The sequence below is a fragment of the Anabrus simplex genome, chromosome 8 (assembly GCF_040414725.1).
Source record: "Anabrus simplex isolate iqAnaSimp1 chromosome 8, ASM4041472v1, whole genome shotgun sequence".
In the NCBI taxonomy this organism is placed as follows: domain Eukaryota; kingdom Metazoa; phylum Arthropoda; class Insecta; order Orthoptera; family Tettigoniidae; genus Anabrus; species Anabrus simplex.
In genome coordinates, this window is record NC_090272.1 from 1,924,696 (window position 1) to 2,501,411 (window position 576,716).

At 41.3% G+C, this 576,716-nt stretch overlaps 1 protein-coding gene across 1 annotated transcript; it reads right to left on the bottom strand.

Moving 5' to 3' along the window:
• Positions 1–136,387: 136,387 nt before the first annotated feature.
• On the bottom strand, positions 136,388–481,015 carry LOC136878949 (lysosomal alpha-mannosidase). Its single transcript, XM_067152580.2, has 18 exons — positions 480,931–481,015; positions 475,205–475,326; positions 463,132–463,234; positions 462,974–463,055; positions 451,275–451,460; positions 450,707–450,915; positions 396,378–396,514; positions 330,315–330,448; positions 309,730–309,949; positions 305,351–305,550; positions 249,141–249,364; positions 247,656–247,861; positions 237,548–237,749; positions 236,406–236,523; positions 216,018–216,294; positions 214,158–214,415; positions 171,797–171,946; positions 136,388–136,661 (listed from the first exon to the last, which is right to left on the bottom strand). The coding sequence occupies exons 2-18, from the start codon at positions 475,289–475,291 to the stop codon at positions 136,449–136,451; spliced, it is 3,006 nt and encodes a 1,001-aa protein (XP_067008681.2). The 5' UTR covers positions 475,292–475,326; positions 480,931–481,015; the 3' UTR covers positions 136,388–136,448.
• Between the last annotated feature and the right edge of the window lie 95,701 nt (positions 481,016–576,716).

The window sequence follows — 576,716 nt, forward strand, 5'->3', positions numbered from 1 at the left end:
GGTCAGTCGTGCTGCAATAGCACTTTCTGACCCAGTGAGGAAAGCAATGGCAAACTACCTCACTCCTCGTCTTGCCTAGTATGCCTCATTTTGGTGCTGCCATTGGTTTTTGCGGTTTCCTTATAACCGCATAACCTTTGGTGGTGCTATTTGAGGATCCAACCAGCCTCTGGGCTGATGACCTAACAGGTTAAATGGCGCCCAGCGTGGGGACGTATTTGCTTGACTTGGTTCGATTCACTTATTTATTCAAGGTGCGGCAGATTAATTTACATATTTTATGCCATCCTAGTTAGATAGAATTCTAACAGATTGCGCGGAAATTTTACGACATTTCATTTGCGTTGATATAGTCTAAATGAGCAACGAGGCTTAGGGAAATTTTCTTATTAACATGAATATGCTTTAGTATAATTGACATGTCTGGGGGGAAGTTCTTGCATTTCGACGTCTGTTGGCATACGTCATATTCTTAGAACATTAATATGGACGAAATTAGGGGAATGTTTGAGGCGATGAAAGTAGAGAATAGAAAGGCACAGGAAGAGAATAAAGAGGACTTTAGGAAGGCACAGGAAGAAAATAGAAATGCACAAGAAAAGGAATTCAGGAGAATACAGGATGAGAATGAGGAGGAATTCAGGAAAATTCAGGAAGCTCATACTGTATCAACTGAGCAATTAAATCAGAAAATGAATATCATGGATACTGCTATTCAGGAGGAAGCTAAAAAAAGGCAGAGACGAACTGTACCCTAAGATGGGAGAGACAAGTTGCCGCATGGATAATGTTGTCCTGGAAAGCCGGAAAAATCAAAAGAAAACCTTAGAGCAAGTCGTCAGCTTAACAACTCAAATAAGGATTAAACACAGTAAGTTCACAGCCGAATAACGTACCTCAGATTGTTAATATTATTAGAATGAACGAGGACGAACCGAGGAAATTCAATAATCATAATGAGGTAACGCTTAAAAATTTTATACGAGATCTTGAGGAATATATTAGAGAAAATAAGATTCCACCTGAAAAACATCTCAGAACATTGGAGAAATTTTTAGATGGAGATATTATACATTGGAACCATGCTTTTAGATATACTTTTGAGGACCCTGAGAGTTTCAAACGCTTGTTTTTACAAAAAATACTGGAGAGCAGATCTTCAGCAATCATTATGTCTTGACTTATACTTACGGAAATATGCTAATTCTGGACAAACGCAATATGCGAATTATTTCTGTAATCAAGTACGAAGCATGAAAGATTTAGATACCTCTCCAACTGAAACTGAACTCATTCATGCAATCGAAAAATAGTTTCCTCCAGAGGTGCAGTGCTTACTCATTGCTGCTAACGTACAAACAGCTGTACAAGCTGAGGATATTCTCAGACAGTTGAATCATACTATTAAGATGTCGGGAATACCTAAGAATTCTAGAAGCAGCACTCAGCAGATAAATGTGATAGAAACAACCAAGAATCAAAATTCAGCTTCGTTACCTGAGAAAGGAGGTATCAATCAACAGAAAGATTATAATAACTATTGGAAAACATACTACCGTAGATGGGATGAACGGTAAGCAAGACCCAGAAACGACGTTAAAGACGACCAGAGGGACGTCAGATGGCTAGAAAATTATCGACCACAGGACAGACCCAAGGACCGTGGAAGAAATAGACCTTATGAACGACCGAAGTATCACTCTGATCAGAATTATAAAAATATCCGGGATGACATGGAAAGTAGACATCGAGAGAGTATGAGGTATCTCGATGAATTAACAAGAGAAACTGCGAAGGGCGGAACATGGAAGGAAGCAATTCATAGCAAAGACACGAACCCGGATATGACTGGAGCGGAAAGTTTGGAGTTCCAGAGGCATCGGAAATTAGTTGTAAAATCTCGCACCTTAATTTATTTTGAAACATTCAAAATGATGTCATAGATATCATTTTAAGAGGTTTATCATGTTTTTTCATCTCTGCAGCGAAGTGATATCTAAGAGAAAACGAAATTTCTAAATAATCAGCTTGTTATTCTCTTTTCTAGTAGAATATATGTGATTCTAGTTTATTGTATGTGGTACGTACTTGTTGGTGAAGCGTTTTCATACGTGAAAAAGTATTTTACCTGTGCTATTACATTTATCATGTTAAATTGCCGCCATTCTACGCCTTAGCCAATCCCAGCAATCTGACTACTTCGGTCCCATGTTTGTTTAATATTCCGGTCTGAGGATTGGAGTCGGTCTTGAAAAAGTGAGCCTCTGTCTTAAGAGTGCTCACTGCTCATTCAAAACAGTTCCAAAATAGTTGGAATACTAAGATGAACCAGTGTGTTACGTACCAGCAGTATCAGAAAATGTATGAACCAGAGGAATGGCATGCTAAAGTAGAATTTTTTTTCTAACTCCACAGCTATTTCCCGCCAATATTCAGTCAGGCTGTTTTAATCGGTACGCAGCACTAATCGCATCTATAGGAATTAAGTGGCAGCATAAGAGACAAAGAACATCCTAACAAACAACGGTCAATCTAATGCTGTTGTTATCAATGTTATACGCTTTCGATATTGTAGGCCTTGACGTTTAGTTTTCTTCTGACTGTGACTCTGAAATACCACGGCAAAACTGGATAAAACATAAATGATCGGAAATTGCATTCTCTATAACTTTTGTTGTGTAGTACTTTTCGATAGGACCAATAACATAGGTACTTAAAAGTTAAATTTTAGGCACCTTCCCCTAAACTATAGTTTAAGCCAGGGAGAATAACATTTTTATAGCTTAGACTGTAGTTTCTAATTCCCCGGCTCTATATACCGATTTTCATTAAATTTTGTTAACCTATTTTTTCGTGGCTTGACGTTGATATGGACTTAGCAACAAAAAACGAATTCATGAATATCTCTGATATCACAGCCGGTACAGTAAAAATGTATAAGTCATAAATGATCGGAAAATTAATTCTATACAACTTTAGTTATATAGTATTTATCGATAAGTCCACTAATATTATAAATATTTGAGAATTACATTTTAGGCCTTCCCCTATACTACCATTTCGCTCAGCGTGAATAAAATAATTTATATCCTAGATTGTAGTGGCTCATCCTCTGACTTTTTATACCGATTTTCATTAAATTTTCTTCAGCCATACATACATACATACAGACAGACAGACAGAAATTACGGAAAAGTAAAGAGTGCATTTCCTTTTTACTGTGACATGACCGATACAGAAATACCATTGTTTTCAAATTCTGAGCAATATACAGAGGAAACTCTTATTTTATATATTGAACCCATGAACTTTGTGTCATGAGGAACCAGAGTGATAAAGTCATTACATGAGGTCCATATCAATTACAAGTCAGGAGCTCTAGCTACATTCTTTATCTCTGACCGGAGGAACAGGTGGTGTGTCTCATTCTCACACTAAAGAAATTACGTCACCCGCACGTGTAAAAGGGGCATGGATATGTAGCACTATTTGTTCTAATAAAAAGTGCTGGGTGACGAAACTACCTTAGTAACTGTTAGAAAATTGTAAGTGAATTTGGTCATTAATGACAAAGATTTTAGACCGCTAAAATGCTACAGAAGGAAATTTGTCAAAAGACGCGCCTGTTCGTTCGAACTCCGTTACACCGAACAAATACAGTGCCTGTCTTATGAGGTAATTTATCAGTTCAGTCCGTTGAAAGCAATCCTTAATTGCTTATCATCAACACCGCTATAAAACTAAACAACTATGTGTTACATCGTGACCTGCCATCAATATATTTTTATGGGGTAGAAAAAGTGTTTGTAAATTTTTTGGCGGTAAGTGCAGACGGCATGAGAGTGGGAGTAAATGGTATAAAAGAACGGAGCGCCATTCGCAATCTCGCATTGTGTCCAATATATTCGAGGCGACTCCACGCATTTCAGATAATAACTTTACGAACCAGCGTTTGGAAGACTAAGTCCCAAAAGGAGAGATAGGATTTGGCCGAAGGTGGCTGTAACATCATTTCCAAGCGGAGATAGGTTTTAAAAGTACGGAATCGCAAACATTATATGAACTACGATTTAAATTGTTGTGTTGTAGGGTTGAGGTCGGCAGTTGCCGAAAGTTGCATAACGTAAATAAGTCAAAGTATTTTTCCGATAAAGGTATTTGACGGAATTCCAAGTGCGGAATCATCACGTAATTTCAGGGACAGGCAACAGACGGTCATTCTAATGCAATTCCTGCAATTGAAGCTGTAAATATAGTTGTTGTATTGGATGTGCGGGTCGATGGTTCGGCAAACGTGTTCGGTCGGCGCAAGGAAGAGAACGTGTGAAGGGCATTTTTGTTTATGTCAATATTTTCATGTGAATGGAAACGAACATAAAAAGGAAACCACCTGTCGAGAGATGAGAGGCTGAGACGACGTACTACTACAGGTATGTGAATTACCAAATTTATAAAGTGCTTTTATTTATTTCGTGATGTCACCCTTTTTTGTTGTGCGTGTATCTGTCACGCATTTTGGTCACCCTCATATTTCGTGAAAATATCAGAGGAATATGACAAAATGACATTTGTTTATGTTTCTTGAATAATCGGGAAAGTCGCGAAACTAGCGTGTGAAGTGTTGTAGAGGAGTAGATTTGATGGTTGAGCAACGAACATAATGTCTAAAGCAAAGTATCATTTCCGTACGTTTATTTTCTATATTTCTGGTTTGCCAAAGTTAAGATATTAATGTATCATTAAATTCTGGTCGGTGTAACGATGAAATTCCTGTAAGCGTAATCCGTGGTTATTCAGTTAGTGTTGGCATGAAGGCAGAGCGTGGTGTTCGGCGACGTATATTTTTATCAAGGGAAGTTACGAGGCGAGATCCATAAAATTTGTTATAAGGGATTGCTGTTACAAAGTGTGTTGAAATCTGTGTGGAACTGATGAGATGAAAATAACGGTAAAATTCTGTAATGTTGTGAGTTTCGGTTTGGAAACGTCAGCTCAGATATGCGGGGAGAGATGGTTAGTTGTCACAGAGTGCTTTGTGTAACAGGATTGTGGGTCACCCAAGAGATATATTCCATATTGATTTCGTGTAGAGAATTTGTGATAGCAAGTGTTTCAAGTCTTGCGAAATGGGGAGGAATGGAGGATTGTGGACCAGGTTGTTGAAATCCCGTAGTGTTGATGCCGGGATGTTCAGTGTAGGAAATCCGGGAAGTTATTTTTGTGTATTTTATTGAGATTGGAATAGGGTCAGTCCATAGTTATGATTCCACGTGAAACCGCAGGATCGCGACGGTTAAGAATATTTGAGTGACGTCTTAACTTGAATCTCTTTGCATAATCTATGCGGGTCAACAATTATGTTCCATGTGAATTGCCAGCCAGGCGAGTTTTGTTGTTTCCTTTGATGCCAGCTAAAATACGACTAGCACATGTGTGTCTAGCGATAACGAGGGAAGAGCTCAGGTACCGTTTCCCCAGCCAGCTCTTAGGTAGACGAGCCAGCTTACTGCTAGACAGAAACTAACTGTAACTGACACGTGCCATTTATAGTAAAATGTTTGGAATTAGTTTTCATTATTTACAGAAGACTCGTTTTAGTAGAGACTTGAATTCATTTTTGAAGCGACGGGAATGAAACGAAGGTATTATAGGTTGAATAACCATTTTCAGGGATGTCAAAATTTGAGAATCGGAAGTGGTGTTGTCTGATATTATTTGAGGGTTGTACAAAGTTTTATTTTGAATGTCACGAAGCGATGTGACATGGATTGCTTATTTTGCGTTGGGTGTTAATTTGTGCAGATTGTAGGATTAAATGTTAGGATTCTCCAAGCTAGTTTCTTAATAATTTTTAGTGTTATAATGTAAGCTTATTGAGTGACGTCATGAAATAATTAAATAGTACTGGTAATTATGACAATGTAAATGGTTTCACCGCCTTTGCTGGCAGGACCTAGTGTTTACAGTGCACTGTGTCCTCTAGTATAGGCTAGAGCAATTTTGTTACTTTCATAGATCAGTCTCTGTGTTATCTTTGGCTTTTACAATATGACAGTGACTGAGGTCTGAGCGATGCTAGTAATGCCAATCCTTATGCAGCCAATCCCTGCTATGAATGGTGTGAAAATGTTACTCATAGGGTCAGTTGGTGTATGCATTTCAGTGGGCTTGGCAAACCGATATGTAATAGCAGCTCTGGCTCGGTGAGGAAAGCAACGGGAAACTACCTCACTCCTCATTTCCCTAGTACGCCTCTTCAGTGATGCTTAGGCCATCTATGACAGCTGATGGCAGAGCTCCACCAGCGGTATCTCTGACGGACTGAACACAAACGTTTCCAGCAGCGATGAAGAAAGTACTACTTTAATTAAATAATTAGTTATTTTAAAGAAGCCATTCGTCCGGAGTAGATACAATTTGTTGTTAATGAGATTACTTGATTTATTAGGTTATTTAATTCAGTGAAATCCTATTTTGAAACCAAGTGACTAATTTGAAAATGAATTCTGGAAATCTTAGTTTAATTTGCCGGGAAACCTCACTTATTAACGTGACGATGTAGGGGATACGTCCGATGGCTAAGGGACTTTACTGCCACAACTGTTGAGAGCGTGTGTTGTTGTTGTTGTTATCATTTTTATTTTGGTTTGTTGAGCATCAGATATGCTGGGAATTTATTAATGTAGAAACCTTGGTCATCAACTACTGTAACTTAAATGTGTTCAGCCTTCAGCTTAAAAATTTGGAGTGTAATGGGGTCATCACCCTCAGTGACTTAGATTAGAGCTATCTACAATTATAACATCATTTTCCTTGCTGTCATCATCCACAATGACTTTAACGTAAAAATCCAAGTTAGATGTCGGTCCATGACATAGTCGCACGTCACATCGATTCAATTAAGGGTCCATGCCGTAGAACCACGGTGTGGCACATGCCGATTGGACTGCCTTAATTATACCAAGTGTCCATAGTTCGTGCCAAGGGGGCTGGATCATCACGAATCATTATGATGGTACATGCAGTCTCACATTGAAGCTGACCTTAGGGATCTCAAGTATTTCGTTATTTCACTCTTAAGTTAAGACAGTGGTTTCTAGTAAGAATGCCCCTCAGGCAGTTGTGTTAAGGTCTCCAAAGGTGGTATCTCTCATCTTCGTGATTATTGTCTTTATTCTGGACAAGAAAGAGTTCATTGCTTTGTGATGGCAATAATGTCATGATTTTCTTCGAATTCATCTTAAATAATTTGAATAAATATCATTCACTTTGACTCCATTCCTATCATTTTGTAGATATTTTAAATTACTGCAACCCACCTTTTACCTAAGCAAGTGACGAAGAACCAGTAGACGACCCAAGAGAAAGATCTCATGCCGATTTGATAATAGGTGAGGAAGGTAGGAATCCTACTGAGGTTCAGTAAATAGATGATATAAAATAGGATGTTCGTGGCTAGAAACGTGCTCGTTTGTCACAAATCAACATGAATACATTCATTCAAATCATGGAGAGCTACAGCTTGATCCGCGACGTCTTAACTTCAGTAATAATTTATTACAAATAGTAACTGATACAGGTTTCTATATTATGTAAAATTATGCTCCTCATAAAGTCTGGCGTACTATTTTTGTATCACCTGAACTGTTTACACTTGCTTGCAGAAAATCCGTCCTATTGCCGTAGATCACAATAGTGTTTATTTTTAATAAGTTTTCTTCACCCAGCCCGTAATGGTTCTATCAGTGAATTCAGAGGAAATAAGAAAGGTAATATGTTCGGTGTGAAGAGGAGTGTGGCCATTTTGATTGGCTCCGCCATGTTTTAGCCAAATGTCAGCTGATATTCCGCACAGTGTAGGCTACATGTTTTAACTTTAATAAGCACGGAGGATTATTTGGTATTATTAGTTTGAAAATGTGTGTGAATTTACGCATTTCTGAAGTCTGAGTTTTAAAGGAAATTACGCGGGGATGTTGTACTTATACCTGTAGTGCCCAAACCAACTGTATGATGATATAAAAATTATGCTTCCAGTAAAACTAATTCATATAGCCTCAACTTACTCTATTATATGCATTTCGTACTATTTCAAATTGTTGACCCTTTCATTTTTAATGTGACATATTTTGTCACACTGGGCATTTACTAGGTACACGATAGATTTCATTCAAAAATATTTTATTATTAACTAACTCCTTATGTATGCACTGCACAGTCATTCTCTTCCTAAATAGTGACTTGATATTAATTATTTACATTTTAACAGAAATAGGCCTTAAAATTAGAATAATCGAGCATATAAAAATGAGCAAAAAGAAGGAGCATTTTAGTTCAATTTCAGCTCAGTTTTCACTGTGATTATAATTTTCTAGCGCTATCTACACATGGAACCTTCTGAAGCAATTCTGGTCTTTGTTCAAACAAAGAAATACACTACACTTTTCACACCAAATGTGGGAGGCCATCTTGATGCATATCTTGCAGCATCCTCTTGTCTCTTTCCATATTGGTCAGTGCTCGTACTTGTCTTTCCGGCAATCAGTAAGTGGAAGAATTGCTGTAGCTGCTTTCTCCCTAGATTTTGACACATCGTCTCTGCTAGGTCATCCTCGCTTTGCTTTACTTTGCCAGCTGAAACAAGGCCACATGCAATTTCAGCGTGAAACTTTCTCAGTGGCATGTGTTGCTCTTGTAGACTTGTGCAATTCTCCCTGTACTTCATCCAACTATTAACAACTGCAATGCATATCAAATGCCAGAAGATGTACAGATACCATCTTCTACTCGTTCTAGGGAAACCTGAAAATAATAGCAAATTATTATTATTATTACCCCATATTTCACTCGTATATGGCATACGTGATGGTCAATAATCACTCAATTTCAACAGGACAGACAACAAACAACAGCAATACATAACACACGCCATTCATTGTAAACACCCTCCAATGCCCAGTGTTACATATTTGTAACATCAGATGCTGAAATGGCCCTACAGCTACACATATTGAGCTGGTGGACTCCCAAAGTACATTTTATCTTCAATGAACATTATACTTTCATAATACAACTTTATAAGTATGGAAAACAGTAAATTATAGAAACAGTAAGAATAACAAACTTACTTTGCGTGTCATCTTCCTTCACAGCAGCGACCGATTGACTTCAATAAAATGGCGCTAACTTCCCGGACCACAGTTGAAGAAAATATCCACCAGGGTGTGTTCACGACTGTGCGACAAATGTGTTACACTGGGCAATAAGAATAAAAGAGATGTATTCTAGCTTCTCATAGCATCTGAAAGTCGTGTGTCACGCCGGGCATTATAGGGCTATAGATGCAGGAACACATCCGAAAACTGTTGTAAAATGAAATTAGACAATTGCTTGTTATCAGCTCTGAAAGTAGCACGTTATAAAACGCTCGCAGCAACGGGTAGAGCAGTCTCATGCGTTATAAAGTTAACGTTAATAACAAAGTGGGTTAGTGGAGGCCGAGCCATTACAAGTCAAAATATCCGCCGTATTTGAAACCTGTGAGCCACACCCTCCCTAACTAAAGGACACACATAGTGAATCACGACCATCGTAGGGAAACAAAATTGCCGTGGATCCCCGATCAGAAAGGGCGAATGACATAGCCCTGAGCTGAAAACGTTATTCTCCTCAAACAATTAAAGCTAACAACTAACACTACTAAGAGTAAAAATCCGTATAAATGATAGATGAGAATTTATTGTAATGTAACGTAAATCAAAGGGATTAATTAGATGAAATAACCAGTAATAATAACAAGGCAATACATACATATTCGGCGTCAGCCCAAAAGATAATCGTACCAAGGTCTCGTGACCTCATCTTTTCTTACATGCATAGGGCACAGTTACTCTTGAGATGATAGCATTTATTCCACCACAGACCTCGCTACTAAAAACTGCGAGCTAAATATCATTAACTTAATCTTTATTCAATCTTTCCTTCGGCGAGGAATATAAAAGCAATTTCAAGCGTGGGAGTCATTTTCAATATCCACTCTTTTTTTTTAACAATACCCCTCTCATATCGGTCCCCACACACCAAGGAGCAGATAAAATAATAAAGTGATTAAATCAGAAAACTGCCGGACCAAGGAAATAATCCACGAGGGGCAAAGACAATGCTCCATGGAGCAATGAACGCAAAGCAAAACAATAACAGAAAACATGGACCTGCACACGACCATGAAAGAAATAAACCAACATGGCGAGCTCCAGGTCGTAAACAACTAGGATGCACACCATACAAAATAAAGACTTCGCACCCAGGAGAAAAGAGGCGCGATAGGGAACAAATAGGCATAAATTCAACAGGCCGATACGTCATCTTGGCACTCAGCTCATTCATCTACACATTCATTCAATCACGCGATCCTTTTGCGCCCAAAGGCAAATAATTCCGGCAGATTGGTGCGAGTAAATAAAATCAAGGCAACTCGCGGAGTGCAGTTCAACATTTCATCAATAAGGTCTCACGTCAGTAGTAGATATATATAGCCCACCTAGGGCAAATGACAGTAGGACGTTTGTGACCCCACGGTCACGCGTAGATCCATCACCTACATACTGCGTACGGCTAGAATAGACCTGGCCGACACACAGACCATACCTCCAAATAATGGCAAAATGTTTCATCGAGAAATTCATTTAACATAATCAGAGACCAGATTTTGACGCACCACAATCACCTACACAACTCATACACATGCCATTCTCGCTTCGAATACCGAGATGGACTTCGGTCGGCCATAATAAAAAGAAAGATAATACATCAAATAAATTTAAAACGTTACATTACCGTCAATATCATTCATCGAAGCATGCAAATGATGCAGCAGTTTTGCATAGTTTTAAACTTATAAAACCACCATAAGAAAAGCAAAAACGCCGCTCCTGTATGCGTGTGACACATCTCTTCATTCCCCAGCATAAACAGCCCCCACATTTACTTCAAGGAGAAGATATTAAAAAAGGTCTCGCCGTGAAAAGATCCTTCACGTTCGCGACAGAGGGAGCTGCCCTCTGTCGACAGAAGGTTGAAATACAATAACTATAGGAACAGCCAGATATCTACTCATGGAGACATCGGTATAATCACATTAGAAACCATGCTAAATTAGCATGTTTCATCATCACACCGCTCTGCCTTTAAAATGTGTCCGACTTGATGATCAGTCAAGGAGACACATTTTAAAGTGACGTCCCAAAGCTAAATATAATTACATATGTATATAGTGCGCACTATATAACTAAAATTAACTAACCTAATTACTAACCTAATTAATCAGAGTAATAACAAATAACATTGATCATCACCAACAGCCACAAGGGAGCATAGATTGGCGGAATACACATTGCTTAAAGTTCAATACATTAAAAGGAAGGAAAGGCGTTGATTTTAATCAGTCTTTTTCCTATCATTAATACGACACTTTCACGAATCTGCTGCAGGCAGGTAAAGGATAACAGTAGTCATGCAATGTTCGTGTCCTAGGAGAACAGTAGTAATGCAATATTCGTGTCCCATCAATAGGTCTGTTGTTTATCCTTGTCCTTCGATACTGAAATATCCTTTGACTCTTCTTTACTTTCCCTCTTTCCTTTTTTTCCTGAAAAGAAAAAGACTTTAGAACAATGAATCTAAGAGTGATAAATTAATCAAATCACGTTACCACCAGGTACTAATAGCTACTAGATCAATTATTTCTGGCCCCGTGAATGGTAGGGCTTCAACAAACTCACGTGAGCTCTGGATTCCCTCTTATTTATTTCATCCTCCAACAACACGGTAACAGGTCCCAAGAATTTCACAATACGGTTGGGACCAGACCATTTTAGGCAGAGTTTCGCTCCAATTTGGTCCGCTGCCGAGCTTGTCGGGAACCTTTTATTCATTACTAAGTCTCCAACCTTTAGGGTGACTTCTCTCCTTTACTTGTTGAACCTTTTGGCTACACGATCTCTGGCTTTGATCAGTTGCTCGACCGCTTCCTTCCGTTTTTCTTCGACGCTCTTGGTCCTTAACGGTTCGGACAAATATCCAAAATTCCATTTTAATTGTAATGGGTCAGCAACATTCCTTCCCAAGAACAACTCCGCCGGTGTGTGCCGATGCGACTCATGTTGAGCACTGTTGAAATCTAGAACAAAGAAATTTAAGTTTTCGTCCCAACTGCGTTGATCAGCGCTGTGGAACGCGGTTAGGCAGGCCTTAAGATTACCATGAAACCTCTCTACATGAGACGGTTTAGGGTAGTGAGGGCTGAGAATCTGGTTCACTCCCCACTCAAAACACAATTGACGAAAATTACTACCGCTGAAAGTGGATGCATTGTCAGTTACCAACTTTTTTGGGAGGGCCATAAATTGCAAAGATGTGACGAGACAAGATGTGAACGGCGTTATTAGAATTGATTTTGCGCACTGGGAACAACCAGACGAATTTTGAGAAACCATCAATGACAGATAGGATACCAACGTTGCCTTTACGGGACTTGACGAGAGGGCCGAAATAATCTACGAATAACCTTTCTCCGGGGTACGTTGCCACATCAGCGGAATGCAACCCAACTTGAGATGATTTGGCAGGTTTAGACCGTTGACACACGTCGCAGCTTTTCACGTAGTCGAGCACTTCTTTTTTCATATTTGGCCAATAGAAGTCACGAGAAACGCGATGTAATGTCTTGTACTGACCCAAATGCGCCCCTAAATAAGAGTCATGGTAATAATGTAATACCATGCGTCTTATGTTATCTGGAATGTAAATCTTGTCCTTTCCCCTATTACCACAGCGAAGAACTAACAATCCACGCTTAATACAAAATGATTTATCATGAAGTGACCCATCGGCGACACCTTTCATCAGTTTTTGACACTCGTCGTCAGTATTCTGGTGCTCTGAAATATCAGGAAATGACCAAGGATATTGCTGCAAAATATTAACACATCCAGCACTATCAGATCTATGGTATTTCTCCGCGTCATCGGCTTCACTCATGTTCATTCCGTCAAACATACGTGACAGACAGTCAGCCACGACATTTTCCTTTCCGCGAACATGTACAATGGTGAACTTATACGCAGACAGTCGAAGCATCCACCTGGCTGTTCTTCCAAGCCGTTTGACGTTGGCACTCACCCACGACAGGGCCTGATTATCAGTGTGGACAAAGAAGTGACGGTGTTCGAGGTAAGTTCTAAATTTTTCTACACCCAACACAACGGCCAAACATTCTTTTTCGTAAATGGAGTAACGTAACTCGGCCCCGTGTAGTAGCTTGCTAAAATATGCGATCGGGACTAGTTTTCCGTCATCATCGGTTTGGTTTACCACGGCGGAAATCGCAATTTCACTGGAATCGCATTGGAGCACGAAATCGCGGGAGAAATCGGGGCTGTGGAGAACAGGGGCTCGACAAAGGGCATCTTTCAGCTGACTGAAGGCAAGGATTTGGGCTTCACCCCAGACGAAACGACAATTCTTCCTTTTTAGAAGATTCAAAGGGGCCGAAATTTGAGAAAAATTCTCGATGAACCGACTGTAAAAACCCACCATACCCAAGAACTTTCTTACGCCGCGGATGTTCTTGGGCTGAGGAAACTCTTTAATACATTTAACCCTCTCAGGGTTTACAGCTATACCGGAATCCAAGATGACATGCCCCAAGAAATTCAATCGTTTGGAACAGAGACTTTTTTGGGGTTGATAGTGAACCCGTGTTTGCGTAGACGACTAAGTACCTCACGTAGGTGAGCCAGGTGTTCGTCAAAGCTTGCAGAGTATATGAGGATATCATCCAGAAAATTAAATACATAAGAGAACTTTAGATCGCTAAAGATCGAATCCATGACGCGGCTAAGCGCTTGTCCCCCGATCGAGATGCCCATGGGTACTTTATTGAAATGAAAGAGACCAAAAGGGGTGACAAAGGCTGTACAAGGGCGACTTTTTGGGTCCAAAGGAATCTGGTAATACGCCGAGTTAAAGTCGAAGACAGTGAAAAACCTAGCACCATGAAAATGCTGAAAGGCGCTTTCGATGGTGGGTAATGGGAAGCTGTCAAACACAATGTTCCAATTTACCTTGCGGTAATCAACAATGAAACGAAAACTCCCGTCTTTTTTAGGGATTAGGAAGGCGGGGCTACCATAAGGTGACTTGGATGGACTGATGACCTTCTTTTCTAAAAGTTCGTCTACACATTCTCTCATGGCGGACAACTTTGGAGGCGAACATCCGAAAGGAGGGGACCTAACATGGGTTTTATCTTTGAGCTCAATTGAATAAGAAAAGTTTTTCGCACAACCCAACTCAGGCGTCAAAACATCAGAAAATTCCTCCATTAAACTGTTTAGCATCAAATTCTGCCCGTCGGTTAGGTCACACGACGCACTTGGAGTCACAAAAGTAGAAAGAGGGCACACAATATTACGCAGAAAGGGGGTTTCGAAAGGATAATTTACGTCAGACCGGAAACGGAAGGCGAAACTTCGAGTAATGAAATCAATGGATAGACCCGTCGCTTGCATAAAGTCAGTCCCTAAAATGATCGGGACAGACAGATCTGTAACAACATAACATTTCCAATTCCACGAAAGATTATGAATTTTGATGTGGCATACGACGCGGCCCACCGGACACACTTGACGGCCTTCAGCAGACATAAACTTATCTATCTTCCCGCAATCCGAGAGATACTTTAAATGCATGGAAGACACAAGGCTCAGATTCAAGAAGGAAACGCTGGAACCGGTATCCAGCAGGGCGTATAGCGTGCGGGACCCCATACAAACTTTGGCCCAGGGTGTCGATGAAGGAAGGCCCCAGATCCTTTTGTTAACACCGACATTTTGCGCCAACGAAGGGCCATTTCGCCGGCGCGCGTTCAGTTTCCCTGCCCGGAACTACATCTAGGACATACACGTACAGTGACACCAACGAGGCCACATTTAAAACACTTCAGTCGCAATTTTGACCACCAATGTTTAGAAATATGTCCCGCCTTATCGCAATTCCAGCACTTTCTTGTAGCGGAACCACGTTCAACAGGCGACTCGCAGGGTTGGATGGCGTTAATACAGCGTCGAGCCGGAGACACAACGCTGGTCCTTGGCTCGGGACTACTCGAGGGGCGCGACGGCGAAGGGGGGGCATCAAAGGATACTGACTTGAAGGACGTGCGGCAGGCGACGTCGGGGAAAGAGCATTCGGACGGAGTCGGAGGGGGACGATATTCTTTATTTTGACATACGATCGATTTAAACTCGCGACCCAAGTTAGTAACATCATGGACGGTCTGAACCTCGGATCTCTTAATTAATAATTTGTATTGAGGGGACAGGTTTCGGTAAAACTGGTCGAAAATTTCACACTCAGGAACCTTCACACCCAATCGGTTATACAGGGTCAAAATACCAGTTGCATAGTCGTCAACACCTTCCCCAACGCCATGGGTTCTTCTAAAGATCTCTTGTTTCAGACGATAATCCATATTGGACAACCCGAAACGTTTTTTAATGCGATCAGCGAAATTCTCCCACGACCGGACATTTGCTTTAACTAATCTAAACCACCTAAACGCCGGCCCTTCGAGCATCCCCAGAATTACAGGAACATAAAGGCTAAGGGGTATCGAGCTGCATTCAGCGATGTCCTCGATCCTCTCAAGAAATTCAACCACATTAGAATTTTCCCCTTCCCGGAGAAATTGAGCTTCCATTTCCTAACTATATCGAAAACGGGGTTAATATGAGGACTACGTTCACTACTCAGTCCATAACAGGGGGAAACCAAATCGACACGATTCTCATCGAGGGCACAATTTCTATCAACAACAGGATTGTTATTTCCTAAGCACATGTTACTCTCACTACCTGATAGGGCAGAAGCGCTATCCCGATTAATACGTTCACGCCTTTCTCTTTCGACATCGGAGACCTCTCCAGCAAATACATCACTCTCACCACTCATGTCAACAACTTTATCACTTTCCATATTTCAGCCAAGGTTTCGTCAGCTATGAAAAACCCACACATACACAATGGTCATCGGAAGAGTTAATTAATAAACGACACACAAGATCAGAATAACTATAGCAAGTTTCAATAGGTTAAATCGAAAAGAAATAACGATTTTTCTTAACGCATCCGAAACAGAATACCATTCCCAGTTCTATCTCAACCGTGCACTTTTCCAGATGAGATATCCTGATCGAGCACGTCTCTGCTACCATTTCTGAGCCACACCCTCCCTAACTAAAGGACACACATAGTGAATCACGACCATCGTAGGGAAACAAATTTACAGTGGATCCCCGATCAGAAAGGGCGAATGACATAGCCCTGAGCTGAAAACTATATTCTCCTCAAACAATTAAAGCTAACAACTAACACTACTACGAGTAAAAATCGTTATAAATGATAGATGAGAATTTATTGTAATGTAACGTAAATCAAAGGGATTAATTAGATGAAATAACCAGTAATAATAACAAGGTAATACATACATATTCGGCGTCAGCCCAAAAGATAATCATACCAAGGTCTCGTGACCTCATCTTTTCTTACATGCATAGGGCACAGTTACTCTTGAGATGATAGCATTTATTCCACACTGACCTCGCTACTAAAAACTGCGAGCTGAATATCATTAACTCAGTCTTTATTCAATCTTTCCTTCGGCGAAGAATAGAAACGCAATTCCAAGCGTGGGAGTCATTTTCAATATCCACCTTTTTCTTAATAACAATACCCCTCTCATATCGATCCCCACACAAAAAAGGAGCAGATAAAATAATAAAGTGATTAAATCAGAAAACTGCCGGACCAAGGAAATAATCCACGAGGGGCAAAGACAATGCTCCATGGAGCAATGAACGCAAAGCAAAACAATAACAGAAAACATGGACCTGCACACGACCATGAAAGAAATAAACCAACAAGGCGAGCTCCAGGTCGTAAACAACTAGGATGCACACCATACAAAATAAAGACTTCGCACCCAGGAGAAAAGAGCGCGATAGGGAACAAATAGGCATAAATTCAACAGGCCGATACGTCATCTTGGCACTCAGCTCATTCATCTACACATTCATTCAATCACGCGATCCTTTTGCCCCCAAAGGCAAATAATTCCGGCAGATTGGTGCGAGTAAATAAAATCAAGGCAACTCGCGGAGTGCAGTTCAACATTTCATCAATAAGGTCTCACGTCAGTAGTAGATAAATAGCCCACCTAGGGCAAATGACAGTAGGACGTTTGTGACCCCACGGTCACGCGTAGATCCATCACCTACATACTGCGTACGGCTAGAATAGACCTGGCCGACACACAGACCATACCTCCAAATAATGGCAAAATGTTTCATCGAGAAATTCATTTAAAATAATCAGAGACCAGATTTTGATTCACCACAATCACCTACACAACTCATACACATGCCATTCTCGCTTCGAGTACCGAGATGGACTTCGGTCGGCCATAATAAAAGGAAAGATAATACATCAAATAAATTTAAAACGTTACATTACCGTCAATATCATTCATCGAAGCATGCAAATGATGCAGCAGTTTTGCATAGTTTTAAACTTATAAAACCACCATAAGAAAAGCAAAAACGCCGCTCCTGTATGCGTGTGACACATCTCTTCATTCCCCAGCATAAACAGCCCCCACATTTACTTCAAGGAGAAGATATTAAAAAAGGTCTCGCCGAGAAAAGATCCTTCACGTTCGCGACAGAGGGAGCTGCCCTCTGTCGACAGAAGGTTGAAATACAATAACTATAGGAACAGCCAGATATCTACTCATGGAGACATCGGTATAATCACATTAGAAACCATGCTAAATTAGCATGTTTCACCTGTACACAACGAAAATTGTTTAGAATATCATTTCCGATCTTCACCGTGTAAGGAAAAAGTAACAGATTTTCAAGATTATATTATTTGTCACAGATTTCCAAAATACTCCGAAATTATCTGTTTTATCTAAAACCTGTACAGGAAAGGTCAGTCCCGATCGTTTGTCTTATTCATTTTCACAGTGTAACATTTTGATTGATATATTCTCGAATTCCTGCTTTTATATCTATTCACCTCTTAAAGAACGTGGTTAGAAGCATCAAGATGAGTTTTGTCATACGTAACTATAACAATAATGTTCCGACTCCGTGGCTGAATGGTCAGCGTACTGCCCTTCGGTTCAGAGATTCCCGGGTTCCATTCCTGGCCGAGTGGTGTACTTTAATAGCTCGGGCTTGGGGACTGGGTGCTTGTGTTTGTCCCAAAACTTTCCTCTTCATATTCAGAAAACACACCACATGCTATAGTGATCACATCCCCCCATACACAACGTTCGCTCCCACAGTTGTGCGGGGCACAGAACCGCGGTGGTCAGTAACCGAGTCCCCGAGCAACAAGTAGTCTAGTATTTCCTCCAACTATAGTGATATCAATATTTAATTGCTCATTGCGGGGATTAAACCGTGACCGTCATTCACAACTACCCCGGGATCATGGCAGTAGTTTGTTTTCACTACTAAAAAGTAGCAGGTTTCCGCCATTAGCTTCATCATACGTAATTTTATTGGTGTACGGATTGTAATGTTAGTACAACGAGTAGAATGGTACAGTACGTTAACTTATGGAACTAGGTAACACATTTTTTTCTACCCATCGGTTAATTAATCATAATATTTTCTGTCTGTGTATACATCCGATAAGTCATACATAAAAAGGTACATTTCTATGTATAATTTGAAAATACTGCGTTATATATTCTGATATTTGAAACCATGTAACCTGGAATATGGTATGTTCATTTTTTAAATTTAAATGTAGGCTAACTTTACAGTCATCAGCATCACATACATTACTCAAGACAATGACTGTACTATTTTATCCCACATGTATTTTAATATAAATGGTATTGTAGGCCTAGCTACCAACACAGAATGTCTAACCTTTTAAATATTTGTGACTTGTATCCCACGGTGAAGTCATATGTCCGGTAGTCAGACTCTGAACACAACAAATACTGAAAGGCCTATATAACACAATATATGCAAACTGAATAACATCTTAAAACATTGAACTACTGTATTGAAACAATAATAATATCACTCTCCTTCATTTATCAGCCGAATGAGTACTTGGCGAAAACATGGCGGCTGGACTGGACTTGGTGTGTGAATTGCTCATCGACTGAAGTACCGCTACACAAGAGAGAGAGCGAGCTTGACGATGGAGGGGGCAGTACATTGCCAAGCGAAATCCTTGCTTCCATATCGGCCACATTCTTCGCACCAAACAGTATTTATACGTTCGTGTTTGTAACACTGATAAGATTTCGTTAAAAATAAAAAATATTTACGGTACCGTACTAAGAATAATTTGAGCTTGATGAGTCGAAAAGTAATGTATTTCTCTAATTGACCATATATAATTATACAGAAATGACTCCTTAGCAACAATAAGGTCGGTAACTTTGGAAACAACATTAGGAAGCAAGCACTAAAACTAGTGCTTTAGAAAATTCAAAGTGAATGTTTAAAAGGAAACAACATCAACCTGCAAAGTCCCCGAACCATGTGAAAAAAGTCTACTTCGCGTCGACGCCGACGAACAACATGAAGAGAAGAAAACCTCGAGGGGATCAGAAAACCCTGGAGAAGGAAGTTGAGAAGTCGTCGGTCCGCGGCATGTTCTCGTCCCTCCTCAAGACAGCTTTAACCTCCAGGCGATCTGGCCCATAAAAGTCCCAGAAGCGCTCGCGCAGCGGCAATTCGACCACAGGAATTGATTTTTCCGTCTTAATACTTTTTATTGAAGAGTAAATTGGATAATTTAAAAGATATGAAAGTATATTGAATTAATTACTTAGAGTAATATCACACTGCAATGAAACTTCTCATTCCTGAAATAAAATAATCGGAAAGTACAAATACATACAAGAAACAAGAACTGAGACACTTGATCGGTATTACCGTCGCACTTCTCACAGGTAACTCGATGTTGGCTGTGATCCTTGCACACGTGTCTTAGGCATGTATCATGTATCGTTTCTTGTGGCTTCCACACAGGTAACAATTTTTTTCTTTCTTGTATTCGAAACTGGCATTTGACGATTTGACTCTTCCCTGTGATTTTGAAGAAAGCGAAAATTTTCATAAGAAAACTAAATAGTGATGGCCCATACTTCAAGTTTTCCTCCATCCGACTCTTGGCTAATTTATAGAGGTATTCCCCTCTCCTCTCCGCAAATTGAAAGGATTTTTTTTTTTTTTTTTGAATTGATGGCTGCAATATCAAGTTCACGGAAAGAAACCCCTAGGTTCTGTATGTGACGTACTGATATCGGTCTGTAAGCAGTTAACTAGTTGTCCAGTAAAGGTAGTATTAGTGGTGTAAAAAGATGTGAGTGTTAAGTCACCACGCTAATGTTGCCTGACTGTGGTGCAGGTGTGCTTGTGGTGTGTTAGTGGTTACTAGTGTGAGCAGGGAATTATTTATCATTCAGTGACAAGACTAGCACAACATTTTTAGTATACGATGTGCCTAGCATTATGTAGCTTTAGAATATTTGCATCGTATGTTAAGGTCGCAACTTGCTGTTTTAGTAAGTATATAAAAGAGCAAATATCTGCGGATGTTAAGTTTGGAATATGAATTTAGAAGAACAGCGTAGTAATTAGGCAGTGTTTGGTTTGCGGTGCACCCGCCACGGTTTCCGTTTGTTCCAGTGCTTTTAGTTAGGAAGTGAAGACTATTTCATGTTTTCGTAGTGTGGGTTTCGTGATGGGCAAGGATTTAGACTATAATTAACTGTCTGTTAGGCATGGCGGGGGGAAGGGGTGGGCTTTGGGTCGACAGTAGTTTATAAAGTAGTATGTTGAGGAGAGTGGAGGTGTCTTGGATGGGCTGGTTTGCATAATTTTGGGTGATGTGACCGGGGTTCGAAGGTGGCGGGATTTTTAGACTTAACAGTGGGGGAGGTTTTGGGTGTGCGTGGAGGTGTTGTGAGTGCCTGTAGTGTTCTTTAATTGCGTTCTTAATGAAAGGGCAGCCAGGGAATGAGACAGCATGACTGCCATGGCAGTTTGCACACCTCGCCTGGTCCCGCGGCACCTTACAATCAGGGTGACGGTAAGGGCCGCCACACCTGTTGCAGCGGGTAGGTTCAGAGCGTGTAGCTGCTGAATGATTGAAGTTTAGGCAATTAAAGCACTGTGTGATTAGGGCAGGGCTGGGAGAGGTGCGGGTTCGAGTCTCTGTGGTGCTGTTATGTGTTGGTGTTTTCTTGGACTTAGGAGCAGGTTTTTTACGCCTCCTCCTAGTCTGATTGTACCTGGTTTGTGTTTCCACACCCGGTTGTGAGACTGATGGGGTCTCAGTTCCAGGTTCGGTTTCTGGTGGAGGGGAGAGGGTGGTGTGAGGGACGTGTCTGTGCTGATGGGTGTGTTTTCTGTCTGTGTTGTTGTGCGTTCGTCATTGGTGTGGGTTTGTGAGTATTTGGTGAATGTTAGTGGTGTAGGAGTAGTCTGTGTTTCTGTGTGTTTTGTGTCAGGCTGGGTTTGAGTGGCTGCGTCTGCATCAGGAGCGTACTCTACACAAACTTTATAACATATATTACCATAATTTTAGATGTTCGTGAATTACATCATAGCTTGCTTCTGAGTCAAGCGGGAAAATGAGAATGTATCCTTTACAAAGCTCCTGCAGAAGATTTCTGACTTTGCTGATGCTCATATGTTCTTGCGATGGTCACATCGTTGCTGAGTGTTTGAGTATCGTGGCTGGTGTAAAGAAATGATGGATCAGGTGCTTTGGTGCGTATGTTGGTGGAAGCGGGAGTTTGGATTTCGGAAATCTGAGAACATGGTTACGGGTACTTGGCTACTCAGCCCACCAGGGTGGTCCCGAGAGGGTTTTACAGGGGTGGGAGATGTGGCTTGGGTGTTGTTAAAACAACGGAACGGTCAAACTAAAAAAGAAGTGATTTTGTGTTACTTAGTGGGTAACCGTCGGACCAGGTATACTTTCGGATTTCACTGTGACAAGGCCCAAGCGATCACTTCACTAAGAGCCTGACAAATTGCTGGAGTGCCTGCTAGAACTTGGTAGTAGGCAGTACTACAAAGGACACAGACTGTAATTAATATTTGGCCAATCGTCACGAACTCCCCAACTGCTTAGCTCCGTTGTCAATTTGCAACGAATTTTGAATGAAATTGTCTAATAGCTGCCAGTTTATCGTTTAGTAAAACATTACATTAGTACAAAACGATCAGTGCAATACGAGCTTGTTGAGACTGTCTCTTTGGGCGGAAAAGTCTTCACTGTGTTTCTAGATTGAGTTCTAGCATTCGTATTATTAACAACTTCGCTACACCATACAGTAACATTATCCTTGTCTATATGGAACCTGGTATTACTATCATCCACGTCTTCATTCGCCTCTGCATAGCTTTCTACTGAAATATCAGAACAGCTACTATGGATGTCTTTTTTGACTGCTTCAGGTTCGCAGTCAGTGTCAGGATGATCTTCCAATGTTTATTCTTCCTTCTCTTCATCTAACAACACTTTGAGAGTCTGAAAAATTTCATCAGGATCTGATAATCTTTCTTTGTACGGATGGAGCAATGCTATTTTAAACCCCTTTGCCACACAGATAACGTACTTTTCATCCAAACAGCGAACTGATAAGAGCAAAAACATCCAGGAAACATGAATTATTAAAATATATAAGTCCACCTCTGGGTGTAGTGGTTAGTGTGATTAGCTGCCCCCCCCCCCCTGATGCTCGGGTTTGATTCCCGGCTCTCAAGTGTTACGAGGGCTGAAACGGGGTCCACTCAGCCTAGGGAGGTCAACTGAGTAAAGGTGGGTCCGATTCCCACCTCAGCCATCCCGGAAGTGGTTTTCCGTGGTTTCCCACTTCTCTTCCAGGCGAATGCCGGGATGGTACCTAACTTAAGGTCACGGCCGCTTCCTTCCCTCTTCCTTGTCTATCCCTTCCAATCTTCTCATCCACCCGCAAGGCCTCTGTACATTATAGCAGATGAGGCCGCCTGGGCGAGGTACTGGTTATTCTCCCCAGTTGTATCCCCCGACCCGATGTCTCACATCCACGACACTGCCCCTGTGGCGGTAGACGTGAGATCCCTCCCTGAGTCCAAGGGAAAAACCAACCCTGGAGGGTAAACAGATTAGGAAGGAAAGAAAACTTATATTATCGCTCGCACTGCGGTTTCCGGACAGCACTTAGTGTTCCCCCTTTTCACACTGAACGCTGTAAATAGAGATTCGCTGATTGTGCCATCTGTTAGTCCAAACCGTAGCACTGACTAGCCAACCGCCGAGAAGCAGCAGTATCAAACATTTGAATTGTGATGTCCATATGCGCAGGCCTCCATGGTTCAGGCGGCAGCGCGCCAGCCACTCACCGCTGGATACCGTGGTTCAAATCCAGGACAAAGCGGCGGTAGGACAGCTTTTCTCCGGTTTTCCCTGTCATCTTTCATTTCAGCAACACTCTCCATTAACATTACATTTCATCCGGCAGTCATTTATCATCATTGCCCCAGAGGAGTGCGACAGGCTTCGGCAGCCGGCACGCTTTCTATCCTCGCCGCTAGATGGGGACTTCATTCATTCAATTTCTGACCCGGTCGAATGACTGGAAACAGGCTGTGGATTCTTCATATCGAAATGTCGCATGCGTTAGCACCTGGAGGCTGAGTGAGTCGTGGAACGAACTCTCAAAATTCCTGCCCACCCACACTATCCCCAAGTAGACCTTTTTACATATATTAAAGATCTGCACCCTATAAACCTCTGGCTATTTTCTACATAGGTTACCAGTGGTGCTGTCTTTACAGCTCGCTGCAGAACTTCAGTCTCTATATGGAGGGAAATATTCACTGTAGTTTGCCACTGATATCCTGAATAACCTGCATTGTGCAGGAAAACACGAGCGCGATGAAAATGCCCTGTACATCTCACGATGAGGAGTTGGAGTTGTGTTAACTTTCCCACTTGTCTTCTCAATTTCTTTTAAAATAATCCAGAAGCTGACGAACTCAAGTCTTCTAAAACGTAATGTCCAGGTATCTTTAATGTTTTCCCATAAAGCACTTCAGCAGCTGAGCAAGTCAGTTCCTGCTTACATGCTGTCCTGAGTCCCAAACATTGTATAAAATCCGTTCTCCACCCTCACACTTTAATCAGCCTTAGGATGACGATGCAATCTTTCTGTCATCTCACATGTTTCCTGTCAATTTTGAGCGCTGAAGACCAATTAAATTTGTATGTGATTTAAGCTGATATGACTAAAATTGATTACCTTGGTCTCTTGTGATTACCAGGCGACATGGCCGTGCAGTTAGGGGCACGCTGCTGTGAGCTTGCACCCGGAAGTTAGTGGGTTCGAACCCCACTGTCACCAACCCTGAAGTTGGTTTTCCGTGTTCTCCCATTTTCACACCTGGTAAATGCTGGGGCTATACCTTAATTAAGGCCACGGCCACGTCCTTCCTACTGGTAGCCCTTTCCGATTCCATCGTCGCCATAAGACTGCTCGTCCACTGCAAGCGACAGATCGTCCTCAAATGGGATTTGTCGCTTGTAGTCGCCTGTACTCCACGGTTCCTGCAAGCATTTGGTTGTTTGTCGTCGTCATATGCAACATCATTTTTATTATTACTGTTACGGGGTTGCCCGTGGAATGCAGAGGTGAAAGAAGGTGCGGGCTAGAAGCTGAGGTACTGATTAAAATTGCATTAAAGGTTATATTTTCGAAAATAGCCAAACTTAACAAGTTTCACATAGAATTTCAGAGTTTAACAAATAACAACAAGTTAACAAATCAGGTACAAGACCAGTAAAAACCAAGATATAGAGATAATTTAACAAACTGGGCTACAAGCCCCACTTTATACAATTTCTGAGCTCTCCGCTCACAACCACATATTTACCAAAGGGCAGAAAACCCCTAATAACATGGAGCACTTGTTCCCACCTCGCAATGTCAGGCCTCATAGAGGCACATATCCAAATACTAGAAAGAGCTGACCCGCTCTCAATTTTTCCAGCCTATTAAAGGCAATACCAGACTTTTACACTAAATTGCCATCAAGGCACAGCTTACATCAAATGAAACGGGGATATCTCGTACCCAACCTACTGGGCCTCAGTGGAAAAAGAACGGAATATAAGTAAATGGCCCAAAATACCAAGATGAATGGAGGCGTTGCTTGCACTCCTACATGAAGCTTTTTAAAACCTAAGAGGCACTAGGCCGATGAAACAGGGGCTATTCCCAAGCTATGGAGGTGACTCGTATAAGAAAAATTTATGACATTACAGAAAGGAAGAAAACCAGTTACAAAACGTAGTCACCTCAAACTAGTATGAAGGGGAGCTCGAGAGGGTAAAGCACTCTCTATCTCCGAATTACAGTTAAATATATTTGAAGTTTTACAAAAACGATGGGAGATTACACGTTTATTACATAGCAAGGGTTTCGGACATTCCCCGCGGATTAAACTGCTGACCTAGCAAGAAATAAAGATGTTAAGTGGCCATTACCTTGTAGAAGAACTGCTGCCGTATGAAAGAGGCGCTTCCCGCCTCCTGCTACACTTCCATACACTAGGCTAGATGTTGTTCGAGTGGCCCAGGGACAAGAAAATCAGCAGTTTTATACCCTCGTGGAAGATTCGAGACCTTTCATGAATAATCAAGCCACACCCTCTTTCCTTATTGGTCCGTCTTGAAAATACACTCAAAGTCGAAGAAGAAATACATGAATGGTCCAAAATTAATTACAGAATTTCTGGATTGGCTCAATTCAAAACAGGCGGAAAGAAAAGATTAATATTGCCAACCCACAAAGGAAAGAACGAAATTTAGTAAGGAGAAAACTTATGAATACAAAATTTCTCCAAAAGGTTCCTTAACTTCGCACCAGGGTGCATAATCATAGTTTTTAGTAGAGACATCTATAAGAGAATGTCCACACTTCTTGATCAATGGAAAACAAAACAAGTTGAATTCCACACAGTAATGACAACTTCGTAATCACAAAATTTACTGCAGTGACATCTTCTGAGAAACTAATGAGTTGATCCAGTTTGTAAAGTTCAGAGTTTCTCCTGTAGATGAGTACTTATTGGCGCAATATTTAAACTTGCGGCGTAGAGGTGTACCGCCCGGTACAATTACTGCAGTAACAATGAGCATTTCTCATGGATGTAGATAGTGAAAAGTTGATAAGTGTGGTTTGTGGAAGAACACCACTATGGAATATGAAGGATAAACGTTATTATTCTCGAGATATACGACGCAAACTATGGTCGAAAGTTGCAGAGGGAGTGGATATTGATAATGGTAAGTACTCTTGGTAATTAATTCATTAATTAATTAAAATATTTATTTATTTATTTATTTATTTATTTATTTATTTATTTATTTATTTATTTATTTATGTACTTATTTATTTATTTATTTATTTATTATTTTATTTATTTATATGACAGGCTGAGTAGCTCAGTCCGGTGGTATTTGAAGGTGCTCAAATACGACAGCCTCGTGTCCGTGGATTTACGGGTACGTAAAAGAACTCATACAGGACAAAATTCCCGTACCTCGGCGTCTCCAAAAATCATAGGAAAGTAGTTAGCGGGACATAAAACAAATACATTTCAGTACGGCAACATGTGCAGTTGAAGAGTAGCTAAACATTTTCAGTTTTTCGGTTCGTGTTCACAGAAGTAAGCAATAGTTAGACCTCTGTGAAGCAAATCTGCTGGGTGCACCACCCTCCTTGGTCAACTGTTATGTTCCTGGGGAGTCGTGGCTGTTTTGCCGATAACTTCTCTCTTCCAAGTGTCGGACGTTTCCCATTATCCCTCTCATCATGCAGACTGCCTGGAACATCTGGAACTCGGACTACACATAAAGAGAGGCAGAATTGAGCAGGAAATTGTCATTCTGAATATTGTACTTCTAGCAGCACATGAGCCTGTGGGTTGTGTAGTTGTAAGCTTGTATCTGAAACTCTCCGGCAGCCATGAAGATGCTCTCCGTGTTTCTCCATTTTCCGCGTGCTACCTTTCTATTCCCAGTCCTCTGCTATTTCATCGTCGCGTCGTCAAACACGTATGCTAGAGCGCCGTTTAAGAAGTAGTAATAAATATTTAATTTAACTAAGAATGGTTTTAATTTTCTGATTAAGGTTTCCTCAACGAATTAAGACTGTTTGAGGGGCAAAGGGGTGAATTCAGCCAGAAGGAACATAATTACTGAAATCCCTCTTCCTAATTAGAATTGAAACTTCGTATCACCCATTACGGAGAAGGGAAGAGTATTCACTATGAAATTTTTCAGGAGATCAGGGCGCAGACCGAACATAATATTTCGGATCCAATATATGATCTGCATTATTCTAAATTAAGATTAAACAAGTGAATAAACCGACAGTAGTATAATACAGGGATCCGGCGGCCACCTCCTCCTCCGGCTCTCGAGAGAGGCCTCCGCCTCCTGCGAAAAATTTGAATCTTGGCGGGAAATGTGAATTTTGGCGCGAGATTTGAATTTGTAAAGAAAACCACGTGCTTTTTGACAGCTGTCATCGACAACAACGCATCGCTAACCTCACTGCTGCCATCTGGACGGGCCTAAACTTCAGTGGTACCAACTTAACCTTACTAGCGCGAGATTTGAATCGGTAAACAAATCCACGCGTTGTTTGACAGCCACGTGCTTTTTGACAGACAACAACGCATCGCTAACCTCACTGCTGCCATCTTGACGGGCCTAAACCTCAGTAGTACCTTCTCAAACTACCTAGGGCGAGATTTGAATAGGTAAACAAATCCACGTGCTTTTTGACACCCACGTGCTTTTTGACAGACAACAACGCATCGCAAACCTCAGTGCAGCCACCTTGACGGACCTGAACCTTAGTGGTACCAACATAACCTCACTAGCGCGAGATTTGAATCGGTAAACAAATCCACGTGCTTTTTTTGACAGCCACGTGCTTTCTGACAGACAACAACGTATCGCTAACCTCAGTACTGCCATCTTGACGTGTCTAACCTTAGTGCTACCAACTTCACCACACTAGCGCGAGATTTGAATAGGTAAACAAATCCACGTGCTTTTCTGACAGCTGTCATCCGCCATCTTTAATCCATAGAGCACAGTGCTGCCCTCTTTAGCTGAAATGTGGTGGTGGATAATTTGAAAAATGCTTTTTGACAGCAGCCATCTTTAATCCAGAGAGCACCGTGCTGCCCTCTTTAGCTAGATACCTTTGAAATGTGGTGGCAGGCAATTCCACGTTACAGCAGCCATCTTTAATCAAGAGAGCACAATGCTGCCCTTTTGTGGCGGTGGCAAACTCCACGTGCTTCACAAATTCACGTGCTTTTTTTCTGAAAGCTGTCTTCCGCCATCTTGCATCACAAACCTCAGTGCTGCACTGCTTAGCTAGATACCTTTGAAATGTGGTGGCGGCGAATTCTATGTGCTCTTGTTTGGAAACAAAGCCACATGCTTTTTTTACAGCTGTCATCCGCCATCTTTAATCAATAGAGCACTGTGTTGCTATCATGCGGGCAATTTCGTCAGCTGTCATCCGCCATCTTTAATCCACAGAGCACGGTGCTGCCCTCTTTATGACATGCAGCAGCGGGCAATTTGAAAAGTTCTGTTAGCTGTCAGCCGCCATCTTTAATCAATAGAGCGCCGTGCTGCTATCTTTAGCTAGATAACTTTGAAATGTGGTGGCGCCAAATTGAAAAATTCCACGTCCTCTTGTTTAGTAAACAAACTCACGCGCTTTTTGTCAGCTGTCATCCGCCATCTTACATCGCAAACCTCAGTGCTACACTCTTTAGGTACATACGTTTGAAATATGGTGGCGGATAATTTAAAAGGAAAAATTCTACAGCAGCCATCTCTCGACGCTAATTGCACAAGATGGTGGATATACATGACTCCTTAAAGGTTCTTACACAAGATGGCCGCTATACATAAGTTCTTATGAGACGCCCTTGGGATGCTTGCGCAAGATGACTGTTATACAAGGCTCCTTTTGATGCGCCTTAGGGGTGCTTGCGCAAGATGGCGGTTGCTCTTATGAGGCGGCTTAAGGGTCCTTGTACAAGATGGCTAGAGACGCCCTAAGGTTGCTTGCGCAAGATGGCGGACGCAAGATGGCGAGTATACACTACTCCATATGAGACACCTTAAGGGTGCTTGCGCAAGATGGCTGCGGCTCTTATGAAGAAAGCTAGCTTAGAGGCTACCGCGTCATGCTAGTTCGATTCAATAAATTTTGGGCTTAAATGCAAAATGTTAAATATCTCGAAAACGGTGCATCGTAGAGCAAAATGGACAAAATTTTTCTGCCTAATGCCTCGGTTCACAGTATGAGGAACATGATAGCATAAGAAAAACATAATCTAATGATGAGATCAACGGTTCGGTTCCTACTTAGGCCCTTTGGCATTCGCTCTGTTTTTGCTTGTAATGAAGCAAGTCTTCGTAACATGATCAGGTCTAGCTATGGTAGAGAGTATAACGTGCCGTGCAGGTTCGATTCATTAAATTCGGGGCTTAAATGAAAAATGTTATATATCTCGAAAATGGTTCATCGTAGAGCAAAACGGACAAAATTTTTCAACCTCATACCTACGTTTGCAGTATCAGGAACATGATAGCATAAGAAATACATAGTCTAAAGATGAGATCGACGGTTCGATTCCTACTTTGGCCCTTTGGCATTGGCAGCTATCTAATTCTACAAGATGCCGGCTATACATAGCTTCTTATGAGACAGCTTAAGAGAGCTTGCACAAGATGGCTGCTGCTCTTATGAGACGCCCTACGGGTGCTTGCGCAAGGTAAAAGCGATAAGACGGTAGTAGTATAATACAGGGATTCGGGCGCCACCGTCACCGCAGGCTCCCAGAGGCCACCTCCACCACCACCACAGCCAGAGGCCTCCCAGTGGCCTCCTCCACCACCACCACAGCCAGAGGCCTCCCAGAGGTCTCCTCCACCACCCACGGGAAATTTGAATTTGTAAACAAAGCCACGTGCTTTTTGACAGCTACCATCGACAACAACGCATCGTTCACCTCAGTACTGCCATCTTGACGGGCCTAAACCTCAGTGCTACCAACTTAACCTAACAAGCGCGAGATTTGAATTTGTAAACAAATCCACGTGTTTTTTGACAGCCACGTGCTTTTGACGGACAGCAACGCATCGCTAACCCCAGTACTACCATCTTGAAGGGCCTAAACTTCAGTAGTACCAACTTAACCTCACTAGCGCGAGGTAAACAAATCCACGTGCTTTTTTAACAGCTGTCATCCGCCATCTTTAAACCACAGAGCACTGTGCTGCCCTCTTTATCGCAGTAGCTGCAAATTCGTCACCTGTCATCCGCAGTGCTGCCATCTTAACGGGCCTAAACCTTAGTGCTACCAACTTAACCTCACTAGCGTGAGATTTGAATCGGTAAACAAATCCACGTGCTTTTTTGACAGCTGTCATCCGCCATCTTTAATCTATAGAGCACAGTGCTGCCCTCTTCGGCTACTTACCTCTGAAATGTGGTGGCGGATAATTTGAAAAATGCTTTTTGACAGCAGCCATCTTTAATCTAGAGAGCACCGTGCTGCCCTCTTTAGCTAGATACCTTTGAAATGTGCTGGCAGGCAATTCCACATGACAGCAGCCATCTTTAATCAAGAGTGCACCATGCTGCCCTCTATGTGGTGGCGGCAATTTGAAAAATTCTACATGCTCTTGTTTGGAAACAAACTCACGCGCTTTTTTGACAGCCGTCATCCGCCATCTTTAATCAACTGAGCACAGTGCTGCCCTCTTTAGCTAGATACCTATGAAATGTGGTGGCGGCAAATTCCACGTGCTCTTGTTTGGAAACAAAGCCATGTGCTTTTTTGACAGCTGTCATCCGCCATCTTTAATCAACAGAGCACCGTGCTGCTATCATGCGGACAATTTCGTCAGCTGTCATCCGCCATCTTTAATCCACACAACATCGTGCTGCCCTCTTTACGGCTACTACCTTAAGCACGTAGTAGCGGGCAATTTGAAAAGTTCTGTTAGCTATCATCCGCCATCTTTAATCAAGAGAGCACCGTGCTGCCATCTTTAGCTAGATACCTTTGAAATGTGGTGGCGGAAAATTGAAAAATTCCGCGTGCTTTTTTTTGGAAAGAAACTCACGTGCTTCTTTGACAGCTACCATGCGCCATCTTTAATCAACAGAGCATAGTGCTGCCCTCTTTAGTTTGAAATATGGTGGTGGCAAATTCCACGTGCTCTTGTTTGGAAACAAAGCCATGTGCTTTTTTGACAGCTGTCATCCGCCGTCTTTAATCAACAGAGCACCGTGCTGCTATCATGCGGGTAATTTCGTCAGCTGTCATACGCCTTCTTTAATCTAGATAGCACCCTGCTGCACTCTTTAGTTGAAATGTGGTGGCGGCAATTTCTACGTACTCTTGTTTGGAAACAAATTCTATGTGCTCTTCAGCTGTCATCCACCGTCTTTAATCAAGAGAGCACCGTGCTGCCCTCTTTGTGGTGGCGGAGAATTTGAAAAATTCTTTTTTGACAAGCAGCCAGCTTTAATCCAGAGAAAACAGTGCTGCCCTCTTTAGCTACTTACCTTTGAGGCGGTTAATTTGAAAAATTCTATTTGACAAGCTGTCATCTTTAATGAAAAGAGCATCGTGCTGCTATCTTGCGGGTAATTTTTACGTCACAGCTGTCATCCACCATCTTGCATTGCTAACCTTTGTGCTGCCCTCTTTAGCTACTTACCTTTGAGGCGGACTATTTGAAAAAAACTATTTGACAAGCCGTCACCCACCATCTTGCATCGCAAACCTCAGTGCTGGACTCTTTAGTTGAAATGTGGTAGCGGATAATTTGAAAAATTATTTTTTGACAAGCACCCGTCTTTGAGCACCGTGCTGCTACCTTTATCGCAGTAGCGAGCAATTTAAAATCTAGATGCTTTTTTCTAACAGTTGTCATCCGCCATCTTTAATCTAGAGAGCACCGTGCTGCCCTCTTTGTGGTGGTGGTAAATTCCACGTGCTTTACAAACCCACGTGCTTTTTGTCATCCGCCATCTTTAAACAAGAGAGCGCAGTGCCGCACTCTATGCAGTAGCGGATAATTTGAAAAATTTCTTTTGACAAATAGCCATCTTTATTCAACACAGTTACCGCTATCTTACATCGCTTACCTCGGTGCTGCACTCTTTAGTTGAAATGTGGTGGCGGTTAATTCGAACAAGTTTAATCATACATCGGGGGAGCTAGAGTAAGCACGTGCTGCAGTGATGACGTCATGATGCATGTTTAGACTTGTCCGTTTTCTTAAGAGTAAGTCGGTGTAAAGGAATGTGGTGGCGGTAAATTCGAACAAGTTTAAACATGCATCGGCAAAGCTAGAGTAAGCACGTGCTGTTGTGATGACGTCATTATGTTTAGACCTGATCGTTTTTCTTAAGAGTAAGTCAGTGTAAAGCAATGCAATAAGTACAACATTTTTTGAATGCGATCAAATATTTATTTACAAATGTACTACAACAGTGTTCGTTTTTGCTGCTGACAAGGTTGGTGTGCTTCTTAACAACGTATGCTTCTGAAATGCCTCCTGCATCATTCAAATTAAACAAAACATTTAGAAATATATTATACTAAGTATGTTATGCTTTACAGAGAAGATCATATACTTCTTAGGTTGCTGTTATTCCTTTTCGGAATCATCATCATCATCATCATGAGGTACTAGAGAAAGTTCATTCATACACTGTGTACAGTGTTCAATCCTCGGATTTGGTCCATCCCAATCATCATCACCATTTTCTCCTCGATGCTTGTAATGTCGTTCACAAGTTCTGCATAAAGCTACATCGATCGACATCTTACTGTGTAGAGGAAGGATGTCCCAAAAATTATGTACGTAAGAGGCAGCGTACGTATATAAAATTCCTGGTGGTAAGTATTGAATAAGATGTTTCGGCATCGACGATCTATGTTTACATAACATCTTAATAGCCTCACTCACTCGTGAAAGATAAATAAGATGTTATCGTATTCGTATTTATTAATGAACATAACAGGCGTTCAGCCCCGAATACATGTTCACAATAATAATAAATAAATAAATAAATACTAACTACTGCTACTGTACACCTTGGCCATGCCATGAAGCCCGTCAGATACCCCGGAAACGTGACCTCAAAAGTTAGGTCACCACGGTAGTCATCCTCCGTCTCTTCATGCCACGTCCAGCTACTCCCCTGTCTAATTCTAAATTCACACTTAAGCCACCCTACTCCTCCAACAGAAATTTACAAACAAAAATAATAAAAGATCAATAACTAATAAAATTAATAAACGTAGTTCAACCTAAGCCACCACTCTCCACCATATACAAAATAAAATGAACAATAAAACAAAAAGACCTAACGCCACAGTTATAGACCAGAACCAACTCCATCAACAACAGTTTACAACAACTCACGAATAAAAATAAAAGTAAAAATAAGACTAAGAATAACAACTATCCCATTTCTTATTGCTGGTCCCAAACTATCTTACCTCCTCAGCCGGGTCTATGTTTACATTCTACTGCTGGTGTTGCAACTTTCTGCTTGTTATCATTCACACGTACCCACTCATTACGCAACCTTATTCTACTGCTGGTGTTACAACTTCCTGCTTGTTATCACTCATACATACGCAACCTTCTTGCTTCAGCATTTTCATCACCTCTATTGTTCCCTGACCTACTCCAGAATAAGCTACAACAGCAACATTACCAGATTGCATTCCAAACCAGCCAAAATATTCCGTCATTGCATTCCAATCCATCAAACCACAGCTTTAACCAATCCGCGTTAACATTGTTTCCTTTCATTTCATTCCGCCATAACACTCCATAATAAAATTTACCTCTCCATCTCCCAAAAATTTCGGCAATGAATAACAAATACCAATCACGCAAATACCAACACCTCTCCAACCTCATATTTCTTCCTCCTCTCCATACAAATAAACCAAAATTTACAAAATGATAATAAACTCACCTCTCTCCAGCTCCAAAAATTAAATATTCCAATCCATCATACCACAGCTTATACCAGACACAAATACAATAATACCACCTCCCAACTCCCACGAAATTAGCCGTAAATAAACCATCTCAATACCAAACCATACATCACCTAATCATAAATACTAAGCCTTCAATACTACCAACACCACATTTACAAAATGATAATAATCTCACTTCTCTCCAGCTCCAAAAATTAAATACTCATACCAGACACAAATACAATAATACCACCTCCCAACTCCCACGAAATCAGCCGTAAATAAACCATCTCAATACCAAACCATACATCACCTAATCATAAATACTAAGCCTTCAATACTTCCAACACCACATTTCAGCAATACAACACCAACTCCACATTATATCAACAATACAAACAAACCAAAATTTACAAAATGATAATAAACTCACCTCTCTCCAGCTCCAAAAATTAAATATTCCAATCCATCATACCACAGCTTTTACCAATCCGCGTTAACATTGCTTTCTTTCATTTTATTCCGCCATAACACTCCATAATAAAATTTACCTCTCCATCTCCCAAAAATGTCAGCAATCACGCATATACCAACACCTCTCCAACCTCATATTTCTTCCTCCTCTCCATACAAACAAACCAACATTTACAAAATGATAATAAACTCACCTCTCTCCAGCTCCAAAAATTAAATACTCATACCAGACACAAATACAATAATACCACCTCCCAACTCCCACGAAATTAGCCGTAAATAAACCATCTCAATACCAAAACATACATCACCTAATCATAAATACTAAGCCTTCAATACTACCAACACCACATTTCAGCAATAAATAAACCATCTCAATACCAATCCATACATCACCTAATCATAAATACTAAGCCTTCAATACTTCCAACACCACATTTCAGCAATACAACACCAACTCCACATTATATACCACCTCTACTTATATCACCACTTCTCCCACACCACATTCCAACGATATAACACTTATCCAACACCACATTTACCACCACTCCTCCAACTCCAAATGTCAACAATCTGCCATCCACCATCTTATACCACCACTTCTTCAACACCACATTTCAACCCTATAACATATCATAACTTATATACCACTTCTCCATCACAACATTTCAGCCTCCACGCCCTTAATTACTTACTTACTCGCTATATTATTGTTTTTTGCTTCTTGTTACAATACCCTCATTACTTTTCATAACTCTCCACATGTCCGTATAGCTTCTATTTCTCCCTCCACTCAAACTCTGATTCCGCTCGAAGCTCTCACGGGTTAACTCTGACCTTACTTTTTTACCCTGATCTTGCCTTACTACACCACTACACACAGCTCTCTCAGCTTATTGTTCCTCACTCTCCTTGCCCCCCTCACCCATTTGTTCTTCAGCCTCTCCCCTGCACTGTCCGTCCACTGCTCTTTCCTTGCCGTTGTTCATACTTCCACTTAGCACCTCGCTCTGTCTCTCTTGACACTTTTCAGTAATACTTCCGATAATTACACTTCTACCCTCGTTATCTTTCACTTGCCTATTATCTTCCAATCGTTTGTCATCCGCATTATTCACTACACTTCTCTTAGCCTCCTCATCTTGTTTCATCCTCCGTTCTAGATTCATCAGTCTATTCACCGACCATATTCTCCTCCAGTTGTTGCCTGTCACCACTAATTCCTGTCCTCTGATGACTGCATTCAACCCCTGCTGCCTGGCTCGTATCATGTGTTTTTTAAGAGTTCTTTCATTCCTCCACGCTTCAGTTCCCATGTCCCTCCTTATCCATATTTTTCCCTTTGCACGTTACCTGCATTATGCACCACTGTATCAGCCATCAATGTAGAAAATAATTGCACTTTGATAGGCCTATTACCTCTAAATCTTCCCACTCTTGTCACATCATCAATGTCCACTTCACTGAAATTTATTTTCATTTTACCCTGAATTATGTCCACTACTTTATGAATTATACTCGTCTTATCTTCCTTCTTCCTCTCTTGCACTCCATATATAAATAAGCATTTATTTCTGCGACTTCGGGTGTTAGCAACTACGTCGGCTTTCAGTTTCGACATCTCCTCTTCCAATCTCCCTATCTCCTCTCTTAATGCTGAAACTTCTGCACCATTTCTTCTCACCTGTGAAGCTGTGTCTTCTACCTTTTCTTGAAACCACCCCTTCATTTTTCAAACTCCCTCGTTTGTTCCTTGATCATGTTTTAGATTTGTTCGAAGGGACATGTCTCTGCTACCACCTCTTTTACGATTTTTCTGATTGTTTCCATGTCCTCCCAGCTCATATTTCCTCTGGAAGTCGGACCTGGGTTCAGTTCTACTCCCCCGATCCAAAGCAATATCAAAATCACCGCTGCAGAAAGCATAAAGTATCCTATTTTATCCAGTTCTATTCTACATCCTCTTGTCTTCACTTCTTCTTTCTTCTTTCTTCCCTCCCAACCACCTATGCTCGCCCTGTACTGTTCTACACCAATCATTGCCTGTAAGCACCTCGCTGACTTCCAACACTCCGCACTTACACTACCTTCTCCCACTCCAGGGACCCTCCACTCCGTACGTCTGCAATCGCCGGTGGCTCTAGGTGAACTGTAAATAAGATGTTGCGTATGAGCATGCAAACAGCATGCACATTTACAGTTTTGTTCCATAGCGTACGATGTCGAAGCACACACTAATGAAAATGATAAAGATCTATTCTTATTTATAGTCTCGTAACAATATTCGTTAGCGGATGGTAAGTAATATCACTCATATGAATAATAAGGCAATAGGCTGCTGTGTTAGCAGGAATGTTTTCAGATGTTTCAAATTCTAAACGAATATTAAGTGGAGATTCTTTTATAGATTCTTCATGATAAGAGCAGTCTATAACTACAATCGGTGCTTTATTTTTAAATTCTTGAGGTGTAAATAGCGGACGATCTTCTTTCTGATAATACGATGATTGAAATTTACAAAACATGTCATAGAGCATCCCAAACTTATTTTTCTCAAAGTTAATGTCTATGTTTTCGTAGGGATACGTAATTCCGTTGAGATATAGGCTAACGTGTCTTAATTTACAGTGATCAAACAGTGAGCTATCTTTTTCGTGATTGAATTTACGATTAGTTTGAAATCCAAAAATAATGTACAAGGCCTTCTCAGTAAAACGTGATGTTTTAACAGCCCAGCTATGCTTGTTTGTAGGTGGTAACACAGGATATTCATGCAGCTCCCAACTTCTAAAACGTATAGGTAATGGTGTATCATTTTCTACAATCTTGAGCAATCGAAGTTTTTCACGATCAGATAAGGTTACATGTGGAATCCGCCACAGTACACGATGCAGTGTTATTTTCGATTCTACTGGTGTTTCTACTGCTTTAAGAGAATTGTAATCACTTCGATCACGGATTAGAATAAGCTCTTGTTTTGCGTTGATTATAATACGTGTAAATTCTTCTGCGAATCCAAAAATATGTTTCAGTGATAACTTACCCGTAAAAGTTCCATCCTCATTAATCATCCAGTTGTTAGTAGCTTTTGGACACCATCCAGCCATCCGCAAAAGATTACTTTCTTCATCACAGAAAGAAGGGTAAAGTTTCATTGCTCTTTTAATACCAACATTCTTCGTTCGATCTATTTCAACATTATTTACTTCACATCACGCTTCAGAAAAGAGAAAAGCTAGAGCATGGTTGTTTAGTTGTGAAGTGCTTGGTCCACTTCCATCAGACTTTGCTAGTCGTCCTTCAATATAGAGGTAGCTTTCGTGTGGTAAGGTGTAAACATCTTGTTGATTAATAATAAAATGAATTTCATCATTGTTATTTAATCCAAACGTAAAAGGTTGATAGGAATGAATCTCACTTCGTACTACACCTTCACGACTTTCTACTGTATTCGTAATGTCTAGCATTTCTTCCATTCTGTTGTAGTAGTGTATATCCTCAATCTTGGAGTATCTGCTTATGGGTATCTGTTAACTCGATGAGTCTCTGCACACATGTAGTATGTCTTCGGAATGTACACCGTGTTTTATAGATGGTTTTCATACTGGTTTAAGATGTAGTTTGTAAGCTACGTACGCGTGCTGATCTAAATGAATAAGCTGATTATGTTTATTTACAAGTCTAAGAGTAATGTTGCTAATGTGTTTTACAGACACAGGATGATAAAGAACTACTGCTGGTTTCTCACAAATAGTATATCCACGTTCCTTTGTAACAATAAAGTCGTGCAGGACGTGCGAAGGTTGTAGATAACTATTCAAGTCTGTAATAATATTACAAGTAATGTTCACATTATAATCATCGAAGAGTTTTATATGTTGATCAGACTCGTAACGTACGTTCGGTAGGAGCTCCCTCGATGAAAATCCAAGCAGTGGTCCAATCGAATCAGGTTGTGATTTGAAGTCAATCTTAAATGATGATTCAATAACACATTTATGTGTAATGTTGCTTATAGTGATAGAGAACTTGTAATTATGATTACTAAAACTCTCTTCCCCAAACTGATCAATTAACGTACCTTCAATATAGTCGTGAATATCGTCTACTGTATAACTACCTGAGGGTAGTGTTAGCACATACTCATGGTAATAGGACTTGTTTACACTATCACGCACATTATAGATTTTATTGTAGCTTTCAAACGATACTAATCCAAGACTATGCGGCTGATAGCTAAGTTCGATTGGTGGATTAAAATAGACGGTTGTTTCAGGTCCTTCTCCACGTACAGCAAACGTTCTTTCACTGTTCGTCATCACGTAGACACTAATGCACTTTCTCTACTGTCTGGGTTTGATATAAGAACATAAGACATAATCGTCCGCACATGCGTGTATTAAAGTTTTGCACACGGTTTTTATTGTAAACAATGTCTGCACTGCTTCCGAAATAACGTATGAGCTCAAAAGGAGGAGGTAAATCTCCATAGCTATCAAAATACCATACTTTAGATTTACGTTTTACATAAGCAACGTAATGAGTTCCAGGTCCACGACTGTCGTCCAAGTTAATTACGGCACTTTCACGTTCACGTGGGCGCGCTGGTAGTTGATCGCGCATATACACTCCTCGAAAATAATGAATTTCTAGTTGTTTAGCAAACGTAAAAACTTCATCATGCGTTAGAGCTCGATATGGCAGTGCATTCAGTAGACGTTTTTTGGAGAAATGTAGATACCAAGCCCTTTCTTGTATGGTGCTAGCTTCATGTTTACACCTTTGCCTCGTAACGCAAATACCTCCATCGTCTTGTTATGACGTTCACTCTCTTTCAACTGTTGTTTCGCTTCTTCTACAGCTTTGACAGTTCTCGCTACAGCACTAGCACCACCTAGCAATGACCCTAAAGCTGCTAAGCCAGCAAACAGCGCAGGAAGAAATACTCCTCGTTTTGGTACAGGAATAATTCGTGCACGTTTACTAAATATTGCTCTGCACTTTGGAGAAATTCTCGCTCTTGCTGCGCGTAACGCCTTAGTAATAGCTACACGAGGATTGTATTCCCCTCGAATAGCTTTTTGCGCAGCCTTTATAACATCTTTCCATCCAACAGTTTTTACTTTCTTCTTCTTCTTCATGTCGTTTGGATATCGTTGTTTTACCATGCTGGACACGACTTTACTAGTCAAGAGCAAATCATAAACTAACCACTGCCTCTTGTTTCGTTTAATATATATATTACTATTACGTACTTTATGATTCAGTTATCATGAAGATTATAAAGCAGCAAGACACGCTACCTGTTACCGAGATTGTACCACATCTCTTACCTAGTTCTAGTACAACTACAAAAAACAGCATAGAACGTTGTTTCCTTTTACTGTTCGATGTATTATATCAGGCCCGTCGGGATGCGGGAAAACAAATCTTTTACTCACACTTATTACTTCTGTAAATGGTGTGCGCTTCGAGCATATTTATGTTTTCGCAAAGTCACTCTATCAGCCGCTATATACTATTATACAAACTGTAATGCACGATCTAGTTAAAGATGGAATAAGATATTTTAAATTTAATTCGCATGAGCAAGTACCATCACCAGACGATGTGCTTCCCAATTCTCTTATGATCTTTGATGATGTCGCAACAGAACAGCAAAACGTTATTCGTGCATTCTTTAGTATGGGTCGGCATAAATATGTTGACTGCATCTATTTGTGCCAAACCTATTCTCGTGTGCCTAAGCAGTTGATACGCGATAACGCAAATGTTATTGTGCTTTTTCGGCAAGATGAGCGCAACATGCGACATGTGTATAACGATCATGTTAACACTGATATGACATTCGATGACTTTAAACGTATGTGTGCTAAATGTTGGACATTACACCGTTACAGCTTTTTAGTTATTGATAAAGAAAGTGATGTACAGCATGGACGATATAGCATGGGTTTCGATCATTTTATATGCATTAACACAGAATTACAGTAACTACTTGATTAAAAACCATCATCATGTTAACATCTAGCAAGGAGATCACAAAACATATCATCCAAGCTCGAAACAATATTCGACGGAAATTTAAGGAGTTTAAACGTATTCAAACAGACACGGATTTATTTTTAAAAACACAACTAAGTACACCACTCAAAGAAATGTTTAATTCTACTTCATTACCGCAGTCTACTTCAAGTTTTGCTTCTATGCAAACATCATATCATAAAGAGAAGCATGAAGAAGAAAAGCATGAACAAGATAAGGAAGAGAAGAAGCAGGATGTAGATCAAGAAGAGGAAGATAAGGTAGAAGAAGAAGAAGAAGAACTTAATGATACATCACCATCTAAGCGTGTTGAGTTTTTAACTACAGAAGTTATTGCTGAAACACCTACTACATCGACGCAAAATCTACCATCTTTGTCTGAGGTTATGATTACACCAGAGTATCGCAATCAGTTTAGAACTTTTATTCAAGATACCTATGGATCTCTCTTTGCACCTTATATAGAAAACTTTTTACAGGACAAACTGACACTACCTACGGTATTCGCTACGAAGATGACTGTTTCCGGATAGGAAATTCAAATGTTAAGATTAATAACAACAAACTCATTGTAAAAGGTGTTACCTATAAACCTACGAAAGGACTCTTAGAACTTCTTTTCTCACGAATACCTGACAAGGATATAATTTTACAAGATGATCTTAAAAAATATAAAGAAATACTTTTTGCTACTGATGCAACACGACGTAATTACAAGAGAACAGAAGCTGTAAATGCGAATAAGAGTTACAAGTATCGTGAGTTTATTTCTAAGCTGTTTCCGACTGCACGTAGTCTTGATGTTATCTACAAGCCTTTGTTGCCGTATGTGGATGTAAGATACTGGAATGACCCAAACTTACTCGTTGAACGATTACAACTTTTAAGAGCATCACAAGAGGCTGGTCACACTGGTCACGGATCAGAAATTCTAGAAATAGAAAGAGAACTACGTTATGCCGGTATTATTTTGTAATGGCTCGTCAAGAGAAGATCTCACCTGTAAAGGTAAACATCGCACATGAGTTACATAAACCAGCACGTCGCACCTACTGTCGCAGACGCGTTATTACCCGAGGAAAAGATGATCTCTGGCAAGCAGAATTAGTACAAATGATTCTATATGCCTCTAGTAATAAGGGGTATAAGTATCTACTTACTGTTATCGATGTGTACTCGAAGTTTGCTTTTGCACACGCACACACACACAGCATAAATTTACGAAGCAGATTTTAACAGCTACACGACGTACTCTATGCAGGCAGCATGTAACTACATGTCAGGCGAACGTGTTCTAGGGCCGCAGGGGAGATGAAGCACGAAGAAAAGAAGATCAATCACTCTATTGATGAGTCCACGCCCAACATGCTTCCTCATCATTCTCCCAGCACGTTTCTTCACCTTTTCCTTGTTTACTCTCTCCACAGCCATGAGAAGTGTTTATAAGCGAAGACAACTCGTTAGTTTTAGGTCCGTGATACAGTTTGATTAGTTGACATGTACGGCACTGTCTCACAGAAGGTCTTCTACCTAAACTCACGTGTTCATGATGTAAACTACACGTTTGAAGCTCTGACAAAACAGGATCTTGAGTCCACTCACGAGGCACCTTATCCAAAATCTTCATTACAGCATTCGCAGCTACATTAACCAAAAATGCCTTTGGTAATGCATTTAACTCTTTTTAAGTAAAAGTGTTTAGTTTCTTTTTGCATGCATAAAACTTTACGATCGCCTTTTCAACTGCCTTACACTTAGTATCTGTTAGAAATGACATTTTGTCTTTACTATACAAATGTTTCTTTTACACTAAGGTTATTTCGCCATTGCAGTTTACATATGTTGTTCACCTCCCGGCATGCACTGCAACACAACCAATCAAAGAGCATGCATACATGTTGTAAAGACTGTTTACTTGTTTCTCTACTATGCTCTTTCGGAAGAGTTTTAAATGATGGGCACCCCAATTCGTGCATGTCGATAACTTCACACGATGATGGTGGAAAGTCACGCAACCATTCTTTCTTTTCACAACCCTTTAAAAGAACAAGATCTGCTCTTGACAAATGTGCATTCATCATTAAAGGTAGAAAACGATAAGGTATTACTTTTTCTTCCCACTTCAAACCTAAATTGTTTTCAATCCACTGAGTATGCTTTTTATCTTCATCTGTTTGCAAACAGTAAGGGAACGGTGGACTAAATACTAAACTAACAAGGTTTGGTGCCCACAACACACTGCAATCCAACACAGCCACCTCTTTAAACACAAATTTGTTTCCGTTTACTTTAAAGCCTTGCACATCAACTATTAATGTTTTCGTCATGTTTGCACTCCACTCTCTATCATTGTTTCTCGAAAACTAAAGCTTTTAGTCAACGAACGGGTTTAAACATGCACAATAACGTCATCACTGCAGCACAACTCAAAACACAGAGTTAAGCAACAATCCTCAGACGAAATACGTACACTTTTGTCGTAGTGTGTTCAGTCTGTTGTGTCATTGTACTGTACAGTACAGTACCTTACAGGTATTGTTCAAAATGTCGACCGCTATGATCACGGCATGCACAATAACGTCATCACTGCAGCACATGCAAACTCTTGTCTTTATGATGCATACTTATTGCATTCCTTTACACCGACTTACTCTTAAGAAAACGGACAAGTCTAAACATGCAAGATGACGTCATCACTGCAGCACGTGCTTACCCTAGCTCCCCCGATGTACGATTAAACTTGTTCGAATTTACCGCCAGCACATTTCAACTAAAGAGTGTAGCACCGAGGTAAGCGATGTAAGATAGCGGTAACTGTGTTGAATAAAGATGGCTGTTTGTCAAAAAGAAATTTTTCAAATTATCCGCTACTACATAGAGTGCGGCACTGCGCTCTCTTGTTTAAAGATGGCGGATGACAAAAAGCACGTGGGTTTGTGAAGCGCGTGGAATTTACCACCACCACAAAGAGGGCAGCACGGTGCTCTCTAGATTAAAGATGGCGGATGACAACTGTTAGAAAAAAGCATCTAGATTTTAAATTGCTCGCTACTACGATAAAGATAGCAGCACGGTGCTCAAAGACGGGTGCTTGTCAAAAAAGAATTTTTCAAATTATCCGCTACGACATTTCAACTAAAGAGTGCAGCACTGAGGTTTGCGATGCAAGATGGTGGGTGACGGCTTGTCAAATAGAGTTTTTCAAATAGTCCGCCTCAAAGGTAAGTAGCTAAAGAGGGCAGCACAAAGGTTAGCAATGCAAGATGGTGGTTGACAGCTGTGACGTAAAAATTACCCGCAAGATAGCAGCACGATGCTCTTTTCATTAAAGATAACAGCTTGTCAAATAGAATTTTTCAAATTAACCGCCTCAAAGGTAAGTAGCTAAAGAGGGCAGCACTGTTTTCTCTGGATTAAAGCTGGCTGCTTGTCAAAATAGAATTTTTCAAATTATCCGCCACCACAAAGAGGGCAGCACGGTGCTCTCTTGATTAAAGACGGTGGATGACAGCTGAAGAGCACATATAATTTGTTTCCAAACAAGAGTACGTAGAAATTGCCGCCACCACATTTCAACTAAAGAGTGCAACAGGGTGCTATCTAGATTAAAGATGGCGTATGACAGCTGCCGAAATTACCCGCATGATAGCAGCACGGTGCTCTGTTGATTAAAGACGGCGGATGACAGCTGTCAAAAGCACATGGCTTTGTTTCCAAACAAGAGCACGTGGAATCTGCCGCCACCACATTTCAAAGTTATCTAGCTAAAGAGGGCAGCACTGTGCTCTGTTGATTAAAGATGGCGGATGACGGCTGTCAAAAAAGCGCGTGAGTTTGTTTCCAAACAAGAGCATGTAGAATTTTTCAAATTGCCGCCACCACATAGAGGGCTGCTCTAAAGATGGCTGCTGTCATGTGGAATTGCCTGCCAGCACATTTCAAAGGTATCTAGCTAAAGAGGGCAGCACTGAGGTTTGCGATGCAAAATAGCTGCTGTCAAAAATGCATTTTTCAAATTATCCACCACCACATTTCAAAGCTAAGTATATGAAGAGGGCAGCACTGTGCTCTATAGATTAAAGATGGCGGATGACAGCTGTCAAAAAAGCACGTGGATTTGTTTATCTCGCGCTAGTGAGGTTAAGTTGGTAACACTAAGGCTTAGACCCGCCAAGATGGCAGCACTGCGGATGACAGGTGACGAATTTGCAGCTACTGCGATAAGGATGGCAGCACAGTGCTCTGTGGTTTAAAGATGGCGGATGACAGCTGTCAAAAAAGCACGTGGATTTGTTTACCTCGCGCTAGTGAGGTTAAGTTGGTACTACTGAGGTTTAGGCCCGTCAAGATGGCAGTACTGAGGTTAGCGATGCGTTACTGTCCGTCAAAAGCACGTGGCTGTCAAAAAACTCGTGGATTTGTTTACAAATTCAAATCTCGCGCTTGTTAGGTTAAGTTGGTACCACTGAGGTTTAGGCCCGTCAAGATGGCAGTGCTGAGGTGAGCGATGCGTTGTTGTCGATGATAGCTGTCAAAAAGCACGTGGCTTTGTTTACAAATTCAAATTTCCCGCGGGTGGTGGAGGAGACCTCTGGGAGGCCTTTGGCTGTGGTGGTGGTGGAGGAGGCCTCTGGGAGGCCTCTGGCTGTGTTGGTGGTGGAGGTGCCCTCTGGGAGCCTGCGGTGGCGGTGGCGCCCGAATCCCTGTATTATACTACTGACGGTGACTATACACAGCTCCTTATGATACGTCCTAGAGGTGCTCACACAGGCTAATGGGCAAAAGGGCTAAAGGGCTAATGGGCTAAAGGGCTAGGGTGCCTCTCCTCTCTTTATCCGGGCTTGAGACTGGCTCTACAACTAGAGGCGGAGTTAACACCCTAAGGAAGGGAGAATGTTGGGAAATAATCTATACGAATATAGCTACTCGATCGACTATATACTACAGATGGATGACTTAGGTGAGGGCAAGCGCTTGCTTAGTAATACCTGCACGACGTAATTCATGCTCTATTTCAAAAATATCTTCTTTGTACTGTGTGTAACCAGCATCATGATAGGCTCTTCGCAGTTGTAAATGTTTTACGAGTACGTTGGGTTCTTTACAGTATCTTATATCTACATACGGTAACAGAGGCTTGTTGTGAACTTTGAGTCTATATGCAGACAGTTGATGTGTAGGGACTTGTTTGGATGTAATACGTGCTTCAGCAGTAGCGTTACTAGGTACATACTTAAATTGTTTCGATAGCGATGAAGCGTTGAAATTTCTTTCTTCTTTACCTTGCATCTCTTCTTGAGATGTTTGCACTGCGACAGAACGTGTAGTAGGCTTAGGAAGTGAAGTAAAATCATCAAGCTGTAATGGTAATGAAACATTAAGATTTTCTTCTTCTTCTACTTTCCCTTTACTACTGTTTTGATCAACATCATTATCCTTATTACCATAATCATGATATTGCCTCTCTTTATCTTGAAGTTTGTGCTTAGTAACAGAACTTGTAGCAGGCCTAGACAACAAGGGAGAATTAAGAATCTCTCGCAGAGGTGTACTTTTTAAACATAAATCAGTGTTCGCATGAATATGGTTGAGCTATGTGAATTTTGCTGCCGATGAAGCTACATTACACGTGGGTTCATGACGTTGATCGTTGTATGCGTTCTTGAACTCTCTTCTACAATGTTTGCATTGAAAAATTGTCCTACATGATATCTCATGACGTCTCTTGTGATAGCTTCAGGAAAATGCTTTTCCACACTCTTCGCAAATATACCTAGAAATAGGTTTATCCATGACGGACTTTTATCTTCTGCTAACAGATTCTTCTTTAAATCAGCTTAACATCTACTTCGATGATGTGAACAGCTTAGCGATTAACAGTAAACTAACACAAAAGCGTATTACCAAGGTAGCAACAGTAAGGTCTAAGCCCTGCACGGCACGTTATACTCTCTACCATAGCTAGACCTGATCATGTTACGAAGACTTGCTTCAATACAAGCTAAATCAGAGGGATTGCCAAAGGGCCTAAGTAGGAACCGAACCATTGATCTCATCATTAGACTATGTTTTTCTTATGCTATCATGTTCCTCACACTGAGAACCAAGGTATAGGGCAGAAAATGTTTGTCCGTTTTGCTCTACGATGCGCCGTTTTCGAGATATTTAACATTTTGCATTTAAGCCCCAAATATAATGTATCGGACTAGCATGACACGTTTGCCTCTAAGCTAGCTTTCTTCATAAGAGCGGAAGCCATCTTGCGCAAGCACCCTTAAAGAGTCTCATAAGGAGTCGTGTATAGTCGCCATCTTGCGTCCTCTATCTTGCGCAAGCAACCTTAGGGCGTCTCTAGCCATCTTGTGCAAGGACCCTTAAGCCGCCTCATAAGAGCAACCGCCATCTTGCGCAAGCATCCCTAAGGCGCATCAAAAGGAGATTTGTATAACAGTCATCTTGCTCAAGCATCCCAAGGGCGTCTCATAAGAACCTATGTATAGCGGCCATCTTGTATAAGCACCTTTAAGGAGTCATGTATAGCCACCATCTTGTGCAATTAGCGTTGAGAGATGGCTGCTGTAGAATTTTTTTTTTAATTATCCGCCACCATATATCAAAGGTATGTACCTAAAGTGTGTAGCACTGAGGTTTGCGATGTAAGATTGCGGATGACAGCTGACAAAATGCGCGTGAGTTTGTTTGCTAAAGAAGAGCATGTGGAATTTTTTCAATTTGCCGCCACCACATTTCAAAGGTATCTAGCTAAAGACAGCAGCACGTCGCCCTCTTCATTAAAGATGGCGGATAACAGCTAACAGAACTTTTCAAATTGCCCGCTACTACATGCCATAAAGAGGGCAGCACCGTGCTCTGTGGATTAAAGATGGCGGATGACAGCTGACGAAATTGCCCGCATGATAGCAGCACAGTGCTCTATTGATTAAAGATGGCGGATGACAGCTGTAAAAAAAGCACGTGGCTTTGTTTCCAAACAAGAGCACATAGAATTCGCCGCCACCACATTTCAAAGGTATCTAGCTAAACAGTGCAACACTGAGGTTTGTGATGCAAGATGGCGGATGACAGCTTTCAGAAAAAAAGCACGTGAATTTGTGAAGCACGTGGAGTTTGCCACCGCCACAAAGAGGGCAGCATGGTGCTCTCTTGATTAAAAATGGCTGCTGTCACGTGGAATTGCCTGCCACCACATTTCAAAGGTATCTAGCTAAAGAGGGCAGCACGGTGCTCTCTGGATTAAAGATGGCTGCTGTCAAAAAGCATTTTTCAAATTATCCGCCACCACATTTCAGCTAAAGAGTGCAGCACTGTGCTCTATGGATTGAAGATGGAGGATGACAGCTGTCAAAAAAGCACGTGGATTTTTTACCGTTTAAATTCTCGCGCTAGTGTGGTTATGTTGGTAGCACTAAGGTTTAGGCCTGTTAAGATAGCAGCACTGCGGATGACAGGTGACAAATTTGCAGCTACTGCGATAAAGAGGGCAGCACGGTGCTCGTTGGTTTAAAGATGGCGGATGACAGCTGTCAAAAAGCACGTGGATTTGTTTACCGATTCAAATATCGCGCTAGTGAGGTTAAGTTGGTACCACTAAGGTTTAGGTCCGTCAGGATGGCTGCACGGAGGTTTGCGATACGTTGTTGTCTGTCAAAAAGCACGTGGCTGTCAAAAAACACGTGGATTTGTTTACCGATTCAAATCTCGCGCTAGATAGGTTAAGTTGGTACTACTGAAGTTTAGGCCCATCAAGATGGCAGCAGTGAGGTTAGCGATGCGTTGTTGTCTGTCAAAAAGCACGTGGCTGTCAAAAAGCACGTGTATTTGTTTACCGATTCAAATCTCGCTCTAGTAAGGTTAAGTTGGTACCACTGAATTTTAGGCCCGTCAAGTTGGCAGCAGTGCGGTTAGCGATGCGTTGTTGTCGATGACAGCTGTCAAAAAGCACGTGGCTTTGTTTACAAATTCAAATCTCGCGCCAAAATTCACATTTCCCCCCCAAAATTTTAATTTCCCGCGGGAGGCGGAGGCCTCTCCCGAGAGCCGGAGGAGGACGTTTCCGCCGAATCCCTGTATTATACTACTACCGACATTCTTTCTCTCGCTTATGATAATTGCACAAACGTGTTGTCCCTGTATGGATGAATGCTGCCCAGTAGTCGTTCCTTTAAAACGAATGAAATGAAAATGATAAGTCTCTCTCGACCATCCCAACCTCGTACCTTAGGGGTTGGAAGATAATAAGAGTTAACCAAGGGAGTAGGAAAGAGAGGAGACTGGAAATGATGGCAGACTCAGCTCTCAAAACTCCTTTTACCACAGACAGGGGATAACGTGGACGTATTCCCCCCACAACGGGCTTACCGCTGATTACTCGGCAATAAAATTTCCTTACTATCACCGTGATGAATACCAATAAGACGCTCTTCTTAAGATTTGTGTTGTAAAAGGTGAAGCCCAAAACCATCGACAAAATTTTGGAGGTTGTTCTGGGACGCCTTGTGATTGGGGACTCGTCTCCATTGGCTCGTAGCAGAGTGATATTGTAATTACGATTTATTCGGTCTGTTACCTCAGTCATCCTTTTCTCTGTGAAACTAACTTCATATCAGTGAAAGAGCATGTAATATGCAGTAACGAAAAACGTTCATCTCAAAACACAGAGTAATACAAAGCCTGTAATATTCAATAACCAAAACGTACAACACGAAACACAGAGTTTTACAAAGCCTGTAATATGCAATAACCAAAACGTAGAATACGAAACACAGAGTAACACAAAGCCTGTAATATGCAATAACCAAAACGTGCAACACGAAACACAGAGTAATACAAAGCCTGTAATATGCAATAACCAAAACGTACAACACGAAACACAGAGTAATACAAAGCCTGTAATATGCAATAACCAAAACGTACAACTCAAAACACAGAGTATTACAAAGCCTGTAATATGCAATAACCAAAACGTACAACACGAAACACAGAGTAATACAAAGCCTGTAATATGCAATAACCAAAACGTACAACTCAAAACACAGAGTATTACAAAGCCTGTAATATGCAATAACCAAAATGTACAAGACGAAACACAGAGTATTACAAAGCCTGTAATATGCAATAACCAAAACGTACAACTCAAAACACAGAGTATTACAAAGCCTGTAATATGCAATAACCAAAACGTACAACACGAAACACAGAGTAATACAAAGCCTGTAATATGCAATAACCAAAACGTACAACACGAAACACAGAGTAATACAAAGCCTGTAATATGCAATAACCAAAACGTGCAACACGAAACACAGAGTAATACAAAGCCTGTAATATGCAATAACCAAAACGTACAACACGAAACACAGAGTAATACAAAGCCTGTAATATGCAATAACCAAAACGTACAACTCAAAACACAGAGTATTACAAAGCCTGTAATATGCAATAACCAAAACGTACAACACGAAACAGAGAGTAATACAAAGCCTGTAATATGCAATAACCAAAACGTACAACTCAAAACACAGAGTATTACAAAGCCTGTAATATGCAATAACCAAAACGTACAACACGAAACACAGAGTAATACAAAGCCTGTAATATGCAATAACCAAAACGTACAACTCAAAACACAGAGTAATACAAAGCCTGTAATATGCAATAACCAAAACGTACAACACGAAACACAGAGTAATACAAAGCCTGTAATATGCAATAACCAAAACGTTCATCTCAAAACACAGAGTAATACAAAACCTGTAATATGCAATAACCAAAATGTACAAGACGAAACACAGAGTAATACAAAGCCTGTAATATGCAATAACCAAAACGTACAACTCAAAACACAGAGTATTACAAAGCCTGTAATATGCAATAACCAAAACGTACAACACGAAACACAGAGTAATACAAAGCCTGTAATATGCAATAACCAAAACGTACAACACGAAACACAGAGTAATACAAAGCCTGTAATATGCAATAACCAAAACGTACAACACGAAACACAGAGTAATACAAAGCCTGTAATATGCAATAACCAAAACGTACAACACGAAACACAGAGTAATACAAAGCCTGTAATATGCAATAACCAAAACGTACAACACGAAACACAGAGTAATACAAAGCCTGTAATATGCAATAACCAAAACGTACAACACGAAACACAGAGTAATACAAAGCCTGTAATATGCAATAACCAAAACGTTCATCTCAAAACACAGAGTAATACAAAACCTGTAATATGCAATAACCAAAATGTACAAGACGAAACACAGAGTAATACAAAGCCTGTAATATGCAATAACCAAAACGTACAACTCAAAACACAGAGTATTACAAAGCCTGTAATATGCAATAACCAAAACGTACAACTCAAAACACAGAGTAATACAAAGCCTGTAATATGCAATAACCAAAACGTTCATCTCAAAACACAGAGTAATACAAAACCTGTAATATGCAATAACCAAAATGTACAAGACGAAACACAGAGTAATACAAAGCCTGTAATATGCAATAACCAAAACGTACAACACGAAACAGAGAGTAATACAAAGCCTGTAATATGCAATAACCAAAACGTACAACTCAAAACACAGAGTTAAGCAACAATCCTCAGACGAAATACGTACACTTTTGTCGTAGTGTGTTCAGTCTGTTGTGTCATTGTACTGTACAGTACAGTACCTTACAGGTATTGTTCAAAATGTCGACCGCTATGATCACGGCATCGTAGGCTTTCGGCGGGACAAACTTCCGGCAAGGTCTAGCACTTATTATTTTCAGTGCAATACAGGTAGAAAGCTAACTGGAGCAACAAACCGAACAAACTCTAACTACGCTGACCGGAGACCACGGGGCCCCTACACCAGAACAACCTCCGAAAGTTTCTTTGCGGAGTTCGGCTTCAACCTGTACAGCACGTATTGTATAGTAATCTGGCGGTACAAATCATTTAGCAAATTTATCATTGTTATTGTAACATAATTTAGTAGAGCCAAGTGGCAATTCTCTTTCGAACTTGCTACGCAATATTCACCATTTAACTGTTGACCAGCTATTCGTCCAAATTACTTACTATTGGGTACTCTCAAGGATGAATTGGCTAATGCTAGGCGCACGGTTTTTCTTGTTAATATTTTGACATGCTAGCATGAATTGTTATTTACCGTTAATTTTAATTTATTAATGTCGACGTCATAGCTGCATGTGCACGTGCTCAGTCCCGTCGGAGACAGTCTGTCGGATGGAGGCGTCAAGCCTTAATCATAAGATCACGTCGTCATCGTTATGCATGTTTAAACTTGTTTGTTACTGTCGGATAGAGACATAAAGCTATTTGCCCCCTCTAGTAGGAGGATCAAAATAGTAACGGGAAGGTCATCTGACCGTAAAACAGTGCCCTCTGTAATTAGGTCCTCCAAAATGGCGTCGGGAAGGGCATCTAACCGTAAAACTACGCTCCGTGCCGTTAGCCTCCACCATGCGGTTAGGTGTGCTCTCTTTTGCGAATCCCCATTGCCCTACTACTCAAGATAGTGTCGCGAGAATCCCCATTGCCCTACTACTCAAGATTGCGTCGCGAGAATCCCCGTTGTTCTACTACTACTACTACTACTACTACTACTACTACTACAACACAAGATAGCGCCGGGAAGGGCATTTGACTATAAAACTGGGCCCTTTGTATTTAGCCTCCTTCATGTGGTTAGGTGTGCTCTCTTATGCGAATTCTCATCGCCCTACTACTCAAGATGGCGTCGGGAAGGGCATCTAGTCATAAAAGTGAGGTTAGAATCCTCCCTGAGGTTAGGCTTGTTTTCTTACGCGAATCTACGTTCCCTTACTACTTAAGATGGCGTCGGGAATGGCATCTATCCGTAAAAGTGAGGTTGGACATGCTCTCTTACGGGAATCAACATTGCCCTACTACTTAAGATGGCGTTTCGAGAATTCCCATTGCCCTACAACTCAAGATGGCGTCGAGGAGGGCATCTAGCCGTTAAGGGAGTTTAGGCCCATCCAAGATGGCGATTGTCCACGTCGAAAAGGGCACATGCCCGTAAAACTGAGGTTAGGCCCCTCAAGATGGCGACTGTGAGATTGGGCATGCGATCTTATGAAGAATCCACGTCGGGAAGGGCAACTAGACGTAAAGGTGAGGTTAGGCCCCTCCAAGCTGGCGGCTGTGAGGTTAGGCTCACTCTCTTATGCAAATCGACGAATCGGCATTGCACTAGTACCATACTAGGTGTCGATGACCTCGGGTCAGAACCGGCCTAGCTACACTACTGGGGGTGGCAGTGGAGTAGATAAAAATTGTTTCTAAACTGTCACTGAGGTTGACGACGTTAGAAAGGCATTCATAGACTAAAAGCAAGAATTTTGTCTGTGCTCTTTAAACATTTGCCACAATTTTAAAAAAATCCCCGATTAGAGAAACAAAAGTCGAAGATAAGTTCACTTCAATTTTTATTTCTGTTTGTCTGTTTATCACATCATGAGAAAATAGCTCCCCACAGTTTTGAATTTCGATTCGCTCAGTTGTTTTTACCTCGTCTACCAGGTGAAACTTCTGTCATTCTGTTCCCATCATCTACAAATTTGTAAGGATATTCATTTTAGGAAGTGCAATCAGAAATCGATAGTCGGGTCTTTCAAAACTTGTCTTTCACCTTTAGTCTGGCTACGATTCTTAGGTGTAAGAAGTGAATTAACTTAAGTTTAATAATGTGTTCTGTATTGTTCGGAAACAGTTATTCTCAGCAACAGTTAACTGGCTAACATCCTCGGCTTATCAGCTAAGTACATTCCCCGAATCCTTAGTTGAAATAGTAAACAGAGCTCCCATGAATCACTTTTAAATAACAGTTGCCAACTTCCTACGTATCCTACGTATGTATCACACGATTACAAAAGGAACTGTGGTAAATTACAACCTTCTCCACAACGAGAGTGAAGAGGCACCATTCGCTTTACTAGGCGGAACTCAACCGCCAGTTTTTGTACTTTCAAGGGATTTTGCAAAAAAATATTAACCCTGTCTTCTCTATTCTTTAAATTTTCACTTATCTTCTGATGCTTTGCGAAGAAGCTTACGTAAAAATTTGCTATGCACCTGCAATAAGGTGCGCTAGCTTGAGATGGAGGTGTGTGAAGTGCTCATCGCGGTAAGAGATGTAGGTCTGCCAAGCGAAATTCCTGTTTCTATAAGGGCTACATTTTGTGCACACAACACTATTTATACACTCGTATTTGGACGCAGATAGGTTTTCAATAAAAATAAAATATTTTCGGTATTAAAAACAATTTGAGCTTGATGGATTGAAAGTGTACCTCTCTGTTTCTTAACAATAAATCATCAATAATGATCCATAGATTACTGGATTCCTCTTTTGACTTCTTAGCAATAATAACATCGGTAACTTAGGAAATAGGGTTAGGAAGCAAGCACTAAATCTAGTGCTTTACAAAATTCGAAGTGAATGTTTAATTCAAAAGTACAACCACCTGATAGGTCTCTCCACAGTCTGAAAAATGTCCGCTTCGCATCCGTCGACAAAATGAAGAGAAGGAAGTATCGAGGGAATCGGCGAGCCCTGGTGAAGGACAATGGGAAGTTGTCGGTCCGCGGCGTCGTATCGTCCCTCATCAACCTCGGCAAGGCCGCTCTGAACAACTCGTGGGACTTACTTATCAAGCTCCTACCCCCCCTCACTGTCCCCATTTAGTCCTTTCTCCATCCGTTAAAGTAGTGTGCCCCGTAAACCTCTCAGTTTACCATTGGCACAGTTTTGAATGGAATGGTGAGTTGAAATACTCATTTCAAATGTGTTCTTGAGTGAAAACGTACCAAGTTAATCTTCTAGATATTTTATGTGTATGGATCTGTTTGCAGAAAGTCTCTTCTATTCACGTAGAACATAATAGTGTTTTTTTTTTTCATGAGGATTTCACATTTTCCTACAACCAGCCATTACTGTTTCTCTGTATGATTGGTTCCAGATAAATACGAAGAAAATGAAATAAAGCAATGAATGATTTGGCTAGAATTGTTTACACTTCTCAATTTATACGTTAACTACTTGTCCTATCGAGAGTTTTCATCCCGCACGCTGAAGGGGGTGGAATTGGCACCTAAAATCCCACACGCATCGACCGTCGACTTACCTTTCATTTAAGACAGAAATAATCAAGGAATTCGATGGATACGGTTCGTTCACTTACAGCAACAGTTAGACTACGGCTAGTATCTGCGCATGTATAAAAATGAGTATCATACACAAATGACGATTATTTCGCCTTAAATAGGACTTTTAAACATGGCAGACATCACTGGCCTTCGTTTGTATCTCAGGTCGACGTGATCGTGCGGTGCTGAAAACCTAGTGGTAAAAAAAGCTGGTGGCAGATTGGTCACAATGACACAAACATTGGGCTGCGAAGAAGCTGTTGTTGTTTTTGATGATGATGATAATGATGATAATCCTTTTTGTTTAAAGGGGCCTAACATCTAGGTCATCGGCCCGCAAAGGTACGAGGTGAGACGAAATGACATGATAATTAACATTTTAAAACGTATCCACTGACTGGAATTTGAAACGAATAATCATGAAAAAAGTATTATGAACCTAAAACAACAAGTGGATCTACTTCGCACTGACTTATTTTCTGATAAAGTGATGGAAAATATAGATTACGGTAGAATAAGGCATTGCCTTCAAGCGCCTTGTTATATAACATTCAAATTAATGCTTAAAATAGACATAAAATTATACAAATACAACTAAAACCGAGTCAATAGAATAAAATGTAGTAAACAATCTTCTGACCGCTTGTTAACTCGTACGATAAGGAAGATGCAGATCGGCCAAGTCCGCGCACCACAGAGCGTCCTTCTCACCTCAGTAGGCTACCTTACTATACCGCTTGTTAACTCGTACGATAAGGAAGATGCAGATCGGCCAAGTCCGCGCACCACAGAGCGTTCTTCTCCCTCATTAGGCTACCTTACTATACCACTTGTTAACTAGTACGATAAGCAAGATGCAGATCGGCCAGGTCCACGCACCACAGAGCGTTCTTCTCCCTCATTAGGCTACCTTACTATACCACTGTTAACTCGTACGATAAGGAAGATGCAGATCGGCCAAGTCCGCGCACCACAGAGCGTCCTTCTCACCTCAGTAGGCTACCTTACTATACCGCTTGTTAACTCGTACGATAAGGAAGATGCAGATCGGCCAAGTCCGCGCATCACAGAGCGTCCTTCTCCCTCATTAGGCTACCTTACTATACCGCTTGTTAACTAGTACGATAAGGAAGATGCAGATCGGCCAAGTCCACGCACCACAGAGCGTCCTTCTCACCTCAGTAGGCTATCTTACTATACCGTGGCCGATCCGAAGACGACTTAATACCACTGCTTCCCTCCGAGAAGCTCGAAGGGAAGTCTTCCACATCTTCGTTGTTGCTGTCACCTTATTCGGGAGAGTGGTGGCAAAGCGGCTGTTAGCTCTCTAGAATTCCGTAGAGCGATTGCAGCTCATTTTATGACAGTAGCGACAAGCTGACACTGACATAGCCGTTGGTTACGTGCAGCTAATGCCAAACGAATAATTTGTCCTGGGTAGGTAGGGTCTCGGGATCGAGAGTGCAGTGCAGAGGCACGTCCCCGCCAACTACTGTCGAGTGTTTGCATTACCTCTGTTGGTTGTTGGTATGTCTTCGTGCGGTTGGTTTTGTGTTTAAATATCTGGAGAAATTGACTGATTTAGTGCAGTTCTCTCAAAAAGTGACTTGCTTTCAAGTAAGAGCGTGGTCTTGACGTGAAGTGAACTGTCAATAGAGGTTTTACATGTCGTCGAAAGGGGGTGATGTGTGAGTGCGCGGAAAAATATTTGATTTGCTGATTCAAAATTGTCCTTGTTGGAAATAGCTTACTTTTCGGTTCTGTGGCCTGACACCGCAGGGCCCTGCTATCAAGATTGCGTTGGGTGTTTCTCAGGCAACTTTTGTCGGGAGGTTTACGTGGCCAAGGAAAACAAAATTGGTGGTCCTGACATAGTAAAATAAATCTGGAAAGTTGGAATACAGTAGAGGAAGGACAGTGGTTATTTGGAGTGTTGGAGAGAGACAGTCCCTGTGGTGAAACGGCATGACGAGACGTTGCTCGCAGTGAGTACTGCCAAGAACGACTTTATTATTTGTGATATTTAGAAGGCGAACGACTACCTGGATTAAGAAGTATCCCACACCTTCGTGTGAACCATGAGTGGCCACCTTCCTATTCTCCCCGTTGATGTGGCCACTCATGGTTCACACGAAGGGATTTCGCAGGAAGAAAGCACTTTTCGTTGTTTATTTGACGGAATTCCTGCTCAAGACATCCTTCACCGCTGACACCAGGGAGCGCTCCTCTACATTAAGGTAAGTGTGTATGTTGAGTGCTCAGTCCAGAGGCTGCTTTGGACATCAACAGCTCTACCACTAGCCATCAGCCGTTAGGTGGCCCAGGCATCACTGAAGAGGTGTACTAAGGAAATGAGGAGAGATACAGTTTGCCATCCTTTTCCTCACTGAGCCAGAAGTTGTTATTACATCTCAGTCTGGCAAGCCCACTGAAATGCCGTCACCAACCAACCCCGTGAGCGATATTTTCACACCAGTGATAAGATGGATTGGCTGCATAAGGGATACCTCGCTCATTTCCACGCTCTCCAAGCCTAGAATGAGACAGACAAGTCCATGAAAGTAGCAAATTTGTTGTAGCCTACACATGCGCTACGTTAGTACAGTGTTTCGTTACAGGAGGCATTTAGTTGTGTTTTTGTTGTGCATGGGCTGGGAATGACGTCATATCTCGGCAAACTGAAATGCTACTGCGTGCTTGAGCGATGGAGAATTGCACATGCTAATTATATTAGGTTACAAAAGTTCGCGGGTCCAAACGCATCCCTCCTCTACAACACATAAGATTTATGGAGGTGTAAAGTGTCGAGGATATAATAACCTTCTTTAGCGAGGACAATGAACAAATTTTACAAAAATTGCAAACCTTAAGACTAGAATTACGTACTTCACGAAAAATAATAATTAATGAATTATGGGTAAAAGACAGCAGAGCGGCAAGGATCAGAAAACTTATAGATAATTATCAAGCAGAGCAAAGAACTTCAATTAAGGAAAGACTTCACAAACAAAAGACGTACTAAAGCGTAGTGACGTAGTAAATTACAACAGATACACTGATGTTTTCACGGCCAGTATTGTGTAGGCTATTCGGTGTCCAGAAAACAAAGTGCAACTCATTTACGTTTGCTCCTTTACGTCTTCAGAAGAAAATCTCGACTGTTCACGAGGAAGGCTTCTCCAGTAATGAAGGTTTGAATTAGCCGTTAGTATCAGGAAGTGGTACGTTCATTCGTCACCAGATGGCTCATCGTACCCTGGCACAGCAGCTGACGGCACCATCTAGAGTCGGTCTGGAAGGGCAGCACAAGGTTATGAAAGTATGACCCTGAGACAAGCCACGAATGGAACATCTGGTGTTGATGATCGTACGAATTTGGATGACACTGAAGCGAAATAACAATAGTGGAAGGACAGGGAAGAGAACTGCCTTCGTAAATCCTCAATGGCTGGCAACGACGTGATAGCCAGTGTCTCTGTTGACATTATTTCGTATTTCTACAGCTTCCTGTATAATCCTAGACCTGAAGTGCTGAAACATGCTAATTTAGCATGGTTTATAATGTGATTATACCGATGTCTCCATGAGTAGATATCTGGCTATTCCTATAGTTATTGTATTTCAACCTTCTGTCGACAGAGGGCAGCTCCCTCTGTCGCGAACGTGAAGGATCTTTTCTCGGCGAGACCTTTTTTAATATCTTCTCCTTGAAGTAAATGTGGGGGCTGTTTATGCTGGGGAATGAAGAGATGTGTCACACGCATACAGGAGCGGCGTTTTTGCTTTTCTTATGGTGGTTTTATAAGTTTCAAACTATGCAAAACTGCTGCATCATTTGCATGCTTCGATGAATGATATTGACGGTAATGTAACGTTTTAAATTTATTTGATGTATTATCTTTCCTTTTATTATGGCCGACCGAAGTCCATCTCGGTACTCGAAGCGAGAATGGCATGTGTATGAGTTGTGTAGGTGATTGTGGTGAATCAAAATCTGGTCTCTGATTATGTTAAATGAATTTCTCGATGAAACATTTTGCCATTATTTGGAGGTATGGTCTGTGTGTCGGCCAGGTCTATTCTAGCCGTACGCAGTATGTAGGTGATGGATCTACGCGTGACCGTGGGGTCACAAACGTCCTACTGTCATTTGCCCTTGGTGGGCTATTTATCTACTACTGACGTGAGACCTTATTGATGAAATGTTGAACTGCACTCCGCGAGTTGCCTTGATTTTATTTACTCGCACCAATCTGCCGGAATTATTTGCCTTTGGGCGCAAAAGGATCGCGTGATTGAATGAATGTGTAGATGAATGAGCTGAGTGCCAAGATGACGTATCGGCCTGTTGAATTTATGCCTATTTGTTCCCTATCGCGCCTCTTTTCTCCTGGGTGCGAAGTCTTTATTTTGTATGGTGTGCATCCTAGTTGTTTACGACCTGGAGCTCGCCTTGTTGGTTTATTTCTTTCATGGTCGTGTGCAGGTCCATGTTTTCTGTTATTGTTTTGCTTTGCGTTCATTGCTCCATGGAGCATTGTCTTTGCCCCTCGTGGATTATTTCCTTGGTCCGGCAGTTTTCTGATTTAATCACTTTATTATTTTATCTGCTCCTTTTTTGTGTGGGGATCGATATGAGAGGGGTATTGTTATTAAAAAAAGGTGGATATTGAAAATGACTCCCACGCTTGAAATTGCGTTTCTATTCCTCGCCGAAGGAAAGATTGAATAAAGATTGAGTTAATGATATTCAGCTCGCAGTTTTTAGTAGCGAGGTCAGTGTGGAATAAATGCTATCATCTCAAGAGTAACTGTGCCCTATGCATGTAAGAAAAGATGAGGTCACGAGACCTTGGTACGATTATCTTTTGGGCTGACGCCGAATATGTATGTAGTACCTTGTTATTATTACTAGTTATTTCATCTAATTAATCCATTTGATTTACGTTACATTACAATAAATTCTCATCTATCATTTATAACGATTTTTACTCGTAGTAGTGTTAGTTGTTAGCTTTAATTGTTTGAGGAGAATAACGTTTTCAGCTCAGGGCTATGTCATTCGCCCTTTCTGATCGGGGATCCACGGCAAATTTGTTTCCCTACGATGGTCGTGATTCACTATGTGTGTCCTTTAGTTAGGGAGGGTGTGGCTCAGTGCTTAGAGTGGGTAAGAGCTCGAACAACTTAGAACACGACATCATGTTCCGAAGATAGGAATGAATGAATTGTTTATTTATTGAACATTGAACATTACAGGCTGTTCGCCTCGATACATGTTCACAGTGCTAGAATACAAGAAACAGAAACAAACATAAAATAAAATAAACTAAACAATTATAAACAGTTCTATTAGCACACCAACTAGTCTACTGAGCTGTCCCCTACATGGGCGGATGACCAGTCCACATGTAAGGGTCAAACCTGCAATCCTGTCAACTAACTTGGTGGTCCTCACACGAGCGGTATACCAGTCTCCATGTAAGGCACCACCCTAGACTAAATCTACTAAGTTGCCCCTACTAATAACAAAAGGAACCATTAAAATAAACAAAAAAGGAAATAATATAAGCATAACTATGGCAACTAACACTACTGATGGCCTCTTACATGGGCGGATGACCACACTACATGAAAGGGCCAACCCTATAAAACTAAAATCTAATGTAAAATAAAACAAGAACCAAAATTAGCATCTACCCCTACTGCCCGGCCGTGTCATCACCCCTGGTGAGAAGAAGCCGCCCTCCCGATGATGACACAACCGCCCCTATCCACTGGGCCCTAATACGGACCCCCACAACTTCTCAGATGACCGTGTGTCCCTCTCACCATTCCATTGCGGCCTGCCCCGTAAAGCTAAAGCTGCTCTCTTTCCTACCAACCAGAACTGCTGGGTGGACCCCCACATTGGCGGATGACTATTCCAACATAAACTCTTACAACATACTTGGTGGCCCCCGCACGAGCGGGATACCACTCGCCATGCAGGGTACCACGCCCAGTCTAACTCTACTAAGTTGGCACTTACATCTTTCGGGTGGACCCGTCCCACCCCTTTTTAACGGTTATATCCTGAATCCCCTTTCCCCTCATTCCTAATTCTATCCTAGTACCTCTAATTATTAACTAATACTATTCTTCCTACTATCTCCTACTCAATACGATTCCTGGTTTACATCTAATCCAATATTCATAAGAATGTATATCAAGAATACAACCTAACTGCACTCTATAGGGGTACATATCATCCCTCATCATTAGTGTCATCAACACTTGTCCATGATCCATTTTGTTGCACACACATGGCAGATCGTTGAGTCATATACTAACTACTTCTAACTCTAAGACTCCTAAACCCTAAGAGCAGCATTGACCAGATCCTTCTTCTATTTTACTCACACATATTTTTTTTGCCGCACATTAGTATTTACTTAAATTACCAGCTCTTAACCATTCTGTCACTACCCAATTAATAATTTTATGATCATCCCCTGCTAAAATATGGTTTGCTCTTCTTGATTCAACAGTTTATTTCTCACTTTATCTAGAGCCACACATTCTTCCACCAAGTGCAGATCATTTGCCACTTTTTCACATAATATACACCGTGACTTGTCCGCTCTTCTTATCCATCCCCTATTTTTATGCAGCCCCAATAACCACCATACCATTCCTCTTCTCTCTGCTCTGTTTACACTGGTGATGCTAATTCTTGTTGTTTTGGCGATTTCATAATACAAGCTAAGGGAACAATTCTCCCTACCTTCAACTCTCTCTACTATCTCACTCAGTCTACAGCTCTCTTTCCAGTGCCAGACTGTCTTCCAGATATACCCCATACCAATCCTATTCAGATACTCTTTAACTCTCGTCAACCAACACCCCTTACACATATGTTTCAACTGTTGGATATATGCTGCTTGTAGGACTGCACCCCCTTCTCCTAGTTTAAGTCTCATCCAATATTTTAGTACTCTTTTCACACAATCAGCTTCAATACATTCCCCACACATTAGTAATGCCCCGGCATTAGCCGTGCATTGTGGTAATAGCATTATTATTTTACCGAACCTGGATATAATCTGTCTCAACATGTCTTTTTTGTCCTCTAAACAACATAGCTCAGCCCCGTACAGAGCTCTGCCTAGCACCAGCGTTTTCAAAACCATTCTCTGCAGACTGTAATTTACACAAGGGAATTTTGACTCTAGGATGTTGACCACCGAAAGTACTGCGGTTCTTTTCCACTTCGCTGTCCTCACTTGGTCTTACCAGTCACCTTTCCTGTTTAAAATTACCCCCAGATATTCTAGTTTGCTTACCTCTTCAATCTTCTCTCCCTGTACCGCCCATGTTCCTTCCTTCTTCCTTCTCTTCGTTTTACTTACTTCCAACACCTTTGACATACTTCCATTGGTTTTCTGGGACCATTTCCTTGCAAACTCCTCAACCATGTTGAGGCTTTTCGGTAAGTCGCCCCCTGTCAGGGCTAGTAGGATCACATCGTCTGCAAATATTAAGCCTGGTACCACAAGCCCATTTACCGCTGGTACCGCCCAGCTATCTCTACCGTGGCCCTTAACGATGTCATTAATGAACAGGAGAAATAATATGAGCGATAATTTACAGCCCTGCTTCAGACCTACCTTACACCCCATTAGTTTGCTCAACCGATTGTCCTCCAATCTAACCCTACAATATACCTTCTTATTTATAGCTTCAATCGCTAAGATCATTTTCCTAGATACCCCTACGTTCCCTAATTTTTCCAATAAAGCTCTTCTGCTAACCGTATCAAATGCTTTCTCAAAGTCTAAGCACACTTTCCCCCCTTTTCTGTCCAGGTATTTTTCTATGATCATCTTGACGGTCATTATGCTATCTGTTGGTCTGCGAAGATAGGGCGTGCTCGGCTACTGCTGTTTTTCTCAATGGTTGAGACGAATATTTCGTTCATGTTTCTTGATACGAGTACCAATGAACCGGCAAGTTTCGCCGCAAGTACAGGGAATTTTGTACTAATAGTGTGGACAATTGTATTGCGCCCTGGTGGGGGTGTGATAGGCGTCATTCTATTATAATTAATTATTGAGGAATATACATTTCATTTTCAGAAGAAAGAATATCTTACTGTAAGTACAGGCCTCGCCGAGATGGTATTGTGCAACCTGCCACAGACTGTTGTCTCCACTAAGATTAAGGAATACAATGGCAAGCAGAATTAGAATTCTCAGAAATTGTGATGAAGGGGAAAGAGACAGGCAAGAGTTATTTCCGAGTCAGTGGAAGCATTCAGGCCCGCGGGCAAAATTATAGTGCGACACACTGGAGGAGGCCGTGTGCAAAATTCATAGAAAAGACGTCAAGGAAGCCCCTAGTTACTAGCAGGAGCTGAGCACAAGGTTGGCACTTGGAGAAAAAAAATATGAAAGTTCTCTGTCCCGCGCTAGCTTGGACCAATCGTAAAATTCACAGACCAGTAGCAGGTAGGACAACTTCGTATTGTAAGAAGCACTGTCAACCTTAAACTCCACGGATTAAATTTATACAAGGAAGTGATTAATAAATTCGGAATAAGGTGGAATTTAGAAGTCTAACAATATCATAAAAGTTATTCAAAGTTATTAACTGAGGGAGATTGATTGACGTAATTTTGAGAATTCATGGATGCTATCAGTTGATTGGCTGCAGCCAAAGGACGCGGCAAAAGAGCGCGAAATCCCAGGCCGGGATACAAGAGCTAAATTCGCAATTATATCAATTACCAGCGAACGATATTACCTGAGAATTAGCATGGAGCATTTGAGAACATAATTACATCATTGGATCCCATATTGAAGCCACTGGCAAAGGCGCAAATAGTCGGATGAGGATATCGGAACTGCATGCCCTAAGATGACCTCCCGTGAACTCGGAGGAGAGGGGCGTCGAATATAAATATAGGGTAGTGGAGACGGACTTAGTTACTTCCGATAATATGTTCGAGCTGTTACCACGCCAGGGGTGCGTAACTTACTTGTGAATATTCCGAGCTGTTACTACGCCAGGGAGCATGTGTATATTTACTCGTGGAGAAGTGTTCGAAGTGTTAGAATGTTAACGTAGCACAGTGATTCGTGACGTGTAGTAGTTCATATTACAGTCTTGAACAGTCTACTAGCAGGAAGAGTTCCAATATTTACAGAACTCGTTAAATAAAACCTACGGATAGGAGTGTGAGATTCTACAAAAATAAATTAGAAAGTACGTGGCGTGAGAACGATCACGGTTGTTCGATGTGTTTCACCCGGTAAACAGTCAATCAACAACTGATATCTGATCAGCTACGTGAACACGCGACGGGAATTCGATTGCGCGCCCGGGCCGTTGTAAAAGGGGATCCCGAGTATCCCATGTTCCTGGTGTCCAGCAGAGGAACGAAGAGTGTATATTTACATTAAGTGGGCTAGATAAAAGGCCAGGAATGTAAAGTTTCAGTTCAATATTAGTGTGTGTAAAATTTAAAAATGTTGAAATTTTAAAACTTGAAAATTAATATGTGTAAATCTGAAAAGTGCTTTGGATTACCTCTTCAAGCAGGTATGAAGACCAGTAGAGCGCAGGGCTAGACTGGGCGGGGCCTATGCTCCTCGTCCGGTTTAGCAAACTACAGGCTGAGATGAGTATCCCTTAATCTATTTGTAGATTGCTATCGTTAGCGGGAGGAAATCATATTCCTTCATTACGGTAACTTGATTGTGAAACGAGCCGTTTCCGGCTCGTATAAATTCAAAGATACAAAGACAAATGGACAAATTAATATGTACATAATTAGATAAAGCAATCATCATAATTTTGCTTATTTAATATAGTAGAGCAGTGTTGATTTGTTTATTCAAGTGCTTGAATTGTTTGAAATGATATGGAGCACGTTTCACGTAAAGGTAAGATTAATATTCATTTTATAAGTGCTCAAATGTGTTTCCGTTATCGGAAACTTTATAGATATTAAAGGCATGTTGTAAAAGTATCCAGAGGTAGAGGGTTGCCGAGTGATTTTTGTTCTTGTGGGACGGAATGAAGTCCATGGAAGTGTCTGTAAATATCGATGATTTTTCGTGCAGCGAAGCTCACCAGTGGACAGAAACATAATAATCAGTGTAAGTATCGGAGTGATAAATGAACATGGGTAATGTGTAAATGCATGTTTATTGTAATGCTTTGTGAATAAAGGCATGGGCCTAAGTTAATTGAATGATTGCAAATTAAAGTAATTTCAATGTGGAGATAACATGTGGCGTGAGTATTTTGATTCGGGCAGTAAATTTTGTTAACCTAATTGTTGATTTAACGCTTTTGGACTCCATAATAATCATAAAAATTTGTTTAGAAGTGATATAGGTACGTGTATAGGGTGATCACGATATGTTGAAAGCCCAGAGTGGTTTGAGGCCATTTTGAGATCGGAAGTCGTGCGGGACGGAAATCTGGCGCGAGATGATAGTGAATTGTACCGATGTTGATGAAGAAATAGATTTACCTTAAGGCCGACATTGGGGTCGTATGCCGAGACTGGTGTTATGAGTGGCAGAATAGAGTCCACGCACCGAGGCTTAATTAATTAAATGTTTGAAGAGTTCCAGTGAAAATAATGGACTTCAAAACGAAAATGGAATTAATAATTTGGCACTTGCAGAGATTGGATGTAGTTGCCCAACTGCGTGGTGTTATTGGATTTGAGATTTGTCTTAGGAGGACATGGTCTCCATGAATTAACGGCAGTACGAAAATAAGGTTGCGGGTTCAAATACCGTTACTATATCCCCAGCGATATGAAATCGGATCTGCGTGGTTCATATTTGGGAGTTAACATATGTGACTAAGTTCTAAAGATGGGAAATAACAATATAAATTTTCGAAATAATAAAAATAATAATATTCCTAGTAAATCATAAATGAATTGCTTAGTGCCAAAGTAGACCGAAATAGTAAAAGCTTATGCATTGACCGTAAATATTGCTAACGGTGGTGTAACACGTGAAATTAATTTACCATAAAAATAATAATAAATCTGGAAGAATCAGAAGAAGAAGAATAACTATTTTTTTATTTTCTGAACATAACAATGATGGTGGGAGATGAAATGAAAATATTGAAATTTTTAAACTACCTTAATAATAATAATAATAATAATGATTATTATTATTATTGTACCGGGCGGTACACCTCCACGCCGCGAATTCAAATATTGCGCCAGTTGATACCTCTCTACAGGAGAAACTCTGAACTTTAAAATCTGTATTAAATCAAAGGTTTCTCGGAAGATGTCTCTACTGTAAATTTTGAAGTGTTTTGAACGATTTCTGTTTCGATTTGTATTTGTTTGCTCTGTAGCAAGAAGTGTGGACATTGTCTTCTAGATGGCACTACTTAAGAACTATAATTGTGCACCCTACTGCGAAGTGAAGGAACTGGGGTTTTTTGAAGAAATTTGGTATTCATAAGTTTGTTCTTTGTTAAATTTCTTTCAGTCATTTTTGGGTTGGCAGTATAACCCTTCTCTTCCCACTTGTTTTGAATTTAGCCAATCCCGAATTTCTCTAATTAATTTTTGACCAATAACGTATGTCTTCTCCGATATGGATATGTTGCTTTAAGCTATCCAATAAAGTTGAGGGGGTGTGGGTACTCATTCTTGAAAGGTCTCGAATGTTCAACGAGGGTATTTAAACTGCTGATTTTCTTGTCTCGGTGCCACTTCATCGACATCTTGCTTAGTGTGTGATTATGTAGCAGGGGGCGGGAAGCGCTTCTTTCTTCGGGCGTCAGTTCCTCCACAATGTAATGGCCGTTTAATAACTTTATTTCTTGCTAGCTCAGCAGTTTAACCCTCGGGGTAGGTTCGAAACTTTTCTCATGTAACCTATCTTTAAAATGTAATAGACATTTGGTAAAATTTCGTCTCTTTAACTATAAATTGGGATAGAGAGTGCCTAACCCTCTCGAGCTCCCACTCATATTGTTTTGAGGTGACTACGTTTTCATAACCGTTTTTCTTCTCTTCGTAATGTAATAAAGTTTTCTTATCGTGTCAACTTCTTTGTATGGGATTAGCCCTTGCGTAAGCGGCCTAGTGCCAAGTAGGTTTCAAAAGTGTATTAGGAGTGCAAGCTGCGCCTCCATTCTATTTTGTATTATGGGCCGGTAACTTAACCTGATGTTCTATTTTCCTCATGTAAAGGCCCTGTAGGTTGGGTATCTAATACCCCTGTTTCTTTTTGTGCCTTAAGGGCAGATAGAAATGAAGTTTGTTGTAGCCTTTGAGAGGCTTGTCAAATTGAGAGCGGGTCTGCTCTTTTACTCTTAACGTTGTAATTAGGAGCAAGTGCTCCTTGTACTTAGCGGTTTTCTGCCCTTTAGCTATTGTGGTGGTGAGCTGAGAGCTCAGAAATTAATCTTGGGGCTCGAAGCCCAATTCTTGTAACTATTGTAATTTCTTAAATTGTTTTCCTGCTACTGGGTACCTGTTACTCTGTTGTTGTTATCCGTTGATTTTGAAAATAGAATATAACCTTGGTTAAAGTTTTAAATTAACTTTAATTTCGGAAGTTGAGACCTATTCTTTCCAGCACCTTCTTTCACCTCTGCAAATCCACAAAACATCGTAACAAGTGGTAGCAGAGCGTGGTTGAATGGGTCTCAATTTAGCCCCTTTTGACGGCTAAACATTGCTTTTCTTTCGAACTCTAACAATTTTCTCAGTTGCTGGAAATTTTTTTTCTAATTTTTTCTGTCATCATGTCCGGCTCTCGCGACATCCTCCATCCCGGCTATTTGCGCAAGGAGGAATTGATCTATGAATTAACGATCAGGAATGTTCAATCTGGAGGCACGGTTGCGATAGACACCAATAAGTTTAAAGATTCCCTTGATTTGCCTGTTACCATCCCGACTTTGGGAGAAAAAAGAGATCGATGACGCTCTCTCCACGATCACTGATAATGCTACTGAGCTAGCATCTGTAGTTAGTTTTTTGAAGTAAGCGATCCATCTCCTAATCAACTCAAAAGAGTACAGGCCAGATTGTACCACTTTTATAATAGGGTATGTGATCTATTGTCCTTGAAGTTAAATGACCTTCAGGGTAAGGAAGCTAGTGCTGTTGCTGAAAACCTGTCTAAAATGTCTAGTAAAGTTAGCCATTTGTTATCTGGATCCGCTATTCCAAAAACCGACCAGCCCATGGTAGTAAATATCGTAAGTGGGGAGGATTCCTTTAAAGAGGAAGGAGGTAGTACTGCGGAGGCTACACAACGAACATCTGCCCCATTAGAAACTGTGTCCGATCGTCGCACGTCCATTCCACCCTTCGTGTTAAATAATGCTCTTTCTGAATCTGCTTCTCCGCCACTTAGGCCCCTTCCTACTACGTCACCGCGTTTCAGCAGTTTACCCCATCCTTTAGCAATGTTGCTCAGAGGTATTTCGAAGTTTTCTGTTAACTCTACCAGTGACGTAATTTCATTCTTAAGGTTTTTAGTTGAGTTTCAGGATCATGCCCTTGTTTTTTCTCTTTCTCCGTGTCAAATTTTGCAGATCATTTATCCCTATGCAATTGGTGTTCTCTCCGATAAGATAGTTAGGGCAATTGCTGAACAGTCATCCATAGAAGACTTCCATGCCCATCTGTTGGCAAATTTTATCTCCGCCCGAGCTAGGTCATCGCTCATTCAAAAGTACTACTACCGAGTACAACGCTTGGATGAAAATTTGGCAGACTTCATCCAAGACATTAAGTTTTACACTAGGGTATTTGCTCTACATTTCCCTGAAGATCAAATTGTACAGGCTATTGTGGAAGGAATTTCACCACCTTACAGATCATACTTGTGTTTTGCGTCGCGTCCGCAGACTTTCGCTGAGTTAGAGGCTATGGCTGTCTCAGCCGAAGGAGTTAGATACGCCGATACCTTGCGTGTCGCGAAAGAACCCCCTCCATCTTCTAGTAGTTTTCGGCCTCCAACTCGCCGACCCATCACACCCCGTAAATGTTACGCTTGCGGGTCGCCTGACCATCTTCGCAATAAATGTCCATTGATCAAATCTAGTAGGACAAATAATGGAGCAGGTTCATCCCAGGGCTGCTTTAAATGCGGCGCGTTTTCACATATTGCCAAGAACTGCCCTAATGCTAGCAGCACCCCCTCCTGCTCAACTTCTGGTGCAACTTCCACCAACGCCAATAATAATAAGTGACTAGCGGCTTCGGCTGAGTCGGCGAACCCTTCTTGTCGAGTCTCAGCCCCAGGTAATCATGTCGAAATTTCAGGGAAAACTCTGTCTTCAAATGTATCTTTTGAAGGTCCCAAAGAATGTCTTAGGATTGCAGCGGATACCCCCGCACCGGTTCCTTTTCTCAAAATTGAATTGAATAATGAGCCCCTAACTGCTCTTTTAGATTCTGGCAGTGTTTGTTCTATTATTTCGGCTGAATGGTATTCTACATTAAAATCTATTTGTAAACTTCGTGACTATTGCTCGTCTTCAGTTCAATATGTTTCGGCTAATTCTTCTCCATTAGAAATTTTAGGCTCCTTAAATGACAAAATTCGTATTTCTAAAGTTACTTGGAAAGTTAAATTGTTTGTGGCAAAGCACTTGTCTTGTCCCATTATATTTTGAGCCGACTTCATGTCCTATACTGGCCTAGTGCTCGATCTTCAGAGCAAGTCGTGCACATTCAAATTTGCTTCTAATTGTAAAATCCCTTTACTTAAATATAGTTCTGTGTCATGTTCGTCTGTTTCGCCTACCCAGGATGAGATGTTGTTAGATCTTAGACATCTACCTGAGGAGCAGGCTGATAGTATTCGTAAGCTGTGTCAGTCGTTTCCAGAGGTTTTCTCGGATAAGCTTGGTGTTACTGACCTTATTGAATACAAGATTGAGGTTACGGATTCCATCCCCGTCTGATTTCCACCTTATAGACTATCTCCGCCTAAAATGAAGGCTCTGAAGGAGATCATTGATAAGATGTTGAAGGATGGCATTATTCGGCCCTCTAAGTCGGCGTATTCATCGCCTATTTTCCTTGTTCCGAAACCGCAAGGTGGCTTCAGGCCTGTGATTGATTATAGGGCTCTCAATCGGAAGGTGGTGTTACAATCTGTGCCCCTTCCCGACCTTCATTCTTGTTTTTCATGGTTTCGAAAAGCTAAGTTCTTCACCATCTTGGACCTCAACCAGGCTTATAACCAGATACCATTAGCAGAGGAATCCAAGCACCTGACAGCATTTGCCACGGATTGGAACTTGTATGAATACAACCGTGTGCCTTTCGGGCTCCCCACGGGAGCAGCTGTACTCACTAGACTGCTAGACAGGGTTTTCTCCGACATCAAGCTTGAGTACTTGTACCACTATCTTGATGATATCCTCGTATTTTCGGAGACCTTCGAAGAACACCTAGATCATCTGAGAGAAGTTCTCAATCGCCTTCGTAAGGCTGGGTTAACTGTGAAGTTGTCCAAGGTCGCCTTCGCTAAGCCTTCCATGTCATTCCTAGGGCATATTGTGACGCCCGATGGTGTTGCAGTCGATCACTCTAGAACACAGGCCATCCGTGATTTCAAGCCTCCCAAAGACATCAAAGGTATTGCTAGGTTCATTGGTATGGTGAATTTCTTCAGGAAATTTATTCCAAATTTCGCCAATACAGCGGCGCCCTTGAACATTCTTCGTAGGAAAGGCGTCAAATTTGAGAGGGGGCCTTCTCAACAAGCCGCTTTCGAAGATCTCAAATTAGCTCTGTGTAATGCCCCTGTTCTTGCCATGCCGGATTTCTCGAAGAAATTCATCGTCCAAACCGACGCGTCGTCGTCGGCAGTGGCTGCGATCCTTCTTCAAGATACCGAAATAGGGAGGCGACCCATCGCCTATGCATCTAGGACTCTTTCGGCTCAAGAAGCCAAGTATTCCATCTATGAACTTGAGGGTTTGGCTGTCTTGTTTGCGATACAAAAGTTGCGCCTTTATCTGGAACATGTCAAGTTCGACTTGGAGACTGATGGTTATCAGTCTCCAAGTCGAACTTGACTTAAGCTGGGTCTTAGATATGCCGCGTCGTACTGGTCGTATAGCCCGGTGGGCCATCCGAATTTCTGCCTTCCAATTTGATGTTAGGCATATAAGAGGCACTGAAAATGTTGTAGCAGACGGACTAAGCCGTATGTTTTCGAATGATGTAGAGCCCCTTGAACAGGTTCATAGTTCTTCTCCTCCCGAGTCCATACTACCTGAGGTTAATGCCATTCTGACCGATTCTCCCATGTTATTTATAGATATTGAAAAATATCAACGTGAAGATCCAGTGCAGGCTCCCATTATGGAAACCCTTTCTTCTGGGGAACATGTTGTCCCTTATGTATCGAGGAATGGTATTCAATGTTGCCCGTCGGGGCATGATAAGATGATGAAGGTAGTGGTTTCAGGTGTTCTTGTGCCCATGATCTTTAAGTACTATCATGAGACCCAATTGGGGGGGGGGGCATTTAGGCATCTTCAAAACTCGTGAAGAGATCCGTGAAAGGTTCATCTGTAAAGGTATGGACGGTGAAATTCGTGAACTAGTAAAGGCTTGTAAATCTTGCTTGCTGAGTAAACCCACCATGTCCACCAAGGTAGGCCTATTGTCTTCTCATCAAGCATCGCGCCCAATGGAGCGTCTGTATATCGACTACGTCGGACCCTTCCCCCAGTCAAAGGGGAATGTCAACAAGTTCATCCTGGTGTGTGTAGATGGCTTCACTAGATTCTCATGGTTATTTCCGACTAAGCTGGCTATCGCTCAGTCCACCATTTCTTGTTTAAATTCTATCTTTGCTTCTTTTGGTCCTTGTCAATATATCGTGTCCGACAACGCTAAAGCTTTCACTTCAAATCTTTTCCGTAAATTTTGTTTTGATCTATCTATCTCTCATGTAACAACTTCTGCTTACTATCCTCAACCATCTCTGGCTGAACGGGTTAATCGTAATCTGAGGTCGGCGCTGATTGCATATCATCATGAAGATCATTCTAGGTGGGACACGTGCCTGCATTGGTTAGCTTTTGCTTTGAATTCGGCGGTTCGTGAATCACATAAGTTTACTCCAGCTTCCTTGATGTTCAAGTTTGTTCCCAACACGCCGCTCTCTAACCTTTGGTCTCTTAGTGATATTCTACCTGAGACAATAGATCCGGATGACATTAAAGATCTTTGGAAGAAGGCTAAGGCCAATCTTAAAGTGTCTCATGAAAATTTTAAGGAAAGATATGATCGTGGACGGAGACCCACCCATTTGAAGGTAGGCGACCAGGTTATGGTCAAGAATTTTGTTAACGCGGGCAAGCTTGCTCCCAGATTTCATGGGCCGTGTATTATTCTCGATTTCCTCACACCCGTTACCTTATTGCTAAGCAATCCAGCCACCGAGAGGATATTTAGGGTTCACCTGTCGCAGGTGAAACCTGTGTAATTTCAGTGCTAACTTGCTCCGTATAATTTTGAAAGAAATATGAAGGTTATATTTTTGCTTTCAGGTTGAGGCCTTCTGCCCTTTGAATTATGTTCTGTGTATTTAAATATTCATTGTACAACCTCCCCCGTCAGTTAAACTGTTGTCCTGTCCACCTAGGCCATTACCAAGCTCCCGTCTCCTGCTCAAACACACCAGTGGCTAATTAAAATGAAATAAAAACTTCCACGCCGCTGGCCCCTCAGCCTCACCACCAAGACTGTACCCTAAAATCATTATGGTCCAACAAAATTCTGCCGCCGAGATCTTAATGTTTCAGTGCCCCCGCAGCCGTGCGGCGCCGTACCGCCACTATGGTGGAGTACGGGCCCGCTCTACTCCAGTGAGGTCAACCAGTGTACGGCGAGACAGAGCCCTCCTCCCGGCCAAGGCTGATGTGCGGCGCACCACCTGCAATCTGCCCGCGGTCTGTAAACAATCGCCGCGTGTGCGGCGTGCTTCACCACCACTACCCCTCTCATAGTAGCGGGAGAGGTGTGTATCTCAGAGTACTTGAGGGGCCCGAGCGGCCTACTGTGGACACAAGCAGCGGCGGCTGGTCTGGTCGTCAAAGTAATCAGCAACTAATGTACATATGCAGCTACGTGGACATGCCATATCCACAATTACTATGCTCTTGGATTCAACATCAACATCTGGTGGACTTAGAAAATTTTTTTCTTCTTCCAAGAATTAAAGTTTTCCTTTGGAATTCAATTACTACAACCATAGAGACCTTTTCATTAAAATCTACTACATAAGTTTAAAAACTGGACTTAATATAGTCGCACCCACCAATATCAAACCTATAAAGAGATCTCTGACTACTGAAAAAAAAATGGTATTTTCCCTGCTAAATTTTTTTTCATCCAATCTGCAAAAATCTTTGACTTTTTTAAACAATTTTTTTGTTTTCTCCTGTGTCACCCCTTGCAAGGACGTTTTTGGGGGGGGAGGGCTGTACCGGGCGGTACACCTCCACGCCGCGAATTCAAATATTGCGCCAGTTGAAACCTCTCTACAGGAGTAACTCTGAACTTTAAAATCTGTATTAAATCAAAGGTTTCTCGGAAGATGTCTCTACTGTAAATTTTGAAGTGTTCTGAACGATGTCTAAATGAAAATGGGTAATGTGTAAATGCATGTTTATTGTAATGCTTTGTGAATAAAGGCATGGGCCTAAGTTAATTGAATGATTGCAAATTAAAGTAATTTCAATGTGGAGATAACATGTGGCGTGAGTATTTTGATTCGGGCAGTAAATTTTGTTAACCTAATTGTTGATTTAACGCTTTTGGACTCCATAATAATCATAAAAATTTGTTTAGAAGTGATATAGGTACGTGTATAGGGTGATCACGATATGTTGAAAGCCCAGAGTTGTTTGAGGCCATTTTGAGATCGGAAGTCGTGCGGGACGGAAATCTGGCGCGAGATGATAGTGAATTGTACCGATGTGATGAAGAAATAGATTTACCTTAAGGCCGACATTGGGGTCGTATGCCGAGACTGGTGTTATGAGTGGCAGAATAGAGTCCACGCACCGAGGCTTAATTAATTAAATGTTTGAAGAGTTCCAGTGAAAATAATGGACTTCAAAACGAAAATGGAATTAATAATTTGGCACTTGCAGAGATTGGATGTAGTTGCCCAACTGCGTGGTGTTATTGGATTTGAGATTTGTCTTAGGAGGACATGGTCTCCATGAATTAACGGCAGTACGAAAATAAGGTTGCGGGTTCAAATACCGTTACTATATCCCCAGCGATATGAAATCGGATCTGCGTGGTTCATATTTGGGAGTTAACATATGTGACTAAGTTCTAAAGATGGGAAATAACAATATAAATTTTCGAAATAATAAAAATAATAATATTCCTAGTAAATCATAAATGAATTGCTTAGTGCCAAAGTAGACCGAAATAGTAAAAGCTTATGCATTGACCGTAAATATTGCTAACGGTGGTGTAACACGTGACATTAATTTACCATAAAAATAATAATAAATCTGGAAGAATCAGAAGAAGAAGAATAACTATTTTTTATTTTCTGAACATAACAATGATGGTGGGAGATGAAATGAAAATATTGAAATTTTTAAACTACCTTAATAATAATAATAATAATAATGATTATTATTATTATTGTACCGGGCGGTACACCTCCACGCCGCGAATTCAAATATTGCGCCAGTTGATACCTCTCTACAGGAGAAACTCTGAACTTTAAAATCTGTATTAAATCAAAGGTTTCTCGGAAGATGTCTCTACTGTAAATTTTGAAGTGTTTTGAACGATTTCTGTTTCGATTTGTATTTGTTTGCTCTGTAGAAGAAGTGTGGACATTCTCTTCTAGATGGCACTACTTAAGAACTATAATTGTGCACCCTACTGCGAAGTGAAGGAACTGGGGTTTTTTGAAGAAATTTGGTATTCATAAGTTTGTTCTTTGTTAAATTTCTTTCAGTCATTTTTGGGTTGGCAGTATAACCCTTCTCTTCCCACTTGTTTTGAATTTAGCCAATCCCGAATTTCTCTAATTAATTTTTGACCAATAACGTATGTCTTCTCCGATATGGATATGTTGCTTTAAGCTATCCAATAAAGTTGAGGGGGGTGTGGGTACTCATTCTTGAAAGGTCTCGAATGTTCAACGAGGGTATTTAAACTGCTGATTTTCTTGTCTCGGTGCCACTTCATCGACATCTTGCTTAGTGTGTGATTATGTAGCAGGGGGCGGGAAGCGCTTCTTTCTTCGGGCGTCAGTTCCTCCACAATGTAATGGCCGTTTAATAACTTTATTTCTTGCTAGCTCAGCAGTTTAACCCTCGGGGTAGGTTCGAAACTTTTCTCATGTAACCTATCTTTAAAATGTAATAGACATTTGGTAAAATTTCGTCTCTTTAACTATAAATTGGGATAGAGAGTGCCTAACCCTCTCGAGCTCCCACTCATATTGTTTTGAGGTGACTACGTTTTCATAACCGTTTTTCTTCTCTTCGTAATGTAATAAAGTTTTCTTATCGTGTCACCTCCTTAGTATGGGATGAGCCCTTGCGTAAGCGGCCTAGTGCCAAGTAGGTTTCAAAAGTGTATTAGGAGTGCAAGCTGCGCCTCCATTCTATTTTGTATTATGGGCCGGTAACTTAACCTGATGTTCTATTTTCTTCATGTAAAGGCCCTGTAGGTTGGGTATCTAATACCCCTGTTTCTTGTTGTGCCTTAAGGGCAGATAGAAATGAAGTTTGTTGTAGCCTTTGAGAGGCTTGTCAAATTGAGAGCGGGTCTGCTCTTTTTTTCTTAACGTTGTAATTAGGAGCAAGTGCTCCTTGTACTTAGCGGTTTTCTGCCCTTTAGCTATTGTGGTGGTGAGCTGAGAGCTCAGAAATTAATCTTGGGGCTCGAAGCCCAATTCTTGTAACTATTGTAATTTCTTAAATTGTTTTCCTGCTACTGTGTACCTGTTACTCTGTTGTTGTTATCCGTTGATTTTGAAAAGAGAATATAACCTTGGTTAAAGTTTTAAATTAACTTTAATTTCGGAAGTTGAGACCTATTCTTCCCAGCACCTTCTTTCACCTCTTCAAATCCACAAAACATCGTAACAATAATAATAATAATAATAATAATAATAATAATAATAATAATAATAATAATAATAATAATAATAATAATAATAATAATATTTGAAGGATCAGAAGAGGAAGAAGAAGAATCTACTTTTTATTTCAGATGATAATATTAAAAGTGAGAAGTTGAAATATTTAGAGCGAGAGTGATTACGTGTTACGTTAATCATGATCTCCACTATTAATAATAATGTGGATAATAATAATAATACTAATAATATTTTTTATTTTTTATTTTGTTATTATTATTTCGAATGATGATGATGAATGATACTAGGGAAGTTAGCTGGCGAAATAACGTAATAATGTCAAGTTGTTTTAAATAATAATTTAAGTTAATATTTGTAATATGAAGGCAAATCCCTACATCTGGACCATTAGGTTAGAATCCGTTTGTCGTTTCCTTCAGTTAACGATTAGCATATCTTGGTTAGGAACCCGGGGAGAGTTTGTAGTTTCCCGGGTTGGTCTCATTTCAATATAAGCTGAGGCGATGACATGGGTCACGTGATCGCGCCCACTTGGCCAACAGGTAATTGGTTCATGTCTATAAATGGTCGTTGTGTTAACGAGGGTAAATCTGATACTTTCGGATATCAACTGTTGCACCACCCAAAGGAATAGGTGGTCAAAAGTGTCAAATATTGTGTGAAAAATTTCAGGTATAATTTGCCAGTCCCGGCTATTTAAGGATCAACAGATTTTGGTTGTGTGTAAAAAATATTTCGTTTACTTAAATAAATTGCTCCTTTAGCACTTGCAAGGAAACAGTTCCAGGTTCTTGTTCTTGTGACCGTTTAAATATCCGTCCCCATTCCTAGGACGGAGCCTTCATAATTTCTCCTTAGATCTGATTTAATATATTGTTGTTTTGGGTGTTTTGATGATGTGCCTTAAAGTTAATGATGAGTGTCCCGTTCAACCCTGTAGTACTAATTGGATGGCGCCCATACATTTAATTAGAGATCTTATGTCTTAAAAAAAATTATTGTTTATTAGTTGCCATAGATTCGGACCGTAACACCCCCTGAGATAAATGCTGGTTGGGACTCAGGCTTTGAGCGGGTACATCATGGCGCTGCACCGTTGGGCTTTAGTGTATTGGTAAGCACATCATGCTGCCAAATTATTATTATTAATGTCTTTCTGTACATGGCGGGGCTCAGGCTATGAAGCCTGCTATTATGTCAAACCATATAATTATGCACCTGCATAAACATAATATACTGAACATTATATCTACTTAAAAATAAGTTAATTATAATTTAAAGTTAATGTGAAATGTAATTTGTATGAAATGTAAAGCATCATAAAATCGGGGTATGTGAACAGACCGCATCACGGCTTTGCATTGTTGGGAATTATTTCTTCAGATCTAGGAAGGTAAATTTAAATAATGATGGCACCATCCAGTGTAGGAGATGGCCCCATTATTATAATATTTGTTATTAAATTCAGTGTTTACATTTCACTTGTTTGTTTTGATTCTTTTATTGTGTTCAGACACTGATTAACATAGCATAGGCTAGTGGTAATTTCCGAACGGGGCTCATTTGGGAGGATGATAGAAGTAGTTGTTGGGCTCATCAGTTAGTATTCTAAGTAATTTTTTAAGTAATTGTTGAAGATGCGATTTTTTATCTTCAAATGTGGAGGCTCCACACTTTGGTCACCAAAGGGTAGGTAGGAGATGGTAGGAACAAGGAGAATATGGTAAAAATTATACCGAGTACCAAAATCCAAGTTAATATAGGAGTGAGAACTGGAACTGTGTCAACGAGAATTTATTAAGTTCAGATTAAAAGCTACGAGATTGATGTGTGTCATGTCAGAAAGGTTTAGGTGGTGTTTGACATTACAGTTTCAAAAAAAATATGTGGCCAGACACGTACAGTATTTCCTTCGGATGGAACAAAGCAAGACTTGTTGTCCTTATGGTACTCGTTGTTTGATACGAGTGATTGAATTTAAATTGTGGTAAGAAAATAGAAATTTAATTCGGGTAGTGAACCCTTAAATGATAGGACCTTGACCAACTGTTAAATATAGTGCAGTAGGGCGAGGAGCCGGTTGGCCTTATTTTTATTATATAAATTCATAATGTCTGTTGTAGAGGGGGAGAAATCCCAGGATGGACAGGTAGAAAGGAAAGAACCGTATACGTTAGCGAATATGATGAGGGCTATTGAACAAACTAATAGGTCGATAGAACAGAGTAATAAGTCTATCGAACAATCAATGGAGCAGAAATTTGAACAAATGCGGATCACGTGTGATAGCAGTAGAATGGAGTTAGCGGAGCAAGTAGGTGAAGTGCGGACCGCGTGTGAGAAATACCAACGGGAATTTACCCGAGTGCTAGACTAGGTACGCGAGGCGTGTCATAAGACGAAGGAGGAAATGAAAGAACATTTCGATTCAAGTCTTATCCGAGTGACTGAGCGGGTAGAGCAAGTTAGGTCCGAAGCATTGGAGGATCGTAACGAGATCAGGGAAAGACTAGTTGCAGTACTCAATGAAATCACGACCCAGATGTCAGCTGATCGTGACGAGTAAAAAGAACAGAATGACAAGATGCGACAGGAGTGTCGGCAAGGACGCGAGGAGATTAGGTCTCAGATCCAAGGCCATATCGTCTAAGCTGCACGGAAAACTGACGAGATTGTGGAAAACAAGGAAACGCTAAGTACCAAACGTACAGAAGCAAAGATTTCGGTTCTGGAGTCAGAAGTTGAATCCCTCAATATTAATCGAGAGGTTTCAACAAAATTAGAGGTTGCGGGAGTCCGGATCGAAAGCTTAGATCACAAGTTGGAGGCTTGTGAAGAAATAACTAATAAGCTGATCAAAGCAACCGAAGCACTTGAAATACGCGAGCAGGAAACCGAAGAGTTGGAGCGAAAACTAGGTAGTAAACTGGAAGACTGCGTGGGGAGACAGTTTAAAACTAAGTTCACTGCGGATGTCAACGCAGACAAGATTGATGAACTGAGAAAGGAAATTGAACTGTTGAGGACGCGCGAGGACAGTCCGGTACTCGAGATTCTAACCTCGAGTATAGGGAGTTCGAGACCCCAGAGAAGAGAGGGTTGAACAGAATGAAGGAGGAAAACTTAGCAGGTGATGCGACAGGTTCGAAACTCCGCATGGGAGACGGATCATCGTCAGCCTCTGCGAACCATGCTACGTCTCCGGTAGTTCATTTCATTAGGATGTCAGATGATAAACCTCCGAAGTTCGATTCTCGAGGGCAAATCACGCCAAAATGGTTCATTAGGGAGATCACGAATTATATCCAAGAGCATAGGATACCTGCCAAAAAACAACTGCGGACAGTGGAAAAATTCTTGGACGGAGCGCCAGCGATTTGGTTCAGGGCGTTTCTAAATACCTTTGGTGACTTCATGGGATTCCACCAAGCTTTTTTTACAGAAGTATTGGAGTATGGAATCACAGCAGAACTTCAGGTTAGAGTTATACTCGAGACGATAATCTACATCTGCGCCAGCAAAGTACTCCGAGTACTTCACCGCACAGTTTCATAAAATGCGCGAGTTGGATAATCCGGTCTGTGAGACCGAGCTCTTAAGTGCCATTGCGAAGAAGTTGCCGTTCGAAATTCAGCGAATGCTGATTGCTTCTAATGTACGCACGGCGGTACAGACTGAATGTCTGTTAAGACAACTTGACCAGACGACCCATCATGGGAATGGTAGGCACCGAAGATCGTCAGAGCCCCAGGTCAATAACATAGAAATGGGGACAAGCCCGAGAACAGAGTCCTCTAGAGACCAGAGCACGAATACCAGTCGTGAACTAACAACTTCTAAGGGGAGAACGTATGAGCAAAATTGGCAACATAGACCGTGGAACCACTGAGGGGCATTTCAGAGAAAGGAAGACCGAAGTGCCGGGGAAATTTTCAGAGAGATAGGGGGTATTGAGGATATGAGGGAAGTAGGAATGATAGTCGGCTTTACCCGTACCCAGGACGGAACCCAGCATAGTACAGAGATCGTCAGAATGCATATAATGAATCAGAAAATCGACAGCATAAGAGTAGGAGAGATATTGATGAAATCAACGGGAAATGGAAGGATGCCATAAGGAATCAAGGCGGAAAGGAAGACAGGCCATGTAGTGTGTGGGATCGTGATAAAGAGAAACCCTACATAGAGACGTCCATAAAGAACATGGAGGAGCTGGAGCAGTAATCGAAGCGGTATCTTGATGATTATTGGAGGAAAGAGGCTAATGGCGTTCGCAAAGGGGATAGGAACGCGTCCTGCACGGACAGATCACCGATGCTTCAAAATGAAGGTGGTTGCTCGCTGAATCCAAATGACCCTAGGTTCGAGAACGAACGTCAACTAGGGGCCAGAAGAAAAACAAGACAGTTTGAGTAGGGGACGAGACGGACGGAGAGGAAGAAGGAGAGGGAGAAGGAGAAGAAGAATCCATGGAATTAGATGTACAAATGATCCAGCCTACATCAATAGCCAGACCATGTTCGGAATGTGGAAACCCAGACAGCGACGTCCTGGAATTCATAGAAATGATTCGTAAATTAGAACAAGAGAATGAGGCACTTCAAAGAGAGAATCATCAACGACGGAACGAAATTGTTAATGCCAAAGAACTGATAGAGTTTAGAGGGATGTCAGAAACAAATTGATGACGCTTTATTGATTCCAAAGTTATTAAAAATTTCATGTATGCACAAAAATTTAAACGTAGCGTGGAAAATAATGCGCCCCGATGGGGGTGTGATAGGCGTCATTCTATTATAATTAATTATTGAGGAATATACATTTCATTTTCAGAAGAAAGAATATCTTACTGTAAGTACAGGCCTCGCCGAGATGGTATTGTGCAACCTGCCACAGACTGTTGTCTCCACTAAGATTAAGGAATACAATGACAAGCAGAACTAGAATTCTCAGAAATGATGACGAAGGGGAAAGAAACATGCAAGAGTTATTTCGGAGTCCGTGGAAGGTTTCATGCCGGCGGGAAAAATTATAGTGCGACACACTGGAGGAGGCCGTGTAAAAATTCATAGAAAAGACGTCAAGGAAGCCCCTACTTAATAGCAGGAGCTGAACGCAAGGTTGGCACTTGAAGAAAACTATATGAAAGTTCTCTGTCCCGCGCTAGCTTGGACCAATCGTAAAATTCATAGACCAGTAGCAGGTAGGACAAGTTCGTATTGTAAGAAGCACTGTCAACCTTAAACTCCACGGATTAAATTTATACAAGGAAGTGATTGATAAATTCGGAATATGGTGGAATTTAGAAGTCTAACAATATAATAAAAGTTATTCAAAGTTATTAACTGAGGGAGATTGATTGACGTAATTCTGAGAATTCATGGATGCTATCCGTTGATTGGCTGCAGGCAAAGGACGCGGCAAAAGAGCGCGAAATCCCAGGCCGGGATACAAGAGCTAAATTCGCAATTATATCAATTACCAGCGAACGATATTACCTGAGAATTGGCATGGAGCATTTGAGAACATAATTACATCATTGGATCCCATATTGAAGCCACTGGCAAAGGCGCAAATAGTCGGATGAGGATATCGGAACTGCATGCCCTAAGATGACCTCCCGTGAACACAGAGGAGGGGGGCGTCAAATATAAATATAGGGTCGTGGAAACGGAATTACTTACTTCTGATAATGTGTTCGAGCTGTTACCACGCCAGGGGTGCGTAACTTACTTGTGAGTATTCCGAGCTGTTACTACGCCAGGGAGCATGTGTATATTTACTCATGGAGAAGTGTTCGAAGTGTTAGAATGTTAACGTAGCACAGTGATTCGTGACGTGTAGTAGTTCATATTACAGTCTTGAACAGTCTACTAGCAGGAAGAGTTCCAATATTTACAGAACTCGTTAAATTAAAACCTACGGATAGGAGTGAGAGTTTCTACAAAAATAAATTAGAAAGTACGTGGCGTGAGAACGATCACGGTTGTTCGATGTATTTCACCCAGTAAACAGTCAATCATCAAATGATACCTGGTCAGCTGCGTGAACATCCGATGGGAATTCAAATGTGCGCCCGGGCCGTTGTAAAAGGGGATCCCGAGTTATCTCATGTTCCTGGTGTCCGGCAGAGGAACGAAGAATGTATATTTACATTAAGTGGGCTAGATAAAAGGCCAGGAATGTAAAGTTTCAGTTCAATATTAGTGTGTGTAAAATTTTAAAATGATAAAATTTTAAAACTTGAAAATTAATATGTGTAAATCTGAAAAGTGCTTTGGATTACCTCTTCAAGCAGGTATGAAAACCAGTAGAATGCAGGGCTAGACTGGGCGGGACCTGTGCTCCTCGTCCGGTTTAGCAAACTACAGGCTAAGATGAGTATCCCTTAATCTATTTGTAGATTGCTATCGTTAGCGGGAGGAAATCATATTCCTTCATTATGGTAACTTGATTGTGAAACGAGCCGTTTCCGGCTCGTATAAATGCAAAAATACATAGACAAATGGACAAATTAATATGTACATAATTAGATAAAGCAATCATCATAATTTTGCTTATTTAATAAAGTAGAGCAGTGTTGATTTGTTAATTCAAGTGCTTGAATTGTTTGAAATGATATGGAGCACGTTTCACGTAAAGGTAAGATTAATATTCGTTTTATAAATGCTCAAATGTGTTTCCGTTATCGGAAACTTTATAGATATTAAAGGAATGTTGTAAGAGTATCCAGAGGTAGAGGGTTGCCGAGTGATTTTTGTTCTTGTGGGACGGAATGAAGTCCATGGAAGTGTCTGCATATATCGATGATTATTCGTGCAGCGAAGTTCACCTGTGGACAGAAACATAATAATCAGTGTAAGTATCGGAGTGATAAATGAACATGGGTAATGTGTAAATGCATGTTTATTGCAATGCTTTGTGAATAAAGGCATGGGCCTAAGTTAATTGAATGATTGCAAATTAAAGTAATTTCAATGTGGAGATAACATGTGGCGTGAGTATTTTGATTCGGGCAATAAATTTTGTTAACCTAATTGTTGATTTAACGCTTTTGGACTCCATAATAATCATAAAAATTTGTTTAGAAGTGATATAGGTACGTGTATAGGATGGTCACGATATGTTGAAAGCCCAGAGTGGTTTGAGGCCATTTTGAGATCGGAAGTCGTGCGGGACGGAAATCTGGCGCGAGATGATAGTGAATTGTACCGATGTTGATGAAGAAATAGATTTACCTTAAGGCCGACATTGGGGTCGTATGCCGAGACTGGTGTTATGAGTGGCAGAATAGAGTCCACCCACCGAGGCTTAATTAATTAAATGTTTGAAGAGTTCCAGTGAAAATAATGGACTTCAAAACGGAAATGGAATTAATAATTTGGCACTTGCAGAGATTGGATGTAGTTGCCCAACTGCGTGGTGTTACTGGATTTGAGATTTGTCTTAGGAGGACATGATCTCCATGAATTAACGGCAGTACGAAAATAAGGTTGCGGGTTCAAATACCGTTATTATGTCCCGAGCGATATGAAATCGGATCTGGGTGGTTCATATTTGGGAGTTAACATATGTGACTAAGTTCTAAAGATGGGAAATAACAATATAAATTTTCGAAATAATAAAAATAATAATATTCCTAGTAAATCATAAATGAATTGCTTAGTGCCAAAGTAGACCGAAATAGTAAAAGCTTATGCATTGACCGTAAATATTGCTAACGGTGGTGTAACACGTGAAATTAATTTACCATAAAATAATAATAAAAGTGGAAGAATCAGAAGAAGAAGAATAACTAATTTTTTTATTTTCTGAACATAACAATGATGGTGGGAGATGAAATGGAAATATTGAAATTTTCAAACTACTTTAATAATAATAATAATAATAATAATAATAATAATAATAATAGTAATATTTGGAGAATCAGTAAAAGAAGAAGAAGCTACATTTTTATTTCAGATCATAATAATAAGAGTGAGAAATTGTAATAATTAGAGCGAGGATGATTACGTGTTACGTTAATCATGATCTCCACTATTAATAATAATGTGGATAATAATAATAATTATAATAATATTTTTATGTTGTTATTATTATTTCGAATGATGATGATGAATGATACTAGGGAAGTCAGCTGGCGAAATAACGTAATAATATCAAGTTGTTGTAAATAATAATTTAAGTTAATATTTGTAATATGAAGGCAATTCCCTACATCTGTACCATTAGGTTAGAGTACCTTTGTCGTTTCCTTCAATTAACGATTAGCATATCTTAGTTAGGAACCCGGGGAGAGTTTGTAGTTTCTCGGGTTGGTCTCATCTCAATATAAGCTGAGGCGATGACATGGGTCATGTGATCGCGCCCACTTGGCCAACAGGTAATTGGTCCATGACCATAAATGGTCATTGTGTTAACGAGGGTAAATCTGATACCTTCGGATATCAACGGTTTCACCACCCAAATGGATAGGTGGTTAAAGTGTCAAATACGGAGCTCGATAGTTGCAGTTGCTTAAGTGCGGCCAGTATCCAGTAATCGGGAGATTGTGGGTTCGAGCCCCACTGTCGGCAGCCCTGAAGATGTTTTTCCGTGGTTTCCCATTTTCACACCAGGCAATTGCCGGGGCTGTACCTTAATTAAGGCCACGCCCGCTTCCTTCCACTTCCCTGGCCTTTCCAATCCCATCGTCGCCATAAGACATATCTGTGTCGGTGCGACGTAAAGCAAATAGCAAGAAATAAGTGTAAAATATTGTGTAAAAAAATTTCAGGAATAATTTGCCAATGCCGGCAAATTAAGGATCAACAGATTTTGGTTGTGTGTAAACAAATATTTTGTTTACTTAAATAAAATGCTCCTTTAGAACTTGCAAGGAAACAGTTCCAAGTTCTTGTTCTTGTAGAATAGTAAACCCTTGGTGACATTTTAAATATCCGTCCCCATTCCTAGGACGGTGCCCTCATATTTTTCCCTTTGATCTGATTTAATATATTTTTTGGTGGTTTTATGATGAGCCTTAAAATTAATGATTAGAGTGTCCCGTTCAACCCTGTAGTACTAATTGGATGGCGCCCATACATTTAATTAGATATCTTATATCTTAAAAAAAAGTTTATTGTTTATTAGTTGCGATAGATTCGGACCGTAACACCCCCTGAGATAAATGGTGGTTGGGACTCAGTATTATGCCTATTATGCCATCCCTCCCTCCCACACCGACTCTAGATGGTGCCGTCAGCTGCCACTTGCTGTGCCAGCGTATGTGAGCCATCTGGTGACGAATGAACGTACTAAGTGCTAATTCACACCTTCATTACTCGAAAAATCTTCCTCGTGAAGAGTCGAGATTTTATTCTGAAGACGCAGAGAAAAGTTCTCTGTGAGACGTAGAGAATTTCACCTTATTTTCTTGACACTGCATTAGCCCAAAAGCCTATACATATATCTATCTAATATATATATATACCTAATGTTCACGGCCATATACGTGTGTATGTAATTCCGTTTTAATTATCATATTGTTAAAGCCTCACCTAATTTGACTCTTGATTTACCCTTAAACAAGTCTGAAATTATCATAAAATTCGATGGATACGATTCGTTCAATAAACGATTCATATCCGTTAATGAAGATAGACGCAGAGCAGTTAATTAGAGAAGAGCTCAAGGAACAAGAGCAGAGCGACGAGTTTTCTTTCTTATACTTTTACAGTTTGCCTTACGTCACACCGACAGGTAAGTCTTATGACAACGGTGGAATAGGAAATTGCCAGGGGTAGGAAGGAAATGACAGCAGCTTTAATTAAGGTATAGTCTCAGACTTTCCCTGGTATGAACATGGAAAACCACGGAAAAACATCTCAGGACTGCCGACGGTGAGATTCGAAACCAGCATTTCTCGATTGTAAGCTCACAGCAACGCTAACCTAGCCGCACGGCCGCCTCACTCGAGAATCTTATATCTTCTATCTATGCATCTGTCTATCTAATGCGATAGTTAAAAAGAACCAATTATGTGAAAGCGAAGATGACCAGATCGCTGACTAGTTACTGGAAAGTGTACTTCTGCTTCTGTATATGTCTCTGAAATAATAATAATAATAATAATAATAATAATAATAATAATAATAATAATAATAATAATAATAATAATAATAATAATCGTATGGCCTCAGCTACCGTCTGCAGACATTTCAATTTGTGCCGTCTGGGTGTCTGCTCGTCAATTTCGACGTTCCGTTTTACAGTAGGCCCACTAGATGACAGACCGAGTAAACCGAAACTCTCTTGGGCGTCTGTGGCTGAGATTTAATGAAATTTGTCGGGTAAACACCAAATGTGTCACCAAAGATCTTTTACATGCCGATATCGTCTGATATGGAGTGTCGAATGGACTTTTTTCCGCCCTTCAAAAATCCGACCACCTCTGCCGGGTTTGAACCCGCTATCTTTGGATCCGGAGGCCGACACTCTACCACTGATCCACACAGGCAGCTGTCTCTGAAATATATTAAGATGACAGGTCAACTTCTCGTGACCTGGACAGGAACTGTTAACTTTGGACAGCTGCAGTTGTCAGATTTCTTGCAACTGTGAGCTGTATGGCAGCGAGTTTGATGGGTTGGAAGGTACAACTACGAGTGGATAACGATAAGACACTTATCCTTCTACCTCTTCTACATACCATGGACACCCTAGTGCAGGTTCCAGGGCTGTATATAGAAGGAGGATAGGCGTCAAATCTGCTGAGATCTAAACAGCTCATCAATGTGCATGGGTCCTTTGGCAGCGAACAAGTGGCAGCGCATTAACAGGAAGGGGTCGCGAATTCGCCTGACTCACTTAAACGATGACGAATTGACATCGCCTGCATCCAGGAAACAAAGGCTCGGGAAATCGGTGGCGAGTACAAACCCTTCTACTATGGTACAACATCTAACCGAAATGGGTTAGCGGTTGTCATTTGTGACAGGTTCTGAGACTATGTTAGGAAAGGTTTGGTTTTGATGGTTGTGCGGTAGTTACATCTGTTAATTATTATGGCATGATTAATACTAAGTTCTGCGAGGTCTTTCTCTACCTGGTGAATCCACAGGGATCCAGTGGCTTTCCTTTGGTAGCTACTTTGAAGATCTTATAGGACACCCTTTGAGAGTCGATTCCATACAGGAGTGTGTAGAATGCATGCCGCGTTCTTGGTGTTAGTAGACTGCTCAGCTTGGTTTGTACCATCGACTTCCATCTGATAGGATCCTTGGTCCTACCATCTTTCTCTGAAACCTCCCTTCCTGTACTTGGAGGGCTCTTCCTAATGAGAGAGATTGGGCAATCTGCTGATGGCTGAAGGTCTGACTCTTGCATTATAGTGTCTTAGTTTGACATTAGTCGATAGATGATTTGAGGGGCACAGTTTTCTGCAGCCACTCTCCTCTGTTCGAGAGCGATCGTTTCACCAAGGTCTTCTGACGTACACTCTGCAAGACACTTCACAGTTTTCGCTCTCTTGATATGCTTGGTATCAGCGACTCTCATCTTCTATGGGTATCTTTGATATTGGTAATGAACTCGGTCTTTCAGCTGGTATAGAGTGTAGTGTTTGGAGTTGCGTAGTAGATTCTTACATGTCGTTAGCTAGTAAGGTCAGATCATCAGTAAAGGCCAGGCATAGGAGCCTTTCAGTGTATGATTCGAGCCCCTTTTCTTAATCCGCTGTTCACTCTAAGGGACCTGATGATATTCTGCAGGACACTGTTAAATAATATGCCTTACCCCTGTATTGACTGGGAAGCTCTGAGAGCTGTCTTCTAAACTTTACTTTGGAAGTGGTGTTTCGCAGGGTGGCTTGCACCAACCTATTAATTTTGTCGTTGTCCCTTACGGTTTTGAAGAGAGTTTTTTTATCCACGGAGTCGTATGCCTTCTTGAAGTCTACCCACTGTCTGGCTCCTTTTTTTGCTATATTGGAGGATGTGACACAGCCTTGTGTCTTCATTTACTTTTTTTATCTGGGTTCATATTTCACCTGAGTTTTGGTTTGTGTTCATTCATAACGGTCTTTATTTTCCTGCCATCTAGTCCATTTCTTACTGTGTCACGAGATAACGACAATGTTCCATACCTGGAGTCGGAGATGTCGGGATCCTCCTTTTTTTTTTTTTGCCAATTCTAAGCAAAAGAAAAATGGTGGCCGATCCTTTACTAGTGTTCTTCCTGTGTTGTTACGATATTTTCAATTCTTTTAAGATTGACTAGAAGTTTCCCGCTGGCTCCGCCCGCAATGTACAATGTATGGTGTTGTTCGTTACTATCCTCACGGATGTATTTGCAAAGTTCCGACTTAATGAAATAAAGCACATGATCTGCTGCGGTAATAGAATGTAATATTGTGTCAAGAAAACACTTGAAAATACATCACACAAAGAAATTGAATTAAACGTTCCTTGGAACAACACTACGCGCTGAATTGTTGAAAAGTTCTTCAAAGATCTTCATCATGGAGACAAATGTACTCACAACTTTTCTCAGAATCTAGCAATTTAAGTAGTTATTACCTCAAAGGAAAGCGCTTGATCCACTGAGTGTTTTTAGACCAAAACGAACTGCGTACCTCAATTAGAACGAAATATTTAATTGCTTCAATTAGAAATTTTTTTTTGAAGAAATGGGACGTCAAATTGAATGTGCACTAATAACTTTCCTCAGAATCAACCAATTTGAATAGTTAAGAGCAGAAATGAAAGATCTGGATCCACTGAGTGTTCTTAGGTCAAAACGAATGTCATACCTCAACTAGAGCCAAAGATATGATAGCTTCAAAGGGACAAAAAATTGAAAATATCAAATAATTGGAGGAAGGCGAAAGTTAAGTGATTTATAGTGCCTGATGACAAATCTCTGCATGAATACCTTTTAGTTTAATAAAAAATGAAGGAAATCGACCGGATAGAATGGCCGTACTGACTAACTTTAGTGGGTTGGCATATCACGAGTAAATGGATTTTTGAAACATTTTTTTTTAGTCGATACCGTAAAGGCGACGGCTTCTCGTGGCCTGGGAGACAGCGTCACCGTCTTCAGGGGAAGTAGTAGTGACTTGATCCATACCATCACGCAGAGCACGCAGCAGTCTACGATTACAGCTCAGTCACCGCGACTACCCGTCGTGCTAGCCAGTCACTCAGTACACCAAACTTCCCCCAAGCGACACCAGGAAGCAGCACATTGATGACCCAGCAGAGCCAATTACAGCCAGCGAAGAGCTGGACGACCCTTAGTGTGGTGTCTGGTTCGATGTTTGTCACAGTGCAATCCGGAAAATCTAAACCAGACTTGACCGATCCAACTAAGTGGGCACGAAATATTTTCATACGTTCCGCCAAGAGTTTGACCGGAGCTAATCAGTGCTTCACCTCAACACACATTTACACTCCTAACCTTGGAAAACTGGCAAACCTTGTTAGTTGCCAATCTACAAGCACAAATGGACTCCCTGACCAGCCTGCTACCACCACCCCGTCAAATTACACAAAATAGTACTCACCCCACTCCCCTTCACATTACATCAAAACACATAAAAACCATCAACTCCCCCTCCCCTACCCCCACTACTTCTTCTTATGACGCCGTCTCTCCCGCCGAAGGTTGGAGATCCAATTGACTATGATTACACGCGAAACGGCAGCACGGAAGATTTCTATCGACGTACGTCCATACCACCGCCGCAAGTCTTTCAGCCAGGAATTTCTCCGTCTTCCCACAGGTCTTTTCCAACAAATCTTCCCTTGAATGATCAGTCGGAGAAGTTCATATCGTTCACCTCTGATGATGTGCCCGAGGTAGCTGAGCTCACGCTCCTTGATGGTTATGAGAAGCTCTTCCTTCTTGTTCAAGATGTTGAGGACATGTTCATTTGTCATCTTTTCTACCCAAGATATTCCGAGTATTTTTCTATATAAGTACCTTTCAAACGATTCAATCCGCTTCCCCAATAAAGTCTGAGCGTCCATCCTCCGAAACCATACAGAAGGACAGGAAGGACATAACAATGTGGCATTCGAACTCTGAGCTGGAGGTTGAGTTCTTGGCTGCTGGTACTGAACATATTTTTTTCTTGTCCAATCCTGGATAAGATTTCACATTTTGAATCACAATGCTGGTTCTCTAGATTTCCAAGATATTTGAGGGAAGATACTTGTTGTACGATGTTGTTGTTGATGTAAAGGGAGGCATGTTTTGGTGATCTCGAGAATAAAATCAGCTTGGTCTTGTTAATATTCAAGGATACACCGTAGGTTTCATTGGTACTCACGATGTCATTTATGATTATTTGAAGATCACTCGGGTTGCTGGCCAGCATAACCGTGTCGTCAGCAAATCGGATGGTGTTAATGACATAGCCATTGATCATGTTATCTAGATTAACATCTTCCGTAGCTTCTCTGAACACACCTTCAGAGTAGATCTTGAAAAGGAGTGGGGACAAGACACATCCCTGGCTGACACCTCTTCGTATAGCTATGTCCTCAATAGTAGTTCCTTCTATTTTTGACCTCTGCCGTTTGATTCCAGTACAAATGGGTAATGATACGAATATCACCAACATCTACACCAGTAGATTTTATAATCTCAACAAATTTTGCATGAGATACGCAATCGAAAGCTTTTCGGTAGTCGATGGAGCAAGCGTGCACATCTACATTCATATCTAGGTATATCTGGGTCAAAGCATTCAAGTAAATAAAGAGCTTCGCGAGTACCCAGTACATTCCTAAAGCCAAATTGAGTATGTTGAGATGTTCCTAACTCGCTGACTATCTTTTGAAACATATAAAACTGCATTTAAATTGAAAAACATGAAATATATGCATTTAAAATGGAAAATATTCATTAAATAAAATACACAATCGTCGGACCTTGTACTCACACTTACTTCTTACCTGCTTACTTACACATACGTTATTTTATGGGCGCCAGCTACCACTCAGTGCAGCAATAATAGTATGAGAATCTTGACTATCTCCAGGGTGTGGGGTAATAAGCTTCCTTGTGACAGCATACCATATAAATTCTGGGGAAAGGATATTGGCGTTCGGTTTCTCCCTTAAATTTGAGGTTATGTTATACTATTCTGGAAATGAAACGCTAAATTAATTTGATAGAATAAAATATATTCTTGAAATAATTTCAATAAAATAGTGAGAACTGCTGCGATTAAAACCGATGAGAATATGAAATTATGACATCGCGACTGAAAGGAACTGGGTATGAATGTGAATTCTTCTTGACCGGACATTTAACAATTTATACCAAATATACCCCTCACTGGTTCACTTGACCGTACCTTCAACACTCTGAGTGTAATTACGATGTATTCCTTAGATCTGGTGTTTACTGTAGATGTGTCACGTCTAATTTGGTGATGTATCCATGTGACTGTTTCTTCTCCATATCATATGACTTTTTGGTAAGGCTGTTAACATCCGCCCGAGGGCAGGTTTTGACAGCTTTCACGTATCTTACCAGATGACTTTTGATGAGAATTAAGTCTATCCGATTCCTGACAATATGACCTTTATAATCTGCAGGAGACGTCCATGTATACAAGCGCCTGGGATGTAGCTTGAAAAAGGTATTAATAACAGAGAGCTGTTGTTCTGAACAAAACTGAACTAGACGATCACCTCTGGTTTTTCTCTCACCAAGGCCATATTTTCCAACAATTTCATCCTTTGCACCGAGACTAATCTTAGCATTGAAATCACCAAGGGCAAGAGTTACATCCCCTTTCGTTGTAAGGGACATTGTCTCCTCTCTCTTCTTCAACGGTTTCGTCTTCCTTATCGCCGGTTGGAGCATAAGCCTGGATAATATTCACGGGATGATGGGAAGTTTGCAGTTTAAGAAACATGACACGCTCTCCAAAAGGAAGACTTGAGCAGATCAGATGAGAGGAGCACGGCCACACCATATTGCACCCATAATGCAATTGTCCGAACTATGATTTAATTAAATGTATTAATTTCATACAGGGAATATATCCTGAAGATCTGTAGAACGTCGCATTTAGTCTTTGTTACAGCCCAGACACTCTTGGCGTCAGCTCATATCCTTAGCGTGTTAAGACACGTACAGGCAACAACAAGATGCCATAAAAGTCTCCAATTTGGCACTAATGACCCGCCTGGAAGATTTTGAGTTCTACATTCTAGTGAGAAAAGGAGGGTTGTCGAACAAAGAGGACCACTCCTTAAATGTTAGAGAGAGAGAGCTGTGTGGGAGATAGACAGAACGATACCTGTCACCCCTCACCAACTTGGAATGACCCTGGTAAGGAAGACATTTTAACTGCGTAAGGCACAACTCAGCCAATCAGAAAATTGCACTAGAAAACCGCCCACTTGAAGCAATACTAAAAATCAGTCAATATCGTGATCTTAGACAGTGTTAAGAAGATTAAGTGTGCTTGTATCTTCAACATGTAAATGAGAAATTTCCTGATATTTTTCTTCATTAATTAGTGTCAAATTATTTAAATACGAGTATCTACGTCTCATATCCAAAAGAAGTGGGCTCATCCGAGCGTCAAGGCGCTAAAACCAACAAACAGTGTGTCTACGCCGAGTGACGCTGCTGACACCCGTGATCGTGTTACACCATAGGGCGAATCGCATTAATTAATGGAATTTATCAGGGCAAACCAGTGGTAAATTCAGTGATTGACATTCAAAATGGAAGATACCATGGTGTATTTCATATCCTTCCGCTATCCTTACTCTGGATTTTGTGAGGGCGTGGCGTGAAAATTTACAGAAGTAGAAGCCACAGCCGCCAAAGAGTCAGTCTAACAGTCTTCAGTCTACAGCATTCAGTCTTCGCTCACTTTCCGTAAGCGTTGTATTTTATTCAAACTTATCCTTTTACTGAATGCCAGTGTGATTATGCTCAGGTGTGATCTATCTGATGCGCGGTCGCGGTACGCGATTTATAAATAAGAGCAATTTACTGAAAGGAGAGGTGAGTGTTAATTGTAACACAGACTAGTATAAACTTTCCTGCACATCCGTAGGCGAGATACATTATTCGGCCTTATATTCAGCAGTCTGAAGTGTTGTTTGGACCGGTTTGTGAACTGAATATTTTATTAATAGCATGAGAAACTGTCACTCCACCGTGAGATGTAAATATATTTCTCCCATGAACTGTGGCGTATTTCACAATCATAGACTGTGTGTAGTTACGCATATCTAGTTCGATTTCTTGCCATTTACGAAGTAATAATAATACTAATAATATTCTCGACCGCGGTTACAGGCTATGTATTTCCAATGTCATCTGCAGTAAAGACAATGCAACGGCAGAACTTGCCAGGATGGAATTTGGAATCCCGTAGCAGGTTGAAATATCCCCGGAAGCCAGGTAGCTAAGACAAACATTTCAACTCGCCTGACCAAGGTCAGTGGACACGCTCTGCGACTTGTTTACACATGATTAAAGCTTCGGGGCGATCTTTCCACTGTAATTACCAGCGCCCCTAGATGGAATACACCGGTAGTGAAGTCAGGTCACTTCATTATGCAAACGATGATCCAAAATCATATAATATTAAGTGTAAATTGTATCAGTTGTATAAGTTAGATAGAAGACATCAAGAACTCAAGATTGTAAAATGTAGGTAACAAATGTGGTATTATGTGTGATTTTCGTGTGCGTCATATATAATATCATCATGGGGTGCTTAAATTGGAATGACGGGATCCTAGAGATGCAGTTGCAGCCATCATACACAAGGTAATGAGATGCAAAATTTACTGTGTAAATTAATGTAGGCTATAGATTAACGCGTTTTCCGATATGGCCATTATATAATGTTTTGTAAATAGAAGTTCACGTAGTAAAGACTTAAGAATAAAATTGACGGTGATGCGACAACCTTATAATAATAATCACGTGAATACTAGAGAGTAAAGCAGTCGGGTTGTCGATCGGAATCTGATTGTGGTAAACTCCGTTTGATAATCATAATAATAATTATAATAATAATTATTACAGTATGAGTATAAAATTTCTTACAAAACTTGTGGCACAGGTGGATAAAGCATCATATTAATCTTGTTCAGTGGTGAGGTAACATCCTATTGTTGATGCAATTAATTATAATAATAATTAAGACGTAAACGTCGTGTAATTTCATGTCAGTGTCTGCCTAATCCAGATTATAAACAGGTATTTACGCGTATTAATAATAATAATAAGACTGATCATTCGAATATTTGAAATTCAATGCCGAGTTCAAATTGTTGAAATAATAATAATAATAATAATAATAATAATAATAATAATAATAATAATAATAATAATAATAATAATAATAATAATAATAATAATAATAATAACTACATGATTATTCTAATTTTAGAATTTGAATGTAAGCGATGACGTCATTATCTTCTCCTCCTCTCAACGTTTTCGATGTGGCCTAAAGGGCATGGAAATTTGTGACATATTAACTCTACCTTCGTGGTATTATCTTCTATTCTGATTCTTACTTCTTCATTTATAACTTGTGCTTTGAGCATTGCGCTTTATAAGCCTTCATTGAAACTAAGGGAAGTATGGACCTTGTATGCGCTGATATCAACTCAGAAACTTTCTACTAAGATGCTCCGCCCCTTGGCCAATGAGAGCTCCCTAGGCTATTCGCTACAGAGGAAGAGCGGCCATTAAGCGTTGGTAGTTTGAAGAAGATGCATCGTGTGTGTGCTTGGTGGGTCGTGCTAGACGACTTTACAGTCGGCGTGATGGAAAATGGATAAATAACATCGTGAGATAGCCCTCTGGATCTGTATTGTGTAGTTTTCAACATGTAAACGTCCACAGTCTGTATGGATTATTTATTTATGTCAATTTAATCTGCATTCATACGTGAGTACAAAATGGCACTGAGGCGTCTTCTCAACCTTATATCTGCCTTCAGAATTTATGAACTCAAAAGGAACTTTTCGATATGATGTGGTATGTCTAAATCGTTATTGCGTTTATAAAATTACTCTTGGCTAAATCTTATTGATCTGTTTTTAAAAAAAAAAACTTTTGCGTAAGATGTTAGACATGTACTCTTTGATTTGATCACATGCTGTTAGTTTCGTTATAAACTTGTAATATTGTTCTGGGGTGAAAGTAAGTTATGATCTAAATTGGTTAAACAAAAATGGAATATGGTAGTGTACTATTTTAAAATTCTGCTTTTCAATTCACCCAAACTAGGTAGAGTTTCGAGCCACTTAGTTCTAACCAAGGAGACTGTAGTTTTATTTGATTTCTCACGGCATTGTTTTAATTATTTTCTTTCCTATCTTGGTACTTGCGCCAAACGTTTGCATTCCCTTTTCCTTTTTCGGACTTCTGTTTCCGTGGTCTCCTTTGGCTTTGCGTTGTTCATGGCGTTCTTGGGTTACCATGACAACGGTTAATGATAATGATTGTTGCGGTAAATAATCTGATGGTGGATGACGTTTTTTCCCCCAATTTTCTTCTGGGCTTACTATCTTGAATGGGGTTTCTTGTAATTGAATGATTTCTCCTTGTCATGATTTAATTTCTTGCTCGCGTTTGTGATTTTCATGTTTAGCCTATTTCCTGATTCATTTTCTTCGTGTGTAAAGTGTTTTCATTATTCTACCGGGTCTCCTAGTTATCCCTGCCCTTGGATAGAACTCGGTGGTTAAGGTCGTTTTTTCCTTTTTTTAAAAAAAGGAAAAGAGAATTGTTATGAACTAATATTATTTTTATTATGATGTTTCCTCTAATATCATGGGGCCCCAATACCATTAATTCAAGTTATGTATAGTTCAGTTTCTTGTGCGGTGGTTGTCCAATTTAATCACGTTAATTTTCTTTGGATGTGTTAAACTAATTTAATTTTAACTGTTTAATTTTTTCCTACGTGAACGTTTTCTATTACAATTATCAAACATTTTATTTATTTAATAAATTCTATTTATACCTTTTCACGAAAGGATTGTGTTCTTCTTTTAGTAAGTTAGTGGTTCGATACCAGGTTCCTGCTTTTCCTTCCACGAGTTTTTAGTGACACTCTTCCATCATTGAGGTAAGTCCTTCTGGTTTGTTTTGGTCATGTTTGAGAGTGTCTGTTCACGCTTCCTGTTTATCATTTTCCTATTTGAACTAGCTCTTTGCGTTTCTGCTAGTTTGTTTTGTCCTTATATTACTGCCGTTATCGTAGTTTCTTTTGGGTTAACCTACGTAACGGGACAGTACTGTGGTAGTCAGAGCTGAGTTACTTAATTTGTGTACCTTTGGCTCGTATCTATCCGTAGGTTGTTTGCATCCTCTCTTGACTTTTATTTTTGCCTGGTATCAATTTCTAATTAATTGAAAGAAGGACATGGTGTTAAACTGGTGTAATACACTCTTGTAAAAGAAGTGCAACTATCTTATTTAATTCTGAAATTGATTTCTTACATGCATCTTTCGTGATGGCTCGACCAGTAAATCATCCTCATCATCTTCGCAAGTCTGAGTTGCTGTATGAACTCGCTGTTCGTGGATTAGAATCTGAGTGTGCCGCTTTGCTTTCTGCTCATCTACAGGTGACTATTTCCTTGTCCCATCTTGATGTCTCGAAGATTGGTGAGTCCTTGAATCTAATTAATTTGTCGCTAAGTGAAATTAATATCATTAAAAAAGAATTTATTGATTAATCGCCTATTAAGGCTCAAGTCAATCGGCTGAAGACCAGGGTGTACCACCTTTCTGGGCGCATCCAGGATCTCCTCGCCTTGAAATCTGATGCTGAAATTATTAGCGAAAGCGCTAGACTTTTGACTCTAGCTTCCAGTATGTCAGCTGATCTTGATAATTACAAGCAGGGAAATGGAGAATCTGTCTGTTACTGATAAGACTACTATCCCCAAAAATAATGTTAATGATAGTGTAAATCAAATTACGTCTCCTCCATCTCATCAAGGTGCATGTTGCGTAACTACCCCTGTAGTAGAAACTATTTTATCATAATTCCTTGAAAGAACTGTTTCACGGTGTAAAATATTTCTCCGTTATCTCTATCGAGGAGTGTCTTAGATTTTTAAGATTCCTTGTGGAAATGATAGAGTCTTCTAACGTATATTCTGTAGACGATTTAGACATTTTCGTGCCTTATTCTCTCATTGCGAAGGAATTTTGAAAAAGGAAATTTCTGAAGCGATTTCGCAGAATCTCAGTATTAGCCAATTTTACGGATTAGTTCTTGAAAAGTTTATTCCTTCTTAAGCTCTTCAGAGCCTTATTCAGCAACATTGCTTTAGACCTCAGTACCTGGATGAAAACTCATTAGCTTACATTCTAGATTTGCTGCTGAGGTAAAATGTGTCACTGCTAACGGTAATAATATGGAAATTCTTGGGGCTGTTGAGGTGAAATTGAGGATAGGAAATTTTACCTGGAAAATCTCGTGCCTTGTAGTACCTAACCTCTCGTGTAATATCATTTTAGGAACTGGGTTCATGTCCAAGACTGGATTAGTTCTTACCTTCAGGACATAGTATTTTTCTTAAAATTTTCCCCACCTGTAAATTTAATTTGATTGATGGTCCTAGGGGTATCTTTAATGTTTCTTGTGTACCTGGGACGGTACCTGGTGAAAAGAGTGGTATTGAAGACTTAAAACTTGATCATTTGAGTAAAGAAAAAGCTGAGAAAATCCGTGCTCTCTGTAGTGAATTTCCTGAAGTATTCACCAGTAAGTTAGGTGTAACTGATGTTCTTGAATATAATATTGAACTAACTGATACCAAACCTGTTAGATCTCCTCCGTATAGACACTCTCCTCCGCGTATGCTCGATTTGAGAAAGATTGTCGAGAAAATGCTAGAAGAAGGTGTCATCCGACCTTCTACCTCACCATACGCGTCTCCTGTTTTCCTTGTACCCAAGCCCTCTGGTGGCTTCCGCGCTGTTGTGGACTATAGGAAATTAAACCGGAAGGTGGTGCTTCAGTCTATCTCGTAACCTGACCTGCACACCTGCTTTGGGTGGTTTTCTGGGGCAATGTGTTTCACAGTACTGGACCTTAACCAGGCCTACTACCAAATTCCTTTATCCAAGCGGTCAATACCACTTACTGCCTACATTACTGACTGGAATTTGTATGAATTTCTCCGGCTTCCGTTTGGTTTGAACTCTGGTGCTGGAGTTCTCACACGTTTGCTTGATTCTATCCTCTCTGATATTAAATTTAAATGCATTTTTAACTACCTCAATGATGTCGTCGTGTATTCTAAAACTTTTGAAGGACATGTAACCCATGTACGGGAAGTTCTTGAGCGCTTGAGGAAAGCTGGCCTCACCGTCAAGCTTTCTAAGGTAACCTTCGCCCAACCAAGTATGTCCTTTCTTGGACACGTTGTGTCTTCAAATGGAGTTTCCATTGATCAATCCAGGACACAGGCTATTCGTGAGTTTCAACCTCCTAAAGATGTCAAAGGCATTGCCCGTTTTGTGGGAATGGTTAACTTTTTCAGGAAATTTATTCCTAATTTCGCTGAGGTAGCTGCTCCTCTCAATTATTTAAGGAGGAGAGATGTGAAGTTCTTCTGGGGATCTTCCCAACAAGAAGCTTTTGAGAAATTGAAGCTCGCTTTGTCGAACGCACCTGTTTTGGCCATACCTGATTTTTCTAAACGTTTTATAGTTCAGACTGATGCTTCTGGAAGGGCTATTTCTGGTGTACTGCTGCAAGAGTACGAGGATGGACGCAGACCTGTTGCATATGTCTCCCGAATCCTAACTCTTCTTGAGAGCAAATACTCTACTTACGAGTTGGAATGCCTTGCTGTCCTGTTCGCCCTCGAAATTTTCGGCCCTTTGTTGAGCATGTGAATTTTGATCTAGAGACGGATAATCAGGCTCTGTCGTGGGTTTTGAACCGGACCAAAAGAACTGGTAGGATTACTCGATGGGAACTTAGGATCTCTGCCTTTAATTTTCAAGTTAAACATATCAGAGGTACGGATAAAAATCATCGCCGATAGTCTAAGCAGAATGTTAGAATGTTTGATGGGGAACCTTGTCCTATTGTACAATCTAATGTTGAAAATTTAGATGAAAGTAATATTGTTGGAGTTAGAGCCATCCTTTCAGATCTACCATTACTTTACCATGAATTCGAAGATCGTCAGAAATCTGACCCTGAATTAAATGAGATAATCAACAAAATTAATAATGGAACTCTAGTTAAGCCTTACTCTCTAGTCAAGGGTGTTCTGTGTTGTAAGGGTCGAGGAGACCATAGTTTCAAAATTGTTGTTCCCAAGGTACTATTACAGATTATCTTCATGTATTATCACTACTGTCCGATTGGAGGTCATTTAGGCATATTCAAAACTAGGCAGAAAATTAGGCAATTTTTCATTTGGAAAAGGATGGACTGTGACATCCGAAACATGATTAAATCTTGCAAAATTTGTGCCATCAGTAAACCTAGTCTGAACAACCGTGTGGGTTTGTTATCATCCTCACAAGTCTCTCGCCCAATGGAGCGATTATTCATCGACTACATGGGACCAATGGTTCGATCTTCTCTAGGGAACACCCACATTTTTGTGTGTGTCGATGCGTTCTCACGGTTTACCTGGATTTTTCCCACTAGGTCTACCACTTCTCGTACTACTATTTACTGTCTAAGTTCAATCTTTGCATCTTTCGGACCTCCCAAGTTCCTTGTTTCTGATAATGCCAGTGCGTTCACTAGTCATCTGTTTAAGTAATACCTGTTCGAGTTGTGCATCTCACATGTTACAACCACCCCATATTATCCAAACCCATCTTATGCCGAGAGAGTAAATAGAAATTTGAAGTCTGCATTGATCGCCTATCATCACAATAATCAGTCTAAGTGGGACTCCTGTCTGCATTGGTTAGCTCATGCATTCAACTCTGCTATCCATGAATTTCATGGTAAAACGCCCATATCTCTTATGTTTTCTTATACTCCATATTCCCTAATGTCAAATGTGCTTGGTAATGATGATCTGTTGCCTGATCTGTCTAAACCCGATGATGTTCGGAAGGTTTGGGACGAAGCAAAGAAAAATCTGTCTGTCTCGTATGAGAAAGCTAAGAAAAGGTATAATGTGGGTAGGAAATCAACAAGAGTGAAGGTGGGTGATACAGTCTTCATTAAATGTATCAGTAAAGCTGTTAATAAATTTTCTGCCAAGCTAGCGCCGTGGTATCAAGGTCCTTGCACAGTATTGCAATTTCTGTCCCCGGTATCAATGTTATTGTGTGATCCGGTTGCTAAAAGCATTAGGCGTGTCCATCTGTCTCAAATTAAGCCTGGTTAATGTGCAGTACTGTCCCACCATTTCCCTTCCTTTTGGATTCTGTTTGGGGAAGCACCTGGGTGTTGAAAACGACATGCGACTGGAAACTACATTTCAGTGAGCTAATGGAAATTTTATCACCTTATTGTTTAATGTAATTGTATTTCGCGATATTCATGTCGGTTCATGTTTCTGAGATTTTGAACCTAGGTCTCATATGTTTCATCCATTTTTGGGAACGGTTATAGTTTTCGGTGTGAGCATGGTGGTTTTGTGGTGGGTAGAATTTATCACATGACTATTTCTTGGCTGATTGTTACTATTAAAAAGATATCTGACCTGTTCACTTATGTCTTACCTTTTCTGGCTTTAAACTTCTATTTCACATGCTAAGTCGGCTTTGGTTGTGAGTTGGGTTAAATAGTGAATATTACGAGTCTACCATACGTCAATTTTCTGCTCATGCTGATGTATTGCAAATATATATTTTGACCATGTTCTGTTGATATGTATTTTACCTCCTGTGTGGGGTGTTCTTGTTCTTGTGGTCACGAGGACTATTCTTGTTCGATTTTTATTTCTTCACCTGGGTGATTATTTCAAACATATTCAAAGAACAAAAATGTTTTGACTGTGTATTAACTAACTTGGTGGTTGATTTAATCATGGATTATTATCAGTTCATATCTTGGACGTGCTTCTGGTTTTGTAAACTTACCTTTATTTATTTCTTGAAAATTATTTTTGCCCTATTTCTTATTCATCTCTTATAGCATAAGTTTGCTTAATTATTGGGTTTTACATCTACTTCTGCGTATTATTTGGGGCCTGCTATCGGTCTTCTATAATTGCTGTTTCTATGTACAGTTTGTTTTCGAAAATTCAACACTACTACTTATTGCTGATCAGTCGCTGCAATTCTTTAGTCTTGGTCAAATCTTTGGGGCGGTCGTTAGTTATTGGGGAGGTCTGTTAATCTGTGTTGGAGTTGGTGGACTGTTTGCTTCGTGCATGGGTCCTGTCTCTTAACTACTGGTTTCTGAGTCTCTTCCTTTCTAATGGTTGTATAGCCCTCTTCGTAATTGCTCTGGAGACTGATGGTAGTATGCCTATCCTAAGTAATCTCCGTCTATTCCATATATGGCTTGTAGTATTCCTGATGTTGAAATTAATATCCATTTCATTTTGAAATTTTATCTAGTCTAGAACCTACTCTTCTGGTTTAGGTGGTATAAGGTTGTCCACTATTATGCTCACGGATCTTGTGGTATTTGATTTCACGCACTACTATAATCACACTATGTTACAAAAAAACTTGAATCTAGTAAACTTCTTGTGTATCTTATCGTTCTGTGCGAGTTGTAGATTGTCTGTTGATATTATGTCGAGTAGTGAAATTACATCATGGAATTAAAACACTGCTTTTCAATTCACCCCAACTGGGTAGAGTTTCGAACCACTTAGTTCTAACCAAGGAGACTGTAGTTTTATTTAATTTCTCATGGCATTGTTTTAATTCTTTTCTTTCCTATCTTGGTACTTGCGCCAAACGTTTGCATTCCTTTTTCCTTTTTTGGGCTTCCGTTTCCGTGGTCTCCTTTCGCTTTGCGTTGTTCATGGCGTTCTTGGGTTACCATGACAACGGTTGATGATGGTGATTGTTGCGGTAAATAATCTGATGGTGAATGAAGATTTTCCCCGATTTTCTTCTGGGCTTACTATCGTGAATGGGGTTTCTTGTAATTGAATGATTTCTCCTTGTCAAGATTTGATTTCTTCCTCGCGTTTGTGATTTTCATGTTTATTTCCTGATTTATTTCCTTCGTGTGTAAAGTGTTGTGATTATTCTACCGGGTCTCCTAGTTATCCCTGCCCTTGGATAGAACTCGGTGGTTAAGGTCGTTTCTTCCTTTTTTTTAAGAAAAGGAGAATTATTATGAACTAATATTATTTCCACTATGCTGTTTCCTCTAATATCATGGGGCCCCAATACTATTAATTCAAGTTATGTTTAGTTCAGTTTCTTGTGCGGTGGTTGTCCAATTTAATCACGTTAATTTTCTTTGGATGTGTTAAACTAATTTAATTTTAACTGTTTAATTTTTTCCTACGTGGACGTTTTCTATTACAATTATCAAACATTTTATTTATTTGATAAATTCTATTGATACCTTTCCACGAAAGGATTGTGTTCTTCTTTTGGTAAGTTAGTGGTTCGATACCAGGTTCCTGCTTTTCCTTCCACGGGCTTTTAGTGACACTCTTCCATCATTGAGGTAAGTCCTTCTGGTTTGTTTTGGTCATGTTTGAGAGTGTCTGTTCACGCTTCCTGTTTATCATTTTCCTACTTGAACTAGCTCTTTGCGTTTCTGCTAGTTTGTTTTCTCCTTATATTACTGCCGTTATCGTAGTTTGTTTTGGGTTAACCTACGTAACGGGACAGCGAAAGGAGTGAGTGTTGATTACTAATTAAAACGGAGTAATGCATTTGCAAAATTTATACTTATAATAATAATAATAATAATAATAATAATAATAATAATAATAATAATAATCGGGATTTCATAGCTTAACTAAGGCAAAAAATGCGTTACAAAGAGATTTCTGTTGTAGATTAAAACACGTCATTTTAAGATGTAATTGTCGTAGTGCAGGTTTATTTATCAGGCATTGTCAACTTGTGAAATATTGTGATAGAAGACGGACAGGTCCAATGTGTACGCTAGTGAAGCTTATATGAATATTAAGAGCATTATTATCCCTGAAAGGTGTGAAATGAACCCTGCCATTGAAGTCCAGGACAGATATTTGTGAATTAAGTGAATAATGTTGATGACTCTAATAATAAGAGAGATCCTACGATGATATACGAGAATAATAATAGACACTGAATGCACAATCGACGTACAGGAATGTAGAGGGATCAAGTGAATATAAAGGACCCATGTAAGGATTATTCATTTAACGAGAGGATAATGCAAATAACATAACTTTATTTTATCTGACGTTACGATATCTGAGGACTCAGGGTGAAATAGTTAATGCTTCGCAAATTTCAAGGCGATTGCCAACAATGACATGTAAAGGTGATGAATAATTCCAACATTAAATATTATAATTGTTGTGAATTTGAGTCTAATAAAATTTATACTTGCGTGTGATTGATTACGGGAACTCTAATTAAAAGAATGATCGTGAACGTCGGAAGGCTAAATTCGAGTATGAAGTGACTCAATATGAATATTTTTACCAAAGGAGGAAAGCAATTAGAAAAAATTTAAGTGGCAAAGGAACTAATAATTTGAAACTATAGAAAGATGTTGTTGAAGGATATTTTAGGAACAGATTTGAAACTCATAATGATTGCACGAGAGACTCCTATATCGATTATACGAATGAAACCTTAGATGATACAATTTCAATATCTCAAGAGTTAGTTTTCTCTATTATCAAGAGCATAGCAATTGACACTAGCCCAGGTCCGGATAAGGTTTTATTGAAATCTGTTTATGATCCACTTGCTGCTAATATTTTAGCCCATATCATCAGAAGAATATTTGAAAGTAGGTTCATTCCTGAGGTTCTTAAGGCAGCGAGAACTGTTCTTATACATAAAGGCGGTGAAGGGAATGATCTGTCCAAATGGAGACCGATTAGTATTTGCTCCATTATTCGGTGCATATTAAGTAAGATCCTTGATAAAATTGTAAGGGAATACATCCCTTTGAACCAGTTCCAAAGAGGTTTTGTCATGACCCCTGGCTCTTTCATTAACGTGAATATTGTTGATGGCATTTTACGAACAGCTGTAATGAAAAAGATTTCAGGCTGCGTAGTATTCCTCGACATCAGCAAAGCGTTCGATAGTATTGGACACAATCACTTAAAGGCGACAATAGAGAACTCTATACTACCCAGATCCATTAAGAAGTTACTAGTCAACCTTCTCACAGGAAACACAACACAAGTTCAAACTGCTCGTGGTCATACAGATAAGATAAACATCAGATGTGGAGTGATGCAAGGAGATCCCATTTCACCTTTCTTATATAACTGGGGTATAAACCACATCCTTGATGAACTCACAGACATCAAAGTATCAGAAATGTATGGTTTTCAATTGAGTCCTAACACTGTACCTTTAACATCCCTATGCTTTGCCGACGATCTGGTGATCATAGCTAAAGATCAAGCAGCAGCTTCAATCCTAGTCACTTCTGTCATAAATCTGCTTCAAGAAATAGGTTTGCATATAAATGCAGACAAATCATATGCCATTATTATAGAAAATGGTAAACTTCATTCAGACGATATCGTGACGGTCTCTGGAAACATTAGAAGTATAAATGATAGTGAAGAAATAAAATATTTAGGGGCAACTTTCAGACAGACTTTAGTCTTCAATGAACATCAGGTACTTGAAAAATTGAAAGCTAACTTAGATCAGATTACCAGGACTCACTTACTCCAACCGCATCAAAAATTGACTGTAATAAATCAGTTTATTGGCCCTACACTGATATACCCCTTCCAGACTGTTTCGGTTGAGAAAATTCCCAAATCAAGTCTGTTAAAAGCCGACAACATGATCAGAAGCGCACTTAAAGAAATTCTACAACTTCCGAGTGACACACCGACAAGTATGATATATTCGAACCACAAATGTAAAGGGTTAGCACTAATGCGCGCTACTTGGGAAGCGTACCTTCAACAGCTGAACATCAATCTTAAGCTAGAAGCTGTGAATGATTCGCACGTAAATGCTGTTCGAAATTTCACAGCAATAAAAACTCGCTGCCTATCTGAACTTCAACTCAATGAAGAGACATCAACGAAATCTGTTAGACAACTGCGCGATATACTTAGAACACGCGAATTTGAAGCTTGGTGTGCATATCCACAAAAAGGAAGAAGTGTTGAGTTATTTGCTCAAGTTCCTGCTGCTAATTCTTAGGTTACCAGAAGAGATGGTTTAACTTGTTCGGAATGGAGGGAGATGTTGAAGATGACAGCGATGGTTGCACCAGTACGTACTCTGCCGGGACGTTCTACCAGCACAGGCCACTGCAGACACTGCAGTGAGTATGAAACCTTACCACATGTGCTGGGGAGTTGCCCTCAAGGACTGCTTAGGATCAAACGCCATAACATCATCAGAAACCTGATTGCTAATGCTCTTCGTCTCAAAAATCTGGAAGTGTACGAAGAAGTCCACTGCCTCGCCGAAGGAGGCAGCACTCGCAGGATTGATATTATAGCAGTAGTATAATACAGGGATTCTGCGGCCACCACCTCCTCCGGCTCCCAGAGGCAACCTCCACAAACATCACAGCCAGAGGCCTCCCAGGGGCCACCTCCACCACCACCACAGCCAGAGGCCTCCCAGATGCCTCCTCCACCACCACCACCACCACAGCCAGAGGCCTCCCAGAGGTCTCCTCCACCACCCGCGGGAAATTTGAATTTGTAAACAAAGCCACGTGCTCTTTGACAGCTGTCATCGACAACAACTCATCGCTAACCTCAGTACTGCCATCTTGACGGGCCTAAACCTCAGTAGTACCAACTTAACCTCACTAGCGCGAGGTAAACAAAGCCACGTGTTTTTTGACAGCCACGTGCTTTTTGACAGACAACAACGCATCGCTAACCTCAGTACTGCCATCTTGACGGGCCTAAACCTCAGTAGTGCCAACTTAACCTAACTAGCGTGAGATAAACAAATCCACGTGTTTTTTGACAGCCACGTGCTTTTTTGACAGCTGTCATCCGCCATCTTTAATCCAGAAAGCACCCTGCTGCCCTCTTTATCGTAGTAGATGTAAATTCGTCACCTGTCATCCGCAGTGCTGCCATCTTAACGGGCCTAAACCTTAGTGCTACCAACTTAACCTCACTAGCGCGAGATAAACAAATCCACGTGCAGCTGACATCCACCATCTTCAATCTATAGAGCACCGTGCTGCCCTCTTTAGCTACTTACCTTTGAAATGTGGCGGCGGATAATTTGAAAAATGCTTTTTGACAGCAGCCATCTTTGAGCACCGTGCTGCCCTCTTTAGCTAGATACCTGTGGTGGCAGACAATTCTACGTGACAGCAGCCATCTTTGAGCACAGTGCTGCCCTCTTTGTGGCGGCGTGAAATTCCACGTGCTCTTGTTTGGAAACAAATTCACGTGCTATTTTCTGACAGCTGTCATCCGCCATCTTGCATCACAAACCTCAGTGCTACACTCTTTAGCTAGATACCTTTGAAATGTGGTGGCGGCAAATTCTACATGGTCCTGTTTGGAAACAAACCTCTGCACTTTTTTGACAGCTATCATCCGCCATCATTAATCTAGAGAGCACCGTGCTGCCCTCTTTAGCTACTTACCTTTGAAATGTGGTGGCGGCAAATTCTACGTGCTTTACAAACCCATGTGCTTTTCTGACAGCTGTCATTCACCATCTTTAATCCAGAGAGAACAGTGCCGCACTCTTTAGTTGAAATGAGGTGGCGGCAAATTCCACGTGCTCTTGTTTGGAAACAAACCCATGTGCTTTTCTGACAGCTGTCATCCACCATCTTTAATCCAGAGAGAACAGTGCCGCACTCTTTAGTTGAAATGTGGTGGCGGTAAATTCTACGTGCTCTTGTTTGGAAACAAACCCATGTGCTTTTCTGACAGCTGTCATCCACCATCTTTAATCCAGAGAGAACAGTGCCGCACTCTTTAGTTGAAATGTGGTGGCGGTAAATTCTACGTGCTCTTGTTTGGAAACAAACCCATGTGCTTTTCTGACAGCTGTCATCCACCATCTTTAATCCAGAGAGAACAGTGCCGCACTCTTTAGTTGAAATGTGGTGGCGGCAAATTCCACGTGCTCTTGTTTGGAAACAAATTCTATGTGCTCTTCAGGTGTCATCCACCATCTTTAATCAAGAGAGCATCATGCTGCCCTCTTTGTGGTGGCGGATAATTTGAAAAATTCTTTTTTGACAAGCAGCCATCTTTATTCCAGAGAGAACAGTGCTGCCTTCTTTAGCTACTTACCTTTGAGGCGGTTAATTTGAAAAAATTCTATTTAACAAGCTGCCATCTTTAATGAAAAGAGCATCGTGGTGCTATCTTGCGGCTAAATTTTACGTCACAGCTGTCATCCACCATCTTGCATTGCTAACCTTAGTGCTGCCCTCTTTAGCTACTTACCTTTGAAAAAAAATCTATTTGACAAGCTGTCACCCGCCATCTTGCATCGCAAACCTCAGTGCTGCACTCTATGCAGTGGCGGATAATTTGAAAAAATCTTTATGACAAGCAAGCATCTTTAATCAACAGAGCACCGTGCTGCCATCTTTAGCTACCGCCATCTTACATCGCTTACCTCGCTGCTGCCCTCATTAGTTCAAATGTGGTGGCGGTAAATTCGAACAAGTTTAATCATACATCGGGGGAGCTAGAGTAAGCACGTGCTGCAGTGATGACGTCATCATGTATGTTTAGACTTGTCCGTTTTCTTAAGAGTAAGTCGGTGTAAAGGAATGTGGTAGCGGTAAATTCGAACAAGTTTAAACATGCATCGGGAAAGCTAGAGTAAGCACGTACTGTTGTGATGACGTCATTGTGCATGTTTCGACCTGATCGTTTCTCTTAAAGCAATGCAATAAGTACAACATTTTTTGAATGCGATCAAATATTTATTTAGAAATGTACTACAACAGTGTTCGTTTTTGCTGCTGACAAGGTTGGTGTGCTTCTTAACAACGCATGCTCCTGAAATGCCTCCTGCAACATTCAAATTAAACAAAAACATTTAGAAATATATTATACTAAGTATGTTATGCTTTACAGAGAAGATCATATACTTCTTAGGATGCTGTTATTCCTTTTCGGAATCATCATCATCATCATCATCATGAGGTACTAGAGAAAGTTCATTCATACACTGTGTACAGTGTTCAATCCTCGGATTTGGTCCATCCCAATCATCATCACCATTTTCTCCTCAATGGTTGTAATGTGATTCACAAGTTCTGCATAATGCTACATCGATCGACATCTTACTGTGTAGAGGAAGGATGTCCCAAAAATTATGTACGTAAGAGGCAGCGTACGTATATAAAAATCCTGGTGGTAAGTACTGAATAAGATGTTTCGGCATCGACGATCTATGTTTATAGAACATCTTAATAGCCTCACTCACTCGTGAAAGATAAATAAGATGTTGCGTATGAGCATGCAAACAGCATGCACATTTACAGTTCTGTTCCATAGCGTACGATGTCGAAGCACACACTAATGAAAATGATAAAGATCTATTCTTATTTATAGTCTCGTAACAATATTCGTTAGCGGATGGTAAGTAACATCACTCATATGAATAATAAGACAATAGGCTGCTGTGTTAGCAGGAATGTTTTCAGATGTTTCAAATTCTAAACGAATATCAACTGGAGATTCCTTTATAGATTCTTCATGATCAGTCTATAACTACAATCGGGGCTTTATTTTTAAATTCTTGAGGTGTAAATAGCGGACGATCTTCTTTCTGATAATACGATGATTGAAATTTACAAAACATATCATAGAGCATCCCAAACTTATTTTTCTCAAAGTTAATGTCTATGTTTTCGTAGGGATACGTAATTCCGTTGAGATATAGGCTAACGTGTCTTAATTTACAGTGATCAAACAGTGAGCTATCTTTTTCGTGATTGAATTTACGATTAGTTTGAAATCCAAAAATAATGTACAAGGGCTTCTCAGTAAAACGTGATGTTTTAACAGCCCAGCTATGCTTGTTTGTAGGTGGTAACACAGGATATTCATGCAGCTCCCAACTTCTAAAACGTATAGGTAATTGTGTATCATTTTCTACAATCTTGAGCAATCGAAGTTTTTCACGATCACATAAGGTTACATGTGGAATCCGCCACAGTATACGATGCAGTGTTATTTTCGATTCTACTGGTGTTTCTACTGCTTTAAGAGAATTGTAATCACTTCGATCACGGATTAGAATAAGCTCTTGTTTTGCGTTGATTATAACACGTGTAAAGTCTTCTGCGAATCCAAAAAATATGTTTCAGTGATAACATACCCGTAAATGTACCATCCTCATTAATCATCCAGTTGTTAGTAGCTTTTGGACACCATCCAGCCATCCGCAAAAGATTACTTTCTTCATCACAGAAAGAAGGGTAGAGTTTCATTGCACTTGTAATACCAACATTCTTCGTTCGATCTATTTCAACATTATTTACTTCATATCGCGCTTCAGAAAAGAGAAAAGCTAGAGCATGGTTGTTTAGTTATGAAGTGCTTGGTCCACTTCCATCAGACTTTTCTAGTCGTCCTTCAATATAGAGGTAGCTTTCGTGGGGTAAGGTGTAAACATCTTGTTGATTAATAATAAAATGAATGTCATCATTGTTATTTAATCCAAACGTAAAAGGTTGATAGGAATGAAGCTCACTTCGTACTACACCTTCACGACTTTCTACTGTATTCTTAATGTCTAGCATTTCTTCCATTCTGTTGTAGTAGTGTATATCCTCAATCTTGGAGTATCTGCTTATGGGTATCTGTTAACTCGATGAGTCTCTGCACACATGTAGTATGTCTTCGGAATGTACACCGTGTTTTATAGATGGTTTTCATACTGGTTTAAGATGTAGTTTGTAAGCTACGTACGCGTGCTGATCTAAATGAATATATATCTATCTAGGTATTCTGCCTTATGGCAGGTCTTGTCATGGGATGAACCTCTTCCACTGTTGCCTGTCCTGCGCCAAGTTTTTCATGTCCGAATATTTATTTCCTTGGATATTGTCCAACATTTGATATTTTTTCCTTCCTCTTCCTCGTTTGCCTTTCACCATTCCTTCTATTCCTTCTTTCAGTAAACAGTCCCTCCTCAAACAATGTCCAACCCAGTTCATTTTTCTCCTTCTAATGGTTTGTAAAATACTTCGTTCTTCCCCAACTCTTCGTAATACCTCCTCATTCCTTACCCGGTCTTCCCATTTCACTCGTTCTATTCTCCTCCATACCCACATCTCTAGTGCCTCCAATCTTCTCTCATCTTTCTTTCTCAATGTCCAAGTCTCTGCGCCATACAGCGCTATGCTCCAAATGTAACACTTAGCAAGTCTTTTCCTCAAATCTTTGTTTAGTGGTCCACAAAATAATTTTGATTTTTTCCTAAAGCCTTCTTTTGCTATGGCAATTCTTTTCTTAATTTCTGTTGTGCAATACATATCATCTCTGATCATACTTCCCAAATACTTGAAGTTACTGACTTGCTCTATTTCTTCTCCTCCTATACTAATATGACAACTTCTACCTTTTCCTCCAATTATCATACTTTTGGTCTTCTTCTTATTAATTCTCATTCCATATTCTTCTAGTTTCATGTTGAGTTTATCTAACATTTGTATCATTTCACGTTCGCTTTCTCCCATCACAACCATATCATCTGCAAATCTTATACATTCTACTCTCCTACCTCCAACACAAACTCCACTATTTCCATTAAAACTTTCATTGATTATTTCTTCGAGATAGATGTTGAATAGTGTCGGTGATAAAGAGCAGCCCTGTCTTACACCTCTTCCTAATTCAATTTCTTCACTTAACTCATCTCCTATTCTCACTCTTGCTCTCTGGTTTATATACACATTCTTTATTAGCCTTCTATCCCTCCAATCAACTCCATGTTTCTTCAGGATTGTCATCAATTTGTCCCATCTGACACAGTCAAAAGCCTTCTCAAGGTCAATAAATACAGCATAAACCTTCCTGTTTTTCTCTATGTACCTCTCTCCTATCACCCTCAGAAGTCCAATGGCGTCTCTTGTTCCAACTCCTCTCCTGAAACCAAACTGTTCTTCACCTATAAAGTTATTCAGCTTTCCATATATCCTTCTGTTGAGCGTCCGCAGTAAGACTTTGGCTGCATGTGAAATTAGACTCAATGTCCTATGTTCTTCACATTTTTTGCTGTTCTTTTTCTTTTCCATAGGGATTAAGATGATTTCACTGAAGTCCTTTGGCCATTTTCCTGTCATGTATATTTGATTACATAACCCAATCAACTCCTTTCTCCCTTCGTTATTTAACGCTTTTAACAGTTCAACAGGAATCTCATCTATTCCCATTGCTTTTCTATTTTTCATCTCGTTCAGTGATGCTTCGATCTCCCTTCTCAGTATGGTTTCCCCTTTATCATCCTCTTTAACCATATCTTCCTCCTCTAATTCAAGTTCTTCTTCATTTGGTCGATTGTCCCGATCATATAGCCATTCTATGTATTCTTCCCATCTTTTCATTATTTCTTGGGGTTCATATATCATTGTGCCATCTGTAGCCTCTATTTCCTTATTGCTGTTGTTCCTTCTCTTTTCTCTGAATACTATATTTGTTGCTTCCTTGTACATCAAGTCATATTTCCCTTCTTTCTCCAGTTGCTCTATCTCATCACACTTTTCTGTCAACCATTTCTTCTTTGCCTTTTCTGTTTCTCTTTTTAATTCATTATTTAACTTCCTGTAGTTACGCTTTCCTTCTTCTGTATTTACTGTTTTCCATTTCCTGCGTTCCTCCATTTTACTTATCATTTCTGATGTTATCCATTCCTTCTTTGCCCTTTTCCTCTCTTTGACTCCAAGCGTTTTCTTAGCTGCTTCTTTTATCCCATTTTTAAAAGTTTCCCATCTCCTTTCTACATTTTCTGTTTCATTTCCTAATGTATTATTGTTACAATACTCATCCTCTAGTTCTCTACACTTGTCTTTATCTTTCAGTTTCTCAATATTAATTTCTTCTCTCTTCTTTCCTTTCCATACTATTTTCAATTTAATCATTATATTTATTTATATTTATTTATTTATATTTATATTTATATTTATTTACAAGTCTAAGAGTAATGTTGCTAATGTGTTTTACAGACACAGGATGATAAAGAACTACTGCTGGTTTCTCACAAATAGTATATCCACGTTCCTCTGTAGCAATAAAGTCGTGTAGGACGTGCGAAGTTTGTAGATTACTATTCAAGTCTGTAATAATATTACAAGTAATGTTCATATTATAATCATCGAAGAGTTTTATAGGTTGATCAGACTCGTAACGTACGTTCGGTAGGAGCTCCCTCGATGAAAATCCAAGCAGTGATCCAATCGAATCAGGTTGTGATTTGAAGTCGATCTTAAATGATGATTCAATAACACATTTATGTGTAATGTTGCTTATAGTGATAGAGAACTTGTAATTATGATTACTAAAACTCTCTTCCCCAAACTGATCAATTAACGTACTTTCGATATAGTCGTGAATATCGTCTACTGTATAACTACCTGAGGGTAGTGTTAGCACATACTCATCGTAATAGAACTTGTTTAAACCATCACGCACATTATAGATTTTATTGTAGCTTTCAAACGATACTAGTCCAAGACTATGCGGCTGATAACTAAGTTCGATTGGTGGATTAAAATAGACGGTTGTTTCAGGTCCTTCTCCACGTACAGCAAACGTTCTTTCACTGTTCGTCATCACGTAGACACTAATGTACTTTCTCTACTGTCTGGGTTTGATATAAGAACATAAGACATAATCGTCTGCACATGCGTGTATTAAAGTTTTGCACACGGTTTTTATTGTAAACAATGTCTGCACTGCTTCCGAAATAACGTATGAGCTCAAAAGGAGGAGGTAAGTCTCCATAGCTATCAAAATACCATACTTTAGATTTACGTTTTACATAAGCAACGTAATGAGTTCCAGGTCCACGACTGTCGTCCAAGTTAATTACGGCACTTTCACGTTCACGTGGGCGCGCTGGTAGTTGATCGCGCATATACACTCCTCGAAAATAATGAATTCCTAGTTGTTTAGCAAATTTCATCATGCGTTAGAGCTCGATATGGCAGTGCATTCAGTAGACGTTTTTTGGAGAAATGTAGATACCAAGCCCTTTCTTGTATGGCGCTAGCTTCATGTTCATGCTTTTGCCTCGTAACGCAACTGCCTCCATCGTCTTGTTATGACGTTCACTCTCTTTCAACTGTTGTTTCCTTCTTCTACAGCTTTGACAGTTCTCGCTACAGCACTAGCACCACCTAGCAATGACCCTAAAGCTGCTAAGCCAGCAAACAGCGCAGGAAGAAATCCTCCTCGTTTTGGTACAGGAATAATTCGTGCACGTTTACTAAATATTGCTCTGCACTTTGGAGAAATTCTCGCTCTTGCTGCGCGTAACGCCTTAGTAATAGCTACACGAGGATTGTATTCTCCTCGAATATCTTTTTGCGCAGCCTTTATAACATCTTTCCATCCAACAGTTTTTACTTTCTTCTTCTTCTTCATGTCGTTTGGATATCGTTGTTTCACCATGCTGGACACGACTTTACTAGTCAAGAGCAAATCATAAACTAACCGTTACCTCTTGTTTCGTTTAATATATATATATATATATTACTATTACGTACTTTATGATTCAGTTATCATGAAGATTATAAAGCAGCAAGACACGCTACCTGTTACCGACATTGTACCACATCTCTTACCCCTTTCCCACCTGAAGATTTTTTTGTAGAAATTTTTGATTTTAACAGTATATTTGGTGTCAGAATAATGTTTAGTACATGGGAAAAATATGCAAAAAATTCTTTCTCGACTCACCTTGTCACAATAGCACCAGCACAGTTGTGGTGGTCAGGATTTAATTGAGTAAATATTACCTACATTTGGAGCTCAAAACAAAGTAATACCAATTGCTTGATTCGCAAACAGAAAAAAAGATTTCACTTAATCCAATCACTACAAATCAAATACAGCACACAAATAACATTTCTTTTGTAACTGTTCAGGTTTTTCCACCGCAAATTTAAATAATAAAAAATGAAATTTTTAAAAATTAAAAGAACAAAAATAGTCAACTGCTTTCGTCCCAGAAGAACATTTTGATTTCCATTCACTTAGAAGTATGGAACACCACAAAACAGTTCTTTTCTTTAGAAAGACACAAATAAACATCACACTTGGAACATCGTGCTTTTGTACGACTCTTACATCCTTCAAGACGGCAAATTCTTGGAGATTTAATGTTCGTCTATGACTGGCCAGTGGTCATAGCCATCAAACCTCTTGTCACATCCGGGTTTGGGCGATGGGGTGTAAATCTTGCAGTTCTTTGCAGATTCATTGTCATCGACATAGTTCCCATCTTCTTCAGGAGCACACAATTTTCTCTTTTTCTCTGGTGTCGAAATAAGAGCTTCAGCTACGTCCATTCGAAACTGCAACAGGTCCTTCCTTTCTCTTCTCTTTTTCTGATTTCTTAAACAATCTCTCCTGTATACCATCCAACTGTTAACAGTTGCCACATCAAGGAAATGTAAAATACATTTTATGGTCCATTTCCTTGTCCTAAACCAAGTGCGGTAATATTCAGTTTGTTGATTGCTAACATCAACACCACCCATGCACTGATTATACCTAAAAACAATAGATGGGCAGTCTATATAAATGTATTTCCCCACTGCCTTTGACCACCTTCTAACTTTCTTTTCTGGTTTGATGCCAGAACATGTGGAAGCCATGATAACCTTCTGACTGTCTTTCCACTCTACTACTACAACCTTTTCATCGCTTCTGACGTATTCATGGCTCTCACCTCTGCTCATTTTATCAGATTTCAGTTTCACATCCCTATTTCTATTGACCATTATGGTCTCTGTGCCCTCAATACCCCTGTCAGTTAAATACCCTAGCAGGGGAATGGTAGTGAAATATCTGTCAAAGTAGACAAAGCTACCAATTGGCAAAGATTCTACCAGATGTATCACAACAGATGGTCCTAAACCTAGTTCTCTACAAGGCAGAGGTGTGGTTTTCCCCTGGTATACTTCAAAATCAAGCAGGATTCCTGTGGAAGTTGTTAAAAGAAAGTTCTTTAATCCCACAGGACAGGGCTTATTTTTAACGTATTGTTTTAATTTACATCTGCCTGTAAATGGAATCATTTGCTCATCGATGGAATATGTACCATGGTCCCTAGGAATCCGTAAGCATGCTCCCCTAACACAGTTAATAATGGGTTGAATCTTCCACAGAGCATTGTTTTCTGAATCATGTGGTTTATTAACTGTATCCACTACATGCAAATTTTTTCTGAGAGCAAAGAACCTATCTCTGGACATGGTAGTACTGACTAATTTTAATTCAATGCCCTTCTGCCAATACATTGAAAGTCTAGGATAAGGGATGCAACCCATGTACAAATTATTGCCAAAAAACTTTTTTATCTCAACAGCTGTGGTCAGGAGAGACTTGCCAGTTTTGGCTACAGAATACATGTTTGTCTTTTCTGCAGCATTTTCAAAAAAATTATCACCGAAGTACTCTTGAAGGTATTGCAAAGGTGATAATATGGCAGGAGGGCTCTGGAAATATAAAACATGCATTATTACACTGTTCTTGTCTCTTTGGAAACATATCCAGGCTGATTAGAGTAATAAGCATTTTACTTACTTGTAGGTTTCCATCAATGTCAGGGGTGGGATGCAGCTTTTCAGAAAATTCCTTCTTTTTCCAAATAAGCTTACGTAATGGAGCTGTTGATTTGCATATTTCCGGCACATCTGATAGGACATCTTCTGTAACCCCTTCTACCTCACCCTCAGAAGAGATATTGGAAGCATAAGGATCATAACTTGGAGGAAATGAATCTTCAAATTCATCAACCTCACTAGACAGATCATCAACATCAGAGTTTTCAAGTAACTGTAAAATGTAGTCGTCATTCACTGAAATAAAACCAAATACATATTAACATTATCATTTCAGTACCTACAACACACTTCATAAAAGTTCCGTAACGCATAATCCCAGAAAAAGTCATGGAAACAGCACTTATTATTGCCGGCGCCATGAGGCTTGGATGCAGTCAACGAGCTTAACCTAGTTCTGACCAGCACAATCGTGCTACTCTAATTTGATGAGCTCGTAGCATATCATACAAAAATTATCTCTGGTTGATATTAGTTTTATTCCCTTCTGCAGTATTTTCACACTGTATTCAAATGAAGAAAAGACATATAGAGCAAGTAACAGTGATAAAAATCTAACTTACCTTCAGCACGCGCCATACTGTTGAACCAACGTGATGTTTACAAGACTCTTCTGCCATATGAAGGTTGTAGTATGGAATTAAAAACAGATGAAATACGTTACGCGGGACCCGCACAAGCGATGTATTCCGTTCGGACGCGGTGAAAGAGTTTCATTCGCTCACAAGGATTTTTTGAACTCAACCCGCACGATCGTGCTGGCTAGGTGGGAAAGGGTTACCTAGTTCTAGTACAACTACAAGAAAACGTCATGGAAAGTTGGTTCCTTTTACTGTTCGATGTATTATATCAGGCCCGTCGGGATGCGGGAAAACAAATCTTTTACTCACACTTATTACTTCTGTAAATGGTGTGCGCTTCGAGCATATTTATGTTTTCGCAAAGTCACTCTATCAGCCGCTATATACTATTATACAAACTGTAATGCACGATCTAGTTAAAGATGGAATAAGATATTTTAAATTTAATTCGCATGAGCAAGTACCATCACCAGACGATGTGCTTCCCAATTCTCTTATGATCTTTGATGATGTCGCAACAGAACAGCAAAACGTTATTCGTGCATTCTTTAGTATGGGTCGGCATAAATATGTTGACTGCATCTATTTGTGCCAAACCTATTCTCGTGTGCCTAAGCAGTTGATACGCGATAACGCAAATGTTATTGTGCTTTTTCGGCAAGATGAGCGCAACATGCGACATGTGTATAACGATCATGTTAACACTGATATGACATTCGATGACTTTAAACGTATGTGTGCTAAATGTTGGTCATTACACCGTTACAGCTTTTTAGTTATTGATAAAGAAAGTGATGTACAGCATGGACGATATAGCATGGGTTTCGATCATTTTATATGCATTAACACAGAATTACAGTAACTACTTGATTAAAAACCATCATCATGTTAACATCTAGCAAGGAGATCACAAAACATATCATCCAAGCTCGAAACAATATTCGACGGAAATTTAAGGAGTTTAAACGTATTCAAACAGACACGGATTTATTTTTAAAAACACAACTAAGTACACCACTCAAAGAAATGTTTAATTCTACTTCATTACCGCAGTCTACTTCAAGTTTTGCTTCTATGCAAACATCATATCATAAAGAGAAGCATGAAGAAGAAAAGCATGAACAAGATAAGGAAGAGAAGAAGCAGGATGTAGATCAAGAAGAGGAAGATAAGGTAGAAGAAGAAGAAGAAGAACTTAATGATACATCACCATCTAAGCGTGTTGAGTTTTTAACTACAGAAGTTATTGCTGAAACACCTACTACATCGACGCAAAATCTACCATCTTTGTCTGAGGTTATGATTACACCAGAGTATCGCAATCAGTTTAGAACTTTTATTCAAGATACCTATGGATCTCTCTTTGCACCTTATATAGAAAACTTTTTACAGGACAAACTGACACTACCTACGGTATTCGCTACGAAGATGACTGTTTCCGGATAGGAAATTCAAATGTTAAGATTAATAACAACAAACTCATTGTAAAAGGTGTTACCTATAAACCTACGAAAGGACTCTTAGAACTTCTTTTCTCACGAATACCTGACAAGGATATAATTTTACAAGATGATCTTAAAAAATATAAAGAAATACTTTTTGCTACTGATGCAACACGACGTAATTACAAGAGAACAGAAGCTGTAAATGCGAATAAGAGTTACAAGTATCGTGAGTTTATTTCTAAGCTGTTTCCGACTGCACGTAGTCTTGATGTTATCTACAAGCCTTTGTTGCCGTATGTGGATGTAAGATACTGGAATGACCCAAACTTACTCGTTGAACGATTACAACTTTTAAGAGCATCACAAGAGGCTGGTCAAACTGGTCACGGATCAGAAATTCTAGAAATAGAAAGAGAACTACGTTATGCCGGTATTATTTTGTAATGGCTCGTCAAGAGAAGATCTCACCTGTAAAGGTAAACATCGCACATGAGTTACATAAACCAGCACGTCGCACCTACTGTCGCAGACGCGTTATTACACGAGGAAAAGATGATCTCTGGCAAGCAGACTTAGTACAAATGATTCTATATGCCTCTAGTAATAAGGGGTATAAGTATCTACTTACTGTTATCGATGTGTACTCGAAGTTTGCTTTTGCACAACCCGTGCGTTCTAAAACAGCAGCTCAAGTTAAAGAAGGATTTAAACATATTGTTGAAGAATCGAAACGCTGCCCAAGGCTTCTTCAAACTGATCAAGGTAAAGAGTTTTACAACAAGGATTTTTCTTCTTACCTCAAGTTACTTGGCATTCAACACTACTCTACGTTCAGCAATCTCAAGGCAAGTGTTGTAGAACGCTTTAATCGTACACTCAAAACAATGATGTGGCGAGAATTTACAGCGCAAGGTTCATATCGTTGGATTGATCTGCTACCTAGACTTTTATCTACCTACAACGATACACCTCATCGCACTGTCGGAACAAAGCCACGTCTTGTTACAAAGAATACACCTCGTATAAATGCTATTCATCTTGTAATTAAAACAGCTGATCCACGTCGCCATCGCTTTAAAGAAGGTGATTTTGTTCGCATCAGCAAACACAAGTCTATCTTTGCAAAAGGATACACACCTAAATGGAGCACTGAAATTTTTCAAATCAGAAGTGTTAAGCTTACTAATCCAGTTACGTATTTACTTCGCGATCTCAGAGGACAGCCTATTGAAGGAGGATTCTACATCAAAGAACTGCAGGAAACAAAATATCCTGATCACTATTTAGTTGAACGTGTTATTCGACGTCGTGGCAATAAACTGTATGTTAAATGGCTTGGTTTTAATAACAGCTTTAATTCATGGATTAATAAAGAGGATGTACTTTAAATCTTATGCGTGTTTTCTTTTAAACCTCTACGTTTCCTTTCTTCTAAGTCACTAGGACATGCTGTAGGATTAAACAACACCTGTAATATGTTCTGACAATTCATATTTATTTTAGACTGTATATACATTTTTATCCTTTGTTTATTTTACGGTCTTTGTTACTCAGTTTTCGTTTTATTGCACCAACAACGACAAGTGCTGCTATCTTCTGAGCACCTAAAGCACTAGGTAATAACACACACACACAGCATAACTTTACGAAGCAGATTTTAACAGCTACACGACATACTCTATGCAGGCAGCATGTAACTACGTGTCAGGCGAACGTGTTCTAGGGCCGCAGGGTAGATGAAGCACGAAGAAAAGAAGATCAATCACTCTATTGATGAGTCCACGCCCAACATGCTTCCTCATCTTTCTCCCAGCACGTTTCTTCACCTTTTCCTTGTTTACTCTCTCCACAGCCATGATAAGTGTTTATAAGCGAAGACAACTCGTTAGTTTTAGGTCCGTGATACAGTTTAATTAGTTGACATGTACGGCACTGTCTCACAGAAGGTCTTCTAGCTAAACTCACGTGTTCATGATGTAAACTACACGTTTGAAGCTCTGACAAAACAGGATCTTGAGTCCACTCACGAGGCACCTTATCCCAAATCTTCTTCACAGCATTCGCAGCTACATTAACCAAAAATGCCTTTGGTAATGCATTTAACTCTTCTTCAGTAAAAGTGTTTAGTTTCTTTTTGCATGCATAAAACTTTACGATCGCCTTTTCAACTGCGTTACACTTAGTATCTGTTAGAAATGACATGATGTCTTTACTCTACAAATGTTTCTTTTACACTAAGGTTATTCCTTTACACCGACTTACCCTTAAGAAAACGGACAAGTCTAAACATACATGATGACGTCATCACTGCAGCACGTGCTTACCCTAGCTCCCCCGATGTATGATTAAACTTGTTCGAATTTACCGCCACCACATTTGAACTAAAGAGTGCAGCAGCGAGATATGCGATGTAAGATGGCGGTAGCTAAAGATGGCAGCACGGTGCTCTGTTGATTAAAGGTGGTTATTTGTCATAAAGATTTTTTCAAATTATCCGCCACTACATAGAGTGCAGCACTGAGGTTTGCGATGCAAGATGGCGGGTGACAGCTTGCCAAATAGATTTTTTTTCAAAGGTAAGTAGCTAAAGAGGGCAGCACTAAGGTTAGCAATGCAAGATGGTGGATGACAGCTGTGACGTAAAATTTAGCCGCAAGATAGCACCACGATGCTCTTTTCATTAAAGATGGCAGCTTGTTAAATAGAATTTTTTCAAATTAACCGCCTCAAAGGTAAGTAGCTAAAGAAGGCAGCACTGTTCTCTCTGGATTAAAGATGGCTGCTTGTCGAAAAGAATTTTTCAAATTAACCGCCTCAAAGGTAAGTAGCTAAAGAGGGCAGCACTGTTCTCTCTGGAATAAAGATGGCTGCTTGTCAAAAAAGAATTTTTCAAATTATCCGCCACCACAAAGAGGGCAGCATGATGCTCTCTTGATTAAAGATGATGGATGACAGCTGAAGAGCACATAGAATTTGTTTCCAAACAAGAGCACGTGGAATTTGCCGCCATCACATTTCAACTAAAGAGTGCGGCACTGTTCTCTCTGGATTAAAGATGGTGGATGACAGCTGTCAGAAAAGCACATGGGTTTGTTTCCAAACAAGAGCACGTAGAATTTACCGCCACCACATTTCAACTAAAGAGTGCGGCACTGTTCTCTCTGGATTAAAGATGGTGGATGACAGCTGTCAGAAAAGCACATGGGTTTGTTTCCAAACAAGAGCACGTGGAATTTGCCGCCACCACATTTCAACTAAAGAGTGCGGCACTGTTCTCTCTGGATTAAAGATGGTGGATGACAGCTGTCAGAAAAGCACATGGTTTGTTTCCAAACAAGAGCACGTGGAATTTGCCGCCACCACATTTCAACTAAAGAGTGCGGCACTGTTCTCTCTGGATTAAAGATGGTGGATGACAGCTGTCAGAAAAGCACATGGGTTTGTAAAGTCCGTAGAATTTGCCGCCACCACATTTCAAAGGTAAGTAGCTAAAGAGGGCAGCACGGTGCTCTCTAGATTAAAGATAGCGGATGATAGCTGTCAAAAAAGCGCATAGGTTTGTTTCCAAACAGGACCATGTAGAATTTTCCGCCACCACATTTCAAAGGTATCTAGCTAAAGAGTGTAGCACTGAGGTTTGTGATGCAAGATGGCGGATGACAGCTGTCAGAAAATAGCACGTGAATTTGTTTCCAAACAAGAGCACGTGGAGTTTCCCGCCGCCACAAAGAGGGCAGCACTGTGCTCAAAGATGGCTGCTGTCACGTAGAATTGTCTGCCACCACAGGTATCTAGCTAAAGAGGGCAGCACGGTGCTCAAAGATGGCTGCTGTAAAAAGCATTTTTCAAATTATCCGCCACCACATTTCAAAGGTAAGTAGCTAAAGAGGGCAGCACGGTGCTCTATAGATTGAAGATGGTGGATGTCAGCTGCACGTGGATTTGTTTATCTCGCGCTAGTGAGGTTAAGTTGGTAGCACTAAGGTTTAGGCCCGTTAAGATGGCAGCACTGCGGATGACAGGTGACGAATTTACATCTACTAAGATAAAGAGGGCAGCACGGTGCTCTCTGGATTAAAGATGGCGGATGACAGCTGTCAAAAAAGCACGTGGCTGTCAAAAAACACGTGGATTTGTTTATCTCACGCTAGTTAGGTTAAGTTGGCACTACTGAGGTTTAGGCCCGTCAAGATGGCAGTACTGAGGTTAGCGATGCGTTGTTGTCTGTCAAAAAGCACGTGGCTGTCAAAAAACACGTGGCTTTGTGTACCTCGCTCTGGTGAGGTTAAGTTGGTACTACTGAGGTTTAGGCCCGTCAAGATGGCAGTACTGAGGTTAGCGATGCGTTGTTGTCGATGACAGCTGTCAAAAAACACGTGGCTTTGTTTACAAATTCAAATTTCCCGCGGGTGGTGGAGGAGACCTCTGGGAGGCCTCTGGCTGTGGTGGTGGTGGTGGTGGAGGAGGCATCTGGGAGGCCTCTGGCTGTGGTGGTGGTGGAGGTGGCCCCTGGGAGGCCTCTGGCTGTGGTGGTGGTGGAGGTAGCCTCTGGGAGCCGGAGGAGGTGGTGGCCGCAGAATCCCTGTATTATACTACTTATAGCGATTGACAGACGGAGGAACGAAGCAGAAATTATTGATCCTACGGTACGCTTTGAAATTCAGCCTCTCAGCCGACTGACGTAGACAATGAGAAAAAGGATATCTATAATCCAACCATCCCTTTCTTTCTTGAGTCGTATAACCTTAAAAAAATTACGGTGACTGGACTTTTCTTTGGCGCGAGGGGAACAATTCCCAAATCTTTCGTCACATGGCGACAAAAATATAAACTAGCGAGAAGCCTACAAGATGAGATAGTCGTCTCACTCATCAAGTACTCCGTTTCGATTCTTCGTCACCATTTATATGGAGTTCATGCCATTTAACATGGTTAATTGTAACCTATCATTTTTTTAAACATTAATCTTTTTATCTTCCCTCAAAATTGTTATTGTGTATTATTCTCTGTCTTATGGCAAATCTAGGGTGTCCTGGATCAGATTAAATAAATAAATAATTTATTTCGATAAATACGTATCATCGCTGAACGGATATGCTTGCGTGTAATAATCGGAGACCATTCTAAGGATGCTAAATGTCGAATATTTGGGAAGAATCTTGCGTGACTTTAAATCTTAAAATTTAATTCTTGGATTTCATCCTACTTCCAACTAATTTGGAAGCTCGTGAACTTCATGTTCTTAAATAATAGAGTGTGGCTGATTAGTTTCATTTTGTGTCACTTACCCCAATTTGAGGATTTCCACATTGCTAGTAGAATCTTAAATTCTGTAAATATTCATTTCTTTAGAGTTCTTGTTATTAAGGGGTAGGATTAGGTTCAATGGACAACACGTTGGTCTTGGTTGACAAGATCACTGCAATATTGACACGCCCCCTCCACAAGTGATATTAAAATTGTGTCCGGCTAATGACACCATGGGGTAAGCGTATCACAACAATGAAGCAACAAAATCAAAATGAAACCAAAACACAAAAATAAAATTAAAATAAATGTGGAAGAGTGAATATATAGCACCAGGGACCCATTTCCCAAGGAACAAAGGGCGGAATCAACAAGGGGAACCAGAACAAGCATCTACAAGAAATTTTGTACGCCCTTTTCAAAAAACAATACTATAATTAATTCATACATTACTACAAACTATTATCTCTTTAGCACCAAATAGCTGGATGAAAAGAATTGAATTTGCCTAGTTAAAAAATACCTTAAGTTTCAAGTGAATGAAAATGAATACATACGGCTAAGTCATATCTACAATTCTTTTTTTCTTTTAAATAATTTTGGTAAATTTTTGCTTTGTAAATAAGAAAAATATAATTTATAATTACTAATGTGGGGTTTTTGACAATAAATATACTATCTCTTAATATGAATAACTAAATAAATAAATAAATAAATAACTATTTATGTAAATAGTACCAAATCTACGAAAACATTAAATTTTCTAGAATGAAATACTAACCAAAGCGACCTAATTAATAAAGGAGCTCCAAGAAATAAACCTAAATATATCATTTTACCTGATATCTACATTTAAAATAAATTAATTTTCTAAGGACCATTATTAGTGGAAGGTTCACAACACCGAACGCATAGTAGAAAATGTTAAATGCAAAAACGCGTCCCCCGAATCAATCACAAAGGCATCCCTGACGAAAAAAATCAGTCACATAGCATATCCCAGAAATAGAACCGAATAACGTAGTAAAATTTAGCATCACCAACATAAAACCACAAACAGAAAGAAACGAGAAGTCATCGTTCATATGCCGTACACTTCAAGAGAGAACCGGTCAGGTAATACCAAAGTAGGTAATCACATACTCAAATACACACTCTCGTGAGAGAGCAATAACAATAGGTCCTAACACAACGGCATTCAGAAGCAGACTATCATGGGATAAGACAGTATTAAGAATAACAATAATACAACGGTTACGTAACGACCGGACAAAGATAAGAACAGATAATCAACAATGACAAAAGACACGGATCGAGGACTCAACAAAGCAAGAATGATGAACGAATTAAGCCTTCCATTAACAATGTCCTTACACACTGCAGAAACACTACTCGTAAAATGAATAATAAGGAAATTGGTGTCACCAAATGGCCCAAAATATACTTATCTACCTTAACTTACACTATAATAATAATAATTATTATTATTAGGGAAAATTAGTGCCAACAGAGCTTGCTCCGTACACAATTCGAAAAGTTCCCTTACAGAGGAGAAACGAACCAATAATAACATAAAGAAAATAAATAGAACAAGATATCACAATAAAACATAACGTCGCATACCGGCAGAATTTACAAGAACGGGCAGCAATAATTCAAATAAAAACACAATCATGAAGGGACAGTCACTAGTAACACACAAAAAATTTAGCATAAATAAAATAAATAATATGCAAAATAAAATGGAAAAGACCCAAACGCACCAAAGGTTTAATGGACATCACAATGCACATACTACGACTCCAAAATACAAGTGCAAATGACGAAGATGCACAGACATAATTACGCCTCGGAAAAATAAATACTTCCAACTACGAGGCGCCTACAAAATACAGCAAAACATATCCACAAATAAATAAGATGTAGTACTTACATGAATGACGAACACAATTACCTACTAATCCAAAAATGAACGGTGCACCGAGCAAGTACTATGTCACACGACCCTAAACACTACATCTTTTACAAAAAGTTAAATATAACTACATTTTTATATGTATAATTAATCCCTGAAACGGGATGTACCACTACACTTTATCCAATTCCCATAGCAAGGAAATCTATCTTGCAATATAGCGTAGACATTACAAAGCGTCTAATTCGAGTCGGTTCAAAATGCAAACAACTAAGCAGACAGTCGTTTTCAGAATGCAGAGCGCTTGGCGCACAGCGGTCAGTTCAGAGAGTCAGGCGCTATCTGTCTAACAGCGTTCAAACTCACCACAAGTTCCACAGTGCGCGGATAGATAGCGTTAACGTACACTTATCGGGCAGTTGAATGCACTATGTTACCAACCTAGGAGTGTCAAATGTGCCGTGCCAGTCACCCATCAACACATACCAAAAGTCCAAATATATTATACACGAATACGAAGACGTACGAAGACGTACACCCACAAATTTCTAGTTTATTTATTAATTGTAAGGCCACAATATCTTAATACCTTTGCTCGACAACGCAAGAATCCCGAGTATAACATGTAACATTAATTTTAGTGTTCGTCGCCATAAGACCTATCTGTGTCGGTGCGACGTAAAGCCCCTAGCAAAAAAATAAAAATAAAAAAAATTAGTGTATCAAGGTCAGGTCAACAAAGAATGTATTCTAGTGTTAAAATTTATAAACGCCGCAAATTCATTTCACAATGTAAGAATTAGATGGGTATGTGGATGTTATGTAAAGAAAAGTAAACAGGTCTGTGTGTTTACATAATCAGCGGTAGGTGCTTGTAAGTCTCATTTAGAATGGAGGCTCATTTGACCACTGACTTATTATGAGTAAGCTTCTTTATATTTAATTTAAGATTGGTCCAATAACCTCACAGTGCAAATATATGTGATGTAATCATGGCTGATAATTTACCTTCAATAACTTATCTATCTATCTATCTATATATAAAAAACTGAATGTTTGTATGTTTGTATGTAAATGACACATCTCCTCCTAAACCACTGGAGCAATTTCAATCAAATTTTGAACACTTTTTATTTGCTACCTGGAGACGAGCACTGTGGGGGTAAGCCACCTCTAGCCCCCTTAGGGCTGGGGGTTAGGGGTTCAGTTAAAAAAATAATCGAAAATAGTGTCGAATCCATAGTTTTTGGGGTCTCGGAAATGAATAGTGACACTCCCGAATTTTTAAAAGTCAATTTTTTTCTCCCATTTGAGTGGGGGGCGAGGGGGCACTGATGATGGATGTATGTGTAAATGACACATCTCCTCCTAAACCACTGGAGCAATTTCAATCAAATTTTGAAACTTATTATTTGCTATCTGGAGACGAGCACTGTGGGGGTAAGCCACCTCTAGTCTCCTTAGGGGTGGGGGTTAGGGGGTTCAGGTAATAAAAATAGAAAATAGTGTCAAATCCATAGTTTTTGGGGTAGCTGAGGTGAATAGTGGCACTCCAGATTTTTTAAAGGCCAAGTTCATCTCCCTTTGGAGTGGGGGCGAGGGGGCACTGATGATGGATGTATGTGTGTAAATGACACATCTCCTCCTAAACCACTGGAGCAATTTCAATCAAATTTTGAAACTTGTTATTTGCTATCTGCAAACGAGCACTGTGGGGATAAGCCACCTCTAGCCCCCTTACGGGTGGGGGGTTAGGGGGTTAGGTAAAAGAATAACCGAAAATGGTGTCGAATCCATAGTTTTTGGGGTCGCTGAGATGAATAGTGACACACCGGATTTTTTAACGGCCAAGTTCATCCCCGTTTGGGGTGGGGGCGAGGGGGGATTGATATATAAAAATAAACAAAAATAGTGTCGAATACATAGTTTTCGCTGTCGCCGAGGTGAATTGTACACTTCGGATTTTTAGCATCAGGAGATAAACGACGTGGGGGTAAGACAGCACAGGAACCCTTAGGGACGGGAGGTGAGGGGGTCAGATATACAAATTAACGAAAATAGTGTCGAATCCATACTTTTCGTGGTTGCTAATATGAACAGTGACACTCTGGAATTTTTAAAGTCCCAGTTCAGTCCCCTTTCGGGTGGGGGCGAGGGGGATCAATATATAAAATTAAACGAAAATGGTGTCGAATACATAGTTTTCGGGGTCTCCGAGGTGAATTGTACACTTCGAATTTTTAGTATGAGGAGATAAACCACGTGAGGGTAAGACAACCCAGTAAACCTTAGGGGCGGGGGTGAGATATTAAAATCATCGAAGGTAGTGTCGAATACATACCTTTCGGGCTCGCTGAAACGAATAGTGACACTGCGGAATGTGTAAATGACTAAGTTCAGCCCCTTTCAGGGTGGGGGGCGATGGGGGAGTAATATATAAAACTAATAGAAAATAGTGTCGAATCCACAGTTTTCGGGGTCGCTGAGATGAATAGTGACATTCCAGATTTTTAGTATCAGGAGACAAACCACGTGGGGGCAATACAACCCAAGAAACCTTAGGGGCAGGGAGGGAAAGGGGCTCAGATACAAAAATCATAAACAGTAGTGTTGAATCCATACATTTCGTGGTTGCTGAGATGAATAATCACACTCCGGAATTTTCTTAAGTCCAAGTTCAGCCCCCTTCGTGGTAGGGGGCGATGGAAAGGGATCAATATATAAAATTAAACGAAAATGGTGTCGAATACATAGTTTTCGGGGTCGCCGAGGTGAATTGTACACTTCAAAATTTTAGTATCAGGAGACAAACCACGTGGGGGTAGGACACCCCAGGAACACTTAGGGGCGAGGGGGCGAGGGGGCTAAGATATAAAAATCATCGAAAGTAGTGTCGAATCCATACTTTTCGGGGTCGATAAGATGAATAATGGCACTCCGGATATTTTTAAAGTTCAGCCCCCTTCGTGTGTGATATATAAAAATTAACGAAAATAATGTCGAAGCATTAGTTTTCAGGGTCGCTGAGATGAATAGTAACACTCCCGATTTTTTAAAACTCAAAGTTTAACCCCCTTTAGGGGGAAGGGGGGAGTGTGTTATAATAATAATAATAATAATAATAATAATAATAATAATAATAATAATAATAATAATAATAATAATAATAATAATAATAATAATAATAATAATAATAATAATAATAATAATAATAATGAATGCACCATTTAGCAGCAGTTATTCTGTAAATGAAGGTGAACATGCATATACTTCCGTATGTCGATCTACATTTATTAATTTAAGTCGATTTGTAGCGATCTAGAATTACATTGTAATTCATATTATTATTATTATTATTATTATTATTATTATTATTATTATTATTATTATTATTATTATTATTATTATTATTACGCCCCCTTTCGCATAGAGGGTGAGAAAGGGTGAAAATATAAATTGTCAAAAATGCTCAAGGTAATAGACGTGTGTATGTTCCAGTATGACTTTCAAGTATGACTTACATCCTGGAAAACATACTGTGGGAGTAAGACGACCCTAGAACCACTACGGAAGCGGGTGAAATATATAACCCATGTTAATAAATAGAAGTCAGTTTGGCGCGATCTATATACACTGACTGACAGAGCAAATGCAACACCAAGAAGGAGTGGTTCGAAAGGGATGAAAGTTGGGGAAAAAACAGAGACGGCACGGACGAATAATTGATGTTTATTTCAAACTGATATGCAGGTTACACAATGCGCACGGCATCGACTCAGTAGGATGTAGGACCACCGCGAGCGGCGATGCACGCAGAAACACGTCGAGGGACAGAGTCAATAAGAGTGCGGATGGTGTCCTGAGGGATGGTTCTCCATTCTCTGTCAACCATTTGCCACAGTTGGTCGTCCGTACGAGGCTGGGGCAGAGTTTGCATACGGCGTCCAATGAGATCCCACACGTGTTCGATTGGTGAGAGATCCGGAGAGTACGCTGGCCACGGAAGCATCTGTACACCTCGTAGAGCCTCTTGGGAGATGCGAGCAGTGTGTGGGCGGGCATTATCCTGCTGAAACAGAGCATTGGGCAGCCCCTGAAGGTACGGGAGTGCCACCGGCCGCAGCACATGTTGCACGTAGCGGTGGGCAATTAACGTGCCTCGAATACGCACTAGAGGTGACGTGGAATCATACGCAATAGCGCCCCAAACCATGATGCCGCGTTGTCTAGCGGTAGGGCGCTCTACAATTACTGCCGGATTTGACCTTTCTCCACGCCGCCGCCACACTCGTCTGCGGTGACTATCACTGACAGAACAGAAGCGTGACTCATCGGAGAACACGACGTTCCGCCATTCCCTCATCCAAGTCGCTCTAGCCCGGCACCATGCCAGGCGTGCACGTCTATGCTGTGGAGTCAATGGTAGTCTTCTGAGCGGACGCCGGGAGTGCAGGCCTCCTTCAACCAATCGACGGGAAATTGTTCTGGTCGATATTGGAACAGCCAGGGTGTCTTGCACATGCTGAAGAATGGCGGTTGACGTGGCGTGCGGGGCTGCCACCGCTTGGCGGCGGATGCGCCGATCCTCGCGTCCTGACGTCACTCGGGCTGCGCCTGGACCCCTAGCACGTGCCACATGTCCCTGCGCCAACCATCTTCGCCACAGGCGCTGCACCGTGGACACATCCCTATGGGTATCGGCTGCGATTTGACGAAGCGACCAACCTGCCCTTCTCAGCCCGATCACCATACCCCTCGTAAAGTCGTCTGTCTGCTGGAAATGCCTCCGTTGACGGCGGCCTGGCATTCTTAGCTATACACGTGTCCTGTGGCACTCGACAACACGTTCTACAATGACTGTCGGCTGATTAATCATGGTACGAAGTGGGCCATTCGCCAACGCCGTGTCCCATGTATCGTTCGCTACGTGCGCAGCACAGCGGCGCATTTCACATCATGAGCATACCTCAGTGACGTCAGTCTACCCTGCAATTGGCATAAAGTTCAGACCACTCCTTCTTGGTGTTGCATTTGCTATGTCAGTCAGTGTATACTGTACTATATATATATATAAATTAAGGCACAAAAATGAAAACAGACGTGAATTAATGGCACCATTCTAGGCATCCTAGAAACTTAAAACTTGGTACCAGACAACCTGATGACTTCAGGATCCCTAGAAAAATCTAAAATTCCCAAAATTCTCTGAGAGGGACATGTTGGGATTTTCAAAACTGCATAAGAACACAGTCGGTGATATTTATCCAGAACGATAACCTACAGGTTTCATGGGTTTAAAAATTTCCTGTAAGTCCTAATTTTTAACCGCCTCCCTCATATCAAGATGGCAGCACAATCTCCCAGACGACTTAAAAAATTGAAATTTGGCAAAATTATAGCTTTTAGCCTGTACCCGACGGAAAATTTACGAGATGTTTAAACATTTTATTTTTTACCTCCGGAAAATATCGAAATATGGAGGCAATTTTAATGACGGTGCAGACCTTCCTTTCGGGGTATTTGGTGGCTAAACGGTAAGTCGTATCACAAAACGGATGGCACAATCCCAGTTCAATTTGGAGTGATCTACAACTTTGGTCCTATGACATTTTGTCGTATCTCTATCCCTCACGTTAAATTTGTCTCTATTTCTGGATTTACCTGAATTTTGCACTTTGTACACTTATAATTGATGGTTTGATTCACTTATAGGAAAGATGGGATCATCAAATTCTACACGAATATTGGCCCACCCAGCCAAATTCTATGTTTGAAGCTGTCGCATAAGTATCTAAAACGTAATTCATTGTGTGAAAACCTTACACAAATTTCACACTATTCAACGTTTCTAAAATAATATTGCCTTTAAATAGATGAGATACGAGGAAATATCATAGGGCCAGCCATTTAGATCGCTAAGTGAGGCCAGAGCCGTCTTTTCATACAATCCGTTTTTCAATATGAATGCACCATTTAGCAGCAGTTATTCTGTAAATGAAGGTGAACATGCATATATTTCCGTATGTCGATCTACATTTATTAATTTAAGTCGATTTGTAGCGATCTAGAATTACATTGTAATTCATACTTTACAAATCAATTGTGACTGTCAGCAGGAGGGCGTCTGTTGTTGTAATCAGTACTCCCCACATCGACTTTAACTAACAATAGGAATGGGGTAGTTCTCCAACGCCTGTGTACCATTGTAATGTATAATTCCCTTCTTGATTTGACTAGCAGAAGGCATGGGAGCGTGCATTTTTTTAAACTCTTTTACCTGATTCTCTTTATCATTAGGTATAGGTGCCCCCGATTATAAACAAATTTACCCATCAAAAAGGGACTGACGTAACGCATAGTGAATTGCGGCAGACAAGTGGACCTGTCGTTATCATCACAACTCTGCAACTCGCACTTCACATTGGAAACAACGTCTGCGGACCTCCCTATGCTTTTTCTCGGATAACGCCAAGAGACATGCAATTAAAAATTTCTTATTCACTTCATGTACAGCAATTTACTTCGATATCCGAATACATTGTAGAATACCGTAGCGAAGCACGGGTACATTTGATAGTTTTATATAAAATTTTAAAGCAGCCATTAACTGATGATTTCCATTTTTGAATAATTACATACAACAGTGAAAGTCTACGTGATAATGTAACATAGTGTAATTGACGATGTGTTCATGGTCTTAAACGAGACTTAGGTTACACATCTATTAGACTGTGTTATGACAGCGTGTTAATTAATGCATTACTTCAACAACAATTCAATTAGTGCCAATTCCCACTCCATCTAGCACATTACGGTATAATGAATGATGTAACGATAACCACAGATAATATTATGACGCTTTATGTTACTGGAATTTTTATTAATCAATTAATTTAACTTACTTCTTAATTAATGTCATTTTACACAATCATTATTTAATTTAACTTTATTTCCATTTGCTTGTTTGAGCAATAAAATTTGTTTCATTCAATTTTAATTATTCTGGGGATTTACAATTATTTAGTAGTTAGCTTGACCCGTAGTTTAGTTTTGGATATTGATGTTGAAGATCGTTCCCACTAGAGTAATACAGAACTCCACCGAACTTCACTAAGGCCCAAAATCTTGATTTCCAAGCGTTGCATTTCTGATTCAACGTTTGCAAGTTTCCCAGCCATATATAGACTTTGCACATTCCATGTGGCAATTCTTATTCTTTTGTTATAAATTTGAAACTTATCACTATTTAACCTCGGGGTTATTCTGAGCACCCTCTCCCCACTTAAGGGGTGCCCCGGACTGAGGGCCTTTCTTTAGTATCTGTAACCATAATCATATTGAAAGATTTGGGAAAATAGCTGAGTAGGACTTCCGGCAGGGAGGCTGTTACAGCTGCGCTTCTCACATCCAATGTAGTACCACTAATGAAGTGCTACTACACGGTACTGTTGGAGCTGCTGCCCTCCAACCGGAGATGATTTAGCTCTGGACAATTAAGTTGCCTCTTCTGCCATCTATGCTGTACCGAAGGATATCTACCCCTCCATAGCTGCCGTTGAGGCCTTCACCGTAACCCTGGTAAGGAACCCTTACCAGATGCTGCCCAGTGTGCTCTGGGACTCACATAGGGAGGGGCGCCACTTCCTGGGTAGGGCTGCGTCCAAGAGGGTCCCTATCCCCACACCACAACCCAAACCGCGCCAATAACCATATCGGCAGCAAGAAACAGACGGGAGATAACAATACGTAATAATAATAAGAAGAAATTGATTACACTGTCCCTCTCTTCTATGTCCACGAAGACACCACATTCCCAGCCTCCACTAAATGTATGGTATTAAACTTTCCCCTCTCCTATGGAGACCCAGTACCCATGACCCGGAAAATAATCACTACTACCCTCATGCCCATACCCTGAGTGGACATCGCCGTCATTGAGCAGTCACACAACAATCTCCTAATGGCCACTTCTGGCCGCAACAACTCAATCTCACCTATACTCAATGCTTTAGAAACAACCAAAATACCCACTCCAACTATATCATAATCAATCCATTTCATTAATCTCCAAACCAAACTCAAACCTCCCCCATCCCCATCAACCAACCACCTACTTCAACGAAGCACGCCCGCATTCAATCCCCTCCGGTCACCCAAAAAGCCAGTGCTCAGGCTAAATTAACTAAACTAAAAGGAAGATCCAAGGACACTCAAACAGACCCATCCCCCCTCCAACTGATGACTTCTCAATACAAGTTTGGGCATTAGTACAGCCCGTAGACCGGCGTAATTTGTAATGTTACAAGTGAGTGGAATTAGTGAAATCTTACTTGGAGAACGTCTCAGAGGAGAGCTGTGTTCTTTGCGATGTCCATTAACCCACCATCCCGCCGCAAAAAGGATATTTACTTTTATAACCTAATGAAGATTATTACACGCCATGTTCATTTCTGAAGTAGGAACTTGTATTCTTATTGGCCAATGTAAAGTGGCACGTGATCTCCTTCCCGTCAAGTATGTTGATGATAATCCGTTACCAACCGCAGCACAATAAAACCGCAAGTAAATCTAACATGTGAAGAAAACAATGTACAATACGGAACAACAATAAAGATAGAACAATGGTCTTGTCCACGGCAAGAATCCTAACCGTCCAGACCAATGGTCTTGCCTAGATCCTATCCTAACCGTATACGAAACTAGGGCCCTAACGCCGCTTCGCGGCTTCTACCCGTCCAGACCAATGGTCTTGTCCACGGCAAAAATTCTAACCGTCCAGACCAATGGTCTTGTCCACGGCAAGAATCCTAACCGTCCAGACCAATGGTCTTGCCTAGATCCTATCCTAACCGTATGAGAAACAAGGGCCCCAACGCCGCTTCGCGGCTTCTAAACGTCCAGACCAATGGCCTTATTCACGGCAAAAATCCTAACCGTCCAGACCAATGGTCATGCCTAGATCCTGTCCTAACCGTATGAGAAACAAGGGCCCTAACGCCGCTTCGCGGCTTCTAACCGTCCAGACCAATGGTCTTGTCCACGGCAAGAATCCTAACCGTCCAGACCAATGGTCTTGCCTAGATCCTATCCTAACCGTATGAGAAACAAGGGCCCCAACGCCGCTTCGCGGCTTCTAAACGTCCAGACCAATGGCCTTATTCACGGCAAAAATCCTAACCGTCCAGACCAATGGTCATGCCTAGATCCTGTCCTAACCGTATGAGAAACAAGGGCCCTAACGCCGCTTCGTGGCTTCTAACCGTCCAGACCAATGGTCTTGCCCACGGCAAGAATCCTAACCGTCCAGACCAATGGTCTTGCCTAGATCCTATCCTAACCGTATGAGAAAGAAGGGCCCTAACGCCGCTTCGCGGCTTCTAACCGTCCAGACCAATGGCCTTGTTCACGGCAAGAATGCTAACCGTCCAGACCAATGGTCTTGTCCACGGCAAGAATCCTAACCTTCCAGACCAATGGTCTTGCCTAGATCCTGTCCTAACCGTATACGAAAATAGGGGCCTAAGTCCGCTTCGCGGACGGCAAGAACGGGCAACAATTCGAAGCATAGTTCCTAAGTATAGAGGTTGGCAGCACTGAGCACTGCTGCAGAACATCCTTTCCAGGAAGGCCGCGAGCGAGAAAACAAAGGACAATCGTTACGCGTCTGTGTGAATAGCGGTCCATGGGCTGTACTAATGATCAAGTTTACCCACGTACAAAAGAAAAACCATTCCAAGCCACCCCAGAAAAATCCTCTTAAATAACATCTCCTACCTACGATTCACAAACTCAAACCATATCCATCACTCCCTCCGCTCCCTTCTGCCAATAAATCCACACAATCAACTGTTGACATCACAGCCATCCATACATAAACCACACAAGCTGCTAATGAGAAGAAACGTACTCTAAACACGCCTCAGAAGTCAAGCAGCAACAGGTGTAGCGGTCCTCACCACCAACCTGAATGCAAGGTGCTTGGGGACCAGGCGAGATGCGCGAACTGTCATGGTAGTCTCGCTGCCACGTTTCCTGGCTTCCCGTACTTCAGAAAATTAAATACCCTCGCAAACAACCCCTACCCCTCCACTCCTTCCCCGCCAACCTAGAAACTAATAATCTACTATTACTAATCCCCAGCCTCCTAAACAGCCAGAATAGACCAAACCCAGGGGCGGGCCGATGACCTTCGATGTTAGGCCCCTTAAAACAACAAGCATCAGCATCAAACCCAGGTGCCCCCTCGGTGGATTGAGTAGCCGAGACTCTGGAAAACTTAACCAGTAACCCCCAAGCAATACCCTGTCAAAATCTGATAAGGAAAATCTCACCTTCCCATAAGTAAAAACACACCAATTTCTTGGAGTGGAGGCGACGTGCGCCGCTAAATGCCGATATAAATTATAACTCCTGCATACTAGTATTACACATATAAATTCCATTAATTCATATAATACGAGTCACTGCGTACATTCCTGCTGCAACCCCAAAAGCAACTTTGGGCGTGGTCAGTACATGGTTGGGCGACCATCCGGACCTACCACATACCGAAATCGTATTGGTCGCTGTGCCATCTGGATCATCGGACACCACTATCTTTAACCACAAGCAAGAAAAACTCTTCAAACATTATCACGTAATCGCGGACAGAGGAGTGCAAAGGCGCACCGGCATCCCAGGATCCTTACTATCTCTTCGGAGATAGGTGGCACGTACGGACAATAGGAAGCTGATCCATACCTTTTCTCTCGTTCTTAGCATTTGGTTTGGTTTAGTTTCTTTTTGGTAGTTTGTATTATTATTATTAAGGGACAATCTAACGAACTTGTTTATTTTCCTTTAATTTTCCGTTATTTAATTTACGTTTACGTGAACGGCTTCCGTATTGTTTTTCTTTCACGTAAAAGTAAATTATACGTAACGGAAAATTAAAATAAAACTAGCCAAGATATAGTTCAGCAAGATAATCAAGGATGAGTGGGCCAACAGCAAAGCTCAAAGTCCCAGCAAGAAATTAGCAGGAAAATCCGCCTTCAAGAACAAAAGAAGCGGCAAACATCGACAACAGCTAAAGCACAAGCACCGTGCTTCACAGGTGGCCCAAAAGAACTTTAAAAATACATTTTGAACGACATTTTAAAGTAAGGAGTTGGTTTATTATTACGACTATTTTTGCTACAAAATCCGACATATCGTGAGTATGAAAGGACAGATTGAAAAAGAGTAGTTGAAATTGAAAGACAGAACAGTTATTGGAATACTAATTCTTGATCTCGACTATAAAAGTACGTATGTCCATTGGTTTGAGGACGATTCTTGTGGATGTAGTCTTCTTCCTCGAGCAGATGGGTCTACTTTTGTTGCATACTTTATTGGCGTACGACCAGTCCATCCTCTTCAAGTCACAAATATACTCGTTCCCTCCCAGTGTCATCTCTCGCACGCCGAGGATAGGGAACGGCGTGAACAAGTCCTGGAAAGGAACATTACATGTCTTCAGTTTACACGTCCTTGGTTTGTGCAACAAGGAACTTGAACCAATCAACAAGATCGCATCTACGTGCACACTCAAACATCTTCAGTATTACATCTACGGTAATTTACGAAGACAGCAGTCAAAATATTTGCAGACTGCGCCCGAGACAATTATAATGCAAAAGTAAAACAGTACGTTACAGAGGCGTGTTTCATACACTTGGCTCAATATTTAAATGCCAATCTTAATCTAAATGAAATTCCAGTAAAACCAAGGGTTTTTTATTTTTTTATTACGTTGTTGACAAATATAAAGTTGCCAAGAAATACTACTGTTCTTCGTGGATTACGTAATAGTTTTTCGTGTTATTGTTTTTGTCCGCAACGTCCTTTGGACCCCTCCTTCACCATCGCTCCGCAGGCGACTCTTTCCGCTACCCTTACTACGCTTCTCGGCGTCAGGCCCCACTCGTTATGTAACAACCGCCGGGTTAAGTCTAGAGGGGAGTTCTACAAAAACGTAAGCTTAACAGTTTGACAGGGTTTGTATTACATCTCCCTTTGTTTAAAGTGTTTTCATCATTTTGCAGGGACCCAATATTGAACTGAAAAGCATAGACTTTATAACATACTTGTTTCAGTTCCACCATATCAGGTTACAACACACCTAAGCATAATAAGAAAACACTTCGGCCTCCGGCACCTAGTTTTAGAATTTGGCACATTTTATTGTATATATCATAATGAATGTCAACACAATGAGTTTTCATTGGTGTAATATGTTTATAATGTAAAATTTCAATAGCAACAAGAATAATTTAATATTGAATATAGACCTACACCTTTCAACTTAGTCAATTTTACTGATCTTGAATATCAGAGACATAGATATGACACACAAGGTGTAGAAATAGTAGTTTAGCAACACCAATTGTAAAAAATGATCGAACTCAGTACCCTAAGACGGAAAACCTTGTTTTAAACTGTTTTTTAACCTATAAATTTGTTAACTGGTAGCGATACAAGTCAATTTTATCTATTTATAATTTAATGTAATGTCTAAAGGAATAAGTTGTGTAAATAATGTTGACATTAATTGCCGGTTTCTCTTTACTTCAACGCAGTTTATGATCGTGTTGTAAAAGAATCGAAACTAGTAGACAGCTAATAAAGTGATTATGATGTAATACAATCAGATAAAATTGTTTTTGCATTGAATAGGTGGATCCTTTCAGATTTTATAACTATTTGTAAACTTAGTTCAATACGGATAAAGTAAGATGAAATTTCAGATGTTAAACTGTACATTCGTGCTAAAAATTGTGTTCCCTCTAATGAAAACCTGGTTTGTTTTAGATTTATGCACTTTTATTATAACTAATTTTTGTAGATATTCGCCACAGTAAATAAAACTCGAGCTGAAGATTCTCTCTAGATCTACGTCACTCGCGATTTTATCGATAACATCTATATTGCTACGGATAATTCACTTTCCATTAATTTTGTGCATTCCTTTGTGGACGTATCTCGCGAAACCTACTGAAAACTAAAACTGGTATTAACAAACGCCATACTTGAATCAAAACTAGGTAACAACTTATAACAATATTTCAATTACGGGGAAGGAGGTAACGGGAGTAGTAGAGCTGTGACAGTCCCACAGCCACGGAGGATCTGCCCTCCGAGGTCATTGATCCCTAGAAGGGGAGCAATGAGGTTGTGGCCCGAGGTCTTTGACCCATAGTATAGTAGGTGTGCAATGTCGATTAGCGGATTTTGCATATGAGAGCGAGCTTAACCTCACACTCGCCATAATGAGGGGCCTAATCTCAGTTTTACAGCTAGATGCCCTTCCCGACACCGAATAGAGCAAGCCTAACATCACATCCGCCATCTTGAGGGGCTTAACCTTAGTTTTACGGCAAGTTGCCTTTTCTAACGCGAATTGCACAAGATGGCAGCTATATACAGCTCCTTATGAGACGGCCTAGGGGTGCTTGCGCAATATGGCGGCTATCCATAGTCTCTCATGAGACGGCCTAGGGCCGCTTGCGCAAGATGGCGGTTTTATATAGGCTCTTATGAGACGGACTAGGAGCGCTTGGGCAAGATGGAGGCTGCTCTTATGAGGCAGCCTAGGGCCGCTTGCGCAAGATAGCGGCTATACATAAGGTCTTATTTATGAGACGGCCGAAGGGCGCTTGCGGAAGGTGGCGGCTGTGCCAAGATGGCCTAAGGGCGGCTTGCGCAAAATAGCTGGTATACATAGGCTCTTATGACACGGCCTAGGGATGCTTGCGCAAGATGGCGGCTATACATATACTCTTATGGGATGACTAGGAGCGCTTGCGCAAGATGGCGGCTGCTCTTATGAGGCAGCCTAGGGCCGCTTGCGCAAGATAGCGGCTATACATAAGGTCTTATTTATGAGACGGCTGAAGGGCGCTTGCGGAAGATGGCGGCTGTGCCAAGATGGCCTAAGGGCGGCTTGCGCAAGATAGCTGGTATACATAGGCTCTTATGAGACGGCCTAGGGCCGCTTGCGCAAGATGGAGGCTTTACATAGGCTCTTATGAGACGAACTAGGAGCGCTTGCGCAAGATGGCGGCTATGAGGCGGCCTTACGACACTTACCCAAGATGTCGGCTATACACAGACTCTTATGACACGGCCTAGGGATGCTTTCGCAAGATGGCGGCTATACATATACTTTTATGGGATGGACTACGGGGGCTTGCGCAAGATGGCGGCTGCTCTTATGAGGCGGCCTAGGGGCGCTTGCGCAAGATGAGATGGCCTAGGGGCCTACTACGCAAGATGGCACCTACACATAGGCTCTCATGGGACGGCCTAAGGATGCTTGCGTAAGATGGCGCTATACACAGACTCTTAAGGTATATAGAAAGTTGGCACAGGGGCCTACTGCGCAAGATGGCCGCCGTACAGAGGCTGTTATAGCCTTCTCTTTCTCCTCCTCCTCTTGCTTCTTATCTTACGGGGCATAGTCTCTTGTCTCCAAGTCTAAACATGCCTTAGTGTAAGGACGCGATCTTAAGCTTATGTCTTTACGCATGACAGGAGTGAGCACGTGCTATTATTCTGTTTTTAATTTTGGGGGTGATGACGTCATCACAGTTATGCACGTTTAGAATTGTTCGTTATGAATGTTACTTATTGACTCAAGCCTTTATAGATGATATAATTGATAATTTTTCTTTAGTCTCCAAGATACAAGATAAGGAGGAGAGCGCTCTATTCTAACACGACGAGATCATTGATGGTTGATGTACAAGGCTTCAAAGTAAACGGCAACAAATTTGTGTTTAACGAGGTGGCTGTGTATTGTGGGCACCAAAACTTGTTACTTTAGTATTTAGTCCACCTTTCCCTTACTGTTAGGAAACAGATGAAGATAAAAAGCAGACTCAATGGATAGAAAATTATTTAGGTTTGCAGTGGGACGAAGAAGGAATACCTTATCGTTTTCTATGTTTAATGATGAACGCATGTTTGTCAAGACCAGATCTTTTTTTAAAGGGTTGTGAATAGAAGAAATGGTTGCGTGAGTGTCTGCCATAATCGTGTGAAATTATCGACATGCATGAATTATTGTGTCTATCATTTAAAACTCTTCTTAAGGACCATAGTAGAGAAACAAGTAAAGAGTCTTTACAACATGTATGCATGCTCTTTGATTGGTTGTGTTGCAGTGCATGCCGGGAGGTAAACTGCAGTGTCGAAATAACCTTAGTGTAAAAGAAACATTTGTAAAGACATCATGTCATTTCTAACGGATACTAAGTGTAACTCAGTTGAAAAGGCAATCGTAAAGTTGTATCCATGCAAAAAGGACCTAAACACTTTTACTGAAGAAGAGTTGACATTTGTGGTTAATGCAGCTGCGAATGCTGTAAAGAAGATTTGGGATAAGGTGCCTCGTGAGTGGATTCAAGATTCTGTTTTGCCAGAGCTTCAAACATGTAGTTTACATCATGATCAAGTGAGTCTAGATGGGAGACCTTCAGTGAGACAGAGTCGTACATGTCAACTCATTAAACTGTATCACGGACCTAAAACTAATGAGTTGTCATCGCTTATATACACTTATCATGGCTGCGAAAAGAGTAAACAAGTTGTTATAAAAAGGTGAAGAAATGTGCTGAGAGAAAGGTGAGGAAGCATGCTGGGCATGGACTCATCAATAAGGCGATTGATCTTCTTCCCTTCGAGCTACATCTTCCTAGTTACGAGTATTGAGGCCCTGGAAGACGATTAGACGTCCGCTTGGAACGTGGTGAAACTATTATGAATATGTTAGATGCTGACTGCAAAGAGCAAAATATTGCTTATCGACAAAACAATCCTGATCTAAGACGTATAGCTGATCAAAATCTGCTTCGTAAAGCTATGCAACGTAAGTCGTCACCTAGTGCTTCAGTTGCTGAGTAGATAGCAGCACTTGTCGTTGTCGGTGCTATAAAAGTAAAATTGTTACTAGGTAGTGGCATTAAACAGAGAAGACAGTAAAATAAAGAAAGGACAAAACAGATTTACTTGAAGGAATAAAATGTATATTGAAACAGGAATGCCCGTACTTCAGCTTTGTGGAGAGCATGGATTACCGCCAAGGCGTGTACGGTTCATGCTATAGAGAGTACGAGAGAAAGGTAGTGAAATGAGTTCATTTTCAAAGTGGAACTTGCAGTTTATTAAAAAAGAAATAGAAATCATATCAGCTTTTACAGACGAATTTCTGAATGTCCTCAATGATGTGAAGAAGGCGTCGTCCTGCGGCATCGGTGTCTGCGTCGTCCAACAGCGGTTGTTAGCCCTTGATGTTGAAGGAGACTTGGACCTGGGGCGGTCGTCTGATGATAGTGCAGTGTGGAGTAGTTGTTTAGTTTTGTATTCCACTAAGTTCCATGAAGGGAGTAGAGAAATGTAAAACTTTTCTACAGAATGTCAATAGAATCTGATGCGACATTTCTCTACCGCACTGCAGTGCGAGACACTGTTTACTGGTCGAACAAATTCCACTTTTGGAAAAGAGACGAATTCACAATCACAATTCTGCGAAAATAATTAATATTTTTCGTGCAATAGTCACTGGCGCACTCGAAGTGATAGGTAACGAAAATAATCTGGAACTTTCTGAGATACAACTGTTTACCACTTCACGTAATCTCAGTGCGAAAAGAAAAATAACTCCTAAGGACACAGTCTTTGTACTGTTTGTAACGAGCACATGCAATGTTCTAGAACACGCACGCGTAGAAATAAATTAAAGTTTATGCGGAGACCGAAAAATAAAACAGTTTATTACATGGTCTTGTGAAAGAGAACCAAGTTCTATTACGACACAGAGATAAATTTTCCACTGAGGCGCAGTTTTACACGTAAGTGCAGACACAGTCTTTATGAGGCGAATTAACAGAGTCCCTTGAAAAGAAATAAAGGCACCTTATTTCACCAATCAGCACAGTCTTTGAAAGGAAATATCGGCACAGGCTTATGAAAGAAAATGTTAGCACTGTTCTGCGAAGTGAATTAACACAGCCTTTTGAAACTAACAGTTGGCACAGTCTTATGAAAGAAAATGTTAGCACTGTTCTGCGAAGTGAATTAATACAGTCTTTTGAAACTGAAAGTTGGCACAGTCTTATGGAAAGAAAATGTCCACACTGTTTTTCTCACGGAGTGAATTGACACAGTCTTTGAAAGAAAGGTTGGCACTGTCTTTTATGAAACAAATAACACTGTCCATGAAGAGAATTGTACTATCACTAGGGCACAATATCACGAAACAACCTAATACCGTCTCTTGGACAGGAAACAACTAAAGCACAGTCTTTATGCCTAAGTCCTTTAAGCACAGTTTCAAAATATCTAATGATTACTGTACAGTCTCTTTAACACAAAATTCGCAAAACGAAATAATGTTACTCGGCTCGACAGACCGATATTATATGCGAAGTTAAAGTCCGCGGAGAAGGCTTTTCAACACTCGTGTCACGTACTTTCAACCACCGGTCCTTAACCGGGCAGAGTAACGAACTCTACCACATCAACAGCCCGAATAACGAGACAGCTGATTCACGACGAAGTGCTCGCTCACGAACTATGACACACTGACACACTGATCTCCTCGAGGCTGGCGACCCCGTTATATTGTACAAGGTCGGATGGCGAGACTGAAAATATGAGCTTCTGAAAAAATCGTATTTCGGCCATCCTTCCGCCGATTTTCGTGAAATTTTGGGCAGTAGCTTTTGTTGTCCAGTCCTATAAGGTGACGTTCTTCAAATCGCGATCTGACCCTCCGTTATTGATGAAATGCCATCGATTCAAATAGAACTTTCGGTGTGACATCACTTGGCCTTGGCTGGCACTCCGTAGCAGCCCTTGCTTGCATATTGTCACCCATGATGCCTGCACGCTCGGCGCTCTTTTTGAATCCATACAGTCGGGTGTCAGCGCATTCTCCTAATAGATAAACGCGAATGCCGACAGGGCATTCCTGTTTCAGTATGTACTAAATCAATATAAATTCTCAAAACATATTAGAGGGGTTGTTTAATATAATCCTATCCTACAGCATGTCCTAAATTATCTAGCAGTAATAATGTAGCTATGTGTTGACTTAGAAGAAAGGAGAGGTAGAGGTTCGAGAATAAAAAGCATAAGATTTAAAGTACATCCTATTTATTAACCTATGAATTGAAGTTGATATTAAAACAAAGCCATTTAACATACAGCTTATTTCCGCAACGTCGAATAACACGTTCGATTAAATAGTGAACAGGGTAATTTGCTTTCTGCACTTGTTCGATGTAGAATCCTCCTTTAATTGGCTGTCCCGTGAGATCGCAATGAAAATACGTAACTGGATTAGTAAACTTCATGATGATGATGCTTGTTGTTTTAAGGGGCCTAACATCTAGATCATCGGCCCCTGAAGATACGAAATGAGACGAAATGCAATGACAAAATAAATTTCCAAAATCCTCCACTGACCAGAATTCAAAGCGTGAGGATGAAAAATGAACGGATGGATATGAAGTTAAAACAATCAGTGGAGACGACCCGCAACGCCTCAGTCTCAGAAATTGAGAAAAAACAATTGTAATACTGAATATTGACTTTTGACGACCGGGTTGTAATCGAAACAGACTTTCAACGTATTAGGTCGTGCTACGTACATGTAGTACGTGTTGAAGAGATGTTAAGTACAGAACAAAAATGGCCAGCCGGGCACCAGTGGGATCCGAATCCACAACCTCCCGACTGACCAAGGGACTGTTTCTATAGCTCAATAATGAATTGATGATGCTTGCATAATAAAGGGGTCCAAACTATAGGTCATGGCCTCTCATAATGGTACTTATCGCTTGGAAAGTAGAACCATGGTATTTGACATGGTGCGGTACTAATCAAAAGTATCGTAGACTCGCGGTATTCCACACATTATGGTACTACTAACAGGTAATGAAATTCGCACAGGTAACAGACCGATGGTGTTCCACACATAGCGGCGCCATTTACAGACAACGCAAACCTATGGTTTTCATCACATAAGTGTACTAACCACAGGGACTCGTAATGTCCCGTGGTGTTCCTTATATAGTGGGTACTAATCACAGGCAAGCCAGGACCCTGTTGACGCTCATGTAGTGCTTCTAATCTCAGGTACCGTATAAGCTTGACCGCATGGTGCTCCTGATTGCTACAAATCAAAAACCTATTTGGTACCTAACATAGTGGTACGATGCGCGAGTCCCATGGTGTTATGGTGTTCCCCGCGTGGTGGCAGTAATCACAAGTAGTTTCATGGTTCTAATCCAATCACACCTTGGTCGCCCCTTTTAGTCGCCTCTTACGACAGGCAGGGATACCGTCGGTGTATTCTTCGTCTGCGTCCCCCACCCACAGGAGGTTGTGTGTTTGGTCCCCGAGAGGAATTTCATTTCCCTCAAGCCCGCCGGCAAGCTGGTTAGGACACCCCTATCCGCCACCTGGGACGCGCCACGAGGGAGTATCACCTCTCCCCCTGCTACGCTAGCGCAGTAGGTTCGTGGGGATTAGTAAGTTTAACACTCCTAATTTGAAAAATGTCAATGCTCCACTTACTGGTGTACCCTTTGCAAGGATAGACTTGTGTTTGCTGATGCGAACGAAATCACCTTCTTTAAAGCGATGGCGGCGCGGATCAGCCGTTTTTATTACAAGATGAATACTATCTAGGCGTGGTGTATTCTTTGAAACAAGACTTGGCTTTATCGCGATAGTGCGATGAAGTGTATAGTTGCAGGTAGACACAAGTCTAGGAAGCAGGTTAATACAACGGTATGAGTCTTGTGCTGTATTTTCTCGCCACTACATTGTTTTGAGTGTTCGATTAAAACATTCTACAGCACTTGCGTTGAGACTGCTAAAAGTAGAGTAGTAATGAATGCCAAGTAACTTGAGGTAAGAAGAAAAATCCTTGTTGTAAAACTCTTTACCTTGATCGGTTTGAAGAAGGCTTGGGCAGCGTTTCGATCCTTCAACAATATGTCGAACTGCGTCTTAGGCTTGAGCTGCAGTCTTAGAACATACAGGTTATGCAACAGCAAAAATTCGAGTACACATCGATAACATTAAGTACATACTTATACTCCTTATTGCAAGAGGCATATGAAATCATTTCTACTAAGTCTGCTTGCCAGAGATCATCTTTTCCACGTGTAATAACGCGTCTGCGACAGTAGGTGCGACGTGCTGGTTTATGTAACTCGTGTGCGATGTTTACCTTTACAGGTGAGATCTTCTCTTGACGAGGCATTACAGAATAATACCTGCATGTCGTAATTCTAATTCTAGAATTTATGATGCGTGACCTCTGTGACCATCATCCTGCAATGATCTTAGAAGTTGTAATCGTTTAACGAGAAACTTACATCTACATACTGCAACAAAGTCTTGTAGCTAACATTAAGACCACGTGCAGTTGGTTGATGTGTCGGAAACAGCTTAGAATAAACTCACGATACTCATGATTCTCATGTGCATTATAGCTTCTGTTCTCTTGTAATTACGTTGTATTGTGTCAGTAGCAAACATTTTTACTTCATATCTTTTAAGATCATTGTGTTAAATTATGTGCTTGTCACGTATTCATGGTAAAAGAAGTTCTAAGTGTCCTTTAGTAGGTTTATATGTAACACATTTTTGATAAGTCTGTTACTATAATCTTAAAATTTGCATTTCCCATTCAGAAACAGTCGTCTTCATAGCGAATAATGTAGGTAGTGTCCGTTTGTCCTGTAAAGAGGTTTTCTATATAAGGAGCAAAGAGAGATCCACAGGTATCTTTAATAAAAGTTCTAAACTTATTACGATACTCTGGCGTGGGCATAACCTCAGACAAAGGTGGAAGATCTTATGTTGATGTAGTAGGAGTTTCAGCAATGACAGCTGTAGTTAAAAACTTAACACGCTTAGATCGAAAAGTATCGTTAAGTTCTTCTTCTTATTCTTCTTCTTCTATGTCTTGCTTCTCCTCTTCATCTTTATGCTCTTCTTGTTTATGCTTCTCTTCTTTATGCTTCTCTTTATCATATGATGTTTGCATAGAAAGAAAACTTGTAGTGGACTGTGACAATGAAGTAGAATTAGAAATTCATTTTAATGGTGTACTTAGTTTCGTTTTCAAATATAAATCTGTGTCTGCCTGAATAAGTTTAAGCTCTTTAAATTTCCATCGAATATTATTTTGAGCAAGCATTATACGTTTTGTAATCTCTTTGCTAGATGATCATGGTTTTCGATCAATTAGTGACTGTAATCCTGTGTTAATGCATATATAAAATGATCGAAACCTATGCGATATCGTCCATTCTGAACATAACTTTCTTTATCAATAACTAAAAAGCTGCGACGATGTGATGACCAACATGTAGCACACATACGTTTAATGTCATTGAATGTCATATCAGTGTTAACATGATCATCATACACATGCCGCTTGTCACGTTCATCTTGCCGAAAAAGCACAATAATATTTGCGTTGTCGCCTATCCACTGCTTAGACTCACCAGAATAGATTAGACATAAATAGATGCAATCAACATATTTACGTCGTCCCATTCTAAAGTATGCACGAATAATGTTTTGCTGTTCTGTTGCGACATCATCAAAGATTATTAGAGAATTGGGAAGCACATCATCAGATGATCGTACTTGTTCATGTGAATATAATTCAATATACTTTATTCCATCTGTAACTAGATCGTGCATTACTATTTGTGGAAAAGTATATATAGCGGTTGATAGAGTTGAAGCGTATACCATTTAAAGAAGTAACAAGTGTAAGTGAAAGATTTGTCTTCCCACATCCCGATGGGCTTGATATAATACATCGAACAGTAAAAGCAAACGAAGTTCCATGCCGTCTTTATGTTGTTGCAGTAGAACTAGGTAAGAGATGTGGCACAATGTCACTAACAGGTAGTGTGTATTGCTGCTTTATAATCTTCACGATAACTGAATAATAAAGTAGGCGATAGTAATAAATATACTAAAACGAAACAAGAGGTAACGCCCGGTTTATAATTTGCTCTTAACGAGTAAAGTCGTGTACAGAATGGTGAAACAACGATATTCATACGGTATGAAGAAGAAAAGCCTAAAACTGTTGGATGGAAAGAAGTTGTAAAGGCTGCACGAAAAGCTATTCGAGGGGAATACAATCCACGTGTAGCAAGAGCGAGAATTTACCCAAAGTGCAAAGTAATGTTTAGTAAACGTTCACCAATCATTCAAATGTACCAAAACTAGGAGGATTTCTTCCTACGCTGATTGCTGAACTAGCAGCTTTAGGGTCATCGCCGGGTGGTACTAGTGCTGTGGCAAGCACTGCTAAGGCAGTAGAAGAAGCAAAACAACAAAGTGAACGTCATAACAAGACGATGGAGGCAATTGCATTTCGAGGCAAGGCTTACACATGAAGCTAGCACCATACAAAAAAGGGCTTGGCATCCACATATCTCCAAAACATATTCTGAACGCACTGCCACATCGAACTCTGACCCACGAAAGTAGTATAATGGGAGAGTTCGGCCGCCTCATCCGCCTCCCGCAGCCGCCTCCTCCTCCGCCGCCTCCTCCCGCAGGAAATTTGAATTTTGGCGGGAAATTTGAATTTTGGCGCGAGATTTGAATTTGTAAACAAAGCCACGTGCATTTTGACAGCTGTCATCGACAACAACGCATCGCTAACCTCACTGCTGCCATCTTGACGGGCCTAAACCTCACTAGTGCCAACTTAACCTAACTAGCATGAGGTAAACAAAGCCACGTGTTTTTTGACAGCCACGTGCTTTTTGACAGACAACAACGCATCGCTAACCTCAGTACTGCCATCTTGACGGGCCTAAACCTCAGTAGAGCCAACTTAACCTCACAAGCGCGAGGTAAACAAAGCCACGTGCTTTTTGACAGATTTGTAAACAAAGCCACGTGCTTTTTGACAGACAACAACGCATCGCTAACCTCAGTACTGCCATCTTGACTGGCCTAAACCTTAGTGGTACCAACTTAACCTAACTAGCATGAGGTAAACAAAGCCACGTGCTTTTTGACAGCCACGTGCTTTTTGACAGATTTGTAAACAAAGCCACGTGCTTTTTGACAGACAACAACGCATCGCTAACCTCAGTACTGCCATCTTGACGGGCCTAAACCTTAGTGGTACCAACTTAACCTAACTAGCATGAGGTAAACAAAGCCACGTGCTTTTTTTGACAGCTGTCATCCGCCATCTTTAATCCAGAGAGCATAGTGCTGCCCTCTTTAGCTACTTACCTTTGACAGCTGTCATCCGCCATCTTTGAGCACTGTGCTGCCCTCTTGCGTCACCTGTCATCGGCAGTGCTGCCATCTTGACGGGCCTAAACCTTAGTGTTACCAACTTAACTTCACTAGCTCGAGATAAACAAAGCCACGTGCAGCTGTCATCCGACATCATTAATCTATAGAGCACAGTGCTGCCCTCTTTAGCTACTTACCTTTGAAATGTGGTGGCGGATAATTTGAAAAATGCTTTTCGACAAGCAGCCATCTTTAATCCAGAGAGAACAGTGCTGTCCTCTATGTGGTGGCGGCAAATTCCACGTGCTCTTGTTTGAAAACAAACTCACGTGCTTTTTTGACAGCTGTCACCTGCCATCGTTGAGCACAGTGCTGCCCTCTATGTGGTGGCGGTAAATTCCACGTGCTCTTGTTTGGAAACAAAGCCATGTGCATTTTTGACAGCTGTCATCCGCCATCTTTAATCAACAGAGCACCGTGCTGCTAACATGCGGGCAATTTCATCACCTATCACCCGCCTTTTTGACAGCCGTCATCCACCATCTTTAATCAACAGAGCACAGTGCTGCACTCTATGTAGTGGCGGCAATTTGAAAAATTCTATGTGCTCTTGTTGGGAAACAAAGCCACGTGCAGCTGTCATTCGCCATCTTTAATCAATAGAGCACTGTGCTGCGGGCAATTTCGTCGGCTGTCATCCGCCATCTTTAATCCAGAGAGAACAGTGCTGCACTCTATGTGGTGGCGGTAAATTCCACGTGCTTTACAAACCTATGCGCTTTTCTGACAGCTGTCATCCGCCATCTTTAATCCAGAGAGAACAGTGCTGCACTCTATGTGGCGGCAGCAAATTCCACGTGCTCTACAAAGCCACATGCTCTTTCGACAGCTGTCACCCGCCATCTTTAACCAACAGAGCACTATGCTGCGGGCAATTTCGTTAGCTGTCATCCGACATCTTTAATGAACAGAGCACCGTGCTGCCCTCATGCGGGGGCAATTTCGTTAGCCGTCATCCACCATCTTTAATGAACAGAGCACCGTGCTGCCCTCATGCGAGGCAATTTCGTTAGCTGTCATCCGCCATCTTTTAATGAACAGAGCACCATGCTGCTCTCTGTAGTAGCGGGTAATTTGAAAAGTTCTGTTAGCTGTCATCCGCCATCTTTAATCACCGTGCTGCCGGGTGGCGGCAAATTCCACGTGCTCTTGTTTGGAAACAAAGCTTTTAATCCAGAGAGAACAGTGCCGCCCCCGGTGGCGGCAAATTCCACGTGCTTTACAAACTTATGTGCTTTTCTGACAGCTGTCATCAGCCTATCTATTCTCTTTCTATATAATAATTTTGTGTGGCTATTTCTAGCCAAGTGCAGTCCTAGTCTTGTTACATCAGGAAGGGTAACTGGCTAAATCCTGGTCTTTCAGCGTCAGGAGGGGCAACCGGTCGAAAACCATAGTGTAAGAGGCTAGATACTGCCAGTTTTGCGTCAGGAAGGGGGCAACTCAACAAATTCTTGCGATTTAAAATCTTAGTCAGGAAGGGCATCCGGCAGTAAAACAATAGTTCGTGATTTAAAATCTAAGCTAGCTGTAAAACCCCCGATTCTCGACAGATTCTTAATCCGAGTTGTCAGGAAGGGCAACCGGTTGAAAACCATAATGTAAGAGGTTAGATACTCCCAGTTTTGCATCAGGAAGGGTAACTCAACAAATTAATGCGATTTAAACACATTTTTATTCCTAAGAGAATCGAACCCGAGACTACCGGGTGAGAGGCATGCACGCTAAACTAAACTGTAGGCTATGGGTTTGTTCTACAGTCCTTGAAGTATCGGTACAGTCATTCTGAGCGAGTGTGGAATGCATGTGTTAGCTGAAATCGTACACGTATCTTCCGGCTCGACCTTGAACGAGGACACTGCGTGCTAAAAAGCGGCTTGTAACTCGCGAAGGTCTTCTTAGCTGAGTAGCATTCAAGCTCTTAAAACACAGTACCAATTAAGGTTGTAAAATATTCTGAAATAGTCCTCCTCTGTAGTGCAGTAGTTAGTGTGATTAGCTGCTACCCCCGGAGGTCCGAGTTCGATTCCCGGCTCTGCTACGGAATGTGTAGCATTTAGCCTATGTAAGTTCCTAACGTAAACTATCATGATTGTACGGAGAGGTTAAAACACACACACACACACAGTGCGAGCATATAGCACACCCCTATCGAAAGAGCCTGCACGGTGCCGGCATGTAGGCTTCTCCTGATGAAGGAGCCTGCACAAGGTTTAACGCTCCCCCTATCAACAGCCCTTACTTAATGCTGGCTTTCTTGCACACCCCGCCTCTTAGATCATACACCATAGTTTTACGACCGGCTTCCCTTCTTGACTAGGATTTTAAATCGCAGTATACGGGATAAATTTGTTGTAGCGGGTTTTATAACTAGATATCCCGGTACCGACACATAGCCTACTCCCACTGAAGAAGCCTGCACAAGGCTTATTGCCTCCATCCGACAAATGAATCACCGTCAAGTCTTGTACTCGAAAAATCATTTTCGAAGGAGTCTGCACAAGGTTTAACGACCCCTATCAACAGCCCTTACTTATTGCTAGCTTTTTTGCACACCCCGCCTTACACCATAGTTTTATACGACCGGTTGCCCCTCCTGACTAGGATTTTAAATCGATATCCCGACATAGCCTACTCCTACCGAAGAAGCCAGCTTAACACCTCCATCCAACAAATGAATCACCCTCAAACACTCTTCAATCATTCTCGCTACTTCGGAAGATAGCGGGTTCGAACTGGAAGCCGTAAATGTTAGGCGAGGGACCAGCGCGATCGTCATAACATGATCTAGCTTTAAGTGCCTACAGGTAAGGAATACCGCGTATGTACCCTCGAGAAGTCGAGGATCACACGCTAACTTTCCAAGGCTCGAACTCTTAAATTCTGACACCTCGGCATCAACAGGAGGTTCGAATACGTCAGCCTGCAGGACTATAGGTAGGAGCTCTTGTTGCATAAACACTTCGTTCCGACTGTACCGCAGTTGTCAGCGATTTTTTCACATCCGCTTGGTAACAAGCAACATATTTACTCGTTGCAGTCTGCGCGAAGTGCTCACAGTTCTCTGTATGCGTTTATTACGTACACACACATCTCCCGTCTGCTGTGAATATTATTCTTCAGCCTTTATCTTAAGGTAAGGTAGAACTGTTAGTTACTTTTTTTATTTGCAAAGCAACTTCTACGCTAGACATCTACATTCATATATGTTTGTTCTTTTTTAGGTACCGTTCGAAAGTACGCAATTTTATTCATCCGAGTAACAGTCTGCAGCACGTGCATTTTTTTTTAAGGTATGTTTTCGAACTTTGAGTTGTAAAGATAACTAGGTTAGATGATGCACCCTACACTACATTCATATATGTTTCTTCTTTTTTTTTAGGTACGACCAGAATATTATCATTCGAGTTTCAGGCTTGAACGCACGCATTTTATACATCCGAGTAACAGTTTGCAGCGCGAAGATTTTAAGGTATGTCTGACCTCTATTCGTTGAAACTTGGTTTCTTCTAAAACATCGTAACTTTAGTCTATTGATAAATAGTTGTTCTCTTTAATCCTCACGCTATAGACGAGGTATAATTTCAAACACGCGTACATAGCTATGTCTACCCTCAACAGGCTGAAACTTGGTTTCTTCTAAAACATCGTAACTTTAAGCTATTGATAAATAGTTGTTCTCTTCAACCCGCATACTATAGACGTGGTATAATTTCAAACACGCGCACATAGCTATGTCTGCACTCAACAGGCTGAAAATGGTTTCTTCTAAAACATTGTAACTTTAGTCTATTGATAAATAGTTGTTCTCTTCAATCCTCACGCTATAGACGAGGTATAATTTCAAACACGCGCACATAGCTATGTCTATCCTCAACAGGTTGAAACTTTGTTTCTTCCGAACATCGTAACTTTGAGCTATTGATAAATAGTTGTTCTCTTCAATCCTCACGCTATAGACGTGGTATAATTTCAAACACGTGCACGTAGCTATGTCTGCCCTCAACAGGTTGAAACTTGGTTTCTTCTAAAACATCGTAACTTTAGTCTATTGATAAATAGTTGCTCTCTTCAACCTGCATACTATAGACGAGGTATAGCTATGTCTGTCCTCAACAGGCTGAAACTTGGTTTCTTCTAAAACTTCGTAGCTTTAGTCTATTGATAAATAGTTGTTCTCTTCAATACTCATACTATAGACGAGATGCGCATATAGCTATGTCTACCCTCAACAGGCTGAAACTTGGTTTCTTCTAAAACATCGTAACTTTAAGCTATTGATAAATAGTTGTTCTCTTCAACCCGCATACTATAGACGAGGTATAATTTCAAACACGTGCACATAGCTATGTCTGCCCTCAACAGGCTGAAACTTGGTTTCTTCTAAAACATCATAACTTTAAGCTAATCATAAACAGTGGTTCTCTTCAATCCTCATACTATAGACGTGGTATAATTTCAAACACGCACACATAGCTATGTCTGTCCTCAACGGGCTGAAACTTGGTTTCTTCTAAAACATCGTAACTTTAAGCTATTGATAAATAGTTGTTCTCTTCAATCCTCACGCTATAGACGTGGTATAATTTCAAACACACACACACACATAGGTATGTCTGTCCTCAACGGGCTGAAACTTGGTTTGTTCTAAAACATCGTAACTTTAAGCAATTGATAAATAGTTGTTCTCTTTAATCCTCACGCTATAGACGTGGTATAATTTCAAACACGTACACATAGGTATGTCCATCCTCAACGGGTTGAAACTTGGTTTGTTCTAAAACATCGTAACTTTAAGCAATTGATAAATAGTTGTTCTCTTCAATCCTCATACTATAGACGTGGTATAATTTCAAACACGTACACATAGCTATGTCTGGCCTCAACAGGCTGAAACATGGTTTCTTCCGAACATCGTAACTTTAGTCGTTCTCTTCAATCCTCATGCTATAGGCCTAACTCACAGCCATGTCCAACGTCTATACGTTGAAACTTAGTTTCTTCCGTTACTTTCACCTAATCTCTATCGGTCGTTCTCTTTTTAGATGTTCCCCTGCTGCGAGGAATGTAATGTAACGTTTGCAAGGCGTGATAACTTCATGCGCCATATGAAATCAAAACACCCTAGCATAACATCTGCTGTATGTAAAGTTTGTAGTGTGTATTTCGCTAACGTAGAGCGATATGAGGATCACTTAGCAGAGGTACATCAAATATCTACTTGCCCTCAGGTAGTAGTAGGGAAAAAGCGTGCAGCTACTGATGTAGCTGTAGAAAGTACTAGTAGTAAAAACCTAGAAAAAATCATGAACTTCGAACTATTCACTGTGAGCACTGTAAAACTGATGTACCATCTTCGCATTTTCAGGGGCACTTACGGAGTAATGCGCATAAAAATAATGCGTGTAGAAGTGGTAGTAACGCAAACATCGAGGAAAATAATACAGCATTTAAAAGTAGGATTGCTAGTTACAGAATTCGCACCAGTCAAAAGTTTCAGAGCACTTCAATTTTTTTAAATTGCGTTCAACCGGATGTACAACAGCTTCTTGCTAAATCTTTGTCCAATCATAATTTATTTAAAGTTAATTTTGAACTTTACGCCTTGTACATGAAAAGAACGGATGAATCCGAAATAACGGACATTAAATCATTTAATACGAAGAATTTTGTCATAAGTCAGTCGACTAATTTTGGCGATGTACTTAGGGATGTCTCTAACATTATTTCAACTAAGAGCGAGGAATTTCAGGAAAAGGAATCAGGGTGGGCTTTAGTTGAGATAATTTATCTAGAAGTTAACATCAATAAGTACAATCCTATGCGTGGATCTTCGCACATTGAGCTGCCGACATGGATTCAGCGAAAAGAAGCTGTTGTAAACATCCAAAACAATGACGAAGCATGTTTTGCATGGGCGGTGATGTCAGCTTTAAATCCTGCTAAATCGAATGTGGCATATAGAACATCATCCTATCCACACTATTCAACGCAGCTAAATTTCGATAGTATAGAATTTCCTGTGCAGATAAAGGATATTAAGCGCTTTGAGGAACTAAATAACATTAGTATTAATGTGTATGGTGTAGAGAAAAAGTCTGTAGTAGATCCTCTGTATTATACATGTCATAAGAAGAGTAATCATGTTAATTTACTCTATATTGAAAACAGTGAGAATAGCCACTTTTGCTGGATTAAAAATCTCAGTAGACTTGTTGGCAGTCAGTTGTCAAAACGTAATGGTAAAAAGTGGCTATGTGATGGATGCTTGCAGTATTTTAGAACAGAAGATCAGTTAACGAAGCATTCCAAGAATGACTGCAATCATGTACGTACAGAGATACCTACTACAGGCAATAATGTTTTAAAGTTTACAAATTTTCACAAGCAGATGTGGGTACCGTTCGTGATTTATGCAGACTTTGAAGCCATCCTCACGCCATGCAACACATGCTCACCTAATCCTGACAACTCTTTCACTAATACTACGCACATGCATGTCCCGTATAGCTTCGCGTATTACATCAAGTGTAGTTACGATAGTACGCTTAACAAGTTAGAGCTGTATCGAGGACATGATGCTGCTAAAGTATTTTTAGAAAGACTTGAAAGTGATGCAGTTCGTCTCGGTCGTATTCTGAATAGTAATATTCCTATGAAGCCACTCACCGACATTCAGTTAAATGATCATGAACGTGCTACAAAGTGTAGCATTTGTGATGGGGAATTTTCCGAAAATGACCCTAAAGTTTTTGATCATGATCATTTAACTGGTTTCTACAGATGTGCCGCTCATTATAGCTGTAATCTTAAGTATAGAGTTCCTAAATTCATCCCTGTAATTTTTCATAACTTATCTGGTTACGACTCTCATTTAATCATTTCACAATTTGGAGCTTCAGATGAAAAAGTAGATATAATCCCTCAGAATAAAGAGCGGTACATTGCGTTTGCAAAGTCTGTAAAAGTAGATGCTGAGCATTCTATAAAACTGAGATTCCTTGACTCGTTTCGCATTATGGCGAGTAGCCTCGATAAACTTTCTAGTCATTTACAGTCTGAACAATTTACGGAAATTCGACGCGTTTTCCCTGAAGAAGCGCAGTTTAATTTACTTCGGCGTAAGGGTGTTTTTTGTTACGAATATCTCGACTGCTTAGACCGCCTCGAAGAACGTGCCTTACCATCGAAACAATCCTTTTACAGCTCGCTGAATTCAGCAGATATTAGTGATGATGACTATTTACATGCACAACATATCTGGGAGCAGTTCCACATTCAAACGCTGGGTGAATACTCCGATTTATATTTAAAGACAGATGTACTTTTGTTAGCTGATGTTTTTGAAAATTTTCGCTGTGTTTGCATGAACATCTACAGCCTTGACCAATGTCAGTATTTTACTGCACCTGGGTTAAGTTGGGATGCGATGTTGAAACACACGCATGTGAATTTGGAACTGCTGACCGATATCGATATGGTGCACTTTATAAAATCATCTATTCGAGGCGGTCTGAGTCAGTGCAGCGGGCGGTATTCGAGGGCTAATAATAAGTACATGCCGAGTTTCGATTCCAGTCAAGAATCTCAGTATATCGTTTACCTCGATGCTAATAATCAGTATGGGTGGGCGATGAGTCAGCATCTACCGGTGAGTGGTTTCCGCTGGCTGACGCAGTGCGAAATTGATGCTTTACAGCTACACGCCCTAGGTGATGAAGCTGATAAAGGCTATTTCCTCGAAGTAGACTTACAGTATCCTAAAGAGTTACACACTTCTCATAATGACCTACCGTTCTGCCCTGAAAATATGAAGCCCCCGTACATTGCATCAACGACGAAAATGCTCATTGCTAATTTGTGCGATAAATCTAAGTATATCATTCATTACCGAAATTTAAAACAGTGTTTGCAGCATGGTTTGAAGTTATCCAAAATTCACCGCGTACTAGAATTTAATCAGTCACCGTGGCTAAAGCCATATATCGATCTGAACAATAATTTAAGAACGAATGCGGTTAACGAGTTTGAAAAAGATTTCTACAAGCTCATGAATAACAGTGTGTTTGGTAAGACTATGGAGAATGTTGACAAACGCGTTGATGTAAAATTGATTACAAACTGGGATAATATTAAGAAAAGGTATGGTGCTAACTATTTAATAAGTAAACCAAATTTCCACAGCTGCACCATCATATATGAGAATTTAGTTATTATACAGATGAATCGTGTTAAGGTTAAGTATGACAAACCTACCTACGTCGGCTTTGCAGTACTTGAATTGGCTAAAACACTCATGTATGAATTCCATTACGATTATATGATGAAGAAGTACGCGCATAATGCGCAATTGCTCTACACAGATACCGATTCGTTTATTTATCAAATCAAAACTGATGACTATTACAATGATATAAAGCCGGACTTGGGTAGGTTTGATACAAGTAACTATCCTGCAGATAATCAATATCATCTACCGCTAGTGAACAAAAAGGTTCTAGGTAAAATGAAAGATGAATGTGCTGGGAATATTATCGATTCATTTGTAGGTACTAAATCCAAGTCATATTGCATAAAACTCTTAAATGAATTACAAATAAAGAGATTGAAGGGGGTTAAAAAGAATGTCGTTCAGAATCAGCTAAGTTTTGAAAACTATAACAATTGCATTAAAAGTAATCCACCTGTTTTGCATAAGCAAATATCTGTCATTAGAAGCAAGAAGCTCCAGTTGTACACTCATTTAATTAGTAAGGTAGCCCTTAATAGCGATGATTGTAAACGGTTTGTCATTCCAAATTCTACCAACACGCTAGCCTGGGGGCATAGTAGTATTGATAGGTACTACTTTACATAAACATTATGCTAGAGGTGTGTGTACTTACGTTACGCTGTCTTACATCACAATTCGGGAGAGGTACGCTGAGAGCGTAGTACGGCAAGTTTAAACTTGTACATTCAAGAATTGCATCGAGAAGTACGCAAACATCACTAGGGTAAAATGATTCGAGATAAAACTTGTACATACAAGATGTAAATAAATAATGTAGAATTAGCATATTCTTTTATTTTAGGTTAGGTATTACCTTCCTCCCACTCCTTATTTGCAAGATAGAGTTTTTGTTTATTACTCATAGAAGAAAGAATGTGATGACGAGTTTCGTAAGTATAGTTCGGTAAGTATCTCGAGAGCAGAATTTTTTTTGTCAAAAAAGCACATAGCTTTGTAAAGCACGTGGAATTTGCCGCCACCGGGGGCGGCACTGTTCTCTCTGGATTAAAAGCTTTGTTTCCAAACAAGAGCACGTGGAATTTGCCGCCACCCGGCAGCACGGTGATTAAAGGTGGCGGATGACAGCTAACAGAACTTTTCAAATTACCCGCTACTACAGAGAGCAGCATGGTGCTCTGTTCATTAAAAGATGGCGGATGACAGCTAACGAAATTGCCCCGCATGAGGGCAGCACGGTGCTCTGTTCATTAAAGATGGTGGATGACGGCTAACGAAATTGCCCCCGCATGAGGGCAGCACGGTGCTCTGTTCATTAAAGATGTCGGATGACAGCTAACGAAATTGCCCGCAGCATAGTGCTCTGTTGGTTAAAGATGGCGGGTGACAGCTGTCAAAAGAGCATGTGGCTTTGTAGAGCACGTGGAATTTGCTGCCGCCACATAGAGTGCAGCACTGTTCTCTCTGGATTAAAGATGGCGGATGACAGCTGTCAGAAAAGCGCATAGGTTTGTAAAGCACGTGGAATTTACCGCCACCACATAGAGTGCAGCACTGTTCTCCCTTGATTAAAGATGGTGGATGACAGCCGACGAAATTGCCCGCAGCACAGTGCTCTATTGATTAAAGATGGCGTATGACAGCTGCACGTGGCTTTGTTTCCCAACAAGAGCACATAGAATTTTTCAAATTGCCGCCACCACATAGAGTGCAGCACTGTGCTCTGTTGATTAAAGATGGTGGATGACGGCTGTCAAAAAGGCGGGTGATAGGTGATGAAATTGCCCGCATGATAGCAGCACGGTGCTCTGTTGATTAAAGATGGCGGATGACAGCTGTCAAAAAAGCACATGGCTTTGTTTCCAAACAAGAGCACGTGGAATTTACCGCCGCGACATAGAGGGCAGCACTGTGCTCAAAGATGGCAGATGACAGCTGTCAAAAAAGCACGTGAGTTTGTTTTCAAACAAGAGCACGTGGAATTTGCCGCCACCACATAGAGGACAGCACTGTTCTCTCTGGATTAAAGATGGCTGCTTGTCGAAAAGCATTTTTCAAATTATCCGCCACCACATTTCAAAGGTAAGTAGCTAAAGAGGGCAGCACTGTGCTCTATAGATTAAAGATGGCGGATGACAGCTACACGTGGCTTTGTTTATCTCGAGCTAGTGAAGTTAAGTTGGTAGCACTAAGGTTTAGGTCCGTCAAGATGGCAGCACTGCCGATGACAGGTGACGCAAGAGGGCAGCACAGTGCTCAAAGATGGCGGATGACAGCTGTCAAAGGTAAGTAGCTAAAGAGGGCAGCACTATGCTCTCTGGATTAAAGATGGCGGATGACAGCTGTCAAAAAAGCACGTGGCTTTCTTTACCTCATGCTCGTTAGGTTAAGTTGGTACCACTAAGGTTTAGGCCCGTCAAGATGGCAGTACTGAGGTTAGCGATGCGTTGTTGTCTGTCAAAAAGCACGTGGCTTTGTTTACAAATCTGTCAAAAAGCACGTGGCTGTCAAAAAGCACGTGGCTTTGTTTACCTCATGCTAGTTAGGTTAAGTTGGTACCACTAAGGTTTAGGCCCGTCAAGATGGCAGTACTGAGGTTAGCGATGCGTTGTTGTCTGTCAAAAAGCACGTGGCTTTGTTTACAAATCTGTCAAAAAGCACGTGGCTTTGTTTACCTCGCGCTTGTGAGGTTAAGTTGGCTCTACTGAGGTTTAGGCCCGTCAAGATGGCAGTACTGAGGTTAGCGATGCGTTGTTGTCTGTCAAAAAGCACGTGGCTGTCAAAAAACACGTGGCTTTGTTTACCTCATGCTAGTTAGGTTAAGTTGGCACTAGTGAGGTTTAGGCCCGTCAAGATGGCAGCAGTGAGGTTAGCGATGCGTTGTTGTCGATGACAGCTGTCAAAATGCACGTGGCTTTGTTTACAAATTCAAATCTCGCGCCAAAATTCAAATTTCCCGCCAAAATTCAAATTTCCCGCGGGAGGAGGCGGCGGAGGGGGCGGCGGAGGAGGAGGCGGCGGCGGGCCGCGGAGGAGGCGGCCGAACTCTCCCATTATACTACTCACGAAGAAGTTATTACGTTTGCTAAACAACGAGGAATTCGTCATTTTCGAGATGTGTATATGCGCGATCAACTACCAGCGTGCCCACGTGAACGTGAAAGTGCTGTCATTAACTTAGACAACAGTTGCGGACCTGGAATTCATTACGTTGCTTATGTAAAACGTAAATATAATGTATGGTATTTCGATAGCTATGGAGACTTACCTCCTCCATTTGAGCTCATACGTTATTCCGGAAGCAGTGCAGACATTGTTTACAATAAAAAGCACGTGCAAAAATTCAATACACGCATGTGCGAACGATTATATCTTATGTTCTTATATCATACCCCGACAGTAGAGGAAGAGCATCAGTGTGCACGCGATGACCAACGGTGAAAGAACGTTCGCTGTACGTGGTGAAGGACCTTGAAATAACCGCCTATTTTAATCCACCGATCGAACTTGGATATCAGCTTCATAGTCTTGGACTAGTATCGTTTGAAAGCTACAATGGAATCTGTAATGCGCGTGATGGTGAAAACAAGTTCTATTACGATGAGTATGTGCTAACGCTACCCTGAGGCAGTCATTCAGTAGACGATATTCATGACTACATTGAAAGTATGTTAATTGAACCGTTTAGAGAAGAGAGTTTTAGTAATCATAATCACAAGTTCTCAATTAGTGTAAACAACATTATACATAAATGTGTTATTGAATCATCATTTAAGACTGACTTCAAATCACGGCCTGATTCAATTGGTCCATTGCTTGGATTTTCACCAAGGGAGTTCCTACCGAACGTACGTTACGAGTCTGATCAACCTATAACACTCTACGATGATTATCATGTGAACATTACTTGTAATATTATTACAGACTTGAATAGTAATCAACAACATTCGCACGTCCTGCACGACTTTATTATTACAGGGGAACTTCGATATACTATTCGTGAGAAACCGACAGTAGTTCGTTTTCATACTGTGTCTGTAAAACACATTAGCAACATCACTCTTAGGCTTGAAAATAAACATAATCATCTTATTAGTTTAGATCGGCACACGTACGTAGCTTACAAACTTCATCTAAAACCAGTATGAAAAACTTCTATAATACACGGTGTACATTCCGAAGACATACTACATGTTTACGAATACTCACCGAGTTAACAGATAACCATAAGCAGATATTCCAGGATTTAGGTTATACGTTACTACAACAAAATTGAGGAAATGCTAGACATGATGAATACAGTAGAAAATCATCAATGTGTAGTACGAAACGAGCTTCATTCTTATCAACTTTTTACGTTTGGATTAAATAACAATGATGAAATTCGCTTTATCATTAATCAGCAAGATGTATACACCCTACCACAGGAAAGCTACCTCTATATTGAAAGACGACTAGATAAGTCAGATGGAAGTGGATGAAGCACATCGCAACTAAACAACCATGCTCTAGTCTTTCTCTTTTCTGAAGCGCGATATGAAGTAAATAATGTCGAAATAGATAGAACGAAGAATGTTGGTATTACAAGTGCAATGAAACTCTACTCTTCCTTTTGTGATGAAGAATGTAATCTTTTGCGGATGGCAGGAATGTGTCCAAAAGTTACTAACAACTGGATGATTAATCAGGACGGATCTTTTACAGGCTTCGCAGAATATCTTACACGTATTATAATCAACGCAAAACAAGAGCTCATGCTTATCCGTGATCGAAGTGATTACAATTCTCTTACAGCAGCAGACTCTCCATTGAACTAAAAAATTACACTTAATCGTATGTTGTGGAGGATTCCACATGTAACATTATCTGATCGTGCAAAACTTCGATTGCTCAAGATTGTAGAAAATGGTACACCATTACCTATACGTTTTCGAAGTTGGGAGCTGCATGAATATCCCGTTACCACCTACAAACAAGCATAGCTGGGCTATTAAAACGGCACGTTTTACGGAGAAGCATTTGTATATTATTTTTGGATTTCAAACCCATCGTAAATTCAGTCACGAAAAAGATAGCTCACAGTCTGATCACTGCAATTAAGAAATATTAGACTATATCTCAACGGAATTACTTATCTATACGAAAACATGGACATTCATTTTGACAAAAATAAATTTGAGATGCTCTATGACATGTTTGGTAAATTTCAGTCATTGTACTATCAGAAAGAAGATCGTCCGCTATTTTCGCCTCAAGAATTTAAAAATAAAGCTCCGGTTGTAGTTATAGACTGCTCTTATCATGAAGAATCTATAAAGGAATCTCCTGTCGATATTCGTTCAGAATTTGAAAAATGTGAAAACATTCCTGCGAACACAATAGCCTATTTTCTTATTATTCATATTAGCAATGTTACTTACCATCCTCTAACGAATAACAAGACTATAAATAAGGATAGTCCTTTATCATAAACATTAGTGTGTGCTTCGACATCGTACGCTATGGAACAGAAAGAAGAAAATGTCCACACGGTTACATACAATCGTCTTGATAGCAAACAAAACTGTCAATGTGCATGGTGTTCGCATACTCATGCGCAACATCTTATTTATCTCACACAAGTAAGTGAGGCTATTAAGACGTTCTATAGACATAGAACCTTTCATCAGATGTCGAAACACCTGATTCAATGTTTACCACCAGTATTTTTATCTACGTACGCTGCTCCTTTCGTAAAGGCTTTTTGGTCCTATCCTTCCTCCCTACAGTAAGATGTCAATCGATGTAGCTTTATACAGAACCTGTGAATGTCATTACAAGCATAGAGCTCAAAATGGTGATGATGATTGGGATGGACCAAATCCGAGGATTGAACACTGTTCACAGTGTGTGAATTAACTTTTTCATTCATTTCAGTACATGATAACGATGATTCAGAGAAGAAACAAACCACATACATAACAAGGTAAGAAGTACATTATATTCTTTGTAAAGTCTAACATACTTAGTATCTATATTTCAAAAACACTAAACATTTTGCTTAATTTTTAATGTTGCAGGAGGCACTACAATTTCAAAAGCATGCCACCTCTCCGTAGTTAGCTGTCGGCAGCAAAACCAAGACTGTTGTAGTAGAAGATTGTTTAATTTTGTAAATAAATATTTCATTAAAATGTTGTACTTATTGCATTCCTTAGCCTCCTTACACCTACAAAAGCTTGATAACGAACAGGTGTAAACATGCAAAACCGTGATAAAGTCATCATACAGAATAATAGCACGTGTACACTCTATGCATGTTTAGACATGTCGGATAGTAATATGATGACATTAGCTGACCTCTTATGCCCTTTCGGAGGATGAGGATGAGGAGCTCATAACAGCCTATGTATAGCCGCTAACGTGCGCAGTAAGCCTATGGTCCAGCCTTCTCTATAAGAGCCTGTGTATATCAGCAATCTTGCGCAAGCGTCCTTAGACCGTCCAATAAGAGCCTATGTGTAGCTACCATCTTGAGCTGTAGGCCTCTAGGCCGTCTCATAGCCGCCATCATGCGCAAGAGCCCCTAAGCCGCCTCATAAGAGCAGGCGCCATCTTGGGCAAGCGCGCTTACGTCGTCCTATAAGCGTCTATGTACAGCCGTCGTTTTGCGCAAGCGTCTCTAGGCCATCTCATAAGAGTCTGTGTATAGCCGCCATCATGCACAAGAGTCCTGAGGCCGTCTCATAGCCGCCAACTTGCGCAAGCGCCCCTAGACTGCCTCATAAGAGCCTATGCATAGCCGCCATCTTGCGCAAGCACTCATAGGCCATCTCATAAGAGTCTGTGTATAGCCGCCATCATGCACATGCGTCCTGAGGCCTCTCATAGCCGCCATCTTGCGCAAGCGCCCCTAGACTGCCTCATAAGAGCCTATACATAGCCGCCATCTTGCGCAAGCGTCCCTAGGCCGTCTCATAAGAGTCTGTGTATAGCCGCCATCATGCACAAGTGTCTTGAGGCCGTCTCATAGCCGCTATCTTGCGCAAGCGCCCCTAGACTGCCTCATAAGAGCCTATGCATAGCCGCCATATTGCGCAAGCGCTTTGAGGCCGTCTCATAAGACTCTGTGTATGGCCACCATCTTGCGCAAGCGTGGTAAGGCCATCTCATATCCGCTATCTTGCGCTGTAGGCCCCTAGGCCGCCTCATAGCCGCCATCTTGCGCAAGAGCCCCTAAGCCGCCTCATAAGAGCAGGCGCCATCTTGCGCAAGCGCCCTTACGCCGTCCTATAAGCGTCTATGTACAGCCTTCGTCTTGCGCAAGCGTCTCTAGGCCATCTCATAAGAGTCTGTGTATAGCCGCCATCATGCACAAGAGTCCTGAGGCCGTCTCATAGCCGCCAACTTGCGCAAGCGCCCCTAGACTCCCTCATAACAGCCTATGCATAGCCACCATCTTGCGCAAGCGCTTTTAGGCCGTCTCATAAGAGTCTGTGTATAGCCGATCATGCACATGCGTCCTGAGGCCTCTCATAGCCGCCATCTTGCGCAAGCGCCCCTAGACTGCCTCATAAGAGCCTATGCATAGCCGCCATATTGCGCAAGCGCTTTTAGGCCGTCTCATAAGACTCTGTGTATGGCCACCATCTTGCGCAAGCGTGGTAAGGCCATCTCATATCCGCTATCTTGCGCTGTAGGCCCCTAGGCCGCCTCATAGCCGCCATCTTGCGCAAGAGCCCCTAAGCCGCCTCATAAGAGCAGGCGCCATCTTGGGCAAGCGCGCTTACGTCGTCCTATAAGCGTCTATGTACAGCCGTCGTTTTGCGCAAGCGTCTCTAGGCCATCTCATAAGAGTCTGTGTATAGCCGCCATCATGCACAAGAGTCCTGAGGCCGTCTCATAGCCGCCAACTTGCGCAAGCGCCCCTAGACTGCCTCATAAGAGCCTATGCATAGCCGCCATCTTGCGCAAGCACTCATAGGCCATCTCATAAGAGTCTGTGTATAGCCGCCATCATGCACATGCGTCCTGAGGCCTCTCATAGCCGCCATCTTGCGCAAGCGCCCCTAGACTGCCTCATAAGAGCCTATACATAGCCGCCATCTTGCGCAAGCGTCCCTAGGCCGTCTCATAAGAGTCTGTGTATAGCCGCCATCATGCACAAGTGTCTTGAGGCCGTCTCATAGCCGCTATCTTGCGCAAGCGCCCCTAGACTGCCTCATAAGAGCCTATGCATAGCCGCCATATTGCGCAAGCGCTTTGAGGCCGTCTCATAAGACTCTGTGTATGGCCACCATCTTGCGCAAGCGTGGTAAGGCCATCTCATATCCGCTATCTTGCGCTGTAGGCCCCTAGGCCGCCTCATAGCCGCCATCTTGCGCAAGAGCCCCTAAGCCGCCTCATAAGAGCAGGCGCCATCTTGCGCAAGCGCCCTTACGCCGTCCTATAAGCGTCTATGTACAGCCTTCGTCTTGCGCAAGCGTCTCTAGGCCATCTCATAAGAGTCTGTGTATAGCCGCCATCATGCACAAGAGTCCTGAGGCCGTCTCATAGCCGCCAACTTGCGCAAGCGCCCCTAGACTCCCTCATAACAGCCTATGCATAGCCACCATCTTGCGCAAGCGCTTTTAGGCCGTCTCATAAGAGTCTGTGTATAGCCGATCATGCACATGCGTCCTGAGGCCTCTCATAGCCGCCATCTTGCGCAAGCGCCCCTAGACTGCCTCATAAGAGCCTATGCATAGCCGCCATATTGCGCAAGCGCTTTTAGGCCGTCTCATAAGACTCTGTGTATGGCCACCATCTTGCGCAAGCGTGGTAAGGCCATCTCATATCCGCTATCTTGCGCTGTAGGCCCCTAGGCCGCCTCATAGCCGCCATCTTGCGCAAGAGCCCCTAAGCCGCCTCATAAGAGCAGGCGCCATCTTGGGCAAGCGCGCTTACGTCGTCCTATAAGCGTCTATGTACAGCCGTCGTTTTGCGCAAGCGTCTCTAGGCCATCTCATAAGAGTCTGTGTATAGCCGCCATCATGCACAAGAGTCCTGAGGCCGTCTCATAGCCGCCAACTTGCGCAAGCGCCCCTAGACTGCCTCATAAGAGCCTATGCATAGCCGCCATCTTGCGCAAGCACTCATAGGCCATCTCATAAGAGTCTGTGTATAGCCGCCATCATGCACATGCGTCCTGAGGCCTCTCATAGCCGCCATCTTGCGCAAGCGCCCCTAGACTGCCTCATAAGAGCCTATACATAGCCGCCATCTTGCGCAAGCGTCCCTAGGCCGTCTCATAAGAGTCTGTGTATAGCCGCCATCATGCACAAGTGTCTTGAGGCCGTCTCATAGCCGCTATCTTGCGCAAGCGCCCCTAGACTGCCTCATAAGAGCCTATGCATAGCCGCCATATTGCGCAAGCGCTTTGAGGCCGTCTCATAAGACTCTGTGTATGGCCACCATCTTGCGCAAGCGTGGTAAGGCCATCTCATATCCGCTATCTTGCGCTGTAGGCCCCTAGGCCGCCTCATAGCCGCCATCTTGCGCAAGAGCCCCTAAGCCGCCTCATAAGAGCAGGCGCCATCTTGCGCAAGCGCCCTTACGCCGTCCTATAAGCGTCTATGTACAGCCTTCGTCTTGCGCAAGCGTCTCTAGGCCATCTCATAAGAGTCTGTGTATAGCCGCCATCATGCACAAGAGTCCTGAGGCCGTCTCATAGCCGCCAACTTGCGCAAGCGCCCCTAGACTCCCTCATAACAGCCTATGCATAGCCACCATCTTGCGCAAGCGCTTTTAGGCCGTCTCATAAGAGTCTGTGTATAGCCGATCATGCACATGCGTCCTGAGGCCTCTCATAGCCGCCATCTTGCGCAAGCGCCCCTAGACTGCCTCATAAGAGCCTATGCATAGCCGCCATCTTGCGCAAGCGCTTTTAGGCCGTCTCATAAGACTCTGTGTATGGCCACCATCTTGCGCAAGCGTGGTAAGGCCATCTCATATCCGCTATCTTGCGCTGTAGGCCCCTAGGCCGCCTCATAGCCGCCATCTTGCGCAAGAGCCACTAAGCCGCCTCATAAGAGCAGGCGCCATCTTGCGCAAGCGCCCTTACGCCGTCCTATAAGCGTCTATGTACAGCCTTCGTCTTGCGCAAGCGTCCCTAGGCCGTGTCACAAGAGTCTGTGTATAGCCGCCTTCATGCACAAGCGTCCTGAGGCCGTGACATAGCCGCCATCTTGCGCAAGCGCCCCTAGACTGCCTCATAAGAGCCTATGCATAGCCGCCATCTTGCGCAAGCGCTTTTAGGCCATCTCAAGACTCTGTGTATGGCCACCATCTTGCGCAAGCGCTTTGAGGCCGTCTCATAAGACTCTGTGTATGGCCACCATCTTGCGCAAGCGTGGTAAGGCAATCTCATAGCCGCTATCTTGCTCTGTAGGCCCCTAGGCCGTCTCATAGCCGCCATCCTGCGCAAGAGCCCCTAAGCCGCCTCATAAGAGCAGGCGCCATCTTGCGCAAGCGCACTTACGCCGTCCTATAAGCGTCTATGTACAGCCTTCGTCTTGCGCAAGCGTCCCTAGGCCATCTCACAAGAGTCTGTGTATAGCTGCCATCATGCACAAGCGTCCTGAGGCCTCTCATAGCCGCCATCTTGCGCAAGCGTCCCTAGGCCGTCTCACAAGAGTCTGTGTATAGCCGCCATCATGCACAAGCGTCCTGAGGCCGTCTTATAGCCGCCATCTTGCGCAAGCGCCCCTAGACTGCCTCATAAGAGCCTATGCATAGCCGCCATATTGCGCAAGCGCTTTGAGGCCGTCTCATAAGACTCTGTGTATGGCCACCATCTTGCGCAAGCGTGGTAAGGCCATCTCATAGCCGCTTTTTCCGCAAGCGCCCCTAGGCCGTCTCATAAGAGCAGCCTTCGTCTTGCGCAAGCGCCCCTAGACTGCCTCATAAGAGCCTATACATAGCCGCCATCTTGCGCAAGAGCCCCTAAGCCGCCTCATAAGAGCAGGCGCCACCTTGCGCAAGCGCCCTTACGCCGTCCTATAAGCGTCTATGTACAGCCTTCGTCTTGCGCAAGCGTCCCTAGGCCGTCTCATAAGACTCTGTGTATAGCCGCCATCATGCACAAGCGTCCTGAGGCCTCTCATAGCCGCCATCTTGCGCAAGCGTCCTTAGGCCGTCTCATAAGACTCTGTGTATAGCCGCCATCATGCACAAGCGTCCTGAGGCCGTCTCATAGCCGCCATCTTGCGCAAGCGCCCCTAGACTGCCTCACAAGAGCCTATGCTTAGCCGCCATCTTGCGCAAGCGTCCCTAGGCCGTCTCACAAGAGTCTGTGTATAGCCGCCATCATGCACAAGCGTCCTGAGGCCGTCTCATAGCCGCCATCTTGCGCAAGCGCCCCTAGACTGCCTCACAAGAGCCTATGCATAGCCGCCATCTTGCGCAAGCGTCCCTAGGCCGTCTCACAAGAGTCTGTGTGTAGCCGCCATCATGCACAAGCGTCCTGAGGCCGTCTTATAGCCGCCATCTTGCGCAAGCGCCCCTAGACTCCCTCATAACAGCCTATGCATAGCCGCCATCTTGCGCAAGCGCTTTTAGGCCGTCTCATAAGACTCTGTGTATAGCCGCCATCATGCACAAGCGTCCTGAGGCCGTCTCATAGCCGCCATCTTGCGCAAGCGCCCCTAGACTGCCTCACAAGAGCCTATGCATAGCCGCCATCTTGCGCAAGCGTCCCTAGGCCGTCTCACAAGAGTCTGTGTGTAGCCGCCATCATGCACAAGCGTCCTGAGGCCGTCTTATAGCCGCCATCTTGCGCAAGCGCCCCTAGACTCCCTCATAACAGCCTATGCATAGCCGCCATCTTGCGCAAGCGCTTTTAGGCCGTCTCATAAGACTCTGTGTATAGCCGCCATCATGCACAAGCGTCCTGAGGCCTCTCATAGCCGCCATCTTGCGCAAGCGTCCCTAGGCCGTCTCATAAGACTCTGTGTATAGCCGCCATCATGCACAAGCGTCCTGAGGCCGTCTCATAGCCGCCATCTTGCGCAAGCGCCCCTAGACTGCCTCACAAGAGCCTATGCTTAGCCGCCATCTTGCGCAAGCGTCCCTAGGCCGTCTCACAAGAGTCTGTGTATAGCCGCCATCATGCACAAGCGTCCTGAGGCCGTCTTATAGCCGCCATCTTGCGCAAGCGCCCCTAGACTGCCTCACAAGAGCCTATGCATAGCCGCCATATTGCGCAAGCGCTTTGAGGCCGTCTCATAAGACTCTGTGTATGGCCACCATCTTGCGCAAGCGTGGTAAGGCCATCTCATAGCCGCTTTTTCCGCAAGCGCCCCTAGGCCGTCTCATAAGAGCAGCCTTCGTCTTGCGCAAGCGCCCCTAGACTGCCTCATAAGAGCCTATACATAGCCGCCATCTTGCGCAAGAGCCCCTAAGCCGCCTCATAAGAGCAGGCGCCACCTTGCGCAAGCGCCCTTACGCCGTCCTATAAGCGTTTATGTACAGCCTTCGTCTTGCGCAAGCGTCCCTAGGCCGTCTCATAAGACTCTGTGTATAGCCGCCATCATGCACAAGCGTCCTGAGGCCTCTCATAGCCGCCATCTTGCGCAAGCGTCCTTAGGCCGTCTCATAAGACTCTGTGTATAGCCGCCATCATGCACAAGCGTCCTGAGGCCGTCTCATAGCCGCCATCTTGCGCAAGCGCCCCTAGACTGCCTCACAAGAGCCTATGCTTAGCCGCCATCTTGCGTAAGCGCTCTTAGGCCGGCTCATAAGACTCTGTGTATGGCCACCATCTTGCGCAAGCGTGGTAAGGCCATCTCATAGCCGCTTTTTCCGCAAGCGCCCCTAGGCCGTCTCATAAGAGCAGCCGTCATCTTGCGCAAGCGCTCCTAGCCCGTCTCGTAAGAGCCTATGTATAGCCGCCATCTTGCGCCAGCGCCCCTAGGTCGTCTCATAAGACTCTGTGTAAGGCCACCATCTTGTATAATTCGCGTCAGAAAGGGCATCTTAACGTAAAACTAGTGTTGAGGCCCTCATTATGGCAGATGTGATGTTAGGCTCTCTCTCTTAGGCGTCGGTAAGGGTATCTAGCCGTAAAACTGAGGTTAGGCCCGTCGAGATGGTGACTGTGAGGTTAGGCTCGCTCTCTTATGCAAAATCTTTAAATCAACATTATACAACTAGTATACTAGGGGTCAATGACCTCAGGTCAGAACCGCATTGCTCCACTGCTAGGGGTTAATGACCTCGGAGGGTAGACCCTCCGTGGCCGTGGGACTGTCACAGCTCTACTACTAACGGGGTTGTTTATGGACATCTTTCTACAACGGTTATTTTTTCGTGTGACTAAACCAGAAATATAAAAGTGCGTCCCTAGTTAGACATCACAAATTAAAAGTAGTCTAATGTGTTCATCCTCCATGAACGCTGACCTACTCTTGAATGCAACGGTGCACGTTCAGTACCAACTCTTGGAGCAAACGGTCCTGCTCTTCGATGGTAGCATCTTTTAGTTTCGGATGTTGCTGGTTGGAATTTGCTCGTTTAAGGAAGGCCACGCCTTTCCATGCTGGAGCACGATGTGGACGAGCGTTACCGATCTCTTACAGTGTCTTACCATGAGCCGAGGCCATCAGCAGTGGTGTATGGCGGCCGATACCTGCTTAGAATAGTGTTGAGCCTTCAAGGTGTTGGTGACATTCTACTGAGAATGATTCGTTGTAACCTTCCCTTCTTACCCAGAGTTGTCACCAGTGAACAACGTTCTGGGCTAATGATTTCCTGTCCAAGTTGGCTGTGCTCTAGCCCATCGAATGCGAGCCACCCTTTGAAATGGAGGAGTCATTAGGTATCTTTTTGGACACAGTGTTCCGTCATGGAGTCTATTGAACACAGTAGTGGCTGTGCTTGCAGATGTGTGCGCATACCGATATTTAACCCCTGCTGCTTTTGGCACACGGCCCTTATGACCTCGATCCGATACTGAATGGTTGCCTTGGAACGTTTTCCACAACTTGGAGGCAACACTTTGATTCACATGGATATTTTTGGCAACGTCATCATGCTTTATGTTCTGTTGCATCAAATTGGAATCTCTCATGGACAGTGCATACAAGCGAGTCATAATGACAGGTTTACTTGGGCGTTATATTAGCTCTACAGCTCTGAGTTTGTTAACCAATCGTAAGTTGAAGGGCCCTATATGTGAAGAAGGCAGGTTTGTCATGATTTAAACAACGTATCTAACCATAAATAAGAAATGGATATAATACATTGGTTACATTTGTTGATGAGTGTATGTGCAGTGGCTTTGTACCGAGAACTAGTGAGTCACTCGAGCTCACTCTCATTGTGATCAGACTGATTTGTTCAGTGAAGTCACTTCGAACACTCCTTGCCAACTGTTGAGGCTTTGAAAGTTTTCGAAATTTTGAGCGAAACCCGTCATATATATATATAAGTTTGAACGAGTCCGGATGTCGTTTACCACAGGTCTGGTAGAGACACTACAACAACACCAGTTACCAGATATATCTGCTCACTTTCCTCACTGCTTTCCCGACCCCGACGGTCTAGGGTTGCGAGTTCTAGGGAGTCTTTCATTTTCACGCCCTTAATGGCCCTTCTTTTCCTTTTGGAGATACCTCCATTCCTTTTCCATTGTCACTATGATTAGTGTTAATAGAGAATGGTAACTCTCAAGACCACAACTACATCCTACATTGTCAATGCTAAAGAGGAACCTGAGACAGGTCAGTAAAACTTGTTCTGGAACCCATCAGCGAATTCGTGAAATGTAAGACGGTTGGGACTGGATTTAACGTAGCTCTTGCGGATAATAAGAATATGAGTTCATACCATCTATTACCTTTTTGAGTAATAATTTATTTAATTTTCTATACATTATAAATTGAAGAAGTTAATTAAACATTAGAAATTCCGTAATCACAGCCATTTGGGGGTTCAGTTTCAATACTAGCACAATAAATGTTACTTGTTTTTATACGCACGTCGATGTCGACCACGGCGGGTTTGCACGCCTTAGAATCCTTTTCGTGCTCCAAGAGATGCTCCAGTCGAAGTAGTAGCGTTTTGTCTTTCCAGGGTTCCAGCGTGAGGATGTGAACATTGGGCGGGAGGGACTCCTTCAGACCTCGGAACTGAAAGACGAACAGAAATACATATAGCTTGAGCCAGTTGTGAACAAGGGAGCGTTTTAATTAAGGGTCTAAAATATTGCACTTTTATATTTAGATTTTCGTCCAAGTCCTATTTCCTGGCTGCTGATCATCGGCAGTATCCCAGCACCACAACTCAGACGAAAGGTAGCTGCGGTGTGAGTTTCTAGGACACTATGCCATCCTCACCACGAATAGTCCGACTCGTTGGCTGAACGGTCAGGGTACTGGCCTTCGGTTCAGAGGGTCCCGGGTTCGATTTCCGGTCGGGTCGGGGATTTTAACCTTAATTGGTTAATTCCAATGGCACGGGGGCTGGGTGTATGTGTTGTCTTCATCATCATTTCATCCTGATCACGACGCGCAGGTCGCCTACGGGAGTCAACTCGAAAAACCTGCACTTGGCGAGCCGAACATATCTTCGGCACTAAAAGCCCTACGCCATTTCATTTACCACGAATAAGCCAGCAGCAACGCTTTTATGTTTCTAGTTACCTGAATTAGAGGCGTAGCTACGGAGTTTGGGAGGTGTGCTTGCCCACTTCCTAATACTTTTTGCAACCGTGACTGTAGAACACACTGGAGAAGTACCATAGATTACTACAACACCTTATCAAGAGCAACATACCTTAAAGTGAGGCTGTTATTGACAAAACGTGGAAAGCACACTCTCCGTATATCCGAGGCGTCGCAATACTTTGAAGCCCCACAGCTTACGTTTTCTCCGGACGTACGTCTTAGATTGAAAAATGGCCAGTATTCCTTCCCGCACAGCATACTGGAGTTGTTTTTGATCACCCCGTACAATTATCTTTGATGAGTACATTTTCTCTCTAGTACTCTTTGACATAGGCTGTAATCGAAGCTGACAGTATACACTGACTGACAGAGCAAATGCAACACCAAGAAGGAGTGGTCAGAACTTTATGCCAATTGCAGGGTAGACTGACGTCACTGAGGTATGCTCATGATGTGAAATGCGCCGCTGTGCTGCGCACGTAGCGAACGAAAAATGGGACACGGTGTTGGCGAATGGCCCACTTCGTACCGTGATTTCTCAGCCGACAGTCATTGTAGAACGTGTTGTCGTGTGCCACAGGACACGTGTATAGCTAAGAATGCCAGGCCGCCGTCAACGGAGGCATTTCCAGCAGACAGACGACTTTACGAGGGGTATGGTGATCGGGCTGAGAAGGGCAGGTTGGTCGCTTCGCCAAATCGCAGCCGATACCCATAGGGATGTGTCCACGGTGCAGCGCCTGTGGCGAAGATGGTTGGCGCAGGGACATGTGGCACGTGCGAGGGGTCCAGGCGCAGCCCGAGTGACGTCAGCACGCGAGGATCGGCGCATCCGCCGCCAAGCGGTGGCAGCCCCGCACGCCACGTCAACCGCCATTCTTCAGCATGTGCAAGACACCCTGGCTGTTCCAATATCGACCAGAACAATTTCCCGTCTATTGGTTGAAGGAGGCCTGCACTCCCGGCGTCCGCTCAGAAGACTACCATTGACTCCACAGCATAGACGTGCACGCCTGGCATGGTGCCGGGCTAGAGCGACTTGGATGAGGGAATGGCGGAACGTCGTGTTCTCCGATGAGTCACGCTTCTGTTCTGTCAGTGATAGTCACCGCAGACGAGTGTGGCGTCGGCGTGGAGAAAGGTCAAATCCGGCAGTAACTGTGGAGCGCCCTACCGCTAGATAACGCGGCATCATGGTTTGGGGCGCTATTGCGTATGATTCCACGTCACCTCTAGTGCGTATTCAAGCCACGTTAAATGCCCACCGCTACGTGCAGCATGTGCTGCGGCCGGTGGCACTCCCGTACCTTCAGGGGCTGCTCAATGCTCTGTTTCAGAAGGATAATGCCCACCCACACACTGCTCGCATCTCCCAACAGGCTCTACGAGGTGTACAGATGCTTCCGTGGCCAGCGTACTCTCCGGATCTCTCACCAATCGAACACGTGTGGGATCTCATTGGATGCCGTTTGCAAACTCTGCCCCAGCCTCGTACGGACGACCAACTGTGGCAAATGGTTGACAGAGAATGGAGAACCATCCCTCAGGACACCATCTGCACTCTTATTGACTCTGTACCTCGACGTGTTTCTGCGTGCATCGCCGCTCGCGGTGGTCCTACATCCTACTGAGTCGATGCCGTGCGCATTGTGTAACCTGCATATCGGTTTGAAATAAACATCAATTATTCGTCCGTGCCGTCTCTGTTTTTTCCCCAACTTTCATCCCTTTCGAACCACTCCTTCTTGGTGTTGCATTTGTTCTGTCAGCCAGTGTATATACAAAACAACGTATATGGCAGACACAAAGGCCTGGTTGCTAAAACGGGCAGATTTCCTCTTCAATTCAAATAAACATGATTGCCGTTTTGAACCCTGATAAACCTAGTGACCAACCAGAGTAACTCACTGAGTGTATGTTGTCTTAAAAACACTTTCCCCGAAGAGCAAGTGGGATTCAGACCTGGACGAAGCTGAAGAGACCACGTGCTATCGCTAACATCCCATATCGAGGAACAGCATGCATTGATCTCAAGGCTGCATTATCACAATGTACGAAGAGAAGATTTAAATTTCAATCTGGTTCAAGTAATCCTATATTTCTCATTAATGCTGACATGTCTTAAATTTTTTTAGGGGTAATCTAGAAATATTTTGTCCACGAACCTACTACGCTTTCGTAGTAAGCGGAGAGGCGATACTCCGACGTGGCGCTTCTCGGGAGGCGGATTACCAGCGGACTTGAGCGAAAGGAAATAGCTCTCATGGACCAAACTCACTCCACAATTTCATTTATCATCATACCATATTTCATTAATCACCTTTCCAGGTCACATCTGGAATTTGAAATCCTGACCATGGTCAGAACATTGATCAATGATCAAACAATCAACCAAACGTGAAGATTCTTCTAATGAAAGAATCCACCGGCTTGGACATACTGTACAACATCATAGGCCCAAGAAAAGACACCACTCGGATAAGGTGGGGTGTCACTTAGAATATCATGGCGAGTCGAAGCGCCCGAAAGCCCAATAGACAAATGGCAGGCACCAGCTTAAATTCAATAAACCAAGGAAATTCTCTTTCTTTGCAACATTAAACGTAAACTCGTGAGTGAAAATTGGAAAGTTGAAACACTGAACAGGTCGAATGGATCAACATAGGTTTCTACTAACAGCCCTTTAGAAACTGCGGAACACAGATCAGGACCCACATGGTCTTCTCAAAGGAGTTCCAGGGAAAAGAGTATGAAAGAAGGTCCCCCAATTTGGTCCATACCAGCATATTACATTAAGTGAACGAATTCTCATAAAACTCCCCAAGAACGCCAACCTTAACGATTGAAGTAAAGAACAGAACAAAATATATAAAGTGATAAATGTCCATGCCCCAACAAATGACAAAAACATGGAAAATAAAGAAACTGAAATATTTTTGGAATAGCTTGACAAACTGATATCAAATATCCCTGACATCCATGTTAAAATAACGCTTGGATATTTCAACGCAAAAATTGGACAAGAAGGAAGTATCGCACAGTGGTAGAGAATTGGTCATTTCATAAATTGACAAACAAGAATGGTCAAAGACTAATTGAACATGGCATAAGCCATTGGCTTATTCTTGAAACCACAAGGTTAAAGAGAAAACCGCACAAGTTTATGACCTGGAAATGTCCTAATGTTAAAATGGGTGAGTTTCCGATAGACCATGTAGCAATGGATAAAAAGTACCACAAAGAAATCTATAATGTCAAAGTCCTTCTTGGGGTGGACATCGATTCAGACCACTATATTTCAAAGATAAAAATCAAGTTAACCCCATGAAACAAATACAAACCTCCAAAATACACTAGGAGGAGGAAATATGACCCATTGTAATTCATTGTATTGAGAGAGATCCAAAACAAATCTAAGCGACAAACAGGAAACTATCATTGATAAACTGAAAAACATTGCTGAAGAAATAGCTCCTTTTACGAGGAGAAAGAAACACCCTTGATGGATTGAGGAATGTGATGAGACAATATAGAAAAGGCACGAAGCATGGCTAAATGACCAACAAAAGAAAACCGAACAATCTGGAGTAGAACTAACCATTGCTAGAAGACAAGGGGCCAAAGAAATTAGAAGAAGCAAAAGATACAATTAAAAAGTAAACCTAAATTCACAGATGAGTCATTCAAACAACATAAGACAAGGGACTATTGCAGGACATGTAGACAATATCAATCACTCATGATAAAAATAAACAAGAGAAACTAGCACACAATAATCAAGAGAATGCCAACATTCTAGCCGATCACTTCAAAGAATTACCAAATTCTAAGGAACCAAAATAATACACATAACTTGAGCGTTATTCAAGGGGCGGCCTGGCCGAGGTGGTAAAGTCGTGCTCGGTTGGCCCAGAAGGACGTGGCTGCGAATCCCCGCCAGGAAGTCGTAAAACTTAAGAAACGAGATTTCCACTTCGGAAGGTGCATATGGCCCTGAGGTTCACTCAGCCTACACCAAAATGAGTGCCAGGTTATTTCCTGGAGGCAAAGGCGGCCGGGTGTAGAGCTAACCACTCTACCCCATCACGTGCCGAGGTTAACAATGGTCGAAGTCTTTACCATCCATTCCTCCAAGGGCCTTCATGACCTCTGCGGAGGTGACTTTGCTTTGCTTTGCTTTTGAGCATTATTAAAAAATAAAATACGTCTAGAAAAGGCACCTGATTTCAATGAAGTAATTATTTTTTGCTAGTTGCTTTACGTCGCACAGATGTCTTATGGCGACGATGGGACACGAAAGGACTAGGAGTGGGAAGGAAGCGACCGTGGCATTAATTAAGGTACAGCTCCAGCATTTGCCTGGTGTGAAAATGGGAAACCACGGAAAAGCATTTTCAGGGCTGCCGACAGTGGGGTTCGAACCTACTATCTCCCGAATACTGGATACTGGCCGCAATTAAGCGAGCTCGGTCAATGAAGTAATCAAAGCGATTGGTTGGCTCAAGAACTACAAGGCAGCAGGAGATAATCAAGTGGTTGCAGAGCTGTGGAAGAATGCAGATATTCACATACTTCAAAACCTCCACAAACGCTTCAGGGACATTTGAAATTCTGAAAAACTGCCAGAAAAATGTAACACAGCTATAGTTCATCCAATACACAAAAATGGAGATGGATTAGATTCAAATAATTACCGGGGGATTTCTTTACTAGATATGACATGTAAGATCCTGTCTAGAATTATCCTAACAAGAATTCAGGAACAACTCGACCAAGAACTTGAAGAATATCACGGAGGATTTCGACCTGGGAGATGTTGTCCAGATCAAATCATCAGTTTTAAGTGGATCATGAAACATTAAAAAGTGAGAAACAAAAATTTAGTCATCACTTTTGTTGACTTCAAGAAAGCGTATGAGTGTATCCATCGTGAGTCATTACTTAAAATCCTCTAGCATTTTGGACTACACGAGAAACTTATCAACGTTATAGGAATTACCATTAAGAGAGGGGTTGTCTGAATCATTTGAAATCCGGACTGGACTTCGACAGGTTGATGGTCTTACACCATTATTATTTAACTGCACATTGGAGAAAATTATATGCGAGAGTGGACTAAGAATTGCCAACCAAACATCAAGATTGGAATAAACGCCATTGCCTGGCATTTGCAGATGACCTCGCGCAGCTCGCAAATAGTGTGGAAGAGGCTAAACACCAAATTGAAGAACTCGAAAAAGTAGCATCAGAAGTCGGACTACAAATCTCATTTGAAATGATGGATATGATGTCATCCTTCAAGGTTGAAACACCAACTATCACGCTGAATAATAAAAAACGAATTAAGATTGTAAATAAATTCAAGTATCTAGGGGAGATTATTACTTGAAACTTAAATGAGAAAGTATCAGTAGAAAATAGACCAACTAAATTGGAAAAAGCACAACGTATCATTTGGCCAAACTGCAAGAAGAAATCTTTCTCAATAAATGGAAAATTCAAACACTCCAACTGCGTTATTACACCTGAAGCAACATATACTAGTGTAACACTATTCAGTTTGAACACCAAATCAACTACAGATTAATTACAGAGGACAGAAAGATGAATCCTTAGAACAATTATAAACAAAAAACACCAAGTAGGTGGACAATAGCGATGATTACTTAATGAAGTTGTACACCAGGAAACTGAGTCAACACAATGCGAAAAAGGAGGCTTAACTTTTTCTGCCACACATCAAGACTACCAGAAACCAGGGTACTAAAACATCTATTTAACTGATTTTGGGAAAGTAAAATTAAGAATAAATGGTTCAAAGGAGTCTAAGATTGTTTAGAGTTAGGCTTGACAATACTGAGAAGAGAAGAGGAACAGAGAATGGAGACTTAAACTAAAACTTTCACATGCAAACAGTACACAATATCTGACGAAGAAAGCGCAGGCAGGTCGGAAGGAATTAAGCAGTTCCGGGAGCAGAAGACGATACATTATCCATATTTGTAGCTAATACTCTTAAGACTTTAATGTATATGGTGCTCCAGTGTGGGCGTAAAATAATTCAGGACTACTTCAATGGCCAGTAGTGTCTCCTATTCTCATTAGTGTTCTACACCGCCCTATTTTATGAATATCAATAACCGTGTTAACCTCGAATGAGTCGCCTATGCACTAAGCGTAAGACCGAGAGGAACACTTTCTTACTTCTGTACAATTCAGACTGGTCAGTTGTCGTTAGCTCAGTTTTCAGAATACAGTGGATCAGTGTGGCTCACTCGCGAGGTAAAAGAATACTTTGCAGCTCAATCGTACTTCTACTGTAAGTAATTGTTCCGGCAAGCACGCGAAGAGATGATAGAATTAATAAAGTTGTACAACATGTCATACAATTAGAGGAGTTTGATCGAGGGACATTCTTGGAGCACGTATATTCATAGTTGTGTTAATAAAATTAACTGTTTCTAGAACAGAGGGAATACCAGCTATGCGGATTGAGAATGTGGCTAAATCTACAGAGGCCCTCCGTGGGCAATCCCTGAAGATAGCAGGTGAGGGGGGGGGGGGGAGATTTACACTGTTCAACTAGTACCTGCACCAGTTTCCACCAACCTACTTTTAATTAATAGTGTTAATGAAGGGGCCAGTAACCAAAAATCGTAAATTGATTATATGAGGGAAGGTCATATCTGGCGTCCCTTATATAAGGTGGAACCACCATTAGGCATTCAACCATTCAGCCCACTAAAAATCCCCCTTCTCAGTAACACTATTCTCCTTGCTGAACATATCTGAAACAGTCTGCAGAAAATTTGGATATGTTGATAACTGGACAATAGGTGCTCAGCACACAAGCATCGAGACTGCAGAGGATATATTCACGAAGCTATTAACTATACTTGTAAATTATTTTTACAGTATTGTTACAAATTCTCATTTGAGTAACAGAACAGTCAAAAGACCTCGGGGAGTACAGTATTGTAACAAGTTCTCATTTGAGTAACAGAACAGTCAAAAGACCTCGGGGAGTACTTGACCAACAAAGGATAAGCGAACAGAGGTTGTTACATTCAGCAGGACATTGGCTTTAAAATAGCATATTGCAAGCTCAAGACTCGAAACATCATTCACTGTAAACTGTGTGGAACATGCACTTGTGTATTCTGCAGGTAAGTACTGCGCGCCTGTCTGGTTAAACAGCTCCGCTGTGAAGATGATTGATATCCAAATGAATAACTCCGCGTGTTTGATCGCAGGACTATAAAGTGCACCCCGGTACAGTGGCTCCCTTTCCTAAGCCACATCCCTCCACCACATCTCCGCAAATTGGAGAATTTCGTAGAATTTTCACAACTGACTACTGCCCATTCATGGAGATCGCAGCGGCATACGTTTTGGCAAACAGTGTTCAATGCACCCTCCACTCTGACCACGTGAGAATCTTATTGTCAGTAAATTTAAATCTGAACAAGCGATGGTCCCAGGAATGGAAAATATTATCTTCGGAATTCCGTGATGTACCCTGTGTCACAGGAGAGCCACGTTAACACTTAACAGTAGTATAATAGGACAGTTCGGCGGCCTCCTCCTCCTCCCGCGGCGCGGGAAATTTGAATTCTGGCGGGAAATTTGAATTTTGGCGGGAGATTTGCATTTGTAAACAAAGCCACGTGCTTTTTGACAGCTGTCATCGACAACAACGCATCGCTAACCTCACTGCTGCCATCTTGACGGGCCTAAACCTCAGTAGTGCCAACTTAACCTAACTAGCGTGAGGTAAACAAAGCCACGTGTTTTTTGACAGCCACGTGCTTTTTGACAGACAACAACGCATCGCTAACCTCAGTACTGCCATCTTGACGGGCCTAAACCTCAGTAGTGCCAACTTAACCTAACTACCGCGAGGTAAACAAAGCCACGTGCTTTTTGACAGCCACGTGTTTTTCGACAGCCACGTGCTTTTTGACAGACAACAACGCATTGCTAACCTCAGTACTGCCATCTTGACGGGCCTAAACCTTAGTGGTACCAACTTAACCTAACTAGCGCGTGGTAAACAAAGCCACGTGCTTTTTGACAGCCACGTACTTTGTTGGCAGCTGTCATCCGCCATCTTTAAACTACAGAGCACTGTGCTGCCCTCTTTATCGTAGTAGATGTAAAATTCGTCACCTGTCATCGGCAGTGCTGCCATCTTGACGGGCCTAAACCTTAGTGCTACCAACTTAATCTCACTAGCGTGAGATAAACAAAGCCACGTGCAGCTGTCATCCGCCATCTTTAATCACAGTGCTGCTCTCTTTAGCTACTTACCTTTGAAATGTGGTGGCGGATAATTTGAAAAATGCTTTAGACAGCAGCCATCTTTGAGCACCGTGCTGCCCTCTTTAGCTACTTACCTTTGAAATGTGGTGGCGGTAAATTCCACGTGCTTTACAAACCTATATGCTTTTCTGACAGCTGTCATCCGCCATCTTTAATCCAGAGAGAACAGTGCTGCAATCTTTGTGGTGGCGGCGCTGCTCTCTTTAGCTACTTACCTTTGAAATGTGGTGGCGGATAATTTGAAAAATGCTTTAGACAGCAGCCATCTTTGAGCACCGTGCTGCCCTCTTTAGCTACTTACCTTTGAAATGTGGTGGCGGTAAATTCCACGTGCTTTACAAACCTATATGCTTTTCTGACAGCTGTCATCCGCCATCTTTAATCCAGAGAGAACAGTGCTGCAATCTTTGTGGTGGCGGCAAATTCCACGTGCTTTACAAATCAACATGCTTTTTTGACAGCAGCCATCTTTAATCACCGTGCTGCCCTCTTTAGCTACTTACCTTTGAAATGTGGTGGCGGTAAATTCCACGTGCTTTACAAACCTATATGCTTTTCTGACAGCTGTCATCCGCCATCTTTAACAAAGAGAGAACAGTGCTGCCCTCTATGTGGTGGCGGCAAGTTCCACGTGCCCTTGTTTGGAAACAAAGCCATGTGCTTTTTTTGACAGCTGTCATCCGCCATCTTTAATCAACAGAGCACCGTGCTGCGGGCAATTTCGTCAGTTGTCATCCGCCATCCTTAATCTACAGAACAACGTGCTGCCCTCTTTATGGCTACTACCTTACGCACGTAGTAGCGGGTAATTTGAAAAGTTCTGTTAGCTATCATCCGCCATCTTTGAGCACCGTGCTGCCATCTTTAGCTACATACCTTTGAAATGTGGCGGCGGATAATTTGAAAAAATGCTTTTTGACAGCAGCTATCTTTGAGCACCGTGCTACCCTCTATGTGGTGGCGGCAAATTCTACATGCTTTACAAACCCACGCGCTTTTTTTGACAGCCATGATCCGCCATCTTTAAGCAACAGAGTACAGTGCTACCCTCTTTGTTGTGGCGGCAAATTCCACGTGCTCTTGTTTGGAAACAAAGCCACAGGCTCTTTTTACAGCTGTCACCCGCCATCTTTAACCAACAGAGCACTACGCTGCTATCAGGCGGGCAATTTCGTTAGCTGTCATCCGACATCTTTAATGAACAGAGCACCGTGCTGCCCTCATGCGGGGCAATTTCGTTAGCTGTCATCCGCCATCTTTTAATGAACAGAGCACCGTGCTGCTCTCTGTAGTAGCGGGTAATTTGAAAAGTTCTGTTAGCTGTCATCCGCCATCTTTGAGCACCGTGCTGCCATCTACGTGGTGGCGGCAAATTCCACGTGCTTTACAAACTCACGCGCAGCTGTCATCCGCCATCTTACATCGCAAACCTCAGTGCTACACTCTTTAGTTGAAAAATGGTGGTGGATAATTTAAAAAGGTTCTTATGCAAGATGATCGCTATACATAGACGCCCTTGGGATGCTTACGCAAGATGGCGGTTATACAAGGCTCCTTATGAGACACCCTAGGGATGCTTGCGCGAGATGGTGGTTGCTCTTATGAGGCGGCTTAAGGATCCTTGGCTAGAGGCGCCCTAAGGATGCTTGCGCAAGATGGCGCATGCAAGATGGCGGCTATACATAGCTCCTTATGAGACAGCCAGTACTCAATACAACATGAGATCAGAACATTGATTGATGTGTTCAGAACAAAAAATAAGTAGAATCGAACACTGTACTCGATACAACATGTGATTAAAACATTGTCTGGTGTGTTCAGAACACTACATAAGTAGAATCGAACGCTGTAGAACATGTTAGGGGATACCTTTGTTCTAAGAAGATCAGATTGAAACATAACAAGACTAGAATTGAACACTGCACTCGATGTCGTTACATGTGATCAGAACAATGATTGATGTGTTCAGATCACTAAACAAGTAGAACCGAACACTGCACAACATGTTAGGTGATACCTTTGTTCTAAGAAGATCAGATTGAAACATAACAAGACTAGAATTGAACACTGCTCTCGATACAACATGTAATCAGAAGATTGATTGATGTGTTCAGATCACTAAACAAGTAGAACCGAACACTGTACAACATGTTAGGGGATACCTTTGTTCTATGAAAATTAGATTGAAACTAACAAGACTAGAATCGAACACTGCTCTCGATGTCGTTAACCTTAACATGTGATCCGATACAACATGTTAGGGGATACCTTTGTTCTAAGAACCGAACACTGTACAACATGTTAGGGGATACCTTTGTTCTAAGAAGATCAGATTGAAACATAACAAGACTAGAATTGAACACTGCACTCGATACAACATGTAATCAGAACATTGATTGATGTGTTCAGATCACTAAACAAGTAGAACCGCACACTGTACAACATGTTAGGGGATACCTTTGTTCTAAGAAAGTTAGATTGAAATTAACAAGACTAGAATCGAACACTGCACTCGATGTCGTTAACCTTAACATGTGATCCGATACAACATGTTAGGGGATACCTTTATCCTAAGAACCGAACACTGTACAACATGTTAGGGGATACCTTTGTTCTAAGAAAATTAGATTGAAACTAACAAGACTAGAATCGAACACTGCACTCGATGTCGTTAACCTTAACATGTGATCCGATACAACATGTTAGGGGATACCTTTGTTGTAAGAAAATTAGATTGAAACATAGCAAGCCTAGAATCGAACACTGTAAGAACATTGTTTGATGTGTTCAGTACAACTTCAATGATTTACCTAGTGTAAAACACACACTGTGCACATATCCCATAGCTATCTCAAATAAAAAAAACACTGTGCACATATCGCATAGCTAACACTTCAAATCATTTGCTTAGTACGAAAATAAAAAAAAAATATTCCGCGTAGCTAACTCTTTCATCGCACTGCTCAGACGCTTAGTAATTGCGAATACACTCATACGAAAATCAAGAAAGCACACTGCGTAGCCAACTCGCTCGGCTCACTCGCTTAGTAATTGCAACACTGATACACACACGGATAAGAATGTTCCGAGATACTACATACTTACATGTTTTTTAAGGGGGGTGAAAGATCATAAATTATATGTACACATGTTGTCTCCTCCAAGTTGTAAGATGAAATAGACGCAGTACTGCGAGTTTCCGCTCTAGCTGGCGAACGGAAGTAGCATGATATCTCAGCAAAAGAAAATACGCGTGAGCTTGCAAGTCAGACACAATGATGGATACCGCGATTCAAATCCTGGCAACTTATGCCGTCGGGAAGGGCATCCGGCTAGATCATGTAATGACGATCGCGCAGGTCCCTCGCCTAGCATTTGCTATTTTTCTACGGCTTGCAGTTCGAACCCGCTATCTTCCGAAGTAGTGAGTATGATTGAAGAGTGTTTGAGGGTGATTCATTTGTTGGATGGAGGCGTTAAGCTGTGTGCAGGCTTCTTCGGTAGGAGTAGGCTATGTACCGGTACCGGGATATCTAGTTATCGATTTAAAATCCTAGTCAGGAAGGGTAACCGGTCGTATAAAACTATGGTGTATGATCTAAGAGGCGGGGTGTGCAAAAAAGCTAGCATTAAGTAAGGGTTGTTGATGGGGGCGTTAAACCTTGTGCAGGCTCCTTCGAAAATGATTGTGAGTACAAGAGTGTTGAGGGTGATTCATCTGTCGGATGGAGACAATAAGCCTTGTGCAGGCTTCTTCGGTAGGAGTAGGCTATGTACCGGTACCGGGATATCTAGTTAACGATTTAAAATCCTAGTCAGGAAGGGCAACCGGTCGTAAAACTATTGTGTATGATCTAAGAGGCGGGGTGTGCAAAAAAGCCAGCATTAAGTAAGGGCTGTTGATAGGGGGGCGTTAAACCTTGTGCAGACTCCTTCGAAAATGATTTTTGAGTACAAGACGTTGATGGTGATTCATCTGTCGGATGGAGGTATTAAGCCTTGTGCAGGCTTCTTCGGTAGGAGTAGGCTAGAATCGAACTCGGACCTCCGGGGGTAGCAGCTAATCACACTAACTACTACACCACAGAGGAGGACTATTTCAGTTTTACAGAACAGAATATTTTACAACCTTAATTGGTACTGTGTTCTAACCTCTCCGTACAAACATAATATGTTAAGAGCTTACATGGGCTGAATGCTACTCAGCTAAGAAGACGTTCCTGAGTTACAAGTCGCGTATCAGCACACCGTGTCTTCGTTCAAGGTTACTACTACAGCCGGAAGATACGTGTACAATTTCAGCCAACACATGCATTCCGCGGCTCGCTCAGAATGACTGCGCTGATACAACTTCAAAGACTGTAGAACAAACCCATAGCCTACAGTTTAGTTTAGTGTGCATGCCTCTCACCCGGTAGTCTCGGGTTCGATTCTCTTGGGAATAAAAATGTGTTTTATAGATTTTAAATCGCAAGAATTTGTTGAGTTGCCCTTCCTGACGTAAAACTAGCAGTATCGAAACTCTTACATCATACACTATTGTTTTCGACCGGTTGCCCTTCCTGACGAGAAAGAACTCGGATTAAGAATCTGTTTTACAACTTCTAACACGAGAATCGGGGATTTACAGCTAGATGCTCTTCTTAGATTTTAAATCACTGTATCACGAACTAATGTTTTACAGCCGGATGCCCTTCCTGACGCAAAACTAAGATTTTAAATCGCAAGAATTTGTTGAGTTGCCCTTCCTGACGCAAAACTAGCAGTATCTAGCCTCTTACATCATACACTATTGTTTTCAACCGGTTGCACTTCCTGACGTCAAAGAACTCGGATTAAGAATCTGTTTTACAACTTGAGAATCGGGGATTTACAGCTAGATGCTCTTCTTAGATTTTAAATCGCTGTATCACGAACTATTGTTTTACAGCCGGATGCCCTTCCTGACACAAAAATAAGATTATAAATCGCGAGAATTTGTTTTAAGACTCAAGTCTTGTTATGTTTCTTTCGTAATCCGCAAGTCTAAACATGCATATCGCTGCACACTCTTGCCTTCGCGATGCGTGTTCGATAATTGTTTTCGACCGGTTGCCCTTCCTGACGTCAAAGAACTCGGATTAAGAATCTGTTTTACAACTTGAGAATCGGGGATTTACAGCTAGATGCTCTTCTTAGATTTTAAATCGCTGTATCACGAACTATTGTTTTACAGCCGGATGCCCTTCCTGACGCAAAACTAAGATTTTAAATCGCAAGAATTTGTTGAGTTGCCCTTCCTGATGCAAAACTAGCAGTATCTAGCCTCTTACATCATACACTATTGTTTTCGAACGGTTGCCATTCCTGACGTCAAAGAACCCGGATTAAGAATCTGTTTTTCAAATTCTAACACGAGAATTGGGCATTTACAGCTAGATGCTCTTCTTAGATTGTAAATAGCTGTATCACGAACTATTGTTTTACAGCCGGATGCCCTTCCTGACGCAAAACTAAGATTTTAAATCAGAAGAATTTGTTGAGTCGCCCTTCCTGACGCAAAATTAGTAGTATCTAGCCTCTTACATCATACACTATTGTTTTCAACCGGTTGCCCTTCCTGACGTCAAAGAACTCGGATTAAGAATCTGTTTTACAACTTCTAACACGAGAATCGGAGATTTACAGCTAGATGCTCTTCTTAGATTTTATATCGCTTTATCGTGAACTATTGTTTTACAGCCGGATGCCCTTCCTGACGCAAAACTAAGATTTTAAATCAAAAGAATTTGTTTTAAGACTAGTTGCCCTTCCTGACGCAAAACTAGCAGTATCTAGCCTCTTACATCATACACTATTGTTTTCAAACGGTTGCCCTTCCTGACGTTAAAGAACTCGGATTAAGAATCTGTTTTACAACTTGAGAATCGGGGATTTACAGCTAGATGCTCTTCTTAGATTTTAAATCGCTGTATCATGAACTATTGTTTTACAGCCGGATGCCCTTCCTGACACAAAACTAAGATTTTAAATCGCAAGAATTTGTTTTAAGACTCAAGTCTTGTTATGTCTCTTTCGTAATCCGCAAGTCTAAACATGCATATCGCTGCACACTCATGCCTTCGCGATGCGTGTTCGATAATTGTTTTCGACCGGTTACCCTTCCTGACGTCAAAGAACTCGGATTAAGAATCTGTTTTACAACTTCTAACATGAGAATCGGGGTTTTACAGCTAGATGCTCTTCTTAGATTTTAAATCGCTGTATCACGAACTATTGTTTTACTGCCGGATACCCTTCCTGACGCAAAACTAAGATTTTAAATCGCAAGAATTTGTTGAATTGCCCTTCCTGATGCAAAACTAGCAGTATCTAGCCTCTTACATTGTTTTCGACCTGTTGCCCTTCCTGACGTCAAAGAACTCGAATTAAGAATCTGTTTTACAACTTGAGAATCGGGGATTTACAGCTAGATGCTCTTCTTAGATTTTAAATCGCTGTATCACGAACTATTAATTTTACAGCCGGATACCCTTCCTGACGCAAAACTAAGATTTTAAATCGCAAGAATTTGTTTTAAGACTAGTTGCCCTTCCTGACGCAAAACTGGCAGTATCTAGCCTCTTACATCATACACTATTGTTTTCGACCGGTTGCCCTTCCTGACGTCAAAGAACTGGGATTAAGAATGTTTTACAACTTCAGCTAGATGCTCGCCGGATGCCCTTCCCGACGGCATAAGTTGCCAGGATTTGAATCGCGGTATCCATCATTGTGTCTGACTTGCAAGCTCACGCGCATTTTTTTTGCTGAGATATCATGCTACTTCCAGTTCGCCAGCTAGAGCGGAAACTCGCAGTACTGGGTCTATTTCACCTTACAACTTGGAGGAGACAACATGTGTACATATAATTTATGATCTTTCACCCCCTTAAAAAACATGTAAGTATGTAGTATCTCGGAACATTCTTATCCGTGTGTGTATCAGTGTTGCAATTACTAACCGAGTGAGCCGAGCGAGTTGGCTACGCAGTATGCTTTCTTGATTTTTGTATGAGTGTATTCGCAATTACTAAGCGTCTGAGCAGTGCGATGAACGAGTTAGCTACGCGGTATAGATTTTTTTATTTTCGTACTAAGCAAATGATTTGAAGTGTTAGCTATGCGATATGTGCACAGTGTGTTTTTTTTATTTGAGATAGCTATGCGATATGTGCACAGTGTGTGTTTTACACTAGGTAAATCATTGAAGTTGTACTGAACACATCAAACAATGTTCTTACAGTGTTCGATTCTAGGCTTGCTATGTTTCAATCTAATTTTCTTACAACAAAGGTATCCCCTAACATGTTGTATCGGATCACATGTTAAGGTTAACGACATCGAGTGCAGTGTTCGATTCTAGTCTTGTTAGTTTCAATCTAATTTTCTTAGAACAAAGGTATCCCCTAACATGTTGTACAGTGTTCGGTTCTTAGGATAAAGGTATCCCCTAACATGTTGTATCGGATCACATGTTAAGGTTAACGACATCGAGTGCAGTGTTCGATTCTAGTCTTGTTAGTTTCAATCTAATTTTCTTAGAACAAAGGTATCCCCTAACATGTTGTACAGTGTTCGGTTCTACTTGTTTAGTGATCTGAACACATCAATCAATCTTCTGATCACATGTTGTATCGAGTGCAGTGTTCAATTCTAGTCTTGTTATGTTTCAATATGATCTTCTTAGAACAAAGGTATCCCCTAACATGTTGTACAGTGTTCGGTTCTACTTGATTAGTGATCTGAACACATCAATCAATGTTCTGATTACATGTTGTATCGAGTGCAGTCTTCAATTCTAGTCTCGTTATGTTTCAATCTGATCTTCTTAGAACAAAGGTATCCCCTAACATGTTGTACAGTGTTCGGTTCTACTTGTTTAGTGATCTGAACACATCAATCAATGTTCTGATTACATGTTGTATCGAGTGCAGTGTTCAATTCTAGTCTCGTTATGTTTCAATCTGATCTTCTTAGAACAAAGGTATCCCCTAACATGTTGTACAGTGTTCGGTTCTACTTGTTTAGTGATCTGAACACATCAATCAATGTTCTGATTACATGTTGTATCGAGTGCTGTGTTCAATTCTAGTCTTGTTATGTTTCAATCTGATCTTCTTAGAACAAAGGTATCCCCTAACATGTTGTACAGTGTTCGGTTCTACTTGTTTAGTGATCTGAACACATCAATCATTGTTCTGATCACATGTAACGACATCGAGTGCAGTGTTCATTTCTAGTCTTGTTATGTTTCAATCTGATCTTCTTAGAAAAAAGGTATCCCCTAACATGTTGTACAGCGTTCGATTCTACTTATGTAGTGTTCTGAACACACCAGACAATGTTTTAATCACATGTTGTATCGAGTACAGTGTTCAATTCTACTTATTTTTTGTTCTGAACACATCAATCAATGTTCTGATCTCATGTTGTATTGAGTACTGGCTGTCTCATAAGGAGCTATGTATAGCCGCCATCTTGCATGCGCCATCTTGCGCAAGCATCCTTAGGGAGTCTCTAGCCAAGGATCCTTAAGCCGCCTCATAAGAGCAACCACCTTCTCGCGCAAGCATCCCTAGGGTGTCTCATAAGGAGCCTTGTATAACCGCCATCTTGCGTAAGCATCCCAAGGGCGTCTATGTATAGCGATCATCTTGCATAAGAACCTTTTTAAATTATCCACCACCATTTTTCAACTAAAGAGTGTAGCACTGAGGTTTGCGATGTAAGATGGCGGATGACAGCTGCGCGTGAGTTTGTAAAGCACGTGGAATTTGCCGCCACCACGTAGATGGCAGCACGGTGCTCAAAGATGGCGGATGACAGCTAACAGAACTTTTCAAATTACCCGCTACTACAGAGAGCAGCACGGTGCTCTGTTCATTAAAAGATGGCGGATGACAGCTAACGACATTGCCCCGCATGAGGGCAGCACGGTGCTCTGTTCATTAAAGATGTCGGATGACAGCTAACGAAATTGCCCGCATGATAGCAGCATAGTGCTCTGTTGGTTAAAGATGGCGAGTGACAGCTGTCAAAACAGCATGTGGCTTTGTTTCCAAACAAGAGCACGTGGAATTTGCCGCCACAACAAAGAGGGCAGCACTGTACTCTGTTGCTTAAAGATGGCCGATGATGGCTGTCAAAAAAAGCGCGTGGGTTTGTAAAGCATGTAGAATTTGCCGCCACCACATAGAGGGTAGCACGGTGCTCAAAGATAGCTGCTGTAAAAAAGCATTTTTTCAAATTATCCGCCGCCACATTTCAAAGGTATGTAGCTAAAGATGGCAGCACGGTGCTCAAAGATGGCGGATGATAGCTAACAGAACTTTTCAAATTGCCCGCTACTACGTGCTTAAGGTAGTAGCCATAAAGAGGGCAGCACGGTGTTCTGTGGATTAAAGATGGCGGATGACAACTGACGAAACTGCCCGCAGCACGGTGCTCTGTTGATTAAAGATGGCGGATGACAGCTGTCAAAAAAGCACATGGCTTTGTTTCCAAACAAGAGCACGTGGAATTTGCCGCCACCACATAGAGGGCAGCACTGTTCTCTCTGGATTAAAGATGGCGGATGACAGTTGTCAGAAAAGCATATAGGTTTGTAAAGCACGTGGAATTTACCGCCACCACATTTCAAAGGTAAGTAGCTAAAGAGGGCAGCACGGTGATTAAAGATGGCTGCTGTCAAAAAAGCATGTTGATTTGTAAAGCACGTGGAATTTGCCGCCACCACAAAGATTGCAGCACTGTTCTCTCTGGATTAAAGATGGCGGATGACAGCTGTCAGAAAAGCATATACGTTTGAAAAGCACGTGGAATTTACCGCCACCACATTTCAAAGGTAAGTAGCTAAAGAGGGCAGCACGGTGCTCAAACATGGCTGCTGTCAAAAAGCTTTTTTCAAATTATCCGCCACCACATTTCAAAGGTAAGTAGCTAAAGAGAGCAGCACTGTGATTAAAGATGGCGGATGACAGCTGCACGTGGCTTTGTTTATATCACGCTAGTGAGATTAAGTTGGTAGCCCTAAGGATTAGGCCCGTCAAGATGGCAGCACTGCCGATGACAGGTGACGAATTTTACATCTAAAGAGGGCAGCACAGTGCTCTGTAGTTTAAAGATGGCGGATGATAGCTGTCAAAAAAGCACGTGGCTGTCAAAAAGCACGTGGCTTTGTTTACCACGCGCTAGTTAGGTTAAGTTGGTACCACTAAGGTTTAGGCCCGTCAAGATGGCAGTACTGAGGTTAGCGATGCGTTGTTGTCTGTCAAAAAGCACGTGGCTGTCGAAAAACACGTGGCTTTGTTTACCTCGCACTAGTTAGGTTAAGTGACAGCTGTCAAAAAAGCACGTGGCTGTCAAAAAGCACGTGGCTTTGTTTACCTCGCGCTAGTTAGGTTAAGTTGGCACTACTGAGGTTTAGGCTCGTCAAGATGGCAGTACTGAGGTTAGCGATGCGTTGTTGTCTGTCAAAAAGCACGTGGCTGTCAAAAAACACGTGGCTTTGTTTACCTCACGCTAGTTAGGTTAAGTTGGCACTACTGGGGTTTAGGCCCGTCAAGATGGCAGCAGTGAGGTTAGCGATGCGTTGTTGTCGATGACAGCTGTCAAAAAGCACGTGGCGTTGTTTACAAATTCAAATCTCCCGCGAAAATTCAAATCTCCCGCCAGAATTCAAATTTCCCCCCAGAATTCAAATTTCCCGCGCCGCGGGAGGAGGAGGAGGCCGCCGAACTGTCCTATTATACTACTCTTAACCACATATGAACTAAACTTGGAGTATGTGTGGACCACGTGTTGAAATGGAAAAAAAAGTCTTCTCTATACTGTGAATGTGCGGCCAACAGACAGACTGTTCAGTTGATCACTCAGGAGTGTTATAGGCACGACACCTGAAAGAATTCATCTTATTAAGACCATGGCCCTACACTGCATGAATTTATTTTTAGCTACAACTCTGACATGAAAACGATATTACAGGGAGATTAGACATGTAGCAACACTTTATCATACTGGTGAGCAAACAGAGAAAAATTTAGGAGTGTGCAAAAAAGGTACATCTTGGATTGTGGGATAGTTATCTAAAAATGTTACCCCAGTACAGTACTGTATAGGAGATGTAGTTTCTATTATTACTCGTAAGAACATAGAAAGCACATAAATTGAATTTTAAACAATTAAAGGAGGTTTAATACACTGATGGGATTGGAAAATAATAGTTTGCTCGAATGGATAGGTTATGTACACAGTTCAAGTGATGTGATAGCCTTTGAAACAATCTGCATTCTTTCTCAAACACAGTGCTGCTGGGTCATGACCAAAACATACGGCTCCTAATTTCAGAAAACCACCAGCCGTAATATTGAAAGCATGGTTGCTAGGTAACACTGTCAGGCCATCTACCCGTACTTTACATCACAGTCTGTATGGTTGCTAGGTAACACTGTCAGGCCATCTACCCGTACTTTACATCACAGTCTGCACGGTTGCTAGGTAACACTGGCAGGTCATCTACCCGTACTTTACATCACAACCTGTACGGTTGCTAGGTAACACTGGCAGGCCATATATCCATACTTTACATCACACCCTGTACGGTTGCTAGGTAACACTGTCAGGTCATCTACCCGTACTTTACATCACAACCTGTACGGTTGCTAGGTAACACTGGCAGGCCATATATCCATACTTTACATCACAACCTGTACGGTTGCTAGGTAACACTGTCAGGTCATCTACCCGTACTTTACATCGTGTGGCCATCTATCCATACTTTGCATCACGACCTGTACGGTTGCTAGGTAACACTGGCAGGCCATCTACCCGTACTTTACATCACAGCCTGTACGGTTGCTAGGTAACATCGTGTGGCCATCTGTCCATACTTTATGTTACGGAGTTATCCGTGGAAGGCAGAGATGAAAGAAGGTGCGGGCTGGAATGGGTCTAACTACAAGTCTTAAAGATGAATTTAAAACTTAAATAAAGGTTACATTTTCAACAGAAAACAACGGTTAACAATTCTCACTAGGTGAAATAATAAAGAACAATCAGGTACAATGCAACTTTACTAATTCTGGGCTACGAGCCCCAAAGTTTGAGCTCTCAGCTCACAACCACAAATAACCAAAGGGCAGAAAACCCCTTCATTACCGGGAGCGTTAGCTCCAAAGACACATATTGGGCCTCCTAGATGCACATCTATCACATCAGAAAGAGCTAGCCTGCTCTCAGTTTCTCACGCCTGTTAAAGGCAACAACAAACATTCCTCAAAACTGCCCTCAAGACACAATTATAAGGATACAGCGGTATCTAGTACCCAACCTACGAGGCCTGAACAGCAAATTAAAGCTTAATTAAATGGCCCAAACACAAAGATGAATGGGGGCGAGTACTTGCAATCCTACATGACAGCTTGTTAAAACCTATGTGGCGCTGGGCCGATAATACAGTGGCTAATCCCAATCTATGGAGGTGACTAGTCTGCAAAATAAATTGAACACATTAAGAAGGAAGAGAAGAACAGTTACGAAAACGTAGTCACCTCAAATTCCAAAAATGAAGGGGAGCTCGAGAGGGTAAAGCACTCTCTATCCTCGAATTACAGTTAAAGAAACTGTAGTTTTTACGTAGAGTGAAAATGGATTTACATTTTAAAGCGATGGGTTACATATTAAAGGTTTTGTACCTTCCCCGAGAGTTAAACTGCTGAGCTAGCAAGAAATACAGATGTTAAAAGGCCATTGTCTTGTTGAAGAACGGCTGCCTGAAGAACGAGGCGCTTCCCGCCCCCTGCTACATATTGACACACACTGAGCAAGATGTTATAAGAGTGGCCCGGATACAAGAAAATCAGCAGTTCTTATACCCTCGTGGAATGTTCGAGACTTTTCATGAATGTTTAGGACCCGCCCACAAATGTTGTATTGGCTAACAGCCAAAACTTATACACAAGACGATGAAGAAACACCTTGTTGGTGGAAAATTAATTAAGAAATTCCTGTTTGGCTACATTCAAAACAGGCGGATAGAAATGATTAATATTGCCAACCCACAAATGACAGAACAAAGTTTAGTAAAGACAAAACTTATGAATACAAAATTTCTTCAAGAAGGTTCATTCCTTCACACTAGAGTGTATATTCATAGTTTTTTGGTAGAGACATCTGTTAGAGAATTTCCACACTTCTTGATCAATGAAAAACAAAAGCAAATCAAAAACACACAATGACATCTTCTGATAAACAGGAGAGTTGATTCAGTTGTTATAGTTCAGGGTTTCTCCTGAAGAGGAGTCTCAATTGGCGCAAGTTTTAAACTTAGAGGTGTACCGCCCGGTACAGCTCTCCCCCCGCCCCCCAAAAGTCATTCCAAGGGGTGACACAGAAGATTGTTTAAAAAAAATTCCAAAACAAAAGTCCAAATTTAGAATTTAGAAGAGAAAAGACAATTTTTCAGTAGGGCGGAGGTCTCTTAATTTGTTTGTTATAGATGGGTGGGACTAGTTTAAGTCCAGTTTTAGAGTTTCTTTGTAGTAGTAGAATTGCGAAACAAAAACATTAGTTCATGGAAGTAATATTTTTCAAAGGTTGATTTGAAGCAAAAATGTATTAATTGCAGAAATAGAGTGTCCATGTAGCTGAAGAAGTACATTAGCTGTCGATTAATTTTGACGGCAAGACCTGTCGCCGCTGCCAAAATTCTGTCGAGGTTGCCCGTACCACTCAAGTACCCTGAGACACACCTCTCCCGCTACTATGAGAGGGGTAGTCGTGGTGAAGCAAGCCGCCGATGCGAAGTTTGTTTACAGTCCTCGAGTAGCTTGCGGGTGGTGCGCCGCACATCAGCCTTGGCCGGAAGGAAGGCTCCGGCTCGCCGTACACTGGTTGACCTCACTGGAGTGGAGTAGGCCCGTACCGCACCTCAGTGGCGGTACGGCGCCGCACGGCTGCGGGGGCATTCAAACAGTAAGAAATAGGCGGCAGAATTTGTGTTGGACCTTAATATTTTAGGGTACTGTCTTGGTGGTGAGGCTGAGGGGCCAGCGGCGTGGAACCTTTTTATTTCTTTTTATTGCCACTGGTGTGGTTTAGCAGGAGACAGAAGTTTGGTAATGGCCGTAGGGGCAAGACAGCAGATCAACTATGGGGAAGGTTGTACAAGGTAAAAAATGAACAAACACAGAGCAGAAGGCCTTAAAAATACCCCCCTCCCAAAATATAACCTTTGGGGTTCTTACAAGATGTTAAAGATCCAATGAGCAAGTAATTTACACAGGTTTCACCTAAGACAGGTGAACCCTAAAGATTCTCTCGGTGGCTGGATTGCTCACTAACAATGTCACCGGCGTTAAAAAATCCAAGACGGTGCACGGCCCATGAAATCTGGAGGCAAGCTTGCCCGCGGGAACAAAGTTTTTGACCATAACTTGGTCTCCTACCTTCAAAAATTGGTCGGCCTCCGTCCACGATCATATCTTTCCCTAACTTTCTCATGAGAAATTTTAAGGTTGGCCTTAGCCTTCTTCCAAAGATCTCTAATATTATCTGGATCTATTGTCTCAGGTAGAATATCACTAAGAGACCAAAGGTTAGAGAGCGGCGTGTTGGGAACAAACTTAAACATCAAGGAAGCTGGAGTCAACTTATGAGATTCATGAACCGCCGAATTCCGAGCGAAAGCTAACCAATGCAGGGATGTGTCCCACCTAGAATGATCATCGTGATGATAGGCAATTAGAGCCCACGTCAGATTACGATTGACCCGTTCAGCTAGAGATGGTTGAGGACAGTAAGCAGAAGTGGTCACATGAGAGATGGACAGATCAAAAGAGAATTTAGGGAAGAGATTAGAGGTGAAAGCTCTAGCATTGTCAGTAACAATATATTGACATGGACCAAAAGAAGCGAATATGGAATTTAAACAAGAAATAGTAGACTGAGCGGTAGCCAGCTTAGTTGGAAATAACCAGGAAAATCTTGTGAAACCATCTACACACACAAAAATGAATTTGTTGGCGTTCCCCTTTGATTGGGGGAAGGGTCCTACGTAGTCGATGTAAAGACGTTCCATGGGGCGTGACGCTTGGTGAGAAGACAATAGACCTAGCTTAGTGGACATGGTGGGTTTACTAAGCCAACAAGATTTAGAAGCCTTTACCAATTCACGGATTTCTCCGTCCATACCCTTCCAAATGAACATCTCTCTGATCTTTTCTCGAGTTTTGAAGATGCCTAAATGCCCCCCCAATGGGGTCTCATGGTAGTACTTGAATGTCATAGGCACAAGAACAGCTGGAACCACTACTTTCATCATCTTATCATGCCCCGACGGGCAACATAAAACGCCATTCCTCAATACATAAGGGACTACATGTTCCCCAGAAGAAAGGGTTTCCATGATAGGGGCCAGCGTCGGCTCTTCACGTTGATATTTTTCGATATCCCTAAATAACATGGGAGTATCAGTTAGGATGGCATTAACCTCAGGTAGTATGGACTCGGGAGGTGAAGAACTAACAACCTGTTCAGGGGTCTCTACATCATTGGCAAACATACGGCTTAGTCCATCTACCACAACATTTTCCGTTCCTCTTATATGCCTAACATCAAATTGGAAGGCAGAAATTCTGATGGCCCAGCGGGCTATGCGACCTGTACGACGCGGCCTAGCTAAGACCCAGCTTAAGGCTTGGTTATCCTTTTCCAAGTCGAATTTGACGTGTTCCAGAGAGATACGGAACTTTTCTAACGCAAATAAGACAGCCAAACCCTCAAGTTCATAGATGGAATACTTGGATTCTTGGGCCGATAATGTCCTAGAGGCATAGGCGATGGGTCGCCTCCCTAGTTCAGTCTCTTGAAGAAGGACTGCAGCTACCGCCGACGACGACGCTTCAGTTTAGACGATGAATTTCTTAGAGAAGTCGGGCATAGCGAGGACAGGGGCATTACAAAGAGCTAATTTCAGGTCTTCAAAAGCGGCTTGTTGAGAAGGCCCCCACTCAAATTTGACGCCTTTCCTACGAATTAAGTTCAAGTGCGCCGCTCTGTTAGCGAAGTTAGGAAAATAATTCCTGAAGAAATTCACCATGCCAATGAATCTGGCAAAACCTTTGATGTCCTTGGGAGATCTGAAATCACGGATGGTCTGTGTTTTAGGATGATCCACTGCGACATCCTCGGGCGACACAATATGTCCTAGAAATGACATGAAAGGCAACCTTGGACAACTTAACCGTTAACCCTGCCTTACGAAGGCGACTCAGGACCTCTTTGAGATGATCTAGATGTTCTTCAAAGGTCTCATAAAATACGACGACATCATCAAGATAATGGTATAAATACTCAACTTTGATGTCGGAGAAGACCCTATCTAGCAGTCTCGTAAGCACAGCTGCTCTCGCGGGGAGCCCGAAAGGTACGCGGTTGTATTTATACAAGTTCCAATCAGTGGCAAACGCTGTAAGATGTTTAGATTCCTCCGCCAGAGGGATCTGGTTATAAGCCTTTCGAAACCATGAAAAACAAGAGTGAAGGTCGGGAAGGGGCACAGATTGTAACACCACCTTCCGATTGAGAGCCCTGTAATCAATAACAGGCCTGAAGCCACCTTGGGGTTTCGGAACAAGGAAAATAGATGATGAATTCGCAGACTTAGAGGGCCGAATTGTACCATTATTCAACATCAGATCTATGATTTCCTTCAAAGCCTTCATTTAAAGTGGAGATAGTCTATAAGGTGGAAAACGGACTGGAATCGAATCCGTAACCTCAATCTTGTATTCAATGAGGTCAGTAAAACCAAGAGTATCAGAAAAACGTCTGGAAACGACTGACACAACTTGCGAATACTATCAGCCTGCTACTCAGGTAAATGTCTAAGGTCTAACAACATCTCATCCTGGGTAGGCGAAACAGATGAACATGATACAGAACTACATGTTGACAAGGGTATTTTGTAACTACTAGCAAACTTGAAAGTGCACGACTTGCTCTGAATGTCGAGCACTAGACCGGTGTGAGACATGAAATCAGCTCCCAATATAATGGAGCAAGACAAGTGATTAGCCACCAACAGTTTAATTTTCCAAGTAAATTTAGAAATGCGAATTTTGGTACACAGGGAAATTAAATTTTCTAATGGAGATAAGTTAGCCGAAATGCATTGAACCGAAGACGAACAAAAATTAGGAAATTTACAAACAGATTTTAATGTGGAGTACCACTCGGCCGAAATAATGGAACAAACACTGCCAGAATCTAATAGAGCTGTTACAGGTTCATTATTCAATTCAATTTTGAGAAATGGAACAGGTGCTGGTGAATCCGCCGCAATCTCAAGACATTCTTTGGGACCTTCAAAAGATAAATTAGAAGACTGAGTTTTCCCTGAGATTTCGGCAGGTTTACTTGGGCCTGAGCCTCGGAAAGATGAGTTAGCCGACTCAGCCGAAGCCACTAGTCACTTTTGATTGTTGGTGGAAGTTGCACCTGAAGTTGAGCAGGAGGAAGTGTTATTCGAATTCGGGCATTTTTTGGCAATATGGAAGAAAGCGCCGCATTTAAGACTGCCTTGAGATGATCCTGCTCCATTCCTTGTCCCGCTAGATTTGGTCAACGGACGGGGTGTGACGGGTCGGCGAGGTGGAGGCCGAGGATTACTAAAAGAAGGAGGGGGCTCCCTCGCCACACGTAGTGTGTCGGCATATCTAACCCCTTCGTCTGAGACAGCCATAGCTTCCAACTCGGAAAACGTTTGCGGACGCGACGCAAAACACCAGTATGACCTGTAAGATGGGGAAATTCCTTCCACAATAGCCTGTACAATCTGATCTGCAGGGAAGTGAAGAGCAAACACCCGAGTATAGAATTTAATATCTTGGATGAAGTCGGCTGTACACGGTAATAGTATTTCTGTATTAGAGATGACTTTGCCTTAGCCGGAATGAAATTTGCCAATAAATGGGCGTGGAAGTCTTCTATAGATGATTGGTCAGCAATGGCGCTTACTATTTTGTCAGATAGAACCCCAATTAAATAGGGATAAATGATCTGCAAAATTTGACACGGAGGAAGAGAAAAAACAAGAGCATGATCCTGAAACTCAACTAAAAATCTTAGAAAGGCAATAACATCACTGGTGGAATTGACGGAGAAATAGCTCTGAACATCATTGCTAAATGGTGGGGCAAACTGCTGAAGCCAGGTGACATAGTAGGTAGAGGCCTAAGTGGCGGAGAAGCAGTTTCAGAAGGTGCATTATTCAACGAGGTACGACGTTCAGATTCGTTGTCTAATGGGGCAGATGTTTGTTGAGCTCCTACAGATTTCATATTTTTTTCTCCTTTAGAAGACACTTACTCGCTAACTACGTTTACCGTAGCGGGTTGGTCGGTTTTGGGAGGGACTGCACCAGCTAACAATAGGCTGACCTTACAGGACAATTTGGAAAGGTTTTGGAGAACAGCACTAGCCTCCTCCCCTTGAATATCATTCAAATTAAGAGACAATAGATCACTAACTCTATTGGGAAAATGGTACAATCTAGCTTGTACACGTTTAAGTTGATTAGGTGATGGATCACCCCCTTCAAAAAAACTAACTACAGATGCTAGCTCAGTAGCATTATCAGTGATCATGGAGAGAGCGTCGTTAATCTCTTTCTCTCCCAAAGTTGGGATGGTAATAGGCAAATCAAGGGAATCATTAAGCTTATTGGTATCTACCGCAACCGTGCCTCCAAATTGAACATTTCAAATTGTTAATTCATAGATCAGGTCTTCCTTGCGCAAATAGCCGGGATGGAGGACATCGCGAGGGCCGGATATGATGACAGACTTTACAAATTTAGAAAAATCTAAAAATTCCAGCGACGGAGAAAATTGTTAGAGTTCGAATCAAAAGCACTGTTTAGCCGTCATAAGGGGCTACATTGAGACCCATTCAACTACGCTCTGCTACCACTTGTTACGGAGTTATTCGAGGAAGGCAGGGGTGAAAGAAGGTGCGGGCTGGAATGGGTCTAACTACAAGTCTTAAAGATGAATTTAAAATTTAAATAAAGGTTATATTTTCAACAGATAACAACGGTTAACAATTCTCACTAGGTGAAATAACAAAGAACTATCAGGTACAATGCAACTTTACTAATTCTGGGCTACGAACCCCAAAGACTGAGCTCTCAGCTCACAACCACAAATAACCAAAGGGCAGAAAACCCCTTCATTACCGGGAGCGTTAGCTCCAAAGGCACATATTGGGCCTCCTAGATGCACATCTATCACATCAGAAAGAGCTAGCCTGCTCTCAGTTTCACACGCCTGTTAAAGGAAACAACAAACATTCCTCTAAACTGCCCTCAAGAGACAATTATAAGGATACAGCGGTATCTAGTACCCAACCTACGAGGCCTGAATAGCAAATTAAAGCTTAATTAAATGAACCAAACACAAAGATGAATGTAGGCGAGTACTTGCAATCCTACATGACAGCTTGTTAAAACCTGTGTGGCGCTGGGCCGATAATACAGGGGCTAATGCCAATCTATGGAGGTGACTAGTCTGCAAAATAAATTGAACACATTAAGAAGGAAGAGAAGAACAGTTACGAAAACGTAGTCACCTCAAATTCCAAAAATGAAGGGGAGCTCGTGAGGGTAAAGCACTCTCTATCCTCGAATTACAGTTAAAGAAACTGTTGTTTTTACGTAGAGTGAAAAGAGATTTACATTTTAAAGAGATGGGTTACATATTAAAGGTTTCGTACCTTCCCCGAGAGTTAAACTGCTGAGCTAGCAAGAAATACAGACGCTGAAAGGCCATTGTCTTGTTGAAGAACGGCTGCCTGAAGAACGAGGCGCTTCCTGCCCCCTGCTACATATTCACACATTGAGCAAGATGTTATAAGAGTGGCCCGGAGACAAGAAAATCAGCAGTTTTTACACCCTTGTGGAAAGTTCGAGACCTTTCATGAATGAATAGGACCCTCCCACAAAAGTTTTATTGGCTAACAGCCAAAACTTATACACAAGACGATGAAGAAACACGTTATTGGTGGAAAATTAATTACAGAAATTCCTGATTGGCTACATTCAAAACAGGCGGAAAGAAAGGATTAATATTGCCAACCCACAAATGACAGAACAAAATTTAGTAAAGACAAAACCTATGAATACAAAATTTCTTCAAGAACGTTCATTCCTTCACACTAGAGTGTATATTCATAGTTTTTTGGTAGAGACATCTGTTAGAGAATTTCCACACTTCTTGATCAATGAAAAACAAAAGCAAATCAAAAACACACAATGACATCTTCTGATAAACAGGAGAGTTGATTCAGTTGTTACAGTTCAGGGTTTCTCCTGAAGAGGAGTCTCAATTGGGCAAGATTTAAACTTGCGTCGTAGAGCTGTACCGCCCGGTACACTTTACATCACAGCCTCTACGGTTGCTAGGTAACATCGTGTGGCCATCTACCCATACATTACATCACAGCCTGTACGGTTGCTCGGTAAAATTGTGTGGCCATCCACCCATGCATTACATCACAGCCTGTACGGTTGCTTGGTAACACTGTCTGGCCATCCACCCATACATTACATCACAGCCTATACGGTTGCTTTGTAACATCGTGTGGCCATCCACCCATACATTACATCACAGCCTATACGGTTGCTTTGTAACATCGTATGGCCACCCACACATACATTACATCACAGCCTATACGGTTGCTTTGTAACATCGTGTGGCCACCCACACATACATTACATCACAGCCTGTACGGTTGCTTGGTAACACTGTCTGGCCATCCACCCATACTTTACATTACAACCTGTACGGTTGCTAGGTAACATCTTGTGGCCATCTGTCAACACTTTACATTACAGCCTCTACGCTTGCTAGGTAACATCGTGTGGCCATCCACACATACATTACATCACAGCCTGTACGGTTGCTTGGTAACACTGTCTGGCCATCCACCCATACTTTACATTACAACCTGTACGGTTGCTAGGTAACATCTTGTGGCCATCTGTCAACACTTTACATTACAGCCTCTACGCTTGCTAGGTAACATCGTGTGGCCACACATACATTACATTACAACCTGTACGGTTGCTAGGTAACATCGTGTGGCCATCTGTCCATACTTTACATTACAACCTGTACGGTGGCTAGGTAACACCTTGTGGCCATCTGTTCATACTTTACATCACAGCCTGTACGGTTGCTAGGTAACATCTTGTGGCCATCTGTCCATACTTTACATTACAACCTGTACGGTTGCTAGATAACATCTTGTGGTCATCTCTCCCTTCTTTACTTCACAGCCTGTACGCTTGCTAGGTAACATCGTGTGGCTATCTGTTCATACTTTACATCACAGTCTGTACGGTTGCTAGGTAACACTGTCTGGCCATCTGCCCATACTGTACATCACAGTCTGTACGGTTGCTAGGTAGCATTGTCTGGGCATCTATCCACACCTTACATCACAGCCTGCACGGTTGCTAGGTAACATTGTTTGGCCATCTACACATACTCTGTATTACAACCTGTACGGTTGCTAGGAAACATTGTCTGGCCATCCAACCATACTTTACATCACAGTTTGTTCAGTTGCTAGGTAACATTGTCTGGCCACCTACCCACACTTTATATTACAACCTGTAAGGTTGCTACGAAACATTGTCTGGCCATCCATCCATACCTTACATCAGAGCCTGTACGGTTGCTAGGTAACACTGTCTGGGCATCCGTCATTACCTTAAATCACAGCCTTTGCAGTTGCTAGCGTTAAACTTCTGTCAAGCTAATTCCGTAATGCTAATCAATCCGTCACTACAGATCCGCATTTAGGGCAGTCGCCCAGGTGGCAGATTCCCTATCTGTTGTTTTCCTAGCCTTTTCTTAAATGATCTCAAAAATAGGAAAATATTGAACATCTCCCTTGGTAAGTTATTCCAATCAATAGCTCCCCTTCCTATAAGCGAATATTTGCCCCATATTGTCCTCTTGAATTCCAACTTAATCTTCAGATTGTGATCTACCTTACTTTTAAAGACAGTACTCAAACTTATTCGTCTACTGATGTCCTCCCACGCCATCTCTCCACTGACTGCTCGGAACACACCACTTGTATGTAATTAATCTCATATTGAAATCGTTTGTAGATGATATATTAAAATTATAAAATACTTTTATTTATAACCACCTATTCAATACATTACTGCACTCATTGAATTATATTATATTATATTATATTATATTATATTATATTATATTATATTATATTATATTATATTGTATTATATTATATTATATTATATTATATTATATTATATTATATTATATTATATTATATTATATTATTCTTCTTTTATCGATTTTGGCCAGCTGCGGACCACGTAAATAACTCCTCATGATTTAAACTTTCTTCGGCGCCAGTACTCCTTCATCCTCCTGCTTGTTGCATCTTAACTTTCAGCCGTCCATGATAGGTTCTTCTTGGTCGCTGTTTCTGGCTCTAGGAAACCCTTAAATGAGTGTAGCTTTTTTCTGAAGGCGGTTCTATTGTGGATGTCTTGATGTGTGATGTTCATTTCTTGCGAATCCTTCTTCGTGTTAACAAACCATTTTTCATAAGAGCTGCCTTTCCTATTGGGCTTATTGAAGTGGTTAAAGATTTTCTTGGCAAGTCTGTCATCAGGCATTCTTGAAATATGTCCAAAATATTTAACTCTTCGCTTTCGAATGACATCTGAAATCCTACTGCCTGTTTTATATATTTCTTTGTTACTGCGTAATCGATATGTGTCAGTACATTTCTTTGGACCGAGGATTTTTCTTAGAATCTTTCTTTCCTTCTTCTCAATTTCTTCAATGTATTTCCTGGTTGTTAATCCCAGGCATTCTGAAGCATACAAGCACTCTGGTTGAATTACTGCCTGATAGTGGCGTAGTTTTGTCCTAATAGAGATCGCTTTCTTGTTGTATGTGTTTTTTGTAAGGTGGAATGCAAGCTCCATTTTTCTGGCTCTCTCGCGCTTTGCTTCTTTATCAAGCCCATTAGGTTGTATAATCTCACCAAGGTATTTGAATTTAACAACTTTATCTATCTTATCATTGTTTGTTGTTACTATGTATCCTGGGGCTTCTTTAATGTTGGTCATGAAATGTGTCTTTTCAAATTATATCTGCAGGCCAGTTTTCATTGCTACCTCTTTTAAAGTGTTAACTTGTATTATCGTCGATTCAATATTTTCTGATAGCAGTACAAGATCGTCAGCAAATGCTAAGCAGTTAATAGTGATGTTCTCTTTCTTGTATCCTATCCTTATTTGGTCTTTAATGCCTTTTTTTCGAGTTCTTTTTCCCACTCTTTGATGACTTTATCCAGGACACAATTGAACAGTAGTGGGGATAGGCACCAGGACACAATTGAACAGTAGTGGGGATAGGCAATCTCCTTGCCTAACGCCTGTCTTGATTTCAAAGGGTTCATATATCTCTCCCATAAACTTAACCTTTGAGTATGTGTTTGTTAAGGTCTCCTTTATTAGTTGTAATGTCTTGTTATCTGTACCCATTTCTCTAAGGATGTTAAACAATGTTCTCCTATCAACTGAATCATATGCTTTTCGAAAGTCAACAAAAACTGCTACATACTTCTTGCCCCTGGCAACTCTGTCCTTCAGTAATGTCTTGAGGTTCCAGATTTGTTCCACACATGATCGTCCCTTCCGAAAGCCTCCCTGGTATTCGCCGATTTTGTGTTCAACTTGTTGTTCTAATCTTGATAGCAATTTCATAGATAGTATCTTGTATGTCTCTTGAAGGAGAGAGATGCCTCTGTAATTGCTGACATCTGTTTTGTCCCCTTTCTTGTGCAGTGGGTGTACTAAGGCTAATTTCCAATCATCAGGAATCTTACAAGTGTTCCAGATTTCTTTCATTAACTGGCATAGGTTCTTGATCATTTAGGGGCTCACATGTTTCCATAGTTCACTCGTTATTGAATCTTCACCAGCTGCTTTGTTGTTCTTAAGCTTTTTGATTAGATTTGTGATTTCTGTTTCATCTGGCGGTGTGGAGTCTGGGTTCTGTTGCGTATGTTCTGTGGCGAGCTTCTCCTCTGGAACTGGGCAGTTAAGTAGCTGTTTAAAGTATTCTGCTAACAGTTGGCAATTGTCTTCATTGTTTGTTGCGATGGTGCCATCCTCTTTCTTGAAACACAAGCTCGGTGGTTGGTATTTAGAAAGACTCCTCTTAAATATCTTGTTAAAGTCCCTCGTGTTATTCTTTTGGAAGTTTTGTTCTATTGCAGCCAGTTGTTCTTTCTCGAATTTTATTTTTTCTCCTCTTATGATTTTTGCGGTTGATTTTCTTTGTTCTTTGAAGCTGTTGTAATCTTCCTCTTTCTTTGATGGGTACCATTTCTTCCATCTTTGTAGTCTGAGTGATATTGCCTGTTCACATCTTTCATTCCACCATGGATGTTTTAGTGATTTCTTGAGTAATGCTGTTTCTTTGCCTGCTCCTATCATGGTCTGCTGCATTTGCTTCCATTCAGTTATTTCAATGTTCGCCAGTTCTTGGTACTTGTTGCTGTTCTGTTTTAGCTTTTGAGTGTCGAATCTCAGTACTCTGTTGTTTGTGCGTTTCTTCTTGCTGCTGGGAATAACCTTTATCTTTATGATTGTTAAATAGTGATCTGTTTCTATGTTGGCTCCTTTCTTAACTTTAACATTCATTATTTCTTTTTGACTTCTATGGAAGATTGCAACGTGATCAATTTCATATTCTCCTAATAGTTTGTTTGGTGATGCCCACGTTGTTTGTTTCCAAGGAAGCTTCTTGAAATGAGTGGACATCACTTTCAAATTAAAGTTCCTACAGAACTCTATAAGTTTTTGCCCATTTCTGTTGGTTCTTCTATGAGCTGGGAAATCCCCCACTATTCTCTTGTAGACTTTTTCTCGTCCTACCTGTGCGTTGAAATCCCCAAGTAGTATTTTCACATGATTATCAGGAACTTTTTATGTCACCAATTCTAATTCTTCCCAAAAATCGTCTACCTTTTGTGGGTTAGTTCGATTGTCATCATCAATTGGTGCATGAGCATTAATGAGGGTGTATATTTTCTTTGCACACTTAATGGTTAGTAGTGAGAGCCTTCCATTTGGAGACTGGAAGTCTATAACCGAATTTAGAGTCTTTTTATTGATTACAAATGCTGTTCCTAAGTGTGGCATATTCTTCATGATCCTTATACCAACCTTGCCTTTCAGGATTCTATAGTTGCTTGATTCCATCACGATGTCATCCGTGAATCTTGTTTCTTGAAGTGCCATGATCAGAATATTTTGCTGGTCCATTACGTCTGTAAATTGTTTAAGTTTTCCTGTTTTTAGGAATGAATTTATGTTCAGCGTGCCAAAAAAGTGTTTCCGTTTAGGTCTTAATTTTAGTGTATTCAGTTTGGATGCGTGTGATGGCAATGGGTTTCGTAGATGCTCCGACTCATCTATGCATGGTGGTTTGGGCTCTCCAGAATCCAATGGCCCAAGTGCACTGCTTGTAGCAGTGGTGGATTTCCTCTTGAGGCTGCCACCTGGAGTAGTTTCCGTAAGAAATGTTTCCATCATGCGAGTTAATGGGAGTTGTTGGGGTCAGCTCAAGATACCACTAAAGTTGTAATCCTTAGGGTTGCTCCTTTCCAGCAGATGTGTCTGGATTGTAGCTCAACTGTCGGGGATAGGTTATTCTTCACCTTCAACACCATTGAGGTTATGTATTCTATTTCTGTGAAAGCTGTTGGTCGCCTTCTTCGTCTGTAACCCAGACAGGGGCCCTTACAGGGTGCTATCATCCGGAGCCAGATGAAACCTGGTTTTTTACGAGGTGTTACTCCTTCCCCTCCTCCTTCCTCATCACTTGCGAGATGAAGCCCCGGGCTTGGGACCGGCACTGGCGGAGTTATTATATTATATTGTATTATATTATATTATATTATATTATATTATATTTCATGAATATATTATAATTCAATGAGTGTATTGTGATATATTGAATAGGTGGTTATAAATAAAATAAATATACCACTTAGACGAGCAGTTCGTCTCCTTTCTCCCAAGTCTTCCCAGCCCAAACTTTGCAACATTTTTGTAACGATGCTCTTTCGTCGGTAAGGCACCAGGTTTTGATGGAATACATCCTGAATTTATCATAAATATGGGACGGAATGCGAGAAGGTGGTTGACGTGCTTCTTTACCCACATACTTCAGACAGGTGTTCTTCCCAAGGAGTTTAAGATGACTAAAATCCCTGCCATGTTGAAACCTGGCAAACCTAAAGATATACCATAAAGCTACAGACCAATCGCTCTCCTCAGTTGTTGCTATAAACTCCTTGAAAGACTACTATACAACAGAATTAGCATCGTAATTAATCAACATATTCCTATTGACCAAGCTGGTTTTAGGCAGAATCGTAGCTGTTGTGGCCACGTCCTTGCACTCACAACATGCATTGAAGCAGGATTTCAGCAACAGTTGAAAACCTCTGCTGTTTTTCTGATCTTTCTGCTGCTTATGACACGGTTTGGAGAGAAGGGCTGCTGTATAAACTTCTTCAGGTATTACCATGCAAAACCACGGTACAATTAATTGCAAACATGCTGAATAATAGACTCTTTCAGGTTGTTCTAGGGAATAGGACTAGCAAGCTGAGAAGATTGAACAATGGTCTCCCTCAAGGATCAGTCTTGGCTCCTCTCCTGTTCAATCTGTATATATCAGATTTGCCACCAACGAAATGTAGAAAATTTTGCTATGGTAATGATATAGCTTTAGCTACAAGTCATTGTAACCTGAAAGAAACGGAGAACATTTTAACTGATGAACTTTCCATTCTTAGTGACTATTTTCGGAAATGGAGACTCCAACCAAACACCAGAAAAAACTGAGGTGTCCTGTTTTCATCTAAATAAAAAAATGGCAAACTGTACTCTCCAAGTGTCTCTTAACGGTGAGGTCCTCAGACACAATAATTACACAAAGTACTTAGGTGTAACATTAGAACGAACACTCTCCTTCAGGCAACATCTAGTAAATACAGCAGCAAACATTAGGAGTCGTAACAACATTCTGCAGAGGTTGTATGGTACAACCTGGGGTGCTTCTGCAACTACCTTGAGATGTTCTTCCCTTGGTTTAGTTTTCTCTGCGGCAGAATATTTTGCTCCTGTGTGAATCAACAGCTGCCATGTGAAACTTGTGGACACTCAACTCAACAACACAATGAGGATTATTTCAGGTGTAATAAGATCAACTCCTACCCACTGGCTTCCTGTCTTGAGCAACATCATGCCTCCTTCATTCCGTAGAGCACAGGCACTGTTGAGAGAATACTCCAAGATAAATGAGAACCGTGACTTGCCCATCCACTCCAATATTCCTGATCTTCAGAGGAACCGGTTGAAATCTAGACATCCGCCAGTTAAGTTCGCTCAGAAGCTCATAGAAGACAATTTCAACCCCTATGCCCAGTGGAAGGAAGATTGGATCTCAAAAACAGGTGAACATCTCTGGCCCTTCTTCTCACCTAATTCGAGGTCTGATCTCCCAAGAAGAACTTGGACCATCCTTAATAGGATTCGATGTGGTCATGTTGTCTGTGCTGCGTCCCTGTATAAATGGGGAAAGATACGATCCCCCGAGTGTGACTGTGGTGCTCCTTTTCAAACCATCGAGCACATTGTAAAGGAGTGTAGCAGAAGAGCCTACCCTGGAGATTGGTTTGATTTTCTAGAGGCCAGGACAGAGGCTCTAGAATGGATAACATTTTTGGACATTAAAATATAATGTACTTGCTTTCTTGTTTCTGTATATATTTATGTGCCATACGATAAATAAATAAATAAATTCGTCGGAAATCACCCAGAAAAAATCGAACTGCTTTTCCTTTGAATTTTTCCAGTTCTTGCATTAATCCTGGTGAGGGTCCCATACACTGGAACCATACTCTAGTTCGGGATACCTGGAGATGTTATGCCCTCTCCTTTATATCCTTACTACAACCCCTAAATACACTCTTAACCATGTGCAGAGATCTGTACCCTTTATATACACTCATATTTATGTGATTACCCCAGTGAAGATCTTACCTTATATTAATACCTAGGTATTTACAATGATCCCCAAAGGGAACATTCACCCTATCACACAGTAATTAAAACTGAGAGGACTTTTCCTATTTGTGAAACTCACAACCTGACTTGTAATCCTGTTTATCATCATACCATTGCCTGCTGTCCATCTCACAACATTATCAAGGTCATTTTACAGTTGCTCACAATCTTGTAACTTATTTATTACTCTGTATAGAATAACATCATCTGCAAAGAGCCTTATATCTGATTCCACTTTTTACACATATTGATCCATATAAGAAAACATGAAGGTCCAATAATACTGCCTTGAGGAATTCCCCTGTTAGTTATTACAGGGACAGATAAAGTTTCGCCTACTCTAATTTTCTGAGTTCTGTTTTCTAGAAACTTAGCCAACCATTCAGTCACTCTTTATTCAAGTCCAATTGCACTCATTTTCTTCAGTAGTCTCTCATGATCTACCCTATCAAATACCTTACATAGGTCAAACGCGATACAGACCAATTTGCCTCCTGAATCCAGGATATCTGCTATATCTTGCTGGAATCCTACAAGTTTAGGTTCAGTGGAATAACCTTTCCTAAACCCCACCTGCCTTTTATCGAACCAGTTAATAATTTCGAGAACATTTCTAATGTAATCGGAAAGAATGCTTTCCTAAAGCTTATATGCTATGGATGTCAAAATGACTGGCCTGTAAGTTTCAGCTTTATGTCTATCACCCTTTCCTTTATACACAGGGGCTACTATAGCAACTCTCCATTCATTTGGTATAGCTCCCTCATGCAAACAATAATCAAACAAGTACTTCAGACATGGTGTGACGTACCCACTTAGCCCACAGATGTTTGACAAAATTATGACGTGGCGGGTCACTTTAATATTAAAATAAATAAATGATATCTCATTGTTTCTCCATGAACAATATCCCATGAGCGCCAGTATTCAAGCTTATGGCTTGAAAACAAAAGTTGATAATTAATAATAATAATAATAATAATAATAATAATAATAATAATAATAATACGTAATGAGACTCAAAAAACTCCCAGGGGTGAGCTGAACGGAACACAAATCATTAAGTACACTAACTTGGAATTTAAGGATCATTAATACTAATTTCAGAACATACAAATTAAAACAGCTATTTATTTGGATGAAAAACGTGACGTAACGGTGTGTTAACAAAATCTGAACTTACGGAAGCAAAAGAAACATTGAATGAAATTAACTCTAAGAAAATGAACTGTTGCACGAAAACTTGCAGTAACTTATGCCATAAGCTCACCATATGTAGACTCTGTTGTCCTGAAGCTGATGATGGGTGGATCTCTCGTATCGGCTGCCTCATCTGTTATTGGATTCCAGTCCTACTTCTACATTTCCTGTCTTTAACACTTCCTACTGTACTCCTTACATAAAGTCGTAATGAGTCCTAATTTTAAATGCAAAACCACTATGGGTTATGTTCATGGAGAGAATACACTTGTATTCTTCCGTATTACGGAACAGTAGCGTAGCTAAATTCATAATAAAAGCTCTCCTTCCCTTTACTAGTCAAAACCGGTCTCCCGTTGACTACCTCTCTTCATTGAGATAACAAGTCCCAATGAGAGTAACTTTTGAGCAGTATCCTACGGTACTACTCAGATGCGAAGTGAACTTCTCCGATGTGCAGACGTAGAATCGTAGTAAGAGTGTCTTCCAAGAGTGAGAATCAGAATCAGAATCAGAATCAGAATAAGAATGTCCTCTCCAGCTCTTGTCGGTGGTATTTATCGGTTCAAAAGTCTCCTTCCACCAGCCATATCACATGGTCCAGTAAGATTCGAGGTCTCATCCCTTCTCCTATGTATTGCTGTGAATCCAGCACGTTGCTTCATTACGTTCATTCACATAGGCTGAACTATCCCGCTGAAATAAAGCGTCAGGTAACTAAGTTCGAAAAGTGGGCGTTTATAATGTATCAACTGTCTCTTCATGAGGTACAGAGGGTGAGGTCTCTCGTAACCTAGATGACGTACTTTTCCTGAAGATGGGCTGAAATTAGCCTGCTGACTCTGGTCACCTCACAACGGCTATTGGGAAATTTACTGCAAGTTATTAATATGAATGATGTTGAAATACTTTACCCAATTATTTGTTCGTTCAGAATACGTTATAGCCGCGATACAAAGAAATGAAATGATGATTGAAATGGATGATATTAATTTTAACATGACCTATCAGTGATTAAATATATACATCTTATCAATTAAATATATAGTTCAATAATTGAAAACATGCAGTGATGTCCCAAACATCACAATGGTACTACAGTATATCCCAACCCATTGTCTTTACTATATCCCCGGAAACCTTATCAATTCGAACTGATTTCTAGTTTTCAAATTTTGTATCTTACTGTAAATATCATTGATGTCATAGGAAAATTTTTATACTTCCTTGTATTAGTCACCTTCTCTATCTGGACATTATCCTTGCAACCAAGATCTTTACATACTGCTGACTGAATACTTCTGCCTTTTGAAGATCTTCGCATACACACTCTCCTTGTTCATTAATGATTCCTTGATTTTTCTCCTTGGAACCTGTTTCTGCATTAAAGTACCTCTACATACGCTTCCATTTTTCACTAAACTTCGTATGGCCGCCAGTTATGCTTGCCATCATGTTATCCTTAGCTGACTTCTTTGCTAGATTCTATTTCCTAGTAAGTTTCCTCAATTTCTCCTTACTTCCACAGATATTTCTAAATATATTTCTTTCCAACCTGCACCTCCTTCTTGGTCACTTTACTTTTCTATTATAACAACGTGGATCTTTACCATTCCTCACCACCTTTAAAGGTACAAACCTATTTTCACATTCCTCAACAATTGCTTTAAACCCATCCCAGACTCTGTTTACATTTTTATTTATCGTTTTCCACCCATCATATTTACATTTTAAAAACTCCCTCATACCTGTTTTATCAGCCATATGGTACTGCCTAATAGTCCTAATTTTAATGCCTTCCCTTCTATTACATTTCACATTTACTACGACTTCGTGATCACTAATACCATCTATTACTTTTGTTTCTCTATAGAGCTCATCTGGTTTTACCAGCAACACATCCAGAATATTCTTTCCTCTAGATGGTTCAATCGCTTTCTGAATCAGATGCCGTTCCCATATTAACTTATTTGCCATTTGTTGGTCATGCTTCCTGTCGTTCGCATTACCTTCCCAATTGACATTTGGTAAATTGAGATCACCCACTACGATCACGTTTCTTTCCTTACCGTTTCCCACATAGCTGATTATATTATAAAATAATTCTGAATCAGCGTCTGCGCTAACCTTTCCCGGTCTTACATCTAGAATTTTATGTTTGTCGAGTTTTTCGTAGCTTACAAATTCTTCTTTCACGAGAATGAATACTCCCCCTCCTACATTTCCTATCGTATCTCTACGATACACCCTCCAGTTCCGTGAGAAATTTTCTGCATCCATGATATCATTTCTCAGCCATGATTCACCTCCTATTACAATATCTGGTAAGTATATATCTAATAAATTACTTAATTCTACTCCTTTCTTTACAATATTTCTACAGTTGAGCACTAACATTTTTATGTCATCCCTACTTGATTTCCAGTTTCCTATTCTCTTATCAACGCTTCCTACGCCACCCCGTTTCCCTGAATTTACCTCCCTATAACCCTTCTAAACAAGTTTCCTAACTTATATGCACCACTGCGGTTTAAGTGAAGGACATCTGAGCGCAGATCCCTATATTCTACCCACCCATTAGGATCTAGAAATCTCACTGCCAGTTTCCCACATACCCACTCCAAAGTCTCACCTAAATTCCCAATCACCTTCCAGTCAGTATCCCTCCTACACAGTATTCCACCGATAACAATCTGCGCTTCCTTAAACGGCACCCGTGCTACATTTACTAGGTCCCACACATCCCCAACTTTGTTGCTACGTATACCTGCTTGTGTTACGTTCTTAGTACCACCTTCTCCTTTCTCTCCTCTTTCTCTTCTACTTTCCTCAATATCTGCCTCAACCTGATTAGTGGATAACACTCTACCCTGGTATTCTTGGAATCCCCCATGACCAGAGCCTCAATCCTACCCACTCATTTGATCCCCTCCCCTCCTCGTCAGTTCTATTTTTTCTGACAGCAACAGAAGCCACTTCATCCTCCCTTTTCTCCATTCCATGTGCCTGTTGCACCTGTATTTTGCTATCCACTACTCCAGATTTCCCTTTCCTAACTTTTCTCTTTCTCCTACTTCCACAATTCTCAGCAACAGTTTCGTGTTCCTCATCTTCCCTCGGTTGTTCTACCACATTTTCGGATGTTCCCCAACCATAAGATAAAGCGGAGGTCGGACAGGTTTTCTCCGGGTACTCCGGTTTACGCTGTCACCTTTCATTCCAGCGACACTCCCCAATATCATTTCATTTCATCCTTCAGTCAGTGATCATGCGACAGGCTTCGGCAGCCGTCACAATTTCTAACCTCGCCGCTATATGGGGGTTTCATTCATTCCATTCCTGACCCGGTCAAATGACTGGAAACAGGATGTGGATTTTGACGTTTTCCTCAGCCATAAGCCATTTATGTCAAAAGGAAATAGGAATATACTTGCTAAAGGTACACTACTCAATGTACACAATACATACAGTACACATAGTCTAGCACCTTTATTTGAAATAATCACCAAATTGAACGCTATCAAGAAGTACTTCAAGTCATTCATCTGATGTAGCAAAACTCTCCATTCATATTTCATGGCGTTTTAGTAACAAATATTGTAAATTGAACATTATTAGACATTTATGCTAAAAGATAAATATATTGTGGACAGAGCACTATTTTTGTTAAACTTCAATCATCAGTGATTCACCTAGAATTATGATTCGATGCTACTCCTATATGTACAGCCGCCATCACGCATGTCCATCTGCCACAGACAAAGATAACATTGCACATCGATGGAGAAAATTATTGCCTTTAGACCCCTGAACTATCATTTCTGGAAATACCAGGTGTCATTTAGCATGTGACTGACTTACAAGAGGAAGGATATTATGTAGCGAAACGCTACACTATGCAGTTTAAGTTGTTAATTGTAGTTATTTCATGCTCACCGTCATCAGGTAGGTGCTCTCCCATTCCTTGAAGGTCATGTTGTCCGCTGGATGAACGAACAGCAGTGGACCATTGATGACTTTCTGGACAAGCTCCTTCTGCAGGGAAGTGCTGTTGATGGCCTCTTCTTCCGTGACTTCAGACTTGGTGATCACCACGTAGTGCTTACCTCGTACTACCAGCCCCTGCTCGAACTGCTCCTCGTTGAGGGCCTCATTCAGCCCCATGCGGTCGTCCGTCAAGAAACGTCTATGAACCTGCAACGGTAGAAGTTCGTTCATTCATTCAGCTATCAGCCAGTGGCGATTCAAGGGGAAATATATTGGGAGAGACCCAACATAAAGTTACTTGCATGCTCGATTTGCACACGGGCAAAAGCAGCATAAGGGTCAAAAAATCCATTAACATGTTCAAGTTATCAGAATAAATGAAACTGTTCCTAAACAAAGCGATGATTAACTTTTAAAGAATATAATGTGATTTAAGTGTATTATACAATAATTGTCAAATAACTGTATTACTCACATGGTCATGCGATGGGTGAAATAAAGTCATCGTACCGGCTCAGAGAGGTTTTATGGCGACCATAGGATAGGACGGGACTAGGACTGGGAAGGAAGATCGGGCAATTACCTCAGTAGCATTCGCTCCAAGAGACCTCTCCTGGAAAATAAATAAATCTCAACAAGTATCAAGAGCATGTATCAGGCCCGTCCTGCTGCATGGTTGTGAGACTTTGGGCTATACTTCTAAAACTCCTGTTTCAAAATTATAAGTTTTTCATAACAAGACACTTAGAATGATGACCGAAACACCAACCGGAAGATACGAACCGAACTTCGTATTCTCGTTAGCCATGCTACTCGGTCGTAAGAAGCCGAACTCGCCCACTTACGACCTGTTTTAACATGATATCGAAATGTTTTCAGTATGATTCACTCACTAAATTAAACTCAAAATTAAACCCCTAAAAGGGGCCGTTTCTTAAAAAAGGAGGTCTCCCCATCCTACTCCCCCAGTAGCTCTCTGACTCAAAATAAAATTCCATTACCTCAGTGAAGGGGCGGTTTCTTCTCAGACGGGAGGCGAATACCGTGTCTCAGCCAGATAGTTTTTCCCCCGCCAGTTTAAAACTAGAGACTGAAACTCTCAGGTACTCACCCTTAACAACAACAAAAAATATAAAATAAACGTGTTGCGTGGGGAACAAGAGTGGTGTCGACAACTTACTCAGAGCCTATGAAATCACAACGAATGAGGGTTATTTTATCTGGCTTCTATTTGTAGCGTTCTGTTATCTAGTAGGCAGTGCTTTTGATAAAGAAGTTCCCCCAAAAAGGACGTATTCTATATTAAAATTAACAGAGAAACGGGGAAGAGAAGGCAGAAGCAAAGCGATGCTCTGGCAGATCTTTCTGGGGTTCATTTCATTCGAGGAAATAGCACCTCTTACATATTTCGTCGGACATTTCTTATCCGAATTTCAGATGATCTCTGCAGGGTCCAATGGTCTCCCTTTCATCTTCTTGCCTACATTGGTATTTCTTTTTCAAAACAAATGAACTGAAAGACACTTTAGTGCAGAAAGTTCAAATATATTTTAACATCGTTCACATGAAGAGTATTTTTATGAATCTACAATTTCTTCACTTTTGTTTCCACTGGAACAAAAATATGTCCGGTAAGCAGTGATTAGGAAAACAATATTGTTGTGTCACGATACTCACTTCTAAAAGAATGCTACGAGTTCCCCCAACTGGATGAGAAATCGCGCGGTCACAACCAACATCTAAAAGGCGTTAAGATTGGAGGAAGAGGACGAAGCTATGTGGTTCGTGAGTCGCAGGTATGAAACTCACCATTAGTTCGACCTCTCCTTTCCTGAGACTTGAGCCACCCTGAGGTCTGTCTGTGATGACACCCAGCTCCAGACCTTTGTCAGGATCTCTGATGAGTATCCTGGTTGCCACTGGGTAGTAATTGCCCGCTATGGGGTCGTTCACTTCTAGTGTCCAGCTATCACGAGAATTAAGTTTCCTCTCCACCATCTCCCTCCCGTTGGCGTCCGTGTAGAAGATCTCCTGGTTGTCGAGCTCCGTGGAGAACCTCGATATAACATCCCTGCCCTCGCCGTTCCTGAAACATGTGAGAAAAATTGTCTTGTATATTTCAATACGCGTCACTTCTGCACAAGTGTGGGATATTACACTATTTAAGATAAGCGAAACGATGTTTATATTTGAAGATGCTCGGTTTGTCTGCGGGAACACTTTCTTTGCCTTTGCGTTCTCTGATAGTATCACTTTATTGAGGGATGTGCGCTGTGTTGCCAAGTCAATCAGTAACAAACCATTAGTATAATGAATTAAAAATCAGCTGGTATAATTTAGTTCCACTATTGTTTTTATTATTTTTGCTGTTGTCACCACCAAACAAATTTTGACCCGCCACCACTGGCTGTGAGATACAACTGTCCTTAGGAGCTGATGAGAAAGAGAACATTCCTGACCCTGGGGGTATCATGTACATCAAGGGACACAAAAACATAAAAGCTAAGTCTTCTTTGTTCTCGTAAACGTCAAAGAATCTGGCTTGGAAAAGCAAACCATGACAAAGTAAGGAATGGCAGGAAAAATCACTCAGAGCAACCTAACATAAGTGTATTAAAATAGGACCAATTCAGCTGTTATTTTCACCACAATCACAACATTTCAGACTTTCACAACTGTCTCGCTTCCCTGACTTTAGGCCTCGTTATCAGACTGATCGGATCTGCAAGGTGCTGGGAGCTAGAACCACGGCGTACAATTCTTCTTCAGGGTGTACTTCTGAAGAATATTAGGGCAGTCACCTTTGAAGAAATAGAGTATGTCTGGGAAGTAATTTATTTTGAAGAAACACGAAGTTGCAACCTCAGCAGTCACGACGTCAAGCGCGTGGCTAGTAGCGGAAGGGAACGTACACTGACCGAGACTATTGAGATGAGGGTGAGCGCTGATATAAAATCTGTATTGGGAGGGGAGTAACACGGGTTTCGTGTGAACATGAGCACAACCGAATAAGGATATTAATAGAAAATTATTGGAGAAAGAGAAAGGTGTAATTATATAGGAGTATTTTTAGATCTGGAAAAAGGAATATAACTCAGTTCTAAGGTCGGTCATCAGGAAGAGTCTAGAAAGACTATGAGTACCCGAATACCTCATTGGCAAGGTTCAAATACACTCACTGACAGAGCAAATGCAACACCAAGAAGGAGTGGTCAGAACTTTATGCCAATTGCAGGGTAGACTGACGTCACTGAGGTATGCTCATGATGTGAAATGCGCCGCTGTGCTGCGCACGTAGCGAACGATAAATGGGACACGGCGTTGGCGAATGGCCCACTTCGTACCGTGATTTCTCAGCCGACAGTCATTGTAGAACGTGTTGTCGTGTGCCACAGGACACGTGTATAGCTAAGAATGCCAGGCCGCCGTCAACGGAGGCATTTCCAGCAGACAGACGACTTTACGAGGGGTATGGTGATCGGGCTGAGAAGGGCAGGTTGGTCGCTTCGTCAAATCGCAGCCGATACCCATAGGGATGTGTCCACGGTGCAGCGCCTGTGGCGAAGATGGTTGGCGCAGGGACATGTGGCACGTGCTAGGGGTCCAGGCGCAGCCCGAGTGACGTCAGCACGCGAGGATCGGCACATCCGCCGCCAAGCGGTGGCAGCCCCGCACGCCACGTCAACCGCCATTCTTCAGCATGTGCAAGACACCCTGGCTTTTCCAATATCGACCAGAACAATTTCCCGTCGATTGGTTGAAGGAGGCCTGCACTCCCGGCGTCCGCTCAGAAGACTACCATTGACTCCACAGCATAGACGTGCACGCCTGGCATGGTGCCGGGCTAGAGCGACTTGGATGAGGGAATGGCGGAACGTCGTGTTCTCCGATGAGTCACGCTTCTGTTCTGTCAGTGATAGTCACCGCAGACGAGTGTGGCGTCGGCGTGGAGAAAGGTCAAATCCAGCAGTAACTGTGGAGCGCCCTACCGCTAGACAACGCGGCATCATGGTTTGGGGCGCTATTGCGTATGATTCCACGTCACCTCTAGTGCGTATTCAAGGCACGTTAAATGCCCACCGCTACGTGCAGCATGTGCTGCGGCCGGTGGCACTCCCGTACCTTCAGGGGCTGCCCAATGCTCTGTTTCAGCAGGATAATGCCCGCCCACACACTGCTCGCATCTCCCAACAGGCTCTACGAGGTGTACAGATGCTTCCGTGGCCAGCGTACTCTCCGGATCTCTCACCAATCGAACACGTGTGGGATCTCATTGGACGCCGTTTGCAAACTCTGCCCCAGCCTCGTACGGACGACCAACTGTGGCAAATGGTTGACAGAGAATGGAGAACTATCCCTCAGGACACCATCCGCACTCTTATTGACTCTGTACCTCGACGTGTTTCTGCGTGCATCGCCGCTCGCGGTGGTCCTACATCCTACTGAGTCGATGCCGTGCGCATTGTGTAACCTGCATATCGGTTTGAAATAAAAATCAATTATTCCTCCGTGCCGTCTCTGTTCTTTCCCGAACTTTCATCCCTTTCGAACCACTCCTTCTTGGTGTTGCATTTGCTCTGTCAGTCAGTGTATGTTACATTGAATTATTTTAAGAGAGGAGAAAAGGATTCTGAAGAACATACGTTTAAACTCCAAGCTTTGTAACGAGAAAAATAAGCCATATCTAATTATACAACGTCAGCCAGGTCGGAAGGAACGAAGATGAAGAAAGCTAAATTCCACGTTAATTCCTGGATGTCTATGGTTTGATTTAAGTGCTCCAATATGGGCGGAAAATATGTAAATAATAAATCCTGCACTGGTGAAGTTTGAGACAACATGGGATGTTCCTGACTGTCCCGGATGTGATCTGAAGGAAGAACATAGTAGGGAGATGGTATTTGCTGGGGTGAAACTGAACAGCCTAGGATTGATAAGTGGGTGCTTAAATTCCACACAAGTTGAAAGAAACCAAATCAAAAACTGTTGCTTTGAAACTAAGTAGCGACGAGACCAGCTGTGTCACATTAAACTAGAAGACTTGTCCAGTATTTCTAATACTTAGGCAGCACAACGACCAGCAAAGGAAGATCAGAACAAGGGAGTCCATGGCTTTGTTAACCAGTTAATATGAGACTCCAAGGAAACGCTTTATAAACAGTGCACTGATGAAGAGAGGTTGTAATTAAGTAATAGTGTGAAGAGTGAAGAGAGGCGGAGGGGAAGACGGTGGTAACGTGTTTGTAGCCTTCTCCATCTACGTTTTCGTCATTCCTAAATAGCTGTGGAAATTTTTGTCCCCTAATTAATTCCCAAACTATCTTCTGCCAATCATTTCCTACGTTTCTAGGAGTTATGTAATTAATTTAATATCTTCCCCGGCTGGAGCGCCAACATTTTACGTTTTTGTTCTTCAGCACTGTTCAGTCTATGCTTGGTGGTGCTATCCTTCGGCAGCGGGGATAACTTTGTTGGCTTCTCTCTCCAGATACATTGTAGTATAGATACAGTACATTTAGATAGTGCCGTATCTTGCCTGCTATATTCGTGTGTATCTATTAGACCGTAATACTAATAATAATTTGTCTAAGCATTTAGCTTCGTTGGTAATCTTTGAGTACAGTAGTTCTTGCAAATTTCATTTCTGTTGTGCTTAGTTTAGTGACATACGGTACGGTACCGGTATCGTAATTAGGATACGTCTGAAAGTAGTTTAAAATTACTGTAGTGTACTGTACAGTAGTATACGAGTAATATCCTATTAGAATTTAGTGTGATTATTTTATTATTGTAAAATATTTGTGTAGTACTGGTGTAGTGGAGGTATCCGTAGAAACTCTTACTAAAATACTGTTGTTGTAATTAGAATAGGCTTAATTGCAGTTTGGAATTGTATAGTTCTTGTGTAGGCTATTACTTTCGATATTCAGTAATTAACAACAGTTTTTATCCTGTCAGGGGTTGTAGGATAAAAAAAATAGAGCACGACTAAGTAGTATTGTAGTGTAGTCGTATATCAATTACCTTATTACTATCCCAGACAATATATCCCTCCGTTCATTTATTGTTTGCAAATAAGTTATTTTATTTTTAATTTCATTTTTTCCCCCGTAAAGAATGGCTAAGGAGTGCGAGTGTACTCACTGTGGATGTGGCGAGGCATTGAGGGGTATGAGGGAGGAGTTGGAAAGTTTGAGGGAGATAATTAGGATTCTCACAGAAGACAGGAAGGAAGATAGGACTCCCTCAAACAATGTACAGGTTACAGTAGGTGTACAAGAGGGAGGGGAAGGAAAGGGAGGAGTTGTAGAAGACAGGTGGTCTAATGTTTTAAGGGGAAGGAGATTGCAGGCTAAGGGCTCTATTCAGGATCAGATGGAACCAACCGGAGGGAAAAATATCCTGGATGTGGTGCTGATAAAACCAGATGAGCTCTATAGGAAAACTGAAGTAATAGATGGTAGTAGTATAATTGGACAGTTCTGCCGCACCTCCGCCGCCGCACGCTTCCGCCCGCCTCCTCCTCCGCCGCCGCCTCCGCCTCCGCCGCCCGCGGGAAATTTGAATTTTGGCGGGAAATTTGAATTTTGGCGCGAGATTTGAATTTGTAAACAAAGCCACGTGCTTTTTGACAGCTGTCATCGACAACAACGCATCGCTAACCTCACTGCTGCCATCTTGACGGGCCTAAACCTCACTAGTGCCAACTTAACCTAACTAGCGTGAGGTAAACAAAGCCACGTGTTTTTTGACAGCCACGTGCTTTTTGACAGACAACAACGCATCGCTAACCTCAGTACTGCCATCTTGACGGGCCTAAACCTCAGTAGTGCCAACTTAACCTAACTAGCGCGAGGTAAACAAAGCCACGTGTTTTTTGACAGCCACGTGCTTTTTGACAGATTTGTAAACAAAGCTACGTGCTTTTTGACAGCTGTCATCGAAAACAACGCATCGCTAACCTCAGTACTGCCATCTTGACGGGCCTAAACCTTAGTGGTACCAACTTAACCTAACTAGCATGAGGTAAACAAAGCCACGTGCTTTTTTGACAGCTGTCATCCGCCATCTTTGAGCACTGTGCTGCCCTCTTGCGTCACCTGTCATCGGCAGTGCTGCCATCTTGACGGGCCTAAACCTTAGTGCTACCAACTTAACCTCACTAGCTCGAGATAAACAAATCCACGTGCTTTTTGACAGCCACGTGCTTTTTTGATAGCTGTCATCCGCCATCTTTAATCTATAGAGCACAGTGCTGCCCTCTTTAGCTACTTACCTTTGAAATGTGGTGGCGGATAATTTGAAAAATGCTTTTCGACAAGCAGCCATCTTTAATCCAGAGAGAACAGTGCTACCCTCTATGTGGTGGCGGCAAATTGAAAAATTCCACGTGCTCTTGTTTGAAAACAAACTCACGTGCTTTTTTGACAGCTGTCATCTGCCATCTTTAATCTATAGAGCACAGTGCTGCCCTCTTTAGTTTGAAATGTGGTGGCGGTAAATTCCACGTGCTCTTGTTTGGAAACAAAGCCATGTGCCTTTTTTGACAGCTGTCATCCGCCATCTTTAATCAACAGAGCACCGTGCTGCTATCATGCGGGCAATTTCATCACCTATCACCCGCCATCTTTAATCTACAGAACACCATGCTGCCCTCTTTATGGCTACTACCTTAAGCATGTAGTAGCGGGCAATTTGAAAAGTTCTGTTAGCTATCATCCACCATCTTTAATCAAGAGAGCACCGTGCTGCCACCTTTAGCTAGATACCTTTGAAATGTGGTGGCGGCAAATTGAAAAATTCCACGTGCTCTTGTTTGGAAACAAACTCACGTGCTTTTTTGTCAGCTACCATCCGCCATCTTTAATCAACAGAGCATAGTGCTGCCCTGTTTAGTTTGAAATGTGGTGGCGGCAAATTCTACATGCTCTTGTTTGGTAAACATAGCCACGTGCTTTTTTGACAGCTGTCATCCGCCATCTTTAATCCAGAGAGCACCGTGCTGCCCTCTTTATCGTAGTAGATGTAAATTCGTCACCTGTCATACGCAGTGCTGCTATCTTTAGCTAGATACCTTTGAAATGTGGTGGTGGATAATTTAAAAAGAAAAATTCTTCAGCATTCCTCTCTCGACGCTAATTGCATAAGATGGTGGCTATACATGACTCCTTAAGTGTGCTAACGCAAGATGGCTGCTATACACAGGTTCTTATGAGACGCCCTTGGGATGCTTGCGCAAGATGGCGGTTATACAAGGCTCCTTATGAGACGCCCTAGTGATGCTTGCGCAAGATGGCGGTTGCTCTTATGAGGCGGCTTAAGGGTCCTTGCACAAGATGGCTAGAGACGCCCTAAGGATGCTTGCGCAAGATGGCGGACACAAGATGACGGCTATACACGTCTCCTTATGAGACGCCTTAAGGGTGCTTGCGCAAGATGGCTGCTGCTCTTATCTTAGAGGCTAACACGTCGTGCTAGTTCGATTCATTAAATTTGGGGCTTAAATGCAAAATGTTAAATATCTCGAAAGCGATGCATCGTAGAGCAAAACGGACAAAAAATTTTCTGCCCAGTACCTCGGTTCGCAGTACGAGGAACAAGAAAAACATAGTCTAATGATGAGATCAACGGTTCGGTTCATACTTAGGCCCTTTGGCATTCACTCTGTTTTAGCTTGTATTGAAGTAAGTCTTCGTAACATGATCAGGTCTAGCTATGGTAGAGAGTATAACGTGCCGTGCAGGTTCGATTCATTAAATTTGGGGCTTAAATGCAAAATGTTAAATATCTCGAAAACGGATAAAATTTTTCTACCTGATACCTAGGTTTGCAGTATCAGGAACATGAAAAAAACATAGTCTAATGATGAGATCGACGGTTCGATCCTTACTTAGGCCCTTTGGCATTGGCAGCTATCTAATTCTACAAGATGGTGACTATACATAGCTTCTTATGAGACAGCTTAAGAGCGCTTGCACAAGATGGCTGCTGCTCTTATGAGACGCCCTAGGGGTGCTTGCGGGAGGTAGCAGCGACAAGACGGTGACTATACACAGCTGCTTATGATACGGCCTAGAGGTGCTCACACAAGATGGTGGCTGCTCTGATGAAGAAAGTTAGCTTTGCATCGTGCAGGTATCTTTACAGCACTAAACCTCATACCTTTGAAATATGGTGGCAGGTAATTTGAAAAATTCGACGTGCTTTTCCTTCACAGCAGCTATCTTTAAACAATAGCGGCTATACATAAGCTGTTAAGGCCTCCTCTTATGTCAAGGCATAGCTCTATCGAACAAGTTTAAACCTGCATCGGGATAGCTAGAGTAAGCATGTGCTGCAGTGATGACGTCATTATGCATGTTTAGACTTGCAAATCACTAAAGAAACATAACAAGACTAGAATCGAACACCGCACTCTATGCCGTTAACTTTATCATGTGATCGGAACATTGATTGAAGTGTTTAGAACACTAAATAAGTGATCAAGACTATAATAGAACACTGTACTCGATACAACATGTGTTTAGAACATGTCAGGGGATACCTTTGTTCTAAGAAGATTAGATTACCGCACATTCCTTGGCTAAAGGGCTAATGGGCTAAAGGGCTAATGGGCTAATGGGCTAAAGGACTAAAGGGCTAATGGGCTAATGGGCTAAAGGGCTAGGGCGCCTCTCCTCTCTTTATCCGGGCTTGAGACCGGCTCTACAACTAGAGGCGGAATTTAACACCCTAAGGAAGGGAGAATGTTGGGAAATAATCTATACGAATATAGCTACTCGATCGACTATATACTACAGATGGATGACTTAGGTGAGGGTAAGCTCTTACTTAATAATACCTACACGACGTAATTCATACTCTATTTCAAAAATATCTTCTTTGTACTGTGTGTAACCAGCATCATGATAGGCTCTTAGCAGTTGTAAACGTTTTACGAGTACGTTGGGGTCTTTACAGTAGCTTATATCTACATAGGGTAACAGAGGCTTGTTGTGAACTTTGAGTCTATATGCAGACAGTTGATGTGCAGGGACTTGTTTTGATGTAATACGTGCTTCAGCAGTAGCGTTTCTAGGTACAAACATAACTTGTTTCGATAGCGATGAAGCGTTGAAATTTCCTTCTTCTTTACCTTGCATCTCTTCTTGGGATGTTTGCACTTCGACAGAACGTGTAGTAGGCTTAGGAAATGAAGTAAAATCATCAAGCTGTAATGGCAATGAATTTTCTTCTTCTACTTTCCCTTTACTACTGTTTTGATCAACATCATTATCCTTATTATCATAATCATGATCTTGCCTCTCTTTATCTTGAAGTTTGTGCTCAGTAACAGAACTTGCAGCAGGCCTAGACAGCAAGGGAGAATTAAAAATCTCTCGCAGAGGTGTACTTTTTAAACATAAATCAGTGTTCGCTGGAATATGGTTGAGCTCTTTGTATTTTGTTCCCGATGAAGCTACATTACACGCGGCTTCATGACGTTGAGCGTTGTATGCGTTCTTGAACTCTCTTCTACAATGTTTGCATTGAAAAATCGTCCTACATGATATCTCATGACGTCTCCTGTGATAGCTTCGGGAAAATGCTTTTCCACACTCTTCGCAAATATACCTAGAAATAGGTTTATCCATGACGGACTTTTATCTTCTGCTAACAGATTCTTCTTTAAATCTACTCGACATTTGTTACTCTCTACTTCGATGATGCGAACAGCTTAGCGATTAATAGTAAACTAACACAAAAGCGTATAACCAAGGTAGCAACAGTAAGGTTTAAGCCCATCAAGATGGCAAGAGTGAGGTTAGCGACGTTCTGCTGTTGGATTTTAAATTCCGCGCTGTAACATGCATAAGGTGGCAGCCTTGAGGTTTACTGCCGTAAAGATGGCAGCAGTGAGGTTAGCGGCTCTCTATTGTCCTTCAAAGTGAGGTTAGGGTTCGTCAAGAAGACAGCTGTCAAAAAAGCACGTGGCTATGTTTACCAAACAAGAGCACGTGGTCGTGACGTCACGGTCACGTAGTATGCTGCTTCAGCATGCAATGTTCAATGTCTACACCTACGTAGTAAACACTCTGCTATGTTCACAAAATGTTTACTCACAACTATTTTTTATGCTTTAAGTTCGTGCACATAGGTTATGTTAAGATAGCAGCACACGTACAAGCGATGGTCACGTGCTCTAGTAGAAGATGCATGCATTATCAAAAGGTGATACGTACACGCTTTTGAACCTTGCTATCCTTACTGCTACTATGTTCGCAAGATTTTCAAAGATCGCTATTCTTTGTGCTTTAAGTTCGTTCGCATAGGTCATGCTAAAGTAGCAGAGCAAACACATGCGAACGTTGTACATTCTAGCGGAATGTGTTTAGTACGATAGTTGATGCATGCAAAATCGATAGGTGTTGTGTACACGCTTTGAAACTTAACTATTCTTCGTGCTTTAAATCCGTGCACATAGGTTATGCTAAGATAGCAGCACACTCTAGCGGGAGAAGTTTAGTACTCTAGTTGATGCATGTATAATCGATAGGCAATGCGTACACGCTTTTAAAACATTGCTATTCTTACTGCTGCTGCTATGTTCACAAGATTTTTATACATCGCTATTCTTTATGCTTTAAGTTCATGCGTATAAGTTATACTAAGTTAGCAGCATACTTATAAGGTTGTTGCACGCTCTAGTGGAAAAGTTTAGTAAGAAAGACGATGCATGCAAAATCGATAGGTGATGTGTACACGCTTTGAACTTGGGTATTTTTTGTGCTTTAACTTCGTGCACATAGGTTATGTTAAGATTGCAGCACACACAAGCGATGATCGCACGCTGTTGTGGCAGAAGTTTAGTACAAGAGTTAATGCGTGCATAATTGACTGGTGTTGTGTACACGCTATTCTTTGTGCTTTAAGTCCACGCACATAGGTAGCAGCACACAATTGCGAACGTTGTACACTCTAGCGGTAGAAGTTTAGTACGATAGTCGATGCATGCAAAATTGATAGGTGATGTGTACACGCTTTAAAGCATAGCTATTCTTTGTGCTTTAACTTTATACACATACGTTAGCAATACACATATGCGATCGTTGTACACTCTGGCGGTAAAAAATAGTCGATGCATGCAAAATCAATAGGTGATGTGTACACGCTGTTAAACATCGTTATTTTTGTGCTTTAAGTTCGTGCGTATAGGCTATGCTAAGATAGGAGTACAATCTAGCGGAAGAAGTTCAGGGTGATCTGTACACGCTTTGAAACATGATTATTCTTTGTACTTTAAGTTCATGCACATAGGTTATGCTAAGATAGCAGCACAATCTAGAGGAAGAAGTTTAGTACGAGAGTCGATGCTTGCAAAATCGATAAGTAATATGTACACGCTTTGAAACATGGCTATTCTTTGTACTTTAAGTTCATGGGTATAGGTTATGCTAAGATAGCAGCGCAATCTAGCGCAAGAAGTTTAGTACGAGACTCGATGAATGCGAAATCGATAGGTGTTGTGTACACGCTTTGAAACATAGCTATTCTTTGTACTTTAAGTTCATGCTAAGATACCAGCACAATCTACCTGAAGAAGTTCAGTACGAGATTCGATACATGCAAAATCGATAGTTGATGCGTACACGCTTTGAAACATGACTATTCATTGTACTTTAAGGTCATGCGTATAGGTTATGCTAAGATAGCAGCACGATCTAGCGGAAGAAGTTTAGTACGAGAGTCGATGCATGTAATATCGATAGGTGATGTCTACACGCTTTAAAACATGGCTATTCATACTGCTGCTCTGTTCCTAAGATTTTGAAACATAGCTAATCCTAATGCTGCTCTTAACGACGTAGAGCTAAGGATTGATGAAGTGACCGTGACGTCACGACCACGTGCTCTTGTTTGGTAAACATAGCCACGTGCTTTTTTGACAGCTGTCTTCTTGACGAACCCTAACCTCACTTTGAAGGACAATAGAGCGCCGCTAACCTCACTGCTGCCATCTTTACGGCAGTAAACCTCAAGGCTGCCACCTTATGCATGTTACAGCGCGGAATTTAAAATCCAACAGCAGAACGTCGCTAACCTCACTCTTGCCATCTTGATGGGCTTAAACCTTACTGTTGCTACCTTGGTTATACGCTTTTGTGTTAGTTTACTATTAATCGCTAAGCTGTTCGCATCATCGAAGTAGAGAGTAACAAATGTCGAGTAGATTTAAAGAAGAATCTGTTAGCAGAAGATAAAAGTCCGTCATGGAAAAACCTATTTCTAGGTATATTTGCGAAGAGTGTGGAAAAGCATTTTCCCGAAGCTATCACAGGAGACGTCATGAGATATCATGTAGGACGATTTTTCAATGCAAACATTGTAGAAGAGAGTTCAAGAACGCATACAACGCTCAACGTCATGAAGCCGCGTGTAATGTAGCTTCATCGGGAACAAAATACAAAGAGCTCAACCATATTCCAGCGAACACTGATTTATGTTTAAAAAGTACACCTCTGCGAGAGATTTTTAATTCTCCCTTGCTGTCTAGGCCTGCTGCAAGTTCTGTTACTGAGCACAAACTTCAAGATAAAGAGAGGCAAGATCATGATTATGATAATAAGGATAATGATGTTGATCAAAACAGTAGTAAAGGGAAAGTAGAAGAAGAAAATTCATTGCCATTACAGCTTGATAATTTTACTTCATTTCCTAAGCCTACTACACGTTCTGTCGAAGTGCAAACATCCCAAGAAGAGATGCAAGGTAAAGAAGAAGGAAATTTCAACGCTTCATCGCTATCGAAACAAGTTATGTTTGTACCTAGAAACGCTACTGCTGAAGCACGTATTACATCAAAACAAGTCCCTGCACATCAACTGTCTGCATATAGACTCAAAGTTCACAACAAGCCTCTGTTACCCTATGTAGATATAAGCTACTGTAAAGACCCCAACGTACTCGTAAAACGTTTACAACTGCTAAGAGCCTATCATGATGCTGGTTACACACAGTACAAAGAAGATATTTTTGAAATAGAGTATGAATTACGTCGTGTAGGTATTATTAAGTAAGAGCTTACCCTCACCTAAGTCATCCATCTGTAGTATATAGTCGATCGAGTAGCTATATTCGTATAGATTATTTCCCAACATTCTCCCTTCCTTAGGGTGTTAAATTCCGCCTCTAGTTGTAGAGCCGGTCTCAAGCCCGGATAAAGAGAGGAGAGGCGCCCTAGCCCTTTAGCCCATTAGCCCATTAGCCCTTTAGTCCTTTAGCCCATTAGCCCATTAGCCCTTTAGCCCATTAGCCCTTTAGCCAAGGAATGTGCGGTAATCTAATCTTCTTAGAACAAAGGTATCCCCTGACATGTTCTAAACACATGTTGTATCGAGTACAGTGTTCTATTATAGTCTTGATCACTTATTTAGTGTTCTAAACACTTCAATCAATGTTCCGATCACATGATAAAGTTAACGGCATAGAGTGCGGTGTTCGATTCTAGTCTTGTTATGTTTCTTTAGTGATTTGCAAGTCTAAACATGCATAATGACGTCATCACTGCAGCACATGCTTACTCTAGCTATCCCGATGCAGGTTTAAACTTGTTCGATAGAGCTATGCCTTGACATAAGAGGAGGCCTTAACAGCTTATGTATAGCCGCTATTGTTTAAAGATAGCTGCTGTGAAGAAAAAGCACGTCGAATTTTTCAAATTACATGCCACCACATTTCAAAGGTATGAGGTTTAGTGCTGTAAAGATACCTGCACGATGCAAAGCTAACTTTCTTCATCAGAGCAGCCACCATCTTGTGTGAGCACCTCTAGGCCGTATCATAAGCAGCTGTGTATAGTCACCGTCTTGTCGCTGCTACCTCCCGCAAGCACCCCTAGGGCGTCTCATAAGAGCAGCAGCCATCTTGTGCAAGCGCTCTTAAGCTGTCTCATAAGAAGCTATGTATAGTCACCATCTTGTAGAATTAGATAGCTGCCAATGCCAAAGGGCCTAAGTAAGGATCGAACCGTCGATCTCATCATTAGACTATGTTTTTTTCATGTTCCTGATACTGCAAACCTAGGTATCAGGTAGAAAAATTTTATCCGTTTTCGAGATATTTAACATTTTGCATTTAAGCCCCAAATTTAATGAATCGAACCTGCACGGCACGTTATACTCTCTACCATAGCTAGACCTGATCATGTTACGAAGACTTACTTCAATACAAGCTAAAACAGAGTGAATGCCAAAGGGCCTAAGTAGGAACCGAACCGTTGATCTCATCATTAGACTATGTTTTTCTTGTTCCTCGTACTGCGAACCGAGGTACTGGGCAGAAAATTTTTTGTCCGTTTTGCTCTACGATGCATCGCTTTCGAGATATTTAACATTTTGCATTTAAGCCCCAAATTTAATGAATCGAACTAGCACGACGTGTTAGCCTCTAAGATAAGAGCAGCAGCCATCTTGCGCAAGCACCCTTAAGGCGTCTGATAAGGAGTTGTGTATAGCCGCCATCTTGTGTCCGCCATCTTGCGCAAGCATCCTTAGGGCGTCTCAAGCCATCTTGTGCAAGGACCCTTAAGCCGTCCCATAAGAGCAGCCGCTATCTTGCGCAAGCATCCCTAGGGTATCTCATAAGGAGCCATGTATAACTACCATCTTGCGCAAGCATCCCAAGGGCGTCTCATAAGAACCTGTGTATAGCAGCCATCTTGCGTAAGCACCCTTAAGTAGTCATGTATAGCCGCCATCTTATGCAATTAGCGTCGAGAGAGGGCTGCTGTAGAATTTTCCTTTTTAAATTATCCGCCACCACTTTTCAAAGGTATCTAGCTAAAGATGGCAGCACTGCGGATGACAGGTGACGAATTTACATCTACTACGATAAAGAGGGCAGCACGGTGCTCTCTGTATTAAAGATGGCGGATGACAGCTGTCAAAAAAGCACATGACCATGTTTACCAAACAAGAGCACGTAGAATTTGCCGCCATCACATTTCAAACTAAAGAGGGCAGCACTATGCTCTATTGATTAAAGATGGCGGATGGTAGCTGTCGAAAAAGCACGTGAGTTTGTTTCCAAACAAGAGCACGTGGAATTTTTCAATTTGCCGCCACCACATTTCAAAGGTATCTAGCTAAAGATGGCAGCACGGTGCTCTCTTGATTAAAGATGGCGGATGATAGCTAACAGAACTTTTCAAATTGCCCGCTACTACGTGCTTAAGGTAGTAGCCATAAAGAGGGCAGCACGGTGTTCTGTGGATTAATGATGGCGGATGACAGGTGATGAAATTGCCCGCATGATAGTAGCACAGTGCTCTGTTGATTAAAGATGGCGGATGACAGCTGCACATGGCTTTGTTTCCAAACAAGAGCACGTGGAATTTACCACCACCACATTTCAAACTAAAGAGGTCAGCACTGTGCTCAAAGATGGCAGATGACAGCTGTCAAAAAAGCACGTGAGTTTGTTTTCAAACAAGAGCACGTGGAATTTTTCAATTTGCCGCCACCACATAGAGGGCAGCACTGTTCTCTCTGGATTAAAGATGGCTGCTTGTCGAAAAGCATTTTTCAAATTATCCGCCACCACATTTCAAAGGTAAGTAGCTAAAGAGGGCAGCACTGTGCTCTATAGATTAAAGATGGCGGATGACAGCTATCAAAAAAGCACGTGGCTGTCAAAAAGCACGTGGATTTGTTTATCTCGAGCTAGTGAGGTTAAGTTGGTAGCACTAAGGTTTAGGTCCGTCAAGATGGCAGCACTGCCGATGACAGGTGACGAAAGAGGGCAGCACGGTGCTCTGTAGTTTAAAGATGGTGGATGACAGCTGTCAAAGAAGCACGTGGCGGTCAAAATGCACGTGGCTTTGTTTATCTCGCGCTAGTTAGGTTAAGTTTGTACTACTGAGGTTTAGGCCCGTCAAGATGGTAGTACTGAGGTTAGCGATGCGTTGTTGGCTGTCAAAAAGCACGTGGCTTTGTTTACAAATCTGTCAAAAAGCACGTGGCTGTCAAAAAGCACGTGGCTTTGTTTACCTCATGCTAGTTAGGTTAAGTTGGCACTACTGAGGTTTAGGCCCGTCAAGATGGTAGTACTGAGGTTTGCGATGCGTTGTTGTCGATGACAGCTGTCAAAAAGCACGTGGCTTTGTTTACAAATCTGTCAAAAAGCACGTGGCTGTCAAAAAGCACGTGGCTTTGTTTACCTCATGCTAGTGAGGTTAAGTTGGTACCACTAAGGTTTAGGCCCGTCAAGATGGCAGTACTGTGGTTAGCGATGCGTTGTTTTCTGTCAAAAAGCACGTGGCTGTCAAAAAACACGTGGCTTTGTTTTCCTCACGCTAGTTAGGTTAAGTTGGCACTAGTGAGGTTTAGGCCCGTCAAGATGGCAGCAGTGATGTTAGCGATGCGTTGTTGTCGATGACAGCTGTCAAAAAGCACGTGGCTTTGTTTACAAATTCAAATCTCCCGCCAAAATTCAAATTTCCCGCCAAAATTCAAATTTCCCACCAAAATTCAAATTTCCCGCCAAAATTCAAATTTCCCGCGGGCGGCGGCGGAGGAGGCGGCGGAGGAGGAGGCGTGCGGCGGCGGAGGTGCGGCAGAACTGTCCCATTTTACTACTGATGGTATTAGTGATCATGAAGCTGTTTTTGTGGTAGTTAAAAATAAATGTGATAGAAAGGAAGGTCTTAAAAGTAGGACTGTTAGGCAGTACCATATGGCTGATAAAGCAGGCATGAGGCAGTTTCTAAAAAGTAACTATGATCGGTGGAAAACGGTAAATAAAAATGTAAACAGACTCTGGGATGGGTTTAAAGAAATTGTTGAGGAATGCGAAAACAGGTTTGTACCATTAAGGGTGGTAAGGAATGGTAAAGACCCACCTTATTATAATAGAGAAATAAAGAGACTAAGAAGGAGGTGCAGGCAGGAAAGAAATAGAGTTAGAAACGGCTGTGGAAGTAAGGAGAAATTGAACGAACTTACTAGAAAATTGAATCTAGCAAAGAAGGCAGCTAAGGATAACATGATGGCAAGCATAACCATAACGGTATAAGTAACATTTTGGTCATTCAGAGAAAAAGACATTTAAACATCTTCAACACTCATATAAAGCATGGTATTTGTAGTTATACCACCCATCACTAGAGCGCAGAATATTACAGCTATCACTTGTATCCCCTGGTTGGTGAAAGGATACATCCTCCTGGAGTTACATCCTGCACTTAACTCATTTTTTAAAGAAATGTCACTTATACCGTTATGGTTTTCACCCATGGCAGTCATACGAATTTTAGTGAAAAATGGAAGGGTATGTTTAGATATTTTAAGGCAGAAACAGGTTCCAAGAAGGACATTCCAGGAATAATTAATGAACAAGGGGAGTGTGTATGTGATGATCTTCAAAAGGCAGAAGTATTCAGTCAGCAGTATGTAAAGATTGTTGGTTACAAGGATGATGTCTAGATAGAGGAGGAGACTAAGGCCAAAGAAGTAATAAAATTTACGTATGATAACAATGACATTTACAATAAGATACAAAAGTTGAAAACTAGAAAAGCGGCTGGAATTGATCAGATTTCTGGGGATATACTAAAGACAATGGATTGGGATATAGTACCATATCTGAAGTACTTATTTGATTATTGTTTGGTCGGAGGAGCTATACCAGATGAATGGAGAGTTGCTATTGTAGCCCCGGTGTATAAAGGAAAGGGTGATAGACTTAAAGCTGAAAATTACAGGCCAGTAAGTTTGACATGCATTGTATGTAAGCTTTGGGAAGGCATTCTTTCTGATTATATTAGACATGTTTGTGAAATTAATAACTGGTTCGATAGAAGGCAATTCGGTTTTAGGAAGGGTTATTCCACTGAAGCTCAACTTGTAGGATTCCAGCAAGATATCTTGGATTCTGGAGGTCAAATGGTCTGTATCGCGATTGACCTTTCTAAAGCATTTGATAGGGTGGATCATGGGAGACTACTGGCAAAAATGAGTGCAACTGGACTAGACAAAAGAATGACTGAATGGGTTGCTATATTTCTAGAAAATAGATCTCAGAGAATTAGAGTAGGCAAAGCTTTATCTGACCCTGTAATAATTAAGCGGGGGATTCCTCAAGGCAGTATTATTGGACCTTTATGTTTTCTTATATATATAAATGATATGAGTAAAGGAGTGGAATCGGAGGTAAGGCTTTTTGCGGATGATGTTATTCTCTATAGAGTGATAAATAAGTTACAAGATTGTGAGCAACTGCAACGTGACCTCGAAAATATTGTGAGATGGACAGCAGGCAATGGTATGATGATAAACGGGGTTAAAAGTCAGGTTGTGAGTTTCACAAATAGGAAAAGTCCTCTCAGTTTTAATTACTGCGTTGATGGGGTGAAAGTTCCTTTTGGGGATCATTGTAAGTATCTAGGTGTTAATATAAGGAAAGATCTTCATTGGGGTAATCACATAAATGAGATTGTAAATAAAGGGTACAGATCTCTGCACATGGTTATAAGGGTGTTTAGGGGATGTAAAGGAGAGTGCATATAAGTCTCTGGTAAGACCCCAACTAGAGTATTGTTCCAGTGTATGGGACCCTCACCAGGATTACCTGATTCAAGAACTGGAAAAAATCCAAAGAAAAGCAGCTCGATTTGTTCTGGGTGATTTCCGACAAAAGAGTAGCGTTACAAAAATGTTGCAATGTTTGGGTTGGGAAGAATTGAAAGAAGAAGAGCTGCTCGACTAAGTGGTATCTTCCGAGCTGTCAGCGGAGAGATGGCGTGGAATGACATTAGTAGACGAATAAGTTTGAATGGCGTTTATAAAAGTAGGAAAGATCACAATATGAAGATAAAGTTGGAATTCAAGAGGACAAACTGGGGCAAATATTCATTTATAGGAAGGGGAGTTAGGGGTTGGAATAACTTACCAAGGGAGATGTTCAATAAATTTCCAATTCCTTTGAAATCATTTAGGAAAAGGCTAGGAAAGCAACAGATAGGGAATCTGCCACCTGGGCGACTGCCCTAAATGCAGATCAGTATTGATTGATTGAATCAATGCCCGGAGACTCGATTAGCAAGCTGTAAGCTGAGATCAGCTGCTGGTCTACGATGAAGAGGAGACGCATCTTGAGTTCACGCCGTGTTCTGACCTTGGGCCTTGCCCTGGATACCGGATACTCGCTACTGTTTTGGAGGGTATTTCTTTAAACCCTCAGAAGATCTTGATTTATTTAAAAATTATCCTCGTTTAATATTCATGTAATTTGTGTGTCTTCTGGTAAGTTTCGACTTGTAAGGAACAATATGCGTAATCCATGTTCTACAAGATGCATCAAAACCTATAAGTGTTCTACAAAACTCTTCTTACTTTGGAAGTTAACCTTCGGCATGTGAATTTCTCCTACAAGAAAACATTTCTCCGCAGCATGATTTTGGTGTGTTGGAAAATGACGCTTCGTAATTACGTCAGTTTACTATACCTTTTTTTGTTTCACTGTTTGGTAAAGGTTATCGGGTTTTTATATATCCCTAATTGGTCTTAGGTTGATTGTCGCATTAAGTCGTCTTCTGCGATATGTTAGTAAACTTTATAGTTATTTTTATTTTCGTCAAATGAGGGTACTTGCCCTCTTAGGTTTAATTTAACGATCGTGCAAAAGAGGGTGAATACAGAGGGAGTTTCTGCAAGGATTTTATTATTTGGAGTTTGGATCGTTCTTAATATCTTCATTCTAGTTCTTTGGGGTTTTGTGGTTTCTGTGTTAACCCGTTTCCTTTTGTTTTTCTCCATGTTGTGTTGCTTTAGGATTTACCCTCTCCAGATTTTTGTTTTACTTTCTTTTTGCGATTTACGTTGCCATGGTGTTGTTGATGGACTTGACGAGAATCGAATTGTTGTGGACTGTCCGGTGGGGAGTAACTGATTGCCTTGAAAAGTTATGAACCTTGGGAGTGTTATTGTTCCATTTCATGTTAATTAATGTATTTTCTTCCCCTTTGCGATGGAGTTGCACCCGGTGTGAAAGTAACCCTATGTTGGCGGAAATTGAATTGGATAACTAACTCTTAAAAGAAATAATAAAATTCTAACAATTTAATATTAAGTGAGAGAATAATTACAAAGAGGTAATTTAAGCCTGAAGAAAAGGTAATGATTTAAATTTTGATTAAGTTATTTACGTTATACCGCCAGGTCGTATTCAATATTGTTGTTTATTTGAGCTTTAATTCTAACTAGTTTGCCTTTAATTATTTAAAACGAAGATAAGATCTTATTTTTGTTTATTTTAATTAATTTGATTCCTAAATTAAATTCCTTACCTTATCAAATACAATTGTTTTTCTTTGTTTATTTCTTAACAATCTGATACCCTGACGGGCTAGTACTTGGGTTATTTGTGTCATCCCTACTCTCATGAGATAAGTCCTTATCTATTTTGGTGTTAGTGTTAAGTTTTTTGGCGGGGGAATTCTTTCTTTACGCGTCCTCATTTATTTCGCTTGTGCTGGCTCATAGGGCAATGGGCAGTGCAAGATGTAATGAGGACGCCAGGTTCAAGAATTTGACATGCTTATATGAAACTACAATACCTGGTAGTAGGCCGCAATGGAGGCCTACACTGAGATGATGGGATTCCGTGATCGACAACTATATCCTACTCGGCCTGGTTACCTCATGTAGATCTTCGTTTTGGCTTTACTGACATCACAACAAAGAGCGTTCGATTCACAGGCAGAATACCTCAAGGCAAAGAGGAACACGCCGTTCACTGCGACACTATGATCCTCTCAACCGAGTGGTTTGTGTCTCGTAGCTATCAGCTTGAGTTCGAAACGCACTGTCTGCAGCTCTCAATGTGTTTCTCCGTGGTTTCCGATTTTCACACGAGGCTGTATCTTCATTAAGGCCATGGCCGCTTCTTTCCCACTCCTAGCCGTTACCTATCCCGTTGTCGCCATATCTGTGTTTGCTATGCACGTATCATCATTTAACACTCTTCTCGGCAATTTTGAAGCATGCTGTAAGGGAACGGAACCGACGAACTATGGCCTCGTTTTCACGGTTTCCAGATTTCTATTCGCACTGGTAAAAAATAAAAAAGTCTGTTTCTACGTCTTTCAGGCATACGTTGAAAAGTATTTCATATACACCATGTATATTATATTCTCAGCGTATCTGACGAAGTTGTACTTACTCAACAGGGATTGGTCCAATCAGCCATTCTAACTCCAAATGTTTGTCTTCCTTGTACAGTCTTACAACTTGGCTCACCCATGGCCCGAACGTCTGATGAACTTCCTCCACCACATCACCTGGGAAAGATAGACGGAGATATTATTATTATTATTATTATTATTATTATTATTATTATTATTATTATTATTATTATTATTATTATTATTATTATTATTATTATTATTATTATTATTATTATTATATTAAATTGTTAGCTGCATGAGCAACATTATATCCCAAGCATTCCTTAGTGTAATGCTTTAAGCCTAAAGACTATTGTCATTTGTGCGTGTGTGTGTGTGTGTGTGTGTGTGTGTGTGTGTCTGGAGAGGACATGTTTCTTCGAGTCGACGCTCATGGGTGCCCTGCTTGTCTCTGAGCATGAGGCTCTCCTAGGAAGAAATCTATTGTCGACGACTGCACAAAAGTCCCGTCCCAGAGCCAGAGAAAGTAGCCAATAGCCAGCCGGGACAGGTGGGCACGGTGCAAGGAAACAACAGTTATCATCACTTGTTAATAGGGAATGAGCGGCGTCTAGTGGTGGCCAGTCCCAATGGTCTGACGCTGTGCCTAGCTTGTTCGACTCCCGTTGCTGAAAAAAATTGCATCATAAGGAAATTGGCCGACAGGGTAGGAGAGGTGGCGCGCGCCAAAAGCCTGGGTTCAATTCCAATCCGCTCCGCAGTGTTCATATGGAGCGAGGACATATCACACCTTTGACAGTAATTTGTCCGTCAGATGGGGATGTTAAGCAGATCTCCTGGTGTTACGTGCCGATACCCTAGCTCATTATCATCTTCGTCATCTCACATTCAGACGGCCAAGGGCAACACATAGAAAGAGGCCTCACGTGCAATGAATGAATGAATGAATGAATGAATGAATGAATCAATCAATCAATCAATCAATCAATCAATCAATCAATCAATCAATCAATCAATCAATCAATCAATCAATCAATCAATCAATCAATCAATCAATCAATCAATCAATCAATCAATCAATCAATCAATCAATCAATCAATCAATCAATCAATCAATCAATCAATCAATCAATCAATCAATCAATCATCGTGCTATAAAACTATTACGGTAACCGACCTTTGTAAGTAAGAAGGTGCACTCCACAGTCGACGGTGATATTGACGGCTTCATCGGAGGCAGGTTTGAACAGGTAGGCACCAGAACCGTCGGAGGCGTAGAAGAGGAAGTCCTGCCACAATGAGAATTTCTGCGCATCCAGCGTTCCCAGCTGAAGCTCTTGTATGTGTCCCGATACGTTACTCAAGAACACGTGCATATTCTGTGACATGAAGCAAAACGAAAAAATCAGCTAAAGCATGCGATCCGTGAACAACGCGTGCAATTTTCAAAGAAATGCGTTATTAAACTATCAACTTCCGATGTGTACGGAATACCAACGGTTGACAAATAAAACATGTAAAGGTGAGAACTATCATGCTTTGAGGATAGGAATGGGATGTGGTAGGTATAAAAGTAAAATATAATGTTATTAATTGCACTGCCCACCTTTAATTAAAGTGTTACAAAATACAACTCAGACAATTAGAGTAGGTGAAAGCAGTATCATTTCTTATATACAGTGCATATTGATCGCCAAATTAGAAAACCGCATATCTCCCAATGGTCTTCCTATCAATTATTTTCCTTAAGAGTAGTCCCGCCTCCCAGCCACATTTCGATATGCAGTCCATCAGTTCATTTTCCTATGCAGATGTTTAAAGGAAAATGAACCTTACGCACACCTACAGTATAATGTATTTAAGGTTCATTTTCCGTTACACATTACATAGAAAAAAGGAAAATTAATATGCGGCTGGGAGGCGTGACCAGCATGAAGGAAAGAGTGATACCAGGTTTACTAACCAGGCCATCTATATTGTACCGGTAACGGCGGTACGAAACTAAGTCCCCGTAATGAAAATTTAAAAACTTACGCGTTACGCTCCAGACCGGCAGCGAAAGACTGACTGAACAGCGAGCAACAGCTGTGTGCGTGTGACGTAGAGCGGGTGACGTCACAGCATACCTCACCACAACACAGAGCTTAGACTGGTGTGGAATGTTCCTCGAGCTTCTATGGATAATAACTTTCCCCATAATATAATTAGACAAATTTAACCATATCATCGTGCAGCCAGATCCTTTATATACGTTCCTGCGAAGTTTCACGTAAATCCGACATGAGACAACGAAGTTATGGAACGAGATGTGAAGGCACGGATTGGATATAAATACAGTACTGTTTCGCTTAGCAGAGCAGTGTGTGACCAGCGTGTGTATGTGCACACATGGCCGTGGAATTCGTGCAGTCGGTTCGCGAGGACCGCGATATAGCGTGAAGCGGCCGTTATACTTCGAGTCCGTGGACTTTAACTCAATCGCGACGAGTATGAACTTGTCTGGGTTTCTTTCAACTGTGAATGATAAACTTCTGCTCCAACGGGGCGTGATATAAATTGTGCTTCACCTGAACATCAGCAAGTGACTGTTTATTCTACACGAGTGTCTAAGACTTGTGAATATTTTTCAAGTACTCGTAATTTAAAGTTTAATGTTGTGGACAGGATTTGGAACAGTTTGCTCCTTACAAAGTACTGAATACTTCAAGTTAACGAGACTGTGCTTTAATTCAGAATTACTCAAATTGCAAGCATGACTACGTCACTAATTTACCATTTCATGAACTGTGTAAATATTTGTAGGTAATGAACTGTAGACTGCGTGCGTGAACTGTGCATTTCAATTCTACTAAGAACTGTACATTTAAATTCTACGAACATTCAGCTGTGCGTTTCGATTCTATGAACAGTCGAACCGAGGACTATTGATACAGGATTAATTTCGTTATATTTTTTTATGTCATTACCAATGCGTGAACAAGTCTGAATTCACGAGTGAAACACCCTTATTTTTCCCTATCCAAGTGATTACATTGAACAATGCTTCAAACTAAGAACTAAGTCTTGTGGCGTAACTTCACATTATGCCAAGTGCTACAAACTTTAAGCGACTATTTTGAAATTCGATAAGTTTCGAGTGGACTTTTATTTTATGAATGTTAAACTTATATACTCATTCAAGTTTAATGACCTTCTTCTTCATTTCAAATTATTGAGGATTTAACACGGGATAGATTTCTACCGTGTGATAGACCTTCAAACATAACATTCTCACGTATCATGAACCTTGTTAAAACCAGTGATAAACCTTTCTCTCATCTGTGCAGAAGCAGTTTTTGCATTAACTCGCCCCAAGGCGTAACGGTGTTCATTCACGTTCGTCATTTACGTGGTCTGTCTCAACGCCCTTCATCAGCACCGTATGGATCGTCTAGTTGTCGAATGGATCTTCTAGAACTTCCATCGAGGGACAAATGGTGGTCCACTGGTATGGAAGGGAGAGGAGCTGCCGGAATCCAAGGACGTCGCCAGCCCTAGGACGAGGAACACTTTCTACTGTATGTTGTGTACAGAGGTGACATGATTTGAACTTATTAATAAACTCAGAAACATTTTTTTGAAAGATTTTCTCTAAAATAAACCCTCTCCCTCTGTATGCACTTCAACAAATTGGTACACGCCCTGCGTTTCTCGTGCTCACCGAAGTACCACATTTACTGTTACAATATACGATATCAGTAAAGAACCGAATATAAAGATAGGGCTTTTTTCGAGATGATCTTATACTTTTTAATTAATTAACTAATAATTAATTCATACAACTTCCCCCACGAGGAGGCTGCCACATGGACAAACTATGTCGACTACACAGTATTTTGTGTTCTAAGTTGTTGATGAGTTTGCTAGAAATAAGCATCACAAGGCTCAGGAATGTGGCATGATGTAATATAGATGATTGTGGACCTCGTATTGCGTGAAGGCGTGTCCGGTTGAGACCGACTGCTAAACAACGTTGTGAGATGGACAAACGTACGATCGTAAACGGGATGAGAAGGCAGAGGAGGAAAATTCCTCCCAATTTGTATTACTGCGTCCCTCATTATTGGATCTGCGTCGCTATATTGTTAGAGTGGTGGCCATTATTTCTGAGGATCTTATGTTCGAGTCCCGTTCGTGCTGGTTGTCTGTGTTCACCTATCGTACTACTAACTACCACAGTGACAAGTAATGGTAGTCGCTTTAATTGTAACTTCCAAGTATTAATATATGGAAAGATTTTTATTGCGGTGATAGCATTAACGAGTTTGTAAATAAGGTTTACAGATGAATTCATATGGTTATGAGGATATTTCCGGGTTGTAGGATGGCTGTAAAAGGGAGTTCACTGGTAAAATTCCAATTGGAGTATGCAACCCTCAACAGGATAACTTAATTCGAGAATAAATTCCAAAGATCCAAAGGAAAACAACACTATTTTTTGTGGGTGATTACCAACAAGAGATTAGAGTTACGAAAGTGATATAAACTTTGGACTTGGAAGACCTAGGATTCAGGAGGCGAGCTGCTCGACTAAGCGGGATGTCAGTCTAACCTAGTCAGCGTTCGGTGACAAACGTGCTGAGTGAGTTGCCGGTAGAGCCGGTGTGGAGTGTGACCGGTGAGTGGAAAAGTAAGATGGGAGGGAAGAGGAAGATGATTGGTGTGGATCAATATCGTACAGCTATTGGAAGATGGCAGGGGAGATCGAAAAAGGAAACAGTTAGAAATAAAGGAGGTAAAGTGGAAACAAGAATGATGGGCGAGATGATACTGGTGGCAGCGGTGATTATGGTACTGTTAGCCATAGGAGGTGTGGAGGTGAACCCCGGCCCGACTTCCAATGACAACATGAACTGGGAAGACTTCGAGGTCATAAGAAGAGTGGTGAAAGAAGTAGTGGAAGAAGTATGTCCGTTTGAGCAGATTAAAAATATGATGAAAGAACAAATGAAGGAATTTGAACATATGAGGCGTTGGATACGGGGAAAAACAGGCGAGACAATGAACAAAGTGGAAAACAGCGAGAGAGAAATGATATCATTAAAGGCAAAAATAAAGGAGATGGAGGAAGATGTGGTGAAGCTGAAAGCAGAAATTGAAGACAGCAACCGTGAACGCAGGAAGAAATGCTTATTTATATATGGAGTGCCGAAAAACAAAGGGGAAGACAAAGTGCTGACAACCTACAAAGTTGTGGAAGTTATTCAGAAAATGATGAAAATTAACTTTAGTGAAGTTGATATTGATGATGTGTAAAGGATAGGTAAAAAACGGGCTGATAGGCCGATAAAACTGAAGTTGTTTTCCACCCTGATGGCGGAAGTAGTGATAAGAGGCGCAGATAATATACGTAGCACAAAAATCTGGATTAAAAGAGACATGGGAAGAGAAGGGGTAAAGAATATAAACACCCTGAAAAAACATTTAGTCAGGGCTAAAATACGAGGGTTAAGAGCCTACATTAAGGGTCAACAACTAGTAGTATCCAATGGACTATGGACCAGAGTGTGGACAGCGAAGAAATTACAGGAAATGGAAGAGAATAGGAAGAACGAAGGGGTAGTGGGGAAGAGAGTGGAAGAAAGCCAAGTCAGATACAGTAAAGTGGGTGAAGACGGACCTGGAGATAAAGAAAGAACCAAAGAAAATAAGACACTGGACCCAAGCTCGCAGCAAAAATAAATTAACTTGACAGAAGAAGACATGAATGATATTTACAAATCGATCGAAGAAGGAGTCAGAGAGGTAACAGCTGGGGTGAGAAGGGAAATAAGGTAGGAAACCAGCGAGACTAGGGCATTAATTAAGGAGCTGAGGACGAAGGCCTGTGGGAGAGAAGAAAAGATACAGGAAGTGACTGTGGGGGGCGGAAACACAAGATGTGACAGGGGCACACAAGGAAGTGAAAATACGGCTGGGAGGCAGGAAGAAGAAGCAAGAGGTACCCTGACGAAAGGGAGAAGTTTGAGCCTAAGGGAGATATGGGGTAAGAAGAACAAATTGGACGAAGGCATAGTGACAAGAAGCAAAAAAGGCAATTTGCAGTAGAAAGTAAATTGATGTGCACATGAGAATAGCGGAGTTTGTGTGTTATTCGTAACTATGACAAGAGTGATTAAATAGTTAAATTCGTAGGCGGTAAAGTGTGCAGTGAATGAGGAAGAGAGTGATTGTAAATTGGATAGGTGTTAAGGATAAAGCTAATATGTGGAGATGGTTGGTATATGAGCTGAGGGACCAAGTTAGTGGTGAGTGATTATGGTTTCAGTTAAGGTGGTGATTTGTCTGGATTCTAAAGATAATAAATATAGTGAGACAATAGAGTTCAAATAGTGGTCAACAGTAACGAAACGTAAGGTGAAAAATTGCACACCGGCACTACAGTGGAGGAAATACGAAGCCAGGTTTGCAACTTAAGTAGAGGGAATCTGCCACTTGATTGACAGCTTTAAACACAGATCATTGGTGACTGGTTGAACAACACCGCCTCACAGTTCTGCACTGTGTTAGTCTGAGCAAGACCCGAACACAAGATCCGCCATACTGTCAGTACAGCCAAGGGGCACTGATGAACAACTGAATCTGTTGTTTTGGCTAAATGGTGCTCTGGTACGGATTGACATGTGCACCATGGTGTTGACATGTTGAGCACAGGACGCGCGATCTCAGTGCACGTCGCCACGAAATAATGGATGGCATTCCATTCTCGAAGTGGTGCGGGCGCTGGGCATTCCAGGACGGCCATATCGTTAATATTCTGGTTTGGATGAAACCACCAAGGTTACTATCGCCACCGTTCCACTAACGCATCTCTGCCCATTGTATGTCAAAAGGCACAAAAACAGACGTGGGCAAAGAAACAACAGCGCAGAACACAGGAAAAGATGGCATGGACACATGGGTCGAGGTAGCACTTGGTATATGACGAGTGGGTCACCAAGTACCTGTAGGGTACAGCATAAATGTGGGTGGGGTTGAGGGCGAGTAAATGGAGACTCCCAGGGGGGGGATCTTCTGCTTCTTAGGTTTACCCGAGTCCGGCCCCGAGGTGTAGGGGGCAACGCCTCCGCCTGTCATTCGGTGGCCTCGGGTTCGATTCCCGGTTGGGTCAGGGTTTTTTAATTGCAATGATTATTATCCCTGGCCTCGGGACTGGGTGTTTGTGACGTCCTTAATCTTCCTTTCCTCACACAAAATATTCCACACTACCGCAATTCCAATTACACGCAGGTTCAAAAGGGGCAAATATCCACATGGGTCGACGCCCCGAACAAATAGCATTAAAAAAGAGGATTACCCGATGAGCCAGAAAATCAGAGCAACCCCTCTACAACTTCACAAACTACCCAGACTACCTAACTACCATCTGATTTTCTGCCAGTACACTCCATAATCCCACAAGCCCATTCCTCCACACAAGCCACAGCCTTCGACAAGAATCGAACCCGTACCAACCTCGGAAAATATCCTACTCTGGTAACTATGTGTCACAATTGCCTAAAGCTTAACCACTCAGCTGGTAAATTTGTTAACATATGTGGTCATCATCACCATCACTCTGTTTGTAAGGTCTCAGGGCAATCACGCCGCTATGTAGCTTGGCTTCCCCTTCTTTAAGAAAGCAATCAAAGCACACTGTACCAGCGGAAGGCAGCTGAACTCCTGACAGCACACTAAAAACCAACCACCGTCTCTCCTAAGCCTTAAAATCAGTCCCCTGCGCAACCCCCTCACCCACGCACACCCTGCCGCATCAATCGCCCCAGAATTACTCCGAACACTCCTGACATTCATAACACATCACAGGTAGTTTCCTCACATCAGACCAAACCAGACAACTAGTCGTCCCCCACCACCAGCTTTTAATACTGCACGCCCAATTTATCCTGTATTCCTGAACACTTTAATTCACATAGCTCAAAGACTCCCTTCTGTACGCTAGTAGTTCCTCCTCATAACCTGACAAAAATTCCTTAAGAATTCACATCGTTAAAATATATTTAAATGAAATCCTCTCAATATCGCTTCATCCTGTCCATGAAATACTGGAAAACGAGGATATTGCAATGGTGGTAAGCATTATAATTCTCAAAACGTCGACGCAACTAACTGAGAGAAAGTTGCTTATTCAATCAGTTGCGTAAAGCAATGAACACCAACCAGTTGTCTTGGGATCGTGGTACCGCTACGCTTCGCGATCTATATTTAATTGCACTGGAGGGGGAGAAAACTATCTGTCTTGGTGGTGACATTTTCCACCAAGTCAGAGCAGAAACCTCCTCTTCGCTGATTTACTTTGGAAAAGATAGAAAAGAAAATTTAATAAATGAGACGGAGAACTTTTCTTCTCAACAAACGGGCCTTTTCAGGGCCAATTTGGATTTTAGTTAGTGAGGGAGTGTGTGAAATTTGAAATAGAGCGAAAAGTATGACTTAAAGAAGGTCGTTAATGAGAAAAGGTCCACGATGTTTGTGCCGTGTGTAGGGCTTCTTGGTCCTTGGTTTAAGAATGGAGATGCCCGGGTCGCTAGATTGAGCTTGGAGAATTGTAGACGAAACTTCCCTTCATCATGGTGTGTCATGGTAGAATGGAGGCCGAATTTGATCAGTTCACTTAGTAGTTTTTGGTCAATGTCAGGGAGCATATCAATTTTACTTTTCTTTGGCGCACTTTCACTTAGGCCGAAAACAGTAGCAATAGAGGATAACAATCCGGAGAATTGATTGAGCAGTTTCCTCCTAATCCCGGCGGGAGAAAAGCCATGCTAATATACAACTAGTATACCGGTATGCACTACAACATGGAATAAAACATGCACAGCACAGGTAACACCCAACACAGGGACGTGGCACTAGGTTACAACACAAATAGGTCGGTTAACACAACCTCTACGAACACCAAACTACGTACACACAAACCGCTGCACGCACCAGCAGCAAAGCACTATGCACAACACTACACCAAGGAACGGGACTACCTCTCTCCGTCACGCATCATTTGGGAATGGCTGAGGCCTTCCATGTATACATGTTGTTTAGATGGAATGAAATGGACCGCTGGTGCATCAGCAGCGATCGATACGGAAGCCAGATCTCGGATCATATCAATCCAGCACCGTGCACCTGCCGGCCGTCACTCCTAAACTGTAGACAATTCACGGCCGCAAAAGTCACCCAGCCTCAATCCTACTGAGCGTGTCTAGGATGCTGTCACTACGACCGTCGCCGTTGCTCTAAAAGGCAGCACATCAGCATTGCTGAACAACATGGAGCATGGGTTGGGACATGGTACCATATCTGAAGTACTTATTTGATTATTGTTCGCATGAAGGAGCTATACCAAATGAATGGAGAGTTGCTATAGTAGCCCCTGTGTATAAAGGAAGGGGTGGTAGACATAAAGCTGAGAATTACAGGCCAGTCAGCTTGACATGCATAGCACGTAAACTTTGGGAAAGCATCCTTCCTGATTATATTAGACGTGCTTGCGAAATTAATGACTGGTTCGATAGAAGGAGCGTGGGGTTTAGGAAAGGTTATTTCACCGAAGCTCAACTTGTAGGATTCCAGCAAGATATAGTAGATATCCTGGATTCAGGAGGTCAAATGGACTGTATCGCGATTGACCTATCTAAGGCATTTGATAGGTGAGATCATGGGAGACTACTGGCAAAAATTAGTGCAATTGGAGTAGAAAAAGGAGTGACTGAATGAATGATTATAATTCCAGAAAATATAACGCAGAGAATCAGAGTAGGCGAAACTTTACCTGCCCTTGTAATAACTGAGAGGGGAATTCCTCAAGGCAGTATTAGTGGACCTTTATATATATATCAACCATATGTGTAAAGGAGTGGAATCAGAGATAAGGCTTTTTGCAGGTGATGTTATTCTGGACAGAGTAATAAATAAGTTACAAGATAGAGAACAACTGCAAAATTACCCCGATAATGTTGTGAGATGGATAGCAGGCAATGTTATGATGATAAACGGAGTTAAAAGTCAGGTTGTGAGTTTCACCAATAGGAAAATTCCCCTCTGTTTTAATTACTGCGTTGATGGGGTGAAAGTTCCTTTTGGGGAGCATCGTAAGTACCTAGGTGTTAATATGAGGAAAGCCCTTCATTGGGGTTATCACATACATATGATTGTAATAAAGGGTACAGATCCCTACACATGGATATGAGGATATTTAGGGTTTGTAGTAAGGATGTAAATGAGGCGGCATATAAGTCTCTGGTAAGACCCCAACTAGAGTATTGTTCAAGTGTATGGGACCCTTGCAAGGATTACATGATTCAAGAACTGGAAATAATTCAAAGAAAAGCAACTCGATTTGTTCTGGGCGGTTCCCGACGAAAGAGTAGCGTTAATAAAATGTTGCAAAGTTTGGGCTGGGAAGACTTGGGAGAAAGGAGACGAGCTGCTCGTCTGAGTGCTATGTCCCGAGCTGTCAGTGGAGAGATGGCGTGGAATGAAATTAGTTGACGAATAATTTTGAGTGGTGTCTTTAAAAGCAGGAAAGATCACAATATGACAATAGGACAATATGAAGATAAAGCTGGAATTCAAGAGGACAAATTGGGGCAAATATTTGTTTATAGGAAGGGGAGTTAGGGATTGGAATAACTTACCAAGCGAGATGTTCAATAAATTTCCAAATTATTTGCAATCATTTAAGAAAAGGCTAGGAAAGCATGCCACCTGGGCGACTGCCCTAAATGCAGATCAGGATTGATTGACTGATTGATTTTTTGAAATCAAACTTTACCCGCTTCCTGATATCCTCTTTGGCATCCCAAGGCTGACAGATTGATAACTTCCCGTTTTCAGCAGCCACCGAGCAAGTTGGCCGTGCAGCTGCGAACTTATATTCGGGAGGTAGTCGCTTCGATCCCCACTGTCGCCAGCCCTGAAGATAGTTTTCCAATATCACACCAGGTAAACTCTAGGGCTGTACCTTAATTAAGGCCACGGCCGCTTCCTTCCCTCTCCTAGGTATTTCCTATCCCATCGTCACCATAAGATTTATCTGTGTCGGTGCGACATAAGGAGAATTCCATCCATAGCTGAAAGACACTGTGGTAGTAGAAGCACCAGCACACTGGAGCGCTTCTCTTTGGCCGAGGGAAGAGCCTGGCCCTGGCATAAGGAATGCTATTACTCACATTGTCAAAGCAAAGGATCAGACAGAGGAAGATACCAGAAAACATCGTGCACTAGGAGAGCAGTTTATTGAAACTGACCTCGTTACTAATGCGCCTCGAGTCGTCCGTGTCTTCCGTTGGAGTCTTTTGGTCCTCATGCCCCTTGGTGACGAAGTAAGACTTGAAGCCGAGAGGTGGTAGCCCCTCCGCTGTGAACACCAGCTCATACTTGGCCTTAGAATTGCGGCTTCTCAAGTTCTGGACCATGATTGGCACCGGTACTATCTGGCTTACAACGTCATCACCTGTCGAGCAAAGAGACATCCAGGGGTTATGTAATGTAGAATTGAAAACATCCCTTTTATCTTCACTCATAATTGAAGTTGTGTGTTGCGTGTAATTAGGTAGAGTTATTATATTTACTATTCTCTATTGGATACTCGTGTCCTTTGTTTGCTTTCTTTCAAAATTATGGAGAGGTACACCAAGAGGTGCTGTGATGTAATCCAGTTCAAGCTAAATTCAGGGTGTGGCTCCTTTCCCTGTCAAGTTGGTGGAGGAGAAACGGCTGGAATTATTTAGTCACATAATTTTTTATGTTTGAACTGAAAGTATATTGCTTAGGTACTTTTAGCCACAAAAATAACATATTTCATCATGTTTAATAATTAGTTCGGCCATTTTGAATTCTGTGGAGGAGAAAAGCAGTACGACTCAATCTGAAGCGTCACTGTAGGTACATTATGGTGATTTTAAGTCCCCTACAGCGCTGTAAGGAACATTCACAAAGTCGTGATTGTCCGTTATTACTTTGTTCCTAACTTAATCTCCCCGGTTAATTTCGCCAGCCTTCTGCTTTTCCAACAGCTCAGTTTTATTATATGTTGCTCGGCATTTCACACCGGGCCAGGCAAAACGCTGGATTGTACAGCTTTTCCCGCGCTGTTTTACTTGAATTTGCTGTTATATATGTTAGTCTCAGAAAAGATAAAACTCTGTTTAGCTCGCCACATCCTCGGTATCCCCTGCCTGTCGTGAAAAGCAAGTGAAAGGGAAAGTGGTGGCTATTGTTTTAAGAGGAAGTACAACTAGACAACCATAAGATCAATCAGAGGGTGAAAATAACAGGAGTTTTGTAACGTGGCAGTAAATCTACTGACACGAGGCTGACGTACTGAGCACCTTCGAATACCACCGGAGTGAGCGAGGATCGAGCCACTCAGCCCGGCGGCCCAGCCTTCATCTTTCCTCACTTAGTCAACTCTTGTTTTCGTCCGATCGAGGCCTGTCGCGCCTTTCATTTTCAGGACCTCCTTTCTTTGCCGGTACCTTCATTCTTCCAAGTGTCGGACCTCTTCTATTGTTCCATTAACGTCACAAAAGAATAATCACCACTACTCACCTTGCGTCCGGTTACTCGTAATATGCCGATTATGGTGTGGAGTTAGTTTTGAACGCGTGGTAGCATTCTCAACAGACGGTGAGTGCTAGAATGCATTCAGAGGTGGATTGGTAACCACGGGGCCCTAGCCGAGCTTGACATCTCTGGTTCTCCACTCCTTGTACTTCACCACGATGTATTACCTGCAGGGTCCTGCACGGTGTAGCCAGGTTCCAGCACAGGGAGGCGCACGTGGTGTGATGTGGTGTGGCTCATAGGGTTGTACACTGTGACCACGAACGTGTCGGAAGTCTCGGACACTCCACACTGACTCTCATTCCTCATGAGACAAGAGTCCACGTTGAATCGGGGGTCAATGGCGCTGTCATCTGACGAGGAGCCGTCCGGACCAGTGGTAGCGATCTTCCTGAGAACAAAAACAAAAACGCACAATTAGACTTTACCAGAGAGTTTGAGTTACATGCAGAATTAATAATTAATAATAATAATAATAATAATAATAATAATAACAATAATTGAACGGAGTGGCTCTACATGTAGGAGACTGTCCTGAGAACCCCTCTTCATAGGCCACAGCCGATTCCTTTCACCTCCTTACCCAATTTCTTTCTCCATCATTCATTTCATCTTCATTGGATCTTCATTTGAGATTGTGTCAGGAAGGGCGTCCAGCCGTAAAACATGCCATATAAATTCATCTCAGCTCATCCCCGACTCTATATAAAGAAGTGGGTAATCAGCAACAATAATATCAATAATAATCATCAGCATCGTATGGCCTAAGCTAGCGCGTGCAGGCATTTCAAACTGATGCCATTTAAATTGCCCACGGGTCAATTTTGAGGTATCGTTTTAGTCCACCAGATGGTTGAGAAGCTGTTTGGCGACCTGTGGCTGAGTTTGAATTAATTCACGAATGTGTTAGAAAAAATCTTTTACAACTAGCGACCATCGTCTATATAATAATATCGGAGAGAAAATACGGAAGGGATCCAACCCTTCGAAAATGAAGGTATCGGCCAAAGAAAGTCAGGGGCCAAGAAGGTCTCCCTACGCCTCGCCTGCTCTAATGAACAAGAGTTGACCAAGGGTGTTCGGATAGGATGTATTGAAGTGAGGAGCCCCTGGAACCGCTTTTAGTCACCTCTTACGACAGGCACAGGGGGAGAAGTTTCAAAAGTCAGATTATCTCTGTCGGGTTTGAACTCGCGATCTTGGGGTCCGAAGACCAACACTCTAGCACTGATCTATGGAGGAAGCTAAGATGCTACACCAGGAGATCGCAGTGTAAGTAGCTAAGTATGACATTTATTTCCCTTGTTTCTGCTGCATTGTTCCCTTTAATCTCAGAAGCTGATTGCTCAGCATCTTAGACTTAGGTCCTCGAGGTCCCGGGTTCGATGTATACGCGAACGGCTCGGTGTCTGTGCTAATGCCAACATCCATGTAACCCAAACACATTATTACCGTCAACATAGTTTATCATAGGCCAGGGATTCGCATTACCAAGCTAGCAATAGCCACACGATATTATATTATATTATATTATATTATATTATATTATATTATATTATATTATATTATATTATATTATATTATATTATATTATATTATATGGAACACAAATGAAAAAGAAGCAATAGAACACAGAACAACTAAATTTAAATAAGCACAAAGACTTACCTGGCCAACCTATAAACAAAATCTCTTTCGATAAACGCTAAGCTAAAACACTAATAATCCACAGTTAAACTAGAGGCAACGTATGCTAGTGAAACTTCATTCAAATTAAATGTAAAATCTACAACAGACAAATTACAGAAAACTGATAGAAGAATTCTTAGAACAATTATTACTAAAAAAACGCCAAGTTGATGGACCGTGGACATTGTTGTCTAACAACTTTGTCTATCGTGAATGTGAATCAATAATATCTACAATGCGTAAAAGAAGAATTTCCTTTTTCTGTCACATATCAAGATTACCAGACACCAGGATATTGAAACAACTATTTGATTAATTTTGGAAAAATAAAATCAATAATAATTGGTTCAAAGAAGTTGAGGATGATTTGGAAGAATTGGGTATAACTCGGCAACAAATCAAAGACAGAAAAGAGAAGAGGATTTTGAAGAACAAAAGCATAAGTCTCAAACTAAAAACAGTTGAACGGAAACAATATAGTATATCGGACACACAAAGGGCTTCCTGGTCGGAGAGGATGAGAAAGTTCTGGGAGAACAAAAAGAAGAAATTAACCCAAATGTATTGATTTAAGTGCTCCAATGTGGGCGTAAAATATGTAAATAAATAAATATTATATTATATTATATTATATTATATTATATTATATTATATTATATTATATTATATTATATTATATTATATTATATTATATTATATTATATTATATTATATTATATTACTAGCAAGATACCCGTCCTTCACTACGGCTTTAAAATGAAAGTTAGTATTCAAAGTTTTACATTTTGGGGAGTCCACTGTCAGCTGCTCCTGTAAGTTACTTCCTCAGTTCGTACGCCAAACGGTTCTGGGGAATGATTATTTATTTCGTAATCTAGCACTCACTTGAACCTTGTACGGAAGAATTTGAACTTTTTCAACGACATCTGATTTAACATTTAGGACGTAAAAGCGACAAGCCTGTGAAAGTTTGATTTTGTAGATCGAACAGTAATGGAGGAATCAATAATTTTTTAAGGGATTAATGTTTTGAAATATTTATTTACAATTAGGATACAGAAGAAGGTCGTGCCTGCAACGGTTTCGGAAGAATGAGAGTCACTTACCATCTAAATACTTTGAAGTATACGGTATTTTACACCTAGGGCACAACAGCTTTGTACGCCAAACGTTTTTGATGGGATGAATTATTTAGTTTACGGAGCTAATCTCATTTGACACTTTAGCCGTGAAACGTTTAAAAATATTTCATACCTACGATTTAAAATATATACCGCTATTTGGAATGTTGTCAAACCGTTCCGGGGGAAGGAATTAATGTGGCGTTGTCGCCTAATTTTGTGTTATCTGCATGGTAAATTTTTCCATCACTGTTGTTAGAAAAAACCAGACGATTTCAAAATGTTGGCAACACTGTACCAAGAAGTCGATCGCATCAATCAGAGAGAAGAAGCAGAGCGACCCGAAGCAGTACTGGGGGGATAAGTGGTAGGTACCAACAACAAGAAAAGATATCACCTTTCGATAAGTAACTTGAGCAGAATACACACAGACTAACATACGAGCAGAAATAGATCCTAAACAAACCCTAGATATATATAACACCCAAGAGATATTTAAAGTTCCCTTAAGAATCAAATTAACCTTTTTCACAAATAATAAAGAGATAAAAAGGAACTGCTATGCAGGACTTAATTTACAGTTTTCATATGTTTTCATAGGTCGTCATCTCAGATAATAATTCTTTGTAGAGGAATAGTTATAGAATCTTTTGAATGAATGAAGAACCTTTTTTATTGATAACAATAATCGGAATAATATGTTCCCCAGCTGGACGGGAATAGAATGCGCACCAGACGGCGAGGTCAGTGGCCCCTCTACACACACACACTTTACACAAGTTGATGCCAGTCAATACATACACGCCCAGAAGCGAAGACCAGTCTATTCGAGAAGGTTTAAGTGACATGGCAGATGACGTAGCTGGTGTAAAGCAGACAGGAGGACGACAGTCAGTATGTCGAGAGATGCCGCAGCGGAGCACAAAGCAAAGTTAACCCAATAATACATAGAGGTATAGATAATGATAATAATAATAGTAGAAAGCATGTAGTCCAGTAGAAACGTAGATATTGTAGAGTATATGGAGACGTAGATGCGACGATATTTCCAGAAGCTTGTAGAAACGCAGATCGACGGGTTATGGCAGGAGCAAGTTACATTAATATATTTGTTTTCGGATCTTTTAACTCTCTGAGGGATTACATTTGTTTTAAATCTTCTGTTATTTAACACTTAGGATAACTTCGTAATTAAAACGGTTTCATATAAACAATCCTCATTCCCCAATCAATGCCCCTTAGCGATGTCCCCTTCTTATTTGTATCCTCCTTATACACCCCCTCCAATACCCCTCAAAATTTCGAGTTTCTTTATTTTTTAAAGGAGATTCCAAATACCTATTTTCATATCAGTAACATCTTTCGTTTTTGTGATATAAGTACACTCATGCACAGAATTAAACTCATTTTTCAATTCATTTACCCACCCTTCATTGAATTTTCCGAAAACAATGAATGCGTGTTTCTTTACTTCTAAAGAAGATTCCAAATACAAATTTTCATGTCTGTAACATCTTCAATTTTTGAGATGTAAGCATCCTCATAAAAAGAATTCAACCCTTTTTTCGGTCCTTTATACATCCCCTTTAATTGGTTTTTAAGAAAAAAATACGTGATTATTTTTAAAGGAGATTGCAAATACAAATTTTCACATCTGTAATATCTTCAGATTTTGAGATAACAGTATCGTAAAAAAATAATTCAACCCCTCTTTAAGTGTTTTTATCCCCCCCCCCCCGACCAAGTGATTCTTCGAAAACAAAGAGTATGTGTTATTTTAGTTCTTAATAGAGATTCAAAAAACACAAATTTTTACGTCTCTAACACGTTCCGTTTTTGAGAATACTGATCTAAAGAATTCACCAGGTGTTTCTTTATTTTTAAAGGAGATTCCAAATAAAACTTTTCATGACCGTAAAATCTTCAGGTTTTGAGATATAAATATCCTCAAAAAGGTATTCAACACTTTTCTAACTAATTTTCACCCCCTTTAAATACTTTTTCAGAAAACAAAAACTGCGTGTTTCCTTATTTTTAAGGGACATTCCAAATACCAATGTTCATGTCTGTAACATCTTCAGATTTTGAGTTATAAGTATCCACATGAAAAGCATTCAACACATTTTTCAGTCATTTTCACCCCCTCCCCCCCCGCCCTGAAGTGATTTTTTCGAAAACAAATACGTGTTACTTTTATTTTGACATGAGATTAAAAATACCAATTTTCACGTCTGTAACGTTTCAAGTTTTTAATACATAATGCATATAAGCTCATTACCCCCTTTAACACTTACCCTTATGTGGATTTTTAGAAAACAAATTACGCGTGTTCCTTTACTTTTACTGGAGATCCAAATACCAGTTTTCACGTGTGTAACATGTTACGTTTTTGAGATGTACTCATTTAAAAAATTCACCCCATTTGTCACTCCTGTTCACCACCCTTTAAGTAAATTTTTCAAAGACAAAAAAATACGTATTTCCTTCTTCTTCTTTTATCGATTTTGGTCAGCTGTGGGCCTCGTAAATAACTCCTCATAGTTTTTCTTCGGCGCCAGTTTTCCTTCATCCTCCTGCTTGTTGCATCTTAACTTTCAGCCGTCCATTGTTGTTTCTTCTTGGTCGCTGTTTCTGGCTCTAGGAAACCCTAAATGTGTGTAACTTCTTTCTGAGGGTGGTTCTATTTTGGATGTTTTGATGCGTGATGTTCATTTCTTGAAAATCCTTCTTCGCGTTAACGAACCAATTTTCATAAGAGCTGCCTTTCCTCTTGGGCTTATTGAAGTGGTTTAAGACTTTCTTAGCAAGTCTGTATCAGGCATTCTTGAAATATGTCCAAAAATTTAACTCTTCGCTTTCGAATGGCATCTGAAATCCTACTGCATGTTTTATATATTTCTTTGTTACTGCATAATCGATATGTGTCAGTACATTTCTTTGGAGCGTGGATTTTTCTTAAAATAATTCTTTCCTTCTTCTTAGTTTCTTCAATGTCTTTTCTAGTTGTTAATCCCAGACATTCTGAAGCATATAAGAGTAGCGGAGCTGTGTGCGTCCTACAGCGGGCAAATCAGAGGCCGCGGAGCGGACCACGTGATTGGTGATGTCAGTAGCGCGGGGAATTTGAATTTTGGCGGGAAATATGAATTTTGGCGTGAGATTTGAATTTTGGCGGGAGATTTGAATTTTGGCGCGAAATTTGAATTTGTAAACAAAGCCACGTGTTCTTGTTTGTAAACAATGCCACGTGCTTTTTTGACAGCTGTCATCTTGGCGGACCCTAACCTCACTTATAAAGACAATTACGCATCGCTAACCTCAGTACTGCCATGTTAACGGCACTAAACCTCAACAATAACGCATTGCTATCCTCATTGCTGCCATCTTGACGGCACTAAACCTCATAGTTGCTACCTTAGGCACGTGATGGTGGGCAATTTGAAAAATTCCACGTGCCCTTGTTTGTAAACAATGCCACGTACTTTTCTGACAGCTGTCATCCACCATCCTGCATCGCTAACCACAATGCCGCCAGCTTGACGGGCAAAATCCTCATGGATGCCACCTAAGGGACGTGGGCGCGCGAAATTTTGAAATTCTACGACTCTTATCTTAGGCTAACCTAAGTAAATTGTTATGCTTTATTGACTTCGGGGGAGTATAGGCTCCCTAGCGATATCTCCTCTACAAAAAAAGATTGCCCTAGGGGTTAGGGCACGGCCGCCTCTTACGACGCAAGCAAGGATACATTGTCTTACACTCGTATTTATACCTAGAGATTGCTTAGATCAACATGTGCGCGCGCATATCCTGCTATCTACAGAGGCGAGCAGTGGAGTTTTCCACTCCCGGCAATGAGTCAACACATTTTTTGCAGATTCAGCACCCGAGTTCTAGTAGCAATGTAGGATCCAATGCAAGATCATTGAACCCTAGTATAGTAGGTGAGCAACGTCGATTTGCGGATTTTGCATAAGAGTGCGTTCCTAACCTTCCAGTTACTATCATAAGGGGCGTAACCTTACTTTAACGGCTAGTTGCCCTTCTCAACGCCTAAGCGAGCAAGCATAACCTCACATCCGCCATCTCGAAGGCGACTATCCTTACTCTTAAGGCAAGATGCCCTTACCGACGCCAATTGTACAAGATGGCGCCTATACACGGCTCCTTATGCTACGGCCTAGGGGCGCTTGGGTAAGGTGGCTGCTGCTCTTATGAGACTCCGTAGGGACACTTGCGCAGGATGGCGGCTATACACAGACTTAAATAGAGAAAGATATTTTAGAGGCTACTGCACAAGATGGCGGCTGCTCTTATGAGACGGCTTAAGGGCGCTTGCGCAAGTTATCTGTCAGCCAAGGTCATTGACTATGTAACGTCATCACGACGTGCTATTGTTTGTAAACAATGCTACGTGCTTTTTTGACAGATGTCATCCGACACCTTGCAAGGGCGCTTGTGCAAGATGGCTGCTGCTCTTATGAGACACCCTAGGGACGCTTGCGCACGATGGCGGCTATACATGGGCTCTTGTGAAGAAAGCTAGCTTAGAGGCTACTTCACAAGATGGCGGCTGCTGTTATGAAGGTCTTTAGGCATGCGGTGGAGGGCAATTTGAAGAATTCCACGTGCTCTTGTTTTTAAACAAAGCCATGTGCCTTTTGACAGCTGTCAGTGGCCATCTTTAATCAACAGTGCATCGTGCTGCCATCTTTAGCTACTACCTTAGGTACGTGGTGGCGGGCAATTTGAAAATTCTTCGTGCTTTTTGTCAGCGGCCATCTTTAATCAACAGAGCATCGTGCTGCCACCTTTAGCTACTACCTTTGAAATGTAGTGGCGGGTACTTTGAAAAATTCTACGCCCTTCTGACAGCTTTCATCTTTAATCAACAGAGCTCCGTGCTGCTATCTTTACAACACTAAACCTGACTGCTACTACCTTAGCCACTTGGTGGCGGGAAATTTGAAAAATTCCGTCAGCTGTCAGCGGCCATCCTTAAATAACAAAACTTCAGTGCATTCGCGACGCCTAAGAGAGCGAACCTAACCTCACATCCCCCATCTTGAAGGGGCTATCCTTGGTTTACGACAATATGCCCTTCCCGACGCTAATTACACAAGATAACAGCTGCTAGATTAGAGGCTACTACACAAAAAGGGGGTATACATAGGCTGTTATGACTTCCTCCTCCTCCTCCTCCTCCTCTGTCAAGACATAGCTTTATCGAACAAGTTTAAACATGCATCGCGAAAGCACGTGTCGCAGCGATGACGTCATTGTGCATGTTGAGACTTGAACACATACTTACGAAGCTGCTGTTGGGAACATGTTATGACTAGAATCACAATCAATGTTGTTACGTCAAGCTAGAATCACATACAATAGTTGATGTCGAACAAGTGTTGAGAACACAAAATAAATAAATCACACACTATAGTTCGATGTTGTAATTGTTCAAAACACTGCATTGCAAAACTAGAATCGAACAATGTTCAGAAAAAAAAGATTTCCTTCTCAACATACTTACTGAGCTGCTCTTTTCTTAACAAGCTGAGACGATAACATACTTACGAATCTGCTGAACACCTTCTTTCTTGACATACTTACTCTTCTTCTCCGAGCATCGAACAAAACTTTATCTTGCAAAGAAGAAGAGATATTGGAAGGAGGAGGAGGTAAAACCTAATCTAAAATAAAATAATATGCCAATTGTACATTATTTATTACATCTTGTATGTACATTTTTTTGTATTGAATCGTTTGCTGCAGTGATTTTTGCTTGATGTTCGTGTACTTCTCCCCTTCTTAATGCAATTCTTGTATGTATATGTTTTATCTTACTACTTTCCTGTACCTTTCCCTTTCTTGTATTTACAAGTTTTAGTTGATGCTGTACCCCCTTGGAACACTAGTAAGGGAATCACTATCCCATACACTCTTGTCATCGAAAGGAAGCAATGAACATTTGTTTAGTTCGATCGTATACATATGATGTTTACTTGATTGAATCCTTTCTTGCATACAGAAATCAGCATTTCAAGAGGTGAGTACATCGCGATAGTTTGAAGATGTAAACGGCTAACGACGCTTTCACCTACGCCTTATGCTTTTTTAACAGACTGAGACTTTTGAGTGTCATAGGCATAACATTTTGATGCTAAACCAATAAACTCAGTCATGATATTCATGCCGCATTCATCTTTCATAAGCCCTATGACTTTCTTGTTCTGCGGCCAAATGTTGAATGGATTACTAGGTGAAAAGGAAGAAGTGTCAAAGTATTGCGAATGGTTTCGCATCATAATGTAGACGTCCGTCTTCCGAATATGATAAATGAAACTATCTCTATCCATATACAAAAGTGTAAGATCATAAAACTGTCGCTTTGCAAATCCATAATGAAAATCAAAATTTTTAATTTTGAAAAATCAAGTATATCCATTCCTGAATAAATTGGCTTAGCAGAGACGATCTCTGTTTTTTTTCATTTCAATAGAAATAAGGTCACGATCAACTGCATTAATGTGTTCGGTGTACCTGGTGTTAAAGTTCCGTCCTGTCTGTCCGATGTAGCTTGCTGTACAAGTTTGGCACTGTAATCTGTAGATGCATGATTTGCCAAATTTGTCCGATTTACTTACGGTCGCTGGATTGCGGAAATGAGAACGATTGTTGTTGGTTGTTTTGAATGCTCACACATAACAGGCATTTAGCCATGGGTCTACACATGCACGAATCCAATCATAAATTCTCCGACATAGATAAAAAACCTGCAAATTATTGAAACCATGGAAAAGGGACCCCTACTCAATATCAAAGAAATATTTTATATAGCATTAGACCAACAAGTTAATTTTAATCATAATCTGAACAAATCCACCCAAAAAGCAAACATTCTTTAGGAGGCCATTCATCCCCTCATCATCAAAACATATCTAGACAGAACGACCCGACAACAAAGCACTTTCTCCTCCTCTCTCACACACCCATTTTACACCTCAACCTATCCAAAGCAAGCCACACCTTCCGCCTCTCCCAACCAACAATAGCACCACACACACACACACACACACACACAAGCACAGTTGAACAGATCGCAACCCACTCTTCAAACGGCTGGTCAGCACGAGCGGATACGGAGTGACTAAATTAATAAAAGCAACATTTCATTTTAACTCGAAGACACACACAACAGTTTCGCATTCCATCTTTCTCTTTTTCCTCAGACACTTTCAATGCACGTTTCCATAAGCCAAGGCCATGCCATCACCATACTACAACAACAATAGCAAGTATTCCATACTGAAGGGTGTTCCCCCAGCTCTTCAACCAGCTTAATTCAAGTTCATTCCATTTATCACTGCAAGCTCATGTAAGCTAAAACCAGCAAGTATCTTGATTCAGGACCGACATGTTCCACTAACACACGGTAACAATTTTAATATAGACCCAAGATCTCTCTTAAATACTCAGCATCTCAGAGCAGTGTATAACTTCAGGTGTTCACCAAACGTTTCATGTGATGTGTGGTTGTAATAGTCAAAAAGTCTTTGTTTTTTTAAGCTTTACATATTCTGGTTGGTTGTGACAAGACCGCTCGACAAGTCTATGCCAAGTTGTGTAAACATACAACGATATTTTACTCAGATCCAAGAATATTAAAGTGCCAAGTGTTTCGCATTGGTGTATAAACTTTCAATCAATTAATTTCAACTGCGTTAATGCATTAGTTTCCAGTAGACAGAAGCAGGACCAGCAGTTCTATTCTGTGTTCCACGAACACATGACAATTTTTTAAACAAAAAACCAGAACTTTAAAATACCAAGTAGTTTATCTTTAACATTCAATGTATATTTATTTCACTAGTTTAGTCAGGGGAAGCAGGACAGTCAAACCCATAAATGTTCTTGTAACGCCAATATTTCATATGGTTATAAGTGTTTTCATTTCAACGAGTGTGTTATCAAACAATACAAGTGTTCCCAGTGTTCCGTGAACATGAACGCGTGACAGTTTAGACTAGATCTGTATCTTTATACATTTTGCTTCATTGTGTGTATTTCATCCAATCTTTTTCAGACAGAAACAGGACTGTCAAATCCAAGAATTCTCTTAGAGAGCCAAGTTTTACACACCATTATAAGTGTCCTTACTGTGTTTTGTATATATTTTCAATCCAGTACATGTAATTCCAGTGTTCCGTGTTCTATGAGCACTAGACTGTTAGAACCAGAATTGAGAACTTTCTAAGCTCCAAGTTCTCCTTGCCAAGTGTATGTTACATTTCTAGGAAATATCTATCAACTCAATGATGTATTTCCAAGCAACCACCAATAGGTGCATGGATTTTTCATTATGACGATTGTTATCAGTTTCCCCTTAATTTAATTTTCACCAAGAACTGACGATGACTCCTTGGAGTCGAAACCGGTCTTCTTATAATTGAATGAATTGTTGTAATGTGTTGAATGGTAGAACATCCCTCAAACTCTACATTATTCTTCTAATGTTTGAAAGCTCTGAATATAGTCATAGGGAAGAACACCTTTCCTTATACAAAGTTTAAATTATTCACGATCTGAAAAATACTCTCGAATGTAAAGTCCATTTACAAGTGTATCAAGTGAAAAGTTCATAAATTTATAGGAATCTAGAAAGCTAATGCTAATATCGCCTACACGATAACTGAATGAAATAAAGCATTCATAATTTTGCGCAATCACAGTGAAATGTGTACAATTTAGTTGCGCAAATTCACGAAAAATGAAGTGACTTGACAAATTGTGGAAAAAGCATAGAATAAATTTAGGTACACCATATGAGAGATTGCACGAATCATGTGCAGGCCCGCGATATTTCCCGGTAAAGTGACAGTGAACTCTAACCTTAATCCGGAGGAAAATAATCGGCTGTTTACAGATGTGACATTCATCACTTTCATCATGCAAAATCATTTCATCCAATGTCATTTGAATGGGCACGGGTTGTATGAACGCGTTCTGCCGCCATTCTGTGCTGTTTCCGCCTCGATACATCCTAAATAAGATAGTGATGCATCGTACGAACAAACGACTTTGTAAGCTACTGAAAACGGAGTGTGTTTTTGCACATAATCCGTGTTGGGTTCGCTCATGTCGGGTTGGCGACGTAAAACATTCAAAATCTCCATAAACCGTGAAGGGAACAGGTACTTATCGATAAAATTCTCAAACTTAATTTTTTGCATTTTCCGTGGTTGGCAGAACAATGTTTACGCAGGATGTGTTGCACAATCAACGACATGTATAGCTAAGATGATTTCCGTAGTAATGTACTGCAAACATCACTCACATATAAATTTTTTCCCATTGTGTATTGAAAGTTGAGAGTTTAACAGACGGGAAAGCTTAGATATCAAGCAGTAGTGGCTTGTGTTTTCATTGCAAACATATAAAAGATGAAGATGGTGTTGTTTTGATATGAAACAATGCAAAATGGCCCTACAACACGGTCTCCGTCAACACCGTATATAGAAAAGAAAAAAATCGGGTTGTTTTTTCAAACGTAGAAATGTTTGCTAAATCCATAGGAAAAGAAACACCTTCAAAATTTAATGACTGTTGCAACTGGATAAACATATCCTTACACTGAAATGTTCTCGGTGGTCTACGCCATGGCGATGCACCAAATAAAACAACAGTCATCGTTATTATCAATATTGATGACTGCTTTCTTATTTATAATCGCTTGAGGAAGTTTAATGTGTCGCCTACGTGAATTAATGGGGTCGAATTAGCACACAATAAGATGCAAAATGCTTTCAAATGCCTTATTACTTGCTCCTTATTCAAACTTTTGAAATTTAGCTAGCAGTGTGTCAACGATGTGTTTGCGAAACCATACCGAAATATTGTCTGAACATAAGAGTTTCGTCATTTTAGAAGAAATGTAAATGTTTCATAAATTTCCTGATTATCTTTGAAAGGAATGAAGGAACATGCAACACTAGCGCTGTATGCATGGACAGAAAAGAAGTGAATTTTTCTTCGAAAACATTATAGCAAGAGAGTAAGAAAGAATTTGGATCTAAAATATTTGATAAATTTCGTATAATGCCGCTTAGAATATGCGATAAATAGCATGTATGTATAGTTTCCCAATTCACAGTCATAATTACGCACCAACAAAGCTAATGACACAAGATTTGACAAATAGAACGTTAATTTATTTCTTCTACTTCTAAATCAGTTAGCAGACTGGGTAGAAAAACTTGGAAGTCCTTACAGACGCATAAAATTCTTCCCCAAATTTGTAATCGCTGATTCTGCGGTAGACTCGTCAGCGGCCTGGTTAATCCGTTTGATTTTTCCACAAAAAAGCGAAATATTATTTTTCAGAATGTTTAAAAACAGTGTAAACATATGAGATCGATAAAAAGGTCGAAACATACCTTAAGATATACACGTTACAGACTGCAAACTGTTACTCGGATGAATAAGAAAATTCTTAAAATGTGCACGTTGAAACCTGCAAACTGCAATAAATGATGACGATAATTCTTGGTGTACCTAGAAAAAACAAAGATATGCTATTAATGTATGTCTGTAGCTTGAAAGATGGCTTAGAAAGGTGAAGTAAAGTAAGCACTTGTGTTACACATTGTGATGATAGGGTAGGAAAGGGAATGAGTCGGCTGCTAGAAGGTTAGTCGGTTCGTCAACAGCTAGCGTAGCTTTCTTTACTGAGCTAAAATACATGCTGCTTGAGATCTTTATCAGCTAGTGTAGAAGTTGCTTTCCAAAATGCAGGCACTAACCAGCAAATTAGCCTTACCTTAAGATGTGCAGATGAAGAATGCTCACTGGAATAATGTTGACAGCAGTCGATGATTTTCTAAAAACAAAGAAAAAAGAAATCGTAAACAATCAATAATAATAATAATAATAATAATAATAATAATAATAATAATAATAATAATAATAATCAAAGAATCAAACTTACTTTTTTCAGCGGATATAAATCACAATGGTCAGCTTCATTGAAAGTGGTTATTCGTTTATATACACACGCGATGTTATAACATCAGCACTTTTCACACACGTTATGCGTGACTACATCCGGTGGACTGTGGACTTGCTGCTAGTGAACAAAAGCAGGAAGTGCAGTGCAGGTGTAACAAAAGAGCTGCTAGTGAACAAAAGCAGGAAGTGCAGTGCAGGTGTAACAAAAGATTACGCAGCTAAGTTTCTTTACAAGAAGCGGTCGGTGTAGTTAAAAACTACTAAAGCTTAATTCTTCAGGGTAAGCTGTAACTAAGGCCCTTTTCCTTGTTCTTCCTTCCCGCGTCGGTATCCCCCGCCTAGTCTAAGAGAAGGGCACTTAACAGGGAACGACGCGGGACCCTGAGCACAGTCTAAGGAAAACAAACGTGTTAAGTTGTCAACGACGGGGTCGTGAGCTGAGTCTACGCGAAACAAACGTGCTGTTAGTGCCATGAGCTAGGTCTAAGCAAACAAACGTGCTAAGTTGACGAAGACGGGACCCTGAGCTGAGTCAAAGCGAAACAAAAATAAGTTGACTTCAACGGGGCCATAAGCTGAGTCTAAGCATTGCTTGTGTCGAGCTGTAGTTGGGGAGGGCTGCCTAGTGACCCTCGGGCTCTGAGCTAGGCGCTTAGTATGAGTCTCTTGGGTTTTAGCGACTGACTGAGCTACCGGTGAGTAACGTTTCACGATACAGCGTAATATACCCTTTAGGCTTATGCTAGCTAAGACTGTATGCTTAACCTCACATCCACCTTACTTTTGACGCGTATGAGAGCAACCCTATCCTCATATAGGGGGCCTAACCTTTGTTTTACGGCCAGATGCCCTTCCTGACGCATAAGAGAGCGAGCCAGGAGGAAGAGCTCTTTTGCTTTCTTTACTAGTTGCTTTACGTCGCTCCGACACAGATAGGTCTGGGACAGGAACGGCCTAGGAGTGGGAAGGAAGCTGCCGTGGCCTAAATTAAGGTACAGCCCAGCATTTGCCTGGTCTGAAAATGGGAAACCACGGAAAACCATTTTCAGGGCTGCCGACAGTGGGGTCAAAACCCACTATCTCGCGATGCAAGCTCACAGATGCGTGACCCTAACCGCACGGTTAAATCGCCCGCTGTGCTCTTTTGTCATATAGATAAGGTGGTGGTGGTGGTGGTGATTATTGTTTTAAGAGGAAGCACAACTAGGCAACCATCCTCTATACAACACTAATCAGAGAGATAAATGGAAGGGGTCCGACACTTCAAAAAATGAAGGTATCGGCCAAAGAAAGACAAGGGCCACGAAGGGCGTGAAAATGAAAGACACCCTAGCCCTCGCAAACCTAATAGCGCCGGGGTCAGAAAAGAGCAAGAGTTGACCAAGGCAGGTCGGATAGGATAGATGAAAGTGAGGAGCCTGGCACAAGTAAGTGGAAGCAATGCCAGGACTCAGCTGAGGGCTCCGTGGTCGCCAACCCACGCTCCGATGTTCAGAGCCTCTGGGACATAGATAAGAAAGAGCCCTTTTGATAGGAAGATGAGCCGTTTTTGCCCTTTTGCCCTACAGATAAGGAAGAAGTGTTCTTTTTGCTCATTTGCCTTTATTGCTAGAAAGATTTGCCCTTTTGCTAAGAGGAGGTGCCCTTTTGCTCGGAAGAGTAGCCGTTTTGCCCTTTTGTTCTACCAATGACGAGGTGACCTTTTTGCCTATTTTCCCTTTTGCTAGAAGGAGGTGCCCTTTTGCCCTTTTGCTATACGGAAGAGGAGGAGGGCAGCTGTGTCCCTTCGGAAGAGGAAGGGGTCATAAGAGGCTATGTATAGCCGCCATCTTGTGCAGTAAGCCCCTCAGTCAGCTTTCTCCATAATAACAGCCGCCATCTTGCGCAAGCGCCTCGGCCGTCTTATATAGCAGCCACCATCTTATGCAGTAGCCTCTAAGCTAACTTTCTTCCTAAGAACCTGTGTATAGCCGCCATCTTGTGCACTAGGCCCCTCGTAAAGATGAGAGCATTGAGGTTAGCGATGCAAGATGGAGGAAGACAGCTGTCAAAAAGCACACGGAATTATTCAAATTGCCCTCCACCACGTGCCTAAGGATGAAGTGTAGTAGCGTAAAGATAGCAGCACTGAGGTTAGCGGTGTAACAAGATGGCAGCCGTGAGGTTAGCGATGTGTTGTTGTTGTTGAGGTTCAGTGCCGTTAAGATGGCAGCACTGAGGTTAGCGATGCGTTGTTGTCCTTAAAAGTGAGGTTAGGTTCCGTCAAGATGACAGCTGTCAAAAAAAGCACGTGGCATTGTTTAAAAACAAGAGCACGTGACTTTGTTTACAAATTCAAATTACGCGCCACAATTCAAATCTCCCTCCAAAATTCAAATTTCGCACCAAAATTCAAATTTCCCGCGCTGCTGACGCCACCAATCTTGACCCGCTCCGCGGCCTCTGATTGACCCGCTGTAGGACGCACACAACTCCTATACTTATAAGCACTCTGGTTGAATTACTGCCTGATTGTGACGTAGTTTTGTCCTATTAGGGATCGCTTTCTTTTTGTATGTGTTTTTGTAAGGTGGAATGCAAGCTCCATTTTTCTGGCTCTCTCGCGGTTTGCTTCTTTATCAAGCCCATAAAGTTGTATTATCACACCAATGTATTTGAATTTAACAACTACTTTTTCTCTTTTTCTTTATTTTAAAGGAGATTTCGAATACCAATTTCTATGACTGTAACATCTTCAGTTTTTGAGCTATAGGTATCCACATAAAAAGTATGCAACCCCCTTTTCATCTTTTTTCACCCCCGTTAAGAAGATTTTCAGAAAAAAAGAGATACGTTTTCCCTTTTTTTAAAGAAGATTCCAAATACCAATTTTCATGTCTTTAAGCTATTCAGTTTTCCAGATATACTCATTTTAAAATTTAACCCCTATTTTCACCCCCTTGACGACGTAGTATCCAAAAATCCTCCCTCAGTGAGCAGCTGCATTGTAAGAAAATTTATCCCCAAAATTTAATTTATTTTTGTCCAGTGGTTTTGGCTCGGCGATGATGAATCAGTCAGTCAGTCAGTCAGTCAGTCAGTCAGTCAGTCAGTCAGTCAGTCGGGACAAGTTATTTTATAGTACATATAGATATGCAGAGAAGTTACACAGCTTCCTTCATTCTCTACCAAGCTCTTGCTCGTTGTTCTTCCGAGAATAATTCCCCATATGTTCTCCTTAGGACAGATCCATTATCACCGCAATTGCGCTTGTAATGACTTCTTTGTTAGCCATGATTTCCACCTTGATCCCACACTTTTCTAGACCTTGATGGACTTCTTGCACCGCTGGAATTTGCGTCTTTCTGTTCTCTTAGATGATTAATTAATTACTGACTGAATTATTTTCTCTTGTCCGATCATGACGCTTGTTGTGTAAAGGGGTATAATATCTAGATCATCAGCCCTTTGTTCGGAGGAAGTCATTCTCGTAATATTCACTGAGATTGTGACTTCTCGAACTTTGCATATAAGTCTTGGTTCGGTCTCATACCGAATGTAAATTCTTTGGCTGTTACATTCTTTGTGTCCCTGGATCTTTCTTATAATCTTGTAACGTTCCAGACGTCACAGTGTAATTATGTTAATTTTATTATGTGTAATTAATTCAGGAATGTAACGTCATGATATTTATCTTGGTATGTAATTTTATTATAATTCATGTTTAATCATTTGCTCACTATCATTTCATTACTTTGTAACTACGACTTGTAAACGAGGGCTGAATATCCTAATATTCACTTAGATTCTTGCGAAATTCGTTTAAATTTAACTTGCAGTAGATTTCCTCTATCTTGCCACATCACCGAGGAAGAAGGAAGGACAAATTTAGACATCGAATTCTGGGAAAAGCGAGCACGTGTTCAAGCGTTGTAACGACAGCTACCGTATTTCGACCAGAATAATTCAAACTGATCACCGCCTATATTTTCAAAGGAGCGTCATGTTGCCATGGATACTGAGTGAAAGGGCTAATAGAAGAACAGTTGATATCTTGGTTGGGACTCATCAACTCTAATATCTGGAGTGGGGAGAGACGTGTCAACTGATTGGACCACGTATAGCGACCTGTAATTAGAGCCAGAGAAGGTTATAAAAGGGTGTGTTGGAGCTCTTGGCTTCATTCTGCATTCGTTATTATTAATCTTCTTGATTCTTCGATCTTGTATTTCGCTGTAGGTCTGAGAACTTGTCTTATGGTTATTGTACCACAGTGGACTAGTGTGATAGTTTATCCCTTCTACATTAATTACTTCGTTACCGCGACGTGGTACTTTGGAATTTCTGAATGAGGGGTGTATAGCCACTCTCATCAGGAAGTACGTACAGCTCGGCTACTAGACCTGTTTGTACCAGTCTAAGACAATAGGTAGTATTAAACTAGATAGAAATGAAACTTCAGGGCACATTTTCAGTAAAGTTGGAAGGATTATTAATTGAGTATCCTCTCCACATAACCCAAGGAGGTTTTTCTAACTATGACTTAGGGCTCATCTCCAATATATGGGATAGAGCATAATAGGGAGTGTTAGTGTCGAAGCCATCTTCCAATTAGTGGTCGGTGCACTTAGCAAGGCAGGAATGGTACTTAGCTGCAGATGACGATATATCAAAGACGACCGGTGATGTTCCAGCTACAAGGATGGAAGCTTTCCAAGGACCAGCAGAACAAGACTACATGGTGAGCAAGCGAGTTAAAAATATTGCAAGTTTTCGCGAAGTAGAGTCATTCAACTTTTTGTTAAATTCATTTCCTATTTTAAATTCAGTTCTCGTTAAACCGTCGTCATTTATATTCAATATAATAAATAGTATTTTTCTAGTTCACTTTAATCAATCTGACTTAATTAGACTTTTGATTTCTAATTCTCCTGCTTAATGATTAGTGCACTATCAACCCACCCCTGTGATAAGAGTCCGTCCAAGCTTGATTATAAATTTTTATCTTTAAGTCATCAACTTAAAGATTGGCGCCCTTAGCTTGCATGGTTGCATTTCTCGTTCAATGATTGTTCTCCGAAAGGGGAAGTCACATAAATGCCGCTCCAACGTAGGGCGAGAAAATCATTAAGTACGGAGCAGTTAATGACAGTAACGATATCAGAATTCGTATTATGGGCAAAATTTGGATATCCACGTTGCATTAGGAGTGTTTGATTGTGGGGAGGGTCATGGCTGATCAGACGAAAGAGGGGAGGATGTTGCGCAGTGGACGGGCGATAAAAGGCAATAACGTATTGAGTTCAGAGGAAGAGTTGTGTAGTCTAGTAGAGGAAATTGAAGATAGAAGTGGAAGTAGTATGGAGAGTGAAGGCAAACAGAAAGAAGTCAGTATGGAGTCAGATGATAGTAGGATGGGGGGCGAAGCGGAAGTAAACACTAACAATGAAAGTAATAATAATGATCAGTTAATGGAAATGATGCAGTTAATGTTAAGTAAGATAGAGGATAGTAAATCTGAAATAAAAAATGAAATGGAACAAAATAAATTTGAAATAAAAAAGGAATTGGAACAAACTAAATCAGAAATCAAAAATGAAGTAGAACAAACTAAACGAGAATTAAGTAAGGCATTGAATGAACACAAGGTAGAAGCTAATAAAAGGATGGACGAACATAGCAAACAGTTACAAGAATTATTTAAACAAAATGAAAGATTTAACAAGCAGATAGAGGAACAGAAAGAGATAACTAAGCAAAACAAACAAGAGGTAGAAAAGAAATTTGTAGAGCAGAGGAGTGAGTTGTTGGAATTAATGGGGAAGGAAAACAACTCTACTAGGGAGGAAGTAATGAGGCAGGTCACTAGTATTGATAAGAGAGTTGAGACTCAAAGAGGGGAAATACGGGTATTCAAAAACCACGTCCAACAAGAGATAGACACAGTAAAGCTTAGAATAGAAGATGAGACCCGGGCAAGTGAAGAAAGGTTTGCGATAGCTGAAGAGAATAAGATTGAAATTAGGACATTGAAAGAGAAGCAGGTTAATATGGAGAGCGAAATTGATAGGAGAGACAAAGATGTAGAATGCCGGATGGAGAAAGCAGAAAATCAGTTAAAACAGGTGGCAAAGGATAAACAGGTTTTCACGGGAAAGCAATGTCTAGGAAATAGCTACATTAGGGAAATTGAACTACCTAAATTTAATGGGAAACAAACGAACCCGCTAGATTTCCTTAAGATGATAGAAAAACGATTTGAAAAGCGTCTAGAGGAAGGGTCTATGGACTGGGAAGACGTTATGGAAAATATTGACCATGCTTTTGTAGGAGAAACTCGGTCTTGGTTCATGGTATATAGGCAAACGATGACGAACCTGAAAGAATTCAGAAATAAGTTTAGAGATAAATTCTGGAATGAAGCGATACAAGCTCGGGAGAGAGAAAGGGTGGTATTTGGGAGGTACAAACAGCATGAGGGAGTCACTATGACCGAATACTTCCTGGCCCATGTCATGATTTGTCAGAACTTAGATGGTATAACCGAGGGGTCTGATGTAGTAAGACTACTTTTGAGACATTTTCCGGACAGGGTGAGAGAAGCGGCCTGCATGCAAAGAGTTGGTACTATTCAGGAGATGGAGAACCTACTAGGCAGTTTTGATGCTTTAGGTAACCTTAGGAGTAGAACGGAGAATATACAGAGCTTTAGTCATCACAACGGAATGAGACATAACGGAAGAACACAGAATCACCAAGCTCGCAATCAGTTCAGACCTCAGCGTAACAGTAGGAGCGGAGCACCTGAATATAGGACAGGAAATTCCCAACGGGGGCCAGAGCAATGTACTAATGAGTCCAACGTCAATACATAAAGGGAACCTTTAAACTAACTAGAGGCTGTAATCTCAGGTCAGAATTCCAGCCTAGTACGAAGGTAGCGAAGTGTCTTGTCATGAAAGTGTTACCATATGACCTAGATGTTAGAGACGATTTGTTGTATGAATCCGAGCAGAATAATGGAGATTCAAGTAATAAAGTAGTCAATCCCGCTGTTAAATTGAAAGTCTGGGGGGCGTGGGTTAAAGTGTTGATTGATTCTGGTAGCCAAATATCATGTATTAGTTCTCAGTGGTATGAGTCATTAGTGAAACAGGGTATTCAGTTGGAGGAAATGCCTGTTAAGTCTACTTTCATCATTACGGCTGTTGGAAAGAGGTCTAAGCAAATTTGTAAACAAGTAGCTGTTCCGATCTGTATTAATAATTTTATTAGCGTTCAGATATGTTTGGTAATTCCGCATTTGATATTTGATCTTATCTTGGGATCTGACTGGTTAACGTTAAAATTGGCTCAGTTAAATTACAATGATTCAGTGCTAAATTTGAGGTGGAATAATGAGGATATCAAGGTCAAGTTTGAGGAGGAAATTCAGAGGAAAACGGAAGGTAGTACAGTGTGGAGAATGAGAGAGGTTTCTAAAGTTAATGAAGAGGCTAGTGAGGGCCTGAAGTTGTGCCAGTTGTGGATTAATGAGGATAAAATATGTGGCTTGAAAGAAGCCGTAAGTAGAAATCAGTTAAATGAAGTCGAGAAGGACAAGTTATTTGAAGTGTTATGTGAACACATGGAGATTTTCTCTGAGAAACCTGGTGTTACCCATCTGTACGAGCATTCTTTTTCTGTGCTGGATAAGAGTCCATTTAGCGGACCGCGGTATCCGATACCACACAAATATGCCATAGCCGTAGAGGATCAAATTCAAGCTATGTTAGCAGACGATGTGATTGAATTATCAAACAGTCAATACGTTAATCCCTTAATTGTCGTGCCTAAGTCTGATGGATCAATACGTTTGTGTATTGATGGCAGGGAAATGAACAGACGTATTGGTGCTGATCAGTTGAGATCACAAACCATTGAAGAGTTGATACAGAGTTTTCAGGGTAAGAGTTGGTTTTCTACGTTAGATCTTAGGAGTAGTTTTTGGCAGATACCTTTGAGATCAGAAGACAGGCCTCTTACTGCTTTCAGCTATAAGCATAGTTTGTACCAATTTAGGCGTGTTCCTTTTGGGACCCGTACGAGTTCGGCAGCTCTAATTCGCGCACTAAGTATTGCCTTGGGAGATGATACTGGAGATTATGCTACGATTTATATCGATGACTTGGTTATAGCATCTAGTACCTTTGAAGAGCACTTGGACCACTTGGAGAGGGTTTTTTCTAAATTAGAGTATGCTGGTTTTACTCTGAAACTTGACAAATGTGTTTTCAGTAGACGAGAGGTGACTTTTTTGGGGCACCGTGTATCGGCAATGGGAGTGACGCCTGAGAGCACAAGAATTGAAAAAATATTGAATACTACGACACCTAGAAATATTAAGGAGCTCAGATCGTATATTGGTGTATGTAATTTTTTCAGACGATTTGTAGTGAGATTTGGTAACTTACTAGAGCCATTTAGAGAACTATTGAAAGCTGGCAGTAAGTGGGAATGGACACAAGGTCATGATAGAGCTTTCCTAAAATTAAAAGAAGGATTCAGGCAGGCGGTTGTTTTGAGATACCCCATGCCCGATAGGAAGTATGTGTTGCTGACGGACGCATCTCACTGTGGTATCGCTGGTGCACTATGTCAAGTAGATGATGATGGTAATTTAGGGATTGTGTCTTTAGCTTCCAGAGGTTTAAGTGCTGCTGAAAAGCGTTATACTATAACAGAACTTGAATTCCTAGCTATCGTATACTCCCTAAGTAAATTTAGGATGTATGTTTTAGGTACCGAATTTGAAATTAGGACGGATCATCATGCTCTTTCTTTTGTATCCTAGTGTAAACTATCGTCTAACAGAGTTAGTAGATGGATACTCGCCCTACAAGAGTATGATTTTAAGGTAACTCACATTAAGGGAAAGAATAATGTCCTTGCTGATTTATTGTCACGTGATCCGAAGTTGTGCGAAGAAGGTAGCCTTCTAGAGCCACGTGAGGGCATTATTATATGTACATGTCTGTCTAAGGAAAATGAAACTGCTCTAAATAGACTACGTAACCTATTGCTTGAACAGTCGGTAGACGAAGAATGTCGGGAACCTTTGTCTGTACTTCAGGGAGGAGAGCAGCTCACTGTGTCGCATGGTAGGCACACGTACAAACTGGTTAACGGGTTTCTAGCCAGGAAATGTGGCGAGGATCTCTGGGGGATTTGTGTACCCAAAGCGCTACGTGTGGAATTGATTTGGTTTATCCACAAGGAATTAGGACATTATGGAGCTAATAAAGTTCTGTATGAGATCCGACAGAATTTTATATGGGACAAGATGGGAAGAGATATAAGAAAAATTCTTTCCACTTGCGATCTGTGTCAGCGTAGCAAAGTTCCTAACCGCTATTTAGCAGGACCTCGTCAGGCAGTAATCTCAGAAAGACCTGGTGACTTGGTGTGTACTGATCTGTTTGGACCTGTGGTAAAGGGACAGTTCGGCTTCCAATATATTTTAGTCATTATTTATGCCTTCTCGAAGTTGGTCAGATTATACGGTATGAGAAAAGCCACTGGAAAATCTTGTAGTCGTATAATCCAAGAGAAGTATATCCCTGAATTAGGTACTCCTCTTAGAATATTATCAGACAGTGGACCGCAGTTTATTTCGAGAAAATGGAAGTCCATAATTAGAGAGCTAGGTATTACACAGGTTCATTCATCCATTAGATACCCTCAGGGCAATATGTGTGAGCGCGTTATGAAAGAGTTATCTCGCATGTTTAGATGCTTAGTGTTCGATAAGCATACAGCCTGGGTGGCTCATTTATCCCGCATAGAGACATGGATCAATGCAGTTCAACATGAAAGCACTAGATTGACGCCGTCACAAGTTCATTTTGGTTGTAAGCCCCAGAATGAACTAGTGAGAGTGTTAGGTTTGCCTGAGGAACCACCTCGTAATGCTGAATTTTACGTCCGACTGGCACGGGAGAACCTGATTAAATCTGGAGATAAACGTAAAAGGCAGCAGAAACGTAAGGTACTTGATAACTTTGAGGTAGGTGATATGGTTTTGGTGAGAGTTCCCATGTTGTCAAACAGTGAGGATAAGGTAACAAAGAAATTTTTTCTTTATATCAAGGTCCTTATAAAGTACATAGAAAACTAGGACCCTGTGCTTACAAGTTAGCGGATGGCGAGAGCGTAATGAATGGTTCATATAACATTAGTGGTTTACGGAGATGCCTGTCGTGTGAGGTGGCTGAACCGGATTGTGAGATATAGGTCAGTAACTCGGGGAAGTTGCTACCTGTTATGTCAGACTACGAGCGGAATGAGTTTCCCTCTCAATTGTAGTGGTATTTCCTAGTTGTGTTTGTAAACAAGGGAGGTGTTTGTGTGTAGCGGTAGATTTACGCTCTTTCATTGACGATAGATCATCTGTTTTCTGTATGTGAGGCCATGAAATTTTATATCTTATCTGTTTTCTGAGATGTTACCGAAGGCTAATTAAAGCTGACGACGGCAAATAATTAATCTTCCCGTATGTGCATTTCTAACTTGCAATAATTTTACCGTGAGCTTAAATCGCGTGTGTATTCGTGTGAAGTGTATTGCATCCTGCTTCAAGATAAGGTTGAAACATTCGAGAGAGTGATTAAGGTGTAAATTGTTTGTATCATTTGTTTTCCATGGTTTTAATGTAAAAGATTGGAAGAGAACGTGTTACTGCTATCTAGCAAAGAATGTCGGAAAGATGGAGAGTAAAAGGACTAATAGACACTCGGGAGAGTTTGTAATCTGAATTGTATATATATTATGTTATATTCTCAAAGATAATGTTGTTTTTAAAAAAATGGAAAGTTGCTCATGTTGGGCATAATTTAGTATCTAAACCTCAAGATGAACTGAAATAACAGACATTCGCAATGGTAAGCAGCCCAAGAGAGATATGGAGACAGTGAGATATAATTAATTGTATGAAAATAATGTCGCTCGTAATGGGCAGGTAATAGAGGTATTTCAAATCAATGTGGGAGTAAGAGTGTGAGTTCTCAACTCATGTGATATTTGTTAAGAACTCATGGGGGCGTATGTAACGTTCCAGACGTCACAGTGTAATTATGTTAATTTTATTATGTGTAATTAATTCAGGAATGTAACGTCATGATATTTATCTTGGTATGTAAGTTTATTATAATTCATGTTTAATCATTTGCTCACTATCATTTCATTACTTTGTAACTACGACTTGTAAACGAGGGCTGAATATCCTAATATTCACTTAGATTCTTGCGACATTCGTTTAAATTTAACTTGCAGTAGATTTCCTCTATCTTGCCACATCACCGAGGAAGAAGGAAGGACAAATTTAGACATCAAATTCTGGGAAAAGCGAGCACGTGTTCAAGCGTTGTAACGACAGCTACCGTATTTCGACCAGAATAATTCAAACTGATCACCGCCTATATTTTCAAAGGAGCGTCATGTTGCCATGGATACTGAGTGAAAGGGCTAATAGAAGAACAGTTGATATCTTGGTTGGGACTCATCAACTCTAATATCTGGAGTGGGGAGAGACGTGTCAACTGATTGGACCACGTATAGCGACCTGTAATTAGAGCCAGAGAAGGTTATAAAAGGGCGTGTTGGAGCTCTTGGCTTCATTCTGCATTCGTTATTATTAATCTTCTTGATTCTTCGATCTTGTATTTCGCTGTAGGTCTGAGAACTTGTCTTATGGTTGTTGTACCATAGTGGACTAGTGTGATAGTTTATCCCTTCTACATTAATTACTTCGTTACCACGACGTGGTACTTTGGAATTTCTGAATGAGGGGTGTATAGCCACTCTCATCAGGAAGTACGTACAGCTCGGCTACTAGACCGGTTTGTACCAGTCTAAGACAATAGGTAGTATTAAACTAGATAGAAATGAAACTTCAGGGCACATTTTCAGTAAAGTTGGAAGGATTATTAATTGAGTATCCTCTCCACATAACCCAAGGAGGTTTTTCTAACTATGACTTAGGGCTCATCTCCAATATATGGGATAGAGCATAATAGGGAGTGTTAGTGTCGAAGCCATCTTCCAATTAGTGGTCGGTGCACTTAGCAAGGCAGGAATGGTACTTAGCTGCAGATGACGATATATCAAAGACGACCGGTGATGTTCCAGCTACAAGGATGGAAGCTTTCCAAGGACCAGCAGAACAAGACTACATGGTGAGCAAGCGAGTTAAAAATATTGCAAGTTTTCGCGAAGTAGAGTCATTCAACTTTTTGTTAAATTCATTTCCTATTTTAAATTCAGTTCTCGTTAAACCGTCGTCATTTATATTCAATATAATAAATAGTATTTTTCTAGTTCACTTTAATCAATCTGCCTTAATTAGACTTTTGATTTCTAATTCTCCTGCTTAATGATTAGTGCACTATCACCCCACCCCTGTGATAAGAGTCCGTCCAAGCTTGATTATAAATTTTTATCTTTAAGTCATCAACTTAAAGATTGGCGCCCTTAGCTTGCATGGTTGCATTTCTCGTTCAATGATTGTTCTCCGAAAGGGGAAGTCACAATCTTTGTGTATTTATTCCTATTTCTAAATGTTACTTCATCACTACCTTAATTTGGCTTCATAAAGGAAGGGATTAGGATTTGTATATCTTTTGGGAGAGCCGGATTACTAACTCCATCTTTCTTTTTCTTTCTACAAAGATATTCGGGGTCAGAATCTCACTTTAACTGCTTGGAATTCTGAGCTCGTTTAGTGACTCTATCTTTGGTGACATCCTTCCATCCCCCTGCTTCACTGATACATTCATCCTACGAACAGTCGGACCTGTTAAGAGCGCCTGACTATTTATTTCTTTACCGCAGTTGCTACCACCACGAAGAGTTTGACAAACAAACAATTTGAACTCAATGGGTACGTTGTAGTGATGGTGATTTTGTGTTAAGGAGAAATACAACGAGCAACTCATTCCCTCTTAACTATAATCAAGCCCCAGTTTCACACAACGCTTACCGTGGTACAGCGATGACATGCTGTCGTCTGTCTGCGACACGCAATAGCCCAGCTAGGTATAATTAGGTAAAATAAATTGTCTAAAGAAATAAATTATTAGCATTTGAAAATATGTTGTAATTCACAATGAAGCAGGAAGAATTTGGAAATGCCGTAGAAACATCCTCTTATAACATAGAAGTTTAATATCTTAACTTGTTGTTATCCACATCAGTATTGTCCCTCTGGGTTAGAGTGGGGCAGAAACTTTGATCTGTTTACCCTATCCAACCTCCCTTCGTCAACTCTTGCACTATTTCCACACATACATAGGTTTATGAGGCCTCGGGATGTCTTATTTTTGACTCCTTCCATGGATCTACCTTTCTTTTTTTGTGATACATTCATTTTTCAGGGACCGTTTCTCTTCCATAACAACATCTGAACAACAGTTGTAGAAAGTGTCCAGAGAACAAGTGACTGCCATGCTATGGTTTTAGAAAGACTCGTCAGTGAGTGTTATCTCCTTAAAGCAACACAAGTTTAAACGAAGTGACCACCAGGTTTGATGTTCCAGCTGTGTTCTAGGAAGTTTGTTCATTTGGACTCGTCAGTGAGTGTTATCTCCTTAAAGCAACACAAGTTTAAACGAAGTGACTACCAGGTTTGATGTTCCAGCTGTGTTCTAGGAAGTTTGTTCATTTGGACTCGTCAGTGAGTGTTATCTCCTTAAAGCAACACAAGTTTAAACGAAGTGACTACCAGGTTTGATGTTCCAGCTGTTCTAGGAAGTTTGTTCAGTTGGACTCGTCAGTGAGTGTTATCTCCTTAAAGCAACAGAAATTTATAAGAAGTGACTATCAGGTTTGATGTTCCAGCTGTGTTATAGGAAGTTTGTTCAGTCGGTAACCCTCGTGCAGTCGGACTCCCCAGCAGCGATTCAGTGGCGCCAGAACACACGGGAACGCAGTCTGAAACCTATCTGGAAAGGTGGAACGCAGACTGAAACCTATTCCCCTTTAAATTGAATGAGGGTTCTTTGTTTTATAATGTGTTAATATTTTAAATCTCCCACAGTATTTTAAAGGCCAATAGTGAAATCAGTACTGCCAACTGTATTTCTACTTACAATGCTTCATCACATCTCTGGAATGTGTGATATCGAACATAACCTACTTCAGATTTCTAAACGTGGCAGAACCTTTAATTATTTATAAATTAACAGAATAATTACTAGCCGTTTTCGGCAGTATCGCTTCTTTCTGTCTTTCCTTCTTTCTTTGTTTCTTTTTGTTTTATTCCTTGATCCCGCTTGAGTGTGCGTTTGCTTCTGGTAGCCGTGTTCGATTTTATAAAGTATATACAAACCTAATGTTAAAAGGTGAAGACTGTAAGGAATCGTGAGAATCTACTCACAAAAGTGAAGTTAGTTATGATCGCTACATGGTTATTGGAAGTGATTCCAGTAGTACGGTAGTTATGCAATATCTGTAGGGCCTAAGCGAAAGGTTGCCCTCATATCCAAAACACTGGACTGCTCAATAATCAGAAAACTTCTTGAATGCTTACCGTTGGCCAGTCATTGAAGATCAGAAAATATGTCGTATTGTTGTTCAAAGGGACTCGAAATCGGTTTGGATGTTGAAAAAGAAGAAAAATATTTTAGTCATCAAAAGCCAATGCAAATATGAAAATCTCAGATAAAGTTAACCTTGCAGGGAAGCAATAATTACAACATCTTGGTGAACAACTCAGTAAACAGCATGTAGGTACTGTTGCGGGGCTACCCGTGGACCAGCAGAGGTGAAAGAAGGTGCCGGGATGAATGGGTCTAACTACAAGTTAACGTTAATTTAAAATTTTAAACAAGGTTATATTTTTCGAAAAATAATAAAACTTCAACAACTTTTCCTTTGTGAAATAACAATGACATAGCAAAGTAGAAACAAAACTTAGAAGGATCCAAGATTTCCGAACTTGAACATACTTGGGCTAAAAGCCCCTAGTTTTACAATTTTTGGGTTCCCAGCTCGATTTTACAAAGAATATACATTTACCCAAAGGGAAGAAATCCTCTAATACCTGGAGCACTTGCTCCCAAAATTGCAATATCAGGCCTCCCAGAGGCAATTTTACAACACTTGAGACCTCACGCGCTCTCAGTTCTCAAGCCTATTCCAGGCAACACAATATGAAAATCTAATAATCACTGGCCTTACAAGGCACTATTTACAAATAGCCATCTGATTACACAGAGGTATCTAGTAACCAACCTACGGGGCCTTAGTGAGAAAGAACAGGTTCAATAAACGGCCCGAGTACAACTGGAATGGAGTCAAAGATTGAGCTCCCCCCCAAAATTTTTTTAAACCTATAGGGCACTTGGCCAACGAAACAGGGGCTAATCCCAAACTACTGAGGTAGCGCGAATGGAGATAACTTCAATACATTGCAGAAAAAAATGCGGTACCTCAAACCAAGATGCAGGGGAGCTCGAGAGGATATATCACTCTCTATCCCCGGTTTACAGTTAAAGATTTATGAAATTTTACATGAGCCGACAGGAGATTTATATTTTAAAGAAGTTAGTTACATATTTAAGGTTTCGGACCTTTCCCTCAGGTTAAACTGCGGGGCAGAGAAATAAAGATGTTAACTGGCCATTACCTTACTGAAGAACTGATGCCTGATGAAAGAGGCGCCTCCCGCCCCCTGCTTGACACACACACTAAGTTAGACGACGATCAAATGGCCAGGAGACGAGAAAATCGGCAGTTTATAAATCCTGGGGGAAAGTTCGAGACCTTTCACGAATAAAACAGCCACACCCTCACAAATTTATTGGTGAATGAAAAGGTTACACTCAAATTCAAAGAAGAAATACGGGACTGCTTGAAAATTAATTCCAGAAATACTTGATTGGCTAAATTCAAAACTGGCCGAAACTAAAGATAAATATTACCAACCTAAAGATGAATGAACAAAATTTAGTAAGAAAAACTTATGAATACAAAATTTCTTCAAAAAGTTCTTTCACTTCGCACCAGTGTGTATGATCAGTTCTTTTTATGGTGACATCTATGAGATAATGTCCAAACTTCTTGCTAAATGGTAAACAAGACACGTAGAATTTCTTACAGTACTGAAAACTTCACAATAACCAAATTACGGTAATGACATCTTCTGAGTAAAGGTTTAAATAGGTCTAGTTTCAAGTTCAGTGTTTCTCGTGTAGAGGAGTTCTTTTAGGCGCAAGATTTAAATGTGCGGCGTGGAGGTGTACAGATACCAATAAGGTTTTTCGTACAACATACAGTGTAGCCAAAAATATTACGTTAGCCTACAGTATCATTAATTGTATTAATATAATGAAACGAAATAGTTGTAGCTAATGCTAATAATAATAATAATAATAATAATAATAATAATAATAATAATAATAATAACAATGCCCGTGAGTGGATTTACTGGTTACCTACATCGGGCGCGTCCCATTGGAATTGGGGAAGCTAGCTGGCTCTGCCGCCAGCAGAGTCAGAGGGTAGTAGGGAAATAAAATACCACCGTGAAAAATAAATTGGTCCCTTGCCAGGGTTACGGCGAATACTGGTAAATGACCAGAAGCCAGAAAACATCTTGAGGCAACCTCTAGGGCTAACAACCCTAGTTGTAAAAGGGTGGGTACCCGTCCAAAGCAAAGTCAAGTCAAAAAGCATGATGGCACAACATTTCAAGGAACATACCCCAGGGGGTAAATCTTCGGATAAATCCCTCGTCGTGAACGCCACGGCGCACGAGTCTCGTTCGGATTCTGGGGGAGACTCGACATCATGCAAGAGACGATTCGGAGCGTCTCGGTGTACCCCGAAGAGTCAAAAACTCAGGCCAAAATCTAAAACCTTTCTAGCAACTTTCAACATAAATTCACTTACACAAACTGGCAAGCTGAAAACCCTCATCAAAGCTCTTCACGAAAATCAGATATCCATAGTGGCCCTACAGGAAACAAGGTACCCAGATGAAGAGATTTTTGAATCTGAAGGCTACCGATTTCTCAAGAGCAAAGCGCAAAGAGGAATCCTCAGTGGAGCTGTGATGCTTGGAACTGCGTTTGCTGTTAGAACCAAGATCCTTAAATCGGTTGCAAATTTCGAACCTGTGAATGACAGATTGTCTATACTCGCAATTAAATGCGCGAACAAAACCTACGCCCTAGTTAACGCACATGCTCCTACAAACGATAAGAACAAGTCTGATCCAGACGAAGTTGATAATTTCTGGGACCTACTGGATGAAAAATTGAACAAAATCCCCAAACACCATGTCAAGCTTCTTTTGGGTGACTTCAATGCCCAACAAGAAAGTTATAGGAAATTACCCTGCTCACAAAAGAACCAATCCCAACGGCAAAAGACTGGTGACCATTTGCGAAAATCCCAACCTGCAGGTCATGTCGACCGACTTTCGCCATCTACCCAGAAAGCAAATGACTTGGCGTTCTCCCGTTCAAGCTCTCGCAGAGTTCCAAATTGATCATGTTGCGATCTCCAGGAGAAACAGCCCTGAGATTATGAATGTCAAGGTAAAGAAAGGCATCAATGTGGCCTCAGATCATTATTTGTCTCTTATCAAATTCAAACCAATTCCCGCAAACACAAGGAAGACAACCAAACAGATCACACGCTTCGACAATGATAAACTTCGGCAAAGGGTCGAGGAGTTCCAGGAGAAGGCTAGACCAAATGACTGTGATTTTAACAACGCCAAAAGTTTCCTTGTTGAGGCCGCCAAAGACGTTGCAGAAATCAAGAGAAGCAAAAAGCATGCCTGGTGGAATAGTACCTGCGAATCATTCCTCCAAGAAAGACTCAATGCGTGGAAACAGTACAACTCTACAAAATCAGAAAATGATTGGGAAACCTACAAAACCCAACGTGCCCAAGCAGCTAGGGTGTTCAGAACTGAGAAACGTAAATACGAAAAATCTCTCATTGAAAAGATAGAACAAAACTTTAGGAAGAATGAAAGCAGAGAGTACTACAGAGCCTTCAAACGCAAACTCACTGGCTATAAACTACCATCTCTATGCTTTGAGCGAACCGACGGCACACTGGCGACGTCAAATGAAGAAAATTGCAGCATTCTGGCAGATTACTTCAAGAATTTACTTAATTGCTCTAAACCGCAAAGCGCCATTGAAACCAAGGAACCATTACTCAGGTACCCAGATTCCAGACCACCGGACAGAGATGAAATCAAGCGCCACATTTCCCGTCTCAAAAATAACAAAGCGCCGGGGGAAGACTCAGTAGTAGCAGAACTATGGAAATATGCCCCAGAAGAATCACTTGATATGTTGCTAAAGCAAATAGAAGAAATTTGGAACAAGGAGGCCCTACCCGAAGATTAGAAAATAGCTTTGATCCATCCATTACACAAAAAAGGCAGCATGAAGAACATCAACAACTACAGAGGAATATCTTTGCTACCCGTGACTTACAACATTCTATCACTTGCCATCCTGGAGCGTTTGGAAGCACAAGTCGAACATCAAATAGGTGAATACCAAGGAGGGTTCAGAAAAGGTCGCTCAACAGCTGAACAGATCCAAAATCTCAAAACGATCATCAGATTTTGTACACTAAAGTGCAAGCAGAATGTGTCTGTCTTTGTGTACTTTAAGAAAGCGTACGACTCCATTGACCGGGAAGTCCTGCTAAACATCTTAAATGAATTTGGAGTTGATATGAAACTGCTGGCATTAATTAGAGCCACCCTGACCGATACAAAAGTTTCACGGATGTCTCTCGCATTCCTTTGACATCAAAACAGGAGTCCGACAAGGTGATGGGCTATCCCCGATACTCTTCAACTGTGTTCTTGAAAAGATCATCAGAACCTGGCAGGTGAGATTACAGGAAACCAACTATAGTCCATTGAGAATAGGAACCAAATCCAAGTGGATCGCAACAGACTGCTTAGCATTTGCCGATGATATTGCTGTTCTCTCAAACGACATAGAAACCGCTAGAGCTCAAGTTGAAATTTTAAAGGAAATTGCCGAACAAACTGGTTTGCAGATATCGTTTAAGAAAACAGAAGTAATGACTAACATCAAAGAGGCTCCACCAAAACTCCATACAAAATACGGGGACATCACCCGAGTAGACAAATTCAAATACCTGAGTGAGATCATCATGAAAAATGGACTGGACAAAGAAGCACTTCAGGAGCGAGTATGCAAACTGGAAATAGCCTACCAAACATCCCGCACAATTTACAACAAAAAATGCCTTTCCCAAAACACCAAGATACGTCACTATGAAACAGTTCTGAAGCCAGTAGTTCTATATGCAGCCGAAACCCTGTCTCTAAATGCCAACAAAGGACTCCTTGAAGAACTGGAGAAAAGAGAACGCAAAATTGTGAGAGGAATCTTGGGATCAAAGTACAGAAATGGAATCCATCAAAAGAGATCCAACAAGGAAGTCTACAAAAAATAGAGAAAATTACCGACACAATCAGAAAAAGACGGGCACGATTTTACGGTCATCTGAAAAGAATGGACAGAAGAAAGTTAACTAAAGAAATCTTTCACATTTTTGATTCAAACCCCCAAACCACAATTCCCTGGTTTAGAAATACCAAAGAAGACCTGCAGATGCTACATATCTCAGCTGAAGACGCCTTTAACAGAGATCTCTTCCGCAAGAAAATATTGACGAACGGGCTAAACCGAGACGAGCAACCAAAGAGAAGACACGGTGCCCCTTGGACAGAGGAGCGTAAGCAGGCCCACTCACAAAGAATGAGGGAAATTTGGGCTCTAAAGAAGGCCAAGTTCAGTGTCAAATGCAACAAGACTTAACGTGGTCCTTGATGGCCCAGCGAATTATATATAATAATAATAATAATAATAATAATAATAATAATAATAATAATAATAATAATAATAATAATAATAATAATAATAATAATAATAATAATAATTTTGCCTCTTTCAAGGAAAACCTGAGACACTACAGCACAGTAGTTACACCAGTATGTCTCTATGTGGCGGAGACACTTTCTAAGATAGAAGACCCCTTAATTGAGAAAAAAAGAAAGGAAGATACGCAGGAAGATCTTAGAACCAAAGAAAGTTGCTGGGGAATTTACCTCCCATCCGAGGTCCAACAAGGAAGTGTATGAGAGGTTTGAGAAGATAACCACCAAAATGAGGAGGGGGAGATTGACATTTTACGGACATTTGAAAAGAATGAGCCCAGACAGAGTGGCATATAAAGTAATTATTCTTGAAGAAATATATAAAAATCATCCCCGCTGGTTGAACGAAGTGCATAAAGATCTGAACGAAGGAGGTATCACGCCTACAGTGATTCAAAATAGAAATATCTTCAGACAGAAAATTGCAGAGCTGAGGAATAATCCAGAGAAACGACCTTCTAAACCACGCAACACCTCGGTGGAAGAACGGCAAAGGAGGAGCCAAAGATTAATGAACCGTTGGAGAGAATGTAAAAGGAAGGACATTACATTCAGGAAGAGGGTAGCCGGTGTTGGCTGTATCGAATAAGAATTTTGTCTCGCAGAAGTTCGTATACGTACCAGTAAATCCACAGACGCGAAGTTGATGTACTTCAGCACCTTCTAATACCTCCGAACTGAGCCAGGATCGAACCTGCCACGCTGGGGTCGGAAGGTCGACAACAATACTTTTAATGGTACATACCCGTGCATATTTCACTGGTGTAGAAACAATACTATTTCCATAACATTTGAGCTCATAAGTCTTTAGGTTTCTTCAATCATATCAGTTTTCAAATTTTTCAAACATAATTTTATTTTAAATTGCTTGCAGTCTGCTTCCTCCTAGAATATAATGAAAACCTTTTTAACTGATTATATTCTAGTGGCCTCACATGAACTGATCTCTGTGTAGTGTTCTATGACGGGTAAAAATGTGGTGCACTGAAAACTCCATGTCTGGAGCAAATGGAGTTTAGATTTTCATGGATAAAGTCTATCCATTGTAACACAGATATCAGTATCAACTGCAGGCAAACGACTTGGGAGAGAGAGAGAACAAATTTGAAAGGTTCTGCATGCCATTCGACATGGTTCGTCAAGACATAACGAGTGATAAATGTGTGACAGACAATTTGGCTATGTCAACATTGCCAATAACTAGCGCAGACTGTGAAATGGGATTTAGCACTTTGAATGCCATCATGACACCATCCAAGAACCGGCTTGTGATTTAAAATGTTCCTAGTTTGATCTTCAACAAGTTCTGTGTGATCCAACACTTGGTCACAACAATCAGCGTCAGTTTCAAGAAAATGAAAGGTACAGGACGACTGTGTTTGGTGTCTTATCTTACTGTGTGCTAATGACACATCTCAAACTCGGTACACTTACTATACCTAGCACCTTGCCGGCTGGCGGATCACGAGGTATAAAAAGAATCGAAAATAGTGTTTAATCCATAGTTTTTGGGGGTCGCTGAAATGAATAGTAATACTCCGGATATTTTAAAAATCCATATTCAGCTCCCTTTTGGGCGGGAGGCGACGGGAGAGAGATGAAAATAATCGAAAATAGTGTCGAATCTATAGTTTTCGCGGTAGCTCAAATTAATCGTGACACTCCGGAAGTTTTTAAAGTCCAAGTTCAGCCCCTTTAGGGTTCTGGCGAGTGGAGAATGAGAAATAAAAATAATCGAAATTAGTGTTTGATCCATTCTTTTTGTGGTCACTGAGATGAATAGTAAGACTCCGGTTATTTTTAAGTACACGTTCAGCCCCATTTGGCATAGGGCGTGAGGAAGAATGAAAATAAATTATAGAGAATATTGATGTAATTTCCAGCATAACTGCCAACTAAATTTGGTACAAATATTACTTACTATCTGTGGAAAAGTCTGCCAGGGCAATATACCCCTAAAAATCCTCAGGAAGGGGTTGAAATATGAACATAACAGCTAAAAATGACCAATAATAGTGTCGAATACATAGTTTTCAGGACTACTGGAGCGATTTGAACCAAACTTCATACACTTTTATCAGGAGACAAACCGCGTGGGCTAAGATACCCCTAGCACCCTTATGGATGGGGTTGAGGGGGTGATATATAAAATAATCGAGAATAGTGTTGAATCCACAGTTTTCGTGGTCATGGGATGAATAGTGAGAGTCCGGAATTTTTAAAGTGAATATTCACTACCCTTTGCCATATTGGCTGACGAAAAGTAAAAATGAAATTTTCCAAATTTACCGAGATAACGACGTATGTATGTCCCAGCGTAGCTATCAACCAAAACTGATACAAGTATGGCTTACTATTTGTAAAACATACTGTGGGGGTAGAACACCCCTAGACCCAATAGGGGAGGGGGTGAAATACAAATATAACAAAAAACGGCCAATAACAGTGTCGAATCCATAGTTTTCGGGATTGCTGCAGCGATTTCAACCAAACCCGGTACACTTATGACTTACTATCGGGAGATAAACCGCGTGGTTGTATGACAACCTTAGCACCACTAGTGGTAGGGGTTGGAGGCGGTGACATATTAACATAATCGAAAATAACGTCGAATGTATAGTTTACGGGGTCACTGAACTGAATAGTGACAGTCCGGTTGTCGTTTAAGACCAACTTGAGCCCCAGACGGCAGGGGGTTGAGGGGTCAAGAAAAAGAAAATGTCCAATGTGACCGAGATTATGGATGTTTGCGCGTATGTTCCAGCATAGCTGTCAACTAAACTTTGTACAAATATTACCTTGACTTACTCATTTTCTTTAATTCCAGGTGGAACATAGGGCCTCGACGAAATTTCTCCAGCCTGTTCTTCCTGCCGCCAATGCTTGCACCTCCCTCCATGTCTTGTTAACTCCAGCAATCTCCCTGTCTATGGTTCTCTTCACTCATGATGATTTCTCCTCCTTTATTTTCACTACCGAATTTTGCATTTAGATCTCCCACCAATACCACAATGTCCTTCTTTATCCCTGCCAGTGTTTATGTCAGCCTATCATAAAACTTCTCTTTCTGTTCCTATTCTGCTACCTCTGTTGGTGCACAGCACTGTACTATGGTACAGTCTAACTTTGGTTCTTATTCGTACATTAATTATCCTGTGTGATACGGCGGTCCATTCAGTTATGCTATTTTTTTATTTCTTTGTAGGACACCGACTCCACTTGAATGCTGATCATTTTCTTCTCTTCTAAAGTAAATGAAGAGACCCCCGTCTTCTGTCCTCACCTCTCCTTAGCCTGTCCATCTTGTTTCACTCAACCCAAGTATCTCCAGATTATACCTTTTCATTTCTGCCATTACTTCTCTCAATCTGCCAGTTTTCACATTCCAGAATCCGAGTCGTGTCCTGTATTTTATTGCAAACGTCGTCTCCATAAAACCCGGCCGGTATAAATTTTGTCTTGTTTCTGTGATGGTTTAATTCAGATGTGTGAGTTATTAGCACACACCAACCTAAGTCCAGTGGAGGGGCTGCCGGCTGTCTGCGGTTGACCACACGGCTGCCTCCTCCGCCAGCTTCGCCGTACCAAAGGACTCCTTGTCTGCCGTTGCTGCCATTGAGGTCTTCACCAGAGCCCCAGGGTTACTGCAGGGCCTTCACAGCTACCGTACCGAACCCACTGCACATCACCCCTACATTCAATCCCCTGTTTCATGCCGTTGCCCACCTCCCACGACGTGGACGAGGGGTAGAGAACAAATATTACCTACTGTCTGCTGTGGTAGCAAGACAACTCTAGAACCCCTGGGGAAGCGGGAGAAATACAACTAAAAACGATCTGTATTGTGTTGAATCCATAGTTTTCGGGACTACGGTCGTAATTTCAACCAAACGTGAGTAGTATAATACAGGGATTCTGGCGCCACCACCCCCACCGGCTCCCAGAGGCCACCTCCACCACCACCACCACCACCACCACAGCCAGAGGCCTCCCAGATGCCTCCTCCACCACCACCACAGCCAGAGGCCTCCCAGAGGCCTCCTCCACCACCCGCGGGAAATTTGAATTAGTAAACAAAGCCACGTGCTTTTTGACAGCTGTCATCGACAACAACGCATCGCCAACCTCAGTACTGCCATCTTGACGGGCCTAAACCTCATTAGTACCAACTTAACCTAACTAGCGCGAGGTAAACAAAACCACGTGTTTTTGACAGCCACGTGCTTTTTGACAGACAACAACGCATCGCTAACCTCAGTACTGCCATCTTGACGGGCCTAAACCTCAGTAGTACCAACTTAACCTAACTAGCGCGTGGTAAACAAAGCCACGTGCTTTTCGACAGCCGCGTGCTTTTTTGACAGCTGTCATCCGCCATCTTTAAACTACAGAGCACTGTGCTGCCCTCTTTATCGTAGTAGATGTAAAATTCGTCACCTGTCATCGGCACTGCTGCCATCTTGGCGGGCCTAAACCTTAGTGCTACCAACTTAACCTCACTAGCGTGAGATAAACAAATCCACGTGCTTTTTTGACAGCTGTAATCCGCCATCTTTATTCCAGAGAGCACCGTGCTGCCCTCTTTAGCTACTTACCTTTGAAATGTGGTACGTCACAGCTGTCATCCGCCATCTTGCATCCGAAACCTCAGTGCTGCACTCTTTAGCTAGATACCTTTGAAATGTAGTGGTGGCAAATTCTTTATGCTCTTGCTTGGAAACAAAACCACGTGCAGCTGTCATCCGCCATCTTTAATCCAGAGAGCACCGTGCTGCCCTCTTTAGCTACTTACCTTTGAAATGTGGTACGTCACAGCTGTCATCCGCCATCTTGCATCGCAAACCTCAGTGCTGCACTCTTTAGCTAGATACCTTTGCAATGTAGTGGCGGCAAATTCTTTATGCTCTTGTTTGGAAACAAAGCCACGTGCTTTTTTGACAGCTGTCATCCGCCATCTTTAATCCAGAGAGCACCGTGCTGCCCTCTTTAGCTACTTACCTTTGAAATGTGGTGGCGGATAATTTGAAAAATGCTTTTCGACAGCAGCCATCTTTAATCTAGAGAGCACCGTGCTGCCCTCTTTAGCTAGATACCTTTGAAATGTGGTGGCAGGCAATTCCACATGACAGCAGCCGGCATCCGACAGATGAATCACCCTCAACATCTTGTACTCACAATCAGTTTCGGGGAAGCCTGCACAAGGTTTAACGCCCCCATCAACAGCCCTTACTTAATGCTGGCTTTTTGCACGACCTCGAAACTACCTAAGAATGTAATATACAATAGTAGGGAGAGGGTAAAATCCGGTGCCGGCACATAGCCTACTCCTACCGAAGAAGCCTGCACAAGGCTTATTGCCTCCATCCGACAGATGAATCACCATCAACGTCTTGTACTCAAAATCATTTTCGAAGGATTCTGCACAAGGTTTAACGCCCCCTATCAACAGCCCTTACTTAATGCTAGCTTTCTTGCACACCCCGCCTCTTAGATCATACACCATAGTTTTACGACCTGTTACCCTTCCTGACTAGGATTTTAAATCGCAGTATACGCGATAAATTTGTTATAGCGGGTTTTATAACTAGATATCCCGGTACCGGCACATAGCCTACTCCTACCGAAGAAGCCTGCACAAGGCTTATTGCCTCCATCCGACAGATGAATCACCATCAACGTCTTGTACACAAAATCATTTTCGAAGGAGTCTGCACAAGGTTTAATGCCCCCCTATCAACAGCCCTTACTTAATGCTAGCTTTTTTGCACACCCCGCCTCTTAGATCATACACCATAGTTTTACGACCGGTTACCCTTCCTGACTAGGATTTTAAATCGCAGTATACGCGATAAATTTGTTATAGCGGGCTTTATAACTAGATATCCAGGTACCGGCACATAGCCTACTCCTACCGAAGAAGCCTGCACACAGCTTAACGCCGCCATCCGACAGATGAATCACCATCAACGACTTGTACTCAAAATCATTTTCGAAGGAGTCTGCACAAGGTTTAACGCCCCCCTATCAACAGCCCTTACTTAATGCTGGCTTTTTTGCACACCCCGCCTCTTAGATCATACACCATAGTTTTACGACTGGTTACCCTTCCTGACTAAGATTTTAAATCGCAGTATACGCGATAAATTTGTTGTAGCGGGTTTTATAACTAGATATCCCAGTGCCGGCACATAGCCTACTCCTACCGAAGAAGTCTGCACACAGCTTAACGCCTCCATCCGACAAATGAATCACCCTCAACACTCTTGTACCCGCAATCATTCCTGCTACTTCGGGAGATAGAAGGTTCGAACTCCTACTGTCAGAAGCCGTAAAAAAATAGCAAATGCTAGGCGAGGGACCTGCGCCATCGTCATAACATGCTCTAGCCGGATGCCCTTCCTGACGGCATAACTTGCCAGGATTTGAATCGCGGTATCCATCATTGTGTCTGACTTGCGTGTATGCAAGCTCCCGCGTATTTTTTGCTGAGATATCATGCTACTTCCGTTCGCCAGCTAGAGCGGAAACTCGCAGTACTGCGTCTATTTCGTCTTACAACTTGGAGGAGGCAACATGTGTACATATAATTTATGATCTTTCATCCCCCTATTTTTTAAAAAAACATGTAAGTATGTACGATCTCGGAACATTCTTATCCGTGTGTGTGTGTGTGTGTGCGTGTGTTTCGAGAAAAAAGAGAGTAACGTGTATCAGTATTCTAGTCTGTTGCAATTACTAAGCGAGTGACCCGAGCGAGTTGGCTACGCAGTGTGCTTTCTTGATTTTCGTATGTCATATATCAGTGTATTTGCAATTACTAAGCGTCTTAGCAGTGCGATGAACGAGTTAGCTACGCGGTATAGATTTTTTTATTTTCGTACTAAGCAAATCATTTGAAGTGTTGCCGAGTTAGCTATGCGATATGTGCACAGTGTGTATTTGATTTTCATACTAGGCAAGTGATAGGCGAGATAGCTATGCGATATGTGCACAGTGTGTGTTTTTGATTTTTACACTAGGTAAATCATTGAAGTTGTACTTTTGCTCTGAACACATCAAACAATGTTCTTACAGTGTTCGATTCTAGTCTTGCTATGTTTCAATCTAATTTTCTTAGAACAAATGTATCCCCTAACATGTTGTATCGGATCACATGTTAAGGTTAACGACATCGAGTGCAGTGTTCGATTCTAGTCTTGTTATGTTTCAATCTAATTTTCTTAGAACAAAGGTATCCCCTAACATGTTGTACAGTGTTCGGTTCTACTTGTTTAGTGATCTGAACACATCAATCAATGTTCTGATCACATGTTAAGGTTAACGACATCGAGTGCAGTGTTCAATTCTAATCTTGTTATGTTTCAATCTGATCTTCTTAGAACAAAGGTATCCCCTAACATGTTGTACAGTGTTCGGTTCTAGTCTTGTTATGTTTCAATCTAATTTTCTTAGAACAAAGGTATTCCCTAACATGTTGTAAAGTGTTCGGTTCTACTTGTTTAGTGATCTGAACACATCAATCAATGTTCTGATCACATGTTAAGGTTAACGACATCGAGTGCAGTGTTCAATTCTAGTCTTGTTATGTTTCAATCTGAACTTCTTAGAACAAAGGTATCCCCTAACATGTTGTACAGTGTTCGGTTCTACTTATGTAGTGTTCTGAACACACCAGACAATGTTTTAATCACATGTTGAAGTTAACGACATCGAGTACAGTGTTCGATTCAAGTCTTGTTATGTTTCTTTCGTAATCCGCAAGTCTAAACATGCATATCGCTGCACACTCTTGCCTTCGCGATGCGTGTTCGATAAGGTTATGCCTTGACAGAGGAGGAGGAGGAGGCGGAGGTGGTAGGGGAGGAGGAGGAGGAAGAGCAGGAGGTAGAATAGGTGTCGTATAATCTCCTTCAAGATACTAGATGAGAGGTTAGGTTAGCGAATGCACTAATGTTTAATGATGATAGCTAACGGAATTTCAAATTATCCGTCACCACAATTCAAAGGGATAGCAGCACGGTGCTCTGTTGATTAAAGATGGCATCTAGATAGAATTTCAAATTGCCGTCACCACATGTTAAATGTATGTAGTTAGAGATAGCAGCACGATGCTCTGTTGAATAAAGATGGCGGATGATATCTAACGGAAGGTTTTTTATTTTCAAATTATCCGCCACCACATGTTAAATGTATGTAGCTAAAGATAGCAGTACGAAGCTTTGTTGATTAAAGTTGACGGATGACAAGTAACAGAACTTTTCAAATTGCCCGCTACTACAGACAGCAGCACGGCACTCTGTAGATTAAAGATGGCGGATGACAGCTGACGAAATTGCCCGCATGATAGCAGCACAATGCTCTATTGATTAAAGATGGTGGATGACAGCTGTCAAAAAATCACGTGGCTTTGGTTACTAAACAAGAGCACATAGAATTTGCCGCCACCACATTTCAAAGGTATCTAGCTAAACATGGCAGCACGGTGCTCTCTTGATTAAAGATGGCGGATGACAGCTATCAAAAAGCACGTAGAATTTTCCACCGGCATAAAGAGGGCAGCACGGTGCTCTCTGGCGGTTGACAGGTGTCAGAAAAGCACATGGGTTTGTTTCCAAACAAGAGCGTGTAGAATTTACCACCACCACATAGAGGGCGGCACGGTGCTCTCTAGATTAAAGATGGCGGATGATAGCTGACAAAAAAGCGCATAGGTTTGTTTCCAAACAGGAGCATAAAGAATTTTTCAAATTGCCGCCACTATATTTCAAAGGTATCTAGCTAAAGAGTGCAGCACTGAGGTTTGCGATGCAAGATGGCGGATGACAGCTGTGACGTACCACATTTCAAAGGTAAGTAGCTAAAGAGGGCAGCACGGTGCTCTCTGGATTAAAGATGGCGGTTGAGAGCTGCACGTGGCTTTGTTTCCAAACAAGAGCACCTGGAATTTGCCGCCACTACATTTCATAGTTATCTAGTTAAAGAGTGCAGCACTGAGGTTTGCGATGCAAGATGGCGGATGACAGCTGTGACGTACAACATTTCAAAGGTAAGTAGCTAAAGAGGGCAGCACGGTGCTCTATGGATTAAAGATGGCGGATGACAGCTGTCAAAAAAGCACGTGGCTTTGTTTCCAAACAAGAGCGTAAAGAATTTGCCGCCACTACATTTCAAAGGTATCTAGCTAAAGAGTGCAGCACTGAGGTTTGCGGTGCAAGATGGCAGATGACAGCTGTGACGTACCACTTTTCAAAGGTAAGTAGCTAAATAGGGCAGCAGGGTGCTCTCTGGATTAAAGATGGCGGATGACAGCTGCACGTGGCTTTGTTTCCAAACAAGAGCATAAAGAATTTGCCACCACTACATTTCAAAGGGATCTAGCTGTAGAGTGCAGCACTGAGGTTCCGGATGCAAGATGGCGGATGACAGCTGTGACGTACCACATTTCAAAGGTAAGTAGCTAAAGAGGGCAGCACGGTGCTCTCTGGATTAAAGATGGCGGATGACAGCTGTCAAAAAAGCACATGGATTTGTTTATCTCACGCTAGTGAGGTTAAGTTTGTTGCACTAAGGTTTAGGCCCGCCAAGATGACAGCACTGCCATGACGGGTGACTAATTTTACATCTACTACGATAAAGAGGGCAGCACAGTGCTCTGTAGTTTAAAGATGGCGGATGACAGCTGTCAAAAAAGCACGCGGCTGTCAAAAAGCATGTGGCTTTGTTTACCACGCGCTAGTTAGGTTAAGTTGGTACTACTGAGGTTTAGGCCCGTCAAGATGGCAGTACTGAGGTTAGCGATGCGTTGTTGTCGATGACAGCTGTCAAAAAGCACGTGGCTTTGTTTACTAATTCAAATTTCCCGCGGGTGGTGGAGGAGTCCTCTGGGAGGCCTCTGGCTGTGGTGGTGGTGGAGGAGGCATCTGGGAGGCCTCTGGCTGTGGTGGTGGTGGTGGTGGTGGAGGTGGCCTCTGGGAGCCGGTGGGGGTAGTGGCGCCAGAATCCCTGTATTATACTACTAACGTGGTACACTTAAGACACTATCAGGAGACAAACTGCGTGGATGTATGTAAACTTTACCATGCGTCGGGATGGGAGGGGGTGAGATATAAAAATAATCGATAATAGTATTGAATCCATACTTTTAAGGTCGCTGAGAAGAACAGTGACACTCCGGATTTTCTTAAGTCCAAATTCAGCTTCTTGTCACATAGGGGATGATAGAATGTGAAAAACAAAATGTCTGAAATGACCGGGATGATGTTCTGGGATACCTCTCTGGTACACATATGGCTTATTATCTGGAAGAAATTACTATGGGGTAAGATACCGATAGCACCCGTAGGGGCGGGGTTGATTTATAAAAAATACGGAAAGATGGGAGAAGTATAAAAGTAATAGACAACGACAAACATTAATATTACAGTCCATAGTTTTTCGGGGTAGCTGAGGTGAATAATGACACTCCGAATGTGGTTAAAGTTCTTATTCATCCCGCATCGGCATGGGGATGAGAAGGTACGGGAAGGAAAATGTCAAAAATGGCCGACATTACGCATGTACTTATGTATCTTCAAGCGGAGTCCCCATACAGTAGTCACATATGACTTACTATCTGAAAAGAATACGGTCGGAGGAAAACACGGCTTGAACTCCTACGGGATGGGATAAAATATAAAAATAAACGAAAACGACTGATATTAATGTCGAGTTGAACTGTGGCACTCAGCCGCAATCAGGTTTAGAAGGGGTGAAAATGACCGAGATTCTGGAGGTTCCAGAATAGCTCTCATCATATGACTTACCATCTGGTAAAATAATACTATGGAGATGAAATATCCCACTTCCGCTAGGGGTGGGGAATGGGAGGGGTGGACATGTAAAAGAATAGAAAATAACTTATATGAATGTCAAACATATGAATGTCAAACATATGAATGTGACGCTCTGGATACTGAGCCTCCATTGAGACGGGGCTGAGGTGGGCTGGGGGACGGACAGCTTCATTAACGTGTACAATGTTTGGGTCGGTCCGTCAACCTCATCAGAGGAGTTAATGATAGTAGGATGGGAGAGGGTGCCGGCACGTAGCCCACTCCTGTTGAACAGCACCAAGCAGTCTGCTCAAGGCTTAACGCGTCCATCCGACGGACGAATCACTATCATGAGCGTCATATGCCCTCACTCCATATGAGCACTGCGGAGAGGTTTGGACTTTGGCACGCAATCTAGTGATTAGAGATTATATACCACCACCTCCCCTACCGTTCCGGCCAACGGGACTCGAACCGGCTAATCTGAGTGTCAACGCCTTAACGACCTTGGCCACCAGGCGAACTGCATACTCCGGCGGGTTAATACATATTGTTATCATCACTCACTATTTTTTCGACAGGATCAAATTCTTCCCAGTCAATTCGAGCTTCCATAAGGACAAAGTTTTACTCGAAAATTAAATTATCTTAAACTTGAAATCAAACACGTCTAAAAACCTCTAAAAATGCATTATAGGTCGTAAAATATCAATCAGTATGGCAAAAAGGAATCTATACATATGAAAGGAAGTCGGTCTGGAGCGATCTATATATAAAGGTATAAAAATGAAAATAGACGTGAATTAACGAGGCACTTTGTGGCGTTATTAATATAGAAACTCTTATTGAATCATACACCTTCGACAATCTACGGTTATTGGACATTTATTTAAATTGTGTCTATTTTTGACACTTGCAATTCTTATTCTCTGCTAATGACCTTGGGTTCCCAGCCTAGTAACTGTGTTGAACTATTATATTACCACGTTCATATGAGGCTGGAGTTCGACTATATTTGAAGTATAAATTAAGAAAGACTTCGTATTTCGTGAACTTGGATTATATCTGCCCTAGCACTTTGGACGTTTGGCTACTAAGTACCTGCTCTGCCTATACGAGGAGAGATGAACTTTCCGTTGTATGGTTACTCTATGTGTGTAGTTTCTAAACGTGTAATTGCACGGGGACTGCTACGCTATCTATCACATTGAATGTAGCACTGAAGAGTGTGATGTGACTGTTGCTCGCCAGGGCGCGTATCTAGTCTTCCATGTGTCGCGCCTAGCGGCGAACTCGGAAGCGCTGCTTTTTGCGCAGGAAGTCTTGGAGGCTGGTTGTAGCAATGATGGCTGCGGAGACTGTTACCAGAACGATGTGTACTCCAACTGGTGTTGGATGATAAACAAAAAACCACATCGAGTGATGGGAGTTTAAGTATTTTGTTTTGGTGTATAATATGTGTGTTAATGTGTAAATATGTAATTATATAGGTAGTTTCAATTGTACTTGTGGAGTGATAAATGTTAGGTCAAACTACGAGGTGAGTTTATCTTGGCATAAAACCTGCTTGTAAGTATTTTAATGTATCATTGCTATTAATATTATTTTACTGTGCGTGTGTGTGTTCTATTCGAATTGGTGTGAAATATGAACATTGTGGACATCTAAGTTTTGTGATGCCGTGTTCTGCTCCAAGTGTACGTGCGGTATATAACGGTAGGCCATCCTTGTGCTAAGATAACATTTTGAAATTTTTTATCGCGTCCTTGTTTTAAATTTGTCATTCTCTTCGCTCGGGCTTTACCTTTCGGTGTTTTTGCTTGTGATTTTCCTTGTAATGCCCGTATGCGTGTGCCGCTTTTCTTTAAACTGTGGCATTTTATCGTTTTCTTACGTGTTGTATTTTTGGCGTACATTCGTGTTTCTGCTTGTCTCCTTGTGCGAATTGTGTTGCTTGTCGCATGTTTTGGCTATCCTGTGCGCGTATTTTGACCTAACACTGCACCTACATTTCTCTCTATAATTTTCTTTAATATTTTTTTTTCATTATTATTATTGTTATTATTGGTCACCTTGGTAAATTGAATTATGCTTAATTTTCTTGGTGAATACTTGAGTTGAGTCTAGTTTAGTTATATTCTTTCCCTTTGAGGGCTTTAAATTAAATATCACTCCATTGTTGGTGTAATATCGTACAAATGTTATCAGTTTCAACAATACAAGTAACGTTTAGTAGGTCGAGGGCTGGACACCCCTGGAGAATAGGATGGTTCCTTATCTTATCTTTTCGTGTGGGTATTGTTGTTATTATCTCCTCGTGCCTGACAGTTATGTAACATTATTAGTGTGAAGGGTGTGTGCATTGTGTCTGCCGCGATGACTGTATCGTGTGTTATACTCCATAAAATTATTCGTTGTATTGATTTTTTTCTTCTGAATCTGTTGGTTCTATATTGGGTTCTGGGTTATGCTAAGTGATCTGTTCGTGCTTTTTCTGATGTTACTGTGGCTCATGTTTACGTTTGTTTACCAAGGTTTGGTGATTGAAAATTAATTGTAACTTGGGATATATTTCTTTTAAACGGTGCCGTGTGAGCTTGTGATTGTAACATGTTCGTAATCGTGGCTTGATTTGACTGTCACGTTCCGTGGTGCTGCCTTCGTATCCGCGTTTGGTGTGGGCCATTTACTTCTACCGGGTGCTGTCACAGTCCTCGATTTGCTAACCCCTTTCTCCCCTTTCGGGCTTAAATGTTAAAATTTCATTTAATTTTAGAATACGTCAAACATGTGCGTACCATGGTACCTACGTAGTTTTCCTGATGCATCAGTATATAGGTATATAAAAATGGTTGTTTGTAAAGAAAGGAATGATTTTATTTATTAGAAATGAATTTCCTTCTACTTATATTATTCATTGGTTTTCTGAATATTTATTTTACCCTAAATGTTGGGTGCTAATTGTAAGTTCAATACCTTTCTCAGGTTATTTTAAATTTTATCCAAAGGTTTAAATTGTAGTGTAAAAAGATTTATTTATTGTATTTTATTTTAAATTTTTTGAATATTTCTGGTGTCATTAATTGGTGTGTTTGCTAAGCAATTTCCTGATCCCGTCCTCTCTCTTTAAATGGGTAGGCTCCTGGTCCCTACATGCTTCCTCTTGTCTATTTCATTGGGTATGTTTTCTGTCTTTTCTTATTTTTGCTCTGCAGAAAATTTATTTGTAAGCGCTCGTCCCTATGACCATCGTCATTTACTCATACTTATTAGGGGCGTTGCAACTTCCAGAAATCTCAGAAATTTGAAACTTGGTACCACAGAAGCTGATTATCCCAGGATCCGTAGAATAATCGAAAATTCTCAAAATTCCCTGAAGGGGGTACGCTGGGAGGCTTCAAATTTTGGGCTAAACTTAAGAAAGCAGTCGTATAATTTATCCAAAGTGACAACCTAGGTTTCGTGGGCTTAAGACAATTTCAGTGCTTCCTAATTTTTATACCCCTTCCCCCAAATGATTATGGCAGCATAATGTGCCAGACGAGCTAGAAAATTTTAATTTGGGGAAATTATAGCTCTTAGCCTGTAACCGACGAAAAAAATTCCAAGATGTTCAATTTTTTCACTTTTTATTCCCGAAAAATATTGAAATATGGAGGCAATTTTAATGACTGTGTAGACATTTCTTTTGACGTATTTATTGGCTAAAGGAGAAGTCGTATCACAAAACGGATGGCACAACCTCGGTTCAATTTCGAGTGACCTACAATTTTGGTCCTATGACTTTTCTCTATCTCTCTCTCTCTTATACGTTTGATTTGGCTGTATTTCTGGATTGTTCGTAAATTTGGTGGTTTTTACATTATATCTCATTGTTTGATACATTTATAGGAAAGATAGTGTCATCAACGTTGGTGCGCATATTGACACAATCGATGTCCATATGTGAAACAAAGTTCATGATTTTAGCTTATACATTAGTATGCAAAAATAATGTAAAGCTTTAAAAATGTACCCAAATTTCACCCCGTTCAAAGTTTTAAACTCAATCTAACCGATAAATATGGGGGATATGAGAAAATATTTTAGAACCAAATACAGTATGTAGAAGAAGAAAAGGGGCGTCTGATGGCGCAAACCGTTTGTTGATATGATGCAGAGTTTAGGAGTAGTAAATCTCGAAGTGGACGTGTGCACTTTTAAACATGCTCATGCTTACCGGTCATCACGAAATGAAGGTCTGCTCATGTTCATCTGCCATATACATAAATAAAATCGTAACAACCGTGTGTCTGTACATTGACTGTTTTGGCGAAATTTCCGTACAGTTATCCGTTTCAGGTGTAAAAATGCCCATCTGCACATTTTTTAGCTTTGTATGTTTGTTTATCTGGGTTCTCATAACTTGAAAACTACTGGAGATATTTCAACCAGACTTTATATAGTATTTAGCATCCAGCTGTCCAAACGTAGGTTTTAAGGCCCATAATATTTCAAATTTCCGGAATGGGCTGGGGTTTTATAGGGAACGGAAACAGTGATTTTACACTCCCACAATGTATACATGAGCAACCTGACTGGATATTGACCAGCCTTGATAAAAATCCATTCTAGAAATTTTTCACATGTGCATTTTTTCGATAGGAGGATTAATAAGGGATATATCATGAACAGTCGGTTTTGCAGGCTAAGTCCGACGGACATAACCCAAAAGGTGTTGTACGTGGAGCAGATTCCTTATCTATCTATATAAATAAAATCGTAACGCCTGTGTGTCTGCACATTGATTATTTTTGCGAAATTTTCGTACAGCTATCTTTTTATGGGGTAATAATGACCATCTGCATATTTTGTAGCTATAGTTTTCTTAAAGTCCTAATTCTTCCCCCTCCCCCAAAACCAAGATTGCGGTACAATATGCAAACGAGCTAGAAAATTGAAATTTGGCAAATTTATACATTTTAGCCTGTAACCGAAGGAAAGCTTCCAAGATCTTTAAATTTTTTTATTTTCGAAGGATATCGAAATATGGAGGCAGTTTTAAGAATAGTGCAGACCTTAGTTCGAGATACCTATTTTGTGACTAATCGGTAAGTCCTATCACAAAACGGATGGCGCAATCTCCGTTCAATTTGAAGTGATCTACAACTTTGGTCCTCTGACTTTTTGTCGTATCTCTATCCCTAATACGTTAGATTTGTCTCTATTTCTCGATTTAGGTAAGTTTTGCAAATTTTACACACATAATTCATACTTTGGATCATTTATAGGAAAGATAGAATCATCAAATTCTACACGGACAATGTCCCACCCAGTAGCCATGGGAGCCAAATGCTATGTTTGTAGTTGTCACATAGTTACCCGAAAAGTAATGCACTGTGAGACAATCTTACCCAAATTTCACCCTATTTAACGTTTCTAACTCAATTTGGCCCATGAATATAAGATACAAGAAAATATCATAGAACCAGCCATTTAGACCGCTTAAATACGGTGTCTTATGGTCAATCCGTTTAGAAGCAGTTAATCTGTAACTGAAGGTCTGCAATATTGTAAACATGCATAAACTTTCGTATGTTGATCTATATATATTAATCGACGTCGATTTGTAGGGATGGAGAAAGGGTGTGTCTGCTATTGTAATCAGTACTCCCCACATCGACTTTGAGTGGCAGTAGGAACGGGGTTCTTCTCCAACTCCTGTGTAACTGGCATTAGTAATGAATTGTAATTAATATTTCACTTGCAGAAGACAAGGGAGCATGCTATTTTGTTCAAAACTCCGCTAACCGATTGTGTTTCGCTGTGGGCAAGGGTGCCCACCAATACGAACTAATGTACCCATCTAAAATGTGACTAACATTAGGCACAGTGGTCTGCTATTTTGATGAAAACTCACCAACTCGATGTGACTGGCAGAACGTTGGCTGGTATTAGGAAAAGGGGCCTGTCATTAAAATTGTAACAGTACAATTCAATTTTGACTGGCAGTAGTGAAGTTTCCTGCCCTTACAATAAAATCTCCTCAATCATAATCTGTCTGGAATTAGGAAAGGAGGACGCCACTGTAACGAAAACTCCCCAAATCGATTGTGAACGCGCAGTAGGCAATGGAGCCTACCATTATAACGTTAACTTCCCAACTCGATTGTGAATGCCAGTAGGCAAGTGAGCCTGCCGTTATCATCACTCTTCGCAACTCACACCTTAGATTGGAAACAACGTATAGGGACCTGCCCATACTGTTTCTCAGATAGAGCTAAAATATACGCAATTTTTAAAAAAATATTCACTGCATGTACAGTAATTTACTTCGATTCCGTATACAATGTAGAATATTGTAGTGAAGCACGGGTACCTTTTCTAGTTCTATAAAAATTCACCTCATACATAACTGACTGGTATTACAAATCTTAAAGGCATTCATCCAAAAAATATCCGAGCAATGCCGGGTACTACAGCTAGTCTATATAAAAATAGATGTGTGTGTGTGTATGTAAATGTCACATCTCCTCCTAAACCACTGGAGTAATTTCAACCAAACTTGGTACACTGATGACTTACTATCTGGAGACGAGCACTGTGGGGGTAAGCTACCCCTAGCACTTTTAGGCGTGGGGGTCAGGGGGTGAGGTGTAATAATAATCGAAAATTGTGTCGAATTCATAGTTTTCAGGGTCGCTGAGATGAATAGTAACACTCCGGATTTATTTAAGACCAAGTTCAGCCTCCTTTTGGGTGTTGGGCGAGGGGGCAATGTGATATAAAGATAATCGAAAATAGCGTCGAATTCATATTTTTTTGTATTGGTTAGATGAATAGTGTCACTCCGGATTTTTTAAAAGTCAAAATTCAGCCCACTTTTGGGTGAAGGCGAGGGAGGAGTGAGGTATAAAAATAATCTATAATAGTGTCGAATCCATAGTTTTAGGGGTCGCTGAGATGAATAGTAATACACCGGATTTGTTAAAGTCCATGTTCATCCCCCCTTGGCATATAGGGTGAGAGAGGTTGAAAACACAAAATTACCAAAATAACCGAGATATGGATGTATGTGTCTATTTTCCAGCATAGCTGTCAACTAAATTTGATACAAACACATACATGTGTTACACTCGGATCCGGTTGAAATTTGGTAGGAATATTCGTGGAAGACAGTAGAATGTTAAGGTGAAAACTGCATGTGCCCAGCCCAAGTTTAAACGCCAACATTGAACAAATAATTAGTCGTAAATTAAAAGTGCCTCAGGAGTATCAGGGTGTGGCGGAGTGGTAGAGAGAAGCGAAGCAGCGTACGTGACCCAACCGAGCTGTGTCGAGCCGCGCCAGCAGCCAGACAGCGTATAGTTAGCGCGTTCCCCTTCTTCCCGATCAGATGTGCAAAACGTAAATATGAAAACAGCACATGAAAGAAGTGTACAAAGGACGATGTTTAAACAACGATGCCAATAAGGTTTGAAAAATTCACGCCCGAGTTCTTATTACTCGTTGTAATTAGTGCAATAGTGACTGTTTACAAAAAAGTGGACAAGGCACAAATACTATGTGCACCATGCACATCTTACAACGCTGTCGCTTTCACACGTATTACATTGATTATCGGAAGGCTCTTCTTTGAAGCATTAATCGACTGGATTAACAAACTGTGAAGGTTTCCGTTGTACCAACTGAACTGCCACATGCTACGAAAGCGCGGAGAGGAGAACTGGTTGTGCGTCAAGGATTGCACTTTTAAAATGTTGTTCCTTAAATGTACGTTGATGTCTAACGAGTTTAACAAAATTAAATCGTACAACATACGAATAAATTGCTTCCAAATGCGGCCCAAAACATCTAACGGCTGGATAAGTCTAGTGGCTCCTTTCGGAATTGTTTGAACATTAATGATGTCCTTACTCCAAATTTTAGCATTTATAATATTTTCTCCTTTCTGTCCAGTCCACGAATCGAGAACTAAAACACTGTACTCTGGTACTAGCTCACAATAAACATTCCGTAACCATTTCTGTACAAGTTCTTTGGTCAGTTTTGCAGACTTTGAGGGCAAAGTGTACACATTTCGTGCGGTAAATAGGTTTTTTTATATTAGGACCAAATTTGCCATTTTTTCTTTCAATACCACTAGCAACTTCGGCAGGAGTTGTCCATCTGCTGAAATTACTGGCTGTATTGTGTAGCTATGAGTTAGCGAATCTATAGATTGTGTTCCGCTAATACTTTTTCTCCTCGTTCATTGTGGGTCCTGCCAGAATGGAACTCTTCATGAAAACCAGACTGATCAGTATTAAACACGCACTCTGGGCCGTGACTTTCTATTAATTGCAACACTTCTTCCACAAACAGTGTCGCGTTACAATTAGTATCTTCTTGTTGAAATTGGTATTTTTAGATACGAATTTGCAATTCTTTTTTGATCCAATTTTGAATTTCTTTTTAAAAATCATTACCCAGGAATATGACGCTCGAAACGTATCGTAGCTAACTAGACGAGCGTACTTTAAGGCCCGTTTTTTAATATTTCTATCGTGAACAATCTTGTTTCGTTTTCTACTTTCTTTGAACTTTTGATAAGTCTTTTTCGTAATAAATTCATTTTTTCTCCCATTGTGCCACCGTTTTCCATTTGTTGCTCCCACCTGTAAAGCTCTTCCCGGCACTTTAATTTACGAAACCTGTGCTTCACTGATGCAAAGCTCCTCTGTTTCCCATCTTTGTTTCGCCAATACTCGACGACCTTCTTCTAATAAGTTATTGGGATTAGGCATCGTTGAGCCGTTGTTGTGGATGCAACGTTAGGAGCAACATTTGCGGAGACGAGTTCAAATATCGGTGTTTCAATATTGTCTTCCTCGAAAACAAAGTCATCATCTGGCATATTCAATGTGCCACCCAGTTCGACTGTCACATCGGTATCCAAAACCCTGTCGGCAATGAGACCTGTAAAGCGGAGACAAGGACGCAATTCCTGTGAACGCTATTTTTCTCTTAAAAGTAAATATATATAAATAGATTGATCTACTTACGATATAATTCCAATCCCAAATTCTTTTCATCTTCAGAAAATGGGGTATCATTTTTGTCACACTCTGCAAAACAATTCTGAAGGCGCACTACTAAATCCACGGGTGGAATGACTTCTGTAGTGGGCGTTTTGTTGTATCTAGGTGTAAAAAATTCAATTATTACCATACACGGTTAAAGTAAATTTACAGTCGCCATTCATAGAAATGACTATAAGAACGTCAGATTTTACCTGTCATTGTAAGAACGTTGTCTCATCGGACGACTAATCAATGTGCACCTCTTTATCTGCTTTGACGTTTCTAATACGAGTTATGTGCGAACTGCGGTGCAGTAAAGAAGAGTGGTTGGCAGGGGGGTGGGGACAAGGGGGCCATTCATTCGACCATTCGACTCGAGCGAGCAGCCCGACTACACGCTGTCTGGGTGCTGGCGCGGCTCGACACAGCCCGGCTGGCTCACGTCCACTGCTTCGCTCCTCCCCACCTCTCCGCCACACCCCGATACTCCCGCGGCACTTTTAAATTTACGACTATTTATTTGTTCAATGTTGGCGTTCAGACTTGCGCTAGGCACATACAGGTTTCACCTTAGCAATCTACAGCCTCCCACGAATATTCCTATCCAATTTCAACCGGATCCGAGTGCAACACATGTATGTGTTCCCTTGTTAGTATCTGTGAAAAATGCTGTTGAGGCAGGACACCCCTAGAATCGCCAGGGGAGGGATTGAAATATAAATATAAGTATAAGCGACCTATGTTAGTTTCGAATCGAGAGTTTTGAGGACTACTGGATCGATTTCAGCCAAACTTTGCACACATATGACTTACTATCAGAGGACTAACCGCCTGAGGGTAAGACACCACTAGCACCCTTATTAGTGCGGGTAGGGGGGTTGAGATATAAAAATAATCGGAAGTAGTGTTGAATCCATATTTTTTGTGCTCACTGAGATGGGTTCTTTTAAGTCCAAGTTCAGCCCCCTTTGGGATCGTGGGTGAGAAAGGGTTTGAAAATTAAATTTCCCAAATGACCAAGAATATAGATGTATGAGTGTTTCTTCCAACATAGCCCACATACAGTATTGTTACACATCTGATAAAAGTACTGCTGAGGGAAAACACTCCTAAGGAAAGGGGTGAAATATAAAGTAAATGAAAACGACTGACATCAATGTTGAATCCACTCCTTACGACATCACTGAGTTGAACTGTGGCACTCTTTCAGCCGCAATCAGAATGGAGCTTGAGAAGGGCTATAATGGATGTATATAGAACAGCTCTCAACGAAACTTCGTACATATATGGCTTACTAACCTCCGCGAGGGGGTGGGAATGTGAGGAACTGACGAGTAAAATTAATGGAAAACAATGCATATTAATATCGAATCTATTTTTTTTTTGCTAGGGGCTTTACGTCGCACCGACACAGATAAGTCTTATGGCGACGATGGGATAGGAAAGGCCTAGGAGTTAAAAGAAAGTGACCGTGGCCTTAATTAAGGTACAACCGCAGCATTTGCCTGGTGTGAAAATGGGAAACCACGGAAAACAATCTTCAGAGCTGCCGATAGTGGGATTCGAACCTACTATCTCCCGAATGCAAGCTCACAGCCGCGCGCCTCTACCCGCACGGCCAACTCGCCCGGCGAATCTATTGTTTAGGTGTCGCTGAGATGAATTGTCACGCTCTGGATACCTTTAAGTTCACATTCAGCCTCGGTGGACTGAGATGGGCTTAAAAGTATATAGTCTAAAATAACCGAGATTATTTCAAAAAAGGCTTCCACGGCCGCAGATCTTATAATCACAGCAATAGAACCGAGATTATTGTTGAATCCATTGATTTTTGGGGTCGTAAGGCTGATTGGTGACAGTATCATACATCGTATCTATAGTGCGGTGCATAAATACATATAGTTATCACTTGTTATTTTTTCGACAGGATCAAAATGATTATTCAAGCTTCCGTAAGGAGAAAGTTTTACTCGAAAGTTAAACAATCTAAAACTTGAAATCAAACTCATCTAAATAACTCTAAAACTACATAGTAGATCGAAAAATTACAATCAAAATGTAAAAAAGGAATTCTATAAAAATTCATTTCACACATAACTAACTGGTAATACAAGTCGTAAAGGTAAACACTCAAAAACTATCCGGGCAACGCCGGGTACTACAGCTAGTTATTCATATAAACCATTATCATGACAAATACTGTGCAGCTTTCATGCTATTTCATGTTACTTTTTGTTATATAGAACTATATTATAGGTCAGTTATGTTGGTACTGAACTTTTATGTGAATTTGAAAAATACCGTTATTAATGTGTTGTTGTTATTGTATTATCGTTACATTTATAATTTATCAGATAATATAGAAAATTATTATTAAGACGTATAATAAGTAATTGACAGTGCCAGGGGCAAATATGTCTTTATATGGAAACCAGCTCCAACTGAGAAAGCTATTGTAAATAATTGATCAGCCTTTGAGTTGCGGTAACACAGCAAAATAATCATAATGCTTTGATATAGCTGTGATGTATAGCTTTGTTGCCCTTCTTATGTTGTATTTTGTGTAATATATACAGTGGTTTGTTGAGACATTTAAATACCTACAACTAATTCAATACCATTATTTTCTTCTTTTAATTGTCGAAAAGCACTTCTAAGCAACCCGTTATCTTTAATTTGTCGTTTCACGAGTGAGTGTGAAGCCTATTTCTGTTACCAGTGCAACCCTGCTCCCCAGTGAGTGTTACTTACCTGAGAGCCCTCTTGATGGTCTTCTCGCAGGACGTCAAGCCATCGTAGAGCATAGCGTGGTAGTCGTCTGCCACAGCCTGACGTTCAGTTCCGGTGATGGCGTCGTGGTGCTGCATCACTCCCATGGCTTCCCTCAGCACGTCCATGTCCACCTGGTCTCTGTCGCCCAGTCCGCCCAGCGCGTGGAGCTGCTTGCATACCTGTCGCATTGGTAACGAGAAGGCTTTCAACTCTTGTGGGCAGACACAAAACATGTGTTCTCTACAGGGGTGCAATATTACTTAGGCAGACACCCCATCACGATACATGAGGAGATAAGTAAGTGTTTGTACGATGTGAGTTGCGTTTTTAGTGGAAACAATAATAAATATTTCAACTAGCAATAGTCTGGAACAAACGGATTGCAGTAAATTTAGTCTGTAAGAAAGTGCGCAAAACATAAATTCTCTAATCGTATTACCTTTCTTTTTTACAATTAATTAATTGGCTTTACGTCGCAGCGACACAGATAGGTCTTATGGCAAGAATGGGGTAGGAAAGGGCTAGGGGTGGGAAGGAAGAGGCCGTGGTCTTAATTTAATGACCCAGCATTTCACTGGTCTAAAACCATCTTCACGGTTGCCGACAGTCGGGATCGAACTCACTATCTCCCGAATGCAATCTCACAGCTGCACGTTCCTAAACGCACGGCGAACTCGCTCAGTCTAATGATCTAATTATTGCTGCTGCGTCTTATGTATTATCATCGTCATCATCATCATCATCATCATCATCATCATCATCGTAAGTCCTATAACTCATTGCTGAGTGTCGTGACCCCATTTGATTTCACAAATTATTCATGATTAAGCGACGCCAAATTTGACGATGTTCAGCTTCTCATAAAGCCTCCTGAAGAGTCAGACCGGTGGTTCGCAGAACTTGGTCAATCCACCTGCTCGATGTCCTTCCACGTGGTCTTCTGCCAACAACTTTGCCTTCCATGATACACTTCACCAGATTTTCACAATCCCGTCTTACAATACGCCCGCAGAATTGGACGATTCTCCTTATGACGCGAGAAGAGAGACGTTCGGAGATATTTAGTTCTTGAATAATAAATGCATTAGTTCTTCTTTCCGTCCAAGGTACACGGAGTATCCTTCTCCAACATCACACGTGAAAGGCGTCTCTTGCCTTGAGGGTCCAGGACTCGGAACCATAAAGGAAGACAGAGAACACAAGAGAATCAACTAGTCTAATCTTTGTCCTGTTTGTTATTGCTCTGCTCTGCCATATTTTTATGAGTTTGCTCATGGCAACGCGCCTTAAGGTGATACGTCTCCTAATCATTTGGTCAGAACTCCCGATATCACAGATGGTAGACCCAAGGTATATAAAGTCATTTACCATTTCTAGTTCCCTTAATCGACCTGTCAGCTGGATCTGTGCCGCTCTGTCAATTATCATTAGTTTGGACTTGCTCAGGTTGATCTCTAGCCCATATTCTAAACTTGCATCTTTTACCAATGTTAGCAATTTACTGCTGGCAAGGAGAGTGGTGTCATCAGCAAAGCGCAGGTTAGTGATTTTTCGTTCACCAATTGACATGCTTCCAGTACAGTAATTGAGGACTTTCTTCATCTCATATTCAGCATAGATGTTATATAGAGTAGGTGATAATATGCAGCCCTGTCGGACACCCTGCGAAATATTGAAAAATTCTAAAATGTCACCATCTACCTTTACACTTGCAATGTTGTTTCCATACAGACTTTTCAGTTATGATATTAGATGTTGTGCAATGCCAAGTTCACCAAGAACCTGCGATAGTTTATAGTTTATGTATTAAATGATACTGAAAATCCACTAGTTCTCTCAAAACCTTGACACAAAAATGGAAAATGGTGTGCGTTTCTTACGTTATTAAGTGAATTGTTTATGATCACCTACTGTAGTGTTGTCCATTGTAGACTGTTCATAGGCTGTTGGATTGCATGGCTTGTTGGAACTACTACAGTCTACGGCTCGGTTTCAAGGCGTTAATGAGTCTTTTGAAAGAAAGTTGTTTTAAAAAGTAAACAGTACGATTATACCTGTGTTAAAGTCAGTGAGTTACGCATGGCAAAGATAATCTTAATCACAATACCACATGTCGGTGGAACAATCCCTGAAAATTGCGCATGTTGCAAAAATATTGCTCATATCATTGGCTTTTGCTAATAAGATTACAACAAATGATACTAAACCGTAGTGCTTGTTTCCCCAGGCATTTACTCCAGATTTAGATTTGTGTTGTTATGTTAATGTGTTTGTTTATTTTGGGCGGTTACTTATGTTTGCCCCAAGAGTTTTATGAAACGAATCTCTGTGTATAAAGCTATGTTAAAATATAGCTAGCTCCTCCCATGTCTCTGTGAAGGTTTTATTATAGATAGATAACCTACATGCAGTTCCCACCCGTTTGAACGTTTTCTGAGGGTTAAGTAACAGGCGTAGCGGATGTACCAGCACACAGCCTCATCTACCCGCCCTAATGCTACGGATCCATTTTCTTGAACTTCGGGGCTCTGATTACGGACATTTCAGATCATTATAATTATCTTATTTATTTATTTAAAGTAATTTCAAATCACGTAGAATGAGTAAAATTACAAATGACGCCCAAAGTGGGGCAAATATCAAATATATTATATATATTAAAGTGTAGTAGAAAACTCTAATATTATCCATTCAATTCTTCGTACAGGTATAATGAAGGATATTCACCACAACCAAAGACTAATTTTAAACCAAATACATTATTCCAGGTAGTCATGCTGGTTATGACAGTACCGTACTACCAGATTAACACAATTCTTTACAAATTCGGGGAACCACAACTTCTATGTCAATTAGTTATGAAAATGTAGGGGTTTCAGCAGAAGCACGCAAATGTATATATAACTAAAACTCAATACACACAAAAATAATTGTTTCTCGAACACCAATTTAAACTATTCTTAGTGAAACAAATGTTTTGTAAGGTTCCTTAATATTGTGCAGAAAGGTTTCCCTGCCTCTTGACCCAGCCTTTCCATGTTATTAGCGAAATATTCACAAGATCGGGTGCCCCTACCCTCCCATGCTTGAAGAATGTATTCGTAACTGCTAAACCCGTCTCTCTTCTCAGTAGCATATCTCATGTTTGAGTATCGTGATCTCATGCTTACATTTACTATTCGACGGCGATCACCAGAAGTCGCCCTTGTCTACGGTCTCCTGTTTTCACGATTGTCTCTCGAAGAAGTCCGTAAGTTGCATCTTTGATCTGATCTCTCCATCTTCCACGCGATCTGATACCGTTTATTTTTCCTTGAACAACTAGTTTTTCAATGCTATTTTCTCTCCTTAACACATGTCCAAAACACTGTAGAGATCTCCGTATAACAAGAGTGGGAAGTCGATACTAGCACAGAAGTCAAGTCAACGCTTGTCATTTCTATTGGCTGCCATATCTTCCTTACATTTACCCACCACCTTTTCATGTCCTTCAATTCTATTTCCAACTGTCGCATTGAAATCGCCCATTACCAATATCCTATCCTTGCTATTGACTCTGACAACGATGTTACTCAATACCTCATAAAACTTGTCAACTTCATTCTCATCTCCACCTTCACATGGTGAATAAATTGTGACAATTCTCGTCCTATTTCCTCCAACTGCCAAATCTACCCACATCATTTGCTCATATACGTCCCTAACAGAAACTATGTACCGGGCAATAGTATTCCTAACGAGTAGTCCTATCCCACACTCTGCCCTTCTCTTTTTAACATTCGTCAATGACACTCTATAACATCGCCCCTCTTCCTCGTAATCTCCCCTTAGTTGAATATCATTAACTCCTAACACCCTCTTTGCTGGCTCAGCCATTTCTACTTTCTTATGGAAATAAACCCCATTAACATTGACAGCTGCCCATTCAATTTTCATTTCTTTCGCCACTTTGTTGCCAAGGAGTCCCTTGCCTGTCAAAAAAATTGAATTCTCTTACTCCCATAGGTCCTAGGCTTGCTTAAAATGTTCTGAGCTCGATAAATTCGTGAAGCGGGATGTTACCCTACCTACACGTAGTCCCAGTGAGGATCTCTCCTCTAACGGGTTAGGGACTACGATGGATTGTATAGTCCTAGCCTCCTGAGCACAAGGAGGGCCATGACTCGAGATGTCCCCTCCCATTCCATAGCAACTGGCATCCTGACTCCCAGTACCACTTAAGAGGTCACTCGGCCGTTGCCCCCATGGTTCACTAACTAGGACAGAAATCCCCACCATGAACCATTATTATTGTTATTAGTAGTGGTATTATTATATTTCAATTGAAGTAAGTACAAATATTGAGGGAGGTCACTTACCTGGAGGTAGTTGTTAGCCAATCTCTCCATGTACTTGCTGCTCGGCCTGGACGAGTAGAACCCTGTCCAGTAAGAGTTAATGTCGTTGGCGTACGGGAAGAAGTCATCGTTCTTGGTGGACCACGTCACGCTAGCTTCATGCACAGCCTTGAGGTAGCACGACGGGGTGGAATACAGCAGCCGCACCCTGCTGCCGGTCTGCTGTTTGGCGTTCACATGTCTGGGAAGATTCACAGATTGTTCAGAAGTCATATTAGACAGCGTTTGATTAATAATTATATACATCCAATACTTCCTACATAATGAAAGACCCCTCCTGAGGATACTGGTCACAGTCTGATAAGGAATAGATGGTAGAGAAAGGCTAAGGAACTTCTAGTTGTAGGTGACTATTCATGACCATGTGTCCTCCAGTTTGACGTCGAATCTAAAATACAGCGCCACGATATTTTAACATACTGATGGCATGGCCCGAACGGAGGCTGCTAACCCATGCTGAACGGATAATTCAAGCCTCCAAGAAGAAATTTACTATGCTGCACTCGAACAACTGTAACTAAAAGTATGTACTTGGAATATGTACTCACTAGGTTGATTAGTAGTCTGTAAGGTGTGATAATTATCAAAGCAGTACCTCTTGTAGCTCCATTTGATAGTCTGTATCAGCATGGTGTAGTACGAAAGAAACTGATCTAACCTGTCTGTGCCTTTCACGTAGGTCATTGTATGCAAGGATGTAAGATTTTTCTTTATGATTACTCCCCGCTTAGTGTTACCTGTTCATCATTAGGAATGTCCAATTAACTGTCACTCGGTATATTTGTCCACAGATCTACACATGATAACTGAATGTACCGCGCCTGGTTGACATTCGCACTGATGTTGCAGGGAATAGCTCTACATTTCCGATGGTATTTTGTTAACTGTATCAAGGTTTAAAGAAACAAAGATACAGTGATAGCTACCTTATATTCCGTATTCCATGACTACACCGTTTGAAACGTATAATCTCGCCAACAAAATTTTAGCTCTGCTCAAGGAAATATGATATGCATAGAAAGGAGAATTCTCATAATTTTTCAGCCGAGTGTAGGTGATTATCAGGGCTCAACACTCATGTGGTACCGTACATCAGATAATGAATCTGCTTATAAATCTTGAAATATTTTGTAGTCACTCAAAACACGTTGTAAAGAGCGCGATTTCTTGTTTATCGATTTTTTGGCACGAAGAACCAAGACCGACTACAATCAACACCTCCTAGATAATAAGGCCTTACAACTGTTCTGGGAATATACTGTGATGTCAGCATCGGGAGGCAAGCTTGAACCATTTCAATGATAACACAGCAATGAGTTTGGATATGTAACGCTGAAATTAGAAGAGTTATAATTCGTTTAATGTTGCCAATTGCTAATACCGCTGTACGTAATGGTACTGATGTGTTGCGAACTTAACTGTAAGGAGAATTGTGACAGTGACAATGAAGTGCATACCGGTACCGTACATTAAAAGTTTCCGAAAGACGAGGTTATGCAGCAGATATGTTTACGTGCAATTCCAAGACAAGACTACAGATTTATTAATAACTCAATGGTGATTAACTATTATTCTTACATTCACACACCATCATAATAAGCATAGGCCTATGACGTATTTAACTACACGCAACAGATGGTTATAAGTAGGCATATTTACTCTTCAATGATATAAGGTTATGTTAGCTCACAATCATGGGATTCATTATTTCAACGGTATTATTATTATTATTATTATTATTATTATTATTATTATTATTATTATTATTATTACTATTATTATTACTATGCGCATTAAAACATACCACCTACAAGAGCTGCTGGTGTAAATGCGCGAATTTCGCTCACGGTGACACATTATTTTACAGGTGAAATGAAATGGCGTATGCCTTTTAGTACCGGGAGTGTCCGATGACATGTTCGGCTGGCCAGGTGCAGGTCTTTTGATTTGACACCCTAGGTGACCTGCGCGTTGTGATGAGGATGAAATGAGGATGAAGGCAACACATACACTCAGCCCCCGTGTTGTAGGAATTAACCAATTAAGGTTAAAATCCCCGACCTGGCCGGGAATCGAACCCGGGACCTTCTGAACCGAAGGCCAGTACGCTGACCGTTCAGCCAACGAGACGCTATGCCACAAACATTACAATGTCGATGATATTTTATGGGAATTGACTGGTACTGATCCTCTGGAAACACTTTTAACTACTTCTCTTCCAAGACCATGACTGTCAGAGACTGCAGTGCCTTATGTCTTTCCCAACTGCCCATCATATTTATCGTCACATTCTGGCAGGTGAAGAGAACTAGGCAAAAAAGTAGAGTAGAAAGAGGAGCAATAAACAGAGCCATTGAAGATAGTACATATCTCATACACAGAATTTCAATCCACAACCTTACACAGCTGAAAAGTACAATAAACACGTTGTTACCTGATGTTTGTTGTGCAGTGATGAAGGGAACGTAAGTAATAATTCTGTACGTCGATACATCAAGGCAACCATACTGCATAGCATATGTATTCATCTAATAGGACATGGCCTTTAATCTAAACGGGTTTTTATTAAAGTATAACATATTTCTAATATATATGTGGAGAAAATTACTAATACAAATGTGGTATATTCTTTAGTTACTAAACATCATAGCTGCATTACAAGGAATGAGTGAAACAATGTGTACAAAGATTCAAGAAATACGTTAGTTCTAGTCCTAGTTCGTGAATTGAACACCGAGGATGATGTCCCCACAGTTAATTTAATAATCATATTTAAAACATTTCTTAGTTCAAAAAGGAGTTTGTGTATGATTTTCTTGTTATTTGTTCAACCTTCTGTCTGATATCTCCTCATGATTACAAATTTATGGCCGACCACGTGGTGAAGGGATGTAATGCCTGTCTCTTACCCCGAGGCCCCAGTTCGATTCCCGGCCAAGTCATGGATTTTTGCCTAGATCTGAGGGCTGGTTCGAGATCCACTCAGCCTACGTGATTACATTTGCGAGCTATGTGACTGTGAGATAGTGGCCCCGGTCTAGAAAGCCAAGAATAACGACCGAAAGGATTCGTCCTGCCGAACACAAGAAACCTCGTAATCTGCAGGCCTTCAGGCTGAGCAGCGGTTGCTAGGTGGGCCAAGGCCAAGCCCTTTAAGGCTGTTGCGCTGTGCGATTTTTCCAAATTTATGAGACATAGTAGAAATTTAATGTTGCCACATGTCAATACTTTTAAAAGAGTAGGCTCCAATGGTAGTCCAATGTTAGGACAGGAACTTACATACTTTCTAGAATACATAAAATATGAAGTTCAACGTGAAATTCTCATTAAACCATACATGAACTTCAAGAGAGGAAACATTGTAGGCTCATGTGCAAATACTGCCAGTGATGCTACATCAGCTTAGATGTTAGGCCTATCCTAATATTATACGTGCTAGTTTTCTTTCAAGATCATGTAATGCCTATTTAAATTGAAATATGTTTGTAATTTCCTGTTGTACTGTTAGCAATTCGGCCTAAGTAAGTTAACATAGCAAAATGCTGTTGTGTTTTACAACTGTTTGGTGTTTATCTTCAATGGCAGAGTCACTAAAATACGGTAATAACGACAGTATAATTCAATATCCTTTAAAATTTAAACGTCATTTGTTAGTAAACACAGTATTCCATCGGCAAAAATATTAAAATCATGTCTGTGTTTAACCATGTTCCGCGTTTCTCTGCATTGCCATCGCGTCCTTAGCGTGACGTCACCACGCTGTTGTTAGACCTTATTATCTAGGAGGTGTTGCTACAATGTTTCAGACCGTAATATCAAAATCAAAATGGCGGACATCATAGGGGGATCAGCTGCGGACTGTTTAAGTTAATGAGTCATTTAGAAAAGTTAAATTCGACGCAAAAGCTTCGTATATTAGATTACGTTCCTCCAGCAACTCCAAGATTAATGCCAAAAACATGTACGTAGTAGACAATAAATGAAATGATGCACAATTAAGAAGAAAAGGATTACGAACGAATGCATTAATTACCATCGTTTAAAATATAACAAAACACTGATATAACGAAATATGTAAGTAAATAAATATGACATGAAATTGATGAATTTTATCTAACTGAACCCTTGAACTTACCATTCCATCGTTGGTCGTCGGCCTCGGCTGCTTCAATAGAGCCATATCGAACTCTTAGATCTTAGGGTCGTAGCGGGTTTTTTCTGTCACTATATTGACCAAATGATGGGGTTCAGAAGAGAGCCTAACTACTTTATATGACGAGCTAAAATGTGCTTACTAATATATTTATTCAAATTTAATCACGATGAATATGTTTATAAAATTAGGTAGAAAAATCACTTAATAATTTTACAACGTTTTAACGCAGTCACAATACTTAACGTGAGTTTTATATATTTATTTTATTATTGTTTAACATTATATTTCAAAGAATGAAAGTGTAGTAAAAATTCGTGGGCAGCAAAACCCATAAAAACGAGAAAAAACCCCTGAAAATCGGGCATCATTAATTCAAACGATAACTGAGAGTTAATGCACACGATCCATGGAAAATCTGACTTTCAAAAAGTAGAATTCCAGATTTGCATTTAATTAAGGATATCCACCAGTCTGGTATCTTATCGGATATTGGAACATCCCCCGAATGGAGCCTTAATCGAACCAAATCGACTATCGGTTGCTTTGGATAGGTTGCGAAACATTACCAAAAGGCATGGTGTTCATTACAAGTTAACAGCAATGGTCACAATAGTTCCACCATGTACTGTCATCTAAGCTGTAATGATCAGTCTTCATTAGCTAGGCTTCCACGTGGGACAACTCTGACATTCATGCCACTGCTGATGCAGAATGATGCTGAAACATGGCCCGAATAATACCTACTAACACACTACTGCAAACACTAACATCGTTTAAGTCGATTCGCAAAAATGACTAACCTATTTCCTGACTATAAACAGACGACGCCCTAATCCTGTCGTTGAGCCTACGTAGTGTCTACACATCCGTATATTTATGTAATACGCGCAGCATCCTAAATCTATCGTTGATCCAACGTTAGGATATCTACACACAATTTGCACTATCAGGTGAAATCGAAACTTCAAACACAATCCCGGATATTTAAATCTAATCACTGTTAGAACTCTAACACAATGAAATGAAATTCGCCGCAGAATGAACTTGAACCTGGAAATGTAACTATGTGCATCTCTTACAATAACGCGTGAAATTCAAATTTAAACAACATGTTCGAATATTTTAATCCATTCCTCAATACAATCTCAACACATGCAGTGAGGTTCGCTAAATAAAAATACAACTCCCATTTGACTTTACGTAATATCGCTGAAAACAATTATCACCACCATTACGAAATCCACAGCATAATTCAAGTGTGAGGCTCCAAATGGCCTTTCATCTCGACATGTATTGCCGTGAACTATCCAGTGAAGTAACTTTCCAACAATCTACTCAAGCTACACTTTCATTCTAATAACATTCATTTTTCACTCGCAATGTTTCTAGTCAACGATAATTTCGTCTCTCAAAAATACAGAATAGACTTCAATTTACAATAATAAGGTATTACTTTGACCGTGTGTCAGAATGTGTTTTGTTCGTGAAGTCGACTATCACAAAAATGCACTTTCTGGTTTTACATAGAATCGTCACTTGGATGTAATTGCCAAGACCTACAGTTTCATGTAATATATAATCATGGAAGAACATCGACTTGTAATTAAAATAGGCGTTACAACACGATGTCCCTTGGATTTGACCACCTTTCAATTTGTCAATCGTCTTGGATTGCTTACAGGACATCGTCATCTTATACAGCCTGTCTCAGAAATATAACATTTTAACATACACCCTGTCACCAAAATTCCTCTCCGTCGACAAACAAGAACTCTTATCCTCCGTCTACTGTTCATTATACATCACTCATAAAATACAGGCTTACTCTGCCTTTAACATCTTCCTAACTATTCTCATAATATTTCATTTCCATTAAAATTCATTTCTTCCTGTTTGACACTTTTCAAATGCAAGTACATTAATGACCAACAACTTTACAAGAATCTCACAATTAACTTCTTTACGTTTTTCTGACCTCAAGTGCAAAGTAGCATACCGTGATTTTCTGTGTTACAAAATGTAGTTTCCAAAAGTAAGTGCTAACTTTATCAGACTTCGCTGGATTTCGGTATAAATAGCAAATCTCGCTTGACATTACTGCTGAAAACATTTTACCTGACGTGAATATTAATTGTATTATTACTATTATTATTATTATTATTATTATTATTATTATTAATTTGATATTTAACTTTATCACGTTCACAACAGTTATCATTATTGTAACTTTCATCGGCCCGAACATAACTTCATTAATTTTCATAACAATATTCAAAACTTCACCGATTAGCTTTTTCTTAAAGGAATTTATAAACGCATTTTAGAGTTTCGCACAATGACACGAATACGCTTAATTTTTACACACGCCACATAGTAATTTAATGGGACAAGCAATTTACATTTCTAACTACAAAACATGATATTCAAATTAGACAGACCTTGTAACTGCGCCGTAGACCCAGGTCATCCTGGCTACATTTGAGCCAGCTCGTATCAGAAATTAGCCACTCATGGTTGAAGAGAACATTCTTCTCTTTTTGTTATGATATTTATATTTATACAGACTCTACATTGTAATTGGTACAAAACGCGTAAATAATGAATTACTATATACACACACAATCAGTACGACTGCACCTTTCCTCAGGGAAGACTCAACTATCCGTGAACGTTTCCCACTCTCCCCTTGTTATGCCAGGTGGTCACAAGATATGAGACTTGAAGCTTATCTCGGCCAGTCTACAACTCCCCTACTGGTTGCGAAAATACGCAGTAGTGATGGGTCGAACTAGCTCTTTTGAGGGAGCTAGCTCATTCGCTCCCGCTCCTAACTGAGAGTCGTTCAAAAGAGTCGATTCTTGGGAGCGGGAAGGTAGGAGCGAGCCAGGAAGTCAGAGGCCGCTCTCCGCTCCAGGTTCGTTCGTTCATTCGTTCATCCGGTTAAGGGCAGACGGCTCTTTATGAATTCCGGTCGCTCTTGTTACGGTGAGCGTTGACACATTTAAACAGATATGTACTTTCAAGTGCTTGCAGCAATCACTAAGCATAAACCGGCCAAGTTCGACGTAAAGTAAGCAAAGGGACTCAAGATATACTTGCCGGTGCGGGGGGGAAGAGGACTCAGCAGAGCAATGCGCAGGGAAGGGCGTAAAGTGAGGTAACACCAATATTTAAATGTCGTGTCTAGAATAACCAGATAGCAGTGATCACATCCCAAATCAAGTGGTGATTTCAATTATGGGGCCTTTCCCCAGAGGAACTATCGCGGTAGGGACACGTGGAAAAGAGGGGGGGGGGAAGGAGAACACCCAAAAAAAAACTCCCACAAGCACAGGTTTCAAAAAATGAACACATATATTAAAACAACTCCAAGAAATAACAATTGTTTACACTATAAGAATAAGAACTTCGACCATTTGATACACCATTAAAGTGGGAAATTGTACAAATTACCAACAGGTTTTCTCTCCCTTTTTTTTGTTTAGTGTACGTATCTTACAGGGGTAATCACCAAACCACAATAGAGCTTGGGGGGGCGCCAAGCACGAAACCAGAATAAAATTTTATACCAATGTTCACGCGAATGCCACAAAAGTAGCAAGGAATTATGGAAACAGGAACAAGAAAATTAACATTCGTTAAAAGGAATTTTTCCAGTGCTCACAAAGGCACGTGATAAAAGAACAGGCTATCCCCCTAAAACTAAGGCACACCTTTTTTCTTTTTAAAACAAGTAGACACCAGAATAATCGAAAGGCATACGCCAGATGAAGTGTAAAAAATTTAGCAGAGCACCAAGCTACAAATTTATTAATATGTTACTAGGGGTACGAAAGGTAGACGAAAAGAAGGAAAAATCGGGAAAGAGATTCAAGCAGGGAAAGAGGATTGACCAGGGTACGATGTCCGCTCCAAACGAGAGAAAGAGTTCCAGTACAACTGTTCAAAACTTGAAGCCCAGCACGCTTCCTCCTTCATATTTCCATCATAAAGTCAAAGTCAATAATTTGGCACCGTGAAATTTCGCTGTGTCCTGAAGGGACGATAGTTCAATATCGAGGCGTTATTCAAGCCCATATGATGAATGAGAGGGCGAAATTAAAATGAATGGTAAATAATTACAGTAAAAGTCTGCTCACCCAACACGTAACGGAGAACCAAGTAAAGTCCAAATGCACTCGGACCAGCCGGTGCAGGGCTTGAGCTCCCACTGCCGATTACAACACCAAGTCACACCTGATCGCCGGACAGGAGAAAGCGGCGAGTATATATACACGGAGCGAAGCGAGCTCGAGAACACACTAGAACTAGGTGACGTCACGGAGATTGCGCGTGGCGGTGTAGCAGATGAAGCAGTGGTGAGACAGCATAGCAAGCAGAAGGTTCATAGAGCGGCGCAATATAGTGTGCACTAAATCAAGACGGAGAAGCAGCCATAAGGTAGGCGAAGTTGAGCTCGTAACACTCTTCATAACTTCCGGTAGCTCTGTATGACTTCCGTGAACGAACGATATAGCGCAAATAGTTTATATTTTCCACAAAAGATGGCAGCACAACGTCCAGTTCAGAAAGCTGCTCTTGAAATAAAACAAATAAACAACTAATATATGCACTCCTGGCAACATTGGCAAATAATCTAACGATAAAGCTTTATATACAGTAACGAAGAAATGTTTAACAAAAATGCAATATTCATGGATAACATCTAATATTACTTTGCCCATTTTCCTTTCTTCTTAAAATGATGCTTTTCAAAACTGAATGCACCGTGACGAGACGTATGTTCAGGATATTGGCAATACTTACGCGTAAATAAATAATTGTTAAAGAATGTAATGGGATGTAAGTTACTATGGTATACACTAAGCCATGAGTTATTTATTCATAAACGCCAAAAATAGCGTGATTTTACATTTTCTAGATTAATCATGACTCCCATTTTCTTTTTGAAGGAGCGAGATGGCGCGAGATAGTTCACCTTTTCCACAACAGATGGCAACACAATGTACAGTTTGGTACGCTACTCTTGGAATAAAATAAATGTACACTGCTGCCAACATTCGCAATTAATTCAATGATAAAGTTTTATACACAGTAACGAAGAAACGTGTCACAAATATACAGTGTTGATTGATGACATCTAATATTACTTTGCCTAACTTCCATTCTCCTTAAAATGATGTCTTTCAAGATTGAATGCACCGTACGGGACGTATGTTCGAGATATTGGCAATACTTCCGTTCGACCCCGGCAATCCAGATAAGCATAAGAAGAATCTCTATTCCTGTGCACGTAGTTTACATTTCACTCAAAAGATGTCATCAGAATATCCTCTTTCGACACTCCGCGTTGGAACAACAGATTCTATCATTCATTAATACAGCGTAGGAAACATAGCTGATTAAACGCGATCTTTAACGAAAGTAATGGAAACTACTATCAGCACAAATGTACATATAACCAAGTATACTACAGTACGCATAGCATTTTGCCTATTTTTCGTGTACAGTATGGTCACACTCTCTTCTATTTTTTTTCAAGAACGATTAAACCGTATGAGTCGTATATGTTCGATATATTGGCATTCCTTACACTATCTAAACTTACTTCTTCTTCTTCTTCCGCTTCGACCACTTTTCCCACACTTGTATGTTCGCGGGTGCGAACTGTTCCGCAAATGTGGATTTGGCCCTGTTTAATAATAAGTAATAATGTTACTGGCTTTACGTCCCACCAACTACATTTACGGTTTTCGTAGACGCCGAGGTGCCAGAATTTAGCTCCGCAGGGGTTCTTTTACGTGACAGTAAATCTACCGACACAAGGCTGACGTATTTGAGCACCTTCAAATACCACCGAACTGAGCCAGGATCGAACCTGCCAAGTTGGTCTCAGTAGGCCAGCGCCTCAACCGTTTGAGTCACTCGGCCCGGCTGGCCCTGTTTTATGACCGGATGTCCTTCCTGATGCTAACCTTATGCGGAGGGATGTAATCAATATTGCGTGTTTCTATGGTGGTTGGTATTGTGGTGTGTTGTCTGAATATGGAGAGGAAAGTGTTTGGACAAACACAAACACCCAGTTCCCGAGCCAGAAGAATTAAATTCCCGACTTGGCCGAGAATCGAATCCGGGACCCTCTGCAGCGAAGGCCTCAGTGCTGACCATCCAGCTAAGGAGTCGGACTTCTTACACGTCAATAAATAATTATTTGAAAATGTACTGCGGTATACACTTTGGTATGAGTTATTTAGCCTATATTTTAAAGCCAAAACTAGTGTTATTTTCTATTTGCCTTAATTTGATTAAAAACTACGGTATATTATTTTATCCACTGTACCGTAAAACCGAAAGATTTTGGCAATATGTTAATTCATAACTACGAACGCATTTAAGAAACAGGTGAGGATTTGTCAGAGTATTTCTTAATTATTTCAGACAGAATAAAACTACGCCGTTTCTACTTGCCGAGTGGTATATTCAGTATTCTGGATAGCGACTGTTTGTTCGTGCTTAGTTGAGGTTAGTTAACCCGAACTTCGTGTCGTTTATTTGCTCCTAACCTACTGGATCTATACTAGGCCCTACATCCTTCATAGATTATGAGTGCATACAGGAAGTGAACAGGTAAGTATTGCTCAATAACATGTTGTTTATTTCATTTCATTGTTTCGTTACGTTGCAAGTTGCCAGAACTATGGCACAAAAACGTACCTAACAAACAGACCACAACCACTGCACTCAGACCACTGACTGAATGCGGGAAGAGGCTACACTGGGCAGCCTATAAAAAAGAAAGCGGCTTCTGTACGTCACGTGATTATCTGAGGCATGGCATTGGCTAGAAATGAACGAGAGTCGATGTGACGAGCTAGCTCTTTCTTGGAGTCGCTGTTGATAAAAGAGTCGGTTCGTGCTAGCTCTCAGGGAGCAAGGAGGGAGCTAGCTCATACAAGAGTCGACTCGTAATTGAAGAGCTAGCTCTCTTCAATGAGTCGTTCAAAAGAGTCAGTTCGTTCATGAACGACCCATCACTAATACGCCGTAATTCACGAAGACTGTCTATGAATTCGCTGTTTCCATTTGAGAAGTCCAGGGAATCCTGTACTATTTCAATGAATACCTTTTTATTTTATCAGTTTACCACTTGGTAAAATATTCTATCTCGAGCCAACTAACTCAATAAATCTCACAAGTCTATTAAAGGAACAATTCAAGACTTCTACTTGATGTTAAGGCGACGTAGGTCGGCCCTTGCTAACAATGACAAAGCGAGTGTGCTGCTGTCCATAAGTGGGGATACTTATAGTTTTTCTAGGGACGCCTGCCTGGTCGTGATGTATTGTGGTGTAATCATAGAATTTCATAACCACTGGACCGATTTCTTTGAGACTTACCCCAAAAATTCCACCTAAATTCCAAGCCATGATTGTATTGTTTGCTAATTTTTCCCGTACCTTTAACGGGAAAATTAATTAATTTCTTGTAGATGATTTCGCGCGCATTCTGATTGCGTGACCTTGGCACGTGTTTCTAATCTGCCAGTATGGATACCAGATTTTCTCCAGGCTTAACTAAATAAATTTCCACCCTGTGGATTTTAGCTTCATTAAATAATCATTAACATTCTTTATCAGTTATTTCTTGGTTAATGATATTGCCGAAATCTCTCGTAAATAAGGTTTATTATGTGGAAGTTAATTATTTATTACTCGATGTCAATCGAAGTGTTCCGAGATCGCTCGAATGGGTGGCTTGCTGCCCATGGCGAGTTGTGATGTCACAGAATGTGAGATGAGCTTGCAGTAAAGAATTATGGTTGCACTCGTAGTTGCATCTTGTACTTGTAATTTTCTAGTTGCAATATTTAGCAGGGTAGAATTATGGGTTCATGACAACTAGCTAGTTCCACGTAACATAATTAGTAATAAAGGATGATAGCTTAAGGTACCCGACGGTGGTATATCTGAAGATATCCATCAGTGCAATCCTAACTGAGTACTTAGAGAAAAATTAAGACAGAATTGCTACGGTAGAAAATTCGAAGTTAGTTAATGTGAGCAAATAGGCTTGGCTCATCTCTGTTGGTCGACTATTTAGATATTACATTCAGAAATTAGTTAGTGCCTTCAGAAATAAGAGTACATTCATTATGTAAAATCTCTAATGCCACAATAATGTTATGATAAAGCTCATAGCTAAAGCAACTTTCTGCCGCTCGGTAGATGTGGGATGCAAGGAGTTCCTGCTCGCATGTAGATAGATTTCATAGTATTCGTACGAACCTATTCTATCAAAGATATATATGATGAATTATGCATGATGTTAGATCTTTGTATTAACTGATAGGCCTGTGTAAGAAACTGTAGCAGCCTCTATCAGAAACTCTGGCAGTAACTGTACCCTAAGCTTAAACTAATGATTCCAATATAATTTCAAATCAAATCATTTTCTTCCTACATCTAACTATATCCATATCACTATCAGGAATCAAGGGATCTTCTAAAATATGCACTAGAATATAAATTCTATTGGAGGTAAAAAGATGTTCGTAGTTGTAAACTGAATTACCAAATTGTACAGCTTATGATAGCTGCTATACAGAAGGTCTCGGTTGGCACACACCTATTTTCTTATAAAACACCTTCACATTTAAGGTACTCTACACTTCGAAACAGGCATTCGTTGGTACATATCGTCAAATCTATCATCATCGTGTACCTTAATGTAAAGAACACTGCTATCTTTCATTATTACGTTAAGTTTGTTCTGAGGTTATCAAAAGTAGATCAAATCTTGTTCGCAACACTTGGCAAAATTCAACTCGTCTCCCTAGAATACTCAGCACTCTTGGTTAGATGCGTTAAACAGTTTGGCCTTTGACTTAATTTTCCTGGTGCAAATTCATTATCTGTTTCTGTCTCTCTCTTTCTGCCTATGGGTGGGGGGGGGGTAGAATGACACCAACGGTACCCCTGCCTGTCGTAAGAGGCGACTTAAAGGGGCCTCAGGGGCTCTGAACTTTGGAGCGTGGGTTGGCAACCACGGGGCCCTTAACTGAGTCCTGTCATTGCTTCCACTAACTTGTGCCAGGCTCCTCACTTTCATCTATCCTATCCGACCTCTCTTGGTCAACACTTGTTTTTTCCGACCCCGACGGTATTACGTATGGAGGCCTAGGGAGTCCTTCATTTTCACGCCCTTCCTGGCCCTTGTCTTCCTTTGGCTGATACCTTCATTTTTCGAAGTGTCGGACCCCTTCCTTTTTTTCTCTCTGATTAGTGTTATATAGAGAATGGTTGCCTAGTTCTACTTACTCTTGTAACAATAATCACCAGCACCACCACTTATCTGTTTCTCCCTTGAAGCTTTATATCCAGGAAATATAAAATTGAAGTATGTGTAATCAGTATACGAAGGTTGGAACTTAAATAGTGGCAACTATTTATTTACAACAGATACAAAAGAGTTACATGTTAGCAACCTTTACTGTCCTTCAATGTAGCCACCAGCGTTGTGTATAACCCGTTGCCAGCGATGTGGAAGTCGTGGTATACCTTTAGCAGAGCCTGCTCCGTTGATGGTGCGAATGGAGCGGTCTATAGTCTGTCGAATCTCTGCAATAGTTCTGAAGCGAATGCCACGAAGTGGTTCCTTCATCTTCGGAATTAAATCGAAGTCACAAGGACTTAAGTCCTTAAGAGCATGCACTTCTTCTTCACTTGTAGGACGACCTGCCCGATGAATGTCCGCCACAGTTTGCCGACCATCGTTGAAGGCTTTTACGCAACGCGCCACTGTTCTGTAAGGTAATGCAGATTCCCCGAAGGCCTCTTGAAGACCTTGATGACACTGTCGTGCTGTAAGACCTCTGGCACATTCAATCTTGATCCAACTCCGTTGTTCCTGTTTGGGAAACATAGTGACAACGTTACGTTACACCGCTCGCTCACAAGTGACTGTGTTTCCCTGGCGTGTGCGCACGCAGGTGATGTGGGAAGGGCGAGTCCATTTGCTCTGAGGTAAGGTAGATATGTAACCAACGTGTGCTATCAGCGACAATATTAGATTCCGTTGCATAGCGTCTCCACACCAGTGTTGCCACTATTTAAGTTCCAACCCTCGTAATTTAATCAACAACCTAGTATGCAGCACGAAAATTCTTCAGCCGTTATAGCACAACAATAGACTCTATTATGCACAATTATTTCCATCTCTTAACACTACAAAATATGAATTAGTCGTTAAGGAATGCGTATTGATTTTATACTTCAATAACGCGGATGAAATAGTACTTATTCTCCTCCAAACACATTGTAAACAGACATAACCATGTGCGAATCACACACGAATTCCACCATTTTCCCGCGAATCGATAGTAGTATTAAGATCGGAGATATTGTAATCGGTCTTGTTAGATGTAGTTATCATGGCTACAAAGAGCTTACAAGTGGGAAAATATTCCGGCTCTAACATCTACGATCCCACTATTGCAAGGAATCCTTGCAAGAATTATTACATTTAATTTCCGGGTTCAACCGTGTTGTAGTTGTCTGTACATCTTCACACACTTCTAAGATCCTTGCAAGAAGTTCAAAATTTAGCCAACCTGTAGCGCAAGCGATGCATATGTGTAAAAACGGAGATATCCGGGGCGAGTCAACCACTGCTGGTCACAGTAAAACGGAGGTCTCCGGGACCCGTCATCAATGTGCATTTCAAATATTCCATGCACAAGAACTGCGAGGTGGTGGTGGTGATTATTGTTTTAAGGGAAGAACAACGGGGCCACCATCGTGTATATAACGCTAATCAGAGAGAAATAATGGAAGGAATCCGACACTACCAAAATTGAAGGTATCGGCCAAAGGAAGACAAGGGCCACGAAGGCGTGAACATGAAAGATTCCCTGACCCTCAGAACCCTAATAGCGTCGGGGTCGGAAAGTGTTGACCGAAGGAGGAGACTGACACAAGTAAGTGGAAGCAATGTCAGGACTCAGCTAAGGGCCCCGTGGTCGCCAACCCCCTATACAAAGTTCAGAGCCCTTGGGGCCCCCTTTTAGTCACCTCTTACGACAGGCAGGGGATACCGTGGGTGTTATTCTAACTAGGTGGGTGAGACGTACAGTGCTATTCGGGTTCAAATAACGGGGAAAACCCAAAACAGTATTTCCCAACAATGCTACGGACCGTGGGCTAAGGACCAGTACAGTATGTAGTCAGGTGTTTACTGACGTTGTTGCCGTAAAACTCTTCAGAACATCTTCTGGTGTACCGAGAGCCACAAAATAACTCCTACCTTTTCCTGTGAGTCCTGTATCGATATCCGTTTAACACACAGGATGGTGTGCCAACCCCTGCCTGTCATAAGAGGCGCTCTGAACTTTGAGAGTGGGTCCCTCTAGCAGAGTCCGATACTGCTTCCACTAACTTGCATTATACTCCTCACTTTCACCTTTCCTACCCGACCTCTTTTGGTCAACTGTTGTTCTCTTCCGACCGACACGGTATTAGTATTGAGAATCCTAACGAATTTTCATGTTCACGCCAGAAGTGTAGGACCTAATTCAATTTTCCCTCTGATTAGTTTCTATGGAGGATGGTACTTCCTCTATCAGCACTGCCACAAACATCATTTGACGAGTAAGCAAAAGCTGTAGCGGCTAAGAATTTGAAATAAACGGACGCCTGGCTCACAACAACGCGCCGCCACTAGGATTTCTCCCAGCTATTTCCCGTTTAAAATGTGTGTGTACTTTACATTTACAATGTATATAATATATTACCTTCAAACTGAAAAAGAAGACATTGTATACATGAAATATGGTGAGTACTCACATGAGTTTCTTCTTTCTTTAGTGTTAGTTATTTTCACTTTTCCATTTCCTTTTAGAGGTCTTTGGTATCGACATCTTACACAATATACACTACTTCAGTACTGTTCCTCTTCTGGTTGTGAGATCGAAATAATGTTACTCTTTGACTTTATATCCTACATTTTTAAGGTCAAATAAGTGAGAGGGATTATTGCTTTTACCTAAATTATTATGAGAAATGTTGTTTACTGAGGTTAATGTGATTAGTCTATTCATCAAAATTTATTATGTTAACTGAGAGCAGTGTTATCGACGTAAATTCCTGAATTGTGTGTTGCCTAGGCTGTAATTTATGGAACGGAGCCTTTGCCCAACCGCCTGCCATTTGCCGCGTTGCGTCGCGACGTTACTTGGCAGAGTTATTTGTTATCTGGGGCCTAACATATATGACATCAGTCCCGCGTTGGGAATAAGTTGGCTACTGAAATAGAATGGATCGAGCCAGCGGGTATAGGGTGATGGCTTCGGCAACTAGCGAAAGAAGTGAAGACTGATGGAATGGAGGTAGGGGAAGATTGTATGGGAAGTGTTTCGATCGTTAATGGTCTCTATTCTAATTTCTAAACGCGATGCGTATGAAACGGTGGTCCAGGCCTACTGGGTGGGTAGGACTAAGACCTAGTATAAGGAGGTGTAAGTGCTGATAGGTCGAGCAAATAATGTGTGGGTGTTAATAATTTGGGATGCTGTAAGTCCCCAGATTTGACGGAGGATGTGAAATCCCCAGTTTATATTGTTTTCAAACTCGATACCTAGGTAAGTGAGGGTGAGGAGTTGGCGTGAGGTAGTAGGAAGGCATCTACTGTACATCCGCGGTTTAAAATAATATGAATTGTGGTTTGTTCACGTTGACATTCCGAAGGTTAAGCCATTGTTGGAAGTTTTATGAGTGGTTGGGAGGTGCGGTTGTTAGTTCAAAAGGCAAGGATTGCCGTGTCATCTGTAACTTGGTATAATATTACCGGCGCCAGGATTGTGGTATGTGAGTACGATAGAGGATATACAGTAGGGCTACAGAGGGCTTCCTTGTGGGCAGCATCTTTAACGGGGAAAATACAAAATATGCCGATGGGCTACTGTGTATTTTTATCTGAGCAGAGTGGACTCTATGGCTATTGGCTAGGGATCGGGTAATAATGTCATATATAAATCCCGAAATCCATTCTTTATCGAAATCCTTTTCTATATTCAATCTGATGAGAGCATCATGGTTTTTGGCGGGATAGTAAGTAAAGGGAGATATGAAAAAGGCGGTCATGATTGGAGTAATGTGAGCGGAAAACTGTTTGTGACTGTGGGATCAGTTGGAGAGGGTTCAAATAAGAATAGATGTGATGGGCTACATTGGCTTCTAGTATGTCACCTTTAGCACCACGTGGGGGTCACATGTAGGGTAATTTGAGATAATACCTACGGACGTGAGCAAGCTCTACGAAGGGAAGTTAAGAAAATCTTTGCATCACCCTCTTTCCCACTGCACCAAGAATTCTGCCAGCGACTGCAATCAAGAAGACCAGCAAGGGTCACTGCAGGTCAACTCATTGCGGATGGATTTGACTAAATGAAAGCTGGAAGCATGAGTGGTCAATAAAAACATTGGGAACAAGTGCCCACCATCTTGATCCCACAAAGAAACCAAACGGTTTTGACCTACAGAGGAAACTCTGGTGCCGTATCAACAGGTTAAGGACTGGACATGTCCAACCCTTGTCCCGTTTCCCTACGGGGTCGGGTATGAGGTGAGATGAATTTGTTGTGGCGGTTTTTTTTATGACCGGATGTAAGGACCTTTTTTTTTTTTTTTTTTGATATTTGCTTGACGTCGCGCCGACACAGATAAGTCTTATGGCGACAATGGGACAGGAAAGGGCTAGGAGTGGGAAGGAAACGGCCGTGGCCTTAATTAAGGTACAGCCCCAGCATTTGCCTGGTGTGAAAATGGGAAACCACGGAAAACCATTTTCAGGGCTGCCGACAGTGGGGTTCGAACCTACTATCTCCCGAATACTGGATACTGGCCGCAATTAAGCGACTGCAGCTATCGAGCTCGGTGATGTAAGGACTGGACATGGTTGTTGTATTATTTCAGGTACAAGGGAGGTTGATTCAGTTCACCATTGTGTTATTGTAACCTGGAAAAACAAACGATTGAGCACCTGATCCAACGCTGTCCTCTTCATTCGTACCCTGGCACTGCTGATGATTCGTTCGCTCTCACAGCCGGTCTATCTGAATGGCTTAGTAAGATGGACTTTAAAGTTTGATATTGCCTTGTATATATAATGTATAAAGTCACCATACGATTAAATAAATAAATAGTTTCTAGAATTTTACGTAGTACTAGGAGAGACTTATTGGTTACTTGGGGAGGTGTTTTGTTAGGTATTAAAAACAGGAGTGGGGCCGATGACCTTCGATGTTAGGCCCCTTTAAACAACAAGCATCATCATCATCTCAAAAACAGGAGTACTTTAGCATGTCCCCAGTGGCGTGTGAAGTAGCCGGATTGGAGCATGGTCGTAGAGAAGGTGCTTTAGGGAAGAGTACGCGGCTTCTTTAATAAGTCGGTATACAGTGTGATCTAGTCCAGGAACTGCGTCCTTATTGCTTTCAGGTACAGTACCTTGCAAATATCTTGTATTATGATAGGGTTATTTAAGGGGTGCTGTTGGTCCAAGGCAGAACAGGGGGGGGGGGGGTTGGAACAGGGGCGTAATGGTGGTTGTGCGATGTCAAAGCGGCTACAGCTAGGAATCTTCGACGCCACGCCACTGGCGCTAAACTTATATTTTCACTTAGAAACTTCAATGTGTTGTTGCGACGTTGAACCACACCACCAGTTTTCACGTGTATATTTTTTGTCTCTTCCTTTTTCCCACGTTTATCCGGGTTTCATGTTATCCGTCACATGCAACAGTCAGACTGAATGTCTACAAGATGGCCTTTCGAAGGCTGCTGATGCCTGCTCTCGTGCAACATATGAGCGGGTTATTACGTTATTACCGGGTGACTCCATACTGCACTTCAAGAGAACCACTCACTCGTGACAGGATATACGCCCTACAGCAAACAGTAATTTCTTCCGTTGAGTGGCTCTCAAGTTGCGAGAGTGGGGCTACCTGACTTCTCTTGGTGTAAGGTTTGTGAGGCCAACCGAGTCTTTCACTTTCAGGCTCCTCGCGGTCCTTCCTTTTCTCTTGGAGATACCTTCATTCTTCGAAGTGTCAGACGTCTTCCCTTTTCTCCTCTGATTAGTGTTAACAGAGGATGATCGCCCATTTGTACATCCTCTCAAAACAATCATTATCACTATTACCACAAACATCATTCGAAGTTTAAAGAGAAACTGTACTCGGCAAGAATTACAGCATTTAATATAAACGGTCGTTTTATAGGCAATCTTTGGATTTTACAGAATATTAATAGTAGCATATGTGAAGAAAGATTGAATAACTGTTTTCATCTTCTTGGAAGCCCTCAGACTTTAGTGAGTATCTTAAGAACCGCTACTTGTTTAGACAGATGCTTTCACGGCCCATATCGATAGACATAATAAAGTAGCTTCTAATCAGGGCTGAATAGTGGAGCTAATATGGCGTCGTTACTAACCTCCCGGAAGTGAGAGAAGCACTTAAATAGATCTACGGTAAATTATTCTCAAATTCAGACCGTCATTATTAGAGAAGTCTTCGTCGTGGACCGACATGTTTTCTCTTCTGAAGACATCGAGCGAAGTCTCCTTGTTTTCTTCACATCGGAAAAACCCAAAAGCTACCTTACCATCCTATTTATTTAGTTGGCGTATGGATTTGAGAGCTGGCAGTGTCCGGCCTGGTGCACCCATGGGCGTCTGGGTGCGAGGTGATGAAGTGCACAGAGCCTACTCCAGGCTTAACGTTTCCACCCCATTTGAACACTGCGGAGAGGCTTTTGACACGCGATCTAGTGATTAGTCATTAGAAACACACACTGCCGGCCAACACGGAACTCGAACTGATCAACCACGGTTACAGACTTGACGGCCACCAGGCGGGTTTATAAGTGGTGGTGATAATTGTTTTAAGAGGAAGTACAACTGGGCAACCATCCTCTATTAAACACTATTCAGAGAGAAAAAATGGAAGGGGTCCGACACTTCGAGAAATGAAGATATAGGCCAAAGGAAGACAAGGGCCACGAAGGGCGTGAAAATGAAAGACTCCCTAGCCCTCGCAAACCTAATAGCGTCGGGGTCGGAAAAGAACAAGAGTTGACCAAGGGAGATCGGATAGTATAGATGAAAGTGAGGAGCCTGGCACAGGTAAGTGGAAGCAATGCCAGGACTCAGCTAAGGTCCCCGTGGTCGCCACCTACGCTCCAAAGTTCAGAGCCCCTGGGGCCCCCTTTAGTCGCCTCTTATGACAGGCAGGGGATACCGTGGGTGTTATTCTACCGCCCCCACTCACAGGGTGAGCGGGTTTATAAACCTGCCATGCTTCAAAGTGACAGCAATAACAGAAGTGAACTCCTTACTGTATCAGTTTGTCCATGTTGAGGAAGTTGGAAGGCGCGCTCTGGTAGTGGAAATCGTCCCCCATGATGATGGCTATATTGTCCGTGCTGTAATACTTGGCTTGGTCTTCACACAGGTCTATGAACTGTTGAACCTGTCAACCATGAACAAAACATTAATCGAATGAGATAAGCATAATATTTTCTCAATGGGAAAATCAGTAATGTGCATTTACCTGGTGTAAGTGAACTTGTAATCTCGTAGGCAGTTGGAAACAATACAACATTAAGGACTTCCAAAAGGGTAAAAATTCAAATCTTACTTGTTTTTTCAGTTTTAATTTTAGAAATATTCCTGTAATAATAATAATAATAATAATAATAATAATAATAATAATAATAATAATAATAATAATAATAATAATAATAATAATAATGGTAGTCAGGTCTTTGCGGATGAATTAGCCGTTTCCAAATCAGCAGCAAAGAAGGTCAACCGGCTGAATGAAATTAGTCAGAGGGTAGGTCACCTTTGAGAAGACGAAGGACACGACGAACATCGGTGATGGATAACAGTAGATGATCACTAATTGTGGGAATGTTGAACGAGTATCTGAGTGAAGTAATCCAGCTGAATATACTCGAACAGGAAGCAATCAACGTCAAGAGTGGCCATTTGAGTACAGTAGCCACGCTTACATACTACAGCAAATTTTTAAATCTAAAAGGTTTGTATTCTTTAGAGGTTTTGATTACAAGTGGTCATGCACAATACGACCAGAAGTCTGAATATTACAAACGACTTTAGGCAGGTCGAGGTCTAATCAGTTATACAGTAAGATAGAGTATATAACATAATCAATTAAAAGGCAAAAGTTTGATTTTCTATGGACACATCTTCCGTACGACTGAAGACAAAAGGCGAAAATTCGAGATGTTTCGAAGAATGTGAGAAGACAGATTGGTTGGTCAACAGCTGTCCGCGTTTTAAAGTGAAACTAGAGCTCGGACTCTAGATATACAGCCTTAATGTCAAAGCAGGAACATAAACAAGGGGTAGACGCAGCCCACAGATTCTCAACTTCAACGTAAGAAAGAACTGCAGGTTTTAAGAGACTGCAACCTCTAGGAATTCTTTAACGTTCTACAAAATAACGACGTAGTCTTGTCACATTTCACTCCTTATAGGTCACTTTAAATAATCTAAATTTCTTTTAGCGACTGTTTCCCATGAATGATGAATACAGAATATGCATATACATCGTAGTTCAAGGTTCAATAATGCATTCCTCTTTTACATAACTGCTTCTCACAAATCAGTCATCAAACCTACACGTTAGACACTAAACAGCGACTCGCTTTTGTATTAAGGTGCTCTCTGACACAAAGGATCAATAGTTAATTACTTGATTTACACAAGCTTAGACTTAACCAAGACCATCTACAATAGTATCAGACCTTAATACAAAATCAACATGACTGACGCATCAGTTGAACATAAGCAAGCCTGTGATACATAAACATAACTTTCTGATTGTCGTATTGAATTGATCAGTTGTCAATAATAACTAACAGAATACAGAATACCATCTAGAAATAGCCTGTATTTAGATTAGCAATATGTGGAAATTTCAACATATAAGTCTTTTCTATGAACTAGTATGTTCCAGGAAATAGATAATATAGGATTGCATTCTAAGTTAACCGTCCTGAGGAATATCTGATGCGTTTCAAAGAGTGGCAGTTCCAATTCAATCAATCAATCAATCAATCAATCAATCAATCAATCAATCAATCAATCAATCAATCAATCAATCAATCAATCAATCAATCAATCAATCAATCAATCAATCATTGATCTGAATTTAGGACTCCCGTCCAAGTGGAGTCCTTTCTTAAATGATTTCAAAGAAGTTGGAAATTTATCGAATTGGTGTAGATATAGTAGGCATCCTAGACCGTAGCTCTTATTCCTGTAAATCAATATTTACATTAGAAATACATTTATTTGAATTACCTTTCCATTACCATACGCTGTTAAATATAATAGAATACCTCCTTGAAGAAATTAGTAGAAACATAACTTTGTCACGAATTTCACTTCTCGGATAACAATGATTCTGATAATGATTCACTTAACTGCTATACTGCATCTGTTTATTTTCAGATAATCTTTATCTCTCAATAGGAGAATCGATTTGAAGTTCTCTGGTGCATATGCATTTTCGTATAAAGCACTTTAACACCCAAATCGTTGGCGACGTAAATACGAATTGTAAGTGACAGTATATCAGTTGATACCGTGTCCTTTAATCGTCGCCATAAGACATAACTGTGTCCGTGCGACGTAAAGCAACTTGTAAAATAAAACGAAGAAAATATTATCTAGATCACGGATAAAATAAGTAGCTTTATCACGTTTCATAACCGCACTTTTAATATCTCCAATGATATACTAGGCCTGATGGAGAAATGTACTAGGATAGCCACCAACTCAGAGTTTTGGCTTCATCCGGAAAGAATATCTCATCAAGTACACGGAAAACTTCCTCTCTATTGACAAATTTACCCTCGAATGTTTTAATGCATCCTAATGGATTATTTGTAACTACGAAATCATCACAATGCATTAAATACACTTCATCAGAATTTCAGTGCATCTGCTTTAATACGAATTACAACAAGGCACACAATACGATCAACACGCCCTAAATTTATGATGCATTTCAGAATATGCACTGCATCTGAAAATCCTCAAACCTTTCTAGAAGAGGTCACCTGGAATGCTTACATTTAAGTTTTTGAGTTTACCACTGACACCAAGATTATGCCAAGCTTTTCCATTTGTCTGACTCCCATTGCACACAAACCCAACAATGTGAGTCCCTGCATTTTCCGGTTGAATAATAACTTGTATTATTATTTTTGATTGTATGTCACCAGGTGTGGAATTGCGACTTGCATATATTGCAATAGGTTGTACCCAGTGCTTCAAGAGTGGTACAAATATAAAAACTAGGGCATGATTTGCTAAATTTGCTTGCTGATTTTCTGGTGTGAGATCATCAAAGTCCATGTATCCATCTATTTTTTAAGAAGTGCCATTGAACTGTAGGCCTATTTCTCCTTATAGTTTAACTTTATCAAATATGATTATTCTTAACCTGTTGTTGTCATCATCATCATCATCATCATCATCATCATAAGTGCCAAAGGCTTGAGAAATGGCACTCACTGAATGATGACTGATACCGTATAAACACTTCAGGCGTTTCAACTGACTACGAAGATTTGATGGTATGGCAGTGGCTGAAGGTCAAACTGTCTACATTGTCTGTAAACATTCGGGGCTTAATTTTCAATAGGAGTGCTTCCAGTAGAAGGTCCTGATCACAGGCATGCCTTTTGAACTTCTAACATTGCTCTTCTTCAATATGGTATTGTACCATTACGTTACAGTTGAGACGGTCATTAACATGGAGAATCAGCGAATAAAAATGACGCAGAGCAGCTTCAGGCGGCGTAAATGTATACAGAATGTAGTCATATGGCAAGTCGATCGTAATAAGAAGGCGGAGGCTGATATTGACCGGCGAGAAATAAAAGAGTTTCCTAGATAAAACAACTATGAGTAGTATAATGGGAGAGTTCGGCCGCCTCCTCCCGCGGGAAATTTGAATTCTGGCGGGAAATTTGAATTTTGGCGGGAAATTTGAATTTTGGCGCGAGATTTGAATTTGTAAACAAAGCCACGTGCATTTTGACAGCTGTCATCGACAACAACGCATCGCTAACGTCACTGCTGCCATCTTGACGGGCCTAAACCTCAGTAGTGCAAACTTAACCTAACTAGCGCGAGGTAAACAAAGCCACGTGTTTTTTGACAGCCACGTGCTTTTTGACAGACAACAACGCATCGCTAACCTCACTGCTGCCATCTTGACGGGCCTAAACCTCAGTAGTGCCAACTTAACCTAACTAGCGCGAGGTAAACAAAGCCACGTGTTTTTTGACAGCCACGTGCTTTTTGACAGACAACAACGCATCGCTAACCTCAGTACTGCCATCTTGACGGGCCTAAACCTTAGTGGTACCAACTTAACCTAACTAGCGCGTGGTAAACAAAGCCACGTGCTTTTTGACAGCCACGAGCTTTTTTGACAGCTGTCATCCGCCATATTTAAACTACAGAGCACTGTGCTGCCCTCTTTATCGTAGTAGATGTAAATTCGTCACCTGTCATCGGCAGTGCTGCCATCTTGACGGGCCTAAACCTTAGTGCTACCAACTTAACCTCACTAGCGTGAGATAAACAAAGCCACGTGCAGCTGTCACCAGCCATCTTTAATCTATAGAGCGCAGTGCTGCCCTCTTTAGCTACTTACCTTTGAAATGTGGTGGCGGATAATTTGAAAAATGCTTTTTTGACAGCAGCCATCTTTAATCACCGTGCTGCCCTCTATGTGGCGGCGGTAAATTCCACGTGCTTTACAAACCTATATGCTTTTCTGACAGCTGTCATCCGCCATCTTTAATCCAGAGAGAACAGTGCTGCCCTCTATGTGGTGGCGGCAAATTCCACGTGCTCTTGTTTGGAAACAAATCAACATGCTTTTTTGACAGCTGTCAACCGCCATCTTTAATCACCGTGCTGCCCCTCTTTAGCTACTTACCTTTGAAATGTGGTGGCGGTAAATTCCACGTGCTTTACAAACCTATGTGATTTTCTGACAGCTGTCATCCACCATCTTTAATCCAGAGAGAACAGTGCTGCCCTCTATGTGGTGGCGGCAAATTCCACGTGCTCTTGTTTGGAAGCAAATCAACATGCTTTTTTGACAGCTGGCAACCGCCATCTTTAATCACCGCTTTAATCACCGTGCTGCCATCTTTAGCTACTTACCTTTGAAATGTGGTGGTAGTAAATTGTACGCGCTCTTGTTTGGAAAAAAACCGGCAATTTCGTTAGCTGTCTTCCACTATCTTTAATGACCAGAGCACCGTGCTGCCCTCATGCGGGGCAATTTCGTTAGCTGTTATCCGCTCGCATACCCGCAGTGACGCATATTTAGACTTGAACACACACATACTACTGTTCAAAACTTATTACAACTTGAACTGCATACTAGTGCTCGATGTTGTTGAACATTGCATTGCATAACTAGAATCGAGCACTGTTTAGAAAGAAAAACAAAATATCTTCTCAACATACTTACTAACTGCTGTTCTTCCTCTATCAAGCTACATCTCTATCGAACGTGCATTGAAAAAGCAAGAGTATTGCGAGTTTGGACTTGAACACATACTACCGTTTATAGTTCGATGTTGTTGAACACTGTATTGCAATCAAACACTGTTTAGAAAAAGAATTCTCTTCTCAACATGAGCTAGACAATAACATACTTACGAATCTGCTCAACACCTTCTTTCTTGCTTTTCTTCTTTGAGTAATAAACAAAAACTCTATCTTGCAAATAAGGAGCGGGTGGAAGGTAATACCTAACCTAAAATAAAAGAATATGCCAATTCTACATTATTTATTTACATCTTGTATGTACAAGTTTTATCTTGAATCATTTTACCCTAGTGATGTTTGCGTACTTCTCGATGCAATTCTTGTATGTACAAGTTTAAACTTGCCGTACTACGCTCTCAGCGTACCTCTCCCTACAATATGTACAGTGAATTGTGATGTAAGGCAGCGTAACGTAAGTACACACCTCTACCATAATGTTTACACACGCACATCTGCTTTATGTAAAGTAGTACCTATCAATACTACTATGCCCCCAGGCTAGAGTGTTGGTAGAATTTGGAATGACAAACCGTTTACAATCATCGCTATTAAGGGCTACCTTACTAATTAAATGAGTGTACAACTGGTGCTTCTTGCTTCTAATGACAGACATTTGCTTATGCAAAACAGGTTGATTACTTTTAATGCAACTGTTATAGTTTTCAAAACTTAGCTGATTCTGAACGACATTCTTTTTAAACCCCTTCAATCTATTTATTTGTAATTCATTTAAGAGCTTTATGCAATATGACTTGGATTTAGTACTTACAAATGAATCGATAATATTCCCAGCACATTCATCTTTCATTTTACCTAGAACCTTTTTGTTCACTAGTGGAAGATGATATTGATTATCTGCAGGATAGTTACTAGTATCAAACCTACCCAAGTCTGGCTTTATATCATTGTAATAGTCATCAGTTTTGATTTGATAAATAAACGAATCGGTATCTGTGTAGAGCAATTGCGCATTATGCGCGTACTTCTTCATCATATAATCGTAATGGAATTCATACATGAGTGTTTTAGCCAATTCAAGTACTGCAAAGCCGACGTAGGTAGGTTTGTCATAATTAACCTTAACACGATTCATATGTATAATAACTAAATTCTCATGTATGATGGTGCAGCTGTGGAAATTTGGTTTACTTATTAAATAGTTAGCACCATACCTTCTCTTAATATTTTCCCAGTTTTTAATCAATTTTACATCAACGCGTTTGTCAACATTTTCCATAGTCTTACCAAACACACTGTTATTCATGAGCTTGTAGAAATCTTTTTCAAACTCGTTAACAGCATTCGTTCTTAAAGTATTGTTCAGATCGATATATGGATTTAGCCACGGTGACTGATTAAATTCTAGTACGCGATGAATTTTGGATAACTTCAAACCATGCTGCAAACACTGTTTTAAATTTCGGTAATGAATGATATACTTAGATTTATCGCATAAATTAGCAATGAGCATTTTCGTCGTTGATGCGATGTACGGGGGCTTCATATTTTCAGGGCAGAACGGTAGGTCATTATGAGAAGTGTGTAACACTTTAGGATACTGTAAGTCAACTTCGAGGAAATAGCCTTTATCAGCTTCATCGCCTAGGGCGTGCAGCTGTAAAGCATCAATTTCGCACTGCGTTAGCCAGCGGAAACCACTCACCGGTCGATGCTGACTCATCGCCCACCCATACTGATAATTAGCATGGAAGTAAACGATATACTGAGATTCCTGACTAGAATCGAAACCCGGCATGTACTTATTATTTGCCTTGGAATACCGCCCGCTGCACTGACTTAGACCGCCTCGAATATATGATTTTATAAAGTGCACCATATCAATATCAGTTAGCAGTTCCAAATTCACCTGCGTGTGTTTTAACATCGCGTCCCAACTTAACCCAGGTGCAGTAAAATACTGACATGGGTCAAGGCTGTAGGTTTTCTTGCAAACACAGCGAAAAGTTTCTAAAACATCAGCTGACAAAAGTACATCTGTCTTTAAATATAAATCGGAGTATTCACCCAGCGTTTGAATGTGGAACTGCTCCCAGATATGTTGTGCATGTAAATAGTCATCATCACTAATATCTGCTGAATTCAGCGAGCTGTAAAAGGATTGTTTCGATGGTAAGGCACGTTCTTCGAGGCGTTCTAAGCAGTCGAGATATTCATAACAAAAAACACCCTTACGCCGAAGTAAATTAAACTGCGCTTCTTCGGAAAAAACGCGTCGAATTTCCGTAAATTGTTCAGGCTGTAAATGACTAGAAAGTTTATCGAGGCTACACGCCATAAAGCGAAACGAGTCAAGGAATCTCAGTTTTATAGAATGCTCAGCATCTACTTTTACAGACCTTGCAAACGCAATGTACCGCTCTTTATTCTGAGGGATTATATCTACTTTTTCATCTGAAGCTCCAAATTGTGAAATGATGAAATGAGAGTCGTAACCAGATAAGTTATGAAAAATTACAGGGATAAATTTAGGAACTCTATACTTACGATTACAGCTATAATGAGCGGCATATCTGTAGAAACCAGTTAATGATCATGATCAAAAACTTTAGGGTCATTTTCGGAAAATTCCCTATCACAAATGCTACACTTTGTAGCACGTTCATGATCATTTAACTGAATTTCGGTGAGTGGCTTCATAGGAATATTACTATTTAGAATACGGCCAAGACGAACTGCATCACTTTCAAGTCTTTCTAAAAATACTTTAGCAGCATCATGTCCTCGATACAGCTCTAACTTGTTAAGCGTACTATCGTAACTACACTTGATGTAATACGCGAAGCTATACGGGACATGCATGTGCGTAGTATTAGTGAAAGAGTTGTCAGGATTAGGTGAACATGTGTTGCATGGCGTGAGGATGGCTTCAAAGTCTGCATAAATCACGAACGGTACCCACATCTGCTTGTGAAAATTTGTAAATTTTAAAACGTTATTGCCTGTAGTAGGTATCTCTGTACGTACATGATTGCAGTTATTCTAGGAATGCTCCGTTAACTGATCTTCAGTTCTAAAATAATGCAAGCATCCATCACATAGCCACTTTTTACCATTACGTTTTGACAACTGACTACTAACAAGTCTACTCAGATTTTTAATCCAGCAAAAGTGGCTATTTTCACTGTTTTCAATATAGAGTAAGTTAACATGAGTACTTTTCTTATGACATGTATAATACAGAGGACCTACTACAGACTTTTTCTCTACACCATACACATTAATGCTAATGTTATTTAGTTCCTCAAAGCGCTTAATATCCTTTATCTGCACAGGAAATTCTATACTATCGAAATTCAGCTGCGTTGAATAGTGTGGATAGGATGATGTTCTATTCGCTACATTCGACTTAGCAGGATTTAAAGCCGACATCACCGCCCATGCAAAACATGCTTCGTCATTGTTTTGGAAGTTTACAACAGCTTCTTTTCGCTGAATCCATGTCGGCAGCTCGATGTACGATGAACCTCGTCTATAGCATGAGGATTGAAGAGAACGACTATTTATCAATAGACTAAAGTTACGATGTTTTAGAAGAAACCTAGTTTCAGCCTGTTGAGGACAGACATAGCTATGTGTGCGTGTTTGAAATTATAAGATTAACCTCGTCTATAGCATGAGGATTGAAGAGAACAACTATTTATGATCAGCTTAAAGTTACGATGTTTTAGAAGAAACCAAGTTTCAGCCTGTTGAAGACAGACATAGCTATGTGTGCGTGTTTGAAATTATAAGATTAACCTCGTCTATAGCATGAGGATTGAAGAGAACAACTATTTATGATTAGCTTAAAGTTACGATGTTCGGAAGAAGCCAAGTTTCAACGAATAGAGGTCAGACATACCTTAAAATCTTCGCACTGCAGACTGTTACTCGGATGAATAAAATGCGTACTTTCAAGCCTGTAACTCGAATGATAATATTCTGGTCGTACCTAAAAAGAACAAACATATATAAATGTAGTGTAGGGTACATCAGTTAACCTAGCTATCTTTACAACTCAAAGTTCGAAAACATACCTTAAAAATGCACTTGCTGCAGACTGTTACTCGGATAAATAAAATGCGTACGTTCAAGCCTGAAACTCGAATGATAATATTCCGGTCGTACCTAAAAAGAACAAACATATATGAATGTAGTGTAGGGTACATCAGTTAACCTAGCTATCTTTACAACTCAAAGTTCGAAAACATACCTTAAAAATGCACGTGCTGCAGACTGTTACTCGGATGAATAAAATGCGTACGTTCAAGCCTGTAACTCGAATGGTACCTAAAAAAAGAAAAGAACAAACATATATGAATGTAGATGTCTATTACCTAGCGTAGAAGTTGCTTTGCAAACAGTAACTAACAGTTCTTGCTTACCTTAAGATAAAGGCTGAAGAATAATATTCACAGCAGACAGTACTTAGACGGGTGATGCGTACGTAATAAACGCATACAGAGAACTGTGAGCGCTTCACGCAGACTGCAGCGAGTAAATATGCTGCTTGTTACCAAGCGGATGTGAAAATCGCTGACAACTACAGTACAGTCGGAACGAAGTGTTTATGCAACAAGAGCTCTCCTGAGGGTCTTACACTGAGTCCCGCAGGCTGACGTATTTAAGCCGGAATCGAACCTCCTGTTGATGCCGAGGTGTCAGAATTTAAGAGTTCTGCAGCGGATCGAGCCTTGGAAAGTTAGCGCGCGATCCTCGACTTCTAGACTTAAACGGGAGGGTACTAAGCTACATCCACGGTATTCCTTACCTGTAGGCACTTAAAGGTATTGAGCTAAAACTACATTTAGCTAGATCATGTAATTACACGTTATGACGATCGCGCAGGCCACTCGCCTAGCATTTGCTATTTTTTACGGCTTCCAACAGTAGGAGTTCGAACCCGCTATCTTCCGAAGTAGCGAGAATGATTGAAGGGTGTTGAGGGTGATTCATTTGTCGGATGGAGGCGTTAAGCTGTGTGCAGGCTTCTTCGGTAGGAGTAGGCTATGTACCGATACTGGGACATCAAGTTATAAAACCCGCTACAACAAATTTATCGCGTATACTGCGCTTTAAAATCCTAGTCAGGAAGGGTAACCGGTCGTAAAACTATGGTGTATGATCTAAGAGGCGGGGTGTGCAAAAAGCCAGCATTAAGTAAGGGCTGTTGATAAGGGGCGTTAAACCTTGTGCAGACTCCTTCGAAAATGATTTTGAGTACAAGACGTTGATGGTGATTCATCTGTCGGATGGAGGCAATAAGCCTTGTGCAGGCTTCTTCGGTAGGAGTAGGCTATGTGCCGGTACCGGGATATCTAGTTATAAAACCCGCTACAACAAATTTATCGCGCATACTGCGATTTAAAATCCTAGTCAGGAAGGGTAACCGGTCGTAAAACTATGGTGTATGATCTAAGAGGCGGGTGTGTAAAAAAGCCAGCATTAAGTAAGGGCTGTTGATAGGGGCGTTAAACCTTGTGCAGACTCCTTCGAAAATGATTTTGAGTACAAGACCTTGAGGGTGATTCATTTGTCGGATGGGGGCAATAAGCTGTGTGCAGGCTTCTTCGGTAGGAGTACGCTATGTGCCGGTACCGGGACATCTAGTTATAAAACCCGCTACAACAAATTTATCGCGTATACTGCGATTTAAAATCCTAGTCAGGAAGGGTAACCGGTCGTAAAACTATGGGGTATGATCTAAGAGGCGGGTGTGCAAAAAAGCTAGCGTTAAGTAAGGGCTGTTGATAGAGGGGTGTTAAACCTTGTACAGGCTCCTTCAACAGGAGTAGCCTACATGCCGGCGCCGCGCAGGCCCTTTCGATAGGAGGGGGGGCTATATGCTAGCACTGTGTGTTTTAACCCCTCCGTACAATCATGATAATTTATGTTAGGAGCTTACACAGGCTACGTGAGTTACAAGTCGCTCATCAGCACACCGTGTCTTCGTTCAAGGTTAGTGCTGCCGGACGCCGAGTGTACAATTTCAGCTAACACATGCATTCCATACCTCGCTCTGAATGACTGCGCCGATACAACTTGAAAGATAGTGTTCTATGTAGTAGAACAGAAAATGTAACCCATAACCCGTTCCTAAAGCTTAAAACTGTAAATGTTTGAAGCTCCTGTTTTTACAGCTAGATGTGGTTCCTAACGTAGCAGGACCGGGATTAAAAATATGTTTTAAAGCCGAGTGCCCCCTCCTGACGCATGAGTTTTAAATCGCAAGAGTTCGTTTTACGACCGGTTACCCTTCCTGACGCGAGATTTTAAATCACAAGAATCCGTTTTACAACAGGATACCCTTCTAGGATTTTAAAAAGCAGTATCTAGCCTCTTACATCATACACTATTGTTTTCGACCGGTTGCCCTTCCTGACGCGAGATTTTAAATCACAAGAATCTGTTTTACAACTGGATACCCTCCTAGGATTTCAAATAGCAGTATCTAACCTCTTACATCATACAGTATTGTTTTCGACCGGTTGCCCTTCCTGACGTCAAAGAACTGGGATTAAGAATCTGTTTTACAACTTCTAACATGAGAATCGGGGTTTTACAGCTAGATGCTCTTCTTAGATTTTGAATCGCTGTATCACGAACTATTGTTTTACAGCCGGATGCCCTTCCTGACGCAAAACTATGATTTTTAAATTGCAAGAATTTGTTTTAAAACTAGTTGCCCTTTCTGACGCAAAACTGGCAGTATCTAACCTCTTACATCATACACTATTGTTTTCGACCGCTTGCCCTTCCTGACGTCAAAGAACTCGGATTAAGAATCTGTTTTACAAATTCTAACACGAGAATCAGGGTTTTAAAGCTAGATGCTCTTCTTAGATTTTAAATAGCTGTATCACGAACTATTGTTTTTCAACCGGATGCCCTTCCGGACGCAAAACTAAGATTTTAAATTGCAAGAATTTGTTTTAAGACTAGTTGCCCTTCCTGATACAAAACTAGCAGTATCTAGCCTCTTACACCATACACTATTGTTTTCGACCGGTTGCCCTTCCTGACGTCAAATACCTGGGATTAAGAATCTGTTTTACAACTAGATGCTCTTTTAAACACGAGAATCGGGTTTTACAGCTAGATGCTCAAAGCAGTATCTAGCCTCTTACATCATACACTATTGTTTCACGGTATGGCTGGTTGCCCTTCCTGACGCTGAAAAACCGGGATTTAGCCAGTTACCCTTCCTGATACAACAAGACTAGGATTTATTTTAGACTGCACTTGGCTAGAAATAGCCACACGAAATTATTATATAGAAAGAGAATTGCTGGGCGGATGACAGCTGTAAGAAAAGCATATAGGTTTGTAAAGCACGTGGAATTTACCACCACCACATTTCAAAGGTAAGTAGCTAAAGAGGGCGGCACGGTGATTAAAGATGGCGATTGACAGCTGTCAAAAAAGCATGTTGATTTGCTTCCAAACAAGAGCACGTGGAATTTGCCGCCACCACATAGAGGGCAGCAATGTTCTCTCTGGGTTAAAGATGGTGGATGACAGCTGTCAGAAAATCACATAGGTTTGTAAAGCACGTGGAATTTACCGCCACCACATTTCAAAGGTAAGTAGCTAAAGAGGGGGCAGCACGGTGATTAAAGATGGCGGTTGACAGCTGTCAAAAAAGCATGTTGATTTGTTTCCAAACAAGAGCACGTGAAATTTGCCGCCACCACATAGAGGGCAGCACTGTTCTCTCTGGATTAAAGATGGCGGATGGCAGCTGTCAGAAAAGCATATAGGTTTGTAAAGCACGTGGAATTTGCCACCGCCACAAAGAGGCAGCACGGTGATTAAAGATGGCGGTTGACAGCTGTCAAAAAAGCATGTTGATTTGTTTCCACACAAGAGCACGTGGAATTTGCCGCCACCACATAGAGGGCAGCACTGTTCTCTCTGGATTAAAGATGTCGGATGACAGCTGTCAGAAAAGCATATAGGTTTGTAAAGCACGTGGAATTCACCGCCGCCACATAGAGGGCAGCACGGTGATTAAAGATGGCTGCTGTCAAAAAAGCATTTTTCAAATTATCCGCCACCACATTTCAAAGGTAAGTAGCTAACGAGGGCAGCACTGCGCTCTATAGATTAAAGATGGCTGGTGACAGCTGCACGTGGCTTTGTTTATCTCACGCTAGTGAGGTTAAGTTGGTAGCACTAAGGTTTAGGCCCGTCAAGATGGCAGCACTGCCGATGACAGGTGACGAATTTACATCTACTACGATAAAGAGGGCAGCACAGTGCTCTGTAGTTTAAATATGGCGGATGACAGCTGTCAAAAAAGCACGTGGCTGTCAAAAAGCACGTGGCTTTGTTTACCACGCGCTAGTTAGGTTAAGTTGGTACCACTAAGGTTTAGGCCCGCCAAGATGGCAGTACTGAGGTTAGCGATGCGTTGTTGTCTGTCAAAAAGCACGTGGCTGTCAAAAAACACGTGGCTTTGTTTACCTCGCGCTAGTTAGGTTAAGTTGGCACTACTGAGGTTTAGGCCCGTCAAGATGGCAGCAGTGAGGTTAGCGATGCGTTGTTGTCTGTCAAAAAGCACGTGGCTGTCAAAAAACACGTGGCTTTGTTTACCTCGCGCTAGTTAGGTTAAGTTGGCACTACTGAGGTTTAGGCCCGTCAAGATGGCAGCAGTGAGGTTAGCGATGCGTTGTTGTCTGTCAAAAAGCACGTGGCTGTCAATAAAACACGTGGCTTTGTTTACCTCGCGCTAGTTAGGTTAAGTTGGCACTACTGAGATTTAGGCCCGTCAAGATGGCAGCAGTGAGGTTAGCGATACGTTGTTGTCGATGACAGCTGTCAAAACGCACGTGGCTTTGTTTACAAATTCAAATCTCGCGCCAAATTCAAATTTCCCGCCAAAATTCAAATTTCCCGCCAGAATTCATATTTCCCGCGGTAGGAGGAGGCCGAACTCTCCCATTATAATACCACTATGGTCCGTAAAAATAATTGAAATCAGTCGATTCTAAACTTCTTTGAGAGAAGAAAAACTGCGCTTAAGAACGATAGCAATTTTCACTGCAAATTAAGAAGAACAGTCATCGCGGCAGAGTACACGGTCAAACGAGGGATACAGCTATTTTACATCCGTAAAATAACTCAAAGGCGAAAGGAATACGTACTAACTTCGTTTCCAAATATCGAAGTAAAGAAAGCTTACGGACTAGTGGAACGGTGACGAGAAAATGGCCAGTAACAGTACAATAAGTGGCCGTATATTATCAAGAAACGCAGAAATAACTGTCAGAAACTCTAATCAATATTCATTAGGCGATATATTTGACAGAAAGCAGGCCTAATTGAAAATAAATGTAATTTTAGAACACTGTTTTTAGCAGTCATAAGGAATATGAATACCATCATACGTATTGGAAAACCTAAAATACAAGACACTGATATGTATTCTAAAAGATTTATGCTGTCTTTTCATTGCATGGACACTGGAAACGTAATGGAGCTCGCTTAAACTGATGGTGAAGGACTGCTCAAGATGCCATAGCTCAAGCCAGGCTGTCTGACCCGTGCCCAGCCGTGACGTAATCCTGGATCATGGCTGATTACTCGGAGATGTCGCAGTTGAAGAAGAAGCCAGCAGCTAACCAGCCGACACGATATAAGTAATATGTTTCAAGGTATTCATTTTAAAATTAGTATTGCATGAGGAGAAATATTTATATGAGTGCAAAAGTGCCTACAGATAAATTAAATGTGCCAATAAGTGAATACTTGTGCGTGAGTTTTAGTAAGTAACCGCAAACATGTGCCATTTCGAGTAATAGTAATGCCGTGCTCGTAAGATGATTTTAGGTTAATGTAAACAGAAACGGAATGTGTATATCAATGTTTAAGAGCCAATCTACTAGGAAAGGTCAATTAGTGACGAACCAGATGAGGTTAAGAAAGGAATCTGTGACGTATGAAATGTAACCTAGATATTACTAATACTAGATCGGCAGACATGGCTAAATACGATTATGAAATGAGAAGAAATTGATTTAATGTTAGGAAGTTGCCATTTATTAATAGATATTGAAGTCGATGGACTGTTTTAACCGTAACAAAGAGGTTATTAAGAAGAAGTTAGATGAGAATATGTTTTAATATGCGGAGGTATCGGGAGGAAGAGATATATGAGAGTAATGTAATGATATTAGTGTTTGGAAATATTAATTGTTCCTTGTATAAGCAATGGCTGGATGATGTTATTTCGGAATTCTATGTTGGTTACGGTTATAGTATGGTAGATAATACTGCAAACGATGGAGTTAGGTCATGTCTGAAAGAATATAAGATACAGTCCAAATATTGAATGGTTGATTGGTAGTATTTACATCAAAGATATCGCTATGTTATATGAATATCAGATGCATTATAGAGTAAATATAGGAGTATGAAGGAACATCGCTTAACATGACAAACGTCTTATAATGTGAATGTGGATTGGTAGAGCAGATTTTAACCTAATTTTGCCACAGCGGTAAATGATATGAGAATTGATTTGAACTGAAATGGCACGTAAATATGTAATCGTTTGGCGCGAGTTTCGTTGTTTGAACTGATTGATTATCTTAGTTGTAGCACTGACTACTGAGGATATTTGATTTCTTCTGGCACATACGAAAGAATATAATAATGATATACTTGGTATTAGTATAGATAGAATTATTTAAAATGCATTGATGTTTTGATAACATTACTTGGGAAACATATTGCTTATCTCATGTCACAAAAAAGTCATTACGAAAATCCAACGAAAATCCAAAGAAAATCCAAATAAACCAACAGGAAGATATACCACTCCCTCCTAATAAATAAAGATTTAACCCTCTCTTACCCCATGATATATGTTGAAATGATGAACTGTGGTCATACAACAGGACGATAATGATAAATAATGAATAATGATGAATAATGAATAATGAAGTAGTAGTAGGGATAAAAAGGGGATTCTGGGCCAGGGGCTAATGCGCAAGATGGCCGCTATACATGGGCTCTTATGGGACTAACTCCTGGGACCTGCGCTTGGGGCTACTGCGCAAGATGGCGGCTATACATAGGCTCTTATGGAGAAAGCTAGCCATGGGGAGACATAGGGCTTAAGAAGACGGCTGTCCAGGAGCATCGTTTCTCTAGTTCATCTCACTCAATCGGCGAAAAACGTGAATGTAGCTCGGCGGATAGTGAAATATCAGGTGAGGTTGTCGCCGCAACAACAAAGAAATGCTACTTCTGTGGACTTAATTATCACAATAGAAACTCTTGTCCAGTTGATAGGGATAAAAAGGGGATTCTGGGCCAGGGGCTAATGCGCAAGATGGCCGCTATACATGGGCTCTTATGGGACTAACTCCTGGGACCTGCGCTTGGGGCTACTGCGCAAGATGGCGGCTATACATAGGCTCTTATGGAGAAAGCTAGCCATGGGGAGACATAGGGCTTAAGAAGACGGCTGTCCAGGAGCATCGTTTCTCTAGTTCATCTCACTCAATCGGCGAAAAACGTGAATGTAGCTCGGCGGATAGTGAAATATCAGGTGAGGTTGTCGCCGCAACAACAAAGAAATGCTACTTCTGTGGACTTAATTATCACAATAGAAACTCTTGTCCAGTAGTAGGGATAAAAAGGGGATTCTGGGCCAGGGGCTAATGCGCAAGATGGCCGCTATACATGGGCTCTTATGGGACTAACTCCTGGGACCTGCGCTTGGGGCTACTGTGCAAGATGGCGGCTATACATAGGCTCTTATGGAGAAAGCTAGCCATGGGGAGACATAGGGCTTAAGAAGATGGCTGTCCAGGAGCATCGTTTCTCTAGTTCATCTCACTCAATCGGCGAAAAACGTGAATGTAGCTCGGCGGATAGTGAAATATCAGGTGAGGTTGTCGCCGCAACAACAAAGAAATGCTACTTCTGTGGACTTAATTATCACAATAGAAACTCTTGTCCAGTAGTAGGGATAAAAAGGGGATTCTGGGCCAGGGGCTAATGCGCAAGATGGCCGCTATATATGGGCTCTTATGGGACTAACTCCTGGGACCTGCGCTTGGGGCTACTGTGCAAGATGGCGGCTATACATAGGCTCTTATGGAGAAAGCTAGCCATGGGGAGACATAGGGCTTAAGAAGACGGCTGTCCAGGAGCATCGTTTCTCTAGTTCATCTCACTCAATCGGCGAAAAACGTGAATGTAGCTCGGCGGATAGTGAAATATCAGGTGAGGTTGTCGCCGCAACAACAAAGAAATGCTACTTCTGTGGACTTAATAATCACAATAGAAACTCTTGTCCAGTTGATAGGGATAAAAAGGGGATTCTGGGCCAGGGGCTAATGCGCAAGATGGCCGCTATACATGGGCTCTTATGGGACTAACTCCTGGGACCTGCGCTTGGGGCTACTGCGCAAGATGGCGGCTATACATAGGCTCTTATGGAGAAAGCTAGCCATGGGGAGACATAGGGCTTAAGAAGACGGCTGTCCAGGAGCATCGTTTCTCTAGTTCATCTCACTCAATCGGCGAAAAACGTGAATGTAGCTCGGCGGATAGTGAAATATCAGGTGAGGTTGTCGCCGCAACAACAAAGAAATGCTACTTCTGTGGACTTAATTATCACAAAAGAAACTCTTGTCCAGTAGTAGGGATAAAAAGGGGATTCTGGGCCAGGGGCTAATGCGCAAGATGGCCGCTATACATGGGCTCTTATGGGACTAACTCCTGGGACCTGCGCTTGGGGCTACTGCGCAAGATGGCGGCTATACATAGGCTCTTATGGAGAAAGCTAGCCATGGGGAGACATAGGGCTTAAGAAGACGGCTGTCCAGGAGCATCGTTTCTCTAGTTCATCTCACTCAATCGGCGAAAAACGTGAATGTAGCTCGGCGGATAGTGAAATATCAGGTGAGGTTGTCGCCGCAACAACAAAGAAATGCTACTTCTGTGGACTTAATTATCACAATAGAAACTCTTGTCCAGTTGATAGGGATAAAAAGGGGATTCTGGGCCAGGGGCTAATGCGCAAGATGGCCGCTATACATGGGCTCTTATGGGACTAACTCCTGGGACCTGCGCTTGGGGCTACTGTGCAAGATGGCGGCTATACATAGGCTCTTATGGAGAAAGCTAGCCATGGGGAGACATAGGGCTTAAGAAGACGGCTGTCCAGGAGCATCGTTTCTCTAGTTCATCTCACTCAATCGGCGAAAAACGTGAATGTAGCTCGGCGGATAGTGAAATATCAGGTGAGGTTGTCGCCGCAACAACAAAGAAATGCTACTTCTGTGGACTTAATTATCACAATAGAAACTCTTGTCCAGTTGATAGGGATAAAAAGGGGATTCTGGGCCAGGGGCTAATGCGCAAGATGGCCGCTATACATGGGCTCTTATGGGACTAACTCCTGGGACCTGCGCTTGGGGCTACTGCGCAAGATGGCGGCTATACATAGGCTCTTATGGAGAAAGCTAGCCATGGGGAGACATAGGGCTTAAGAAGACGGCTGTCGAGGAGCATCGTTTCTCTAGTTCATCTCACTCAATCGGCGAAAAACGTGAATGTAGCTCGGCGGATAGTGAAATATCAGGTGAGGTTGTCGCCGCAACAACAAAGAAATGCTACTTCTGTGGACTTAATTATCACAATAGAAACTCTTGTCCAGTAGTAGGGATAAAAAGGGGATTCTGGGCCAGGGGCTAATGCGCAAGATGGCCGCTATACATGGGCTCTTATGGGACTAACTCCTGGGACCTGCGCTTGGGGCTACTGCGCAAGATGGCGACTATACATAGGCTCTTATGGAGAAAGCTAGCCATGGGGAGACATAGGGCTTAAGAAGACGGCTGTCCAGGAGCATCGTTTCTCTAGTTCATCTCACTCAATCGGCGAAAAACGTGAATGTAGCTCGGCGGATAGTGAAATATCAGGTGAGGTTGTCGCCGCAACAACAAAGAAATGCTACTTCTGTGGACTTAATTATCACAATAGAAACTCTTGTCCAGTTGATAGGGATAAAAAGGGGATTCTGGGCCAGGGGCTAATGCGCAAGATGGCCGCTATACATGGGCTCTTATGGGACTAACTCCTGGGACCTGCGCTTGGGGCTACTGCGCAAGATGGCGGCTATACATAGGCTCTTATGGAGAAAGCTAGCCATGGGGAGACATAGGGCTTAAGAAGACGGCTGTCCAGGAGCATCGTTTCTCTAGTTCATCTCACTCAATCGGCGAAAAACGTGAATGTAGCTCGGCGGATAGTGAAATATCAGGTGAGGTTGTCGCCGCAACAACAAAGAAATGCTACTTCTGTGGACTTAATTATCACAATAGAAACTCTTGTCCAGTTGATAGGGATAAAAAGGGGATTCTGGGCCAGGGGCTAATGCGCAAGATGGCTGCTATACATGGGCTCTTATGGGACTAACTCCTGGGACCTGCGCTTGGGGCTACTGCGCAAGATGGCGGCTATACATAGGCTCTTATGGAGAAAGCTAGCCATGGGGAGACATAGGGCTTAAGAAGACGGCTGTCCAGGAGCATCGTTTCTCTAGTTCATCTCACTCAATCGGCGAAAAACGTGAATGTAGCTCGGCGGATAGTGAAATATCAGGTGAGGTTGTCGCCGCAACAACAAAGAAATGCTACTTCTGTGGACTTAATTATCACAATAGAAACTCTTGTCCAGTTGATAGGGATAAAAAGGGGATTCTGGGCCAGGGGCTAATGCGCAAGATGGCCGCTATACATGGGCTCTTATGGGACTAACTCCTGGGACCTGCGCTTGGGGCTACTGCGCAAGATGGCGGCTATACATAGGCTCTTATGGAGAAAGCTAGCCATGGGGAGACATAGGGCTTAAGAAGACGGCTGTCCAGGAGCATCGTTTCTCTAGTTCATCTCACTCAATCGGCGAAAAACGTGAATGTAGCTCGGCGGATAGTGAAATATCAGGTGAGGTTGTCGCCGCAACAACAAAGAAATGCTACTTCTGTGGACTTAATTATCACAATAGAAACTCTTGTCCAGTTGATAGTGATAAAAAGGGGATTCTGGGCCAGGGGCTAATGCGCAAGATGGCCGCTATACATGGGCTCTTATGGGACTAACTCCTGGGACCTGCGCTTGGGGCTACTGCGCAAGATGGCGGCTATACATAGGCTCTTATGGAGAAAGCTAGCCATGGGGAGACATAGGGCTTAAGAAGACGGCTGTCCAGGAGCATCGTTTCTCTAGTTCATCTCACTCAATCGGCGAAAAACGTGAATGTAGCTCGGCGGATAGTGAAATATCAGGTGAGGTTGTCGCCGCAACAACAAAGAAATGCTACTTCTGTGGACTTAATTATCACAATAGAAACTCTTGTCCAGTTGATAGGGATAAAAAGGGGATTCTGGGCCAGGGGCTAATGCGCAAGATGGCTGCTATACATGGGCTCTTATGGGACTAACTCCTGGGACCTGCGCTTGGGGCTACTGCGCAAGATGGCGGCTATACATAGGCTCTTATGGAGAAAGCTAGCCATGGGGAGACATAGGGCTTAAGAAGACGGCTGTCCAGGAGCATCGTTTCTCTAGTTCATCTCACTCAATCGGCGAAAAACGTGAATGTAGCTCGGCGGATAGTGAAATATCAGGTGAGGTTGTCGCCGCAACAACAAAGAAATGCTACTTCTGTGGACTTAATTATCACAATAGAAACTCTTGTCCAGTTGATAGGGATAAAAAGGGGATTCTGGGCCAGGGGCTAATGCGCAAGATGGCCGCTATACATGGGCTCTTATGGGACTAACTCCTGGGACCTGCGCTTGGGGCTACTGCGCAAGATGGCGGCTATACATAGGCTCTTATGGAGAAAGCTAGCCATGGGGAGACATAGGGCTTAAGAAGACGGCTGTCCAGGAGCATCGTTTCTCTAGTTCATCTCACTCAATCGGCGAAAAACGTGAATGTAGCTCGGCGGATAGTGAAATATCAGGTGAGTTTGTCGCCGCAACAACAAAGAAATGCTACTTCTGTGGACTTAATTATCACAATAGAAACTCTTGTCCAGTTGATAGGGATAAAAAGGGGATTCTGGGCCAGGGGCTAATGCGCAAGATGGCCGCTATACATGGGCTCTTATGGGACTAACTCCTGGGACCTGCGCTTGGGGCTACTGCGCAAGATGGCGGCTATACATAGGCTCTTATGGAGAAAGCTAGCCATGGGGAGACATAGGGCTTAAGAAGACGGCTGTCCAGGAGCATCGTTTCTCTAGTTCATCTCACTCAATCGGCGAAAAACGTGAATGTAGCTCGGCGGATAGTGAAATATCAGGTGAGGTTGTCGCCGCAACAACAAAGAAATGCTACTTCTGTGGACTTAATTATCACAATAGAAACTCTTGTCCAGTTGATAGGGATAAAAAGGGGATTCTGGGCCAGGGGCTAATGCGCAAGATGGCTGCTATACATGGGCTCTTATGGGACTAACTCCTGGGACCTGCGCTTGGGGCTACTGCGCAAGATGGCGGCTATACATAGGCTCTTATGGAGAAAGCTAGCCATGGGGAGACATAGGGCTTAAGAAGACGGCTGTCCAGGAGCATCGTTTCTCTAGTTCATCTCACTCAATCGGCGAAAAACGTGAATGTAGCTCGGCGGATAGTGAAATATCAGGTGAGGTTGTCGCCGCAACAACAAAGAAATGCTACTTCTGTGGACTTAATTATCACAATAGAAACTCTTGTCCAGTTGATAGGGATAAAAAGGGGATTCTGGGCCAGGGGCTAATGCGCAAGATGGCCGCTATACATGGGCTCTTATGGGACTAACTCCTGGGACCTGCGCTTGGGGCTACTGCGCAAGATGGCGGCTATACATAGGCTCTTATGGAGAAAGCTAGCCATGGGGAGACATAGGGCTTAAGAAGACGGCTGTCCAGGAGCATCGTTTCTCTAGTTCATCTCACTCAATCGGCGAAAAACGTGAATGTAGCTCGGCGGATAGTGAAATATCAGGTGAGGTTGTCGCCGCAACAACAAAGAAATGCTACTTCTGTGGACTTAATTATCACAATAGAAACTCTTGTCCAGTTGATAGGGATAAAAAGGGGATTCTGGGCCAGGGGCTAATGCGCAAGATGGCCGCTATACATGGGCTCTTATGGGACTAACTCCTGGGACCTGCGCTTGGGGCTACTGCGCAAGATGGCGGCTATACATAGGCTCTTATGGAGAAAGCTAGCCATGGGGAGACATAGGGCTTAAGAAGACGGCTGTCCAGGAGCATCGTTTCTCTAGTTCATCTCACTCAATCGGCGAGAAACGTGAATGTAGCTCGGCGGATAGTGAAATATCAGGTGAGGTTGTCGCCGCAACAACAAAGAAATGCTACTTCTGTGGACTTAATTATCACAATAGAAACTCTTGTCCAGTTGATAGGGATAAAAAGGGGATTCTGGGCCAGGGGCTAATGCGCAAGATGGCTGCTATACATGGGCTCTTATGGGACTAACTCCTGGGACCTGCGCTTGGGGCTACTGCGCAAGATGGCGGCTATACATAGGCTCTTATGGAGAAAGCTAGCCATGGGGAGACATAGGGCTTAAGAAGACGGCTGTCCAGGAGCATCGTTTCTCTAGTTCATCTCACTCAATCGGCGAAAAACGTGAATGTAGCTCGGCGGATAGTGAAATATCAGGTGAGGTTGTCGCCGCAACAACAAAGAAATGCTACTTCTGTGGACTTAATTATCACAATAGAAACTCTTGTCCAGTTGATAGGGATAAAAAGGGGATTCTGGGCCAGGGGCTAATGCGCAAGATGGCCGCTATACATGGGCTCTTATGGGACTAACTCCTGGGACCTGCGCTTGGGGCTACTGCGCAAGATGGCGGCTATACATAGGCTCTTATGGAGAAAGCTAGCCATGGGGAGACATAGGGCTTAAGAAGACGGCTGTCCAGGAGCATCGTTTCTCTAGTTCATCTCACTCAATCGGCGAAAAACGTGAATGTAGCTCGGCGGATAGTGAAATATCAGGTGAGGATGTCGCCGCAACAACAAAGAAATGCTACTTCTGTGGACTTAATTATCACAATAGAAACTCTTGTCCAGCAGGGGAGGCCATTTGCCGTGCCTGCTCAAAAATCGGCCACTACGCAAAGGTGTGTAAGAGCTCAAAATCTTCAAGCTCCAACAAATCTTGCCATTGTCATACCATACTTTTAGCTTCTATTTCTCCACTGGGTTGTTTATCTAAAGCTATAATACCCATCCGTTTGAATGGAATGAAGACCAGCGCTCTAGTTGATACGGGCAGTTCAACAAGTTTTATTTCCGAGAAGCTGGTCCAAAAGCTCAAAGTACCTATTTCTGCTAGCGGCCTCACTGTTACTATGGCTTCAACGTCGCTTAGCTCTCTAGTGAAAGGAGCCTGTTCCGTAGATATAAAAATGAAACACTTAATGGGGTTACTGCTTACCTAGACGATGTCATTGTGGGTGGAAAGACCAAGGAAGAACACGACTTCAATTTGAAGAAGTTTCTGGAAGCCGTGCAAAAGTATGAAATCACGATCAACAAGAAGAAGAGCGTTTATTCGGTCAAAACAATAAAGCTACTGGGTTATATCATCTCGAATCATGAAATTCGCCCATATCCCTACCGATTAACACCTTTACAAGAGCTCCCATTACCAACTGACACTGCTTCTCTTCGAAGAGCGATGGGCATGTTCGCTCATTTCGCCAACTTCATCCCAAGATTCTCCCAGAAAATACATAACCTTTCAAGTGGTAGTTTTCCATTAAATGACAAAGCTATTGAAGCATTCAAAGCGCTGAAAGATGATGTGAAAAATGCACTAGTATCAACTATAGATGATAAAGCTATGTTCACTGTAGAGACTGATGCTTCAGAACACATCATTGGAGCAACACTAACACAAAATGCGTTCTTCTCTCGCACACTAAACCGATCTGAACAACGACATTCATCCGTGGAGAAAGAAGCGCAGGCTATCATTGAACCCGTGAAAAAATGGAGACATTTTCTGCTAGGAAGACATTTTCGACTCATCACTGACCAGAAGTCAGTAGCCTTTATGTTTGATACTAGACATCTTGGTAAGGTGAAGAATGAGAAGATATTGCGCTGGAGACTTGAACTCTCGTGTTTTGATTATGAAATAGTTTACAGACCAGGACAACATAACGAAGCTGCAGATGCCTTCTCCAGAGTTTGTTTGGCTATTGAGTGTTGCGGACCTAAACTGAAAATCCTCCATGAAGCTTTATGTCACCCTGGTATAACACGGCTTCATCACTTTATTAAGTCGAAGAACTTGCCTTATTCGCTAGAAGATGTAAAGAAGGTCATATCAGCTTGTAAAATTTGTGCTGAATTGAAACCTAGATTCATCAGGCATGAAGGTAATCTCGTCAAAGCTACCCGTCCCTTTGAGCGCATCAACATGGACTTTAAGGGACCTCTACCATCCAAATCTAGAAACCGTTATCTCCTCATATTAGTTGATGAATATTCCAGATTCCCCTTCGCCTTTCCTTGCCCAGATGTCACCTCGTCCACTGTCATCTCTAAACTTAAGCAACTTTTCTTTATATTTGGATTGCCTTCATTATGTTCATTCCGATCGAGGCTCAGCATTCATGTCCCAGGAATTGAAGACATTCTTCACGGCTGTTGGTGTGGCGACAAGCAGAACGACTCCATACAATCCAAGAGGTAATGGCCAAGCAGAAAAATATGTTGGAGTTGTGTGGAAAACTATAGAACTAGCTTTGAAATCAAGGGGAATGCATATCCAACAGTGCGAAGAAGTTGTACATGATGCCCTCCATGCCGTCAGATCACTGCTGTGTACTACTACCAATGAAACTCCCCACGAGCGGATGTTTAAGCACCAGAGAAAATCCAGTTATAGACACTCAATCCCCTCGTGGCTTCTGACTCCATGTCCAATAATCCTAAGGAAGCATGTCAGGCAATCTAAGTATGGACCACTCGTGGAAGAAGTTACTCTTCTTGAAGCAAATCCCGAGTATGCTCATATACAACACCAAGATGGAAGGGACACTACTGTCTCGACTAGAGACCTGGCACCATTGCCTACTTCAATAGGCATTTCTGAAGAAAGGGGAGAAGAAGATGCCGGAGAAGTAATAGATGGACAACGTTCCCATGGAAGCCCAGAACATTACCAGACCCCTGTCTCCTCACCCGGATCCTCAGATCCAGCTCCACGCGAGACGGAATCTCCTGAATCATTAAGGTTAGAAGAAAGGGGTCCAACCGCGTCTCCCACTCCTGACCAGCTACCGAGACGGAGCACAAGAATACGTCGCTGTCCCGCCCACCTTAAAGACTATTATATAGGTGGGGGTGAATGATATAATTTATTTGTGTATCCCTTTGACATGTCTTAATCCAGCTTTAAAGTTGCCTTATTTGTATATTTTCTCTGACACTTTCTAGTCAGATGTTACTGTTGCCACTGAATTTGTTTATGCACCCGTTGGTCGTCTTAAGTTTAATAAAACCTTATGTTCTTTCACGTCACGTATATTCAGATGCAGTAGTAAATTGAAGAATATGCCAAAGTATACGTCCTACTTCTCAAATGCGTAATATTTTTCACTTTTCACTTCACAAAAAGTTAACACCTGATATTTTGCACGTACAAAATTGGAGAACGTATGAAATGACCAAAAAAGACCCCAAATTGTTCACATACTTCCACATAAAGCCGAAATAAAGCACGCGTACTTGGACCTTTTATCGACAGCAGCGCTGCAGGTGGCGGAGAACATGTATATAGTATCTGTTCACCACCGCCGTCTCAATCTCTATATACTGCCTGCTCTGTGCCACGAGAATAGCGTGTACAGCGGCATTGCAGATAGCAGCACTTAACGCACCCAGAGAACATGTTGGTTAAAATGAGAGTTGGTCCGTAACACCAATATAAAATGAAAAATAATCTTTAACATGTTACTAATTGAGAAGATAATGCACATACAGAAACTAACATTTGACATTTGAGCTTGGCTTAAGATATAGAAACATAAAATAATAAAATCTTACCAGTTACAGTAGATATTGTATTAGGATCATCCCATGCTGCATGGTACATACCAATTTCAGAATTTTCTCGACACGAATAACGGAGCACCTTTTCCGTACTATTCTTACTGTTATTTACCAGCAGTGGGCGCAAAAAAAAATTCTATTTCGCTGACCCTTTGTTTATGACCAGTTTTCTGGATACGTTTTAAAGCGCATAATGCAGTGCGTGCGTTCGTCACGTCATTAAATCCACCACCCAATCTCACTGAACTAAATCGATCTATTGCGTCTCCAGAAAATCATCTAATGAGAACATAAAATTACCGATTTTGTAACAGATAAGACACACATTCCACTATAGATTTCACAGTTAGCGAGACAGCATCTGCCGTCTCATTAGTCAGACACTTCAGTTTTTCACATTTTGATTCCAACCGAATTATTTTAACGTACTTCATGAAATCATCATTCAACCATTGTATTTAATTTTATCCGCTGGTGAATAGAAATACACACAATCTGGATTGTTTTGCTGAAAGGCATTAGAGTAATCATTTCTGAACTACAAGAGATAAATCAGAGGTAAAACTTCAGACCTTGTCACGCAAGTTTGTATCATAGTAATCATGGCTGACGGTGGGCGAATGGACACTGCCCTTGGTTGAAGGCTAGTCCACTGAAATGTCGTTCCCATAATGCAATACAGACAGAAGTTATGACCAACTTACGCGATGAAAAGACCTAAGAGTGAGGCAATGTCAAAGAATAACCATATGAAACAAATAAGAGTAAGAATATCTGGCTATGTTGAACTATGGTAGTGACATTTCATAGGGCAAATCTTCAGGCGATGCAGAGTCCATTCGTGCCAACGCCAGCCACGATTATTAACGATTATATAACAACGTGATTGAATATAAAAAAGAAATAGAGGCCTAATTATTAGTAGTACGTAGCGTTCCCGACACCGGAAGAAAAAAATCACAACGAAATGTAACGTGAATGATAAACAATGTATAATAGAGAAGAAGAATGTATGTAAATGGAACCAACCTTAATGTAGTGGAGGTTAGGCGACGACACGAAAAAACAACACGATTGAACTTCTCATTCACTAACAATTTGACGTGACGGCCACACCATTCAAATTGTGACTTACATAGAATTGAAGTAAATCATTGAAATTGTTCTTGTAATTCGCTGAAAAACTTGTTACATTAATAACACATCCATCGTACGATGCCATGTCAATATAATTAGATATGTTTTCTGTATCAACAATGGCCAGATGCACTGGATGCGCTATGTACGAAAAAAGAAGTAGTAGGCTTTGCTTTTATCAATCCTATCATTTCGTGACCAGTAAGCGACATAGAATGCCGTGGTGTATTAATAGGTTCGTTCCAACACACGAGTTTCTGACGGTCACCGGCGGGTTCATGCATCGCCCTGTGCGCATGCGCCGGTTTGGGATTTGTCAGCGGCTGGTCCCGAACTTGATCGTGTTGGAACGCTTCCTGGACAGCAATCTGACGTGTAAACAAAGAGTATGGCGCGTATTACCTTGCCCTGTTTAGTTTGTAGATTCGTGAGAAAAAGGAAAGGTAAATTACAGAAATACTGATGAAATTCAATATACGTATAGAACACGGGGCAACAAGTATTTTAAAAATGAATAAAGAATGAAATAAACACACATGGTTTGTATTCGTTTTAATTGGTTAGGGAGGGATATCTGCCCTAGGCCTAGGACTTTGCATGAAACACAAATGTTTATACATATCTAAATATTTGCGATTAAGGAAATATAGCGAGATACTGAATGATATTAAAGGAGATTATGGTTGAGGGTGTAAGGAAGAAAATAAACGTTTTCAGCTCCCAATACTCGGCAGAAAATGCTGTGTAAGGGAACTGCTGATATTGTCACATTTTCGTTAGGCATAGTAAATCCCAAACTACAAGCGTAAAAATAAATTTACAGGCTACTTTACGTCGCATCGATACAGATAGTTCATGGCAACGATGAGATAGGAAAGGGCTAGGAGTGGGAAGGAAGTTTCGGTTGCCTTAATTAAGGTACAGCCCCAGCATTTGCCTGGTGTAAAAATGAGGAAATCACAGAAAACCATCTTAATGGCTGCCGACAGTGGAGTTCGAACTCCCTATCTCCTGAATGCAAGCTCACAGCTGCGTGCCCAACTCGCTCGGTATAAAAATAAATACACTTGCACGTTCTTTATTATTTATCATCATAATTCACTATTACCAAAGGCCATTGTCACAACCTTCGTTTCATAGCAGTCGCGGGTCCAATTCCTGGCCAGGTCCAATTAATTCCATGAACGCGGAAACTTGGTGTTCGTGTTCGTCTCAATACACCAACCAACCAACCAACCAACCAACCAACCAACCAACCAACCAACCAACCAACCAACCAACCAACCAACCAACCAACCAACCAACCAACCAACCAACCAACCAACCAACCAACCAACCAACCAACCAACCAACCAACCAACCAACCAACCAACCAACCAACCAACCAACCAACCAACCAACCAACCAACCAACCAACCAACCAACCAACCAACCAACCAACCAACCAACCAACCAACCAACCAACCAACCAACCAACCAACCAACCAACCAACCAACCAACCAACCAACCAACCAACCAACCAACCAACCAACCAACCAACCAACCAACCAACCAACCAACCAACCAACCAACCAACCAACCAACCAACCAACCAACCAACCAACCAACCAACCAACCAACCAACCAACCAACCAACCAACCAACCAACCAACCAACCAACCAACCAACCAACCAACCAACCAACCAACCAACCAACCAACCAACCAACCAACCAACCAACCAACCAACCAACCAACCAACCAACCAACCAACCAACCAACCAACCAACCAACCAACCAACCAACCAACCAACCAACCAACCAACCAACCAACCAACCAACCAACCAACCAACCAACCAACCAACCAACCAACCAACCAACCAACCAACCAACCAACCAACCAACCAACCAACCAACCAACCAACCAACCAACCAACCAACCAACCAACCAACCAACCAACCAACCAACCAACCAACCAACCAACCAACCAACCAACCAACCAACCAACCAACCAACCAACCAACCAACCAACCAACCAACCAACCAACCAACCAACCAACCAACCAACCAACCAACCAACCAACCAACCAACCAACCAACCAACCAACCAACCAACCAACCAACCAACCAACCAACCAACCAACCAACCAACCAACCAACCAACCAACCAACCAACCAACCAACCAACCAACCAACCAACCAACCAACCAACCAACCAACCAACCAACCAACCAACCAACCAACCAACCAACCAACCAACCAACCAACCAACCAACCAACCAACCAACCAACCAACCAACCAACCAACCAACCAACCAACCAACCAACCAACCAACCAACCAACCAACCAACCAACCAACCAACCAACCAACCAACCAACCAACCAACCAACCAACCAACCAACCAACCAACCAACCAACCAACCAACCAACCAACCAACCAACCAACCAACCAACCAACCAACCAACCAACCAACCAACCAACCAACCAACCAACCAACCAACCAACCAACCAACCAACCAACCAACCAACCAACCAACCAACCAACCAACCAACCAACCAACCAACCAACCAACCAACCAACCAACCAACCAACCAACCAACCAACCAACCAACCAACCAACCAACCAACCAACCAACCAACCAACCAACCAACCAACCAACCAACCAACCAACCAACCAACCAACCAACCAACCAACCAACCAACCAACCAACCAACCAACCAACCAACCAACCAACCAACCAACCAACCAACCAACCAACCAACCAACCAACCAACCAACCAACCAACCAACCAACCAACCAACCAACCAACCAACCAACCAACCAACCAACCAACCAACCAACCAACCAACCAACCAACCAACCAACCAACCAACCAACCAACCAACCAACCAACCAACCAACCAACCAACCAACCAACCAACCAACCAACCAACCAACCAACCAACCAACCAACCAACCAACCAACCAACCAACCAACCAACCAACCAACCAACCAACCAACCAACCAACCAACCAACCAACCAACCAACCAACCAACCAACCAACCAACCAACCAACCAACCAACCAACCAACCAACCAACCAACCAACCAACCAACCAACCAACCAACCAACCAACCAACCAACCAACCAACCAACCAACCAACCAACCAACCAACCAACCAACCAACCAACCAACCAACCAACCAACCAACCAACCAACCAACCAACCAACCAACCAACCAACCAACCAACCAACCAACCAACCAACCAACCAACCAACCAACCAACCAACCAACCAACCAACCAACCAACCAACCAACCAACCAACCAACCAACCAACCAACCAACCAACCAACCAACCAACCAACCAACCAACCAACCAACCAACCAACCAACCAACCAACCAACCAACCAACCAACCAACCAACCAACCAACCAACCAACCAACCAACCAACCAACCAACCAACCAACCAACCAACCAACCAACCAACCAACCAACCAACCAACCAACCAACCAACCAACCAACCAACCAACCAACCAACCAACCAACCAACCAACCAACCAACCAACCAACCAACCAACCAACCAACCAACCAACCAACCAACCAACCAACCAACCAACCAACCAACCAACCAACCAACCAACCAACCAACCAACCAACCAACCAACCAACCAACCAACCAACCAACCAACCAACCAACCAACCAACCAACCAACCAACCAACCAACCAACCAACCAACCAACCAACCAACCAACCAACCAACCAACCAACCAACCAACCAACCAACCAACCAACCAACCAACCAACCAACCAACCAACCAACCAACCAACCAACCAACCAACCAACCAACCAACCAACCAACCAACCAACCAACCAACCAACCAACCAACCAACCAACCAACCAACCAACCAACCAACCAACCAACCAACCAACCAACCAACCAACCAACCAACCAACCAACCAACCAACCAACCAACCAACCAACCAACCAACCAACCAACCAACCAACCAACCAACCAACCAACCAACCAACCAACCAACCAACCAACCAACCAACCAACCAACCAACCAACCAACCAACCAACCAACCAACCAACCAACCAACCAACCAACCAACCAACCAACCAACCAACCAACCAACCAACCAACCAACCAACCAACCAACCAACCAACCAACCAACCAACCAACCAACCAACCAACCAACCAACCAACCAACCAACCAACCAACCAACCAACCAACCAACCAACCAACCAACCAACCAACCAACCAACCAACCAACCAACCAACCAACCAACCAACCAACCAACCAACCAACCAACCAACCAACCAACCAACCAACCAACCAACCAACCAACCAACCAACCAACCAACCAACCAACCAACCAACCAACCAACCAACCAACCAACCAACCAACCAACCAACCAACCAACCAACCAACCAACCAACCAACCAACCAACCAACCAACCAACCAACCAACCAACCAACCAACCAACCAACCAACCAACCAACCAACCAACCAACCAACCAACCAACCAACCAACCAACCAACCAACCAACCAACCAACCAACCAACCAACCAACCAACCAACCAACCAACCAACCAACCAACCAACCAACCAACCAACCAACCAACCAACCAACCAACCAACCAACCAACCAACCAACCAACCAACCAACCAACCAACCAACCAACCAACCAACCAACCAACCAACCAACCAACCAACCAACCAACCAACCAACCAACCAACCAACCAACCAACCAACCAACCAACCAACCAACCAACCAACCAACCAACCAACCAACCAACCAACCAACCAACCAACCAACCAACCAACCAACCAACCAACCAACCAACCAACCAACCAACCAACCAACCAACCAACCAACCAACCAACCAACCAACCAACCAACCAACCAACCAACCAACCAACCAACCAACCAACCAACCAACCAACCAACCAACCAACCAACCAACCAACCAACCAACCAACCAACCAACCAACCAACCAACCAACCAACCAACCAACCAACCAACCAACCAACCAACCAACCAACCAACCAACCAACCAACCAACCAACCAACCAACCAACCAACCAACCAACCAACCAACCAACCAACCAACCAACCAACCAACCAACCAACCAACCAACCAACCAACCAACCAACCAACCAACCAACCAACCAACCAACCAACCAACCAACCAACCAACCAACCAACCAACCAACCAACCAACCAACCAACCAACCAACCAACCAACCAACCAACCAACCAACCAACCAACCAACCAACCAACCAACCAACCAACCAACCAACCAACCAACCAACCAACCAACCAACCAACCAACCAACCAACCAACCAACCAACCAACCAACCAACCAACCAACCAACCAACCAACCAACCAACCAACCAACCAACCAACCAACCAACCAACCAACCAACCAACCAACCAACCAACCAACCAACCAACCAACCAACCAACCAACCAACCAACCAACCAACCAACCAACCAACCAACCAACCAACCAACCAACCAACCAACCAACCAACCAACCAACCAACCAACCAACCAACCAACCAACCAACCAACCAACCAACCAACCAACCAACCAACCAACCAACCAACCAACCAACCAACCAACCAACCAACCAACCAACCAACCAACCAACCAACCAACCAACCAACCAACCAACCAACCAACCAACCAACCAACCAACCAACCAACCAACCAACCAACCAACCAACCAACCAACCAACCAACCAACCAACCAACCAACCAACCAACCAACCAACCAACCAACCAACCAACCAACCAACCAACCAACCAACCAACCAACCAACCAACCAACCAACCAACCAACCAACCAACCAACCAACCAACCAACCAACCAACCAACCAACCAACCAACCAACCAACCAACCAACCAACCAACCAACCAACCAACCAACCAACCAACCAACCAACCAACCAACCAACCAACCAACCAACCAACCAACCAACCAACCAACCAACCAACCAACCAACCAACCAACCAACCAACCAACCAACCAACCAACCAACCAACCAACCAACCAACCAACCAACCAACCAACCAACCAACCAACCAACCAACCAACCAACCAACCAACCAACCAACCAACCAACCAACCAACCAACCAACCAACCAACCAACCAACCAACCAACCAACCAACCAACCAACCAACCAACCAACCAACCAACCAACCAACCAACCAACCAACCAACCAACCAACCAACCAACCAACCAACCAACCAACCAACCAACCAACCAACCAACCAACCAACCAACCAACCAACCAACCAACCAACCAACCAACCAACCAACCAACCAACCAACCAACCAACCAACCAACCAACCAACCAACCAACCAACCAACCAACCAACCAACCAACCAACCAACCAACCAACCAACCAACCAACCAACCAACCAACCAACCAACCAACCAACCAACCAACCAACCAACCAACCAACCAACCAACCAACCAACCAACCAACCAACCAACCAACCAACCAACCAACCAACCAACCAACCAACCAACCAACCAACCAACCAACCAACCAACCAACCAACCAACCAACCAACCAACCAACCAACCAAGCATGTTTCCGTTTTGATGTACCAGGATTACCTACAAGTTTTACGGTAATTAACTTTTATGTGGCCGTGACCCTGTCATTTTCTACCATTAGAAAAAACTATAATAATCGCTACTGAGTCTGGACGGTGAAATCAGAATGACGCGATTAGAAAGTACCTCGAGAATTCCACTAGCAGCAATAAAACTTACGCAAATAATTTTCTCGCTTCCTTGGCGCGGATAACTGCATATCCAACTCGTCTCCACTGGATGAAGATTCAAGGAAATCCCCATACTTTTCCATTTTTATTGCGTATTTATTAATTCGTTATTTACTAATTTATTATTTCTACTCCTCAATTCACAAGTACCTTAACAGAATTCATTAACAGATTTAGAAATAACTATTACCGCTTAGAGGTTATGGCAATGTTAACAAACCACATGGGAGAAGAACAAGGAACAGAACAGGAGTGGAAACGCACGTGGTCTGTCCAGTGAGTTTCCTCTCTCGCGCATGTATTCCATTGCGCATGTCCGTACTACCGGTTCATGCCACAGGCCTCGGACGAGTTCTGGCGGTCAGTAACTACAGTTTGAGGTATGTTGGAACGCCGCATTTGAGAGCATGCATCAGTCCGGGATTGGTTTGGTGTGTGTTGGAACGCTTTCTCTCAACTGCGCATGCGTCGGACGGTCAGGGACTCGTGTTGGAACGAACCTAATGTGAAGAGAAACGTCATTGTGGTCCAGGGCTAAGTCGTGCGAGTCGTCTGCGAGAAAAATAAACATAGTCCACGGCTAACCTAACCTAACCTAACCGCGAGTCGTCTGCGAGAAAAATAAATAACCTAACCTGCGATAAAATTAAACATAGTCCTAACCTAACCTAACCTAACCTATGTGAAAACAAATGTAATTGTGGTCCAGGGCTCAACAAATGTAAATGTGGTCCAGGGCTCAGTACCATTTAGTTCCTAAGTACAGTGCTTGGCAGCATCTGCGAGTCGTGCAAGTCGTCTGCGAGAAAAATGAACATAGGACAGTCATACCGCGCGTAGATATTGCCGATGCAAGCGGTAACCATGGTACTAATGTTGCGTGACATAGACTGAAGTTCTAATAAATCGGAGACTTCTAAGCCTTTAACGAGGAAGTAGGCAACAGGACTAGAGAACTTCTTTGAAAATCGGATTACAAGAAAACACAACAGTTTATTCGCGAGAGCGTGAGATTTGGTTACGTGAATGATGGTGGTCCACGAAATATCACTGTAATATTTGTCACAAATGGAAGATAGTAATTGCTTTTACTCAAATAAAGTCTCAAATCCCAGGTTAATTAAGCAATAATACGAAATATTTTATTTTAGAGAATACATACTTTACTGCCTTACCACAACTATTTCTGCTACGTCGCAGCGTTTCCGTAAGTGTTTTGTTTGTCCAACACTCTTGTCTGTGATGTCTTTGCTCACTGGTGTCGTTTTATTGATTTTTCTCATTCGATGTAATTTGGTGGGTTGTCACTTCATGTTCCTTGTCACTTCATGTGCATTAACTGATTCATTAAACGATTTATTGGTCCAGGGATCATGCTATTTCCCTTTTAAAATATACATATATATGTATGTATTGGTCCATGGATCATGCTATTTTTCAACAAAATACTCACACTCCCATTCGCTAGAAAGAGAGCTCGTTGATGCCAGCCATGGACCTCAAGAAACAAAATGACGGCGCCAGCAGCGGAATGCAAGACATATGGCCAAAAATAACAAAAATCGCAGACATAGCACTCCCATTCATCGGTGCCAACCCTGGATCTCAAGAAAGAAACAAAAGACGGCGCAAGCAGCGGAATGCAACACCATGGACTCCTATTTACAGCCAGTAAATACGTATACATATTTCTTGCTGGTAACGACGGTATTTCTTAAACAACCTGGGATTTGAGACTTTATTTGAGTTAATCAATGATTACCTTTCGTTTGTGACAAATATTACAGTGATATTTCGTGGATCACCATCGTTCACGTAACCGTGAGATTTTACAATATCTGAGCCGCATACACTTTCAACGTTGACCACGCAAACGAACTTGTCACTGGTTTGGTTGTAGAGAAGCCGTACCTAATTAGCCATTTACACTCCTGTCTGGTCTGAGAGTTTTACATTCAGCTCTACGTCTTTCCTTCACTAATTGGGAAAGCCCGACAAACACAATCAACATTTTCCATTTAGGCTTCCTATCCAGAGTACTTTGTGACGGAGCTGACACTAGACCAGGGGTCCTGCCATATTCGTATTCCCACGCCACATAGTACCACGTGATTTGTTCTGACTGCCCGGATTTTGTCTTGCGAAAATTATGGATTTGATTTTTAAAAATGGTCGTTTTTCCGTTATATTTGGCTGCTTCCTTTACTTTATTCACATGATCAATTTCTGGGTTGTCTTCGAATTGTCTCTGTAGTCTTTTAACTTCATTATGGTTAGTCATCAGCTGTTATCGCAGTCTCAGAATTCTTGATCGGAGCCTCTAATGTCTTATTTTCTGACCTCTGCTGTCATTATTACTCGTTGGAATATTGACTTGGATTGTTACGTCGTTGTTGAAATGAATTTCGTACTCATCATCCAATGTATTTCCTGCGGTTGAAGAGCACGTTTCATCACAAGTTTCTTCCTAAAAAATATCTTGCCGCTGTCTGGTCTTTCGTGGAGCTATTTTTCTGGTTTGAAGGTAATGGGGATAATTCGGGGACAGACTAGGCACGCTCTCTGGCTTCAATATATTTTTATTTTAGTTTTATCTTTTACCTTCATCTCTAAAATTCAGGCTTCAAACACGGGAATAATCGGATGGAACCCATTGATTACCCTTGGTTGATCCTTGCCTTGATATAGCGTTAAGCCAATTTTCCCAAAGTTCTTTACTTGGGTGGATAACAGGAATCCTCACACCTGAAGAATTTGGATTTCCTGCTTTGATATACAGAGAGGAACACAACAATTAATCTTTTTACAACCAGAGACACACACATAAATGCTCGATGCAAACGCACTGGAACACAATAACGTGCGTAAGGAGATAAGTTGGGTGCGTTAGCTGGCGCCCGTAGCGGAGGTTCGTGACACTAAGAGCTCACGCTGAGAAGCATGTTAACCGCATAGCATAGAGCAGGCATTATATAGAGATTGAGACGGCTGTGCTGTTCACACGTGATTCAGAGAGAGACAACACACGATACTTTTCTCTTTGTCCTGATCAAACCTTAACGCAGCTATCGATTTTTGCCAAAATGGCACCGCGGTCGGTTTGTTTAAATCTTAACATGATCATGTGCGAAGGATCAGTTTAGTTCTTTCTGTTGGCTTGCTTCCATTAAGAAATGTCAGTGTAGTGATGTTTTTATTGAAATTCTGTTTGAAAACCGATATAATTTACTAAGACGTATCGACCGTATTGGGTACCTGGATGTAATTCGTATTAAAGCACATACAATGTATAGTAATTGAGATCAAGTGTACTTAATGCACTGAGATGATTTGCTAGCTACAAAGAATTCATTAGGGTACATTAAAACAGTCGAAGATAAATTTGTCATTAGAGAGGACGATTTCCTTGTACTCGAGCTACTTTTTCGGATAAAGCCAAAACTCTGTGTTGGTGCCCATCCTTGTACATTTCCCAATTACTATGAGGCTTTTTAAAGTGAGGTTATAAAAAGCGATATAGCTATTTATTTTATCTCTGAATGAAGATTATATTCTCTTTGCTAAATTAAAGGGAAAAGGTATTAACTGATGTACTGTCACTTACAGTACGTTTTTACGTTGTCAACGATTCGCGTGTTAATGTGCTTTATACTAAAATACATATGTAGCAGAGAACTTCAAATCGATTCTCCTATTGAGAGACAAAGAATATCTGAAATGAAACAGATGTAGGAATGCAGTTAGGTGAATCATTATCAGATTCATTGTTATGAGAGAATTGAAAATCGTGACAGGATTATGTTTTTAAAAATTTCATGGATGAGGTAGGCTAATATATAAACAAGCGTATGGAAATAGAAAGGTCATTCAAATAAATCAATCAATCAATGATGATCTGCATTTAGGACAGTCGCACAGGTGGCAGATTCCCTGTCTGCTGTTTCCTAGCCATTTCTTAAATGATTGCAAAGAAACTGGAAATTTGTTGAACATCTCCCTTGGTAAGTTATTCCAATCCCAAAATCCCCGTCCCATGAACGAATATTTGCCAAAAATTGTCCTCTTGAATTCCAACTTTATCTTCATATTTTGATCTTTCTTACTTTTAAAAACACCACTTAAACTCGTTAGCCTACTAATGTCATCCCACGCTACCTCTCCGCAGAAGGCTCGGAATACTGTATACCACTTAGTCGAGCGGATCGTATTCTTTCTCCCATGTCTTCACAACCCAAACATTGCAACATTTTTGTAACGCTACGTTTTGTCGGAAATCACACAAAACGAATCAAGCTGCTTTTCTTAGGATTTCTTCCTGTTCACGAATCAAGTAATCCTGGTGAAGGTCCTATACACTGGAACCATACTCTACTTGGCATCTTACCGGAGACTTATATGCCCTCTCCTTTACATTTTTACTACAACCAATAAATACCCTCGTAACCGTGTGGAGAGATGTGTACTATTATTTAAAATCCCATTTATGTGATTACCCCAATGAAGATAATTCCTTATATTAACACTTAGATACTTGCAATGATCCCCAAATGGAACTTTCACTCCATCTACGCAGTAATTAAAACAGAGAGGACTTTTCCTATTTGTGAAACTCATAAACTAACCCCGTTTATCATCATACCATTGCCTGCTGTCCACCTCACAACATTATCGATGTCACTTTCAAGTTGCTCACAATCTTGTAACTTATTTATTACTCCATATCAGAATAACATCATCTACGAAAAGCCTTATCTCTGATTGAACTTCTTTACTTATATCATTTATATGTATAAGAAAACATGAAGGTCCATTAATATTGCCTTGAAGAATTTTCCTCTTAATTATTACAGGGTCTAGTCCAATTGCGCTCATTCATGAAGTACTTCAGATATGGTACTATATCCAACCCATTGTCTTTAGTATATCCTCAGAAATCTTATCATTTCCAGCCGCTTTTCTAGTTTTCATCTTTTGTATATTATTGTAAATGCCAGTGTTATCTTATGTGAATTTCAATACTTCTTTAGCATTAGCCACCTCCTCTATCTAGACATTATCCTTGTAACCAACAAGATTATATACAATTGAATGAATACATCTGCCTTTTGAAGATCCTCACATGTACACTCCCCTTGTTCATTAATGATTGCTGGAATGCACTTCTTGGAGCCTGTTTCTGCCTTAAAGTACACTAATATGTGTATGACTGCCATCGTGTTATCCTTAGCTGACTTCTTTGCTACATTAAATTTCCTAGTAATCTCAATGCATCTGCTTTAATACGAATTACATCCAGGCACGCAATTACATGTTTCTATTTGTACGTTACATGTTTCTAGAGTCGATATTTACATACATACATACATACATTATCATTATAGACTCTTATGCCTTTCAGCGTTCAGTCTGCAAGCCTCTGTGAATTTACTAAACGTCGCCACAATCCTCGATTTGCAACTAGTGTTGTGGCCTCATTTAGTTCTATACCTCTTAACTTTAAATCGTTAGAAACCGAGTCTAACCATCGTCGTCTTGGTCTACCTCTACTTCTCTTACCCTCCATAGCAGAGTCCATTATTCTCCTAGGTAACCTATCCTCCTCCATTCGCCTCACATGACCCCACCACCGAAGCCGGTTTATGCGTACAGCTTCATCCATCGAGTTCATTCCTAAATTAGCCTTTATTTCCTCATTCCGAGTACCCTTCTGCCATTGTTCCCACCTGTTTGTACCAGCAATCATTCTTGCTACTTTCATGTCTGTTACTTCTAACATATGAATTAGATATCCTGAGTCCACCCTGCTTTCGCTCCCGTAAAGCAAAGTTGGTCTGAAAACAGACCGATGTAAAGATAGTTTCGTCTGGGAGCTGACTTCCTTCTTACAGAATACAGTCGATCGCAGCTGCGAGCTCACTGCATTAGCTTTACGGCACCTTGATTCAATCTCACTTACTATATTACCATCCTGGGAGAACACACAACCTAAATACTTGAAATTATCCACCTGTTCTAGCTTTGTATCACCAATCTGACATTCAATTCTGTTGAATTTCTTACCTACTGACATCAATTTAGTCTTCGAGAGGCCAATTTTCATACCATACTCATTGCACCTATTTTCAAGTTCCACGATATTAGACTGCAGGCTTTCGGCACAATCTGCCATTAAGACCAAGTCGTCAGCATAGGCCAGACTGCTTATTACATTTCCACCTAATTGAATCCCTCCCTGCCATTTTATACCTTTCAGTAGATGATCCATGTAAACTACAAACAGCAAAGGTGAAAGATTACAGCCTTGTCTAACCCCTGTAAGTACCCTGAACCAAGAACTCATTCTGCCATCAATTCTCACTGAAGCCCAATTGTCAACATAAATGCCTTTGATTGCTTTTAATAATCTGCCTTTAATTCCATAGTCCCCCAGTATGGCGAACATCATTTCCCTCGGTACCCTGTCATATGCTTTCTCTAGATCTACGAAACATAAACACAACTGCCTATTCCTCTCGTAGCATTTTTCAATTACCTGGCGCATACTGAAAATCTGATTCTGACAGCCTCTCTGTGGTCTGAAACCACACTGGTTTTCATCCAACTTCCTTTCAACGACTGATCGCACCCTCCCTTCCAAGATGCCAGTGAATACTTTGCCTGGTATACTAATCAGTGAGATACCTCGATAGTTGTTGCAATCCTTCCTGTTCCCTTGCTTATAGATAGGGGCAATTACTGCTTTTGCCCAATCTGAAGGTACCTTACCAACACTCCACGCTAATTTTACTACTCATCCCTGCCTTCCCACTGCACTTCACCATTTCAGGTCAAATTTCATCTATTCCTGCTGCCTTATGACAATGGAGTTTATTTACCATCCTTTCCACTTCCTCAAGCATAATTTCACCAACATCATTTTCCGCCTCCCCTTGAGCTTCGCTGTTCACTACACCACCAGGATGATTTCCTTTTACATTGAGAAGATGTTCAAAATATTCCCTCCACCTCTCCAGTGATTCCCTGGGATCTATTATGAGTTCACCTGTATTACTCAAAACACTGTTCATTTCCTTTTTCCCTCCCTTCCTAAGATTCTTTATTACTGTCCAGAAAGGTTTCCCTGCTGCTTGACCTAGCCTTTCCAGGTTGTTACCAAAATCTTCCCATGACTTATTTTTGGATTCAACAATTATTTGTTTCGCTCTGTTTCTTTCATCTACATACAATTCCCTATCTGCCTCGGCCCTTGTTTGGAGCCATTTCTGATAAGCCTTCTTTTTACGTTTACAAGCTGCTCTCACTTCATCATTCCACCAAGATGTTCGCCTTTTCCCATCTTTACACACAGTTATTCCAAGGCATTCCCTGGCTGTTTCTGCTACAGCATCCCTGTATGCCGCCCATTCACTTTCTATATCCTGAACCTGCTTAATTTCTACTGTTCGAAACTTCTCACTAATCATATCCATGTACTTCCGTCTAATTTCCTCGTCCTGGAGATTTTCTACCCTTATTCGTTTGCAGACAGATTTCACTTTCTCTACCTTAGGCCTAGAGATACTTAGTTCACTACAGATCAGATAGTGGTCTGTATCATCGAAAAATCCCCGGAAAACTCGTACATTCCTAACAGATTTCCTGAATTCGAAGTCTGTTAATATATAGTCTATTATGGATCTGGTACCCCTAGCCTCCCATGTGTAGCGGTGAATAGCCTTATGCTTGAAGAATGTATTCGTAACAGCTAAACCCATACTAGCACAGAAGTCCAGCAAATGCTTCCCATTCCCATTAGCTTCCATATCTTCCCCACATTTACCAATCACCCTTTCGTATCCTTCAGTTCTATTTCCAACTCTCGCATTGAAATCGCCCATTAGCACTATTCTATCCTTGCTGTTTACCCTGACTACGATGTCACTCAATGCTTCATAAAACTTGTCAACTTCATCCTCATCTGCACCCTCACATGGTGAATACACGGGCACAATTATAGTCCTAATTCCTCAAACTGACAAATCTACCCACATCATTCGCTCATTTACGTGTCTAACAGAAACTATGTTCCGTGCAAAGGTATTCCTGATAAAGAGCCCTACCCCAGACTCTGCCCTTCCCTTTCTAACACCCGTCAAGTACACTTTATAATCTCCTATCTCTTCCTCGTTATCTCCTCTTACCCGAATATCACTTACTCCTAGCACATCCAGATGCATCCTCTTTGCTGACTCAGCCAGTTCTACTTTTTTTCTTCCATAAGCCCCATTAATATTGATAGCTCCCCATCGAATTCCATTTCGTTCGCCAAGTTGTTTCCAAGGAGTCCCTCGCCTGTCAAATGGGAGTGGGACTCCATTACTCCCATAGGTCCGAGGCTTGCTTAAAGTGTTCTGAGCTCGGTCGATTCATGGAGCAGGATGCTGCCCTACTTGCACATATTCCAAGTGAGGATCTCTCCTCTAACGGGTTATGGACCACCAGTGGATTGTATAGTCCTAGCCGCCTGAGCACAAGGAGGGCCACGACTCAGAATGTGTCCGAGATGCCCACTCCCATTCCATAGCAACTGGTATCCCGACTCTCAGGACCACTTACTGGGCCACTCAGCTGTTGCACATGGTTCACGAACTAGGACGTGACTACAGTAACCCACAAACTTAAAATTATTTACATTATCAGATGGATCTCCTCATTATTTTTAATTTAAATTAACATGAATTACTAGAAATTTAGTAGTAAGTAACCCGATGCTTACGTATTTCTAAAAGAAGCATTGATTTATAGGAAGAAGAAGTACAGACTGCAATGCTTGTTGATTAAAGGGGCCTAACATCTAACGAGGGCGACAGCACGAATGACGACGGAGAATTCAAGGCACCGGAACAGTCTGGACCTTCATTCATCCATTTACGTCGAGAACGCAAGAAAGTGAACGTGAATACAGAGATACTCATTTTTGAGCGCCAAGATGGATAAATTTATGTATATAAAGGTAAATTTAAGCTGCGTGTAGATTATAAAGTGTATTATACAAGACGAAACCAACGGGAATGCCTACAGGGTAATGTCATGTAAAGTAAAATATCGAGAGTTGGTAAGAGTGACGGTGGCGACACCTATGTATCGATATGTTCTTAAGTCGAACTTGTACATCTAAGGTAATATAATTCCGTTCCATGTCTTTGTTCTTAGGAGAAAGGCGGACTACAGATGTGTATCATTGTTATTGGCCTACTGTTGGCTTCTTGTCGGTGGATGTGACGCTTCAAAAGGTAGTTGTAAAAAGCTAGCAGATTGTGAGACTATTTTGGTGGAAGTCTAAGTGCATTCAGTCTTAGTCGTGTAAAGTTTCGTAATATGCGACGTATATTATAAATTTGTGTTATTATTGGCAAATAGTGATGAAATACTAGCAGTTATACAGAGCCAAGCCATTACATGGCAATCAATGCTCTACTTGAGAAGTTAATGTCGGTATCTTGTGAATAATTACTTATATCAAGGAGTGTATGCATTGTTGAATATAATAATGATTGTGTGTGAATTTGGTAAACTAATGCTAGATTGTTTCAGGTGTGATCTACTTGCGAATGTAATAATGATTTGGAAAATGAATCCAGGTAATAATAATATGGAGAAGTAAAATGCGAAAGCGGTCTCCAGCCGAGACAATGGCGTGGTTGCCATGCGCTGGTCTGCATGTCAGTAATCATCCACACGTAGCAGTTGAGGCTTTCACAAACTGGGCTTGTAGACCGTGGTCCAGGAGCGAGTGAATGTCCCGACGTTTCACCGAAGACTGCGTTCGGCATTGTCAAGGGTTCCGACTGACTTCGATAGCAGCGAAGCTCTCAGTGGAATGAAGTGCTTTTTTTGTTGTTTTTTTTTTGTGAATGCTCGTAGGTGCGAGTCCCGAGGCGAATACAAGGCCTCTCTACTCATCGGTTGCAGCGAATTGCGAAAACTCGCATCAGCACCAGCGCGACGTACACATAGCGGGGAAAAAACAAGTTCGCCAGTCAGAAAATGAAAACCCTTCTTCGCTTAACTGTTAGTTATCTAATTAGACTAGTGCTAGTGGGCAAGGCTGGGAGATATCGTGCGAAAAGAAGAAGGCAGATTTTGCAAGTTTAGAAAAGAGCAAGGCGATAATGCATGGTGAGTTAAGGAACAATTAGCTGTCGGGAGGGCATGGCAGGGAAGAGAGGAGTAGTCTGCGGGGCAAGAAGACTGAGAAGTAGTTGAATAAGGGGGGAGGTGTCTTGGATGGTAGGGCGAGCAGGCAGAGGAGTGGAGTGGTTGAAATGTGGTGGTGGAACACTGTTGTTATGTAAGTTCCTTGCGCGCCTGTAGTGTGCCGTAATGGCTCGCTTGATGAAAGGGCACCCGGGGAAGGAGGCGGCATGGTTTCCTTCGCAGTTGTAGCATCTCGCCTGGTCACGAGGCACGTTGCAGTCAGTATGACGGTGGGAACCGCCACACCTATTATAAATGGTGGAATTGGTGCATGTTGCAGCTGTGTGGTGTAGCTGGAGACAGTTGTAGCACTGAATGACCAGGGGGGTAGGGGATTGAGGGGGGGGGGGGGGGGGTTGGGTAGGATGGCTGATTTGGGGCGCGAAGTAGACTTCGAAGTTGATGTCCGGCGTTTTCTTCTTCTTCTTCGGCGAGTCTGAGTGGCAGAGGTGGTTAGGTTTACTGGAGGAGAGACGGGGTCGGTTTCAGCTTCCTGGGTAGTACTGGGAATGAGGTCGGTTTGAGTTTGGGTATCATCGGTAACTGGAGCTTGGGTACTATGGTTGAGAGTGTCTTTCTGGCAAGAATTTGTGACTGGATTTATTTGGATGGGTGGGGGGATGTCAAGATGCTGCAGAGAATTGAGAATGGTAGGGATAGATCTGTTTTTGAAGGGGGTAATGAGGAGATGGTTGTTATGTGTCTCCTCAATTACCGCTATGTGTCTGCTGATAATAGGGTTTAGTGACTCAATAATTGACTTTCTGAGAAGAGGGATGGGTCGTGGGTTTGTGAGCGGTATGATGAGGAAGCTGCTCTTGGCTGATATGGGAAAAGGGGTGTTCTTGGAGGTGTAATGGAAGGGTTTCTCGAAGGGGCGTTCTTCTTCGTCGATTTCTTCGTACGCAGAGTTGTCTTCTTCTTCATCTCCCTTCCCAGACTCTTCTGCGCAGTAAACCTCTTCCATTACGTCCACGAATTCCTGCGGGAGTGGGGGTAATTCATTAGAGGGAGTAAAGGGAATGAAGTTTTGAAAGAGGTGGTTGGAGAGGGTAGTTAGAGCTTTCTGCCTTGTCGGGTAAATGAAGATGGCGTGAGAAGAATTATTTTCGTCAACGAGGTGAATGAACTTGGTGGCAGGGAGGAGAGCAGAGGCAACTCGTTGACGGTGAAGCTTTAGACTGGCAGGTGAGATGTCAGTGGGAGGAGGGATAACCAGGTAGACATCTTGGTGGCGGGGGGGGGGGTGGAAATTATTAAATTCAACGGTGAGGGGGAGGTTAAAGTCATGATATGGGCCCCAGCTGCTCGGTCCACCGGAGTTGTCCATATCCGTAGTCAGAGAGAGGATGAAAAGAAAGAAAGAAAGAAAGAAAGAAAGAAAGAAGGAAGTAGCGATGAGGAGGTGGGGGGGGGGCTTTGTTAGGGATCAGGAGCTAGCACTAGCTGGGTCAAACTCCGAAGAGGACCAAGGCTAGTGTGCAACTCGGGAAGTACCAGTCGTGCCAGGTGTAGTTATACGGATCGCGCCGGGACAAGGCACGAACAGGCACCACCGAGCGCAAGACAAATTTGCTATTTGCAGAACTGTGGCTAACCCTAAGAGGCTAGCAGGCTGACGACGGCAGGACTGGACGTGTGGATGGCCCTGCAGCTGGTCTGAATATGGTGGACCGCAGAAAGACGGCTCCCAGAGTGTATCTAGGAGGACGGACCGCGCTGTGAACCGCGACTGGCGGCGCGGAGAGCCTTAGCGGGCGACTCTCAAGATGGCTGGCGGCTGAAGGCTGGGGCGAGCCGGGGCTCGCTATGGCGCCAGCTTCGGCGGAGCGCTCCTGGCGGTGAGGGGTGGTACTAAGATGTACCGCAGACAGAGCACTAGTCGGAAGACGAAGGCGAGCTGACGGCTGGACAGGGTGCACGCTCGGGCTTGGCTCTCTGAGGATGTTTCTCCTTCAGAGCATCAACGAAAAAAGGAAAATAAATGAAGTGCCGTTGTAATTCCACCTACTTATATAGTGCAGGATACGGTACGCTGCTCGCCTAGTGGACGCTACGGGGGGGGGGGGCTGTCGCTGATTGGCTGTTCTTCGGCCAATGGTTGAAGCGCTAGGGAGCGCGATGTACACTGACCTGCCTTGGTGGAGACAAGCAGCTGATCACCCGTTGCTTTCTTCTGGTCTGCCGCGGCTATCGTGTCCTTTAGGGTTAGAGCTTTCAAGACTGGAAACCAGGCTTTGTTTACCCGTTCAGATTCCTCCTTACGGCTGAAGCTGTTGGTGTGCTTTAGGATTTAAATGGCTTCCCTCTGTAGCCGGGCGTGATAAGACACAGTAGTTGGCAGTACTTCGGTGTACCCAAGATACACAAGAACAACGTACCTCTACGGCCCATCGTGAGTGCTGTTGGATCACCGAACTACGATATTGCTAAACATCTGGCCACCTTACTACAACCTTACATCGGTGGCACACAGTCGTACGTCGGGGACTCAGGCCACTTCATAGAAAAACTTATTAACATCCAGCTAGAAGCCGAAGACCTGCTTGTCAGCTTTGAGCTGGTCTCGCTCTTCACTAAGGTACCTGTGAATGAGCCCATGGACCACATCGCTCGGATTTTCCCTAGGACATTACCAACTTGTTCAACCACTGCCTCACGACTAGCTATTTTCTGTGGAATGGCATTTTCTATGAACAAGTGGACGGCATCGCCATGGACAGTCCTCTGAGTCCGGTGATAGCAAATTTCTATATGGAAGCACTCGAGACCGCACCACTGAAACCTAAGGTGTGGCTGTGCTTCGTAGCTGACACCTTTGTGATCTGGAGCCACGGAAAGGAACAACTACAGCTGTTTATACAGCATCTGAATAGTATTAACACCAGTATTCAGTTCACTATGGAGACAGAAAACGTGGGAAAGCTCCCTTTCTTCGATGTTCTGGTAATGAAGACTGCCGATTTAAACGTGGGACACACAGTATACCGCAAGCCGACCCACAGAGACCGCTATCGTCAGAAGACGTCCAACCACCACCCACGACAAAAATACGGAGTGATTAAGACGCTAGCGGACCGTGCTAAGAGAATTTGTCAACCTCAGCACTTAAACGAAGAACTCAGCCACCTCAACAGGGCCCTACTCACTAAGGGGTACAGCCCTAAAGATATTCAGCGAGCACTCCATCCCAGACGTCCAGCACTCAAGAAAAGAAGAGGAGCGGACGGCAGCTAAAGCCTTTCTGCCGTATATCGAGAAAGTAACTGACAGAATAGGGAAGCTACTGGAGTCCCATGGGGTTAAAACCATATACAGGCCGACGAAGAAAATCCAGGAACTGCTTAGGTCTGCCAAAGACAAGCGCCATCCTCTCTCCACAGCAGGTGTCTAGAAGAACCCGTGTAGCCGCGGCCAGGTATACATAGGGACTACCAAACGCAGCATCGCCACACGACCGAAGGAGCATAATAGACATAGCCGGCTGGGACAGACAGGTAGATCATCAGTCGCTGAACACTCGCTGCTAGCAGGCCATGACATACAGTACAGCAACACCGAAGTACTGTCAACTACTGTTTCTTATCACGCCCGGCTACAGAGGGAAGCCATTGAAATCCTAAAGCACACCAACAGCTTCAACCGTAAGGAAGAATCTGAACGGGTAAACAAAGCCTGGTTTCCAGTCTTGAAAGCTCTAACCCTGAAGGACACGATAGCCGCGGCGGACCAGAAGAAAGCAACGGGTGATCAGCTGTCTGTCTCCGCCAAAGCAGGTCAGTGTAAATTGGGCTCCCTAGCGCTTCAACAATTGGCCGAAGAACAGCCAATCAGCAACCGCCCCCCACCATAGCGGCCAATTGGCGAGCAGCGTACCGTATCCTGCACTATATAAGTAGGTGGAATTACAACAACCACATACTTCGATGATCACGCCGACGACGACCTAAAGAGCTTTGACATCAAGCACCTGCTGTGCACTGATATCAAAATTGAGAAATACAATAGCCCTTCTGGTCCAGTCCAGTGCTTCAAATGCCAGCGCTACGGCCATCTCTCCGGAGGATGTCACTGCCTCTCAAGATGTGTAATCTGTGGAGACTACCACTCTACCAACGATTGCCCCAAAAGAGGCGACCGTTCCCAGAAGCCTCGCTGTGCCAACTGCGGCGAACAACACACTGCAAACTACCGAGGATGTAGTCACTACCTCCGACTCCTTCAGTTGCACAACTCCAGGCTCCCCTCTACCCGTAAAGGCCCCTCCGGTCCCCCTCCGTCAATACTTAAAGCTAACGTTACATACGCCAATGCAATGAACCCTCAGCCCTCCGAGACAAATCAGTCCTCCACTCCCAATCCGATCAACCTTTCCCTATCCGACTTTCCTCTTCTACCAGGAACCACGGCCCCCTTACCAGAAAGGGAAGCACCGTTAAACCTCACCTCCACCTCCAGCGCTTCTGACATATTAGAACTATTCAAACTCCTCTCAGACCCAACCTTTAAAAGTTTAATCTCACTCATCAAGAACACCCTCTCTCGCATTGCTGCTGCCCCTACACCTGCTGCCAAAAATCAAGCCCTCTTTGAAGCCTTTCTAGGGTGGTTCCAAGATGCCTAAACTCTCCACCAACCGGGCATCCCCCAGGGAACTGAGGGTCCTCTTTTGGAACGCCGAAGGCGTTCAACGTCATCATGTCGAACTGTGTGAGCTAATCAAGGAACTGAAGGTTGACATCGCCCTAATGTGTGAAACCTGGCTCAAGCCTCGCCACTCCCTCCAACTTCCCAACTTCAAGTCCTACAGAAACGATCGTCCCAACCGTGAACATGGTGGTACTGCCATCTTTATCAAAAACACCCTTTCCCATCAACGCATCCCTACCCTTCCTGACCTCTTCTCACTTGAAGCCACAACCGTCGAAGTAGCCACACACAAAGGACCCCTCAGTCTCTCTGCGTGTTACATCTCACCAAACGCAGCATTTGACTCAGCTGATCTGGATAAAGTCATCCGCCCTGGAGATTTTAATGCTAAGAAACCACGGTGGAACAGTCGTACCTCCACACCCAGAGGTAACCAACTGGCCCGATACTGCGACAGAAAACTCCTGCTTACTCACGGTCCTGATAGGCATACCCACTACCCCCATAACCCCAATCATATGCCCGATACTCTCGACATTGTCATTTCCTCTAATATCTGTCATATCAAATTGACCATCATTGATGCCCTAAATTCAGACCATTTACCAGTACTTATCAATATTGCTTCCAGTCCCATTCACTCCCCAATTCCCATCCCCATACATCTACGCAAGATCAACTGGCAAGCCTTCCGAGACTATCTACAATCCCATGTCAATTGGCAACCCCAGCATAAAAGGACCAGAAGACATCGATGCTCTTACAAAGGAGATAACCACTGCTATCATCTCCGCTGCCGGAACTTCCGCTGTGGGACCCTCCGTGGCCAGGACCAAGCCTGAACCACTGCCAACAGAGATCCTACAACAAATTAAAATCAAGAACCGCACCCGCAAGCAGTGGCATCTATCCAGAGACCCATATCTAAAATCAGTCTGGAACCGCCAGAAAAGAAACTTGACCACCCTCATCAGGAACCACAAAATAAGATCTTGGAAATCAAGATTAGCTGAGCTAAGTGCTGCAGATAACTCACTGCACAGGATGGCGAGACGATTCACTAGGAAAAGGACTGGCATCCCCTCCCTACATGGTCAACAAGGATTGGCACATTCTGATTACGAAAAAGCAAACGCTCTTGCAGACACTCTCGAAGAAACTTGCACCCCCAATTTAGACCCGTCTGATGACGATTTCATTGACCTTGTCGAGGAGGCTATTGACAACCTCGGTGACTTCAGTCTCCCACCCTGACTTCAAATTTGTCTCACCTTCTGAGCTCCAGGCTGCTATTCGCAAACTTAAAAACCGTAAAACTCCTGGTTTAGACAACATCTCAGCCACCTTTCTAAAAAACTTACCCAGGAAAGCCTTAACTTTTATAACCAAACTTTTCAATTCCACTTTCAGATTTGCACACTTTCCCAAACCATGGAAATTGGCAAAGGTCATTATGATCCCTAAGGCTCTCTCTGACCCCACCTTCCCTCCAAACTACACACCCATTTCTCTTCTCTCTATTCTCTCCAAACTTTTTGAATCTATCTTACTCTCCCGTCTGCAAGCTATCATTGATGCCAAGCACCTCCTCAACGACGAACAATTTGGTTTCAGAAGTGGTCATTCCACAGTCCACCAACTTGAATCACCGAGGAAATTACTAAAAATTATAATCATAGGAGGCACACAAGAGTCTGTTTTCTTGACATCTCGCGTGCGTTTGACAGCGTATGGCACGAGGGACTAATCTACAAACTCAATCTTCTTCAGATTCCCAAATACCTGATTCACCTTCTTCATAGCTATCTCTCACAAAGAAAATTTCAAGTGCAAGTTGGCAACTCCCTGTCGGAACCCCGCCCCATTAACGCCGGGGTCCCTCGGGGGGGTGTTCGTCTCACCGGTTCTTTTCAACCTATTTATGTCAGACATACCCCGTATGCGGACGACACCGCTATCTCTTCTGTATCCTGGGAAACACCCAGAGTACAAAATTACCTTCAAGAAGCCCTCTCCACTATCGAACCTTGGCTCCGACAGTGGAGAATTAAAATTAACGTGCTACTCTCTTCTCCCAACGAGCTTATTCTGACCCACTACCACTGGTCTTTTTCGGCGAGGGGATCTGGTGGTCAAATGTCACTAAATACCTGGGTGTTTCCCTGGACAGAAGATTAACGTTTAGGCATCACATTGAAAGAATTTTGGCCCAGGCATATAAACGCCTGTACGAAATTATACCTCTAATGAAAGCCGATAATGGGCTCAACTTAGAAAACAGGCTCCTGCTGTACAAAACCTCCATACGGCCAATCCTTGAGTATGCCAGTCCTGTCTGGGGGATCGCAGCCAAAACGCACCTCAGCAAAGTTCAGCGCTTTCAAAATCGTGCACTTCGCATAATCAGCGGTGCGCAATGGTACGAACGGAATCGCGATATACATAATGATCTACATATTGATGAAGTATATACCAGAATCCTGATCTCTGCACAAAGATTCTACTATAACCTGAACTCCAATCCAAACCCAATCATATCCAGTCTGGGTAATTATGATACTGACGGTCTTCTCCATAAGCGACTAAAGTCTCTTTTAAATTAAATCCACCCTCCGGGGTGCAGGTCACATCCTGACCAGCGCGATTCCGTTCTTAAAAGTACCATCTCCATAACACCTATGCAGTCTAGTTAGAAACCTTATCGAAAGTTGCACTCAAGGCCCAAAAGGCCGAAGGGCTAAAATTGCTCACGGGATTGGGTCTCGAGGTCTACTACTTCATTCCACTGAGAGCTTCGCTGCTATCGAAGTCAGTCGGAACCCCTGACAATGCCGAACGCAGTCTTCGGTGAAACGTCGGGACATTCACTCGCTCCTGGACCACGGCCTATAAGCCCGGAAAACGCTGACATGTGTCATCTACACATTTATAATGCATTTTCATGGTTGATTTTGTTAAATTTCCTAGTAGCTATAATGTAAGATAGTAGTATTAGTATTAGTATTAGTATTAGTATTAGTATTTATTAATGAACATAACAGGCGTTCAGCCCCGAATACATGTTCACAATAATAATAAATAAATAAATAAATAAATAATAAATTTAATAAACGTAGTCCAACCTAAGCCACCACTCTCCACCATATACAAAATAAAATGAAATGAACAATAAAACAAAAAAAGACCTAACGCCACGGTTCTATACCAGAACCAACTCCATCAACACCAGTTAACAACAGCCTGGTCTATGTTTACATTCTACTGCTGGTGTTGCAACTTTCTGCTTGTTATCACTCACACGTACCCACTCATCACGCAACCTTCTTGCTTCAGCATTTTCATCACCTCTATTGTTCCCTGACCTACTCCAAAATAAGCTACAACAGCAACATTACAAGATTGCATACCAAACCAGCCATAACACTAACATTGCGTTCAATCTTTCAGATTCCACCTCCTATAGTAAAAGGCTAAATAATAACAACAATATTCCGTCATTGCATTCCAATCCATCATACCACAGCTTTTACCAATCCGCGTTAACATTGCTTCATTTCATTTCATTCCGCCATAACACTCCATAATAAAATTACCTCTCCATCTCCAAAAATTTCGGCAATGAATAACAAATACCAATCACGCATATACCAACACCTCTCCAACATCATATTTCTTCATCCTCTCCATACAAACAAACCAAAATTTACAAAATGATAATAAAATCACCTCTCTCCAGCTCCAAAAATTAAATACTCATGCCAGACACCAATACAATAATACCACCTCCCAACTCCCACGAATTCAGCCGTAAATGAACCATCTCAATACCAAACCATACATCACCTAATCATAAATACTAAGCCTTCAATACTTCCAACACCACATTTCAGCAATACAACACCAACTCCACATCATATACCACCTCTACTTATATCACCACTTCTCCCACACCACATTCCAACGATATAACGCTTTTCCAACACCACATTTACCACCACTCCTCCAACTCCAAATATCAACAATAAATATACCACTTCTCCATCACCACATTTCAGCCTTCACAAATAAATACCATCATAACCTAATAAAATTACCTCTCCATCTCCAAAAATTTCGGCAATGAATAACAAATACCAATCACGCATATACCAACACCTCTCCAACATCATATTTCTTCATCCTCTCCATACAAACAAACCAAAATTTACAAAATGATAATAAAATCACCTCTCTCCGGCTCCAAAAATTAAATACTCATGCCAGACACCAATACAATAATACCACCTCCCAACTCCCACGAATTCAGCCGTAAATAAACCATCTCAATACCAAACCATACATCACCTAATCATAAATACTAAGCCTTCAATACTTCCAACACCACATTTCAGCAATACAACACCCACTCCACATCATATACCACCTCTACTTATATCACCACTTCTCCCACACCACATTCCAACGATATAACACTTCATAAATTAATCATAACATATAATCATACCAAGCCCTCAATATTTTCCGACACCACATTTCAGCAATACAACACCAACTCCACCTCTTATACCACCTCTACTTCTTCTACCATTACACTCACCTTCTGCCATCCGCCATCTTATACCACCACTTCTCCAACACCACATTTCAGCCCTATAACATATCATAACTTATACATCACTTCTCCATCACAACATTTCAGCCTCCACAAATAAATAACACATAATCATAAATACCAAGCCCTCATTATTTTCCCACACCACTTTTACCGCCACTCCTCCATCGTCTACTTGTACCCCACATTTCTCTCAGATCTCTGTCCCTGTATCTGGCCCTACTCTGGTCGAGACTCATCAAGCTTAACCTTGCCGTTACCTCTTTTCCCTGCTCTTCCCTTACTTCACTGACACTTCCCTTACTTCTCTCTTCCCTGCAAATAGTCACATTCTCACTTGTCCTTTCTACCCGCACTTCTTCACTCCGAACACTGCTATTGGTCACTTTATCACTTGACACCTCTCCCTGCCTCTCTTCACACGGTACACTGTTACTTCTTGTATTTTGCCTATCCTCTCCACTAATCGCTGCACTACTCCCTTTTTCTTCAGCCCGCTTTGACTTCATCTCTAAGTCCATCCTCAGCACACTGTTATTTGTATTTCGCCTCACTTGCCTACAGTTTATTGCACTACTCTCCTTTTCTCCCTCTTGTTTTAACTTCGATTCTAAATCCATCAATCTATCCACAGACCAGATTCTCTTCCAGTTTCTGTCTGTCACCACTAGATTTTGACCTCTGATAGTTGCCCTCAGCCCCTGTTTTACAGCCAGTATCTTGTGTTTTCTGAGTAGCCTCTCATTTCTGATCGCGTCACTTCCCACGTCTCTCCTTATCCATATTTTATCCCTCTGGACATTTCCCGCATTTGCTAACACAATATCCGCCATCAACGTTAAAAACAATTGAACCTTTATAGGCCTATTGCCTCTAGTTCTCCCCACTCTCTGCACATCGTCAATATCCACTTCACTAAAATTTATTTTCATTTTTCCCTGTATTAGGTCCACTACTTTATAAGTTGTAATTACTTTGACTTCACTCGTCTCCTCAGGCACTCCATAAATAAACAAGCACTTCTTCCTTCTATATAAAATATTCGCTTCCACTTCTACTTTCAGCTTTAAATTCTCCTCTTCAAGTCGTCCTACTTTTTCCCTTAATGCTACCACTTCCTCGTTGTTATTTCTCACCTGTGCTGCTATGTCGTCCGTTTTTCCTCTTATCCATACTTCCATTTCTTCAATCTTACTGGTCTGTTCTTCAATCATCTCTTTTATTTGCCCGAAAGGGCAAACTTCTGTCAACACCTCTCGTACAGCTCTTTTGATTGCGTCCATATTTTCTCTTTCCTCATTTCTACTAGATGACGGGCCTGGGTTCAACTCGACTCCCCCAATACATAGTAAAATTATAATCACTGCTGCCGATAACAATAGTTCTCCTTTCCTCTCCATATCCATTTTACACCCACCTGGCTTCTTTTCTTCTTCATTTTCCTCTGCCATCTTCCTATCGTCGCTCTGTACTGCTCTATACCAATCATTGTCGGCCCACTTCTCGGCGACCTTCCAGCACTCCACACTCTCGAACTCCACTCCCCCTCCCGGGACTCACCGCTCAATGCGGCCTCCTTTGTCGGTGGCTTAGGCAAGACTGTAAGATAGTAGTGTTAAGACATGTCCTGAAGTAGTTCGTTGAGACGTGAGAATAAGTGCACAATAAGCTTTTTGATACTGAATTGGCATGTAGCAATTTACGTACGGGTTTGGCGACATGATGTTATAAATTTCACGCTATTATGTGCGTGAGTGATTATTTATGGAAGGGAGTCGACGTCGGCGTTGTATCCTATTTACCGAAAGGTTTACGAGCTTATGCGAGCATATGTGACATGTGTTAAGGTATAATCTAGTGTGAAGTAAATGCCGACAACACACGGGTAATGGAAATGTGATGTGTTGCATATAATGTGATAGTGAACTTCGTGAATTCAAGGGCGAATTATCCGTCGAGTAATTGATCTCAGCATGTTTATTATTATTGTACCGGGCGGTACACCTCCACGCCGCTAATTTAAAAATTGCGCCAGTTGAAACTCCTCTGGCGGATGAAGTCTGAACTTTATCTAATGTATTAATTTTCAAGTTACCCAGAAGATGTCACTATTGGAAATTTTGAAGTTTCTGAACTGGGTCGTTTTCGACGTATTTTTGTTTTGCTTATAGTAAGAAGTGTGAACTTTCTCTTCTAGAGGACACTACTGAAAAACTACAATGGTGCACCCTAGTGCAAGGTGAAAGAACTGTTTTTTTGGAGAAATTTTTATTTCAAAAGTTTGTTTCTTGTTAAATTTCTTTCTGGTATTGTTTAAGTTGGCTGTATTCCCCTTTCTTTCCCCTTGTTTTGAATTTAGCCAATCCCGAATTTCTTTAATTAATTTACGACCAATAAGGTGTTTCTTCTTCAAATTGGATATGCTGCTTAAACCTAACCAATAAATGATTGTGGGCGGGTGTTTTCTTTCCTGAAACGCCTCGAACTTTCCACGAGAGTATATAAACTGCTGATTTTAGGGTCTCTGCGCCACTTCAGTACCATCTTTCAGTGTGTAAAGTACATAGCAGGGGGCGGGAAGCGCCTCTTTCTCCGGGCAGCAGTTCAACAATCAGGTAATGGCCGGTTAATAACTTCTTTTCTTGCTAGCTCAGCAGTTTAACTCTCGGGGCGGGTCCGAAGCGTTTCCACCATGTAACTTTTCCCTAAAATGTAACGACTCTTAGCTCTATTTTCTTTTAAAGTCACATATTGGGATAGAGAGTGCTTAACCCTCTCGAGCTCCCACTCATATTGTTTTGAGGTGAACTTATTTCTCACAACCGATTCTACCTTAATGTAATGTAAATTGTTCTTTTCTAAAGTCACCTCTGTAGTATGGGATTAGCCCTTGCATTAGCGGCCTAGAGCCAGATTAGGTTTTAAACAAAATGTATTAGGAGTGCAGATCGCCTCCTCTCAAATTGTTATTTTAGAGGTCATGTAATTAACCTTTTTCTCACTTAATAGGCCTCAGTAGGTTGGGTATTTTACCCCTGTGTTTATGTCCTTAGAGGACAACTTGAAGGTGGAGTTTGGTGTGGCCTTTGATAGGCTTAAAGTTGAGAGCGAGTGGCTCTTTCTCGAAAATTGAGTGTTGTATGCCTCGAGGAGGCTTTTCTGTGTAATTTAGAGCAAGTGCTCCTGGGCATGAGTGGGGTTTTCTGCCCCTCTGTTAAATCTTGTTTTGAGGTAAAGTTGGGCTAGTTGCCCAAGAATTGCGCGTTCGGGGCTCGAAGCCCAAATCCTGTAAATACTGTAATTGTACTTTTGTTGCCTTGCTACTCTGTACCTGCCATTCGTGTTATTTCTGAATTTTACAAAGAAAATATAACCTTGTTAAATTTTGAATTAACTTTAATTTCGTTGCCTGAGACCTATTCACCCCCGCACCTTCTTTCACCTCTAACTACCACAAAAATACGGTAACAATTATTATTATTATGATAAGCAAGAAACTGCGGCATATCGTGTTATTAGAGAAGATACTATTCAGGAAAAATACAATTAGTGTGAAGTTACGAGTGATAATAATAACATGGGCTGACGTGATATGAATATATAAATAATGGTGTGCATGCCAAGTGAATATTAAGTGCCTGCAATGTTGATATTTATGGTGGTGTTTAATAAGTCAATGTCATATGATACTGTGATGTGCTTGTGGTGAGCTCATATGATTCTTATAGTGAAATGTGCTGTGTAATGAAAGTCATGGAATTAGTCTGTGATGTGGTATTGAAAATTCACCATGTAATCCGCCACGAAGTGCGTGCCATTCGGGTGTGTTGTGTTTACTTTGGAATGTATGTTACATATGTAAGTGTATATTGGAGATTGCAATGCTGATGATTACTAACTGCGAGGCCATGTCGACTATTATGATTCGATTTTTTGTCACGACGTCATGATGACCGTACTCGAGATCCGGCCGATACGGTAGCGATATACTTGCGGCATATAGGGAACTTCATGGCTGCGAGGATGTGTACCATGATATCTGTTAGGTTATGATTTGATATAAGAATGTAAATTTTCTTGGTGATATATGTGTAGTCTCCCCCATCATCCACATCATCCATTATTGCTAGGTTAAAACGATCCTCGAAGGTATATGTGAGGATAGGTGTGCAGTTATTGTTACGTTAAGGCGAGCATCCTCAGGACGACGCAATTTAATTAGGATGTAGTAGTGATCATTTGATTTCAGTTTAGGTTAATCGACCCATGAAAAAGCATTATTGGCTGGACCCATTCGACGTAAATAAATGTAAAACTTCTTGCAAATGTACGCCATGCATGGTATAAAATATGACACAAAGGTATCAAAGACAATGCAATTAAGCAAAGAGTATTATCAAGTAGGATGCTTCATTCAGATAGAACATGCACAATGAGATCTCAAAATGGTTATCAATCTCAAGGTTAATATTAATTAATTGGTATTGTGAGCTTGTGTTCGAATTCACAACTAGCTTTTTGGAAATGAGAGTTACATAATCCGATATCACTGCATTATGTTGAGGTAGAGACAGATCAATGACTGGTTTCGATTGCAAAGATTACAGGTGTTGGAAGGTTAAATGCACGCTTTGGTTTCGTCTTAGCTTAGATAGGGATATTTCACTTAATAAACGGAATCCAACCCAGAATATATCCATTCATTCATTAGTAATTAGCTGTAAACAACCTTACCTGTCAATTAAATTCCAACCTCATGGTCACAATGAATTATAAGATAGTTCCAACATTAGAAACAAGATCAACTTCGTTGCAAGCGTCATACGAGTCATGATACTAGGGAGTATAGCCAAGATAGCGATCGATTACACGGGTACGTCAAGAAATCTGAAAGATACTCCACAAATTAGACTTGAGAAACCTGGTCGCCCGATAAGATTCCCAACTCGACCTCCCGTAAACGGCACGATTCACTATAACTCAAGGTCAGGAACTCGATCCATCACAATTACGCACGTGTCCAAACACCGCGACTCTCTGAAATAGTCCCCAAAATGAGAAGGACCCGTCAAGATCCCGAGGGTAGAGTGCCCCGCGCCTGTTGCATTACCAACTATATCTACAACAAGTCGATACATTTCCAACTTCTTTGAAATCATTTAGGTAAACAAGTGATAAATAATCTGCGACTTGGAAGACAGCCCTAAATTCAGATCATTGATTGATTGAAAGATTGAATGACTGAACTGAATTGAGCTGAATTGAATTGAAACTGCCACTCTTTGAAACGCATCAGATATTCGCTCAGGACTGCTAATTTGGAATGCAATCCTATCTGACCTATTATCTGGACTATATTAGTTCATAAAAAAGACATATTTTGAATTCTTTGCATATTGCTTATCTAAATATAGGCTATTTCTAGATAGCATTGATTCTATTACCCACAGTAAAGTATTCTTGAATGAAAGTAGTAAACCTCTTCAATAATCTGGAATGTGACGTACAGAGGATGAAATGTACTGCGTACGCAGAAAATAGAGTAGAGTCGGTTTTCATTTCTTCAATGTCATATCCATGAAATAAGGATAATGTTGACATTCTCTGCTAATTTTTTCAACTGATACACCATATAACTTCATAATTGTTGGAATGCATGAGCTTAAGAGAATTCTAGTGATACAGTTGCTGTTCACTGTAGCTGAAATATCAATTTCATTAGTGCAAAAATAACGTTTCTTGCAAATAGACATCTGCGTTACATGTTTCGACATTTAGTTTAAAATAATATATATTATCAGATGAACTCCTTATGATTTGTACATTATTAATGACAGATAGCGGTGGCAGAGGTGGTGGTGGTGATTATTGTTATAAGAGGAAGTACAATTAGGTAACATCCGCTATTAACACTAATCAGAGAGAAAAATGGAAGGGATCCGACACTTCGAAAAATGAAGGTAAGTAAGACAGTGGCCCCGAAAGGCGTGAGAATTAAAGACTCCGTAGGCCTCGAATGCTCTAATTCCGTCGGGGTCGGAAAAGAACAAGAGTTGACCAAGGAAGGTCGGATACGATAGATGAAATTGAGGAGCCTGCGGTAACTGAAAGCAATGCCAGGACCCATTATTCATTAAAAAAAACATTTAAAAGCCCCTTTTAGTCGCTTCTTATGACAGGCAGGGGATGTCGTGAGTGTTATTCCACGGCCCCCACCCACAGGGCGATTATTATTGACAACTTCGAGATTCAATACGATAATCAGAAGGTTATGCTTATGTATCACAGGCTTGTTTACATTTAACCGATGCGTCGGCCATGTTGGGTCTTGACTTAACACATCTCGGAACATCGAAAAGAAGGCCGTAAATGGAAGAACGAGTGTAATTGCGGCTGTCCGTAGATCCTCCAAAGAAACTTCTACATTAAGACAGGTGTGGGATATATGCGTGCTGCTGGTTGCATGTCACTGACAATTCAAGAAGAGGAGGGCAATGTTCTTGCATGTGGATTACGTTCGACCGAGGAGGCCAATCCGTCGTCAACTGAAGGATATCGAACTAGATAGTACCTTGTCTCTTATATTCGTGTTTATCCTTACGTACGCTAACCCTTTCGATATTTGGAGTGTGTTATGGTATTTTATTAGAAATTAGCGTGTTTATTTTATTACTGAAATATTTGTGCAGTAGAAGTATCTCCCTAAAAACTCTCTTACTAGAATTCTGTTGTTGTAATAGGGTAGGCTTAACTGCAGTTTAAAATTGTGTAATTCCTGTGTATTCCTTTCTATATTCAGTAATTATTGGAAGTTTTCATTCTGTTAGGGTGCTGTAGGATAAACTTTTAAGACGACTAAGTAGTATTTTAGTGAAATAGTCTGTTAATTAACTTATTTTCGTGTGATCTTTGTGTATTAACCTAGAGAGTATTTCTTCCATTTCATTTTTGATTCGTGAACAGAATACGTTTTTTTCTTCATTATTCTCTAACGAATGGCTAATTAATTCCAAAGTACGAAATGTGGGTGTGGCGAGGCATTAAGGAGTGTGAGGGAGGAGTTGGAGAGTTTGAGGGAGATAATTAGGGTTCCCTCAGAGGACAGGAAGGAAGATAGGCCTCCATCAAACGATGTAGGCGATACAGTAGGTGTAAAAGAGGAATGGGGAGGAAAGGGGGAGTTGCAGAAGAAAGGTGGTCTAATATTTTAAGAGGAAGGACATTGCAGGCTAAGATCTCTCTTCAGGAGCAGAATTTAGGACATGTGTCTGCACGTAGAACAACAGAGGGAAGACGAAGAACAGGTAACTGTTGCTGATAAGTGTCGAAGTAGGAGGAAACACTAAGGTCGGGAAAGGGACTGTACTGTACAGTAGAGGATAGGAAAAGAAAGGTGGAACAGGTGCATGGGAAGGAGAAATGGGAGGGGAAGTAGCTTCTGCAACCGTTGCGAAAGATAGGGCTGACTAGGAGGGGAGAGGATCAAATAAGTTCGGTAGGGTTGAGGCTCTGATCATGGGGGATTCCATAGTTAGACATGTGGAGAAAGCGTGTGGAGGAAAGAGAACCAGGCTAGAGTGTTATCCAGGAATTATGTTAAGGCAGATATTGAGAAAAGTAGATTAGGTGGATGGAAAGGAGAAGGTGGTAGTGTTTCACATTGGTACCAACAACGTAAGGAAAGTAGGTTTAAGTATCAACATATTTGGGGATGTGTGAGATCTGGTAAATGCAGCACGGGTGCAGTTTAAGGAAGCGGAGGTTGGTATCAGTGGAATACTGTGTAAGATGGGTTCTGACTGGAAGGTGATAGGGGATTTAAATGAGACTATGAAGTGGGAAATAGGGAGTGAGGTCTCTAAGTTTTAATGGGTGTGTAGGAAATAGGGGTCTACACTCAGATGGCCTTCAAGTAAAACCGCAGTGGTACGTACATGTTAGTAAATAGTTTTGATTGATTATAGGGGTGCTTCAGAGAATCGGGATGGTGATCAGGGTGCAGAGATATGGACGTCAAGTAGGCATAATATAAAATTGTTAGTTTTGAACTGTAGAAGTATTGAAAAAGGAATAGAATTTAATGTAATAGATATTTACTCACCAGATATTGTACTAGGGGTTGAATCATGGCGGAGAAATGATATAATGTAATGGATGCAGATATTTTCTCACGGAACTGGAGTGTTTATTGTAGAAGTAGAAGGAGGAGTACTCATTGCGACGAAAGAAGAATAAAGAAAATGTGTAATCTACGAAAAAAGAATAAAAATGAAAAACATGAATTTATTGTTGTAAGACTCATCTCAAAAAATAATAGGCAACTTGATGTTTTGGAGTGTACAGAGCGGCAAAGGATAGCGCAGATGCTGATTCAGAATTATTTGATAAGATAATCAGCTATGTGGGAAATTGTATGGAAAGGAACGTGATTGTAGCGGGTGATCTCAATTTACCAAATGTCAATTGGGAAGATAGTGCGAACGGCAGGAATCATGACCAACAGATGGAAAATATCTTAATCTGGGAAAGACAGCAGAATCAGAAAGTGACTGAACCAACTAGAGGGAAGAATATACTGGACGTGGTGTTGGTAAAACCAGATGATCTCTATAAAAAAACTGATGTGATAGATGATATTAGTAATCACGAAGCTGTTTTTGTCGTAGTGTACATTAAATGTGATAGAAAGGAAGGTCGTAAAAATAGGACTAATAGGCAGTACCATACGGCTGAAAAACCAGACATGGGGGAGTTTTCAAAAAGTAAATATGATGGGTGTAAAACGGGAAATAAAAATTTAAACAGACTGTGGGATGGGTTTAAAGCAATTGTTGAGGAATGTGAAAACCGGTATGTAGATTTTAAGGTGGTAGAGGAAACTAAATACCCACTATATTATAACGGAGAAGTAAAGTTACTAAGAAGGAGGGGCAGACTGGAAAGAAATAGATTTAGAAATCGTTGTGGAAATAAGGAAAAATTGAAGGAACTTACTAGAAAATTGAATCTAGCAAAGACGTCAGCTAAGAATAACATGATGGCAAGCAAAATGTCAGTCATACAAATTTTAGTGAAAAATGGAAGAATATGTATAGGTACGTTGAGGCAGAAACAGGTTCCAAGAAGGACATTCCAGGAATCATTAATGAACAAGGGGAGTGTGTATGTGAGGAACTTCAACAGGCAGAAGTATTCACTCTGCTGTACATAACGATTGTTGGTTCCAAGATAGAGGAGGTGACTAATACTGTTATCAACGACATTTACAATAACATATCAAAGTTGAAAACTCGAAGAGAGGCTGGATTAGAAAATATTTCTGGGTAAGTTACATACTAAAGACAATTGGCTGAGATATACTGTAGTAAAATATCTGAAGTACTTATTTGAATACAGTTTGCATGAAGGAGCTAAACTAAACGTACGGAGAGTTGCTATAGTAGCCCCTGTGTGTAGAGGAAAAGGTGACACGCATAAAGCTGAAAATTACAGACCATGCCTTGCATGTAAGTTTTGGGAAAGCATTCTTTCTGATTACGTATATCAGACATGTTTGTAAATTAGTAATTTGTTCGATAGAACGCAGTTCGTGTTTAGGACAGCTTATTCCACTGAAGCTCAACATGAAGGATTACAGCAGATATCTTGGATTCAGGAGGTCAAATGGACTCAATCGCGACTGGCCTCTCTAAGGTATTTGATAGAGTAGATTATGGGGGACTACTGGCAAAAGTGGGAGCTATAGGACTAGAAAAAGGAGTGACTGAATCGGTTTCTATATTTCTAGTAAATATAAATCAGAAAATTAGAGTAGGTGAATGTTTATCTGATGCTGTCCGACTGAATGGTCAGTGTACTGGCCTTCGTTTCAGAGGGTCCCGGGTTCGATTCCCAGCTGGGTCGGGGATTTTAATCGCTTCTGATTAATTCTTCTGGCTCGGGGACTGAGTGCATGTGTCCGTCCTAACACTCTCCTCTTCATATTCAGACAACGTACCACACTAGCAACCGCCACAGAAACACGCAATAATGATTACATTTCTCGATATCGGTTTGGCGTCCGGAAGAGCATCCGGCCGTAAAACTGGGTCAAATCCTAATTTCCGACGTAGTTTGCACTCACCACCCCAAAGGTGTGGGAAAAAGCGGTAGGAAAAGAGAAGAAGACGTTTTATCTGATCCTGTTATCATTAAGAGAGGAATTCCTCAAGGCAGTATGATTGCGCCTTTATGTCTTCTTATACATATAAATGATATAAGTTAGGAACTGGAATCAGATGTAAGACGTTTTTTCGGATGATGTTAATCTGTATAGAGTAATACATAAGTTACAAGATTGTGTCCAACTCCAAACACACTCTTGTGAGGTGAGCGACAGGCAGTGGTATGATGATAAACGGGGTTAAAAGTCAGTTAGGAAAAGTCCTCTCAGTTTTAATTACTGAGTTGATGGGGTGTACGTTCCTTTGGGGGATCATTGTAAGTACGTAGGTGTTAATACAGTATAAGGAAAGATCTTCATTGGGGTAATCACTTAAATGGGATTGTAAATAAAGGGTACAGATCACTGCACATTTTTATGAGGGTATTTAGGGGTTGTAGTAAGGAGAGAGCATATAAGTCTCTGGTAAGACCCCAAATAGAGTATGCTTCCAGTGTTTGCGACCGTCAGCAGGATTACTGGATGGTTTCGGCTGGGAAGACTTGGGAGAAAGAAGACGAGCTGCTCGAATAAGTGGTATGTTCCGAGCTGTCTGTGGAGAGATGGCGTAAATGACATCAGTAGACGAATAAGTTTGAATGGTGTCTTTAAAAGTAGGAAAGATCACAATATGGAGATCAAGTTGGAATTCAAGAGGAAAAATTGGGGCAAATGTTCGTGTACAGGAAGGGGAGTGAGAATTTACCAAGGGAGATGTCAGTGTATTTTCAAAATCTTTGCAATCATTTAAGAAAAGCCTAGGAAGGAATAACAGATAAGGACTCTGTCACCAGGTTTTACTGTGCTAAATGCAGATCAATGATGATTGATTGAAGGAGTTCTCAGTTGACGCATGTCCGATATCTCTCGAGTATACGGTACGTGTTGGTTAGTTCTTATTCTGTGTCTTCCCGAGACCGGAGTAAGTCTGAGTCTCATTCATGGCTGTGACATATTCAAGCTTCTGAGGTATGAGGGGTGCTGAGTTGATCTCAGTATTATGAAACGTGTTACTCACACGGCCTCTCACGCTGCAATAGGACTTTCTGGCACAGTGAGCGAAGCATTCACTCCTAGCCCTCCTTAACGCTCTTCAATACGGAGGCGCCATCGCTTTCAGCGGCTTATTTCTAAAGAGGATCCTACCAGGCTTGAGGGTGATTAGCTATCAAACAGTTTCCTTGCGCATCAACTGACGACAACTCAAATTCAGACTTTGTTACAATCTGTTTTACATCGCATCGACACAGGCAGGTCTTATGGTGACAATGGGCTAGGAGGGGGAAGGAAGCGACCGCGGCCTTTGGCTGGTGTGAGAATGGGAAACGACGAAAAACCATCTTCAGGGCTGTCGACAGTGGGGTTTCGAACCCACTATCTCCCGAATGTAAGCTGATAGCTACACAGCCGTTTTCTCGGTGCGGTGGTTCTCTGAGTCCAGGTTGGTAGGCTCGATCTTGGTCAATTCGGTGGTATCGAAGATACTCAGATGTGTCAACGCAATGTCGAACTCCCGCGGAACGAATTTCTGGCTTCTCCGTAAACTGTAAATGTAGTCAGTCGGACGTAAAGCTTGTCGCTCTCCCCTTCCTCTCGAATCTGGCACGTGGAGTAATCCTAACCGACCTCTTTTGTTCAACTCTTGTTTTCTATCGATCCCGACAGTGCCTAGGCAGTCGTTAGTGGGGATCGATCGTGCAGCTCGACAGCTCCTGGAACTCTGGAGGACAAACTACCGAGACCATGCCGTCTTCTAAAGGCAATGAAAAGTGAAATGGAAGTAAACATTCTTGGAGTGGGGTCAAGGATGAGATGCCAGCCTCAGTGCAAAGGGCTAATGAAGAAGAAGTGCATGACAGTGAATGAACCTGAGCAAGGAGGTCGACGGAATCGGCTATCGCATATGAACAGGCAATGCGCCGGAACTGGCTTCGAAGTAAAGATGTAAAGCACAGATCTACTCGTCTCAGAGCTCGGCCACTCCGCTCGGTAACAAATAACATTACAATTTTTATAAGAATTCTACGTACAATGACAAAGTTTTACCTTGAAGTCCACATTATATTCTCTGCTGTTCTTGTCGTCTACTAGGCCATCATTCCTGCAGAGGATGTCGAAGCAGAATCCACCAGGAGATCTGTGCCCGTTGAAGAGGACACTTGTGAACAGAGCTGTCACAGATCCTAGAAGATAAATACATGATTAATTGTCATTCTTGTACAACCAGTATTCAAATGTTGCCCTTTGCTGCCTACATTTCAGTAGTATTGACAGACCTAGGAAACTGCCTCATTTCCTTAGTATCCCTCTTCAGTGATGCCTAGGATTTCTATGTCAGCTAGTGTTTGGAGTTGTTGACAAGAATAGTGATGTCGAAAACTAATCCACTCGTTAAACACGTAAATTTGAGTGGGCGATCAACTGAAAGTATCTCAGAACTCTCATTAGACCTAAGTAACTCATCGATGACGTAGGTAACATAAAAATGGCAAGCACGTGCAACAGAAAGACATGACGTGCACGGTGACCATATACAGAACACATCATATCAGGCAGAAGAAGAACGTAATTCTATGTTAGAGCTCGTTCCCTACAACGTTAATCAGGGGAAACATGAAACTCCTTCTTACATTAGAACTGCCCCATTGGATCTCGGAAGCGCCGATATGTGTTTGACGGCGAGCCACCCAATTACTTGCGCTAACTTCTCTGACTGGCGAGGCAATTGCGCATTGTACTAATAAAAATGACTTCGCATATGAAATATTAAGCAAACAGCTAATTATTGGACTTGCAACACGTGGTGCAGCTAATTTACAACGAGCTTACAGAGGAGTTGCCATGCACTACATGAACCACAAGTTTGAACTTGCTGTCAATTATGTTATTAATTCAGTGTTGGTGCCTCTTCATTTTATCGTAATTCATTTATAGACTCGTTATATGTAATGTTCGCTGTCATACCAAAAACCAGAGGGAAATAGAAGAATTCATCACTACTTTGGGATGTGATTTCAACAAATAGGGAATGTGTTTGGCAATCGCTAGGTGGTATCATCCTAATGCAGATTAAAAGGGCAAGGTGCTCATCCTCAGTCCAGTTTCCGAAAAATTACAAATCTGGTGTGTAATATACTGGACTCTTCTCCATTAATTGAATTCTTAATACGTTATTTAATGTAATGCTATTTACAAGTAACGTGCGTAGTTCATCTTGGTCTTTTCCTTGTTATTTCTCTATAATAAAGCATACCATCTCACAAATGACTACCAATGTAATCCGTAGAATCGATTTATCGGCCCTTCTTCGAGATCGATATAACCTGATCAATATACCACATCCTTTCCCCATTTACTTATTGAAGAACAATATAATTGTAATACTTATATTTATTCAACAAGTCGTTTAGTCTTTTTCCGGGTTCTCTTTTGTCGTCCAGGATTGGTAGCGGAATCGGAGGAAGGAGCATGAGTGGCGGTGATGTCCATATCGTGGCTCTCCATCCACCGTCACATGTTCGTTAGGGGCAGAAATACGTGAGGGCCCACTGAAACTCCCCATGACATTTATCACATGACACCATGCCAAGTCAAAGCCCTTCTGATTCTAATGGATTGCAATTTATAGTATTTAGACATCCAGTTACTTGTAAGGAATTTCTTGAATATGAGAAGTTTTTCAAGGTCTTATTGACACATGTCGTCATGTTGGTACATATTACTACTGAAGTATTGGTACCACTGCTTCCAAATTATCACCACACATTTATAGATGCATGAAAGTCTTGAAACGCTAGAATTTTAACATTTGATAAATATTTATGTCTTCAGTTATAAATTAAAATTTAATTTTAAAATATTCTAACTTTTAGCAACAAAGAAAAGTTTATAAACAACACAATTTAGAAGCAATATTAAGAATTCTAGAGTTTTAGTATCGCAGTACAGTCATACATGAGCCTCAATGTGAAAAGGGAAGACTTTTCGGGAAACTGCAGTCAATGTTTGTGCTTCACTCACACCTGTCTCAGAACATTGGCTCTCCTCATCTTCTCTCTTCCTTTTTCTGTTTCTGTTTTGAATTGTACCTTTCTTAGTGGATTCTGCACTTGCTTTGTGGGATTTTTTGCACACGGTCACTGTCAAAGCCCCTCATCGCCTTCAACATGTTTGCCCCAGGCTTGATACCCATGTCTTCAAGAACACATTTTCTTGACATCATGCTCTCCTTGAAGCATATCACTGCATCCAATACACCTATTTGAAGGGTTCAAAGCCTACAAATTTAGTTTTTGGAATGCGTTGCCAGATACAGTGATTTAAACTTTCATTGAAATTCTGTGTACCGCCATGTTAACACTTAGACAACAGAGTGTCATCACTAAGTCCCTAATAATAATAATTTCGTGTGCCTATTTCTAGCCGGGTGCATTCCTTGTAAGACAGACCTTCCGATGAGGGTGGGCGGCATCTGCCATTTGTAGGTAACTGCGTGTTATTGTGGTGGAGGATAGTGTTGTGTGTGGTGTGTGTGTTGCAGGGATGTTGGGGACAACACAAACACCCAGCCCCCGAGTCACTGGAATTAACCAATGTAGGTTAAAATCTCCGACCCGGCCGGAAATCGAACCCGAGACCCTCTGAACATAAGGCCAGTACGCTGACCATTCAGCCAACGATTCACTAAGTCCCTTATACACAGGTTTTATGGCATCCGAAACAGCCAATGGAAGTGAGTTCTTATGGTGGTAGTTAGTACCTCCTGCCTTTTCATTCTGAAAGCCACACCATGAATCCACCCCTTCTGGGCACAGGTCATGTCTTGGTTCTTCATCTGTTGACATTTTGTGGTATAATGTTGCTTTTATGCCCTGTTTCATTGCTTGAAGATTTCCTGTATTTCTTCTTATAGCAAGTCCAAAATACATCTCCAGCTTATCAATTTCTGCAACAGGCAACCTCCCTCGACCACTGATGGTCTTACCATCAGAAACTTTCTGCTTACCCAAATCTTTCTTCAGTTGCCTAAGCCTAGTCCCTAACTCAAGTTTCTCAATTGTAACATTGTCCCCATATGGTTTACTTTTATTACTCCCTTGGAATCACCGTCATCCAGGTACTTCACATATCTCAAATCTCGCTCACACCAAGAACGTTTGAACATTGCCACAGCACCTGCAGCCTCCATCTTACCACTAGGCCCAAAAAAAAATCTTTTATCACCCTGGGTTACAGCACAATCATGGCAGTACTTTGTCAGGCATTCTACATTCAAGATCTTCCCAGAATCTACAGATGTTATATTTACAACACCATTCAGTGATGTATTGCACCCATCGGATGAGTCTGATTGGCAACATTTTAATAATTGGATTTGTTAATAAATAGTAATAGCCAGCGTTCTTAAACAAAGGGACAGCATTGGAAATTTCTGGTAGCTAGCTCATGAGAATGAAGCCTTGATAAGAACCCACGCTTCGTTCTCTGCTAAAAATAAATTATTGGGACACCTGTTATTACATCATCTTTTGGAACTGCGTAGTTAGAGTGGAAAAGTACTGGCAGGAGTGACTGAGATGGAGAATCATGGTTTTTGATACCCGAATCCCCTTATTCTGGAATGAACTCGTCCGTATAGATGAACAGTGGAGTCTGTGCTCCAATCAGATTGCTGCATTTAAATAATTTCAAAATTAGCGCGACTAAATGACAGGTGGCTTGTAATTAATCCCTGTCAATATTTAAGGAAGATTATATTAAGAGGAGATGTCAGTAATTATTATAGTAATTCTGAACTAACTTATTGGTTTGTGGCAAATGGATTGGAATATTGTGTATCCAGATGTTTGTTATCACCGGCTGTGGGAACCCCTTGCCAGCGTGAAGAGTGGTTTATCAGCGCGGCAGAAGATATAGTCCAGCCAACGCCTACTGTATTGTAAAAGAAATTACGAACAATTCAAGAGTCACGGTGCATCATGGTAGTAACTAGAATTGATGCAATCTGTGTGTACAAGGCATTTCATGTTTTGGTAACTTTTGTTTTGGAGCTACCCAGCATTCCTTTGGTTGGGATTTTTAGTGGCAAGAATTAGTGTTCCTACGCCGATTAGTGCGCCCAACATCCCCCGAGTAGTGGCTTCTCACGAATCAGTCATCACCAAGAGTCTTGGGGCGGACAGACGTGTCTTAACTTTGCTCCGTATTTAAGTACAAAGGTTCAGAATTGTGTGTATTTATTACTACAGTGGAGGTGGAAATACGCTTTATAAACAGTAGTTGGGTTGTTAAGGTATTTAAAAACACCCAAGTGAGTGGAGTATTAAATTGACAGATTTTACGAGTGTTCAGTCTATGCAGGGCGAAGACGAAACTTTGAATTATGCAGTAAATTGCATCTGAGGTGAAGCAGCTTGAGTATGTAGCCTGCAGAATAACGCAGACAGTTTAATATGTGTGTAAGCCGTAAGTAGTGGAGAACAATTGGCCTGCCACAGCGGGGCTGTTAATGTGTTTGAAACATTTGAGCGGAGGAAATACTCTCCCTTTCTATAAGTATTTAGGTCGTGTGGGGGTGAACACTTTCTCTCACGGCTGGGTCTTTACAAAGGAAAACGTTGAGCCTGTGCAAGATTTTGCTACGTGAGAAGCAGTAGTGTGTTAAAGCAGAGTACTTAAAATCCGACCTAAGTTCCAAATATCTGAGTACTGCGTATGTGTGTATATATGTATTATAGTGTAATGTTTAGTTTTAAAACAAGTTGTTATGTTTAATATTATGAGTAGGAAATAAACGTGTGGAAAGTGTCAAGAGAGTGGAAAGTAGTAATATAAGCCAATGCCGGATACATCAAGAATGGTCAAGGATATTAACATGTTGGTCATGAATCTGTAAGACAACATGGCTGCCTTTAGTCCTGGCGATCCCGAAGTGCCCTCAATGTGAGTACACAATCTCATGTTTGATTTAAAATCTAAAGCTTTCCTTTGATAATGGTATCTTTATTTAGATAGGTATGCGAGTGACGATGATGTAACTATAAACCCGAGTATACAGCCAGAAAATTAGGATAATTCTGTTTATGAGTAGTGTAAATATTATTATTATCATTATCATCAGTCGTGCGTGTACTATTTTGATCTGTATTGACCAAGTTATATTTTTGAGGCAATTATAACGAGTGATTCGCCTATACCTGCACTATTATTATTATTATCAGTAGCATTGTCAGTATTGCATTTAGGCGGAATTTTATTTGTTTCACGCAAGCACAGTTATTGTGGGGGAGTAGTGATGAAGTCAATTAATGATAATATAACATATATATATGTATATATTCAATAGTTACTGTCGAGAATTCTGTTGGGACGACAGTAACACTGATACATCCACATATTGGTTGCTATGGCAAGTAACGCGGTTAGACAGTTGAGTGAACAATGTTAAATAAAAGGATTTATTTTTGGCTCAGGTAAAATCAAGGTGTTGTCAAATAATAAGAGCGGTATTGAGCAACGGTAATTTATTTGAGATGTTTGAAGGTCCGTGGTTGAGAGTATACGGCAACACATGAGGTTATTTACCTGAAGATAATTATGGAGAATAAAGAATATGGCGAACATATTCTCAGTAAACTGGAAATATAAGTATCAGCGTGATAGCTGAGAGGTAATAGAATTCGTGCAGAATAAGAAATGATGATGACGTCGTAAATGAATAAATGTGAGGAAACAAATAAGCCAGTTAAAGAAGGTATACGAGTTAGAAGGACGAGATGATATATATAAATGGTTTAGCCGTGTCACAATATCGTTCTATTTAGAGAAAGTTATAGTACGCATTTAAATGATATTTCAAAGTTAGGTTGGTAACATGGATCACGCAACTGGGCTGGTGTGGATGCTTGCCAGTAGGAACTATTTTATTGGTTTTAACAGATGATTATTATTATTATTAATATTAAATATATTGATTACTTTATTTGCCTCGTATCAGTCATCATTTAGGTACATTCTTTTATTGTCTGTGCATTGTCTATGCATTTTATTCTGAAGAAACCACAGTAACATTTGCAATGGGTCATGGCTACATTTCAGCGAATTATAATATGTTGAGACGCTGAAATAAGTCAAAAGTGTAGTGTGTGCTGATGACAGAGTTCATCTATGTATATATTAGTGGAATTTTAAGTATTAGGTTAGGATTTCTGGCTGCGTTACCTCGCTTGGTGTACATATTAGCATAAGTTAGTGTATGTTTCTTTAAAGTAGGAGAGTTTGTCTTTTCCAGATTAATTTTACGATATCTAAGTAGGGGTCACTCGCATATATGAAAGCAAAGCTTTAGATTTTTGTATGCAACAACAACCAAGGTCCATTATGTGAGACAAAGTTACTGAATTCTCAGGTTAAAGCAAGTATTGTTTATTGCACCTGGAAGGAAGATATTGTAATTATGGGAACTCAGTAACAGTTTTGATAAGAGAAATATTATTATTATTATTAATATTGGTGAACTCTATTATGAGAATTTCATAGTTATGCCTTTACACAGTGGATTAGGTATTTCATTAAATTATGGCAAACATGGTTTTATAGATAAAGAAAACCCAATATGCACTGTTAAGTAAGATTCTATTCAAATGGTGTTACTCATGGCAAATGAATGTTCTAAGATAACTGACGTAAACATACTATAATTTATCAGGATGGTGGATCAAGAGTACCGTAATTACAGGTCAAGTTAAGATATTATTATTTATTATTATTATTATTATTATTATTATTATTATTATTATTATTATTAATATTGAATATTATTATTTAACATTTTACCAATGCAATTCACAAGTAATTAGGGAGTCTTGATGAATACCATATTAATCACTTGTGTCAGTCAATTGTGGATTTATTAATTAATTAAATAATTTACATTTTATTTATTTTTATTATTCAATTTATCTACGATTTGGTTAACAACAGTATTGGATTTTGGTAGGCGATTATAAATTCTTTAGGACTTTCCTTTGTGATATCCAACATAGAAGTAACATTCATTAAGTGATATTATTATTCTCGTTTCAATTATTATTATTATTATTATTATTATTATTATTATTATTATTGTTATTACAATATTATTATTATTATCATTTCGATGCAGTGTAAATTCATTAATATCACTATATTGGAGGATTTGAGTCACAAGACAAGGATTTCCAGTGATCAGTTAGGCAATTAATTATGTAATCAAGAAAATTTGAGTACAATCAAATTAGTAAAATTAATTAATTGTTATATTATGGTAACTTTTGGTATGTTTGTTTGCAAACTTATTTCACATATCTGAGAGATTAGTAGGGACATTTCTAGGTTTTGATCCACGCAAAAATCGTCGTATTATTTCAATTATTATTATTATTATTATTATTATTATTATTATTACTATTGTATTACATTTTAGGTTGGTTTTCCACACTTCAGATATGTATTTGGGATACACTGTAGAGACTTTCCTGTATTCTTTTAATTGGTTTACAATGTGATTCAGTGATATCAAAACAATTTTATTAATTAGTTAATATCGATATTTTATTTATTTTTTATATCTATATAAAACAATTTTATCTATTATAAATATATTTTACTGATGGCAAGTAGTTTTTTTTTATGAATAACTTGATTTGGCTATACAAAAATTTATTCATATAAATATTATTATTATTATTATTATTATTATTATTATTATTATTATTATTATTATTATTATTATTATTATTATTATTATTATTATTATTATTATTATTATTATTGTTATCATCACTAAATGTTCTCATGAGTATATTGTTATTCAATTGATCCACCTGGTTTATAAACAACATTATCCTAGTAAATATGTAGAGTTACACCGACATTATATAATTGGATGAACAAATATGGGAAACATCATTTAAAACAAAATTTTATGGAAAATTGCAAATATTATACTTTAGGGATTAATGAGGTAGTCATGTGTGTCATTAATGAGAGTTCTAGCTGTACAGTCTCATATGATAATAATGTAACATTAACAAGTCTGTATTTACATTTTATAAAATTTATTTACTTTTCTCTTTTGATTTATCAATACAATTTTATACACATATTTAAGCTCAAATCAGTCTGAGTCATAAATTATTGTAGTCAATAGTTTACCGAATGCACTATCCCTATGCATCCTGATTCGACGACAGGGACTGATTGCGCCTGAGAAGAGGACCTCACCACCTTCGGTAAGTATATTTTCTTTTTAGGGCAGCCGAGGCAACATTGACATCAAATCTACACCGAAGGAGCTCTGCAAGGGTGCAGTATAACCACGTTTATGCCATCACAAGCAACAACAACATCACTACTATTGTCTTTAGCTGCATTTGCCACACAACCCAAGGAAAAATGTTTCAGTGTATATAAAATTACATTGTTGGCTTTATTACAAGTGATTTTTTCATATTGACCGTATTGAAGTTCAATTGTTAAATGTTAATTTATTGAAACCACCTATTCAATACTGGGTGAGTCTTATGACTATAACAATAATGTCATGACAGTAAGTTTGAGTATGGTACATGTTTCGCCTGGCATTGCAGGCATCATCAGCCATTAATTCTATCTCCAAGTCAGAGCTCTGAGTGGGTGCTATTTTAGGATTAATCATGGTCAATATTATTTATATGACAGTGCAAAGGAGTGATCAAGCCGTCCATGTTTTAAAGTTCTAATGTGACATTCTACTCTCGTTCACATTTAATGGAAATTATTGACTGTTAACTTTCATAATGTCGGTCATGAGAACGGCTTGATGCAATTGGGATTAATCACCTGTACATTTTTACAACTTATTGTAGATTAACCTGTGCTAGAACTATTCTTAAAAACTATTTTTACGCAATTTACCTAATATATTCAAACTTATGGTCAACATCATCACCATCATATTGTAAAGGCTAAGCCACAGTTGTCTATCTTGAGCCAGTGTAGGTCTTGCACTTCATCTTCAGAAGCAGGTTCTTCAAGTACGACACTCTGGGTCGTCCTCTTCCTCTTTTTCCAGCAATTTTTCCTTCAATGATATTACAAAGGAACTCCTCATGCCGCAGAATGTGACCAATAAATTTTATTTTCCGTTTTTCAATTTCGGTTATCAGACTCCGTTCTTCTCTTATCTCTCTGAGGACTTCGGTATTGCTCTTCATTTCCGTCCAACTTATCCTCTGCATTCTTCCCCAGATCCACATTTCAACTGCCTCTAGTTTTTTTTATTTTCTTGCATTCCTAATGTCCAGCTTTCGCAACCATACAGGAGCACGATCCATACGAAGGTTTTCGCAAAGGCCTTTCGAGTTTGAATATCTACATGCTTGTTGGCCAGCAGATTCCTTTTATCATGGAATGCTCTCTTTGCCATGGCTATCCTCTTCGTGACTTCTGATATGCTCCGATTATCACTCGTGATCAGGGTTCCTAGGTAGCAAAACTGTTTCACTTGTTCTATTTTATCAGGGCCGATTTTTGAGTGTGTTACAGGTGTTTTCTTGTCTTTACATATTGTCATGGTTTTTGTTTTCCTCGTATTAATTTTGAGGTTCTATTTGCCTAAAGTTTCTGCTAATATGTTGATCATTCTCTGCATACGTTTACCTGTTTCTGCTAGTATGGAAATATCATCAGCAAATCTTATAGAGTGTACTTGTTTGCTATTAATGTTGATCCCCGTTTCTTTCTCCTTCATAACTGCGATTGCTTCTTCGATGAACATATTGAAGAGATAAGGAGACAGTGGACATCCTTGCCTAACTCCTCTTCTTATTTTGGCAATTTTCTTTGTCCCACTGATTTCTAAATCAGTGTTCTGCATTCTGTATAAATTTAGTATGAGGCGTCTATCCTTCCAATCAATTCCTGCTTTTTTCATGGTAAGGAAAAGTTGTTCCCAGTCTACTCCATCAAAAGCTTTCTCTAAGTCGACAAAGGTCACGTATACTTTCCTATTCTTTTCAATTCTTCTCTCCAGAATTAAACGTAATGCTAGAATTGCTTCCCTAGTACTCCTCCCTGATCGAAATCCAAACTGGTCATTATCGATTTAGTGTTCTAACTTTCCTTTAATTCTATTCTTGATGATGTTGAGCAGTATTTTTGAAGCATTGGACAGGAGAGTGACAGTTCGATAATCTGAACAGTCCGTGGCATTCCTCTTTTTTGGTATTGCAACAGTACTGGTTTTACTGAAGTCAGGTGGAACTACGCCATTCTCATAGCAATGTGACACCAGCTGAAAAAGGTAACGTTTCATACCGTCACCCAAGTGTTTCAGAAGTTCTGCTGGAATGTTATCTGGACAGGGTGCTTTCTTTTCCTGGAGACTGTGTAGTACTGAATTAAACTCTGAAGATGTGATTGAGGGACCCTTTCTGCATTCGTCTATCTCGTGTTCTTTTTCAATGTAGCTGGTTGTATTAATTACATCGTTTCCTTGGTATTGGTTTCCTTCAATGTATTCTTTCCAACGTTCACAGATTTCTTCGGTGTTGAACAGGGGATTTCCCATTTTATCTCTGACTATGGAGCTTCTGGTTTTTGGTTTGTGTTGTAGGATTCTGATACTGAAATATGCCTTTTCCACCTGTCCTCTGATCATGTCCTTTTCTATAATCTCGCTTGTCTCCTTCATCCAGTTCTCCTTTGCTTGGCGACACTTTGTTGTGATCTGATTTCTAATTTCTTTGTACCGTTCTTTATTCCCTACTCTCCTCTCCTTATTCCTTTCGCGAATAAGGTTTATGATTTCATCAGTCATCCATGGCTTCGTCGGCTGTAACTGTCTTCTTCCCAGCACTTCCTCAGCAGCTTCAGTTATACCATTCCTTATTTCCTCCCGTTTTGCACTGTCATGAAAAGTCTCTGCTAACTGATTAGTTTTCATTTTGTATGCCTTTTGTATGCCAGTGTTCTTTAAACTTTGTGTGTTCCATTTGTGCTGGGTCAATTTCATATTCTTCTTTAGCTTAATGTCACACTTGGCTAATTCAAGATTGTGGTCGCTGTCCATATCAGATCCTGGATAGCTGTGACTGGATTTAATCTGGTTTCGATATCTCTGTCTGACTAATATATAATCAATCTGATATCGTGCATTATCTCCAGGTGCTTTCCATGTGTATCTTCTTCGGACAGGTACTTCAAAGAATGTGTTTGTTATAACCATATCATGCTGTTCACAAAATTCTAAAAGTCTCCCACCTCTTTTGTTCATGTTCCCTAGTCCGAATTTACCAGCATATTTCAAGTTGCTATGTGAACCAACAGAGGCATTGAAATCGCCCATTATGACCACATTATCGTTATTTCCTATGAGTTCCAACAAGCTTTCCATTTGCTCGTAGACTATCTCTACCTCTTCATCGGAACTGTTAGAAGTTGGGCAGTATACCTGAATGATCACTAGAACAACTGAGTGGCTTTCACTTTGATCATCATCAATCTGTCACTTACATGATATGGTGTTGATCACGTGACTGGACCATTTTCTTCGCAAGATAATAGCCACTCCATTCATTCCCAACTTTTCACTTCCACTGTAAATTATTCTAAATTCGTCTGAACAGAAGTCCCCGTTTCCTGACCACCTTGTTTCACATATTCTTAAAATATCAAGTGCTGTTTCTTGCATTGCGATTTTGATTTCTTCTAGTTTTCCTGTTCTTAGCAACGTTTTCACATTCCAAGTTCCTACATTGAATTTATTACGCACTTTTCTGCTAGGATTTCGTTGGATGACGACCTGAGAGGCCTTGCAGCCATCCCCTCTCCTGCCGGATCTTGGGTCCGAAGCCCATGATCAGTATTTACAGTTTAGCTTAAGCTTCTATCCATGACTGCTAGTCTTGGGATTTTGCTTGTGCAGTGGTTTCCCGTTGCCTTCTGCACATCAGCTTACCAGCCGCCCCTAATCTGGAGAACAGACGCTGCCCACAAGCCGCCCACTATGGGTCAGACGCTTGCAGTTATGAATTCCAATGGCATTTCCTCCACTGAGGGTTCATCGCACTACTAAGAGGACTCCTCCGCCCGAAGCCGTTGGTCCCCTCAGTTGGCGGGGTTATTTCCCGCCGCCAAACACTCGGCGTTGAGACGTAGTGAGATGTAGTGCACTATGTCTTCTGGTATGGGTTATATCAAATTTGTTACTTTCATGCCCTGTCTCAGTCTCATCCTTGGCTTTGACAATATGAAAGTGACTGAGGTATGAGTGATGCTAGTAATACCATTCCTTATGCAGCCAGTCCCTGTTATGAATGGTGTGAATATATTGCTCATAGGGTCGGTTGGTGCATGCATTTGAGTGGGCTTGGTAGACTGATATGTAGTAGCAACTGCTGGCTCGGTGAGGAAAGCAACGGGAAACTACCTCACTTCTCATTTCCCTAGTACGCCTCTTCAGTGACGCCTAGGCTATTTATGACAGCTGTTGGCGGAGCTGCAGAGGATCAAACCAGCCTTCGGGCTAAATACCCAAACATTTGATACATTTCGGAAATTAACATCTGCTAGAACTATTGTTAAAAGCTATTTTTACACAATTTACATAATATATTCAAACTTATGGTACGTTTTGGAACTGAACTATTCGAACTTGTCTTGAAGTTTCAATGGGATGTCTTACTCATATCCTGTCAAATGGAGAAAATGCTGATACTGGGATGGCATTGTAGTGTATTGAAGTCATAGCATTTAAATATTCTTTTTATATTTGTAGGACTTTGAAACATGTTCAGCTTATATGTTTTTCTGGGGAGGTCTACATATTCTATAGATCAGCATCACTTCTTAGAAGAATGTGCATCAATATTTAGGTGCTTTATAGTGGAATGGCAAGAATGCTGTTAGAGAGTTTGATCAAGATTTGTTAGATAACGGATTAATACATGACCGTATAAACTTGTTGTATGCTGTTTCGTTATGGAGCTTGTTTGAGGTTATTCAGTGTAAGGTTGAAGAGCAGTTCAGTGGGTTCTGGATGTAGTGTGTGGCTGGTGGGTGTGTTGAAGTCCTTTAGACGTTAGGAGGAGGTCCTGTTGTGTTGCTTGTGTGAGGCTTTGACAAATGTTTTAGATAGAGGTGGCAGGTTCATCATGGCACAAAACACCTGTCCTGATTTCTTACCTTTCCTTATACACCTCATTGTATAGGAAAATCTAATATTTACCTTATAAATTCTATTTCTATTCATACTTGATGACATAGATGAATGTTCTGATTTACAAATACTGCATTCTAGTATGATTTTACTTGCTAGGCCTCTTCTACTGTTTACATCTTCTACAATCTTCACACAATTGACATTTTGACAGTACTTACACATGACATGATTCCGAACCAAATAGATATAATATCTAAATCTAATATTACACTGCCACCAGAACAATCATTTCCTTCCTTGTTTTCCTCTAAAAGATGACTAACCTTTCTCTCTGAAGCACGTGGAACACACGAGTCTATTGTATTTGTGGGGTTAGAAGATGAATTATTTTCTTGCACTGGACTCGAACTAACATTCAGTATAATTGTCATGTATCTGTTGCCTTTACGGTGTTGTTTATTATTGACATTCTTAATGTAGAGTTTGAGGGATGTTCTACAAGACAATTGGCTAAACGTCAACACGGAAATGAAGATCGCGGCATGTTTTAAATACCACACATTCTACGAAAGAAGTTCGCAACTTTCGGAGTATGTTTACCTCAACAAAAACAAACACGATTCTTTCACTACGACACGCGGGAAGTACCAACTTCTGAAATGGATCGCTGATGGCAGGAGCTCTGAGAGTGAAGCCCAATGACAGTGGTCGTAAATAGGCGCGAGAACGCATGCTAGTTTTTGATAGTCAAATCTGTCACAGCTCAATGAAGTGAATACGCTGAACTTAAATTGTAATTGCGGGAATTTTCAGATGCAAACGCTGTACGACACGCTGAAACGTAAAAGAGATACTAATATTTACTTGATGTTGTGGTTCTTACAATGTCGTATTCTGCATCCGGTTGAACGAATCGGAAATCCAAAAATATTGCTGGATTAACATTTTACAGGTAAGATTCTAAGTATGGCTTGTAATATGGAGTGCAGTATATTATATTAACTCCATTGTTAATGTGCTAGTATTTCGGAACCTTAGAAGCGCCGTCTACTTTTCGTAAGAGTTTTTAGGTTAGACTTGTTTATCGTCAGTTTTTCGTGAGGTTTCCTGTTCATGACGGAAGGAGAGCAGAGTGGATTAAGCCATCAGAAGGGAAACAATTGGATACCTTCTCCTTACACCAGAATATGTTCAACACATTTCAAACCGGAATTGTCTGATCGGTCCATGAAGAAATTTGTTTTTAAGGAAAAATGCAGTACCTGCTATTTTTGAAGCATTCCCTTCTTACCTACAGAATTAGAGCACTGGAGGCCTAGGGAGTTTTTCATTTTCACGTCCTTCGTGGCTCTTGCCTTCCCTTGGCTGATAACTTCATTTTTCGAAGTGTCGGATCCCTTCCATTTTTTCTCCTAATTAGTGTTAATAGAGGATGGTTGCCGTGTTGTACTTCCTCTTAAAACAATAATCACTACCACCACCTCTAAAATATGTATCCCCCTGTGGGAGAGGACGGTATCCCTTGCCTGTCGTAAAAGTCCCTGTGGAGGTGGGGGTAGTAGAACAACACCCACGGTATACCCTGCTTTTCGTAAGAGGTGACTGAAAGGGGCCCCAGGAACTCTCAATTTGGGAGCATGGGTTGGCAACCACGGGACCCTTAGCTGAGACCTGTCATTGCTTCCACTTACTTGTACCAGGCTAATTTTAATCTCATTTCCGACTTATGATGGTCAACTCTTGTTCTTTTCCGACCCCGAGGCTGTAAGAAGATTCGATGGTTAGGGAGTCTTTCATTTTCCCGCCCTTCATGGCCCTTGTGTTTCTTTGGCTGATATCTTCATTTCTCTCTGATTAGTGTTAATAGAGAATGGTTGCCTAGTTGTACTCCGTCATAAAGCAATAATCACCACCACGTAACGTAAAAGGCGATTAAGGCGGCCTAAGGGGCTCCTACCTTCGGAGTGTGGTTTGGCGTCCAAGTAGCCTAAGGGGCTCTTAACATCGGAGTGTGGGTTGGCGTCCAAGTGGCCCTTAGCTGAGTCCTGCATTGTTTCCACTTGTGTCAGAGGATGGTTTACTTGGTGGTTGTACGTCCTATTAAAACAATAATCACCACCACCACCACTCCAAAACATATTGTAAGTAATATTGCTATGTCCAGCTTGGTGATTTATTGCACATTCCCCTTAAGCATTCAGATTGCAATATGCCCTTATTAATAGCCTACTCCCTATCTTTACTGATATCTGGTGTAGATTTGTATCTCCTGTTTTTAAGATACTCTGTTTATAGTACCGATTGTCAACTAGCGAGAGGCTGCGGGTCATGAGAAACGCTTCCTTAGAACTCAGTCGAAAAGCATTAATAGGTCTGTTTGCCAGAAAATTTGGTTACAGTTAATCACCGTGTTATTTTGAAAACGATTGTACTTCAATGAGCGATTCGAAGTTTCCCTACACCCGAGAAAATGTCTTAGTTTGTATATATCCACAACGTAAGAATTGCCATGTGTAGCGGGCAGCTCCCTGTATTCTTTACTCCCTGGCTGCAGGTGAAAGTACGCCAAGTCGAGCGCAGTCCTCCATGTTGGCGTACCCATCCTAGACCTCTCCTTATGAGGAAGCAATGATAATATTTTCTTTCTTATTCGTTTTGCCTCATCACTGAGGCATCTTGACTATCATAATATTCAGCCATCTAGCCGATGAACCATACTCCGCCAGAGTGTACAACGATCGCATATGTGTATTGCTAACGTATGTGTATAAAGCTAAAGCACAAAGGATAGCTATATTACAAAGCGCGTACATATCACCTATCGGTTTTTCATACATCGACTATCGTACTTAACTTCTGCCGCTAGAGTGTACAACGTTCGCAATTCTGTGCTGCTACCTATGTGTGTGAATTTAAAGAATAAAGAATAGCGTGTACACATCACGTATTGATAATGCATGCGTCGACTATCGTACTAGGCTTCTTCCGCTAGAGCATGTAGCAATCGCTTTTGTGTATCCCTAACCCATGTGCACGAACTTAAAGCACAAGGAAGAGCTATGTTCCAAAGCGTGTACACATCACCTATCGATGATGTATGCATCGACTATCGTACTAAACTTCTTCCACAACAGCGTGCGATCATCGCTTGTGTGTGCTGCAATCTTAACATAACCTATGTGCATGAAGTTAAAGCACAAAGAATACCCAAATTCAAAGCGTGTACTCATCACCTTTCGAAGCTATCACAGGAGACGTCATGAGATATCATGTAACAATTTTTCAATTCAAACATTGTAGAAGAGATTTCAAGAACGCATACAACGCTCAACGTCATGAAGCCGCGTGTAATGTAGCTTCATCGGGAACAAAATACAAAGAGCTCAACCATATTCAAGGGAACACTGATTTATGTTTAAAAAGTACACCTCTGCGAGAGATTTTTAATTCTCCCTTGTTGTCTAGACCTGCTGCGAGTTCTGTTACTAAGCACAAACTTCAAGATAAAGAGAGGCAAGATCATGATTATGATAATAAGGATAATGATGTTGATCAAAACAGTAGTAAAGGGAAAGTAGAAGAAGAAGAAAATTCATTGCCATTACAGCTTGATGATTTTACTTCATTTCCTAAGCCTACTACACGTTCTGTCGCAGTGCAAACATCTCAAGAAGAGATGCAAAGTAAAGAAGAAGGAAATTTCAACGCTTCATCGCTATCGAAACAAGTTAAGTTTGTACCTAGAAACGCTACTGCTGAAGCACGTATTACATCAAAACAAGTCCCTACACATCAACTGTCTGCATATAGACTCCAAGTTCAAAACAAGCCTCTGTTACCCTATGTAGATATAAGGTACTGTAAAGACCCCAACGTACTCGTAAAACGTTTACAACTGCTAAGAGCCTATCATGATGCTGGTTACACACAGTACAAAGAAGATATTTTTGAAATAGAGCATGAATTACGTCGTGTAGGTATTATTAAGTAAGCGCTTACCCTCACCTAAGTCATCCATCTGTAGTATATAGTCGATCGAGTAGCTATATTCGTATAGATTATTTCCCAACATTCATCTTTCCTTAGGGTGTTAACTCCGCCTCTAGTTGTAGAGCCGGTCTCAAGCCCGGATAAAGAGAGGAGAGGCACCCTAGCCCTTTAGCCCTTTTGCCCCTTTGCCCTTTTGCCCATTAGCCCTTTAGCCTATTAGCCCTACAAAGAATGTGCAGTAACCTAATCTTCTTAGAACAAAGGTATCCCCTGACATGTTCTAAACACATGTTGTATCGAGTACAGTGTTCGGTTCTACTTATTTAGTGTTCTAAACACTTCAATCAATGTTCCGATCACATGATAAAGTTAACGGCATAGAGTGCAGTGTTCGATTCTAGTCTTGTTATGTTTCTTTAGTGATTTGCAAATCTAAACATGCATAATACCGTCATCACTGCAGCACGTGCTTACTCTAGCTATCCCGATGCAGGTTTAAACTTGTTCGATAGAGCTATGCCTTGACATAAGAGGAGGCCTTAACAGCTTATGTATAGCCGCTATTGTTTAAAGATAGCTGCTGTTAAGAAAAAGCACGTAGAATTTTTCAAAATACCCGCCACCACATTTCAAAGGTATGAGGTTTAGTGCTGTAAAGATACCTGCGCGATGCAAAGCTAGCTTTCTTCATCAGAGCAGCCACCATCTTGTGTGAGCACCTCTAGGCTGTATCATAAGGAGCTGTGTATAGTCACCGTCTTGTCGCTGCTACCTTGCGCAAGCACCCCTAGGGCGTCTCATAAGACCATCAGCCATCTTGTGCAAGCGCTCTTAAGCTGTCACATAAGAAGCTATGTATAGCCGCCGTCTTGTAGAATTAGATAGCTGCAAATGCTAAAGGGCCTAAGTAGGGATCGAACCATCGATCTCATCATTAGACTATGTTTTTTATTGTTCCTGATACTGCAAACCTAGGTATCAGGTTATGCTCTACGATGCACCGTTTTCGAGATATTTAACATTTTGCATTTAAGCCCTAAATTTAATGAATCGAACCTGCACGGCATGTTATACTCTCTACCATAGCTAAACCTGATCATGTTACGAAGACTTGCTTCAATACAAGCTAAAACAGAGGGAATGCCAAAGGGCCTAAGTAGGAACCGAACCGTTGATCTCATCATTGGACTATGTTTTTTTTTCCTCGTACTGCGAACCGAGGTACTGGGCAGAAAATTTTTTGTCCGTTTTGCTCTACGATGCACCGCTTTCGAGATATTTAACATTTTGCATTTAAGCCCCAAATTTAATGAATCGAACTAGCACGACGCGTTAGCCTCTAAGCTAGCATTCTTCATAAGAGCAGCAGCCATCTTGCGCAAGCACCCTTAAGGCGTCTCATAAGGAGTCTTGTATAGCAGCCATCTTGCGTCCACCATCTTGCGCAAGCATCCTTAGGGCGTCTCTAGCCATCTTGTGCAAGGACCCTTAAGCCGCCTCACAAGAGCAACCGCCATCTTGCGCAAGCATCCCTAGGGCATCTCATAAGGAGCCATGTATAACCGCCATCTTGCGCAAGCATCCCAAGGGAGTCTCATAAGAACCTATGTATAGCGGCCATCTTGCATAAGCACCTTTAAGGAGTCATGTATAGCCACCATCTTGTGCAATTAGCACCGAGAGATAGCTGCTGTAGAATTTTTCTTTTTAAATTATCCGACACTATATTTCAAAGGTATGTACCTAAAGAGTGTAGCACTGAGGTTTGCGATGTAAGATGGCGGATGACAGCTGACAAAAAAGCGCGTGAGTTTGTTTACTAAACAAGAGAACGTGGAATTTTTCAATTTGCCGCCACCACATTTCAAAGGTATCTAGCTAAAGATGGCAGCACGGTGCTCTCTTGATTAAAGATGGCGGATGACAGCTAACAGAACTTTTCAAATTGCCCGTTACTACATGTCATAAAGAGGGCAGCACGGTGCACTGTAGATTAAAGATGGCGGATGAGAGCTGACGAAATTGTCCGCATGATAGCAGCACAGTGCTCTATTGATTAAAGATGGTGGATGACAGCTGTCAAAAAAGCACGTGGCTTTGTTTACTAAACAAGAGCACATAGAATTTTTCAAATTGCCGCCACCACATTTCAAAGGTATCTAGCTAAAGATGGCAGCACGGTGCTCTCTTGATTAAAGATGGTGGATGTTAGCTAACAGATCTTTTCAAATTGCTCGCTACTACAGAGGGCAGCACCGTGCTCTGCGGATTATAGATGTCGGATGACAGCTGACGAAATTGCCCGCATGATGGCAGCACAGTGCTCTATTGATTAAAGATGGTGGATGACAGCTGTCAAAAAGCACGTGGCTTTGTTTCCAAACAAGAGCACATAGAATTTTTCAAATTGCCGCCACCACATATCAAAGGCATCTAGTTAATGAGTGCAGCACTGAGGTTTGTGATGCAAGATGGCGGATGACAGCTGTCAGAAAAAAGCACGTGAGTTTGTTTCCAAATAAGAGCACGTGGAATTTTCCGCCACCACAAAGAGGGCAGCACTGTGCTCAAAGATGGCTGCTGTCAAAAAGCATTTTTCAAATTATCCGCCACCACATTTCAAAGGTAAGTAGCTAAAGAGGGCAGCACTGTGCTCTATAGATTAAAGATGGCGGATGACAGCTGCACGTAGCTTTGTTTATCTCGCGCTAGTGAGGTTATGTTGGTAGCACTAAGGTTTAGGCCCGCCAAGATGGCAGCACTGCCGATGACAGGTGACGAATTTACATCTACTACGATAAAGAGGGCAGCACAGTGCTCTGTGGTTTAAAGATGGCGGATGACAGCTATCAAAAAAGCACGTGGCTGTCAAAAAGCACGTGGCTTTGTTTACCACGCGCTAGTTAGGTTAAGTTGGTACTACTGAGGTTTAGGCCCGTCAAGATGGCAGTACTGAGGTTAGCGATGCATTGTTGTCTGTCAAAAAGCACGTGGCTGTCAAAAAACACGTGGCTTTGTTTACCTCGCGCTAGTTAGGTTAAGTTGGTACTACTCAGGTTTAGTCCCGTCAAGATGGCAGTACTGAGGTTAGCGATGCGTTATTGTCTGTCAAAGGGCACGTGGCTGTCAAAAAACACGTGGCTTTGTTTACCTCGCGCTAGTTAGGTTAAGTTGGTACTACTGAGGTTTAGGCCCGTTAAGATGGCAGCAGTGAGGTTAGCAATGCGTTGTTGTCGATGACAGCTGTCAAAAAGCACGTGGCTTTGTTTACAAATTCAAATCTCGCGCCAAAATTCAAATTTCCCGCCAAAAATTCAAATTTCCCGCCAGAATTGAAATTTCCCGCGGGAGGAGGCGCCCGAACCCGCTTATTATACTACTAAAGAACTAATGGTTATTTGAATTAACTGAAACGATTCGTGTAGGGGTGCACCACGAGATTTTAGGCCCTTGATCGCCTTCGAAAGTGACGAATAATATACTTGGATGAAACTGATATATTCATATACAGTTTCGGATACAAATGCGCACATTGCTTCACGAACACCCGCAATATGACTATGTTCAATATTTAGGCACATCTTTCACTTGATTAAAGTTCTCCTGGTAAAACGATACTGCGATCTTGTGAGAACAGGTTCCTGCGGAAGAGAAACCTGAGGCAACTGTACATGAGTCGGTGCTTTTAGGAACAGATTTTTTCCCACTTGAAATTACTTTATTGACGGGCGGAAAGAGGGTACATATCTCGTATGCAATTCAATGCGCCAAACATGTGACATCGATGAGATTTGAAAAAAAAGTACTCGAAGAGACTGGCCAGCTTTTAACATACACGAAGCTGCATCTGTGACTAAAAGGCGCGCTTTATAACAATCACTCTTCGATTCAGTAGGCCACAGAAGCCGCAGGGAATCGTTAACACCCACTATGGCGTTCGCAATGTATCAACCACACGAATCGGTTGTTTCATCTACCAATATCGTGACACAGTTTCGTCCTATGTCAGATCGTATCGAATTGACGACAGAAGCGTGCAGTAAAAGGAAAAGGTTCCTCCTAAGGGTAGCACAGTACTCTTCAAGAAACAAGCGTAGATGTGGATGTTCCTGTTACAAATACACCATGTCTTCAGGTCGGTTAAAAGTAGCTGTTCCGTATTCTTACCCTGTTCTTTTAATTTGAGATGTGATGTTGTTTTCGAATGCTGTTCAATTTGAATTTTTTAATCGCGTTTATACTCTTGTCGCACACTCGAAAGTACACTACCTCACCGTCACTATTGCCTGATGTCCACTGCTTAGTTACAAAAAGACTTAGAGCTCTTATCTTTAGGCATTTTTACACTTGAATCCGGTAAAACACTGCAATAGTCGAACCGCAAGTTAACAGATGAAGGCACTTCTTTAAGCAAATATTGGAAGGAAAAAGGAATGTCAGAAAGAAGGAAATAGCTGATGTGAAATGGGTTATTATCCGTATATCTGCTTGTATTGCGACACTGGAAGCATTTTCCTTGACCAGAAGAGGCTTTTCGTGTTCTTAGATAATCGATCACACATAGCAGAAAAATATATCTGTATATGCACTAACGTTTAAAATATGAATCTGCATATGCGCATATGCATTTTTAAAATATCCGGGCCCTAGAGACAGCGTAAATTGGAATACCATTTTTTGGTCCAAAATTGCAATGAATAGAGGATTATCGTTAACTAAAATCCATTTACGGACAGATAAATATAAACGAAATTTCGCAACAGCAAAGATGAATGCAGCTGCCTCTTTATGAAGTTGTGAGTAACCTTTCTCCGCCTTAGTCAGAGTACGACTAGCAAAAGCTAATGGTTTTTCAACATCTATTTTCTCCTAATCTGCAACCAGAGCTATCGTCTGCTAAACGTATCGTATCATTTGAGTTATAGTGCCCGAGAGACCATTTCTTCTTAACTGTGTCCTTAATGCAGTTAAATGCTACATCACATGGCATATCCCAATCTCACCTTGTTCCTTTATTAAGCAACTTATATAATGGCTGCAGCACAAAAGCGATGCATGGTACAAATCTACTTAAAATGTCTCTAAACCCTAAAAAAGCTTGAAGTTCCTTAACATTTTTAGGAACAGGAACATCAGTAATAGCCTTTACTTTCTAATCAGCAGTATGTAAACCCATAGAATCAATTCTGAAACCTAGATATTGCACTGACTTACGTCCATTTTCATACTTTTCAAAAGATAAGGTGAGATCTGCATCGCGCAGTCTGCCAGGCACCTGTATAGCCCGTTGTTTAAATTCTGATAACGAATGACCACAGAAAAATACGTTGTGTATTAAGGCTGCTACCCCTTTTAATGCTTTCAAAAGATTATCAAATATGTTATGGAATTTGGACGGGGTATTAGATACCCCGAATGGTAATCTCGGGCAAAGAAAACATCCTTATTTTGCGTCGTTATAGCCACTAAGTTTCTAGACGCCTCATCTGATTCACATTGATGATAAGTTTGAGATAAGGCAAACTTTCCGAAATATTTATTTCCACCTATCATTTGAAATAAGTAGTCAATTCTGGACAGGGGATGCTTATCCGTCTTTATATAAGAGTTATTGTTAACTTGTAGTCCCCACATATCCTAATTGAACCCTTATATTTTAAACAGGAACTATAGAACACCCAAAAGGACGGTAATCAACAGGCTTTCTTTGACCAGCCTCTCGATTTCTAAATCGACGTCGTCCTGCTGTGCATGCGGAACATTCCTGGCTTTTGTCAATCTGCGTTGTGCTCCTGGCAACAAGTCAAGTTTTATTTTTCCCATAGTACATTTTCCATGTGTATCTGTGAAGACGTTAGGATAGAGTACACTCAGCTGTTTCATGATCAAATTATCATTATCTTGAACAAAAATACTTGATGACTGCTAAGTTGTGTAGGCCTAATTGAAATACCCAGTGTTTCAAACCATTGTCGCCACATTAATGGTGGGCCTGGAGAGTCAACTGCATACAAGGTCATATCAGTGTATGTTACATCCTTGTAAATCACTGTAACAGCAAGTCGTCCCAATGGAAATTATTTATTGCTAAAATAGGTCATGAACGTTTTATCTCATGCTTCTAATATCGTGTTATTCGAAAAACGTTTCTGAAATAATGAATTAAGAATAGTTGCAATATTATAACCCATATCAATGTCGAATTGTACGTATAAATTATTCACCATCAAATTAACCTTGTAGCTCCTACTTATGTCTACACCTAAATGAATTAGACCTTCATTATCTAAAACATCCGTGACAAAATGAGATGTTGCTGTCTTATATTATCATATTCCTTAATGTAATGAATCTTATTGACACGAACATTTTGTTGATTAGTAGCTGAGTACCTTCATATGATATTTCTTACAATTATAATCTTTGTATCTACAGAGACGAATTTCATGCCCTACAAACACGACATTTAACCTTATTAGGGACATTGTTAAGCTGATTGGCTTCATATAGTTAATATGTTCGCTTTTAGATCCTACTAGAACACAGCGGTCTTTCAATAATTCTTTAAAGTTAGCCAAGATTACTTTCGAGAGAAGCATTAACCTCAAAAGGCCTATCACGTAGGAGTATGGCCTGGACCTATAGCCAGAACAAATCTATCTTTTATGAACATGTCCACAGAACTTTTATCAAACTGACAATTTACCATTGCCAACCACTGATTAATAGACTCATTAGATTCTTTTACCTCATTATAAAATTTAAACCTAGCGGAAAAAAAATAGATTCAGCATGTAAAGCAAATCTATCAAACAAAGATGTTAGCTCACCGTGTGTTTATGTTATGGTTAGCCATCAATCTGTGTGCCAATTCATCTAGCATATTCAGGAATAGCGCTTTCATCCGCATGTCAGCCGTTATTTTATTCGTGCTTTAAACATGTTCCAATCATTTCTGGAGAAAACTCACGTAGTTTTCCATACATCGAACTGAACATTGTACGTTGCATGTCGTCTTTTTTACCGATGTTAATTTTTTTCACTTCAGTTAACATACATGGGTTCATTCAGAAAAATCCTCGTCGCCAATTTGTAATATAATGGTCTCTTCTTCATAAACTGAATATTGTACCAGTAAAAGAGCCCGACTTTAAGATTGATTTTCAACGTAAGCATGGAATAGTTCTCAGGGCTAAAGTGGATGAATAATAGCTAGGGCTTGATACAGGAGGTAGGGTCCTATCCACAAGAAAAGTTTGAATCTGATTTGATAAGAGTTTATTCATGTAATGCATATTAAATTGCACATCACCTCATGGTAGTTAGGGGTTGTCTTCCACATTGTCCTTTAAATGGCCCGGGTCCTCAGCTCACCAGGCCGCACCGGCTGGAACACGTTCCAGAAGATGCCCAAGTACTCCGTCAAGATGTGGACGGACCTTCCCGATGCTCGTGATGACCTCCGCTGGTTCCTGACGATGTTGAGGGTAATCACATTACCTAAGTACAATGAGGTTGATGCCCACAAAACTCCGAAAATGTGTTCTTCGTCACTCGCAGAATTGATAAGTCAAAGTTCATGAAAACCTTAAGTAATTAGTTTTCACACCATTAGTAAAATCACTAGTCAATGTTCATAAAGACTTTCAAGAATTCACTCTTTAACACTCATGGAAATGACAAGTCCATGTTCATGAAGACTTTCGATGATGTTATAGTTCATCAATGGCAAAATTTACAAGTCTTTAAGTAATCACTGGCAAGAATCACAAGTTTATGCTCATGGAAACTTCGAACAAATTTAGAGTTCATCACTCGTGAATATTCAAAGTCCTTGAATAATCACTGGCGAAAATTTAGAGTCCAACTCTGGTAAATATTACAAGTCTTTGAATAATCACTGGCGAAAAGATAGAGTCCATCACTGCTAAATATGACAAGTCTTTGAATAATCACTGGCGAAAAGTTAGAGTCCAACACTGGTAAATATTACAAGTCTTACTGGCGAAAAATTAGAGCCCAACACTGGTATATATTACAAGTCTTTGAATAATCACTGGTGAAAATCACAAGTCTACGCTCATGAAAATTTTGAATAATGTTAGAGTTCATTACTCGTAAATATCACAAGTCTTTGAATAATTACTGGCGAAAATTTAAAGTCCATCACTGGTAAATATTACAAGTCTTATTTATAAAAACTTAGAAGAATTCAGAGTTCCTCAACACTTGTAAATATTCCAAGTCCCATTTATAAAGACTTAGAAGAATTCAGAGTTCTTCAACACTCGTAAATATTACAAGTCCCATTTATAAAGACTTAAGAATTCAGCACTCGTAAATAAAGACTTCGAGGAAATTCAGAGTTCCCCAGTGAGACTATAACCACACGGAGATAGCTTCCGACGATTATGGCAGCGAGTAGAGCCACGCTGACTACTCGACTGTCACTGACTGACTGAGATATCAGGCTATATTGAGCCCTCCTTATATTTGGTTTGGGGACATCTACGTCACATATGCCGTGAAGATGGTTATCTCCTAAATCCCTCGACGGATTTTCTTGAAATTCAAGCATTGAGACGTTTATGTAATTCCCATTAAAATGGCATGTTGATTAAGTCGCTACCACAATTATTATAGGAGTTTTAAATTTTTTCTCCATCGAATGTCGGAAGGTGTGACGCTTGAATCTGGAACATACGAGTTCAGGCTAGCTGCACGTGGCATGACAGGCGGGAGATCTAACTAGCCCCTGCGGCTACGTCACGCATACAGCTGTTCTCAGCTTGCTCGCTCGTCCTGCTGAATGTAAACAAACCACGCTTGCACGGAATAATACGCGTGGTGATAAAATGCGATCAACTCTCAAAATATATGCATGTACAGGTCGTAACTTTATTTAATCTAATACTAGGTTCAAGTAACATGCATAGTTCATCTTGCTCTTTCTGTTCTGTGTAGTAAACGTCTGTTAGACTACCAACAGACCCACTACAATATAATGCTACTATCGTTTGGGAGGATGGTGCCTTTGTGGGCGAGCGTTAGAGAAATGTGGTTGGTACATATCTGTGTTTACATTCTGTTATATTGATCGAGTTATTGAAGTATAAAGTATATATTTGGTAAAATAGTAATCTATAACGGTTTATCAGTATGGTGTATTGTTAGGAGTGTATATGATGGTATTTTTAGTGTATAATAGTGTTTATATTGCCGTGCTCTAGCATTTCACAAAATGAGTCTTTCGTGATCCGTTCTTGGTTGTAGATGGAATTATACCGTTGCTGAAGCTTTTAAATTCCCTGAAGATAGATCTTTATGTGATAAATGGATAAGGAATGTTCATTGCGAAAATATGGAAGTTAAAGATCAAACTATCGTATGTGTGTAACCAATATTTGTGGCTAGGGAAATCTCTTTCCAACCGAAAATGGTGAGCCTATTCGTTTTTGTTTTCTTATTCAGTCGGAGAAATGTCATGAAATTTGACGATGAATATTAGTTCCTTTGTAGAATATAAGTGTGTGAGTGTATTCACATGGGTCAGTGGTCATTTAGAATCGGTACAGTTACAGAAAAGAAATAGTGACTTGCAGGGATTATCTTCGTTTGTAACGCAGGAGTTTTATTGTGTAGCAGATTTTAGAAGGCAGTGAAAGACAAGTGACAAAAGAAATAACAGAAAAAAGAAAGGAGAAACTCGATATCGCGAATTCATTAGGATGTGTTTTTGCTTGTAAAGTCTTATTGTTGTACATACAGCAGAGTAAATAAATGCATTAAATACTGATTAGTGACCAAGAGTTATAAGCAGTAACATTGGTGACCTCTGAGTGATAAAAATAACGGCAAGTTTTCGAAGTGTAGTGAAGTGAAACATAAGGAAGCCACCAATTAAACAACAGCACACTGTTACATGAGTAGAAGTTCTCAGTCGCATTTATTTCATCATCCTGTGATGAATACCCATCTTAGGCCGTAGACTGTGTTGTAAATTATGTATTCAGAAACATGTAGAATATGAACTAACCCCGAAATGGCAACCCAGGAAAACAAAGATATTCCAACCCTAGGATGCGAAGCTAACAAGGTTAGCATAAAAATTCCTCCGTTTTGGTCTGAGAAGCCCGAAATTTGGTTTTTCCAAGTAGAAGCCCAGTTCAACATTAATAGAATCACGTCCGAAGAAACCAAATTTAAATACATAATTGCCCAACTCGAACCAAAATATATCGAGAATGTTTGGGATATAATCACAGGACCAGGAACTGCTGTATACCAAATCACGACTCATGGATATTTTCAAAGAAAGTGAAGATGTGAAAATCAAAAGATTGTTTACTGGTGCAGAGTTAGGAGATTACAAACCTAGTCAGCTTCTTAGAAAAATGCAGTCGTTAGCTGGAAAGGATGTGACTGATAAGGCGAAGAGTGTCTGGAGCGTGTCGCAGTGATGGCTGATATGATGTTGGAGATGAACCCCCGTAATGACGTATTCAAGGTTGATATTGAAGACCCAAAAGGTACTATTATTAATGAGATAGTTACTAATATTGCTCATTTGGAACAACAAATCGCTACGATGTCCATAGGACAACACAGCAGTCGAAATCGTAGTCCTCGCCGGCGAAGTTCTAGTCGTAACCGCAGCCGAAGCAGAAGAAGATACGACCCAAAAGGCAAGTACTGCTATTATCACTTCCGATTTGGTCAACAGTGCATTCCAGAGAAATGTAAACAGCCTTGCTCATGGAAGTCGTCGGAAAACTCCAACGGGCAGTAGAATTAGCGGCTAGTTCACCTGCCGAGAACCATGATAGAAGCCGCAAACACCGGTTATTCGCAGCAGATAATAAAACAGGCCTGCGGTTTCTTGTTGACAGTGGGGCAGATGTGCCACCAAGGAACTGCGATCGAATCGATGATTCGTTTAAACTTTATGCTGCCAGTGGAACTGTAATTCCAACGTATGGTATCAAAACCCTAACTTTGGATTTAGGTTTACGCGGACAATTTCAGTGGCCATTTGAAATTCCTAAGGTCAACAAGGGTATATTAGGAGCGGATATTTTAAACGAATTTCATTTATGCGTCGATATTGGTAACAAACAATTAACAGATGGCGTAACCAAACTTAAAAGCAAGGGTGAGGTTATGTCCATTTCGGAAAATGAAGCTATAAGTACAGTGAACAAAAGTATGCAATTTGCCGACTTGTTCAGGCCCTATCCTGAAATAACATCGCCAAATTTGGTACCAGAAAAGATTCCACATAATATTAAACATATATCAATACCCAAGGAACTCCAGTTTATTCTAGAGCAAGACCATTAGCACCTCATCGGTTACAGCAAGCAAAACAAGGATTTCAATTTATGCTGGACCATGGAATCATCAGGCCATCACAGTCAGAATGGGCTAGTCCTCTCCACTTGGTAAACAAGAAGGATGGATCACTTCGTCTATATGGAGACTATAGGAGACTGAATGAACGAACAGTTCCAGACAGGTATCCTATTCCGAGACTTGAAGACTTTCATCACATCTTGGATGGTGCAACGATTTTTCCTAAAATCGATTTGTTCAGGGCGTATTTTCAGATCCCAATAGCAGAAGAAGACGAGCACAAAGCTGCCATTATCACACCATTGGGACTTTTTGAATTTAATGTCATGAATTTTGGACTTAGGAATGCCCCATCGACATTCATGCCGTTCATCCAGGGTGTGTTGAATGGGTTAAATTTCGTATTCCCGTACTTGGATGATATATTGGTTGCCTCCAAATCAGTTGCAGAACACAAGCATCACCTACAGCTAGTTTTAGAACGGTTGTCGAAGTATGGCCTCCGTATCATCATGACTAAATCTGTAATAGCTGCAAAAGAACTTGAATTTCTAGGGTATCTGATTACACCAAATGGTTCGAGACCACTCCCTGAGAAGGTACAAGCAATCAAGGATTATAAGTTACCTGAGACCGTGCGAGACTTACGCACATTCCTCGGTTTGATCAATTTTTATCGTCGTTATCTGCCAAATACAGCAGAAACTCAAGCTATTCTACACGAATATTTGAAAGGAGCTAAGAAGAACGAAAACAGAAAACATGACTGGACCGACGAAGCCAAGAAACAGTTTGAGAGATGTAAAGAAGACCTGATTAATGCTACATTTCTGACATTTCCAGTTCCAGATCTGCCTATAGCCCTTTCCAAAGATGCTTCTGATCAGGCTGTTGGAGCAGCATTACAGCAGTATGAAGACGCTGGTTGGAAACCCATAGTTTTCTACTCCAAAAAGCTTAGCAGTGCGCAGAAGAATTACAGTGCATAAAATAAAGAATTGCTTGCAATATACCTGGCCGTGAAACAATTCAGGCACCTCATTGAAGGTAGAGAATTTACCATTTTTATGGATCACAAACCAATCACCTACAAAAGAATGAGAAGGCATCCCCTCGGCAACTACGGCACCTGCAGTACAGTTTACGACTGACATACGCCATGTTAGTGGCAGAGATAATGTGGTAGCCGATACTCTGTCAAAACTTAATGCAATTTCAGGAATTGATTATGAAGTCATAGCAAGCATCAAGAAAATGATGAAGAGCTGAAGCAGTTACGACAAGACAATATATCACTGAAATTCAACCAGTGTCAGTTAGGTTCTCAGTACATGTTGTGGTGTGATGTCTCTACTAATAGCATTCGCCCTTTTGTTCCAAAGTTGTTCCGTACAAAAATTTTCAAACAGACTCATGATATGGTACATCCTGGCGTGAAAGCAAGTATCAAAAACGTTGTTGCCAAGTTTATATGGCCAGGAATAAGAAATGATGTGCGCAAATGGGCTCAATCTTGCATTAGTTGTCAACAAAACAAAGCGACAAGGCACACTAAGTCTCCAGTTGGAAATTTCGAACAACCAGATGATAGACTCAAAGTCGTTCATGTAGATATAATTGGACCCTTGCCATCATCAGAGGGAAATATTTACTGCCGTACTTGCATTGATCGATTCAGCAGTTTGATGGAAATCATTCCAATGGCCAATATCACCGCCCAATCAGTAGCAAGTACTTTCTACAACAATTGAATAAGTAGATTTGGAGTTCCAGAAGTAATTGTTACGGACCAAGGGAAACAATTTGAATCGGAATTATTTAGAAACTTAGCAAAGCTCTGCGGAGCGAAGGTGCAATATACCACTTCTTATCAACCCCAGGCAAATGGAAAAATAGAATGGCTACATCGTACTCTCAAAGCAGCAATTAGAGCACACAAGGACCCCAGATGGCCTCAGAGCCTACCGACAGTTCTACTTGGTCTAGGAGCAACCTTTTGAGAAGATTCCAACTACTCACTTGCAGAAATGATGTATGGAACAACGATCAGACTTCCTGGAGTGTTTCTCGAACACTCAGTACAGTTACAGTGCAATCCAGATACCTTTGTGACCCAACTTTGGGATCACATAAAGCATCTTAAGCCCGCTAAACCTAGAACAGTGACGTCCAGATCTACATTTATTCACAAAGACCTCTCTTATAGTTCACATGTGTTCTTGAGGAGAGACAAAGTTAGAAAATCCCTCGAGCCACCTTATGAAGGACCGTTCCGAGTGCTAAAGGGGCAGGACAAATATTTCACCATCAGTATCAAGGGCAAAGATGTTAACGTTTCCATTGATAGACTCAAACCTGCTTATATACTAGTAGATGAAGAAACAGAACGAGATACAGTGAGGAATCCTAATCTACCTCCTATAACACCCCCTGTTTCCGAAAAATACCATGCCAACCAGAAACAGGAAAATACCTTCCAGAACAGTGAACGAGTCAAGACTACACATAGTGGTAGAGTGATAAGATTTCCTACCAGATATCGGGACAGAATTCAGTTAATGACTTCTTAGGTTAGGTTAGGTTAGCCTTTGTCATGTACAGTTCATAAAAAAATTAATCTTCTGTTAACGTAACTTAGTTACTGGCAGGAGAGTGATGTAGTAGATTTTAGAAGGCAGTGAAAGACAAGAGACAAAAGAAATAACAGAAAAAAGAAAGGAGAAACACGATATGGCGAATTCATTAAGATGTGTTTTTGCTTGTAAAGTCTTATTGTTGTACATACAGCAGAGTAAATAAATGCATTAAATACTGATTAGTGACCAAGAGTTATAAGCAGTAACAATTGTACCAATACCTTCCAGTTCATATTATGGATATCTGTTATCAAGCAGTCTACGCCAAACTGAAGCTCGTCCATGTAGGTTAAAGATATCATTGTTTAGAGTCAATAGACTTTTTAAACTCATGTTCTTCAATATCTCTAGTGTCTGAACGTTTCATTACTAAGTTTACCATCATTGTTGGAAGTTCTGCTATACCATATGTCAGCACATGTTTTAAAAGTTTCCAGTAAGGAAGGCTTAACATCACCAGGGCCGTTCATTGGGTTAGCATAATAATTTCGTAGCTGCAGTCGCTTAATGCGGCCAGTATCCAGTATTCGGGAGATAGTGGGTTCAAACCTCACTGTCGGCAGGCCTGAAGATGGTTATCCGTGGTTTCTCATTTTCACACCAGGCACATGATGGGACTGTACCTTAATTAAGGCCACGTCCGCTTCCTTCCGAGTGCTAGCCCTTTCCTGTCCCATCGTCGCCGTAAGACCTATATGTGTTGGTGCGACGTAAGGCCAATAGTAGCATAATCATTTCGGGTGTACTTCCCTTTCATTGATTGCTGAACATTACAAATTTTCCACCACTTCGAAACTAAGGCAATACGTTTCATAGTTCTGATGAGAGTGAAGAAATAGAGGAATTTCGCTCCTTAAATTATTTTTAAACATTCAAAATGATGTTTTATATATATAATTTGAACAGTTTTATAATGTATTTCCATCTACCCAGAGAAGTGAAATCTAGGAGGAAACATTATTTGACTGAGGGAAATTTCTAAATAATCAGCATGTTGTTCTCTTTTGCTGTGGGGTTGTCCATCTATTCTAGCAGAATATGTGTGATTCTAGTTGATTATATGTGATAAATAGTTGTTGGCGAAGTGTTTTCATAGGTGCAACAGTGATTTTCACTATGATGTTACATTTATCATGTTAAATTAGCACCGTTGGCAAAATATGTACGTGATCTTTTCGTAATATCTGGCAGATTGAACCAGATATTGTGTAGGTAGCTCTTTCAGTTGTATCAACAAAAGTAATTTAATGTAACGCCGGGCTGAGTGGCTCAGACGGTTGAAGCTCTGGCCTTCCGACCCTAATTTGGCGGGTTTGATGCCGGCTCGGTCCGGTTGTATTTGAAGGTGCTCAAATATGTCAGTCTCGTGAGATTTACTGGCAGATAAGAACTCCTCTTGGACTTTATTCCGACATCTCCGAAAACCGTGAGTTGGTATATCGTCGAAATAATGTTATTGCTTGTTACCCTAACCTTAATCAGTCGGCATCTACTGCGCCCACGACGTCTACCAAGACCGACTCCAATCCTCAGACCGTAATATCAAAAAAACATGGCGGCCGAGGTAGCCGAATTGCTAGGATTGACTAACGCAAAAATATCACGTAGAATGGTAGTAATTTAACATGATAAATGTAACATCATAGAAAAAAAATCACTTTTTACATATGGAAACGCTTCGCCAACAAGTGCGCACCACATTTAACCGACTAGAATTACATACATTCTACTAGAAAAGACAACAAGGAGCTGATTATTTAGAAATTTCGTTTAGTCAAATAACGTTTTCTCTGAAAGTTCACTTCGCTGGATAGAGGAAAATGCATAATAAACCTGTTAAAATGATATTTATAACATCGTTTTGAATGTTTCAAAATAAATTAAGGTGCGAAAGTCCTCAATTTATTCGCTCTCGTGAGAACTATGAAACGTAATTTGTTGCCTTACTTTTGAAGTGGTGGACAATTCCTTATGTTCACCACCCAATGAAAGGGAAGTACATCCGAAATAATAATGTTATTGGCTTTACGTCCTATTAACTACTGGGGCCGATGACCTTCAATATTAGGCCCCTTTAAACAACAAGCATCATCATCATCATTAACTATATTCTTACGGTTTTCTGAGACGCGAAACTGCCGACATTTATTCCTGCAGTAGTTCTTTTACGTTTCAGTAAAGCTGCCGACGCGGGGCTGACGTATTTGAGCACCTTCAAATACCAACGGATTGAACCAAGTTCGAACCTGCCAACTTGAGGTCAGAGGGCTAGCACCTCAACCGTCTGAGCCACTCAGCCCAATGATTATGTTAACCTAGTAAATGGTCCTAGTAATGCTAACATAATGTTGACATATGGCATAGCAGCACTTCACACAATGATGGTAACCTTAGTAATGAAATGACACTTAAGGATATAACAGGTTTCTACCCATTAAAGAACATGAGTGCAAAATCTCTATTGACAAAATCTCTATTAAACCGATTATATCATTAATGTCTGAACGTTTCGTTACTGAGGTTACCATCATGTGTGAAGTGCTGTTATGCCATATGTTAATATTATGTTAACATTACCAGGGCCGTTCATTGGGTTAACATAATCATTTCGGGTGTACTCGGGCTGAGTGACTCAGACGGTTAAGGCGCTGGCCTTCTGACCCCAAGTTGGCAGATTCGATTCTGGCTCAGTCCGGTAGTATTTGAAGGTGCTCAAATACGTCAGCCTTGTGTCGGTAGTTTTACTGGCACGTAAAGGAACTACTGCAGGACTAAATTTCGGCACTTTGACGTCTCCATAAACCGTAAAAAATGCAGTTAGTGGAACGTAAAACCAATAACATTATTATTTCGGGTGTACTTCCCATCCATTTCAGAAACTGTCCACCACTTCAAAACTAGGGTAACAAATTATGATTCACAGTTCACATGAGAGCGAATACATCGAGAAATTTCGCACCTCAATTTACTTTGAAACATTCAAAATGATGTTAGAAATATCATTATAACAGTTTTATCATGTATTTTCATCTATACAGCGAAGTGTAATCTATGAGACAACGTTATTTGACGAGCTGAAATTTTTAAATAATCACTCTGTTAGTCTCTTTTCTAGTAGAACATATGTTATTCTAGTTGATTATATGTGGTGAGTACTTGTTGGCGAAGCGTTTTCATACTCGTACAAGTGATTTCCCCTATGATGTTACATTTATCATGTTAAATTACCGCCGTTTATGTAATATGTACGTGATATTTTCGTGTTAGCCAATACTAGCAATCCGGCTACTTCGGCCGCCTTTTTTTTAATTTTTTTTATTACGATCTGAGGATTGGAGTCGGTCTTGATTGTAGTCCGCAGAATCGATATATCGGCCCGTCTTCGAGATCGCTATAACCCGATCAATATGTCCAAGACCCAATGCAAGACCTTTCGGATTCTTAATTGGCTGACATGGATGATGCAGGGAATGTAGTAAATGATCCCTGCTGTAGCTTTGAGACTGAATCTGATCAAGTGTGTATATAATTGTATGAACCATAGTATATACCACGTCCTACGAACTCCAAGGCAGAATGGGTCGAAGCCGTCAAAAATAGACGGATATCTTATATAACATCAATAAAAACTCCAACTTTCATTGGAACAAAGCGGAACCGATTTAGGAAGGTAGAAGGTAAAAGAACATGGAATTTTCGTGCGGCTCTGAAGAGCATGGCTATACATAGGCCGGTTGGATCAATATACTTAAGTAGAGATGATCACGAATCACTTGAAGAAATTGAAAGTAGAGGATGTCATAGAATGTGAACAACTACAAACAAAAGGAATACTTAAATCATACAAAGTGGTTATCCTTCTCATCGATCTTGAAAAGGTTATTGATCCGGAACTCTGGCCAGAATATGTCATGGTGAGGAGTTGTCTTTTTTGACATCAAGGAAGAGAAGAAAAATATAACACTCAATGTCCCCGTTGGGAATGTGGAAGGGCTTAAAAACTCTTTGACTTTAGCTCCGGAAAATCTCATCGATAAACAAGATATTATTATCATGACTGAAACATTCGCGACCACCGAAATCAACATACCCGGATTCTACTAAGAGCAACTACTTGCCATACAGAGGCAACGAGGCAGACCAATGAGTGGTATTGCCTGCTTCTTTAAACCCGTTGTTGGAAAGCTGTCATGCACTTATAGAGATAAGAACATTATCATAAAGGAATCTAACGAATTATCGGTAATAGGATTATACGTCGATCCTTCATCAGTAATTGTAGACGTATTATATATTCTTATGACTGCTCTATCGAAGATGAATCAAGAAAATAATACAATCATTGCTGGAGACTTAAATAGTAATGAACATTGAGGTCATGAACTGCTTCAAACGTTGGCCATGCCCCAAGACTCACACAGAAACACTCCGACCGATTAGGTCTTGGGTGCTATCTCCTTCACAGAGTGGTGTTGGACTGAATGATGATATGTGGAAGGGGAGTCCTGTTTCACGAGTCTTAGCTGGCCAGAATATGACCTGCGCCCCGTAGAGGGGCGACGCACGTGGGAGGCCCTGGGTTTGAACCAGGGATTCTGAGTTCATTGCTGGTGGAAGTTTGCTCGTGCGTTGTGATGGGGTAGTAAGCTGATGTGACGTGGGTCACCCATCCAGGTGGACGCCACGCCCAATGTTGCTTAACTATCAATGACATAGTGCTAGAAGAAGAAGGGGAGGAAGTGAGTGTATGACTGAGTCAGTGGGGGGGGGGGTTTACTGATAGGGGCTGCTTGGCAGGGGATAACCACGGGGACTTGGAGGGAGGTGGTTGACTTGGGCTAATATACAATTAGCTGTCTACTGGGCATGGAGGGGAGTACTGGGGTGGCTTAGGGGGAAAGTAGACTGATTAGTAGGCGGAGGAGGTGGTTGGTTTCTTGGCTGGACTGGGGGATGGTACCATGGTAGGAGGGAGGTGAGTTAGGGTGAGGTGGGGGTTTGGTAGTGTGTAAGTGTCTGGAGTGCTTGTAGTGAGCTTTAACTGCTTGCTTGATGTAGGGACAGCCAGGATATGAGGCAGCGTGACTGCCTTCGCAGTTAGCGCACCTCGCCTGGTCCCTTGGTATTGTGCAAACGGTATGGCGGTGGGGCCTCCACACCGATTGCAGCGAGTGCCTTCCGTGCATGAAGCAGCGGTGTGGTTGAGCTTTAGGCAGTTAAAGCATTGTGTGACTAAGGTTGGGGGAGGAGTGTTGAGTGTCTTGGGGAGAGTAGGTGTGTTGGTGTGTGAAGTGAGCCTGGGAGCAGGTTTTCTGCGCCTCCTCCCAGTCTGCGTGTTTTTGTTGAGTGTGGATGGGATAGGGTCACTAGGCCCTGATCCCGTGTCTGTTAGTGTAGGTGGGGTGTTGGTTTGGGCTTCAGTGGACTGGGTAGGTGGGGGAGTGGATGCTGGAGCGGTAACAGTAGGAGACTGAGTAGTAGTGTTGTCAGATAGGTTAATGACTATGGGAGGTGGAATGTCGGTTTGTTTGAGCTTATTTAGGATGGTTTGCATAGATTTGTTGTAGGTGGGGGTGATGATCATGTGGTTATTATGGGATTCTGCAATGACGGCTATGTGATGGGCTATAATGGGTTCTATGGCTTGAATGACGGACTGACGGGTGAGAGGTACTGGTCCAGGTTTGGTTAACGGGATGAGAATGAAATTGCATTTAGAAGAGATGGGGAAGGGTGTGTCTTTGCGGGTGTAGTGGAAGGGATGTTCGAAGGGATGTTCTTCTTCGTCTTCTTTTTCACTTCTTCCACTTGCTGCTGGTCTTCTTTGGGAGATGCGGTGAAGAGACGATTGAATAGGTTATTGTCGTGAAGTATTTGAGAGATTGATTGGCAAGAGGAGGGATTTTTGGGGAAGATATAGACGATGTTGGTGTCTGGATCTTCACTTACGTCGTGGATTAGATGGGTTTGAGTTTGAAGGAGGGTAGCAATTTTCATTCTGTGCTTACGGAGTGAGGATTTGGATTTATTTGGAGGTGAACGTATGGCAACACAGCGGGATTCAGGATTGGAGTGACTGAAATCAATGACCATAGGGATGTTGAAGTTTAAATATGGGCCCCAGCTACTCAATCCACCGGGGGGATCCATATTATGGGATGAGGTAGACATGGTAGGTGAGGGGGGGGGGGTACTGGGCCTTGGTAGGAGCTAGCACTGCTTGGTCAAACTCAAATGAGGACCTGAGACTGCTCGAAGCGGGTACCAGTCGTGCCAGGTGTAGTTTTTGACCGGGTCACGCCGGGACAAGGCACGAACAGGTGACCACACTAGGAGCCTGACAAATTTGCTGGGCGTGGTGGTATGCAGGCTGGCTGGCTGAGCGTCCTTACAGGACGACTTCCCTGGTGGGAAGAACGACTGGTAGGAGTATATCAAAAAAGTCGGACCGCCCTGAGAACGGCAAGATGGCGGCCGTTGCCGGGTGACTCTTGGTGCGGCTGGCGGTCAGTGGCTGGGAGCGAGCCGGGGGCTCGCTTGGCAGGAAGCTCGGTGAAGCGCTCCAAGCGGCTGGGTGCTGTACTGAGAGTACCGCAGGCGAAGCAGTTAACGGGAGACGACAGTGCGCTGGCGGGTAACAGGAAACTCGCTCGGTGACTGGGCTCTCTGGCGATGTTAACAGCTCAAAGCATAGACTTGGAATGATGGCTGAATGGCTAATGGCTGATGGCTCAAAACGTTGGAGGAAGAAGGATTCACTCTTGTTAACAGGAAATCTGACACCTAGGTGTCATATTTATTCGTCTTTCCCTCCTCCTAACGTTCTGGTTGTGGGCTAATCGCCGCTGAAATTTGTGTCAAACTATCTTAATTCCTTTTCTTTTTCACTTCTGTTTAATTTAATACACATGTACTCTGAGCATGGCGTTCATTATCTTCATTGAACCTACGGGAAGTAAGGTCCTTGTTAGTGCTGACCTCTACACGGAGTGTTCGTACTGCGATGCTCCGCCCCCTAACCAATTAGAGCTTTCTGTTGGAAAAGCTTTTCATCGTTCATACTTGTTAAGTGTGAGAGCGGCCATTATAGTGTTGTGAGTAGTTGGAGATGGACCTGTGTTCCGTGTGTCTCATGTGCGAGAGGATTTTGGCGTGCATCATGGACTACGGCTGAAGAAAATGGTGAGAGGGCTCTTTCTCTCGCCCTCAAAATGTTTTAATGTATTTTTCATCGTCATAGGATTTTCCTTATGGTTTTATCATCAACTATGTGAGTATTAAAATGGGGCTATGACGTCATCCCTAGTTCTGAATTTCCTTCAGTCCCTTCGTGAAATGGATTTTCTTTGGGTATGGATCTTCTTTGAAAATTTACTGGATTATGTGGCGTGTGGGACTCTAAATTGCTTTCGGTTCTAATGATCTCGGCTTTTCAAAAAAAAAAAACTGAATTACTAACTGGCAATGTAACATTTAGCTTTGTTAAAACATTATTTAACATATACATCTGGGGTGAAGCTGAAAGTTCAAATTAATCATGTAGGAAATTTTTGAAGATTGTAATATTTAAATTTTCATCTTTATCAAATCACCCCAACTAGGTTGAGTTTTGAACCATATGAGTTCTAATCAAGAGGACGGAAGTTTTATTTAGTTTTTCTCTGTCTTGTTTTTAATATTTTGATTCCTTCTTGGTTATTTTCGTGTAAAATTATACTTTTCTCCTCCCTTGTTCGGACTGCTGTTTCCGTGGTAACCTTTGGTTTTGCTTTGGCACATGGCGTTCGTGCGTTGCTATGATGACGAGTAATTATGGGGATTGTTGATTAAAAAAATAAAGTGAAGGAGGATGATGTTTTCTGCTTTCTCGCGGACTAGCTATCTTGTGTGACGATTCTATTTTATTGTATGATTTCCCCTTTCTTAAATGAAATTTTGAGCTCGCATTGGAGCTAGTTCATTTTTCCGTTTCTTTAAGCGTTGGTCGACCACGATTTGTCACAGTAAACTTTTCGTTGGTATGTTAGCTTAAGTTAATTTTTGACTGTTTCTTTTTTTTCCTGCGCTGACGCTTTCCCTGTTTCTATTTCAATTTGTTTTATTTATTAAATAAATCCTATTTATCTCTCTTTTCAAAAAGATATGCTGTTCTTCTTTTAAATAGATGTCAATTTTGTACCAGGTACCTTTATTATTTTCCACGGGTTTTGAGGAGACACTCTTCCGTCAGTTCAGGTAAGTCTGTTTCTGGTTTGTTTTGGTGATGTTTGAGGGTGTCTGATTACGCTTCCTGTTTTGCCTTTGAACTAGTTGGTTTTCATTTATTGTACTGCCATTATCGTAGTTGTTGTGGGTTCGTCTACGTAATGGGACAGTAAAGTGGTAGCCAGAGCTGTGTGGTTATTTCATTCGTATACCCTCTGCTCGTATCTACCCTTTGGTTGATTGTATCCTCTCTCGATCCTTTGGTCTACTGTCTGGTATCAGGTACTAACTAATTGAATGAAGGACGGTGTGGCAAAATGGTGTAAAACAAAACCTACAGTATTGTAAAAGAAATGCATTCGTCTTGTTTATTTTGAATAACTTTTGTTTCATGTGAATGTCAACGTGGAGCTCCGTGCTTGTCCCCTTCGTGCTGTTTTGGTGTGATTTCGGGTTATGTGTGTGCAGTTGTTAGCCCTCTTACCAGCTGATATGTTCCGGTGTGAGCTGCCTCCTTGTTTTCCGCTTCTCAGGTGCCCTGTATCTTTCCTCTCTTGTTTGTTCGTAAATTGGTGAGTACTGAATATTTTCTGGTATTCGGAATTTTGTTGTATTATTGTGCATCTTGAAACTGTACTAAGTATTTATATTCGGACACAAATCGATTGGGTTTGGGCCATGAGCATACTACGGTTTGCGGTGTACTCTCCGTGTTACGTGTGGCTTATCTGTTTTGATATTCAGTGTGCAATAATTTTTATTTCTACTTGGTGGGCTTATGTGATAATTATTCTTGTGAAGTGCATTTGGATTTTTGTTTAAGCTGTGATTACGTGTGATAGTTTGTACTCTGAGTACACTTTAATGTATTATCGGTTCTGGTCTTATAATTCAGTTCTCAGACTTAACATAATAATAATTATTATTATTATTTCCTAGCATGTGTACTTGTGTGACGTACGTACCGACATATTATAGGGGAACCTACTGTTTCTAATATTGTTCTGCTGTGTTGTATCTGGCGTGTGAACCGTATCCTTACTTAACCTAACTTTAAGCTTGACCATCGTGTGTTTCTATGTGTGAGCAGTATAGTATCGGCCTATATTGTGATTTATTTCGTACTGCCACCGTTATTATAAATGGCCTTCTATTTTGATTGTTTCTGGTTTAGTGTGGTTGGCCTGTTATCTTGTAACCTGTGTCGTATGTGAATACTTATGGCTAACTTTGACTTACGGCCTAGTTGGGATGGTTTTCATGTTAGTTCTGCTTTTCCTAAATTTATTGAAACGTAACTGTGGTGAATTGTTTAAGGAGGTTTTGAATTTAATATGCACTGTGGTGTATTAGTAACCTTTGGCTTGTAACTATTTCTGTATTGTTTAAATTTATTAATCCTTCTGCGGTAACTTGTGGGTCGACCATATTATTAATTGGTGTGATATCTTGACACAGTATTGGAAATTATACCTTCCGTAGGCGAATTATTCTCGTGATCTAGGACCTGTCGTTGGTGATGTACTAGTGTTTCTGCTACGCGATGGCTAGCCTGTGATGATTGTGAGGCTGGTGGTTGCCTATGGCATGAATAGTATTCTATTTTACTCTGTCTCGCGGTTGGTGTGGGTTGGTGAGTTGCTGGGCAGTCACTCGAGTCATTTCACCCAGGTCATTTATTTAACGTGGGGTTATTGGGTAGGTGTGGGTTATTATTGAATCCTGTCGGCCGGTACCAGTGTGGGTGACTTGTTGGCCTTGTGTCTGGACCTATTCGGGTCTTTACTAGTTATCCATTCTGCCTGGTCACTGGTAGTTCTCTATTTCCAGTGGATCCTGTGCCCTCTAATTAATTTAACCTGTCACCTGGTTGTAGTGTACTCGCCTGGTGTGTGGCCTTCCTCAAGTTTCCAGCGCTTGAATTTTCTGCCTTGTTTTAAAAAATCTAACCTGTTGTGTCTGAGAAATTCATTCTGTGCACCTCTTAGTGTTAGTACTGGATCATGTTTGGATATTTTTGTCGACTTATGGTTTCCTGTATAGTTAGTGTTGTGCTCTGCCGTAGTGATCAAGTTTTCTTAACCTATTTTTATCTTAAAGTATTCCATTTTGAGTTGTAGATTCCAGCGGCCCCCATACCATTTCTACTGTTATTGTGTTTTTCTGTTGTACAGGAGTGGACCGTAACCTGAGGATTAGATTTCCTTTTGACCTAATAGGATTTGGTTATAGGTCGGTGTTGGGTGATGGTATTGGTACCAATTATTTATTGTTTGGGATTATATTTTGGGGTGGGCATGATGGTTTCGCAGCCCCTGTTGGGGCTGGAGCATGTCTGTTGAAGTTTGTCATGGTTGTATGGTTATTAAGGTGTTATGTAATTAATTTGTTATGGGATGTCAGGTGGGCAGTTTGTGTTGCCTTTGATTTACCTTGTGCCTTTGCAGATTTGGGAATAAACCATCGTATGGGTCTATCGCTCAGATGGAATAATTTTAATTGGTCTTATGTAACTTGTTAGTTTGGTGTGGCCTGGTCTCTTCACTTGTTGTCTCTCTACATTACCTATTGATCCGACGTTGCCTTGTGTTCTATTGGTACCTCTTGTAAAGCTCAGTTTATGATTTCCTGTCACTCTAGGACGTTTTTTTTTCTTCAGTGGAATTTAACTGTCTCTCGACAGGGTTGATTGCCATCTTACTGTTCTGTGGGGTTATTAGCTATGTATGGGAATAGGTAGTAATTCCTAGGCGGTACCGAAGTCGCCCAACTGTTGGATTATTGGATCTGTCTGTTGTGTTCATTTGTTCTTCGTTGTCTGTGAGCATTTTCTAACGTCCTGCCATCTTTTCTGCCATTTATATTTTATTTACCTTCTCTCCTGGGAGAATGGGGAAGGTACCTGTTTAGCGGTATTGCGACAGTGCGAATCTGCTGATGTCACATATTTTTAGACTGGTTTATTTACCGAGGCCTTCAATTGACAACCGGTAGATTATGTTGAGTAGGTCATTGCTCTGTATTTCCTAATGGTGAACTGGTTTGAGTCGCCTTTTCTTACTTAATCGGGTGTCCTGTGTGAAGGCATGCTGTTGTAAATTCAATGAAGTTGGAGGTTATGTGACTTCCGATTGGTTTTCCCTCCTGAATTTCTTTTATCCATTTCCTATTCCGTTTTCCTATGGTGTTAATGAAGGAGTCATTATGTATTTATTCTTCTCCATCCTAGTATTATTCTTGGCTTGGTATTGTTGTTGCTAGTTCGGTTGTTGATGACAAACTTTAAGCGCACCACTCCATCTTATTGAGTTAGAAGTCTCCTACTGTAGCTGCCAACATTGTCCTTGCCTCGAAGATCTTTACCTCTAACCCTAGGATATCTTCATTTTTCTAAAACTTGTAGTAGGTGTGCGATATCGTTGAATTGAAGTACCATATCCTCTCATTTTCCTTGTTCAATTAGGGGATGTATTGTGATTGGGAATGTTGAGCCAGCAATTGTTACAAATTTTACTCGATGGGTCTAATAAGATTTTGGGAAATTTTAAAGATTAATTGCTCATCGAGCTGTAGTTCTGCGACGCTTGTGTTCTAAAATTTGAAATTAAGTGTACTTTGGGAATGTCGGCTAGTGTAATATGTTCTGGTTAGGAAATAGTACCTCTGGATATACGGGGGGTTATGTTATCTTCACCGTGTTGTGGTTGGTCTTCACCTGGTTTTGAATGTAGATGTGATGTATGCCTTAACTTTGCGTGTTACCAAGTTTAGTGTTCTGTGGGGTACTGTTATTTAACTTGGGGTTCGTGGATTTTTGGAGTTGTGGTTGATGCTAACTGGTGATGGACTCTCGTAGTGTGATGAATCTGAACCTAATTACTTGGATGCTAAGTGAATTTGGTGTCAAAATGAACCTTAAAAACCCTTGGGTGTGTGCACTTATTTTATTTGTTCTCCATTCTGTGTTGGTGGTATATTTGTGCGTTATTTAAACTTGTGCAGTTAGGTCTTGTAACTGCCCCGCAGGTAAATCTATGTTCTTATGTGGCATGCTCTGGCCCTGGCTCAGTCGATTGTAGTTTGAAATTTTAAATTTAAACTGATATTTGGATCTTAGTTTTAGACCATTTTTCTACTTTTCCCTTCCTTGCTCCTTTGCAGTTTGCTTTTGCGGTTATGCCAATTTAATTTTGAGATGAAACAAGACACTGCATTTATTAAAGCTAGAAAACCGAAAACTAGTAATTCTAATGTAATGCCAATTTCAATATTTAATGTTGAATGTACAGCTGAGAGAAAATGCTAGGTAGAATTAATCGGAGGAAAGAATTACTATCAATGCGTTGTGTATAATCTTTCATGAACTCTAAGGTAGAAATTATCTTCGGCGAGTAATCATCACCGTGTATACCATAGCAAACAAAATACAGAACTAAATTGGGAATCAACTAAGTTTGAAGATGTGATTTGAATTAGACTATGTACTACGAACTTCTTCAAAACTACAGTGTTTTGTGAGGCTCCATTTGCTACAAAGTACTGTGGTGTGGAATCCATGAATAGATGTTAAATGGAAGCCGAAAATGTGGTGAAAATTGGCGAACTCTGTGTTTACTATAAGTCATGCTGTTGGACATGATCTAAAAATGGTACTAGAATTTAAACTACCACCTCATATATAACTGCCTTACATGCGGGATATTTTGGAGGTTGGACATGGTACTTGTGGTCGCTTTGATTTGGACAACGATGAAAATTTAGTTTACTTCAGACCACTGTGTCGTGGATATGTATATGGATAAGCTGAGCTTCGGGGAGGGAGACTGACACCTAGGTGTCTTATTTATTCGTCTTCCCCTCCTCCTAACGTTCTGGTTGTGGGCTAATCGCCGCTGAAATTTGTGTCAAACTATCTTTATTCCTTTTCTTTTTCACTTCTGTTTAATTTAACACACATGTACTCTGAGCATGGCGTTCATTATCTTCATTGAACCTACGGGAAGTAAGGTCCTTGTTAGTGCTGACCTCTACATGGAGTGTTCGTACTGCGATGCTCCGCCCCCTAACCAATTAGAGCTTTCTGTTGGAAAAGCTTTTCATCGTTCATACTTGTTAAGTGTGAGAGCGGCCATTATAGTGTTGTGAGTAGTTGGAGATGGACCTGTGTTCCGTGTGTCTCATGTGCGAGAGGATTTTGGCGTGCATCATGGACTACGGCTGAAGAAAATGGTGTGAGGGATCCTTCTCTCACCCTAGAAATGTTTTAATGTATTTTCCATCGTCATAGGAGCGCCACCAGACGGTATGTTTTTTTTTTAAATTTTCCTTATGGTTTTATCATCAACTATGTGAGTAACAAAACGGCGCTATGACGTCATTTCTAGTTCTGAATTTCCTTCCGTCCCTCCGTGAAATGGATTTTCTTTGGGTATGGATCTACTTTGAAAATTTACTGGATTATGTGGCGTGTGGGACTCTAAGTTGCTTTCCGTCGTAATGATTTCGGCTTTTCAAAAAACTGAATTACTAACTGGCAATGTAACATTTAGCTTTGTTAAAACATTATTTCACATATAGATCTGGGGTGAAGCTGAAAGTTCAAATTAATCATGTAGAAAATTTTAGATGATCTTTTAATATTTAAATTTTCATCTTTATCAAGTTAACCCAACTAACTTTTCTCTGTTTTGTTTTTAATTTTCTTGATTCATTCTTGGTTATTTTCGTGTAAAATTATGCTTTTCTCCTCCCTTGTTCGGGCTACTGTGCCCGTGGTAACCTTTGGTTTTGCTTTGGCACATGGCGTTCGTGTGTTGCTATGATGACGAGTGATTATTCGGATTGTTGATTACAAAATAAAGTGAAGGAGGAGGATGTTTTCTGCTTTCTCGAGGACTAGCTATCTTGTGTGACAATTCTATTTTATTGTATGATTTCCCCTTTCTTAAATGAAATTTTGAGATCGCATTGGAGCGATTTTATTTTAAAAAATCTGTTTTATTGCTATCTGTCTGAAGAGTCGTTGTGATAATTATATGTGCACTGCCGGCACCCTTCCTGTCGGTGAGAACTCCGTGGTTATAATAAACAAATATTATTATTTTATTTCCCCTTTTCTCGGGTATGTTGAGGCCTAGCTTAAGTTATGACTAGTTCATTTTTCCTTTTCTTTAAGCGTTGGTCGACCACGATTTGTCACGTTAAACTTTTCCTTGGTATGTTAGCTTAACTTAATTTTTGACTGTTTCTTTTATTTTCCTGCATTGACGCTTTCGCTGTTACTATTTCAATGTATTTTATTTATTAAATAAATCCTATTTATTTCCTTTTCAAAAAGATATGTTGTTCTTTTAAATAGTTGGCAATTTGATACCAGGTACCTTTACTATTTTCTACGGATTTTAATGAGACACTCTTCCACCAGTTCAGGTATGTCTCGTTCTGGTTTGTTTTGGTGATGTTTGAAGGTGTCTGATTACTCTTCCTGTTTTGACTTTGAACTAGCTCAATTGTGAACCAGCTAGTTGGTTTCCATTTATTTTACAGCCGTTATCGTATTGATTATGTGTTTGTCTACGTAGCGGGACAAGTCTGACAAGACACACGTTGCCCACAATAGAAGCAGTACAATTGATGTTTTATTTTTCAAAGGTGTTTGTCTTAAATTGATTATAAGGCATGCCTCCACAGTCAATAATAAGGAAGCAATGTCCCATCTCAGTGATATTTGATTTGGATGTTCTCTCACACCCATGGAATGAACCAATCTTTATGAAGCCTATAGCTCGAAAACTTAATGAGTGTCCTCCTGCAAAGTACTGAGAAAATCATTGACTAAAACCACAAAATAATGCAAAATGAATTGGATACTGCAGCTTCTGCTTTAGCAGACATCTTTAAATCTGCCTTCATCACAATAACTCGGCGAAAATCCAAAAAGCGGTTCAATCAGACCTGCTGTCTGGACAGAAATGATGGCTGACGTTGCCAAAAAGGACTCTATCTTGGCATCAAAACCACGTAAAGTTTCAACAACTGGTAAAATAGATATGAATACCTGGGAGATACACTTCTTACTCATTCTAAATCAACAATGATCCTTAACAGCCTATTCAAGAAATTACGTTGAAGCAGACAGGGGAGGCATCACTCTATTCTCATAGAAAGTAGTCTCTGACACTATACTTAAACTAAAAGAAGGAAAAGCACCGGATCCTGACGGCATTTTCAGTGAACAAGTTAAAGCTTCAGCAAATATATTACTTCCATCCATAACGAATCTTATGAACCTATGCTTGTTACTAGGAGACATCCCGAAAGCGTGGAAAACCTCCACATTGAAGGTTTTATACAAAGGAAAGGGTAACTTGCTTGATCCAAATTCCTATAGAGGGATCGCTCTGGACAGTAATTTGTTAAAGATACTCACCAAGTCAATAACCACTCGACTGACGGAAGAAATTGAAACCAAACTTCCTGAAGAGCAATTTGGATTTAGAAGAGGAAGAAGTACTCTGCACGCAATAAGAAATCTACTGGACGATATACATAACATCTTACGACTACCAAGGGGCAAATTTCACACAGTGTTCATAGATTTTTCAAAGGCCTTTGATAGTCTTAAAAGAAACATTATATCGTCGAAGCTTGATTCTCTTGTAAAGCACAAGGCTCTCACTATCCTGATCCAAAACATGTTAATAATAATACTGTCATCATTTCAGACAAATAACTTCATCGTGGGAGATCACGCAGACAAATGGCGTTCTACAGGGTGACCTTTATTGTTTAATGTAGCTATCTATGATGTGTTTCAAGCGATAAAAGCGGTGTCAAACGATGTAACCATGTCTTTGTATGCTGATGATATGGTTATAGGAATATACGATGTTAAAGAGCTATAAAAAGCACTGGATGCACTGGCGAAGTGGACAGATAGAAATGCGTTGCAAGTGAACATTGAAAAGACTGACTAAATGATTTTTAGGAAGGGAGGACGAATATGCTCAAGTGACAAAGTGACTTATAAAACGGAAACATTAAACAACGTAAACAGTTTTATATATCTGGGCTTGAAGATGCCGACGACAGTGAACTCCTTTAGGTTTCATATTTTGCTACGTGCAGCGGCAGCTATGAAAGCAATATTTAACATCAAGGATTTAAATAGATTATCTCTTAAGACGGCCATGATCTTGTTTGACGCAAAAATAAATCCTATTTTAACATATGGATTGGAAATCATTTGGGATAAGCTAACAAAGAATGACCTATACACTCCAGAAAAAATCAAAGCCCGATTCTTAAAGACAACCCCTGTGTATCCAGATTTTGCTAGATCAAGACTGGTTTATGAACTTGCAAAGGAACTTTTTTAAATTGAAGATTTGAGATTCAAGCTCGCTCTACCGTATACAGACCATTGATAGAAACCCTTGGCCAAAAGGAATGATATTTGTACTGAATTCTATTAGACCGAAGCAATAACGAATAGAACCTGGATCAATACAAACCAGGATCTCGGACATTTTGTAAATTTAATGGCAATTCATGGACACCACTATAAACTCTCCAAAACTACACTAAGATCTTTCATGAACCTGATGATAGTTGTGTGTGATTTGACTTGTCCTCGTTACAATGTTGTGGAATGCTATAAGCGAAATAGGCCTACAATAGACTTATGCTTAAATGACATGTAATCGCTTTATATAAAGAAGTTGTGTGCTCTATTAAATTAATTATTATGTCCAAGACCCATTGCGATATATATAATATCGAAACCAAAATGGCGGGCGTTGTGGGCGCAGTAGCTGCCGACTGATGAAGATTAGGGTAGTACGTAATAACTTCATTTCGACGATAAAAGGTGCATAATAATAATAATAATAATAATAATAATAATAATAATAATAATAATAATAATAATAATAATAATAATAATAATAGTGATAGTAATAATAATAATAATAATGATAATAATAATAATAATAATAATAATAATAATAATAATAATAATAATAATAATAATAATGGATTTTACCTGCCACTCACTACTGTTCATGGTTTCCGGAAATTCCTGAATTTAGTCCCGCAGGAGTTCGTCTACCTGCCAGTAAATCTACCGACACGAGGCTGACGAATCTGAGCACATTCAGATACCGCCGGACTGAGCCGGGATCAAACCCGCCAAGTTGGGGTCAGAGGGCAGAGCTTCAACCGTCTGAGCCACTCAGCCCGGCGTCACATTAAATTACTTTCGTTGATAGCACTAAAAGCGCTACGTAATATCCAGTTCGATTCGCCAGAAATTACGAAAATATCACGTGCATATTTTGCCAACGGCGGTAATTTAACATGATAATTGTAACATCACAGGGAAAAACACTGTTGCACTTATGAAAACTCATCACGTATAATCAACTAGAATCACATATACTTTACTAAAATAGATGAGCAGCCCTTCAACAAAAGAGAACAGCGGGCTGATTATTTAGACATTTCACTTAATTAAATAACGTTTTCTCCTAGATTTAATTTCGCTGGAAAGATAGAAATAGCCTAAATGATAAAAGTGTTGACATGATATTTATGACATCATTTTGAATGTACAAAAATAATTTAAGGTGCGAAATTCCACAATTTATTCACCCTCATGAGAACTAGGAAACAAAACGTGTTGTCTTAGTTTCGAAGTGGTGCATAATTGTTAATGTTCATGACTCAGTGTACAGCCAGCCCAATGAACGGCCCTCGTGAAACTCTTAAAACATATGGTATAGAAGTATTTCTAACAATGGTGCTAAATTTAGTAATCAAACGTTCAGACACTAAAGATATAATACGTAGGATTATCCCCATTGAAGAACATGACCATAAAAACTCTATTCACTCTACACACTGATGTCTTTAACCTATATGGACGAGCTTCAATTCGGTGTAGACTGCTTGATAACAGATGTCCACAGCATGATTCTGAAGGTATTGGCACTAATAAACCCCTGCGCTACAAGCGCAGCTAATCCCTGCAACTCACTATTTCTTCTGTATAACAGTATACAGATTGCTCCATCTGTCACACTGTAAGTCTTGCTATACTCGAAGATCCAGCCAAACATTTCCGCAGGCAAGTATAGATTCTTGCAAAGTACAATTTCATCTAAATCGTGTGACACTTTCAACCACATAGACACTGACGGAACATCACCATATCCATTATCATCTATTTAAATGAATTGCTTTTTCGAGGAATACGAATAGGTTCACCGTTTAGAATTACAAAAATATTATTCCCTAACCGCAGACCTATTCTCACATGATATATGTACACTACTGTTTTGTCGGAATATTCACGATATATAATCCTAATCCACTTCTCTCTTAATAATATATACGCTTTCCATGGATGCAAGTTTAGAGCTTTCACGTACTTGACTCCAGTAAACTTTCCCTATCTGAATTAGGCTTATGGTGCTGATTCAGTAAAATGACCAAATATGCTGGCGACAGAGGACTGTTAGGTCTTGAATAAACGGAATATATACTGTGGTTCAGCTTTACCCCTACACCGATACATCTCATAGTCATGTCGCAGGGGGGAAGTTTCGTTTGTAGGTCAAGCCGGTAGAACGTCATATTACGTACTTTAAAATTCATGTGTGGTATAAGAAAGGTTTTTGATAACAATAGTATGTTGATATCGTTGTCAGAGACAAAAGCCTCTACCTCTAGTTTCTGGCCAGTGACATCTTCACAATAAATTATAAGCGCATATAGTGAGTCCATAGTCAGACAGTCGCCTATCTGAGCCATAATAGCTCATAAAGGCATTTATCATTATCTCAACTTTACTGAATATATCAGTACACTGCCTTAACTTGTTAGTTGTACTAACCTGTGGAGGTTAATTTCCCGGAGAAGAGATACTATACTGGAGAGGCCATTTGTCCCGTTTCCTGGAGCAGCAGAGGTAGGAGGGGCAACATACCTTGCCGGCTGTATACCTACTCACCTTTGTGCGGGTGTCTTACGCTCTTGCTGCTTAATGAAAAGTTGAAAAACTTTCCAGGAAGAAGGATGGTCGCCACCACAATTAACAAAATGTCCTTTATCTTCTGGTTTGAAAGAACGTTTGTTTGGTGCATGTGAAGAACCGCACTTAACACAACTTAAGGGCATGTAGCAATAATTTTCTGAGTGGCCCAGTCTCTGGCATCTGAAGCATTGAACAGGGGTACCGACACTCTTAAATGCCTCATTTTTCACTTTACAGTCGCAGAAAAAAATAGAGAGCTTGATAATACTCCTAGATGAGTTGTCTTTCTTCGTGAACTGGTGCACATCTATAGGTGTATACCCTAGTTCATTTAATTCAATTTTGATATCATCAATATCGACGGCTTCAGTTAAATGTCAAATTACTACTTTTAAGGGTTTCATGTGGGGCAGCTGATATGTGTAATGTGCTGCTGCAGAAGTCTCAAAATCATTTTTTAGCTTTTCGTAGTCAGCTAAATTTTCAGCGTGATATTTCAAATATTCGCGCTGATTCATCATTCTCAACTCTCTGCTTACCTTTAAGCTATTTGTAACCTCGATCATAATTTGCCTTGTTATACACTACTAGCCTTACTTACCACTAGTGTGGTTGCAGTGTCCATTTGAGAGACCTTGCTGGGGAACGATCCTGGAACGCCAACCACAGTCATGGGTTCACTTGTAGCGGGAGTACTGACTTGCACACTGGATTCATTCTCAGTTGAAGACGATTGCTTCATATTACCGCTCAGCTGGTTACTTCCAGCGGGTAGTTGAAACGCGTTGCTAAGTTTACGCGGCGCATTTTCCTGTGCCGTTGTCTTTCTAACCCTAGTGAGGAGGGATTGCTTTCTTTTAAGCTGAGTCCATTCTGGAGCAGCACAAGACTTTTGAGGTCAGATCACTCTACAATGATTGGTTTGCTGGTAGTTGTAACTGGAGGAGTGGTTACGGGCCGGGTGTTAATGTTTGTAACAACCCTTAAAACCGTGAGGATCCCCGAAGGTTCCAGGATTCATGACGGTAACTGTATTGGTACTGCTCCAGCCCGGCTGACAACATACTGTATTTTTAATCTTATAAGTAAGTGGAAATTAATGAAATATTACTTTGAGTGCTTCTCAAAGGAGAGATGTGTTCATTGCGATATCCAGGAACCCATCATCCCGCCCCAAGGAGTTCTTTTACTTTTATAACCTAATAATGAGTAATACAGACCATTTTCATTTCTGAAGTAACTACTTGCATTCCTATTGGCCAATCATATTAATAATAATCCGTTATCAACCCCAGCACAATACAAGCGCAAGAATCATAGGTCTTGTCCAGATCCTATCCTAACGTCCTCACGGCATGAACCAGTCCAGACCAATCGTGTTTCCACAAGAAACTAGAGGTCTAAAGCCTCTTGGCGGCTTCTAACCTGGGGGCTTGGGCCCCAAGACCCTCTTTCCTTGTCCCTATATCACTGGTCTTGTCCAGGTGGAGGTCCCCACCAATCGTGTAACAATAATCACCACCACCAGCTATCGAAGCACCACTCACTCATTAGTTCCTAAGTACAGAGGTTGGCAGCACTGAGCACCGCTTGATAACGTCCTTCTCGAGAAGGCAGTGGGCGTGTAAACAAACGGCAGTCGTTCCGCGGGTGTGAAAGTCTTGTCAGCTAGGGCTGGAGTAATGATATTGTACTACTGCGGGTGAGACATCTATGTTACATCTGCTGAAGTTGATGGTAAAGGAGGAAACTCTTTATTTGGCAATTGGTGGGGGGGGGGGGGGGGGAGTATCATCAATCCCTCCCCTGCCTAAACACATACTATAACCATTCCAAACTAGCTAACTACCACAGCACTTCACTCATATTTTTTTATCACCAGTCACTTAATATATCCGTTTTATGTTTTTAATGGATTGCTAATGGATGTTACGAGAGGAATAGACAGTTATGTTCATGTTTCGTAGATCTACAGAAAGCATATGACAGGGTACCGAGGGAAATGATGTTCACCATACTGGGGGACTGTGGGATTAAGGGTAGATTATTAAAATTAATCAAAGGCGTTGATGTTGACAAGTGGGCTGCAGTGAGAATTGATGGTAGAATGAGTTCGTGGTTCAGGCTCCTTACAGGTCTTAGACAAGGCTGTAGTCTTTCACCTTTGCTGTTCGTAGTTTACATGGATCATCTGTTGAAAGGTATAAAGTGGCAGGGAGGGATTCAGGGAGATGGAAATACAGTAAGCAGTCTGGCGTATGCTGACGTCTTGGTCTTAATGGTAGATTGTGCCGAAAGCCTGCTGTCTAATAACTTGGAACTTGAAAATGGTTTCAATGAGTATGGTATGAAAATTAGCTTTTCGAAGACTAAACTGATGTCAGTAGGTAAGAAAGTCAACAGAATTGAATGTCAGATTGGTGATACAAAGCTGGAACAGGTCGATAATTTTAAGTGTTTTGGTTGTTTGTTCTCCAGGATGGTAATGTAGTAAGTGAGATTGAATCAAGGTGCAGTAAAGCTAATGCATATTGCAGTTGCGATCAACAGTATTCTGTAAGAAGGAAGTCAGCTCCCGGATAAAACTATCTTTACATCGGTCTGTTTTAAGGCCAACTTTGCTTTACGGGAGCGAAAGATGGGTGGACCGAGGATATCTTATCCATACGTTAGAAGTAACAGACATGAAAGTAGCGATAATGATTGCTGGTACAAGCAGGTGGGAACAATGGCAGGAGGGTACTCGGAACAAGGAGATAAAGGCTAAGTTAGGAATTAACTCGATGGATGGAGCTGTACGCATAAACCGGCTTCGGTGGTGGGGTCATGTGAGACGAATGGAGGAGGGTAGGTTACCTAGGAGAATAATGGACTCTGCTATGGAGGGTAAGAGAAGTAGAGGGAGAGCAAGACTCGGTTTCTAGCGATTCAAGGATAAGAGGTCTAGAACTAAATGAGGCACAGCACAAGTAGGGGATTGTGGCGACGTTTAGAAAATTCACAGAGGCTTGCAGACTGAACGCTGAAAGGCATAACAATATATAATGATAATGTATGTATGTATGACTTTAGTTATGTGATATTTATTGATCGGACAACTAAAACATAGATATGTGTGAATTAAATTTGGGCCCTTCCCCAAAAACAACCATTTTATTCAGCTTGAACAAAATTATTTATAGCCCAGATTGTAGTAGCTCATTCCCCGAATTTATATACCGATTTTCATTAAATTCTCTTCAGCCATTTTCTCTTAATGCGCGTACATACATACATACATACATACATACATACATACATACATACATACATACATACATACATACTACATGCATATAAACAGGGAGAGATGACGGAAAAATTAAAAGTGCATTTCCTTGTAACTGTGGACACAACCGATACAGAAAAGCCATTTTGTTAATTATGAACAATGTACAGGCAGAACTCTTATTTGATATACCCGAACATATATTATTGCCATATTATCATTAATTGGACCTCAGCCAAACAGTTTGCAGGTGATTCAGTAAAAGACGACCATCATTCAGGAACAGTGAGGACCATCATATCATTAAAGCAAATACACATATTTATATTTGTTTCTAGTTGATGTATTTTTCTAAAAAATTGCTTCTTTAAAAAGTAAATGATCTGTCTTATTTTCATTATTTTTGCAACCATTCATTGAAATGACTTGAGGAAGAGGAAGTGTTAGCGCGGGAAGCTTGTTGGATCAACAGATTTCCTCCCCACGACAAGACGCTTGATTCGCACTCTGCGTCGAACAATCCTTGCCACCAACCGTAAAATGCACTTCGATACTTTTGCTTCCAAACCATACGAGTTTTACGGGAATGCAGTATGGAGAAAAATGGAAGAAACTTTGATATATAAATATTTTTCCTAAATATTTGGAACTTCTATAATATTGGTATGAAGTAAAATAAGTCTGTGATAAGTGATGAAGTCTACTTACCCGCAGTAGCACTTGGTAGCCAGACCATCTCCATATTCTTAGTCTGCAGGCGATTGCTCTTGTCCTGGTAGTCGATTCTGGAGATGAAGAGGCCTTCAAACCCTAACATGTGGTAGAGTGTGGCTAGCGCCTTCGAGTGTCCGTAGGCGTCAACTTGCCAGCCGATACGAGGCTTAGCGCAGCGCGTGCCGAACATCTCGGACAGTTTACTGACAACAAACAAATCATGATAAGGTAGCGAGACGCGAACAGATGGCAAAAGAAGGAAGAGATGTATACCAAGGAGCTAAAGGCCAAACAGAGGATGAAATTGAGGAAATAATTCGGTTTCGATAGAGGGTCGTGTGAGAGGAACGGAGGAAGTACGGAGTAAGAGGTCCGAAGAGGATGATGAGATACGGCATTTAATAATTTTTAAGATAATATCAAAAAGCTACGAGTTCTATATTAAAATAAATTTTCAGTCATAAGCCAGTAAAATTACAGTTACGACGCTGTCCGTTTCAAGAAACCTCAAGCCAAGGTTGCTTGAGTGACAAGGACAGCAATCCCTTGTTCCTGTACGTACTTGAAACCCCAGGTGTACTGATCGATGACAGCCTGGTAAGTGGTCGTTGCCTCGTCGTTCATGCTCCATCCTCCGTTCACGAACTCCAGTCGACCTGCGTTCACAAGATCCTTGATCTGGTCCCTTCTTGACGTCGTCAGCTCCTTCCACCACATCCAGAAGTAGCCCACTTCTGATAGCGTGAATCTGAAAAATATATCCACTTTTCCATATAATACAATTGAGCTCGAAACACATTATTACAGATAAATTCTGGAGCCACAATTACAAAGACACCTAGCGAGCGAGAGAAGTCCCTGGGATCACTAGAGCTCACCAGCTCTGGAGAACGATAGCGATCGTCAAAAACGTTATAATAAGGAACAAGGAAGATAAACTAGTGTATGTCTGAAAATAACATTACGTATGTTGAGGTCACACCATTGCCAGCCGCATATGTGTATCTCTCTCTCTCTTATCCGGAGGTCCCTGGCTCGATATCTGGCCTGTCCAAGGAATTCAGTTCTGAATCCAGTGTTGGAACGGGATCCGATCAGAACAACTGAGGAGTGACAGGACAAGGAGACCGCGAGGTGGGGGTCGCACAGGTGTGAGCTTACATTCGGGATACAGAGGCTTCGAATCGCACTTTTGTCAGCCCTGAGGATGATTTTCCGTCATTTACCATTTTCACGCCAGTCTGTACCTTAAGGTAAGATTTCCAAACTACCTGACTCAAAAATAATTGTGGTCAATGTGCCACCCAGGTATGACCTTTTAGAGGACTCGTGTGTGAACAAAGCTGTACATGATGTAAATATAAAAGTCATGGGATTATGTAAGAGTTTTAGAAATGTCTATGTAATAGATACTTTAGGTCTTGGCAGGTAATTGTTCACTAGGCATGGGTTACATCTGAATGGTAATGGAAAAGCAACTCTCTGTAGACAAATTGCTACAATTATCAACAGAGATTTGCAAACTAATCTGCACTTAAGAAAAACCCATACCACTACACTGGCTCATACAGGGAAACTTGACAGAAAACCCAGATCCTTAAATCAAGATTTATGTACTGTACCAGGAAGGCATAGGCCCTGGCACATATAAATTACAAATTTTATTTTCTAGCATACAATTCAGTTCCGATACGTGAACAGCTGTGTGAGACAATGTTCTCGTACCTACTGCACTCCACGAGCGAGGAAGCAAGTCAAGCAAGGTCGAGTGACGTCACCGCCGCTTGCAGCTTACTTCCCCTACCGAAGTTACTCGATTGTATTTTTAAGAACTTTTTAACGCCTGGACAGATTAACCCGAGACCAACACTGAATTATAGCTAATATTCTGGAAGTAAAACCCTGCAAATTTGTAATCAATCCGTCCAGTGGTTTCCGAGATATGACAATTTAAAATTTGGGAGAATCACTCGCCCCTTATCACCTGATTCCAAGCGCTGCCCGCCTGACGCGTGTATATAGGCCACTGGGCCAAGGCCATAGCCAGTGCAGTCCCGTGTACAGAGTTATGTGTGCACAGTGTGTGTGGAAAGTATGCTCCGTCGTGATTCGCGAGGACATAATAGTGGCCGTACTCAAACGCTGTTGTAATAGTAAAAGGACGTCCTACCGTACGTGAAGTTTCCGCCGCGCCGCGACGACTGTAAGATTCTAGACGTTTTTCAAGGTGAATTAGTGTGATATAATACTTGCAAATTTATTATAAAGGTGAAGTTATAATAGGAAGTAATAATTGAAGTGTCTAATATTTCACTGACTAAAATACGACACAATGATCTGTACTAGTTCCACATAATTCTAAACTCTGCTAATATCATAAATCAGTGCGTGTGTTAAACTGAAATCGTAATTTAAAACCACTTCTAAGACAAATCTCCCTTACAATGAGCTGTGCGAGACTGTATTTACTCGATATTCGTCCCAGAACAGGGCAAAGATTAACTATTTTCATTGTGCACTTTCTCGATCTTTCGGTCACTACGGTGAGAAATCCAGTGAATAGTAAGGACATGTTTAATAATATTAAATAGTACGGACTAGTGTGGTGTGAATACAACCATAAAACCGCCTTACTCTGTTAATAATATTTGTTCAGAGACTGTGATAGATCACGTTTTCAAGTGCTTATGAACTGTGTATATAAAAACTGTTTTCTGCAGCATGGACTGTGAATGTTAATTTAACGCCGTAAACTCAGTGTGAAAATAGAACTGTGCATTACGACGGTGTGTGATATTAACATCCGTAATATTTTCAGTAGTGCCAATTGAACTTTCCGTGTTCCGACATTACTTCCAAGAACGACGGAAATCTTGGCAAAAGTGCTACGAGATCCTGCTACATTAAACGTCGCTTCCAACGAAGGATTTACATGGTTTCTTGACGTCTACGAGGGAGATTGACGTGATATCTTCACTGAACATCGCCGGTGCTGAGTTCGAGTCTTCGTCCGCACTCCGCGGAATGTTCCGGACACCGTACAGCTCAACTCCAACATTAGTAAGCAGATCTTCTAGTAATCTGAGTGAGTAATCACAACTGACTGACTTTTTAGTAAGCACTTTGTTCAGTAGAGTGTTCTTACAAGTGCTGCGTGTGGATGTTAATTCATAATTTCATTGTCAGTTAAAAATTCATATTTTGCTGTAAATTCATTTCTAAGTCATTAATTAATTGAAGTGCTTTATTCGTTTCATTTTTTCAATTTAAACAAACTGAAAGACATACTGCAAGAGTTCAAATATTTAATTTATCAAACTTTCCATGACAAGTGTGTGTTTATTCTGTGTTTCAACATTTAGAAAGAATGTAGGTCAGCACTTTAAATGATGAACTGACAATTTCCAAGGTGCTAAGCAATATTTGTGTGTGTTTGCATTTAAAATTAGAAAGGCTGTAGGCTATTCATGATCTATAGAAGAACAATAATTATTTTTGAAATTCTCAAGCGAACAGACGCCAAGAAAATCATAACATAAATGTTTTCTTCTTCATTTTGGCAAATATTAACTACAAAGTTGAGTTGCAATTGCAGGGTGATATATCTGTGGCTATTATTTATAAATTTTATAGAAAAAAGAAATACCATCTATTATTCGCCCTGCGATACTATCCGTCTCTGTACCTGCTCCAAAAAACACCGAACACTACCTGAGATCCTTCCCATGCTCAAACCCCACAATCATTTCCCGGTACAGTACAAGGATCTGGGTTCCAAGAGTCAAATGTTACCCAACTGCAACTGTCAAGTTTTAGGGAGGAAGGGTGTCTGAGATAGCTCTTGGTAAACTGCCAGAGAGTAGTAAATAAACAATTAAAATTCGGTACATTGATGGAATCCTATGAGACTGATGTGGTGATAGGAATCGTGGTTGAGAGAAGCGGTGGGTAATACAGAAATATTTCCAGAAGGGTATACATTCTATCGTAGAGACTGAGGAGATAAAATGGGAAGGGGGTTGTTTACTCTGGTGAAGGAAACTTACTGTTCACATGAATGGTTTACTGATGAAAGGGATGAAATATTAGGGATAAAATTAGTTTGTGATAATATGAAGGAGGTGGGAATTATAGGAACGTATAGGTCTGGAAGAGAGGAAAGAGACATGGAAATATTTCAGAAAATAATAGATTATACTCATAAATACAATAATAATGATATGATAATAATTGGGGTATATCTAAACTTGCCTGAAGTTGAATGGAATGGAACTGCAAGTGAAGGCCATGAACAGAAACTCGCAAATAAGTTAATTTGAAAGGAGGGAGGATTTACACAAGTAGTACAAGAACTGACTCGTCTCAATAACTTGCTAGATGTGTTCTTGGTTAAACCATAGGAAATTGTTGATAAAACTGAGGTAATTGAAGTAATAGGTGACCATAAGGCTGTAATAATGGATGTAGGACTCGTACCAAAAATGCTTAATAAGAGGGTCACACAAGACAAAAGAAATTATACAGGAAAACTAAAGTTGATGAATTTGGGACTTACCTTAAATCACAATTCAGTTGTTGGATAAGTGAAGGGAGAAATGAAATGAAATGGCGTATGGCTTTTAGTGCCGGGAGTGTCCGAGGACATGTTCGGCTCGCCAGATGCAGGTCTTCTGATTTGACACCCGTGGGTGACCTGCGCATCGTGATGGGGATAGAATGATGATGAAGACACATACACCCAGCCCCGGTGCCAGCGAAATTAACCATTGATGGTTAAAATTCCCGACCCTGCCGGGAATCGAACCCGGGACCCCTGTAACCAAAGGCCAGCACGCTAACCATTTTGCCATGCAGCCGGACAGTGAAGGGAATAATGTGGATACACTCGGTGCTAAATTTAAAGGAGTCATCTGGGAAGGAGAGAAGAGGGTAGGGAGAATAGAGAAACTAGAAAACAGTTAATGAGCAAACTGAATAGAGTGAAAAGGGAAGCCAAAGAGAATTATATGAATGGCATACTTCAAGAAGGTAATGACCACAAAGGGAAATAGGAAAAGCTGTATTCATATATTAGAAATCAAAAAGGAAAAGGAATCCAAATTCCTACAATGGTGGGAGAAGGGGGTGAACACTATTCATACTGAGAAAGGAAATCTATTTAGTAGGGAATTCAGAGATTCAGTAGAAGATTGTCAGGAGTTGGAAACCGCAACAGAAGATAGAGAGGGAGAGACACATAGGGAAACAAGAAGCTTGTCATTCACAAATGAAGATATTTTCAGAGAAATCCAACTGCTTCAGCAAGGAAAAGCAGCAGGAAGTGATCAAATTACTGGGGAGGTATTAAAGACAATGAGGTAGTACATAGTGTCTTATTTAAAATTTCTCTTTTACTATGTCATAAATAATAATGTAATACCAAAAGAATGGAAGGAATCTATAATAATACCAATTTATAAAGGAAAGGGTGATGGAAGGGAACCAGAGAACTACAGACCAATCAGCTTGACCAGTATAGTTTGTAAAATACTGGAAAGTTTAATAGCAAAGTACATCAGAGGGATATGTGATGATAAAAATTGGCTCATGGGGAGCCAGTATGGATTTAGAAAGAAATTTTCTTCTGAGATACAACTGGTGGGATTTCAGCAGGACATATCAGATCAGTTGGATTCAGGAGGCCAGTTAGATTGCATAGCCATAGATCTTTCGAAAGCCTTTGATAGAGTGAAACATGGACTATTATTAAAGAAATTGGAGGGAATAGAATTGGACGTAAGGGTTATACGTTGGATAAGAACATTTCTAAATTCAAGGGTTCAGAAAGTCAAAGGAGGACATAATATATCACAGGAATAGAAAGTCTGGAGGGAATTGCACAGGGTAGTATAATCGGTCCGTGACTTTTTTAATATACGCAAATGATTTAGGGAACAATATAACATCAAAAATAATATTGTATGCAGGTGACATAATTGTTTATAGGGAAATAAATAACAATGAGGATTGTTCAGAATTACAAAGGGACCTTGAGAGTCTCCAACAATAGGCTGAAGAAAATAATATGAAGGTTAATGGAGGCAAATCATCTGTTACAACATTTACAAACAGGAGCATTAAAACTGAATTTGAATATACTTTGGATGGGGTAGTTATCCCAAAAGATGGCAAGTGCAAACACTTAGGTGTGAGATTTGAAAGTAATTTGCACTGGAAGGGTCATGTTGATGACATTGTTGGGAAAGCATACAGATCGTTACATGTCATAATGAGGCTACTTAAAGGATGCAACCAAGAATTAAAAGAAAAAAGTTACTTAAGTATGGTTCGACCATTATTGGAATATACAAACAGTGTTTGGGATCCTCACCAAGAATACCTAATAAAAGAAATAGATAGTGTGCAGAGGAAAGCAGCAAGATTTGTAACAGGGAATTTCCGGAGGAAAAGTAGTGTAACAGAAATGTTATAGGAACTTGGGTGGGAAACTTTAAGTAAGAGAAGGGAGAAAACTAGACTTGTAGGATTATATAGAGCCTATACAGGAGAAGAAGCATGGGGAGATATCGGTGAGAGGCTTCAGTTGGAAAATAATTATATCCGCAGAATTACCATAAGTATAAAATTAGAAGGAATTTTAGCAGAAGCGATTGGGGTAAATTTTCATTCATTGGGAAGGGCGTGAAAAAGTGGAGCAGTTTACCAGGGGTAGTGTTTGATCCTTTTCCAAAATCTGTACTGATATTCAAGAAGAGAATAAACAGAAACAGAAAAATTAAATGAAATATTAGAGGGTATTCGACCAGTGCTGGTTATTGAAAATAAAAAATGTGTGTGATTAAATTAATTCCATCCCCTAGTCTATGGAGTTTGAACAGCCGAATTAGGGGACTGCCTGTAGGGGTACAGTGGGGACTTCGAGGACCCTGGAACCACTACGGTAGCTGTGAAGGCCCTTCAGGAACTCTGAAAGGTGGTAGCAAAAGGGGCTCTGGTTAAGACGCAGCAGGTCGTTATGCTACTTAGGTTCCATAATGGGTAAAAAGTAAATATAAATAAATGCAATGTAAATTTTAATCTTTTACCAGTTGTATAGTATTATTTCAAGTAATTCCACATACTGTGTATGAGTTGACTATGTTTGTAAGTACAGGAGATATTATAAGTAGAATTTTGTTAACAATGAGGTGTGTGTTTAATAGAAAAAATTGTTAGCGTAAATTGTATAATATTGTATTCTAGGAAAATTTTCTTCTTCTCTTGTTAATTTAAAATCTAGTGCTTGACAATAATGTATTTTAGTGTACCATTTGCCACCGAGGTAGACACCTCGTTTGGAAATAAAGGGATTTTTTTGATTTTTGATAAAGCCACGGCTGTTACCTTTCCCATCCTCCCGTCGCGGGATTCAAGTGTAAGTTGACACTGACAACTTTCCACTCACTTTTTGTGCCAGGAATGAAAAGTTTAGTCAATACATTGCTTCAGACGGGGCCCTACGGTCTCTTAACTTGTATGCGTGGGCCTGTAGCTAAGTGCTGGTATTGCTTCCAGTTACTTTCCGCAGGCTCCTCACTTGCATCTATTCTATCCGACCTCTATGGGTCAACTCTGGTTCTATTTAAATCCGTTGGTATTAGGTTCACAAGGTCTAAGGTGCCCGTCTTCTTCACGCCCTTGGTAACTCTACTATTTCTTTTGCCGATACCTTCATGTTTCGAAGTGTCGGACCCCTTCAATTTTTCCTTCTGGTTAGTGTTAATGGAGAATATTTGCGCAGTTGTACTTCCTCTTAAAACAATAATCACCACCACAAATCATCCCTGTTGAACAAGGTGGCTTTAGGAAACATCGGAGCTGTTGCCACCAGGTTTTAACATTGACAACTCTAGTTGAATCTGGATTTCAACGAGGTCTCCGACCAGGTGTAGTTTTGGAGGACCTAACAGCAGCTTATGACACGGTGTGGAGGGATGGCTTGATGTTGAAGTTTATTGAAATCATTCCTTGTCAAAAGCTGGCGGTTCTAGTGAACAACGTGCTCTCTGACAGACGCTTTAAGGTCTTTCAGAATGGACAATCTAGCGGATGGAGGACTCTAAATAATGGCCTACCTCAAGGATCAGTTCTGGCCCCCATTCTGTTTAACGTAAATATCCACGATATGTCAGACACGGACTCACTGAATATCTAGTATGCAGACGACCTAGAGTTAGTGTTCCAGATTAAAGGTCTTATGCACTGTGAGAATGTCTTCACAAGTGATCTGAAGAAATTGAGTGACTACTTCCATAAATGGACACTTCAGCCTAACCCAAATAAATCTGAGGTTACTGCATTCCATACAAACAATAAAGAATCCGAAAGAAAGCTACATGTGACTTTCGACGGAACCGACGTACCGCATAACCACAATCCAAAATATCTAGGAATCACTCTGGATCGGCCCTTGACATTCAAAGAGCAGTGCATCACGTTATCTAAGAAATTTGGTTCCAGAGTGAATCTACTCCGCAAGATTGCCGGAAGTAGGTGGGTTTCGGACGCCAATACCCTACGCTCTGCTGTACTCGCTCTTGTAATACTCTGCTCCTGTATAGTAAAAAGACGTTCACACAACAAAGATTGATGTGCAGTTTAATGAAGCCAAGAGAGTTATCACTGGTACCGTCAGATCTACTCCCATTCAGTGGTTGCCCGGCAAGATCTAAGGAGGAAAGCAGCTAAGGTAAACTTGCTCAAGAAGATCTCTTCTCATAAGAACTCTCCCTTGTACGATGCCCTACAAGATCCACCAACAACTCGTTTGAAATAAAGCAAACTACCGTGGACTGATTTTAAAAGTATCAGTTCTTTCGACATAACCTTCGAGTTTCGACAACGCTGGCATGAAAATCCACCCAACAACGCTCACTTGATTCAAGATCTAACAAAGGAGGCTGAATGATTTTAACTGCCGCGTTAAGCGTGGTCGAAGCTGAGCCGAATTAGAACGGGTCAAGGGGGATGTGGTTACATTTTGAAGAAGGGGGGTTTCCGTTCATGTGTTGACTGTGGAGCGGAGGAGCAGACGATGGAACACATTGTTAAGGAGCAATTAACAGTGATCTGACGCTCCTACATCCAGTGACTCTGAGTGCCCGGGACTGGTTGTCAAATTTGGACATTTCTATTTGACATTAGATATTTTGTGTACTTGTAAAGCCATACGATATATATACCACCACCACCACCACCAGCTCACTCGAGGAACTAATTAAGATGAATTGAATGACAGTGAATGGATAATGAGTTGGAAGGAATTGGCTTTTGCATATCAATAGTATCTGTCCCGGGATTTGTCTGGAAATGAAAATCGGAAACCACAGAAAAACAATCTCAGGACAGTGGGATTTGAATTCACACCTCCCCCGAATGGCATAGAAGCAGCGCACGGCCACTTGCTGGGTATTTCACAACATGAAAGTAATACGGAAAAGTATCTCTTTATCTGCAGTATATATGTACATATATTGTATGCTTGTGTGTGTATGTATTACATCTCCTCCTAAACCTCTAGAGCGATTTACACCAAATTTGGTACACTTACGACTTAGTATCAGGAGACAAGCCGCGTGGGGGTAAGACACTCCAAGTACCCTTAGGGGCGGGGGGGGGCGGGCAAGGTGGGTGACATATAAAAATTGTGACACTCTGGAATTTCTTTAGGTCCAAGTTCAGCCCCTTTGGGGTAGGGGCAAGGGGGTGTGGTATATCAAAATAATTGAAAATAATGTCGAATCCATATTTATAGGGGTCGCTGAGATGAATAGTGTCGCTACGGAATTTTTTAAAGTCCAACTTCAGCCCCCTTTGGAGTGGGAGGCGAGGGGTGAGTGATACATGAAAATAATCGCAAATAATGTAGAATCCATACTTTTCAGGGTTGCTGAGATTAATGGTGACACTCCGGATATTTTTAAAGTACAAGTTTGACCCCCTTTGTGGTGGGTGGCATACAAATGTAACCTACTATCTGGAAAAACACTGTGGGGGCAAGATGCCCCAAGAACCCCTCGGGAATTGGGTGAAATATAATCTATATTAATAAACTGAAGTCGGTTTGGAACGATCTATATATACTGTACTGTATATATATAAATTAGGGTAAAATAATGAAAATAAACTTGAATTAATGAGGCACTTCTAGGCATCTTAGAAACTTGAAACTTGGTACCAGAGAAGCTGATGACTTCAGGATCCCGAGAAAAATAGAACATTCTCAAAATACCCTTAGGGGCCACGCTCGGAGTCTCAAATTTGGGGCTCAGCATAAGAACGCAGTCGGATATATTTATCCTAAACGATCACCTATAGGTTTCATGGGCTTAAGAGTTCCCAAAAAAACCTCATTTTTAACCCCTCCCTCAAATCAAGATGCCGTCAAATCGGCCAGACTAGCTAGAAAATTGAAATTTGGCTAACTTCTAGCTTTTAGCCTGTAACTGAGGGAAAAATTATGCGATGTTTAAATTTTTCATTTTTACCCCAGAAAAATATCGAAATATGGAGGCAATTTTAATGACGGCTCAGACCTTCTTCATTTCAAGGTATTTTGTGGCTAAACGGTACGTCGTATCGCAAAACGGATGGCACAATCTCAGTTCAATTTTGACTGATCTATAACTTTGGTCCTATGACATTTTGTCGTATCTTTATCCCGTATACCTCAAATTTGGCTCTATTTCTGGATTGCACGTACACTTTGCACTTTTTACACATATATTTGATGGTTTGAATCACTTATAATAAAGATAGGATCATCAAATTCTGCACGAACATTGGCCCACCCAGTAGCTATATGGGAGCCGATTTCTATGTTTGTAACTGTCACATGAGAATCCTAAAAGTAATGCACTGTGAAAAATCCTTACCCATATTTCACCCTATTCAAAGTTTTTACTCAATCTTACCCATAAATAAATGAGATACGAGGAAATATCATAGGACCAGCCATTTAGACTGCTAAATGTGGCGTCTTATCGTACTATCCGGTTGTCGATATGATGTGCCGTTTTCCAGCACTTCTACTGTATTTTATGGAGATAAACATGCATACACTTTCTTATGTCGATCTGTAAGTATTCATTCAAGTCGATTTGTAGTGATCTACAAAGGGTGTGTGTGCCATTGTTATTAATACATTACAGATCGTTAAGGACTGGCAGTAGGAGGGCGCCTGTTATTGTAATCAGTACTACCCACATTGACTTTGACTGGCAGTTGGAATGGTGTCCTCCAACTCCTGTGTAGGTTAGGGAGCATAGAATTATTTTTTCGAGACTACTTTTACCTGATTGTACTTGGAAGTAGGAAAGGGTGTCTGCCATAATAAACAAATTTACCCATCTAAAATGTGACTGATGTTAAGCATAGTGGTCTGCTATTATAATGGAAACTCACCAACTCGGTGTGACTGGCAGTAAGCTGACTGGAATTAGAAAAAGGAACCTGTGATTATAATGATAGCAGTACAACTCCGTTTTGACTGGCAGTAGAGAAAATGCCTCCCATTGTAATAAAACATCCTCAAGTCTTATCAGTCTGGAAGTAGGAAATGGGGCCTGCCATTGCAACGAAACTCCCGAAATCGATTGTGACATTATAGTGAAAATTCCCATCTCGATTGTGAATGGCAGTAGGCAAGTTGACCTGCCGTTATCATCACAACTCCTCAACTCGCACTTTATATTGGAAACAACGTATGTGGACCATAAATAATAATAATCGTATGGCCTCAGCTACCGTGTGCAGACATTTCGATTTGACGCTATCTGGCTGTCTGCTCGTCAATTTCGACGTTCCATTTTACTCTAGGCCCACTAGATGGCAGACCGAGAAAACCGAAACTCTCTTTGTGGCTGAGATTTAATGAATTTTTTCGGGTAAACACCAAATGTTTCACCAGAGATCTTTTATATGCCAACATCGTACGACATGGAGTAACGAATGGACTTTTTCCCGTCCTTCAAAAATCCGACTACCTCTGCCGGGCTTGAACCCGCTATCTTGGGATCCTGAGGCCGACACTCTACCACTCATCCACAGAGGCAGCTTATGTGCACCTTGATATGCTGTTTCTTCGATAACGCTAAGAGACATGGAATTTAAAACAACCTTATTCACTGCATGTGTAGTAAATTAGCTCGATATACGTATACAATGTAGAATACCGCAGCGAAGCACGCGTACATTTGCTAGTTAAACACAAATGTCTCTTACCTCCTACTAGGATCCTTCCTTAGTTCGTTAACTAGGGAGTCGTAAATATACTGCACCCCAACTTTGTGTATCCACGACTTAGCTGAAAAATAAAGAGAAGATTTTAAGTTTCAGGGTAGATTTTTCTTCAAAGTCTAAACCAATGCTGTCGTACTTACTGCCCCAGAAATATTGGTCCACTGTCTTCAGCCAGCCCAAATCTAAATGTGAACTCGGTATTAAATGGACGTTCAGCATTCCTGTCTTCACTTTGTGGCAACTCTGTTAATAAACATGTAGTAATATCATTAGTCGTCCATCTAACATTATATCATAAACTAGTCTATAAGTCAAACTTTTGGGATGAACAGTTTACTTAAAATAATCGAGATATTGTATAAACTTGCAGAAATATATCTGTATTACACATCTGATGAATGATCATAGATAGCAGCGACGAGAATTGTAAACTGAACGATCACTGTCAACGAGCTAGAAAGAGGACTATAGAGTGGCTAACATGGCTGCTACAGTGCTCTGGGTGGTGCCAAGGCGAAATAGCGACTCCATAGTTTAAGCGCCATTCATATAATTTCTCCGCATACGGTGCGATACTTCTAATAGATTAGATCGAAGAAAATATGCTCTCTACGTGTGTGGCATGCAATTGCATAAATTGTAGAGAAAACACGAAGAATAAATATCATATTTTAGATAAGATTCTTTTTTTACTAAAGTACACAGTTTTGGGCGATTAGCAGAATTACGTTGCCTGTGTAGCACAATCCAGCACGTGTACATTAGGCCTACTTTTATTTTCTTGTATTTGGTATTTGAAGGTGCTCAGATAGGTTACCTTTGTGTCAGTAGATTTACCGGCCCGTAAGGGAACTCCACCGGGGCAAATCTCCGGCACTTCAGCTTCTCCGAAAACCGTACTAAGTAGTCGGTAGGACGAAAAACCAATACCACTATTTATTATTACATTGTATCCTACAGAGCACATTTCTCCAGCATTTTGAAAATAAATATAAAGTGAACTACGATGTTACAAGACGCCTGCTGTCCAACGCCACACCTACAATATTTAGAATTTCCTAGTCACCTCATCCCCTTTGCCAACGATACGGAGTAATATGAGGACTTTCAGTCCTACATCACCACTACTACTGAGCGAGTTGGCTACGTGGTTCGCGGTATATAGCTCTTAGCTTGCATTCGGGATATAGTGAGTTCTAATCCCACTGCCGACAGCACTGATAGCTAGTTTTCCGTGGTTCCCATTTTCACATCAGGCAAATACGGGGGCTGCTGTGCCTTAATGCCACTGACACTTCCTTCGCAGTCCTAGCCTTTTCCTATCCCATCGTAGCTATAAGGCGTGTCTGAGTGGGTGCTACATAAGGCAAATAAAAAATCGTCGTTACCATAATCTTCTTCCAAAGATAATCGAAGTGAATTATTCAGGAAAGTTAACTTATGTGATTTAAGATCATTATCACAAGAAGAACTGTTCTCTTTTTTAGCAATTATTTCAAATTCTTTATCCTACAAATTCTTGTTCTTATTTTATTATTATTATTATTATTATTATTATTATTATTATTATTATTAAGGGATACTTTATTACACCATTGTTCACTTCAAACCTTGTATCCCACGGCTCTAGAATACTTATTTTTCGTAAATTATTATTAGTTTTACGCCCTACTAACTACTTTTTCGGATAAGCCGAGGTGCCGGAATGTTGTCCCGCAGGAGTTCTGAGGGATTTGAGCACCTAAATACTATCGTACTGAGCCAGGATCTAACCTCCCAAGTTGTTTAGTGTCCGGCTTCTTGGCTGAATGATCAGCATGCTGGCCTTTGGTTCAGAGGGCACCAGATTCGACCGGGTTGAGCATTTTAACTGGGTAGTCGACAGTTAATTCCTCTGGATCCGGGACTGGATAACCTTCTTCATCTACACACAACAGAACATTCTACAAACCACTACAGAAGCACGCAATAGTAAATACATCACTCCACCTAGGGTTGGCGTCGTCAGGAAGGGCATCCGGTCATAAAATTAGGCTAAATCCATACAAAATGCCAATTCCAGGTAAATGGAAAGATATCAGGATTTATTATTATTATTATTATTATTATTATTATTATTATTATTATTATCATTATTATTATTATTATTATTATTATTATTATTAAAGTTATATGAATTATTTCTCGATGTTGTATTGCTTTGCTCAAGGTTTTCTGTTCTATATTTTCATTCCCTGTAAGTGGGTCTAAATTTTTGGCAATGTCTTGTGATTTGTTTTGTAATTCGGACTAGTGGAAATGCGCTAATTTTCTTTCTTTATACAATATGTAAGTACGTAGCCTGTATCTTGTATTTTTTAATGTCCTTTTAAACAGACATTGCGCATCTTTGAGTACTTCCCTAATAAAGAAAACTGTGAAACGGTATTTATTCCCGCAGCCTCTGTACTTGCTTCATCATAAGCCCACTCGATTTGGTCGCTTACAATATGGCGGACGTGGCTTTCAAGTAGATTCAAATATGGCGGTCCAATAGCCACTCTATAGTCCTCTTTCTAGCTCGTTGATCACTGTATTAGGAACGCCTACATAATAATGGGTTTGTCTCCCTTTGTTGGCGATCACGGCTTGTGAACTTCGAGGGACAGAGCCCGCAAATTCAAGCACATCGTTTATGTCTATAGCAGCAACTCGTATAGTTCACACACAGTGCAGTGCGTTCCAGCATATTGCAGACATGTTCCATGTTGTTACAGTCGGGAAAAGTTGATGGCCTTTGCTGAAGAGTGAATTGTTTATCATGTTCCTCCAACCAGTCATCAATGGCCTGCGCTCCGAGACGCTGTGCATTGTCCTGTTGGAGTATTGCACCGATGTAGGGATAGAGTGCCTAGACATACTGTCGGCTAACAGGTTCCTGTAGTCTGCGTATGGTACGATGGCGAATGGTAGTAGGACATTCCGCGAGAATACTGCCCAGTCCATAACACCACAATTCACGGCCATAGTACAGACAGGGCAGGCCAGCTCGTACGACAGAAAACGAGACTCATCACTCCAAGCAGCCCTGTTCCAATGACGCCTTCTTTGGGCCCACGCGAGGCATTGTTTACGATGACGTGGAGTAGACCGAGACACCCTACGGCTGTTGTACTGTTTGTCAAATGGTTCAGTATGGAGCATCGTTGTTGACACCCGACAAACCGACACTGACTTCACTCGTGGTCTCCACTCTTGATGTATCCTCAATACTGCGATACGGAAACAGCCAACAAGAGCGACTGCTGTCGAGATATCGGCACCACACCTCCCAGTGACAAGAGTGTGGCCAGCATCAACCACATTCACCCTCACTACGGTCTGACTGAGCCACCGGCACACAGTATCGCGACAGGGTCATGTACTGTTCCACATAAAGCGATCGATCATTAATTCATTGTGAACAGCAATATAGAACGTTCTATTTTTACACCGGCTATAGCATGTAGGCCTGTATCCTATAAGTTAACTTTGTCCACAGTGGCAACCTGTAAATTGCTGGTCCTCCTCCCGCTCGTCTCAGACCAAACATCACTCTTGCGAATGCTACTTCTGGTACAGAAACACCCCCCCCCCCCTCAACCTACCCCCAGTACTCTATCTCCCTTCGATTTCCCTGCTCTTCCACAAACCTCTACGGCCCCCTTACCAACAAGGGAAGCACCGTCTCATATCACCTCCACTTCTTCTTCTGAGTTCCTAGAACTCTTCAAGCTACTTGCTGACCCAGCACTAAAGGATATTATCTCCCTAATTAAAACCACCCTCCAAAAGCTAGTAGCTGCCCCTACCATCAATGATAAGAAACAAATATTACTTGAAGCTATCTTCCTATGGTTTAACAATGCCTAATAATCTCAACAGAAAAATTCTTCCCAGACAATTGAGAGTCCTTTACTGGAATGCCGAAAGTGTAAAGCGCCAACACACTGAACTATGTGTAATACTAAAACAACTTCATGTCGACATAGCACTCCTAGGAGAAACCTGGCTCAAACCACACAAATCCTTCCACATTCCCAACTACATAACCTACCGTAATGACCGACCTACTCCTGAAAAAGGTGGCACTGCTGTACTCATCCGGAATACCATCTCTCACCATAGAATTCCCACCCCTCCAGATCTCACCTCCCTCGAAGCTACCACAATACAAGTCGACACCTAGAAAGGACCTCTCAATCTCTCTGCGTGTTACATTTCCCTTTCAGCCAGGTTCGACTCAGCTGACTTGGACAAATCCATTCAGGGTGGTACCCAATCTATCTAGGCAGGTGATTTTAATGCCACAAAGCCCAGATGGAATAGCCGCACCACTCATTTCTAGATACTGCGACAGAGACCTCCTCCTAACTCATGGTCCAGATAAACCAACTTACTATTCTCATAACTTCAATGTGAGACCTGACACACTGGACATTGCCATTTCCAACAAGATCAGGCAACACATCGTACTCAATACCATAGATGCTCTTTAATCCGATCATCTCCCAGTACTTATGAACCTCTCCTTATCCCCTTCCATCTCCCTTCTACACATTCCCATTTACAACCGCAAAATTAACTGGGCCCGTTTTAGAGAAGATATTAATAACCATATAAATGGCAATCCCAGTGTGAAAGGCCCCGAAGATATAGATGCACTAGTGTCCGAGATAACTAACAGCATCATCTCGGCTGCCGAGACCTCCGCCGTGGGACCAGCAGTTGTTCATTCCAGAAAGGACACCTTGCCTACTGAAATTCTGGACCAAATCAAAATTAAAAACAGCACCCGGAAACTCTGTCAAACTACTCGCAATCCCTATTTTAAACTCAAGTGGAATAGACAAAGAAGAAACCTACTCATCCTTATTAAACGTCACAAGATTAACGCATGGAAATCCAGACTTGCTGAGTTGAACGTGGCTGATAACTCCCTTCACAGGATGGCTAGGAAATTCACTAGAAAACGGGCTGGCATACCCTCCCTTCATGGATTACGAGGATTGGCCTACACAGACCCGGACAAAGCAAATGCACTTGCTGACACCTGTACCCCCAATGATGACCCTTCTGACGACGACTTCATGGATCAAGTCGAGGAGCTAGGTGATACCAATCTTCCCCCTAGTTTTAAATTTATCACCCCCCGAGAACTCTACCAACTATCCGTAGACTCAAAAATAGGTCTGGATAATATCTCAGCTACTTTTCTGGAAAAACCTTCCCAAAAAGCCCTCACATTCATTACTAAACTCTTTAACGCCATATTCAGATATGGCCATTTCCCTACTTCATGGAAAATAGCCAAGGTTATCATGCTACCAAGACCCGTCGCAGACACCACCTTCCCTCAAAACTACAGGCCAATCTCTCTTCTATCTATTCTATCAAAACTATTTGAAATACTCCTTCTCTCTAGGCTAAACACTATCATTGAGGATAATCAACTAATTAACCATGAACAATTCGGTTTCCGAAGTAAGCACTCTACGGTTCATCAACTCATGAGTCTTACAGAAGAAATCACCCAAAATTTCAATGATAGAAGGCACACGGGAGTCTGTTTTCTAGACATATCGCGTGCATTTAGCAAGGTATGGCATGAAGGCCTCATATTTAAACTTAACTCTTTCGGTATTCCCCCCTTTATGATACAAATAATTAAAAGCTATCTTTCAGACAGGAAATTTCAGGTCCAAGTGAACAAAACCCTGTCCAGCCCTCGCCCCATATTGGCGGGTGTCCCCCAGGGTGGAGTTCTCTCCCCACCTCTATTTAACTTGTATATGGCTGACATACCTAAGCCGACGCACGCGAAGGTCTACACGTATGCTGATGATACGGCAATATCCTCTGTCTCTTGGCAACCACCTAGAGCACAAAATTACATTCACGACGCCCTCTCCACCCTCGAACCCTGGTTTCGGAAGTGGAGAATTAAGATCAATGTCAACAAAAGCAATGCAACATTCTTCTCAAAACGTACTAGGACTAACCCTCTCCCACTGGTCTTTTTCGGCGAAGTGATCCGGTGGAGAAATGCTACTAAATACCTAGGTGTTATCCTAGACAGAGGACTCACCTTCAAAGACCATATCGGTTCGATTTCGGCCCAAGCAAACAGACGCTTATCTGAAATTATCCCACTCATGCAAGCCGATCAAAGCCTAAATCTAGAAAACAGGCTCACGCTATACAAGACATCCATTCGACCTACACTGGAGTACGCCAGTCTGGTCTGGGGAATGGCAGCCAAAATCCACCTGGATAAGGCGCATCGCGCCCAAAATTGCGCGCTGCGTCTCATCTCTGGTGCTCAGTGGTTTCAACGAAATCGGGACATCCATCAATCCCTAAGGATTGATGAGATTAGAACCAGAATAAAGAAGACATCCTGGAAATTCTCTTCTGGTCTAACTACCAAGCCCAACCCCCTCATCTCGACGCTGGGCAACTATGATTCCTTTGGCATCCGCTATAAACGACCCAAGGTTGTCCTAGATTAGTCGCCCCCTAAAAAGGGCGCAGGTCACATTCTGACCAGTACTGATTTCGTTGTTACCAGGTCCCCCTACCTTACATCAATGCAGCTTCTGTCTACTAGTCAAGAGATAGCACCCAAGACCTACACGGTCGGAGGGCTAAAATCCTCAACGGATCCAAACTACCTGGACTCCGTCTGAGACTTGGGGCATGGCCTGTAAATTCAGGAATTTTATGGTTCCACAATCAATCATCTCTCCCTCCCTCCCTCTCTCTGTCTCTCTCTCTCTGCTTCAGTATACGCTGACAGTATAAAGAGTGTGTCTCTACCTCAGGACGGCCAGTAGAATCACGACATCATGAAACATTGCAGTGTTAATGTTGTTGTTCATTTGCAGTGAACTGTGTCACTTGTGAAGACTACTTTAATAAAAGAGCTGTACGCCTAACTTTCTTTGAGTACGTTAAGTACGAAAATAAATTCCTACTTCTTTCAAAAGTAGTGCCTAACTTCCACCTTAACAGGCCTCTACACAGATTAACAGCCTTTAGAGAATGTCAAGGCAGCCTCACGAGTTAGCTTCTACGACGGATGAAAATTTTGAAGTTGCATTCTCTTCTTCAGATGAAGTATAGCCTACGGTAACAGTTTACTGTAGCATGTTTCTAAATGAAGTTGTATATTTAACTGTATTACTACACAGCAAAACCTGTATAACACGGACCCTGTATGAGAAAGGAAACCTGTAAATACCGAAAAATTATCAGAACGATGCCATTTCATATGCTAAGATATTTTGTGTAAGACGCAAAACGCCACCACCCGGAAGCAAAACAAGATTAAAAGAACCACGAGGTTCATTTTAGTAAGACAAAAATTTATTTTTAAACTAACTGTATGAAGTGCACTTTATTAATGTATAACACGTGAAAACGGACAATATCGTAAATCACAAGTTCTGTCATAATTAGGTGAATTGCACCTCAGTTCAGTACAGTTTTACAGGAATTGCAATTTCGTGCTACCCTTTGTGATAAAGCAGTGGCATATTGTCCATTGCCGCCTTCTGACGAAGTTGATGTCAAAATAAAGTAATTTTTTACACAGCCATCCATTTAAATTTGTAGGAATAACTTTCAAACGTACTTCTTTAAAGGAGGAGCACAAACTTAGCATCAGTTTCCAACTTCTCAAGGACAGAGCACCACAACTGCATCTTGGTTGCATGGCTTTTAGTGTCGGGAGTGTCCGAGGCCATGGCGACCTGCAAGTCTGGATGTGGGAGAGGGTGAAGCCTGGTGTCAGTGCTCAGTCTAACAACGCCAAGGGGTCTCACCATCAACAGCGTCATACGCCCTCACTCCACTCACTTGTCATGGAAACTGCTGCGTTTTGGCACGTAATTCTATCACCACCTCTCCGACCCTGCCGGCCAACATTCCGACCGTGAAAGTTCTTTCGACCAACGGGAACCAAACCGGCTAATCACTGTCTGGCCATATATCAGTTTTTTACAATGTTCTTTACATCCCACCGACACGGATAGGTCTTACGGCGACAGTAGGAGCGAGAGGGAAGCGACCGTGACCTTCATTAAGGTACACCCAATTATCTGTCTGGTGCGAAACTGGGAAACCGCGGAAAACCATCCTCAGGTCTGCTGACAGTGCGATAGGAATCGTCTAATGCCCTTCCTTTCCGAGGTTCCGCCCGGCTCCATGGCTAAGTGCTTAGCGTGCTGGCCTTTGGTCACAGGGGTCCCGGGTTCGATTCCCAGCAGGGTCGGGAATTTTAACCATAATTGGTTAATTTCGCTGGCACGGGGACTGGGTGCATGTGTCGTCTTCATCCTGATCTCGACGCGCAGGTCGCCTACGGGAGCCGAACATGTCCTCGCCATTCCCTGAAGGAAACAAATGTCGTCCTGTGCCATCCAGAGACAATGGCGCTGCCTGAAGTATACATGATCGGCAGCTATGTAATGATTAGAGTTGCAGAAAGTCCATTAGTTTTGTTCGTGCTTGGTGTGCCCACTGTGAAGGACACGGAGGTGAGAGTGTAAAAGGGGCCTCATTGTGGGGTCCCTATATGGCCAGTTGATCGAATCGTGCAGTATACAAATTTGCGGGGAATTCGGATATGACAGTGAACCGATGTTGGACTGCATGGGAACGAGAGGAGAGGTACACTCGTCGCAAGGTTCCGATCGACCATGTCTGACGACATCGCCGCACTGTGCACCAAGCATATCACAACCCCTTCACATCCGATAACGAGTAACTTTCTGTGTCATCCCGCACCATTGCGAGTATGACGGCAAACTGGGGAGAAGTGTGTTACTGCGGTGTTACTGCTGGTGCCATGGTATGGGAAGCCGTCGGGTACGTCTGCAAGTCACGGCTGGCAGTGATTGAGGGAACTCAAACGGCACAACGGTACGTCACGGACATCCTGCTTCTTCATGTATTGCCTTTTATGCGACAGTATCATGGTGCCGTTTTTCAACACAGAGCGAATGTCTCTATTGTTCTACCGTGGCCAACAAGATCCCCAGATCTGTGCCCATAGAACATGTGAGAGACCAGCTCGGACGTCAACTCCGTCCCTGTGCCAGTGTGGGCCAGCTTGCCTCAGGAGAGGAACCCATCCCAAGCGAATTAGTGTGTGCATCCAGGCCAGAGAGGATGCGAGGCCATACTGCCAAGTCCTTTGTAATTTTGTAATCACTGAAATAACATCACGCACCCTCACAAAACGTTGAGTTTCATTTCGTTTCCTCGTCCCTTCTGGGTGCTTCAATTTGTTTGTCAGGCAGTGTATTCTGAACAACATATTACGAACAACTTGCTTTTAACTTGCCTCGTGTCAACAACCTCTCTTTGTACAGTGTAGTTAGAAATCGACACTAGTTAGAATTTTCTAGCAAACCCAATGTCCCCAATGTCATTTCAATTAAAAATTTGTAAATAATATTTCCATCAGAAAAGGGCTTGTTGGCTTTGGCAAGTTCAAGTGAGATCGCAGAGGAAGCGTGTATAGCTGATGTTACATTCGTGAACATAACTGTTTGCTCTTGACTTTCTTCAATTCGACCTCTTGATTTCTCCTCGTATTTTATGTACCTAGTCGTGTGGCACTGACATCATTCGTGAACACTCTAAGTTCCTGCCGTTTGCCAGTGTTCCTGGTACGATCTATTTTCGTGAACGATTGGTCATTTCGACCGACACAAAAGTGAGCGGTCAAACGGAACTGCCGCATCTGAGTTCCGTGAACGGAGTCAATAGAAATCACTCGATAAAGCACGTAATTATGTTTATTTTCTTACTTATTGTTCAATGAATCGTCGTCTGATAGCTTTTCCCTGCTCCTTCGCAAGAATATATAATTTAATAAAAAATACGTCCGTATATAGCGGGCCACCCGTTGTAAACCCCTGCTCTACAAAAATAAAAAAATGTAAAGGAAAAAGAAAGTTGTCAAGACGAAAACTTTGAAAGCGCCATGTGCAGCTAGAAAGCTATCACGCTGTGTTAGTATCAGCAGCAACGTGGTATGCGATCTGCACTCTATCCTAGAGTGTACGTTATACTACACGCCAACAACATTAAATCAGTAATGACTGATCATTTATTTTAAGTACGATTCCCAGAGAACTGAGAGTCCAATAAGGAATTAAGTATTTAATGTCATCTTCAGTATTCAGAAAAATATTTCCGATTTGTGTAGTTCTGCATTTATGGAACTTGATCAGAAACTCTCATTGTGGAACATACCTACATGCCCCCTACAGTATACTCTCCCGTCAAGAACGAGATAGGGCCTACTACGAAGAGCAGTCTCGTGACTGCCACAGTTACTTGGGATGATGAAAGCAGGGTGAGAAGTTTCCACGGAACTCTGTAGGAAATTAGAGACGAACACCTTCCTTATTGCAGCTGAGAAGGTTCATCCAACGTCGTGGCCGTCAACCGAGGAATATTCTCAAAAACCAAGAGTTTGAGGTAAAGATGTTGAAGGTTTCCCTGTAAAACCAAGGAGAAGGTCTCTCCTCTTCAGAACGGTTTGAATGCTCTAAAGATATCGTGCAACATATCAGCTGTCCGAGCAGTTCCAGCTAGAAGACAGTGCAAACCGCTTCCGCCGTGCAAGTTGTATGTAGTGAGACTGAAAATGGTGGTGGCGAATAATGGGGGCGCAGGAGGGGGAAAGCCTAGCCCCCACGCCCCCTCCCGACTTTGTGGAGAATACATTGCAATTTTTATTCCACTTTTGCCGCCTCAAACTAGGAAGTATCTAAAACAAGCAGTTTGTACAAACCGTGCTGTCTTACCTTTAATGTTTTAAATTATTAGCGAAAACATGCAGAAAATATAGTTCGTCGCTACTAAGAACGCCACAGCAAGTGGTGGAGACTCGCGCATGTGCAGTGCTTGCCAACGTCATGGACATGTGTCTGTTACTGGGTTGTCAAATACTAAATGATTTTTAACTGTATAATCACGCCCTACTTCTATTTAATTGTAATGCATGTAATTATTGTCACGTAGTGACAGCTTTATTATCGTATTGAATCAAAATCTCAAAAATCTACGATACCGTGCAAAAGTTGGTAAACTCTCGTCGAAATTCGCTCACAGAGCATCAAAAGCATACCATGTTTTGCTTTGTATATTCCCCCCCAAACTTCTCATTCTCAATCGCCAATACTCGTGCTGGTATTCTGCTACAAAGATGAACTTCAGAGGAGCATCGTCACTGCGAATGTGTTTGATAAGCTTCACTGTGATCCATCCTGTGGTTCCAACAGGGACACTACTCTCCGGTTCGAGAACTCCATCCTACAGGCAAAGTTATGTCTTCCATACCTTAGTGATCCTTAAACATCTCATCATCTCAATGCAAGCTGGGGGAGGCAGATTGACAAAATTTGTGAGTGATAACCTGTGAAAACCTGCTTTCTCTGCACATTTTCTTCGTGATATCATCGTGCCTGTGATAAAGGGACTCTATGTATATGCGTCATCACCAACTGTATTTTAACTAGTAGACAAATTTTCACATACTTTTTAGCGTTCTTATATCAGATTTCTATAAAAATTGTAATAATTTTGTAGCCCTTCCCGACCCTTGTAATCAACTGTATCCACAGAGGGACGAATTTAGTTACTGTATCTGTGTGTGTGTGTGCGTGTGTGTGTGTCAATCACTTGATATTATACGTGTCAACAGCGCAGTATAAATAAATAAATAAATAAATAAATAAATAAATAAATAAATAAATAAATAAATAAATAAATAAATAAATAAATAATAATGTTATTTGTTTTACGTCCCACTAACTACTCTTTTACGGTTTTCGGAGACGCCGAGGTGCCGGAATTTAGTCCCGCAGGAGTTCTTTTACGTGCCAGTAAATCTACCGACACGAGGCTGACGTATTTGAGCACCTTCAAATACCACCGGACTGAGCCAGGTTCGAACCTGCCAAGTTGGGGTCAGAAGGCCAGCGCCTCAACCGTCTGAGCCACTCAGCCCGGCTGTAAAAAATAAATAAATAAATAAATAAATAAATAAATAAATAAATAAATAAATAAATAAATAAATAAATAAATAAATAAATAAATAAATAAATAAATAAATCTACACACCATAACTTGATATTCCTGGCTGTAATCTGAAAATAGAATCTAGCTGAACCTTACTTCGAAACCGCAGTTGCTAGGCCGAACTGCAGTAGTGTGTTGGAGGAACGTCATGAGAATGGCGGAGATACACAGTGACTTCCTCATGTTTACTGGATGGCAGCAATGCAGCGTACTGTAACCTGCGAAACAGGAAGAGAGTTTTAAATTATAAGTTATAGTTAGCTGATGTACCCGTGCTTCGCTACGGAATTCCACATTTATGCAGAATTCTAGGTTAAGTAGCGAAGACGTTGTCTTAAATTGCAGTGCTCTTGACAATACCCTAGAAACGCGACGGGGAAGTCACGAAACGTCTTTTTTTATGTGAAGACTGAGGCAGGCAATTTTCACAGTGATGCCAGTAGGAATGTCGCAATGCTAGCATATGAAATACTGGACCCTCAGCCGTCAAGTGTGCACACTGCCCATTCCAATCAGCGCGTCAGAGTAGGGATTGAATAAGGGGAATACTATGATGAACCAGTGTATTACGTACCAGCAGTATAAGAAAATGTGTGAACCAGAGTAATGACATGCTAAAGTTATCTGACTCCCGAGCCATTTCCCGCCAATATTCAGGCAAGTTGTAATACTCCGTACGCAGTAGTAATCCTATCTATCGGAAGTCAGTGGCAGCATAGGACACAAAGAACATCACAACAAGCAATGTTATTGTTGATGAATTTTATGAGCTTTCGATATTGTAGGCCTTCTTATTTAGTTGTCTTCCGGTTCTGAAATACCACTCTTATCATGGTCGATACGGTAAAACTGAATAAAAGATAAATGGTCGGAAATTCTATTCTCTATGACTTTTATGTAGTACTTTCCGAAAGGACCCATAACATATTGTAGGTATTTAAAAATTAAATCACCGGGCGAGTTGGCCGTGCGGTTAGGGGCGCGCAGTTGTGACCTCGCACCCGGGAGATAGTGGATTCAAATCCCACTGTCCGCAGCCCTGAAGATGATTATCCGTGGTTTTCCATTTCCACACCAGGCAAATGCTAGGGCTGTACCTTAATTAAGGCCACGGCCGCTTCCTTCCCATGCCTAGGCCTTTCCTGTCCCATCGTCGCCATAAAACTTATCTGTGTCGGTGCGACGTAAAGCAAATAGCATTTTAAAAAAACTAGGCACCTTCCATTAAAGTACCATTTTATCAAGGGTGAATACAATTGTTCATAGCTTAGACTGTAGTTTGTTATTCCCTGACTCAATATACCGATTTTCATTAATTCTCTACAGTCGTTCCCTCGTGGTGTACGTACAGACAGACAGACAGACAGACAGACAGACAGACATTAAGGAAAAGTAAAACGTACATTTCCTTGTTACTGTGGACAAGGCAATACAGGAATGCAATTCATTTTGAATTCTGGGCAATATACAGGAAAACTCTTATTATATATATAGTAGGTAAAAGAAGAAGATTTCTAGCCGCATAATGATAATTTACTGCATATCAGGGTTTTCATAATGGAATCCATAGTGATAAGCCTGAATTTTCATAGTGTATATAGTCCATACACGGTCTATGGTTCAATGAGAAAATAGCTCCTTTTTTTGTTAAAATATTCGTTCAACTTGAGACGATCATCTACCGAAACTAAAGCTAAGAGGGCTCACATGGTCCTACGAGGGCTAGAATGGCAACATTGTTCACCCTGTCTCGTCTGTGAGATACCGGCAGTGGTCCGCCAGTAGCATGACGCACGACTTGTCACCACGGACGGTTCAAAGATAGAGATAATGGTGGACGCTCGTCAGAACCAAGGACTCGCCAAGAGGGTTCGGAGTAGGTGAGAACAATTGTGTCAAGTACGTATATCCATAGATGAAGGTTGAAGAAGCAACTTGATCCACCAGTGCATTGCCCGCACACAAAGATACTTCTGGTGCCAGTCTAGCTATGAATCTGCTGCACCAGCAAGTGTTGGGAGAAACGTTAATCAGTACAATGCAGTGAGCTTAAAGAGTCGTTACACGAGAGAAAATGTCCCAGTACGTGCCTCAGCACAATCTGCAGAGCTTCTAACGTGGCACTATGCTACAGACACCACGTACTTCACAGCTTTGTTCTGACGTACGTCGAACCAACTTGGCGTCTTGGGATTCTGAGTGGCTACCTACCCGCAATTCCAACTAGCTGAGACCAATTAAGAAGTCAACTGCCTTGAGGCCTTCACAGAGAGAGGCCGTAGTTTTCTGTACGCTTGAGGATAGGTTATGGACGATCTATGCATTCATACGTCCTAAAAAAAGGAAGCCTCGGAAATATATTCATGATGTGCCGCATTCAACGTTAACTACATCCTCACAGACTGCCAGTCCAAAGGCGGAACCTCGTTCTACAAGAAACACTGGCGTGAATACTGCTGATGGCATCATTCACGTTATATGTCAGATTTGATTAATCACGCTCATGTAGACTTCATTTAGTGAGGAAATTTGCGTTCATCGGCCTTCCTCTAAATGAATGTTTTTCCTTCATTTTCGAAAATGATTTCTTGACATGCTATTTTTAGTTTACAAGTATTCTGTTCTCAACTTCTTGCTCCGTCACTGCAAACCTCCACACGTTTATTGCCATTCACAGTTTGCATTATTTGAACTTTGGCCTCCTGAATTCACGTGGGCGGACTCGATTCCGAATCAGTACGGTGGTATTTGAATGTGCTCAAATACGCTACCCTCGTGTCAGGAGATTTACAGGCACGAAAAGAACTGCGAGAAAAATTCCGTCACTTCGGCGTCTGATAAAACCATATAAAAAAAAAAGAATTTCGGTGGACGTTAAACTAATAGCAGTATTCACTCAGCCTGCACCAGAAATAATTTGTGTGGGCGAAAGAGGGTGCACATGGAGCTAACCACTCCATCTCAATATACGACGTTACGGGTGTTAACCATCTACTCGCCCATAATTTTAAATCCCCAACCACCATCCTCGGTCGATTTTTATTCTTACGATCCCTGCGGTATTGTATTTTGCGAAGCCCTGGGACAGTTTTCGTTTCTTTCTTTCATGACCCTTTGCAAATTATTTAACATCGTGCCAACTGTTCGCAGATGATCGAAAAAACCTCCAAAACCTAGTGAACTCCAAGTGAATGTGCTATCATTCAAAATGGTTTGGACTTATGCTGTGACTAGACGAAAACTGAAAATTAATGTGTTAAAATGACAATCTTCCTAAATGACCGGCACTCAGCTGTAGGTTGTTACTCAGATCAAATATTTTGGACAGCAAAGAAAACTTCTCTTTTCTTATAGACCAAGTTAAATCCCGAGCCCTGAGGATCCCTTCCATTTTTTCTTTTTAATTAGTGTTTTACAGAGGATGGTTGACTAATTATGGTACTTCCTTATAAAACAAAAATCACCACTCTCTTGGACTTGTGTTTCAGATTTGCTGAAATTCGTAACCTAAACGATCTTAAATTATACTTCTGTACTTATGTTTTCTATCACTGATTTCTGCTCCCTCATCCGGTCATCAGCTGTCCCCACAATTGTCAATAAAATTAACCGCATATTCTCATTCTAGTGAAGGCCCGTAACCCCGACCTGAGGCAGTATGGCACCAACCAAATCCTGCCATATTTCAACATCATGGACCTGAGTAAACGACTACAGTACACAGATCTCTGCTTTCTGCACACACTTTTAATGGTACTCTCAAATGCACACCTTTGTTACCTTATTTCCCGTTACACTTCATCCACGTAGGATCCTAAGTAGACCACTATTCCATATTCCTCTGTAGACCTAACACTCTAGCAACGCTCCATATTGTATTGTCTTCACACAACAGCACATGCCCTCCATGAAACTGGCATCCTCACCTCCTCAAAACCATACTGAAATGTTAGCTCCCGATTCACTGTTGACAACATGGCCAGAACATTCCCAGTGTCGCGGACATCATGTTTCCCCCTCGTTATTTATTTCATTTTCATTTTATTTCTAAATAACATGTTAATATCAAGTGCCTTCTTTGTTAAATTTTATTGTTTGTTTTCCTATTTTTAATATTTTATATGATATCCAGTCAGTGTAAAATGAAGTTCGCTCCTATATCGGACTACTACAAAATAAATTAATAAACTCAGGCAGTTTTATGGGGAGAGAAAAGTACTTAAAGTGCGAAATAAGTGACCGTGGCCTTAATTAAGATACAGTATTACAATGGGAAACCATCGTCAGGACTTTAAGATTTGTAAGATTTACATTAGCAGATATTGTATCGAGACATCCCAGTCGCACGTATTCTACTCTCTGTTAAGTTATGTAGAAGCTTTAAGGTAAGAGCAGTGGAATATTAAGCAACCACATGTAGTACGGTAAAAATATGTAATCATGTGATGTGGTGTGGTACAGAACAATAGTAACTGACAGACGATGCTACATATCAACACTAAATGTTGAAGAAATACTTGTGGAATATCGTAACTAGTGTCAATTCGAGATAAAATCGCCTGTGATTTAGCTTGTTCTCTCAGTGTAAGAATCTTGTCACTGGATCTATTGAATTTCATTGAAGAGTCCAAACGAACACTTGGATTACCCAAAAAAGTCGAAAATATCATCTGGTACTCCTACTTTCTTCGACTATTATAATTATTTTTAATAGGAAAAGGTCAGAAATGAATTGATTCGTCGATTTTATGGGGTTAAAAATTTTCTTCGAAGGAATAAATTTGCTAACTTTCAGCGGTAAGATCACATGTTGACATGAATATGGTTTTCTCTATTATTCTCATTTTACGATTGATGACCTCCATCATAAACAAGCCTTATTTTAAAATTTCAAACATACTTGTAGTATCTGAGGACGATCGTGACGACGGACAAGTTTCACGAGTCTTGCGACCTGTGTGCTAGGAAATGTGAAAGTATTTTAATAGGACCACAAAATTAATATTGCTTAGTTTAATATGATTTACTCTGTGTACGATCACAGACTTCACTATTGAGAACTTTGTGCAGTAGTTCTGACACAATTAATTCTTTTTTAAATCTACAAAATGTTTCTGAATTGTATCACCATTACCATCTTCAGTATATAAATATTCAATTGGAAAATTAATTTCCGTTAATTAATCACGAAAACTGATGAACCTTTAGCGTTTAAAAATGTGAAATATCTCTACTCAAAAATAAAATCATCTCGAGTTAGCGGGTTTCCCTTTGTACTTGGTAGTGTATTTATAACGTATACAAAAATTAATCTACATCATAAGCTTATTTTGTAATTATTGAAATAAACCTACTCTAAACAGTTTAGGGAGAATGTACTTCAGCATTAAAATACGTCCATGTATTTCAAGTTATGAATTACTATCTGTCATATTTTGGCATCTTTTCTTCTTACCTGTGTCACTTCCAAACGAAAGATATTTCAAACCTTTGAAATGAATGAATAGCCAGAACGTCAGAGTATCGGAGTGACTACGACTTAGCCTCACCAAAGTTCTGTCCATTCTTGCATCCAGGCGAGCTGTGTGTGTCAATGTATTCCGGAACGAAACACAATGATTTTTGATGAATTTTCGTCTCCTTCAACTCTTCATGTACAACGAACTTAAGAGGCCCAGTAGTTATATGTGAAATACCAAACTAAACCGATAAAAATTATGTTCCGAATCGCTTTCCGAGCGTGAACTGTGTCATTCTTAGCTGGTGTTGATATTATGAATTGATGGCCTCAGGATCCACTGAGGAAATAAAACAACACTCACCTTGTTAATTTGTACTTAGTACCGGCCGGAGAGAGCAGCTCTGCCACTTAACGACATGGCTGTTTGCAGTCTCGCCATTGTTCACTTGGGGAATTCTAAAGACGTGACATCAAGAGTAACATTCTCTGGTTTATGAACCAGGGACTAGCGCAAACTGATACGTTCCTTTGGCTTAGCTCCACATTCCACGTGCAGTGACAATAAATAGCTATTATTTCTTGTATTTTCATATTGCTCTGATTGCGAAGACTATGGGAGGTGTAACACAAATAAACACTTCGATCTCAGTCTACTCAGGTTTCATCACCAACTCTGTAGAACAGTTAGAAAGTGCCAAATTTACTCGTAGTATGCACCCATTGAAATTAATTCAGTTGTGATTCCTGTAGAAGACTGAACAATTCATAGTAGGCCTGCGGTATTATAAGCCGGGTGAGTCAATCAGAACGTCAACTTCAGTTTCCTACAGATCCGTGAAAGATTTTGAGATTATATTTTAATTTCCTTAAATGGTATTTCGGGATTCGTAAAAGCAATGTTCTCCTCCTTCCATGTGATTTCTAAAAACGAAGATATCGATTTCTGATAAGGGAGCACAACAACGTGTATCAATCGATCAGTCACAATCGATCTGCCATTAGGGCATCTCCCAAGTAGCAGTTCCTTACCTAGTCTTTTCAATGACCTAGCTCGATAGGAGCAGTCGCTTAAGTGCGGCCAGTATCCAGTAATCGGGAGATAATGGGTTCGAGCCCCACTGTCGGCAGCCCTGAAGATGATTTTCCGTGGTTTCCCATTTTCACACCTTAATTAAGGCCACGGCCCCTTCCTTCCAATTCCTAGGCCTTTCCTATCCCATCGTCGCCATAAGACGTATCTGTGTCGGTGCGACGTAAAACAAGTAGCAAAAAAAGTCTTTTCAATTAAATAATTACAAATAATGTGCAAAATATATGGAACATCTCCCTTGGTAAATGAGTTGATTTTATTATTATTATTATTATTATTATTATTATTATTATTATTATTATTATTATTATTATTATTATTATTATTATTATTATTATTATATATTTGAGGTTACTGAGACGTGGTTCTTCCTACGCCCCGTACACAGTTTAGAAACTCTGTGCCTCCAACAGGTTGTGTCGAACAATTGAACTAGACAACGGGACAAATCGAGGTTTGGTTTGCTCTCACGTTCCGCTAAACTAATATATGGCAAATGTAACTGCCTCTCCCGTCTCTATTGAACCATCATTACAGTGAACTTGCGGCGTCGTCCACAATTTGGTAAAACACACCACATGTCCTGTGATTGTGAGTATTCTGAAGAGTATGGTTTAGAACATTGACATGTTCCCGAAGAAATAATCATACTTCAGAAACAGGCATACCACTGCATTTACCTAGTTTAACCCTGCTATCCTGGTGAGTGAAACCTGTATGTTTTATTTAAATAAGTAGGTTTGTGTGAAATTGTGTTTGAACAAGTGAAGAGGATAAATTCCATTGTCAAAAAGCAGAGGGAATGGGGAAATATACCGGGGAGGTGGGGATGAAATGGCTGCCTTCTGATTGGACAGAAGCAGTAACTGCACCTGTCTGTGAGCAAAGGGGTTTTCATGTTCAAAATTTCAGGTACGCGCCGGATTCTAGAGGAATAGACAGAGTACCGGGAGAGAAGATTTTAGCCGTACTCAGGGATTATGGGATTAAAGGTGGATTATTAAAAGCATTCAAAGTAATTTATGTTGATAATTGTACCGGGCTTCACTGTTGTTATAACTTGCTGCTTGCCTTTGACCTGCAGGTGTATGTTGCCGTAACACTAACCAGAGTTGATGCTTGCATCTCTATTTGCACAACTACTTGGGATATTCAAAAACATACTGCAGCCTCCTTTAGAAAGCTTTCCGCCGGCCGAGCAATACGAGAGCAAGCTGAAGTGACTACCTCATAAGATCAAACGGACTTTGAAAGTACTCAACCACCTCCCTAAAGCGGGTGCTGGAATTGCCTTCGATACATTTTTGGCAGCTTCTCATACATTACCCATTACGTACCAATGCAAGTGAAACCACACTTCCCCTGAGAAGAGAATGCGATTGGGATCTGTTCTACGTCACTCCGCGCCCAGTTTAACTCCTGTACCACAGTGAGTTACAGAGTTCTAAGTTCTGTAACTTCGTAGTCCTCTGTGAGTAGAACAGTAAGAAAACGGGTTACAATCAATCAATCAATCAATCAATCAATCAATCAATCAATCAATCAATCAATCAATCAATCAATCAATCAATCAATCAATCAATCAATCAATCAATCAATCAATCAATCAATCAATCAATCAATCAATCAATCAATCAATCAATCAATCAATCAATCAATCAATCAATCAATCAATCAATCAATCGCTAGTGATCTGCAATTAGGGCAGTCGCCCAGGTGGCAGATTCCCTATCTGTTATTTTCCAAGCCTTTTCTTAAATGATCGCAAAGAAATTGGAAAATTATTGAACATTTTCCTTGGTAAGTTATTCCAATCCCTAACTCCCCTTCCTATAAACGAATATTTGCCCAAATTTGTCCTCTTGAATTCCAACTTTATCTTCATATTGTGATCTTTCCTACTTTTAAAGACACCACTCAAACTTATTCGTCTACTGATTTCCTCCCACACCATCTCTCCACTGACAGCTTGGAACATACCACTTAATCGAGCAGCTCGTCTCCTTTCTCCCAAGTATTCCCAGCCCAAACTTTGCAATATTTTTGTAACGCTACTCTTTTGTCGGAAATCACCCAGAACAAATCGAGCTGCTTTAGTTTGGATTTTTTCCTGTTCTTGAATCAAGTAATCCTGGTGAGGGTCCCATACACTGGAACCATACTCTAGTTGGGGTCTTAGCAGAGACGTATATGCCCTCTCCTTTACATCCTTACTACAACCATTAAATACCCTCATAACCATGTGCAAAGATCCGTACCCTTTATTATCTATCATATTTATGTGATTACGCCAATGAAGGTCTTTTCTTATATTAACACCTAGGTACTTACAATGATCCCCAAAAAGGAACTTTCACCCCATCAATGCAGTAATTAAAACTGAGAGGACTTTGCCTATTTGTGAAACTCACAACCTGACTTTTAACCCCGTTTATCACCATACCATTGCCCACCGTCCATCTCACAACACTATCGAGGTCACCCTGCAGCCGCTCACAATCTTGTAACTTATTTATTACTCTGTACAGAATAACATCATCTGCAAACAGCCTTATCTCTGATTCCACTTCTTTTCACATATCTTTGATATATATATAAGAAAACATAAAGGTCCAATAATGCTGCTTTGAAGAATTCCCCTCTTAATTATTACAGGGTCAGATAAAACTTCGCCTACTCTAATTCTCTGAGTTCTATTTTCAAGAAATATAGCCACCCATTCAGTCACACTGTTTTATAGTCCAATTGCACTCATTTTTGCCAGGAGTCTTCCATGATGAACCCTATCAAATGCCTTAGATAGGTCAATCGCAATACAGTCCATTTGGCCTCCTGAATCCAGGATATCTGCTATATCTTGCTGAAATCCTACAAGCTGAGCTTCAGTGGAATAACCTTTCCTAAACCCAAATGGCCTTCTGTCAAACCAGTTATTAAGTTCGCAAATATGTCTAATATAATCAGAAGGAATGCTTTGCCAAAGCTTACATGCAATGCATGTCAAACTTACTGGCCTGTAATTTTCAGCTTTATGTCTATCACCCTTTCCTTTATACACAGGGGCTACTAAAGCAACTCTCCATTCATTTTTTATAGTTCATTCAACCAAACTATAATGAAATAAGTATTTCAGATATGGTACTATATCGCAACCCATTGCCTTTAGTATTTCCCTAGAAATCTTATCAATTCCAGCTGCTTTTCTAGTTTTCAACTTTTGTATCTTACTGTAAATGTCATTGTTATCATAGGTAAATTTTAATACTTCTTTAGTATTACTCACATCCCCTATCTCGACATTATCCTTGTAACCAGCAATCTTTACATACTACTGACTGAATACTTCTGCCTTTTGAGGATCCTCGCATACGCACTCCCCTTGTTCATTAATGATTTCTGGAATGTTCTTCTTTGAACCTGTTTCTGCCTTAAAGTACCTATACATTCTCTTCCATATTTCACTAAAATTTGTATGACCACCAATTATGCTTGCCATCACGTTATCCTTAACTGACTTCTTTGCTAGATTAAATTTCCTAGTAAGTTCCTTTAATTTCTCCTTATTTTCATAACCATTTCTAACTCTATTTCCTTCCAACCTGCACCTCTTTCTTAGCCTCTTTACTTCTCTGTTATAATATAGTGGATCTTTACCATTCCTTACCACCTATAAAGGTAGAAACCTATTTTCACATTCCTCAACAATTGCTTTAAACCCATCCCAGAGTCCGTTTACATTTGTATTTACCATATTCCAGCGATCATATTTACTTTTCTAAAACTCCCTAATACATGTCTTATCAGCCATATGGTACTGCTTAATAGTCATAATTTTAATGCCTTCCTTTCTTTCACATTTATTTTTAACTACGACAAAAACAGCTTTGTGATCACTAATACCATCTATTACTTCGTTTTCTCTATAGAGCTCATCTGGTTTTATCAGCACCACATCCAAAATATTCTTCCCTCTAGTTGGTTCCATCATTTTCTGAATCAGGTGCCCTTCCCATATTAACTTATTTGCCATTTGTTGGTTATGCTTCCTGTCGTTCGCATTACCTTCCTAATTGACATTTGGTAAATTGAGATCACCCGAAACAATCAGGTTCCTTTCCTTATCGTTTCCCACATAGCTGATTATCTTATCAAATAATTCTGAATCAGCGTCAGCGCTACCCTTTCCCGGTCTGTACACTCCAAAGATATCAAGTTGCCTATTCTTTTTAGAGATGAGCCTTACACCCAGAATTTCATGTTTTTCATCCTTAACTTTTTCGTAGCTAACAAATTCTTCTTTCACCAGAATGAATACTCCCCTCCCACCATTCCTATCCTATCTCTACGATACACACTCCAGTTCTTGAGAATATTTCTGCAGCCATTATTTAATTTCTCAGTCATGATTCAACTCCTATTACAATATCTGGTAAGTACATATATCTATTAAATTACTTAATTCGATTCCTTTGTTTACAATGCTTCTACAATTGAGCACTAACATTTTTATGTCATCCCTACTTGATTTCCAGTTCCCTGTTGACTTATCACCGCTCCCTGGGCCACCCCGTTTCCCTGAATGTACCTGCCTATAATCCTTCTAAACAAGTTTCCTAACTTATATGTACCATTGCCGTTTAAGTGAAGGCCATCTGAGCGAAGATCCTTGTCTCCTACCCACCCATTAGGATCTAGAAATCTCATACCCAGTTTCCCACATACCCACTCCATAGTCTCATTTAAATCCCCAATCACCTTCCAGTCAGTATCCCTCCTACACAGTATTCCACTGATAACAATCTCCGCTTCCTTAAACTTCATCCGTGCTGCATTTACCTGATCCCACACATCCCCAATGTTGGTACTTATACCTGCTTGCCTTACGTTGTTAGTACCAACGTGAAACACTACCACCTTCTCCTTCCCCACTTCCTTCTCTTCTACTTTCCTCAACATCTGCCTCAACCTGATTAATGGATAACACTCTACCCTGGTTCCATTTCCTCCACACACTTTCCCCACGTGTCTAACGATGGAATCCCACATGACCAGAGCCTCAACCCTACCCACCTCATTTGAACCCCTCCCCTCCTGGTCAGCCCTATCTTCTCTCACTGCTGCAGAAGCTATTTTCTCCTCCCTTTTGTCCCTCCCGTGACCCTCTTCCACTTGTCTTTTCCTTTCCACTACACTACATTTTCCTTTCCTACCTTTTCCCTTCCTCCTACTTCCACACATATCAGCAACAGTTCCCTGTTCCTCACCTCCCCTCGGTTGTTCTACCTTCAGTGACCCGTACCGATTTCTCACAGACATCTGTCCTGAATTCTGATCCTGAATAGAGCCCTTAGCCTGCAATCTCCCTCCCCTTAAAACATTAGACCACCTGTCTTCTACTATTCCCCCATTTCCTTCCCATGCCTCCTTTACACCTACTATATCCTGTACATTATTTGAGGGAGGCCTACATTCCTTTCTGTCTTCTGAGATAATCCTAATTATCTCCCTGAAACTCTCCAACTCCTCCCTCATACTCCTTAATGCCTGGCCACACCCACAGGTCCTACACTTGCACTTCGTAGCCATTATTAACGGAATAATGGGAAGGAAGAAAAAATAAAATAACTTATTCTGTGCAAAATAAAAATGAAAGGGAAGAAATGTTGCCTATAAAAATGAAAGGAAAGAAATATTGTCTAGTATAGTTCACAAAGATCACAGAACAACAAGGTAATGAATATGAGCTGCTACTACTACTACTACACTACAATACTACTTAGTTGTACGAAATTTTTTCTACAACACCCTAACTGAATTAAAATTGCTGTTAATTGCTGAAAACCGAAGGTAATACACAATTCTGAACTGCAGTTATGTTTACCCTAATTACTGCAACAGAATTCTAGTAAAAGAGTTAATACAGATACAACAGATACTATACTACACAAATATTTCACAGTAGTAGAATAAACACACTAATTTATGAATTTTCACGACCGCATTGTAATCGAAACCGACTTTCAACCTATTAGGTCGTGTTACGTGCATTTAGTACGTGTTGAAGAGATGATAAGTACAGAACAAAAATGGCCAACCAGACACCAGTGGGATCCGAACCCACAACCTCCCGATTTCGCGTCGGTTGATCTACCATTTTTGTTCCGTACTTAACATCTCTTCAACACGTACTAAATGTACGTAACACGACCTAATAGGTTGAAAGTCGGTTTCGATTACAATGCGGTCGTGAAAATTCAATATTCATTGACATGGCCCTCAACGGGCAACTTAAACGCACTCTACAGTGTGATGGTAGTAGTACCGGACCTGTAGCCACCGCCGTCTCGATCCTCCTATACTGCCTGCTCTATGCGAGCCTTTTAGCGACTACGCTGCAACAAAATTTCTCCGCTAACGCACAATGTTCTAAACTCATTCTAATGACGACAGCCTACAAAACACTATGCAGTATGGTCATATGTTCAGTGAAGCTCGAATTACATCAGTAATTTTAAATATCGGCAATATTACCTGTACGAAGTAGCAGTTGGCCTCTTCATGCACAATTCAAAGATTTTCCTGGACGAAGGCTCGTACAGTACTTTTTGTGTTCTTGCCAACGCAATATCAAATAATAGAGGTCTTACGAAATTGGTTAGGATAATATCACTAACGGTTTGCTGATGTTCTTTGACCTCACACTGTAATAAAACACATTCTGAAAAGGTTTTTTTTTTTTTTTTTTTTGCTATTTGGTTTACGTCGCACTGACACAGATAGGTCTTATGGCGATGATGGGATAGGAAAGGCGTAGGAATGGGAAGGAAGCGGTCGTGGCCTTAATTAAGGTACATCCCCAGAATTTGCCCGGTGTGGAAATTGGAATAAACGGTAAACCATCTTCAGGGCTGCCGACAGTGGGGTTCGAACCACTATCTCCCGGATGCAAGCTCATAGCTGCGCGCTCCTAACCACACGGCCAACTCAACCGGTATTCAGAAAGGGAAGACGTCGCAAGTCCTCGTATTACGCTCGTACGTTTGAAGGACTTCGACAATAGGGCACAGCAGCTTAAACGAACTCCTGCAGATGCTTCACCAGAGCAACAAAACTAGGTTTTGGGTATCGAACTCCTCTTCTGTCCTGATGCATAATCAGTTCCATTTAGCGGTGTCGAAGCTCTAGGCAGTGAGATGTTGCTGACACAAATGTCACACTCAATCCTCTCTTCAACAACACGAACCTAGTACCCGCAAATTAGGATTTGATTTCCTCTTTCTAGTTTGATTGGAATATTATCGTCTGGATATCTGAGATTGTCCAAAATGTCTAAACGCGAAGACGTTTTGTGATTGTCCGTCACAATTCTTATCACAAGGAATCCACTATACTCCTCGGCTTTAATCACTTTCTGGAAAAAGAAATCCGCAGCCTGTTTCCAGTCATTCGACCGGGTCAGGAATGGAATGAATGAAGCCCCCATCTAGCAGCGAGGATAGGAACTGTGCCGGCTGCCGAAGCCTGTTGTTCCGGGGCAATGATTAATGAATGACAGATTAAATGAAATGATATTCGAGAGTGTTGCTGGAATGAAATATGACAGGGAAAACCGGAGTACCCGGAGAAAAACCTGTCCCGCCTCCGCTTTGACCAGCACAAATCTCAATGGAGTAACCGGGATTTGAACCACAGAACCCAGCGGTGAGAGGCCGGCGTGCTGCCGCCTGAGCCGCGGAGGCTCCATCCCCTTCTGGAATAAGGTGTAAAGGCACAGATGCGAGAGTAATCTGAGGATATCCAATTACTTCCTTTATTAGGTCCTTGTCTAGATAAAGCCGACAGCCGCTTTTCGCTTAATTCCCTTCTAGACGGTATTTCATGGAGTCGTATCTTTTTCTGGCTGCGAACAACCTTGCCGAGATTGGCAAAATGGTACATAACAGTTTAATATTTCGGGGAAAGAATCTGAAGTTTCAGTTGTACGAAAAATATACCCTGCACGAACGGAAAGAAACAAGTACCCACAAATTAAAATCACTTTTGAAATATATATAAGCATAACATGATTAATTCATTTCACAGTTCTATACAAAATATATCTTGTACGAACGGAAGTGACCAGACATGTTTACTCATTGTACGAAATAACTCAGGTTTTCACGCACATTCATGCACCAATAACACAGTGCTACACCCACACTGATAGCGAAGATTTTACGTCTACTGCTGCACTCTTACGGCGACTTGAAGAAATATTGGTAGTCGCGCCTTCCTGTGTTAAACTAGTGGCATAGAGCAGGCAGTATAAGAGAATCGAGACGGCGGTGCCTGTAGCTTAGCATGATGTGAGTATTATGGTGTGTCAGTAAGAGAGACGAAAACGCGTTGCTTCTGCGCAGGTGACGTCACGCCGGGAGCACTGCGAGAAATTGGCTCCACGGCTTACATGGCTTGCCACTGTTGTAATTTTAGTGTGATAAACATGCGTTAGGTATTAAATGCGTGCCATACATAATTTGAAGCTCCTTTTTTCTTCTCATTAATGTGCACGGATCACACTTTTGAAAATGCCGGCGTGTGCAATAGCAGGCTGTTTAAGCTACTACAAGAAAACCAAAGGATCATACACAAAGTATTGTTCATTCCCAGAAAAACTAGGATCTTGCCAGACTGTGAGAAAACGCCTGTCGGCGCAATGATAAATTTAGTGTGAAACACGGCACGTATTTATAATACATGATAAATTATTATTTTCTTTATTCGATACACGCTGTGTTAAGTTAATACAAAGTTTGTTATTACTTCAGGTCGAGTTTGCTCGCTTTATTTCGCTATGACGTGCTTTGAAATCCATTTAAGACAACAACTTCTGAATTATCGGAATAAAAGCAGCCGTGAATTAAAACCGGATGTATGAGACTACACCACTAGGAGGAAATATATTAACTCCTAATAGTGGCAGGGGGTTTGAAAGGGAAAAACAGAGATATCGACATACGGATGTAGCTGATCTTCTAAGGTTGCCGGCTGCTGATTTGAACAGGTGAGTGAAGAAATACATTAAATGCATGTTTAAATGTTATATAACATTCCACTTTAATTTTTTCAACTGAAAGAATAAATAACTTGTCTATGTTAATTTTCGGGAAGATGAAACTGAAGAAAAGGTGGACTATAACGGAGAAAATGGAACTAACGAGTTGGATGATTTGAGAAGAAAGATCCTACTGTTGGAAAGGGAAAACAGTCTTAAGGAAAAATATGAACAGCTATTGAAGAATGAATAGGAATTAATACAACTACTAAAGAAAAAGCAAATGACATTTCTGAGATAATTACTTCAATGTTCGGACATATTTCCTTCTCCAGGGCAAATAAGAGTTTTAATGAAGCGTGAAAATAAAATCAAGTCCGCCTCTGTGGTGTAGTGGTTAGTGTGATTAGCTGACTCTCTCCACCGGAGGTCCGGCTCTGCCACGAAATTTGAAGCGTGGTACGAGGGCTGGAACGGGGTGCACTCAGCCTCGGGAGGTCAAATGAGTAGAGGTGGGTTCGATTCCCACCTCAGCTATTCTGGAAGTGGTTTTCCGTGGTTTCCCAGTTCTCCTCCAGGCAAATGCCGGGATGGTACCTAGCTTAAGGTCACGGCCACTTCCTTCCCTCTTCCTTGTCCATCCCTTCCAATCTTCCCATCCCCCACCGAGGCCGCCTGGGCGAGACACTGGTCATCCTCCCGAGTTGTATCCCCGACCCAGAGTCTGAAGCTCCAGTACACTGCCCTTGAGGCGGTAGAGGTGGGATCCCTCGCTGAGTCCGAGGGAAAAGCCAACCCTGGAGGGTAAACAGATTAAGAAGAAGAAGAGGAAGAAGAAGAAACTGTAACAGAGAGTAGGACCACACAACACTTGGCAAGTTGTCATAGCTAGAGACTTAGTTAAAGTATGGATGACTCCAGAACACATAAATATGCTTGAAGCTTTCGAAGTTATGCTATCAAAAGAAGCAATCAGGAAAGCATGAAAACATTGCTGGCTATATCACTCACAAGTTTCGTAACAAATATTTATATTCAGATACAACTGTGCCCGCCTCTGTGGTTTAGTGGTTCGTGTGATTAGCTGCCACCCCCGGAGGACTGGGTTCGATTCCTGGCTATGCCACGAAATTTGAAAAATGGTACGATGGCTGGAACGGGGTTTGCTCAGTCTGAGGAGGTCAAATGAGTAAAGTTGGGTTCGATTCCCACCTCAGCCATCATCGAAGTGGTTTTCCGTGGTTTCCCACTTCTCCTCGAGGCAAATGCGGGAATGGTACCTAACTTAAGACCATGGCTGCTTCCTTCCCTCTTCCTTGTCAATCCCTTCCAATCTTCCCATCGCCCACCGAGGCCCCTGTTCAACATAGCAGGTGAGGCCACCTGGGCGAGGTGCTGGTCATCCTCCCCAGTTGTATCTCCCGACCCAATGTTTCACGCTCCAGGACACTGCCCTTGAGGCGGTAGAGGTGGGATCCCTTGCCGAGTCCGAGGGAAAAAACCAACCCTGGAGGGTAAACAAATTAACAAATTAACCACAAACAAACAAACAAACAAACAAACAAACTGGCTCGAATGTGTCTCAAGAGGAAATTTGATGAGACCCAGTTACGACTTACCACAAGTTACAAATATACTTGAGATAGAATTCCATGACCTTCACGGTAACTACCTTTGCTGGAAACCCTGCATATTTAACTAACCGAGAGAACCATGAAGCAATTACCGCCAACGGTGAAAGAAGTGAGTTTAAACTTAGTGCACACAAGATCTTGTATTCGCTTGAAAAACGCCCAAGAAAATGTCTAACGTTATAAACTGCTAGAGCTACCATATAACGCTTATGTGTAAGGCGTTCATGACATAAATGTAAGAGTAAAATACTTACTGACTATAGTGACATATTAGTGGTATCTCGATTGAAGGATGCGCTCTCTTCACATGGCGAGAAATGTTACCGCCTCCCTCGCTTTGCTACCAGCGTGACGTCACTGCAGTAGACTCGAGGCCGACGAGAAAGACAGATAAGTCAAATGTTGCTAATGAAAGTAGTTAATATACAGTTAAGCCTATATTTACAATAACATTCATTCAGGAATATCTTATTGAATCCAGGGTGAAAGGTAGGCTTATTGTAAGCTATTTACAAGTCTTACATTTGTTCCACTCCATACCTGGCTTCAACATCATATCTAATATTTAAATTTTGTTACCTTCCTGGAAGTTGTCTTGGAACCACCCTATTCAATTTGACATTAAATGAAATAGAGTTTATCTTACTAGCCTTGGTTGACGAAATGTAAAAATCTTACTGCAGTAAATAGATGCACACTCAGAGAAGTCAAATGTTGCTAATGAAAGTGGTTAATGTACAATTAAGCCTATATTTACAATAACATTCATGTAAGGAATATCTTATTGAATCCAGTATCAGAGGTAAGCCTATTGTAAGCTATTTACAAGTCTTACATTTGTGCCAGTCTCTACCTGGCTTCAGCATCATATCTAATACTTAAATTTTTATTTTCATATATCTGTAATTAAATAGGATATGAACGTATTACCTTAATTCCTCAGCACTGGTGTTGTAATTTATCCAACTCGTGTACCGGTACTGTAGCCCAACATTGCTGAATGATGTAAACAACGTTTAGGTTATATACACATTTTTGAAAATTAATACTTACTTACACTTCCGCACACAATACTATGAATGTAAGGTACTGTTGCACAACACCAACATGTTCACATAAATACATAATCTCCGTTATTTCCTTCCATAATCCACAAGAAACTAGCAATAACACCGCAAGAACACATGTAATAACCGGCTTCAGTCTACCATTGCTGGGACTGGTCCAGTCACGTGACTTTAACGGGCCATGGCCTGTATTTCTCGTCGGCCTCGGGTAGACTGGATGCGCACTGACACACCATTATACTTACATCATGTAGCTTAGATCCTTTCCAACAGAACAATGATGGCCTAGGCCACCATAGCTCAATTGGTAGAGCAACCGACGCGAAATCGGGAGGTTGTGGGTTCGGATCCCACTGGTTTCTGGTAGGCCATTTTTATTCTGTACTTAACATCTCTTCAAGACGTACTAAATGTACGTAACACGACCTAATAGGTTGAAAGTCGGTTTCGATTACACTAATTTATAATAGGTTGCCCACTATAATACACTACAATGATTTTAAACTATGTTCAGACGTATCCTAATTATAATACAACAGGTTATTACTAAGCACAAACTGAAATGAAAATTACAATTAAAGTTTGAAATTCGCAAGACTACTCAAAATAATAGAAATAAGCACTCTAATTTCTAATAAGTCACTAAAAGAAATTCCCGTTTACTGACAAAGACGGCTAAAAGATTTGTAACGAGAATTTCCCTGGCGTTGTCTAATGTAGTTTCTACTGTTAACATTGTAAGTCGCTTTCCTCGCATCTTATCATTAATATTACCCGTTTCAATAAATTTATTAAGTAGTCTATGAACCGTCCCACGACTTGGAACTGTAACACCTGCGAATCCATGTCTACTATCTATACTAATATTATAAAGAGGAAAAATGTGTTTGTTTGTAACGAATAAACTCAAAAACTACTGAACCGATTTTAAAAATTATTTCACCTATAGAAAGCTACATTGCAAGTGAGTAACATGGGCTGTATTTTATTTTCAAAACAATTCGAGTTGGGGGCCACGGGGGGGGGGAGATAAAAAATACTAGGCTAATATAGGCAAAATATCGTATTTGTCGTATAAGGACGAGACAAAGCTCAATTTAATCCTCTTGACGCAAAGAACAAAACTCGGTAAGCCCGACTGGCCCGAAAACCCTGTTTTAAGGCCCTAAGACCAACCATTACGGAGATATTGGCACTGAATCCGATAAAGTAATGAACTGCCGAAACCATGGCAACGTCAGCTCTAGGATTCTACAGCAGCGAAGTTATCTACAATAAATCACAAAAACCTAACATGTTACGGACACGAAAACTGATATCTGGAATCCCCTTTAAAAATAAAAGAACACAAATATTCGTTTTCAGAAAATCCACTTAAGGGGGAGGGGTGTGAAAAGAAGTGAGAAAGGAGTTGAATTATTTATGTCAGGATACATATATCTCAAAAAATGAATTAAAGACTTTAAGATTGGTGCATGGAATCGCCTTTAAAAATGAACACACGTTCTTGGAAAAGCCACTTAGGGGGGTGAAAAGAATAAAAAATCGGGTGAATTTTTAAAATGAGTATATTCTTCTATCGCTTTACCCACACATGTAGGGTTGCGGGTGCTAACTGCGTAGCACATGTGGATTTGACCCTGTTTTACGGCTGGATGCCCTTCCTGACTTCAACCGTATGTGTAGGGATGTACACTGACTGACAGAGCAAATGCAACACCAAGAAGGAGTGGTTCGAAAGGGATGAAAGGTGGGGAAAAAAACAGAGACGGCACGGACGAATAATTGATGTTTATTTCAAACCGATATGCAGGTTACACAATGCGCACGGCATCGACTCAGTAGGATGTAGGACCACCGCGAGCGGCGATGCACGCAGAAACACGTCGAGGTACGGAGTCAATAAGAGTGCGGATGGTGTCCTGAGGGATGGTTCTCCATTCTCTGTCAACCATTTGCCACAGTTGGTCGTCCGTACGAGGCTGGGGCAGAGTTTGCAAACGGCGTCCAATGAGATCCCACATGTGTTCGATTGGTGAGAGATCCGGAGAGTACGCTGGCCACGGAAGCATCTGTACACCTCGTAGAGCCTGTTGGGAGATGCGAGCAGTGTGTGGGCGGGCATTATCCTGCTGAAACAGAGCATTGGGCAGCCCCTGAAGGTACGGGAGTGCCACCGGCCGCAGCACATGCTGCACGTAGCGGTGGGCATTTAACGTGCCTTGAATACGCACTGGAGGTGACGTGGAATCATACGCAATAGCGCCCCAAACCATGATGCCGCGTTGTCTAGCGGTGGGGCGCTCCACAGTTACTGCCGGATTTGACCTTTCTCCACGCCGACGCCACACTCGTCTGCGGTGACTATCACTGACAGAACAGAAGCGTGACTCATCGGAGAACACGACGTTCCGCCATTCCCTCATCCAAGTCGCTCTAGCCCGGCACCATGCCAGGCGTGCACGTCTATGCTGTGGAGTCAATGGTAGTCTTCTGAGCGGACGCCGGGAGAACCAATCGACGGGAAATTGTTCTGGTCGATATTGGAACAGCCAGGGTGTCTTGCACATGCTGAAGAATGGCGGTTGACGTGGCGTGCGGGGCTGCCACCGCTTGGCGGCGGATGCGCCGATCCTCGCGTGCTGACGTCACTCGGGCTGCGCCTGGACCCCTCGCACGTGCCACATGTCCCTGCGAAAACCATCTTCGCCACAGGCGCTGCACCGTGGACACATCCCTATGGGTATCGGCTGCGATTTGACGAAGCGACCAACCTGCCCTTCTCAGCCCGATCACCATACCCGTCGTAAAGTCGTCTGTCTGCTGGAAATGCCTCCGTTGACGGCGGCCTGGCATTCTTAGCTATACACGTGTCCTGTGGCACACGACAACACGTTCTACAATGACTGTCGGCTGAGAAATCACGGTACGAAGTGGGCCATTCGCCAACGCCGTGTCCCATTTATCGTTCGCTACGTGCGCAGCACAGCGGCGCATTTCACATCATGAGCATACCTCAGTGACGTCAGTCTACCCTGCAATTGGCATAAAGTTCTGACCACTCCTTCTTGGTGTTGCATTTGCTCTGTCAGTCAGTGTAATTTATACTTCTATCCCAATATTATCAAGAGGAAAAATTTGTATTTTTGTTTGTAACGGATAGACTCAAAAAATACTGAACCGTTTTTAAAAATTACTTCACTTATAGAAAGCTACATTGCCAGTGAGTAACATGGGGTGTATTTCATTTTCAAAACAATTCTAGGGGATTGACGGGGGGGGGGGAGGTATAAAAATATTAAAATAATAGGCTAATATAGGTGAAATCGAATTTGTCGTACAAGGACGAGACAAAGCTCATTTTAAGACCCTTGACGCAAAGAACAAAACTCGGTAAACCCTACGGGTCCGTAAACAATGTTTTAAGGCCCTAAAACCAACCGTTGTGGAGGTGTTGGAACCACACTACCCCTGCTCTAGGAATCGGGTAAAGAAACGAACGGCCGTTAGCCATGAAAACAACCTATATACTGTACACAATTGTTAAGATGATGCGCCCATTACTTGAATAAATTTCTCAACATTTATAATCAGATTCATTATATGATGTGCGACATGAGTGACAAGCCCTTAGAATTATAATTCTCGATAATTATAGTAGTTTTTATGCATCGCGTATTTCCTTGATCATTTGTAATAGTTACGAAATGTCGGATCAAACAAATATTCATATTTGTGGTACTATCTAGCGGAAGTATACTTACACTAAAGCTGCAGCTGTGTGAAGGGAGCATGTATATCTAGGTGGGAATGAAAGAAAATCGTGGTAGTAAAAGATCTTAGAGATCGATGCTAATTAAGAACTGATATTTAGAGGCTCACATGAAGAAAAGAAGAAGAAGATACTTACACTATAATTCCAAACATGACAAATAATTTTTAAATACTTAAGTAAATACACCAGTGATATAAATATATAAAGAAGTCAGTCACACCGGTTGTATGAGTAACTAAAGCCAATTTCTGATAAGCCGTACGAAGAACGGGTACTTCGACTAGTATATTATATAATTATAACCGTTCAGTGGATTCCCAGTCGAAGATGAAGGAATTATTGAAGTTTATGATAGTATGGAAGCTGTTTGAAATCATGAGATAGTATACTTCCAGTCAATTTACGTCCAGATACATTGAAAATTCGAGGTAACTCGCTCGACTGAGTGGTAAGCTTTAATAAAATTAAATATATAAGAATTCATAAGCTCAGAACGCCGTGGTATCTAACAAATTCGCGTCCAGAAGTTTATTATTCAAGTACAACCAACTACTGTTGAATGAAAAGGACTACATTCGATGGGAGAGTAAACTGAGTTATTATTCGCAATGTTTAGTTCCGATAACAGTTTATACGTCGGAGGCCGTGGACTGAAGTATCATACATATCAAGTTCACCTTCATTTATATCTACAAGTGATCGAGAGGAACGATCGATTAAGACACAATTGAGGATTACTAGGTGCATTCCAGATCGTGAGATGTCAAGGAGAATGTTCCTCGAACATTAAAACGGAGGTTATATGGCAATTATTTTTTCTCAAGTATAAAAACACACGCAATTATATTATTGTTGTTATAGAAGGTGAATGAGCATGTCATTGACACACATACAGCTGGTTGCAGAAACTGTATAGTTATTATATGTTAATAAGAAAAGTAAATTGTAAAGGTATAGAGAAACAACAAGGCGAGTGTTGTATATATCTGTCTTGGTGTGTAACACTGCACTAATCATCACATTGTATAAGTTGCAGGCTTTATCATGTCAAGTCAGATGGAAAATCGTTACTCTGAGATATCCGCCAGTGTGGTCATGCAGGCCTGAACCGGGTCTGCAAGATGTGTTGAAACAAACAAAATGATAATATTCCAACGACCGAAATGATGGAGCTGTCTTTTCAAGAATTCGTCAAATACGATGAGTACCAAAAACTTGTCCTTTTCCCCATTCTGTTAGAATTGTACATTACGTAGATGTTTATAAGTGTGACGTGTAATATGTAAATCGAACTTGAGCGAAGTTGTAAGATCATACCTAATAATCTTAAGACATTCATGAAGTGCGATAATTCTCTTAAATGATGGTGTATTTGGGATGTGAAATTTCACCTTGCTTCGAGCACAAAACTATGGATTATGATACGGGAATTTTACTAGGAATTAATTGATCGTTTTAAGTACGGTCTTCATAACAATCATTACGTGGATAGTTCTTATCGGGATGGTTATAAAATGTTTATTATGTGTGTCGAAAGTGGAAGCTTCTTTGTAAACCAATATTTCTTTTAATGCGAATTAGTCTTAATGAGAGAAATACTTTATTAAACCGCGTTGATATAGACGGTGAAGTTCACATGTGTTTGAAACCGAAATAGTCTTCTTCGGCAATTTTCAGCTTGTGCATGTAAAGGAAGGATTTTGAATAAGCATGATGCGTAGATGAAATGATATGATATGGTTGAATGATAGGGTCCTCGAAGCAATTGAAACGATGATATGCGCGATGGTTATTTTGTAATACTTTGTTGGGAATTAAGCATTACTTGCAATGTAATGTCGTCTTCGAAGGGTTCCGATAGTGAAGTTATTGGAATGAATGCTCATCATGCGAACAATGGACGAGCGTTCAGAATTTGATAATTATGCTTCAAAGGTACTGTTTCTGTTTTATTGGACATGCGAATGGCCATCAGTAATATTAATTGCAGATATGGTTATGAAACGAATGTAATATGAATGAATAGATTAATATGATAGGAAGATGTTCGACACAATCTTACACCAATGAGACGTACGAGTTATATAATGATTAGAAATGAATTTAGGGTCATATTATACAGGGTGTTAGGTGTAAACCTGCAGATATTTCTTCTAGCAATAGAGAACGATGTGACGAGCCACTATATATCAAACTTGTAGTAATCCTCGGAAGTTATTTTCGAGAGAAAAGAGATCCGATGTTTTTAGAATAGGTAGTATGCCTTGTTCTTGTGAATGAATAGCTTCCCTTTGAGGACAGGCCAGTCACGCGCCATGCGTGAAAAACTGGTTTCTGTTTATGTTTACGTGCAAATGTACTACGTAACAGCTGAACGCTACCTATGCAATGCACGAGATGTTACGTAACATACTTGTCAAACTGGTTTTATGTTTCAGAGCAACTGAGCTACGATAACAGCTGAAGGTGGCTATTACAGTAGTGTATGCCATGTTACGTTACATTCTCGCCAGACTGGTTTCGTTGTTGTTAGTATTTGGTTTCCGTCTTAGGGGCTTCAGACAACCCAGGTCATCAGTTTCGGACCCTGGAGATGTACCGAATTCTCAGCGTTAATACCGGTTCACTTGCTGTTATGTCCTTTAGGGGATTGATATATCTGTGGTCATCAGCCCCGTGGTCTAGTGAGTATGGAAATGACCTGAAAACCTGTGTCGTTGCGGGACCTGTACGAGCGTGTGATATAATTATTGGTTGGGATAGGCGTGCCGGGACGAGAAATACAGTAGATCCCTGTTGTGCATTGCGCAAAGGTAGAAGAAAGATGGCAGGTCCTTACGCCAACGAAAGCAGTCGTAGGATGCCCTAATGAGTAGCATCGTGAATTATCGAAACACATCGAACGTTTAGATTCAAAGGAATATTGGACATGTTATACAACTAAATAAATTAAACGTACCTACATTTCGTGCCTCCTTCCGGGCTGAGTGGCTCAGACGGTTGAGGTGCAGGCCTTTTGACTCCAACTTCACAGGTTCGAACCTGGCCCAGTCCGGTGGTATTTGAAGGTGCTCAAATACTGTACGCCAGCCTCGTGTCGGCAGATTTTCTTGTACATAAAAAGAACTCGTGCGGGACTAAATTCGGGCACCTCACCGTCCCAGAAAACCGTAGAAGTAGTTAGTGGGACGTAAAGCACTTGACGTTATTATTATTATTATTATTATTATTATTATTATTATGAGGTCATTAAAAGCTGAAATACGTGGAAGAAAATAGTAAAATATGCGTGGTTTAAGAGGAAACAAGATAAAATGTATGTCACGTGAGTTAGCATCGGTCGCAGTAGATACCTACAGATTACTATGCGTAAGACGTGAACCAGGTCAATTTCGTGGGGATGAGTCACGTTACACGTAAGGTTACACGTTAGAGACATGTAGCTATTAACTTGAACGCCAGGCTGACGGTCGCTTTCATGAGTACAGATGAGTTATTAAATTATACACAATCCACAGATGTCGAACGTATCTAAGAAGATCCGCCACAACTATATTACATTTTACTATGATGGTGCTAATAACAAATCGCAGCAGCTATTGGCTTTACGTCGCACCTACACAGATAGGCCTTATGGCGACGATGCGACAGGAAAGGGCTAGGACTGGGGAAGAAGCGGCCGTGGCTTTAATTAAGGTACAGCCCCAGTATTTGCCTGGTGTGAGAACGGGAAACCATATTCTGGGCTGCCGAGAGTGGGGTTCGGACCCACTATCTCCCGAATAATGGACACTGGCCACACTGAAATGAAATGTCGTATGGCTTTTAGTGCCGGGAGTGTCCGAGGATAAGTTCGGCTCGCTAGAAGCAGGTCTTTTGATATGACTCCCGTAGGTGACCTGCGCGTCGTGATGAGGATGAAATGATGATGAAGATGGCACACACACCCAGTTCCCGTGTCAACAATTTCAACCAATTAAGGTTTAATTCCCGACCCTCCCGGGAATCGAACACGGGACCCCTGTGACCAAAAGCCAACACGCTAACCATTTAGCCATGGAGCCAGACATAAGCGACTGCAGCTATCGAGCTCGGTAAATCGCAGCAGATTACGCTACTGCGTGTTAAGATGATGTCGGTGGAATACAGTATACCTGTTAAGACATAAGGCTGCAGTAGAAGAAGAGGAAGAAGAAGGTAACGAGAGCCACATAGTCAAGCAGCACAGAGCCGAACAAAGCGCACATCAGTGACACAGACATAAAAGTGGCGTGGTCGCAGGAACTACTTTCGCATTAGTAACACTCTGTTATAGAAAAATAATGAACTGACATACAGTACGCGCTCCGTAATTCCAGGTGGACGGTAACAAGACAATCTCGAATAGAAAAGTACGGATTTACGAACGTACACGAAAACGCCTGTGAACAAATATGTACCTATGTTAAATATTACAGTACAGCAGTTTAGAAAACAAAAACATGCAGATTGCCTTACATTAAAAGAAATGTTAAACTTTCTTTTGTAAATTAACAAAACACTCTAGGCAACCTTCTTAAGTTAAATGTTAACTTATAGTTCCTATTTCAGAAATGATGAATATAAAACAATTATTTTATTGATTATTTATACGTGATGATGATGATGACGACGACGACGACGACGATGATGATGATGATGATGATGATGATGATGATAATTGCTTTCTTAATGACATCGGCCTTAAACACGCAAAGTGTCTTCTGTTTTAACTCGTAGTGAATAAGAAACAAATTATAAATTGCTCGAAGCCATTCCCGATAGATTCATGAAGGGCGACCCGTGTTCTGTTCTGCCAAACGATACATTGGCAGCATATCATGGTATACTTGGTATTCATACACTGGCATTATTTAAATACTACTACTGATGCTACTACAGTAGTATAATAAGCGGGTTCAGGCGCCTCCTCCCGCGGGAAATTTGAATTACGGCGGGAAATTTGAATTTTTGGCGGGAAATTTGAATTTTGGCGCGAGATTTGAATTTGTAAACAAAGCCACGTGCTTTTTGACAGCTGTCATCGACAACAACGCATCGCTAACCTCACTGCTGCCATCTTGACGGGCCTAAACCTCAGTAGTGCCAACTTAACCTAACTAGAGTGAGGTAAACAAAGCCACGCGTTTTTTGACAGCCACGTGCTTTTTGACAGACAACAACGCATCGCTAACCTCAGTACTGCCATCTTGACGGGCCTAAACCTCAGTAGTGCCAACTTAACCTAACTAGCGCGAGGTAAACAAAGCCACGTGTTTTTGACAGCCACGTGCTTTTTGACAGACAACAACGCATCGCTAACCTCAGTACTGCCATCTTGACGGGCCTAAACCTCAGTAGTGCCAACTTAACCTAACTAGTGCGTGGTAAACAAAGCCACGTGCTTTTTTGACAGCTGTCATCCGCCATCTTTAAACCACAGAGCACTGTGCTGCCCTCTTTATCGCAGTAGCTGCAAATTCGTCACCTGTCATCCGCAGTGCTGCCATCTTGACGGGTCTAAACCTTAGTGCTACCAACTTAACCTAACTAGCGCGAGGTAAACAAAGCCACGTGTTTTTTGACAGCTGTCATCCGCCATCTTTAATCTATAGAGCACAGTGCTGCCCTCTTTAGCTACTTACCTTTGAAATGTGGTGGCGGATAATTTGAAAAATGCTTTTTGACAGCAGCCATCTTTAATCTAGAGAGCACCGTGCTGCCCTCTTTAGCTAGATACCTGTGGTGGCAGGCAATTCCACATGACAGCAGCCATCTTTAATCAAGAGAGCACCGTGCTGCCCTTTATGTGGTGGCGGCAAATTCTACATGCTCTTGTTTGGAAACAAACTCACGCGCTTTTTTTAGACAGCCGTCATCCGCCATCTTTAATCAACAGAGCACAGTGCTGCCATCTTTTGCTGGATACCTTTGAAATGTGGTGGCGGCAAATTCCACGTGCCCTTGTTTGGAAACAAACTCACGTGCTTTTTTGACAGCTACCATCCGCCATCTTTAATCAACAGAGGATAGTGCTGCCCTCTTTAGTTTGAAATGTGGTGGCGGCAAATTCCACGTGCTCTTGTTTGGAAACAAAGCCATGTGCTTATTTTGACAGGTCTCATCTGCCATCTTTAATCAGCAGAGCACCGTGCTGCTATCATGCGGGTAATTTCGTCAGCTGTCATACGCCATCTTTAATCTACAGAGAACAGTGCTGCACTCTATGTAGTGGTGGTAAATTCCACGTACTCTTGTTTGAAAACAAATCCTGTGTGCTCCTCAGCTGTCATCCACCATCTTTAAACAAGAGAGCACCGTGCAACCCTCTTTGTGGTGGCGGATAATTTGAAAAATTCTTTTCGACAAGCAGCCATCTTTAATCGTGAGAGAACAGTGCTGCCCTCTTTAGCTACTTACCTTTGAGGCGGTTAATTTGAAAAATTCTTTTCGACAAGCAGCCATCTAGAGAGCACCGTGCTGCCCTCTTTAGCTAGATACCTGTGGTGGCAGGCAATTCCACATGACAGAACAGTCCTGCCCTCTTTAGCTACTTACCTTTGAGGCGGTGACAGCTGTCATCCACCATCTTTAATCAATAGAGCACTGTGCTGCTATCATGCGGGCAATTTCGTCAGCTGTCATCCGCTATCTTTAATCTACAGAGCACCGTCCTGCTCTCTGTAGTAGCGGGCAATTTGAAAAGTTCTGTTAGCTGTCATCCGCCATCTTTAATCAAGAGAGCTACGTGCTGTCATCTTTAGCTAGATACCTTTGAAATGTGGTGGCGGCAAATTGAAAAATTCCACGTGCTCTTCTTTAGTAAACAAACTCACGCGCTTTTTTGTCAGCTGTCATCCGCCATCTTTAATCTATAGAGCTCAGTGCTACACTCTTTAGTTGAAATATGGTGGCGGATAATTTAAAAAGAAAAATTCTACATCAGCCATCTCTCGACGCTAATTGCACAAGATGGCGCCTATACATGACTCCTTAAAGGTGCTAATGCAAGATGGCCGCTATACATAGGTTCTTATGAGATGCCCTTGGGATGCTTGCGCAAGATGGCGGTTATACAAGGCTCCTTATGAGACGCCCTAGAAATGCTTGCGCAAGATGGCGGTTGCTCTTATGAGGCGGCTTAAGGGTCCTTGCACAAGATGGCTAGAGATGCCCTAAGGATGCTTGCGCAAGATGGCGGACGCAAGATGGCGGCTATACACGACTCCTAATGAGACGCCTTAAGGGTGCTTGCGCAAGATGGCTGCTGCTCTTATGAAGAAAGCTAGCTTAGAGGCTAACGTGTCGTGCTAGTTCTATTCATTAAATTTGGGGCTTAAATGCATAATGTTAAATATCTCGAAAACGGTGCATCGTAGAGCAAAACGGACAAAATTTTTCTACCCAATACCTCGGTTCGCAGTATGGGGAACAAGTAAAACATAGTCTAATGATGGGATCAACGGTTCGGTTCTAACTTAGGCCCATTGGCATTAGCTCTGTTTCAGCTTGTAATGAAGCAAGTCTTCGTAACATGATCAGGTCTAGCTATGGTAGAGAGTATAACGTACCGTGCAGGTTCGATTCATTACATTTGGGGCTTAAATGCAAAATGTTAAATATCTCGAAAACGGTGCATCGTAGAGCAAAACGGACAAAATTTTTCTACCTGATACCTAGGTTTGCAGTATCAGGAACAAGAAAAACATAGTCTAGTGATGAGATCGACGGTTCGATTCCTACTTAGACCCTTTGGCATTAGCACCTATCTATTTCTACAAGATGGCGGCTATACATAGCTTCTTATGAGACAGCTTAAGAGGGCTTGCACAAGATGACTGCTGCTCTTATGAGACGCCCTAGGGGTGCTTGCGGGAGGTAGCAGCGACAAGACGATGACTATACACAGCTGCTTATGATACGGCCTAGAGGTGCTTACACAAGATGGTGGCTGCTCTGATGAAGAAAGCTAGCTTTGCATCGTGCAGGTATCTTTACAGCACTAAACCTCATACCTTTGAAATGTGGTGGCGGGTAATTTGAAAAATTCGACGTGCTTTTTCATAAGCTATTAAGGCCTCCTCTTATGTCAAGGCATAGCTCTATCGAACAAGTTTAAACCTACATCGGAATAGCTAGAGTAAGCACGTGCTGCAGTGATGACGTCATTGAGCATGTTTAGACTTGCAAATCACAGAAGAAACGTAACAAGGCTGGGATCGAAAACTGCACTCTATGCCGTTAACTTTATCATGTGATCGGAACATTGCTTGAAGTGTTTAGAACACTAAATAAGTAGAAACGAACACTGTACTCGATACAACATGTGTTTAGAACATGTCAGGGGATACCTTTGTTCTAAGAAGATTAGTTTACCGCACATTCCTTGTAGGGCTAATAGGCTAAGGGGCTAATGGGCAAAAGGGCTAATGGGCAAAAGGGCTAAAGGGCTAAAGGGCGAATGGGCTAAAGGGCTAAAGGGCTAAAGGAGCAACAACCTCATCGATCGCTATCAGCAATAACGCTTGTACTTTGTTAAATGTAGAAAATTAATCTTTATTTGTAAGTGGTTTCATGTTCAGAACAAGGAATGGAACCTAGGGGTTACGTTTTACCTAATAAAATCCCCGAGGTGCGATGAGTTACGGTTTTCGAACTAGTGTTTGGAACACTGAATTTTTCAAGATGATAGCAGAGAGTTTAGCAATGTTCCGTTGTTGGATTTTAAATTCCGCGCTATAACATGCATAAGGTGGCAGCCTTGAGGTTTACCGCCGTAAAGATGGCAGCAGTGAGGTTAGCGACGCTCTATTGTCCTTCAGAGTGAGGTTAGGGTTCGTCAAGAAGACAGCTGTCAAAAAAGCACGTGGCTATGTTTACCAAACAAGAGCACGTGGCTGTGACGTCACGGTCACGTAATCAATCCTTAGCTCGACGTCGTTAAGAGCAGCATTTGGATTAGCTATGCTTAAAAGTCTTGGGAACAGAGCAGCAGTATGAATTGCCATGTTTCAAAGCGTGTACACATCACCTATCGATTTTACATGCATCGACCATCGAACTAAACTTCATCCGCTAGATCGTGCTGCTATCTTAGCATAACCTATACCCATAAAATTAAAGTACAATGAATAGCCATGTTTCAAAGCGTGTACACATCACCTATCGATTTTACATGCATCGACCATCGAACTAAACTTCATCCGCTAGATCGTGCTGCTATCTTAGCATAACCTATACCCATAAAATTAAAGTACAATGAATAGCCATGTTTCAAAGCGTGTACACATTACCTATCGATTTTGCATGCATCGACTCTCGTACTAAACTTCTTCCGCTAGATTGTGCTGCTATCTTAGCATAACCTACACGCGTGACCTAAAAGTACAATGAATAGCCATATTTCAAAGCGTGTACACATTACCTATCGTCTTTGCAAGCAACAAATATCGTACACTAAACTTCTTCCGCTAGATTGTACTGCTATCTTAGCATAACTTATAAACATGAACTTAAAGTACAAAGAATAGCCATGTTTCAAAGCGTGTACATATTACTTATTGATTTTGCATTCATCGAATCTCGTACTGAACTTCTTCCGCTAGATTGTGCTGCTATCTTAGCATAACCTATACGCATGAACTTAAAGTACAATGAATAGTCATGTTTCAAAGCATGTACACATCAACTATCGAATTTGCATGTATCGACTCTCGTACTAAATTTCTGCAGGTAGATTATGCTGCTATCTTAGCATAACTAAGACGCATGAACTTAAAGTACAAAGAATAGCTATGTCTCAAAGCGTGTACACATTACCTATCGATTTTGCAAGCATCGACTATCGTACTAAACTTCTTCCGCTAGATTGTGCTGCTATCATAGCATAACCTATACGCATGACCTTAAGGTACAAAGAATAGCCATGTTTCAAAGCGTGTACACATTACCTATCGACTTTGCATGCAACAAATATCGTACTAAATTTCTTCCGCTAGGTTGTGCTGCTATCTTAGCATAACTTATACACGTGAACTTAAAGTACAAAGAATAGCCATGTTTCAAAGCGTGTACACATTACTTATTGATTTTGCATTCATCGAATCTCGTACTGAAGTTCTTCCGCTAGATTGTACTGGTATCTTAGCATAACTTATATACATGAACTTAAAAGTACAAAGAATAGCCATGTTTCAAAGCGTGTACACATTACTTATTGATTTTGCATTCATCGAATCTCGTACTGAAGTTCTTCCGCTAGATTGTACTGGTATCTTAGCATAACTTATACACGTGAACTTAAAGTACAAAGAATAGCCATGTTTCAAAGTGTGTACACATTACTTATTGATTTTGCATGCATCAAATATCGTACTAAATTTCTTCCGCTAGATTGTGCTGCTATCTTAGCATAACCTATACCCATGAACTTAAAGTACAATGAATAGTCATGTTTCAAAGCGTGTACGCATCAACTATCGATTTTGCATGTATCGACTCTCGTACAAAAACTTCTTCAGGTAGATTGTGCTGCTATCTTAGCATAACTAAGACGCATGAACTTAAAGTACAAAGAATAGCTATGTTTCAAAGCGTGTACATATCATCTATCGATTTTGCATTCATCGACTCTCGTACTAAACTTCTTACGCTAGACTGTGCTGCTATCTTAGCCTAACCTATACGCATGAACTTAAAGTACGAAGAATAACCATGTTTTAAAGCGTGTACACGTCACCTATCGATTTTGCATGCATCAAATATCGTACTAAACTTCTTGCGCTAGATTGTGCTGCTATCTTAGCATAACCTGTACGCATGAACTTAAAGTACAAAGAATAGCCTTGTTTCAAAGCGTGTACACATTACCTAATGATTTTGCACGAAACGGCTATCATATTAAATTTTTCAACTAGATTGTGCTAAAATCGTGTAAGTGCGTTGCTATCCTAGCATAACCTATCGATTTTACATGCATCGATTATCGTACTAGATTTCTTCCGCTAGAGCATGTAGCAATCGCTTTTGTGTATCCCTAACCCATGTGCACGAAATTAAAGCACAAAGAAGAGCTATGTTCCTAAGCATGTACACATCACCTATCGATAATGTATGTATCGAATATCGTACTAAATTTCTCCTGCTAGAGCGTACGACTATCGCTTGTGTGTGCACGAACTTAAAGCATAAAGAATAGCAATGTATAAAAATCTTGTAAACAAAGAAGCAGCATTAAGTATAGCCATGTTTAAATGCGTGTACACATCATGTATCCATGATGCACGCAGTACTAAACTTATTCCATTAGAATGTACAAAGTTCGAATGTGTTTGTGCTGCTATCTTAGCATAGCCTATGTGCATGAACTTAAAGCATAAAGAATAGTTATGTGTAAAAAATCTTGTGAACATAGCAGAATGCTTACTACGTAGGTGTAGACATTGAACTTTGCATTCCGAGGCAGCATACTACGTGACCGTGACGTCACGACCACGTGCTCTTGTTTGGTAAATATAGCCACGTGCTTTTTTGACAGCTGTCTTCTTGACGAACCCTAACCTCACTCTGAAGGACAATAGAGCGTCGCTAACCTCACTGCTGCCATCTTTACGGCGGTAAACCTCAAGGCTGCCACCTTATGCATGTTATAGCGCGGAATTTAAAATCCAACAACGGAACATTGCTAAACTCTCTCCTATCATCTTGAAAAATTCAGTGTTCCAAACACTAGTTCGAAAACCGTAACTCATCGCACCTCGGGGATTTTATTAAGTAAAACGTAACCCCTAGGTTCCATTCCTTGTTCTGAACATGAAACCACTTACAAATAAAGATTAATTTTCTACATTTAACAAAGTACAAGCGTTATTGCTGATAGCGATCGATGAGGTTGTTGCTCCTTTAGCCCTTTAGCCATTTAGCCCATTAGCCCTTTAGCCCTTTAGCCCTTTTGCCCATTAGCCCTTTTGCCCATTAGCCCCTTAGCCTATTAGCCCTACAAGGAATGTGCGGTAAACTAATCTTCTTAGAACAAAGGTATCCCCTGACATGTTCTAAACACATGTTGTATCGAGTACAGTGTTCGTTTCTACTTATTTAGTGTTCTAAACACTTCAAGCAATGTTCCGATCACATGATAAAGTTAACGGCATAGAGTGCAGTTTTCGATCCCAGCCTTGTTACGTTTCTTCTGTGATTTGCAAGTCTAAACAAGCTTAATGACGTCATCACTGCAGCACGTGCTTACTCTAGCTATTCCGATGTAGGTTTAAACTTGTTCGATAGAGCTATGCCTTGACATAAGAGGAGGCCTTAATAGCTTATGAAAAAGCACGTCGAATTTTTCAAATTACCCGCCACCACATTTCAAAGGTATGAGGTTTAGTGCTGTAAAGATACCTGCACGATGCAAAGCTAGCTTTCTTCATCAGAGCAGCCACCATCTTGTGTAAGCACCTCTAGGCCGTATCATAAGCAGCTGTGTATAATCATCGTCTTGTCGCTGCTACCTCCCGCAAGCACCCCTAGGGCGTCCCATAAGAGCAGCAGTCATCTTGTGCAAGCGCTCTTAAGCTGTCTCATAAGAAACTATGTATAGCCGCCATCTTGTAGAAATAGATAGGTGCTAATGCCAAAGGGTCTAAGTAGGAATCGAACCGTCGATCTAATCATTAGACTATGTTTTTCTTGTTCCTGATACTGCAAACCAAGGTATCAGGTAGAAAAATTTTGTCCGTTTTCGAGATATTTAACATTTTGCATTTAAGCCCCAAATGTAATGAATCGAACCTGCACGGTACGTTATACTCTCTACCATAGCTAGACCTGAACATGTTACGAAGACTTGCTTCATTACAAGCTGAAACAGAGCTAATGCCAAAGGACCTAAGTTAGAACCGAACCGTTGATCTCATCATTAGACTATGTTTTACTTGTTCCCCATACTGCGAACCGAGGTATTGGGTAGAAAAATTTTGTCCGTTTTGCTCTACGATGCACCGTTTTCGAGATATTTAACATTATGCATTTAAGCCCCAAATTTAATGAATCGAACTAGCACGACACGTTAGCCTCTAAGCTAGCTTTCTTCATAAGAGCAACAGCCATCTTGCGCAAGCACCCTTAAGGCGTCCCATAAGGAGTCGTGTATAGCCGCCATCTTGCGTCCGCCATCTTGCGCAAGCATCCTTAGGGCATCTCTAGCCATCTTGTGCAAGGACCCTTAAGCCGCCTCATAAGAGCAACCGCCATCTTGCGCAAGCATCTCTAGGGCGTCTCATAAGGAGCCTTGTATAACCGCCATCTTGCGCAAGCATCCCAAGGGCATCTCATAAGAACCTATGTATAGCGGCCATCTTGCATAAGCACCTTTATGGAGTCATGTATAGGCGCCATCTTGTGCAATTAGCGTCGAGAGATGGCTGATGTAGAATTTTTCTTTTTAAATTATCCGCCACCATATTTCAACTAAAGAGTGTAGCACTGAGCTCTATAGATTTTTGGCGGATGACAGCTGAAAAAAAAGCGCGTGAGATTGTTTACTAAACAAGAGCACGTGGAATTTTTCAATTTGCCGCCACCACATTTCAAAGGTATCTAGCTAAATGTGGCAGCACGGTGCTCTCTTGATTAAAGATGGCGGATGACAGCTGATAAGCACATAGAATTTGTTTCCAAACAAGAGTACGTGGAATTTACCACCACCACATAGAGTGCAGCACTGTTCTCTGTAGATTAAAGATGGCGTATGACAGCTGACGAAATGACCCGCATGATAGCAGCACGGTGCTCTGTTGATTAAATATGGCAGATGACACCTGTCAAAAAAAAGCACATGGCTTTGTTTCCAAACAAGAGCACGTGAAATTTTTCAATTTGCCGCCACCACATTTCAAAGGTATCTAGCTAAAGATGGCAGCACGGTGCTCTCTTGATTAAAGATGGCGGATGATAGCTAACAGAACATTTCAAATTGCCCGCTACTACGTGCTTAAGGTAGTAGCCATAAAGAGGGCAGCACGGTGTTCTGTGGATTAAAGATGGCGCATGACAGCTGACGAAATTGCCCACATGATAGCAGCACGGGGCTCTGTTGATTAAGGATGGCGGATGACAGCTGTCAAAAAAGGACATGGCTTTGTTTCCACACAAGAGCACGTGGAATTTGCCGCCACCACATTTCAAAGGTATCTAGCTAAAGATGGCAGCACTGTGCTCTGTTGATTAAAGATGGCGGATGACGGCTGTCAAAAAAAAGCGCGTGAGTTTGTTTCCAAACAAGAGCATGAAGAATTTGCCGCCACCACATAGAGGGCAGCACGGTGCTCTCTTGATTAAAGATGGCTGCTGTCATGTGGAATTGCCTGCCACCACAGGTATCTAGCTAAAGAGGACAGCACGGTGCTCTCTAGATTAAAGATGGCTGCTGTCAAAAAGCATTTTTCAAATTATCCGCCACCACATTTCAAAGGTAAGTAGCTAAAGAGGGCAGCACTGTGCTCTATAGATTAAAGATGGCGGATGACAGCTGTCAAAAAACACGTGGCTTTGTTTACCTCGCGCTAGTTAGGTTAAGTTGGTAGCACTAAGGTTTAGACCCGTCAAGATGGCAGCACTGCGGATGACAGGTGACGAATTTGCAGCTACTGCGATAAAGAGGGCAGCACAGTGCTCTGTGGTTTTAAGATGGCGGATGACAGCTGTCAAAAAAGCACGTGGCTGTCAAAAAGCACGTGGCTTTGTTTACCACGCACTAGTTAGGTTAAGTTGGCACTACTGAGGTTTAGGCCCGTCAAGATGGCAGTACGGAGGTTAGCGATGCGTTGTTGTCTGTCAAAAAGCATGTGGCTGTCAAAAAACACGTGGCTTTGTTAACCTCGCGCTAGTTAGGTTAAGTTGGCACTACTGAGGTTTAGGCCCGTCAAGATGGCAGTACTGAGGTTAGCGATGCGTTGTTGTCTGTCAAAAAGCACGTGGCTGATCTATAGATTAACGATGGCTGGTGACAGCTGTCAAAAAGCACGTGGATTTGTTTATCTCACATTAGTGAGGTTAAGTAGCAATTCCACAGTAGACCGAGCTCGATAGCTGCAGTCGCTTAACTGCGGCCAGTATCCAGTATTTGGGAGATAGCAGGTTCGAACCCCACTGCCGGCGGCCCTGAAGATGGTTTTCCGTGGTTTCCCATTTTCACACCAGGAAAATGCTGGTGCTATACCTTAAATAAGGCCACGGCCGCTTCCTTTCCACCCCTAGCCCTTTCCTGTCCCATCGACCTATCTGTGTTGGTGGGGCGTAAAGCAACTAGCAAAAAAATCCACAGTAGCTATTTTTCCTTCGAGCAATGTTCACGCATGGTTGCTACTACGGTTTTTGAAATCTGTCTCATTAATAAAAATATGACAATACTTACAGCCTTTTCTTTCAGTGTCCACCGTTCTTTCATTGACCTGAAAAGTTTATGAATAAGCATAGACAACTCGCTTTGTCTATTGTCAGAAATTCATCGTAGACTGTCGCAATAACAGCACAGAAAAGTTGCGCTCATTTTTCATTTACTTATTAACTTTCATTTTGTCAGCTTGGATCACTGAGTAATGCCACTGACGTCTTATAAATCACACACAACTACACAATACTTGATTCGCATGTATGTGCTGGTACGTATCTTCGAGGTCACTGTAAGGATTCTGTGTACATTTCACACAGAGTACCCTAGACCGGTTTTCGAGTACAGCAAGTGGCCTGGCACGTGAGTCATCCTCTCCTACTTGCCAAGCCTTTAGGGGAATTGCACAACAACATGTGTTGGCCTTCGATAAGAAACAGGTTCAATAAGCCCTAGACTCTGCTACTGTACTTCCACTACCCGTGGACAGAATGATGTAACCGGCATATACTGCTACGGCCGTTCAAAACACATTAGGTCCTGACATATTTGGCTAAGTTATGGGCAAAATAATAGAACAAGGTACAAAATACATAGCATATATTGTGAGGTGTATTTTTCTTTGCCAACTAGCTTAATATCTGCACGCATACCCCTAACATCTTGTATATTGTGCAACCTAGTAGTTCCTGTAGAATAGCAGTTGTTGTAATACACATGTCTTGTAGATATTAGTAGAGTTTCAGATCTTTATGGAAAATATATGGATGGATCCAAATGCTGTGGTGTCTTAATAATATCAAATCAACATTGTTTATGATGGTATTGTATAGTTTATTTGAGAGGCAACGATTTTGTTCTTTTTTCACTGTTCTGGCGATTGGTTATCAGAGATTAGCTACGGATCTTATTTTAAACGTCCAGGATTGTTTTATTTTAGATTACACGACGTTCCACACATTTACGTAGTGAACACTCAAGTTGTTAGTTAGAATTCGTAGATCTACGCGACGATTAAAATATTACATTAACAGAATATTAAAGGACAAGGTTTTTACCTATAAATAAATAGATATGAACGAATAAATATTGTCTTTATTTTTTGCGGCGGACAAAATAAATAATTCAAATAATTATACTGTCAGTTGAACATATAAGCATTTAGCAATTTTTAATGTTGGAAATAACGATTCGTTTGCTTTGTTTAACTTAATGTTAGATTGGTTTGCCAACAAATTTGTTTGATTATATAAAATTGTAGCACCTTACGAGCGAGAAATGACAACCAAAAAAAGTACATTAGTATTTACTCTTAAATGCGTTGAATACGATGTTCAACATTTTTACTTATCCATCTATGTTGCAAGATTTCATTTATTATTTTTGTTAATTATATTTAATCAGTTAATTGTTTTGATTAAAGCGGAACATCTTTCTAGTTGAAAGCAATTACCAGTATTTTCATTTATAGATTAAGGGTTAAAAATAACCTCAAATAATTATACATACAGATCCTTATAATAACGATGTAACGTGCTAATGATTGCCACGAATTAAAACCGGTGCCGGATTGAACCAGCGATTGGAATCCCATGGATCACCGTTGAGTATGGCCGAGGTATATCTACATTTCTTCGAACCCTTAATTATACTCACAATTGAACGGTCACAGTATAGAGGGGTGTTAGGTGTATACCTGCAGATATTTCAACTAGCAATAGAGAACGATGTGAAGAACCACTATATATCAAATTTTTAGTAATCCTCGGAAGTTATTTTCGAGAGCAAAGAGATACGATGTTTTTAGAATAGGTTGTATGCCTTGTTCTTGTGAATGAATAGCTCCCCTTTGATAACAGGCAAGTCACGCGCCATCCGTGCCAAACTGGTTGTCTGTCTATGTTTACGAGCAAATGTACTACTGTAACAGCTGAACGCTACCTATGCAATGCACGAGATATTACGTAACTTACTTGTCAAACTTGTTTTATGTTTAAGAGCAACTGAACTACGATAACATCTGAAGGCGGCTACTACACTAGTGTATACCAAGTTACGTTACATTCTCGCCAGACTGCTTTTGTTGTTGTTAGTATTTAGTTTACGTCTTAGGGGCTTCAGACAACGCTGGTCATCGGTTTCGGACTCTGGAGATGTATCGAATTCTCATCGTTAATACTGGTTCATTTGCTGTTACGTGTTTTAGGGGATTGGGATATCCGTGGTCATCAGCCCCGTGGTCTAATGAGTATGGATATGACCTGAAAACCTGTGTAGTTGCGGGACCTGTTCGAGCGTGTGATATAATTATTGGTTGGGATAGGCACACCGGGACGTGAAATACGGTACGATTCCCGTTGTGCATTGCGCAAAGGTTGAAGAAAGAAGGCGGTTTCTTACGCCACCGAAAGCATTCATGGGATAGGAAGTCCATATTAGTAGCATCGGAGTTGAATTATCGAAACACATCGAACGTTTAGTTTCAAAGGAATATTGGACATGTTATACAACTAAATAAATTGAACGTACCTACATTTCGTGCCTCCTTCCGGGCTGAGTGGCTCAGACGGTTGAGGAGCCGGCCTCTTGACTCCAACTTCGCAGGTTCGAACCTGGCCCTGTCCGGTGGTATTTGAAGGTGCTCGAATAGTGTACGTCAGCCTCGTGTCGGTAGATTTACTGGTACATAAAAAGAGCTCCTGCAGGAGTAAATTCGGGCACCTCAGCGTCTCAGAAAACCGTGGAAGTAGTTAGTGAGACGTAAAGCACTTAACGTTATTATTATAATAATAATGATTATTATCAAGTCATTAAAAGCTGAAATACATGGTTGAAAATAGTAAAATATGCGCTGATTGAGAGGAAACAAGATGAAATGTACGTCTCGTGAGGCAACATCGGTCGCAGTAGTTAACTACAGATTACTATGCGTAAGACGGGAAACAGGTCAAGCTCGTGGGGATGAGTCAGCTGTAATCTCGTATTGTGTATAAACATCAAACATTCACATCAACAAATCTGAGAAACATAAACAAGGTTACACGTTAGAGACATGTAGCTATTAACCTGAACAACAGGTAGACGGTCGCTTTCATGAGTACAGATGAGTTACTAAAGTATACACAATTCACAGATGTCGAACGTATCTAAGAAGATTCCGCCGCAACTACATCCTACATTTTACTATGATGGTGCTAATAACAAATTGCAGCAGATTACGCTACTGCGTGTTATGATGATGTTGGTAGAATACAGTATAGCTGTTAAGACGTAAGGCTCCAGTAAAAGAAGAGGAAGAAGAAGGTAACGAGAGCCACATAGTCAAGCAGGACAGAGCCGAACAGGCCGCACATAAGTTACAGAGACATAAGAGTGGTGTGGTCGAACGAACTAAAGTTTCTGTTGTAACACTCTGTTGTAGAAAATAATGAACTAACATACAATAGGGGCTCCGTAATTCCAGGTGGACGGTAACAAAACTATCTCGAATAGAAAAGCACGGATTTACGAACGTACACGAAAATGCCTGTGCACAAAAAATGTACCTATGTTAAACACAACAGTACAACGGTTTAGAAAACAAAAAACTGCAGATTGCCTTACACCGAAATAAATTTTGAACTTTCTTCTGTAAATTAACAATAACCTCTAGGTAACCTTCTTCAGTTAAATGATAACTTATAGTTCCTATTTTAGTAGTGATGAATATAAAACAAGCATTTAATTTAATTTTTTATACGTGATAATGATAGAAGATAGTGGTTCAAGTTTGTGGTTACTGTAGTCACGTCCTTGTAAGTGAGCCATGGGCAACGGCTGAGTGGCCTAGTAAGTGGTCCTGAGAGTCGGGATACCGGTTGCTATGGAATGGGAGTTGGCATCTCGGACATATCCTGAGTCGTGGCCCTCCTTGTACTCAGGCGGCTAGGACTATACAATTCACCGGTGGTCCATAACCCGTTAGAGGAGAGATCCTCACTTGGACTATGTGCAAGTAGGGCAGCATTCTGCTTCATGAATTTACCGAGCTCAGAACACTTTAAGCAAGCCTCGGACCTATGGGAGTAATGAAGTCCCACTCCCATTTGACAAGCGAGGGACTCCTTGGAAACAACTTGACGAACGAAATGGAATTCGATGGGGAATTAACAATATTAAAGGGGTTTATGGAAGAAAGAAGGTAGAACTGGCTGAGTCAGCAAAGAGGATGCATCTGGATGTGCTAGGAATAAGTGATATTCGGGTAAGGGGAGATAATGAGGAAGAGATGGGAGATTATAAAGTGTACTTGACGGGTGTTAGAAAGGGAAGGGCAGAGTCTAGGGTAGGGCTCTTTATCAGGAATACCATTGCACGCAGCATAGTTTCTGTTAGGCACGTAAATGAGCGAATGATGTGGGTAGATTTGTCAGTGGGAGGAATTAGGATAAAAATTGTGTCCGTGTATTCATCATGTGAGGGTGCAGATGAGGATGAAGTTGACAAGTTTTATGAAGCATTGAGTGACATCGTGGTCAGGGTCAACAGCAAGGATAGAATAGTGCTAATGGGCGATTTCAATGCGAGAGTTGGGAATAGAACTGAAGGATACGAAAGGGTGATTGGTAAATGTGGGGAAGATATGGAAGCTAATGGGAATGGGAAGCGTTTGCTGGACTTCTCTGCTAGTATGTGTTTGGCTGTTACGAATACATTCTTCAAGCATAAGGCTATTCACCGCTACACATGGAAGGCTAAGGGTACCAGATCCATAATAGACTAAATCTTAACAGATTATGAATTCAGGAAATCTGTTAGGAATGTACGAGTTTTCCGCGGATTTTTCGATGATACAGACCACTATCTGATCTGTAATGAACTAAGTATCTCTAGGCCTAGGGTAGAGAATGTGAAATCTGTCTGCTAACGAATAAGGGTAGAAGGTCTCCAGGACGAGGAAATTAGACAGAATTACACGGATATGATTAGTGAGAAGTTTCGAACAGTAGACAGTAAGCAGGTTCAGGATATAGAAAGTGAATGGGTGGCATGCTGTAGTAGAAACAGCAAGGGAATGCCTAGGAACAGATGTGTGTAAAGATGGGAAAAGGCGAACATCTTGGTGGAATGATGAAGTGAGAACAGCCTGTAAATGTAAAAAGAAGGCTTATCAAAAATGGCTCGATACAAGGGCCGAGGCAGACAGGGATTGGTACGTAGATGAAAGAAACAGAGCGAAACAAATAGTCGTTGAATCCAAAAAGTAATCAAGGGTAGATTTTTGTAATAACCTCGAAATGCTAGGTCAAGCAGCAGTGAAACCTTTCCGGACAGTAATAAAGAATCTTAGGAAGGGAGGGAAAAATGAAATGAACAGTGTTTTGTGTAATTCAGGTGAACTCATAATAGATCCCTGGGAATCACTGGAGAGGTGGAGGGAATATCTTGAACATCTTCTCAATGTAAAAGGAAATCATCATGGTGGTGTTGCAAACAGCCAAGCTCATGGGGAGGAGGAAAATGATGTTGGTGAAATTATGCTTGAGGAAGAGGAAAGGATAGTAAATAAACTCCATTGTCATAAAGCAGCAGAAATTGATGAAATTAGACCTGAAATGGTGAAGTATAGTGGGAAGGAAGGGATGAAATGGCTTCATAGAGTAGTAAAATTAGCGTGGAGTGTGGGCAAGGTACCTTCAGATTGGACAAAAGCAGTAATTGCACCTATCTATAAGCAAGGGAACAAGAAGGACCAGAACAACTATCGAGGTCTCATTGATTAGTATACAAGGCAAAGTATTCACTGGCATCTTGGAAGGGAGGGTGCGATCAGTCGTTGAGAGGAAGTTGGATGAAAACCAGTGTGGTTTCAGACCACAGACAGCTGTCAGGATCAGATTTTCAGTATGCGCCAGGTAATTGAAAAATGCTACGAGAGGAATAGGCAGTTGTGTTTATGTTTCGTAGATCTAGAGAAAGCATATGACAGGGTACCGAGGGAAATGATGTTCGCCATACTGGGGGACTATGGAATTAAAGGTAGATTATTAAAATCAATCAAAGTCATTTCTGTTGACAATTGGGCTTCAGTGAGAATTGATGGTAGAATGAGTTCTTGGTTCAGGGTATTTACAGGAGTAAGACAAGGCTGTAATCTTTCACCTTTGCTATTCGTAGTTTACATGGATCATCTCCTGAAAGGTATAAAATGGCAGGGAAAGATTCGATTAAGTAAGCAGTTTGGCCTATGCTGATGACTTGGTCTTAATGGCAGACTGTGCCGAAAGCCTACAGTCTAATATCTTGGAACTTGAAAATAGGTGCAATGAGTATGGTATGAAAATTAGCCTTTCGAGGACTAAATTGATGTCAGTAGGTAAGAAATTCAACAGAATTGAATGTCAGATTGGTGATAGATAGGTAGAACAGGTCGATAATTTCAAGTATTTAGGTTGTGTGTTCCCCAGGATGGTAATATAGTAAGTGAGATTGAATCAAGGTGTAGTAAAGCTAATGCAGTGAGCTCGCAGTTGCGATCAGCAGTATTCTGTGAGAAGGAAGTCAGCTCCCAGACGAAACTATCTTTACATCGGTCTGTCTTCAGACCAACTTTGCTTTACGGGAGCGAAAGCTGGGTGGACTCAGGATATCTTATTCATAAGTTAGAAGTAACAGACATGAATGTAGCAAGAATGATTGTTGGTACAAACAGGTGGGAACAATGGCAGGAGTGTACTCGGAATGAGGAGATAAAGGCTAATTTGGGAATGAACTCGATGGATGTAGCTGTACGCATAAACCGGCTTCGGTGGTGGTGTCATGTAAGGCGAATGGAGGGGGATAGTTTACCTAGGAGAATAAATGACTCTGTTATGGAGGGCAAGAGAAGTAGAGGGAGACCAAGACGACGATGGTTAGACTCGGTTTCTGACGATTTAATGTTAAGAGGTATAGAACTAAATGAGGCCATAACACTAGTTGCAAATCGAGGATTGTGGCGACGTTTGGAAAATTCTCAGAGGCTTGCAGACTGAGCGCTGAAAGGCATAACAGTCTATAATGATAATGTATGTATGATAATGATAATGATGTTGATGATTGCTGTTTTAAGGTCATCGGTCCTTAAAAACGCAAAGTGTCTTCCGTTTTAACTCGTAGTGAATAAGAAACAAAATTTAAATTGCTCGAAGACACGCGATGAACCCTGACCACGTGCGGGGTAGAATTAAGGAACGACCGAACTTTGTTCAAGGTCAGTGTCTAGCGTTTTAACAAGCACGTCTTCCGTGTGTTGTGTTCAGCTTTCGGCACTCGCGCACTGAAACTCTCCATTTATAATTTTTGGTACCGGTACATCAATTTCTTCGCTCGGATTTATGAGAACATCGAACTAGCGAGGCTCAAAATTCTATATCGATTCTGTACTGTACTCCCAAGCCATTACGTTGCGAAAATGGCGTGACATCTGACATAGCAAATTGAAACTCGTAGCAATTTTTCAAAGAGATCACCCTGGGCTTCTCTGCAGGCTTGACTTCTCCAAATTCAGTTGCGACGCACTCGAGCCAAGACACCAGGGTTGTTCAGAATAACCTCTGCTGCTTAAACAATACGTTCACGGAAGTCATCCGAAGTGTTTACTTCAGTTCGATATACTTTGTGTTTCATGTCCCCCAGACAAAGAAGTCCATTGGAATAAGGTCTGGAGATCTGGCTGGCCAATTGGTAGTTCCACATCGTCCTGTTCACCGTTGAGGAAATGTCTTTACCATCGTGTAAAATCCACGCGGTTCTACGAAGGCGAAGCGAAACGTCCTCTGAAAGCTCCAGTAACGTACTGTATGTACAGGAGGAAGTAACATTAATAAAAAGATTACTGTATTAGTCCTACAACACACTTCAAGGTATTCATTCAGAACAGGTGCTGGAAATTGCCTTGTTCTACTGAATGGGAATGTTCCACAGTCCATGAGTGGGATATAGTGGGTTCGAACTCCTCTGTCGTCAACCCTAAAGATCGTTTTCCGTGGTTTGCCGTGTTCACACCAGTAAAATGCTAGGGCTGTTCCTTAATTAAGGCCAGGTTGATTCTTCACGATCCTGACCCTTTCCCCTCCCATCGTAGCCGTAAGATCTATCTGTGTCGTAGCGATGTACATCAACTCGTAAAGAAATGGTAATCATCTGTGGAAGACACTGCACCTGTTGAGTGTGGTCGGGATGCACTCGCTCTTCATGCAGTGTCGTACGTATGGTCCAAGTTGGAATACCAACGGCACAAGTTTTACTACACGTACGGCGCTAGGATATCTTCTTCCGCGTCTAGGAATACACGTGGCCGTTCAGGCCATCGCTTTTCAAAGCGTGATGTAACACAACTTGTACCGCGAATACGCTGCAGTACACCAAGATTCGTTGCTGGATTTGGCACCCGTCTGTAGGGAAGCCTTTCACGATAGATTCATGGAGGGCGACCCGTGTTCTGTTCTGCCACACGATACATTGGCAGCATATCATGGTAATCGTTATATTCATACACTGGCATTATTCAAATACCGCTACTACTACTACTACTACATCTACCACTACTGCTATGAAGTAACACGCGTACTAGTACGGACGATAATTCGCCTCTATGACAGCTGTTATTCAGGTCAAGGTCAGACAGACAGCTCATACCTCCAGTCCGGTTTCATTTAGGGGCGGGAACACTTCCAACCACATCTCCGTCGCTAGGAAAAGCAGATAACCGAACCGGCACGTGACAGGTCTAGTGCTTTTGTCGAACTGCTTACGTGGAATATTCTCCCACAGTGTGATTTCAATATCGTGGATTTTTGGGAGATCAACTCGCCGTATGCAGAAACATCCCGTGTTGACGTGTACGTAAATAAAGTTTCTTACGTCAACGAAAGAATGCATGGGATAGGATTTCCAAGCGAGTAGTATCGGAATTGAATTGTCACATCGAACGTTTTGCTCCATACAAATAAGGAACATGTTATAAATAAATTTAACGTACCTTCCTTTCGTGCTTCTAAAGGAAAAGAACATGGTTAATGGTAAATTAAAGCATTTTAGCTTTCTGCTGCTTGTGTATTGCCTATTAAAAGTATCAAAATAAACGCTATTTTCTTGCTATTTTGCTTAACGTCGCACCGACACAGATAGGTCTTATGGTGACGATGGGTTAGGAAAGGCCCAGGAATGGGAAGGAAGCGACCGTGGCCTTAAATAAGGTACAGCCCCAGCATTTGCGTGGTGTGAAAATGGGAAATCAAGGAAAACCATCTTCAGGGCTGCCGACAGTGGGATTCGAACCCACTATGTTCCGGGTGCAAGCTTACAGCTGCGTGCTCCTAACCGCACGGCCAACTCGCCCGGTCAAAATAAACGTTGCCAGGCTTAGTGGCTCAGACGGTTCAAGCACTGGTTTCATGAACTTAGCAGGCTCGATCCTGGCTCAGTCCGCTGGTATTTGAAAGTGCTCAAATACGTCCGCTTTTGATCGGTAGATTTACAGACACGTTAACGAATACCTGTGGGCAAAATTCCGACACCGCGCTTCTCCATTGGCACGTAAAAATTATTATTATTATTATTATTATTATTATTATTATTATTATTGGGCGTGTTGGCCGTGCGATTAGGAGCACGCGGCTGTCACGTTGCATCCTCCATAAAGCCACAAGCAGTATTATTATAATAACTGTGTTAGTCTATTATTACTAACTATTATGAAAATATAAGTTATTCGCCCCACTCAAACTTCGTAGCTCGTAATCTGTCAGAAAACACTAAAGAAAATAGTGAACTTTTAACAAGTCCCAATTATTATACATCTTATTGCAGACATGTCTCCGTAATTATCGAAATTTACAAATTGTTTTACGTCTCACCGACACATGTTGGTATTACGGCGACGATGGGAGAGAAAAGGGATACAAGTGGGAAGGGATCGTTCGAGGCCTTAATAAAGGACAGTCCCATCATTTCCCTGATGTTAAAATGGGAAACTAGGGAAAACCATCTTCACGGCTGCCGCCAGTGGAGTTCGAACGCACTATCACCAGAGTGCAAGCTCACAGCTGCGCGACCCTAACCGCACGCCCAACTTACTCTAAGTTCTAATGCCGGTCTGCGTAGCTCGGACGATAGAGTGCTGGTCATCTGATCCCACCTTGGAAGGTTCGATGGCGGTTCGGTCGTATTTGAAGGTGCTCAAATACGCCAGTCTCGTGTCTGTAGATTTACTTGCATAAAAAAACAATGCGGTAAAAAATTGTGGCACTTCAGCGTTTCCGAAAACCGTGAAAATTAGTTAGTGGAACGTAAAGACATTATTATTATTACTATTAGTAGTAGTAGTAGCAGCAGTAGTAGTAGTAGTAGTAGTATTGATAGTAGTAACATTATTATTACGGAAGTTCTAATTAAACTGGTCCATTACAGTCATCATTTTACCTATCGGCACTTACTGTCCAGTAATAAGCCTTCTGTCCGCCTCTGTGGTGTAGTGGTTTGTGTCATTAGGTGCCACCGTCCGAGGCCCGGGTTCGATTCCCAACTCTGCCACGAAATTTGAAGAGTGGTACAAGGGCTGGAACGGTGTCCACTAAGCCTCAGGAGGTCAAATGAGTAGAGGTGGTTCGAAAATCACCTCAGCCATCCTGAAAGTGGATTCCCGTAGTTTCCCACTTTTCCATGCAAATGCTGGGGTGGTAACTAACTTAAGGCCACGGCCGTTTCCTTCCCTCCTACTTATCTATTCTTTCCAATCTTCCCATCCCCCCGCAAGGCCGCTGTTCAGCATACCAGGTACTGATCATTATCCTCAGTTGTATCCCCCGACCCAATGTATCACGCACCAAGACACTGCCCTTGAGGCGGGAGAGGTGGGATCTCTCGCTGAGTCCGAGGGAAAACCAACCCTGGAGGGTAAACAGATTGGAAAAAGTAAGAATAACCCTTCTGTTACAAATGCCCGGCTGCAATGCCACAGTAGCTCTTTATCCTTCGAGCATTGTTCACGATGGATTCAACTACGGTTTTTTGAAATTTGCTTCATTAATAACAATTTCACTGAATATTTATAGCCTTTTCTTTCAGTGTCCACCGTCCTTTCATTGATCTGAAAAGTTTATGAATAAGCATAGACAACTCGCATTGTCTATTGTCAGAAATTCATTGTTGACTGTCGCAGTAACAGCACAGAAATGTTGCGCCCATTTTTCATTTACTTATTAACCATTTCCTTTCATTTTGTCAGCTTCGATCACTGAGTACTGCCGTTGATGTCTTGTAAATCACACACAAGTACACAACACTTGATTTGCATGCATGTGCTGGTACGGATCATGGACGTCACTGTAAAGATTCTGTGTACATTTCACACAGAGTACCCTAGACCGGTTTTCTAGTACAGCAAGTGGCCTGGCACGTGAGTCATCCTCTCCTACTTGCCAAGCCTTTAGGGGAAGTGCACAGCAACAGGTGTTGGCCTTCGATAAGAAACAGGTTCAGCAAGCCCTAAACTCTGCTACTGTACTTCCACTACCCGTGGACAGAATGACATGACCGGCATAACGGCCGTTCAAAACACTTTAGGTACTGAAATATTTGGCTCAGTTATGGGAAAACTAATAGGACAAGGTAAAAAAATACATAGCATATCTTGTGAGATGTATTTTTATAATAAGAGTATTGTCTGTACATTGCTCAGAATTTGAAAAGAATGGTATTTCTGTATCAGTTGTGTCCACAATAACAAGGAAATGCACTTTTCCGTAATTTCTGTCTGTCTGTCTGTCTGTCTGTCTGTCTGTCTGTCTGTCTGTCTGTCTGTCTGTCTGTCTGTCTGTCTGTCTGTCTGTCTGTCTGTCTGTCTGTATACGCATCGCGAGAGAACGGCTGAAGAGAATTTAATGAAAATCGGTATGTAAAGTCGGGGGATGAGCCACTACAATCTAGGCTTAAATAATTTTATTAACGCTGAGTGAAATGATAGTTTAGGGGAAGGCCTAAAATGTAATTCTGAAATATTTACATTATTAATGGTCCTATTGATAAATACTACGAAACGAAAGCCGTACCGGCTATGATTACGCAGATATTCATGAATTTGTATTTTTGACGCTAAGTCCATATCAATGCCGAGCCACGAGAAAATGGGTAAAAAGAATTCAATAAAAATTGGTATATAGGGAATAAGAAACTACACTCTAAGCTATAAACAGTTTTATTCACCCTAGATGAAATCGTAGTTTTGGGGAAAGCGCCCAAAATTTAAATTTTAAATACCTATGTTATTGGTCCTATCGAAAATTACCACACAACAAAAGTTATAGAGAATACAATTTCCGAACACTTATATTTTATTCATTTTTACCGTACCGACTATGACAAAAGTGGCATTTCAGAGTCGGAGAAAACTAAACTTGAAGGTCGTATTGGCGGTAAACAGTCGGGGAATTAGATAACGTTCTTCTTTAGCATGCCTTTCCTCTGGATCATATATTTTATTTGGACTGTCAGATCGGCAGCGTAGTACTGTTCGTTAGAAGTAAGAAAATGTGCCTTTTTCGACTTTATCGAGTATTTCATATGATAGCATTGCGACATTCCTACTGGCGTCATTGTACTGATCATGTTGATTTCAGTTGGGAAAACCACTAAGAAAGCCTCTCTGCGGATTAAAATGGTAGGTGGAGAATGAGTGGGTGCCATTATAATGAAAACTCCCCGACTTGATTGTGACTGATGGTAGACAAGAGGGCCTACCATTACTGTACCGGCTGGTACACCTCTACGCAGCACATTCGAATTTTCCGCCGTAAAGTACTCCTCTACAGGAGAAACTCTGAAGTTTAAAAACTGGATCAACTTATTAGTTTCCTCAGAAGATGTCACTACCGGAAATTTTGTGATTACGAAGTTGTCAGTACTGTGTGGATTTCAAGTATTTTCTTTTCTATTGATCAAGAAGTGTGGACATTCTCTCATAGATATCTCTACTGTAAAACTGGGATCATGCACCCTGGTGCGAAGTGAATGAACTTTCTTGAAGAAATTTTGTATTCAGAAGTTTTTATCTTTACTAAATTTTGTTCTTTCATTAATCTTTCTTTCCACCAGTTTTGAACTTAGCCAATCAGTAATTTCTGCAATTAATTTCCAACCAATCATAGGTTTCTTTTTCTATTTTGATGTGTAACATTAAGCGACCAATAAAATGTAGTGGGTGTGTCTTAATTATTCATGAAAGGTCTCGAATCTTCCCTGAGTTTTTAAAAACTGCTGATTTTCACGGCTCCTCGCCAATTCTTCGACCTCTAGCTTAGTGTATGTACGTGTAGCAGGGAGCGGGTAGCGCCTCTTCCTTCGGGCAGCAGCTCTTCAACAAGGTAATGGCCGTTAACATCCTTATTTCTTGCTAGCTCACTAGTGTAACCCTCGGGGAAGGACCGAAACATTTTCAATGTAACCTACCTGTCTAAAAATGTAACTTAGCGCCGGCTTATGTAAAATTTTCTTATTACTTTAACTGTAGATCGGGGATATAGAGTGCTTTACCATCTCGATCTCCCCATTATTTTTGATTTGAGGTGACTACATTTTTATAACCGATTTTCTTCTCTTCTTTATGTGTTTAAAATTTTTCTTATACGAGTCACCTCCCTATTTTAGGAATAGCCCCTGTGTCATCGGCCAGTTGCCTCTTAGGTTTTAATATGTGTATTTAGGAGTGCAAAGTCTCGCCTCCTTTCATTTTGTTGTCGGGCCATTTATTTAACCTATTATTTTTTGGCTAAGGCCCTGTAGGCTGGGTACGAGATACCCCTGTTTAATTCCTGTAAGTTGTGCCTGGATGGCAAGTGATTGCGATGTATGGTTTTGCCTTTAGTAGGCTTGAAACATTTAGAGCGGGTCAGTTCTTTCTGATATGGTAAAAGTGCCTCTGGGAGGCTTGAGGTTAAAAGTTGGGAGCAAGTGCTCCTTGAATGCAGGGGTTTTCTGCCCTTTGAACAAATGAGTGTACCTTAGGAAAGTTGGGCTAGTAGCTCAAGGATTGTGTAATTGTGAGCTCGAAGCCCAGAACTTGTAAAGACTCCGAAACTCAGGCTTTCGTCTGTAAAATTATACCTTGTACCTGATTTATAGATAGTGGTTGAGTTGTTGCTATCTGTTTAAATTCTATGTGAAATTTGTTAAGTTTTTCTACTTGTGTAAATATAACATTTATTGAAATTTTAATTCATCTTTCGGCCTTGTAATTAGACCCATTCCAGCGCGCACATTCTAACCTCTGCCTTCCACGGGTAACTCCGTAACAAGTGGTAGCAGAGCGTGGATGAATGGGTCTCAATTTAGCCCCTTTTGACGGCTAAACATAATCTTTGATTTGAACTCCTCCATCCCGGCTATTTGCGCAAGGAAAAGTTGATTTCTGAATTAACCATTAGAAATGTTCAATCTGAGGGCACGGTTGCGGTAGACACAAACAAACTGAAGGAGTCATTAGAGTTACCAATTTGTATCCCAACATTGGGAGAGAAAGATATTGATGAGGCTCTCTCCACTATCACTGACAATACTACTGAGCTAGCATCCGTAGCTAGTTTTTTTGAAGTAGGTGATCCATCCCCAAATCAACTGAACAGAGTACAGGCTAGATTGTACCATTTTTCCAATAGAGTTAGTGATCTATTGTCTCTTAAGTTGAGTGACATTCAGGGAAGGGAGGCCAGTGCTCTTGTTGAACACTTTTCTAAAATGTCTACTAAGGTTAGTCAATTGTTATCGGGATCTGCTACTCCCAAAACCGACCAGCCCACGGTGGTAAACATCGTAGATGAGGAGGATTCCTCCAAGGGGGAAGAAAGTAGGAAATCCGTAGGAGTCCAACTACCATCTGCCCCATTATAAACCGAGTCAGGTCGTCGTACATCCATCCCTCCATTTGTGTTGAATAATGCACTCTCTGAAACAGATTCTCCACCCCCTAGGCCGTTACCTACTATGTCACCCGGGTTCAGTAGTTTACCTCATCCATTAGCAATGTTGCTCAGGGGTATTTCTAAGTTTTCCGTTAACTCCACCAGTGTTGTTATTTCATTCCTAAGGTATTTAGTTGAGTTACAAGATCACGCTCTTGTATTTTCGTCTTCCCCGTGTCAAATCCTACAGATTATTTATCCCTATTCCATTGGTGTTCTCTCAGACAAAATAGTAATAACCATAGATGATCAATTCTCCATCGAAGACTTCCACGCCCATTTGTTAGCTAATTTCATTCCGGCTAGGGCAAGGTCCTCTCTCATACAGCGGTACTATTACAGAGTACAGCGTCTGGATGAAAATCTTGCCGAGTTCATCCAAGAGATTAAATTCTGCACTAGGGTATTTGCTCAACATTTCCCTGAAGATCAAATTGTACAGACCATTGTGGAAGGAATTTCACCATCCTACAGGTCATATTTCTGTTTCGCGTCGCGTCCGAAAAATTTTGCCGAATTAGAGGCTATAGCTGTCTTAGCCGAAGGTGTTAGGGATGCTGACACATTACGTATCGCGAAGGAGCTCCCTCCGTCTTTAAATAATTTTCGGCCTCCACCTCGCCGAACCTTGGCAACCCGCAAATGTTATGCTTGTGGGTCTGCAGACCATCTCCGGAACATGTGTCCTTTATTTAAATCTAGTGGGACAAAGAATTGAGCAGGGTCATCCCAAGGCTGCTTGAAATGCGGCGGCTTTTCCCATATTGCCAAGAATTGTCCTAATAGCACCACCTCCTGCTCAACTTATGTTGCACCTTCCAACAACAATTTAAAGTGACTAGCGGCATCGTCTGAGTCAGCGTGCCCGCCTTCTTCAGGCTCACCCCCTGTTAAATCCGACAAAAACTCTGGGAAACCTCAGTCTTCGAATTTATCATTTGAAGGTCCTAAAGTATGTCTTAGGATTGCGTCAGATTCCCCCGCACCTGTTCCATTGCTCAAAATTAAATTGAATAATGAACCCGTCACCGCCCTATTAGACTCAGACAGTGTTTGTTCAGTTATTTCGGCTGAATGATACTCTAAATTAAAGTCTACCTGTAACTTTTCTGATTATTGTTCGTCTTCGGTTCAATGCATTTCGGTCAACCTTTCATCTTTGCCAAAATTAGGATTGCTAAATTTACTTGGAAAGTAAAATTGTTTGTGGCTAAGCACTTGTCTCGCCCTATTATATTAGCAGCGGACTTCATGTCTCTCATGTGCTCGACATTCAGAGCAAGTCGTACACTTTTAAATTTGCTAGTAATTTCAAAATCCCCTTACTTAAATGTAGTTCTGTGTCATGTTCAATAGAGAGGTGGAAACAATACTGTGAAATGCTGTATTGCAAAGGAAATAATTCTGCCGAACAGGAAATTTCTTTGAGGTTTGAGGAAGAACCTGATATTTTATTAACTGAAATTGTGAATGCCGTCAATCATTTGAAGAACAACAAAGCCCCAGGTATAGATGGTATTCCGGGAGAAATGCTGAAAGTGATGGGGAGGAGGGCATGCGTGTTTTACATTTGGTATGTAATATGGTGTGGGAAACTGGTGAATGGCCCAAGGACTGGACAACATCAATACTAATCCCTCTTCACAAAAAGGGGTTTATAAGGGAATGTTCCAATTATCGTACTATCGCATTAATATCCCATGCAAGCAAAGTCCTGCTCTACATAATAAATCAACGCCTAAAACCATTCCTGCAACCTCAGATATCCGCAGAACAACCAGGCTTTGTTGCAGGTAAAGGAACACAAGAGTCTATCCTGATCATGAGACAGATAATTGAGAAATGTCGCGAGATTAGTGTCCCTGCCTTTATTTGCTTCCTGGACTACATAAAGGCCTTTGATTGTTATGTGGGACAAGTTGTGGCAGACGCTAAAGGAATTTGGGGTTCCACTGCACTTAATATCGTTACTGAAAGGCCTGTATAAAAACCACGCCGCAACCATAAAGGTACATGGTGATCTCTCAGGAATTTTCAATGTGACAAATGGAGTAAGGCAAGGTTGTATATTATCACCTCAACTCTACAACATCTATGCAGAGCGTGTCATCAAAAGAGCTCTAAAAGGCTGGAATGGTGGAATTTCGATTGGTGGCAGAAAAATTAATAACCTGCGCTTTGTAGATGACACTTCTCTCATCGCTGGAAGTGAAGAGGAACTTCATGACTTGCTTACAAGGGTGAAAAACACTAGTCTTCAGTATGGTCTAGAGATAAACATCAAAAAGACCAAACTAATGGTAGTTGATCGGCAAGGTGAAATCCTGGATATTGTTAAGGAATTTGTATACTTGGGGTCTGTCATCAATGACACGGGAAGATGTGATAAAGAGGTAAAAAGACGTGCTGCAATGGTTAAACTTACTAAGATCTGGCAGAACCGGGCAATATCAAAAGCCACGAAGATGCGCTTGGTAGAATCACTAGTGTTCTCCTTTTTTTGTACGGCTGTGAGACCTGGACCGTGAATGCTAGAGACAAAAAACGCATTGATACCTTTGAGATGTGGTGTTGGCAGAGAATGCTACGTGTATCCTTGACAGAAAAAAAGAACTAATGTTTCCATTCTGGACGAACTCTGCATCAAGAAACGTCTATCTTCCTGTGTGAGTGAACGTTACCTCCAGTTCCTTGGCCACATTTTAAGACGAGACGGAGAGAACTTGGAAAAGGTAATTTTACAAGGCAAAATTGAAGGCAGTAGACCACGAGGAAGAACAGCAAGCAGATGGATAGATCAGGCGAAGAAGATCACTTCAGGTCATATTAACGAAATGTGAAAACCGCTCGGGATGGAGACATCTTGTCAAGGTTGCAACACGGAAATGATGGAGTTATGAGGTCACGACGCCCAGTGACTAATGATGATGATGTCATGTTTCTGTTTCGCCTACCCAGGATGAGATGTTGTTAGACCTTAGACATCTACCTGAAGAGCAGGCTGATAGTATTCGTAAGTTGTGTCAGTCATTTCCAGATGTTTTCTCCGATACTCTTGGCGTTACTGACCTTATCGAATACAAGATCGAGGTTACGGATTCGATTCCAGTCCGATTTCCACCTTATAGGTTATCTCCACTTAAAATGAAGGCTCTGAAAGAGATCATAGATCAGATGTTAAAGGACGGTATAATTCGACCCTCTAAATCAGCATATTCATCGCCTATTTCTTAGTCCCGAAACCCCAAGGTAGCTTCAGGCCTGTGATTGACTATACGGCTTTAAATCGGAAGGTGGTGTTACAATCTGTGCCCCTTCCCGACCTTCACTCTTGTTCTTCATGGTTTCGAAAAGCTAAGTTCTTCACCATGTTATACCTTAATCAGGCGTATAACCAGATCCCTCTAGCCAAAGAATCCAAACATCTTACAGCTTTTGCCACGGATTGGAACTTGTATGAGTACAACCGCGTGACTTTCGGGCTCCCCACGGGAGCAGCTGTGCTTACGAGGATGCTAGACAGGGTTTTCTCCGACATCAAATTCGAGTATTTATACCATTATGTTGATGATGTCGTCGTATTTTCTGAGACCTATGAAGAACATCTAGATCATCTGAAAGAGGTCCTCGATCGCCTTCGTAAGGCACGGTTAACTGTGAAATTGTCCAAGGTTGCTTCCGCTTAGCCTTCCATGTCATTTCTAGGACATATTGTGTCGCCCGATGGTGTCGCAGTGGATCATCCTAGAACACAGGCCATCCGTGATTTCAAATCTCCCAAGGACATCAAAAGTTTTGCCAGATTCATTGGCATGGTGAATTTCTTCAGGAATTTTTTTCCTAACTTCGCTAACAGAGCGGCGCACTTGAACTTAATTCGTAGGAAGGGCGTCAAATTTGAGTGGGGGCCTTCTCACCAAGCCGCTTTCGAAGACCTTAAATTAGCCCTTTGTAACGCCCTGTCCTTGCTATGCCTGATTTATCGAAGAAATTCATCGTCCAAACCGACGCGTCGTCGTCAGCGGTGGCTGCAGTCCTTCTTCAAGAGACTGAACTAGGGAGGCGACCCATTGCCAATACGTCTAGGACTTTATCGGCTCAAGAAGCCAAGTATTCCATTTATGAACTTGAAGGTTTGGCAGTCTTATTTGCGCTAGAAAAGTTCCGCCTCTATCTGGAACATGTCAAATTCGACTTGGAGACAGATAACCAAGCCTTAAGTTCTTTCTTAGCTAGGCCGCGTCGTACTGGTCGCATAGCCCCCTGGGCCATCAGGATTTCTGCCTTCCAATTTGATGTTAGGCATATAAGAGTGTCTGAATATGTTGTGGCAGACGGACTAAGCCGTATGTTTTCTAATGACGTAGAGAACTCTGAACAAGGAGACTATTATTCACTTGTCGAGCCCATATCTCTTGGTGTAAATGCCAAGGTAACTGATGCTCCCATGTTGTGTAGGGATATTGAAAAATATCAAAGTGAAGATCCAGTGCTGGCTCCTATTAGGAAACCCTTTTTATCTGGGGAACATGTCGTCCCTTATGAATTGAGGAATGGTGTTTTATGTTGCTCGTCGTGGCATGATCAGAAGATGAAACTTGTGGTTCCAGCTGTTCTTGTACCTATGATCTTCAAGTATATCGCGTACTTTCGAGGAGGTGTAACACGATAGTTGTTGGACGACCCAGGGCAGTATGAACAGGGAAATTCCCAATAGAAGGTCGTACCAATGCGTTGAAAATACCAGGGCCCACCAAGGTCAGGTGGATAGAGAATAAATAAGTCATAACTGAGAAAATAAGTTACAACTGACTAAAATAAAACAGGTATTAAGACTCAAAGGACTTTAATGAAAAACTAAGGAACAGAAAGACCAATAAAATAGTAAGTCCAAAATTTAAATCAAATGAAAACCATAATTAAGTTAAGTGAAATGGGACCATTAAAATTTTATAGTTTTGAAAGTAGTAGAAACTGTTTTCACCATAAGGTACTCAAATTCAGTTTGAAACTTCTCATTTAAGAAGAACAAATGTAACTAATTAATTAAAATCCTAATTTCAAGGCCAGGACGAATAGAAATGAATAGTGTGACGACTCCCTCTGAATCACATGTTAACAGACACGGTGTACATGTTCTCCGCCACCCGCAGCGCTGCTGTCGATAAAAGGGCCAAGTACGCGCGCTTTTCGGCGGCTTACTGTGGAAGTGTGCAAACAGTTTGTGGTCTTTTTCAGTAGTTTTATACATTTTCCAGTTGTATAAGAGGAAATAGCTGGCATTAACTATTCATGAACTGAAAAAGATTATGCATTTGAGTAGGACGTATACTTTGACATATGCTTCAATTTACTACCGCATGTGAATATACGTACAACTTGCAATGTCTCGGGTTGTAATTCGGGTTACAATAAACATTCGAATGATAAGCGTCATTTTTGTTTCACCCCCAAAAGATCCCACTCTGTTCTTAAAGTGGTCGAAGGCTACCCCACGTCAACATCTGCCTTAAAGTGATAGTACACTTAACATAATTTTTCAGTCAGATTAGAGCCATGGCAAAAGCTGTTGTCAAAGAGAATGCCAAAATCACAAGTACAGCTCAGGAAAAAATTTACAGCACGCTTACCTTTGATCAGCCACAATGATCTTTTTTTTTTTTTTTTTTTGTTAGATGCTTTACGTCGCACCGACACAGATAGGTCTCATAGCAACGATAGGATAGGAAAGGCCTAGGAGTTGGAAGGAAGCGGAGGTGGCCTTAATTAAGGTACAGCCCCAGAATTTGCCTGGTGTGAAAATGGGAAACCACGGAAAACCATCTTCAGGGCTGCCGACAGTGGGATTCGAACCCACTATCTCCCGAATGCAAGCTCACAACCGCGTGCCCCTAACCGCACTGCCAACTATCTCGGCCACCATTATCAAGTTGGGAAGATAAACAAATAGCTCCTTTCACCAGTTCAAAAATTAATGTCATTCATTAGTTCTGTGGGTATATTGTTAAACATGCAAGCGAAGTGATAGGCTGTGCAGCATGTATTGGTTCTATGCAAAACAATACAGAGGAGGACCTAACAAGTCTAGAAGAATATTTTAACGCATCCAACTATCTTATTTATCCATCGAGTGAATTATTATTGATGTTTTCTCATGTTGTGAGAAATATTAGTGTACAAGAAGCATATGGGGTGAAATATTTCAAGAATTCCTGGATAGTTTACCTTCAATTACTGTTTCTTATAGACTTGGGTGCTGTACTGAACATGCTCAGGACTTGGTACCAAAATTAATTTTTCACTACATACAATGCCGATTTTATTTCCGAACAAAAGAAGTACCGGTACGGAAAGAAATGCAAGCTTGTACGACCGAAAATCATACCCGGAAAATGTCCAAGGTGTCCAGTTAACTGACTGATGGTCTGAAGTGCTGATGAGATTCATTAATTTGAGCATGTTAATATATAATTTAACTTAAGTAGTTATGTAGGAATTACATATGTATGACATACCGGTACGTAACATCATGTGGATGCCTGCAGAGTTTTAATGTGTTTATATTACGCAGCATGTACACTAACAGTCGAACATGTGTTTTTTTAAAGGTTATAGCTGATAATTGCAACTGAGTTTGATTTTGTGGTGAATTAATGAAATAGCTCTATACACAAATACCCGTTTGACATATTCATTAAGACACTGACGAACCAATTTCAGAAGTAATGTCATTAAATCATTACTAAATGTAAAATATTTCCTACGAATTTGTCACATATTACTTTCAAAACAAGGAACACTGTAATCTTAATTTGCACGAAACACAGGTCGCACATAAACACAGTCATCGGTCAGTAAAGAGAATGCACATTCCTTAAAAATAACAATAATAAACACACGGTTTTAAATAATTTATTTTAACGATAAATTCCGAATTAAGTCACATCAGATCTCATTTAAAATCACATGTTCAGGGACAGCTGATCCCTGTTTACCTACAACAGCGCCGCGTAGTGTAGGAACATATCAAACAGCAGAAGTCGTCACACTATCTACTTCTATTCGTCTTGTTCAAGGCCTTGTTCCTACCCTGCAATATGAGAGCGGATCAGAGAAATGTTTCTTAGTGACGGCTTTTAGGATGATCCAATAGGAATCACGGAAAATCAGTATTAGTTCCAAAGTTCCACCAAGAACAAATCGGGAACAAAATCAAAACACGAATGAGAAGTCGATTACGAGATTCTTCGCAGATAAGTCTAATTAATACTTTCGAAATACTCAAAACACAGAGATACGTGGGAACGTAATCAGTTTTACACCCCCTAAAACCAAAAAAAGAACATCCCGTCTAATGTTCACCAGAAACAGAGCATAGAAACGTCAAATGACAAACGTAGCGCAGAATACTCCCACCCATGTGTTGTGAAGATCGCCATGTTCACATGATCAAAAACAAAATGGCACCCCATCCAAAGGATAACCTACAAAGGAAAAAATAGCCGTTAAAGAAACAATTTTCCACTCATGCTTTCATCTAATTTTACATGATAGTTCAACTATTTAATAGAATTGTCCCAAATGAATACACACGAGGTAAAACACAGGAGGTGTTATAATACATATTCTTAAGTTTCGTAGTGAAAAAACGCTTTATGACAACACCTTTCAAGACATGGCTTAGTTTAAAGGAGACGTTTCCAGAGTGATCAGTCGACAATACCGCCCATAAGAATCTGGTAACTAATTCACATCCAACTTAACTCTCAATCACGGCGATGTTTAAATAACACCCAGAGAAATTCAGTTACCGAACAACACAGATCAGATCCACTACTTTTAGTGCTTCACATATTCATGTACCTCCGGGTTGAGTAAATTGAAAAGGCTACTCACAGTTTCTGAAGGAAATTTTAAAATAAATTCAAACCCAAACTTTTGTGGCCCTCGCCACACGGAGATCGGATCACCCCGTATCACGGTGATACATCATCTTCCTTCAGCTTTAACTCAGGAATATAATTAATGACCGAACAGTAACAGAAGGAGCGTGTTTTTTCTTCCAATAATCTCTTCACAGGTCCCAGCTGACGATCGCTTATAATTGTATCCACCAAGACAATCGCGTGTCGGTTTAGTTCAGCTAAACGCCGCAAGATGGCAGCACAACAGGTTCCCTTGAGGCTAGCGCTCATGGTAGACACCGGTAGAATTACTAGCGCAGTACGGAGGAGATGTTTCAAATATCATTAAGGTGTTCAATTTCCATTATAAGTATTACCATGAGACCCTATTAGGGGGGACATTTAGGCATCTTCAAAACCAGGGAAAAGATCCGAGAAATATTCATTTGGAAAGGTATGGACGGTGAAATCCGTGAATTGGTAAAAGCTTGTAAATCTTGTTGGCTTAGTAAAACTACCATGTCCACTAAGCAAGCGTCGCGCCCCATGGAACGCCTGTATATAGACTACGTAGGACCCTTCCCCCAATCAAACGGGAACGCCAACAAATTCATCCTTGTGTGTATAGATGGCTTCACTAGATTTTCATGGTTATTTCCGACTAAGCTGGCTACCGCTCAGTCCACTATTTCTTGTTTAAATTCCATCTTTGCTTCTGTTGGTTCGTGTCAATACATAGTTTCTGATGTCAAAGCTTTTACCTCCAATCTCTTCCCTAAATTCTGTTTTGATCTGTCCATCTCTCACATAACTACTTCAGCGTATTATCCCCAACCATCTCTGGCTGAGCGGGTCAATCGTAATCTGAGATCGGCTCGTATCGCCTATCATCATAATGATCATTCCAGGTGGGATTCCTCCCTGTACTGGTTAGCCTTTGCTTTGAATTCGGCGGTTCATGAATCTCGTAAGTTCACTCCAGCTTAATTGATGTTTAAGTTTGTGAACAACACGCCGCTCTCTAACCTGTGGCCTCTTAGTGATATTTTACCTGAGGGAATAGATCCAGATAATATTAGAGATCTATGGAAGAAGGCTAAGGACAATCTTAAAATTTCTCATGAAAAGGTTAGGGAAAGATATGATCGTGGACGGAGGCCCACCAATTTAAAGGTAGAAGATCAAGTTATGGTCAAAATCTTTGTTCCCGCGGGCAAGCTTGCCCCCAGATTTCATGGGCGGTGCACCGTTTTGGATTTCTTAACTCCGGTAACATTATTAGTGAGCAATCCAGTCACCGAGAGAATCCTTATGGTCCATATTTCACAGATTAAGCCTGTGTAAAATCCTTGTTAACTTAGTCATTAACATTTTGCTGGAACTCTGAAGGTTATATTTTTCGCTAAATATTAGGCCTTCTGCCCTTTGTTTTCTCATCTACCTTGTATAAGTATGTAAGACCTTCTCCTATGGTTACTCTGCTGTCCCTTCCTTGCGGCCATTACCAAGTTCCCGTATCCTGCTAAACCATACCAGTGGCTTTAAAAAAAATTCCACGCCGCAGACCCCTCAGCCTCACCAACAAGATCGTACCCTTAAATCAGATGTCAACAACAATTCTGCCGCCGAGATTTTACTGTTTCAGTGCCTCTCAGCCGTTCGTCGCCTTACCGCCACCGTGGTGGGGTAAGGGCCCACACCACTCCCGTGATGTCTTCATATGTACGGCGCGCCGGATTCTATGTCCCGGCAAAGGGTGCTGTGCGGCGCACTTTCCGCCAGCTCATCTGGGGACTGTAAATAAACTTCGCATCTGCGGGGTCGTTCACCACGACTACCTACCTCCCATAATAGCGGGAGAGGTGTATCTCAGGGTACTTGAGGGGTTACCTCTCATAATAGCGGGAGAGGTGTATCTCAGGGTACTTGAGGGGTCCGGGGGACCTCGAATGGACATCGGCAGTGGCGGCAGGTCTTGCCGTCAAAATTATCATAATGTACTTGCATTCTACAGCAACAAAGACACTCTCAAGCCGGAGTTCAACTAACTCCTAAATATCTACTTCAAAAAAGGAGACACAATATTTTTTGGGTTTAAAGGTCTTTCAAAATTCTTCTACAAACTTTGGAAAATCTTAATGTTTCATCCATATTCTCCCACAAAACTATTTGCAAGGAAGCTGGAATTCAACTAATTTCAAATTATCAACCACAAAAATTGGAACCTTTTTTGGAAAATAACTTTCTTTAACACTCCTCTGTGTTACCCATTGGAAGGACATTTGGGGGAGGGGAGGTCTGTACCGGCTGGTACACCTCTACGCCGCACATTTGAAATTTCCGCCGTAAAGTACTCCTCTACAGGAGAAACTCTGAACTTTAACAACTGTATCAACTTATTAGTTTTCTCAGAAGATGTCACTACCGGAAATTTTGTGATTACGAAGTTGTCAGTACTGTGTGGATTTCAACGTATATTGTGGACATTCTCTCATAGATGTCCCTACTGTAAAACTGGGATCATGCACCCTGGTGCGAAGTGAATGAACTTTCTTGAAGAAATTTTGTATTCAGAAGTTTTTGTCTTTACTAAATTCTGCTCTTTCATTTGTGGGTTGGCAATATTAATCTTCCTTTCCGCCAGGTTTGAACTTAGCCAATCACTAATTTTTGCAATTAATTTCGAACCAATCATAGGTTTCTTCTTCGATTTTGATGTGTAACTTTAAGCGAACAATAAAATGTAGTGGCTGTGTCTTAATTATTCATGAAAAGTCTCGAATCTTCCCTGAGTGTTTAAAAACTGCTGATTTTCACGGCTCCTCGCCACTTCTTCAACCTCTAACTTAGTGTATGGACGTGTAGCTGGGGGCGGGTAGCGCCTCTTCCTTCGGGTAGCAGCTCTTCAACAAGGTAATGGCCGTTAACATCTTTATTTCTTGCTAGCTCAGCAGTGTCACCCTTGGGGAAGGACCGAAACATTTTCAATGTAACCTACCTGTCTAAAAATGTAACTTAGTGCCGGCTTATGTAAAATTTTCTTATTACTTTAACTGTAAATCGGGGATAGAGAGTGCTTTACCCTCACGAGCTCCCCTTCATTTTTGATTTGAGGTGACTACGTTTTTATAAACGATTTTCTTCTCTTCTTAATGTGTTACATTTTTTCTTATACGAATCCCTCCCTATTTTGGGAATAGCCCCTGTGTCATCGGCCTAGTGCCTCTTATATTTTAATATGTGTATTTAGGAGTGCAAAGTCTCGCCTCCTTTCATTTTGTTGTCGGGCCATTTATTTAACCTATTATTTTTCGGCTAAGGCCCTGTAGGCTGGGTACGTGATACCCCTGTTTAATTCTTGTAAGTTGTGCCTGGGTGGCAAGTGATTGCGTTGTATGGTATTGCCTTTACTAGGCTTGAAACATTTAGAGCGGGTCAGTTCTTTCTGATGTGGTAAAAGTGCCTCTGGGAGGCTTAAGGTTAAAAGTTGGGAGCAAGTGCTCCTTGAATGGAGGGGTTTTCTGCCCTTTGAACAAGTGAGTGTACCTTGGTAAAGTTGGGCTAGTAGCCCAAGGATTGTGTAATTGGGGCTCGAGGCCCAGAACTTGTAAAGACCCCGAAACTCGGGCTTTCGTTTGTAAAATTATACCTTGTACCTGATTAGTGGATAGCGGTTGAGTTGTTGTTATCTGTTTAAATTCTATGTGAAATTTGTTAAGTTTTTCTACTTGTGCAAATATAACTTTTATTGAAATTTTAATTGATCCTTCGGCCTTGTAATTAGACCCATTCCAGCCCGCACCTCCTTTCACCTCTGCCTTCCACGGGTAACTCCGTAACAATTACAACGGAAATTCCCTAACACAGTCTTCACGAAAGAAAAGACGTTTGGTGACTGCCCCATCGCGTTTCTGGGGTGACGTTAAAAGCAGCGCAATTTAATACAATCTTGCTCACAACGTGTTCACTACCTAACCTTGAATTCTGTATACAATGTAGAATTCCGTAGCAAAGCATGGGCACATCAGCTAGTGTGTGTAAAATGAGAGTTATGCCTCAAAATTGCTCAGACGTTAAAAAGGACGGTATGTATGTACCGGTCGTGCCTACAGTAACCAGGAAATGCACGTTTAATTTTCCGTAATTTCGGTCTGTCTGTCTGTCTGTCTGTCTGTCTGTCTGTCTGTCTGTATACATGTATGCGCATCACGAGTAAACAGCTGAAGAGACTTCAATGAAATCGGTATGCCAAGTCGGGGTATAAGTCGCTACAATCTAGGTCATAAGTAGATAAAGGGATTCTGCCTCTTCCTCCTCCTCCTCAGGCCCTCGGGAGAGGGCTCCTCCTCCTCCTCCTCAGGCCCTTCGCAGAGGCCTCCTCCTTCCGCGGGAAATTGGTATTTTGGCGGGAGATTTAAATTTTGGCGCGAGATTTGAATTTGTAAACAAAGCCACGTGCTTTTGACAGCTGTCATCCGACAACAACGTATCGCTAACCTCAGTGCTGCTATCTTGACGGGGCTAAACCTCACTGCTGCCAATTAAACCTTACTAGCGCGATATTTGAATTTGTAAACAAAGCCACGTGCATTTTCACAGCTGTCACCCGCCATCTTGCATCGCTAACCTCAGTGCTGCCATCTTGACTGGGCTAAAACTCACTGCTGCCAACTAAACCTTACTAGTGGGAGATTTGAATTTGTAGACAAAGCCACGTGCTTTTTGACAGCTGTCCTCCGCCATATTGCATCGCTAACCTCAGTGCTACCATCTTGACGGGGCTAAACCTCACTGATACCAACTAAATCTTACTAGCGCGAGATATGAATTTGTAAACAAAGCCACGTGCTTTTTTGACAGCAGCCATCCGCCATCTTGCAATGCTAACCTCAGTGCTGCTTTCTTGACGGCACAAAAACTCAACAACGCATCGCCACCCTCAGTGCTGCCATCTTAAAGGTACTAAACCTTATAGGCACGTGGTGGTGAGCAATTACCACGTGATAGCTGTCACCCACCATCTTGCACCGCAAACCTCATTGCTGCACTTGTTAGCTACTACCTTAGAAATGTGGTGGAGGCAATTTGAAAAATTCCACGTTTTTTTGACAGCAGCCATCTTTAATCAACAGAGCATCATGCTGCCATCTTTAGGTACATACTTTTGAAATGCGGTTGTGGGTAATTTAAAATCCATATGGTTTTTTGACAGCTGTCATCCGTCATCTTTAATCAAGAGAGCACCGTGCTGCTATCTTTAGCGAATACCTTTGAAATATGGTGGCGGCAATTTGAAAAATTCCTCGTGCTTTTTTAACAGCAGTCACCATTAATCAACAGAGCATCGTGCTGCCATAGTTAGGTACATACTTTTGAAATGTGGTGGCGGGTAATTTAAATTCCATATGGTTTTTGACAGCTGTCATCCGCCATCTTTAATCAAGAGAGCACCGTGCTGCTATCTTTAGCCACATACCTTTGAAATGTGGTGGTGGGTAGTTTAAATTCCATGTGCTTTTTTAACAGCTGTCATCCGCCATCTTTAATCAATATAGCACCGAGCTGCTATCCTTAGCTCATAACTTTGAAATGTGGTGGCGGCAATTTGAAATTCTATGTGCTTTTTTGACATGCTGTTATCATTAATCAACAGAGCACCGTGCTGCTATCTTTATGGTAGTAGCGGGCAATTAAAAATTTCTGTCAGCTGTCATCCATCATCTTTAATTAACAGACCATCGTGCTGCTATCTTTATCGTAGTAGCGGGTAATTTGAAAAATTCCGTCAGCTGCCATCCGCCATCTTGCATCGCTATCCTCAGTGGTGCTATCTTTAGCTACTGCCTTTGAAGTGTGGTCTCGGGGATCTGAAATTCTTTGAAGCTGCCATCATTACAGTACAAATCTGCATACCTTCGACATGTGGTAGTGGTAATTTGAAATTCTATTAAGCTGCTATCTTTACAGCACTGCGGGCAATTCTACAGCGACCATCAACAAAGTGCTAGCTAAATCCACATGCTTGCAAGTTTACGCAGGCAATTTGTTAGGCGCTACCTTTTTTGTTGACGGTCCCTACACAACGAACCTGTTTTAGGATTCGAGTTAAAGCATGCAGAAGCAACTACAGCCTTAGGTGAATGCTGCTCAGCACGCCTTGCATCTGACATGCTCTTGTGCAAGCAAAACGGAAGTGACTTAGCAAAAATAAATCCCGAAATTGTTCGTGATATAAGATACTAGATACTGCGATTTAAAATCCTAGTTCTTGCGTTAGGAGGGGCATTCGGCTGTAAAACAAGTGCGTCAGGAAGGGCATCCGGCTGTAAAACAGGGCTAAGAGCAGGTAGCAGCTAGCCGCTCCCTGGCATTTACAGTGTAGTTCGGGCGTTATGCCTTGCGAGTGGGTATGTACTAGCACTGGGTTTCGAAAGTGGACTCGTGCAGACTCTAGAGTTCTAGCACCTCCCGAGCAAGAAAATATCGGGGACGTGTTTTACTAGAGTGAGCTTGAAGCAAACACACACACAAGGTGCTGCAAGTTGGCCAGCGCGCGGACACCTGCTAGACTGCTCGCTCGTCAACTGTACAGCAGTGAGCTCTACAGACTTAAAAGTGTTGTTCCCTCTTACAGAGCCTGGCTAAGTACCTTAGAAGCGCTGGCTTTTTAACCCTAGGTTCGATCCCGGCACAGTTTGGTAGTACTCAAATACGTCAGCCTCGTTTACTAACAGAACTCCTAAATTCTGGTACCTCAGGGTCTCCGGGTTAGATCCCGGCTTAGTCTGGTAGTGCTAGGCAGAACTTCCGAGGGACAAAATTCTAGCACCTCGGTGTCTCTAGGTTCAGTCCTAGCTCAGTCTGAAGGTACGCGGAAGAACTTTTGAGGTACCAAATTCCGGCACTTCGGCGTCTCCAGGTTCGTTCCTGGCTCATTTTGAAGGTGCTTGGTAGAACATTTGAGGGACAAAATTCTAGCACTTCGGCGTCTCCAGGTTCAAACCTGGTTCAGTCTGGTCGTGCACGGCAGAACTTCTGAGGGACAAAATTCTAGCACCTTGGCATCTCTAGGTTCAGTCCTAGCCCAGTCTGAAGGTGCTCGTAAGAACTTTTGAAGGACAAAATTCCGGCACCTCGGCGTCTCCAGGTTCGATTCTGGCTTAGTTTGAAGGTGCTCGGTAGAAATTTTAAGGGACAAAATTCCTGCACCTCGACGCCTCGTGTTGTTAACATAGCAGGTTCGATCCTGTAGCTCAGTCTAAATGTGCTCGGTAGGACTAAATTCCGACAGCTCGGCGTCTCCGAAAACAGCAAGTTCGATCGTAGCTCAGTCCGGTAGTTCAACCTTATGTTACTAGATTTACTAGCAGAACTCTTTAGGGAATAAATTCGAACATTTCGGCGCCTCGTGTTAACATAACAGGTTCGATCCGGTAGCTCAGTCTAAAGGTGCTCGATAGAACTCTTGAGGGACTAAATTGTAGCACGTTAGCGTTTCCAGGTTCGATCCTGTAGCTTCGTCTAAAGGTGCTTGGTAGAACTCTTGAGGGGCTAAATTCTGGCACCTTGGCGTCTCTAGCAGGTTCGATCCGGTAGGGGGATACCGTAGACGATACTCCCTTTCTTTACGGTGCGTTGTTGTTAACTTAGAGTCGCTTCTTGCTAACAACTATTTTTGGGATACTAACACGGGAAGGAAGAAGGGCTTTAGTCTACTGCTTACTTTAAAGGCCTGTGGGTTTTCTCCTGACCGCTTAGAAAGTCAGTGCATGAACTTTTTGTTACAACTGTAGTGCGGACGTCTGCAGATTGCATAGCCGCCTAGTAACAAGTCGCATTCTACTGGGTGTAGTCTGTGCGAAGCGCACGCACTTCTCCGTGCTTATTATCGTCTACCGTCTAGTAGTAAAACAAAAGGTAAGATTAATTCTTTGAATATTATTGTTATTATTATTATTATTATTATTATTATTATTATTAGTATTATTATTATTATTACGATTTCTTTTTTCTTTGTTTCTAGAAAATTACCGTCTGCTGTGAACATTATTCCAGTAACTATTCTTCAGTTTGCAGCCTTCAACTTAAGGTAAGCCTAAACTCTTGGTTAGTGTTTGCATTTTTCTACGCTAGCTAATAAAGATCTGCGAGCTACATGTATTTTAGCTTAGTAAAAAGGGCTAGGCTTCCTGTTAACGTACCGACTTACCCTTTCAATTCCTATCATCACTATGTGCGATGCAAGTGCTGTGTATGTAAACATGAGAATGTGCTAACGCTACCTTCAGTTAGACGATATTTATAACAGGTTAGCTGTTAACAAACCAAGTAATTTTTTAGCCCTTTCCTATCCTATCATCACTATGTGCGACGTATCATCACTCTGTGCGATGCAAGTGTTAACGCTACATTCATATACTTTTGTTTTTCTAAGTACATCAAGAATTATCGTCGACATTTATTCCAGTCTCAGTTTGAAAGGCTTCAACGTGCACATGAGTAACAGCTTGCAGTGAGCAACGTGTACATTTTAAGGTATGTTCCGATCTTTTTTATCGATTTTATATGTTTACATTGCTTTTAAAAAGCTAAAAATAGTGCTCCGCTTTCCTGTAGGAAAACCATGGAGAAGATTAACCAGATGTGTCATATTTCAACTCCAACTACCAAGCCGCTGACAAGTCTACCGCTAAATGAGCAATTTAAAGTGAATTTGCTACGAAGATTAAAAACGAAATTTTAAGAAAGAATTTTATGCGTCTGTAAAAACTTTCAAGCTTTTCTACCCGATAAATTTAGTGTGCTAACTGATTTAGAAATAGAAGAACTAAATCAACGTTTTATTTGCGTTATATATCGCGGAATAGAGAATAAATCGTGCGTTATTAGCTTTGTTGATGCGTAATTGTAAGTAAAATTTGGAAAACTATACATACATGTTTTTTATCTCCTATTATACATACATGTGCATGGAGATCCTATCTAATAAACGTTGCCTTACAGCATGCAGAGGGGCATAGTGTTATTTTGTTTAGCATCTTGATGTCGAACACGGTTGTTACGCCTTGCAAAGCTCTTAATGCATAAATCACACTTAGGACTCCGAAGTATTTCTACATATTAGTTATATGCTCATACAATTTTAATACAAACATACATCTATAACCCTACCGTTGTTAAAATGCAACAACTTTAGCTAACTTACGCTCTTTAGTTAAATGTTCTGTTGCTGCAGCTTTAAAGGATTGTAGTGCCGGAATTTAATCTAGCAAGCGTTGTTTTCAATATTAGTTATGAAACATTCTACAGCTCTGGACGTTCATTAGCTGTACAGCCTTCAGCTAACGTCCTCGTCTGTGCACATGCCCTCCCTAGGACTTTTTAGTAGCCTTTAACGATTGTGCAGCTTCAGAATAACAAACTATTTACAGTCCTTATTCTTAAGTGCTACCTTATTAGTACACACATACATCCTCAGTTTCTTAGTAAAACCATAAATCTTCTTGAATTCCTTGTACTTTCTACTTCTCTAGTTGCTAAGCCTTTTGTAGTAAAGTAATAATAATACCGCAGCTTCAAAGTTAAGAGTTTGGTTGTAGCTTTGTTCGCTGCAAACGGGAAGACAGATAGGATAGATAACAGTCAAGAGCGTAGCACAAGTAGAAGCTGTGCTAAAAGTCAGCTTAACGTCCTCATCTGCGCTCCGAAACATTTTTAGTAGCCTTTTACGATTGTACAGCTAGCTGTCACACAGTACAGTAGTATAGTTTCTTACCTCTGTGACGATAGACAAGGACATTGCAACAGTATGACCTCTTACCTCTGTGACGATACACATAGACATTGCAACATTATGACCTCTTACCTCTGTGACGATAGACATAGACATTGCAACAGTATGACCTCTTACCTCTGTGACGATAGACAAGGACATTGCAACAGTATGACCTCTTACCTCTGTGACGATACACATAGACATTGCAACATTATGACCTCTTACCTCTGTGACGATAGACATAGACATTGCAACAGTATGACCTCTTACCTCTGTGACGATAGACAAGGACATTGCAACAGTATGACCTCTTACCTCTGTGACGATAGACAAGGACATTGCAACAGTATGACCTCTTACCTCTGTGACGATACACATAGACATTGCAACAGTATGACCTCTTACCTCTGTGACGATAGACATAGACATTGCAACAGTATGACCTCTTACCTCTGTGACGATAGACAAGGACATTGCAACAGTATGACCTCTTACCTCTGTGACGATACACATAGACATTGCAACAGTATGACCTCTTACCTCTGTGATGATAGACATATACATTGCAACATTATGACCTCTTACCTCCGTAACGATAGACATAGACATTGCAACATTATGACCTCTTACCTCGGTGACAATAGGCAAGGACATTGCAACAGTATGACCTCTTACCTCTGTGATGATAGACATATACATTGCAACATTATGACCTCTTACCTCCGTAACGATAGACATAGACATTGCAATATTATGACCTCTTACCTCGGTGACAATAGGCAAGGACATTGCAACAGTATGGCCTCTTACCTCTGTGACGATATACATTGCAACATTATGACCTCTTACCTCTGTGACGATAGACATAGACATTGCAACAGTATGACCTCTTACCTCTGTAATGATAGACATATACATTGCAACATTATGACCTCTTACCTCGGTAACGATAGACATAGACATTGCAACATTATGACCTCTTACCTCGGTGACAATAGGCAACGACATTGCAACAGTATGGCCTCTTACCTCTGTGATGATAGACATATACATTGCAACATTATGACCTCTTACCTCTGTGACGATAGACATAGACATTGCAACATTATGACCTCTTACCTCGGTGACAATAGGCAAGGACATTGCAACAGTATGACCTCTTACCTCTGTGACGATAGACATATACATTGCAACATTATGACCTCTTACCTCTGTGACGATAGACATAGACATTGCAACAGTATGACCTCTTACCTCTGTGATGATAGACATATACATTGCAACATTATGACCTCTTACCTCCGTAACGATAGACATAGACATTGCAACATTATGACCTCTTACCTCGGTGACAATAGGCAAGGACATTGCAACAGTATGACCTCTTACCTCTGTGATGATAGACATATACATTGCAACATTATGACCTCTTACCTCCGTAACGATAGACATAGACATTGCAATATTATGACCTCTTACCTCGGTGACAATAGGCAAGGACATTGCAACAGTATGGCCTCTTACCTCTGTGACGATATACATTGCAACATTATGACCTCTTACCTCTGTGACGATAGACATAGACATTGCAACAGTATGACCTCTTACCTCTGTAATGATAGACATATACATTGCAACATTATGACCTCTTACCTCGGTAACGATAGACATAGACATTGCAACATTATGACATCTTACCTCGGTGACAATAGGCAAGGACATTGCAACAGTATGACCTCTTACCTCTGTGATGATAGACATATACATTGCAACATTATGACCTCTTACCTCTGTGATGATAGACATAGACATTGCAACAATATGACCTCTTACCTCCGTAACGATAGACATAGACATTGCAACATTATGACCTCTTACCTCGGTGACAATAGGCAAGGACATTGCAACAGTATGACCTCTTACCTCTGTGATGATAGACATATACATTGCAACATTATGACCTCTTACCTCTGTGATGATAGACATATACATTGCAACAGTATGACCTCTTACCTCTGTGATGATAGACATATACATTGCAACATTATGACCTCTTACCTCCGTAACGATAGACATAGACATTGCAACATTATGACCTCTTACCTCTGTAATGATAGACATAGACATTGCAACATTATGACCTCTTACCTCTGTGACGATAGACATATACATTGCAACATTATGACCTCTTACCTCGGTGACAATAGGCAAGGACATTGCAACAGTATGACCTCTTACCTCTGTGATGATAGACATATACATTGCAACATTATGACCTCTTACCTCCGTAACGATAGACATAGACATTGCAACATTATAACCTCTTACCTCGGTGACAATAGCCAAGGACATTGCAACAGTATGGCCTCTTACCTCTGCGACGATAGACATATACATTGCAACATTATGACCTCTTACCTCTGTGACGATAGACATAGACATTGCAAAAGTATGACCTCTTACCTCTGTAATGATAGACATATACATTGCAACATTATGACCTCTTACCTCGGTAACGATAGACATAGACATTGCAACATTATGACCTCTTACCTCGGTGACAATAGGCAAGGACATTGCAACAGTATGACCTCTTACCTCTGTGATGATAGACATATACATTGCAACATTATGACCTCTTACCTCTGTGATGATAGACATAGACATTGCAACAATATGACCTCTTACCTCCGTAACGATAGACATAGACATTGCAACATTATGACCTCTTACCTCGGTGACAATAGGCAAGGACATTGCAACAGTATGACCTCTTACCTCTGTGATGATAGACATATACATTGCAACATTATGACCTCTTACCTCTGTGATGATAGACATAGATATTGCGACAGTATGACCTCTTACCTCTGTGACGATAGACATAGACATTGCAACAGTATGACCTCTTACCTCTGTGATGATAGACATATACATTGCAACATTATGACCTCTTACCTCGGTAACGATAGACATAGACATTGCAACATTATGACCTCTTACCTCGGTGACAATAGGCAAGGACATTGCAACAGTATGACCTCTTACCTCTGTGATGATAGACATATAAATTGCAACATTATGACCTCTTACCTCCGTAACGATAGACATAGACATTGCAACATTATGACCTCTTACCTCGGTGACAATAGGCAAGGACATTGCAACAGTATGACCTCTTACCTCTGTGATGATAGACATATACATTGCAAAATTATGACCTCTTACCTCCGTAACGATAGACATAGACATTGCAACATTATGACCTCTTACCTCGGTGACGATAGACATATACATTGCAACATTATGACCTCTTACCTCTGTGACGATAGACAAGGACATTGCAACAGTATGACCTCTTACCTCTGTGATGATAGACATATACATTGCAACATTATGACCTCTTACCTCTGTGATGATAGACATAGACATTGCAACAGTATGACCTCTTACCTCTGTGATGATAGACATAGACATTGCAACAGTATGACCTCTTACCTCTCTGACGATAGACATAGACATTGCAACAGTATGACCTCTTACCTCTGTGATGATAGACATAGACATTGCAACATTATGACCTCTCACCTCTCTGACGATAGACATATACATTGCAACATCATGACCTCTTACCTCTGTGATGATAGACATAGACATTGCAACATTATGACCTCTTACCTCTCTGACGATAGACATAGACATTGCAACATTATGACATCTTACCTCTGTGATGATAGACATAGACATTGCAACAGTATGACCTCTTACCTCTGTGACGATAGACATAGACATTGCAACAGTATGACCTCTTACCTCTCTGACGATAGACATATACATTGCAACATTATGATCTCTTACCTCTGTGATGATAGACATAGACATTGCAACAGTATGACCTCTTACCTGTCTGACGATAGACATAGACATTGCAACATTATGACCTCTTACCTCTGTGATGATAGACATAGACATTGCAACAGTATGACCTCTTACCTCGGTGACGATAGACATAGACATTGGAACAGTATGACCTCTTACCTCTCTGACGATAGACATATACATTGAAACATTATGACCTCTTACCTCTGTGATGATAGACATAGACATTGCAACATTATGACCTCTTACCTCTGTGATGATAGACATAGACATTGCAACATTATGATCTCTTACCTCGGTGACGATAGACATATACATTGGAACAGTATGACCTCTTACCTCTCTGACGATAGACATATACATTGAAACATTATGACCTCTTACCTCTGTGATGATAGACATAGACATTGCAACATTATGACCTCTTACCTCTGTGACGATAGACATAGACATTGCAACAGTATGACCTCTTACCTCTCTGACGATAGACATATACATTGCAACATTATGACCTCTTACCTCTGTGATGATAGACATAGACATTGCAACATTATGACCTCTTACCTCTGTGATGATAGACATAGATATTGCGACAGTATGACCTCTTACCTCTGTGATGATAGACATAGACATTGCAACATTATGACCTCTTACCTCTGTGATGATAGACATAGACATTGCAACATTATGATCTCTTACCTCGGTGACGATAGACATAGACATTGCAACAGTATGACCTCTTACCTCGGTGACGATAGGCAAGGACATTGCAACAGTATGACCTCTTACCTCTGTGATGATAGACATATACATTGCAACATTATGACCTCTTACCTCCGTAACGATAGACATAGACATTGCAACATTATGACCTCTTACCTCTCTGACGATAGACATATACATTGCAACAGTATGACCTCTTACCTCGGTGACGATAGACATAGACATTGCAACAGTATGACCTCTTACCTCTCTGACGATAGACATAGACATTGCAATATTATGACCTCTTACCTCTGTGATGATAGACATAGACATTGCAACATTATGACCTCTTACCTCTGTGATGATAGACATAGACATTGCAACATTATGACCTCTTACCTCTGTGACGATAGACATATACATTGCAACATTATGACCTCTTACCTCTGTGACGATAGACATAGACATTGCAACAGTATGACCTCTTACCTCTCTGACGATAGACATAGACATTGCAACATTATGACCTCTTACCTCTGTGATGATAGACATAGACATTGCAACATTATGACCTCTTACCTCTGTGATGATAGACATAGACACTGGAACAGTATGACCTCTTATCTCTGTGACGATAGACATAGACATTGCAACATTATGACCTCTTACCTCTGTGATGATAGACATAGACACTGGAACAGTATGACCTCTTATCTCTGTGACGATAGACATAGACATTGCAACATTATGACCTCTTACCTCTGTGATGATAGACATAGACATTGCAACATTATGACCTCTTACCTCTGTGATGATAGACATAGACATTGCAACATTATGACCTCTTACCTCTGTGATGATAGACATAGACATTGCAACATTATGACCTCTTACCTCTGTGATGATAGACATAGACACTGGAACAGTATGACCTCTTATCTCTGTGACGATAGACATAGACATTGCAACAGTATGACCTCTTACCTCTCTGACGATAGACATAGACATTGCAACATTATGACCTCTTACCTCTGTGACGATAGACATAGACATTGCAAGAATATGACCTCTTACCTCTCTGACGGTAGACATAGACATTGCAACATTATGACCTCTTACCTCGGTGACGATAGACATAGACATTGCACCAGTATGACCTCTTACCTCTCTGACAATAGACATAGACATTGCAACAGTATGACCTCTTATCTCTGTGACGATAGACATATACATTGCAACATTTTGACCTCTTACCTCTGTGACGATAGACATATACATTGCAACATTATGACCTGTTACCTTTGTGACGATAGACATATACATTGCAACAGTATGACCCTTTACCTCTGTAACGATAGACATAGACATTGCAACGTTATGACCTCTTACCTCTGTGACGATAGACATATACATTGCAACATTATGACCTGTTACCTTTGTGACGATAGACATATACATTGCAACAGTATGACCCTTTACCTCTGTAACGATAGACATAGACATTGCAACATTATGACTTACCTCTGTGACGATAGACATAGACATTGCAAAAATATGACCTCTTACCTCTGTGACGATAGACATATACATTGCAACAGTATGACCTCTTATCTCTGTGACGATAGACATAGACATTGCAACAGTATGACCTCTTACCTCTCTGACGATAGACATAGACATTGCAACATTATGACTAACCTCTGTGACGATAGACATAGACATTGCAACAATATGACCTCTTACCTGTGTGACGATAGACATATACATTGCAACAGTATGACCTCTTACCTCTGTGACGATAGACATATACATTGCAACAGTATGACCTCCTACCTCTGTGATGATAGACATAGACATTGCAACAGTATGACCTCTTATCTTTGTGACGATAGACATATACATTGCAACAGTATGACCTATTATCTTTGTGACGATAGACATATGCATTGCAACAGTATGACCCTTTACCTCTGTAACGATAGACATAGACATTGCAACAATATGACCTCTTACCTCTGTGACGATAGACATAGACGCTGGAACAATATGACCTCTTACCTCTGTGATGATAGACATAGACACTGGAACAGTATGATCTCTTACCTCGGTGAAGATAGACATATACATTGCAACAGTATGACCTCTTACCTCTGTGACGATAGACATAGACGCTGGAACAATATGATCTCTTACCTCTGTGATAATAGACATAGACATTGCAACAATATGACCTCTTACCTCTGTGATGATAGACATAGACACTGGAACAGTATGATCTCTTACCTCGGTGAAGATAGACATAGACATTGCAACAGTATGACCTCTTACCTCTGTGACGATAGACATAGACGCTGGAACAATATGATCTCTTACCTCTGTGATAATAGACATAGACATTGCAACAATATGACCTCTTACCTCTGTGACGATAGACATAGACACTGGAACAGTATGACCTCTTACCTCTGTGATAATAGACATAGACATTGCAACAATATGATCTCTTACCTCGGTGACGATAGACATGGACATTGCAACAGTATGACCTCTTACCTCTGTGACGATAGACATAGACACTGGAACAGTATGATCTCTTACCTCGGTGACGATAGACATAAACATTGCAACAGTATGACCTCTTACCTGTATGACGTTATACATAGACATTGCAACAGTATGACCTCTTACCTCTGTGACGATAGACATAGACACTGGAACAGTATGACCTCTTACCTCTGTGATAATAGACATAGACATTGCAACAATATGATCTCTTACCTGTATGACGATATACATAGACATTGCAACAGTATGACCTCTTACCTCTGTGACGATAGACATAGACGCTGGAACAATATGATCTCTTACCTCTGTGATAATAGACATAGACATTGCAACAATATGACCTCTTACCTCTGTGATGATAGACATAGACACTGGAACAGTATGATCTCTTACCTCTCTGACGATAGACATAGACATTGCAACAGTATGATCTCTTACCTCTGTGATGATAGAGATAGACATTGCAACAATATGACCTCTTACCTGTATGACGTTATACATAGACATTGCAACAGTATGACCTCTTACCTCTGTGACGATAGACATAGACACTGGAACAGTATGACCTCTTACCTCTGTGATAATAGACATAGACATTGCAACAATATGACCTCTTACCTCTGTGATGATAGACATAGACACTGGAACAGTATGACCTCTTACCTCTGTGACGATAGACATATACATTGCAACATTATGACCTCCTACCTCTGTGATGATAGACATAGACATTGCAACATTATGATCTCTTACCTCTGTGATGATAGAGATAGACATTGCAACAATATGACCTCTTACCTGTATGACGTTATACATAGACATTGCAACAGTATGACCTCTTACCTCTGTGACGATAGACATAGACACTGGAACAGTATGACCTCTTACCTCTGTGACGATAGACATATACATTGCAACATTATGACCTCCTACCTCTGTGATGATAGACATAGACATTGCAACAGTATGATCTCTTACCTCTGTGATGATAGAGATAGACATTGCAACAATATGACCTCTTACCTGTATGACGTTATACATAGACATTGCAACAGTATGACCTCTTACCTCTGTGACGATAGACATAGACACTGGAACAGTATGACCTCTTACCTCTGTGATAATAGACATAGACATTGCAACAATATGACCTCTTACCTCTGTGATGATAGACATAGACACTGGAACAGTATGACCTCTTACCTCTCTGACGATAGACATATACATTGCAACAGTATGATCTCTTACCTCTGTGATGATAGAGATAGACATTGCAACAATATGACCTCTTACCTGTATGACGTTATACATAGACATTGCAACATTATGACCTCTTACCTCTGTGACGATAGACATAGACATTGCAACATTATGATCTCTTACCTCTGTGATGATAGAGATAGACATTGCAACAATATGACCTCTTACCTGTATGACGTTATACATAGACATTGCAACAATATGACCTCTTACCTGTATGACGTTATACATAGACATTGCAACAATATGACCTCTTACCTGTATGACGTTATACATAGACATTGCAACAATATGACCTCTTACCTGTATGACGTTATACATAGACATTGCAACAATATGACCTCTTACCTCTGTGACGATAGACATAGACACTGGAACAGTATGACCTCTTACCTCTGTGATAATAGACATAGACATTGCAACAATATGATCTCTTACCTGTATGACGATATACATAGACATTGCAACAGTATGACCTCTTACCTCTGTGACGATAGACATAGACGCTGGAACAATATGATCTCTTACCTCTGTGATAATAGACATAGACATTGCAACAATATGACCTCTTACCTCTGTGATGATAGACATAGACACTGGAACAGTATGATCTCTTACCTCTCTGACGATAGACATAGACATTGCAACAGTATGATCTCTTACCTCTGTGATGATAGAGATAGACATTGCAACAATATGACCTCTTACCTGTATGACGTTATACATAGACATTGCAACAGTATGACCTCTTACCTCTGTGACGATAGACATAGACACTGGAACAGTATGACCTCTTACCTCTGTGACGATAGACATATACATTGCAACAGTATGATCTCTTACCTCTGTGATGATAGAGATAGACATTGCAACAATATGACCTCTTACCTGTATGACGTTATACATAGACATTGCAACATTATGACCTCTTACCTCTGTGACGATAGACATATACATTGCAACAGTATGATCTCTTACCTCTGTGATGATAGAGATAGACATTGCAACAATATGACCTCTTACCTGTATGACGTTATACATAGACATTGCAACATTATGACCTCTTACCTCTGTGACGATAGACATATACATTGCAACAGTATGATCTCTTACCTCTGTGATGATAGAGATAGACATTGCAACAATATGACCTCTTACCTGTATGACGTTATACATAGACATTGCAACAATATGACCTCTTACCTGTATGACGTTATACATAGACATTGCAACATTATGACCTCTTACCTCTGTGACGATAGACATAGACATTGCAACAGTATGACCTCTTACCTCTGTGACGATAGACATAGACATTGCAACAGTATGATCTCTTACCTCTGTGATGATAGAGATAGACATTGCAACAATATGACCTCTTACCTCTGTGATGATAGACATAGACATTGCAACAATATGACCTCTTACCTCTGTGATGATAGACATAGACATTGCAACAATATGACCTCTTACCTCTGTGACGATAGACATATACATTGCAACAGTATGACCTCTTACCTCTGTGATGATAGACATAGACATTGCAACAGTATGATCTCTTACCTCTGTGATGATAGACATAGACATTGCAACAGTATGACCTCTTACCTCTGTGATGATAGACATAGACATTGCACCATTATGACCTCTTACCTCTGTGATGATAGACATAGACATTGCAACATTATGATCTCTTACCTCGGTGACGATAGACATAGACATTGCAACAGTATGACCTCTTACCTCTCTGACGATAGACATAGACATTGCAACATTATGACCTCCTACCTCTGTGATGATAGACATAGACATTGCAACATTATGACCTCTTACCTCTGTGACGATAGACATAGACTTTGCAACAGTATGACCTCTTACCTCTCTGACGATAGACATATACATTGCAACATTATGACCTCTTACCTCTGTGATGATAGACATAGACATTGCAACAGTATGACCTCTTACCTCTCTGACGATAGACATAGACACTGGAGCAGTATGACCTCTTACCTCTGTGATGATAGACATAGACATTGCAACAGTATGACCTCTTACCTCTGTGACGATAGACATAGACACTGGAACAGTATGATCTCTTACCTCTGTGATGATAGACATGGACATAGCAACAATATGACCTCTTACCTCTGTGATGATAGACATATACATTGCAACAATATGACCTCTTACCTCTGTGACGATAGACATAGACATTACAGCAGTATAGTCGTGTAAGTCAGGTGTTGACGAAGAGTTGACTTTTAGTACTACATTGATTACAGGAATGTAAACGGTCGCGAGAATGTGTTAGCAGGTGTCGCTAAAGACGCGACTTCTAGAAAAAACTTCTTAGGAGTGTAGATGCTTACTAGTATGTGTAAGCACGCGTTAACGAAGTCTTAACTTTTAGTACTACATTGATTACAACAATGTAAACGCTCGCGAGTATGTGTTAGCAGGTGTCGCTAAAGACGTGAGTTCTAGAAAAAACTTCTTAGGAGTGTAGATGCTTACTAGTATGTGTAAGCACGCGTTAACGAAGTCTTAACTTTTAGTACTACATTAATTACAACAATGAAAACGCTCGCGAGTATGTGTTAGCAGGTGTCGCTAAAGACGCGACTTCTAGAAAAAACTTCTTAGGAGTGTAGATGCTTACTAGTATGTGTAAGCACGCGTTAACGAAGTCTTAACTTTTAGTACTACATTGATTACAACAATGTAAACGCTCGCGAGTATGTGTTAGCAGGTGTCGCTAAAGACGTGAGTTCTTCGGTTTTTCAATATCACATTGGTCACTACAGCATGTATTGCTGTACCGGAATTTTGTTCTGCAAGTGTTCGATTCACTATCAAACACTCTAAGTTTTGTATCGCTCAGTTTTTAGTTATTGCATTGTTCACTACAGCATGCATTGTGCTGGCGGAATTAGTATGTGTCCTAGAGTTTGCAATCAAATATTCAGCAGCTTAAACATTTTTCGAGGAAAAGCATGCGTTTTGTTGATTTAAAGTGTACATTATTAGTTTGGATTATAACAATACGCTTTATATAAGCACGTTCTGCTCAGTCAGTTTCTTAACTATTGCATGTCTATATCACTTAAAAAGCAAAGGGCGTACGTTAGCTGTTTACACTTCGCAATGTACTCACCTCTAAAAATGTCGCTTTCTGTATGCAAAAAGAAGATTCAATTACGTGAGCTTTATTTGTATGCAATTAAACAAAATACCCATTTTCACACCAGGCAAATGCTGGGGCTGTACCTTAATTAAGGCCACGGCCGCTTCCTTCCAACTCCTAGGCCTTTCCTATCCCATCGTCGCCATAAGACCTATTTGTGTCGGTGCGACGTATAGGCCCTATCAAAAAATAAACAAAATAATTGTTTATTAGTTCCTTTCGATAACAAACGTGTATAAAATGGTAATTCCCTTACCAGTGTTCCATGGGAGTACAGCATCAACTGAAACTCGTACATACAAGAATTGCATTATTAATTGTAAGATAAAGCATGTACATACGAGAAATGCGTCGAGAAATGAGAACTACGCAAACATCACTACAGGGAAATGATTCAAGATAAAACTTGTACATAGAAGGTGTAAATAAATAATGTAGAATTGGCATAATCTTTTATTTTACATTAGGTATTACCTTCTCCTCCTCCCACTCCTTTCTCTTAAAAGTTTTGTTTATTACTCGAAGAAGAAGAGTAAGTATGTCAAGAAAGAAACTGTTTAGCAGATTCGTAAGTATGTTATCGTCTAGTTCAGTAAGTATGTTGAGAAGAGAATTTTCTTCTGAACAGTGTTTGATTCTAGTCTTGCAATGCAGGGTTCTACAACATCAAACTGTAGTATGCGATTTTAGTAGTAATATGTTTAAAACAGCAGTATGTGTTCAAGTCTAAACATGCATCACTGCAGTTACGCGATATGCATAAAGGTATCCTCAAACATGTTGTATCGTGTATCGTGTTCTATGCTAGTCTTGATCACTTATTTAGTGTTTTGAACACATTAATTACCGTTCTGATTACATGTTGAAGTTAACGACATCGAGTACAGTGTTCGATTCTAGTCTTGTTATGCTTCAAACTGATCTTAGAACAAAGGTATCACATGACATGTTCTAAACACATGTTCTATCGTGTTCGATTGTAGTCTTGATCACATATTTAGTAATCTGAACACAACAAACAATGTTCTAAACGCATGTTGAAGTTAACGACATCGAGTACAGTGTTCGATTCTAGTCTTGTTATGTTTCTTTTGTAATCTACAAGACTAAACATGCACAATAATGTTATCACCACAAACTCTTGCCTTCGCAATGCATGTTCGATAAAGCCATGCCTTGATAGAGGAGGAGGAGGAGGTGGAGGAGGCGTTTGAGGTAGGGGCGAAGGAGGAGGAGGAGGTGGAGGGAGTAGCCATAACAGCCACCGTCATCTTGTGTAGTAGCCTCTAAGCGCTAATTAGCGTTGGGAAGGGCATCTTGTCGTAAACTAAGGATAGCCTCCTTCATGATGGTAGATGAGACGTCAGGTTCACGTATGCACGAAAGTTGATGATAGCTAACGGAATTTTTCAAATTACCCGCCACCACATTTCAAAGGTATGTAGCTAAAGATGGCAGCACAGTGCTCTGTTGATTAAAGATGGCTGCTGTAAAACCACAAATAATTTAAATTACCCACCACCACATGTCAAAGAATGAGGTTTACTGATATCATGATGGCAGCACGATGCTCTGTTGATTAAGGATGGCTGCTGTCAGCTGGTAAAAAGCACGTGGGTTTGTTTCCAAGCAAGACCACGTAGAAATTGACGCCACCACATTTCAAAGGTAGTAGCTAAAGATGGCAGCACGATGCTCTGTTGATTAAAGATGGCTGCTGTCAAGAAAGCATATGGAATTTTTCAAATTTCCGCCACCGCATTTCAAAGGTAGTAGCTAAAGAGTGCAGCACTGAGGTTTGCGATGCAAGATGGCGGATGACAGCTTGAACGTGGAAATTACCCACCACCACGTGCCTATAAGGTTTAGTACCGATAAGATGGCAGCACATTGGTTAGCGATGCGTTGTTGTTGAGGTTTTGTGCCGTTAAGATAGCAGCACTGAGGTTAGCGATGCAAGATGGCGGATGGCAGCTGTCATAAAAGCACGTGGCTTTGTTTACAAATTCAAATCTCGCGCTAGTATGGTTTAGTTGGCATTAGTGAGGTTTAGCCCCGTCAAGATGGCAGCACTGAGGTTAGCGATGCAAGATGGTGGATGACACCTGTCAAAAAGCACGTGGCTTTGTTTACTAAGGTTTAGTTGGCAGAAGTTAGGTGTAGCCCCGTTAAGATAGCAGCACTGGGGTTAGGGATGCGTTGTTGTCGGATGACAGCTGTCAAAAAGCATGTGGATTTGTTTACAAATTCAAATCTCGCGCCAAAATTCAAATCTCCCGCCAGAATGCAAATTTCCTGCGGGAGGAGGCCTCTGCGAAGGGCCAGAGGAGGAAGAGGAGGAGCCCTCTATTTAGGGCCTGAGGAGGAGGAGGTGGCAGAATCCCTGACTTTATCTACTGCATAAATAATTTTCTTTACGCTGAGTGAAATGGTAGTTTAAGGGAAGGCTAAAATTGAATTCAGAAATATTTACTTTATTAGTGGTTGTATCGATAAATACTACTGTACATAACTAAAGTTAACTTATATAATATTCAGTTTCCCAGCATTTATATCTTATACATTTTACCGTACCAGCTGATCAGAGAGATATTCATGAATTTGACTTTTCATCTAAGATCATATCAGCGCCGAGTCACGAAAAAATGGGTAAACAACATTTAATGGAAATCGGTACTGGTATGTAAAGTCGGAGAATAAGGAACTACATTCTACGCGATAAATAATTTCTAAGACGCCCTAATATCACAGAGTCGAAAGAAAACTAAATGAGAAGGCGAACAATAACATAACATTGACCATTGTTTGTTGTGATGTGCTTTGTGTCTCTGTTGCCACTCATCTCCGGTAGAGAGGATTACTGCTGCGTACGGAGCATTTTTGAAAATTTGCTTTACGTCGCACCGACACAGATAGGTGTCAAGGCGACGATGGGATAGGAAAGGACTTTGAGTGTGAAGGAAGTGGCCTCGGCTTTCATTAACGCACAGCACGGTGTGAAAAGGAAAGCACGGAATACCATCTTTAGGGCTGACGACAATGGGGTTAGGCTCACAGCTGCGCACCTTTAAACACACGGTCAACTCGTCCGCTCGTACCGAGTGTAACAGTCTACCTGAATATTGAAGGGAAGTAGCTGGGGCGTTAGATGACTTTCTTCTTGAGCATGCCATTCCTCTGGTTCTGATACTACTGGAACGTAACCCACGGATTCATCATAGCATTCGAGCTATTGAATCCCTACTCTGAGGCACTGACCGGAATGAGCTTTGTGCATCTTTAACAGAATAATGGCAGAGGCGTGTTCACGGCTGTCTGCGGCCTGGTCATTCCAGCTCCCAAACTTTGGACTGTTAGATCGGGCCCATGGTACTGCTCATTAAAAGTTAGAAAATGAGCGGTTTTTCATTTGATCAAGTATGTTATAACATTGCTTTATTTCTACTGACGTTTTTCCAATGACCTATGTTGACTTCAGGTAGGAAAACCACAGAGACAGTCTTTCTGAGAATCACGGCTACATCAGCTTGGTTGTTATAGCACGAGCGAGCATAGGAATCGTTAATAAACATTCGATGTGTAATTAGGATTATTATTATTTTGCTCCATTTATTCTCAGTTCACTTTGAACACTGAAACACGAAACATAATAAGTTTGCAAGACAAAACCGCCATCAGTAGTCCCCGCAGGCTAACCTCCTTCCCACACAACTATCAGCTTAGTCATTCCCAACCGCCGCTACTGTTCCAAGATGATAGTGTTTAGTTAAAATTAGCTATTGTGCATTGAATTTAATGATTTTAAGAGGTATATCACGCATGTACATAGTTCAATATCAACACTAAGTGCAGTAAAATACACAACGGAAAAGTTCGTTACGACTTATTTTCCTTCTTTTCTTCTTCTTCTTTTCTGCATGGGGCCTCTAAATATTAGTTGCTAATTAGCGTCGACCTCTAAGATCTTTTGCTACCATGGTTTTCCTTCATTCCCACCTAGATATACCTACTCCCTTCACAAAGCTGCAAATTGTTCTTATTGGGTCTTCTTGGATTCTTTCTCTCTCTTCACCTGGTAGTCCCAGAGTGGAGAACCTGATTCTATCCTGCGCCTCACATTCGAAAAATATGTGTTCTGCTGATTCATTTGCTACATATGTCGTCTCTCATTACTGCAATTCTATGTAGGTGTTTTTTTCAGATGACAGTGTCCTGTCAACGGTCCTATTAACCAAATTATTTTCTTTGCTGAGTTTAAACAGTTCTTTAGTATGCATCTTGTTTCGTCCTTTTATCTGCTCCTTTGCAGTATTTTTCCAGTTTTTGATTTGTTTGTTTTGTATCTGTTTTCCTATGTAGTGTCGAGGTTCTGGGCCTACAGAGTGTGTTTCAGCCTCCTTCCTAGCCACTTTATCTGCCTTTTCGTTTCCTTCTATACCTGAATGCCCTGATATGGGAAGATTGCATGAACGATGTCAGTGTTGCATCTGTGCAGCGTATAGTAGAAGACCGTGGAGGATGATATGTTGGGAGATCGCGATCCTCAGATATACACGGACATAGACAAAGTCATTGAAACTGTGAACAATCATAACTACTGACGTCACAAATATAAATTACGAGATATAGAGCTTATATTAGAGTTACTAAGTGAGAGGTTGTTTTATTTTAGTTTTGCACTTGGTTGCCACGTTGAGAAAGTACCTGACCAAGAACACTGCCTGAAATAAGGGCACAGTACTGAAGGAAAAGAGAGAAATGGATTGAATTGACGCGACATGTTTCGTTCCTGAAGGAACAACAACACTCAAGTATTTAGAAATGTATAAACATTTCTGTTTATGAACTTGAAATCTGGAACTTTTCCATCCACTCTAGGATGTGACCAATGGCCTGTTAGAGTTCAAATTAAAGATTATGTTTATCCATCAAAAGGGGCTAAATTGGGACCCATTAAACCACGCTCTGCTACTACTTGTTACGGAGTTACCCGTGGAAAGCTGACGTGAAACAAGGTGCGGGCTGGAACGGGTCTAACTACAAAGCCGAAAGATTACACAATCTTTGAGCTACTAGCCCAACTTTACCAAGGTACACTCATTTGTTCTAAGGGCAGAAAACCCCTTCATTCAAGGAGCATAAGCTCCAAAATAACATGTCAGGCCTCCTAGAGGCACTTTTACCACAAATAAAAGAGCTAATTCGCTCTCAATTTTTCAAGCTTATAAGGGTAATATCAGACTTTTACACATGATTGCCTTCAAGGCACAACTTACAATGAAACCGGGTAAAGCACTCTCTATACCCGTCTTGCAGTTAAAGATATGAGAAGTTTTACAAAAGCGACGGCAAATTACATGTTTCAAGTTGGGTTACATAGTAAAGGTTTCCGACCTTCCCCGCGGTTTAGACTGCTGAGCTAGCGAGAAATAAAGATGTTAAGTGACCGTTACCTTGTTGAAGAGCTGGTGCCGGATGAAAGAGGCGCTTCCCGCCTCCTGCTACACTTCCATACACTAGGCTAGATTTTGCTCGAGTGGCCGAGAGACAGGAAAATCAGCAGTTTTTATACTCTCGGGGAAGATTCGAAACCTTTCATGAATAATTAAGACACACCCACAGTCGTTTATTGGCTGGCTAAATGTTACACATCAAAATTGGAGAATAAATACAATATTGGTCAAAAATTATTTACAGAAATTCTGGATTGGCTAAGTTCAAAACTGGCGGAAAGAAAAGATTTATATTGCCAACCCACAGATGAAAGAACGAAATTTAGTACAGAACAAACTTATGAATACAAAATTTCTTCAAATAAAGTTCTTCCACTTCGCAACAGGGTGCATGGTCATAGTTTTGTGTAGGGACATCTATCCGAGAAAATCCACACATCTTTATCAATAGAAAACAAAACAAGTAGAACTCCACACATTAATGGCAACTTTGTAATCACAAATTTTACTGTAGTGACATCTTCTGAGAAACTTATGAGTTAATCCAGTTTCTAAAGTTCAGAATTTCTCCAGTAGAGGATTACTTAAGGCGGAAAATTCAAAGTGCTGCGTAAGGGTGTACCAACCAGTACAGACCTCCCACCCCCCAAATGTCCTACCAAGGGGTGACACAGAAGAAAATAGAAAAAAATTATTCTCCATAACAAAATTCCAAGTTTTTGTTTAACTAATATAAATCATGACTTGACGAAAATTTCTGCTTCCTTGTAAATAGGTTTGTGGGAGAGTATGGATGAGACATTAAGAATTTCCAAAGTTTGTAGAAGAATTTTGAAAAACCATTTAAAGCATCAAAACATTTTGAAGTCTTCTTTGTTTTGAGGTAGATACTTAGGAGTTAGTTGAACTCCGGCTTGAGAGTGTCTTTGTTTCCGTAGAATGCCAACCACACGATGAAAATTTTGACGGCAAGACCAGCCGCCGCTGCCAATGTTCAGTCGAGGTCCTCCGGACCCCTCAAGTACCCTGAGATACCTCTCTCCCGCACTATGAGAGGGGTAGTCGTGGTGAAGGACGCCGCAGGTCCGAAGTTTGTTTACAGTCCCGAGATAGCTGGCGGATGGTGCGCCGCACATCAGCCTTTGCCGGGAGATGGACTCCGGCACGTCGTGCACAGAAGGACATCACGGGAATGGAGTGGGCCCATACCCCACCACGGTGGCGGTAAGGCGACGAACGGCTGCGGAGCACTGAAACAATAAAATCTCGGCGGCAGAATCGTTGTTGGTAACGTGTGCTTTAGGGTACAATGTTGTTGCTGAGGCTGAGGGGCCAGCGGCGTGGACCTTTTCATTTTTAAAGCCATTGGTATTGTTTAGCAGGAGACGGGAGCTTGGTAATGGCCGCACAGGAAAGGACAGCAGGATAACCAGCGGGTAAGGTCTTACAAACGTAGACAGAGCAGAACTTAGAACAAGTTGTAGAAGGCCTAAGATTTTAAGAAAAATATAACCTTCAGAGTTCCAGCAAAATGTTAATGACAAAGTTAACAAGGATTTTACACCTGCTTAATCTGTGAAATATGGACCACAAAGATCCTCTCGGTGGCTGGATTGCTTACTAATAATGTTACTTGAATTAGGAAATCCAAAACCATGCACGGCCCATGAAATCTGGGGGCAAGCTTGCCGCAGGAACAAAGTTTATGACGGTGAATTGATCTCCTACTTTTAACTTGTTGGGCCTCCGTCCACGATCATATCTTTCTCTATCTTTTTCATGAAAACTTTAAGATTGGCCTTAACCTTCTTCCGAAGATCTCTAATATTATCTGGATCTATTGTCTCAGGTAGAATAACACTAATAGACCACAGGTTAGAGAGCGGCGTGTTGGGTACAAACTTAAACATCAAGGAAGCTGGAGTAAACTTATGAGTTTCATGAATCGCCGAATTTAAAGCAAAGGCTAACCAATGCAGGGACGTATCCCACCTAGAATGATCGTCATGATGATAAGCAATTAGAGCCACCTCAGATTACGATTTACCCGTTCAGCCAGAGATGGTTGAGGATAGTACGCTGAGGTAGTTACATGTGAGATGGATAAATCAAAACAGAATTTACGGAAGAGATTGGAGGTAAAAGCTTTGGCAGTATCAGAAACTATGTATTGACAGGGACCAAAAGAAGCAAAGATGGAATTTAAACAAGAAATAGTGGACTGAGCGTTAGCCAGCTTAGTCGGAAACAACCAGGAAAATCTTGTGAAACCATCTATACACACAAGAATGAATTTGTTGGCGTTTCCCTTTGATTGGGGGAAGGGTCCTACGTAATCAATATAGAGGCGTTCCATGAGGCGCGACGCTTGATGAGAAGACAATAGCCCTTGCTTAGTGGACATGGTAGGTTTACTAAACCAACAAGATTTACAAGCCTTTACCAATTCACGAATTTCACCGTCCATACCTTTCCAAATGAAAATTTCTCGGATCTTTCTCGAGTTTTGAAGATGCCTAAATGCCCCCTAATGGGATCTCATGGTAGTACTTGAAGATCATGGGTACAAGAACAGCTGGAACCACCTCTTTCATCTTCTGATCATCCCTCGACGGGCAACACAAAACCCCATTCCTCAACACATGAGGGACAACATGTTCCCCAGAAGAAAGGTTTTCCATAATAGGAGCCAGCACTGGATCTTCACGTTGATATTTTTCATGATACATAAACAAGATGGGAGCATCCGTTAGTATGGCATTCACACCAGGAGATATGGACTCGGGAAATGAAGAACTTTCTTCCTGTACAAAGGGCCCTACATCATTTGAAAACATCCGGCTTAGTCCGTCCGCCACAACATTTTCAGACCCTCTTGTATGCCTAACATGAAACTGGGAGGCAGAGATTCTGATGGCCCAGCGGGCTATACGACCAGTACGACGCGGCCTAGCTAAGACCCAGCTTAAGGCTTGATTATCTGTCTCCAAGTCGAACTTGACATGATCCAGATAGAGGCGGAACTTTTCTAGCGCAAATAAGACTGCCAAACCTTCACGTTCATAGATGGAATACTTGGATTCTTGAGCCGATAAAGCCCTAGGTGCATAGGCGACGGGTCACCTTCCTAGTTCAGTCTCTTGAAGAAGGACGGCAGCCACCGCCGACGACGACGCGTCGGTTTGGACGATGAATTTCTTCAGGAAATCAGGCATGGCAAGAACAGGGGCGTTACAAAGAGCAAGCTTGAGGTCTTCGAAAGCGGCTTTTTGAGAAGGCCGCCACTCAAATTTGACGCCTTTCCTACGAAGTAAGTTCAAGGGCGCCGCTTGTTAGCGAAGTTATAAAAAAACTTCCTGAAGAAATTCACCATGCCAATGAATCTGGCAACACGTTTGACATCCTTGGGAGGTTTAAAATCATGGATAGCCTGTGTTCTAGAACGATCCACTGCGACACCATCGGGCAACACAATATGCCCAAGAAATGACATAGAAGGATTAGCGATAGCAACCTTAGATAACTTCACGGTTAACCCTGCCTTACGAAGGCGATTAAGGACCTCTTTCAGATGATCAAGATGTTCTTTTAAGGTCTCAGAAAATACGACGATATCATCAAGATAATGGTATAAGTACTCAAATTTGATGTCGGACAAGACCCTATCTAGCAATCGCGTAAGGATAGCTGCTCCCGTGGAGAGCCCGAAAGGCACGCGGTTGTACTGATACAAAATCCAATCCGTGGCAAAAGCTGTAAGGTGTTTCGATTCTTCAGCTAGTGGTATCTGATTATACGCCTGATTGAGGTCTAAGGTGGTGAAGAATTTAGCTTTCCGAAACCATGAGAAACAAGAGTGAAGGTCTAGAAGGGGCACAGATTGTAACACCACCTTCCGATTTACTGCCCTATAGTCAATCACAGGCCGAAGCCACCTTGGGGTTTCGGAACTAGGAAAATAGGCTATGAATACGCCGAGTTAGAGGGTCGAATTATACCGTCCTTTAACATTTGATCTATGATCTCTTTCAGAGCCTTCATTTTAGGTGGAGATAAACTATAAGGTGTAAATCGGACTGGAATCGAATCCGTAAGGTCGATCTTGTATTCGATAAGGTCAGTAACGCCAAGAGTATCGGAGAAAACATCTGGAAACGACTGACACAGCTTACGAATACTCTCAGCCTGCTCCTCAGGTAGTTGTCTAAGGTCTAACAACATCTCATCCTGGGTAGGCGGAACAGAAGAACATGACACAGAACTACATTTAAGTAAGGGGATTTTGAAATTAATAGCAAATTTGAAAGTGCACGACTTGCTCTGAATGTCGAGAACTAGACCGGTGTGAGACATGAAATCCGCTCCCAATATAATAGGGCAAGACAAATGCTTAGCCACAAACAGTTTAATTTTCCAAGTGAATTTCAAAATAAGAATTTTGGCATATGGGAAACCTAAAATTTCTAATGGAGATTAGTTATCCGAAACACATGGAACCGAAGACGAACAAAAATCAGAAAATTTACTAACAGATTTTAATTTAGAGTGCCATTCAGCCGAAATAATGGAACAAACACTGCCTGAGTCTAATAGAGCAGTGACGGGTTCATTATTTAATTCGATTTTTAGAAATGGTACAGGTGCGGGGAAATCTGCCGCAATCCTAAGACATTCTTTGGAACCTTCCAATGATAAATTAGAAGACTGACTTTTCCCTGAGATTTCGTCGGATTTAACAGGGGCTGAGCCTGAAGAAGGCGGGCACACCGACTCAGACGATGCCGCTAGTCACTTTCGATTATTTGTGGAAGTTGCACCAGAAGTTGAGCAGGAGGTGGTGCTATTAGTATTAGGACAATTCTTAGCAATATGAGAAAAAACGCCGCATTTAAAACAGCCTCGAGATGACCCTGCTCCATTTTTGCCCCTTTCGATTTGATCAAAGTGCACTTGTTCCGGAGATGGTCTGCAGACCCACAAGCATAACATTTGCTGGTTGCGATGGTTCGTCGAGGTGGAGGCCGAAGATTACTTGCAGAAGTAGGGGGCTCCCTCGCCACACATAGTGTTTCGGCATATCTACTCCCTCGGCTGAGACAGCCACAGCTTCTAATTCGGCAAAAGTTTGTGGACACGACGCAAAACACAAGTATGACCTATAGGATAGTGAAATTCCTTCCACAATGGCGTGAACAATTTGATCTTCTGGGAAAAGAAGACAAATACCCTAGTATAGAGCTTAATGTCTTGGATGAAGTCGGCAAGATTTTCATCCAGACGCTGTACTTTGTAATATTACCGCTGTATGAGAGAGGACATTACCCTAGCCGGTATGAAATTAGATAACAAATGGATGTCTTCGATGGAGGATTGATCAGCTATGGCTCTTACTATATTGTCAGAGAGGTCACCAATGGAAAAATAATCTGAAGAATTTGACACGGAAAAAGAGAAAAGACATGAGCGTGATCTTGGAACTCAACTAAAAACCTTAGGAATGAAATAACATCACTGGTGGAGTTAACGGAAAACTTAGAACTACCCCTGAGCAACATTGCTAATGGATGAGGCAAAATACTGAACACGGGTGACATAGTAGATAACGGCCTAGGGAGTGGAGAAGCTGTTTCTGAGGGTGCATTATTCAACACAAATGGAGGGATGGATGTACGACGACCTGACTCGGTTTCTAATGGGACAGATGGTAGTTGTACTCCTACAGATTTCCTACTTTCTTCCCCCTTGGAAGACACTTCCTCAATAGCGATGTTTACCACAGAGCGCTGGTCGGTTTTGGGAGCCGTTGCCTCAGTTAACAATTGATTAACCTTACTAGACAATTTAGAAAGGTGTTCAACAAGAGCACTAGACTCCTTCCCCTGAATGTCACTCAACTTAAGAGAAAAAAGGTCATTAACTCTATTGGAAAAATGGTACAATCTAGCCTGTACTCTTTTGAGTTGATTAGGGGATGGATCACCTACTTCAAAAAAACTAACTACGGATGCTAGCTCAGTAGTATTGTCAGTGATCGTGGAGAAAGCGTCATCAATATCTTTCTCTCCCAATGTTGGGATACTAATCGGCATATCATGGGAATCTTTAAGCTTGTAGGTGTCTACCGCAACAGTGCCTCCAGATTGAATATTTCTAATTGTTAATTCGCAAATCAGTTCCTCCTTGGGCAAATAGCCGGGACGGAGAACATCGCGTGGGCCGGACATGATGACAAAAGATTGACACATTTAGAAAATAAGAATGAAAATTCTAGCGACGGAGAAAATTGTTAGAGTTCAAAACAAAAGCAATGTTTATCCGTCAAATGGGGCTAAAATGAGACCCATTCAACCACGCTCTGCTACCACTTGTTATGGAGTTACCCGTGGAAGGCAGAGGTGAAAGAAGGTGTGGGCTGGAATTGGTCTAACTACAAGGCCGAAAGATGAATTAAAATTTCAATAAAGGTTATATTTTCACAAGTACAAAACTTAACAAATTTTACATAGAATTTAAACAGATAACAACAACTCAACCACTATCTACTAATCAGATACAAGGTATAATTTTACAAACGAAAGCCCGAGTTTCGGGGTCTTTACAAGTTCTGGGTTTCGAGCCCCAATTACACAATCCTTGAGCTACTAGCCCAACTTTACTAAGGTACACTCATTTGTTCAAAGGGCAGAAAACCCCTTCGTTCAAGGAGCATAAGCTCCAAAAAACATGTCAGGCCTTTTAGAGGCACTTTTACCACAAATAAAAGAGCTAACCCGCTCTCAATTTTTAAGCTTATAGGGGTAATACCAGACTTTTACACATGATTGCCATCAAGGCACAACTTACAATGAAACCGAGGTATCTTGTACCCAACCTATTGGGGCATTCGTTGAAAAAGAATAGGTTAAGTAAATGGCCTAAAATGCAAAACAAAATGGAGGCGTGTACTTGCACTCCTAAATGAAATCTTTTTAAAACCTAAGAGGCACTAGGCCGAAGAAACAGGGTCAAATCCCAAACTATGGAGGTGACTGGTATGAGAAAACTTTATGACATCACAGAAGGGAAGAAACAGTTACAAAACGTAGTCACCTCAAACCAAAAATTAAGGGGAGCTCAAGAGGGTAAAGCACTCTCTATCCCCGTTTTACAGTTAAAGATATGAGAAGTTTTACAAAAGCGACGGCAAATTATTTGTTTCAAGTTAGAATACATAGTAAAGGAATCGGAACTTCGCCGCGGTTTTGACTGCTGAGCTAGCGAGAAATAAAGATGTTAAGTGGCCATTACTTTGTTGAAGAGCTGCGGCCGGATGAAAGAGGCGCTTCCCGCCCCCTGCTACACTTCCATACACTAGGCTAGATGTTGTTCGAGTGGCTGAGAGACAGGCCAAGAGACTCTCGGGGTAGATTCGAGACCTTTCATGAACAATTAAGACACACCCACAGTCGTTTATTGGCTGGCTAATGGTTACACATCAAAATTGGTGAAGAAATACGCTATTGGTCAAAAATTAATTACGGAAATTCTGGATTGGCTAAGTTCAAAACTGGGGGAAAGAAAAGATTTATATTGCCAACCCACAGATGAAAGAACGAAATTTAGTAAAGAACAAACTTATGAATACAAAATTTCTTCAAATAAAGTTCTTCCACTTCGCAGCAGGGTGCATGGTCATAGTTTTGTGTAGGGACATCTATCAGAGAAAATCCACACTTCTTTATCAATAGAAAACAAAACAAGTTGAACTTCACACAGTAATGGCAACTTTGTAATCACAAAATTTACTGTAGTGTTATCTTCTGAGAAACTTATGAGTTAATCCAGTTTGTAAAGTTCAGAGTTCCTCCAGTAGAGGATGACTTAAGGCGGAAAATTCAAAAATGCGGCGCAGGGGTGTACCAACCGGTACAGATATAATTAAATGTGCCACAATGGCGCTCAGCAGTCTCGTTTACCCGTTAACGGCAGTTCATTTGGCTCGAAGGAGAAAATAGTGCGCCAATCTTTCTGGTCTACAGGAGACACTCGAACTCATACTAGCGACTACTGTTGGTTCCGTCATTCGCTTTATGTGTCGGTGGATTAATCAAGAGTAGGTCAATTTCAACTATTGTGCTACTGAGGGAACTTATGTTCCCTTTTGATGCGTTAGTTCCTCTGTTACGGTAGTAAGTACACGAAACTCTCAGTTAAACTGACTATTTCCCGATATTTCTAACGCTCTTGAATGAAACACATTACCAAGCGCTGGTTACTTCGGTCGAAAAAGTCGCCCCAATTTATAAAAAAGCGCAGTGATGACCGACGACATGGTGGAATCTGTTGACAAGCTCGTTTCTTCCATTACAACTGGAATTCTGGGTGCTGGAGAGGAAACAATTCCTTCCTCATCCGTATCCCTCGCCGGAACAGGTCCCATGTTGAACTGACGAAATTGTTTCAGCCATACTGAAACCGTACAGTGTCCTGTACAGCTCATTGAAATCATAGGTGCCTTTCTACCCTATTAAGGTAATTTCCAAAAGTCGCGTCTTTGGTAGGATGATGGGCGAAGGGATCGAGCGTCGTGTGGCCAGAATGAAACCCGCGAAAGATCGCCTGGAAAACGAAGGAAAGTTTGGGCTGGAGCCAAGCCTTCGCGAAAAAGCCCTCTCAACTTGCAAACAGAGTTGAAAATACGACGCGACACTACGGTAGTCAAACACGCCCCGAACTGTGGCCTAGTTTCGCATTGTTCCAAACTAACAGAAGGAACTTCCGGTTTTTATGCACGTTCCACGGATGCCAACGTCAAATTTTGGCGCGTAAAAGTTATAGGATATTTTGATTCAGACATGAGAAAATTACGGGAGGCACACCAATTAAAAGAGCTGAATTTTCTGCGTATTCCAGACTGAAAATATGGAATATTCTATTCAAGGGGGGAAATGAGGTCACCAGATGTCCACCTGTAACGTACTGCAAACACATGTGAATGTAAAGCGACCCCCAAGCTAAGAATCGCGCTCAAAGATGACTCCACCCACCAAAGGAAGGTAATGGAATAATTAAAAGGCGGGAATCAAATTACGTGTGAACTGCCGATCGTCGGTAGATCACAGTTGGTTCAAATAGAAGAGGAAAGAGAGGGTTACAATACGCACCATTTAAATGTCTTGAATTCCTGGGATGACAGGAGCTGTTGTCCTTAATGAACCGGAAGATCAACGCCCCCAGTCCGGGCGTGCCCTCGCTGGACACAGTTTCTAGCGGGTCGTTGAGAGAGGGCAGTGTGTTACATTGTGTTCCAGTTTTTACAGTCCGAAACCTATTGACCGCTTACTAAGACAGTGTTATTTTGTCCGTCGCGGCCGTGGATTATGAAAGCTTTGTGAAGTGTAGATGGGAAGTCAAGTAATAGCCAAGCGAGCCTAGGCAAAAGTCTCAGTGCCGCGTATCAATTAATTAAGCGGCGAGCATAATTAATGAACGAGTAGTGGACAATGCCGGCCTAAATGAATACGTGATATCAATAAATTGGTATCATCCAAATCGCTACTCTACGTCAGGGTCCTCAAGTATTGTGAGCCACCCGATTTAGGCTGCCTGTGATTAGAATGACCTGCCTGTTTATTGTGTAAATTGTGTGTGTGTGTGTATGTGTCGCGGTAAACAGAGGACCGTGTGACGAGTTGTGGGGTGTTACCCCTTTGGATTACCTTAAGATTGCAGCAGTGAACGAGCCAACCAGGATGACGGACTTGTGTGGACCAGGCTCGAAGGGCAACACGCTCGTTTCCAGCGCCGAGGCCATGCATCAGTAAGCTCCTCCATGGGTCTTCCGTGGAAGGAAAAACCACGGCCACCAAACAGATGAGTTGATGTCAATATATAATCTTCTTAGCACGTTAAAGTATAATCGGGTCATAGGATGAGCCTTTCCTTTGTAATACCTAAATGTTGTAAAATAATGCATGTTCTAATATGGAAGTTTTATTGTTCTTTATCATGATAACGTACATTCAAGGGAGCTAACTCCCCGGACGACCCATTTCTTCCTTAGTGATTAGTTTTTCGTGAGGGGTTATTATTAGTAATATTTAGAATATCCTAGCAATTATGGGAAACAAGGATAGAAGAATATTTGAGTTCCCCTAGGGGTGGTTGGAACAATTGTGTTGATTAGCAGGGAAGACCATGTCCAAAGGTTGTTATTTAATGTCCAATATGGCTATCGCATATGCTGGGGAAACTCATGGGTCAGTCAGACGATGCATGCGTGGCTCACACATATGATTATGGCTTGTGCAGCAAGAGAGAAGAAGTCCCGGATAACTGAGGTACATACTATGTTATTTAGGTAATTGTGAGGGACAATTTGCGAGTTTCCTATGATTCTTGCTTATTTGACCAGAATTGTCTGGAGTTTTTTGTCTCTAACCGCGATGAGACCCAGGGAGGCCAGAGTCTTTAATGTATAGTCAAAATTTAAAAAATATACATAACTTTTTGGGCAATGAGCGAAGAGAATGAAAAGCGTGGATCAGAGGAATCATGAGAGTCCTATGCCCAAGGAAAGAAGATACGCGATATGAGACGTAATGTGAGGCCCGAATACCCAGATAGTTTTACGATGAGATAATTCGGAAGTGATGGTGCCCACAGTCGGCGCTCAACGATAAGAATGAGAAGGTAGCGAATAAATGAGTATTTCTTGGGAATTCTGCGGTAAGATGAATAAACAAATGAAGTGGGCCAGAAATGTGTGTCTCCCAGAAAGGAGGGCTTGCCGTTGTAATTGAGATGGGTCAGGAATCCGGCGTAGCCAATGAATGAGTGATGGTAGCAGTAAAGCGAATAACCTTATTTTTGTGTGTGTTTGCTTCTCTCCCTTCGTAACAAAGCGGCCCTGCCGTGCTACTGTAGTAAGGACTCAGGGCTCTGGGTTTCACACCGTGCCTGTTTGTTTGTTTTAAATGGTTCGGCAAAGAACACTTGTGTAAATGATAATATCACGGTGATTTAGAAGGTAACTAATAAATGATTATGGATCCCCCATTATCCGGTAGTATGAGACCGTAGATAATTTAGGGATTTCAGAAATGTACCTCTCAGCAGGAAGACGTCCAGTTCGAGCCCAGGTAAGAGTGAGCAACCTTGTCCGAGCTTCCATTAAGCTTGCGCTGGGGCAGAAGATATTGATAACCATGTTTTCTTACAGGAATGGCCCTATTTATACATTATGTGTACATATGATTGTGTTTAGTGTGCATTATTTTGAGTTCAAGCAGAACCGATGTTCAACGTGGTTTTTCTTGGTGCCAGATAAGTGAAGTCCGGGGTTTAGCTCAGTGTATGTGTCTTTGTCAGTGTATTATGTAAATATCTTTTTTAATATGGCAATCAGGTAGTGTAGGAACCTGTTAATTACGTGCTAAGAATAGAATGTATCAAGTAGGGGGACATCAGCTAAGATTAACACTGTGTGATCGACAGAATAATAAATTTAACGACAAAGGTACGAAATAATGAGGACAAGATAGACGATAGTGGTCGCAAAACCTCAATTATACCTTTGTGCAGACGACGCCCTCAGGCGAGTCAATTTAAAGTGTCAATTATTTTATTTTCCTCCCGTATACGGAGAATTCATTGTATAGGGTTTTTTATGTCGTAAGTCTGAATAAATTATTCTTCGTAACCCCCATTATATGATTCTTGTCATTTGTAGTAGTGCTGAGCAGTTGAACCCAGAGATCCTACTTTCATATTATATAAGACTCGATTTGAAGTATTTGTTTTTGTTTCTTCTTGCGAACGTACTACCCCCCAAGTGCTCGAGCTGCCGCGGCCAGGACAGAAAGTAGGAGGGGAGCTGTTCGAAACTCGTTAGGCATTCCGAGCCGCTCTTCACTATAGTCTCATCCGTGGTTACGCGGAGGCATTCTTATGCGTGGGTTGTCCATTCGAGGCCCGGAAGGGTGTAATACGTGATATTCAACGGGCTTTTAAGAACTATCGTCGGAATCCTAAGATGGACAATCATGCCACATTTAAGCGTCTGCGAGCTAAGGTCCTTTCACTCACCAGTCAGCAGTATGGACAGCAACGACATACATGCGTGTTTACCGAAGACCTGGTGAGCAGGTTGAATGTGGAGGGGAGTTTAAAGTGCGGCGGGATAGAATAAGGTGGTCCACTCCCAGGATTGTGAACTGGAATGTGGTCCAGTTCAGAACAACAGCTCGTCTGGGTATGCAATGATTACACGGTGAATTTTCGCTTACTGAAATGTTTTGTTTGTTTCATGATATAATATGAAAAATCCAGAGTCTGTTTCCAGTCATTCGACCGGGTCAGGAATGGAAGGAATGAAGCCCCCATCTAGCACCGGCTGCCGAAGCCTGTCGCACTCCTCTGGGGCAATGCTGAATGAATGACATATGAAATGATATTGGAGAGTGCAGCTGGAATGAAATATGACAGGGAAAACCGGAGCACCTGTGCCGCCTTCGCTTTGTCCAGGACAAATCTCACATAGAGTTATCGGGATTTGTACCACGGGACCCAGAGATGAGAGGACGGCGCGCTTCCGCCTGAGCCACAGAGGCTCTGTTTCCAGATATAATACGCCCATACTAAATACATGTGATTCATACCACTTGAAACGGAATGGTGAAGTTTTATAGGGCGTATAATTGGATGGTGTTATGCAATGATAGACCAAGCGACAAAATTCATATTTCGAGAAAACGGCGTCTTTAAAACTATGTACCTCGTGCATTTTTGTAAAAATCAAATCTTTTTATATTCAAGTAGCACCATATTTTGGTTTTCCAAAATAATATAAGCAAAAACCTGATTTCAGTATTTTATGTTGATAAAAATGCGTCTTAGTCTGCAAGTGATTTGAGAATTTCTATAATGCAATCAGAGTACAAGCGCCAGGTGGCGTTTAGTCTACAAATGCGAAACAGATTAATACAAAACTAGAACAATATTTCTACATGAAAAACTATCAAGCACAATATCACAGCACAACTTTGTTAATATTTTACATTCTATAGCAAATAAGAATAGAATGAAGAATAGAATTAAAGGGAAGTTAGAACACTATATCGATAATGACCTGTTTGGATTTCGATCACAGAGGGGTACTAGGGAAGCAATTTTGGCATTACGTTTGATTCTGGAAAGAAGAATTGAGAAGAATAGGAAAGTATACGTGACCTTTGTCGACTTAGAGAAAGCTTTTGATCGAGTAGACTGGGAACAACTTTTCCTTACCATGAAAAAAGCAGGAATTGATTGGAAGGATAGACGCCTCATACTAAATTTATACAGAATACAGAACACTGATTTAGAAATCAGTGGGACAAAGAAAATTGCCAAAATAAGTAGAGGAGTTAGACAAGGATGTCCACTGTCTCCTTATCTCTTCAATATGTTCATCGAAGAAGCAATCGCAGTTATGAAGGAGAAAGAAACGGGGATCAACATTAATAGCAAACAAGTACACTCTATAAGATTTGCTGATGATATTGCCATACTAGCAGAAACAGGTAAAAGTATGCAGAGAATGATCAACATATTAGCAGAAACTTTAGGCAAATAGAACCTCAAAATTAATACGAGGAAGACAAAAACCATGACAATATGTAAAGACAAGAAAACACCTGTAACACACTCAAAAATCGGCCCTGATAAAATAGAACAAGTGAAACAGTTTTGCTACCTAGGAACCCTGATCACGAGTGATAATCGGAGCATATCAGAAGTCACGAAGAGGATAGCCATGGCAAAGAGAGCATTCCAAGATAAAAGGAATCTGCTGGCCAACAAGCATATAGATATTCAAACTCGAAAGGCCTTTGCAAAAACCTTCGCATGGATCGTGCTTCTGTATGGTTGCGAAAGCTGGACATTAGGAATGCAAGAAAATAAAAAAAACTAGAGGCAGTTGAAATGTGGATCTGGGGAAGAATGCAGAGGATAAGTTGGAGGAAAATGAAGAGCAATACCGAAGTCCTCAGAGAGATAAGAGAAGAACGGAGTCTGATAACCGAAACTGAAAAACGGAAAATAAAATTTATTGGTCACATTCTGCGGCATGAGGAGTTCCTTTGTAACATCATTGAAGGAAGAATTGCTGGAAAAAGAGGAAGAGGACGACGCAGAGTGTCGTACTTCAAGAACCTGCTTCTGAGGACGAAGTGCAAGACCTACACTGGCTCAAGACAGACAACTGTGGCTTAGCCTTTACAATATGATGGTGATGATGATGATAGTAAATAATGACTCTTTATTAACATCCGTTGCCATGTTCATTATAGTGTATGAACTTCACAACGAAATGGTGCAAATTATAATAGTAAAATAAACGTAAGGAAAGGAGTCAAGTTCGCCTTCTCAAACGACTTCACGAGTTATTTTGAATCAGGCTTTCCTAAAAAAACCTT

What these genes read in the sequence shown, in the direction of transcription:
- LOC136878949 (XM_067152580.2), bottom strand. Translation starts at nt 475,291, where the DNA reads ATGAGGAAGTCACTGTGTATCTCCGCCATTCTCATGACGTTCCTCCAA. An exon ending in AGGAAGGATCCTAGTAGGAG is followed by an intron (nt 451,461 to 462,973) that starts GTAAGAGACATT and finishes TATATTTTTCAG; the next exon opens with ATTCACGCTATCAGAAGTGG. An exon ending in CACCGTGCAGGACCCTGCAG is followed by an intron (nt 247,862 to 249,140) that starts GTAATACATCGT and finishes TTTGCTCGACAG; the next exon opens with GTGATGACGTTGTAAGCCAG.